We start from the raw sequence: 576,716 nt of genomic DNA, 5'->3' as shown, positions 1-576,716 counted from the left end.
CAGATCCCAATTTAAGATAGACCTGGATGAATGTAGTATCAGACTAAAGTGCTTTAGGTTAGAGCACTTGATTGAATGGTTGTACCAGATCCCCTCACAACTTAAGTTAGGTCACAGTCCCTTGGCATCTCAGGGGCCCCTCCCCAGGCAGCATGCTAGCCTTGGCTGGTGTTCATCTGTTTCAGGCAAGCACCAGCCCAGCCCAGTCCAACCCTGCCTCCAGGCTGTCACAAAGAGGAGACAGAAAAGACTGTCTCCTCCTGTGCAACTGAGTGGGGGAGGGGAAATGGAGCCCTCCTGCCACATGGGCCCCCCAGCTTACTGGATTGGGTCTTGGAAGTGGCTTGTCACTGTACTGGCAACTGGGAGCAGGGAAATGGGGGAACAGAACCCCCCCAAAATGCAGACACAACCTGCCCCCTACCCCCAAGACCCAAGTCAGCATAGATGAGGAGGCCCATGTGGCAGGGAATCTCTGTTACCCCCCTTCCCCCAAGCCATTGTGCTAACAGCCACCAGCTGGCAGGGAGGCTGGGCTGGGGAGAGGGGCTAAACTGGTCAATCAGAGGTGGCCAGCTGTTTGGCTGGGATCAGCTGGGCTTTGCATTCTCCAGTAGCCTCCTGGGAGGCACACGGGAGCACCTCCCAAGATTGGGTGGGAGCACCCCCAGCCTGCTGGCTTCAGCCAGCGCAGGCAGCCAGACTCCAAGCACTCCCCTGCCACCAAAGGGCAAATGTCTGCTCTGTTCACTCCTGGCCTAACCTGGGGCACTTTGAGTAAAGTGTGGTAGCTAGAGCACTCCCACCTAGGGCTTTTTGAACATCTGTATCTAGCCTATATGCGCTATAATGTACATATGTAGATTTTAGAACACCTGTATAAGACCAATCTACAAAAAGAAATGAGAAGGTTGGACTCAGTCCTGATCTTTTCAAATGATATTTTATTTACATATATTTTTCATCTATACTTCTCTTTAATGTAAATGTGAATGGTGAAAGATACTGACTTGATAGCCTGGGACAATTAAATATTCTATTTATGTATCAAACAAGGGTTAATAGCCATGGAAGTATTTTTATACTGGTAGCTCACCAAAGTGCCCCAGCTCTGAACTTGAAGGTTGTGTGCTTTTATCTATTATCATAGTAACCAAGTGCCTATGACTTATAGTAGACTAGTAATAGTGAATTTCATAAAGTCCTTGGTTCTTCTCCCTTTGAGGTTTATAGAAGAGGCTGAGGCTCACAGCAGGGTATCAAATAGTTCCAGCTATGGTGTTAGCTTTTGCAATGTGGATGTCTACTTAGCATGAAATAAACTAACAACTACAACTGATTTTGCATGTCACCACCAGGCTGCAGGCTTCATAATTCCTTATCAATGACTTGGTGTTATTGTTGCTACTTGTCTTGAAGATAAAGCAAATGATTAAGGAGCAGGACTCGTGGGTTCTCTTCCAACTTCTGCCACCTTGAGCAAGTCACTCAGCCTATATGCCTCACTTTCCTCATTAGTAAAATGGATATATTTATGCTTAAACTCTCAAAAGGCTCAAGAGGTTTGTTTAATTAGCATGAAAAGTGATTTAAGTCTTTCCCATGTAAGTCATCAAAAAGTTGAGTTACTATTTTTTCCTTCTTTCATACCATTACAAGCAATATCACACAAAACAAGAATCATTGAATAATCCTCTGTACCCATACAGAGGACCACACAGAATATGGAAATAAATTATGCCCACTCCAAAACTATATGAAGTGGTTAAGTATTCCCATCCACAGATGAAAAAAGTGAGATAGAAAGAGATTAAGTGATCTGACCAGGACCAAACATGTTGGTGACACTTCTGGGAATAGTGGTTGGTAAAATGAATCCAGTATGTTTAAGAACAGATTTTTTTGGAAGTGGCCACCATTGTCCCAACTCTGCTACCACCAAATTCAACCAGAATTTAAGAAGCTCTCATGTAAATCACTAAACTAGATCAAAACAGAAGGCTTGAAAATTCCTGGTACAACCTTAATAACATGAATCAAACACTGCAAATGTAACAGGTGAATTTGTTCTTGTAATGGGTTGCCTCCCTGGGCAGCATTCTAACGACCTCTGAGGAGCACCCTTGAAGTCCTTTGATACTTCACTCCTGTCTCTGGTCCTGCATCCCGCCTTTACTCTCCTGCCATGTCTTCATGGAAAAATGATTAAGAAGTTACTCTGGCAGGGGGCTGCCCCTTTGTACTTCTATGTTGGGGTTCTTGGCCACCATGGGCTTTTTACCCCATTTTTCTCTAGCTAGGCCTACCAGCCTAAACCCACCAGATAGGGCTTGATTCTGAGGTTCTAGCTCCTTAACAGTCTCCAGGCCCATGGCCCTCCTTTTGTATTCACTATGGCACCAGGCCTTCTGGCTCTATACAGTTGCACTTGCTAGTTCACCAGGCTCTTTGGCCCTTTTATGACTGCACCCCACGTCGATAATGAGGCCTCCTCTTCCCCTACAGCCTCAACCACAAACCACCAGATTACCAATCTGTAACTCAAACAGTAAGTTCCTGGGCTATAACCAAAATAAAGTTAAGAAAGACTGTCTTCCAGCTCACGTTTTCTATGGCTCTGTGCTTCTGCTTCCCACCATCTGCTGTGCTTCTTCTTGTGGGGCTGCCACAGTTTCTCTGGGAATCATCAGGAGTCCACACTTTCTGCAGCCAACCCCCCTGGGCCAGCTCAGCTCATGGTTTTTAGAGTTCTGGCCTGCCCCCTTCTGGTCACCTGACCAGCCAGCAGGGCTCATCTCTTAACCCCTACCCTGCCAGCAGCCTGTGCCCAGAAAGTTCTGGTCTTAAAGGGGCCAGCCTGCCTTCTGGCAACAGGGCTAGGGTTCCCTGTTACACATCCCCCTCTCTTCTCTTTTGTCTGGGGTCTTTGCTTCCTCTCTGAACCCTCTTTTTCATATTGTTGTGAGAAGAAGTTGGCACTTACATTTTTGGTCCCTGGGCAATGCTGTACCACGAAACAGTATGGCTAAAGACTAAGGGCCCACCTCATTAGCCTATCATTATCTGTCTTCATACCTTGTAGCCATTGCAGCAGTGTGTGGTCCATGATTAGTGTGAACTTTCATCCTAACAAGTAATATTGGAGTGATTTATGGCCAATTTGATCACCAAACACTCTATCTCTATCATAGCATAATTCCTTCCAAGTAGGTGTAATTTTCTACTTATATACACTAGCAGACATTCTTCTGCTTCCTCTATTTGGACCAACACTGCACCAATAGCCATGTTTGATGCACCTGTCTGTACCAAAAAGGGTTTATTGAAATCTGGCATATACAGCAGTGGATGCACACATAGCGCGCCTTTCACCTCTTAAAATGCTCTTTCTTCTTCTGGCGTCTATCTCACTTTGGTTGGGGCTCCAGCCCTTACCATCTTGATCAAGGGCACCACTAGGTCTGCCAAGTGAGGCACAAATTTTCTATAATAATTCGCCAGTCCCAAGAAATCCCTCACTTGTTTCTTTGCTCGGAGAGCTTGATACCTCCTTAATACCGCCACATTGTCCAGCAACAGTCACACCTTACCACTACCTACCTGAAACCCAAAGTACCACGTTTCCTCCTTTCCAGTTGTGCACTTCCTTGGGTTGGCTGTTACTCCTGCCTTCCCTAAGTCGCTGCAGCCAACCCCCCTGGGCCAGCTCAGCCCAGGGTTTTTATAGTTCTGACCTGTACCCCTCTGGTCACCTGACCAGCCGGTAGGGCTCAGCTCTTAACCCCTACCTTGCCAGCAGGCTGTGCCCAGAAAGTTCTGGTCTTAAAGGGGCCAGCCTGCCTCCTGGTAACAGGGCTAGGGTTCCCTGTTACAGTTCTAAATTGACTGTAAATTTTACGTACAGATATATATCTACATATACACATCTATTAAAGTAAGGGTTAACAGCATGTACTTGAAATAGAGCAAAGCAAATAACAGTTCAATCTAGTACTGATTAAACAAGAATTTCAAACCCAAACTCAGAAGCCAAATAACATCAAAACTTTGAATTTCTTACTACCATCAATTAGGATAATCACCTAGTTATGATTTGCTTTCTTTCCTATTTATCAGGCTTGATCTGTAGCCTGAGAAGCATCACAGTTGTTTAATTAACATAGTGCCAAAGATGACGTGAATGCAGTTAAATATAAATACATAATTTATCTAGTTATGTTTTAATGCCATTGTCAGCCTGCCAAACTTGGCTAATGTCCCTAGGTTCAACACAGTATGAAAAGGCAGGTTGACTCCTCCTTGCTTCATACAGAATTTGCAATAGTTCAGACATGCATCAGTGCACCCAAGAATCTCTAAACAATCTTTATGACAACAAGGTTCTCTTGAACTTGTTTGCAACAGCTGGGCCTTTGTGGAACTTCTATTGCTATTTAATATTCCTATTCATGCAAATACAATGCAGCTTTAATAACAAGCTCCAACTTTTCACATGGCTTTTGATTTTGTAATAAAACCAATCTTAAATATTCATCAGAGGAAGTTTGATGCATGTTTAGTGGGGAAGTAGTTCCTCTCTTTTTCCTAAATGAAGCTGAACTGTTCATCCTTTCCCATGAAGCTCTGCCCATTCTCATCAAGATAAACCCTTTTCAAAAGCAAAGTACTTTGACCAGTGAGGATACCTCTATACTGCTTCCTGAGCAGGACTAGGCATACTCCTGAAGTCCTTCCCACTTTTCTGCAGCCTCATAAATTTGTCAGGTAGACACACTACATGCTCCCAAACTCAGCTGACTCAAGAGACCATGAGCACAGTGTCAGGGGGCCACATTGAACCATCTAATTGGGCAAGGACAGAATGGGCACAGGTGGATGAGACTTATTTTTCCTTGTTCAGGAAGCCATGTAGACATATCCTGAAAGATCAGCAAAGACAGGGAGATGCAACATGCATTGACAGTGGGTGCATCTACGTGTGAAATTAATGTGAATGAATAAACGCCAGTGCAGATCACACATACCTGCCAGCCTGGTGCTGCTTTGACCCAGTTCAATGTGCTGCAGAGGGGCTGGCTGTGGCACAAGGATGCTCCAGTGAGGGGCTAGCCATCAGGACCCTTGTGCACCAGCCAGCCCTGTCTGCATGTACGTTGCTGCACAGTAAAGAGCGCCATCACAGGATAGTAGTTGCATTTATAAGTACTTACCTACAGCGGAGTTGATTAGTTTCCTGCAGCCTAATAGGGCCACACGTGTAAACAATGAAATTTTACTGCAGAGCTAATTAGACAGCTACACAGTAAACATCTCATGTAGATACACCCACTGTTTACCTCTCCATGGGACAAATACTCATTTATAACCAAACAAAATTAAGGTTACTTTATATTCTAACTAGTGACATTTATGGGGGTCTCTGTGAAGCCATTTTTATTGACATTTGCTGCAAATAAGATACATTGACACTAAAGACAATCAATTTTACTTTCTCTTTTGAATTAAAATGCACGTGAAATCCATTTGGGACAAGGTTGAATGCCAACCTTTTGAATTTGAGCTCAGCAGGCTGCAGGGTGGCTGGGTATTTTTCAGTGACAGCTTTTCATTAGAAAACATTGTTTTGCTGACACAAAAAATATTCTTGAGTACATACCAGTCCCAATTACACTTTTATCAGGAAAGGTTTCTCAGCTGAAAGATAGATTTTCTAATCAAAATCAGAACCATTCACCACTGGATAGCAAATACTCTGGTGTTTAAGACACTCAACTGGAATGTGGAAGAACCAGCCTCAAGCCCCTGCTCTGAGGAATATTAATTATTTATACAAAGTAAAACAACACCAACACTGAAGACAGACTCACCCCAAAATAACAAATAGTCCAATTAGGCCACTTACTGATAACACGAGATATGGTTGAATCTGAAACCTGCATGGTCATATTCTACATCCATGGTGGTTATTAGCTATTCTATTATTTCCTTCTATTATTTTCCACAAAAAAGGACCTTGGTTTCATCATCCCACTGTAGAAGGGAATTTTTTTTTAAATCTCAGAAGTTTTTTATTGGACAGGAAAATGGTTTTGCATCTAACCCAAGGGGCAAAGGATTGGTTACAGGTCATCTTGCATGGATCTAGGTTGCTGATTGGTTTATTTCCCATGATATGCAGAGGAGGGTGGGCAGCATAGATTTTTTTTATTCATTTTCTTAATAAAAGTAACTATTTCTTATGTTCCAAGCCAGCCAAAAACAGGGGGTCCTCCAATTTTATACAAGGAAAAAAGTAACTATGAAGGCCATTCTTATAGAAGGCAAGATACAATGTTCAAATATGAACACAGGGTAAGAGCTACAAATGAAAATCCCAGTCCCCTTTTTCAAACTGGAGAAAAGTGACTAGAATGTCAAAACTGATTGTCTCCAAAAAAGTGATGCTATTTGTGATGAATTTGTGTCAGTTGAGATTTCTAAATGAAATGCAGACAACTCAGAGCTGACACCCCACTTCCAGTACACTGTTTTGGTAACTGGAGTTATATGAGAAAAGCCACATTTTAGGTATCTTTGCTAGTTACAAAGCCATTTACCACTGTAGTAAGTAGAATATCGGATGACACCGGAGAAAGCATAAATGGAAGCACTAACAAAACACTATCTGGGCCTCATAAGGAAAGGACTAAAGTGCACTGTAAGCAGAATGGACTGGAATAGTTTAAAAAAGCTTCTCTCATATGCTGTCCTTCAGTCAGTTTGACACTAAACTATTCATTTAATTTGACAATCGCAATTCTATAAATCCAAAATATAGTTAAAATAAAGCAGCAAGTAGCCCAAATTGAACTAATCAGAACCAAAGTTTCTGACAAAGAAGTAAAATCAATAGCCTTTATGGTCAATCATGTTACTAAATCAAATCAAAGTGACACATATAGAGATGAAAAGGAGAGTAGAAAATGAAAAATAGAAAAGCAAGCATAAAGAAGGGCATCAAATTTATGATTGAGCATAAGGCTGTTGAAACAAAGATAGCTAGCAAGAAATCATGGTGCAGTTAGAATAATGGTTGGTTCCTTTTCTATCCTGTTCATATACCAAGTGATTCTCAACTAGAGTGCCAGGGCACCCAAGGGTGCTACAAAATCCATTGACAGGTGCCACAAGGTATGAGGAGGCAAGCAGATAAGCGCAAGTTCAGGCTCAGGCTTAGTCCCTGTATGGCTGCTCCCCTGCCCTTACTGCCCAGCCCCTCTTGAAGGAGGTAGGTACTGTAATAAATAAGCTATTTCTTGAAATGGGATGCTGCTCAATTCATAAAGGTTATGGAGGGGTGCCTTGAATCTAAAAAAAATGTGAGAACCATTGTATGATTCTGAACAACTCATCTCATGAACTTGAAAATGAAGAAAGCTTATAAGTCACTACAGACACTACTTTTAATATGAATGGTGTTCTCTTTCATAAGAACCTAAGTGCCCAGAACAGTGATCCATCTAGCCCAGTATTCTGTCTCTGGTGGCAGAAATGGATGCTATAGAGGGAGAGCACTGAACACGCTATTTCTAGAGTGATCTATCCCCTCTTCAGTATCCTCCCTGGCGTGCACATTTATTGTTTTAGAGATGTCAGAGGAGAGACATCTCCAACCATTCTGTTCAATGGCCATTAATCTATCATCCATGAATTTATCCAATCCCTTTTTGAACCTGACTATGGTATCTGCTTCCACCACTCCCTGTGGCAATTAATTCCATAAGTTAACTACATTGCATAAAAATACTTCCTTTTAGTACTTTTAAACTTGTCACCTACTAGTTATAGTGAGTACCCCCTAGTTCTACTTTCTGGGACTTAGTTCCTTGTTCATTTGGTCCACATCTATCATGATTTTAGAGATCTCTGCCATATCCCCGCTCCCTCCTAAGAGGGTATGAGAATTGCTCCATGCCCCCAATCATTCTGGTTGCCTTTTTTTGTACCATTTCCAATTCTACTACATCCTTTTTGTGATCTGGGGATCACAAGTGCACATAGTATTCAAGATGCAGGCACACATTTCCATTCATGAGGGGTCCATCAAGTGAACTAAAGTCATGATCAGTTTAGTCTTTTCTCTGCCATTATGCCTTATTCCTTGTTGTTAAAAAATTAGGCTTTAACTGAATCACAGAAAATTTGGACTGGAAAGCACCTCAGGAAGCCATCTAATCCAATCCCTTGTCCAAGGCAGTTCTTCCCCCATCTAACATGTCCCTGTCTAACATGTCACATCCATATGTGTCTAACTTGCTCTTAAAAGCTTCCAGAAATTCCCTAACTGACCTGTTCTGACACTCAACCACCCTTTTAGTTTGAGAGTACTTTCTAATCGCCAACCTTTGTTTTCCTTATTGCAATGTAAGACCATTGCTTGTTGATCTGTCCCCTGCAGCCACAGGATTCACTCACCATCCCCTTACTAACTATCCTTCCAGTATTTGAAGACTGTTATCAAATCCTCTCAATCTTTTCTTCAAGTCCCAGGTTCTCCCAACCTTTTTTCATAACTAATATTTCCTATACCACTAGGCAGGCAAGGTTCTTTGGGTAGATGTGATATCTTTTATTAGACCAACTGAGTAGTTGGGGAAATGTTGTTTGCAAGCTTTTGGGCACAATCACCCTTCTTCGGACATAGAACAGCAGAGACTCCCTGAGACTCCAAGGAATGAAAGAAACTAAAAGTGTGACAGGATGTCCGTGAGAATGTAAGTAGATGGAATGAGGAAAACAAAAAGGTAGAGAAGGAAAGGGAAGGGGGAAACAAGGAGGAAAAAAAGACAAACATAAGTAAAGGAGATTCTACTGTAGTAGTTTTGGAAGATAGAAAACCGGCTGTCTGTCCTAGAGACCACTAATCATTTTTGTTCCTCCCCACTGGACTATTTCAAATAGGTCTAAATCTTTCTTGAACTACAGTGCTTAAAACTGGACACAGTACTCCAGGTAAGACCTTACCAATGCTAAATAAAGCAAAATGACTTGCCTTAAGTTGCAGGTAACACTCCAGTTAATAAAAATGTGTGTGCTATAGGCTTGGTTGCAACAAGAGCACATTGTGGTTAGATCACTATAACCCCAAGGTCCTTTTTCTTTTCCTGGCTGCTAAATACAGCCTAGCCATGGGTTCCCCAGTTTGTATTTGTGCATATGACTGGTTCATCCTAAGTTTCAAGGCTGTTTCGAAGCCTTTCATTTCATTTCAGTTTCGCTGTTTCAAGCTCAAAACGAGTCAAAACAGCATTGAAATGAAACAGCCAGCAAAATTTTACACAGCCCTAGCAATTACTTCAGCCAATTCTTTGAGTACCCTCGGAAGCATCTCATCTGGCACTGCTAATTTAAAACATACAGCTTGTCCATGCAGTCTCTCTAATCCAGGGGTGTCCAACCTTTTTGAATGTGGGGCCGGATCATGAACCTTTTATCACCCAGTGGGCTGGCAAGCCATATTCAAAGACCTCACAGGAAGCGGTATCACATCAGGAAGTGATGTTACATGACCTTTGACACCAATAAAGTTGCAAGAAGTGACAATGAAATGGGTCTGGAAATGTTTTTATTTTGGATTTTAAACCATATAAAAGCAACAATGAAATAATACCAAACACTTGACTAAAATAAACACTTAGGTTACAGCAGCAAGCTATTCTGGCATTCCTCCCTTATCGGCCTGGCAACTTTGCAGGGAAAGGGGCCAGGCCTTGGATGCTGCTTGGTGCCCCGGCCACATTTTGCCCAAACCCATCCACCCAGACACTCACTGCTTGGAAAGAAACAGGCTGAAATCAGGGGCTCAGCAGGCCATACCCAACCCCCTTCTTGCTGCCTTGGCCCGAGTTCCTCAGAGTTTTGTATCCTTTTATTATTTTTTAAAGATGGAGGTGGCTGAGACCTCTCGCCCATACCACACAAGGCATCTGAGACAGAAGGGTGCCTGTTCTGCTGCCCTGGTGGCTGTGGACACTGCCTCAGAGGTGGGAGGCGAAAGGTCAGGGATGCCCCTGGCTTCCCTGCATTGTTCTCTAGCCTCCTCCAGCTGAGCCCTCTCTAGTGCAACCTTGTATTAATTTTTATTTTTTACTTTTTGGGCCCCTGTGCCCCCTTGGCTGTGCCTGTACAGGTTGGGAGAGAGATGGCCTCCACCCATGGTGTTTGATGGCTCTGGGCCAGGGGTGCAGCTGCAAGGCAGCCAAGTTGGTGCAGGGCAGCCCACGGCCCTGTGTGGGCAGAGCTGTCTGCTTGGGGGCAGCTGGAGGGGTTTAGTTTTGTCTTCCTGGATACAAGCCTGGCTCAGGTCGCCCTTGACCAGTGGCAGCTGGCAGGCTCCGGGGCTGGGGGCTGTTAGCCGGAGCCCAGCCGCCCAGGCCTTTCAGCGGCACACGGCACTTTTGGCCTCATGGCTGCAAGGAGCAGCCAGGACTGGGAGCAGCCGGCGGGGTAGGGCAGGAGTGTGGGAGTCCTGCCCTGGGCCCCCGGCCCCACCCGCAGGGCCTCCGGCCCCACCGGCAGCAGCCAGCTCCTGCCCTGGGCTGAGGCAAGGCCACTGGAGGAAGCAGTGGCAGGTCCTGTCTGGGCTGTGCAGTACTGGGCTCTTCCCCCCGGCTCTTCTCCAGCAACAGCAGCAGGTGCCGCAGCCGCTGCCCCGCATACCAACGCCAGCACCTGACGGCCCTTCCACAGCCGGGAGCCAGGTAATGCTGCACTGCCCCCTTCATAGAGCGCCTCTGGGCCGGGCTCCTCCTGCCTCCCGCCCAGCCTGGCTCTGGCAACCGCACGCCCCGCAGCCCCGGCCTGGTCCCAAGGCACCCCCAGCTCCACGCGGGGCCTAACCAGTGCCTCCATCCACCACGCATGCGGCCAGGGCACGGACCATGCTGCAGCTCCCCCGGCCACATGCTGGGGGTAAGGGGTGGAGCCAGAGGAGAAGTCACAGGCGCTGTCCCCAGCTCGTCCAGTCAGGCGCAGCTGGGGCAGCCCCGCGCCACGCAGCCCTCAGGGCAGTGGTGGTGGAACCCAGCTCACATGATGAGCCTGGCCCTGCAGGGGTAAGCAGCTCCCCTCCCCTTGCTGCCGGCTGGGGCCCGCAGACCAGACCTGCCTGCCTTGCCTTGCTGCTGCCCCGCTGACGCCTTGGAGCAGGCACCAGGACTCCTCGCCTGTCCCGAGTGAGGGACCTCGGGCCAGAGAAAATGGCTTGGCAGGCCACATGGCGGACAAGCCTGCTCTAATCAGTTCTTTCCCTCATTTATATTGATTATCTCATCCCTTATGCTTCCTACTGTTTCTCATATGATAGCAGACCTTATCCATGAAGACTAAGCCAACCACCTTCCCCCACCCCCACCCAAAAAAAAACAAACCAACCCAGTAACAGTTATGATATAAAAGCAGTATTAAATAGCCTACTCCTGAAGTGTACTGTAACAAAAGAAATGTGAAGTGAATGCATTTAATGGAATGAGTTATGTATTTGATCATATCAGAAGACATCACTATATCTGCAGCAAAGCGCCAGGCCTGCAAGATTCAATAGTTTCCTTAGGCTTGCCTCAGGCAAGGTTCAGACAATATTCACACATTAAATGATGCTATTTCACCACAGAAGCAAATACTAAGAACAATCTGCAGATTATCTTCACACCCCATCATTTGTCTTTATCATCAATTGTGTGCAGTATTGTCTTTAGATTAGATTAGAAGTAAAATAACATTCTTAAAATAAAATGTTTGCAAAAATGTCCAGAATGATTATTTAAAATGAACACAACAAGTGCCTTATCTGATATATAGACAGTACTCCTTTTATATACAAATCTCCTTTTATGAAGCTCTAGTAAAAAACTGTATTATATACCTATAGTGTGCCACACATTTCATGCCTATCTATATTTTTTTTTGGAAGAGGTTTGGAAAGGAAGGAAGGTCTCATTATTACTGTGTCAAATGCATGGAATTATCACAGGATTAAAACCATTAACAATCCATATTACAATAAACAATGCAAGCATATGCTTAGGGCAGGGATGGAGTAAACACATTTTCTGATCATCATGCAATTATTTGCAATAGTAATGGGATCAAGAAGACAGGCTCTATATATATTGCCCCATGTCAGTAAATAACTGATCTAATGCTTCATATTTGGTGTCCCATAAAAAAACTTGCGCAAGACCTAACATTTGGTTCAGGATTATTTTTTCAACCGTGATTTATTTCTGCCAGTTCCTCTTATTTCTGTGATTCACTTTTTAACTAAACACTCAAAACATGGACAAGGTTCACAAAGACAGAGAAAGCAAAGGATCAAATTCATGCAGGGAAAGAAAATGAAGTAGGAGTAAGGACAAAATTCACCTTCTGTAGTGGATTATCCACAAGGTCAGAAACCTGTACCAGGACAAGTCCCATCTGCTGAGGACCACCTTTTCCTTAAACTTCCCCACAGGTAAAACATTTGGCAGGTCACTCACCATGTAACCCTTAGAGCTTATGTTCTTTACAAAATAAGCACAAGAGGTGAAGATAAAAAATGACTGAATAACATAATTTATTGGGGCATTAGTGGCTCAGGAGACTGCTAATGAGCTATAGCACACATAAGCTGGTGGAGGGGAACCAGCTGGTTCGATAAAAAAGGAAAAGGTCTCTGGTCTGCAAGATTTTCCCCTCAGGATTTTAAAGCAGAGTCATTGCAACAAGCAAAATAAAAATATGGTTAAAATTAACAGACCACAAAATGGCAAAACACCAGTCTAGGTTAGATGCAACAAATCTCCCTCGGTCTCAAAGATTTATCTCCTATTAATAATTGCGTCTAATCCTACCCTCAGCCTTACTTCTTTGCTTCATCTTATACATCTATTTGCACTCTAAGGACCTTTTTATGCTTTCCACTGTAAGGTGCACAAATGTTGATCAGCGTAGTGTTAGCTTGCAGCATGAAGCAGTCACACCTTTAGTCTAGAAACCTTCTCTGACTGGCCCCTACCCACACAGCTGTGACTTCCCACTAGAGGGCTAGTAAGCAGAGAGATCCCTTCCAGCCCTACTTTTCTGTGCTTCACCCATCCCTCGCCCACCACTGCAACCATGGTCTAGACTGCAGGGAAGGGAGGGAGACAGTGGAATCCCCTGAGAGAGGCTGAGGGACTCAGCGGGGGGCTGTAAAAGGAGTTTGCTGCTCACCCAGCTCCCACCTCCAATGGTAGAGCTGTGCTGCTGCCAAAAGCCTGCAAGCAGGGAGCCCCAGGATCTGGCTACCCCAGAAGGGAGGGGAGAAGAGCTTTCCTTAGAGAGGAGCACAGGATTGGGTCCCAGCAAAGCAAGTGGAGTGGGGGGCGAGGGATTCCCCAAGCTGGGGGAAGGGCCAGGATCAGAACTGCCTGAATACTTGCTCCATGCCCAGCACCTGACAAATCCGAGTATCTGGCTCCTGTGTGAAAACTGAACCACAGAGAGCAAAAGCGGGGGCGGGGGGAGGTCTGAGATGCTATCTCGCACTGGGGATGGGATGTCCCTCCCTTCCCGGCCTTGTCTCTTCCCCCAATCCCAGTCTGGCCCGAGCCTTGGGGTTATCATGTCTGTAGACACCCCTGCTAATCCTGCTTCCTCCACCTCTACTCAGGACCACTGGGCCTCATCAATGCCTTTATAAGGGGCTCTGCTTTCATTTGGCTATAGCCAAAGACAACACCATCTCTGCAAACATGCGGCATCATGCCAACTGCTGCCCCATCTAAGCTCCCATCCTAATCCATAGTGATCAGCATGCCTGATGGGCCACCCAGTGCTGGCACTCAGCTACCTCTCCATCCTGGAGACAACTGTGATCAGCTTCCAGCCATGGAGTTCAGCTCTTAATATGATTCCTATAGGTGGGGGGTTGATGCCTGTGACCGCTTCCCTGTGCTAAGGATAAATCGCTTGTTTAGAACCAACCTGGACCTATCGTAGCCAAAAGGGAGATATGACATTAACCTACAGGCCAGTCTCCTTGGGGAGAGGGAAAAGAAAGCAGCTGCAGCAGCAGAATGATTCCTTGCTTATTTCTTCCTTTCCCAGCTCCTTCCCTCTCCTGCATGGAGAGTCCTCACCCTTCACTGGAAGAATGACACCTGCTAGCTCCAGCGCAGGGTGAAAAAACCCCATCAAATGGGAAATAATGTTTGCAGAAGCAGCCAGGGGAGTGAAAGCTCCCAGAACAGGAGGGTCTGGGAGGAACAACTGTATCCTGGGATGCTGGAAAACTTCAGCTGGATGGAACAGCTGTGGGGAGCAGCCACACATTAACAGAACAGGAGCAAGGTTATGTGGATTAGAGATAAACCTGCCCTGGAGTGGTGTAACTTTAAAATAAATAATGAGTGCTTTAAGACACTTAATGTGTTAATGTCCAGTCAATCCAGGGGTTAAAGCCCCTTAAAAGCACTTTAAAATTACTGTATAACAAAGTCCCAAGTATAACTTTCTATTTGCAAGAAAGTAGGTTGGTTTTTACATCCTGCTGACAGAAAAACTGATGTCTAACAGGCAGTTATGAAGTTTACCACTTTATTCATGGCTGTTTGATGGCCAGTACAAAATGAACTTAAGCCTAATTCTTAGGTTCTGAGAGGTATTTGTAAAACCTGAGTCTACAACTCAAACTACCTTTCATGGATTCACCCCAAAACCAAGTTGCCTATGGGGTTTGCCATGTGGCATGCATGGTCATTCTCCCAAATTAGGTTTACTCCTACTGTGTTTCATTTCTGCTTGTAGCTGGTGTAACACTGTGCTCATTTCTGCCATTTTCATGCCTATATGTATTACAGTATTTGATATAAATGTACTTTTGTGTTTTCATGATTTGACTAGAAGATAATCAAGTAAAGTAGAGATCCAAGAGACTTCTAGCTGGTTTGCACCTTGGGCCAGGCAGAGTGGCTATGATGAGTGTTCACAAAACAATAGCCATTCCCACTTATAGAAGGTTATATTTGCTCCTTGTATGGATTGAAACAATGGATAACTAAATGGGTACAGAAGCTTTTGCCCAAAAAGGAGAGTGACACACCTTCAGTCACTCCCACATGGTAGAAAGGGAAAGCTCAACCTGTTGGCTGTATGGCACATGTAGAATTAAGTCTCTTCACCATGCATGCGCCACACGCTTTAAAAAGGTATGGTTGCACCCCATCATCGCAATCCTGGATCCACTCATGAAGATAATTGGCTCTCAACTCCCCCCACCGCTTCACTTCCAGCCAAGCAGCAGTGCACTGAAGCCCGGGCCAGGCAGCTGCTGGGAGAGAGACTCTGGACTCCTTCCCCCGCAGCACCTCCCCCAGCTGAGCTGCACACTTTGGAGCCAAGCTGGCTTTGGGGGCAGAAAGCCCCCTTCCGCCACCCCAACCCACCTTCCAAGCTGCACATGGGGCTGCACGAATGACGGTTTGCGGGGAAGCAAGGCCAGTCCAGTGCTTGGGCAGAGCAAATGAGCTCTGCCTGACACTAGAGCACAGCCTTGCACAATACTGTCTGGGATGGCAGTGATCATGCTCTAAGTTAACTCTCAATTCAATTTGGCACCAATGTTTGATGAAGCACACTAACAGAAAGCACTTTAGGTTAGTATACTTTCATCCAGGGTTAATTTAGAGCAGGATGCACCTTTTTAAAGCACTTTATGTTCCATGAAGCCTGTTCTGTTATGGCTGTAAAGGGCTTTCTGTACACTTAAAGTGCATTAAGTGTAACGTCTGTATCTAGCCTAGGTTAATAGCTCACAGATTAGACTAAAACTCAGCCATACCAGCTTCTAGCAAAAGCCTTCTGTACCTTTACCCTAGTGGACTAATATATTAAGTTCTACTGAACTGCAACCCATTGCAGCTTCAAACAGAGTAGGGCTCTCTAGAATTAATGCATTTGAAAGATGTTTCTAGCTGTAAACATAGTCACCACTATACAAGCCAGCACTCTGGAGTGAAAGTTAGCCCAGTGCCAAACTTTCAAATAAGGCCTTTCACCCATATGAAGGCCAAGTACACACCTCCTCCATTGGTATGAATTTTGCCCTTTTTCCTGACTCCATATCAAAGAAACTTAAATATCAAAGACACAAACTTTGCAAATCACCTTAAAGAGGTGTTAGTTTTAAAGCTCATTTCTGGCCATTTTAATGCTGATGTTGTTAGAGAATCAAGCCAAAAAACAAACACCTGAGTTGTGTCATTGAAATATAATTATAAAGGGACATCTGTGTACAGTTTTGATTTTGACCCTGAGGAGTCATGCAAAATGAAATGCTACAAAACCAGAAGCTTCCTGTGACAACTCAATGAAACAGAGGCAAACAAAACTTATATGTGATAGATTTCAAATGCTGCCTCTAATGGAGCATTACAGAACATCACTTCAATTAATGAGCAGTTTAGTTCACTGGCATAAACTAAAATGACTTTCAAGAGTGTATTTACTTAGGATCAAATCCTCTTCTCTGCACACTGCTTGAGTAAATGGTCTGTGTGCTGAGGAGGCCAGTAAGTGATGGGAAGGAGTAGAACACTGACCACTACGTATCAGCCGCTGCTTCCATCTTCCATACACTCCCCTACTGTGAAGGTTTTTAATTCCACAGCTGAAAGGTAACAGCCTCCCAAATAGCACAAGGCACAAAACCTCTACAGAGAAGAAGGAGATGTATGTCAGTACTTAGCACTCTGAATCCTTTACTATCACCACTGTCCACAGAGAGCCTACCATTTCAAGGGCATTCAGCTGCTCTGAAAAGAGTAGATTTGCCCATTTGAATTTAGAGTAGTTGGGTCAGGAAACTGTCTTCTATGGCCTCATGGGGCTGACCGAAAGCCTTCTTGGTCTGCAGAAGCTTTTCCATTGACTTTAAAGGGCTTCAAAACAGGCCCTATACTCTGAGCATAACGTCAGGCTTAACAAATAACAATGCATTTTGCCAAGCTATGATTTTTTTCCCCTAACATAACAAGGAAAGCTATTTCTGCTGAATTTCTTGCCTCTTTTCTGCAGAGAATTGGAGGTCTTTATCTTCCAGGGAGATTTAGGTTTTCCTTTCAAAGAAATAAAGCCTCATAGAGGAGAGGTTGAAATGTTTTCTGGCTGTTTAAATTAAGCGCAATTCTTTCCCATGGTAAAACTACAGTATATTTAAGTGAATGTTTTTGTCATATATAATCTCTCTTTTAAGCATGAAGACATATTCTGAAACACAGCTCTTATATATTAATATTTTTTTCATAAGCTTCAAGACTAAATGTATGTCTCCATGTTAAAGTTTGGCTAAGTGATCACATTTAAGCAAATGTATAAATGCATTTTTCACTTCTAGTTCTTTTAAATATTTCTAAAGTTGAGTAAAGATACTGAATAAGAAAGTTTAAGTACAAGATAAAAGAAAGGATATTTTTTGGAATATCAGTTTTCATAAGCACTGTGTGGAAGTTTTTGCAGCATGTATATAAAAATATATAGTTTTAAGACTGAGGAATCTATATCAACTCCAAGTTTCAACAGGTGATCAGTTCTCCTCCAGGCATAACAGGGCATTATTTATAGTTTAATTTCAGGGACCAACTAATTTATCTAAGCTCATTCCTGATTCAGGAATATATTAAAGATGCACAAGTGAAATATAACCCTGTAGAGTCTTCTCGTTAATTTTTTAAGCACTCTTCTTAAAACAAATGAATTCTTGAAGCTGTAGGGTTAAAAAAAACAACAAAAAACTATTCAAACCTCTTTATATAAAAAGAACCAGAAGCCAAGGTTCCTGAGGTTGCAGCACTAGTTTCAACCTCACTTAGTCCTGAGCTAACAGTGACATCCAGTGGTGCCCATATTCTTTTCTCTATAGTACTGTTGAGAAGGCAGCTTTCCCCAAAATAAAATATATTATTCAACAGTTACACAGTCACAAAGCAGTCCAAGATTTTGTGGCTTTGGACCCTGGTTTTGGTCCCTCACAACCACCATTATATGTTTACAGATGCTAGAGGAAATATCTCCAACCTTTCTCTTCAATAGCTATTAATAGATCTATTACCCATGAATTTAACTAGCCCCTTTTTGATCCTGATTATCAAATAAGGAGATGCAGGTCAGTACTTAGCACTCTGCCTCTACAACTTCCTGTGGCAATGAATTCCACAAAGTAAATACATGTTGCATAAAAAGGTACTTTCTCTTGTTAGTTTTAAATATGTCATCTACTAATTTCAGTGGGTGTGCCCTAGTTCTAATATTCTGGGACTATGTATTGGCTAGGAAGGTACACAGCTATGTACATATGTACTGTGAGCAAGTCCAGAAAAAGCAGAGGAGGAGGGCCCTCCCATGGTTTAACTCGAATGGTTGCGTGGTTATTGCATTTGCCCAAGAAAGAGGAGGCCCATATTCTAGGCCTCCCTCATCCAGAAGGACTTTGAAGTTACAGCTCCCTGACTCCCCAGCATAGTGCTGTAACCACCAGGCCACAGGTCAGGTATTATCCAAGCCCCTCTCCAGTGGTTCTTTTTATAAGGCAAACACTAAGAGAGTACAGCTTTTCATGCTTTGCAGGTCCTGGAGCTTGGACCCAAGCAGAACTTTGTACCCCAGCATAGACAGTGAAGAAGGGAGATGGTTGGATTGGCCACAGCTGGGCCAAAGGAGAAGCAGATCAACCTGCCATTCCTCTTTGTACAACAGTAATACAGAGCTACAAAAATGCTGCCTTATCTTTGAACCTACAACCTCACAGATCTTTTCCTTTTTTGGCCTCCTGATGAACTCTCCAGGTTTTCTGGGTTGGATCTAGGATTAATATATGGATACAAGACACAAGACAGTAAGGATCTGTTTTATAAGACACTCATCCAAAGTCCACTGTAGTCTGTGAAAGACTCTTGTTGAGTTCTGTGGGCTTTTGATGCAGCTCCTAATGTATTTCTCAAGTGAAGATGCTCAAAGTAAAACCCTGGACTATGTTAAGTAAATGTTAAAAATCCCATTGACTTCAGTGGGACCGAGATTTCACCCACAACCTTTGGTTCCATATTTTGCAATGCTCCTGTTCAGTGCTCCTACAAATGTAGATCCAACAAAGGTTAAATAAACCATGCTGTGAGGATTGTATACCTTTAAGGATTAGGCTGTCACTAAAAGCTCCTCTCCAGGATATCACTGTCATAAATAACTAGAGATGGGTGGAGCTTGTTAGAGATCCTAAAAAGGAGTATCATGGCTGTCCCCATGCTGTTGCCATGAATAAATAAAGTCTTTGTTAAAGTGACTCCTGACTCAGTGAATTGAACCCGTAACACAAGACATGTAACACACTATAAAACTGATATTCTTTACAAAATAGCCATCCCCACTTGTGAGCAAGTTCTGCTTTAATTGTATATCCCATTAAAACATTACCTGTAGTTTCTTTTCTAAAGAACAACCCTAACAAAACATGCTAGGATTGGCAAATATATATTTCTTTCAGCTCTCCTTCTTCAGAAAGGATGAACAAAGAGATTAAAATGGAGCCAGGAACCATAGAATAGATAAAACAACTCTTTAGCCACATATGTATTTTTTTAAAGCTTCATAGCAGGTGAAGTGCATTTCTCCTATTTTTACTCTTATCCTGTTAAATAAAAAGGTAGAGAGGATTGGCAGGGTTATGAGGAGCCTTTCATCTGCAGGATGCTGGAATCAATAGTCAATAAAAAAGCTGTACAGCTGTGTCACTGACCTTTAGGTACAACTATATAAGAAAGAAAAGATACTTGGGTGAGTGTAGAGGTTAAATTTATTTTTTCTCTAATATAAAAGATGACATATCCACATGAAAGACAGGATATCAGGCAGGATATTCAATGCAAAATGTTGTGTCTACTTTAAGACATCTTATTTCATTCTTTTAAAAATATTTCAAGAAATATTTTTTATTAAAATCAGTTTGTTTGCCTTTTCTTCTAAGTAAAACTTGAAAATATCCTTTTCCTACCCCACATATGTTGTTTTCCTTTCATTTCCTTTCTTCTGGCCTTTTCAGTATATATTCCCTTCAAAATCTTTGTGTATGCAGGTGCATGTACAACAACTGATCTTCCCACCTTCCCTCTTCCATCACCTTCATCTATCCTTGTGGTGCTCTATGCTTTTATGCCCTAATTCTTCACTTTTACCTCTTCAGCTATCATCCTTTTTTCTTCCTCTGGTTCCCTTTCCCAACTTCTAGATATAGTCTCCACCACTCTCTTCTCATATACTCATATGCCTGGCTTCACAGGCATGAAACAGTGCCATATGTGCTCTTATTTCCTGTCCTCTAAAAATTATACATCCTATCCCAAAAATTAAATTTAGAATCTCATGTCACTACTACTATCTCTCAATGCAAATCTTATATAAATATACACCTACATAAGGGCCGTGCAGTCAGAAGCCAATTAGTATACTTAAAAACAAATATTAAAATGATATATTAGAGATGACTACTTATTTTAGTGCTCTCTTCCTTCCACTATTCATAAACACTAATTTTAAATCTAAAAACACATTAGGACAAATTTAATTTTCATGATATTTTTCAACAAATTTTCTCTTAGTTTCCAAAGCAAAGAAATTCTTTAAGAACAAGATAGTAAATTATTTTGCTGTTAAGCAGTATATTTAATCTACATACAAATGTTGAGATCATTATAGTGATGGGCATTGCCTCGAATCTTAGTTTAAGAAACTGAGACAAAAACCTGGAGTGAGTACACCTTACTTTAAGGAATGTGCTTATTTGGTGCCTAATTTCCCATGCATAAAATGTACTGAAGACCTACTGTACTGAGGATTTTTTTATCTGATAAAATACATATTTTCAAGCAATAACTGTGAATAGACTCATACATTATAATAAAATGTGTGATTTTTGTTCAATGCCGAGAACAAATGTTCATAGGGTATTCGTCTTGCCATGTGGGTTTGTTTTTTTTTGGGGGGGGGGGGGTTGGCGGGGGGGGGGGTTGGCTCCCCTCCTACCCCCTACAAAATTGTTCTTTATTTTCTTTAAATGCAAGTATTTACCATAGTGGTTCAGTATATGAAAAAAATTACTCAGAGATAATATTTGTTCAAAAATGTTTTGTTCGCCATTTGTTAATAAATGTAATGACGGTCCTGATTTTTCCAGACCCCAGACTAATGTGTACAAATATTCATGCCTAATATGTATATCCAATGTACATGATTGTTCAAATGACCAAGTAGGCATCTAATGGGTCAAATGTCAGGGCAAGTATCATTAGTAAGCATGTAAATTTAAGGTAGAATTGCATGTACTTTTAAAAAATATTATCTGGTTCTTCTTGTGTTGAGAATGTTGGGCCCTAAAGTCTTCATTAGCAGATGAATTTGGTTGACCAGCTAGCACCCTTCAGCTAGCTAAGGCAGCTCCATATAATCCTAACAGCAACATTTTGTGAGAAGCAGATTGCCTTTCCCAACTGCAAACTGCATGGAAGGCAGGACACTGCTTTTAAACATGAAAAATTACCCTGGAAATTGTCAGATGAGTGATAAGCGAAAGATTAAAACACTTGGCTCAGATAGTGTATTTAACATCATGTAATAAGATATATTTGAGGAGAGGAGAACTCAAAAGAAGCAGAATACTGAAACTTTTTTTTTTTTTTTTTTTGCAAATGAAAAAGAACAGCACTTCTAATTATTGTACTGGATAAGAGGACCCTAGGTAAGCTAGTAAAACCATTGAAAACGTAAAATTCCCAGAATATAACTCTTTCAATGGGGGATGAATAAAATAAAGCAGCAGGAGTAGTGGAAGTGGTAGCTGGGGATAACGGTCAGTCTTAAAAGACAAGCAAAAGAATCAATCTGGGTGAAAACAGATCAGTACACCTTGACATCCTGGCAGTGATATAATTCAGAGTCAAAGTTGGCTCACTGGAAATATTCAAGTGATCCTTGTTTGCTGGATCTTATGAAAGTAGATTGGAACTATTTTTGTCTCACCCATATATATGCTAACCCTGCCATTCACTCCATGTGGTTAGATACCTGCAGTTTTTTTGGGAAGCTCCTTTTACTTCAGTGGAACGTCTGTTGGGCGTAAAGGCTAGACTTTCAGTATCACATTGCAGAACAGAGTCTAAAGAAACTACAAAATATGGCTGGTGTGATATTGTAGTCATAATGATCCAGGAAATATCAAGGTAATGATTTCTGTCCAATAAATGATATCACCAAAAACTCCTTGCCTAAAGAAAGTGTGAAACTGATCATGATGGAGAATTATTGACCTCAGTATTTATGAGCATCTGTGTAACAGCTACAGTATATTCTCTCTAGGGATTGCAGTGAAGGTTTGCTTTTCTATGTAGTTTGTTAAAAGACTGTAATTGTCTCACCCTCTAATCAATGGCAGTCTAAAGGAGGACAAAAGCACTTCTCACAGGTAAAAATGACTTCTGGTTCTGAAGGTGATTTATTCATGCCCCCAAGTCCACAAGAGGTTTTTTGAAAGGTTTCTATTGTTGTTAGCACTGATGCAAGAACAGGAAAAGTACAACAAAAATTAGTTCTCTAGAATCCCACCCTTCCTAGAAGCTATGCACAAATAAAGTCCAGAGCTTATTGCTCCAGAACTTTTTGCTCCAGGCATGCTGTTTGAACATGAGCCTAGAAGCAAAAAACTGGACCATACTGCTCTGGAATTTATTCATATATAGCACATGGAGCCCAGCCAGAAGTATTTACAAGTACTACCCCACTGGGGAGTCTATTAGTTTCATGCACTCTAATAGAGGTGCACATGTAGACACTAAGACATTTACTGTGCAGTTCATTAGTCAACTGCACAGTAAATGTCTCATGTAGATATGCCCAGTGTGAAATAGATTAAGTCCAAGGTACAGTAAAGAATGGAACATGTATTAAATAGATCAAGTGTACTACGTACTTGACACAACAAATGACTGAGGTTTCTTACAAGCATATCTATGAAATTATCTGCTCACATTTCAACAGTAATAAAAGTAAAACGAATACTGATATTCACCATGGACACACATGCTTGCACGTATATGCATAATAGATTATGAGTCTCATGAGAGACTTATGCTATTGTTAGGCATGATTAGTTTGTGTCCTTGGCTATATGCTCAAATCAGCACCTTAGAAGGTCTGAGGGTACTATCAGACTTAACTACCTGAGCACTGGGCTTCTGGAGTGGTTTAGACTGCATGGTGGACCAAGCTTAACACTGACTCTCTAACTATTCTCCGCAAGAACAGGAGGAAGGAGATTGTTTAAAGTATCTCTCTCTCTCTCAGTTGTTTCTCTCCACATCAGGAATGCAGCCTGAAATACTATGAATAACAGCACACAGAAAGCCATTGTGCCTTTCTTGTCAAAACAGCCTCCCAGGGAATGCAAATCAGACTTATTCTTTCTATCAAGCATTCTGTCAGGATTATAATTAAACACAGAAGAAGCAAGACAAATCAGCCATTGGAACCACAGAAGACTCAACAGCAACCCCTCTTTCTCCTCCTCCTCCCCCAGAAAAGATGTGGACAGTAACCTTCTAACAATAGAACTGACATTAAATGGAGGGGAAAAAAAACTGTTCAATTTGCTGAAAATTACAGCCCTGATGGAATACTGCACATTAAATAACGACGTTGAATAGCTGCTGTAGCAGGCATGAATTTCACAGAAGTGCCCAGTATTGCAGCAATGCCAATCAACATGATTGTCTCTGGAGCACTTTGGAGAAATATCATCACAAGAGTAGTCATTTTGGATTGTTTTTCTATTGCAGAAAAAACAAATGGATTCAAATAGTAATAACCTTGGTCCAGTACACTTGTCTGACAATTAACAAACTAGGTGACTGCACTGTTTGATGATCATCAGTTCTTCAGAAAATGCTAGTGGTTTTCTACTGAGTATCTTGTGATAGCATCCAAAACTGCTATTAGTGCACACAGCTCCATCACATTAGGCACTGCATGAACACACAAGAAAAAACAGGTCTGACTAAACCTGTTTGGGGTGTTCTGCGATTGTGAAAAATACCAATAAAAGCACACCAAAAACGTGATCAAAATGTTTTAAAAATCCAGGTTTAGGTCTGAAATATTTGAGCAAAAACATGGAAAAAATGTATAGACTAGACCCCTTTTGTAGAAATTTCAATTTTAATGAAAAAGCCACTTTTCATCCCCCCCCCCAAAAAAAAGTTTTAGATTTTGTCCAAATTTAGTCCTTGCCCCAAAAAAGCTTACATCCTGGTTTGAATGAGAGTGTAATATAAGGAAGTGGAGTGAACATCAAAGCAGGAGAAAAAGGATAACAATAACAATTTCCTGTGCTTACATGCAGTAGTGTAAGGGTACCAGACCTGGGTACCGAGTTAGAGGTGGCTCAAGAACGGCAGCCACTGCAGCTGTTGGCCCAACCACCACTGCTGACACAGCCAGCTCAGCCTGGCCACTGCCACCCAGGGCCCAGACCCTTGTAGTTACATCTCTGGTTACATAGGCTAGAAATCTATATAACTTGATCAGTCTGAATCATTTGCAAATATATATTTTAAGAAATGTGATATTTGAATGTTCCTTAAGTTTTTTTGAGACTTCTCAGTTTCTGTGTTTGGTTTGTCATAATCAGCTTTGCATTTAACCTGCCCACCTATATTGTTTCAATTTTTTTTTTCTAACTCAGAAACTGGCTGAAGCCATTAGTCCTAGGAGCATCTCACCCAAGTAAGAGCTTGCAGTACTGGGCCAAGTGTTACTAGCAAATATGAGCTTAAACTTCAGGCCTATATGCCAACATTCAGATGAGTTTGTACCTAAGGATTACAGTAAAGGGATCAACTGTCAAATTCAAGGAGAGAGCTGTTTTCAAACTCTCTTCTACTATTTCTCTCCAACCTTTTTAGAAAATAAATAGCCGAAAACTAACACAAGCACAATTTACTCCACCAAAATAAATGGAAAGCTGTAAAATTCTGTGGTTTAAAAAAAGTCCATACTGCCCTTAGAATTGTGTGATTGCAATAGTTTCTGAGGATGAAAAACCATGACAACAGGCAAAATTGCACTGCCTAATTCCACCCTATTATTGTATTAAAAATACTAGGCAGCATAATGCGACAAAAATGCAAAAAAATGGGAGAATATTGATAAAAGCAGAAGAGTCCTTTATGTTCTGGCATTAACAACTTAGCTATTTCATACCATGGGGAATTTACATTATCTCATAAAGGCAAATGGCAAAAGTGGATTCCATTAACCTGTGCATGTGTAGGAATAATTCCCTTATCTTGGAGATGGCTTAAAGAGTTTTTAACTTATTTCAAAATGTGCTATAGGGAAGCTGCAGCATAAAAGCTTGTACCAAAAAGTGAGCTCAAAATTCCCTGCAGGTCCCCTGTAATTTATTTATTCCAGTTTGTAAAGAAAAAAGGATCCATTTGATCTAAGCGCGCATGATACCAAACCATTATCAAAATCTCCTTTGTTGAAAAGACAGCAATTTCCTCTAGCCAGAATTAAAGATTAAAGTCTCCCTTCGTACCTACCATTAAGTGCTCTCCTAATTCTTTCTTCCTTTAGAAACATGCCCTGAAAGCCAACAAATTCAAGCTATTTAGAACCAAGGTAGGTGCAACATTAGAGCAGAGGCCCTGTCACTGGGGATACCTTTTCAGCAGCTCCTTCTTTACTTACACCAAGGGGGCTCCAAGCTGGAGTGCTGCCTTTGCTCATTGCACTGGTGATGGTATGTGGCTGGGAGGATGTCATTGCCTCCACTTGAACTACTAAGTAGTATGCAGCACACAAAAAATAAAGGCAGAGAATATGGAGGAAAATATGCTGTGAAATCAGTAAAACATCAAGTGACAGGAACAGAAATTAAGTTCTGTGCATGAAGTTGGGCCAAGAAGGAGATATGTTTTGCTCTTTAGAAGTAAAACAGGCCTCTGTGGACTTCAAACTTTCAACCTAGCCCTCTAAAAATATTCTTACAAACTACTGCTGCACCTTTCAGCAATCACAATGGTTTCAAAAGTGATGGACAACAGATTGCAAGAACAAACTCTGAACTGGTTTAAAGGGCTCTGTGCACCTAATGGAACTATGTAAAACAAAAAAGGATTAGAAGGGACAAGATTATTAATGTGTCATGCAAGACGTTGGGGAGGATGAGATAAGGAAATGTCTAACTCAAATTAGTTCTGAACTAATAAATCTGGAAAAAATGAAAAAAGAACTTTAATTAGCTGGTCAATGTCTGTTCCCATTCTTATTTCTTGTAATTAACCATGCCTATTTATAGTATTACTTGTAGCTGGGTAATTGCTTCTTGTTCATGTTGCTACAAAATTACACTCTTGAATTCAAGTGTTGACTTCTTTAATTGTCTGTATGCTTTCTGGTTACAAAGGTAACTCTCAAAATGTGAAGGAATGTGATATATTTGTTGAGTTGGCAGGCAGCCTAAAACTATACTTCAGAGATGTTAACTGCCCCATTTATTTCGATGGGATGATAAGCCTGAAGCTCAATGAAAATCAAATGTCAAATTTAACTGTTTCACTCCTGATCATTTTAGCAGAAACAGCAGGTTAAGGATGTCACTAGGTTTTTTTGAGGTGCATTGGCCAGTAATGAAAAAAGGGGTAGGGGGGCACATCTATGTAAGATGTTTACTAAGAGCTGCCTAATTAGCTGACTAAGAGCTGACATTGTGCTGAGAGCTGACTAATTAGTTTTTCAGTAAAATGTCACTATCTACACATGCAGTGGTATTAGGCCAGAGTAAACTAACTCTGCCATAGATAGTACTGCCAGACACAAGTACTATCCTACAGCAGTTATTTACTCCACTGCAATGCATGTGTAGATGCTGACAAGACTGTCTGGGGCATAAGGGTGTGACAGTATGAGGGCTGCCCCATACTGGAGCACCCTCATGCCCCAGCCAGTCCCTCCACAGCATGTTGAGCCAGGTTGGAGCAGCCCCAGGCTGGCAGACTGGCCCCCTTGCCAGTGGAGGCTGCTCCACCCTGACTCAACATGCTGCGGTCTTGGGCACATGTGCAAATGTGGCACCCAAGAGCAATAAACTCCAGTATGAACTGCACCAGAGTTTATTCAGCCATACTAATTTCATGTGTAGATGTGTCCACTGGATACCTAGTTGCTCCATACAGAAGTTGTAGTGAGGAATAGAGAATCCAAGCCTATATAATCCATTGCACACAATGTTGACAGTAGTCATTGGATTTTCAGTAAGGATTTCCTCTCAAAAATGGCCCAGCATATTTTGTTTCATCATCCAGCTATGCCTCACCATACTTCCCCCTTAGGTCGGGGCTGGAAGTGGAGAAGGGAGAGGGAGACCTCAGCAGCTGCTACAGCCAGAGTGATGGGAGGAGCAGCGGCTGGGTGAGAGGACCTGTGGCCACAAATTAACCCCTTGTGGGTTGCAAATGACTCCTGGACCACCAGCTAGACAGCCCCAATCCAGTGTAGTCTGGGTTCATGATAAAACTATATTGTCAAATTATTATGGTGCCAAAAATATGATTTCATTGCAGGGTTATCTAGGAAGAAAGGGCTGACGGAGGGAAATTAACATATACAATGAGAGGAATCACTATGAAAAACAAATAAGACCAATTTACTAAAGTTCTTTAGTTTGTAAGTTCCCTTCAGTGTAAAAGTCCCCCTTTAAGATGCATGAGAAGCAATAATTCTGTTCCATGTAAAACAGACTGACTGATTGCTAATGATCCGATGCCTCTTAAAGCATTAAGATGATATTTAATATCGTTAGAAGGGATTTTAATGACTTATGCAGGATATCAACTATTATTTGGTGCCTGATTATTCAGAGCAATCCTTAGAGATAACTAGAGCATATCTGGCAAAATAAAATACCACCATAATGTGTTGTTCTGGCCTGAAACTTTCCATAGAAACCTTCCTGTTTTGACAAAATATTCATGAGAGAAAAAAGCAAGCATACTCAGACATCATGGCCTGCTGATTAGGGCACTGGATTGGATCCAGATTCAAGTCCAAGTTCTGCCTGAGTGATTGTGGGAGAGTGCCTCCCAATGGCCCAAAGACAACAGGATGGGGGAAGGCTGGAGAAGCAGCCCTAAACCCCAAAAGAAGAGCAATGGGCCTGAGATCTTCTACTTCTCTGGAGAAGGTGCAGCAGCACTAAAGGTGCCTCAAGCAACCCTGACTCTGCCCCATTTTAGAAGCATGTACCGGGTGCATCTAGGTAAGCACTTGGCAGTTTCCAGTGTAACTGGAAATCTTGGCATGGTCCTGGAGAAAAGCTGGCGCTGTGGAGGTGGAGCCTGGCATGCTGGGGAGAACCAGCACTGTGCAGGAGAAAGCTGGCACAGTGCTGGGGAAAGCTGGAATGCCGGGGAAAGCCGGCGTAGCCCCAGAGCGAGCCAGAACATGGGGGAGAGCCAGTCCATCAGGGAGTACAGGCACAATGGAGAGAGGCAGCAAGAGTGGGAAAACTGTCCCACCAGGGAAAGCTGGCTGTGCAGGAAGAGTCAGTTGTAGCATGAGATCTATAGGAGATCGCTAGAAGCCTGGACACTAGGAGGAATGTCTGGCAATGGGGGCCTGAGGGCAAGACCCTCACATAGAAAGGAAGAGGAGAATCTTCAATTCTGAGTGCAAGAACATTTGAGATTCCAAATACTTTGTTTTACATATGGGTTCACTGAACTGTTGAAGTATGGACTGATTCTAATGGGTACCACCCTGACCATTGGGCTGGTTGTAAAAGACTTGCTGCAAGTTTGTTTGTGATCTCTTTATCGTATTTTACTTAGAACACCTGGTTGGCATAAGGACAGGGTAAGGGGGAGGCAGGAGCCCCGCCCGGGAAGATGACCAGTCTCATCAGTGCAATTAGTTTCATCAGGAGCCTTCTGGGTAAATAATTAGAACAAGTTGTGGCGGGCAAGACCAGAAAGGGGATGCACAAACGTGAAGAAAGAAGAAAATTGCAATCAGGAAACCCTAATTGACTGGGAACAAGACCCAGGTGCCTGTAAATAACCATGCACTCAGAGCATTGTGTACAATGATCCAGGATGAAAAATGTTTGTCTGAAAAAGGCAGAGCAGGGGCTTTATCCTGGGTCACCTGATCCTAGGCCACTGCCCTATTGTGAGGATGGACAAGAAACAAGGACTTTCCTGAATTGCAAAAAGAAGAGTTTGCTTTTTAAAAAAGAACTGGTTGACATTTTTATATTCATGAACATTTTCTAATGGTTTTTTGTTTTACTTTGGAAGAAAACCAAAAAGAAACCTTGAAACTACAAAACTTGTCATAAAATGGAGTTTTTCATCCACTGGTCAGCATTGGTAGTCCTAGGGATGTGTATGTAGTTCAAAGAATTTTTTCAAGGATGTATTTTTACGCTTCCTGGAGTGCAAAATGTAAGGCTGTAAGGTGCAGCCACACCCCACTTCAGCTGTGCAGTGCATGTGCAACGAGGTCTTTGAACATACCAATTCATCAGATCAGGTTCCTGCCAGCACCATGGTTTTGGCACAGCTCAGACACCCAGGAGGTAAGCGCGCACACACCCTGACCTCCTTGTTCCTCCCACTGAGTTAGATGACAGAGGAAAAGGGGGGGGGGGAGGGGGGGATGAGCAGTGGCAGCATTTACCTCCTGAGCTTTGAAGCCAAGCAGAAGAAACTGCAGCAGAAGCCCACACTGACAAGCTGGTGAGCTTAGAGAACACACCATGTGGGCCACACAGCCAAAGTGGGGTACGGTTACCCCCAGGATCTGCCCTGATAGCTACCTGGTGGGACAAATAAGGATGTTTGAAGAAATCAGCATCCTGCCCACTTCCTTTAAAAAAAAAAAAATGCTGTCAACGTGCTTGGTTAAAAATTTGCAGTCATTTGGCTTTTCAACTAAACCATTTTTGATAAATGTTTGGTTTCCACAAAAGTTGGTACATTTTACAAATTAAATAATAAGCAGCTAAAAACAGAAATATCTGTATTCAGATCTGCTGCCTTAGTATCACATGCAACTACTAGTTTTATTTCTTCTTGGCCTTACTCATGTCCAGGGATCCTGGTTTCCTCTGATAAACCCCCCAAAACCTGCGATTAAAATGAAAGCCCCCCCCAAACACACAGCCCCTCGAGTACTGCTGATGCCCCTCCCCAACAGCCCTACTGGTGCCTATCACTCCCTTCTTATAGCCCCCTGGCCCTGTTGGTACCCCTCACTGCCCCCCCGCCCCCCGCCCCAGCCCTGCTCCTGCCCTCCACTCCCTCCCACAATCTCCACAGCCCTGCTGGTGCCCCTTACCCCCCGCCCACAGCTCCTGCTCCCCCAGCCCTCCTCTCCAGACTGCCGGGCAGTCATGTATGTACATATTAGGGCTGTATGAAATTTCACTGGCTGTTTCAACTCGTTTCATGCTCAAAACAGTGAAATCGAAATGAAGCGAAGGGCTTCAAAACAGCCTTGAAACAAAATGAGAGCAGTTGAAACATTTCAAAATGTTTCCAATTTCGAAGCTGAAGCTGGGCTTGCCTGCTGGGAAACAGAAAGGAGAGGGAGGAAGGACTGCTCTGTGTAGCTGGCCAGTGACTGTGATCCTTCCCTGAGGTCCTTTCCAATCCCAGTGTTCTGGGAAAGGAATGGAAAAATAGCATTTAAAAAAAAAAAAAAAAAGCAGCACTGTTTGACCTGAGCTGCTTTCTGCCTTGGGAATCAGTTACTGTCAGACAAAGGTTACCATTAATTTCCTACTTGCTAGCCTAGCAAGTGGGATTCATCAATACCTTTTGCTTTCTATACCCTTTTATTTTATTATTATATTCATCGATTCCTTTTAATTTATTCCTCCCCCAAAATCCTCTTTTTGTTAGCACAGATTTGAAAAGATTCAAAGTAGACTCTCTTTCACAGTGTGCAGTCTATTCACTGTGCAGGGAAGCACAGCATAATTATATTGTATATTATAATATGGAATGTATACAGCAACATATACATACATTTATATATATGTTTTTATTACATAAATACATACGTTAAATAAATGCACATATATGTAGATAAAATAATTATATGTATTACATAAATCAGATAACATTACAGAAGACACAGATTGTCCAGCACACCAAGGCAAAGAAAAGACACTACGAAGCATACTGGAAAGGCAGCTGGCAAGGCTTTAGGGGGGGACAGAAGAGGGGGTAGAGGGAAAGCTGCAAGTCCCCCCCTCCCCTGGGGACTGAGACGCAGCCTGTTTGCTACAACAAACAAACATGAGGCTTCCATTATCTCTATAGGCAGCAAGGAGAGGAGAGCAATGCCAGTGCCAGTGCCTGAATCTGTCCCCCCTCCAAGAGCACCAGCCATAACACCCCCCCCTCCCAGCTACCACCATGACAACAAGCAGCAGCACCAGCATGACAGTCTCCTCCACCCCTATGCTGATCCTTCCAGTGCCAGAGGAAGAGATGGAGCTGGATCTGAGTGCCATAGCAAGGGAAATGAGGGGGGGGGGGGAAAAAAAGGCAGCTGAGTTTGTGCTCAACACCCCTCATTTTCCGTAGAGCCAGGTCTCCTTCCCCAGAAGGCACTTTGGAGGAGGCTGAGGTAGAGGTGTGGAGGCAAGTGGCTCAGCTGAGTCCGCTCCTCCTGTTGCTGTGCCTCTGCCTGTTGAAGAGGGGGGAAAAGGCAGCATCCACCCATGCACCCACACCCCAGAAGTGAGCGGGTAGTGTAGTCTGGGATCATTCTAAGCTGACAGATGATCCCACACATGCTATCTGCCTGCACTGCCAAGCCAAAAACCAGCCAGGGCAAAGGAACAAAAACACATGAGCACCACGGGGATGCCAATGCATCTCCGCAGGCACCACTGCCTTGCCCTTGCTCCTCCTCAGCCTGGCACCAGCAGGCACCTGCCCAAGGAGAAGTCCCCCACTCACTCCAAAGCCCCCATCCCCCTGAAGCAGAGGAAGGCCACCCTGGAACAGTGGGGGAAAGGCAGACAGAAAGCAGGGAGCATTTCAAAGGCAAGTGAAATCACCCAGAGCATTGGGGAAATGCTTGCTGTGGATGGCCAGGCCTTCTCCATAGTTGAGCGGCCAGAGTTTAGGCGGCACATGGTGCTCATGGCCCCATCATACCAAGTGCCTACATGCATCACCTTCAGCAGAACAGTGGTGCCCTCCCTGTATGAGGCATGCAGGGATTACTTGAGGGAGGAGCTGCACAACAGTAGGTCCACAGGTGGCCTTACACTTCACCTCAGACATCTGAAGAAGCCTGGGTGGAGATCATGCATACCTCTCCCTCACAGGTCACTGATGCAACCAGTCAGGCCATTGGTGCGCTCTCCTTCAACCCAAGGTGATGGATGAGTCCCACATGGCAATGAAGATCATGGGGCCCACGAACCGCTTGGTGCAGGGGAGGCTCATTGGGCAGGATGAGCTCGCCCACGGGTTCATGGTCACTGACAATGAGGCCAATATGGTCAAGGCAGTCTGTGATGCCAACTTTGTTGGCATCTGCTGTGTGGCACAAATTCCACCTCATTGTCAGGAATGCCTTAGAGGGGGACAGGGCTGCTGGTGACGGTGCCAGCACCACCAGCAGGCTCATTTCAAAATGCAGAAAGATGGCAGGCTACTTCCACCAAAGCATCAAGCGGGGTAAGATCCTATGGGACAAAACAGGCAGAGCTGAACACCCCACAGCACAAAATGATGCAGAATGTGGAGAAACCAGAGGCTGGTATGCAATGCAGGCAAGAAAGTCAGTGAAAATGAAAATGGAGGCATCAGGGGGTGAAGCAAAGTAAAAAAGTGGAGAGGTACCTGGGGAGACAGATGTCCAATAGGTTGTAGTGTGTCAGAATTCCATGTCTATACTGAGTCCATGACTTTCTGTACCTAGGAGGCTGAAGTGCAGTTCATAGGCTTGTCTGTGAAAAGTGGTTTGTAAGTTCTCTTTGAGGATCAGGCCAGAGAAATTGGAGACAGGTGGTATTCTGTTCTTTTCTTTGATAGATTTTTGGTGTGTGCTCATCCTGTTATGTGGTTGTTGCTTGGTGTCTCCATGCATTTTCCGTGAGGGCACTAGGTACCTCTCCACTTTTACCTGCAATGCTACATCCCTCTTCCCTCCCCCCCACCCCCCCTCCCCAGCCTGTCCCTCACACCCTGATGCCTCCATTTCCATTTTTACTGACTGGCTTTCTTTCCTGCATTGCATGTCAGCCTCTGGCTTCTTTACTATTCCTTCCATCCAGGAAGAGCTTACACACACACACACACACACACACACACACACACACACACACACACACACACACACTCACTCTAACTGCAGGCGCTTCCTCAGCCTGACAAAGGGTTTTTCCAACCCAAAACCTTGCTAAGATACAGTTCTCTAACTATTCAGTTGGTCTACTAAAGAGATACCAGATTAGATTGACCCAAGGAACCTTGCCTGCTAGTGCCATGTCTTTAGATCAACACCCCTAGCACCTGTCCCCAGTCAGCTGACCAGAAGGACACAGGGCCCTGGGCACATCTAAGCCCCAGGGCTGGGGCTGGCAGGGAGAGTTCTCTGGCAGCTGCTGGAGAAGAAGGTCCTGCGTGAAAGGAAAGAAAGGCTCCGTCACAGTCTGGCTGCCTGAGATGCTGCTAGTGCTACTTAGCAAGTTATTACCTGTTGTTATGTAAAGTGATGGACCAAACTGAGGCTGTAGGGCTCGTTACCATGTCATATAGAGGTCCCAGCACCAGTGAGGGCACATCTTAACACACACACACAGTCACACATGTAATGAGTTTTGCTTGTCAGCAGCTTGCAGTGCTATTTCCCAGGAACCCCTGAACCTATCTCCTTGAAACTTGGCAGGCTTCATATTCTCAGAAGGGGCTACCATCCCTGCTGTTTTCATCCAAGTCTGCTAAAAATGACAAAATAGGCAGTTTCATGATTCCGCATTATAGCCTATGGGTGAAATGTCAAAACAGTTTTGACAAAACTAAACAGAACAGTGCTCTTTGAAATGAAACGCAAAACAAAACACTGTCCCAGTGAAACAGTGAAATGAAGTTGAAGCAAAATGATGCCGTTTCACACAGCCCTGAGACACATGCACATAGTGCTCCCTGCCTGACCGCCTTCCTCCTGCTTCCTCCCAGCCCCCTGCAGGCTGGAACTCTTTCAGCCTGTGGAAGGCTCATTTCAAAACTGTAAAGTCTGTGGGTTTCTCTGGTGAAATGAGAAATCTGTTTGCCTCCTGTAAGAGGTAAAATCCGTGGCTTACTCCATTTTTCTGTGGGAAATGGAAAACCCAAATCCCTGCTCATGTCTGAGAGTTGAGCTTCATGGCTACTCTGTTTCCCATTACATACTGCAACAGACTCCCTTGCTGCATTAACTTCTCTCAACAAGACCACAGTGCATCATGGAAGAAATAGCCCAAGCTAAAGAGGAGAGGTGAAGCAGAAGATCCTTAAACCAGAACTCCCAGGAGGCACCACAGTGACATTTCTGAATTGAATGCTTTTAATTTCTCAGAAGGAAAACCCCATTTTTCAACTAGCTCTCTGTGCCAGCATAGTTCTAGTTGGTGTCTTCTTGTTTTCTCATCTTTTGAAATCTTCAGTAAAATAGAGTAACTAACTTTTTTTCTATTGGCACAAGGCTGTGCACAATTTGTGACTTCATCCACAGACTTAGCATAAATGTCCTAACCGGGCCACACATTTTTCCTTTAAATGGTTTCTCAAAAAAAAAAAGTTACAGCAATGGAAAATGTTTCTGTGATAGCTTATTTCTGGCAGCAGCTTATCAATACTCTGCTGCATGCTGTAACAGCACATTTTTGTACAAAAGGAAATACTTGAATGTGAACTTTACCATTTGCATGTCTTTCAGCTTCTACTGTTAAACATAATCAATTATGTGATCTCAATTTCAAATAAAATAACTGAGAAACAGCTCAAATATGTGGGTATATAAGCTACCTTTTAATGAAAACCATATCAGTTTAGAAAAAAATCATAACTCATCAAAAACATTGGGAAGGAAACTAAGTAAACAGTAGACATGTCAGTCTCTATGTGGGGCACAGGCTAATGTCATTGGGAGTTACACAATAATAAAGCATTACAGTACTTTGTATTTCTATGACATCCACCATCTGAATTTCAGTCTGCAACATAAATGTCATGCCCTTGTGACAAGATATTTAGCAGAATTTGCAGATGTGTTGGAATCTGACAGGGCTGTGCCATAAGTGCTTCTGATATGGCTTTGAACTTCCAACCTCTCTGCACCCACAGCACTCCAGCCCTCAATTTAAAGCTTACATGCAATAATTATGAAGTAGTTAAACTTTTGTTATTCCCATTTTCCAAATGATGAAATGAAGGCACAAACAACGGAGACTAAAATTGTTAAGTTTGGGTGCGTAAGGTAAGCTAAGCCATACTAAGTACCTATATGTAGCTAAACTTCAATGATACTTGCAGATGCCTAACATCTATCAAATTTAAGCAACTTATCCTGGTGCCCAAATACAGATTTTGGCTACCAGTGTTAGGAAATGTTGGTTTGACTCGCCCCGTTTTTCCACACAAACTTTGTGGCAGACTTAAGTCCATGACTCAAAATATCTTAATAATCTAAAGAACATCTTCGTTTGACGTCTTAAGAAAACAGGACAATCCTACTTCCCTCTTACCATAAAAAGACCATACATATATGATGGCAAGGATGCTTAGATCCAGGTTCTGACCTGTTCAAAATTGCATGCCTTGAATAATGTAACAGATAATTGCAGCTGGTCAGAACGTAGGCTTTTTTTGCAGAATACTTTGAAGAAAAAAAAAAAAAGTGCTTTCATGGTGCTTAACAGGAGTTCTAAGTTTAGGAGTCTCATACTTTCTGTATAGATTGGGTTTCCTAGTCAGACTGCATCTTTCATGATGCACTATGGTCTTCCCTCATTCTTGAGTCCAGCATCATCACAGAAAATAAACTATGACCAGGAAGCCCAGACCAGGCTGGGAATAGGAGGACACTGAAGTGCAACTCAGGAGATATGTCTGTGAGATACTGTCATCTAAATATTGGATCCAAAAAAATATTTTCAAAGACTGATGTATATTTATAATATCACAATCTCGTGGTTTTGACAAACCAAAAAAAGTTTTGAGAACAGATTTGGTTGCAAAGTTTCTTATTAGACCTGAATGAAATTCAAAATCATAATGAAAAAGTTTTTTTGGGTTTTTTTGCAGACTAGAAAAATCTGTAAAACTTCATTTGAAAGTGTGAAAATATTTTGATCCCAGAAATAGAAGTGTTTCCTTTAAGTGCTCCCTTCCTTCCCAGTTTAATAAACTGGCTGAAAAAAACAAAATTGATTCAGTAACAAAATGTGTTTCTTATAGTAGCATACTGCCTCACAGAAGTTAAAGTTAGGAAGACTGATGTCCTCATTCTCCCTTTTGAGCTAGGCTTCCTGTTAATATTATATTTCTCAGAATGTGACCATAGTTGCGATTCCTACCACTCAGAAATCCTGCACCCTGTATCACAATACAGAAATCCATAGTGCATTGTTCGATACATAGTCCTTCAAGGAGCCTGTCTCACTGCAAAAAGTTAAATGGCCCAAACTACAAATCTATTAAGGCAACACATTCATAAGGAAAGGTAACAATATTTTGTTGAATAAATTTTAATTAAAAAAAATTATCAGTTTAAAAACATGAAATATTCAAGTAAAAAAACCGAAATTAAGTAGTTCGACTTTCTTTTTGAAAAACTGAAAATGGGCATATTTACACATGCAATTGTAAACTGAATAAACTCTGGTGCAGTTCATCCAGCCATAGTTAATTGTTCCTGTATATTGTGTTAACACATGCACCCAGGACCACAGGAGGCAGCCTGGGGGGGGGGGGGGGGGTCAGGCTGCCAGCCCAGGGCTGCTCTGACCCAGCTCAATGTGCTGTGGAGAGGCTGGCTAGAGCAAAAGTGTGCTTCAGTGTGGGGTTAGCTGGCAGGCAGCCCCCATACTGAAGCACCCTTGTGCCCCAGCCAGCCAGCCCTATTAACATCTACATGTGTTGCAGCACAGTAAATAACATTACTGCAGGATAGTGCTTGTGTTTACAAGTACTAACCTACAGTGGAGTTAATTCCCAATAGGGCTGCACATCTAGATGCTGATACTTTAATGCAGAGCTAATCAGGCAACTCAATTAGCTAGTTAGGCACTAAACGCCTCATGTAGATGCACTCAATGGGAGTGTCCATACATGCAAGCACGTGCGCTTGCAGCAGCTCAAATAGATGCAGTGCAGATTTGAGCTGGGGCTTTTTGCCTCCGCGCACGTGCTCGGCCATGCATTTTAGTGTGGAGCAAATTGCGACACTCGGGGCAAAATAAACCTGCCTGGCTCGTCCCAGATCTGGGCTCTAGCTCCCCCTGGCTGCAGAGCTAGCACCTATGCTGTCTCCAGCAGTATAAAAAGCTGCCCCGTCTTGGGCAGGGGGAGGGGCCATTGGGGGTCCCCCCATGGTCCCCTCCTCCAGTCCCCCCCCCCATGGTCCCCTCCTCCAGTCCCCCCCCCCAACCCCTTACTCATCATCACTGGAGCTCTGGTGCTGAACACATGGCCTGGCCAGCTGCATGTTTCAGTGCCAGGCCAAAGGGCCAGCCATAGAGATGCTCTGGCAGCCGGAGCATCTCTGTGGAAGACCCAGCCTCTGGTTGCTGCAGGGCATGGTCCAGGGCCGTGCCATGCTCAGCTTTTTTAAACTTCAATTTTTTTAGACCCCTGGATATCCAGGGATCTAGTTTTCTCCACACTGCAAACATTTTTTCGTTCCCACATGTGTCTGTTGCCCTGCCTGAAAGGGGTCTGAGACAGGGCAAGAGGCACATGCTCGCTCATCTGGACGCAGCCAATGTGGTAAAATTAGAAATATCCCATAGAAAAATTCACTTTTGTGGAAACTAGATTTTTCTTTGGAGAAAAAAAATCTAATGGAAAAACTTCCTGCCTAGGTCTATCAATTACCATTACACACACAAGCCTGTGCGCGCACGCACCTTTGAAAGCATCTTTATTTTAATACTAAGATTAATGGTTTCCCTATATGATCAGTAGATATATCATGTCCCTATATCATGACTGGTTCTCAGTGATGGCATGAATTTAATTATAGAGTACATTCATCTTCCTAGGTTTTATTTGCAGGGAAAACTCTCATATATCATTTTTCTATGGAAAATTAAGCAAAAAAAAGCAAAGCCTCATTGACATCAGTGATGTTCTGCCTTTGTGCATCAATTCAAACTGGCTTTATCATCTTTTGCATATTAAGTGAAACAGTATAAATTTCTATGCAGAATTTGTAAAAGTTATTAATTTAACTCATATAGTCCTATATAAGTATGGGGGGGGGGGGAGAAATTGCTTGCATGTTTTTAAATGGTTAATGAAATCAGCTCTTGTAACTCATCCTAACTGCCAATGGACTAGATGGGAGCTTTAGATGTGTAAGGAACTCAGTATTCTTCGGAGTAGCAATTAGTCTTAGGTTGCTTTCTTCTATTTTTCCAGGCTTCCATCATTTGAATATATTTTTTCAGAAATTGTTTGGATGGATTTGTGCAGGTGAATGCCTTCCTTTTAAATAATTACAGTTTGTAAGATGTTTTTCCCTTTTGACTGACTGAGAAGTCCATGATCTAAATTTCTCATGCAACTGGCAGGTTGAAAAAGAAAACTGAAGCTGACAGAATGCAGAAGTCTAAATCACTATTATTAGACTTTTTGCCAAATAAATATAGGAATTTGTGGCTGCAGGAGCTTGGCAAAGGAGTTGGATTTGTCATTCAGGCATATCATAACCTTCTTGTGTATGATGTTGTGTGACACACAACAATGACATGCCTATATGATGAGATGTCATCCCTGCATGGATCCAGTATACACTTTGTCACCTTGGTAAGCTGCAATCCGTTCATATTTCACTGATAAAAGTAAGTAGCAAATTCATAAGGCATAAATGGGTGATATGTCCATGTGTATTATGCAGTTCAAGGCAGAAAAGGGGGAAGTTGACACTTGAAAGTTAAATCAAACTGCTTTTCTTCACTTTCTTCTCAAGTCCCTTTTCTTAATTTTCTTCAACCTACATCTAGTTTTTCATTCCTTACTACCTCCAGTTTCCCTTCTTCCTCTCCATGTCCTTTTGTTCTTCCTCCTTTTTTTGGAAGGAAAAAACATGTAAGCTGCATTTAGAAAACAAAAATCAAAAACAAAACAAAAAAATACAAACACATGACTGCAGCACTGCACTGAAATGTATACAATGGTTTTCCATAGAATGCAATAGTTTTTGCAGTCATTAAAACCCAAAACCAAGTGCCAGCACATCTGTAGCACTACATCTGCTAAGGTAGTTCCATTAGCCTAATACTATTGTATTTGAGTACTTCAGCACTACCTATCATAAAATGTAAATTGAATCTAACAAATGGATAAGACTAACTGGATTAAGTTAAAAAAAAAAAAAAATAATCCTGGATCCAAATATCAAATACACAAGAACTGCCATACTCAGCCGGAGCCAAGGATCATCTTTCCTGTTTTGGAAAAGGACCTAGTCCAGATGCTTCAAAGGAAATAAGCAGGTGTGGGGGTCATCTGCTGAACGCTCAGTTTCTTCCTAATGCCTAATAGTTTGAGGTTTGCTTATGCTCTGGAACATGAGTGTATCATTCTTCCACTATGCTGTCAGCTAACTGTTAAAACTCTCTTGGCCGTTATAGCTATAATATGCTAAGACTAGGGAATAAATGTTTTAAATATTCTAGTTATCCATTATTAATGTTCAACCCCTCTTTAAATAGATTTGTGCCTCCATTACATTAAAAACAGAAGTTTGCTTGCTAGGTCATTGCCATAAAAGAAAAGCAGTAATGCACAAACTTGTATATTAGAGGGGGGAAATAGCTATCAAGGGCACCCCACAAGTTGAAAGGAAGTGTAGCTCCTCCTGAGCAGCAGCTGGAGGTGGGGGCAGGCCAAGCTGAGTACCACTCTCACCCTGCCTAGGGTGGGGCTTGGCTGGCATGAGGCTGGGCAAGGGCAAAGTGCTGCATATGTGCACATAGCACTCTGGGTGGTTACCCCCTGTAAAGACAGTCCTGATATAGCTGCAAGCTTTAGAAGACATTTCCAACAGATTTTTAGTTGAAAGAGTTATTCATCAGTTAAATCTGTCTTAGACATGCCAGGGAATTCTCAATATTATGAGTCTTGATAGTTGTGTGATACTAATTGCTGACTAGGTCCACTGGTCTCTTTTTGCACAACATGACAGAATATTCTAAGCTTTTTCCCCACTTCAATTTTTTTTTTTTGGGGGGGGGGGGGGGGGAATTGTAACTGTTTAACCTGAAGTTGAAAAGCTGGCCATTTTATGTATTCAGAAAAGGTTCTAGTTCTTCTGTATAAATATTTGCAGAGCTATAAACCTAACAACTTACTATACTTAACAAGCAAAGGACTTAAGGCTGAATTCCCATGAAGCTGAATAGCAACATGGAATATTATTAATAGCACTTCCAATTTTATGCTTAAAATATTAAAACTTCATTATAATCCCCTTGGCACCATTGGGTTAGGAAATTAAGATTCACTATGGCATTTATTTCTCTTTTGATTTAAAATAAGAATGCCCCCCTTTAAAAAAAAAAAAAAGGTCTCTATGCTACTTCTTTGCAATATTCCTTCATTATTGCCTTCCAAAGTTTGAATGCTGTACAGCTGCAAATAATCACTGCCTCTGAAAATGGTATTATATCAGGAAAGCAGCAAACTGGTGGTAGAGAATTCCACATGGAGTAAGTGGAAAAATAAATGCTTTATGGCTAGATCAAATAAAGGATTCCTAAAAAATAGGTCTGGGACCCCTAACTTTTGAGTGCCTGGTCCAGATAATAGAATCCAGAATCCTGTGCTAGATGTATAGATTCCATATGCAGGCAGGGAGAGCGCTAGGCTCTTCCAAATAAGATCCAAATGAGCCAGCACATTGAGCAGAGAGATGCCCGAGTCAACAAGTAGCAAGTGCTGATGCCCAGAGCAAGTCAGCAGAGAAAAATCCCACCTCTCAGGGCTTCAGGAAACTCCCTCCAAGAACTCTGAGTCCACAGCCTGGGACCGTATCCTAAGTATAAGTACCTCATACGGTTAAGGACCTGTGCTGGGCTCACTCCTTTCATTTAAACTTAACAGAAAGAAGAGGTAATGATAGTGCCCTTTTTATATAATAACCTTGTGGTTAAATCACTTGCCCAGGAAGTGAGAAACAATGGTTCATTACCATCTTCTGCCTGAGGACATTAAAACACATGTTTCCTACCTCCCAGGAAAGGATCCTAGCAGGAAGCTCTAAATTAGGTTGGGAGAAGAGGCCTACTTTCTACTCTTTTCTTGCAACTGAGAGACAGTCCAAGAAAAAAAATAATAATAATAATTCAAGATTTATTAGGCCAAATAGAGAAAACAAGGTAAGGAATTGAGTACAAGGGTGCCACTACACTCGCTCTGGATCCACATCTGCCCACCCCTTTCAGAACGCACTGTAGGAGCAGCACTGGGGACTTCTTTTTATGTCCCCAAATCAAGTAAGAATCTTCCTTCCCCACTATTGGCACCTCTTCCCTTGCCCTCCATCCTCAGCAGCACTTCCCCCTCCTTCAGTTAACCCCCTCCCCCACCTCCCACTGCTGCTGTCCCTATTTGATGCGAAGAGGAGCAAGTACAAGACAGGTGAACCCACCCACTGCAGTTGGAACAAGGCAGGAATAGCTCTAGAGTGCTCCCTCCATCATCTGAAGACAGCTATAGCAGCAGTGGAGGGAAGGGAAAAGGACAAATGGAAGGGATGAGAAAGGGATAGTGCTGCTGAGGATGAAGGGCGAGGGGAGGGATACTGAGATTTAGGGGTAGGGATGGGGAGCTAGGACACCTTACCTAGTTTGAAGATTTTTTTTAGAAGTCCCTACTGCTGCTCCTGTACCATGGTCTACTCACCTGTGTCACAGGATGGGGTCCTGAACGATGGCTGTGATCTCCCCAAGGCCCCTTTACCATGCCAAGTTGGCCCAATGGGCACCCTTTATTCTCACCCGCCATGTCTTTGATAGAATGATTAATAGGGAGGCTGCCTCTAAGTCCTCTTGGACACGGTCTTGATTGATTCTCTGGACCCCCGTGGGTTTCTGGACTTCTGGTATATTCTGCTTCAAAATAGATGTCACAATAGGTGTTTTGGAGTACCTTAGCCTTATGGGCTATGCGTGGCTCCAACCATCTCTTTACCACACCCCAAGCCTCGCAGATCATACCAACGTTGTCCAGTCTAGGCCTTGTTGTAATTCGGCCCCCTTCCCCTCCCTGGGCTCTCCGCAACCTTGTCTCGCTCTGTGCCTCTCTGGCACCGCGGTCTGTGCACCCCAAATGCCACACCCTCTCTGGCACCGCGGTCCCCATACTGCAGTGGGCCCCCTATGAGGCCTCCTCCTTCCCCGAACAGCCTCACCCAAACCACCGGTGTTATACAACAGCAAACAAAACACCAGTCCCCGGGCTATAACGTAAATGCAAGCTGCCCGGCTATAACATCATTCAAGCCACACCAGGGGTACTCCATCCCTCAATAGCATCAGAAGCTGTACCTGCAGTCAGGCCTCTCCCCTTTGCTTGCTCTGGGAGAGCTCCTTCCTCCTTGGCTACTAGCAGGGAACTTCCTTCCTGGCCTCAGCCCTGGGGTTTATATTTGAGCCAGGCCCTGCCCCTTCCGGTCAGCTGACTGCTGGCGGGTGTGGGCCACTAGCTTGTTCTGGCTGCCCTAGTAACCAGCAGCTGGGGCTTCCAACTCACTGCAAAGGCTCTTCCCCTAGCAGTTTCAGCTTTTTAAAGAAGCAGGGCACCCTAGTGCCCTGTGACAACCCGGGGGTGGGGAGGAGACCAGAGAGTGGGGGTGCAGCCAGCCCTGAAGCAATGGTCATTGCTCCTGTACCCGCTTCACAAAATCCTGAATCCAATTATTTTTGCTAATTGGCCAAGGCACTCACCAGAGAGAGGAGAGACCTAGGGTCTATTCACTGTTTCCCTGTATTACTGACATCTCCCCTTTCCAAGTGAGCACCCTAGTCATCTGTTAAACGTCATTCCCCGCCTTACTCCCTCTCTCTGGGCAACTGAATCTCAGCAGAGTTTACTGGCCTGTGTACTGTACAATACTATGCAAGTTTGTACAATATACTAAATGCCACCACATTCAGTAGTAGCAGCAGAAGGACTATGTAGGAACAGAGACTGAACTGCTCTGTCTTACCCATACAACTCATCTCACAACACACACTCATGCATTATGCTCTGGTTTGTGCTTAGTTTGTCCTGAAACAAACTAGAGGATTTGGGGACTGGTTCACAGGTCATTAAAGTCAGTGGAAAGCCTTTACTGAGTTTCAGCTTAGGCCTTACACTCCAGGAATGTCAGGCCTCCAAGAACCAAGTTCACTGAAAAATCCCCCATAATGGGTGGAGTATCTGTATTAACATGGAGTATCTGAAAGTAACTGCAAAGTAAAACTAATGAGGAAACCGATAATAATATTATTGTTTAATGCCCAGATATTTTAAACCAGCTGTTATTGCAGCAAACAGCGTAAAGAATTGGCATGGCTCCCATAAAATTCATGGAAAATATTTGGCCTTAATAATATTCAAGCTTCTCATACTGCTTGTCACAATAACACTCTTGATAAATATCTGAATCCAACTTAGTCAACTGCCCCCAAGGAACTAGAGACTCATTACTAATATCATTATCTAAAACTAATTAGTAGTTGGTGTTTGTAGCCTGCTGGCACTAGGAGGCTGATTAACGTTCCTCTGAAGCAAGATGTGTTTGGGTTTTACCCCTTTCCTTCAGCTTTGAGTAGAAAGGAGAATTTAAATGATTAACTGTTTACATTTGTGCATAAAGCAGATCAATTCCTTTCATTAATCTATAGAACACAGTAATATTTCACCGTTAGGATGCGCTTCAGGCATTTTCATTGCTTGACATATAGTGAGTCCTATTATTTTCTCACTTGGTTGAGAGATTGCAGTAGGAATCTTATAGTGCAATTAGAATATCTATTACTATTATTTAATTAAATAGCAGCTTGATTGACTTGTCAAAATAGATTTCACAAACATGTTAGAACAGTGTTGTTTTTTTTCCTGGACGCAATTTGTTTCTAGATATTGTGGTGATAGTAAGTATATAGGATAACAACGAATTTTTTAAGAGGTAGATTATTAACCACAGGGGAAATATTCCTTTGAGTGTTTAATGTTATATAATGCCTTTCCACTGGTACTTTTTCCACTCTGTTCATGTTATTTTTGCCCATTGAATGGCATTTCCCATTTCTGAACCAAAATATGAGCATTCTTTAATATTCATAATTTTGATTGGAGATTACTGATCCTTTAATAGTATTTTAATTTAATTTTAATAAAAGAGATGAGAGTAGTCAAAAACATATAAGACCCAGGGTTCATTACTATGAAAGTCCCAGCCAAAATGAGTGATCCATGACAGAAGATGGGTCACTTATTTTGGCTCTTTCATAATAATGGATCTTAGATATTTTCACAACTCTCATTTCTTCTATTTCATAGTATTCTATTAAAAATACTATTTAAGGATCAGGTATTTGCAAAAAAAATGTACAGTTTCCAAAGGTAAAGAAAGCTCTGTAGCTTTCACAATTCTAAGTGTCAGGGAGCTCTCGTTCAATGAGCACAAGACCCTGCTTTACAGATAGCTTTTCAAATGCATTGAGATAGTTATGGAAGTATTTGTTCCCTTCTGCCATTTTCCAGCTGCATTGTAAATATCTGACCTAGCAAACAGTCCATGTAGTATGGACATCATCACCTTCTAGTGAATGGAATTGCTCAGTTACCTTTTCTTGCTGACTGCTGATAGAGACTTTCATTTAGCTGAAGTCAGGACTGACCAACTGGTAGCCTGTGGGCCACATGTGGCCTGCATATGGTTAAACTGTGTCCCACAGGACTTGTTGGTGCAGTTGCCGCAGCCACTGCACTGGTGTAGCTACAGAACCCCATGGCTGAGTGCCACCACTCACCCCCCCCACCCCCACCCCACACACACATTCTTGCCCATCACCGGATTTGGGGGGTTTAGTCACTGTTGATGACTACCATCAACAGCAGAGGAACAAAGGAAGTAGTCAGCAACAATAAGATTTATATTCTAGGTTCTAGAGCTGTACCAACACAGTGGTTCTGGCAGCCATGCCAACAAGCTACTGCCCCACTACTAAAGGGGGTCTGCCCAGTCTGTGAGAAGCCTTGCAGTTTAGATTTGGCCCACAGGGCCAAATAAGATGGACAGCCCTAACTTAAGTCATAGTTATCTAGTTTGGGACAGAAGGAGTCGATATTAATCCCAGCCATTATAGTCCTGAGATGACAGTGTGCAGAAGAATTACAACCATGAAGTTTGAAATGACAATGGATTTGTTGCAGTCGCATTCTTAACAAACAGATGACATGATAAAGGAATACATGTCCACATAACTTTAAGTGCAATTAATCCAGCACAATTCAGAAGTGAGGCTTGGGCAACAAAGAATATATATTTACAAAATTTCACAGAAGAATAATATTTGAAATTTTCTTCAAGGCCTTTTCTTGGCATCAAATTCTTGCAAAATCATAGCTTTCACATTAAGATATGCTGCATTCAAATTGCCTATTGATGCAAAAATTAATCTGAAGTAAAATTTCAAAATCTAGAATGATGCTATGTTTATACAAATGTTTCACTTTGTGTAAAAGTGGATCAGATTCGTTAAAGCAAAGTTTAAGCTTTAAGCCTTTTGCATTTCAATGTAGATATTTCATAAGGCCTTATATACTGTTAAAGGATGTGCTTAGATTTAACTTGTAGTAAAAGCAAAAATGATACAGATGCCTTTCATTCCCTACAGCAGGGATTCTCAACTGGTGTGCTGCAGCACCTTAGGGTGTCATGAGATACTTTTAATGGTGTCATGGGGTGCCATACAATATTAGACAAGTTAGGTATGCAAACACGTACACGACTAGCAAGAGAAACACAGAGATTTCAAATGCAAATCGATACTGTCAGAAACATTCTGATCTGTTGTGGTCTTTCTGAGTTCTTTGCAACAGAAGAATTGCTCTTATTATTTTACTGCAGTAAAAAAAAAAAGAGTGAAATCAATTTTTGAAATGGCTACATTGAGAAAAGTTTTGTAGGGGTGCCTTGAGTCTAAAAAGGTTGAGAACCACTGAGCTAAAATAAGAGTATTCTGTTAGCAGCTAACATCAAGTACATACCCAATAAAAGGTCAGTGTTCCTTGGTATAGAATCTCACACTGCTGTATGTGAGTTGATACTGTCTGCATTGTTAAGGTTAAGAAAGCACATTCATTCTCTGACTTTAATCTGGGTTAGGAGGACATCATGTGGCAGAAGACTGTATGACTAGGAAGCTTGTCTGGGCCTTTCTAAATTTTCTACCCCCTTTAAAAAAAATAAAAGGTAACAAAATTTCTTAAGGAAATAATTGTTTCATGGTAGTTAGCTCTTACAGCCAAAAATATGTAATACTGCTTATTGGCTTATTATGACTGAAGGAGTGGCTTTTCCTTTATTATAGTGAGGAACATTCAAGCCTAGACATATGATACATGTACATTGGTGCAAAAGAGGAATGAACAGACAACATATCACCCTATACTAACTTAACTTCTTAGAATTTTGTGTAGAGTTACTTCTGGCAAAAAATACAGCGGTAAGAATACATGAATGTATTTTGTGTCTACCACTATCAGGACAAACAGACTGCTTTCCCTCCACCTACTGGCAAGATACTATAATAATGCCTATTGCAGCAGCTGCTCTGGACTAACCGGTCATCTGTTCACTCTGGATCCCAGTGGGCGTGAATTCTTTACTGCACAGCAGACTAATTTACTGCACAGTAAAGCATCACCATCTACACATATGCAGCAATTAGGGCACAGTAGATTAATTTACTAAGCTGCTGGACAGTTCTGTCAAATACCTGTGGTATCCGAGAGTGCAGTAAATTAGTGTGCTTAAACGCACGTGTAGATGGTGATATCAGAATTAGTTTACTCTGGCTCAGATTGAGTAAGAGTATATTGAGTCACATTAATTGCTTGTATCAATGCACTCAGTGTAACTTACGTCAGTGTGCAAAAGAATATAGATTATACCGGTGTTAACCGTGTCCTGTTAGGTACAGGCCTTTGGTGTGATCTACAGTTATGTTGCAGAAATGTTTGTTAAATTCAAAATAAGCACATTGAATGAATATAGTCAGATGTCCCTTTCCAAAAAATATTTAAGCTTTTATTACAAAGTCTGTCCTACTACTAGGGTGACTTTCCCCAAACTGTCTTTGTAAGCAATCTAAAAATCAGTTTGATATTCAATAGGCTGTACAAAGAATTAGAACTGTGTATATATTCAGGAGTTCAGCCAGTGGCAACCAGCCATCAAGCCAAATTGCATTAAGGTATACAAAGAAAGGATCTATCAACTCTGGTTTGTTCCAATGCAGCTTACTGATTCTGATTTACTAGTCAGCTGTCATTGGGACAAACCACAGTGTAAATAAGAACATTTGTGGTAAAGAGAAGTCTTCCCTCTCTCCCTGTGGGCAGGTTTCAGGGTTGCACCTACTGCTATTACTGCTTATGGACTCCTTGAGTCTCTCCAACTTCACTCTACACACTATTTGCAGCTGGTCAAACCCCATTTTTGAAGCATAAAGTGGGTTGTACAGTCGCATATAGTAAAATTTAAGGTGTCATTAGTGCCTGGAGGAATTTCTACCAACATAAATGAGTAGCACAAATAGCAGGTATAATGAAAAAAGTGGATTTTTGATACTATGCAACACTAAACTCAAGCCTATTTCACAGATGTTTTTCCTGACAGAAAATTAATTTATAATGGATAATTTCCAGATGGTGTTACATGTTCTACTCTCCTGAAGATGAGAAGAGGGCTAATAGGGAGTTTTTACAGAATAGAAATGAAAGACAAAAATGGTGCTTTTTTTACCTGTATCTACAGAGTTATTATTTAAAATCTGTGCAAGACTTCAATTGAGTAAATGTACCAGAAGGGTACAGTTGTATATTTTCCTGTGGGAACCAAACCAAAATGATGGCTTTCGTGCCTGTTACCTGGGAACTTCAATAAATAGCCATAAAGCTTATTCAGCTGGACACCACCCTATTATTTTCAGCAGTGAAAGCTCTCTGAAACAACCACACGAGCTCTGCAATATGAATATGAAAAATGTAGTCCTTGATATCCATTATCTCCCATCCCCTCTGACCTTCCCTGCCACACATTTGCATTTCCACAGACCTGCATTTTGCATATTGACTTCAGCTTCTACTCCACCCAAGAGAGTACATGAACACCAGCAGACTCTCCCTATGCCTGAAGAAGAGCATTTGTGCCCCAAAATTGTAAAGAACAATTTTTCCAGCTATTTAGTTGGTCTAATAAAAGATATCATATTTACTTAAAGAACCTTGTCTGCCATAGTCCTTGATAAGTATTTTTTAAGTTTTACACTTTAGATTATATCATCTTAACACTGCCATAAAGCAATGTAGATTTGCATCTTGTAGACTAAACTAAATCACAGATGATTCCTAAGTAGTGCCTTGCTTCATGAGATGTTATAGACTGCCTTTTGATTTCAATCTAACACATCTAACTACCTCTTGTGGTAAAGAAATAAAAAAAAAAAAATGAGCAAACACCAACGTGAGAGCAAGTCGTGCTCATAGCATGGGGAGGAGGAGTGTTGGGCACAGTTAGCAGCGTTCCCGCTCGTGCTGATTGGCAGGGGGCGGGCAGACGCTGCCCGGTTAAAAAGGGGAGCGCGCCAAAACAACGGGGGGGAACCGCGTAATATCGGAGAGGACTGATCACCCTCGCCGGAGGTCCTGTGTCCGCAAAAACCTGGACGGCCCCATCACGATTTGGTATACCATCTGAGTATGCTCAAGAGCTCCTGAGGAACCAGCAAACTAGATTCCTGACACAGCTGTACGAGATTGTTGACTGAATAGTAAGTAAAAGCGATTTTCTTATCTCACTGCCTCCCCGGTGTGTTTCTGTCGATGGAGGGAAAGACAAAAGAAGGAGGAAAGGCCCAAACCCTTTTGTCCCCAACCTACTCGAATAGATTGGGCTCAACCACCCATAGTTAGGTTGCACATGGCGATGAGGATGGGATCCTCGGGGAAAAGGGGAAACGAAGGAGATGCCGATGAATTAATTAGGCATTGCCCATGGGGAAACCATCACCGGCCCCCAACCACGAACGCCGACAATTTATGGGCTCATGTGGTGTATCATCAAGCTGGGCAGGACGGGAAGATGGGAGGTTATGTTTCCATCCGCCCGACCGAAGATAGCGAGGAGCCGCCTAAAGAATGGGTCGTGTCAGGCCTCAGTCCCGCGGCCCTAGGATGTCTCCTTTCCAGCCCCGCAGTTCTTTATCATCCACCCAATAAAAAGCCCGAGGCGTTACTTAGCCGTGTCAGGCTCGCAGGTACGGATGACCATACTCCTGCAAAAGAGTATGCCAAGTGTATACAGTACCTAAAGGAAGGGAGCAGCTATGAAACCCCTCCCGATAAATTCAACTGCCCCAATCTCGATCTCGGGGGCACCGAGAATGAAATCCTAACGGCACTCCGTGAGAGTCTTTAGGCCGATGGACGGGATGCCGCGGGGTGGACGGGACCGAGGTGGAACAAGGGGAAAATGATTAATATCCTGTTTCGCTCAGTGACTACCTTGCTGCAGCATGCGACGAACCAAGCCAGCATAATAGATACGCTGACTAGAACGGCTGAGCAGAAGAGCGCTGCACAGCCTGAGCCACTGCTTAAAGATGGCACCGTGGGCGAAGAAGAAGGCGTGGCCAAAGAGCCCCGGGTGGGAAACCCCGATGTTAGAGAGACCCCGTCAGCCCCGCCCAAGGAACCACCTCCATATAACATCCCGCCGGAGTCATGCTCCGCCCTCCCCACCGACACAGGCACATCCGTTCTGCATGCAAACCCTGTAGCCATAGCGAAGACTGTCATCGATAGCGCAGGAAACCGCACCTTCACTACCTTCCGCACGCGCACTAGAGGGGAACTCCAAGAATTAACAAAGGATACCCGACTAAATCTGGGTGAAACACTGGCAATATGGCTAGGACGACTGATACTAGAACATGGGGCAGACCTAGTAGACATGGAGGAGTGTGCTATCCTTATGCGCCAGCCCGCATGGAGTGGAGGAGCGTGTAGTGACACGACTCAAGTACTGCGCAACCAGGCTTGGCCAATCCCTCTGTGTGCCGCCATGGTTCCAGCACTGCTGAGCCGAACTCACGCTTGGCATGCAGGCCCACCTGATGATCCATCACCCGCACAGCTCCTGTATGCGATAGCGGGAGTCAGTTACTTGACTTGAGACGCCGGACAGGACCCACTAACCCTGACTTCACTTCAGGCGAACAATGTTTGGCTGCATCGCTGGTGTAAGGATCCTGGTAAAGTTCCTGTATCAGCGTCAGCAGTGGAGGCCTGCGTTGAGTTTTATGGAGGTACGAATACAACCATGTTCTGCTTGTTATTACACCCACTGGTAGGAGGACTGATAGGGAATGTTCTTAGCAGTCTGGGAAAGCTCACCACAGCGTAAAGCAGAAAACAAGTCTACCTTGCCAGCGACAGTACAGGAGGTACAGGCCATAGGAGCGTGGAAAGCAACGCCCAGAAAACCCTGAACTGATCGTTCACTGCGTGGACGACCACCAGACTGCACACTTAAGGAACGCTCTATGTTCAGTTTCCTGCTGAGCAAGAGCAGTCTGACAAAGAATCAGCTCCGCGGGTTAGGAGATGAGGGGCAAAGGACGCTGGCACTGAACCTAGGCTTCAAGCTTAGGGAGCAGGAGCTAGACAGGGGAAAAAAAATGAGTAGCAGCCATTGAGACGGGTAACGACGGCCGACCTATCGACGATGAACACCCGCATGCAACTTATGATGTGAGCGCGACTGCAGATTCTACTCCTACCCCTATACTCTTTTTGCCAGATACGGGAGCTCAAGTAAATGTGTTGAGATCTGAGACACCCCATGTTAAGACATCCAAGGTCATCTTCGTACAAGGGCTGAATGCCATGACATCTGCACTCGTGGTCAAGTTTTGGATCAACAAAAGGGTATTGCATAGAGTCTTAGGGGGCATAAATATCTTGGGTATCCCTGCGATAAAGACGTTGGCCTTAAAAAACATCATATATCTAGCACTCCCATTGACTGTGACATCAGGGGAAAAACACCAGCCAGCGCTAGCGAGCTCTACACCCTGGTGGTATCAGCCAATCCCGACACGCACTGATCTGCAGCTCCAGATCCGAGATCTTCTGGCTGATTTGTGCAAGTGAGAATGCATCCAGCCCGTGAAGTCCTCCACCTACCTCTCAGATGTATGGGGAATCCCCAAACCGGGAAAGCCGACAGAGGCTCATCTAGTGGTGGACTACCGACAAGCGAATCGTCGCTGCAAGCCACTCCAGATGCCCACCATGCAGACTGTCTCGGACATCCTCGACGGCACGGCCGAGATACAGAGAGGTGGAGAGTGGTTTGCCACCACACTAGATTTGAAGGACATGTTTTACTCGATTCCTATACATGATCCGTATGGGATCCTTAATATGTGTGTGGGCGGACAGATGTTTTCCTGGAAGGTTTGTCCCCAAGGTTACCGCAACGCACCAGCCCTAGCAGTTGCAGCAATGAATGGGACAATCGACAGCTTTGTCCGTACCCGCCAAAAGACTGCAGACGTCCACATCTGGACCTATGTCGACGATGTTGTTATTATGGGGCACGACTGTGGTCCGCATCACTACTGCAAACCTAAAGGACTACTTGAGCGATCAAGGATGGACAGTGAATCCGACAAAGTCCATGAGTGAGCCGTCCTCAGACATCAAGTTTTTAGGGACACGATTCACTGGACCATGGCGATCGGGGACAGCACACAATGCTACCCCGGAGCTGTCCTCGTCTTGGCCAACTACGCAGGCAGACTTTCAAGGCTTGCTAGGCCAGCTAAATTGGTTCCGTAACTTCATGACGCCATCACATCTAAAAATTATCCAGCGTCTGCAACAGCAAATCCATAAGAAGACGCAACATAGAGTCCCATGGAGTGAGCATGACCAAGCTGCACTAAAACAGGTTATGGCAGAGGTCAAAGCGATGCGCCTGATCGCACCCCCCGCCAGTAGCCTCCTGACGACCCATGTAGGCTACACCACGGAGCATATCTGGCTTACAGCCAATGACACCGAAACGGGGGAACTCGCATACACGGGTCATCGCACACTAAAAAGCCACCAACATCGATATGGTTGTCTAGGGAAGGTTATGCTCGCAGCCCAACTGGGGGAACACCTCGCAGCGAGCCCAGGTGTGTTTGTCACACCTGGAAGCACCACACTAGGACTGCTGAATCCTAGTAGGGTCCATCCAGAGTATCAGGGCACGGAGAAGACTTGGAGCGCCCTAGTCCTTTGTCACCAGTATCACTGGTCGGCGTCGCAAGTCGCTGATGGAGAGGTGATCTCAGTCACTGAAGAGAACAATTCCAGTGTCCCACGATTGTATGGGACCACGTCCCTGGCATGGATAGCTTCAGACGGTACATCCCGCGATGGAGGAGGATATGGATATTATTGTGACCCTTGTCATGACTACGAGCTCAAAACGTCCCATCCAGAGGAGTCAGTTCAAGCATCTGAACTACGAGGGTTCCAACTAGCTTTTGAACATACCTACCGTCACCACGACGGGACGCTTCCAGTACCTGTTATAGCTGTAGATTCAGAATATATATACAGGATTGTCACCGGAAAGGCGCAAGCTACGGAACACACGACTCTCTGGGACGATGTCAAGACCGTTTTGTCACACTTCTCTGTTCACCCCTTAATTAAACACACACGGTCTCACCAACCCGATACAGATCCTGTGCATGCCAATATAGATCAGCTGCTGGCACACCAAGGATCCATAGATGAGAAGGAAGTGGCTCAGTTACATGTTGCCGACGTTGTAGACATTGATCCCTTTCTCGTTTGGCTCCACGAGAGCTGGGGACACCTTGGAGCAAAAAGAGCACAAGCACGCTGGCGGCAAGAAGGCAGCGAAGGACCGAGTGTAAAACAATGGAGAAAGATAGTCCAGGCCTGCTCCGCTTGTGCACAAGAAAAACCGGTGCATCATAAGCACCAAAGAGGCGTCTATGACCCAGCACACTTTGCTCCAGGAAAGGTGTGGCAAGTGGACCTGCTCGGGCCACTCCCAGGAGCCAAACCACTGAATAAGGGATTAGTAATTGTGGACCTGGGAACTCATCAAATCCTCGTTCTCCCCACGAGGAAGACCACCACTCCCGTAACTCAGGGATGTCTACAGCTTGCCTTCGCTCATTGGCAAGTACCCCATGTCATACACCTTTTAACTCCAGAAGTTTAGAGCGGTTTGTGACGGAGCACAATATTCAGTGGCATCATCATCTACCTTACCATCCGCAGTCGAATGGTGTCGTGGAACGCCAGATAGGACTGTACAAGGAACAGCTAAGACTGAGGGAAAACGGATGGTTTAAGAACTGGACCAAGTACAATAACGATGTACTAATTGCCATGAACGCCACTAAAGCTTTGTGGGATGAACGTACCCCGGTGCCACGTCCGGCCTGGAAGCCATGTTACTCATCCCAAGAAACAGTGTGACTGACCATTCCCATGGCTACCAGTAAGCGTCCGACTCCAGTTCCCGGTGTTGTACTTGAGCCCGGTGAGTACCCAAACACCTATCTTGTTTCCCTTGAAGCAGTCACACCCACACGCACCGTCTTAACTCATCATAATTGGCTAAGTTGACGCAGTACAGTTTAGTACATGTTATTAATGAACCCCGAGTTTTGTTTTCCAGCCCGAAGCGGCATGAAGTCGTCAATGCATAACACGATGTGAGGTTCGTCGCCGCAAGTGAACCCATTGACGATGACCTCCCGGCAGAAACGTCGTGCTGCATCTAGACAGACTTGATTAGACTTAGTCATTGTTTAGTATTTTATTATATACCTGTATCAGCTGTCTGTATTTGAAGGGAGTTCTTGAGCCCAACCATGCTTGAGATTGGCATTTGGTCAAGGGGGCATGTGGTAAAGAAATAAGAAAAAAAAATGACCAAACACCAACGTGAGAGCAAGCCGTGCTCATAGCATGGGGAGGAGGAGTGATGGGCGCGGTTAGCAGCATTCCCACTCATGCTGATTGGCAGGGGGCAGGCAGACGCTGCCCGGTTAAAAAGGGGAGCGCGCCAAAACAACAGGGGGGAACCGCGTAATATCGGAGAGGACTGATCACCCTCGCCGGAGGTCCTGCGTCCGCAAAAACCTGGACGGCCCCATCACGATTTGGTATACCATCCGAGTATGCTCAAGAGCTCCCGAGGAACCGGCGAACTAGATTCCTGACACAGCTGTACGAGATTGTTGCCTGAATAGTGAGTAAAAGCAATTTTCTTATCTCACTGCCTCCCCGGTGTGTTTCTGTCGACGGAGGGAGAGACAGAAGAAGGAGGAAAAGCCTGAACCCTTTTGTCCCCGACCTACTCGAATAGATTGGGCTCAACCACCCATAGTTAGGTTGCACACCTCTCTCATCTTAATGCTTCTCTTATGCACTCTACTGTGAGTGCATAAATCAATCAATCCATGGAATTCCACTTCAAGTCAATAATTTGTATACACAACTCTGTTTAAAATCCAATTGCAAAAAATTAATCCATTTAAAAATAAACAAGTAAACAATCCATTATAAATAATACATAGTTATAAATTACAGCATAAAGTAAGATTTTTGATAGGACACCAGTCTGAGAAAATAGCTAAGAATTTAAAGGGAGAAAGACATTTGACAAATGAGAAGTCAGGGGTTTGTTTGGTGATTTTTTTTTATTGGGCCTGAGAAAAGACAGTTTGTGCCTGAAACCTTGTCAAAATTCCCTCCTAACTATATACAGATGGTCCAATAAAAGGTACCACAAAAAATCCTTGCCTCTCATACATTTCTTTGACCATCACAGCTACAGCAACACTTCAACACTACCATCCAACACTACTATCCACTTTGATAAAATGATTAGGGCTGGGCATTCCTCCAAACATATAAAGTAATAATAACTGAAGGATGTGGATGCTTATCTGATTCTTTTCCAGAGTTCTGTAGCCTGAAAACTTGTGCTGAAAATAGACATTCACAATATATTTTTCCCTGTTTCCTTTTTCTTGTCAAGTGATACCAGAAATACCATGAACAGAGTATCATGGCTTTTTTGACTTGCTGAAAAACAAACTATGGTCATGAAGAAGCATTATTTTTTGCACCTCTTCTAAAAATAATACCTCTGGTAGCCAACTGGAAATTTGCAGTTTATTTTAAATACCCTGTTGTAGACTTCCTGAAACATCTATATATACAAAGTTTTTTTAATGCCTTCTTCCCCTACCATGGTATAATTTAGCAAATATGGGTATTCCATCACATCACTATTTTTCTTTATGAAGTAGGCATCTGCACAATAGTCTGTGCACTCCCATGTTACATTCTGGTGCACGGGACCTTAGAAATGCCTAGGATAAAGCTTTAATAATAGTTCTCGACAATGTCATGACAGTCTAGGAAAGGTTTATAGTTTATTTCACTAACAAGTCTGCCAGCTGGATAAATGCTTCTTCAACCCACACTAAGAGGCCATAAATGCATTCAGGATGGGTATTAAAATAAGGTACCTAAACCATTGGACCCCCTAAGCAGAGTAGTAGGAGAAAGAAACTAAAATGGCTTTAAAATGAAATTGGCAGGTGGTTTCTTAAGATAGTAGGAACTGACTACAATGACCCAGAAGGTCCCTACTATGTTCTTTCAGGAAGTGAATTTAGATGCCTTAAGTAACAACAGTAGATTAATGTTTTCTGTTTCCTTGCACCCCAATTAACACTTACTTCCCCCTTTTGTGCCAGACTCTCACACCCACTCAAGGACAAAAAGGAAAAATGTAACAAGCTAACTTATCCCTAGCCTCATAGGTTCTCTAATAGACAAACAGAAGAGCAAAACCTCAAGGGCGCTGACAGACATGCAGCTCCTTGGTCTAACTCATGGCATTTTACATAAAGTGCCATGAATTAGACTGACCCTCCCAACTCAACATAAGTTTGTTGTTGGATTGGGAAGGTGGACAATTGAGCTCTACTTTGAAGCCAGTCCAGTGAGGAAGGCTGCATATTTGCAGCCTCTTTCCCAAGCCCCGCCCCGCCTTCCATTTCCTAGATCTGGTGCTGTCTCAGGGTGGGAGGAAAAGAAGGCAGGGGAGGGAAGTCCATTCTGAAGTTTGCCCAGCCTGCACTGGAGTGGGGGTGGGGGGCGTGGATTGGAGCCCACAGCCTTGGGTGGGGGCAGGTTCCAATATACCTGCCCTACCCTGCAGTGTAGGGTGGGCAAATCCAGACAGAAGTCCTTCCTCTCCTTCCCCCTGCCCAGCCTGAAGACAGCACTGGGAGCAGGGGGCGGCCCAGCCCTGTTCCTGGTGCACACTAACAGAAGTTCATGAAGGTGCTTCACTTTGGAGTGCCTTCATTTAAACTCTCATGTAATGACAGTTCATTTGTTATGAGATTGGGCACTTTTTAAAGTGCTCTGGAACCATGCACTTCTGTCGGTGCACAGCTGTAGAATGCTTTCAGTTACCAACCATGAGACAAAAAGTCGCTTCTGTCAGCACCCCAAGGAGATGCAAGAACATAATGGGCAGATGCCAGATGGTCACTATGCTATGTAGTGACCATTGTAAAGAAACCTAAAACTGAATCAAAACAGGTCACTGAAAGTTTATGAAACCTGTGACCTGTGTAGCCTTTTTCCCTTCTGGACATCCATTCCCTACATGGATAAGCATCACAGATCAATAGACAGCAATACATGTTAAGAGAGAGAGAGAGAGAGAGAGAGAGAGAGCTCTCTCTGTCTCTCTGTCTATAAATCTATATAGAGATGTATCTCTATACAGCTATACCTCTATAGAGATATAGCTCTATAGACAGATCTCTATATCTGTCTGTCTATTGACCCATGCTGCTTATCCATCTAGGAAATAGATGTCCAAAAGGGGAAAAGGCTGCACAGGTCATAGTTTTCATAAACTTTCAATTATCTGTTTTGATTCTCTGTGTGTGTGAGTAACTGTAGTAATGACTAAAGATAAGTACAGTAAGGGCAGTCTTCTGCCTTGGGCCACAGAAAACCCTAGGGTCTACCCTTTCCGGAGCACAAAAAGATTACAGAAAATGTATTAACACAGGCTTTTTTAAATGTCAGTGAGTGGAGAAACTTACAAAAGAACAAACAGGCTTTTAGAACCTTGAGGACATGCCTCAGCAGACCTAGCTACAAGAGAGTTCCTGCAATGGACTAAAAGCACAACTCTCTGAATACCAGAGAAAAGGAGCTTGCACAACTAGCTTTCATTCTCACCTAAGAAATCAGTACCTGTTTGGTCCTGCCAGAAGTTAGGCTGAAGTGCAGAAAGAGAAATGCAAAATTTCTTCACCCACAATACCCAGACAGCAGAGAAAAGGCTTCTAGCAGCCAGTATCCAAAATAACTGAAGATCAAGTTTCTTGGAACTTGGTTTTATAGGGCACATATTAGAGAATGAGCCCCTCTGCCATTCTCAAACCTCCTGTATCTGTTCAGGCTACTGATTCACATCTGCCAGCTCATTATATGACTGCTGCCTATAAAACTTATTAAAATTGCCCCAAAGGACTTCTGCTGTTTAGAATATCTAGGTTGCTAGCATCTATAATCTCAGGGGATTGCTCTCCTCTTGAACTCAAGCAGTGTATTGAAGGGGCTTCTGGCTGCATGGGACAGGATTTTATGGTCTTGCTTGGCAGGTGCACTGTATGGTTTTCCCACCTCATTGCAGATCCTTTTTTAAACTTGCCCATTGACCAGATAAAATATTTTAAAGCATCTGAGGTAGTATGTATTCTGGGGGTTTTACACATTGTGAAAAAATATTTACTGAAAGAAGAAGAAAACACTCTTCTGTAGTCTTTAAAGTAAGCAAGGCTTTTCAACATGTCAGGAGTGAGTCAGCCTCCAACCTTGGCTGATGGATTGTCACCATTTCAAAAGAGTCATTACATGCCAGTGAAAAAATGCCAGCATCCTGCTATGTCCTTTGTACAAGCATAAAATAGCATATGCGGTACAGCAAATATATGGTAAATCTGGTCCTGCAATGGAGCCATTTATATAGAAAGTAAATTCAAAATTATATATACCCTAGGGCAGGGAAAAAGAGACAGGAACATATACAAACTTTGAAGCTCTCAGTAAGGCCTGGGCTGCACTTACGTTTTGCCAGCGTAGCTACATTAGACACACAATCATACTCAGCACAGCCATGCTGGCCAAACCCCTGTGTAGATGCAGCTACACAAGTAAAGGAGTTCTTTTGTCAATATAGCTTATTCTCTTTAGGAAACTGGTTTAAGCTAAATGGGCAAAAATGTGTTCAGTACCAGCTTTCTCTCTACAAGGGGGTTTACTGGTCTAACTACAGTGGTATTAGCATAGACACACCCAAAGTGATTAATTTCATGGCAACCAATAACAAGAAACAAATAAAACCCCAAATCTAATTACTGCCAAACATTTACATTTTACAAGCCACAGGAAAAAAGAATGCCAAACTTGGGTCCTGAAAACTCTTTTAAAAATATTATTCAGAGAGAACAAGTTCAGGGAAAAAAACCCACATTTTCAATCTTCAGTGATAGTGTTTATTAATAACATAAATTAGGCCACAAGTCTGCTTAATGTTTTGGGTAAGGAAAAGAAGAGCTAGCACTTCTCCCTATGTAAATAATATATGTGCACTCTGTGTAGTTTTTGTATGTGCCATCCTACACGTGCACAGCCATATACTTTATATACTTAAAATATATACTGCCATCTTCTGGAACAGTGTTTTATGACACTGTTCCTAAATAACCCTTATAAGCCGTTATTGAGTATGCCCTTGGAAATAAGTTTCTAATATAGTGCTTAGATTTAGACAAAATAAAATTCATTTTTGTACAGGATCTTCAGTGTGACAAATGGCTTGTATCATCTTGGAAAACACACACAAATATATTGTCTGTCACCTTCCACGTGAAAAAGGACATTTTTGCTCTTTATATTTTTCCATCAGAATATTTATTTCCAAAATTGGAGGCTTCAGGCATTCTGTAAAAGCATTTTTTAAATTAAATCACAGTTTTCAAACCCAGAGTCCTAAGATTAGGCTCCTAAACCTGTATGGCTCTGAAATAAAAGTGGCTTGCTTACCAGAAATACTGAGAACCTGCAGTTCCCACTGAATTGAAATAGAGTTGTGACTTGTCAGCATTTCTGAAATACATCCCAGCCTGATTTTCAGCTTGGGCATGCTAATATAGGTAATTCTTTTTTTAATTTATAGTCTGAGTAATTTGCTCAAAATCACATGGTTGAGGGAAAGCAAAGCCAGCAACAGAATCTAGCTCTCCTAATTCTCCAACCATAGCAATTAAAAAATTCTCTCTGTTTCACAACAACTTTAATTTACGCACAGTATCTATACGTGTGTATCTCATAGGACTCCATTTTGCCTAGGATACATCCATGCAACCATTGAGGTCATCAGACTTACATATATATCTGAAGGTTAAACAATGCACGTTGTATTACAGGTGGTTCAGGCTGTGACATGCACACACTTACATAATACTACTCATTAAATTATTTAGGCTGAAATTTTCCAGGCCTGCTGCCGCAACTGACTTTTTTTCTTTTTTAACAAGTTTTCCATAAAACAGTTCAGCTCAGGCAACCTTCATTCTGGCATTTTCTAAATTTTGAATGTTTCACTTTTAAATCTAAAAGATTTTTTTCCATTTTTCTTTTTTTTCCCCTTTGGTTGTTTTCTGGGTTTTGAGCTTTTTGGTATAAAATATTTAAATTATCTTTTAAAATGATTTGGCCATATCTATCCCCTGTCACACTATTTTAGTTACTTCTCCTCTTAAAAGTCCATTTCACCTTTTGGCCTGAAAAATTCACTCATTTTTTTGCTCAATAACAAACTGTCAGATTGGTGCTGCTTTCTCATTTGCATGCAACATGAAAATTAAACCACCACTCATTTCACCTGAAAACTACCTACCTACAGGTTTAACCCCACCATCTTTAAAAGCAATGTTCTTCCAGTCTTATTTTTAAGTGGCCTATTGTACTGCAAGAGGCTTCTATAGAAACATTAACTTAACTTTTGTTTCAACCAATAATAATCTACAAAGCTAACATCAGCCAAATAAACTGAATACTTATTTGTTTTAAAAGGCCTTACTTCAGCTGGCAGTAAAATTCCCTATTGTAGAAGGAACCGTCCTGTAATTTGTAGTTATTCTATTTAACTGGAGATTGGTGAAGTATCTTTATATAAAAAAAATTAAGCCATTTTAAATGTAGCCACTTAGCTGCTGAATACATGCAAACATGTGGAAAGATACAGCAAATCAGACTGGGAGTTGATGAAAGTGCAAAGAACTGCAGGGAATTAACTAACTCTTAGACAATAAGCTTACTTTAAAAACAACCTAGTGGAATTACCTAATATCTAGGCAATTGGTTAGAATTTGTCAGGTCTAAAGTGTGATAAATTAGGTGTTTACAGTAAGATGCTAGAGTTCTAATATTGCAGGCTTTACTCAAGCAAAATTCCTATCAACTTCTCCAGGAATGCTGACTAAAAGCCATACAGTATGCACTACTATAAGTAGAAGGCCAGTAAACCTATATTTGTTCAGTATAAGGTGAAATGAGCTTGTGCTAAAACAACACTTCTACCGTTTCTGACTACTTTATACTTGTGTAAAGCCAAGGGGTGCTCCTTTTTTAAAGTGAGACAACCAGGAGAGGTATCCTGCCCATCTCATTACAGATTTCCTCTTCTCTCATTATCCCAAGTTACTTCATTGATCTAATGTTATCAGAAGTTCGACTCAAAAATGAATGGGTCTGTCTTTGCCTTTTCTTTCTTTCTGTGCATCACAGATTATGACACTAGCTAGCATTAATATGCACCAAAGCAGATGATATGTATTGGGCTTGATTTTGTGATCCCAAAACAGGCAGAACCACCACTGAAGCAAATTTCTGTGGGTATTTGGCCAGCAGAGGAACTGCAGATCAATTTCATGATTTGCAAAATGTTCTTTCTTGCTATTGTCTTAACTAAATCATATCCTTTACTTACTTAACAAGTAACCTTTACTTTAAAAAGTCTTAGCTGCCTACTCTTACCATTTGAGTGCTATTAATGTGCTCTGCAGTCATGAATGTTACTTTATTAGACTCTCTCTGACTAGTGCTATACAATTTATTTTACCTTTCCATCACAGATGCTCAGCCTTCTGCTTTAAGACTAACATGGCTAACTACCTCTCTACACACCAGTGAACTTAGGGATATTTCATTTATAGTGAAGAGAGGACATTAAAACCCTATGATCTGGTTACATAGATTTGTTATTTGCATCAGACCCATTAATTCTGGAAGAGTATTTTTGGAGCTAGGTCTAGGGTAGTAGAATGCTTTTCCTTCTTCCACCATATCCTTCCTCCAAATAAAATTGTTAATCTTGCTTTGATGGGAATTATTCAGTAAAATTTTATCCTTTGACCTGGACAGGAGAACTTAGTGTAATTTGTTTTTACACCTGCCAGAAAGCACTGTCCCTCTCCTTCTCTGCTCCCTCCCCACCAGGGATGGAAACAATAACTTTCAGGAGCCATGGCCTGGCATGCGGAACATCTGCATATGCGCAGGCAAATACACAAAGCATCTGGTTTATACACTACTTTTTATTATGCTTGGAGTCTGCTGCTCTTGCTTACTGACTCAGGCATACTTTAAACCAGTGTTTCTCAACCCGTGGATTGCGAGAACATATGAAAGGGTCGTGAACAAATGTTAAAAATGGATGCTCTTTTAAAGGAGAAAAACATGGGAAACTGTGGCTTTTCCCTTGCAGGCTGGCAGAGTTCCAGCCTGTGAGGGGCTGCTTGGAGCCCCCTGTGCCCCACACACCTATCCACTGCCCCAAGAACTGCAGAGCTGGGGCCTGGAGGCAGGGGACAATGGGTCAGGAGTGAGAGGCACTGGGTCGAGACTGGCCATCAATGTTTACAAATGGGTCCTGGTACAAAAAAGGTTGAGAACCACTGCTTTAAACAAGATCAATAATCTCTTTATTGGATTGATTTATAGCAAACAGCTTTCTGTACTTTGTAAAGGCATTGTGAGAGGACTACAAAAATAACATGTTTGATGAGGCAGAGTGAACAGACCAGGAGAAAGAAAGGACTATGCTTCTCTTGACCTGGATGTAAAGTCATGATTGATATGGTGATTGTTGTGGTTTTTTTCACTGTACCATTCAGGCAAAAGCTAAGGAAAAGACTGAATGGTCATTTATTGGATGATCTAATGTGCCTTCTTTAAGATAAGCATCGATGTTTCTTAATGTCAGCTAGGATGAACTTATTCTAATTTTACACTATTCTGGATTCTCTGGCCATACAAATAATAGATACAGGTGTTTTATAATGTATAGGCTCCTACAGTAAGAATGGAGAAAATTGTCTTATGCAAAGAGCAGTAAGTTGAGAAAAATCAGGATAGGCTCACCAAAATGTAGGATTTTGTTTATTACAAACACCAAAAAACTGGAAATATTAATCCTGTTTCTTTCCCTTTTGTTCATTTGATATGCTACTGCTTTTCACTATCCTTTCATCCATAAAATATCTTAGAATCAGTCCACTATTGCAGAAAGCACACACTTATAGAGTTGGTGAGTATGACTAGAATTAATAAGCAAATATATCCCATCTCCTTAACATTTACAAAAGATGTCCAATACAGCTTCAGGGGTCTAGTCTTACAATTTTTAATATAATAAACATTATAATTTCATAGATTTCATAGACATTAGGGCTGGAAGGGACCTCGGAAGATCATCGAGTCCAGCCCCCTGCCCAAAGGGCAGGAAGTCAGCTGGGTTCATAGGATCCCAGCAAGATGAGCATCCAGTTTGCTCTTGAAGTTGTTCAATGTAGGCGCTTGAACCACCTCCGGTGGCAGGCTGTTCCAGACCTTGGGGGCTCGGACAGTAAAGAAATTCTTCCTTATGTCCAGCCTAAAACAATCTTGTAGTAGTTTATGACCATTCGACCTAGTCGTCATCCCTTGGGGCGCTCAGGTGAACAAACATTCCCCCAGATACTGGTGATCACCCCTGATAAACTTATAGGTGGCCATCAGATCACCCCTGAGCCTGCGTTTTTTCAGGCTAAAGAGCCCCAGGGCTCTCAGCCTGTCATCGTAGGGTCTGCTTCCCTGACCTCTGATCATGCGCGTGGCTCTTCTCTGGACTCTCTCAAGCTTCTCCACATCCTTTTTGAATTGTGGAGCCCAAAACTGGATGCAGTACTCCAGCTGCAGCCTCACTAAGGCCGAGTACAAGGGGAGAATGACGTCCCGGGATTTGCTTGAGAAGCATCTATGGATGCAAGCCAGCGTTTTGGTCGCTTTACTAGCCGCAGCATCGCACTGCAGGCTCATGTTCATCTTGTGGTCAATGATGACCCCCAAGTCTCTTTCTTGCATAGTGCTAGCCAACATAGCACTGCCGAGCCTATAAGGATGCTGCGGGTTTTTCTTCCCAAGGTGGAGAACCTTGCATTTATCGGCGTTGAACGCCATCAGATTCTCGTCCGCCCACTTGCTGAGCCTGAGCCTACATTATAAAATGTAATGATTTTATTTTGTGGAAGACTAGGCAGTTTAGGCAATTAGTAATGGAAAGAAAAGCCTTTCCTTCTTACTGCCTGAGTCAAGCTTTGGTTGTTTTTACTGAAAGCCATTCAGGGCTTATGTAAAAGGCACCTATTACTATTAGTCCAGTCTACATTGTGAATGCAGCCCTTTACCACAGTTGACACTAGGGGGCACATGTAGCAGAGTTTGCCCATGCAATGCATTCTGTGGTTGCCCCTGCAGCACTCTGCATGGAGGATGAGCCACACCCAGGGCAGCCTGCACCATGCTCCAGCCCATACCCACCAGCCCAGCCCTGGCCAGCCTCCACAACTTACTGGTGGGTCTGCTCTCAATACAGCTGTAGCACCCAGGCGCTGCTCAGCTCTCCTCACTTCCAGCGGTGGCTCCTCTTCTTGCTCCTGCCCCTGCTGCACCACTCTGGATAGGAAGCGGCCTTCAGCTGGGCAGTTGCTGCCCCAGAGCACAGGGCTCTGGACCTCTAGCTCCCAACTGCCTTCCACCTACTTATCTGCCCCCAGCAGGCAGGCAGAGTGGGTGGAAGTAAGCCGGGAGCTGGAGTTTGAGCCAAAGACCCACACACTGGGGTAGGAGCCAGGCAGCTGAACCTTCCTCCCTGCCCAGAGGGGTGCAGCAGGGCCAAGAACAGGAGCAGGAGCCACCACTGGAGGTGAGGGGAGCTGAGCAGCACCCAGGCAGCTGCAGCCACACTGGGAGCAGCCCTGCCAACTGTACCCACTGGTTGGGACAGGCGCCAGCAGGTGCAGACAAAAGCGTGGTGCTGACTGCCCTGGATAAGGGTTGGCCCCATGTGGAGCACTGCGGAGGCAGCCGCAGGCCAGATCCAATGAATTGGCAAGTGCCTCCTGAAGGCTGGATCCAATCAGTTGGTAGGCCAGATCCAGCCCACAGGCCATATTTTGCCCACCTCTGCACTACATGCTGCACTTTCTTCAAGCCAAAATCTCTATTTCTTACAGACTCCAGTCTCCCTGCATACTGTAAAATCTACAAAAGCTTAACAGTGGTTGGGCAGCTGGCATGCTGTGATCACAGCTAATTATGCTGACACTGTCCACCTTGTGTTATTCCCATCTGCTTGTTGTCTCTACCTGTTACCTCACATCATATACTTTAATTGTTAGCTCTTTGGATAAAGAACGTCCCTTTGTAATCATAGATCAGGGCCTACTTGGCCCTCTACAAGCTTATAACAATCTTGACCTCAAATAATGTCAGACCTATAACATATGCTCTTGATTATACACCAGACCTCCATTAAGCAAATTTCATGTGTTTCATTTAAATAGGTAGGCACAATTAGTTCTTCTAGGAAAATGTATCCTAATTTTACAGGATTTATTCAGACTAGCTTTTATCCAGGTAAAAGTGTACCCATAGTTTTCAAAAATCACTTTTTAAAAGTTGGCCCTTAAGGTTCCTTGCAAAATATCCATCCGAATTTTATATATTCAAGTCATGCGTATAGCTGTAGTAAAGTCAACAGAAGCCATGCACTGGTTTATTTGGTCTTTAGCAGAGAGCTTCAGATTATATATAAAGATATATGTTAAATTCATAACATAATTAGATTAAAATAAATTGGAACAAGTTACCAGAAACGTGGCTAAAGTGTAAAACTGGCAGCCTTTTCCTTTAGGCAGAGCACTGAGAATCTAGTTGCAAAATGACACTGAGGAACAATGAATAAATCATTAGTGGTAGAACGCAATGATGTTGATGGTCTATAATTTATTAGGAGGTCAGCAAGTTACTGGTTCAGAATGATACTGGAAATAAAGTCAAATATTAAAAGAACAAAACTTCATTAAAATTGTACAGCGCTTGCATTTCTAAGCTAAAAGCTAACGTTTCTTTTGCTTTGTTTTTTTAAACTAACATCTGTGTGATGAGTTTGTTTTGGAAAACTTAGAGAATTAAAGTAATCAATAGTTGAGCTGACAAAAGCATTAATCAAAGATCCTGAGATATCCTGATATAAAAGATATAGATTTTGTATACTATATAAATAACTTTCTAATTTAGGGCAGGTATGCAGCCCTAAAGATGAAGTAAAACTGAATTCCAAGGTTATCTTTAATCTAGTTACATTTGAGGTTAAAACCTCTTTAAAGAAACAGAATTATCAAAGCTATTTTCCAAGCTGATGGGCTGTTGACAACTCAGTTTCCAAGACAAATTGAAAATGTTAATAGACAGTACATCTGCATTTCTAGATCATAAAGCTGTTGAATGTAGGATCAGGCATAAGTATACCAAATGAGCGTTGCAAGGGTTTGTTTTTTTTATTTGGTTGCTTAGCGATTAAATGTGATTCCTACCAGCCAGCAGATAAGGGAAAGATGAGCAAATTAGTTAAAAATAATAATAATAATCCACAACCTGTGGTTGTTGTACCAAAATATTGTATATTTGTGACTAGCCCTGAGCAGGGAATGCATGGCCAAAATGGGCCACCCTTGTCCAGTGAAATACTAGTCAGTAAATGTATGATGCGCAAGGCAAATACAATATCCATACCTAGGTCTGTTTAATATAACAAATCATTACATTTTAATTGGGTTTCCCTCTTTTTTTTTTTTTTTTATAATGGATGCTTCTCTCTGGGCTGTTTCTCCCTGAGCATTCTTTCAGTGTTTTTTTTTTAACTTTGTACAGTGGCTAGATACACTGTTTGGGTCCTATATATACAGATAAAGAAGTTTAAACTGACTGAACAGTCTGGAATTTCTATTAATGGAAAACATGGCATCATATAATGGACTTTTCAACTGACGTTCACAGGGAATGAGAGCTCTGCATCGTCAGTGTTTTAATGTATATACATCTCCTTGATGGCTTTTCATATATTTATAAGGTCCATCTTTGTCATTCTTTTGTGCAAAGCACCTGCCTTTGCTATTTAAAGCAGGGTCGGGCAAAGTCATAAGTCAAGGTACTTTGCCTGCCTTCTGCCTGACTTCAAAGTAACATGGCTATCTACCTCAGTCTCCAAAACTTACAAACCCAGGAGATGTTTCTTTCTTGGAGCAAGATCTACACTGACCTTTGGGCCTATTAACCTGCCTAGCTGAGTACACTTAAAAGCCAGGCACAGACATTGCACTTTTACCGGTATAAGTGATCGGAAACCAGTCTATACCCATACCAGAACAGAAGTTTGGCACACGTATACTGGCTTAAAAAGGGCAGAGCCTGGTTTAAGATTTGCTGCCCCCACCAAAGAGTGAATGAGTGTTCTCTTCACTACCAAGCTAAACTATGCTGCTTACTGAAAACTGCATAACTTTAGATCAATTCCTCCTCAGGTTTTTTGAATGTCTGTACCTAGCCAAAAAGTAGGCCCAAATAGGGAAAATACAAGCCACTTTCAAAACAGGCTATCAGCATCAGAGAAACCCAGGATTAGTCTACTCCTGTACTACTTCTTCAAAGGATAAAACATGAAACTCATCTTTCTCCCCTCTTCTAATCCTCCTTTAAAACACTCTTTTCTCACAAAGCCTTTCATCACTATCCACCTTCCAATACTGTTCTCATTTCTGCCAGTACCCACCCCACATTTAAACAGCTACTGATTGTACTGGTGTTTTGTTAAACCTTTTGGAGCAGAAACTTGGAGCAGATTCTTCTCTCACCAAATCAGCTACACTAGTGAAAATTTACTCCACAGACTTCCTGTGTGACTCATAATGTGTCTATGTGGGAAAGTTAATACACAGTAAAACAGGGTGTGAATTTACAGAGAACTAGCTACACCTCACTATATTGTGGACATTAGGATAAGTAAGAGGCAGCCTGTTCTCAAAATGAAGTGTGCTGCCTCGCACAGTGATGCTCCTACAAAGCACTGAAGGTACATCTAGCTGGCAAGATGCTACACCATTCAGATAACTGAGCTAGCTTCAGTGTCAGAAGCCATTATGTCTGCACTAATTTACCCAGCTTCTCAGCAAGGCTAATTAGCCCACAGCACAGTGTATTAATGCAGTTATCCTTCTCATATATGAGCTGGCTTCTTTAGTCCTAATTTCGTATCTCTGCATTGTGCTGTGAAGATGTAGCATTTTCAAACCAGTCTGCATCTGCAAACATCTGTTCTTTACAAGTATAGACCGGATTTGTGTGCTGAACTTCTGTTCTGTTACAGGTATAGACCAGTTTCTGATCACTTATACTGGTAAAAGTGTAATGTTTCTACTTAGCCTGAGTGTCCATGCAGAGAGTTAGTGAGGAGCAGCTAATCTCCTTACATTTCCACTCTAGTTTTCTGTGCACTGAACTTTTCCAGGAACACAATTTCTTAATTTGTCATTCATTTCTCTTAATTTCCCTTTCCCATTTATAGAGGTGCTATGAGGATAAATGCCCTTAGGACTTTATTCCTGTTCAGAGTAGGATCCCTTTTCATTGCCCTGGGTTTATGAAGTTGCATTAAATTGGATGTATTATTTGCTGTGTAGAACACCCTTAGTGTACCTGGAAATTCAGACCTCTAATATTTCTAAGGTGTTCAGATATTACAGCAATAAGTATATGAATGCCTACTATATAAATGCCAGTAAGAGTAGATTAGAGTGGAGTAGTCTTGAAAAGCCTTCGGTATTTGATTCATAGTAAACAACTTAACTTACTTTCATTTACTGAAATACAAATGAGTTCATTTATATTCATTTTATGACATTATTTACTATACAATATTAATTAACTTACTTATATCTAATCATTAGATCAACTCTATCCCCACCATCCACATTCTAAAGAAACAAATGGATTCACTGTTAACAGTATTCCCTGAGGCACACAGACCCTGCAAAGTGTCTGAAACTCTGTAAAGAAGGAATGGGAGGACTGGGGTAGAGTGCCTTGTTCCTATCCCTTACTCTCCCTATAAAGATTGCTCAAATAAAGTAATATAGCCCTAAGCTATATCTGCTTATTGCACCCCCACTTCCAGTAGAGATCCCTGAGGCAGCTGCTGGCTGGGGAAACAAGAGCAGCGTGGCCCCATTGCAACCATCCTGCCAAGAACTGTGGAGGCCCTGGGGACACAGAGCTGGCAACAGAGGCACGGGGCCTTTGCCTCCTGATTGGTATAGATTCTGAACACGTTATGGGTTGTCTGCATGATTTAGGGAACAACTAAAGGAAAACCTCAGCGAGAGAGAGGATAGGAACGGGGACTACCCAGGTAATTAAAAAGAATGTATTATTTTTGAACTCCTAACTCATTGGGTAAGTAGGATACGGCATAACTTAGTTTCATGTCCCTGCATTATTCTTGTCCCTCCAATGTCATTCAAAACTCTGCCACTAGTTACATCACAAACACTGGGGCTAATTTGTGATGTTGGTAAGTATTTATTAATATATTTCCTCAGGATACTTACGGTTTGATAGCAAATCTTTTTGGTTTCATGCCAAGCTGATGCTTCAGGTGAATGATTCAGATTAAAAACTGAACATACTGAAATTCAGATGAAGGAACAATCTTGCTGAGGAACCTGAAAAACCTGAGAAGGATGACAGAATAGTAAAACAGTTTAATAAGTTACTTTCTTATAAAGGGAAACTATTCAAATATTAATGCTCCCAAAAGTGTTAAACTCTAAAAGCTGTTTTCCTTTCAAACAGAAAGACTTCCTTGGTATTATAAATCAGTGCAGCAGCTGCAGACACGCAGAAAGACTTGCCCTACATTGTCACAATGCACAAATTATCCTATACCCGTCATTGGTGAGTATTTAATGCAGCATAGGAAGCAAAATATTTCAGCATAGGAAGCAAAATATTTCACCAACTAGCCAACATTCATTGTGCACTTGGATCAGCACCACAATATTTTATCCTTGAGGAAAATGGAGAAGAAAGATAGTATTTCAGGACTCAGCAGCCAATTTCCTATACCCTCATGCATAAAGTGTGGTTTTTCTTGCACCTTTTTTTTTTATCTAGATGATGCAACAGCAAATATTCAAAAAGACTATTTGACTTGCTAATTTCCTGGAGTAAAATAAAGTAGTCCCCATATTGAACAGAAGTTGCCTGACATCAAGTATTTTCTTATCTGGCCTAAAAATCAAAGAGCATCCAACTGACTAAGTGCCTACCTGCCTCCAATAGACTTCTTATCAGATTTCACTATGATGTTTACTTCATATAGTCTTTCCTTTTTTTCCCTCCACCTCCTGCCTCCAGGCCATCTGTTTTTTATATCACTCTGAAATGGAACAACTGAAATGCATCCATAAATCCTGCATTTGGATGACAAATGGAGCATTCTGGTGCAGATACGTAGTCATGCTATGTACCTGTATCCCCATCTGGCAGCACAAATCTGAGGATCCATATTCACACTCTAGAATAAGATAGCCCTAATTAAGACATGGTTAAGGGAGGGAAGGTAGCAGCTCTCATCTTTCATCCTGAATAAGGCATTTTTATCTCATTCCTGTTTTTGTTGCTTCATTTAACTAGTTTAATCTCAACTGTATCTAGGGTTTGAGGTTAAGAATGTGAACTTCACTTGGAAATCAACACCAGTATGGACAATACAATCTCTTTATCATAAATTCTTACAGTAGCAATTGCAACATCACTCATTGCAATGATTGCACAGTTAATGAGCAGGGTGTAGCCTAATGCAGTACAGAAGGCACCTCTTCAGATTAGATGTATTACATCTGTCAACATCTACAGGGTGCCAACAGAATTCTTAGAAAGCATTTCCTTCAGACCATGTTTGTTGCTGTTAGTAATGAATCCACTTCAAAAGCCACAATGACAACAACTCTGAGAAGACACAGCAGCAGCAGTGAAAGCTACTCCTTTCATAAAAGGCAGAGCAGTTTGAAATCTCAGTACCAAGCTTTTTAAGATGTAGGTGTATCATCCCTAACAGGACCATTATCCAGAGGTATAACAGAGCAGATCTGTGCCCTGAGCAGCTTTGACTAATGTGGTAGCATAGGCTGCTGCACTGCTGGAGGGAGCTATTTTTGCCCCTTCTCCCCCTCTCCCTGCCAAAAGGAAGCACCTGAGACCACTGCCCTCATTGTCTCTCCCCCTCCCCTTCCCCCTCTCCCCTGGCAGTCACACTACTGCCAGTATCAATTTTGGAAATACATGAAGAAAATTAAAGAACAGGATATCTGATTGCTAAGTTTCATATTTAGTGTCCAACAAAAACTCCAAGCCACAGAGGCACTTTTTTGAGCCATGGAATTCACTGAGGCTGTGTGCGCCTAGAGCACAAATATTAACATGTTTCATTTTCCATTCCTCCTCTCTTTGAAAGTTGAATAGACCCCAAAGAAAATAATGTATCGTGCTAATATTTGCAAGGATTATGAGAAAATGACTTAGGTTCTGTCACTGGTTCAACACAAAATATACATTCTTTTGAAACTGTCAGCAGCTGTAATAAATAAAGAATATTCTGGACATGACTTCATATCTCAAAATATACACATTAAAATGATGTTTTGTGTTTTTAAAAGAAGTCTGAAGACATAAGTCTTGCTGCCAAAACATAAATCAATTAAATAACATTCAGAATAATGGTAGATTATTAATTGGTTTTGTAACTGATCAGATCCCTAAATACCTGAAAGTAAGTGATTCTTCATGACATATTCCAGAATGTGTAGTATGATAATATCTGTGTAGTTTGATAATATCTTTTGAAACACGCGTGTAGTTGAAATGACCTGGAATTAGACATGCAATTAGGATAGAGGAAGTTGCTAACAAATTTAATGTCAGAGTTACAAACTAGAGCAGTTAAGGTATCACCCCTTCAAAATTTCTGGGAAACACAATGGCAACAAGGTCAGTGCCTGAAATCTTTTATGCTGAGAAACCACTGTGCCTATGATCCCAGTGCAAGGGAAAGGCACCCTACTTCATTTTCAGGTTTCTTAATTCTCTGCTCAGCTATCACACAGGTGTTCAAGGTGAGGCAGTGAGGCAGGAGTGGGCCAGGAGGCCCAATGAAGCACTTTAGAGGGAACCCAGAAGGTGCTATGCAAACTTGATAGTCAGGAAAGAAGAGTCTTTGGAAGAGGTACAATATCTGTCACTGACGTGCTAGAAGGGAGGGTCAAGCTGAGGTGGGTTAGTTTGCTGTCATATTTCAGCGCCAATGTTTTGTTACAAGTTGGGCACATGGAGCTATGATATGTGCCTCAGATAAAAATCTCTTTCCCAACTTGACCTTTACTAGCTTGCAGTTTCCCCTGCCCACAAGAAATTGTAACATACCAAAGAAAAAAGGATTAAGGGGAATATACTGTATTCATTTCCTCTCAGTGCAGATACAGAGAATAACAGCTCCAGGCATTTATTTTTCCTGAATGTCTGGTGATAAAGCCTTTCTTCTTCCTGTTGTTTGGTTGCCAATGGATCTAACCTGGTAGGATCCCAAATGTAGTTCAGTCGTGTTCTTTCTGAGTTGAGCTTTTGGGCAGAGCATCACCTATACAATACTCTGTACTCTAAATATGAGTGAACAGTAGAAGGTATTGGGTGCTAGATTTGGGGGAGAGGGAGATTAAAAAAAAATGCTAAACTATGATCTCTGATAGCAAGTGGCTGTCTGCTGGCTCTTATTTCTTTTATTTAGTTGAGGTAATATTGCATTTTCTCTCAAATCTGATTATATGCTTCCTGGAAAGTGACATTTGAACAGAATGAATGTATTGTATCTATATACCTCATTACCAGGTAGGAGCAAAAACTGCTGTTACATGAAGCAGCTTCCATACCACTTCAGGAAGATAAAGGAATGGATAAGTGAAAGAAAAGAGGGCAACCGTGCTGTAGACTCTATTAGTTAAATGTAACAAGGCAAGTAAAGTGAAAATAAAAACAGCAGACACAACTCAGCGTTGTTTATGAGTATGCGAGTAATGAAATACTGATGGTTAAACAGAACCAGCATTTTTACCAGGAATGGTAGTGTCATTCAGACTGAATACATGACCACTGTGCTCTTTAACTTTTGATGGACACTAGGAAACAACATTGAAGAAAAATAAATGCATTTTTTTTCCACAGCAGTTCTTTCTTTAAATTAGCCCACCTTGTCTTCATTGTATTAAGGTGCAATAAAATGAACTGGAGAAACTACTACTTGATTTTCCAAACGTGCCAGTTAAAACAATACACTTCCAACATGGTCAGTGGGTGAAGAAAATAATGAGAGGACAAAAAATGAAAAGGACATAAAGGATGGATAGAATTGAAAGGAGAAAAAGGAAGGCTTTGTATTGTCTGCTTCATAAGAGGTTAGCATGAATAATAGGGCTAACTCTTAAAGAGCTGTTTTTATCCACAGATTTCAGAGTGCCTCAAAAGGAGCTATGTGTAATCATTCTCTCCATACATAAGCATGATGAAATACAGAGGTGAAGTACCTTGCTCAGTTCCCCTAACAGAGGGCTGTCCAACTGGCAATCTACAGGCTGCATGTGGATCCCAGGCTCCTGCTTGGAAACCATTCTTCCTATTGCTCTGCTACAGCAGCAACCAGAGGCTCTAGGCTCCCCCTCCCTCCTCTGTGTCCCAACCAGAGGATGAGGCAGTGCAGCACCTGGTGTGGAGAGCAGAGGGTGAGTCTGGCATGCACAGGCATGCGGTGCAGCAGTGAAGGTGCCTGCACAGTGCATGGTTCAGGGGAGGGGACCCTCATGGATGCACAGTGCATTGGTGTGGCTCCAGCAACTGGAGCATCCATGTAGCCTAAGACTTAGGTTCACCCTGCTATGACCTGTGCAGCCCACAGGCTGTGGGTCCCCCCTGACCACCTGGATGTTAAACAAGCCTGACATTAGCAGATCAGTGACATAACCCAGGCTAGCATTCAACTCTCCTGAATCCTAGGCTGTGCCTACATGGGAATGCTCAAAATGATTAATCCAGTTAACTTTTAAATTACTTAAACTGCATTAAATTTCCATTCAGGCACTTATTATTCAGAATTAAAATAGCTTTAATTGGATTTTGTTTCATTGCCATGGAAATGAATTAAAATAAATAAAAGCCATTTTAATCCTGAATGAGTGTGTCTATACAAGGGTTTAACTAATCAACAGTGAATTCACACTTTCTATTCATTTGAGCGTCTGTGAAAAACCAATCCAATAGCCTTCCTCACTGCCACCATCACCTTTTTGAAGGGAACTTGGTAACAACCGAGCTAAAAACAAAGTTCTGCTACAATTCTAAAACAGGTCAAAAGACAGGAAACACAGGGTGTGTAAAAACTGCTAGTTCTCACTGTGGAAAGTAGTTGCTGGTGGAGTGCCTTAGGGCTTGCTACTACAGCTAAATAGCCTAACAGTTTATAAAATGGATAAATACCAAACTGGCTGAGGACATAGAGTTATGATTTAGGGTGGAAGGACTCAAGGAATCCAGAAAGGTCTTGCCGTATTAAGTAACTTGGCATGGCACAGAAAAGGCAATTCATATAGGTAGAAGTAACTTTAACAATTTATTTGTATGCTTAGCTTCTTTAGGTCCTGTAACTACTCAACTGAATAAGAATCAAGTTCTGATTGTGGTCAGTACATATTATAGGGCATCTGCTTAATCTATAATGGTGCTCAACCCAGACTTCTTTTATCAAAATCGTCTGTGTAAGCTTTCCACAAATATGTTTCATAAGCAATAGCACTGCTTATCTTCTAAGGAAGCTAGATGTACAACCCACTTGATTTTTAAATAAATGGCTTTACTTTGTTTTAAACAATTAGGCCCCTCTTCACATAATTCTCAGTTCATTTTCTGCTGGACAGGTTGTACGTAATGATTCAATAACATCAATGAGTAAACAAATCAATGTAAATCAATAACGCATAAAATGCACCATGAGATACATTCATCCCTGTTGTGACTCCAGTGGAGTCAGCAGTTACGTGGGGATGCCCCTGGCCTGTGCATTTAGAGTGCAAGTGGAGAAGGGATATAGTGCAAATACATATGCTGAATAGATAGAAGGGAAAGTAATGCCTAGTGTTAGGGTTTTTTTTAATGAGCTAAGGATGGTTGCTTAGATATGGGTTATGTTTGAACGTGGAATTTGAGTAAGTGGATCAAAAAATTCTTTACAAGAAATAATGGCCACAAGCTAGCAAAGAGCAGATTTAGACTAGACATTAGGAAGAACTTCTTCACAGTTAGAGTGGCCAAGGTCTGGAATGGGCTCCCAAGGGAGGTGGTGCTCTCCCCTACCCTGGGGGTCTTCAAAAGGAGGTTAGATAGGCATCTAGCTGGGGTCATCTAAACCCAGCACTCTTTCCTGCCTATGCAGGGGGTCGGACTCGATGATCTATTGAGGTCCCTTCCGACCCTAACATCTATGAATCTATGAAAAATATGTTTTATAGATTCATATTTGTCCATAGAAAAATGTTATGAAGTGTCCTTTAGATACTTTATCCCAAATGGTGGAAATCTTGCAAGTTTAGCTGTTTTCAAATACTGGAAACTGGGTTCTTTTCAATTTTGAATCCAGCCTACAACCCATTCAAATCCAGGGATCTTGTCATTCAAATTTGAAACACACAGGTGGGATGTTCCTGTTTAGGCATTAATTTAGGTTTAACTTTCAAGCCTTATAAAATCAGATTTTTGCAAAGTTTTCAGCTAAGCTTAGGCATTGTGCCAAATATCTTTGTGATACAGTGCAATAATGTTACTTGGTTAAAAATTAAAAATACCTTCAAACTACAGTGCTCCTTGATTTAAAACTAAATACAATAATAAAACTAAATTAAAAGAGATTTTTTTACTCAAAGTCCCTAGTCAGTTCTTCTGCTTTTTTGGAGGCAGGAAAAAGGGAATAGAAACTGGAACCACAACTCTCCAGCAAGGGTTGATGAAGAGGACTGTACAGCAGATAAATACATATAACTGGTTCTTTCTCTATCCTCTTCCCTTAACTTCCAGCCCCAAGATGGGAGTGTTCTGAGTACAGAAACATGCTGCACGCCTACATTCCATAGCTGGCAGATGGCTTTTGGGGACTATTACTAACTGGCAGGACCTAGTTGGGGGGAGTAGCAGATATGCTGGAAGGTAGGGCTAGGATTCAGAGTGACCTAGACAAATGGGAGGATTGGGCCAAAAGAAATCTCATGAGGGTCAACAAGAACAAGTGTAAAGTCCTGCCCTTAGGACAGAACAATCCCATGCACTGCTACAAGCTGAGGGTTGACTTGCTGGGCAGCACCTCTGCTGAAAAGCACCTGGGAGTTACAGTGGATAATAAGCTGAATATGAGCCAACAGTGTGCACTTGTTGCCAAAAAGACTAACAGTATACTAGGTTGCATTGGTAGGAATGTTACCAGCAGGTCAAGGGAAGTGATTATTCCCTTCTATTCAGCACTGGTGAGGCCACATCTTAAGTACTGTGTTCAGTTTTGGGCCCCCCACTACAGAAAGGATGTGGACAAATTGGAGCAAGTCCAGCAGAGGGCAATGAAAATGGTGAGGGGGATAAGGCACATGAGGTTGAGGGAACTGTGTAGTATGAATTTTTGCACATTGATTTTTTTCTTTTATGAACAATTAAAACTCCATTTTGTACTTGTTCACTGCTTGACATGAGTAAATGAACTTTGGATGCCCTGTGTACTTGACAGTCTGTGTGAGAGGGTGAATGGTGAAAGAATGGGAATTTTTGCATGAAAGCAAAAGAAGATTTAACTGTTTGTGTAAGCAGCAAGGCACCAATGTATGAGTTACTAGACAGTAAACTAATTAATGGATGGCTGAAGCACTTGTCTGTGATCAGGTACAAAAGGAGATAGTGAGAAGAAGGAATTCTTCATATCCTGCCATTTGATCTACACAGTGCCTCAAGGCTGAGATACCAACTCTGAGATACCAACTTTACTGGAATGACCTCAAGTTGAGATAACCAGAAGATGGATAAGAAACAACCTCTGATTAAAAAACTGAGCATGGAAAAAATCCAAATGCAGAACAAAGACTTCAAATCCCTATCAAAGTGAAATGCAGACAAGCCATGATGGGGAATCCACTCTGCAACCTCCTGGACAACAGGCGCATCTGTTCACCCCCGCTCCCATCACCCTCAATGAGCCTGGGCTGGCCACCCAGTGCTAACATTGAGCAAACTCTGCTGGTAACTATAACATCTTACTGGCGTGGTTTTGTCTGTATGTCTGTCTATGTCTGTTTGTCTGTATGCTTGCGTGTGTCTGGTTGTATGAATGGTGTGTCCAAGTTTATGTATCTGCTTAATGTAATCAATAAACGTGGCATTTTGCCGTATCCACCTTTATAAGACCTCACTCTTGATTTGAGCAATTGGCAATTTAAAGTAACAACTGGGCTTATTTAGTCTAGAGAAAATAAGACTAAGAGGGGATTTTATAACAGCCTTTAACTACCTGAAGGGGAGTTCAAAAGAGGATGGAGGTAAACTATTCTCAATGGTGATGGATGACAGAACAAAGAGCAATGGTCTCAAATTTCAGCAAGGGAAGTTTAGGTTAGATATTAGGAAGAATTTTCTCACTAGAAGGGCAGTAAAACACTGGAACATGTTACCCAGAGAGGTGGTGGAATCTCCATACTTGGAGGTTTTTAAGACCCGGGGAGACAAAACCTTGGCTGGGGTGATCTAGTTGTGGATGGTGCTGCTTTGAGCAGGAGGTTAGACTAGATGACCTCCTGAGGTCCCTTCTGACCCTAATTTTCTATGATTCTATGATCTACAAAGTCCTGCGGTGATGGATGAGTGATGACGGGGACAGATGAAGTGATTACCAGGTGTCTCTAATCACAGATCCACAAGCAGATGGCAGTCATGTTATGGTTGCTTTACTCTTTGAATGTGAAAGGAGGGTGATTCAGCAGCTGCGATCGTGACTGAGAAGTCCTTTTTAGGATCCCCTCTACTCACCCCACATGGGCAGCAAGCTAGAAAATGTGCCCCAAACATAGGCTGTCCCATTTTACCTTACCCAACTGGATAGCTGCTTCCAGAGTTATCACTCAAATTGCGGTCAAAACACAAAAATGTCCTTTGCATCCTGCAATATACGAACTCTACTAGATGACTCAAACAGTGAGACCTGAACATGAAACAGCTATTGTTGCCCAAGAACTCTCATGATTGGCCATTGATATCACTGCTGTCAGTGAGCCCAGATGTGCAGACAAAGACCATCTGAGGTAGGAGGGGATTGGCTATATGTTATTTGGGAAAGGGAAACTTGTAAACAACAGGTGAACACACAGTGTTGGTTTCATCATTAAGAATCAGATTGTCAGATGAATGACTGAATTCCCTGTTGGCTTTAATAAATGCCTCATGACTCTCCACCTTCAACTGACCAACAATCCATTTGCTACCAACATAAGCACACACTTTCCAGCACTCAGTGCCAATGAAGAATAGAAAGAACAGTTTTATGCTGACCTTGATGAAATCCTATCATTCCAAAAGAGGACAAGATCATCTTCCTTAGAGACTTCAGTGAGAGAGTTGGCTGGGATTTTAGCTTGTGTAGGGGCACCATTAGGAAGAAAGGAGTGAGCAAGACCAATTCCAAGTGCATCCTTTTACTCAGTAAATGTGCAGAGCATGACCTTGTCATAGAGTCATAGATGCTAGGGTCAGAAGGGACTTCAACAGATCATCGAGTCCAAGCCCCTGCCTAGGCAGGAAAGAGTGCTGGGGTCAGATGACCCCAGACAGATGCCTATTCAGCCTTCTCTTAAAGACCCCCAAGGTAGGGGAGAGCACCACCTCCCTTAGAAGCCCGTTCCAAATTTTGGCCACCCTTACTGTGAAGAAGTGTTTCCTGATATCTAGCCTAAGTCATTACTAACAGTATCTTCAGACAACGTGACAGGTTCAAAACTTGGCAACACTCCCACTCAAAACAATGGCACCTCATCAACTACATCATCATAAGAATGCATGGTCTCAAAGACATCCATATCATGTGTATCATGAGAGAAGCCAATAACTGCTGGACCAATCATTTCTTAGCAAGATCAATCATATCCATCAGGGTTGCACTGAAACTTCAAAAGTAACCCAAATCACTCTGAAGACAGTACAACATCCCATGCCTTCAGACCCCTAGACACCACAGAGCCCACCAAACACATTTCAGCAAGAAACTCGCTAATCCTAGGATTGAAAATGATAACACTTGTGTTGAGGAAGATTGGCAAGCTCTAAAAGAGACCATCCATGAGGCTTCCATAGAATCAACTGGCTTTATCCCCAACACCATCACGACTGGTTTGACAAAAACAACACTGAGATCAAAGCCCTTTTCGATCAAAAAATAATAGCTTTCTGTGACTGGTAAAACCATCCTATGTCCAATCAAAATCAGGGAACCTTTGACAGATTAAAACTGAAGCCCAGAGGAAGATTTGAGAAATCAAAAACAAATGGTGGGAAGAGAAGATGAAAGAAATCCAAAAATTTGTTGACAATCATGACATGTGGAACTTCTTCAGTGCAATCAAGGTTGTATATGGACCAGGCTCTTGTGGACTCACCCTATTTAGATCTGAAGATGACAGTACACTTCTCAAAGACAATGAGTCCATCAAACACCATTGGAAGGAGCACTACCAAAAGCTCTTGAACTGATAATTGATGGTGACTGATAAAACCATCAAATCCATCCTGCAGCATCCATTTAGGGAAGCATTTGCCAGTCTACCAACCTCTGAAGCAATCCACCAAATAATAAGCAGATGAAAAACAACAAAGCATCTGGCCCTGAAGGCATACCAGCTGAGGTCTTCAAAGTTGATGGGGAAACTATGACCAACAAGCTCCACACACCATTTCTTAAAACTTGAAACACTGAGAAAATTCCTTCTGACCTAAAGAATGCGAATATTTTCTCCGTTGTTAAAAAGGGAGATAAGTCTAACTGTAGAAACTATCAAGGTATTACCCTAGTTTCCACTGCTGGGAAGATCCTGACTGAAATTCTGCTGAATTAACTGTTCCCTTTTGCCAGGAAAATCCTTCCTGAGTCTCAGTGTGGCTTCAAACCATCAAGAGGCACCATGGACATGATCTTTGCAGCCCAGCAGATGCAGGCAAAATACCAAAGACAACACCAGGAACTGTATATGGCCTTCATCAATTTCACCAAAGCTTTCGACTCTGTTAACCATGAGGATCTATGAAAGATCTTATCAAAGTTTGGCTGCCCAGGGAAATTTATCACCATCCTAAGACTCCTTCATGACCAGATAACTGCCTCCATCCTATGTAGCTGCTCCACTATGGAGCCCTTTGACATTCGAATTGGTGTCAAGCAGAGCTGTGTGATTGCACCCATTCTGTTTTCTATGTTTCTTGCAGTCACCAAGATGCTCATCTATGGTGGTCTGCCACATGGCATCATCACTGAGTATAGGATGGACAAGAACCTTTTCAATTTCTCCCGCCTTCACGCCAAAATCAAAGTTACATTGGCCTCAATTGTGGAACTTCAGTATGCCAATGATTGTGCTGTTGTTGCACATAATGAGTATGGCCTACAAATGGCCCTTAACTGCTTAAGTCCAAAGCAAACCAGTGTCTGGGACTGACCTTTAACATAGGAAAAACCAAGGTTCTTTCATCAATCTGCTTCAGACCAATCAACTCCCCCAGCAAAGATCCTCATAGACAGGAGCTGGAGAATGTTGAACACTTTGTATACTTCAGCAGCCATTCCTCAAAGAAGGCCAACATCAACAAGAAGATCCTGTATAGGATCTGAAGTGCCAGCTCTGCCTTCAGAAGACTGAATCACTGTGTGTTCAACAATCACAATAGTCCTAACTCGAACAAAGCTCCTACTATATAAGGCTGTGGTAACCCCAACTCTTCTCTTTGGCTGTGAAGCTTCGGTGACCTACAGGGACAGCCTGAAAAGCCTGGAACACTATCACCAGTGCTACCTCCAGAAGATCCTTGCCATAAAGTGAGAGGATCATCGCACAAATGCCAGTGTCTTCACAGATGCTAACACTACCAATATAGAAGCATTGTTTTTTTAATATCAGTTTTGTGGACAGGACATTGTGTATGTATGCCTGATATACATTTACCAAAACAATTGCTATACCCCCAACTCAGCCAAGGACAAAGAACAGAGGAAATGCTTCAAGGACACCATCAAGGCGTTCACTTCAAGGACACCCTCAATGCATTCACATTAAGAAATATGGTATTGGCATCACAAATTGGGGAAAACTAATCTGGGACAGGACTTGTGAGGGAAGGTACATCTTTGAGGAAAACTGTCTCACCCTGGAGGCACAAAAACAACAGAAACAGAAGGAAAGGAAACAAAACCGAGAAATCCACAGTCCAACCCTCCCTTTAACCACCACCTGTGGTGTCTGCCAGAGTCTGCGGCTCTAGGATCAGCCTTCTTAGCCATCAACAGGATCTACAACCCTTTACTTGACCCATGGGAATGATCATCCTCGACTGTTGCAGATCACTGACGACAAAAATGATGATGGTCAAGGCCTAATTGGAATCATCTAGGCACTGGTCTCTTCTGTCCCTGCATACTGGTTCTGTAATACTGCTGCTCGGCAATTGTCTATGGTTTCTTCTCGACTGCCGACCCTCAGTGGTAACCATTTCATATGACCTATGCCCAACAACAGCTTGGACAATGTTTTGTGTGTTTGCTGGATGGTTGGACCCAGACTGTCTCCTTTTTGCAGAGAGGCCTAAGCTTTCTACCCTCTCTATTGTAATATACTGTTTATCTATCTTGCCATTCTATTAGTAGTCTCCATATGTTGTCTTCCCTCCATCGGGTTGCAGCAGGCTGTCCCTCATGCCAAGTAGTGACCTGCTTCTTCAACCCATCAATTTCTGGGCTGGGCTACTATCAGGTCACTGAGAGGGGGTATCGCAATGGTCCCACAAAGCCAAATGAGGATTGTATCCCATCCTTTATATCCTTTATACCTTTTACAAAAGCCTTTTGGTTGTTTTGAAGTTGATTCTGTCTCAGTGGCATACCATGGGTCTCTGGCACCTGGGGGCCAATGCCTGCTTTTGTGCCCACCCCCCGGGGATGATCCAAACAGGGTGCAGAGCCCCCTCTCCTGTCCCACAGCACTTCCGCGGGGAAATTAACACTGCAGCACACCGGACGTGGGGGAGGGACAACAGCTGGAATTTCCAGATGGAACAGGTAAAGAAACCTTCAACCCATTGGATGAGTGAGCCACACACCAAACATGGGAAGGGTCCAGCCGGCACCCCCCCTTCCCCAGGCCAGCACCCAGAGGCCATGATCCCTCCCACCCACCCCACCCCTGTCGGCACACCACTGTTCTGTCTTCTCATTGCTCTGCGGGTACCTTAGGACAAAAGTCTTGTGCTCAGATTCCCACTTTGTGATAAATCTTTTGAATTCTTTTGCTGTATATTGCAGCCCACCGTCTCAAGGTATTGGGTATGTCTTCTAGCCCCAGGTTGAGGATGTTTTGAGTGGGGAAACATGCTGCACTCCTGCATTCCACAGCAGGCAGGTGGCTTTTGGAGATTATTACTAACTGGCATGACCTGGCTTGCTAAGGATAATCAAAGAATCAGGTAACCACAGCCCATCTCTTTGGTAGATTCCCCCTTTCCACTGTGCTAAATGGAAATGACACAGGAAGGAAACTGAGCAAACAAGTTAAAATAATTAAATGCATGGCCAACGTCCTTTAGGCCAGAGGTGCCAAATATATGGCCCATGGAGGTGAATCACCCAGTTGACAGTGCTTCTCTTTGGCCAGACAATAGGGCTGTGCAAAACAGGCCCTATTTGATTTGGATTCAGATTCAGCCCAAATTGGGGACAGTGATTTGATCCGCTGATTTAGATCACTGTCTCTGATTCGATTTGGCCGAATCCAAATCTGAAGATTTGATGCTGATTCAGTGAATCAGCAATTTGGACACAGGCACAGCTTTAAATTTTTTCCTACATACCTTGAGGTATGACTGTTGTGCTGCTGGGCAGATGGAGCACCCCACAGGAGCACAGGGGGCTCTCCAGTGTGCTCGGAAGCAAACCCAGAAGTGGACCAGAAGTACTTCCGGTCCACTTCCGGGTCTGCCAGGAGCGTGCTGGGGGCCCCCCGCAGCTTGGCAATCAGCCACAGGGGGATCCCAGGTGCCCACCCCCCAGACCTATGAGGCACCAGTCACTAAGCCGGGGGCCATGGGGGGGGGGGGGGGGTCTGCACACTCTCTGGTGGACCCGGAAGTGGACTGGAAGTGCTTCTGATCCACTTCTGGGTCTGCTGCCGAGCGCGCTGGGGAGACCCCCATGCTTCTGTGGGACGCTGCATCCACCCCAGCACCAGAGCGTTCAGAGCCCCTGCTACCTAAAGGTATGTAGAAAAAACATCTAAAGCTGTATCTATGTCCGAAACACCAAATCTGTCCGAATCTCTCCGAATCGATTCGGAACCCTCCAATTAAAGGATCCTCTGATTTGATTTGGATTCAGAGATTTGGCCACCAAATCGGGCCAAATCTCCACTGAATCAAATCAGGGACCGAAGCTTCGTACAGACCTACCAGATAACTCACCCCTGGATCTGACCCACAGAACCCAGGGAGTACCTTTACCTCACCAACTGCCAGATTTCCAGTTTTCAATTGCTGTTCATCATACAAATTTGCAACAGGGAAGCATTAACCCCTGCATGTCGGCCAAGCCAACAGAGTAGCTCTGGCCATCATGGTGAAAAGCCATGTAGGTCAGATCCAAAAGTGGACTGCCTGGCCCAAGGAGGCCTCATGGTCCAGATCTGGTATCCTAATGGTTTTCAGTCTCTATCAACAAGGAGTACATTTGAACTGGTAACATTTAAATGAGGAAATACTCCTTTTTGTTACAGTAGCAACTCATGGAATATCCAATGTGTCTCAAAATAAGAAAAAAAATCTAGTTGCCTTGAAAAGCTACATTTACTTAAATTGATTAAGGAATTAAAATCAGACAGTAAATATAATATTCACACTGAACAGTAATTAAAAGGAGTAAGTAAATTGACTGTCACAAAGGGTATGACATACCATAAAAATGTTATTAATATAATAGCTGCTTATTCTAATGCACGGTAAAAAATAGGCCTTTAATAATACATAAATAATTATATTTGTAGTTAGTAATATTTTGTTTAATACTAAAAACAAAATATTTGACCTGTTTCTTTGCCAGTTAACTGATGAACCTCAGAGTGAGTGTTCTAACTTCAGTGAGATTATTTTGGATTTATATCAGTTTGATTACCATGTTTACTCAAAACTAAATGAGACTTTTTCCCCCCATTCAAAAATTCTATTCTACGCAAAGAGCACCTAACATTTTGTACTCAATGTTATTGAGTGATTGCTTGTTAACAAGGTAATGCTGGGGCCTAATTTATTGTTAACCAGGAAAACAATATGAGAATATATTTATTCTCTTATTCAAAATGGGATCATATACACATTCTTTAGCATACCTCTAATGGTTTATCCCTTATAAACAGTGTGGTGTAGTATTGTCTGAATGGCAAATGATAATGGAAAAGTGCAGCATTTTATAATGCCAAGTAATTTTCCATTAATGCTTTAATATTCATCATATTCATCATGTTTCCATCCAGGAAGAGCACACACCAACTGCTGAAACTTCCTTAGCCTGACAAAGGGTTTTTGAACCCGAAAGCTTGCTTAATAACCATTCTCCAACCATTTGGGTTGGTCTAATAAAAGATATCAAATTCACCCAAGGAACCTTGTCTGTCTTAATATTCATCAGAAATATATTTCTACAAAGGTGAAAGAGATACAATTATAAACCACTCCAATATTGCCCAAATTGAAGAAGTGTAATTTATGGTCAGCTTTATTTGGGTAATTGTGATTATGAGAAATATTTCATACAGGGGCTGATTGTCACAGCAATTTGTTTTAGCATGCTGCTTAAACAAGATGCTCAGTGGAATTAAGAGCATTTAAAACTAGCAAAAGAAAATATTTTTACACAATCCATAATTAAATGGTAGAACTCACAGAGGTGGGATGTTATTGGGGCCAAAGGCTGAACAGGTCTCAACATTAAATACCTATATGGAAAATAAGAATATTTATATTTATAGTTGTATTAGGGATGTACACTGTTACACTGTAGGCCATGAGCCAGCTATTAACTGACAGGTTGGTTAAAAGGAGGGGTGAGGGGTTGTCTTTCTATCAGGTACTGTCTAGTTGTAAATGCTAGGGCTTTCACATCTTTTAAGCAGCAGTTGCTAGCTATTGGCAGGAACAGGATATCAGACTATGTTACCCAGTACAGCAATACCGTCAATCCTAAAGCACATGCGTAGGGATGTCACTTTACAAAGAAGGTGTGAACTAAATTTTCTGTGGCTCTTCCATTCCAGTGGATAATATTTAGTAGAACTATGCATCATTTATTTCCAAAAGTACAAGTACACTAAGGCCAAAGGTACATTTCTTATGCACAGATTATAAACATTGTGCACAGATTATGATATTGCTTAAATATTTTGCTGTGGACCTGTATAAATAAGACTCTGTGTGAAGTGTAGCAAGACTGGCCAATTAAGGCAACACTGGTTCAGATTCCATATGGTATGAAGGTAACAAATGTCCATGCTTAACATTTACTAAGCCCAGATAGTTACAGCTGTGACACCAGTGCACCTAAAATTTTGTACTCAAAGTGATTATTTGCCAAAAAGGTAAAGCTGGGGCCTAATTTATTATTAACCAGGGAAACAATATATACATATTTTTATTCTCATTTTCAGCAAACTGAAAAGCATTTTATTCTCATATTTAGCAAACAAAAACCAACTTCTGGGAAAATTACATGTGAAAGGCTCATAACCACGGTGCCAGCCACTAGGAGTGCCCTTTCTCTTGAGCCATGTCGCACCTGAGTCTATTTACCCTCCAAGACTTGCTGTTTGTACTGAGTTTTACCTCAGGAGGTGGTGATCAGTGGTCCCTGTATGGCCCAGGGCAACTTTATTGGCATGTCTTCTGTGGGGCTTCTCCTCCCCTACATGCCACCCCTTTCCACTTGGGTGTTTACGATCAGCTTGTGTGACACTCAGATGCAGTGATGGGGCCTTCTCCTCCTGTGCTGGGGCCCAGTAAGGATGACGGCTGTAGGGGGTCTTGCTGCTGTCCTGCATGCTCTAAAAATTACAACATAAATGAAAATCCAACTTAAATAACTCAGATGGTACAGTGAGTAGGGCAATGATGCCCCTGTACCAAACACTTTCTTTATGCATGTGGGTGCCTCACTGCTCAGCACGGCCTCCACTCACCCACCTTTAGGTTTGCAATGCCTTCCTGGTGGGCAGGCTTTCTGGTTCAGGTTCTGCCCATCCTACCACCCAGTCAGGCATGATAATGCTGCACCTTGCCATGCCTAGCCAAAGGTTACAGTGCCACCAGTCCCCCACCAGCAAACTCAAGGTCCAGGGACACTTTTCCGGGACATGTGGTGCCAGGGGGGCTCTGTGCCAGATTTTCCCCTCAGTGGATGCCTGCTGTGCCCACCAGGCAACCCTCTTCCAGCTCCATCTGACCTCTGTATTCCTGTGTGGGTCCCCATGGGTGCCAGAGAGAGGTGTTGGGTCTAGGCTATGCAACCCGCCAGCTGTGTCAATTGAGCTGGTGCTCAGTTGGGTCCCTGGTGCCCTGCCAATGACCAGAGCTTCCTGGGATTTCTCAGGGAACTTAGCCCTGGGGACAGCAACTGGCTTCCAGCCAGTAACAATGAGTGTGTCCAGGTTCTCCTCAGATGCTTCAGTGGAGGGACACATACATGCTGCTTTTCTGGATATACTAGCCCTGGAGGGAAGTGCTGGGTCCTGTCTGGCTGCAGGGAAAGCCTCCAGCTCTGCTGCTGGTACATCCATGTGCTCTCCCCAGGTTCCTTTAACCCTGGGGCCTCTGGGCCCTGGACCAATGAGCGAAACTCCTTCTGGCTGCATGGTGCTGGCTGGCTCGCCCACAGACCAGCCACATGGATACCAGCACTGCAGTAAGTAGGGCAGCCCATCACATTACATTTATTTCTTGCCTGCAATATTTATACAGAAAAATATCACTAAAAAATACACTTGATACACCTGATAGACTTAAAGAATACAATGAATATTCAGTATCTTTAAAAGTGATTTGGGGTTGGAGAAATAATGCTAGTAGAACCGATAGAAAACAAAGCGTTTGGTGCCAACCTCTGGACTTCCAGGACAGGAACAGATATTTTTATACTTTTACTGGTATAAGTGATTGGAAACCGGTCTAAACCTGTAACAGAATAGATGTTCAGCACACACTGGTTTAAAAATTACCCAGTCTAAGAAAGGCTTCCCCCTGCCTTTCTCCAATCAAAGAGCAAATGTATATTCTATTAGCTACCAATCTAAACTACGCTGCTTACAGAAAACTATATAACCTAGATCAATTCCACATTGAACTTTTGAGTGTCTGTACCTAGCCCCAGAGGCTCAGTAAATGTACATAGAGCTTGGTTTTTAAGGAAGTTGTAAGATAAAAGCAAAACTCTGATGGCTTAGATCCAAAGCCACACCTAAATGGTTAGTGATGTCCCTAAGAAGATCCTTGAAGGGCCCAGTCTTTCCGTGACCCCTTGCTGAAATTCTACCTAATTAGGAGGAATGATTAAGGGGTGATTTCTTTGGGGGGGTTTTCCGGTCTAAAGATTGCTAGATCATCCCTGCCAGAGATGACCTGTATGGAGCTCATAGAACATTTCTGAAGAGAAAATATGTACCACATAATCAATATTTTTTTTAAAGATCTTGTGAGGGTATCCCTACAGTCTACTAAAATGCCTTCACCTTAAGCCCATCAAATTGCACAAGCTAAATAGTGCATTATATTAACTATTTTTCTTCAACATAATATAAACACTTTCCAGCTGTCAATATAAACATGTTTTTCAAATGATGCTATGTTTCCCTCTGGTTAAAGGTGAAAAGAATACTTTTGTTTAAATGGAAAAATAAAGAGTTTCCCCAGTACTTAGCCCTTCTTTCTATTGCACAGATATAACAAATACAGAGTTTGCTACAAGCTAAAAAGGAAGAATTTGTGAAAACAGGCAGCAACTTATGGAACAAGGAAGGAGAAATCAGCAAATGATGCAGTATAGCGTTAAATTATTTTTGTATTTTAACAGGGCAGTGAGCAGAAAACAAGGTAGCTGATTTGGACAGGGGAAAAGGATCAGTGGCATCGGAGGATGAAAAGCCTAAAAGGCTGGCCCCTATTGTTCTAGACCAGTGGTGCTCAACCTTTTTGCTTGGCAGGACTGATGGGCATTGCCCAGTTCATCTATGGGCCAGATCCAGCCAGTGGTCCTGATCTGGTGGCCAGGGCAGGCACAGCGGGTCCCTATCCAGCCATGCAGATCAGACAGAGGCAGCATGGCACCAACCTGGTCCCACAGGGGAGAGGGGCTTGACCATGCCCTGCAGCAGGGAGGTGATACAGCCTGGTCCCATGAAGGGAATGATATGCAACCCAGCTCCAACCAACTGCATGGGGCTTAGGATTTGGGTATTTGGCAGGGGGAAGGGTGGTGTTATTAATTGCCACCGCCCCTCTGCAACCAAATTTCCTGACCCATGGGGAGCCCTGTGGGTCAGATGCAATAGCTCTACTGGCCACATTTGGCCCATGGGCCAGAGGTTGAGCACCCCTGTTCTAGAGGAAGGGTTATATGGTTCCAAACTGGAGATATCTGTGATCATGTTAATGCTTTTCTTTTAAGTTTATAAATGTTATATCAGCTAAGGAAAAGAACCTGCAACTGTCTTGTTGAGTCATTCCAGCAGATTGCACTGTATAAATACACTGTGGGTTGATTTAATGTTTATTCATGTACCTAAAAAAACATACCCCAAATCCTTTAATTGGCACATTCCCCACAGTCCAATTAGACAGCTCCAATTTAAGACAATTTTCATTTGTCAAGCTAGATGGTTAAGTTTGTACAGGTAGTATAGCCATCTCATTCCACCCTGTTTCTTGATGTAAAAAATGTCACTACTACTGTATGTGTTTAAATTGACTTTTTAGATATGTGAAGGCTGACAAAGTTGGTAAAAGCATCAAAGGTGAAGGTTTTGCAAACGATGTAGATTTTTTTCTTGGGTTTGCAAAATTTGTTGAACTTTTGCAAGCAACTTTTCTTGTAATTTTCAAGTAATTCCTTTTTCAAGGGAGATTATGCTTTAAAGAATGCATGGTTCTATAGATGAAGAGAACATCTGCTGCATATGGGTAGAAGACCACCCCTCCAAAGAAAATAGAAGATTCTATTGTATACAACCATTCTGTTTAGTTTTTTGATTATGTACTCTGATCCTTTCATATTACTTCTGCAAATCTTTTTTCTCTCCACTACCTTTCCTCCTATCTTTATATCGATTTTTTTAATTTTCTGTCTCTGCTGCTTTTTTCCATCTAGTCTTACCTAAACAGAATACCAAATGATATAATGTTCCATTTCAAGTCAAATGCCTAACTCCTGCTGTCAGGTGTTGTGAAGCTAGCAAAATAAGTTCATTCACAGTAAAGAGCTCTTGTGCCTTCTTTCATATGCTTAAACTTTCTCTAAAATGGAAAATTTGATATATTTCTTTGTGTGAGACTCTCATACTTGTGTAGCCTTCACAAGATTATTTTCTGTACCTTAACAAAGCCTGAACCTCATCTAGGATTGTTTTAATAGCCATTTTAATGGCATAAATCTAAAATATCTCTCAGGCTCTCAAGTGCAGCAACACGTGCTCAAGGACTGCTTTGAATCATCTGCCCAGCTAATTTGCAGGCCTGAGCACCCATGTGGTGGGTGTGAGTGGGTGCAACTTATTTCTCAGCAGCATGTCCATACTAAGTGCCTTGTATGGTGTTCTTTAGTATGATAACTTGTTCCACCCTGATTTCTCTTCTTATACTAGCCTTTAGCTACAATCATTAGCTGAAATGTGACACTGTGCAGGGATGTAAATTAGGTTTAGATTCTACAGGGCTGGACTGTGTTTTACCTTCACAGTTAGCAGCCCATATAAAAAATGGCTTAGATTGTATCTAAAGGATTTTTCTTCTTTTCTAAGTCCAGTGAATTCTAACTTAAGGAGCTATCATATCATAAACAGCAACAGCATGTCACAGAGATGGCACAACACATGGACAAATATGATAATTTTGAACAGTCTTCAAATACCTGAAGGATGATTAGAGGGAGAATGTAGATAGACTATTGTCTGTAGCTGTAGGTAGGGCCGTCCCAGGGTGGGGGGGGAACATGAATCAGGGTAACTGCCCAGGGCCCTGTGCTTTGTGGGGCCCCGCAGTCAGTTCAGTATAGGCCCCACTGCAGCTGCCACACCACCGCCACTGCCACTGCCAAACACTGTCAGCTCCAGCTGCTTGCCACTCCCAACTACCCTCCCCCCAGGCCCCACACAGGCTGATATGCCCTGAGCCCCGCACACCCCTAGGGATGGCTCTGGCTGTAGGGAACAAGGGCCAACGGCATCAGGCTTCAGCAGAGGAAATTTAGATTGGAGATTAGAAGGAACTTTCTGAGTATGAGCCTGGTCAAACATTGGAACAGGCTACCTGGAGAAACTGTGGACTCTGCATTCTTGGAAGTTTTCAAGAGCAAGTTGGACAGATTTTTGGCTGAGATGGCTTAGTCACGGATGATCCTGCCTCAGGTAAGCAGCTGGACTGCATGATCTTGTGAAGTCCCTTCCAGCCCTACTTTCCTATGATCCTACAGTGGTGGTAGGATGTATCAGAAACTATTTATTAAAGAGACAGTATATTCCATGCCTACAGAGAGGTAACTGATCTGAAGAAGCAGAGCCAAATCAATCGTAGCCTTTAATTTCTCTACAGCAGTGTTTTTCAACCTGTGATCCATAGACCACTGGGGATCCACAGACTATGTCTAAAGGGTCGATGAAAGATGACCATGATCAATCAGAAGTACAGGTTTCCCTTGCTTTATGCTGTACACGTGTTCCTGGAAAACAGCACATAACTTGAATTCGCATAAAAGGAACCCACTTTATAATCTAACAAAGAGAGATACGTTCCAAGACCTTAACTGTAGTGACCCCCAGGACCATTTCTACTACTTTTGCAAGACAATTTTCGTACTCACCAACAGCAGACAGTACACACAAGCACAGGGTGGTGGTGAATGTTACCGTAATGGGGATGGCAACTACAGAAACATGTATCGTAGACAATGAGTGAGGAGCACAGATCCACACAGGAGACTATATTTTGGTGCATGTCACTCCCACAATACACTGCACAAAGCAGCTGACTATGGGCTTCCACAACACTGATTGCATAAGACTGAATTTACCTTGCATATAATGATTTTTTGGTAGAAAAAGGGTTATCACATGAGAGATAATTTGCACATATAGAACCCACATGAAGCGAGGGAAACCTGTATGTGAATAACCACACTTACAATTCAAAGCAGTCTGCACCTCCATTCAACATTTTTTATTTTCCACAAATGAAAAAAGGTTGAAAACCACTGCTCTACAGCAGTGGTACTCAACATTTTGGCTTCACAGCTAGGTGAGTGGCAGGCTGAACTGGGCCCCATGAGCTAGGGCAAGATATCTGGTAAGAATGTTTACAATAAAAAATCACAAGTGACATCTCAAGGACAGTACTGGAACTGAAGATTACAGAAGAACATTTGCTGAATGCCAGAAGTGAAATAGAGTTGTACAGAAACTCCTTCAGGTAAGCTATGTATGGAACACCATATAAGGCAGTAATTTTCAACCAGGATGCCACAGCATCCTGTATTAGATCCTTTCAAGGGTGCTGCAGGGTGCCATAAAATGTTACCGCTGCTGGTGCACAAACATGATTCACAAGATAAACCTAGAAATTTAAAATAGGAATCCATAGTGTCAAAAACATTCTGACCAGTTGTGGTTGTTCTGTATGTATTGCAATAGAAGAATTTGCTCTACTGTTTTTCTGTAGTCAAAAAAGGAGTGAAAACTAAGAACTGGCATTTTCTGAGGGGTGCCTTGAATCTATTAAGGGGTGTCTCAAGTCTAAAAAGGTTGAGAACCACTGACATAAGTGACTAAAATGTGGCCCCAGATATGACAAGTGAAGTGCATTTCCATGCTGGCTGGTGGGATCAATGGTACGGGTTAAATATGTGACTCTGTATTGTTCCATAGCCTTATTTGTTCTGTCTTTTGTAGTAATATTAAAGAGTGATTTAGAAGAAAAGAGAACCAGCTCTCAGCAGATGCTGAACATCCTGCAGGCTCAAGCCATAAGCCCCTGGTTCTCTTCTGACTTATGAATGTGAATAGACTCACTCGAGTCAATGGGACAACCTATATGCAGTTACCTATATGTAGAATTGGCAGGATTTGATTTTTATCAGTAAACATCAATAAGCATCAATTTCACCTGACACTCACAGACCGCCAGAAAAATATTTCCATCGTTAATAATCAAAAAGAGAGAGGAAGAACAGAAGGAGTCACAGACTAAAGTATAGAGGGCCCATCTCTTTAAAGAGAAAAAAAGCTGATGGCCTAATGACTCATTAATTAAGCAATTAGCTGTTCGGTCACAGGTGGAAGGGGGAAAGAGTCTTCGAGCCTGACTGGAAACAGGCGGTGGAGGAAGGCATGTGAAGCAGCTGCAGGAGTTCCTGGTGCCTGAGTGGGACAACGCAGCTGCAGAGAACCAGGGAGAGACTGTAAAAAGAGGCAAAGCAGTCTACTGGTGAGACTGGTACGTGGAGAGAAAGAATCCAATTAGAAAGGATACAAGTTTTGGTGTTTTCTTGGCCTTTTCATTGTTTTTTTTTTCCATCCTGGGAGTGGAAGATCTTTACATTGTTAATTTAAATTGATAAAAACTGAAATAAATGCTTAAACATCAATATTATGTTGAATTTATTAAAAAATAAAAATAGGCGTCCACCCTGCAAATATGCATACAAATAGGCTTGGCAGAATTCTAAGTGAACAATCACAGTTTAAAAGGCAAGGATGGTGAACCATAAAGTGTATTTTCTTAATTTCACCAATTTATTTTATAATGTTTCCTACACTACAGTAGTAAATATTTTATAGTTTCCTTTCCTTTTTAATGTGATGTATAACAGTCTGCTAATATTACAGCCCATCATAATTTACTTACAAAAAATGGTATTTCTACCCACTTCCCAAAGAAGACTTAATAGAGATATCAAATTATAGAGGTTGCCACTGCACTTCCATTTGGGGAGCCTTTGCCCTAGTATACAATGCCTGTATGCTTGTGCTATAAACAATGTATGGGAATGTTTTCTAATTCATAGAAAATACAATCCCTGTTTTCATGTTTTAAAACATTGTAAGTACTCCTATTCAACTTTTACTACAAAAATGCTACATAGGGATTCTTTTCTGCATTTGAGATGTTTTAAAATCTTTTGCTTAACTTATACTGTGAAAGGTGTTTTTATACAACTTTAACTACCATCACTTCTGCGAGAGTAGATCTCTGTGCACACAAGTAAGTTCTAGTAAGACTAGTACTGATTTCTACTGGCTGACTACACAGATCTGCTTTTGTGGATTCCCATGCAGGCTATTGCTGTAGAGCTCCTAGCAAAGGCTGTCTCCTCATAAAACAAATGGGGGAAAAGCTGTTGTCTAACTCAAGAATTATAAAAGAAACTAAAATTTCTAAATAAATAGGCCTACTATCAGGCCCAGGCCTGATCTTCCCCTCCACCCACCGCTGCAGCAGGGAGGAGGGGAGCAGGCCCAGACCCCAAGCAGCGGGAGGGAAGGAGGGAGCAGGCCCAGACAGTGGGGGGGGCGGGGGGCCATGGGGCTCCGTCCCCGTCCACTCCACCCCCATCATCCTTAACAGGCAATTGGCTAGTGTGCATGTGTGTGTGTGTGTGTATATATATATATATATATATATATATATATAGTAAAAGCTCCGGTAAACGGCACCTTACAAGCCAGCATGCTCTGTTAACCAGCATGCCAGCTTGTAAGGTAAAGTGAAACCGGAAGTGCCCACCATGGCACTTCGTTTCTCCAAACCCCCGCAGCCCGGGGCAAAGCAGCCTGTGCTGCCGAGCCCCCATGACCCAGGGGCATAACAGGCTGCGTGGGGCCTGCCAACCTGTCCCATGGGGCCCGCAGGGCCCATGGGAGGGGCAGCAACGCCCCGGACGCAGTGGGAGAAACGGTGGCCCAAACAGGCAAGGATGCCTGTTTGGGCCACTCAATTAACCAGCGTATTTTGTTATCCAGCATCCCCCATTCCCAGAATTTTACTGTGCTTTTACTCTGTGTGTGTGTGTGTATGTGTATACACACACACACACACACACACACACACACACACACACACAATACATAGTAGAAGATAATAGAATTTGACATGAGAATTATTTTTAATATTTCTTTTTAGCAGGAAGAGACCCATCTGGTATAAGTACCTTTCCAGTAAAGAGGGAATGCAAAAAAGACCTAAACTAGAGATGAGCAAAATACAGCCCGTGGGATGCACCTGGCCCACCAGGCCATTCTATCCTGCCCATGGGGCCCCTCAAAAAAACCATTATTACTAGCCCACGGCTGCCCTTCTGAAAGCCGTCAGGAGGTGGGCTTTCAGAGGTCATGCACCATCAACCAGGCGGGTTCTGTGCCTCCACCTCCATGCGGCTCCCAGCACTCCAGCTGGGAGCTCCATGTAGAGGCACTGAGCATGATGGCATGCAACTGGACAGATGGTGAGTGGGAAGGGGTGCTTCTGCCTGCATTGCGGGGGAAGGGTTTGCGGGTAGGTGTGGGGCTTGTGGGTGGGTGGGGTGGGGTGGGGTGGGGTGCTCCCCCCCCCCCCCCCCCCCCATGGTGCACAGCCCCTGCCACCACCACCAGCAGCAGGTAACAGGATTTCTGGGCATTCATGGCCCATGGCAGGCAGAGTCCCTCAGCAGTGTGTGGCTCTGGCTGAATCCTGGGAGCTGCACATGGTGGCATGGAGTAGGCTCAACCTGACCAGGCCTGCTGGCGCGCATCTTCAGACCAGACCAGGCTGGGTCCATACCAGCATGTGGGGCTCCTGGCATGGTAGCAGGGATTGCTGGTGCCAGGTCGGGCCAGGCTGGATCCATGCCTCCACGTGCAGCTCCCCGATGGAGTGCTGGAAGCCCCATGTGGAGGCAGAGAGCCAGCCTGACCCAAATTTTTGCACCAGTGGGCCAGGCCAACCCCATGCTGCCAAGTGCAGCTCCCAGAACTAAGTCAGAGCCGCCCGCCACTGGGGAGGTCTGCCTGCTGTGGGCCATGAGCACCCCGAGGGCCTGCTGCTTGCAGCTGCCGCCGCCAGCAGAGGCTGTGCACCACGGGGGGGGAAGGACATGTAGCAGGGGGAAACCATACCCACCCACAAACCCCACATATACGCACACACCCCCCATAAACCCCACACCCACCCAGCCCAAAAACCTCACACTCCCACACCCCCTACAACCCCCACACCTCCTGCACATAATATACAAGAGTAAGACTTTATTTAGAGCTATTATTCATTGATTCACAGACATTAGGGGCTGGAAGGGACCTCACAGGATCATCGAGTCCAGCCCTCCGCCTTAGACAGGAAGTCTGCCAGAGTCAAATGATCCTAGCAAGATAATCATACAAACGCTTTTTAAGAGAGTCCAGAGTAGGTGCTTGCACTGCCTCTGGGGGGAGTCTGTTCCAGACCCTGGACATTTGAACTGCAAAGAAGTTTTTCCTTATGTCCAGTCTAAACTGGCCTTCCAGAAGATCATAGCCATTAGACCTTGTTAACCCTAGGGGAGCCCTGGTGAACAACTGTTCTCCCAGATCCTGGTGCACCCCCCTTATATACTTATAGGCTGCCACCAAGTCCCCCCTGAGCCTTCTCTTCTCCAGACTGGAGTCCCATGTCCTTTAGCCTCTCCTTGTAAAGCTTGCTCTCTTGGCCTTTGATCATGTGAGTGGCTCTCCTTTGGACTCTCTCAAGCATACCCATGTTCCTCTTGATGTGGGGGCTCAGAACTGGACACAGTACTCCTGCTGGGGCCTCATTGGGCGTGTCCACATGAGCGCGCACATGCCTCTTGCCCCTCCTCAAACCCCTTTGAGGTGGGGCAACAGGCATGTGTGGGAACAAAAAAAATGTTCCCCATGCTGCAAGGTCTAAAAAAAGTGCTTCGCAGAAGAGCGGAGCAAGGCATGGTCCCAGCCCGTGCCTGGAGTCAGCAGGAGTCAGTCCTCTAGAAGAGATACTTTGGTTTCGGCCAGAGTGTCTCTTTGGAGCTCCTGCTGCCCCTAGCCCCCAGCACTGTCCAAGGTAAGTTGGGAATCGGGGTGGGGAGTTTATAGGGGTGGGTGCTGGCCTGGGGCACCCACCCCTATAAACAAGCAGCTTCAGGGCCAGCAGGATCCAGCTGGGCTCCACACAGTCCCCACACACCGGGCCCAGTCCTCCTGCTATAGAATGGCTCGGCTGAGCGACAGGACCCAGCTGGGCCTGGCACGTGGTCTCCACGTGCTGAGCCAGGTCTTGCTACCATGGGCCTAGCCCATCTGGGCAGCAGAAGGGCCCCAAGACCTGGCTGAGCCTGGCACACAGTCCCCACATGCTGTGCCGGGTCCTGTCACCATGGGCCCAACCTGGCCTGGTGGCAGAGCAGCCCCAAGGGTGGCATAACCCGGCTGGGCCTGAGGTCCCCGCGTGCCACGCTGGGTCCTGCCACCATGAGACTGGCCCGGCTGGGCGGCAGGAGCAGCCCCAGGGCCGGCAGGACCCAGCTGGGCTCGGCGCATGGTCCCCTCGCTGCTGTGAAAGGTCAATTATAGGCCCTGGGCGGGGGGGCTGTGGCCCTCCATGGTGCTTGGGACCCTGGGTGTGGGGGCTGGGGCCCTGTGGGGGATAGGGGCTGTGGCCCTCCAAGGGGGAGCTGGGGCCCTGTGTGGGGGGACATTCCATGCGCTGTGGGGGGAGGGGGGGCTGCACCCTGTGGGGGCCAGGGGACCCACCCCTCCTGAACAACCCCACCCCCAGAAGGTTCCCCACACCCACAGTCCCTACAGAAATTGCCCCACACCTACCCACAGACCTACCCACATCCCTCCACACACACCCACCTGCCTTCCCCCACACCCCTTCCCACCCTCTTCCTTCAAACACCGCATCCTCCCATCACACACCCATCATGCGTGAAGAAAACCAAAAGCACACATCAACATATATAGGTATTTAGAATTTATTTTTTCATGATGGTAGAGACACTGGTAGGCTTCCAAATTGCTTTTATATTGTAAATATACCAATAAAGCATTACCCAACTGATCACTGACTCTCTGTCTAGGGGGGGGGGGGGTGTGTGTGTGTGTGTGTGTGTACAGTGATTTTTTTGTTTTAATTGTGGAAGAACATGGATTTGGGGGTATTTTTAAAAATGGATTTGGGATGCTGCTGCAGCAGTCTAGCTGGCACAAGGGGTAGTGTCCCCATGTACCAATTGGCTGGGCCCCAGAAGCTCCTGAGAATGAGTAGCCCTGAGCTGCTTGCCAGGGCAGCTTTTTGTATGGATGGGGGCAGGATAGGGAACCTTTTTATACTGCTGGGGAGAGCACAGGTGCTGGCTCTGGGCTCTAGATCCCCCTGGCTACAGATCTGGAGGGAGCCAGGCAGGGTTATTTTGCCCCAGGTGGCACAATTTGCTCCACAACAAAATGCATGTTCGAGCACATGTGCTGAGGCAAAAAGCCCTGGCTCAAATTTGCACGGCTTCCATTAGAGCTGCTGCAAGCACACGTGCTTGCATGTGTAGGTGTGCCCACTAAGGTTGAGTAAAGTGGGAGGATGACGTTCCTGGTTTTGCTTGAAATGCATCGGTGAATGTATGCCAGGGTTTGGTTTGCTTTGCCAGCTACGGCATCACATTGGTGGCTCATATTCATCTTGTGGTCAATCAGGACCCCCAACTCTCTTTCGGTCATAAGCCTACAAGTATGATGCTGATTTTTCCTCCCAAGGTGGAGCACCCTGCACTTCTCTACATAGAATGCCATCAGATTTTGGTTCGCTGACCTTGCAAGCATGTCCAGGTCGGCCTGTATCCCCAGCCTATCCTCCAGCGTGACTGCCTTTCCCCACAATTTAGTGTTGTCCATGAACTCTGCCAGTCCACATCCGATACCCGAATGCAGATCATGAATGAAGATATTAAAGAGCACTGGTCCAAGTACTGAGCCCTGAGGGACACCACTGGTCATAGCTTCATAGATTCTTGGGTCGGAAGGGACCTCAGTGGGCCCCCTGCCCCTGGCAGGCAAGAAAAGGTTCACCAACCTGGAGTCATGTGATCCCAGCCAGGTGCCTGTCCAGTCTCCTCTTGAAGACCCTCAAAGATGGGGCAAGCACCACCTCCTTTGGAAGCCCATTCCAGATCTTGGCAACCCTGACCATGAAGAACTTTTTTCTAATGTCCAGTCTAAACCTTCTCTCCAGTAGTTTATGGCCATTGTTCCTCGTTGTTCCAGGGGGTGCCCTGGTAAACAAATCGTCACCTACTTCATGTTGCTCTCCCCTTATGAATTTGTACGCTGCCACAGGGTCCTCTCTCAGCCTTCTCTTGGAGAGGCTGAAGAGGTTAAGGACCCTTAGCCTTTCCTCGTAGGGCCTTCCCTGCAGGCCTCTAATCAGATGAGTGGCTCTTCTTTGTACCCTCTCCAGGTTGTCTGCCTCCCACTTGAACTGTGGCATTCAGAACTGGACACAGTACTCCAGCTGTGGCCTGACCAGTGCCGCATAGAGAGGGAGAATCACCTCCCTGGACCTGTTCACCTTACACCATGTTGATTTGCTTCCGTCAACTAATACTCTTTGGGTCTGACCCCAGAGCCAGTTCCCCAACCATCAGACCATGAGATGGTTGAGGTGTCAGTTCTCCAGCTTAACCATGAGGACATCATGGGAGACCAAGTTAAAGGCTTTCTTGAAATCCAGATATATGACATTAACCTTGTCTCCCTTGTCCAGGCAAGGAGTCACCTGGTCGGAGAAGGAGATGAGGTTGGTCAGGCAAGACCTTCCAGCAACAAAGCTATGTTGGCTGACACTCAAAAAGTTGTCTTCCATTAGCCTGTTGCTGATGGAACTTTTGATTTTCTCCAGGATTTTCCCACGGATGGATGCCCGCCTGTAATTCCCTGGATCTTCCTTCCCTCCTTTGAAGATTGGGACCACGTTGGCTCTTTTCTAGGCTTCTGGTACCTCTCCTGAGCACCTCGTGTTCTCATATATCTTTGCCATAGGGCGTGCTATGATGTCCACCAGGTCCTTCAGGACTCTTGGGTCTGGGCTTGTGGACTTACGGATGTCAAGCCTCTCAAGGTGTTCCCTCACTTGATCTACATCAATTGTCGGCCCATCTCCCTCCCCCTGGATGCTTTGTGTCCTGTCCAACAGGGTGACCCCCATGGGCAGGTGGAAGACCGACAGAAAGTAATCATTTAGGAGACTGGCCTTTTCCTGAGCATCAGACATCAGCTGCCCCATTTGATTTAACAGGGGCCCAATGTTGCTTTTGTTCTTTCTCCAGTTGTCCACATATCTGAAGAAGGACTTTTGGTTGCCCCTGATTCCCATGGCTAGCCTAAGTTCGGTTTCTGCTTTGGCTTTTCTGGTCTGCTCTCTACAGATGCAGGCTGGTATTGTATAGTCCTTTTTGGTGATGATTCCCACTTTCCATCTGTTGCAGGCTTCTGAGTGCCTCTTCTTGAGTCCGCCTATTGGTGACTCTGCCCTCCTGTGATGGGCCAACCGCCCGCCTTCTCGCCTGCCACGCCTTGATCTCAATTAATTAATGGACGTTAATTAGTGGGAAGCTGCCTATTGCCCCGGTGCCAGGGGGCGCTATCTACAGCTCCTTTTCCTCCCCTACACTGCAGCCCAAGCCTCGTGGATGATACTGACGTGGTTTGATCTGGGCCTTGATATAATTTGGCCCTCCCCTTGCCCCCTCTCTGGGGCTTCTCACTGCCCCCCTCTGGGGCTGGGGTTCCCACACTGCTGTGGGTCCCCTATGAGGCCTCCTCCATCCCCTATTAGCCTCACCCAAACCGCCGGTCCAACAGTAAACACAAAACACAAACCCCTGGGATATAACAATATCCAAGCCGCCCAGCTAAAACATCATTCAGCTAAAACATCCTTCAATTCCTACCGGGGGATACTCCGCCCCTTAACAGTCTCATGAGCTGGTTGAGCAGTCTGTCCTCTCCCCTTCGCTTGTCCGACAGAGCTCCCTTTTCCCTTAGCTGCCAGCAGGGAACTGCCCTCCTGGCCTCAGGCCTGGGATTTTATGTGGGAGCCAGGCCCTGCCCCTTCCGGTCAGCTGACCAGGTGCGGGTGCAGCCAACTCCTTCCTTAACTGGTTGTCCCGGCAACCAGCACCTGGGTTCCTGCCTCTACTCTGAGAGTAGCAGGCACCTTAGTGTCCTGCTACAGCTTCTCTTTTTAGTTTCAAGAGGTCCAAAAGTTCCCTATTAAGCCAAGGGGGGTTCCTAGCCTGCTGACTGCATTTCCTGCAGGACAGAATGGATTTTCCTTGTGCTTCAAGGATTATGTTCTTTAGGAACAGCCATTCCTTGCGGACTCCCCTTTCTAGGAAGCCATGGTCTCTTAGTGTCTGACTGACCAGTCTCCTGAGTTTGTGGAAGTCAGCCTTCCCAAAGTTAAGGATTTCTTTTTTAGTGAGAGATTTGCCCGCCCTGTGCTGGACAGAGAAAGCAATCAGATCATGGAGAGTGATTATGCAATCAATCATCTCTATACATACTATGCAAAAACCCCCGTAACTCAGGACAGCAATATATTTTTAAATAAAAATAAAACATGTTATAGTAGACGTTTGTTTTTTAGTATATGATTTTTTTTTTCTAGTTCCAAGATGACAACCCCCTCTCCTGCCATTCCCAAACATAGTTCTTCTGAGGGCAACGAGTGGAACTTCTGATGGAAAAGATCAGGGGTTAAGGGTGGGACTTTTGGTCCCAAGATGGCAATTGGGGGTGGGGCATCTGTCAAGGGCAGGGCTAGCTTTGGGGCCCTTGAAAACTCACCAAAAGTCATTAAGTGGCCCTCCAGCCAAAATAATTGCCTATCCCTGACTTAAACCTTGCATAAATCCTATGACACAATAGTTTGTGGTCTTGAGAGCCTCTTATAAAGTATTTGGTACAAGGGTTTTTTTAAAGAAAATTAGAGGCTGTTGTAAAGTCACTTGTTTGGACTTCAGCAGTAGAGTCCAGAAGTGATTGTATCACTTTCTCACAAACTTTTGCATCAAACTCTGAAGTCATATGAACTACTAGAAATATACCATAGGGGAGGCAGTATGTCCAGAACTAGCACAGAGTCTGAAGTACCTCATTAACACAACTATATTGCCTCTCATTTAGGAGGTAGAATGTACAGAGCAGGGGAGAATGTTTGAGGGTCCTCACAGACTTAGAGAAGAATGCAGTACATTTGAAAGCTTGTTTAAGCCAAACATGCAGCTGATCTAGTAAAAGCTATAACTCACAAAACTCCTTGCCTCACATATTTCCTGGGCCATCACAGCTACATCACTCCAATGATGCCATGTCCTAGTGCAGTAATTTTCCAGGACAGACTTGCCATTAGAAATTAGAGCCCATTCTTTAGGTAGAGCTGCTCTTTAGGGAAAAGGCATCTGTATTGGGCCATCATTCCTGGAAGGAGTATTACCCTGTATTTTGCTGAACTATGTCTGTTCAAGGACTAGTTTAGGCAGAGGCTGAGTAAAGGCATAGGTTGCAAAGCCTCAAATGTTTACTGTCATATACTAGATTAATACAGGTGTCCCTCGGTTTATGCAGGTTCTGTATGCGCCAATTTGCTCTTTCTTTTTATACCAAAAATGTATTATATGCAAGGTAAATTCACTCATGCAATCAGTGTGGTGGAAGCCTGCAGTCAGCTGGTTTATGCCGTGCATTGCAGGAGTGACACGCACCAAAATATAGTCTCGTGTGTGGATCTGGGCTCCTCACTTGTTGTCTGCAACACGTTTCTGTAGTTGCATCCCTGGTATGATAGTGCCCCACACTTGTGTATATTGTCTGCCGTTGGCGAGTACCAAAAATTGTCTTGTAAAAGTGGTAGTAATGGGTCTGGGGTACAGACAGGCCTTAGAACATATCCCTATTTGTTAAATTGTGAAGTGGGCTCCCCTTATGTGAATTTGAGTTATGTGCCATTTTCCAGGAACGCCTGCACAGCACAAAGTGAGTAAAACCTGTACTGGTGTCCAAATGGGATGCTAAGGTTGGAGGAAAAGCCAGTGATATTAAGTATGTCTTAGCATGCTTCGCAACTTTTAATGTAGCTGACAAATGTTGGTTGCCTTGATTGGTTTTACACATTTTGTGTATGCTCACCCATTAATCAAGCTGCAAAATTATAACTATTCATGAAAGTCTGACATCCATATTGGACTAATTTTTACAAGTCGAAACCTTCCCAATTGTCCCTGAAATCAAGTTCTCTTGCCAGGCCTCCACATGGGCTCAAGCTTGTCCTTCTGTTATTGCATCCCCCTCTCCAAAAAGTGAAGGGAAAAACAATTAGCTGCAAGAACGGACACGCTCAGAGGCCTCTCCTGAGCATCACCAAATCATAAAACTACATTAGCCAGCAGATCTCTGAGGACATTCCCGGCACAGCCGGGATGCAGTCTGCTGGGCTCTCGAGGGTGGCAGCAAAGCCACCGAGGAGGACATGATGCCTCACTGGACAAGACCGTCCGATCCTCGAAACAAATCAAAAGGATGGGTCATGTAAGGTCCTGTCCTAAAAGTAAATAAAAAGGATGCGTGAGGAAGCATTGGCTGTTTTATTTTTAGCTCGAATGAAATCCTTTATCCTCCAGCAAGGTGGAGGCATAAAAACGTGTACTTCCTCTGTGGCAGAATAGGAGAAAAATGCCCTCCTGGAGCCAGGCATGAAAACACGCTTCCCCCCCTGCTTTTCCAACCCTGTGGAGACCATGCAAACGGCACGCAAGCTCAGGGGCTCTTCAGGCAACAGCCCCCCGCTTGATGGCCGGGACATGGCAGGGCAGGCCTCCCCCCGGGCCACGTGCCCAGCGCACTCCTGGCGGGCCGGGCCGGGCCGGCTCCCCGCTCACCTTTCTGCAAGCATGGCCGGGCGCCAGGCATTGTGTGGCCACTGCAGAGGCGCGGGAGAGGGAGAGGGGGGTGCATTGTAGAGGGATAAGGCTGTAGGTGCAGTATAACCCCCGCCACGCTCCCCAGGCAGAGATGCCCTCCGTGCGGCCCCACGCCCCAGCCGCACCGCTGCAAAGACAAGAGCAAGCAGGGCACAAACAAGCCGCCTCCATTGCCGGGCTGCGCCACTTGCGGAACCGCCTGCTCTGCCCTCCCCGCACAGACAATCCGTTGGCGTAGCCGGCTTCGCGAATACCGCTGCTGCACTGCGGCGGTGCTGCTGCACAACCAAGCTTCCTTCCCCCGCCAACCCCCGCCCCCTCCCTACGGAGGGCGGCATCACCGCCCCCTTCCTCTGCTGTGATTGGCTGAACGGGTGGAGCCGCCGGCTGCGATTGGCGGCAGGCGGGCCGAGGCGGGGTAGGTTGCGCCGAGGGTAATAAAGTTAGTGGAGCTGCCTCAGTGCGCGGTCGGTAGAGGCGGCGGCGAGGCGCAGCGTAGCTCTATGGAGGTGGTGGAGGGAAGCTCTCAGCGGCGGCTGCTCCTTCGCTGTTGATTCGGGAGACGCGCCCTGCCTCGCACGTTCCCCCCCCTCCCTACCCCGGCCCCGCTCCCCGGCTCCCTCTCCCCCCTCCCTCCTCTCGTCTCTCCGCCCTTGCGAGCCGCCGGGACCCGGGGGAGCTGACGAGGCCGTAGGGAAGGTGAGGAGCTGGGGCTGGCGCCGGGCGGTGCCGGGTCAGGCCTGACCAGGCCGGGGGGGAATTCTGCTGCTTAAAATGGCGGTCGCCTAAAATGGCCGCCATCTTCTCGCTCTTTCTGAGCCACAAAATGGCGGCAAGGGCTGAGGCTGGGGGCGAGGTCTCGCCGCGCTGTCCCGGGGGAGCCGCGGCCCTGGGGGGCAAGGCAGGGGGCGACCGGGTGGCAGCCGGGGCGACCCGTGCAGCGGAGCGCGGCTGGGGACAAAAGGGGCTGGAGCCGGGCGCGGGCGACGACTGGGGAGCGCCGGCGGGGGGCGCCGCTGCTCCGGCCGGGCTGCGCCGCCGCAGCCCTTTTGTTCGGCCGCGGCCATGTTGTGCGGCCGGGAGCCGGCCCGGGCCTGGCCAGCAGCGTTCCCCTCGTGGCCTTGCAGCTTTCTTAAAAATGGTTTCTTAGTTTATCTCCTAGCAGGGGAGCTTGTCTGCCCCCACTTATTATTATAGAGGGCTTTAAGCAAATAAAGTAGGTGATGAAAGTAAAACAGATTGGAGGGGGATTGTTTGTTTTATAAAGCGCCCCCCCCCCCACGCGTTTGGGTTCCTCCTCAGAGCTGGTATCGCCTCCACACTCTCTGGTTAGAGTTAAGAGCAGAAAATCCAGTAGATCAGCGGTCACCAAACACTGACAGACTGCCTACCACCAATTTAAAATGATACAACCTTAAGTACCACCAGCACGTTTTTGTCATATAAAGGAATTTATAGTAAACCTGTTAACGCGTACTGCTGGTGGTGCCCATACCATAGACTGGGAAACTGCTGCAGTAGATCATAAAAGAAGGGATCTCAAGAGATGATGTAGCCCAGCGGTTCCCAGGCAGTTTTGTACCAGGACCCATTTGGAAACATCAATGGCCAGTGCCCCTTGGGCCCAGGGTCAGGGAGCAAGCAGCCCCTTGCCAGCCTGCAAGGGAAAAAGCCATGGTTTCCCACATTTCTCAAAAGGAGAATAATCCATTTTTAAAGTTTGTTCCCAACCCTCATATTCTTACGACCCAGTGATCCATGGGTTGAAAAATGCTAATCTTGCCCAATTTGGGGGATCAAACCTAGGACCTTAGTGTTATTAGGGCAGTGGTTTTCCTATAGCTGCAGAAGTACTGTAGGAACCGAGTTTCAGCAGGCATTACATCGGTCTGTTACGTGAAGTAGGCCCTGATCAAACGTTTTGTCATCTGTTGCATCTGGCTTTGTGCTTTAATGCAGTCTGTCCAAACTTGGCCTTTGTGTGGATGTCCCTGGATTTCTACTAGCAAAATAATTGTACCTGCTGTAGTGCATAATAGAATAAATAACATTTAATTTTTAAACTCTTTGGTATGTGGTTTGTTTTGAAGTAATTTGTAGCAGTTGGAAAGAAGGAAATATGAAATCTCCAGGTCTTTTAGGTCAGAAGAAAGGGTCTAGATTCCTTTATTTTCCATTATTAAGAATAGTAAGCTAACTGTTTAGCTGTGAAAAAACCTAACTATGGTTATGAGGGTTGCAAACAATCCACTGTAATACAGATGCTTGCTTTGTTTTTCTAGGTTTTGTTTTTCCCCACCCCGTCAATTTAATATTATTCTTTTGAAGATTCTTCATTGTCAAGCCGCCAAAGTGGAGAGTGCGATTGCAGAAGGGGGTGCTTCTCGTTTCAGGTACTGATATTTTTGCAAGAAGTCACTATAAAAATCTGACGACAGAAACTGATCAGATCACACGGGAAGTCTAATTGTATAGAGTGTAAAGCAGTTGGGCTCTCTAACTTGTTTATGAGATGCATACCTGAATTCTCAAATGTTCACTGAAATTTTAGCTACTTCTGTTTGAGATGTTCTTTTTGAGAAGTCCATGGAGTTGGAATAGTGTGTTGACCTTAAACAATTTTGTTTTTTGGCAATAGTGCTTCTTCAGGCGGAGGAGGTGGTAGGGGTGCACCTCAGCACTATCCCAAGACTGCCGGTAACAGGTATGTATGTTTTGCTGTACTATGTGCATAAATGAGTGCTTAGCAGCAATTTTTAAATTGAAGGGGGGGGGGGGTGTGTGTAAAAATATTTCTTCTACATGAAATGCTTTAAGCTTGTAACAGAATTTGGTCAGTCCAGTCTATCAAACTGTCTTGATTCTTCAGAAGAACCTATTCCTGTGTTGCTTTGCCTGCAGCTTTGTAGCTAAAACATGGGGGGTATCAGTTGTTGTGTGTTTTGTTTGTTTGTTTTCCCTGTATCACTTGGCCACTAGGGAATACCAAATCTGCTTTGTAAGTTACTGTTAGCCTTACAGTGCCTGCCAAAAAAGAATTATGAGTTAATAGTCTGATATTTAGAGTTGTAGTTCCACTAAAGGCAGCATTTGAGTAGCCACTTTTGTATTTTTATACGAGTGTCTCTTTAATATTCACAGCGAGTTCCTGGGGAAAACCCCAGGGCAAAACGCTCAGAAATGGATTCCTTCCCGAAGCACTAGACGAGATGACGACTCCGCAAATGATAAAGAACGACATGACGCAATCTTCAGGAAAGTAAGAGGGTAAGTTGTTCTGTTTTAAGGTTGCTAGTAGTGGGTAAATGGAGTACTTTGACTGATAAGACAAAATGGAAAAGAGGTTACTTTCAAAGTGTAGTAATGGTTTCCATATGAAATAGTTATTGAAATGCTATTCCTGTAAGAGGGTATGAAAAATGTGCATGAGCTTGAAGGAGCTCCCTTAATTGAGTGGGTGAGGAACCCAACTGGCTTATCTGGTGGGACAGTAGTAGTAGAAAACGCAGCACAGAAAAATTGTATTTATACAGCAAAACATGCTTTCCTGGGACCATATTTCTTTTGCATACCCTAACTTCCTGTTTGACGCATCTAAACTGCCTCTAAGATGCAGAAAAAAGGCCTTTAAGAAAATTGAAATCTGGTTTTATGTAAAGGTATCTGGAATTTTTCCCTTTTTCTTTTTTCTTTAGCATACTAAATAAGCTTACTCCTGAAAAGTTTGACAAGCTATGCCTTGAGCTCCTCAATGTGGGTGTAGAGTCTAAGCTCATCCTAAAAGGGGTCATACTGCTGGTAAGTTAGATATGCTGAATTTGGTACTTGCTTTCTTTAGGTGGAATTAATAATCAGTTGTACATGTTCAGAGAGAGCGATTTTAATCTTGGTGAAAGCACCACGATAATGTGTGAAGGAAAATGGGATTAAATATGCAAACTAAAATGAAATTGAGCCACATTGGAAACTTTATGAATGTGGGAAGTAGTCTGAGCAGTTGCATTTAATGTGTTGGGGGAGGGGGGGGTCGAGTACTTGTGTGTTAAACGCTTGTAAATGTGGCCAAATACGCAAGACTGAAGCACTTGCCTGATTTTTTTTTTTTTGATTTTTTTTTTTTTCCTTCTTTTCCTTGGGTATTTGAGATTGTCTGGTTGGCGATTGAATGAATGACTGTACTGTCTGTGCCATGCTTGCCAGGCTCCTAATTTGTAGAGAGTACTTAGTAGTACTCCCACTGTAGTTGACCTAGTCTCATGTGGATAAGCTATTCATAATTTCTTGTCAGTCTCAAAGAATAAAGGCAAATGCTTCTAGTAAGGATAGCACTTTTTTTCTTTAGATCGTAGACAAAGCCCTTGAAGAGCCAAAGTATAGCTCGCTATATGCTCAACTATGTCTGCGACTGGCAGAAGATGCACCCAACTTTGATGGCCCATCAGCAGAGAGTCATCCAGGACAGAAGCAAAGCACAGTAAGTATATTATTCCTCTGGGTCTTATCCTGATAGTGTGGCTAACCGCATTATTCTGGAACTTAATCTTTTTTTTTTTTTTTTAATTATTCCTAGACATTCAGACGCCTCCTAATTTCTAAACTCCAGGATGAATTTGAAAATCGAACCCGAAATGTTGATAGTAAGACTTCACACTTTCTTCATAAAGGGAAAGTGGTAAATAATCAAACCTGCACAGAAGTATTCTAACAAATTCTTCTTTTTCCAGTCTACGATAAGCATGATGCTCCCCTTCTCCCTGAGGAGGAAGAACAGAGAGCCATTGCCAAGATTAAGATGCTGGGGAACATCAAATTCATTGGAGAACTTGGCAAGCTTGATCTTATTCATGAATCTATCCTTCATAAGTGCATCAAAACAGTAAGTGCTGGGAGTTTTCTAAATTTGGCGTATGCTATATTTGCAGAATGGTCTTTTAAAGTGAAATATTCCATATTTCTTTTGCAAGTCTTACATACTGAAGCTTTTTCCTCTTTCCTTTGAGGAGACTTTGAAAAACTTCTCTTAAAAGTCATAGTCTTTAAGTAGCATGACGGATGTAGTTAACAAAGCTGTTAGCGAAAAATCTGATGACGGTTAGGTGCCAGAGGATTTGCAGTAGAACTATAAAAGCTGATTAACTTTTGTTTAGTGCATTGTATATTTAAAATGTACCTTTCTTCACTTTAGCTTTTGGAAAAGAAGAAGAGAGTCCAACTCAAGGATATGGGGGAGGATTTGGAGTGCCTCTGTCAGATAATGAGGACAGTGGGACCTAGATTAGACCATGCAAAAGCCAAGGTATGTCTCAAACTCGGTATGATATGCTGGGTACTTGGTTCACAAACTATGCTGATTTGGTGATCTAGCTTCAGTCTGGTTGCCAATATTGCAGTTCAGAAGAAATGCACTTGAAGGAAGTAAGAGACTTTAAAGAATCTGCAGCATTTTATCACAAGGTATACACTGAAATGGAGAACTGGGTGTTGCCTTGGCTTCCCCCTGCCCCCGCAATGTTGGATTTGTAAGGGATAATTTGATATGGCTACTCTTAAATCTGCCTGTCACATGGAAACAAGTATTTTCTTAGGCTCTCTGAAGCCAAGTTCCACCATTATACTAAGGTAATAGATGTAGAACACTCAAGAACAAATAGGTGTGCTTAGGTTGGTGTAGGGAAGTGATCTACTGCAGTGTACATCTATAGCTATCTCTAGTCTTAAATCGTAGTGAAACAATACAGAGTATTTACAGCTTTTACTATTTCACAGGTGGCTGGGGTTTTATTTTTAAGTACTGGAGGTGAATTGGCTATAGTCCAGTTTACTTTCTCTTCAGAAGTGAAGAGAAGCTTACAGGGCGTATTTTTGGATGTTTCCCACTAAAGAGGTTGGTTGTATTGTATTATATGAGAAACTGAGCAACTAAATGGTTTGTGTGGGCTTTCGTTTATCTCTTTCTCTTCAGTCCTTAATGGATCAGTACTTTGCCCGTATGCGCTCCTTGATGTCAAGTAAGGAATTGCCAGCAAGGATTCGTTTCCTGCTGCAGGTAAGATTACAGATCCCTTGTCAGGACCTCAGGAAACTGCTTGAGTTTCTGTTTTGGGGGACTTAAGTAATTTTTAACTTTGTTTGCTTGTTTTTCCCTTTTTTTAAGGATACTGTGGAGTTGAGAGAACACAACTGGGTTCCTCGCAAAGCTTTTCTTGACAATGGACCAAAGACTATCAATCAAATCCGTCAAGATGCAGTAAAAGTAGGTACCTTCCATGTGTCTACATCAAATCAGTGGCATGCTTCAGGACTCTTCTGTAGAGTTTGCGTCCAGTGGGAGTTGGGAAAACTAAGAATTCAGTGTTTTAGGTAGTTTAATCTAAATTGTGCTGTCCAGGGTATGCAAGACCAGTTTGATTTAATTGTGTGGGTTTTCTGTCTTTTTGAAGGATCTAGGAGTTTTTATTCCTCCTCCTATGTCTCAAGGGATGAGAAGCGACTTCTTTCTGGAGGGACCGTTTATGCCACCAAGGATGAAACTTGACAGGGACCCACTTGGAGGGCTTGCTGATATGTTCGGACAAATGCCAGGTATGAGAGCTTAAAGTTGCCATGTCAGATGCTTTCTTTTTATGATCGCCTATGTAGTACTCAAATTTTACTATTCACTTCTATTTTTTGCCTAGGAAGCGGAATTGGTACTGGTCCTGGAGTTATTCAGGATAGATTTTCACCTACTATGGGACGTCATCGTTCAAATCAACTCTTCAATGGCCATGGGGGACATCTTATGCCTCCTGCTCAATCCCAGTTTGGAGACCTAGGAAAATCTTTTTTGAAAAGTCAGGTAAGGAATGTGTTGCCAAAGAGTAATTTTGTTTTGTTTCCAGATAGGCAGGCTATCTTCCATATGGAAGATAGCCCATTTTGAAGTCTCACAAGACTCAAAAATAAAACTTCTTGAAGGAAAGAAGTGCATATCAGCATGGCCTTAGGCAGGAATTGCAGTGTGGTGTCTTGAGGTTTTGTGTGCGCACTTCTTCTAAAAAAAAAAAAGAAAAGTCCTAATTTTAGGGATAGAAGCTACTTTTTTTTTTCTCCTTTCTCCCTCCTGGCAGACAGGGAGCTCTTCTGGTTCCCTGATGCTACTGCCATATGTTGTGCAGTGCCCCATCATCTACACTTCTCTCTCTGTATCTCCGTTTTCTGAACTAGGGGCAAAGCCAGCTCTACCATAACCAGAATCAGGGACTATTATCCCAGCAACAAGGACAGTCGAAGGATATGCCACCTCGGTTTTCTAAGAAGGGACAGCTTAATGCAGATGAGGTATATGCCTATATTACTTAAAGCTTATTTTAAACATTGCCCAATGATTATAGCAAGACGCGTTATTACGAGGACTAATGCTGGAACTCTACTTACTCTTATTCTTCCCTTTCTTCTTTGTCCTTCTTTGCTTTCACTTTTTATCCCTCACCTATTTTCTTGGGGTGTCCAGCGTCCTATGAACAAGATTATGAGATATGAGGGCAATTCCTTGAGTGTGGTTTTTTGTTTTTTTTTTTTTTCCTCCCCTCCCCCAACCTGCCCCCCTCATGATCCCTAGTCATTCCTCCGGTCTTTGTCATACAGTAGTCTAACAGAATGCTTATTTCCAGGCTCTCTGCTCTGGAGTTAAGCACTATGATAAAATGACATTTACCTGAGTCTGAAAACTGGCTAGTGCATGTATTCAGATGCATAGTACTGAGACATCTTAATCTTCTTTGAAAATGTAAATAGTCACATGCAGGTCTAATAACTGTTGGATTGTGTCAGATAACAGAAGTTGTTAAAATCTCTTGGGTCTGTAGCTGAACGAATTCTACTGCTGCATTGATACTTGCAGTTTAAACTTTGTATCTGACACTAAGCCAACAGTCAAGATTTTCAAGTACGTGGATTTTTTTTAAACAAAATTCAAGAACTATAGATTTATTTTTTTTGTTTTGTTTTTTGTCCTTGGTTCACTCACCAGTGCTTGAGTATATTGGCATATAGCTGGACCAGTCTAAACTCTAGCTTAGCTTGACAGGTGTAAAATAAGGGAATTAATCCCATAGAGCACACTATTGTAAGACTAGAGTAAGTCTAGGCTTATTTAATATCCTGAAGTGAAAAGCCTCAGCACTCAAAGCTCTCTAGTTTTTTATTTTTTTTAATTGTGGGGGGGGGGGTTTTGTCTACAGATCAGCTTGCGACCTGCACAGTCTTTCCTAATGAATAAAAACCAAGTGCCAAAGCTTCAGCCCCAGATAACTATGATTCCTCCCAGTGCACAACCACCACGCACTCAAACACCACCTTTGGGACAGGTAACTAATAAGAACAATAAGTTTCATTGCCAAATATTTAATTTTTCATGCATGTCAAATCCTACTTCTGGTGCTTAAAGACTAGTTAGGGCTTCATTGTGCCTTGGCAGTGTACATAAAACAGCATCCTTTGGCCCTTTTACTTAAACGTTGTAAGTTCTCTTGCTTTTTTACAGTAAAATAGTATGCAAAACCCAGTATTTGCTAGCTCTACATATTTGCTATATATTTCATTAGACCATTTGAAATCTGACTTCTAAAATTACCCTATCTTCCATTTTAAAGCCGCCTCAGCTTGGTCTCAAGACAAATCCACCGCTTATCCAAGAGAAGCCTGCAAAGACTAGCAAAAAGCCGCCACCTTCTAAGGAAGAACTACTTAAACAAACTGTAAGTTTGCTTTCTACTGTTCAGACATCCCAGTTTTTGTCTAGTTTCTCAAACAAATGAGACTGACTGACTTGTTTGCTTGTCTCTTCAGGAAGCTGTTGTGACAGAGTACCTGAACAATGGAAATGCAAATGATGCTGTCAATAGTGTGCGAGAAATGAGAGCTCCAAAACCCTTTATTCCAGAGATGCTGAGCAAAGTAGTCATTCAATCCCTAGACCGAACGGATGAAGACCGAGAGAAAGCAAGTTCTTTGATCAGTTTACTCAAACAGGAAGGAATAGCCACTAGTGACAACTTCATGCAGGTACTTCTTTTAAATGCAGCAATAACTACCAATTATACAAGAATAGGGTATTAATCCAAGCAGTTGATGACAGTGTGACAAATAAGTATAGTGGCTGTTTAGGCATCACTCAGAAGTTCAGTTCCTTAATTTAGTAAGGGTTCTTCATCTCTTGCCTTAATCTAGTATAAGAGTAAAACGTCTTTGATAGACTAAACTGAACATGTATAACTATTACCCTGTAAGTTAGTGTTTACAGTCTTAACACTGTTTTGCTATCTCTAGGCATTCCTGAATGTATTGGACCAGTGCCCGAAACTTGAGGTAGACATCCCTTTGGTGAAATCCTACTTAGCACAATTTGCAGCCCGTGCCATCATTTCAGAACTGGTGAGCATTTCCGAACTGGCTCAACCGCTGGAGAGTGGCACCCATTTCCCCCTCTTCTTGCTTTGCCTTCAACAATTAGCCAAGTTACAAGATCGTGAATGGTTAACAGAACTTTTCCAACAAAGCAAAGTCAATATGCAGAAGATGTTGCCTGGTAAGTGATCAAAATAGCTCTCTACCAGGCTTATTAAAATGATCTAAAACCATTTAGTTTTTGATATAATGACTTGAATTTTTCTATCTTCACTTACACGCAATGAACCACGTTCAAGTAGTACGGAGGAGTCCCCAAAACAGAAAAGTTGTCTGGGTCCCTCAGTAGACTTTGTGGTGGGAAGGAAGTTTTTAATCGGCATTCATTTCTTTTATGTTGTCAGAGATTGACCAGAACAAGGATCGTATGCTGGAGATCTTAGAAGGGAAAGGTCTTAGTTTCTTATTCCCACTTCTAAAACTAGAGAAGGAACTGTTAAAGCAAATAAAGTTGGATCCATCTCCTCAAGTCATCTATAAGTGGATTAAAGATAACATTTCACCCAAACTTCATGTAGATAAAGGATTTGTGAATATATTGATGACCAGGTGAGAAGCATTTTTGTTTTTTTAATTGCTGTGTGAGTTAATATTACTTCAGTGGTTATGAAAATTTCTTATTGAATAATTTCTATCTAGGGAATAAAGCATGCACCTCCCACAGCAACAACTGTGAAAAGGGACTATAATTCTGTGCTCATTAATTTTAGCAAAGGATATCCTGTACTGCCACTCCTTCCTGAAACAGAATGGAGGTGGGTGATGATTTGCCTTAAGCACCATTAAACATTGCCATAGGAAGAGAGGCTGTTTTGAGGAGTGAAGTCAGCATTCACTCTCTTGAAATTCCTTTGCCCCAACAGAAACTAAAGAACCAAAAGATTTGTTGCAGTTTAAATACAATTGGACCTACAGATCCTAACCAGAGACCTAATTTGGCCATAAGGTCAACATGAATTATGTCTGTGTTCCAAATAGTTGCAAATAGAACCTGACTAAACTGAGTCTAGCTAATAATTACCTTTTTAATGTATGGGTCTTCATGTTGCAGTTTACTCAAATAAAACATTTTGGGTTTTTAATGACATTTCTTTTTCTAGTTTCTTACAGTATATTTCTAGTGAAGTAAACCCACCTAATGATGAACCAGATTCTTCATCTGCTCCTTCTAAAGAGCAATTAGAGCAGGAAAAACAGCTGCTGCTTTCCTTCAAGCCAGTAATGCAGAAGTTCCTTCATGACCATGTTGATCTACAAGTGAGTGCTCTATATGCACTTCAGGTGCACTGCTACAACAACAACTTTCCAAAAGGTATAGTAGTAAACTTTTTTTTTTAACATGTTGACTTGTCTAAGCAGCATCATGAATTCATAAGGATGAATTCTGCCTCTTTACACTGAAGGTGACTATACACATGCAGCAAGGCTGCTCTGATGTCCTGTAATTAGTGTGTCGGAGCAGACTCTTAATCTGCTGGAACATGGTAATTTACCACGCTCCAACAGAGACTACTGTCACATGTATTGGCATCCCCACACTGAAAAATGTCAGTGGGGGCACTTTAAAGCTCAAATAATTAGTTTTAGTTAAAGCACCCCTGCAGCTATCTCTTTGAGCAGCAGAGATGTTGATGCATATGATGCTCTGGGTCCTTCAATTAAAAGGCTCTTGGAGCTCCCTGCTCTGTGTGTGTGTGTGTGTGTGTGTGTGTGTGTGTGTGTGTGTGTGTGTAAGTAAACACCCCTGAGTTTCGTTAAAACCTCTTTTTGCTTAGAATACTCTACTGTCAAGTGTTGTCAGTGTCTGAGATGTGGGGGGGTTTTTTGTCTCTTCTCAACCCCATCCCCCTCACCCCCCCCTTTTGGATACCATAGGGACTACATGGTGTACTTAGGAAATTTTAAGCCACACTTTTAACATTCAGTTGAGTCTAACCTAGAGCTTCTTACGGCCAGACAAACTGTTTCTGATGCTAGGGCTACATTAAGTTTTTTGTTCAACTATTTTTTTTTTTTTTTCTTGTCTTACTTTTATAGGCATGTTACTGCGCTTCTTTGTTCATTTCTATGACATGGAAATTATTGAGGAAGAAGCCTTTTTGGCATGGAAAGAAGATATTACTCAAGAGTTTCCAGGGAAAGGCAAAGCTTTATTCCAGGTAAATCTTTTGGCAGAAATTGCTAGAGTCCTTTGTTAAAGCAGTGGTTCTCAACCTTTTTTTTTTTTTTTTTTTTTGTACTAAGGCCCATTTGTAAACATCAGTGTCCAGTTAACCCAGTGCCCCCCCAGTGTGTGGGGCAGGGGGGGTGCACGTAGGACTTAGAGGCCCCTTGCAGGCTGCAACTCTACCAGCCTGCAAGGGAAAAGCCAGTTTCCTGCCTTTTTTTTCCTCCTTTTAAAAGAGAATCCATTTTAATGGCTTTTTTTTTTTTTTTTTATGGCTCTTCTATATATTCTTGTGACCCACTTTTGTGTCATGACCCACAGATTGAGAAATGCTGCTGTAGTGCAGCCTTCTGTAGTAGTGTTCAGAAGAGCTTTACAAATAAGTTACTTTGTTCTTTCAAATTTACCCAAGCATTAAGCTTTTTAATGAGGTGGGTATCTGGGATGGGAGGAGGAGAATAACAGTAAGTATTGAACCCTAGGCTGCTTGTGTAAACAGGTTAAGTTTGCGTATGAAAAATTGTGCTAATCAGCTCTTAAAAAGGTCATCCAAACAAAACTCCCCATGTGTTTTGTGAAGCAGATGGGAGCCAGAGTGCTTGAAACTTGTTGTTTCTTCCTTTTGAAGTCCATATTCATATAATTGCAGGTCAACCAGTGGCTAACCTGGCTGGAAACTGCTGAAGAAGAGGAATCTGAAGAAGAAGCTGACTAAACCAGCCAAAGCCTTAAATTGTGCAAACATACTGTTGCTATGATGTAACTGCATTTGACCTAACCACTGCGAAAATTCATTCCGCTGTAATGTTTTCACAATATTTAAAGCAGAAGTAAATCAATAGGATATTCTTCTGCAAAAGGTTTTTGTAGTATGTCTTAATCATAGTCTACCATAAAATATTTTAGAGTATCTTTAATGTTTAGATAACAGTGTATTAGCAGCATGCAATAATTACATCATAAGTTCTCAAGCAGAAGCAGTCTATTGCAAGGGTTGTCTTTGCCAGTTATCATAGGCTGTTTTTAAGTTTAGAAAACTGAATAGCAACACTGAATACTGTAGAAATGCACTTTGCTCAGTGTAATACTTGAGTCGTTGCAATATTTGATTATCCATTTGGTTGTTACAGAGAATCCTTAACTGTAATCGATGGTTGTTGCCGTAATAGTATATTGCCTGTATTTCTACCTCTAGTAATGGGCTTTATGTGCTAGATTTTTAATATCCTTGAGCCTGGGCAAGTGCATAAGTCTTTAAAAAGGAAAAAAAAAAACAGTTGACTTGCACAAAACCTGATCAGCTTGGAGAGGTGGTTAAATGCCCTTGGAAGTGGTTTGTTATTTTCCTTTTTGTTTTGTGGGTGTGAAACAAAATGGTGAGAAATTGAATTGGTCCTTCCTTATTATAGTATTGAAATTAAGTCTACTTAATTTATCAAGACATGTTCATGCCCTGATTTTATATACTTGTATCTATCAATAAACATTGTGATACTTGACAAGTGTTTTGTTTTGTGTTTTTTCCTGAATGTTTCCTAGTAGAAGAGCTTGGAGTTTTTAGAGCAGGGCTGTCCAAGTGGCATCTTTCTGCCATCCTAATTAGGAGCAGCTAAGCTACCTGACTGCTTTTCTACCCCTTCCCCCTCCCCTAACCCACAGCTCCAGCTATGGTAGGAACCAGGATTTCCAGGCTTCCACTTCTCTCAACCCCAGGGGGCATGATGCAACTTGCAATACTGGAGTACCAGTTGGAATTTGCAGTGAAGGAGCTGAGGGTGGGCAGCCTTTGTGCTGGGTGCCTTTATGGTGTCTGGCTTGTGCCGTGCTTGCTGCTGTAGCTCATAAAGCACATAGTTCTTAGCCACTTAAGTTCTAGACTGCTTATTCCCAAGAGGGGGAGGGAAATCTTAAACCCCTACTGCCTTTTATTTAAGATGGTTATCTCAAGCAGGTGTTAACTTTGACCCAGTGTAGTTGGAATCAATTAGGGTTGGAAGGGACCATAGAAGATCATCTAGTCTAGCCCTCTGCTTGAGGCAGGACCATCCCCAACTAGATAACTAGCCAAGGCTTTACCTAACTGGGTCTTAAAAACATCCAAGGATGGAGTTTCAACTACCTCTCTAGGTAACCCATTCCAGTTTTTACTATCCTAGTAAGAAGCTTTACTAATATCTAACCTAAACTTTAATTGTTGCAACTTGAAACGGTTGCTCCTACTTGACATCTGCCACTACTGTTCGCAGTCTAGCTCTGGGGTGGGCAAAATGCAGCCTGGGAGCTGGATGCAGCCTGCCAGGCTATTCTGTTTGACCCACAGGGCTCCCAAAAAAATTTAGCAAACTAATATTAATCTGCCCTGGGCTGCCTGTCATGCAGCTCTCAATGGCTTGCTGAAACTCAGTAAGCCGCCCTCTGCCTAAAATAATTGCCTGCCCTGGTCTTGCTCCCTCTTTCAAACCCTGCTACAGATAGAGGGGATTTTATATCAGCCTTCAAAAGCTGTCTCCTAGATTAAATGAGCCCAGTTCCTTCAAGTCATGCCACCCCCCCCCCCCCCCCCCCCCCATTTTGGTTGCCCTCTGCAGGGCTTTCCAATTTTTCCACATCCTTTGTGTAGTTGGGTGCACAAAACAACACAGTACTCTACCAGTGCTGAATAGAGGGGAATAATTGCTCCTCCATCTGCTGGCTGAATTGGTAGGTAGTGCCCAGTATGCCCTTGGCCACCTTTGCAACTGCTGGCTTGTATTCAGCCCCACCAAGCAGAGCCCCATGCAACCCCAACCACAGCCTGTCCCACACAGATCTAGGCCCATGGCCCTCCCACCCATACCCTTCTGGGATGCAAGTAGGAGTTGCCTTCCCCCCCCCCTCACCCCCAAGCCATGACTCCACCCTGCCTGGTTAGCACCTACCCCCACACACTGCTTCCCCCCCACTCCCCTTTCACCACACAGCTTACCAGCTGGAGGCAGCTGTATCAGAAATAGGATCCATATTGGCCAATATGCCTCCTTAAATGTCAGCTATCAGTATCGGCCTCAAAAATCTCTATTGGAGCACCCATAATTTTCATTTGTTTTGGATTACAGAAAAATACAAAATTACTTCTGAGAGAATTAGAGAAGTCTCAAACGAGAGAAGTTGGAAAGACCAGAATGGCTTTTAACACCCCCCCCCCCCCCTTGCTGCTTGGCCAAGAGGCAAAAATCACAACATAAATGGCAGAGTTCATGGAAAAATCAAATCACCACATGATTATAAATCTAGTAAATTTAAACCTAAATTGAAATGCATTTATACACAATAATTCTTAAAGAGATCTTCCCAGCCTTTAAACAAGCACCAAACCTCACCAGCCTCATCACCAGAAGCAAACTTCCTATGGCCCAAACCATACCCAGTGGATCCAGACCATGCTGGGACAAGAAACGCAAAACCTGCCAACACAGCTCTACCACAATAACTAGACACCACATCAGAACCATCACCATTCCCAGATCTTACACCTGCAACTCCAGAAATGTTATATATTTCAAATGCCCTGATGGAAAATATGTAGGAGAAACCAAACAAGAACTGTGCGCCAGATTGAATGCATGCCAAAAATCTATCAAAGACAAAAATACCCAACCACCTGTGGGGCGCATTTCTCACAAGACAATCGCTCCCTCTCCAATCTCTCAGTTCTAATCCTTGACGGGAATTTACAAGATATCTTTTGTAGACGAGCCTATGAACTTCACTTTATAAATCTACTGGATACAAAAAATCATGGACTCAATATAGACATTGGATTTATAACACTTTACAACCTTCCTGACATCTGATTCACCAGGTACCTGCCAGACCTGACCTTTTACACTTTTCTTTTCCACCCTTCCCCTCCTTTTCTGCCCTTTGTCTTCCTAATTTCCAGCCATTTCCTTTTTCACAAACAGCTTCTTTTCTACCTTGAATTACCACTTCTGTATAAGTCTCCCTTACTGACCTTTGGCTTTATTTTTCCCCACTCCTCCTCCACCCCCCCTTCCCTGCTTTACATTTTGTTTTCCTAATTTCTACCTATTTACATTCACACTGACATCCTGTCACACTTTTAGCTTTTCTCATTCCTTAGAGTCTCAGAACAGCAGAGATTTCCTATGCCTGAAGAAGGGTGGCTGCACCTGAAAGCTTGCTAAGAACTTTTTTCCAACTACTCAGTTGGTCTATTAAAAGATATCAAAGAACCTTGCCTGCCTGTGTCCTTACACCAACACGGCCACAACCAGCAACTAGCCCATACTGCTTTTCAAGCAAAAGAAACTCAAAATGTATAGGTATATATGTACACAAGAATTACTTCCACTTCTTTGCAATTGAAGGTGCAACAATTTAATAGAACAAGACGCCACCAACAGTAGTTACAGATAAGAAGTAAAGACTATCTTTTCAACTTGAATATGGCAGTGAGGATATTTTGGCTGAACAAAGTTATACAAATTGGAGGTTTAACATGCTTTCTTTTGTGAGAAAGTGCCATTGACTCCATAATGAGTGTCGTTGGTCAGAGCTTATCCAAAAGATTGAATCTCCAACCCACAGGACCCCCCAAACATCATGCTAAGGTAAAGATTTAGTGCATCAGGAGCTGTACTTGGTTACCATCATTATCCAAAGTATCATGGATTCTTCCAAGCAGGGTATCTCATTCATCTATTGGTTAGTCCCAAATGATCATTAATTTGAAATATTTCTATATCATTTTTTAGACAAAATATTCTGATTTTAGTCTCCAGGAGGCAAAACAAGACACATTAATCTGCTTTATAACTCAGCATATACACAGTTTGTCTTAAAAGAGAATCCCAGAATGAGAACTCACACTTCAAACCACTTTTGTTTCAAAATTTTAAAAAAAACCTAAGCTTTATTAGGAGGAAAAGTACTATGCACACTGAGAAGAAAAATATAAAGTGATAGCCTCAGTACAGCATGCAGTCTCATACAAAGAAGAAAAAAAATACTGGATCTTGGTAGCAAAAGACTTCTTATAAATGAATGTTATCATCTACCACTTTCCCACATCAGAGCAGTAAGAGAAGCTGAATGACAGTCATTAGATGGACTACACTGAAATCAGAATAACTAGTTATAATGTAGATTTTGTATGTATGAAACAGGCAAGGTAATTAAAAGAGCTCATGGAAGTAATGCAATAAAACACATGTGCAGTAGTATAGTGTTTCCTAAACTTTTGATATCTGGGCCACACTTTTCTTCTGGGTTAAAACTGGTGGCACACTTCACTCACTGGTCTGCAGGCCAGATCCTGATCCAGTCATGCAGGACTGGCCCTTCCATGGCCCCATCCAGCACATTTTTCACAGCACACTTCTGCCACCCTTGCGGCACTCTAGTGTGCCACAGCACACCTTTTGGGAATTGCTGCAGTAGTGTATTAAGGGGTAGGTGAGCCAGGCACCAGCTCGGCATCCTGTCCCGCCCCATCTTACCCACCCGATGCAGTAAGACTGTCCTCCAGCTGCAGCAGTTGAAGCCCATGCTGATGCAGCAGCTGCAGCTGCAAGAGTAAGCACCCCCCCGCCAGAGTGCAGAGACCCCAAGGTACAGCAGGTAAGACTCCACTCCCTGCTTTACAGCAGCCCACAATATTCCCATTCTCCTGCCCAGTCTCCACCCTGACCCCCCACCTTTCCCAAGGTGCTAAAGGGGTTCACTATGCCTCATAAATCAAAATCTGAGCTCGCATCCTAAAGCAGACATAAGATTAGAGCTGATAACGTCTGTTTTTAATTGCATCTCTTTTTGTTTATGCCTGATCTTTTAGTCTTCAAGTCTGGAAAAAGACACAGTGTTAGGGCAGCTTGTGGAGGGTAAGCTTACACTTATATTACTCAGTTTGGCTGGCCAGTATGCGCAGACCTTCAGTCCTGGGCCATCCATCCCATTCCCTTCTACAAACATTGAACTCACCTTTAAACGGCATCATCTTATCTTTTGTCCTGAGATAAAACCCTAATCCAACAGGTTACACACCCAGTGGGTGGGTAGACCTCTGTGCCTGTGCTGCCCCTCAGGGGGCCTCTGGGTGAGTTCAGGATTAGTTTTGCATGGTACAGGACCATGGCCTTAACATGCTTTTCCCAGTTTAATCCACATTTTGCCAGTTGTAATGCCAATAGCAAATTCCCTGACTAGCAACTTTTAGTCATGTGCTATCACCAGGGATCCGGGTTTTCTGTTTCCCACCGAAAAACAGAGAAAATCATGGATTCCCTGTTTTTATCAGAGAAACCACGGATTTCTCTTTTTAGCAGAGAAATCCGCAGATTCTCCACTTTTGCAAAGAGCTCTTGCAGGGCGGCACAGCTCCAGCCTGCAAGAGCCGACCGCAGAAAAGGAGGGAAACCCGCAGCGCTGGCCGGAGCGGGAGGGAGAGGGGGGAGGGCGGGGCCTGAGCCTCTGAGGCAGCCACAGCCGGGCTCAGGCTCACACTCGCCCTTCACCCCTGGGGCGTGGAGGTAAGTGGGGCCTGGGGCAGGGCTGGGGAAGATGGTTGGGGGCTGAGGGAGTGGGCGATGCTGCCGGCCCCAGGCGGCACATCGCAGGTGGGAGCAGGGCCAGGGGGTGAGCGTTGCGGGGCGCAGTGTGGTGGTGCCCACCATGTGCAGGCTGCACACGTGCCGCCCGGCCGCCTGCCCAGGGAAGGGGGAGAGGGAGGCTGGCATGCGGCCGGAGCACAGCTCCGTGGCCTGCTCTGCAGCCATGGTGAAGGATGGGGCGGGGGCTAGCATAATAAATGCATAATAAAAGCTTAATGTGTATAAATCGATTTGGCATTCTTTGTAACAAAAATAGACCTCAGTTTGTGGGGTATTGCAAATCAGGCATCAGTTCAGGGGGAACCCTTGTGAGTGGCCTAGTTCAGGAGAAGCGAACCTTGTTGGCAGGCATGTCACAAGATAAGCTGTCCACCCTCCCTAAGGACCATCCCAGTTCCCTTCCCCTACCTGATCTGCTGCTCTGCTTTCTGTTTCCTGCCCTATCTTCTGCTGTTTCCTGCTCCCTCCCCAGCCTGCCCCACACTTCATACGGAGGCTGCCCATGTCACAGTTTGGCCACCCCTGGTCTAGTTCATCCTCTGCATTATGCAATAATCAAGAGAGGAATGCATAGTCTAAATAGGGTGGCCATCACAGAGGACAGTCCGGTTGTCCTCTGTCCTCTACTGATATGGAACCAGATGCCTTATGTCCTCTATTTTTCTCTTGAAGAAAAACGGAGGACGTAAAGGCGTCGGGTTTCATATCAATAGAGGACAGAGTAGGAGAAAACCAGAATGTCCTCTATGATGGCCACCCTTCGTCTAAACTTACATATGTCCACTGATTTAGATTCTTCATCCAGATTAATTTTCTGAAGCACAAAAGAACCTGCATTGACTTTAATAAAATCTGAAAAAATGAGATTACTAAAATGTTATTTTTAATCAGATGACTAAGAAACCATGACAACAAAGTTATATTTGGCATAAATATAGGGCTGGGGGAAAGCAACTGACTTTTTGACAGTAATTTTGATCTTTGAACATTTTGAAGTTTATAACTAAACCAAGATGTAGCATTTTGACTACCTATTTTTAGCTCTTGTTTATGTTGGCAGTAAGCTAAACTATTTGAAGTGTGAAATGTACTCAGGGTTTTATCGGCACCTGAACTGATATCCAATGCAGTAAATTGTGAAAAGAAAAGGAAATTTAAATTTCTTAGATTCACTAATTGGATGTTGGTGCTTATACAGAATAGAGTTCCAAATTAAAATAGATATTTTTGACTTGGTTGGGCTAAAGTAGCATCTACAAAATGAGGGCTTTGAACTGCTGTAGAGTTGGAAGAGTGCTGTACTCCATCTTGTGAACCCAATGTATTTTCTCAAATTAGATATAAGAGACAGGATCAGAAATCTACAGAGTTAAAACTGAACATACTTATGGGTTTAATTTGTATTACCACACTGATTACTATATTGCATTTTATAGATGAACTGCAGAATTAAAATAAAAGCAGAGGCTAGTCAGGAAGTAACTTCTGCATGTCCTTATTAATCAGCTCAGCTCAGGTCAGGGGATGAAGAAACATTTGGCACATACTGTTGACAACTTTCTCAGGAATTCTGCTGAGTCTGTGAAGGTCCCCAGTTCTTTTTGGTTTCCAGGAGATGCTCCAGGATGGATCATTTTGGAGGGAAAAGGCTGGAGGCCAAGCAGCCTTTCCAAGAAGTTTTTGAGGTAGATCGCTGCTAAACCTTTTAGGACCACAGAGGCAACATTTCACTGGAAGGATCACCAGCAATCTACTTATTCTTTGATTTCTATCTTCAGGCTTTTATCTGGGGCTCTGAAATGTAGCCATTCATTCCCTTGATTGTACTCCTTTTAAGTCGACCCTTACTTACTCAGCAGCAGCCAGAATAATCTCCCTTTTATTACAGCCCAATTATTCTAGGCCAGATCCCATGGCACAAAGCCAGCTCAGGTGAAGGACTGCCCCCCTCCAATCACAATTTCCAATGTAAGGAAATCCTCAGGTACATGAGCCACTTTACTGGTTTCTATCCCATTTTTCCTCCTGGAAACCAATAGAAGAGACGGCCAGAAAAAAGAGGCATGTTGTTTGGCATTTTATACCCTGGAAATCCCCACCATTGTTCTGGCTCCCAGGAAAGGTTCACAGTCAATGCAGTCTCCAGCACTCTATTCTCATTAGTTCTGGGAAGCAACTAATCCTTTTGCAAAACCACCTCTCCCCACTAGTGCTCAGCTAAGTGTCCTTAGCCACAATTCAGGATCTGGCCCTCACTTTTTCTTTTCCCACGCTGTTGCTACCCTGAACCAATTGGGCTTGTATGATGCCCACGATGCAACATGGTGCCGAGTATGTTCCACAGTCAACAGAAACTGAGCATTCATCAGTCACTCCAGTTCTAGATTTTGTGAATGATGAAAATCCAGCTGGCTTGAGCTGTGAATGAAAAACTGTTAAACTACTGCCTTCTTTCCAATAGTAGCCATCTTTCTTTATCATTAAAAAAGCAACTAGCCATTGGACAAGAGAGCCATAGATCTACCTGAGCTCATGTCTATCTTTTCTCTTTTTTCCGCACCCAGTTGAAAACCTACAGCACAATCATACATTCATCCCTGAGGCACTGCACTGACTTCGTTTTTCATGTGTTTCCAAAGCAGAACAGCACATCCATCTTAACGATCACGTATTACCTGTCAGCATTCTTTGCCTTTCCTTCATCTTCTATAGCAGGAATTAAAAAACAGGCTTGATCTCCTTCCTGAAATGCATATAAAATTAGAAAATCAGACCAGCCCTGCAAGCCTGATCATTTCTCTTGCCCAAACCTAGCTTTCTAATTAGATGTGTGTCATTTTTAAAAATATATATGTATTATGTATTCAATTTTAAATTTTCTAGTTTTCAGGCTCAAAGAAGTGCAATGAGTAACAGCAGATTAAGCTTAGATAAGACTCCTTGGCAATATTTGCCGCTGACACTATTGTTGGAAAATTACTTGATAGCTAAAAATACTGGTAGCTCCTTAAAGGCATGTCTCCCCCCTGCAAATAGAGCTCTTTTCTCCCATTTCATCCCATGACAATATGCTATCTAGAGTAGATCATGGGCACTAGACCCATGGGCATCATGTATGATGTAATTAAAGCCTTCCAGGAGGTTTGAACATGCACTTAATTGAATCCTATAGCATATAATTTGACTAATACATGGAAAAATATGCTGCTGAAGCAAATTACATCTTGTCAGTTTAGTCTAGGAATCTGCATTCTGAAAAGCTAGCTTCACAGATTACCAAGGTGTTAAACTACCATTATGATTCCATTATAAAATGACAACATACACAGATAAGTCTGGCAAATTAGTTCACAGCTGTCTCTTTAGAAAAGAAATTGAACCCCACAGCATAGGAATGACCAGAGAGTTAGCATGCTGCATAAACCATACATACTCAAGCTAGCAGCATGAAAAGAGAAAATTTTCCTTATTTCATTTTTGCTCTCAAAAAATTCCTTCATTTTAACTTGCTTTTTAAATCCTTTTAGCAAATAAACCAGGCAACTCTCATCTAGTCACTCATGGATTTTAAATCTATGCTACCTTTCAGATCACTATGAGTAGGAAAGAATATCAAATACCAACCTCTCACCAACATTAATATAACAGTCGGCAAAACAACAAGAGCTCGGGTGCAGGTGACACTCCATCTCAAAGCAGGTGCAGCAATGATTTGATTAAAAAAGCTCAAGATTGTCTCAGACAAAGAAAGTTAACCTAAAAGAGATCTCTGATGTAAACAAGAAGCTACTTCTGGAGAGTTCAGATTATGACAGGAACAACACTGAGTACCAAGGAAACTGCAGGAGGAGCAACTGCCACACTTTGTTTCCAGCATTTTAAAAGTCAAAATCTTAATGGAGGGGTAGTAAACCTAAGGAGGAAGGATGGTGCAATGACCAGGGCACTAGTTTGGTGACTAGAAGACTAGGGTTTCATTTCCTGCTACACCAAAGACTTCCTGTGTGACCCTCAGCAAGTCATCATGGGTGCAGACATAAGTGCAGCTCCTCACTGTAATTGAGAACACGTTGCAGAAAGCGTTCTGAGTTGCAATGATCCCCCAGACCAAACAGAAGTTCACTATTGGTTCCAGAGGGGAGAGGAATCTAGCTGCTGGCTGGGACCCTGCAGCCAGGTTCCTCTAGCAATGGCCCCTCCTTTCCCCCAACCTGTTCCTGTTTCAGAATGGGAGGGGGGGGAAAGGGAGCAGAGGGAGCTCATTCTAGGGGTTCCCCAGTGAGTGCTGGAAGGTGGGATGGGTGTATTGGAGCCCCCCCCAACATCAGGGAGGCTCCAATAAACCCACCCCACCCTCCAGCACTGACGGAAAAACCCCCAGACTGAACTCCCTCCTCTCCCTTCCCCCCCCCTCCCATTCTTGAGGCTGGCATGCGGCGCAGACACAACTTACAGAAGATGCTCTGTTTTGGGACATCTTCATCTGACCCTGCATCCAGTGAGGGTTCAGATTTTCAACCAATCAGCCATTTTTTAAGCAGTCTGCAGCTGTGCACTTGTGTTTGGTCATAGCTATAAACTGTTTTCTCTGGCCAGATCAGGTGAATACTGTCACTTATGTCTATGCCCCATGGCTCATATTGCCTCAGTCTTCCCATTTGTGAAATGGGTATAACAGCTCTACCTACCTCATATTAGAGACTCTGGTGTTAGGGGCTATAAATAAATCTAGTTTAGATCATTCTATGCTGTCATTTTGTCATAATAATTAAGCACAAAGAATGCATTTAAAATCATTAAAAAGCTGAACACATTGGGCCAGATTCTCAACTGATGCAAATCTGTGCCTTGTCATTGATATCAATGGAGCTCTGCTGATCTACACCAGCTCAGGCTCTAGAAAAAAGCCTATAAAATAATACAGTACTGTTACCAGCCATGCAGGAGTCCAGTATGTTCAATATGCAGAGGATTAAATTTAATGTGTTCATACTGCACACTGCTTATGGTTTATCCTCCTTCTTAGAACATACCCCTCAAGCTTGACTCAAGTTTTGTCTCTCCCTCCCTTATTTCTTATTACCTATCAGATAACAAACTGTCTCATTTACTGCATCTCAGATGTGGCTAGCTATCATCAACTCCTATCACTCTAATAGCATATATGTTTCAGTTCAGGATTTGATCATGTGGTACTGTAAATAAAGAAATATGTTTATTAAAATTATATTTAGGTTAATGATTGAGATCACTAGATTACTAGGTTCCAAATTAATTACTAATGCAACAAACTATCGGAGCAACATTGTGAAAGTTTGTTATACCAGCCTGACTGAGGCTGATTTATACAGTATCTTGGTAACCCATGTTACCATGGGTAACCAAGGCATACCTAACCATAATGCTTAGGTATGCCTAAGCACTATGTTTACAACATAGACGGTGCATCTAAACGAGACGCATTACAGTACAGTTGCCTAGTTTACCGCATAGTAAGCATGCATCTATACACGTGTTTTGCATACTGCACAGTAAAAACCCTTAATTGTGCTTGAATTTGCTACCTGCAGGTAGCAAATTTAAGTGCAATTAGTCACTGTGCAGTAATACACGTGTAGATATGACCCAGGTCTGCCCAGCAACTGGGGGGCCGGCCTGAGGTCAGCCCCAGGGCTTCAGCCTAGGAGTCTCTCCTGCTCCAGGGCTGGGCTGCCTCTATGGCAGCCCCTGCCTGCAGGCTATAAAAGCCTGCAGACATTTTGTAGCCTGGGGCACACAAACCAGGGAGCCTGAGGGCACTACAGGCCCTGTGTGTCCCCCTAGGCAGGCCACAGGATACCTGTGCCTGCTTAACAGCACCTCAGCAGTGCTATTAGCCTCTGCTCTGCTGTGTGGCAGCCAGGGCAGTGCCATTGGGGCCAGCAGCCTCATGAAGGCTGCTGCAGCCTGATGCAGCCTCTGCCTAGGCCTGCCAACACTGCAGGGCTGCCTGCAGGGAGTTTTTGTGCAGCAAGGGCAGTGCTACATTCCTGCTGCACACTCACAGCAGCCTACTCTGCATCTGCACATGATGTGGAGCATAGCCTTTGTCACACAGCTGCCAGTCCCACGTTGCGCCCCCGCCAGCAACACCAGAACAGCTGCACAGGGACCCAGAAAACTGGTGCAGGACCCAGCATGGCCTTGTCCTCCTCATCCAGGCCTGGGGCCACATGAATGCGTTACACCCATGCCTTCCACCTGGGGCCCCAACTGGAACCAGTAGGAAACTGGCAACCTCATAGCGGTCTGGGGTGCTGTGCAGGTGCTGCACCAGTTTGAGCGGGGAGGGTGCTCCAACACCCACATCGATGAGCCTTGTTGGGTGAGATGTGGGAGCAAGGTCATGATCAGCCAGCACAGCAGTGCCACATAAAGGTCAAGGCCTTACAGGCACAGGGGGTCACCATGACTGACCACAATCTTCAATCTGGCTGTGCCTGCAAGACCATTCCCTTTATGCATTAGCTGACCAATATTTTAGCACCCCAGGCCTCAGGCCACAACCAGGTGGTATATGTCAGCATAGGCAGCTTGCCTGAGCTCCTGCCTCAGCCTGGCACATCCAGTGACACATCACCAAAGGAGGAACCCTGGGGCGTGCAGCGCTTTGTCTCACTCAGCTCCCCAGCTGCAGTTGTCACCAGCAGTTTGGGGAGCCCTGGCCAGTCCCTGCCTCATCAGCTGCATAGCCCCAGGGCCAGCCATGAGGAACAGCCAGCCATGACACCACTAGCCACCAGCAACACCAGCTCCTTCCCAGGGCAGGCCCTGGCCAGGTGTCTGCATACCGCACCCTATGGGCTGAGGACACCTGCCACAGCTAGATGCTGTCTCCAGCTAGGAGGACTGTACTGAGCCACCAGCCACACCAGCCCCAGACACGTGGTAAGCCCCACGCTGTGGGGAAGGTCCTATATGCAGAGAAGTGGTAGACAGTGCAAAACTTTATTGAGCAGCCTGTGCCCACGCAGCTGAGCAAGCACAGGCCTCTCAGATACCAAGGAATTGGTAAATGTTGTCCTCAGCTGCAGGGGGCAGGGATGTGTAGTGCTGCCACAGGCAGTACTCTAGGTAGTGGTGGAGGTTGGTAGGCAGCCTGGGTTTGCCCCCCATGCCGTCAAAGCTCAGGATTCCAAACCAGGAGCACAGGTGTACCTGGGGCATTATGAGGATCAGCAGCAGCTGGGTGTAGTGAGTTGGCACCCTTCAGCCCACACAGACAGCTCATCCTGCACTTCCTGGGCCATTCACAACAGGGACATGCTTAGGGTCAACCAGCAGCATGGCAGGGGGCTGGCCCCAAGATACCTCTCCAGATAGGCCCCCTGCTTGGAGGGCAGGGGCACGGCCAGCTCCTCATCCCAGCTGCCCGGGAGCCCCGCACTCCCCCCAGCCTCAGTGCCATGGACTGGGTAGCAGCACAGCAGCGTGGTGGGCCTGTAAGGAAAGAGGGTGGCAGTGGGGTCTAGAGCTGTGGCAGCAGGTGCTGCTGTAGCAGAAAGCCCCCTTTTCCTCTTGCCTGCATTTGCTCTCCCCTCTTTGGATATGTTTCTCTTTTTCTACCTTTTCTTCCTTCCTCTCTCTTTCACTTTAAGATAAGGAATTGTGTTTTAAAATTTGTATGTGTGCATTTTGTATCTCCCCTTGTAGTTTGGTATTTTTACCTATTTGTGTGCCATGGCATTTGTAGCTTATATTTTATACTCCTCACCTTTCAACTTTCAATTGAATGTATTTAGTTTCATAAGTAAGTTATACATTGTAACAATGTTAACAAGGGCAGGAATCAAACTGCCCTTCCCTGTATCAGGCTGGCCCCTGAAAGAGCGAGTGAATCAGTGATTGAATGTGTAACATGGAAGCAGGCAGCAATTATCACCTGGAAGCTGCAGATCAACCAACGGAAGAACTCAATAGAAGACAATGTAACAACCAGGAAATCTCTAAACGTCACTGATCAAGGGCTAGAAGACCTGGCCTGAATTAATCAATGCTGGGGACCAACTTTTGGGCTGAATATCTCCAGATCAACCGCTCCCAGAGCCCTATTCTAAATTCATCAACGGACTCCCAAACCTGCATGTACATGCGGACGACCCCTGGGGCTGACAGATGCCGTCCAGTAGCCACGGGGGGGGGGGGGGGGAAGTCCCACGAGGGTCAATGACCCCTGGATTGGGCAAACCTGAAAACTGGGGAGTCACCAAAGTCTGCCAGGGACAGATAAAAGGCAGTGAAAAGTGACCCTCAGTGGCGCCCTCTTGATCTCCAACTCGACCAGACCTATCCAGCCAGAAGGACCAGCTGGCAACCCCCTTCTGGAAGTTAACACCACGCTGAAAGAAGCCTCAACAACAGACTCCAGCGCTTGTAGGATAGGTATACCTGACTCTGTAGCCTGCTACTGTGTGTGTGTATGTGTGTGTGTGTGGGGACCAGCCCCAAGGTTTATGATTACAGTGTTTCAATCTGCCTAATAAACTAGAATTTTAAGGATCCCGATTTGGACATTTGTAGCCAACACTGCCACCAGGTGGCCCACCAACCCCAGAGGAAAGTGCTGGGATAGGGGGCTTGTCCAGCAGCTGCCTGGGCCCAGGCCTGCCCAACCCAACTTATTACAATCCCTGGGCACCCATACACACCTGACCCCTGATCTGAGGCCGGGCAACACATGGCCCCTGGTGCCAAGCCCCTCGCCCACCACACGCATTGCAGTGTCCATGCCTGTGGGGGAACAGCCAGAGACTGGGGTGCTGGTCACCTACCCCAAGGCTCTTCCCCTAGGCACCCCCACTCTATGGTCCTCCACTCTGGGTCACCAAAAAAATATTTTGCCAATAGTTTGCACAGGGAAGAGGAGTTTTTTATTGTTGGTGAGTGGGGTAGGTGGTGGAGGGGCTCTGTTTGTTGGGGAGGGAGGGGGAAGGGGGTTCTCTTTGTAGGGGAAGGGATCTGGGTGTTGAGGGGGGAGGGATGGGGATATGATGTGGGGGGAATAAAGACTTGTTGTTTGAATACGCAATGAGACTGGTGCTTGGGGTGGTCGGGGTAGGGGGTCTGTGGGTGGTGGAGCAAGGGGACTAGAGTGGGGAGTGCTAGAGGAGGTGGTCAACTAAAGCCTCCCGCACCCCATATCCTGGCCCCACTGGTGGGTGTGCAGCTCTCCTGGTGCTTTGGGGGGGGGAGGGGGAGGGGGAAGGGACTGCTGCTTCCACTGCCACCACAGGTGATGCTTGTTAGGGTGACAATAATTTGAATTATTAGGGAGCACTGGATTTGCAGCTGAATACAAGGCATGACCTGTGGCCTAGCAAAGCTGCTGACTACAAGGCAGAATGACAGCTAAGCCAGCCATTTGCTTATGCAAAGTAACCATCTTATCTGTGTCAACCATTTTCTGAGGAAAAAGCAGCAAGTGAATCTGTGCGAGTCTGTGTGCTGTGAACTGTGCGGGCCGGGAGCAGTCCGAGGTTCTTGGGGGCACGCAGCAGGCTGTGGCCAGCAGCCCTGGCACGCAGGTCGGGGAATGCAGGCCAGCAGGCTAGAATTAGGCACGGACGCTTAGTGGTTGATTAAAGATTATTTTACTTACACCGAAGATGGTCGCGGTGCAGGCAGGAAAACTTGCTTGAGTTACGGTTACAGACAGAAAAGAAGAGAAGCGGACAAGAGTTCCTTCCACGTGAACCTCTAGTCCAATCCAGTTGAAGGCTCTAAACACGTGAGCCAGAGGTTGATCAGACCCCTATAGCCTTCTCAAGGTACACGCTGGGTCCAATAGGCTCCATAGAGCTTAGAGATCTTCACGAGACGTGAAGATCTCCTCCTCCAGATGGTTGTGGAGTCCTCCAACTTGGGCGGAAACAGCTCAAGCCTCTTATACAGCTAGCAAGCTAATCACTAGCCGCCACGTGGGAATAATTTAGAACTGGCCAATAGTGGGACACAAATTTGCATGCAGGTGGCGGGAACTCCTTTGCACCGTGCATTTCTCTTTGCAACTGAGAAATGCACCCTGCAAAGAAAGCTCCAAGTGGCGGGAAATAATTTAGCAGTGCCGAAGCACACACAAACAAAATCACACCCTTGGGTTGTGACATCCCCCCTTGCTGAAGGCACAGCTGAATTATACCACACGCTCGTCACTCAGGTGATCAAGAGCTTTTATCACGGGTCGTCGAACCAAACGGGTAAACACAGAATTCACTAACATAAAAAGTTCGTCCTCAAGGGATTGAATCAAATAATAACCAGCACAAATACATATACACATAATCAGATTCATAACAAAGAACTGCACAATCAGGGCTTCAGTGGGCGTCATGGCGAAGTCGCGCGTCAAGCCCTCACTTCTTTCAATGATGTTATCCTTCTTGGGGCTTCTCTCCGCCACGCACTCTGAATTCTGGATCTGTAAACAAAACTCTCAGAAAATAAGTTAACGTATAACAAAATATTTACAAAGTTTCCATGGAACTACACTATTATTTTTAAAACATATAATACAGGTGTTTGCTACTTTAAACTACCCTCTCTTGCACACTCAACTAGATGAAATCGTCGAGGAGCCGTCGTCTAGTTCTTCTAGATAATGGAAACCTAACTCATAGGCCAGTTGCCATTGGCCTGCGTCCCCTAAAATCCGAAGTTGCCGCTTATTGAGTCCAGAACGCTGTAGGAGAAATCCAAACATGTATCTCTCCTCTGGTGTTCTCTGTGGCAATGATGGAAGATCGGATTCTCGATCTCTTGCGCCTTGAACCTCGGTCGGGTGTCGACGTTCCCGATCGCTAGATAATCTTGGCTCCATCAGGATACGCAGTCGTGACAACTGACGAAGAAGATTACTCACGGGTTGGTTCACCATTGGGTTAAGCAGAATCCGGAGAACAGCGATGTTCTTTCGCCCATAAACCTCAAAACAACTATCTATGCTGTGAACGGTCACTGGAACGGTTTCAGGATCTCGTAGATGACAGTGAGGCCATGGTCTTATTCGCTGGAGTGATGTCAGTCCCAGCACACATGCTCTGGGGTTCCAGGCACAGTACGAGACTCCGATGATCACTAGCATAAGTTGCTCTGCGCCGGTATGTTCTGGCTGTCCGTCATGCCATGCGTGGGCTTTCTGACCGATCAGTCCTGCAACAAGCGCTGGCAGTGGAATAGGCCAGTGAACGTTGAATGCCACCATGTCGATGTCAGTGACATGTCCTCTACTCCACGAAGCTTGTCTGACCAAGAAGCTTGCTTCTTCCTGGTTCAGCAGGTTGGATCCAAGTTCCACGACCAAACGTCCCAGCTATACAGCTAGAGTTTCTTCAGGTTGGATTCTTGATTCTCTGCACAAATCCTGTAGTTCAGTTCTGGTGCGAGCGTAATAGGCAGTAGCAACTTGGCTGGTTGTTGTTACAGGCTGAACTACTGCTGCGGGAGTCAATGCTGCTGTTATTACTTTAGGCAGGAGGGGCGGATGCACTCCTCCGCTCGATTCTCCCTTCCGTCGGCACGAAGGCGTGGTCGCCGGAAGCGACGCTGCGTCGGTGGGCGGAGTTGCTGACCGAACTCTTGCGGGTTCCTCCGAAGCTCCACCCTTCTCTTCCGGTTCTTCCACGCAGTTTCCCTCTTGCTCGACACCATCTTGTTGTGGCGTCTCAGGATTCTCTTTCGCAGCCGCTGCTTTGACCGCTTGAACGGCCATACGCAGCTGGGCTTTTAAACTTAAATTCTTCTGCGTTAAATCAGTTACAGTACGAAAAGTTGCAGTTAGCACTCCCGCCTTGTCGTATTGTGGGGCCACCCTCTCATCCGCGGCATGTTCCTCCGTCTCCAGATCTTCACAGAGCTCGGATAGAAGCTCGCAACCGCTTAATCTAGACGCCAGCATAAAGGGGGCGAACCGGTCGATCGGCACCGGTTCTTCACTCTCCTGAGCACATCTTAGGCTATGGGCACACTCCCGGGTGAGGGTCGGGTTTACTGAGCCTGCCAGGTTGACTCTGGCAAGGGACAGAGTGTCGAGGGGCCTAAACAGGACCCGATCATCACCAATTATACACCCGAATGCCGCGGGGTGAAAATACACTTCCCTCTCTTTTTGGGCTCCGTCTTCGGAAGCTCCCTCTTCTCCCTTCAGTGAAAGGCGTCCGCTGATAAACCTCTCACCCGTTCCGCCCGCCTGGTGGTAAGTGATATGCGCCTCTAGTTCCATAAAGTCTTCCACATGGCGTTTTCCACTGCGCCAAGGGCAGTTCTTAACTAATTCTAGCTCCAGCGTGCCTTCCCCTGATCCCATCCTCGTCGCCATGTGCAGGCCGGGAGAGATCCGAGGTTCTCGGGGGCGCGCGGCGGGCTGTGGCCAGCATCCCTGGCACGCGGGTCGGGGAATGCAGGCCAGCAGGCTAGAATTAGGCATGGATGTGTAGTGGTTGATTAAAGATTATTTTACTTACACCGAAGATGGTCGCGGTGCAGGCAGGAAAACTTGCTTGAGTTGCGGTTACAGACAGAAAAGAAGAGAAACGGACAAGAGTTCCTTCCACACGAACCTCTAGTCCAATCCAGTTGAAGGCTCTAAACACTCGAGCCCGTCGCGTCAACCGAAGAAAACAACTCGGAGAAAAGAGCTCTAGATTCACTCACACGAAGTTTGCTAGGCTCCGTGGAACTTGCGCGCAGGGAAGGGGTTCGTCGAGGGATCGTTTGGCGACGGGGAGAGGCCAGAGGTTGATCAGACCCCTATAGCCTTCTCAAGGTACACGCTGGGTCCAATAGGCTCCGCAGAGCTTAGAGATCTTCAAGAGACGTGAAGATCTCCTCCTCCAGATGGTTGTGGAGTCCTCCAACTTGGGCGGAAACCGCTCAAGCCTCTTATACAGCTAGCAAGCCAATCACTAGCTGCCACGTGGGAATAATTTAGAACTGGCCAATAGTGGATCACAAATTTGCATGCGGGTGGCGGGAACTCCTTTGCACCTTGCATTTCTCTTTGCAACTGAGAAATGCACCCTGCAAAGAAAGCTCCGAGTGGCGGGAAATAATTTAGCAGTGCCGAAGCACACACAAACAAAATCACACCCTTGGGTTGTGACATGAACCAGCCACAGTAAGGAACAAGATAAGATACAGGGGCCCAAAAAAGGTGGAAGATGGTACAACATGAGACAGAAAAACAAACTGGAATGTGAAAAACAACACATAATTGGTAACAGGATCTGAGATGAACATATGCAAAAAGGTGAATGGTGATTGGTGAAGAAGCCTCCAGAAGCTTCCAGATTTTGGTCAAAGTCTGCCCATTGACCAAAAAAGAAAAGTCAAGGTCTTAGACATGCACTCATAGCAAAAAGACATGTAAATGAATGAAATGCATAGGCAATTCCATGCTAATGAAGCAAACAGTAAACAGAAGCGGAGCTTGAGATGGGAGGAGAAATGGGTGGAACAAAAGGCAGGACAAAGAAGAAGTGAATGTTAATGAGTATAAACCAAAGTGTATAAATATGGGAGAAAACTATTGTTCATTGCAGTTCCCCATATTCTATCAGTGAGGGAGCTGGTCCGAAGCTGTCTCCATTCTGAATAAAGTTGTTGCAAGCAATGTGTGCTGGTGTTTGCTCCCTGCTCTGCTCTGGTTAATGAGTAACAGGATCCATGGGTAATTGGACCGTCGTCTCCCTAGTTGTTGGGCGCCGCATGCGAGTCCATCCACGGCCCCGATATACTGGGGGAATCCCAGTGCACGAAACCCTGCCACCACTGCTGGGGTTCATGGCTGCAGAGCACGGTGTGGCCCAGCATGTCCTGGAGAGCCCTGCATGCCTCCAGGATAGCCTCCCCCAGTGGTGGCCTTGCCCATACTGAACAGGTTTATGATGTACTGGAGGCTGGTGGGCATGGCCAGCTGTAGCAGAGCAAGGGCCAGCCAGGTGTCTGTAGGGAGGGTTTGGCATATGCCAGTGTCCTGCCACTCCAGGTGGAGTCAGAACTGCTGGAGCAGGTCCCAGAAGGTGGCCTGGGTCATTCAGAGGCTGTCCAGCCACTGCTTGTCATCTCAGGTGTGCTGGACAACATGAAGCCACCAGTGCTGTCTGGCACAGCGGGCCCAGAGGCAGTGGGGCTGGAGGCCCAGAAAGGTGACAGTTGCTCCAGCAGTGGCATTGTGGAGCCCCTGTCAGCATCCCTGGCAGTGGCAGCTGCACAGCAGTGGCCCCAGGATGGCATACTGCAGGAGGGTAAGCAGTTGCTGGTCATGGGGGAGCCAGGCAGGACGAGCCAGGTGACAGTTAGCATGGCGAGCCAGCAAAGCAATCACAGCAGCCAGTAGGATCACTAGACATTGGTCGTTGCTGACTGGACCATTGTCTGGGGCAGCCATAGTGTAGGGAGGTAGAGTAGCTAAAGAGAAAGCTGCCATGGGCTGCCTCTGCGCTTGGCATGCTGCTCCTGAGCAAGGAAGAGACTGGCCAGGGAGCAGAAAAGAGGGGCTGACTTTTAGGAGGGTTGCCAGCTGCTGCAGCTGCAGCCTGTAGTTCCCCCTGGTAGCTGCAGGGGTGCATTGCAGGGCTGCAGGGAACTTGGAGCAAATCTTCTCCCTAAATCCCTGCATGTGTAGACACTTACCCAATAACCCTTTCTCGGCAGTATTTTACTACACAGTAAATCTAGGCTGGAGTAAATGCATGTGTAGACATGCCCAGAGTGTCGATTAGATTCAAATTTGAAGATTCAGCTGCTGAATTGGGCCAAATCTCCTCTGAATCAAATCAGCTGCTGAAGCTTTGCACAGCCCTAATTTCTTCTGGTATGCAAGCAGGCACCATCTTTAATAGGAAATTAATTCCACTAGCTAAGAAGAACCTCAAGTTTAACATCTGAGTTACTGTCATGCTCAGCCTTGTGGCACTAGAGTAAACATTGTCACAGAGCTCCTTGTACAAAGGACAGATGTGCACAGAGTTGCATGGTCTACCATGGTTATGGGCACCCATATATAAACACTACTTTTTATTGCTAAAATAGGGGGAAAAACATAGCAAAACCTACTATTCCTCAGTATATAAGAGCTATCTAAAACACTGTTCCAATTAGTTATAAGATGGCTACTCCTGTAATCCAGGTGCAAATGGGAGAGTTCAGAGAGACTGGGTACATCTGTATGTACAAATAATCCAGGAGAAGTTTCCTCTCAAGTAAATCACTCGAGAGTAAACTCTCCAGGGCACGTACAGGGATGCAGGAGCAAATTTGCTGCTCCTAGCAGCAGACTGCTCCTGCTCCTGGCTCCTGTCCCTTGAGGTCCCTGCAATGGGCAACTGCAGCAAGGGGAGTCAGTCCTAGGCTCCCCCTGGATGTTAGCCCAGGGACTAGGAGATAGCTGTCTCCTGACAGGGACTGGGACATTGCTCTCTGCCCCCAGGAGCTGCCTGTTGCTGAGGCAGGCGCCATCACTAGAGTCTGGGTGGAGACAATATCCCCTTGCCCCAGCAACAGGGAGCTCCCAGCCCCCACTCCATAACTGTGGGGATATCCTTATCTTGCAGCACTAGTTCTGCAGTCATGGGGCCAGCACTGGAAGATTCTTCTCTCCCAGTGCAGCTCCATAGTCACTGGGCCAGCATGGGAGAAAAATCTCCCAGCACCAGCCCTGCGACCATAGAGCTGATCCTGGGACAGAAGGACTTCCCAGCCCAGATCCCATGACCATGGAACGTGGGCTGCGAGATAAGGATCTCTCAGGATCAGCCCTGTGACCATGGAGCTGGTTCTGGGAGATAAGTATCCTCCAGGCTGGGCTTTACGACTGCAGGACTTGGGCTGGAGGATAACTATCTCCCAGTGTTGGTCCTGTGATCACAGAGTGAGGGCTGGGAGCTCCCTGCTCCCAGGGCAAAGGGACATTGTCCCTGCCCAGACTTTGATGGAGGAGACCATCCCACCCTGGCCGCAGGCAGCTCCCAGAAGCAGGAAGCAATCTCCCACCCCCTGCTGCCTGGCTGACCAGGAGCACATTTGCTCCTGGTCAGGTGTCTACATGTGTGCTACTATGCAGTAAGTAATCTTGAATAGATTTGCTACTTGCATTTGCAGGTAACAAATTTACTCACGATTAGAGCCAGTTACTGTACCACAAGCATCTGCATGTGTAGATGTGGACACTTACTGCAGTAATTTGCTCTACTGCGCAGTAAAGCATCTCATGTAGACGTGCCCACTGTGAACAATATTTTTAATGCTGAGGAACCTACACCTACACTCACTATCAGACTAAATTCATTGAATCAGTCTGTTGAATCATACCACCAAGTCCCAATTACCTTCTCTTTTCCCCTTGCATTTATGCCTATGTCTCTTGCAGGTTATTTCACTGCCACTGAAAACTCACTCTCTCCAAAACCGAGCCTCTTCATATTTTCTCTCCTTTCTCAATATTAATCATTCCACACTCCTTCCCATCACTTTTTCTGTTGTTCACAAACTTCTCTCATTGTTCTCTGCATCTTATCCTGGCTCTCACAATTTCAGTTCTCTCTCGAACCTCTTGACTGCCAAGCATATTCAGTATCTCATTTCAGATATTCATTAATTTTATGGCAGGTTGGAAATTGTATGACCACATCCCTTGGTAAGATATCACAATAGCTGATTACCCTCATTGTTAAACATTTGCATCTTATTTAAAGTTTAAATATTTCTGGCTTCAATTTCCAGTCACTGGATTTTGTTATGTCTTTGCTAGATTGAAAATTAGGAGCCTCAGATGGTGTAAATCAACATTATTCCATTCACCAGCTGGGATCCAGCCCTAAATCCCTCCTTTTGATTTCCACTTCCCACTCTCTGAAGACAGTAGGACAACTTTTGTTAGGACTTACAAATGTGAAAAAGGATTGCTCAATCTTGTTCTCAGATAACTGCCCAAAAAATGTTGTAAACATATCTATTCATACAGTATTGTAGAAAGAAAGTAAAAAAGCAAGCATAGTATGCACATATATGTATAAAATAACATTAGTATATAATATGTATTACATATACATACATATAAAATAGTATAAAATTATATACACACACACATATATAATACCTCCAGTAGTTAATATTTTTAAATATGTGGCTTATAAATGATGAGAACCTGTATGAAAAGATATCTTCTATTCATATCAAGACTATAGAAAATGCATTATAAATCTAAAAACTTGGCTTGAGCTTAATGTCTTTAAAAGGTTTCTAAAACAGCAATGAATAACAGATAGGATATAGACAGACAGACAGACAGACAGACATGCATCCCTTTGTCAATACCCATCTAATCTAATTTATAGCTGTTGCATACCAATTTATTTTTCCCTTTCAATTTCTCCTCCTCTTGGGACCTCAGGTGCTCTGCGAAAGCATTGTATTTTTTCATCCATAACTCACGTTCTTTCCCCTTTCTCTTCCCTGTCATGTTCCAGTAAACATTTCCCCCTTTCAGCTTCATACTGAAGCATGGTTGCTTCCTCCAAGGCTGCTTCAGCCACTGCAGTTCTGTATCTTTGAGATGCAGCTCTGTACAAACAAAGTGAAGTGAACAAGAGTCATCTCCAGACTGGGTTTTAGAGCCATTTAAAAAGTATAGGTTCATAGTTTCATAGATGTAGGGTCGGAAGGGACCTGATCAGATCATCAAGTCTGACCCCTTGCCCTGGGCAGGAATGAATACTGGGCTCATATGACCCCTGGTAAATTTAAGCTCATATGACCCTGTAGCAAGAAACCTTTTTGCCTGCCCCCCCCTCAAATGTGAAGCTCCTCCATATGGCAAAAGCCCCTCTTGCGGTATTTGCCCCCTTTTGGGGATGCTTTCTCTTTTCTACCTTTTCTTCCTTCCTCTCTCATTTTCTTTTATTATATTATTATTTTTATATAATGTGTACTTGTAGTGAAAGTAGAGCTTGTAGATGCTTTTACAAATGTACTTTAAGTTTAAAAGTAAGTTGTACCATGTAACAATGTTAGCAAGGGCAGGAATCTCTATATGGAGTGGGTCCCTGAAAGAATAATAGTGGATTGTGTAACACAGTAGCTAGTCTGGATAACCAAGTTAACGAGCAGCAATTAACACCTACAAAACTACAGACCAAGAAGAGGAAAGAATCAATACAGAGCCAGGAACTCCCTGAAACTTCACTGTTAAAGGTGCAGAAGCCCCCGTTTGAACTAATCAATGCTGGAAACAGACCCTTGGAGCTGAAATACCACCTGATCAACCACTTCCAGAGCTCTATTCATCATGGCAGTGAATCAATCAAAATTCATCAATGGACTCCTGAGACTGCACATACTTGCAGATGTGACCCCTGGGGCTGACAGATGCCATCCAGCAGCTACCAAGAGGGAAATCCCTCGAGGTCAATGACCCCTAGATTGGGTAAGCTCGAGAAATGGGGAGTCGCCAAAGTCTGCCAGAGAGGGATAAAAGGCAGCGAAAAATGACCCTCAATGGCGCCCTCTTTGACCTGACCAGCACCCTGCCTGTCCAGCCAGAAGGACCAGCTGGCATCCCCCTTCTGAAGCAACATTACACTGAAAGAAGCCTTGACTGGCCATCAACAGTGGACTCCAGCGCTTGGGGATAGGTATATCTTGACACCGGTGCTTAGTGTTCATAGCTAGCTACTGTGAGTGTGTGTGGTTGCGTGAATGTGTGTGTGTTTGAGAGAATCAGCACCAAGGTTTATGGTCTGACTTTTGCATCCATCCAATAAACTAGAATTTTATGATGATCCTGTGAGTTGGTCCTTTGTAGCCAACAACCCCAGCTAGGTAATTATCTAGCCTCCTTTTAAAGACCCCTAAGGTAGGAGCCAGCACCACTTCCCTTGGAAGCTGGTTCCAGATCCTGGCCGCCCTGACTGTGAAGTAGTGCCTCCTGATATCAGCCTGAATCTACTCTCAGTCAACTTGTAGCTGTTACTCCTTGTTACTCCAGGATGTGCTCCGGGGAACAGGGTCTCACCCATTCCCCTCTGGTCCCCCCCTGGTAAGTTTATAGATGGCCACTAGATCCCCTCTCAGCCTTCTCTTATGAAGGCTGAACAGGTTCAGGTCCCATAGCCTCTCCTCGTAGAGCCTGCCCTGCTGCCCCCTGATCATGCAAGTGGCCCTCCTCTGGACCCTCTCGATGCTGGCCACATCCCTCCTGAATTGTGGCACCCAGACCTAGACACAGTACTCCAACTGTGGCCTGACCAGTGTCGCATAAAGGGGGAGGATCACCTCCTTGGACCTGCTCATGATGCATCTCTGGATGCATGACAAGGTGCAGTTAACCTTACTGACTGAGTCCTCACATTAGTGGCCCATGTTCATTTTAGAATCGATAATGACTCCAAGATCTCTTTCTGCCACCGTATTTTTGAGAAGGGAGTTCCCCAGCCTGTAGGTATGCTGCTGGTTCTTTCTGCCCAAGTGCAGTACCTTGAATTTGTCAGTATTGAATCCCATCCTATTCACATTTGCCCACCTCTGTAACCTGTCCAGGTCCAGTTGTATCCTTTCCCTCCATTCTAGTGTGCCCACCTTGCCCCAGATCTTGGTGTCATCAGCAAATTTGAACAGGGTGCTTTTCACCCCCTCATCCAAGTCACTAATAAAGAAATTGAACAGTATGGGCCCAAGGACTGAGCCCTGGGGAACTCCACTGCCCACATCCCTCCAGGTCGAATATGACTCATCCGCCACCGCTCTCTGGGTGTGGCCACCTAGCCAATTCGCAACCCATCTGACTGTGTAGGCATCAATGCCACAGTCGCTTAGCTTTTTAATGAGAATGGGGTGGGAGACAGTGTCAAAGGCCTTCCTGAAGTCCAGAAAGACTACATCCACCGCGACACCCGTGTCCAATGATTTTGTGACCTAATCGTAAAAGGCAATCAGGTTGGTCTGACAGGACCTGCCCCTAATGAACCCATGCTGGTTGCCTTTGAGCATCATCCCCCCTGCTGGTCCCTCACAGATGTGCTCCTGGATAATTTTCTCAAGTAAGACTAATGGGCCTATAGTTGCTTGGGTCCTCCCTCCTCTCTTTTTTGAAAATGGGGACCACATTGGCCTTCTTCCAGTCATATGGCACCTGGCCAGAGCACCACAAGTGCTTGTAAAGCTGTGCCAGGGGCCCCGCGATGACCCCTGCCAATTCCCTCAGCACCCTGGGGTGGAGAGCATCTGGACCTGCTGATTTGAACATGTCCAGCCCCTCCAGAAGTTCCCTAACTCAGTCCTCCCTGACCCTAGGCCTGGCAGAGTCTCTCCTGAGTCTGTCCTGAATCCTGGTGGGGGAGATGTCCTGGTCCCTGCTCAGAAAAATGGAGGCAAAGAATCTGTTAAAAAAGTCTGCTTTTTCATCTAATGCAACCACCAGATTGCTAAATGTATCCTGCAGGGGCCCCAGGTTGCCTGGTGCCTTCTTTTTACTCCCTATGTATTTAAAAAAGGACTTTTTGTTGTCCTTGATCCTTGTTGCTAGCCCTAGTTCTGTCTCCACCTTAGCCTTCCTAACAGCCTCCCTATAGACTCGAGCACTGGAGGTATACTCCTCTTTGGCGATAGCTCTTCCCTTCCACTGGATGTATGCCTCCTTTTTGGCTTTCAGGCATTCCTGAATGCCTTTGGCAAGCCAAGGGGGCTTTTGAGCACTCTTGCCCACTTTGAATCACATTGGGACTGTCACCCCTTGGGTTCAGAGGATCATCTCCTTAAGGAACGACCACTCATCTCAGACACCTAGTTCCCCTACTCTCCAGGACTGCAATGCCTCTCCCACCAATCTCCTCAACTTGTTGAAGTTGGCCATCCTGAAGTCAAGAGCTACTGCCTTGCTGCAGGCCCTTGACCCTGCATTGGATGGTGAATTCCACTAGGTGATGATCGCTATTGCCCAGGTGGTCGAGAACCTGGAGTCCCCTTACCAGGTCATTGCCTGTGGCCAGGACCAGGTCCAGCAAGACATTCCCCCTGGTGAGACTGCACCTCCTGGGTTAGGTGGAGATCTTGTATCCCAGCAAGGAACCTACATGAGCAGTCAGATCTGGCTGACTGCTCCTCCCAACAAATGTCCGGGTAGTTTAGATCACCCATGATGACCCACATCCCTTGACTTAACTGCCTCCATGAGCTGACCCAAGAATTCCCGGTCCAGCTCTTCTCCCTGGTTGGGTGGCCTGTGTCTCGGACGGCCAGAGCCGACTCGAGGTGATTTAATAATTACTCGTTCGTTGGGTGGGCTGGTGAATAGAGAGGCAGACAAAGCTTAATGGTTGCAAAACTTTACTTACACCGCTTGTAGCTGCGATGCAGACGGTCTGGTCATTTGAACAACTATGTTAGTTGTTCCAGCTGGCAGAGCTCAAGCTAGCTCGTCCGTCCACAAATCAAGCCGGCGGGGAAAGGGTATGTCGGGGATTGCGCTCGGCGACGGGGAGAAGAATCGATAGGTGATCAGTCTATTGATCAGCTCAGCCGCAAATCAGATCTCTTTTTAGAAGCACTCTGCAGCGTGCTCAAAGTTCTCTGACTTGGGCGGAAGTCGCACGAAAATTTAAACGGCTAGCAAGCCAATTACTAGCTGCCATGTAGGAAAAATTTAGAACTGGCCAATAGCGGGACACAAATTTGCATTCGAATGGCGGGAACTCTCTTGCACCGAGGTTTTTCTGTTGCAACAGAAAACCTTTGCTTTGCAAGATGCTCTCATGTGGCGAGAAAATTCCATCGTGCCGAGGCACCAAAATCACTGGGTTGTGACATGCCCCCTTGCCGACGGCACAACTGGAATTTTAGACACATAAGCACATCATACGGCATCTTTGTTTCGGGATTTACTGACCTGGCAAAGCTTTAACAACCTATATATATATACACACATACATACACACACACACACAAACAATTTGATAGACCGGTCTTCTTAAACTATAAAATATAATAACTTGAACATATAACAACTATTGATCATCGTCTGATTGGAGAACATCTGCTTGGGACTCTCCTCATTTAGTAATCAGTCTGTCTTCTCCTATTAACAGACAATGTCAATAAAATACTTAATAAAAAGGAGAGAAAATAGTGTTATAATATAATATAATAAGTCCTGAGCAAATGGACGTTCGCCGTCTCAGTGTCTCCTTCACAACCGTCGCTCTATTGACTCGAATGAACTGCAGTATGGTACTCGATGAATCTCACAATCAGGCGGTTGTGGATTGCTGCTTTTGCTGGGGTTAAACCTGTGAAGAAAGAGGACAACACCACAAAACAAAAGAGATTCATAATTAAATTCACAGTAAGGATACTGGGCAAACGTCAGAGCAGCGAGTCATCCAGTTGTGATGAACGATAATAGGAGGACGATCAGGCTTTTCTTCTAATTGAACAGAATAAGTATTAGGATATTGTCCTGACAGTTGAACGGTTCCTTTGTGAACTTGTGGATGAGACTGATGGGGGTGTGGTATTGAGATCCACACTAACTTATCTGGCTGGAACTTGGGTTCCCAAGGTGGGGGTTTCTGGACATTAGCTTCGTCCCATAACGGTTTAGCGGTGTTCAGTGAGATGAGAACATCATGATTAAATTTAGTCCAGTTTTTAAATGTCCCTCCTCCTCTGAGGCGAAGTTGTTCTTTGTACAGACCTATGTGTCTTTCCACAACGCCGTTGGACTGCAGGTGGTACGGCAGATGGAGATGCCAGGCTACATTGTGAAGACGAGCAAATTTGTCTAGAGCGTTAGAGTTAAAAGGGGATCCCCCATCAGACTGAATCTCATGAGGGGGTTGCCAGGTAGCAAATACAGCAGTTAAGGCAGAAATAACAGCAGTGGCATTGCTTTTTCGTAAGGGAATAACTTGTAACTGTCTTGTTCCCAAGTCGACAACAACTAATCCTTTATTTGGCGGCTTAGACCCTGGGAGAGGTCCTAGCAGATCTACCTACCAAACTTTTCCTGCCTGAAACTGTGAAGAATCGAAAGCTCCGAGCTGATGTTTGGTTCTATGGCACTTTTCTTTAGCACATCTCTCACAGGCCTGAGCTACCTTTTCCCAATCATGCCTAGCTCCGTATGAGGCCGGCTCTGTAAGGGTTCGGCACCAACGTTGATGGCAGGCCCGTGGTCCTGGGTGACCCCAATTTTCGTGAAGCCACGCGAGGAATGGATTTACTTCAGGATCGGAGGTAGATGTGATAGGCAAGACTATGTCAGTCCGTAGTGGATCTTCTAAGAGCTTATCAATGACCTCATGTACTGGATCAGTATCCAGACGGTGGGACTTAGTGTGCCTAACCAACGGGAGGCATACAAATTTAGTTAACATTTTCCAGATGTCTTGCCAATCATTCAAATTTTCAGAGGGAAAAGCTGTACCGGTAAGAACTTTATAAATGTATTGCGAATCAATTGCGATGATTGGAACGGGGAGCGAGTCGTTATGATGTGTCAGACAATGTTCTAGTACCTTGAGGAATCCTAACAATTCACATTTTTGGGCCGAATTATCATCTGGGTCGGCTTGAAATATTTCCCTATCATTACAAGCTTTGCAATAGTACCCATAGCCTCCGCCATGTCGGGAGGTTCCATCTGAGGCCATCCACGCCGGGGCAGAAGTTCCATACAGTGTAGGGACCTTCTCCTCATCTGGGCTTGGATCAGGTGCCGTGTCTTCCAACCTCCAACAATGCCAGTTGTAATGGTGGGTAAGCACTAGCGTATTCCAGGTCTTAGACTCCCCCTGAAAATGTGAGTCAACTCTTTCCGCATCCAGCAAGGGTAACAATGTGGCACCGGGAGCACGTAACGTCCCATGCCCCCTTGCTAAAGGCTCCACCAGTTGTTCGGCTAGGAGGATTTTTCCTACGGTTCCATTTCGATGTTGTGCCGCTTGAAGCGTCTTATGGGCCGTGTATACTAGCTCATCGCGAGGGCTGTGCACGACAGCCCACATGTGGTTTATGGTGAACCCAAGGGTTACGGTTAGTGACTCACCTAGATCGATGGCATGGAGCTGTGTATCTTTAACCGTGGCTAGCAGGCGAAGCAGGTTCCGCTGATTTCCTTTCGTCCAGGGCGTAGACTTTTGAGATTTATTATGGATCTGTCGCTGCAATTTGGTAAGGAGTGCCAAATCACTGCATCCAACATAATGCTGATACCAATTCAAAAGCTGTTGAAATTGCCTCTTAGTGACTGGGAGGAATGTTTTTAATGGATCGATGTTAGGACCCTCATGCGAGATTCTGTGGCGGATGGAACCAATGTATCGAGTGCCAAGGAACGTAATGTCATCTACAGGATGTAGGCGTGACTTTTCCTCGTTGATCGTCCATCCCTCACTTTGAAGATGAGCGACTAGTTGGTTGACTATACTAGCAACTACGGAACTATCGCGACCCATGATGGCAATATCATCGACATAACTCCAAATTCTCAATTCCTCCTCTGGGGGAAGAGAGTATGAGGCTTGAAAATTCTTTAGGGTGTTATTCATGGCACCAGTGGCTAGTGATGGAGTGTTGCGATATCCTTGTGGACAGACTGTCCACCTGTACATGATGCCATCAATACACATATTTAGTATTCCTTCCAGGTCAGTTATCGGGATGGAAAAGAACATGTTTTTTAGATCCAACGTGACTCCGACCCACTTACTTTGTTGGAATTGTGCCATCTCAAACATACATTGTGGCAGAGTAGAAGGATTAGGTTGTTGAAGTACTTGACATCTTTTGTTAACCTCCCTATAGTCTACAACTAGCCGGGCTTTGTTAGGCTTTCCAGGTTTCGCAACTCCCCATCCTGATGACAGGTAGGTGCTGGCTATTACAGTCTTAATACAGCCTCGTCGCTCGAGTCGCCGCAGGAGGTCAGTAAGGGACTGTTTTAGAGGACCCTTAGTTGGGATTGGTCAATATCGCCAGGTGGAGGTGTTACGAAGCATTGGTCGATGCCAATCCTGTTCTGGGATAATAATGGGTAATGCCTGTAGCACTTGTTCTTTAAGGTCAAGCGCTCTTATCCCCGGGATCCCTAAAATGTTGATGCCCCCTAGGACAGCCTCTAGGGGGTATCGGTGGTCTTGGACCCAAAACTTGACCTTCGTTGTGACGGCGATAGCATTAAACCCTTGTACCTTGATCGTTTTGGTGGTCTTTTGATGAGGTATCATTGAGGTAATCACATTGGTTTGAGCTCCAGTATCGAGAAGGAAGAATACTTGTTGTTGGTCATCCGGATCGGTAGGGTCGTAAACAGTGAGTTCAGCGTATGGACGAGGATCAGTGGGGTCAGGTTTCAGTTGGGGAAGGCCACCAGCGGAGCCGACGGCCATTACTCGTTTTTTGGTGGGTCCTCGAATTTGAATCCTAATGTTTCGGCCAGACGAGACTGGGCCCTTTCTCCCAAAATTCGCAACTGAGTCTTTGTAAGTCCGGAGCGGGCGAGAAGAAAACCAAACATATTCCTTTCCTTTGTTGTTCTTTCCTTCGGGGTTCTTGGAGGTGACCACCATGGCTCTCGCCGGGGGGTATACTCTTGACGTCTAGGTCTCAGTGTTTCGGCTGGGTATGCTGAAGGTCGGTCCCTTATGTCATCAGAAGCTTCTTCGCCTTGCTTCATGAGTGCCTGCAGTCGTGGGAGATGGCCTAAGAGATTTCCCACTGGTTGACCTGCCATTGGGTTCAAAAAGAGTCGGAGTGTAATGGCATTTGCTCCTCCGTATACCTCCACGCAGGCATCTATAGCTTCCAGGGGTGTTGGAATTGCCCCGGGGTCCGATAGGTGGCGATGAGCCCATCTCTCTTTGCGTTGGACTGCTGTTAGTCCCATTGGATTTGTTCTTGGGCTCCATGAGAGATATGACACCCCAACTATAGCCAGGAGGAGTTAGTCTGCAGTAGCCTTCTGCAGGTGGCCTTCGTGCCATGTGTAAAATTTGTGGGTTACCTGTCCCACTACGAGCACCGGGAGCGGGATGGGCCAGTGGGCACTGTCCGTGACCACATTCAAGTCGGTAGCAGGCCCTCCGCTCCATGCCGCTTGTCGGGTCAGGGCACTCGCTTCTTCCTTGTCTAAGGTGTCAGATCCAAATTCCACTATTAATCGTCCTAACCACATGGCCAAGGTTTCTTCTGGTTTTATTTTAGATTCTCTACAAAGTTCATAAATTTCTGGTTGGGTGCGTGTGCGAGAGATAACAGTGGTACGTGTAGTACCTTCTTCATCCGCAACATGCTTCATCACAGCTATCAGGTGAGCTGCGGCAGAGAAAGAGTTAAATTCTTCATCTGGGAGTGTTGGGTACATCCCTCCTCCCATTGCCCCCTCCCTGTGGCAAGGAGGCGGGGCCGTTGGGAACGACGTCACCTCAGGGGGCGGAGTCGCTAGGCAGATCCCAACTGGGTCTTCTGAAACTCCGCCCCTCTTTTCCGGGTTCCCCGGATGGCTCGCACGTCTTTCAGTGCCAATTTCTGCTAGCGGCATCATATGGCCGGTGCTCTTGACAAGTTTCGCTCCGGAGCTCTTTGCTGTCCGCTCCAGCGACTCCTTACCCGCCGTATGCATCTGTGCCTCTAAATTTGCGTATTCCCTTAGTAGACCCGCTACTGTACGGAACAGCACATTCATCATCTTTCCCTTCTTCCATTTAGTTAGACCCCATCTCGGCACATGACGGCCCTTAGTTTCCAGATCCTCCCGGAGCTGAACGAGGAGCTCATGGCCCCGCGACCCAGGCACCAAATCCGGACAGTTGAACCAGTCTGTGGGGGTGGGTTCCCTTCCTTCCCTTAGGTATCGAGTGCATTGAGCGAACTCCTGAGCGGGGGTCAGCTTTTCTGCCTTCCGCGCCTTTACCCCAGCTAAGGATATGGTTGATGTTTCCTCCGGGGGTCGATAATAGACCCGGTCGCTCCCCATTATGCATCCGAACTCCCCAAGGGATAGCTTAGTTCTCCATTCTTTCACAACTGCTTCTTCTCTCTTTACGGAGAAGTAGCCATCAATATTTCTTTCATCCCCTTCTACCGCCTGGTGGTAAGCAATATGCGCCCATAGATCATTTGCATTCTCTCCGTGGCGGGTCCCGGTGCGCCAGGGGCAGCACCCGATTAGGTTAATCTCTATCACCGTGCCCTTAGATCCCATCCTTGTCGCCATGTCTCGGACGGCCAGAGCCAACTTGAGGTGATTTAATAATTACTCGTTCGTTGGGCGGGCTGGTGAATAGAGAGGTGGACAAAGCTTAATGGTTGCAAAACTTTACTTACACCACTTGTAGCTGCGATGCAGACGGTCCGGTCATCTGAACAACTATGTTAGTTGTTCCAGCTGGCAGGGCTCAAGCTAGCTCGTCCGTCCACAAATCTAGCCGGCAGGGAAAGGGTACGTCGGGGATTGCGCTCGGCGACGGGGAGAAGAATCGATAGGTGATCAGTCTATTGATCAGCTCAGCCGCAAGTCAGATCTCTTTTTAGAAGCACTCTGCAGCATGCTCAAAGTTCTCCGACTTCGGCGGAAGTCACACGAAATTTTAAACGGCTAGCAAGCCAATTACTAGCTGCCACGTAGGAATAATTTAGAACTGGCCAACAGCGGGACACAAATTTGCATTCGAATGGCGGGAACTCTCTTGCACCGAGGTTTTTCTGTTGCAACAAAAAACCTTTGCTTTGCAAGAGGCTGTCATGTGGCGAGAAAATTCCATCATGCCGAGGCACCAAAATCACTGGGTTGTGACAGTCTGCAGTAGACCTCCACCGTTAAGTCCCTTTCCCCACAACCCCCTTGTATTCTGACCCAGAGCACTTCAGTCTGCCCCTCCTCTGACCCCATCCTATCAGTTGAGGATGTGTATTTCTTTTTGACATAGAGTGCCACACCCCTGCCTTTCCTCCCTGTTCTGTCCTGCCTGTATAGTCTGTAGCCCCTAATGTTTACTGCCCAATCATGGGTTGAATCCCACTAGGTTTCAGTGAGCCCTACTATGTCTGGGTTTGCACCAGCTATCTGGAGGGTGAGTTCCTCCTGCTTATTCCCTATACTTTGAACATTAGTGTAAAGTCATTTAAGGCCTCCTATTGGTGCATGCACCCCCCGTCAAATTCCTAGAACTATCCAGTCTGGGTTGCTCCTGGCCATGTCATTTGTTCCCACGTGGATTAGGACCAGGGGGTACTGGTCCAAGGGTCAAATGAAGGCTGGGTTCCTCTCTATGACATCCTGAATCCAAGCCCCAGGTAGATAGCAGACCTTCTGTGCCATGGGATCAGGTCGGCAGATGGGACCCTCCATTCCCCTCAGGATGGAGCCTCTGATGATGAGGACTTGATGTTTCTTCCTCCTGGTGCTCCCTCTCTGCACAGTCGGTGTCATGCATGGAGTGGCCCCATCCCCCCCCCCAGAGACATCCTCTTTGTACTTCTCCTCCAAGGCTGCCAGGGCCTCATATCTGTTCCCAAGTTGTACCTGGGGAGCCTCCATCACGCTAGCCCAAGCAGCCCTGGTTCTGGTGGGCACCTTCTGCCACTCCTCTGTTGTGCGTCTCTCCTGGGGGGTCTGTACACAGGAAACTGGTCCTGCAGTGAATGGAAATAGGTGTCAATCTCGTCCTCTGCAGCCCTGATCCCCTGTAGCCTGCTCACTTTAGCCTGGAGCTCCCCCTCCTGCTTCTCCAGGGCCTGAAGTCAGGCACAGGAGGAGCAGGCGAGGGAACCACCAGACCCCTCTCCTACCACTGGCCTCTGGGTCCCCGCCAGGCCGCCCCCACAGACAGGGGGCCTGGGGGCCACCGACCCCACCATGAGCTCTGTCTGGGTGGAGGCCTCAGAGGAGCCCAGGGTAGGTGGTGCCACCAGGGCGGGACCCCTAGCAGCTATTAGTAACAACAATGGAATATTTACATTATAAAATAACCTACATCTTCCCAATACAGCATTCTTTACATTTGATTTTTTTTCAGTTTCCTTTGAATTTTCAAAAACATGGTGTTGCCAGCCCCAAGCATTCAAAAGGATGAGACATACTCAAGAAAGCCTTGTGAGATTTCTTTTAGAAATACTGATGATAAATAATAAGGAATATTTGAGTTCTCTATTTATGCTTTCTGGTTTCTTAGAACCCTAGGATGCTCTTGCTTCACGTATTCAATCTGTGGTTTGCAACTCCAAAGATTAGAAATTGTTTTCTTACCTTAATAGCAAACGCAGAGGTTGTCAGACAATGTCACAAGAGTTAACAACAAGAAAGAAAAGAATTTGGAGCCTTGATTCTTTTCTCATGTGCAACAATATAAATCAAGAGGAACTGGAGGTATGCTGCTCTAAATGGAAGGACAATTAAGTGAGATTTTAAGGCAAAATGCAAGATAGATCCAAGAGAGTTAAGACAGATAAACTCACTTTTCTTTATAATTGGAATTCTCCTCCCTAGTTTCTTTCAGCTGGTGCTTCAGTTCATTTCTTTCATGTTCCAAATACCTGTTTTCCTCCAAGATGGCTTCTTTCTCCATGGTTATTCTGTCTAAATTCATCTTGCTTTCAAAATAATTATTTTCCACTTGCATTAATAACTGTAGCAATTCTGTTAGCTACGATGACAAGAATGCTCCCTTTTCACATCTCATATTCATAAAAATGGGGTTTGATGGGAGGTTACATAGTAACAATTCAGTTGTCAAAGTACAGTTAGCAATTGCTTTTGCAACTTTTTAAAAAAACAAAAGTAAAAAAGCCCTTTGAAAATCATTATCAAGACATTAATATTTTATCACAAATCCTTGTTAGCTACCTACAATGTATAAAAATATGTGCACTGAACTAGAGATGTTAATTAAATTTGTGTCTCCATTGTCCAGGTATAAATCCAGTTGCTTCAAAGGAAGATGCACTTATGGAATAACCTGTATCCAGAGTGTATTTCCTTTAGGCCATAGAGGATGGCTAATGTCATACCTTCCACATTTATAATGATGCAACAAAGATCACTTTCTGACCCACTGATTTTTAATGGGCAGTCATACATTTGCATAGTCTATCATTTAAAAATATAAATACTACTTGTTTTTCTAGCAATTAAACAATGGTACTATAAGATACCCAACAAGTCAGTTCAAGGTTGAAGGGGGAACCCAGACCAAACATAAGCCAGGACCTCCAAATCAAACAATAAACAGTGTGTTAGGATAGGAGCAGGGAAGGTAGAAAGGCAAAAGGAGACTTCAAGATGTCTGACAGACATATAAAGTTAGGGGAACCTGTCCAAACCAGATCCATTGCATATCTCACTTGCTAATTGCCATATATATTATTTATTACTGAAAGTAAGTTTTTCTGGCAAGACTTTTCTAGATAATTTATATGAACGTACTGCTTGTGTCCACCCACATCTAAAAACAAAGTATTGTTAACACAAGATTAATACCCTTCTCTTCAGCTGCAGGGTTTCATCTTTTAAATTGACATTCTCAAGCTGTGCTACAACTTTTTGCTCTCAGTGAAGCTGCTCCTGGGACTGAGCTTCTGCTTGGGAACTCTCTGCCTCCGCCTGGGCCAGAGGAGCTTCTGCAGCAAGCCAGAAGCACAGAGCTGCCTTCTGCTGGGAAGCATGCAGTTTCTGCGTCAGCTGCAAAGGATCCAAAAGATGAGGTGAGGAATTCTACAACTGGGATTCAAACTCAACTGCCAAGTCTGAAGAGAAGCAAGCCCACAAACAAATATTTCAGATGGGTGCAATCAAGCTGAAATATTTGGCTGAAATAAGGACTTTTATTCTATGCCACCCCCACCCCATTCAGCCCCTTGACAACTGGCATTCCCCAAGTATGATCCAAAATATTTGCATCAATTCTCTTTGTAATACATCAGAAGGAAAGGCCAGATATGGCAAATTTATGATCACCTACTTTAAGTGCCAGTAAAGCATATTCTTCCTATTGGGATCATCAAATTAAAGGATGGATATTAAGTTACCTAGGTGCCCTATAGATAAGGCAAGCAAGTAAACCGATTAAATTTGTTTTAGGTCTGCACTATTATATTTTCAGAGCAATATGCAAAGCCTATTCGATTGCTCTTAGCATTTAACAACCTAGTGCAAGTGCCTGAGCAAATCTGCTTCAATAGAAAGCCAGAGATGGTATGAAATGCAAGATATTTTTTTACTTCCACATTTTTTAGACTTGGACTAGCCCTCAGCTGATAGGCAGGACTGGATTTTTGTAGGTTTGCTCTGAGACAAAGTTTTGAACTCCACAGATAACAAGGCAGACACAAGATGCAATCAATTCTCAAAGCTTTAAAATAAATGTACAGGTCTGAATTAGTTTAGGGTAGGGGTATTAAACTCATCTGTGGCCCCAGCTGAATCAGGACCTCAGGGCTCCTTGCAGGCTGGATCCAACCCAAGGCACAAGGATTGTTGCATTGGTCATCATGGTGGTGGCAGCAGCAGTGGTAGCATGGGATCCTGAAGTAGCAGTGGCTGCATGGAGTCCAGTGCTGATGGGGGTGCAGTGTCCAGTGGTGGAGGGGGTGTGGGCAGTGCAGGGTCCAGTGGTAGCAGGAGCACAGGGTCTGGTGGCAGTAGCTGGTGTGGTGCAGGGTCTAGTGCCAGCCAGAGTGCAGGGTCTGGCAGGGATGGGGGCAGTGCAGGGTTCAGCAGAGATGGAGCATAGGGTATTGTAGGGCCATGCCCAATGGGGCCAAAGGGCCCAACTTCTAGTGTCATCCAGTAGCCTAGTGGGCTGGATAGAGAGGCTCTGAGGGCCAAACCCAGCCCACAAACCATATGTTTGATGCCCCTGGTTTAGGAAATTACTGTGCTCATCACACTCCAGACTCCAATTTGAGTGTGTATTGGAGAGTGAGAGAGACTGTCCTTAATCTGTTATAATAATCACCTGTTTTATCTTTGTTAGTCATACACATTAGGCATACACTGGCCTCTCTCAGCATATAGACCAATGTTTCCCAAACTTTTGATACCTGAGGCACACACTTTTTCTGGATTAAAATTGGCAGCACGCTTTACTCTTACACCAGAAAAGAGGAGGGTGGGAAAAGCGATTGAGAAGGCGGGGATGCACTTTGCAGATGTCCAGTCCCAGATCAGCTCCCCAGCAGCTGGAAGCTGCAAGTGAACAGCAGCCAGGGAGCAGAGGGCTAGGAGAAGCAGTAGCAGTGCTGGACCCTCCTCAGGAGAGGCAGTGTCAGGCTGAACTGGGGCACCAGCCTCGCCAACAGGTGAACAGAGCCTCTCTGTTGTAAGCCTCAAGATTTAGGTGGGGGGTTGTAAAAAAACTCCATGATGCCCTGGGAAGCCACAGAGCACAAGTATGGCTGGGCAGGGTTGGGGGTACAGAGACATGTTGGCAAGGGCTCCCCAGAGCTCAGCATAGCAGAGGCAGGGGCAAGGCAAGAGGCTTCCTGGCTGCCTGTGACTGGCTGGACCTGGGGAGGGGAGGGAGGGGTTGCACCTACTGGCCCAGAAGAGGGGCACAGTGAATGTGCAGAGCAGGGGATAGCTGAGTGCACAGGTGCAGCCATGTCCCTGGGGTATAAGCAGGACATGGCAGCAGCAGTTTGTTGATCTCTAGTCCCAATGCTGCCACCACTTCCCCAGCTCCCCATTCCCAGCAGCAGCACACAGGCAGCTTCCAGCCCCTGGGGAGCTGTGCCAGGACCAGACATCTTCAAAGGACCACCACTATACCCTGCCTGTACCTAGTGGACATGGCCACATTGTGATATGCTCTGCTCTGCACTGTATCCCCCCAGTTTAAAATTAAAAAAAAATACCAAAAAACAAAAAAAGAAAAGTATCATTTTTCACGACCAACTTTTGCTGCTCTGTGCCATGGTACACCCTCTGGGAGTCACTGGGATAGACAAATAAATTAGAACAAGTTAAAAGAGGAAGGGTTACTACACATCAGCTGATCCTCAGTAACTGTTCCATGTGCCTGCTCTATCCCATGGTAAGTGGAACCTGAACAGTGTGGGGGAATGTATCCCTGAATAAAACAATTGCTTAAGTACTACAGATTAATTTCCACTTACTGTGGGATACAGAAAACTCACAAAACTGCAGATCAGCTGATAAACCATAAGTCCTACCTTGCTCTTTAATTTGTTTGTCTATTCACATCACCAGGCAAGATTTTAGGCCACCTCTGTTTAGAAATCACCAACTGCCTTTAGAAGCATCCTCAGAGGAAGACACTGTACCTACCATTTTATGGTCAAGGCTCCCCTGTCAAATAGGATAAGTGCTCCAGTATTAAGATGACTGAAAAATTCTTCCAGTTCTTGCAAAGTCTTTCCTTGATAGACAAGCAAGTGCCTGGAACATAGCTCCAAATGTTTTTATTTAAAATATTGACCTGGGTTAGATTCCCTCCCATTCCAAGATGCCTTTCGTGGTAGAGTGGTGAGGAGCCAGCAAGACAGCCAGATACTGCACAGATGCTCCAAGCTCCCTCATAGGCTGCCCATCTCTTCAGTGGCAGACTTGCAGCTATGTCAGTTAGGTATCAGAAGGGAGCTAAAAGTCACATTTTTCTTCCCTCCGCTTTCTCCACCCCTGTAAGAAGAACCTGTGCAATGCCAGTGTCAATATGGCAAAGTGGTAACAAGGCTGTTTGAGCCCTTGGGATTGCACATGAAGCCTCTAAGCACTTGTTGCAATGCTGATTTTATTTCAAAGCTGCTTTCAAGTCAGGAAAAATACATCTTTCAAACTGCAAGGGGAATTAACTAATTCATCAGAGGATCTGATGCTGGAATAAACCCTGAAGAAAACAACTAAATTTAATTTGGTAATTAAACCAAAAAGCCCTCAGCCCATAGGAGAAGAGAGTTGATGGTGACAGGGAAAATGTTTTTATTTTTCCAAAAGGAATGTATGCCTATGAGGACTTTAATTGAAATTAATTATTAATATTTCTTTTATCACTTCTCTTTTTAAACTAATATGTCATTTAATCCTAAACAATAAGAGCTATTGTAAAGATTTGCACAAAGGAAGCTTCTTCTAGTGTACCCAGGCAGAAACTGTATCAGTCCTACAGATTCTTGAGCATGCTGTACTGACACCTGATTGCTTATACTCTGACATACAGACAGACAGTTCTTGTCACACCTGCAACATACAGTGGTAAGCACAGCATTTTACTCCTAAGTTATGTTGCAGGATCTAAGCAGTTATTGCTGACAATTGATTAAGAACTATGCATACAGCTAATCTGTATTAAAACACCCTACTATTTTTATCTCACTTCTCAGGCACTGGGTTGGTACATTTACTTTTCTTATAGACTGTAAGATTTCTGGGACTGAGACTGCTGTATACTAGGCCTGTGCAAGTAAGCAGCTATTCAATCCAGCTTCGGATCTGGCTGCTTCGGATGCCAGGGATCCGATCCAGAGCTCCGGACCGGGTTTCTGCTTTGATCCGGCTGACAGCTCTGAAGCTGCCTCATAGATTTGGCCATTGGGCATAATGGGAAATCAATGAAATATCTTTAACTTTGTTGTTTTTTGTCTAATTTAGATTAAACTTGCAGGGATGGTAGCCTCTGCAGCAAGCATGAAGCCTGCCAAGTTTCAAGAAGATTGGTGCAGGGGCTTGGGGGAAACTGTACCCCAAATTTTTAAAAGCAAAACCCACGTCATGTATATGTGTTACACCACGGGGGGGGGGGGGGGGGGGACTGCAGGGGTGGTGGCCCCTGGTGAGGCCACGAAGCCTGCCAAGTTTCAAGGAGATAAGTGCAGGGGTTTGGGGGAAACTGCACCACAAGCTGCAGACAAGCAAAACTCATGACATAGAGGATCCTGTGTGTGTTAAGGTATAGCAGGGTGAAAGCTGCAGGGATGGTGGCCCCTGCTGCAGCCACAAAGCCTGCCAGCTGTCAAGGAGATCAGTGCAGGGGTTCTGGGACCCTGCACCTTTGGCTGCTGACAGGCAAAACTCGTGACATGGGTGCTTGTGCAACTGCATCTGTCTTAGGGCATGGGTGGGGGTGGGAAACTACTGCAGGCCTGGCTGCTAAGCTACTGTGTTACCAATCAATCATGATTCACTCAGGAACCAGCTCAATACAGAGTACCTAGCCACTAGTAGCTACTAGATAATTAGTTAATTAGCAATGATTAACACCTACAAAACCACAGACTAAGGAGAGGAAATAATCAATACAGAGAATCAACTGCCCCAAGACAGAGACAGTCAGTTGCACAAGCACCCATGTCATGAGTTTTGCCTGTCAGCAGCTAGAGGTGCAGGGCCCCGGAACCCAGAAGCCCTGCATCGGTCTCCTCAACAGCTGGAAGGCTTTGTGGCTGCAGCAGGGGCTAGCAGGCCTGCACCTTTTATGTCATAAGTTTTGCCTGTCAGCAGCTTGAGGTGCAGTTCCCCCCAAGTCCCTGCATCAATCTTCTTGAAACTTGGCAAGTTTTATGCCATCAGCAGAGGCTACCATCCCTGTACGTTTCATCCAAATCAGACAAAAAACAACAAAGTTATAGATATTTCATTGATTCCCCATTATACCCTAAGGCTGGATCTCTGAAGCGGCTCTGAAGCTTTTCCAAATTGGTTCGGAAGCTCCAGTGCTTCAATTCGGACATGCTGCTTTGGACGCCGAAGCATCTGAAGCTTCTCCGGATCCAAAGCACGGTCCAAAGCTTCGCACAGCCCTACTGTATACTGAGTGTTAATAGAGTGCCTAGCATACTGAAGTGTTGATCTGATTAGGTCAATATAAACAATAATAGTAAATGTTAACAGTACCATAATTAATTTAAGGCCTGGCTTTCAATATTTGCTTATGTTGAGTAGCATATACCCCTGAGTATTAGCAAATATCCCTGACTATAGAGAGAGAGTACCTGCTTAAGTACTTCTTTATGGAGTGAGAGTACAGACCTCAGCTCTTCACTTGCACAATATTTCTGTTTCCTTTTTGTTCAGTACTTTTCAGTCTCTCATCCACAGACAGCCACATAATTATACAGTGCATCACATAAAGCTACTTAGATTCAGTAAATATGTACCCTTTCAAATTCATGGCTATTCAGCCATCTAAGCTCAGCATAGCAAACTTTCATTTGCCAACTACTTTCCTTTAAAAAAAAATAACCCTCTTCATTTTTCCCTGCACCATTTCTTCCCAAATTAAAGAGGATAAAGTACTGCCAAAAGGTTGCGTCTGATCTTCTCAGACATCACTATCTATATAATATTCATCACAGAATTTTATAATAGGGACCTCTGTAGTCAGAGAATGTGGGTATAATTTTTTTAAAACAAGAAAGTAGATCCCCATCTACCTGCCTCTGAAAAATAAATGATTCTGAATTTTACAGCAATCAATATTTATTCTACAGTAAAACCTAAAATTGCAAATCAGCTCAATTGCACTATAATTCTTTATAACATATAAAAACCCTGGAGGTTATAATATAACTTGTATCAGCATCTTTCATACAGCCTGTCACATTCATTTCCCCTGCTGAAATCCATTATTTGTTTCTTAACCCTTCTGTCCATAGTAACAAGAAATAAGGAGACAGTTCCAGTTTGCTGCAGACGATTCCAGTTTGGATTACCAATATGGCAAATCAAGGCCATCACATTTGAACCTGACAGGTGTGGAAGGCTACCAGGTCAGATCTCAGCCAAGAAGAAACCTGCTCTCTGTTTCTACAAAGGTCTGAAATCTCCTGAAAAGAGTTGGTTTCTATCGGGTAATTAGTTCTCACATTTGGTGCCAAAACCTCATAAGAACATCTTCCAAAATTTCAGTGCTACCAAACTTTAGTCCGAGTCTCGGTGCCTCTGTTCACAAAACTTGAGTTGCTTAACTAAAACTAATTCAGACCTAAAACAAAACACATCTTTCATTCTCCATGCCACAGATGTGTATGTGGGTTAAACTGTGCAGCTGCTTTAGAAGCAATGCCTAGACTCTTCAGCTGCTAGTGTAGAGAGGAAAGTTCTGCAAGGGTGAAAATGACTGCTGTGCATGACTCAAGTGTCCAAAATAAGGCTTATGTGGAAATTCAACTAGTGCAGGGTTGCTAACTGTTCATAAATTTATGGAGGGTCCATAAAAATTCAGTCTAAAAAACATCTGTCCATGAAGTAAGAAAGATTAAGTTACCTGTAAAAAGCAGAAACACTGAGCTCGTTTCAAGATCCATGTTGGAATGAAACTAGATTCAAGGCAAAAGTAAGAACACTGCTCAGACCCCTGCAGTGAAATGCACCCATAACTCCTCCCTTCCCACCCTAACAAGTGCTGCCATTAAGGGTGCTGACAGATATGCATGCCCCTGCTCTTACTTATGGTGTTTTATGTAAAACGCCATGAGTTAGAACGACCCCCCCCACCAACCCAACAGATATTTGCCTGTTGGGTGAGTGGGGAAGGGGATCGCTTCTGCCTGCAGAAGCCTAAGGAATGTGCCTGTAGCCAAGGAGCCACTCCCCTCCCCCAACCCCGCCACCCCAGCTCTGGAGTTGTCTGCAGGAATGGACGGTGGGGGAGGGAGTAGGTGGCTGGTGTTTGCCTAGTGTGAGCTGGAGGGGCACAAGGTGGGGGTGCTCTGATCCACCAACCTCCCTCCAACTTGGGGTTGGGGCTATAGCTAATCTGTATTAATACACCCTACTAAAATATGATCCTTGCTCTTCCCCCAGACCCTGCCACCTCACATAATTAAAGAAACCACAAAAATATAATAGAGCCCACTTGGAAGGTTACCACTGATGTGCATTAGTGCAGCAGTGGGGAATAGTCCTAGGTTGCAGGCTACCTGAGAAGAAAACCCTACTTTTTATCTTTTCATTATTATTTTGTATTTATGGGGAAGTTGGCTAGTGTACTATGAGGTACAAACACTAGTTCAAGGTTGCCAACCCAAGATTTTTGTGTTTTTAACTGACAATCTGCAAACTTTTTACTGAGACAAACTTTTTTTTTACTAACATATACAGGAAAAGCTCCGCTAACCGGCACCTTACAAGCCATTATGCTCTATTAACCGGCATGCTGGCTTGTAAGGTAAAGTGAAACCGGAAGTGCCCACTGTGGCACTTCTGGTTTCTCCAAGCCCCACAGCCCGGGGCAAAGCAGCCTGCACTGCTGAGCCCTCACGGCCCAGGGAGGCTGCACAGGGCTGCACAGGACCTGCCTCCCTGTCCCACGGGGCCTGCAGGGCCTGCAGGAGAGTCAGCAATGCCACAGGAGGGGTGATAACACCTCGGACTTGGCAGGAGAAGCGGCGGCCCAAACAGACAAGGACACCTGTTCGGGCTGCTCAGTTAACTGGCATATTTTGTTATCTGGCATCTCCCATTTCTGGGGGATGCCGGATAACAGAGCTTTTACTGTATTTTACTGTCAGTAAAAAAAAAATCTCTCTTACAATCGGCAACCCTCTATGACTGCAACAATGTTTTTACCTATTGCTGCCTACACCACGGTGGTCCCCTACTTACCCATACATGCTGGTACCCTCAACTTTACCTTGCACCATGCTCCAGCCCACCCTCCATCCCATCCCATCCCATCCTTCAAAATGACACCCTCCACCCCCAGGGGTGTAGCAAGATAGTTCAGTGCCTGGGGCACAGGTTGGGGAGAGGGGGGTGGAATTATACTGACCACTGGAGAACAGTAGAGGGAGCAGGGGAAGGGGAGTGGAATCTTACTTCCCCTGCTCTTTTGCAAAGCCTTGAGGGGAGGGGGCACTTTCTACTTGCCTTGCTCATATGCATCCCCTATAGATAGACACAGGCCCATGGCCCCATAGTGTATCTGGATTTCTATGGCTGGGTTACACAAAGCTGCCCCACTGTGGAAAGGACTCCTAGGGGGGAGGGGGCCATACTGGTGCCTCTTTTAAGTTAGTGTCTGGGGCTGGTGCTCCCCCTTGACCTCTCCCTCCCACCCCAAGTTATGCTATTGTCCTCACTGCCCCCCCTCTTACCATCACAGCACAGACCTCCACCCAACTGCATCTCCCTGACTCCCAGCCCCATAGCCATGTCCCTGCCCTGCCCAGCTCAGGGATACTCCCAGTACAGATAGAAGTTACAGTTTTTTTTTCCAGAATTGGCCCCCTGCCCCTGAAAGAGTTCTAAAACTGTGCTGTGACACACGTGCATGGCTGCAGAGTGTTTTGAACATGGCTGATTTGTGCAACAAATTGACTCTCGTTAAATTAGGTATCAGATAAAGGTGCTCCACTTTAGAGCACCTTAGGGAACTTGTGTTCCCTAGGGTTAGCTTGGCAAGATGGCTACTGCCCCCGCCCCTTGCTGTTGATTGGCTGCGAGAGCTGCCTGTTATGTGGCCCTGCCCCTCTTCACCAATTGGCAGCAAGGGGCAGGATCAGATAAAGGGCAATCCTCCCAGCCAATCAGCGGCAAGGGGCAGGGCCACTGGGGTCCCTTAGCCAATCAGAGGTGGGAGAGGGGGCACCTCACTCCACCCAGGCCCTGCGTTCTGCCTGCAAAATCAGCGGGCAATTGCCTCAAATTCAGAAGGTCCCTAATCATAATACAGAGATTTCTGACTGAATATCAGTGTTCCAATCCCCATTTAAGGTAGTTTCATTGGGAAAGAGAAATTTAAATTTAACTGCTATAATTCTAGATACTTAAAATGTTAAAAAATTAACATATTTGTAAAAATTCAAGATTAATGACTTTTCCTCAACATTTCTGGTGGTTGCTTTTTAGCCAATATTAAGCATTGATTTCTATTTTTCATGACCAGAGATATATTAAAATTCAGTAAATGGAATATTTTATATCTCTGCACATGAGTGGGCCCATTAAACAGAGTAACAGTAAATAATGAGTTAAATAATATGTTAATTTTGATACATTAAAAGACAGTGTTTCCCTTATGCATACATTTTTTATTGTAGCTTGTCATTTCAGGTTTAAATTCCTGAGGTGTCTCATGCCCAGCTTACTTTCTGATTTCATAACAATTCTCTCCAAATGCAGCTCATTCAACATTCGTTGTATTTTTTCAATTCTTTACACTTCTGACAACAGAAACACAAGAAATTAATTTAATCTCTTCTTTAGACATTTAATTATACTAATAATTCCACTGACCCAGTACTTCTGAGTGTGGATAAGGGTTGCAAGATCAGACCCTCAGTGCCCCCACATGGTCACTTCAGGATCTAGAATGCACAGCATCTTTCAGAGGCACTGTATCTGGATTGAGTATCATACAAAAAGGAAGTACTAAGGGGCATAATTTTAATCCTCTTATGCAAAGGCTGTGAACGCATCTTATTTTAAAGTAAGGTCAGGTATATCTAAGCTCAGACAGTGCTACTAATCTAGCCACAGCAGTGTAGAACTCAAGGCTGCGCATTCAGAACTGAAAGCTGCACAACAGACCCAAGAGCCAAAGGAAAGTTTGATTGGTGGAACATCAAGACCATTTAAAAGGAGAGAGAGTCATTATCAACTGTGGAACGAAGAGTTTAGAAGGGATCAGGTAGATTATAATGAGCCATGAAATCAAGTGACGCCCTCAGCACTGCCAGACAGTTGGTTTTAAACGTTGGGTGGACCAGTATCAAAGGGGGATGCCAGTGCACCTGTGTACTTACCTCCTCTCTGGATCAGGCCCTGGTACCCGAGTAATTCTGCCAAAGTCTCATGACTAAAGGTTTGTAGAATAAGGCCTTTGTTCTCTTAATAGTGATATGCCTTTATTTGCTCTTTGTTTTAAGGTAAGTTCTTTGGAAAGGAAAGTTACTGCAGCCTACAAACTACCAGCCTGCAAACATTTACAGCAGGGAAAGAGGCTAGAAGTATCCGAACCACATGTTTAGGAATGCATTGTTATTTTTAATGATCTATCAAGCAACAAGGCACTTTACAGCAGGTAAAGCAGTCTACACACCAAGGAGCCTGCATTGTAGTTCAATCAAAAAAAGGAGCTAGCATGACTTACAGGAGCTTCTGTACCTAGGGCAGTCAAATTCTGAATGGATTGATTTGCCAGATCCCAAGAGAAAGTGACTGGGTATGAAAAAGAAGCCTTGCATTTAGAAGAATACTAACAGTGAAGACTGGTCCAATCGGTGTTTATATTCTTGCATCTATAGCAGAGGCTGGGCTGTATTTTCAGTAAATCAAATGAAATAAAATGGACTATAAACACTTTATGAAAAATATAATATGCTGCAGTTATGGAACTGCTAAATAAAAATTAAAGCCTATTATTTTCACCAGAGCCAATTTTAGATGGGCAACATGGGTGACTGCCCAGGGTGCCATGGTCAGGGGCGCACCAAGCATCCACACAAACATGTGAGAAACCCATGCTCACAGCAGCGCTCTCCCCCAACCCCACTTTGCCTTGGCTGATCCCTGCCTCAGGCAGGGGGAATAGTGCCCAGCCCATCCTGCCCCCATCTCCAGCTGCTGCTCAGGAGGAGCCGAGCCAGACACATTGGGGCAGGATGGCACCTGCTCCAGTCCACCCACCTTGCTCTTGCACAGCAGCAGCGGTGCCTGACCACCTGCCTGCCTGGCACACCATGCCGCTCTGCCTCCAGACTGTGCCCCATACCCCTGCCTGCAGCATTTGTTGCTGACTTGGGAGGGAGAAGGGGGCAAAATACACATTCCCCCAGGGTGCCATTTTCCCTAAGGCCAGCTCTGATTTTCACATTGTTTTACTATTACTAATTTGCTCTACAGTAGCATCACCCTAGATATTTCAGTTTCCTCCCCAGGAGTTCAAGAAAAGGATTCCTATCTGGAACAGTCTAAATTAGATCAGACAAATGGTTGGACAGGGGATGAAAACAGAGACACAGAGAAGTGAAGTGATATTGTAAGTATTTACAACACAGTAGAAGCACTAGGGACAAAACTCAGCCCTACTGATCTGGGGTCCAATACCCTACCCACTAACCCCTGCTGCCTCACTTAATATTTCTTCAGTACTGCATCAGACATAAAAACTACCACTAATATATTTTTCAGTTATTAACATAAACTAACAAACAGAGGAATAAATAAAGGAATCAAATTCCCAATGAATAAGACAACTTGCCTGAGCAATAAGGATCAGAACAACAAATAATTCCTAAAATTTGTAGCTGTCTCAGGCCAAAAGAATTACAGTTCCTTCTCAGGGCACATCACTTCTCCACAGGCAGTATTTCATGCTACTGAAATTCCTTTTTCTCACAAGCTCACTTGCAGCTGGGAGATGTGAGCCTTGGCTCTATCTCGAGTCACAGCACCCATTGGTCCGACTGGATGAACTGGTCTCGCTCCATGATACAGATTTTTTAAAAATGAACCTTAAAAAAACAACAACCTACATGACCATTTTTCTGCATCTTTTCCCTTCAAGTTGGTGATATCTAGAACTTTAACAATCACACTGATACTTTCTTCCAGGCCTTCCAATTTTCTCCGTGCCTTACCCTCCTCAAAATGTTAATTACTGTTTTACATATTATTTACCTTAAATTGCCGCTTCTCACATTTTTTTTCAGCATGCACCACTTGTTGGGACAGAAATCTTCTCCTGAACCCTTTCTCAGCTACTGCATCCACTTCAGATCACCAGCTTCCATGGTGGTGTTTACATTTTATGCTAATATTAGGAGAGAAATAGGGAGCCCTGAAGGGAGGAAGGTGAATATTTGGTTATATTCCTCCAGTTTGAATCTACAATGTTTATTTTCTCCTCCCTTTGCAGGAGTTAAAGAAATACTGAATTTCTTCTAGCTGAATACAGCTCTGGCAGTCTTTGCAGGACACTTTGGAGTTAAGAAGTTGCCTTCCTTTGTCTTTGCTACCACCACCCACACATCAGACAGTCAGGGTGCTTCCATTCAAGCAAGCATGTACCTGTTGTAGTGTCTCAAAGCAGTTTGAGATGCTGCAAGAGGCATGCTAGGAATGAAAAAATGTCAGTGCGGACTCTAAATTTGATACTAGGAAATCCCGGGATCAAAAACATGCCAGAAAAAAGCAGCACAGTGCATGCTATGGCACCCAGCCAGAGTGTCTGGCTTCCCCATGATATGGCACCCCCTCAGACACAGCAGCTGCATGTGGTGCTGGTCCAGCCCCTGGCATGTGCCCTCAGAAAGGACCAAGCCACTCCTGCTGTGATCCATGGCTCCTGGCACCACACTCAGAAGCCGCATACCCTCGGGCTGGGCCAGCTCCTGTCTCCATGCACCCCTCCCACCAAAAGGGCAGGCTGGCTCCAGAGAGGCAGGAACCGGCTTGGCCCTAGGGTGCACAGCTTCTGCATGCAGCACCAAGAGCAGCTCAATCTTGTCTGTGGGCGCACATCAGTGGCTGGGCCAGCTCCATATGCAGCCACTGCAGTTGGGGGTCTCTGCCACCTGCTGCTGCCAGGGTCCGCACTGTCCTGAAGGTGTGGGGAACCTCATGTTCTACTCCAGCCAGGTTGTGTGGGGGCTGGGCTCAACCCACAAGTGGCAACAGTGGATAGGCAATACCCCCTCCCACCCCATGCCTGGTCCCAGGATGGCAGGGAGCACTCGGGGCGCAGGCAGGGAGGGGGAACCCATCCGTGACAATTGTCACTGTCCCAGGCTGAGCCAGCCTCTATGCAGCCCAGCTGGAGCAGTTTTGGAGCTTTCCTCAGCCCGGGGCCAGCAAGGGCACTGGTACCAATATGTTTGGTTGGGGGGCGAAGGAGAATAGTTACTTTTGGGATTTAAAAGTCTCTGGCTGCTGCTCCCATTGTGGGGTCTGCCCATCCTGGTGGGGTGGGGGGAAAGGAAGGAGAAGGATGGGAGCGGGATTTGCAGTCATCCCTGCAGTGGCAGTGACTACTCCCACACCCCCTTTTGTGAAATCTTAGGTCTACCCCTGTAACCCACGTGCATTATCTGCTTGGTCTGCAGAAGGGGCTCACAGAAATATACTTCCTACCCCTCAGATCCCTCAGTCAGAGGCTGAGACACCAGATCAGACTCAGGAGACAGAAACAAGCTAAAATAGAGTACTGATCAGTTCCTTTAATGTGGGGGATCTAAGTTGATAAAATCCCAAATGTTCACTCTCCACTTGGGAGAGGAAAGAACATAATGCAAATAGCTGGACAAAAGCAAAAGAACCCTCAGAGACAAACGAGTTTCTGAAGGCAAAGAAATAGGTCCAAAATGTTTTCAAATGCCCCTCCAACAGTAACAAGAAAAATGAGCTCTACTGTATTACCTATAAGGTATAAACTATCTTACTATAAAATAAAAATAATAAACATTTACATTAAAAGGCTACCTAGAATTCACAGGACCACAAGAAATACTTCATCATTTTGTTTACCTGCCTCTGCTGACTTTATGTAACAAGTTTCAATAACAACATAAAGTCATAATCTAACCATTTTTACACTGGAAGGAAGGATGGGAGTGTAACTATTTATTCTATTTACAATCCCTGGCACCAAGACTACCCTGTAGTCCACATGACTATATCAAGGGAATGAAAATTCAACTATCTTAATTTAGATTATAATCTAGGCATTATGCAATCCAGCATTTCTTTCTTCAAGGTTCTCAAGGAAGTACTGTAGATTCAATTTCCCAACCTAGCTCTTGTTATAAAGCTGAACAGAATCAGAAAAATCGTTTCTGCTATTGCACCTTCTGAAGGAAACCATAGGAGAAATCCTAACTCATGAAAGCACAACTTGTACGAGAGAAGGTGAATCTTTACAAGTAGAACTCAGTTTGTCTGCCCCTTCCCTCCTCACCCAAATCCCATCCTTCCAATTAATCAAACTTTATGACTCGTCTTCTCTTGCTCTAGTCAGTGAGAAATTTCAAGTAACAGGCAATTTATTCCCAGAAAAATCAACCTTAAAAATAAAACTGTCACAACTTTATCTACAGAGCTGCTAATGTAGTCCTTCTCCTGGTCTGATTCATTCATTGACAGCATACTCCCATGTCTGTCCGCACCTGGCTTCCACATTGATGGATTACAGGCATTTCATGAGTCAGAGGGGCAAAGGTGGACATTTAGAAAGAATCTGTTTACACACAGATACCTTGTTACTCAGCAATGACAGCTGTTCCTTCCCAGTAATAAGCATGCGTGAAACACATTTGTGAAAGGGAAAACTGGAGGGGGGGGGAGGAGTGGGGGGGATGGCCTATTAAAAAAAAAAAAAAACAAACCTGAAATTATCTGTCAATGAGATTACCTCACAAGTGTTCCTTCTGTGAAGGGCCCAAACTCATTCTCGGTCCTAAATAAGGATCAGCTGCTTATTACAAGTACAGTGTACCCAGGTACCAATGTATGACATTTCATTTAAGGTGTCAAAACTTGGTGGAAAGCACAATTCTAGAGAGGCAAAGCATTTCTAATCTCATTATCACACACCTCATTAACAGAGTTGATATAGTATTTATGAGAAAAAATATTTTCTTTTCTATTATAATAATAGACATTTACTATAAAAGACTGAATTATGGCTATTCATTAAATAATTTAAGATATGCAAGCCAACTGCCTATTTCTTGAAAGTGAGGAATACTGCCATAAGGAGAGAAACATTGCTTTGGTGGCTGTGCTTGCAAAAGCAAGCGGTAGAACAAGCACAGAAAGCTGCAACAGAGAACTACATCTCCTCAATACATGGGAAGCAAAACCACAAAGGCTGGTTCTCATTCTCCCTCTGGTCTTTCCAATTATGAAAAGAAAGCAGGAAAGTAAACAAGGGTAAATACACCCCCCCCCCCTTCCTTTGGATTAGTTTTGCATCATATACAGGCAGTCCTCAGACTTACAACAAGACATGGTTTTCAGGAACCAATAGTAAGTCAAAACATTGTAACTGATTTTCCCATAGAAAACAAAGTTATAAATGGGGGATTGGTTCCTGAACCAAGGCCCAATACCCTATTTTCACCAAAAATATCCCCGAATTTTGTACACAATTATAGATGAATAATATAGCTACATTAATGTATTTATATTGTAAATAGCAATCATATTAATTTGGAAGGACTTCCGTACAGAGACTTTGCTGGACATTTTCAAGGGCTCTTGGTTGGACTTTTTGAAGGGTTCTTGGCTGGAGTCTTCTCAGGAGTCTAATGTTTGGTAGATCTCTATCTCAGTCCCACTAGGATTACTTGCAAGCCAAAAATCCTTGGTTTCATTCTGGTGCTGTGATTTCCGTATGTTAAGTCTAGTGTATACAGCGACTGCTTTTCCTATCATTAAATGTCACTACTGGCTAAATACAAATCAATGAGACCTGCTGGTGTTTAGTGTACGCCGCTACTAAAATACAACCACGAGCAAAACACCAACAGGTCCCATTAACTCTTGTAACTAGGAGAGAAGCCTGTCATGGATGGCAAAAATGTCCTGAAAATGTGACAAGCATACCCAAAGTTGTATGTACCCTGATGAAGCTTAGAGAAAACCCAAAAAAGCCTTGAGGAGTTTGAACTGTCCAGTCAATATTATGGTCATTTAAGTATGTCAGCTGTTCCATCTATATAAAGGAGTGATATATTATGAAAATCTACAGTGTGTTGGCCTTTATACCACCACAAGCTTTCAAAAGAATGGGAAATATTACTCTAACGATTAGAGCAGCTGATTTATAGTCTACTTAATGTTTGCATTGGGCTGTCATCTTGCTTGAGGGTCTCAGAGGAAGCATAGCAGGGCAACTTTGTACCTTTTGTGGTAGCAGCCTCAGTGCACAAGGCAGCAGAGCTGCATCAACTGAACCTGCCACTGTTCCTCACCGCCAAAGTTCTGGACTTGTGCAGAGCAAGCATCTCTTTAGACAGGATTTGGCCTACAGGCCAAAGGATGAACACCTCTATAATAGACAGAATTAAACTGAGGCGTTTTTAGAGCGATAACCATGCACTAAAAATGAAAATGAATCAATTATCTTTTTTTCCCCCTCCTTTGAAGTCTAAACTAGATATTCTGGCACAATTTTTTTAATAGGATGATGTAAAATAAATCACTCCAAGCAGATGTTAGTAACAGTTTATTATGACACTGGCAGATCTCTCCACTTTCCAAGTAATATGGAAAGAGTTTTCTACATCTCTGTTTTTCACCTGCCAACTTAAAAATATTTATTTCATCTACACACCTATAATGTCATAATTTTATGACTTTATTTAAACCTCCGTCTTTTTTTGCTTTTTGTTCTCTCTAAATATACCAGAAAAAACAAGCAGCCATAAGAATGTACTTTTGAAAATTTTAGGAGTTGCATCACAGAAAATGTATTCTTTGAAAGTAAAAAAGTTTACCACTACTCTTTATGCAGAAACAAAGATATAAATATCCCAAAGTTCTTTGTACCATTTGAGAAAATATTTTGAAAATGTACCTATTCCTTTTTCTGGAAGTAGTAACATTGCACAGACACACCATTTTAAAAAGATTGGAACTGCCGGAGCTCGACAAAGCATTTACATGCTGTCCATTTCACGTGTGGCCTTACTACATGATACAGTATTTCTGATCTTCATCTATATGCTTCAGTGTAAGAATATACCATATGCCTACAGAGAAACATTCATAGGTGGCTAGTAACATACAACTTGTTGGGAGAAAAAAAAAAGTCAAAGAAAGAAAGTTTCACAACAGCTTTACTAAAACATTAAAGTTTTTAAATCACAGCTTTCAAATATAAAAATTCCCCACCTTGTAACTGAAGTATATTTACAAAACAATTTTAAAAAAGACTGGCTTCAATCGCTATCATCTGATCCACCTTCAGACACCTCATTGTTGGATGCTTCTGGTTCAGATTCATTGCCAGACCCTCTGCCAGAGCCCTCATTGTCAGATCCTCTATCAGAATCTCTATCTGAATCAGCACTGTGAGAAGCTGGACGAGATTCATTCTCCGAACCACCAGAGCGGCTTCTCCCAGATTGCACAGATTCATTGTCAGACTGGTCTGAATCCGACTGTCTCCTCTTCCTGACTGACCTGTCACTGTCAGACTCGTCATCAGATGGGCGGGCACTGGACCTCCGTGGACTACCTACTTCACTACCAGATTTGTTCCTGTTATCAGAATCACTATCAGATACAACGCGCTTATTTTGCTGTTGTTCAGCATCATCTGAATCACTGTTGCTGTTTCTGGCATGTCTATAAAAAAAGAAAGAAGTATTATTAAAGCTGAAAACTTTGACATAATAAAAGTAGGAACACAATTTGAGCATAATGTGGACAATACCAAAACAGGAGGAAGAGGACTGAAATATTCTAAAATGGAAATTGGCCTCATACCAAAATGAAGCAGTTCTCAGTATTATCCTTAGTGTAGTAGTTCAGTTAAGATATGAGAGTGGGTAACTGGCAAACTGGATGGGTCAGCCAGAAGAACATGGCAAAAAAACAAAAAAAAACCAAACCAACAAAACAGAACACCACAACTAACCTATTCAAATTAACAGGATACATCTCTGAATCCATCAGTTTAGGGACACAAGGCATTTACTTTGAGGCTTAAGTCATATTTTTTTTCTAGAGATACCCTTTAAAATACGGACAGTGACGTGCATTCACAGTGTTTAACAAGTTATTTGTTTAAGAAAAAAAAATGTATCAGTACTACACTTTTATCAATTTAATTTTAGTGACTGGGAATCAGAAGGGCAAGAACAGCAAACTACTTGGCCACTGGGAACAAGCTGTTTTGTCTTACAGGACTGTGGGGACAGAAGTCAGAAGTTTGTCAAATTTGGATGCAATGGAATACAGAAAAAAGTGACTACTTCAGATTTAGCAAGGAGAAAAAAAAAATATCAATCCTTCAGTGCCACGTTTGGACAACATTTGCCTAATATACACATTTAGATTTAGTTTAACCATAATCCAGACTAAGTTCCTAGCCTGAAAACCATAACCACCTGCCTTTCCATATTGCTAAATGGAAGATAATCCCAGGCATACGGGAAGAGACACTCTATTGAAAGAAGGAAAAAAAATGAAAAAAAACAAACAAAAAAAACAAAACACACACACAACTACTCTTAGATTGGGTTTAAAATCAGGTGAAAGCTGGCACTTGAATTTCAAGAGAGACTGATAGAGGTTCATACCCATCATCAGCAATTTTGAGTTTATCCTCATCAGAAGAATCATCACTAGAGGAAATTATGGCTTTTGATTTGATCTTTCCTTTCATTGAAGGAGGCAGACGTTCTGGTTTGGGCTGTGTAGAAAGAAATGGAAAAATAATGTTTCTTAGTGTAGTAAACTGAAGATAGAAATAACTTAGACACCTGAGAAGCTGTCCCAACAAGTAGAGACAGAAAACAAAACAAAATGTTAACTATTTGACATAAGCGCCTCTGTTGCTACTATTGCTTCATCAAAAGACAAAAAAGGGAAAGCATGGTACAGATTTTTTTTGCAAGGAGTATTGGCAATGTCTCAGTATCACTATACTGAACTTAGCAACACTAATCTTCCAAATGTATATTAGGACGATAAAGGCATCATATTAAAACTTACAGCCTTTTTCTTCTCTGCTCTCGGTGGACGTCGTTTTTTAGGTCTCGGGCCATTTTCATTTTCTTCATCATCACTGCCTTCATCGGTCTTTGGGGGTCTTAAAAATAAGAATGTCCAAATTTACACAGAACTCCTGTGTAATGTTTCATGCAGTGTCAGATTGATCATTTGACCCTACATTACGTGGAATACATGAAAATGAGCAATTTAAGTCTTTTATTCAGAAAGATAAGTTGAGGTTTTATGTAGGAATCACTTAGCTGATACTGCAGAACTGCAATAAAAGTTACAAGTTCTAAACTATTTACCGTCTCCTCTTTTTCTTCTTCCTCTCTCCCTCCTCCTCCTCACCATCTTGTTCACTACCACTGCCCTTCCTCCTCTTTTTCTTTCTGGACACGGGCAGATCTTCATCGCTGTCGTCATTGACAAACTCATCAAATTCCCCTGCTCCTTTTTTGGAACGCTGCAATAAAAATTAACACTCCACCAATATCCAATTATTTATAAGGTGATATATGTACCTTCTCAGGTAAATGGTCACATTTTTAGTTTTACACCTTAATATCCCCAAAACATTCCTATCCTATCATTAAGAAACTGATCTCAAATTGAACATTAAAATATATATTATACTCTTACTACTTCAGTTAGCTAAAGCATTGTTTTCTGTACTGCCCTCGCGTAGAAAGGTATTAAATGCTACTTTCCATTCTAGAGATGCCTTCAGTTCAGTGATGACCTAAAAGAGGGGTGCTAAAAGTTTGGCCTGCAGGCCAGATCCAGCCCAAGGCACTGTGTCATCCAGCCTGCGGGCCTTCCCACTTCAGGTATGGCACTGCTTCCCTGCTGCCAAATTTCTAGATCCATTGTGTCAAAAGGTTGAGCACCACTGGTCTAAAAGAATTTTGGATGGCCCTCCAATACAGCATCACTGAACAACTGGTATGGACAGCCTGTGTTACTTTCAGTTATCATATCGGAAAAAAAAAAAGAAAGAGAGACTCCATCCTGTACCCTTCCACCACCACGTTTTTTCTCCTTCGATCCTTCTACTTCTCCAGTGAACATCAGGATATTCTTGGTCTTCTCCACATATTGGGCTCTTTGTTCCAAAAGTTTCTTCTGTTCTTCTTTTTCTCTGAGGCGTTTCTCCTCCTGAAACCAAGACAGCACAAACAAGCATTACTCTTTTATAAGCTGTGCGCTCGGACTGTAAATGGCAGATGACATTTAAGTATTAGAGATTGCAATATTCAACCCAAAGCAGAGCGAACACTTGGACCTTCAGGGCAGAAGCTTTACAATAGCTTGGCTTGGAATGGGCCACAGTAGAACCTACACTTAAGAGCACATTGCCAAAATGTCCAAACTAATGCCATAGGGAAGCAGCTGCTAGTACGGCTGTGTGAAGAAGTTTCAGTCACTGATTCGACTCGGAGGAGATTCAGTCCAATTCAGTGCCTGAATCTGAATCGAATCAGGAGACCCATTAATCTCTCCAAATCAATTCCGAGAGATTTAATGATTAAGGTACATAAAAAAACCAACATATAAAGCCGTGTCTATGGCTGAATCGCTGATTCTCTGAATCAGAATCGAATCTTCAGATTCGGATTCGGCAGAATTGAAAACTGGGATAGTGATCTGAATCAGCGAATCAAATCACTGTACCCCGAATTGGGCCAAATGCGAATCATATACTGCCCACTTCACACACCCCTAGCTGGTAGTCTAACTCAGAGGGCTCCTATACATACACAGGGAGGCTGCTCTGACAAGCTGTAATTACAGTACATTGGAGCGGATTCAATTATCATCAAGTCTGCTGTATTATGGTAATTACCACACTCCAGCATCAGTGCCCCCACAATGGAAAAATGGCAGCAGGGTGCTTTAGCCTAAACCTCATTCAATGAGCTTTAGTTCAAAGTGCCCCACTGCCATTTTTCAGTGTAGGAATGCTGACATACATGATGCTCTGGGTGCTTTAATTAGCTCAGAGCTGCGCTAATTAAAGCCCCCCCTCTGGCAACATGACTATAAATGCCCAGATTGATTTACAGTGGCCATGGAGGGTTTGTGCCATGACCTCACAACTTGGGGTTGAATTTGCCCTTTTAAACACCACTTTGTTCCCTGTACCAGTGGTTCTCAACTTTTTTTGTACCAGGACGTATTTGTAAAGATCAGTGGCATCCTGACCCACAGCTCCCCGGCCCTGCCAGTACCCGTCACTCCTGACCCACAGTTCCCTGGCCCTGCTGGTACCCCTCGTTCCCAAGCCACAGCTCCCTGGCCCTGCCAGTGCCTCTCACTCCTGACCCATAGCCCCCTGGCTCCCCCTCAGCCCTGCTGGAGGGGGCCCCCAGCTGTTCCTGTCCCACTTGGGCCAGAGCAGTGGCCTCTGGTTCATGCAGACACCAGCAGAGTGAGTTCAGCCCTGGTATGGGCTGGAGAAAGGAGGAGAGGCAGCCTGGGGCACCCGCTACCCTGGGCTGGGGGTCCTATTCCAAGCCAGGCAGCCTGGCTGCCGGCAGGCATCCAACCCCCTCATACATCTGCTGCTCCCCCATCCACACATTCACACACACACACCCCCCCCAGACAGTCCCCAAGCTCTGGACCTCCACTCCACCACTCACTATACACTTACCTGCATCCAGCTGCCAGGGCTGCTCCTATGACCCTACCTGGCCATATGCAGGCCACATGTTTGTGCATGCAGACACAAGTGCACCCGCTGCCTCCAACTGCCCCAAGCAGCTCCCTGCAGGCTGGAATGCTGCCAGCCTGCAAGGGGAAACCCATGCTTTCCCACATTTTTCTGGGACTTGCTCATGACCCTTTCAAATATTCTTGTGATCCACTTTTGGGTTGTGACCCACAAGTTGAGAAACACTGCCCTATACAATGTCTGTTTATTCAGGTTTTGAACCAGGAAAGTTGAATTTTACTCATTACCCACCCTTACCTTTAATGTAAGCATTTAGGTATATGCAATTTTTCATTTCTAGTATTACCTTCTCAAAAACATTTTCCAGCTATCACCACAGAGCAAAAGGGGCAAATATGCACATTAAAACAAACAAAACAAAAACAGATACAAAGGATCACAATGAACAACAAACCTGTTCTTTAAGTAGTTTTTGGCGGAGTAGTTCCTTTTCTTGTTCTTGTTTAGCACGTAGCTCCCTCTCTTCTTCATCCTGCTTGCGTGCCCGAGCCACATGATACTGAGCTTGACTCAGTAAGTCAGAGCACTGCCTGTAACATCCAAAGTTTTCAGTTAATTAAAAGTTGACGGACATACTTCTTCAGAGAAGACACAGCTTATTGCAATACTAACTGTCCATGCCACTGAACAAAAACTATTTGAAATCTAGAATAATTTTACATTAGACTTTAGAAAATAACTCTTAAGTAGTATGAATCTTAAATTACTGAACAAGCCTTTTAATTTAAAAACAGCTTCAGTACAGTTTACATGCATACTATTACTCAAAGCAGCTGTTTGTTAAAAAAAAAAAAAGTAGAGCAAAAAAATAAATCCTTAAAACCTAAAGGGGAAATATTTTTAACTCACTTGAGTAGCTCTACAAGTACTCTTAACAAAAAAAGTGTCTTATAAGTAACCAGAAGTATCATCAGAAATATTTTCCATCCCCCCCCCACAAAAAAAAAAAGGAGAAGAGAAATTAAGATTGTACAGTTAAATGCTCAAAAGTAAGAATGCTTTGAGCTATCTTGGTTCAACCCCTGTAAGCTAGTGTTCATGGTGTTGTTACACATGAAATCAAATAATGAGTGGTTTTCTCAATACATTTTTTTTCTGCCCAGAATCTTAGATATGCACATTTAACATCTACTGTTGGGTACACGTGCAAGAGCCTGATAAATCTTTAATTTATAAGCTATGTAATGAACAAAGCAGGGTTTTTCATTTAAATGTGTACTTTAAGAAACAGATGTCATACACATAAACTTAGAAAGGCCTATGTGAACAGTTCTGTAATTCCTTCAAGCCTTAGTAAATCAGCTAAGAAACTTGCACAGAGAAATTCAATTGTTTTAACTGATTTTCAGGCTGTAAGAACTCTTCAGCTCACCCCAATTTCACCTGAACTATCAAACCACTTCTCAGTGATTTTGCAGGTTAGCTGTAAAATGTCAGCATTGACACTGAAGTAGCGGGGGAAGGAGAATGGTAGGAGGTCTAAGTCAAAAAATATCTTTTTAAAAGGAAACTGTTGTAATTAAAAAAAAAAAAAAAATAGCTCAACGTTTTTGTTCAATCTTGCAAATGTATACATTTCACCTGAATGTAAAAATGAAGCGAAAAAAAGGTTTTGAAAGTTATGAGCAACTAAAAAGAATTAAATATTGGACAACTGAGTTCAGCTCCAAGAAGAAAAAGAAAGAGTTATAATCAGAATGAAGGAATGATTTTTACCTTGCTTCAGTAGCAGCAAGTGCCAAATCAAATCTCATTTTATCTCCTACTTTACTTAAATAACTGAAGTATCTGGTGGAGGGAAACAAACAACATTAAAACACTGCATATACATGTATACTTTTCTTTTAATAAGAAACCCAAATAGTCACCAAATACACAGTGTGTCACTACAAAATTCTCTTAAGACAAGAAGGAAACAGACTTCTGTATCTGAATACTTTGCTTGGACCTTTTAGTACCAATGAATGCTTGTATATTTAAAGGCCAGTTTCCTTCATTAAAACATCCTAAAGATGTTATTATAATAGTACACTTTTTCACCTTTAATTCACAAGGATTCCAAAATGTTTATAGACTTTGCATCATGACTAAATTATGCATTATAAATAATGTCCTATATGGAATATGGCAATCGTATGATGTTGCTAACCCTGTTAAACAACTGTGCTTGTTTAGTACTAGTTAGGAATAAAACCTTCATTCAATTGAAACTATTGGGTAGGCAGAAATTTGCCCATGATTAACTCACGTTAAACACGCCTAGCTATTGCGAAAAGAGATTGTATCTTTGTAGCATAGTTTTCTTTGTTCCATTCCCACACAAAGGAGACATAGTTCAGTTTGTCTAGTAGTCAAAGCTTAGAATTTCCAGTTAGTTAAAAAGTTTTAAAAGTCATCTTAGAGTCCAAGTCCAACCACTGCCTTTGATTCTGTACTATAGTAGGCAAGTTCTTAGAAGACAGAAATGTCAGAAGGTTCCTATTTACTGGAATCCTTTATATAGAGTAGGGAATAAGAGTTCAGAAGCAGAGCTCTATTGCAAAAAGGACTTCCAAGACTGCCTCCACCTTATAACAAGTCAGTTTTGCCTAAGATAATCGCATATTCTCAGCATCTGTTTCCGCGGGCCTTGCTTAATCCAGTCCTGCTGCCTGCCGTTTGCAGCCTTGGCTGACATCATCAGCATCATCATCATCAATCAACCAAAGAAGCTTTCAACACTGACAGGAAGGAGCTGGTGCATCAGTAAGTATATTGCTGCACTTGTCAGACTATCTGTGTTCCATTTGTCACAACTAAAAGTAAATAACTGAACGTGCAATGAGCAGAGGACAATACAGAGAACAACTTTTCTTTGACAGCAAACTCCTCCATCCCAGTTTACATACTCCTGGCAGAAACACACACCTCAGAAGGTGCAGTAACTGCACAGACAGGTAAACTGGGATGGACCCCAAAATATTCAGATGCTGAAACTTCTGGAAAGCATGAAACAGAGACAATAAGTACCAACCTCCTCACAGAATGAGAAGTAATCCACATGAGAGAAGACAGGTTCTCTTTTGAAGTTAGATAATCAAAACACTTTTGCTATTATAGAAACTTTTTCCTATGCTGGACTGAGCTAATGTTCTACAGCAAATGAGAAAGGACACAGTTTTTCACATACAATTTATATTCCACTCCCAAGTTTATTTAATAAACTTCTGTCAGCAAATTGTGTTGGAAGTTTGAATTCTCTGATTGGAAAGTAAACACACTTTTTTTATTTGAAAATTTTCACCAGGAGAAATTAAAGATTTCTAAACACAGTTTATAAATGGAAAGTCAGTTTGGACTGACTATTTTGTATTAGAACATGCACTAGAATTTTGAAATAATTGTTAATAAAAATAATTTTAGCTAATGAGTAATATAACTGGAAATGTTTGTACCAAAAAAATCAAGCCAGGTGAATTTTTACATTTATTTTGACACTTTGTTTAGGTAAGCGTTTTAACCAGATATATATAGATATAGGTATATTTTAATTAGAAAAAAAATCTTGGTGATGGAACCTTTTTTTCCTCCTTTGGAAATTCTTTGCTGCTAGGAGGAGCTATATTAGATCCTAGAATGTATAAAATGACTTCCCCTGGGGACTCTCTTAGTACTCCATCAGAACATGTGGCTTTAAAGTAAGTAAAAACTGGATCTGGTGCAAGTACTGACAAGGTTCCCCTCCCAGGCCCCTAACTTTTTATAACTCATGTTTTTTCACAAACAACATGGAATGTGTACATTTTTATATAACCCAAGTTCACTGAGCTCGAAGTTAAAATGTGGAATGTAAACTGATTGTTTTCTTTACTCCTCGCTTTTGACTAACTGTACTGTTATCTACAAATCAAACTTTACCTGTGGGCTAGCTCCAGCTCCTTCACAGCATTTAGTACCTCTTTCAGGTTACTTTTTTCATCTTTGAGGACAGAAGTGGCTAGTCTCTGCAGCACTAGGGCCACGTTAAACATGAGGACAGTATCACTAGGTGCTACGTGTCTAGCCTGTGAAAGAAATGCACATTTTGTTTTGCTCTGTTTTAACATAGCCCCAAATTATCAGTGTCACATGTCTTATAAACATAATTATTTCAACCTGTCATATTTAAAAAGATATACAAGATTACTTTATCAATATTATGACATGTAAAAACCATGAAATAAACAATTTTTTTAAAAATTTTTTTACAAAGAACTATATTTAAATGTTTTTACCTTCAGCAAGGTCTGTTTGCATTCTTGTAACTTGCCACATTTGAAGAGTGCTCGGGCCAAGTACAACAATACCTCAGTATTCTGATGCTTATAGAACTTTCTGAGGCAGTTTTCATACTGGAAAGGAGGAAACGAATTATGAAAAATAGTGACTAGTTATTTAAACTAGTGTAAAAACTTCCGTAGCCAATTCTAAATAACTCAGGTACTATTCATAAAGACTCATTTACAAAATATTTAACCCTGTTGAGTCAATCTTTTATGCTTTCTTTCTTCTAATGAATCTGAAACCTTTTCTAGCATATGGAGTTCCCAATTCTTGTGAAAGCTGGTAGGGGTCTTACAAAAGTTCTTAGCTAAATATCAAGGGATCCCATGCATCGTTAGTTACAGAAGACAGATAAACTTCCATTATTTCCAATCATGTGAAAGGTGAGGAAGCAAGCAGCCAACATATTTTATTGTTGAAGTATAAAGTGCAGCTGTCACATTCCAAAATACTAGCTACCGTCACCACTCACTAGGTGTCAACTGTGCTCTGTCCCCCCATTTCTATTGTATTTAATGGTCAAGAATACTGTATTTGGCAACTGGGTCTTTACATATTTCACTGCAAAGACAATATGCTAATACTATTGTATATAATGTTTTGTAGCTATAGTGGTCTAGATTGTTATAATGGAATTATACTTCTCTTTTAACGCAATAATGGTATTTGCTTCATGTTTTGAGTCAGGGTGGAATTAACTATTGTTGAACCCAGGAAGTGACAATAAACCTTTTCACTTTCTTGAATGTAGCTTTTGATTCTCCGTTGTTCTACAAAGACGACACTCAATGCTATGATGGTTAATCTTACTATTTGCTATGATGGTCAATATTAATGTTTTTTCTGCATGTCAGTCAGAAAGAAGCAGCGACATAATTTGTCACTGAAGTTCCAATGTCCATAAAGAACCTGTCTGCAGAACTGTTAGAGTAACATATCAACAGCAGGGTATTGGCTCCACCTAAAAGGAGTGCCAGATGCATTCACACACAACAAGTGATTCATGTTATAGTACCTACTGGTAGAGCTAATCTTTTCAGGGGTTTTTTTAACTGTATTTAAAAGCCCCCACAGATATTCTTATAAGGCTATCCTGAACCCCTCTGAAGCGTTTATTAAGTGAAACTAGTATATATAAATTTAGCATGGGCTCAATTTTCACATACTAAGAGTTTGTTTAGAGCAACAGTTTACAACCTCGCTAGACTCAAGCCACCCCTCAGGAAGTGCCAGCTCTTAGGTTTTGGTTTCTTTTTTTGACTGTGGGAAAAAAAAAAAAATGGAGCTCTTCTTCTGTTCAAAAGAACTCAGAAAGACCAGAACAGGTCAGACTGTTTTTGACACTATGGATTCCTATTTGAAATCTCTGTGTTTGTCTTGTGAATCACGTGCAGGTGTTTACATCCTTAACAGTGTCAATGCTGGATGGCATCAAGCGATACCCTTAAGAGTCTCTTATGGCACCTGGTTGAGAATCACTGGTTTAAAACATCTGTTTAGCTTGTTATACATACTAGTGATAGGAAAAATATTTGGCAATATTTTTCTAGCAGATGGATGTTGCTAAGGAAGCCATCTCATGTATAGAGAACACAGCTTGATCTGGTTACCAGCGTGCAGAAGGCAACTGGTCTCAAAATTATTTAAGTAGGTGTTTTAAGTCATGGATAGGTCCCATGGTACCGATAGGGTCACTTGTGCGTCAAGAGGGCATGAAGTTCCGAAAACACATGCAATACCCAGAACTACCATGAAATTCAGTATCTACTCCCCAAGCAGGAAACTCTGTTATGAAAAAGTTACAGAAAACAACTAATTTACTTCATTGTCTTGAGATAAATAACATTAGTTTTCTATATTGACTAAATAATACATGATAAAAGAAGCTTCAATCAGACCAAATTTCTATAATCCAATTCACACCATAGCTCAGCTGAGGATGCCACAGAAGAGAAAATTTTAAGCTGACAGATGCCCTGGTGTTCATGTCTACAACTGGCATCCAGACTTAATTTGATAGTTAATAAGATTTTACAAGTAAATCTTTTATTTGTTATCAAAAGCTATCCAAATCCCCAGAAACTACCAGTGTTATGTTCTAGATATATTCTTTTGCTACCTAACCCATGGTTCAATTTATAGAGGTTACCATCTGCACAGCACTGATGTATTGTTTCTGTTCTACGTAGATGTGTGCCAAATTTAGCCACACATCACTGATATCTGCTGTTGCCTCTCTCACTTGGGCAAAGACATCACGAGCCTCACGGAAATATCCTTTGTGTGCCAATACAGCTCCTAAAAGAAAAAGTGAAGTGTACATTGTAAGGTTCCAGGCTTTTGTACTATGTACTACCACTAAAATTATAGAATACTAAACAGATAATTAAGAGCTGCAAGTCAGCTGCTGTACACAATATATCATCCCTAAGATTAGTAATGTACAGGCTCTGCATAAAACAAGATTTCATAGATTTCACAGACATTAGGGCTGGAGGGGACCTCACGAGATCATTGGGTCCAGGCCCCTGCCCAAAGGGCAAGAAAAAAAAAGACAAGTTCAGAATTAACACTTGAAGCATTCTGCAGTTTATATACTAGAAATATGAAATCCAAAAAATCATCACTACTAAACTACTAAATAAAATTCAAATCTCATAATCACCTATGCCATTAGCAGCATACAAATTCTTTGGATCATTTCTGAGTACTTGTTTGTAGATTGCTAGTGCACGATCTTGATGCCGCTTTTCCTGTTTAAAAAAAAAAAGAAGAAAACAAAACAATCCTTTATTGAAACCTCAGAAAGAGCGCCTGGTGTTTTACTATGAAGCCGGCCAGATATGCAATATAAGATGCATTCCATAAGGGGCACAGACAGAAGTTACACACGATTAGCCCCCTGAAAGCACTCAACAGCCATACTGTGACACGTGCGCATGGCTGCAGAGCACTTTTGAAGCAGCTGATCGTGAGAAAAATTAACCCTCCTCAAACGAGGTATCAGATGAAGGCACTTCACTTTAGAGCGCCTTAGGGCCCTGGTGTTCTCTAGGGTTAGTTTGTTGCATGATCAGGGCTGTCAGCAAGAAGGGAGGGGGGGATGGGGAAGCTAGCAGGATTCCAGCTGCCCACTAGGGCTTCCCCATCCCTTCCTGCTGACAGGCCCAAAGCTGGGGAGGGGCATAGCTGAGGAGAGGGGCAGCTCCTTCACTGGGGAGAGAATTGGCACCTTGCCTGGGTGCTTGCCTGCCAGCAGGTTCGATTCCCGCCCCAACCCAACAGGCACATGTCTATTGGGGGGGGGCGGAGCCTCTAAGTGATGGCACTTTATGTAAAGTACCGTGAGTTACAGAAGGGGATTGCACTTCTGACACCATGCAAAGAAGCATTTACCTTCTCTCTGTCCCTGGTGGGCTGATGTAGAGTTTGCAGCCAGACATTGCCAAGAGCCAACATGGAATAAGTATCATTCTGTGTAGATGGCTGCTTCAATATCCTCTCAAATTTCTTCTGTCCTGGACCCCATTCTTGTTTAGCCAAGTGAAGATTCCCAATCAGTGACCAAGCATCCGGATGGTCCTGAAATAAACAAAAAAAAATTTCAGTATAAAAAGTAACCTAAGGACTGATTTCACTTACTGTATTATACAGAAAAAAAATACACGTTAATTACTATTACATATGTGTTATCTACAAGTTACTTTTATATAGAAAAGGAGTAAAAGAAGTGAACAAATGCAAGAGATTATTTCAGACACCTTGCATATGTTAAGCTGAAAAACAAGTTTACTGGACTATTAGCTTCAAATTTTAGTTCTACACCAAGATGTTTAAACACTAACCTGATTTATCTGCAGTGCTTCTTTAAACCAATCAGAAGCTTCATAAAAGTTTCCTTTGTCTCTAGCCATAGCTCCCAATCGCAAGTAACCTAAAAACAGGAAATACTTTAAAACAGCAGTTTAAATAATAGGGCTTGTATAAATCCATAGACTTTGCCTTTTTCTTGAAATGTTTAGGATGGTAGGCACCCAAAGATAGTCTAAAATTTATATGGACACATTATATGCATGCAATTTCTTATTTACACCAAATAATTTTTCAATTGGCAAGCTTTGTGCTACATGGAAATTATAGCTTTTACAAAAATTAATTAAATGGTCCAGTTTCTCCCATGAGCTTCAGAGAGAACTAAAATGAAACTCAAAGATCATCTTTGATTTACCATTTATATAAGCCAAGTTATATACATCGACTAAAAAATTTAAAATACTAATCTTAAAACTAAAGAAGATTGTGGAGCCAATTAAGAGCACTTACAGTCAACATAATTAGGATGTTCTCTTAAAATGTTTTTATACAACTTTTCTGCTTCATGGAATTCACACATTGCCTCATATAGTCTAGCAAGGTTATAGGATGTGGTCACTGAAATAGCATTGTAGTAATGTTCATCATGTTCAGCTTCTGCCTTAGCACGATCCAGTGATGCCAAAAAATATTTCTAAAGGTAAGAAAGTAGTAGTAAAACAGAATAATTTTTAAAATAAATTTCTGAATCATCACAAAACAAATTCAGACCTTAATTTGAATGGTAGTAATTTAGTTTGGTACCTTTGCTTCACCTAGGTTTCCAAGTCGAAAGTGGAGAGCACCAACATTATTCAAAATCTCTGGCGGTACATCTGCCTGCACTTTCTCTTGAAGTATGCGAGTTGCTGTGCCGTAGGCTGAAAGAGCCCCCTGTGTAATTGTAAAATACAAAAGGAGGAAAGAAATGAAGGGAATAAAGTAGTAGGATGAATTCCAAGCATGTTTGCAGCACACACAAAAAGAAGGGAGCATTGCATAATGTGTACATTTTACAGAATGCAATACCTGTATATCAGTCTGCTCTAGAATCTGTGCTAATTCAATCCAAGCTTCCACATCATCTGGATACTGTTCTGTAACCTTCTTCAAGTGACCCTGAAAACACCAAACATTTATGCAATTAATATATTAAACTTACAAAGTGTGAAAATAAACACCGTAAGAGTTACCTTTTCAAGTTCTCTCTCTTTTCTCTAAACCATGAAGGTCTAACAGCCCAACACTAGCATACAACTGGACAAAGCTGGCCAGAAAAATAATTTATATGTCCAGCTGCAGTACCCTGAAACACACCATGTAGCTCCATACATGTTCCTGACTAAATCAGCAGTAGTATAGCTGCATCCACAGGATGCATAGAGCAGGCTAGTAGACACTGCCAAAGCCCATCCCAACTAATCCACTGCACGGACACTGCTACACTGATACAGGGGATTGTATACAAAGGCACACAACACTGAGGGCATAACCACTGGATTTGGTAAGCTGGTGGTTTAGATATGGATTTATTTTAGCACTTTATTATCAAATATACCAAAAAAAAAAAAAAAAAAGGTTTTCACAGCGTCCTTTCAGAATGGGTGGACAAGAATATATTTACGACTTCAATAAGGAATGCTTTACTTTCTTCCCCTGCTCCCCCAGAGGACTTCCTTATTTGTGCACGGGGAATGTTTTGTTTGTTTTTACAGACAACAGAAACTAAAATGGCTGCTTCTAGTTAACAAAGCCCCTTGGTCTCAGTTTTATACAGAAGATACTATCTTCTCTGCAGTTTATGGTATCTGTCAATAAAAGAAAAAAATTCACCTTAATATACACTGAGCTCCATGTTTACAGTAAAGTAACCCTGATTTTTTGGGACATTACAACTTAGATTTTAAGGCTCAATTTCTGTTCTTGGATACAAGAACAGACCTGGGGAACCAATGTACATTCAAGATCATCACACCAACAGATAGGACTCAGAACAAAAGTTCATCAACCATGTCTGGCTGTACCTTTGCAATATCTCTTTTTTCCTGGTCTTCAGAAGCTGCATACAGTGACCCAAGGATTTTCATAGTCTCATAATTGTTTGGATAGGCTTTCAAAACCTTTTCAAAGCACTGTGATGCATTCTCCTTGTCTCCCCGATAAATGTACATTTGACCCAAACCAAAAAATGGTAATACAAAAGAAGAGGAGGCAAATTGTGTGGCTTGGTAGTAATATTGGAAAGCCTGGTCATAATCTTCCTAATTAAAAAAGAAAAAAGCAAAGGGATTACTTTATTTTGTATTTAAATTACTTGAATTCATTGAATATCAAAAATTCTAAATGTAACATAGAAGAGGACTTTTTAAAGTTATCATACCTGTACATGAAAAGATCTAGCCAGCTGGTAGCAACTCTCTGCCTGCATAGCTTCAACTTCCGTATTATGGAAAGCATGAAGAGCCAAGTGTTGTACCTTTCCATAATCCTGAATAAGGAAAATAAGACTCAGTTTGAAGGGATAGGGGAGGAAATCAATTCCCGTTTATGTAGACGTTTAAGTTTCCCAGAAACAAAAAGGACAGACAAGTTAAAAAGTAACTTTTACTATGTTAAAAACAACATATATTTCATTTTAGGAGTTTACTATCCTTTTCTCTATGCCAGTTTTAAAAACAGGCAATAGCTAACTGCCTTTAGGAACATGGGTTGTGTTTAATTTAAAGAAGCAACTCATTTTTGTGCCTTTCTTGAGAAAAAACTAATAAGGGACTTGAAAGTTAAAAACTTCATGGTTGCCTGTCTACAACAACAAATTTATTCTTTGCAACTTTGGACGTTTCCAAAGTCAAAGGATATTTAAAATATGATTTTTTTTAACATGTGTACTTTAATACCTTACAAAATGCAGGTAAAGTAAATATTAAGTAATTATACAAGGCAGAAGTGGGAATGTATTCATGACAGCGGAACAGTTGCTGTTTAAAAGGTTATGAAGTATTCTGTAACACTCTTACCTTTTTGAAGAAGAAGTGATTAGCTAAGTGGTTCAACACCATTGGGTTACTGGGATCAATTGTGTAAGCTCTAGAGAGGAGCTGGACACCATTTTTGATGGAATCAGCCTAGATGAAACATTGAGAGATCTCAACACCACATCTGAACAGGTATTTTTCTCATTATAACATCTTTAGAACCATACTTTCAAAAGTCAGCAAAAGGTTATGCAGTTAGAATCTCTTCCTGGGATTTATAATATTTGAAAGCACCTTTTTGAAAGTTCATCAGGCTTTACAAACTTTTTTTTTTTTTTTTTTGAAGTAAGAACACAAAACAGAACCCTATAGAGTGGAATTATTTCAATATATTGGTTATAGTAACAACCTTCTGCTGATACTGAGTGGTACCCTGGCAGCACCCCTGAAAGGATCTCAAGACAGCCCAGGGTGCCACAAAAACCTAGCTGAGAATCACTAATTTAGGGAAACCATATCAAAAACATTAGTATTTGTATTTTTAAAGCTCTGTCATGGGACTACACTTAAATTTAAATGTTAATTAGAACCAAAAGATATCCACTTGCTTGGTAAATGGAGTGTACCATAAAAATAGTGCTTGGACTATGCTCCAGTGTTCTACCAAACTTAGCTATTTCTGCCATGGCATAAGATGCAGTTGTAACAGCCCAGCTTATGTAAACTGGAATAAACTACACCACTATAGATTTAAATCAACTCAAAAGGAATATTTTAAATTGCATTACAAAAACCAAAACTTGACTGACAAGAATCAACCAACATGTATACTGCAGAGTTTGCACTGGTTCATCTTCAGAGAAATATTACCATGTTATTTTTGACATAGAAAACTATGAACCAGGTCACCTTTTTCTATATTGACTAAATAATACATGATAAAAGAAGGTTCATCAGACCAAATTTCTATAATACAATTCACACCATAACTCTGCTGATGGCACAGAAGGGAGAATTTTAAGCTGACAGCTGACCTGGTGTTCATGTCCACAACTGGCATCCAGACTTAAATTTGACAGTTAATAAGATTTTACAAGTAGATCTTTTATTTGTTATAAAAGCTATTCAGATTCCCAGAAACTACCAATGTTATGTCCTAAATATATTCACCTGAGGGACTCTCTCAACATGACACTGTGTACTAACTACTGAAAAGCCAGTACTAGATTCCTTCATTATGCAAATGGTGAAGAGGGCTGTTGGTAGGATGCCTGCTTTGTGGACACCTTAATCACCATGAGGCTGAGGTACCCTGGAATTTGCAGACTTTCAGAGCATTCTACAGGGACTGTTTAATATATCACTTTCACAGAATTCAGCATGGCTCTAGTAATGACTGACATGTTCCAGTGTATTCAGAGTCAATGCCCGCGAAACAAGGCAAACTGACTAAAATTTGTCCTTAGTTCGTTAATTTTCGACAGCTGGCAACGTAGTGAGCACATGTATGCAGCTGCCTGCTGTCATAAGCCAAAAGAAAATATTTAACAAACCACTATACTTTTTCCTATAGTATTTAGTGGACATATTACATCTGGAAGTTGACTAAAACATATTAATCCCCGCTGATTATTTAATAATTTAATTTGTGCTGCTTGTATTCTTATTCAGACTTGCAATTGCATTTCACAGTGATGTTGACTGAAGTAATTCAGCGATTGTGCAAATATACATTTTCAAGCCTTCTCCCAGGTTACACTCACCTCTTTGTTATTGAGTTCCAAAACAGCCAGTCCAACCAAAGCCCCTACACATTTTGAGTTGAGCTCTAGAGCCCTGCTGAATGCCAGACGAGCTTTTTCCAGCTTATTCAATTTCACAAAGCAGTGGCCCATACCTAACCGAACCTCGGCTAGAAAAGAAGAGCAAGTCACTCAAAATATCAAACTCTTTACATACATACTTGTTACTCTGAACTGATGGTGAAGCAGGATCCTTACTTTTTAAAATTTTATGGGGGACACCGATTCAGACTCTATTCAGAGACAGCCTTGTGCATTAATGACCTCAATAGTGTGGTATGGCCTCAATTCCTACTGCACTTTCTGCATTTATACCATTAGTTGTTTCAGATTAACATTTTCATAAAATGTGAAAAATGTTAACTTAAAAAGTAGTTATCAGTATGGCGTGCTGTGTATTTATAATTACTTTTAAATTTATTTCATTTTAGTTTACAGTTATTTTTAGAAAGAAATGCATTATAAAATTGTCAGGAGGAAAAGTTGATAGTCTGATCAGCTACATAGATAACAGCTGGTACTTTTGGCACTTTAGAAAATGTAGATGGTTTAGAACTGTGGGATAAGCCAATTAGGTGTTTCTTTGCAAACAATTATCAGTGAAAGGATTAATAAGTGAGGCTTAAGTTCAATTAATTTTGATTTTCATAAACAATTAAGTTAGTTAATTTGGAAAAGTGCATACCACAGTACTATCTTTTCAAGCTCCCTGTACACTATGAATTAAGAGGTAACTATTTATATTCATTCTGATTCCTTTGTAAGTATAAGTGCTAAATACAAACTAAGCAAAAGTTTGTAAAAAAAAGGAAGAAATTCTTAGGCTAATGCATGGCTGCAGAAACACAAAATCCAAAAGGGACCTGTTAGAGACAGTGGCAGAGCAATCTGCATGCACATATTGAATCATGCAAAATGTTTAAGAACACTTGCTCCTATGCTAAGAGAATGTAACACTTTCAAGTACCTGTTTAATTTCTAACTGCATGAACTACTACTGTTTTTTTCCCTGGTTTATCCAGAATTTTAGTAATTAAAAAAAATCTATGATCCAATGGACACTAGTATTTGTGGGCTTTGAGATCTTTGCTAACTCTGAAGCAAAAGCCTCTTATATTCAGTTTCGGAAGACCTGCGAGTACCTCCCAAACTTCCCATTCAAAAAGTTGGTCAGCTTCTTTGGACAACCTGTTTTTATTTTTGTATCAGCTCTTTAAAAAATCATTAATCAATCAAAAATTCATAGAGCAGAAAGCTGATCTGTTCTATAAAAGTTCCATTTTTGCAGTTCACAACTGTAAAAGAATGCATCTATAAAGCTACCTTTTCTAGTACCTGAAATCATCATATAGACTTATTTAAGGCCTGAACAACTTAATAAGGCTTCTTCTACCTTCAATCGAAAAGATATTCTACTTCTTACCTGGGCAGCCAGGATTTGTTCGCAGTGCTTTCTTATAGTAGGCAAGGGCTCCTCTATAATCTTTCTTGTTGAATGAAATGCATGCTTTACCTGTTACAAAAACAGTTTCAGAAGATAATAAACATTATCTGCTGAAGTTGTGCCACACTGCCCTTTTCAGTAGCTGCTGCTGTAATGAATGGAATTAAGTGAAGTCATATATATAGTCAGGAAAATCCCTGCAATGACAAACCTGAGTCTCAATTTCAAAAAAATAAAATTAACACAGGACAAGTTTACTTTTTCCTAGTTTTATTTTTACTTGAATTTTATCCTTTCTTTCCTGGTTCAAAGGAAAGAGATTTACTGTCTAATGGAATTCAAAACCCTAAAGCCTCTCTCTAGAACAGCAACTGACAAAAGGTATTAACATCTGTCAACCCTTCACCACTGAGGGTATTCTACCCTTTTACACAGATCCATTGATGTCAATAGGAACAGTGACTGGCACAGCAGACAAAGGCACAGGAGTATTTAACAGAGAACTGGTTCACCAGAAAGCCTTATGGTGGCTTTTCCTACCTGTAAGCACTTCCTGAATTGATCTTCCAGAATATTTTGTACACTTTTGCTAAGCAGAGATGGGCTTGGGCCTTCATTACCAAAAGTTCACTTCTGTATTTACAAGAACTAATATAGAACCTGAACATGACTGGAGAGTCTAATGTTTTTACATAGATGATCATAAAATTCTTACCAAGAAGGGCTGGAATATTATTTGGAGATTGGTTGAGCACAAAGTGAAACTGTGCATCAGCTTGGTCCATTTTATCACCCTCTAGCAGACAAAAGCAAGCTCTTCCCAACAAGTGGTTCTAGATGAATGAGAAATCGATGTCAAAAGATTTTTTTTACTACATTTTATACCAACCACTTTAAAGGAAATTATTAAAAAGTACTAACTTTCCATTCAAAACCTTATTTTTATGACGATTTTTCCCCTGGAATTCCAACAATTAAAGACTGCAGGTTTCCACAAATCATTCCTACAAATTACACGTAGCCAAGTCTATTTTTGTAATGTTTTTTAGTACATATTTAGGAGTACCCGGGCCTGATTACATTATTAATCCCAAACCAAGAGCACTCTTTTTGATACTGATACACAAAAGTGTCAATTTTACTTGAATGCTTACAAAGTTAGCAGTGCAATTCACATGAATGGAATTGTAAAGTCTGTTCATGAGCAACTGTCCTCCCTTCAGTGATGCAATAATTATAAATTTGCTTTCTTTAAAGAAAAAAAAATTACCTGTACTTAATGAAATTTATAGCAAGTTACAAAATAAGTTTAATAAAACAATTAACAGATATGATTCTTCATATAAACAAACTTTTTTACCTGATCATACATGATTATTTTGTCAGCCATTGTATATAGCAAGGTTGCTTGTGTAATGAGCTCCTTCTTGTTATCTTTATTCTTTTCTTTCCGAGCTTGCTGTACATAGTATGCTGCAAGGGTATCCAAGCATGTCATCTGATCTTTTTCATGGTCTCTATAATCCAAATTACCATCTATACGTGCAGCTTCCAATAGTTTCACAAAGTCTTCTGTTTTGCCTTGCTTGTAGTATTCCAACTATAAACACAAAAATTTTACAGAGTCATTCCATCAAAATTTATAGTCATTCTATCATATTTTTCCAGTTTAACTGCAGAGATCCACTTACATACCAATACAATACATTAAGTATTTTATAGCTACTTTGTACTAAAAAAGGTACATACAATATCTATCCAATATTGCATAGATAAAAATTTAGTGGCAGCCCAACTGGCAACCTACAGTTGTTCTGTAATTATCTGAACATGATTCATTAATGGAAACAGGCTGTACATTAGGAAAGGAATAGCAATCAAACATCCAACTGAGGATATTTCAGGACAGTTCAGTTCTAACCAAAATGTAACATCTGTTTAGACAAAGTTGTCATACGATATCAAAAGCATAAACATCAAACAAGATTTGAAACATTCAAAATTTAAACCATATAAAATCCTGGGTAGCATAAGCAAATCTGTTTACGGAAAAAAAAGAAAAACAACATGAGCAGCAATAAATTTTCTTAATGAAAAATGATACAGGGACATGGTTGACTACATAAACATAGAACAAGCTATATTTATGAACTGGATTGCCAGACAGGATACATCATCTTAACTAGGTAGAATCCACATACATTTGGAAAACATCTGAAATTTAGGGGAAAACATAAGAACTGCTCTTTACAAAGCAACTGTCAGGACCAGTTAATCTTAAAATTCTATGTTGGTACTGCTTTGCACACCAGCAGACTTTATGGCAACTTCTTTCCTCCACTCATACACTCATTTGTCTCATGAATCTTATGGAAATTACTTAGATCACCCTTAAGCCTGTATAATTTGCTCATATTCATGTAACAAAAAATCTATCTACTATCCTATGTGAATGAAATCCACCCTCACTTGTGTTCATAAACAAGTAGCTGTTTATTTTATATTCACAAAGTAACAATTCTCTTTTTCTCCCTTCTCAAAGTATTTTAATTCATTAATTTGTAATTTTCTTTTTTTCGTCCCAGTTCACCATTCTTTTATTAGAATAATGCCTAGTACTCTACCACTGGATTCTAAGCTTTTTACCAAAGAATTAAAAATCAACCTGATAAAACGCACAATTTTTTAAGACGACAGTAAAAAATGATGCTAAAGAGCATCACCTCATGGAGAAACTAAGTTCTAGATTCTTTAGCTATATTACTAATTGTGATATAACAAGTTAGGAGTATTAAGCCCAGAGTTCAATGTCCTTTAAGATGAAATTTCAAGTCCCACTTCAAAATTGAATCTCCTTCTACTACCAAATGTAACAGTAGAAATTGTTTTTAAACTGACCGCTAAGGCAATCCATATGTGCAGCTGGGTATGTTCTTGTTTCAGGATACTTATAACTTCATCCCCCTCTGGTAACTGATCGAAGTCAAGCTCAATGACCTGAAAACAGCAAAAATAATTAATCTTACTAGGTATTGATAACTTATACAACTGACTTCAAATAAAACTTAAATGGTAAATATTCAATTAAAAAAAAATATTGACATGAGACAAAACAGATAATGTGTTTTAAGAGTACACCAGAAGTTAGATTAGACAACCTAGAAGAATCTGGATGTTTCCTTTACAGCAGGGGTTCTCAACCTTTTTTTTAAACAAGTGTACCCCTTCTGTCTCAGTTTCAGCTCATGTACCCCTTTAATATTAAAATTATTTGGGAGGGGCCAAGCATGTGCCCCCCAGCAGGCAAGTCTGTGGGGCAGGGGAAAGGGCCATGGGGGGGGGCCAGATCAAGGCCCTCATGGTGAGCGAGGGAGTAGGGCACAGATAGGGGCAGGGGTGAATGGGGCCCTGGCAGCTCGTCCAGGAGCGCAGAGGGGCTCTTGCCGCTGCGCACACACTGGTGGAAGACCCAATCTGTACGTGAAGTGGAGGTGGCTGCCACTGCGCTGGACTGTGTGTGATGCTGCAGCTGCCCTGGGAGTGGTGCGACACCACATGCGTCCCACCACCAGGAGGTCAGGGGGCGTGGCGCAGCCCAGTGGTGGTAGGCACATGGCTTCGCACTGCTCCCAGGGCAGCGACGTGCAAAGCCCAGTGGCCGCCACCTCCACCCTGTGCACAGATTGGGGGGGGGGGGGGGGGCATGTGCCCCCCAGGCCTCCACCAGGGTGCATGCAGCCCCTGCCCCTGTCTGTGCCCTCCCTCCTCCATGCCCCCTACAACCTTTTTAAGAATCCCTAGGGTTACGCGTAACCCCAGTTGACAACCACTTCTTTAGAGATTTCTCTCTTCTAGGGCTGTGTAGCAAATATACCATATTTACTCAAATACAAGATGACCCTGAATATAAGACAGCTCCCCAATAATAAGATTCTATATATGGAAAATGTATACATTTTAGGGGTGCACCAATATATTGGTCCATATTGTATCAGCACTGATAAAAGGAAAATTGACATTATCCACAATTGGCTTTTTTTGGCGAATGTGGCCAACAGGTCACCAATAAGTGTCACATGTGCCCTCTGGATTTGTATGCAGGGAGAAGGCAGGCTGCCCACTGCCAGCACAGTCGGGGGCTGCATCAGCTTCTTCCTGGCAGGGTGGGGACTAGGTCAGGGCTGTGCACTAGGCAGGTGGGGGAGGTACTGGGAGCAGGGGCTATGACAAATTTGGGGGGGCTGTATCCCATCCCATAGCCTCCCCCCAGTGCCACCGCCACTCACCCTGAGCACAGCCCCTGCCCAGCCCCCCAGCCAAAAGGAGGCCAGCGCAGCCCCTGACTCCAAGCTCACAGCAGGCAGCCTGCTTTTGCCAAGCACACAAATCCAGGGGGCACAAGTCCTCCATGCCTCCCCAGGGGGTGCGTGCAGAGATGGGAGCTGACCCCCTGGCTCCCTGGACAAGCTGCCCACAGGTCCATCCCACACCCTGCTCCACCTGAGGTAGGCAGTGCCTGTCCCTGCCCCGCTCCTTCCCTCACTGTGGGGGCCTCAATCTGTCCACCCCATGACAATTCCCTCCCCTACACCCCTCACAGACTTACTGGCCTTGATGTTGCTCTCCAAGCAGCTGGGCTCCATACTGGCTATCAGATCTATATCAGCTGATCTGGCTGGTTAATAATCAGCTATTGGTATCAGCCAAAAAAGTCGTTATCGGTGCATCCCTAATACATTTGTTATAATTTTGCAGGTGTAGAATCTAATTAACAGTGTTTTGTCTTGAATTCATCACTTTCCCGCTGCTACAGCACGGAAAATAGTGGCAGGGGACAGGAGGTCAGATGACTCCCTTGCCCTCTGCCCTCTCCCAGGTCCCCCTTACTGTCAGACACTACTCAGGCTGTTCCCTCCCCAAGCACAATGTGGAAGAGGAGGGCAGAAACTGCAGAGGGGAACAGGAGACTGGTGCGGTTCTGACTCTGGTCCCAACCCTGACTGCTGAAAATTTCAGCACAGGTACTTATATATAGTACAAATTGTGCATAGTATTGGTCCAAAGCCAAAAGGCTCATGACTTATTATATAGTTCATTGTGTTGGGCCTCACCAGAGCCAACACCATTTCAAGCCATGACGACCCCATAGCTCAGCACTGTTGAGTATGTGTGCATACTCCAGGTACCATTCCCTACCCCCTCCCTCCACCCAAGGATCCATGTGCTAATTAAAGGGTGGGCAAAATATGGCCTGCGGGCCAGATCCAGCCATTCTATCTGGCCTGTGGGACCCCGAAAAAATTTAGAAAATTAATATTTATCTGCCCCTGGCTACCTGTCAAAGATGACAAGGCACCAGGGGCAGTAGGACCCAGGGGGAGCTAATGGCAAGACCCAGCAGCCACAGCAGCAAGGCTTACCTGGCCCTACCACAACCCCAGCATGGGACCCTTCTGGCATGGGACCCTGGGGCTGTTCCTGCTTCCATCCACCAGAAAGGGAAATTCAGATAAGAAGGGGGGAGGCATCCACACCCACCCACCCACATGCTCCCCTACCCCACATACAAACACACCCCACGCCTATCCACCCCACCACAAACCCCACACACCCACACCACACCCTACGTACCCACACACGCACACCACACCCTACGTACCCACACACCCCACAATCCTATACCCATACCCTCCATAATATACAAGAGTAAGACTTAATTTTAATCTATTATACAATCACCTCTATGTACACTACACAAACACATGTAAGTCGGGACAAAATATTTAAAAACAAAAAATCAAATTAATGAATGTTGTAGTAGATGTTTGATTTTTAGAATTTGGTATTTTTTTTTAATTCCGAGATGGCAAACCCCCTTGCTGAAAGGAGTATTTCTGGGGGCAAGGGGAGAGATTTCGGGTGGCAAAGGGCAGAGATTTCTGGTGGCAAAGATCAGAGATTAGGGGGTAGGACTTCTGGTCCCAAGATGGCAACTGGGGGCAGGGCACATGACAGGGGGCGGGGCTACCCTTGTGGCCCTTGACAGCTTGCCAAAACTCAGTTAGCGGCCCTCTACCCAAAATAACTGCCCGCTCCTGTGCTATTTAGTCCTTCACTTGTGATTGGAATTAAGTGTTCTTGTCATGAGTCCTAGGACCCTCCAAAAATGTATATGCAGATAAGGTGTAAGACAGCCTGGTCCATCTCCACACCATAGAGGGCAGGACCAGAGGCAACAGGCTGAGAGAAGGGGTGACCATGCCTCTCAACTACATAAAAATGAAGAAATGGAAATCATTGGAGATGGGGGGGGAGAAAAAGGCACAGCTCAGTTGTGAGAGTGAAGAAGTCAAAATGTATTTGATGTAGTAGTTCAGCATGACTTTTAAAAAGTTAGCACTGAGGGGGACAGAACACAATGAGCAATATATCTTATTCAGATGGGCTGCACTAACCTAGCCTTGTAAAAGGAAACCCTCATTCAAGTGAAGTGTTTTTATGGGCAAATTCAGCATGAATTCCCATGAATTCAGCATGGGCTACATTTAACAAATGAACAGAAGTCTGATTATGATCCCACTTGAAAAGGATCAAAACTTGTAATAATCTAATGTGGAAAAACCCTCAGTGAAGTAAGCGTGAAGCGTAATCATTGGACTGGATGTGAAAATGATGTAAAGAAAACATATTTACCCAAAAACGATTAATAAACAGAGATACAATCCTGCTGCCTTCAAAATTACTCAGGTACTTTAGTCAGAAGCAAACCAAGATTTTAAGGCTATAAGCATTTTGGTCATCTAATTGGACCCTTGCTTACTAACACTGTACAGTGCCACCAGAAGTTTCTTCATCAAGCCCAGAATTTCTACTTAAGATACAGAATCCTTTTATGAAAGCACCCAGTCTTGATTTAAAAACTTCAAGTGATGAAAAATTCGTTGGATCCATAGGTTATTCCAATAATTCAGGACCTTGGGCCAAATCCACCCTTTGGAGTTGTATGATCTAACCACAGGTCTCTAGACCACATGGGACACGTGCCAGCCATGGCCCTGTACACTACATGCAATGTTGGGGGCCACAGTGTGGTCTGCATGTGGCATCCGACTAGACTAGCCGTGTCCACTTGCTTTAGCATGCATAGGCAGCCTGGGACCTCATCTAGACCAGCCCTAGAGCCAGTGTGCAGGGCCAGTCTGGCAGGGCACCACATGCAGCCCCAGGCCTCCTGTGCCAAGTACAGTGCTGGATCTGGCCCACATACCATGTGCAGAGTGAGCCCTACAGCATCAAACTCAATCCAGCCCAAGAACCCTGATCTGGCTCTCAGAGCCAGATGAGTTTGACACTCCTGCAATAGTTAATTACCCTCACAGCTGAAAATGTGCGTCTTGCCTCCTGTCTGAATTTGTCTAGCTCTAGGTGCCAACCACTGTATTTTGCTATGCCTTTTTTTGATAGATGAAAGAATACTTAGTTCAAGAAACTTTAGCTGAAGAAATTTAAGGAAGTCTTATTTCTCTGATGATAAAGCCAATGCATACAAAGAGGCAAGCAGGTTAAGTGCAGGTAGAGAGATCAGAAAATGTGTGTCACTCATACACTTTTACAGCACTTTTTACTAATTGGTCTACTGAGCAAGCCTTCCAGATGGGGAAAGGCAAGGGTGAAGTTACACATTATACTTAGAGCATACTAAGGGTGCTTAAAATGTGAATATCTGAACATCAAAGCTTAACTTGTTCCAAGTACCCTCTGAGCATCTGACAGTTATGCCACTCCAGGCAAGGGTTAAGGCTGGGCCATGTAACTTGTGTAAGAATAACTTCAGTCTACTTCACAGAGATAAAACAAGCAATTTTCAATGCTCCAGCTTCCCAGGATGTATCGTTCCTGGCTCCACTCATTAGCAGGGCTGGAGCACAACCATCTGGATTCCTGGCCAGCACCCCCAGCCTTCTAGCAGCAAGAAACACTATTAACCCTTAACGTTCAACTGCTCACAGCAAGGTCTAACTTTAAAACTGCTTAACATGCCACAGATTTCAGACAGACTACATCTAACTCCAAACTGTTGCGATACATGTCAAAAACATGAGTAACCACAATTCCAAAGCAGTCTTAAGATCTGTTATCACAAGTGAGGCAAAAGCCATTTTAAAGCAAGTGTTCATACTCTGAACTGTTCATACACATGACAATGCAGGCAGCAGGGTAGACTTACACCTCACAGACCAACTAAATCAGAGAGGCTACAAGCTTCTGTAAACAGAAGCTCACTCCATCAGCTACAGAAAGCAAACTGGTGCTCGTTTCCAAAGCTGTAGTGGCCACTGGCATGGAAGACAGTACTTTAAAATAGGCGGGAATTTTCCCTACAGCCAAACTGGTACAGATTTGGGGGGGGGGGAGGGGGGGGGAAGGTTTGCTTTCCTCTATAGTGGGGGGACCATGGCCCTATACCCAGGATCTCCTGAGCCTATACTGACAACATTTCATAGAAGCAGGATGCTGGCTGCTGCAGTTCCCCTGCTTTATCTGGGCCAGGTTAAGGTGTTAGGTCTGTGTTGTGTCAGGGTTGACAGTCATCTTACTTAGTGCTCAGATTATAGATCAGCAATGATTTTGGGCAGAGCACAAAAAATGCACACAACCTCAACTTGCAAGATGCTGGTGTACCACGGGAGGACAGTGAGGGGCCTGATCCTTTTTGTGGCAGTCCAGGCCCAGCCCCTCCCCCTCTGTCCTCGAGGCACGTGGGCCACGCCTTGGCATGCCAGGGGTTGCCCACCCCTGTCATACATTGTATGGGATAGTTTGGCACAGAGACAATCCTGCCTCAGGAAGAGGATGGAGGAGGGGTCCTGGGCAGGTGCCTTCCAGCCCCAGGCTTGGTCCGGTAAGAAGCACCCTGCAGCCTTAGACCAAAAAGCTTCAGCAGCTTAACAACTGGTGGAGCCCCTGGGAGCCGGAGCTGCCCCAGACAGCTGCACACCCCTGGCGTGCTCTTAGCCCTGTGGTAGCCAGGCCCCAACCGGGGCACCGGCCCTGACGGGGGGCTGTCCGCTGGCCCGACCCCCGCTCTGCCCGGCCCTTCCCCAGGCTTTTCCTGCCGCCAGGCATAGCCGGGAGCAGGCACTGCCCAAGGGGCAAGCCCGCCCCTCCCCCCGCCCTTTGAAGCCGCTGTTCTCTCAGGCGCCCCGGGGTGAAGGCGGGGAGTGGAGAGGGGCGCTACTGACCTCGTCCGTGTCCCGGAGGGGGATCTCGATAGAGCCCCGCGACATGATGCCGGAGCTCGCGGGCAGCGCCCGGTCCCACGACGCGCGGCCGCCTCAGCTCCTCTCCGCGGCCCCCGCGCGCACTTCCCGTCACAAACTCCCTCCCTCTCCCGGAAGTGCGTGTCCGCCCCGCCCCCTCCGGGCCTCGCAAAGCCCCTCCTTCAAGCAGCCCGCGCGGGCGCGCTGCAACGGCGGAGCCGCGCGCTGGGCCGAACCCTATGTCATTCGGAACCAAGGGGTGGGGGCTGTGTGCCCCATTTAGTGCGAGGCCCCTCCCCTTGTGGGCTGGGGTGGGTGGGGCCGCGTGGAACTAGAGGCTGGCTCTGATTGGTGGCCCAGCCCCGGGATGGGCAGGCAGGGCTGTGTGAGGGGGTGGTCCCAGTCCCAGGGCCGCGGGGCTGCCAGGGCTACGACAACGCGCGTATTTGTATGAGCGTTTCAAACTTGGCACAATGTATGCCCACTAATAGTAAAAGGGCTCCACGTGCATAGTCATTGCTGCAGCCTATGTAAGTAAAACGTAAGTGAGGGGAGTCTTACCCGACTTTGAGGTTTGCAGCTAGCACCTTTTTTTTTTATGAGGGCTTGCCTCAAGATAAAGGCTTCAACTTCGATGGCTTAATTCTCACTCCTCCCTGGCGAGTTATAGTGAACAATAGAAAGTAAATAAGGCTTATTTGCGTAGCTATTGGCATATTTTTTTGTGTACAGTAGGTTTTTTTCCAGCAAATACCATCATTTGGGGCTTCCAGTACACTAAGTTTCATATTTAAGACCTGGCAAAGCTGGCAGGGACCACTAGCTGACATCTAGTAAAACCGCCTGCCTGAGGCAGCATCAGCCCTGTCCAAACCATCCCGTACAGCCAGAATCTAAACATTACATAAGACTACCTGCAGCCCTGACATTCAGCCTCGGACAGGCTGCCACTGGCCTTTTTTATTTTCCTTGCCAAGGAACTGGATAAAGAGGTTCCAGGTGATCGTTTCTGCCATTGTAGGCCTTAATGCCCTTTCAGAGGTGCAGCTTGAAGGTCCAGGACTTGTTCCTGGATCCCTACCTGCTGCTGCAGTGGGTGGCCTCATTGTCAGGGCAGCAGCTGCCCTGGGTGTGTGCAGGGTTGGGCCAGGGCATCTGTATTTTTTAAACTTTATTAATTAGTCCAACCTATAAAATAGCACCTTTAAACACTCAAAAGCATCCCACCCCCCCAAATACACACAAAACCTGATTTATATGAGCACTGCTGCCAACACCACCCAAATCCATGTCCATAGAAGTCTTCTGCTTCCTTCCTCTCCTCACCCACAGTCTCCGCTGTGTTTCTGTCCATGCCAAGCCCCTGTGTTTATTCCTCTCCATCTTCATTCATTCCTCCTTTTCCCTATAATAACTCTGCCTAACACAGATCTCCTTTGATTCTCCTCATCTCTGCTTATAATCTTTAAATGTATTATAAATGTGTAAGTTCCCTCCTGGAACTTGCAAGTCCATATTCAAAAAGGCTCAGATTTTCTGGCTGGGAGGCAGGAGAAAGCTCTTCTAATTTGTAGTAACACTTTTCAAAGGGCTAGACAAAACAAGGCAAAAAGACATAATATTAATTTTAATTGCAAACCATGGGCAGCCCCTAATGCATATATTCAGGGAAAACATGTTTTTATTGAGGCCCAGAGCCTGCAACTTGTTCTGCACTGGTGGAGTCTTCTGGATTTCCCTGCAGGTGTACAAGGCCACCTGTAAAGGACAAATGACAGGATTAGGTTCTTAAATTGGTTTTCTGTCTCCATTAGGACCGAAGGATCAACCCAAATGTGCACAATGAAGGGATTGTCAGTAGGAAGTGTGCAGAGGGTGGTAATTTGCTACATAAGAGCAGCCAGAGTCAGCTGTATTGAAGGAGCTAAAAAAATAAAAGTGATCACAGCAATCTCTCCTCTGTAAAATACAGAAAACCTAGAAAGATTTTCCAAGGTATAAGTGATAGGTTTATAATGGCTGTTTACCAAAACCTGAATGTAACTACTATGTGATACTCTCAGTTAACTTGTTTGTTTGAAATGTTATATGAACCACATTGCATGAAGCTGGTAATAGCTTTTGTCTAAGTTGTTTTTTAGTTGATCATTTTCTTATTAGTTAGTAGAATAGATCAGCAATACTAATGCCAGTTGTCTGGGTTGATAAAATGCAGCTGGTAACATTTGGTAGTACAGAGTCTTTATATCTGACTAGAAACTAGCATAAAATGGGGTGTGGAAAATGTGTGTTTGGGGGAGAATGGAATGGAGATGATAAATAATTTGTTCTCCTAAATAAACTTTAATTCAAGTATCTCAGAATTCTGGGCTAAATAGAGGGAGAGACTGTTTGCTGACTGGCTCATGTAGGTCCTTATTCAAATTCATGAATTTATTTTTCTCAGATGAATACATTGCTAGACAATCATTGCAACAAGTGCTGATGATGCAATTTGAGTTTTAAAAGATTTACTACTATTTGCAAGTTTATAATTTTCCTTTATTTTTTAAATTATTCTACTCTTTGGGTTCTGTAGAAGCTTATTTTTTCTTGTGAAGCTAATGAGTCCTTATACAAGGCAGAAAGTGAAATCCTGCACACCTGTAATTATAAAAGTAGTTCTTGGACATTGGGAGAATGTTTTCATGATTAGGCCAAAAAGAACATTTTGAGGGCATCTGATCTAAGAAATAATAAAAATGAAATAAACAAGTAAACACAATCATGCCTGCCTTTAGAATATAAATCTACAAAGTTACTACTTATAACTACTAGTAATTTTTGTTGTGTTGGGTTTTTTTTAAGGTGCACATAATGTAGCATCTTTTGAGTGATGACTTTTTTTCTGTTTGTTTGGTTTTTTTTAAGCCAGGAAACATCTTTGTGTGTTTATTTCATGTCTTCCCCTTATCAAATGCATAGTCATGTTGTATAAAACTTACTGAATTATACTAAATAATGTGTCTGTATAAAACATTGAAAATAGCTGAGTATGAAATGTTTGGAATCAATGATGTTTCAAAAACTGAAAACTGTCTCTTATTTCTGTCCACCTCTTGTTTTGAGTCTTGGCTTGCTTTTCTAGAAGACTTTTTGCACTGAAGCCAATTTTGGGGAAAATGCCTTAATCGTTCTTAGGCAGACAAGGTTCCTTGGGTGAATCTGATATCTTTTATTAGACCAACCCAAATAGTTGGAGAATAGTTATTCCATCCAGGAAGAGCACACACCAACTGCTGAAACTTCCTTAGCCTGACGAAGGGTTTCTGAACCCGAAAGCTTGCTTAATAACCATTCTCCAACTATTTGGGTTGGTCTAATAAAAGATATCAGATTCACCCAAGGAACCTTGTCTGCCTATGTCCTTGGACCAACATGGCTACAACCTACACCCCTTAATCATTCTTAGGCAGACAAGGTTCTTTGGATGAATCTGACATCTTTTATTCAGCCTACACCCCTTAATTATTCTTGTCCTTCCTTGACTTGTCTAACAAAAACTACCTTTGTGGCTTTTGTAAATGTAAAATAAATTAATAAATGTAAAAGTAATTTCTCTGTAAGGTGGATTGCACAAGGATATTAAAGATGTAAGTACATAGTGCTGAAAGGTTAAATAGATTGGTAGAATAACACTGGAAATCTGTTACTTTCCCACTGATTTCCATAGGGCATCTTCTATCTAGTTCCTTCTGAGTTTCAACCCAGTTTTATAAACCAAAAAGTTCAGAGCAGCAGATGAACTTTGAGGGTTGAACATAACTTTAAAAACCATTGTGATTTTAATGCCAAGACTAACAAAAGTTTCACCTTGTTCCATTAGGCTATAATAAGTCCCGGCTTGTATGAAGACATTAATATATTGATACTTTATACTCTTGCCTTCTTCTTGTTCAATGAGCCTTCGCTAATTAGCATTACTCTACTTCTCTAGTTCATTTACTGGGGGAAATCTGATTTTTTTTTTTTTTTTTTTTTTTTTTTTCCCCCTTGTCTTCAGCATAAAATTTTCTCAAATATATTTCTTTCAGGCCAACATGTATTTCATATCCTTACATACATCTTGAGTTTGTGTTGAAATATAATTGTTATGATTTTGTTTAAAATAACTTAACTTTGTGCTGTTTGTATTTGCTTAATTATCTTACTACAGAAAAGATGGAAAACAGACACCAAAATACAAAGGAAGAGCCTGACCATTCTGATTTGAAATTTGACCAATGTGTTGTAGTAAATATAGATTCCAGGTCAGATGCTTTTTCACAAGATGCCTATCTATCATCAGAAGACAACTCTTCCTTATCAAAAGGCTCTTCTGAAACTTCAGAATCTGCACATTCTTCTCTATTAAGTCACTCTCCATTTTTTACTGATGAAAGTAAGTGGTTAAAGTATAAAACCAACCTTTATTTTCAGGTGGAGATGAGCAATTCTATTTGCCAATGAGATGGGTCTCTGTTTGGGGTGAACAGAGGCAGAATTGTCTTAGTGCTTCCCCAGGGCAGAGAACTTTCATCTTTAATGTTGCACATAAGTGGCACAAAATAGTCCTTACTACTATCAACAGCAGTGGTTCTCAAACTTTTTAGACTCAAAGTCCCCCTCAGAGAATGCCAGCTCTTAATTTTTACTGGTTTTCTGACTACAGAAAAATAATAGGGAAAATCTTCTGAGATTGCAAAGAACTCAAAGACTACAACAAATCAGAATGTTTTTAAAGTTATAGATTCCTATTTGAAATCTCTGAGTTTATTTTGTGAATCATGTTCACATACCTAGCAGTGGTAACACTGTATGAACATGTCCAGACGAGTGCACACATGCCTCTTGCACCCCTTTGAGACTCTGCAAGAGGCATATGCGAGAACAAAAAAACATTCCGCACACTGCAAATTTGGATATGCAGGTCAAAAAATACCCCCAGGGAAAAAAATGGGGCAGGGCACAGTCCCAGACCATGCCTTGAGGCAACCGGAGGCTCGGTCCTCCACAGAGCAAGCTGCAGGGACCTGGACCCGGCTTCATGCCAGGTAAGTAGGGGGTTGAGAGTCTGGAGGAGGAGGGAGGGAACCATGGCGGGGGGGGGGGGCCCACCTGTCCCCAGCCCCCATTCATTCCCCCAACTCCTTGTTCATTTCCCCCACCCCCCGCTCTCTCTCCCACCCGGCCCCAGCCCCTCACACTCACCAGCAGTAGCAGCAGCTGTCAGAGCTGCTTGGGGCTTCATGGCACAGCCCCCCTGCGTGGGGAGAAGTGGAGCTTGACCCCCACCACCTGGCACCCCTGCTGCTGCATTGTGCAGGTGAGGTCCGGCTCTGTCTCAGAGCTCTGGCTGCTTGCGCTGAGTGGTGCCGAGCCCTAGGTGAAAGCCACAACACCCCAGAAATGCCAGACAGTGTGCGGTGCCCTGCCAAGCCAGGCTGCGCCGAGTCAATGCAGCAGCTGCAGCGTGGGTGCCAGGCAGCTGGGGCTGAGCCCCCCTGCCCTGTGCCACGTGGAGGGGCTGTGGCATGAGGCCCCAAGAGGCCCTGACTGTTGCTGCTGCTGCTGATAAGCTGCAGGTAGTGCAGAAGGCTGGAGCTGGGTGGGGGAGCAATGAGGGGCAGGAGACAAGAGGGGGAATGATCAGAAGTCTGGAACTGACCGGGGGAATCCCTGAATTGTCTCCAGCCTCCTGATTGCTCCCCCGCACATCTCCAGCCTCAGGAGGCTGGAGATGAGCAGGGGGCTGGAGACCAGTGGGGGGAAGGGATTCGTGGGGGGGGGGGGGAGCGGGCTGGGAACCTGCAGGCAGGGCAGTCCATGTGTTTCGGGGGGGGGGGGGGGGGGGTTCTGCCCTGTGGTGGGCAGGGGACCCACCTCTCCTAAGCAGCCCCCACACCCAGAGTCCCCACACACTGACCCACATCCCCCCACCACACACCCACCATGTGATAAGGAAACCAAAAGCAAACATTAAAACATATAGATGTTTAGGATTCATTTTATTATGATGCTAGAGACACTGATAGGCTTCCAAATTGCTTTAAGATTGTAAATACAGCAATACAACATTGCCCATCTGATCAATCCCTCTCTCTCTCTCTCTCTCTCTCTCTTTTGTTCTAATTGTGGAAGAATGTGGATTTTGTGGTATTTTAAAAAGTGAATTTGAGATGCTGCTTCAGCAGTCCATTTGGCACAAGGGGTAGTGTCTCCCAGATACAATTGCCCAAGCCCCAGAAGCTCCTGAGGGCAAGCATCCCTGAGCTGCTGGCCAGGGCAGGTTTTTATGTGCTGGCCCCAGGCTCCAGCTCCCCCTGGTTGCAGATCTGGGAGGAGCCAGGCAGGGTTATTTTGCCCCAAGTGGCACAATTTGCTCCACAGCAAAATGCATGTCCGGGCACTTGTGCTGAGGCAAAAAGCCCTGGCTCAAATTTGCGCCGCTTCCATTTGAGCTGCTGCAAGCACTTGTGCTTGCATATGTGGACGTGCCCCATGACACCATTGAAAGGATGTCAGTGTACCCCAAGTGACCCCCCCCCCATGACATCCTGGTTGAGAATCACTGATTTACAGCATCATTTCTTTTTAAATTTAACAGATTTCTTATTACATTTATTATATGCAGCCCTCTATTTGCCAGTTCTCCTGACCTGCTCTTTTTTGGGTGCAGTTTATGCCTATTAGCTTTGTTCTATTAAAATTATGTGACTTGGGATCTGGCTGCCTGGGTAATGGTCTTTTTCCCAGTGAGCTGTCACTTATAGTTGAGGTCAGCAAAGGTACTCAAGCAAGCAAGTCCTGATTTAAAACATCTGGGTGCTGGTGGCAGAGTCCTCAGTGAAGACTTAAAATTTGGTTCCTTTTACTGGTCTGACAGAGCATGTAACTATTGGTCTCTAGGGCATAATGCAAATCAGATTTCCTCTCAGGCCCTTGGTTGGAGGGGGGAGGAGGCTGCTGGTGGTATGAGAAAAATTGGTTGTGGAACTTTCCCCTTTTAAGTGAGCCTCATGGGGAAAGAAAATTGTATGGTTGTTATTTCACTTATTTCATTTTAGGAAAGACTAGTACTGCAGCTGATGAATACATAACTAATAATATACTGAACTTTGTTCATTGTTCCGAAGATGATTTGATCAGCTTTACCTTTGAAGTTTGCAAAACTAAGGAGACAGGTACCCTTATTCCTCTAGTATTGCAAGTGTTCTAACAACCAAACAGGACATTTTAAAAATAGACTGAACAATTCAATATATCTCTTGCTTTTTTACAGGACTAGTTCCTGCTTCTGTTTTAATAAAATATTTAGAAGATGTCACAGGACAGAACCATGAAAACTGCAGATTGTTATTGCTGTACAATATGTTAGACCCTGAAAGACAGAATATCTTTATCGATAGAGAAACATTTCATGCTACTATGAAAAGTTGGATTGCCATGTGCTCCCAGGATTGGTAACTCAGTTTATTTTATTCACTTATTTTGGCTAAGTCATCTTTTATTTTCAAACAGCATGCATCTATTACCACAGTCCTCACTGAGGCCAGTATCTATTTAAATCACCAGGTATTTTGTCTCTGTAAGAATGTAAAGGTATGCCCCCCTCAAACTGCTTTCTAAAAAAAACAATACCAAAAAGTAAGATGACATATTTGGAGATGTATGTTTTTTATGTTTAAAACCAAGAGATCAATAGAGACACCTGTGCTTTAAGCTGAGTTCTTTGACTTCTAGTGCAACATTATACAAGTCATTTAAGTCTAAATCCCTACCTTAGCACTTAGGATGAGATTACACTTTACAATTGGATCATGTTAAGAGCACTTAAAATATAAATGATCACACATTAAGGCTCATTAACTAGTGCTAAGTGCACCTTAGGGGCACAGATAGACATGCAGGCCCCAGCTCTAACTCATGGCACTTTATGTAAAAGCCCCCCTACCTTTCCTCTGTTAGAGTCCAACCCCTCACCAATTCAACAGACATTTGCATGTTGGGTCACGGTGGGGAGGGGGGGACTGAGACTGCCTGCAGCAGAGGAGCTGCCCTTCTCCCCCTGCTGCTGCCTCCTCCCCCTCCCCCCCCATTTTAGTACTGTCTGCAGAAAGGGGGAGGGGAGAGGGAGCAGGCTGGGGTTTGCCCAGCCTGAGCTGGAGGGGGGAGAGTTGGCAGGGGGACTGAGACAGGGGAGCTCCAATCCACTTGCTGCTCCCCCCCCCCCAGATCAAGTGGGGCAAACCCCAGTGCACAGCTTGCTTCCCCCTCCCCTCCTTCAGACAGCTCTGGGGGTGGAGCTGGGTTGCATCAATCCAACCCCAATTGCATGACAGATTAACTCTAGGGGACCCAAGGTCCCTAAGGCACTCCAAAGTGGAGTGCCTTTATCTGATCCCTCATTTGATGAAGATTAACTTGTTCAGCAATTGGCCACCTTAAAAACACTCTCCAGCCATGCATGTGTATCACAACATGGCTATAGAGCACTTTCAGGGGGCTGATCGTGTAACAAATGTAACTTCTGGCTGCACCCTAGGTGTCTTAAAGTAGTGCCACTTTGCGCCAGGATTATCTTTTGAGTTTGGCTACCTAGTTTAAGTTAAATTAAGTTCTTGGTGTACATCTGAGAGAGAACCAACAATTTGCAGTCCCCCAGTATCCCAGGAGGCACTGCTTCCAGATGGACTATCATCCAGGATTTTACAGCCTTGGACTGACAGTTGGGACCAGCCAGGTAACAGGTGGGTGAGGATGCTGCATCCTTTACCCCCAGATCCCTCCCCTGCCACCCCAATTTCCCCCTCTGCTGGAGAGGAGGGATGGAGGCGGGGAGGTGGAGGGACAAGGAGCTACTTGCAGCCTCTAGCAATGCCCCTGCTCAACAGCCCTCTGGTGGCAGGTCTGAGCAGTGCACATTGGAGAAGGTGTGTAAACCCTGAACATATGACTGATGATTACTAGCACTAGTTAACTGTAATGCAGACTAATATTTCTTAGAATTAGCACTTGCTAACTCTAATGTGTAATCTCATCTTCAGCCTACATACTTGTGCTATATGCTGGAGAGAGCTGCAAGGGAAGAATAGTTCTCCAAAAACTGCATTGTAGTGATAGACCTGTTAATCCATCCTACCATCCATGACCAAATACACAGATCCTTTCAGTCAAACACAGAGAACCCTTTTTATAGCTTCACTTTTTCCATCTTCACTCTCCCCTTTCTGTGTGGTGAAACTACCAGCGCTGTTGCTTGAAACTGTATTAATCCATTAAATGAAGAGTGGATCTGTACTCTAATGCTCATAGCCACAATAAATTTATGTAACTGATGCATAGAGAAATGATGATGTTGCCCACAGGATGCCATTTTTACTATTGTGTCCCAGAAGTCAGTGAGGTTTGGGGACCATTTTCTGTGGGTCCTTTTCTTCATTTATGAAATGATAATACTACTACTTTGCCTGCCCCTCCAAAGGAATACAGTGAACCTAAACTACTTTTGTGATCCTTACCTGCAGTGCTACAGTCTTCTTCCTAGCAGTGTTTTGGCTCTCTCATCCTCCCAGTAGAGATCCTGGGCTGACTCTGATCCACCTGTGTTTTATTTTCAAAGAGTATTAACCATAAACCATCAAAAGTGATAATGGTAATTATGTGGCCACCTGATATTTTTCCCCAACAACACTCTGAAAACCATCTTTTAAAGTTAAAATTACAATTATTCTATGCCAGTGACAATGTATTTTCTTCTTCATGTGGACTCAACTCAGAGGCTCTGTTTGTCTGTGAATCTAAATGGCATATGTTTTCTTTTTCACAAGGAGGTTTACTTATTCCTCTTCTCAGGTGTCATGGAGTCCTTGGGGGTAGTGCTTGCTCTGGACCACTACTGCCATCTCAGTTTCTGAGAGCATCCCCTAAAGTTGGCCAAGGAGTGGCTTGTAGGGTGGGGCAGGTATGGGGAGACTTGGGTTCCTTGCCGTCCATGGTCCTGACTCAGACCTAGTTCAGAGCTAGTTCTGTTCCTGAGAGAAGGACTTTTGCCTTTTTTTGAGAAAACAAACACAATCTAAGAGCATCTATACATGTGCTTTGGAGTGTGGTGGGGGGTGCTTTAATAAGAGCGGTTCTGAGAGCCACTTTAATTAAAGCGCCCACAGCATCACCTGTATTCAGTATCCTGCTCTTCAAAATGACAGTGGAGGTGCTTTAACTAAAGCTTGTTTGATGACATTTAGTTAAAGCACCCCTGCCACCATTTTCAAATGTGCATAGAGATTGCTGGAGCATGCTAATTAGCATAGTCCAGCAAACTTGCAGAAGGCTCTATTAATCTAATTGGCATGTGTCAGAGCAGAGGTCCATCACATGTATAAGTGCCTCAATATGGCAAGCAGGAAATGGGCAGCTCCCCTTCAGTAGTGGCATTTATTGGGGAAAAGGCCCAAGGGCAAAGTTCTCTGCCCTCCTACAAAGGGGTTAATCAGTTCCTTTTTCACCAATCCAGCCCACACAGCCGAAGCACTCTGTCATGGGGAAAAGCAGAAAGGTGGAACCCAGAATACAAAAGGGGAACCCCGGGGCCAGGAACCCACAGAGGGGTAAGAAGGAGAAAGCAAGTGTAAAGGGAAACACTTACCTGCAGCAGGACCCGTGGTGAAACCAGAACTTGAGGAGAGACCCGTGCTGATCGTCAGCTGCTCGTTTATATAGCTGCGGCTGGCTGGTGACATCATCAGCAATCGCTGGCTGGCAGAAATAAAACAGGCCTCTGGCAAAGAAGAGGAAAGCAGATTGGTGCTTGCATGAGCACCAGCAGGAGGTGTCACTCCAAAACTCCCGAGGGAGCAAGAAGAGCCGGAGGCTGCTTCCCTCATTGGGGAAGTACCCTCCAGTATGAGCTGCAAGCCAGAGACTGCTGGCTGCAGGAAGAGGAGCCAAGAGCCAGAGGCGGCTCCCCAAGGCCAGGAACCCAGGCATAGGAGCCAAAAGTCACAGAAAGACCCCGATGCCAGGAGCTGCAACAAAGGGGCTGGAAAGCCCGACACAACTCCCTGTGCCAGACTAGGTGGGACCGTCGAGGGCACCAGGAAAGATGGAGAGACGCACCAGGCTGGGTGACGAGGGAGAAGAGACGTGGTGGAGTCCTCAGGCTATCCCGGCCATGTACAGGGCCTAACTTAGACCCATAGTGCCGAAGGGCAGGTGGTCAGCAACTAGGCAGAGGGGGACAGCTGGGTCCCTCAAAGTGGAGAGTGGTTTTTCTTTGTGTTTTATGTTTCCCCCTTTTGGAGGGGCTGAGGGTCAGAGCTCTTTTGGAGCCTTGGTGTTACTTGAACCTTGGGGTTGGTTTGCTAGCCTTAGGGAAAAGGTTGTGGCCTTGCAACCCAGGCAGGATACCTTAGGCTGCTTGGCTTTAGCTGAGGCGACCACCCCCTTACGAAAGTAATCAGGGGCTCAACAGTCGGGAACCTGGCCAGGAGGACAACCATGACCCATCAAGGTTTGGTGTAAGGGCGAGGTACAGAGGAGGTGGAGCCTTGCAGAAGACTGCTGGATAAACGTCCCACCGTCGAGGGACCCCAAGTGGTCGGGCCCTCCACTGAAATAATATTCAAAGTCGTGGCAGGAAAGATTGGGGAAGACCGCACTGGAAGCAAACACCTTCTTGACGGACCACTGGGGACGGTAAGGCAAACACCACCAAACATCCGGGCCAGAGTCGCACGTGACCGGATGTTCAAGGCCAGGTAGGCACACACCCCCAAAGATTTTCAGCTATTCCATTTCTTATCTGCCCAGCTGCTGAGCCCCTAAAGCTACTCTGCCAGTCTCTCTCTCCAGTCTATCTCCTAGAAGCTAACACCCTCCTTGTTCACGCTTACCTCGCTATTGTTATTCAGCTTTCCTCCAACCTCCTCAGTGTAAGCCATCTCACTCTTGTTGTGACAACAAAGCTATTCAAATTTCTGTTGATGCTAGAGGTCTATCTTGTCTCACCTCATACATAAACAGATTTTTGCTTCACTGTCTGTTAACCCACTCCTTCTTCTGTGCTAGCTTTATGAATAAGCTGAGGAATGCACCCTTATAACAACATGAACACATTTTAAAACAGAAATATTACAATAAAACCCATAGTTCATCTCAGCAGAGTAAGAGACAATCTTGCTGTATAATTAATGTTACTATAGTATGTCAGGCCCTGAGGGTGGCCATAGAGCCCCCTAGTGGTTGCCTGGAGCCTGCCTCACTTGCCCACTCTGACCTCACAGGGGCCCACCTTGCTGTCTCACCTGCTACACCTTGATGTTAAACTAAAATGGGGAGGCTGCCCTCAGAGGTCGGTGAGCTCAGGTTGTACTTCCAGCCCTAACACTCCTCTGTTTCAACTTTGCCTCTTTGGTTCAGAGTCCTGACTCCACTGTACAATTTCTCCATCTCCTGGATATTGATGTGGAGGGGCTCCCCTGGCCTCCACTGCAGCACTTGGTCCTTCAGATCTTAAACCTTTGCCTGGGCTTTGGCCTTCTGGCCTTGGCCCTCTGACTTTGTCTGTGCCCCTCAGCCCAGGTCCATTTCAGGGCCCTGTGACCCCACATCTTGCCCCCCTTGGGCTTTGGGCTTGCTCCCACAGTCCTTAAGGCCTTGGGTCCCCTCTTATCATTTGTCCTGATGGGTTCTGTCTGTGGCCACAGTCTGTTTCATTGCAGGCTCTGACTCTCAGTTCACAATCTATTTCTCCAGCAACATGGCAGTGCCTCTCTGGATGCTCACTGTGATTTCCAAGCCTCCCCTTACAGTCACTTTTGGTCTCCCGGTTTTAAACATACAGGCATAAGCAAACTGCTTCAAACTAAAATCTTTCCCTAGCCTTGGTCTGTGTCACACCACATTATTTGTTATTATAACAAATAATTTCACATTGGTGTCTGGTGCTGTGGGGCTTCCTTTCAGTCCCTTGTGGTCTGGAGCTCCTTTACCCTGGCAGGTCAGAGCCAGTCTGTGGCCTCGGCCATGGTCCTGGCCTTAAGAAGCCTGTAACCACCCCGTCCCCTGCCACCCTGTCATCTATCCATGCTTTCCGCATCAGTCCTGGCAATTTTAGTCCTGATTGTGCTTCCCACACCTGAGGCAAGCAGGCATTTGCTCACTGCTCCTACAGCCAACTGATTTGAGGTAGGGGACCCATTACAGTTACCTACAGTGATTATGTAGCGTTCAGCATTACAGTAAAGCAAACTTCCTCGTAAAGGAAAAATGGGATGGATAAATGTGCTGGGGTTATTTTAATCTTTAAATAGGCGAACTTGTATTAATTTTTCTAAAATTTAGTATTTCAGATAAGTCCATTGAAAATAAGTCTACAAATAAAAGAAACCTAGATAAAAATAGTAAGTATCTTTGATCCTATTTTTCTTTTAAATATGTAGCATGTTTGTGCACTACTGTATTACATTATAAGCTTAAATATTATATGCAATATATTTGACACATTCTTTGTAACTATTATGTACATTCACAAATAGCATTAACATTGTAATATTTTTCTGTCTGTTTTCCAGGAGGAAATATATTATTTTTAACTGAGGAAGATGCTGAGACTTTTCAAGGAGCAGCTGAAGACTCAGATATGTATGTTGCATTGGTGATGCCCAACCTTTTCATCCCATGGCCTGGATGAATGGTGCCATGCTGGTCTGCATGCTGAATATGGACCGTGGCCTGATCTGGCATGCAGCGTGGCGCAGCCAGGCCTGATTCAGCCATGAGGAAATGGCCCAACTGGGGCCTTATGCCTGCCCTGCATGCCTGGATATCTAGGATCCAAGGCAGCTGCATCTCTTGGCTTTAAAACCATTTTTACACTTAAATGTAAACTTTTATTTTTTTAGATATTGGGACATCTTATTTATTAATTACATCCACCAAAGGGTTGGATGATAATGCCCAACTTTTTTAAGTCTCCATGTCAGATTTGGTCCAGATCAACATAGTGACAGTTGCAAGAAAATTGTATTCCACTTAAGATATGATTAAAATTTAAATGTTATTTGAACCAAATATCTGAATTAATGGTATGGTTTTTTTCTTTCCATTTTGTTGAAGGCAATTTGATGCTCTAACTAGTAGTGTTGCAGACTTAAAATACATGTATCAGAAATTAACTGGCCAGGTACTGGGTACACAGAAAGCAATGGAAGTATCAGATGAAATCTGCCTGCAATTGATGGATGAAGTTGCAGAACTGAAAGGCAAGCTAACAAGGTATGGCTCATCCCTAGAATAGATTATTTTCTGGTCAGCTTCCTTGTATCTGAAAAAAAATGTTTCATTTAAATTCCACCTTCACTAATATGTCATATTCCTTCAATTCTAAACCAACTGTGCAAATGAAACAAATTGCCTAGAGGGTAGGGCTAGGATCTGGAATGACTTGGATAGATTGGAGAAATGTTCCATGATCCATCAAATGAAATGCAACAAGGACAAGTGTAAAGTTTTTCACTTGAGGTGGAATAATTGCATGCACAAATACAGACAGGGGAATGACTAGCTAGGCTGCAGTACTGCGGAGGTTGTAGTGGATCATAAGCTGAATATGAGACAACAGCATGCTCTTGTTGTAAAAAAAGCCATGGTATACTGTATTAATAGGAATGTGTCTTCCAAATCAAGGAAAATGATTCTTCTGCTTTATTTGGCATTAGTGGGACACCACTTGCAATACTATATCCAGTTTCAGGCCCCATACTTCAAGAAAGATATGGACAGATTAGAAGAGAGCAGAAAGCAAGAGAAATAATTACAGACCTGGGAAGCATGACTTATGAGGAAAGGCTGAAAAAAACTAGGATTATTTAGTCTCGGGAAGAAAGAGACTAAGGCATGATTGATAACAGTCTTCAAATACCCCTGAAGAGTTATTAGAGAGAGGATGGAGATGGACTTTTCTCTGTAACTAAAGGGAACTGGACTAGGAGCAATGGCCTCAAATTGCAGCAGGTGAAGTTTAGGTCAGAGATTAGAAAGAAGTTTCTCACTCTGAAGGTGGTTAAGCACTGGGACAGGCTTAACCTAGATAGGCTACGGACTCTCTGTCCTTGTAAGTTTTCAAGAGCAAGTTAGACAGACACTTGGCTGGGATGGTTTGGTCAGGGATGATGCTACCCTAAACAAGGGGCTGAACTAGATTGATTTAACTAAGTGTTTTGGAACTCTCCAGGAGACCTGATTTTTTTCAAATGAAGGTGGGGAGAAATTGTGGAAATACAGTAAGAAATGTCTCTCTTTCTTGTTAATGTCTCACTAAAGTTTTCTATGATCTCATGTAGTTTCATTAGGTAGTAATTAATTTTTCCCCCTTTTTTGCATGTGTGTAATTTTCCATCATTTTCCAGTCTTCTTGCTTTTTTTTATTTTATTCTTTTCTACTATACTTCTCTCTTTCTTTTCAAATCCGCATCCATTCTCAATTTTCAAGACATTTTGACTGTATCAAAGCACCAATATTTTTTTGCCGGTAGGATAATGCATCTTGCTGCCAAAGAACTAAAAGCCAGTTTGGTATCTTGTGATCTTCTTCAGAATTTCAAAAAATGTTGAGCTGTACCTGATAAAGACCTGTAAATAATCTAAATGTAGAAGTTCTTGGATGCTAGTGGGAGCTCCAAGCATCAGGTGCTTTAAAAATTGGTTTATAATCCTTAAATCATGTCCCTTTTTAAAAATAAACATAGTGCTAGAAGGGACCTCGGGAGATCATCAAGTTTAACCCTCTACTCAAAGTGGAATCATACCTGTCTAAGCCATCCTAGACAAATGTTTGTCTAACCTGTTCTTAAAAGCTTCAGGAGCAACACTCACATGCATGGCTGATACACATTTATTTTTCAGACTGGAGCAGTATCCTGTACATTTAAAATGTATATCGAATGAGCTTGAAGATTTCAAGAGCAATTTAGTGAGCTTTTGTGAGGAGAATCACATGATTCATGGATATTGCAGAAGTCTGGTACGTGTGTTTTTTGTTTTGTTTTTTATATTGCACCAAGAAAAGATGTCTATTCTTATTTTTAAAGCAGGGGTTGTCAACTGAGGGTACTTGGAAAGGGGCTAGGGGGTACACACAGGTGGGCAGGCAAGGATGTAGCACCAACCTGCGCTGCCACCAACCAGGAGCAGGGCCAGGGGCAGATGGGGAGGAGTGAGGGCAGTATCTCCTTTGTACAGGCCAGACAGGCACCACCAAGCCAGCCAGACGTGGGAGGTAAGGGAAGGTAGGCCCTCACACATGGCAACCATGGTCACCACCCACCACCCCACACCACCACATGCGAGCCCTCCCCACCATCTCTGCATCTGACCGCTGCCACCTCATCTCCGCCCTGCCAGAAATGTACTCAGAAGAGGTACACTCCTTAAAGGTTGAAAACTCCTGTTTTAAAGGAATGGTCATACGAACTGTCAGTAGTGTTTCACTTCACTATTCTAATATAATAAAGCCTTAGTCTTAGGGCTGTACAAAACAGTACTTTTCCATTTTGCCTTGAGTTTTGACAGTCCAACGGAACAGTGTTTTGTATCGAATTTCACTTCCAGTCAAAACAGCTGTTCTGCTCTGTTCCATCGAAACAGAAAGGCTGTTCCGATGCTGTTTAGACGTTTCAATGAGGATGGAGAGTCAGCCCAGCTGGACTGACTTCCCATCCCCAACGCTAGATCGCTGGGGGCAGGAGGTAGCCCAGCTGGGCTGCTTTCCTGTCCCACACGCAAAATCATGCCAGAGCTGGGCTGCCTCTTGCCCCCACAGCAATCTACCTCAGGGGACCGAGAAGCAGCCCAGGTGTGCTGCCTTGCTGTCCCCTACCGGATCTTGCGCTGGGGATGGGAAGTCAGCCCAGCTGAACTGACTTCCCATCCCCAGCCTATGGTCGAAATGTTTCGACTTTCAAAACATTTCAACCAGCTTCATTTTGTGTCAAGGCTATTTCGACGGCCTTTATTTTGTTCTGATTTTGCTGTTTCAACCTCAGAATTGGTCAAAACAGTGTTGAAATGAAACAGCCGGCAAAATTTTGCACAGCCCTACTTTGTCTGTAATGCTCTGGGCCAACTGTGCATGCACTGCCCACAGGGCAGGCAGCGATTTGGCTGGCCTGGAACATTACAGACAAGAGGAGGCTGGGGGGAAGGGAGTGGGCCAGGTGGCTGGGGGCAGAGCATGGCATGGCATGCTGCCTGATGCAGGGTGTGGCCACCTGGCGTGCTGCCATGGGGCACTGCTGCACAGCGCAGCACACCATGTCATGCCTGCTCCCTTCCCCACTGCCTTCTGCTCCCTGCCTCAGCCAGCAGGGAGTGGGAGGTGGCAGGGAGGGAGAGAAGAAGGGAGTGGGCATTGCGTGCAGCACAGCCCTGCAGCTGTGCACCCTTCCCTGGTGCACCGTGCAGCCCTGCAGCAGTGTGCCCTGCCCCACCCCAATGTGTCCCTGACCACCCGCCCCGCTCCCTGGACCCTGACTGCCTCCACCCAGGGAGGGGAAGCAAGGAGGCGAGGTGGGGGTGGTTGTACACTGCTAGACACTGAGCATGGGGCACGGGGTGGTGGCTACAGCTGCCACATGCAAGCTTCCCCCCCCCCCTTCCTGGGTGGCGGTGAGGGCACATGGGGCCAGACACGGGAGGAGCCGGGGGAGGGGGACACATGCCCCCTCTTTGGCTCCCCTGTGCTGCACTCCTGGACAAGCTCTGATTGGCCCATGATCTGGTCCAGCCAGGACCCTGTTCATGGTGATGGGGCCCCAGCCGGGCTGGGTCATGGGCAGTCTGAGTCTGGTGGCTCCTCCAGAGGCACAGTGCCAGAGAGCCAAGGGAGAGAGGGGGCCATGGCCCCCTGGTCTATGCATGGGGCAAGGGTGGGCTGCAGCTGTGGGCTGTACTCAGCCTCTGCTCTGTCCCTCACTGCTGCTACTTTGACAGTGGTGCAGCACGACACCATGTGAGTTCTGCTGCTGGGCAAGCCAGACAGCAAGGTACATGGCACAGCATGGTGCTGCTGCCAATGCAGTGGCAGCAAGGCATGGAGCAGAGGCTGAGTGCAGCCTGCAGCTGCAGCTGACCCTTGCTCCTTGCGCAGACTGGGGGCCACGGGCCACACCCCTGGATCAGCCATGGGGCTCTGATTGCCTCATGACCTGGCCTGGCTGGGGCCCCATTCATGGTGACTGGGGCCCTTCCTGGGTTGGGTCATGGGACAATTGGAGCCCAGCAGCTCCTTCAGAGGTAAGGTGCAAGGGAGTGGGGGAATGGACCTGGACCCAGGGGAAAGTTGGGGGGAGCGGGCCTGGACCTGAATTGGGGGGGGGGTGGGGAGGCACATGGGCCTGTATCCTGGCCTACCTGTCATTCTTGATGGCCAATTTGCTAGTTTCAAAATATTTTTGGGTCCTACTTGATAAGGACTTGCAAATAATCTAAATGTAAAAATTTTGGGAGCATTTGTGGGAACTCCAAGTATCAGATGCTTTAATAATTGGGTCATAACCCTCAAAGTTGTAGTAATCGAATGCTGGGCTTCTTCTAATTCAGGGTTTTTTCAACCATTTTTAAGGAATGTACCCCTTCTGGGTACACTTCTGGTGGAGCAGGGGGGTGGCAGTGGCCAGACTTGGAGTGGAGCAGGGGGGTGGCAGTGGCCAGACACGGACACAGAGAAGGGTGGTAGTGGCAGTGGCTAGACCCAGAGCCTGGAGTGGGGGCTTGCACATGGTGGCAGTGCAGGATAGTGGATGGCGGTGGTAGCTGCCACATGCGAGTTTCCAACCCTCCCCAGTGTCCAGCTGCCCTAGTGGTGCCTGTGCAGTCTACAGAGGTGAGCTGCTCCTGGGAGTTGGTGGCATGGGGTGGTGGGTGGCAGCCCTCTCTCCCTGCCCACCCATGTGTACCCCCTAGCCCCTTTCCAAGTACCCCCAGGGTTATGCATACCACCAGTTGACCCCTGTTCTAATTGTTAGGGAAATGTTTGATTTATAGAATATTTCTTCATAACCTTTTAATGATGTTACAATGAAGGATCATCCTTCTGTCTGCTGACTACAAGTAGGGAGTGTTAAGAAATATTTCATGACCAAGTGGCTCACAATATGGAGAATTCAGTTTGTTCCATTACAGGGAATAGATCGCTATCTGAAATATTTCCACCTCCTGCTGATTTAGGGGCTGTGGAACATGAAGGAAATGGGTGTCTTTTCCATGGGGTCATCTCTAAGAGCCATTTTTCAGTAAGAATTTGTATCAAGATGGAGGGATAAATCAATGAGGGAAAATAACCATTATTAGTCCTTTCATAAACCTGGTAGTTTAATTCAGTCTATTCATGTGCTGAAAACTGGATTTGATAGGTGAATATATCAAATTTAGTTTTCAGGACATGTTTCTTTTAATAAAAACACTGAATGAAGATTAATATGCAGATGCCATAACATTAGTCCTCGTCTTTGTTACGAACAGTACTGGTCCTTTATTTAGTTGGAGTTTCTTTCCCCCCAGCATATTTTAATTAACTTTATTTTTCCTTTTACAATGTAGAAAAAACAAGTCAACTCTCTTTCTACAAAATTAACTTCATTAGAGGAGGTGGGTAATGATTGTTTTGAAATATCAAATGGTTTTTGTGTTTTAAGCCAATAATACAATATCATGATTGGTGCACTAACAACAATAGGATTTTGTTTCTTGTTTTGTTTTAAAAAAGATTTCATGATGTCTTGCAACAAAATGAAAACAGGACAGAGGAATCTTCTCAAGCCTAAAACTGTGATCCTATTGGAAGCAATAGCTTATTGAATATTATTTGTTTCCTGTAACAAGCCTAATATTTTTACTTTTCCCCTGGAGATTTAAATTTATTTTTTGAAAGTTTACAAGTGTGTTAGCAAAAATGTTTTACTTTAACCTACATTCTTTACACCACTTGTTTGGTCATCTGAAAAAAAAAATATGTTTTTCTTACCTGTAATGCAATCAGTAAATCCTAAAGTTCTTGGTGATTATTTTTAAAATAGCAGCATAATAACAAAAGATATGGGTAGCAGTAAATGATGTCCCCTTGCAAGAAACATCTGTAAAATATGATTTCTGCTTAACCTTTCATATGTTTAGTTCCACATTTTTCTCTTAAGTCTAGGAGACTTTTGTTCTGTTACTGGTAAGTAATGTAGAAGATGCCATACTTAAAAGAAGGCTATATTTTCTAACTTCAGTTCAACAAGATATTTAAGTCCATAACTAAGCTTATGCATGTGAATCGCACCTTTTACTTCAGTATGACCTGATCTATGCTTAAGTACCTTCTTGAACCTGATCTAGTTTGGAAAAAAATTGGTAATTGGTATTGGCTATATTTCAGTGTTGTTTCAAGGTGTTGTTGGTATAGAACCATGTGGCTAGGGACAGACATTCAAAAAGCCCAAGCCTGAATTGATTCAATCTTTCATAGATTCATAGATGTTAGGGTCGGAAGGGACCTCAATAGATCATCGAGTCCGACCCCCTGCATAAGCAGGAAAGAGTGCTGGGTCTAGATCACCCCAGCTAGATGCTCATCTAGCCTCCTCTTGAAGACCCCCAGGGTAGGGGAGAGCACCACCTTCCTTGGGAGCCCGTTCCAGACCCTGGCCACTCTAACTGTGAAGAAGTTCTTCCGATCTAGAATGTCCAATCTAAATCTGCTCTCTGCTAGCTTGTGGCCATTGTTTCTTGTAACCCCCGGGGGCGCCTTGGTGAATAAATACTCACCAATTCCCTTCTGTGCCCCCATGATGAACTTATAGGCAGCCACAAGGTTGCCTCTCAACCTTCTCTTGCGGAGGCTGAAAAGATCCAGTTTCTCTAGTCTTTCCTCGTAGGGCTTGGTCTGCAGGCCCTTGACCATACGAGTGGCCCTTCTCTGGACCCTCTCCAGGTTATCCGCATCCCTCTTGCTTTGCGGCACCCAGAATTGCATGCAGTACTCCAACTGTGGTCTGACCAGCGCCCGATAAAGGGGAAGTATCACCTCCTTGGACCTATTCGTCATGCATCTGCTGATGCACGATAAAGTGCCATTGGCTTTTTTGATGGCTTCATCATACTGCCGACTCATGTTCATCTTGGAGTCCACTAGGACTCCAAGATCCCTTTCCACTTCCATGCCACCCAGCAGGTCATTCCCTAGGCTGTAGGTGTGCTGGACATTCTTCCTCCCTAGGTGCAGCACTTTGCATTTCTCCTTGTTGAACTGCATTCTGTTGTTTTCTGCCCACTTGTCCAACCTGTCCAGATCTGCTTGCAGCTGTTCCCTGCCCTCTGGCGTGACCACTTCTCCCCATAGTTTTGTGTCATCTGCAAACTTGGACAGAGTACATTTGACTCCCTCGTCCAAGTCGCTGATGAAGACATTAAAGAGTATTGGTCCAAGGACCGAACCCTGCGGGACCCCACTGCCCACACCCTTCCAGGTCGAAACCGATCCATCCACCACGACTCTCTGGGTGCGACCCTCCAGCCAATTCGCCACCCACCGGACTGTGTAGTCATCCAAGTCACAGCCTCTTAACTTGTTCACCAGTATGGGGTGGGATACCGTATCGAAGGCCTTCCTGAAGTCTAAGTAGACGACATCCACCCCTCCTCCTGTGTCCAGGCGTTTCGTAACCTGGTCATAAAAAGAAACTAGATTGGTCAGGCACGATCTGCCTGCCACGAACCCGTGCTGATTTCCCCTCAGCATAATTTGTCCTGCCGGGCTCTCACAAATGTGAGCCTTGATAATTTTTTCAAAGACTTTGCCAAGGATGGAGGTGAGACTGACAGGTCTATAGTTGCCGGGTCCTCCTTCCTCCCCTTTTTGAAAATGGGGACCACGTTGGCCCTTTTCCAGTCCTCTGGGACTTGGCCCGTGCGCCACGAGCTTTCAAATATTCCCGTCAGTGGCTTTGCAATGATGTCGGCCAGTGCCTTCAGCACCCTCGGATGGAGCTCATCCGGGCCTGCCGACTTAAAGGCATCCAGTTCTTCCAAATGACTCTGCACCATTTCAGGGTCTACGCATGGAAATCTGGCACCTTGCTGCTGCCTCTCTACAACCCCAGTGAGAGACTTGTCGTGCCCCTCACTTAGGAACACTGAGGCAAAGAACTCATTGAGGAGTTCAGCCTTGTCCCCCCTGTCTGTCACCAATTGTTTCTGCCCATTTAGCAGGGGTCCTATTCCTTCCTTTTACTCCCTATATATCTAAAAAACAATTTCTTGTTGTCTTTTACTTGGGTTGCCATCCTCGGCTCCATGGTAGCTTTGGCCCATCTAACTGCCTCCCTACAAGCATGAGCAGAGGAGGTGTATTCATCTTTGGTGATCTCTCCCTGTTTCCACTTTTTATGTGCTCCCCTTTTGTCCCTTAGGCTGCTCTGGATTTCTCTGGTCAGCCAGGGAAGCCTCCTGGCCCCTTTCCCTTTTTTGCCTCACTCGGGGATCGTCTTGCTTTGTGCCCGAAGGATCGTTTCCTTAAGGCACAGCCACCCTTCTTGGGCTTCCATCTCTTCAAAACTCCTACTCTGCAGTGCGTCCTTGACTAATCGCCTGAGTTCATTGAGATCAGCTTTCCTAAAGTCTAGCACTTTCACCCTACTAGTTACCTTACCCACTCGCCGTCTTATGGTGAATTCTATTATTAGATGATCACTGTCCCCCAGATGGCTACCGATCTGGAGGTCCGCTACCATGTCATCTCCCATTGCCAATACCAGATCCAGTATGGCATTCCCCCTAGTGGGACTGTGTACCTCCTGAGTCAGGTGGAGGTCCTGTACACAGGTTAGAAACCTGCGTGAGCAGTGGGACTTTGCTGTCTGTGACTCCCAGCAGATGTCCGGGTAGTTTAGGTCCCCCATGACTACCGCCTCTTTAGCTTTTATGGTCTCCGAGATTTGCCTCAGGAGCCCCGCATCTCTTTCTTCCCCTTGATGTGGGGGTCTGTAGCAGACCCCTACCACCAAATCCCTTTCTCCTTGCCCCCCATGTAGCCTAACCCACAGTCCTTCTACTTCCTCATCCTTGGATTCCATCTTGATGAGGGTTGATGTATATTGCTCACTGACATAGAGCGCAACCCCTCCCCCTTTCTTCCCCACCCTGTCCTTTCTGTACAATCTATAGCCCTCAATATGTACCACCCAGTCATGGGATGAATCCCACCAGGTTTCCGTTAGCCCTACTAAGTCGTAGGTGTTTTGTGCAAGCAGGAGCGCTAGTTCATCCTGCTTGTTTCCCATGCTCCTAGCATTAGTATATAGGCACTTGAGCCCTGCGACTGGTGCCTTTGCTGCCCCCCCGCTCCGAGTCCCAAGGGGCCCTTTGATTCTTACCTTCTCGTTTCTTACCTGTGCCGTAGTACCGGCCTCCCCATGGCTTTCAGGTTCCCAATGCTCTCTTTCTTCAGGCTGGGCTGTCCTTGTGGGTGCCACATGGTTTGGTGGTCCACAGCTTTCCCCGCCCTCATCTTCCCCTCCCCCCGACGAGCCTAGTTTAAAGCCCGCCGGAGGAGATCTGCCAACCTAGAAGAAAACACACGCTTACCTTTGGGGGACAGGTGAAGCCCATCCCAGCTGAGCATGTCCCTCGTCGTGATGTGCGGGTCGTTGTCCAGGAAGCCGAAGCCTGCCTCGAGACACCACTGCCGAAGCCGCCAGTTGGTCTCTCGGATGCAGTTCTCATGCCGTCTTCCGCGTCCGTTCACTGGTAGGATGGAAGAGAATACCACCTGTGCACCGAACTCCTTCAGCATGCCACCCAGAGCACTGTAGTCTGCCATCAGGTGATCGGGGGTTCTCCTGGCCGCATCGTTAGTACCCACATGGACTAGGACCATGGGGTAGTAATCGGTGGGCTTGATCCTGGCCTGGATTACCTCCGTCACATCCCGAATCTTTGCTCCAGGGAGGCAGCATACCTCTCATGCTGAGGGGTCCTGGCGACAGATGGGCCCTTCCATACCCCTCAGGATGGAGTCGCCTATGACGAGCACTCGTCGCCTCCTCCTCTGGGTCCTCTTGGATCTCTTGATCTGTTTGGAGTGTGAAGAATGTGGTGTTTCTTCCTGCCCAAGGGTTTCCTCCTCCCCTTCCATCTCCTGCAGGATCACCAGGGCCTCGTACCTGTTCTCCAGTCGAACTGGAGAAGCTGGTACCGATTCTCTGCAAGCTGCTCCGGACCTGGCTGTGACCGTCTGCCACTCTGCTGTGGAGGGCATTCCCCGGGCTGCTTCTTCCTTCAGTGCCTGGGCCTGCAGGGAAAGGAAATATCTGTCAATTTTATCTTCCGCCTCCCTGATCCCCCTCAGCCTGCTAACCTCCTCCCGGAGCTCCCTCACCTGCGCCTCCAGAGCCCCAAGACGGGCACCTGCCGGACAGGTGTGGGGGCCCCCAATCTCTGCCCCCCCCAGCCCTGCTGGGGATCCCCCACAGGCCAGGAGGTAGGGGGACATCAGCTCCCCCATGGGCTCAGTCTGGGTGGAGGCCTCAGACCAGCCCCGGTTAGCCTTGTCCCCCTGGGCAGAGGCCCTAGCAGCACTCCTCGTAGACACCATTCTGAGCTGCTGTTTGTAGACCTGTGTGGTGTCTACTCCCCACCCCTACAGGAGTCCCACTCCTGGCCCTCCCGGCCTGCCCGCCGGCGTGAACACCTGCGCAAACGCCGGCACACTCTCACAGAGCGTTAGTCTAACTTGGAGAGAGTGAACCAGTTTGCAAGTGAATAGACATTTGGCATATGCCTGCAGTGGCTCAGGCCAGAAGCCCAGGGGCGCTAGAGCAGCCCTTCTCTTCCAACATGGGAGCTGAGCAGAGGGGGGCATGGCCAGGCACCGATGGGAATGAGTTAGGGGGAGGGGTTTAAACACCCACCTCAGCCTGCAGGGTTCAGAGGGTGGGGGAAGAGGGAGTGTCTGCTTGGTAAGGGGGGAGGAGGGGAGAGCTCTGCCCACCCCAGCAGCTTCCTGACAGCTGGGAGCTATCCCCCCACACACAGGGCTGCCTGGCCCCAGAGGGGAACTCTTCCCCCTCCTCCCTCTCCCCCACTGGTGCAGGGCACGGAGGGGGACTCTGTTTGGTGCTGGGGGGGGGACTCTTTCCCGCTCCTCCTTCTCCCTCCCCACCCATGTGTAGTAGGGAAGGAGGCACTACAAGGCTGCTTGGCCTTAGAAGGGGACTCTTCCCCTTGCTTCTCCCCCACCACCAAGGGGTGGGGAGGGGGGCTCCATGTGATGCTGTCTGGTCCCAGATGGGGACTCTTCCCTATCCCCCCTGCAGGGTGACAAGGGGGACTGTGTTCCATACTGGGGAAGGTAATCTTCCCCCTCCTTTTCCTCCCCTGCTTCCACCCCCAAGGTGGGGCTCTCTGCAGGCTGCCTGGCCCCAGCCCCGGAGGGGGACATTTTCCCCCTTTGCAGGGTGGTGAGGGAGCTCTGTTCAGTGCTGGGAGGGGAAATCTTTCCCTTCCTCCATCCCCCACCCCCTGCTGCCACAGGGCAGGGAGGGGCAGCTCTTGCAGTGCTCCCTGGCCTGGCCCAGCCAGGGTGCAGGGAGTGGCTGTAACAGCTGGAACTGCTGGGGCTGGCCCCGGCCCCATGGCCCAGTTAGGCCTGGCCTTGCTCAGTCCTGGCTAAGGCTGCCGCTTGGTGGGGCCAGGCCAGGCCGGGCTGCGGGGGTGGGGCCACCCTTGGCTGGTGCAGCTCAGTGATAGGGAGGTGAGAGCAGCCAGACAGCTGCTTCCCCTGTCAGTGAGCACAACCTGGCATCCATGGCCAGCAGCTGGTTGGGCAGTGGCTTATCCAGGCCCGCTCAGAAGCACTGCAGACCCAGAGCCTGGCAGCCACCCACCACAAGGCTCGCTGAGGCCTCATGAGTACCCGCAGTGCCTCTGAACAGGCCTGGATAAGCTGTTGCCATCCAGCCACTGGCCGCGCACACTGGGCTGTGGTCACTGACAGGGGAAGCAGCTGCCCGGCTGTGCTTGCCGCCCCATCACTGAGCTGCACCCGCCAGGTACGGCCCCGCCCCTGCAGTCTGGCCCGCACCCAACCAAGTGGCTGCCTTAGCTGGGGCTGAGCAAGGCCAGGCTCTGCTGGGCTGCAGGACCAGGGTCACCTCTGGCAGCTGTGACTCCATTAAAGCCACTCCCTATGCCCCAGCTGGGCCAGGCCAGGAAGCACCACAAGAGCCTCCACTCCTGCCCCGTGGTGGAGGGGGGGTTGCAAAAGGAAGGGGAAGAATTTCTCCCCTGCAGCACTGAAGAAAGCCCCTGCTGCCCCACAGGGCAAAGTGTCCCCCTCCGGGGCCAGGGCTGGGGCTGGCCAGCCTGCACAGAGTCCCCCCCTCCCCACCCCTCAGTGGTGGGGGCAAGGGAGGAGGAGGGGGAAGAGTACCCTCCAGCATAGAACAGAGCCCCCCTCCCCACCCTACAGTAGGAGGAGGAGGAAAAGTCCCCATCTGGGGCTGAGCAGCATTGCATGGAGCCAGCACTGGGGTTGCTGGGGGGACCCCTCCCCCATCAGTGATTGGCCACTGGTGCCCCCCCCCCCCCCCCCGAGCTGGGAAGCACCAGTCACCCATGCCCAAATCAGTTAAGTGACTGACTTTTATTAGTACGTGTTTAGGATTGTGAATCCAAAAAGCTGACAAATCCGGTAGGGAAATACAAATCGCCCGAGTGAGGGACTGACATTAAAGGGATGGGGGTGAGGAGGTGAACACAACTAGGTTACAGAAAATACAATGTTAGCCAACTAAGCCCAGGGGAGGGAGGGGGTTCGCAATGCTGAGAGAGAAAGAAGATAGATGCACACAAACCTGTTACAGTGGTCTGCAATGGTGGAGCAAGTAGTTCAAAGAAACTGTCTCACTCCATATAGAGTCTCATCACAGGGGTCCTCTTCACGTGGAGCGGGGTCGTCCATTGCTGACAAATCCTCTTTAAGTGAAGTCCATCTGGTGCAGAGGGGGGTTCAGGCAGTCCCCTCTGGGTCCAGTACAGCAGCGGTTCATCTGGTGGGGTCGGAGTACTGGCGGTGTCCCGTGATGTGTTCCACATAGATGTCCCGGGACCAGCAGATGGTGTTGGACACCATGAGGCAGCACACCAGCTTGGTGTAGTGGCGGGAGACGCGGCAGGCACACAGGACGCTCTTGTTGCTGGGGTACCAGGCTCTGAGCATTCCCATGATGAGCGCATCAACCATCATGTTGTTGCCACAGCCCCTCAGGATGTCATTTGACCAGGTTTATCTCAAACCATTTTCAGCCATTTTCAAACTGGCTTATGTGCTCTGAATGTCTGTTCTATTACAGGCTTAAACCAGTTTCTGATCACTTAAACTGATTTATGTGTTATGTCTGTCCCTATCCTGTATGGTAGTAGGAGACTACTGATGGAATAAGCTCTAAATTTATGTGCTTAATAAACTTAGTCTCTAAAGCTGTACACTAAACCTCATGGATCTGGTGTGTAAGTAGTAATACATCTCTTTATCTCTGTATCTGATTCTGGATACTGAATCAGGAGAAATATTTTAGTTTAGAAAATTGTGCTTGTGTAATAATATAGTACATGGTATTCCTCTTTCTGTTTTATCATTGCTTTCTTTTGTTTAAAAATTTTAATTGGCACTTTTTAGGACTGTAGGGCTGTAGTGTACAGACAGATAGCCCAATTAATTCATTGGATTCTTCTGGTAGAACCCAGGCAGCAGTGGAAAATAACCACAGATGGAGTATAGCACACATGCTACTTGCATCTTGCACTCCGTCAACTGCTTGGATTTGTGTGCTATCTACAAAGGGGATATGTTTCATTGGTGAGATGGGATCAGACACAGAGCACCCCAGAGATACTGGGAATCCTCTGCCAAAACAATTCCCGTAGAGCAGTGGTTCTCAACCTTTTTGGACTTGAGGCACCCCTCCTTACCTTGTGAACTGAATGGCACCAATGGCACCAAATTTTTAAAAACTAACTTTATATATTACAGTGCATATCTCCTTGCAGAAGGGCTGGGGAGTGGGAGTGGGGAATCAACCAGGCAAGGACAAACCTGAGCTTGTGTTTATCTGCTTACCTCCTCTCATCTTGCGACATTCTTCAAGGGCTCTGATAGCACCCCAGGGTCCTATGGCATCCTGGCTGAAAACCACAGAGATTTGGCTGGAGTCAAGACCTGTCCTCCCTTGGGACGGGACCAATATGTCACTACTCTGTGACCTCTTCTTCTACTGGTGGTAGTGTCTTTCCTCATGCATCGAAATATGTTTATAAGTAAAAATGTATATTTATATCTACAAACATGGCCTGGGATGTAAAGTCAAGATATGTTCTTTCTGGCTTGCATATCCTCAACATCAATAAAGCTTCCGCAGCTGGAACTGGGTCAAAAATTCTGTTGATGATATAGGAGCCAGAAAAGAATCTCCCAGAGCTGAACTGCCTCTACAGGGATAAGCTGAATAAAAGCTTATTTTTCTTAGTCAAGTGACCTTGAATATACAGACTTCCTTTTTCTGTTTTGAATAAAATTGTGTCATATCACATACTTGCTTGATATGTGATTATAACTTCACTTTGTGCTAGATTCATAGATTTCATAGATGTTAGGGCTAGAAGGGACCTCGTGAGATCATAGAGTTCAGCCCCCTGCCCAAGGGCAGGAAGTCAGCTGGGGTGAGATGACCCAGCAAGGTAAGCATCCAGGTGTTTCTTGAATGTATCCAGAGTAGGTGCTTGCACTACTCCTGGGGGAGTCTACACTAGACTTTGGAGACTTGGAAAGTAAGTTTTTCCTAATGTCCAATCTAAAATGGTCATCCAGTAGTTTGTGACTGTTAGACCTTGCCTTCCCTTCTTTGTTTGATGGGGTGTTGGTTATAGCCTTGTTGGGCTGAGGACATAGGCAGACAAGGTTCTTTGGATAAATGTTGTATCTTTTATTAGACCAACTAAATAGTTGGAAAAAATGTTGTGTGCAAGTTTTTGGGCACAAACACACTTGTTCTGGCATTGGAGAGAGTCTGCTGGTGTTTTGTGTGCTCTCCTGGGTGGAATAGGGTCAATATGCAAAATGCAGGTCTGTGAAAATGCAAACACGTGGCGGTGAGGATCCAAGACAATGGGACACAATAAGTGAGAGACAGGTAGGTTGGGAGAGGAGGGAAGGGAATGTAGCTGGTAAAATGCAGACAGGTTACCTGGGGTTATCAGATGGCAGGCAGGTTATAATGTGCCATAAATCCAATGTCTATATTTAGTCCATGATTTTTTGTATCTGCACAACCCAGTGATTTTGGTGCCTCAGCATGATGGAATTTTCCCACCACATGAGAGCCTCTTGCACAGCAAAGGTTTTCTGTTGCAACAGAAAAACCCCGGTGCAAGAGAGTTCCCTCCATTCGAATGCAAATTTGTGTCCCGCTATTGGCCAGTTCTAAATTATTCCTACGTGGTGGCTAGTAATTGGCTTGCTAGCCGTTTAAATTTTCGTGCGACTTCCGCCCAAGTCGGAGAACTTTGAGCACGCTGCAGAGTGCTTCTAAAAGAGATCCAACTTGCGGCTGAGCTGATCAATAGACTGATCACCTATCGATTCTTCTCCCCGTCGCCGAGCGCAATCCCTGACGTACCCTTTCCCCGCCGGCTTGATTTGTGGACGGACGAGCTGGCCTGAGCCCTGCCAGCTTGAACAACTAACATAGTTGTTCAAACGACCGGACCGTCTGCGTTGCAGCTACAAGCGGCGTAAGTAAAGTTCTGCAACTATTAAGCTTTGTCCACCTCTCTATTCACCAGCCCGCCCAACAAACGAATAATTACTAAATCACCTCGAGTCGGCTCTGGCCATCCGAGACAGTATCCAGTAGATTAATGGAGTGAAGTTTGTAAACTCATCTATGAAAGGTGTTTTGTAAATTCCCTTCGAGGATTAGAACTGAGAAATTCAAGAGAGAGTAGTTGTCTTGTGAGAAGTATGTCTTTGATAGATTTTTGGTGTGCGTTCATTCTGGTATGCAGTTGTTTGGTTTCTCCTACATATTTTCTATCAGGACATTTAGTGCATTGGATGAGAAATTACATTTCTTTGTATGATGCCATATACGTCAATGGGGTACTGCACATGAAGAATGAACAAGACTGTCTTGGAATAAGCTTCAGCTTAATGTGAAACATACTGCCGAATCACACGTGAAATTATTTTTTTGCAGTTCTATGTACTATATTACTTTTCTTCCCATTTGATGTTTGGTCTTTTAAAGTGCTGGTCAAGTCCTATTCTGTTTTGCACACAGAATGTCTTGTTTTGATTAGTCTGCTTTCCATTAATTTTTAAATTTTATTAAAGTGCAGAGGCCCATGAGGAGAAAATGCAGCTATTTTTAAGGTGTTGTAAGTTTCAATTGCATGGGAATATTTTTCGGGGCATTATACAGGAAATAAAATCTTACAAGAATAGTATGTTTCAGGCCTTGATGGAATAATCTATGTAGCTCATCTAAAGTATCAGTTTTGAAAGCCAGTAAAATTTAACTTATTTGTGTGTGTTGTGGGGGAGGGTATTATTTCATTTTAGGTGGACACTGGATCAGATAATCAAAATATTTGACCTATTAGCCAAAACAAGGTGTATTTATCTTATTTGGAACAGCCAGGAGCAGGCCAAACTAGTTTGGTTCAGCTCTCATTAAATCAACCTTTTCTTCTCCAACAACAAGCACGAGATCCTCTAATCTGTACTTAATGGAGTTTTGCTTGAATAAGAGACTTTACAGGGATTAGGCTTTGACCTGGCAATGCAGTTGTGAAGCTTAATTTCATCATTCTAATATGATAAAAGCCTTAGTCTGTCTATCTGTAATGCTTTATTCACACTCTGATTGGTTGTCTCGGCCGCCAGTCAGAGTGCTGTACACAGACAGACACACAGCAGAGTGCTGCCATGACAGTGGGGACAGAGGGGCTGGAGTGGGGGGTGAGGCCGCAGCACTGGCCTCTCCTCCTTCCCCCCTCCCCCCCCAGGCTCTGCTCCTTGGAGGCAGACGGGGACAGCAGGGACAGGAGCACTGCTATGATGGAGGGGATGGAGCAGATGGTGAGGCCAGTGGTGCTGGCCTTGCCCCCACCCCCCAGCCCTGCTCCTTTCAGGTAAGGTGCAGGGTGCTGGCCTTGTCCCTCCAAACAGCGGAGTGCTGCCATGAGAGCGGGGACTGAAGGTCTGGAGCAGCGGGGCGAGGTCAGCACTGCCCTGGAGCCAGGGGCCGGGTGGTGTGTGTCCCCGCCCCCCCCCCCCTGAATAGCCAGCAGGGAGGGGGAGGCGGCAACAAAGAGGGGAGGGAGGGAGTGGAGCAGTAAGGGGAAGGGGGTTTACTCGTGGCAGTGTGTGGCCAGCCGGCCACTGCCGCATGCAATCTCCCTTCCCCTCAGTTCTGAAAGGCAGGTGAGGCACACAGTCCTAGACCTGAAACAACGGTGGGGAGGGCGGGGACGAGCCCGGGCCTGAATCAGCAGGCAGGGGATGGAGGGAGCAGACCCAGACCTGAGTGGTGGGGCGTAGAAGGTGTGGAAACCGGACCCCAACCCAGGGCAGCGGGGGAAGGGGCAACGCAGGCCTCTGACCTCCCCCTTCCCCCCGCCCCACCCCCATCACTCTTGACAGGCAATTTGCTACTATCATACTTTTCATGTAATCAGACTCTGACCCATAAAGAAAGTGTTATAACTATCACAGGTTCAAAAAAGGAGCTCCACAGTGCAAAGAAGGTAGCTTTTTATTTGCGCACAGATGGGCAAATAAAACAATTACAGATCACAGGACAAATCACATTTTGTAGAGATAGTTTATAGTAGCATGGAAGTCCTCCTTTTAGTTGCACAGTGGGCTAAATCTTACCCCCTTCCTCCTGGGGAAGCTGGGCAAAGGTATGGTTACAGCTACAGTTCTGTACAAGCAAGAAGATGGTAAGTCTGGCTCGTGAAATGCAGAGCTTAGTTCTCTGAAAGCTCCCTATTTGTTCTTGCACAGCAGGATTTAAGGGTGGCTTAAAGAAGAAGCAGAGTGAGTAACTTTGGGGCTGTGCAGAGTACTATGCATCAGCCCCTGACCTCTCTCTGCCTCTGTAAAGTAAGAGTATCTAAGCACTAGCAGTTACTATAAGGTCAGAGCTAGTGATTGTGTATTGTGGTCTGAGTTGGAGGATCTTTCCTTCCCTATCCTCACAAAGGTTTCTTTGTTGGTACAATTGGATAGATATACCAAACCAGGCAATAATGTCACTCCTGCCTATAAGAGGAAAGACCTGGTTTCTGGATTTCTTTCTTTTTCTTAATATTAAGCATGTGGCATTAAACCTGCAAGTTTCTTGTATGAGAGTTGTGATGGTCATGGTGTTTTAACTGTTTCCTTTAAGAAAAAGTAGGACTGTGAGAGCACATGTTGTGATATCTGCTGGGAGAGCAATGCAGCAGTGCACAGGCAATCTAGGAACTTTTTTGGAAAGTATTGGGGACAACTTCCTGGTGCAAGTGCTGGATTAGCCAATTAGGGGCCATGCTTTTCTTGACCTGCTGCTCACAAACAGGGAAAAATTGGTGGGGAATGTAGTAATGGATGGCAACTTGGATGGCATTGACCACAAAATGATTGAGTTCAGGTTCCTGAGGAAAGGATGGAAGGATAGAAGCAGAGTATGGACCCTGGACTTCAGAAAAGCAGACTCTGACTCATTCAGGGAATTCCTGGGCAGGATATCCTGGGAGGCCAGTCAGAAGGGGCCAAGAGTCCAGGAGAGTTGGCTGTACTTTTAAATAGCCCTTACTGAGGGTGCAGGAACAAACCCATTCTGAGGTGCAGGAAGACTAGCGTGCATGGCAGAAAACCAGCTTGGCTTAGCAGAGAACTCTTCAGTAAGCTAATACACAAAAAAGAAGCCTACAAGAAGTGGAAACTTGGACAAACTACTAGGAAGAAGTATAAGAGTATTGCTCAGGCAAGTACAGATGAAATCGGAAAGGCTAAAGCACAATTAGAGTTGCAGCTGGCAAAGGATGTGAAGGGTAACAAGAAGGCTTTCTACCACAATGTTAGGAACAAGAGAAGGATCAGGGGAAGAGTGGGTCTTTTACTAAATGGGGGAGGCAACCTAGTAACAGAAGATGCAGAAAACTGGGAAGTGCTCAATGCCTTTTTTTGCCCCAGTCTTCACAGGCAAGGTCAGCTCCCTGATTACTGCACCAGGCAGCACCGTTTGGGGAGGAGGCGAGCTTCCCTCAGTGCTGAAAAAACAGGTTAGGGACTACTTAGAAAAGCTGGACGTATACAAGTCCATGGGGCCAGGTGTGATGCACCAAAGGGTGCTGAGGGAGCCGACCGATGTGATTGCAGAGTTGCTGGCCATCATCTCTGAAAACTCATGGCGATTAGGAAAGATTGCACACAATTGGGAAAAGGAAAATATGGTGCCCATCTTTAAGAAGGAGGATCCAGGGTACTGCAGGGTCAGCCTCGCCTCAGTCCTTGGAAAAATCATGGAGCAAGTCTTCAAGGAATCCATTTCTAAGCACTTGGAGGAGAAGTGATTTAAGAACAGTCCTCCTGGATTCACCAGGAGCAAGCCATCCATGCCTGACCAAATTGATTGCCTTCTATGATAAAATGACTGGCTCTGAGGACATGGGAAGTCCAATGGATGTGAGATACCTTGACTTCAGGATGGCTTTTGATATGGTCTCCTACAACATTCTCACAAGCAACCTAAGGAAGTACAGGTTGGATGAATGGACTGTAAGGTGGATAGAAAACTGGCTAGATCATTGGGCTCAGAGGGTAGTAGTCAATGGCTCAATTGTCTAGTTGGCAGACTGTATCAAGTGGAGTGCTTCCGGGGCCAGTATGTTCAATATCTTCATCAGTGACCTGGAAGGTAGGATAGAGTGCAGCCTCAGCAAGTTTGAAGATGACACCAAGCTGGGGAAAATAGTAGATATGTTGGAGGCTACAGCTAAGATTCAGAGTGACTTTGACAAATTGAAGGATTGAACCAAAAGAAATTTCATGAGGTTCAATAAGGACAAGTGAAAAGTCTTGCACTTACATTGGAACAATCCCATACACTGGTACAGGCTGAGGACCTACTGGCTAAGCAGTAGTTCTGCAGAAAAGGACCTGGGGGCACAATGCACAGTAAACTGGATATGAGCCAACAGTATGCCGTTGTTGCCAAGAATGCTGATGGCATACTGGGCTGCATTAGTAGGAGCGTTGCTAGCAGATTGTGGGAAATGATTCTTCCCCTCTATTCAGCACTGGTGAGGCCACATCTGGAGTACTGTGTCCAGTTTTGGGACCCCCACTATAGAAAGGATGTGGACAAGTTGGAGAGAGTACAGTGGAGAGCAAGGAAAATACTTAGGGGACTGAGGCACAGACTTCTGAGGAGAGGCTTAGGGAACGGAGCTTATTTAGTCTGCAGAAGAGAAGACTGAGATGGGATTTAATAGCAGCCTTCAACTACTTGAAGGGGGGTTCCAAAGAGGATGAAGCTAGACGGTTCTAAGTGGTGGCAGATGACAGAACAAGGGAACAATGATCTTAAGCTGCAGCAAGGGAAGTTTAGGTTAAATATTAGGAAAAGCTTTCTCACTAGGAGGGTAGTAAAACACTGGAACGGTCTACACAGAGAGGTGTGGATTTTTCATTGTTGGAGGTTTTTAAGATCAAGCTAGACAAAGCCTTGCCTGGGATGATCTAGTTGGGGATCATTCTGCTTTGAGCAATAGGATGGACTAAATGGGACATCCTGAGGTCCCTTGCAACCTTAATTTTCTATGATTCTATGACTCATAGGCATTTATACACATACATTTTCATGCTTAGATGCACTGGAGATCCGGCGCATTGAAACAGACTCAATTAATTGAGTCCGCTGCACACACGAGCTGACATGCACTGCATTGCATAACATGTAGTTGTATAAGCAGCAAAATACACGTTAGCATGCAGAAAATGGTGATGGTGCACTTTTGAACTAAAGCACCTTCAACATGTTTTAGTTCAAAAGCACACCACTGCCATTTTCTCAGCACTGCTGTGCATTTCGCCGCTTATACAACTGTATGCGCTGCAGTACTGAGTGCTTTTAAAAGCACCCGGTGCTGCAGCACAAACATATGTAAACATGCCCCATGTTGCTTATTTAATACTGATATGGGCCATTTAGGCACAGCCTGATTTTTGGAGTTGGAGTAAATCTTATGTACTTACCCTAGAAGAACTGTGCTCATAGACGCATCCTTTCAGGGGAAGCTGTCTGTTCTTCCATATGCACTAAGCCTGTTCTGAGGACTGGTATTGAGGGGTTCTATACTCCTTGAGTGGCATCTCTCAGCAGAGGTACACAGAAGGACAGCAGTCCCTGTTTTCCCCAGTAAACAGAGTTTGCATTGTGAAAGACAGTTGGGTATGGGAGATGCATGGAAGAGTTTCCCTGTGTGCTCTTAACTCACGCTGACAAAAGGACACAGTTGTCAGCATAGACACAAATGGGTCCTCCGTTTGAAAGCAACAATAAAAGGACAGAGTAACAATTTTAAAAAGTAACCTTCTGGTCAATAATATATAAAACTGCATGCCTGTAAAGCATGTAGTTTCATTATTGGCAATAATATACATCTTATATTAGATAATGAATACTTGGTTTTGTTTAAACAAAATTTAAAAAATCAAGGAGAAGGAAAGGAAAAATCTTGTTAACGGAGACTGAAAAAGCAGGGGAAGACATTATTTTCCTTTTAAAACTCAGTAGTTGCAATAGACCTTAATTCTTTTCTGTTAAAAATAGCTTGGGCCAGTCATGCTGACAGGTGCAGAACAAGCTTCTCCAAACATTTCTTCTAACACTTCTTGAGCTCAACTTGCAAGAACCTAAGCTGTTCCCTTGCCAAGCAGAATCTGTCAAAAGTTATGACAAATCACATGTAGTCTGATGTGACAAATATCTGATGACGGCAAATATCTAGTACAGACCACAATAAGTTTACTGTGTCTATGACTTATATAAAACTGGAATCCAAATACTGAGATATGGAAGGCTGCTGAATTCCTTTGCTGCCTAGTAGTGCTCTCTGGTTTTTAATCATGGAGGAAGCCCACTTTTCATTTTAATATTCTCCTTTTAAATAACAGGTAGTGTGGTGAGTTCATTTTGGAAGGAAAGGTGAATTTAACTCTTTGAATCTTTTAGACTATTTGTAAGGAGTTGTTTTTTAAGGTGACTGGGACTGAGAGCAGTTCTCCTGCAGACCTTTTCAACCCCTGCCAGCCAAGGCAGTAGAGACCAAATTTGGTTTTGCAGTCAGAACTGATAAAGGTTACACAAACCCTGCTCATTTTAATAAACTCTGCTTTAAGTAGGTAAATATGCAATACATAACCAAAGGTTCAGTATAATACACTTAGATAAACGTATCACAAAATATTCTGCATTGTAATATTATTATTTTTGTAATCTCTGTGTGTGTGTGTGTGTGTGTGTGTGTGTGTGTGTGTGTGTGTGTATAGATAGGCATATATATAAAGACATACATGCACACACACACAGAACACAAAACTAATAATGTACAATATTATTAGCAAAAATCTTAATAATAGTGTCTCTGTGTATGTGTAAATGTATACATACATATTAAGATTTTTGCTTAATATACAGGAAGATATCAAATAAATTACTAGTAAGATTGAAATATTACTATAGCTATGATGGTCCAGGAAATACAAACGGGGTGGGGGGGGAGGGTTTTGTGAGGAGGGCTTGTGATATCCTTTACTAACTGGATACTTGGGAGTGATGTCTCTTCAGTTATTTTTTGTAAAACTATGAAGTAGAGCAGGCCTGCCAGCAGAGGGCAGTATTAAGTTATAAATGCAGACAGTTAAACAGTTTCAAAAGAAAACCTGGCATATGTTTTCAGTTTTCCCATATGAACACACAATCTCTCTAGGGTTTATCATATTATATAACAGCGCTTGGGATTTGTAATTCTGCTATACTTGGTGCTGGGTATGTTTCTTCTATAAACCCCAATTATATCAGGATTAACAGCTGGAAAGCCAGTGTGGCCTCTACTGACTTTCAATTTCAGGAACATTTTGAATACATTTAAAAACCTGTTTTGCCATTTCTGTTTATATGAGCAGAAAATAGAGGAATAAATATTTTTTCAAGGCACTGTCTTGTATTCTCCTAACTTATTAAACCACCTTTTTCAGACCTTAGCCTATAGATTCTTTCCTTTTTTTCTTTGAGAAAAAATATTAGGGTCATAGAAGTTATAGGTTGTTTTTCATATTCTAAGATACAAAGCTCTTAATTTCAGTCAGGCTCTTCTTACATCTGTCTAAATGGCCCGCTTCTCTGAGGCCAGCTCTATTGAAGTCAGTGGGATAAGGGGGTAATGACTGAACAGAGTTTGGAGATGGTGGGTAGATTCCATGCCAGTCTAATGACTTTTAAACTAAGCAATTTTTTTTTTTTTAAATACTGGATTGTATTTCCCTTCTATTTCTAGAACATTTAAGCACCATGTCTTCAAGCTTATCTTTGCAATGATAAAGGTTAGAACATTTTATTATTTTCAGGTGTCATTCCAGCAGTTGGAGCTTTACAGAAAACAGCAAATATTGTATCAGCTGGGGTCAGTGATAGTAGGGGTCCGATTTCCCCTTCTTGCATCCAGAGGCAACCCCTCCTTGGGAGGGGAGGTGCCTGAACTGGAAGAGAGGGGTCAGGGGCAGATCCAGGATTTGGCAAAGGGCATGTGGAAGCAGCTACCTGCACTGCATGAGTGGCTGCACCCCCACTCCCAGGCTCCTCCACCTCAACACACTGGTGCTGGTAAATTGTGCTGCGGGAGAGGTAAGTATCCCTGCCTTCCTCTCTGTGCTCAGAAGCACAGTCCATCTCTTTCCCTTTCATCCCCTCTTCATCCAGTTGCTGCTGCTTTCTCTGCTGCCCTGGGTGCAGGGGATGTTTCAGAGCTGCTCCTGCCCCCTGTAGCTGGACTGCCAAGGGGCTGGGTTTAACTGGGAGAGTGACAGCAGCAATGGGGAGGCTGGTGGGTTCCCACAGAAGCAGGCACGGGAAGGCGCTGCCATTGTCTCTGTCCTAGGTGAGCCCAGCCCAGTTCTTGGTGAACACAGTGCAACTGGAGTGGACCGAAGCAGAAGTGAAGATTCCCCTGCTCCTAGGACAGTGGGGAAAGCAGCCAGGGCAGGTGGAGGATGGTGGGAGGGAAGGGGGAAGAAGGGGAGGGAATGGGATTTGACATGCTTTGAGCATGAAGGGGGAGGGGAGATTCCCTTCCTCGTGGAGGACTTCTTTTAAAGTCCCCAGAGGCTCCAGCAGTGTGATCCAGTCCAAAAGTGGGGTGCAGCCATGCTACTGCACTACTTCTGGGTCTGCCCTTGGAGGGGTGCCAAAAGCAGTGGAGAGAAGTCTTACCTGCTTCCCCTGGCAGCTGCTGCCACAGTGTGGTCTGCTCACAGGGTGAGGGTGGAGCTGTGATCTCCCCTACAGCACAAGTGGCATCTCCCACACCCTGCTTTTTCAAATTCTTCGATCTGCCCATGTTCCTACCCAATATGGTTATTCCAACAAAAGCCCTAATTCAGGTACTTTGTATAGGCACCTGACATGGTTACTGTGGAGAAAATTGACCTTACTCCGTAGTAAAAGTGGAATACATGCATACCAATGCAAGTCACTCCACTCTTGAGTAAAGTCACCCCTTGAAGTGAGGAGTAACTATAGTGAGTTAATCTGTGTGCCTGCCTTTTTCCAGCTACGGGATGGAATGATACACCCTGGGTTAAAGGAGTGTGGGCACTAGAGCCTGGCCATCACCACTGCTTGTCTCTGGGGAGAGTGTCAAAGCCCCCTGCTGCCAAATGCCACCAAACCCTACTTCTGCTGGATCCAGTGGTTCCACAGGCTAGATCTGGCCCATGGGCTGTAGGTTGCCAACCCCTGCCTTAGTCAGCTTAATCCCAGGGTTGCCTTTTGCTCTGTAAACAGGGGTGGGCAAAATATGGCCTGCAGGCTGGATCCGGCCTGCCAGGCAATTCCTTCTGGCCCACAGGGTCCCTCCATAAGCTGTCTGGAAGCCTTGGCCTTCACTGCCCCTCTGCAAGCCGGCCCTTCCATGTAGGAGGTGCAGCTCTGGTTCCTAAGCAACCACCCCCCACCCCAACCTGGCCTTACCCACCCCAGCCCCGAGCCAGAAGGCACTGGGGACAAACCTCTGTCTGCCAGAGCTTGTGCCGGGTCACCCCAAGACTGTTTCCAGCCTGCAAGCCTAGGAATGCAAGTAAAGGCCCCACCAGGCTGGGGCTAGGGACTCCCACTGCGGGAAAGGGGTAGAAGTGCAAGGAGCCATGCACTATGGGGCTGGGCTGGCCCCGCACCCTGCCAGAGTACAGGAGTGCTATGGGGCTGGATCAGGCTGGGCCCACACACATGCGCAGCTAGGGACTTGGGTGCAAGTGTGGGGAGTTGCATGTTATGGGGCCATATTGGGGTGGCCCCACATGCTACTGCCACCTGTAGCTGGGGATTGGGGTGGGAGTATGGGAGCTGCACACTGTGGGGCTGGGTAGGGCTAGCCCCACACCCTGCCACCGTATATGGCCAGGGACCTGGACAGGAGTGCTGTTCAGCCAGATGGGGCTGGACTCGCTCACCGCCACCACATCCAGCTCCGGGGACTTGCACGTTCCAGGAACTCTGAGGACTGCCCCCCACCACACATACCCACACCCTCCCGCAGACATTCCCACACCCCTCCACCCTTACTATACCTATATGCACCCATACTCTCCCACACCTCCCCCACCCCAACAACATACCCCACATCCACCCTCCTCCATACACCCCACCCACTATACTCACACCCTCCCCACACATGCACCCACTTTCCAACCACACACCTCCTACATACACCCCTTATCCCCCCACATACAATATACAAAAGTAAGCCTGTATTTTGAGGTATTATGCAATTGCCTCTAGATATACTACAAACATACATAAGTTAGGACAAAATTATTTTTTTAACAAAATTAAGTTATTGTAGATGTTTGACTCTTAGTTTATGATTTGGGGTTTTTTTTCCAGTTTCAAAATGGCAACCTCCCCTCCCAAAAGGAGTACTTTGCAGGCAAGGGGAGGGACTTACGGTGGCAAAGGTCAGGGGGTAAGGGTGGGACTTCAGGTCTCAAGATGGCAGCCAGGGGGCTGGGTATTTGTCAAGGGTTGGGGCTGGTAGCCCTTGACAGCTCACCAAAACTTGTTAAGTGGCCCTCCAGCCAAAATAATATCCCACCACTTGTGTAAACAAACTCCCTGCCACCTTTTAGCCAGGTGCTGTGAGCAACCAGCTTGGGAGTACTCCTAATGACAGAGGAAAACCCAGAGTAAATGACTTTTCAGTAATCATGTTGTGTTTCCATATCCTCAGTTATACTGGAAAAAAATCTCTTACCAGTACAGACTACTCTATATAGGGAACAGGTTTAAGCTATACTGGTCAAAGAATTCTGCCAGTTTAGCTATGCTGATAAATGTTTTTAAGTATAGACAAGTCTCTAGAATGCCTATGTTATCTCAGGACACTGACAGCACTGCAAGTCACAGAAATTAGAGGTCTCTTGCTGTCAGTCTGACCCATCATCCTCATGCCTATTTAAGTTCTAGAGCTATACCAAAGAGTTCTGCATATAAGTGCATGTGTGCATACCCAGTCAACCAATTCTATTCTGTATAATTAAAATGTACTTATAAAAAACAGTTACTAAAAATATATGGCTCTACTAAGTCTTTTCTCACTTAGTGCTTGTCTAGTAGGGCTGTGTGAAGCTTTACCAGCTGTTTCGTTTCGACACGGTTTTGACTCGTTTTGAGCTCGAAACAGTGAAATCAAAATGAAGGGCTTTGAAACAGCATTGAAATGAAACAAGGGCGGTCAAAACATTTCAAATTTTGAAGCAGCTAGGTGGTGGGAAGCGGAGGAGAGCCAGGGCTGTGCTCCAACTGGCTCCACAGCCCCACATGGCTCAGCGTGGCAGGGAGCGTGCCCCTGGCTCTCCCCGCCTCCTGCCATTGGAAGCTGAGTCCAGCGGAGGCTGGCAGAGCCGATCAGAGCACAGCTCCGGCTCTGCCTGCATCCTGCTGCCAGGCTGCACTCCAGTCAACTTCACCAGCCCCATGGAGCTCAGCTTGGTGGCAGGAGGTGGGCAGAGCCGGCACTGCGTGCTGCCTCCTACCACCAGGCTGAGTTTCATGGGGCTGCAAGCCACTGGCAGCTGAGCTCAGTGAAGGGAGGCAGAGTGTAGCCCCGGCACTGCACTCTGATTCCCCCCACCGAGCTCAGTTCTACGAGGCTGCAAGCAGCTGGGAGCTGAACCCAGTGGAGGGAGGCTGTGCTCTGCTTCCCCCCCACTGGGCTCAGTTCAATGGGGCTGTGAGCCACTGGGAGCTGAGCCCGCTGGAGGGAGGCAGAACCAATCAGAATGTGGCTCCAGCTCTGCCCACCTCCTGCTGCTGGGCTGCGCTTCACTCAGCTCTGCCAGCCCCATGGAGCTCAGCCCAGTGGCAGGAGGCAGGCAGAGTTGGCACTGCGCTTTACTTCCCTCCACCAGGCTCAGCTCCCAGTGGCTCACAGCCCTGTAGAACTGAGCCCGGTGTGGGGAATCAGAGTGCAATGCTGGAGCTGTGCCCCACCTCCCTCTACTGGGTTTAGCTCCCATGCCCTGCCACCCTCCACCGGGCTCAGCTCCCAGCAGCTCCAGCCCTGTAGAACTGAGCCCAGTGGGGAGAATCAGAGCGCAGCACCGGGGCTGCGCTCCTCCCTCAACCAGGCTCAGCTCCATGGAGCCACACTGGGTGTGAGCTGCACCCAGTGTGGGTCCCAGGTGGCAGTGGCAGCCTCCCACCCACACCCCCAGGAGGGCTGCAGAGCTCTGCCAGACTCTTCCTGGGGGTGCGGGCCCTTGATCTGCTTGCTGGATCACAGGACACTGCTCCTGCTGCCTGGGGTTGGCACTGGGTGCGCTGCTGGTCCTGGGCGGCAGAAGCAGCCTTCTGTCATCTGGCAAGCAGATCAGGGGCCCGTCTGCACATCCAGGAGGAGTCTGGCAGAGCCCCCGCAGCCCTCCAGGCCCCTCATCTGCCTGCTGGATCATGAGAGGTTGCTCCTGGTCCCTGGCTCCTAGTTGTCTACAACTTGAGTTACAGTTTCCCAGAAACCTCTGCACCGATCTCTTTGAAACTTGGCAGGCTTCATGTCCTCAGAAGGGCCCTACCATCCCTGCAAGTTTAATCCAAATCAGGTAAGAAATGTCAAAGTTTTATAGGCAGTTTCGTGCTTCCCCGTTATAGCCTATGGGCAAAATGTCAAAACAGCAAAACAGTTTTGACAAAACGAAATGGAACAGTGCTTTTGAAATGAAACGCTGTTCTGTCAAAATGGAAGTTGAAGCAGAATGGTGCTGTTTCACAGAGCCCTATTTTCTATACAGGGATATCTGCCAGCGAAATTATAAAACTATGGCTATAACAGTATAACTTCTCATGTAAATAAATGTTACTTTTTCCAATTAGCTTATTGTATTCCTATTCATTATTCATAGTGTTCTATTTCTGTTTCCATATACAAGTGACAGTTGCACCCCCATTACAAATTTTCAAATGTATAATTATTTTTGTAAGCATGTGTCCTACTCAGGAGCAATCGGGAAAATGACCTTCATGTATAACAGTGATCAAAACTTGCCACTTCTATTTGCATTCATTTATTTAGGTTTTTTTCTTTCTTATTTAGTCTAGTCTTAGGTTAACCCATTTACTAGGTTTAGTGGGACACAGCATATTCCTTGAATTTGTCATGTGGATCTGCTACATTTTTTCAAGAGATGATATTTGATGTGAAGTAACAAATTCCAAGGTAGGAAGTAATTGCCTATTATAATACTGAGCACAATGTTATGCTAAGGAGTCTGCTGACACTTGTGTCACACTAAAACACTTTTGACATTTCATTAAACAATTTACATGAGCTGATAATTTATATCATTATCTTTAATAAGACTACTTTGCTAATGTCTTCAATGCAAGTAGCAGTTTTGTTACATTGTACTTCATATGAGTGTTTAGTATACAAAATAAATAATTTATAATGCTTGTTTGAATTAAATATTTACAATTTTATATCTCTTTTTCTAGAATTTCTAACAAACAGTTGCTTTCTGTTTTAAAAATCTTTATTTTTTTCCTGTTTTAGGAGCTGAAAGAGAAGTTGGACCAATCTCTGTTAAGCATGTTTGTTTGCTTACACCCATTCATGGAAAGCTGGAATAAAGTCATAAAGACATTGGAAGCAATCTTTCCGAAAAGGGCAGAACTTTCAGCAAAATCAACCAGGTTTGTAAGTTGTTTAGATTAAGAGTTCCAGGGGAAAAAGTGTGTTTCAAACAGTCTAGAACATTAGATGACCGCTCCGAGGATTGTTGCCATTGATGGAGTCATTTCTGTAGATTTTCCAGAATTGGGAAGAAAACTTTTAATTCCCTGCTAGTGTCTCTGCTTCTGTCAATAGACTTTCCAGTATGTACATAGCTGTGTGCAGTCTGCAGTTAAACTGTGACCTATAAAAAATGATATATTAGCAACTGTGTTAAGGATAAGTTCAGTTTACCTCAAGAGTGCCCAGGTTTTTTAAACACTTTATTTTTAACTTTTTTTTTTTTTTTTTTTTTTACACACTACTCCTATCTCTGTCTATTTTAAAATATGATTTATAGCAGGTGGGTATCATCATACTTTTTGATGGAATGCTAGAATTTAGGGTCCATAAAGTGGGTGAGGAGAAAGCACTAGCACCCAGTCCCTTCTCTGTTAACTTCAAGTGTTGTATTATGAAATTCTCAAGAAACAATGTCATTAGCCACTCTGTTAGTGTAGCTGCCATGACTGTATTTTCCAATCCATGTTAGGGGGCAAGCATAAAGTTGTAAACCTCCCAACCTGTAGGCATTGCTTGTAACACAACTAGCACAGGTTTGTGCATGGACTCAGAGGACCTTGTTCTCTTGTTTATCTACTGCAATACTATTTATTTCACTTGAGTTACTTTTATTTGTACTATTTGAAAGTATAAAAAAATTAGACCAGATGTGCTACAGCTGTGAGTTTCAAAGTCCACTGAGCAGCATTTGTTTGCCATACATACGAATATAGGCAAAGTTACAAAGAAGGAGCATCATTTAAATGTAATATTTTATCCTTAGAAAAAAGAGTGAACAAAAGCAACATTGTGAATATTAGTAGCTCATGCATACAAATAATTCATATGGTGTCAGTTTAAATGAAGAAATATTTCAGAAATTTTCATTAGTACAAGTAAAATCTTCCAGTAATTTCCACTAAAATTTGAGCAAAATACCCTGGATTTTTAAATCTCTGTGAGCAAATTACGTATATCTTATTCCTTGAACTTAAGTTTTACAGCAAGGGTTCTCAAACCGTGGGTCGCGATCCTGCCTCCCCCCACCCCGCCGGAGGTTGCAAGCAACTTAAAACGGGGTTGCAAACCTGCGCACCACTGGTGTTTCCGCTTTCATCATCATGTGGGCACATGGGGGACACCCCCTCTCGTTGATTGGCTGCTGGGGGGTCACAGTATCGCAAAGTTTGAGAACCACTCAAATTATGATAATTAAAAATACCAATTATGATATTTAAAAATATATAATCTAATTTAATATCTTTTTCTTACAAAATGCCAGAGTCCATATTTGGATTTTGTTTTTGAATGCGGTAGGTTAAATTAGAACAATCATTGAGACCAGCATCCATTTGTAAAGTTGCTCTTAAATACACATCTGGCTCATATTATAGATGTTACCATTTTGAACAATGTAACCTCTGTAGAAACAATGGAAAAGAAACCTCTTCACGTTTGAAAAAAGTGGTTTGCTAACTACTCTTTAATACCTATATAAAACCTTTTTCAGACTCAAGTTACTCCTCCATATCTTTCCTGAATCTGGCACCCAGTTGGGAATCAATGTTCCACTGGCATAACTAGTTATTTCTGTGACCTAGGCACAGCAGCAGTGGGGAGGAGGTTGTGCTGACAGCAGAGTGGAGTGAGGGGGGTCTGGTAGAATTTTATAGCCACAGCCTGTGAGCCTGTAGTCCTTGGGGAAGCCTAGTGGAGAGCCAGGGTGGTGTCCTCTTATTGGCCTCATTTGCCCCCCTTTCCATTAACCCTTTCACAGGTACTGGGATCTACATGTAGATCCTGGTTGTAAAAGCCTCAATTTGACCATGGTTGCAAAAGGGTAAATAAAGCAGCTGTTGCTGCACAGCCCTTGCCAGGTTGCAAGGGGATTTCTGACCTGTAAGACTTAGCCTATCTGCTTGGCCACAGCAAACAACTTCTGAGTGAGACTGTCCTGAGCAGAGACTCCTGCTGTCACTCTACTCTCTTCCCAACAAGAGGTGTACCAAGTTTTGTCAACACTAAGAGGCCAGGAATGATGCTGACAACTGGGGGGGCGTGGCGAGGGAGAGGAGTCTTACCTGCCCTGGGTCTTTTCACTTGAGTGGCAGCAGCTGAGTGCTGCTGCTGAGGAACAGGCAGTAATGTGTGCTCCCCAGGGGTTGCGCCTGCTGCCCTGCTCCCCACCTATAGTTAAGGTTGCCTAACAGTTTCCATTGGGGCAATGTTTTCACTACACTTCCTAGGTATGATTACAGTTTGTATGCACATGAACTAAATGTAAATAGTTTTGGTACCAGGAATAGTGGGCTGCAGCAATACAAGGTTCAATGTGGGCTGCGATTCAAGCTGGGATACTGGATAAACAGCTAACTTATCCTGAGCTCTGTGCTACTATGGCTACACTGTTGTTGGTACCAAGTATGTCTATATGGATTGCTGCAGAAAGAGTATTTTAGATTGTGTTTTCACTAGTTTATAATTTTGTACGCCGTTTGAGCTAATTTTTTCCATATCAGGTTTCTTCTCATTTTAAAAGTCAAAACAAAATGGTTCAGCATTTCTTGGAACAAAGTTTGGAAAAATTGCATTGTTTTGCCTCCACTTTAAAGAAAAAAATGATGACCATATAGTTGAAAAGTTCTTGGGCCTTGAAGATTTGTAGCAGAAGGGGCATTTTGCCATCTTTGTGAAAGTTCATACCAATTTGAGTAGTTCCGTACTTCTGAAAATCTCAGTTCATATATGTTCAATTGAGTCTTGTTAGAGTTTGGCAGGTCAATTATTTAATACTTCTGTTTGAGTCAGACTACAGTCCATCATCTCATAACTCTTGTGTTTGCCAGCCTGCATATGTACTGCTTCAGCTGGGGGCATAGCAGAAGAGTTAGAGCTTCCCCTATGATTGCTTCTCATGGCTAGTGGGGATCACTATTGAGCCAAACATTGGAACTCAGACCTGAATCAAAGCAAACAAAAACCCTTTGAAAAATTCCTGTGAAGTATACATTTCATGGTTCAGCTAGCCCTGATAACAAATTATCTCCTTTGTATTTCAGTGAAAAAGTGTAGGTGAGACTCACAAAAACAGCTTAGGCACCTAAAATGGGATTCAGGCAACATTTTAGACCCATAAGTCCTAGACAGCAGGTGCTGAGATTCTCTAGGCCTCTAGAACCCTCCAAAAAACCTTATTTAAGTATCTCCAGTTCAGCTACTGTGAATGCCTAGCAGTGCTACCATCTTGGCTTATTTCAAACCTAAAGCTCATTATGATTCACAGACTTAAGTGTCCATGGTCCTAAGTCCCCATTGATAGGTGTACTTGAGGCATGCCTAACATCACCTGACAGAACCGAGTTTAGCACCCATGGCTCTTTTTATTCAAAAACTTGGTCAGAGGAGGAGAAGCAGGAAGTAGTGCTGGTGACTTTTTATATAAACTAGTGGTTAGAGTAGTTGACCAAAGAGTAGGAGACCTGTGTTCCAGACCCTCTTCAAACTGAGAAGGTTCAGACTTGCATTTCCCATCCACTAGAAGAGTACTCAGGCTGCAGGTTAGACTGGGCTGGAAACATTGTCAACCCTTAGTGCTAACACTGAGCTGTGTATAGACAAGCATGCATGACTCTTCGGTCAGAGAAAGACTGAGCAAAAGAAAGCATAACCTGATAAGGGCACTCCCTTGAAAGAGGGGAGAGTCCTGGCTTTAACTTCCTTCTTCCTAGACTGTTTATATATTTTACCCTGCAACACTCTTTAATGTACAATTTATAAAAAGTCTTTGGAGCAGAGGCCAGAATCAAGGTAAGTGCATCTTAAGTCCAGGAGAGATGCAGCATTTTCTATTGGCTGGCTTGGGTATTGTCCCACTCAGTAAGCTGATGATGTGAGAAGCAGTCCTACATGATGATGTCAACTCTATTTACCAAGCCAGGTGTTTTTGTATTGGCCTCAAACTACCTAATGCAAATAGGAGAAACAAGTTGTTTCAAACAGTACCAAGTAGCAGCTTCCCCTAGTAAGTTTTTAACAATAAATAGAATATTGTGTCTATTGAGTCACATGATGCACTCCTACTGTTGATGTCTTGAACTAATGTAAGAATAATATACAAGTGAAACAGAGAATAAAATTCACAAAAAAACCTTGAATTCTAAAACTTACTGAAATGAAAATCTTCATTTCATTTTGAGATAAAAGGGCTACTGGTTTTTATCTGGGAAGTATGGCAGAAGACCAGCTTAGCTTAGTAGGGAACTCTTCATTATACTAAATCACAAAAAAGGAAGCTTATAAGAAGTGGAAACTTGGACAAATAACTAGGGAAGAATATAAGAGCATTGCTCGGACATGCAAGGATAAAGTCAGGAAGGCCAAAGCACAATAGGAGTTGCAGCTAGCAAGGGTTGTGAAGGGTAACAAGAAGGGTTACTATAGGTATGTTGGTAGCAAGAGGAGGATCGGGGAAAGTGTGGCTCTCTTAACAAAAGGGGGAGGCAAGCTTGTAACAGAGAATGCAGAAAAGGCTGAAATGCTCAATGCCTTTTTTGCCTGCCTTCACAGGCAAGATCAGCTCCCAGACTACTGCACCAGGCAGCACCATTTGGGGAGGAAGTGAGTATCCCCCAGTGCTGAAAAAACAGATTAGGGACTACTTAGAAAAGCTGGATGTGTACAAGTCCATGGGGCCGGATGGGATGCACCCAAGGGTGCTAAGGAAGTTGGCTGATGTGATTGCAGAGCCATTGGCCATCATATTTGAAAACTCATCATGATCAGGAGGGGTCCTGGATGATTGGAAAAGGGCAAACATAGTGCCCATATTAAGAAAGGGAAGAAAGAACATTCAGGGAACTACAGACTGGTAGTTAATTTTCTATGATGATTGATTCAAATCTACATATTTTTAAACAAAACTGTTTAGTCAAATGAAAAATTTCTGACCAGCCGTAGTTCTGAAAATCGTAAGTCTGTGAACCATTTAGAAGCTACAGTGATGACTATTAGAAAAGGCCAAAAGGAAATTAATAACTATGTTTTCAAAATGGGTTTTTTAAGGTGTGTAATAAGTAGGGTCTGGGGCTACCCTATAGGACAGTGAAGAGAACATTAAATATTGAGTAGTTACTATATTTTCCATGAGATCCCTGCCTTAGTGCACAGAATAAGTATATGTTCATGAAATGTTATAATGGATTATATCTGACACTTCTGAACTTTTAAATGTTTATCTTTGGAACACTGTCACTTTTAACTTTGGGGAACAGGAATGTATGCAATAGAAATCAGATAGCAATTGTTAGAGGAAAGTGAAGTAAGATGTAATTGCATAAAGAGCCTTTCATACCTGGTTCCAAAACTGAGTCCCTAGGGCTAAGTAAAGACTGTCAAAAAGCCTGAGGCTGAATTGATTCAGTCGTTGCAGGTTAGTCTAAACTGCAAAGATTGAACCAATAAGCAAATGAACAGAAGTTCACGTTTGATTCAGTAAATGCAGCCACATGCCTGCAGTGGCTCAAGCCAGAAGCCAGGGGGTGCTAGAGCATAGCTGTCTGGCATGTAGCCAGCATGGGCTGTGTGTTCACTTCCTGCTGCCCCTGAGGTCTCTGGGATTTGCAGTCCAGACTTACAGCAGCAGGACTCTGCAGAGTTGTTTATCACTTCCTCGTCCTGCTTCCAGGTACCTCTGGGACTTGTAGTCAACAGTCACAGGCAGCACTAAGTAAGCAGGGCAGTGCAGCTGTGTACTTGGGGGAAGGGAAGTTTAATCTTAGCCCTAGGCTCCATCAGGGGTTTGCCTAAGGGGGTCAGTGAGCCAGCTGGTGAGGCCAGTGAACCACCCCTCACTGCTCCAGCTAGGGAGCAGAGGGGTGGAGCCAGCCCTGTTCTCTGAAGCAGACAGCACAGCCCAGCCCAGGGCTGCAAAGCATGCTGGGGGACTCTGATTTAAGTTGAACTAGGAAGGGGTCTGGGACAGAAGGTTCATAAACCAGTTTGACCTAAATCAGTCTGATATTACATTCAACGAGGTACACCTTAAACCAGTTTCAGCCATTTTTAAACTGGTTTATTTGCACTGAACTTCTATTCTGTTACAAGTTTAAACCAGTTTCTGATCACTTAAACTGGCTTATATGTAACTTCTGTCCCTAGCCTATGTGCCTAATTAGTATAAATATTAACTTTTCAATATTGCAGATAGGAAGGGAGAATTGGCACTGAACAGATGGTAGTGCAGTAAGGAGTACACATAGTTATTTAAGCAGTCTATTTTTAAAGTTTGTACATACTGCATATTTTCTCTCGGCTGTGGCAGCATTCTGTACTGTATGTCCATAAACTGTACTTCAAAATATCCAAACAGGACAGTGCTTAGTGGTTTATTTATTCTGTGCTAATAGTCCTGGTTCCCATCTTCCTCAAAGGCCACTGTGCGCTGTTGTGACAGCCAAGGTCAGTTGGAGTGCTTTTTCTGACAGCTTTTCATGGCTATGTTCACAGGCTGGAAGATTATTCTCATTGGAATTCATTTGGATCAAAATTCTCTCCCATCTTGTTTTAAAAGGACCCAAATCAGTTAGCTTTCAGAGCACAGAGCTATAAGCCCTAGTTTATTCAGGCTTATGCAGGAAAGGATGTGTGAGGAGGAAGAGAGGCAGCTCTGAACTGAGATGGGAGTTCTTAAATTTAACAATTAAATCACAATCCACATGCAGCTAGGACCATTTGTAAATGAATAACATAACATTGATAGTTTTAGGTGATAGCATCCATTTTCTGATTATTCTAAATAGTACAAGAAGTTGATTTCTAGAGGAAAAGAGGAACCAAAGTTTTGAAGTTTTGTTCAAGAACTGTAAGAGAGGGACATAAAGAACAGCAATGTGGGGTTGGGAGTGGTAGATAGTTTAAAGTCTGAGTAAAAGAGAGACTTGTACAGGAACAGTGTGTAGGATGAATGCTTTGGAGAGTTATTAAGACAAAATCTAAAGGATTAAATGTAGTAAATGTCTACATATGCTAAACTGGAAAGCATTTCAGCTTCTGTATTCCTACGGGCTAGAAAAACCTGTAGGTAGTAAGATAGTAAGGCATATTGTTGAAAATCCTGTATAAATTTAGTTTTGTATTAATGTTCATTATTAATAACATAATTAATAGCTTGTACTAATCTGCAGCTGTGGATAGTCCAAGAGAATTTGTATAAAAAAACATAGAACTACATCTGAGCAGAGAGAATAGAACGTCATCAATTTCCACAAGATCTTTTACCTGTTTTGTATGTGTAAACAGCTGGGAATCTTTCGATTTGTGTTTTAAGAAACACAAGTTTTTTTTAAAAAAAGAGTGCCTTGCATTTAGCAAGTGCTTTGCTAAACCACTTTTTAAAATTTAAAACTTTTATGCTAAAAGGTGGCTTTAAGCCAGTGCCCATCTTGGAGAGTGGGAAGTGACTGGCAGCAGTTATTGCAGGCATAATGCCCAAACCAGGCACTGAGGAGTGTATAAAATAGTGGCATCTGCTGCATTGTTTATCTGAAGCACATGCTCTCCCTCATACTGGCCCAGTTCTCTAGCTTGTGCAGAAATGTGGCAAGCTGCAATTCTAGGAATGTTATGTTTTTGAAGCAGTATCTATCTTCCAAGACACAGGAATTCTGGGAAGGGGACCCAACAGAGGCTGCTGGAATTGCAGGAGTGACTAAAGACAATTTATTTCAAGTGCCCTGGGTCCAGAGGTATTGCCAAATACAACCTGATGCTAAAGTTTTTTTTACCAATACCAACTGATATTAAAGTTACTGTTACTGAGTCTGTGTTCTGTGTGACAGCCTGGCTGTGGTGCTTATCTGCATACCCCAGTTAGTATGCAGGATCAGATTCTTGGGAACCGTGTCCATTATCTGCAAATCTCCATTGGCATACACGGTCAAAGGGAGTAGAAATACTTTTGGCTTGTTTTGACTGTGTTAACATGCTTTTAACTGCTTTTTAACTGTTTGAATATGATGGTTTAAGTGAGTCAGTTCTCTGTGCACTAGCCCTGCCTTCTAAAATTGCAAAATTTTTAAGGGTACTGATGCTATAAGAGAGTATTGGGTAGAGGTTTCTGTGGGGTCAGCACTCACCATGACTTTTGTGGAAGTCTAAGGTGAAGAAATCTTCAGCTCAGACATGCCAGAGGAGGCTTGGGGAAAGCTGCAGGTAGGAGGTTTCCCAAGATGATAGCATTGCATTTCACCATCCAGCCTTGCAGGGAGAAGTACTAGTGATGTTCAAATCACTCTAGCAGTTTCAGGTTGGGACCTGTTATCCATGTGTTTCTAACTAACCGAAATCCTTGGAGCACTAGTGTGTCAAGTTGAATTCACTACCTACTAGATGCTAAAGAGTTGAAATCCCTTGAGTTTGCTCAAGGTCTAAAAGATCTGGGTTGCCTCTGCAACCAAGAGTGGACTACAAAGCAGTGCCTCCTGACCCCTCTACCATGTGGTGGTGAGGAGCAGAAGTGGAGCAGCATGTGCTGCCCCACCCCCACCAGTGGCTGTGAGCATCAGTGTCCATCTCCCCTGCCCCCCAAAAGTGAGTAGCAGCAGCAGTGGTGAGGCAGGGGAAAGCTTGGCTTTACTGGCTATCAAGTTCAGCTTGTATGGGACTAAGAGAGAACTCTGAACAAATTGACTGTGATAAACTGTTAATAGTTGGTTGAGGTGGGCTATTGATTATTAAGGGTTTCCCAAGTCTGTCTGTCTGTCCCATTTTTCCTTGCCCTTCAGTAAACCATGTTATAGTTTAATATTGCTTGCAAGTGGGGAAGTTTGTTTACACTTGTTCACAGCCAGAATTTATTGTCCCAGGTTTCCAGGTGGGGCCAAGATAATATATTTGTGCAAAAATGCTAAATTGAACTTGGCCCTTGTTACTGCCATCCTGTGCCTGGCAAAAGGGTTACAAAGAAAATAATTAGAGTGGAAAAATGGAGCAGCAAAAAGAAACTGAAACAGTCTTGAAAGATGGGAGGTACTGCAGTATTAGGCGATGTGTCGGGAGGGCACAGGGGGCATGTGCCCCCCGAGAATTCTGTGCTGATGGAGAGGCACAGGGCTGCAGCCCAGCCAGAATCAGGGCCTGGTATCAGCGGGGACAACAGCAGTGCGATTTTCTGCACCGACAGTGGGATGTGGAGCTGTGGCCCAGCTGGAGCCAGTGCCCAGGAGCAGGGGGAATGGTGGTGGCAGAGGGGTTGGCCCTCCCCTCCGCTGTCAGCACTTATGCATCGTCTATGACTGCAGTACATTTTAAACACCTCTTCATTCTGTGGGAATGACTTCACATCAAATTATCTATATGCTCTGATGAATGCCCTATGGAGCTAAAGTAGGCAAATGATACTTCCAGTCACTTATTCTCTGATCTGCACCAAATCCTGAAGACTTACATTCATACTGTTTCCTAGTCCCTGATCTATGCAGCCAGACCTCTAGAAAATCATTTTTCTTTGTTCTGCCTCTCAAAAACAAGGTATTATATTTGGGTTGGTATTTTATGTGAGAAAATATGATGGCACCATTTTGGACAGGGACTTTATAAGTAGGGACCCACCTAAATCGCAATTGTATGGATTTTGCGGACATTGCAAAATTGGGTGATCTTCACAAAATCTGCAGGGGAAAAAAAACTTAGTGCTGGCTCCCCAGTGGGAGCCTCAGTCCTCCTGGCCATGCAGTCCACATGAAAAGGGCTGCCAGCATGGAAGCAAGCAGGCAAGACGGCTGCTGCCCCTGCCACTCACCAATGATTGTCTGAGAGGGCTGGCTGTTGTGTGGCCCCTCTTCTCTCCACCAATCTGTGGCAAGGGGTGGGGCTGCCTGACAGCCCTCTCAGCCAATCACTGGAGAGGGATGGAGCCATATGATAGCTCTTGCCACCAATCAGCAGTGGGAGGTGGGATCACTGGGGCCCCTCAGTCCATCAGAGGTGTGGGGGTGGGCCCAAACACAAGCTCTTGAAAATGGTAGCTAGCCCCACAGTCTGCCTGCAAAATCAGCCAGCTGCCTCCTTGAGTTGGGTAGACCCCTATCTATAAGACCTCGATCCCTCCCAGGAGTTTGTCCCAGTTTTTCTGCTCCCAATCCTCACAGATGCACAGAGGACCCATCTGGAGACCCATTTTTTTTATCTCTGCAATCCTGCCCTCTGTAGCGCACTTTTTCTTTTGCCCTTTGCAGCAGCATCCACGTGCTTAGGCTCCTGAGCAGAATGTCTGGTCACTCAGACCTTAAAGTGCCATACAAATAGCAAAAATTCCATATAGTATTATTTTGTGAGAAGTGTAAGAAATCAATTCCTTTCTTTATTTCTTGACAAGGCCACGGTTTGCAAGTTTGCAGCATATTCTTTTTGGTATGCTATCTTTTCCTGTCATGTGAGCCTGGCAACATTTAGGAAGCAGCTAAAACCCAAAAAGATAATAACTGAGCATAGTACAGTACAGCTTAAAAAAAAATCATATTTAGGTTTTTTTTAAATTAATATGGGGGGGTTAATGAATATTCAGTAACATGTCCATTTTATACAGTGTTTTGGAGGGGAATGTTTCATAACAAAAGGCTCTTATCAGCCTTCTTCCTAAATCACTTTTAGGCTGAGCAACCTGTTGAATACAAACAATTTGGACATCACAGAGTAGAAAATAGAGGTGGTTTTCCAAGTCAGTCAGGGCATTCCCTTAATTTATGCAACGGTTAAGAGCCAGTAAAATATATCAGTAAATGAAGGCCATTGTAAGTCTCTGAGGTAGACCAGCAGAGTTTACCCTGCCAGCTCACTTTTTTGGATAATTAGAATTCCTACTGCACAGTAAATTAGCTAGCATCCCCCCTGCTCCCCCCACACACACCCCCCCCCTCCACTGGGGAAAGATGTGGAAACATACTAATATGCACTTAGTGCTTTTTTGCATTCCCACGCTGAGCCCTGCGCATGCCCAAAATAGGCAGCGCATTACTTCAGCCCAGCTCACCCAATGTGGCTCATGGGTGCTGAGCACCTGCTAATTTTTTTCAGTGGGTGCTAGAGCCCTAGAGCACCCATGAAGTTGGCGCCTATGCTAAGTGCTGTTTGACAGCTGTGGACAGATTTTTCCTTCCCCTGTCCAAATACCACCACAGAAAGAGGTGGGGACTTTGCCATCCAGGGATTTAGTAATGTATCTCTATGGAAATGCTCAAAAGGTCCTTTGTCAAAACACAACAGGCTGACCCTCCCCCAAGGTAACTTCCATGGAAAAAAAATTTTTAAAGGACAAAACTGATGTTTGATGATTTTTAAAGCTGAAAAATGCTGCCCACTGAATGAACTATATAGTTCACTGTTATGACTCCATTTTTATATGGGTTTCAGCATTCCACGAACAACATTCTTACAAATTGAGACAATGTATTGGGGGGGGAGAAAAAGTTATAAGTCCTGGGGGGCATATGACCATACATTTACAGTTAGAGTTCATACAGCAATACCATGCAACATCTGGCCTTTGACTTGGGTACTATGGATTGCTGCTTGAAATCTCTGGGTTTATGTACGTTTACATTTGCCAGCATGAATATTGCCGTGGTACCCTGGTTGAGAATCACTGCTCTAGATGGTGTTTAATAATGAATGTTCCTTTTACTGGTACTTGGAGTATTCACAGATATCCATCTGAATATATGTATGCTGCTCTGATTGTCTGGCTGCATGTCAGAAATGCATCCTCAGCTTTGCAAAGCAGTTGTTAGTTGGCAGTTTGGAGCTGATTGGTGTTGTCCTAGTAGTCCATGCAGCAAAGTGTGATTGCTACCCAACAGGACAATATGAAAAACCATCAGCTTCTGTAGAGTAAAGTGTGGAAGGGGAAGTGCATAGAAAGGCTAGAAGATTCAGAAACATAAAACTGTTGAAATGCCAATGGAGGACTGCAGTTATGCTACTGTCACACTTCAAGCAGGCTCTATGGAGATATGAACAAAGAGATATGTACCCATAACCTGAGCAGAGCTTGTGAGCTGCATTCACTTTTGGACATGAGTACAAGGAATTTCATTGTGGATGACAGGGTGGTACTGGTAGCATTGGCAGAAGTAGATGCATCTGATGTCTGCAAACAATGAGTGGTACTGAAAAGGAAGGACATATCCTTATTTCCAATAGTAGTGCAGCCCAGGTGGTATGCAGCTGGTACCCCCTCTTCAACTGAAGGGATGTTAGCAGGTTTGACGTGTGCTGTGGGAACATGACTGCCTAGCTTCAGGCCAGCTCACTTCCCTCCCCAACAGAGCAGAGCAGAGACCAGGGACACTCAACAACGTTTAACTATTTACAGGTTTAATTTTACAGTATAGTGTCAATAAATGTATAAAAACATGTACCTATGTTTAAGTATACATTACAGGTATTCTGCAATTAACTGGCTATAATACTATTTACAGATGTAAGTTTACAAAGACAGTAACTCTTATTAAACATAAATTCAGACAATGTCAGGTGGGAATGGCAGACAAAAGGCACTATATCAGCATAAGCCTTGACCCTCTTTGGTCTTCCAGTTTGGGTACAGCTCCTACCCTCAGTGGGGCCCTCCAGGCAGCCGGCAAGAGAACACTCGATAATAAAACACAGGTTAGACAATAGGTTGACAGATACAACCTGGCAGGGATGAAGCAGGGGTCTAAATATACATAAGTGAAAGTACATTATTACAATTCAATACATTAAGATAACTAATACAATAAAAGCAAGTATTGAGTAGGGGATGCGCTAGCAGACCCACTAGCAGGGTAGATAAAGCAGCTCATAATCCTCTCGTAATACAACATTAAATATACAGGTTTACAGCAAGGGTCCCAACAATATTAGGAACAAGAACAACACCAATAGTAGAGCAATTAATCCCAACAAAAAGAATGATACCAGGGGAAAAGAACAAGTTACCATAAGAACTGCTATCTCCCTTCTCTAGGACACATGGCTAGCATGACTAGCAACTGCGAAGCATGACTAGCAACTGCCCCACTCACAAATGGGGCCCCTTAACTCCCTCTGCCCCAAAGGGGGTCATTCCTCCCACACATACATTGTGGGGCTTCCCTTTGATCATCAGAAGGGGACGGCCCTTACTTCCCTGTGGAAATCCTCGCCTCCTCCCCTCCTCAGGACTTCAATCCCCTTTTTGGGTAACTCACGACTCCCCAGCAGTTCTGGTGGACTTGGCTCATCTCTCTCTGTGGGTTAGCTACGGGCCTTCTTCCCCTTTGCTGGGATGGTTGCTCCGTCCTGCTGTCAACTTCTGCAGGAAGGTCCAAGCTGCCTTATGCAGCTATTTGTTGTTCAGCCCTCTCAGGTCCCATGCACTGCTCTGTACACCAAAAGGGGCTCCTGCCTTATGCAGGGATGGGCACCTGCACTGCCTCGTGCAGCTACAGGGTCCTTTCAGCTCTCTAGACACTCTGCACCTACCTGTGTACTGACACCGTGGCTTTCTTCACAGCAGGGCTGGGAGCAGCTGCTTGCTATCTCCCACTCAGTGACGGCATCTTCAGGTGCTTTTGGGGCCACTGCTCTGCCCTTCTGGTCAGCTCCACCAACTCTTCTCAAGCCCGCCTTCATCATCCTTCATCAAAGCCACCCATGTGCTGGGCATACAGGCTTTTATTCTTTCTGGAGGTTCTGCCCCCAGATTGAAAATGGACCAACAGGAAAGCCTGAGGGGTTAGTTCCCCCTCAGGTCCTCTTCTTCACCTTGCTCCTGGATTAGGGATGGCAAGCTTTATTCCTGCCTTTTCCTGATTTATGGGGAAGGGAAATACCTCCACCAATTGGCCTGAGCCATCCAGCTCAAGCCATCATGCTGGGCTGCTACCGGCCAGGCTGCTACAGTAGGTTCTAAGGCAGGGACAGGCAATTATTTTGGGCAGAGGGCTGCTTACTGAGTTTTGGCAAGCCATTGAGGGCTGCATGACAGACAGCCCAGGGCACATAAATATTAATTTTCTAAATTTTTAGGGGCCCCGCGAGCCAGATAGAATGGCCTGGTGGGCTGCATCCTGCCCCCGGGCTGCATTTTGCCCACCCCTGTTCTAATGCATGTAATGTCATAGCCTTCTTTGCTCAAATGTTAGATACATGACAGAAATATGAGGTGTACAAATGTAAACTATGAGATGCATCTTTAACCTGAGGCACAAAAGGAAGGTGAAACATAAGAGGTTGGCTTTTCAGTCTCATATTCTTCACAGTCTTACAATTCTAGGAGTCTGAGGGAGTTCCTGGTAAGAGGTCAGATTATAATTGTAACCTGAACCAAAAAAACCCTGAGTGTTTTGGGGACATTAATAATTAACCCATGACAAGCAACAGACATAGGCCAATCCATAAATTAGGTAGTATATTCTGCAATTAATTGGCTAATTGTACAGTTACCTTGAGACTCATGCCAAGTAGCTATCACATGATAAAAAGCTCCAACCAGCTATAAAGTTCAACCTTGAAAATGTGTCCAAAATTATAGCTCGTTGCTATAGAGCTTTAATTTGCACATGTAGCATGGTCTCCCTTGTGGCTAGGAGCCATCACCTGACAGGGCTTCCAGCCACAGGGGTGCAGCCCCTGAGCCATGAACCATGGCAGTCATGGTCTCCAAAGCTCAGTTGTGTATTAAACCCTTGGACCCACACAGAGCACTTGGTCCCATTTGCACCTTACCCACAGCCAGGACCTAGAGTCCAGCAGCTGACAGGGCTCTGGGTCCCAGCTCCACGTGAAGCGCAGCCAGGTCTGAGAGACCCTGCAGCTAGCAGGGCTCTGGGTCCTGGCTCTGTGTGGTCCCCACAGCTGGGAGCCCCTTCAGCAAAGGGGGCTCCCAGCTGTGGGTGCCTGCTTTTTGCAGATGCAAGAGAAGCCCAGGATCAGGCTCCCCCTACACCAGCAATAAGGCACAATTGGATTTAATGTGCAGTCCCACGATTGTGCCTCCTATCATATATGTATGCATGGCAGGAAGTGCGAATGTGGGATTGTGCGTTAGATTCAATCATGCCTTTACCTGCATGTGTAAAAGGGAGACTTGGTTTTTCTGTAGATACATTACTTTTACAGTAACTGAGCCAAAAAAAAATCAGCTCTGGTCTATTTGAGCAATATTCCATTCACCATCTCTGGGTCTCTCTCATATAACTGTGGGCAGAAATTGAACATCAATATTCAGCAATCTCTGAATTTATATTCTAAGAACCCAGTTCTCCAAGCCCCCCCAGCCCCCATTAGCAGCTCTACTGAAGTCAATGGGATTACTTCATGGATAAAATTACTTACATAAATAAAGCTAGCCATATTGCATCCTCAGTTATGTAAGTTCAAGTCCATTAACTTTATTTAATTGTAAATTAAAGTAAATTAATCCTAAAAAATTCTGTGCATTCAACAGTTGGAAATGAAAGGCAAAAATAATAGCAAATGTTTTAGAAAGTATATGCTTTTAAAGAGCAGGTTTTTAGGACTTTATAGGCATAAAATAATGTAAGAGAACTATTTTTGCTTTTATACTTTTATACACCTAAATATCTTCAGTTTGTAGTCCTAAGCGAAGAATGCTTCTTCATTTCATGCAATACCAGTGCATTACAAAAGTGTTTGGTAGAAGGAGCCAGAAGGAGTGGAGGGGTGATGATGAAAATGTTAATGTAGCAGATCCAATTTATCTGTAGCTGAATATCTGCCTGGTGGGCTAGCCTGTTTTGTTTACTTTTATTCTATCTGTCTCATCGCACACATGCTCAAACACATACACACACGCACACACTAATTTGACATATGTGTTTCAATTTTTCTAAATGAAGTAAGTGGCTTGATGAAAAATAATCATCCAGAGTGGGTAATGATGAAACTGTTTAATACACTGTTTAACTACACTTATTTTTTTCTGAGAGAGGAGAAAATGAGTCATCATAACTAAGGCAGTGGAAGGATAAGTTAAATAAAAGCTGGCCTTGATATTTTAATATTAATTACAAAACATACCACTCTGGTCTTATGATCTGGCAATTCAGTGTAATACACTTAACAACAACATTTCTGGGTACAAAACTTGTTAAAAAAAAAAAAGGGATTGTCCAAATATTTAGTAGGGAATGTAGGCATTCTTGCTCACAATTGTCTTGTCAGGTCCCATTTTCAGTGAACCATGTACACGCCTGAATCTAGGTACATTTTATTTTAGTTAGTCACTCAGGGCTTGATCCAGATCCTGTTGAAATTAATGGCAAAATTCCCATTAACTACTTTGGAGCAGGAGCAGGGTCAGAGTAGACATTTGGAGTGTTACAATGCATATGTCTGTTTCCTTATAACATGGAGGCAGTAATACTTGCTTTCCTGCCACAGAAGGGTCCTGAGATGAATGATTAATATTCCTGATGTCAAGCATGATATCAGTTCTGTGCCTGGCTGTTCTTTATCGTTTATTTTTCTCTAGCATGCAGCAACCACATTAGACTAAGATACTGTGTTTATATCAGTTAAGGTAGGGGTGGGCAAAATATGGCCCACGGGCTGGATCTGGCCCGTGCAGGGGCTTTGTCCAGCCCCATGGTGGACCGCTCTGTCCCACCTGATCCAGGCACTGTCCTGCCCTGGCGCATTCTGCCGTCCCCCTGAGCATGCAGCAGTGCTAGGGCAGCTGCGTGGCTGGACTGCCTTCCTAGGCAGTGGCAGTTTCTTCCATCTGCTGTCACCACTAGCCCCAGCCCTGTGGTACCGGTGAGAACCCACGCTATACACCTCTATATACACAACACAAATGCATGCAAATCAGGACAAAAATATATTTTTAAATAAAATTAAAATATATTATTTGGGTTGTTTTTGGTTTTTTTTTTCCAGTTCCAAGATGGGAAACCTCCTCCCAAATGGAGTGCTTCCAGAGTGAGGGATGGGACTTCTGGTGGCAAAGTTCAGGAGCTAGGGGATGGGACTTCCAGTCCCCAAATGGCAGCAAGGGGCCAGGGCAGGGCATCTGTCAAGGGGCGGGGTTATGCTTGTGGCCCTCAACAGCTCATCAAAACTCGTTAAGTGGCCCTCCACCCAAAAGAATTGCCCACTCCTGAGTTAAGGCCTTGGATACACATGAACCTGCACTGGTTTCCTTCAGTAGTAGGATTCATATACATACAGATCCTTTCGATCATAATTACCTGCACACATGTATACCCCACTTCTGCTGATGCAAAAAAAATAAGATGATATGTCCTAAAAATTAAATGGATTCTAAAGCATATACCAGTAAAAGTCTACATATAATGCCTCACTTATTTTCAAAGAGCAACATCAAAACAGATAATTATAGTAAGATATAATTGCCCTTGTCTAGTCTGACCAGGTACATTTTCTTCACTAAAATTATCATTTTAACTGAAGACATACCTGTTAGAATGGGTGTATTGATTGTAAATTTTTAAGTTAAATTTAGCCGAAATGGCTTTCAGCTCTCACCTGTTTTTCTGTTTGTCAAAGAAAATGAAACTGTAAGATTGTTCTTCAATATTTTTCAGGAAAAAGGCATATATTTACCATGTTTTGTTTTGATTTGTTAACATTCAACTTCAATAAATAATGAAGGGGAAAGGAAAATAACAGGCAAAGGACTAAATTCACTTCTAAATTCACGTAACCCTGTTTTCTTCAATAAGATTTTATTATTCATTTTTTATTTGAATTGTGATAGTGCTTAAAGTACCCGGCCTTGTTGTGTTAGGCATTACAAATAACAGAGTGGTCTTTGCCCTCAAGAGTTTACAATCTAAGTATAGGAACATGGATACAACAAAAAGGGGCTGGGGAGCATTATATGAGTCAATGAAATGTGTCAACTTGAGTGGGTGTGTACATTCTTTAAGGAGATCCCATCAATATCTACTTACTCCTATCTTTCACAATTTGTCTCTGGTTCAAACAGGAAGTCCCAAATGTACCCAGGGCTTAGACAATAAGGGCTTTAAAATAGAACCACTAGATATAAACCAATTTAGCCATATGTAACACAGAACACAAAGTAAGCCATTAGTCAAGCAATGTAATCTCAATAGACAAAGTAAATATCAGCCCTCACTAAGAACATAATGTATTTTAAGTATCAAAGATTTACAGGATTATTAAGAAAACTATCTTTGTTTTTTTACAGCATACAAGATCTTGAACTACAGAAGATATTCTTGGAAAAATCAAATGAAACCGATGATCAGTCAGGGCGAAGTACAGCAGAAGCTGAAAATCAAACCATCACTCTGAATGTGATAAACAAGAATAATTTATTTTCACCATCTTTACAAACCGCTTATTGCAAAGGCCAAGACACAGTTTGTTTAAACAATATAACCTTGGAAAATGAAGAGAACTTCTCTGTATGCCAAAACTTAGCTCAAACAGAAGACAAAGGACCAAATCAAATGGCAATGTTATTTCAGACCAGGCAAACATTTTTAGAAGGAAAAGCTAAAACAATAGATGAAAATATGGAGGCTGTGTTGGAAGACACAAAGTCTTTGACAAAAGACAAAAGAAACACTGTGGCTTTGGTTGAGCAAGTTGAACCTGAGAGGAATAAACCTATAGGTATTCCTGAAAGTAGGACTCAGTCAGAAGAAAATATAAGACTACATTCACCTGAGTCTGTTTGGATCATTAATAAACTGAAAGAATCTGCTCTTGAGGTTCTGAGGGTGCTCAGTGACAATGTCCTGGACATTGAAGTGATACTTCTACATGTTGTACAGATGAATCGAGCAGTTCAACTTTGGTTTTATGAGGCTCAAAGAAGTACAGTTCCTCTGCATTCTCCAAAGGAAGCAACAGACTTCTTCAAAATGGGAAAAGGAAGACCAACTGTAAAACAGGTACAGCGCATAACCTGGAAGTCTGTAACCAAACTTCCTTGAACCATTTTAAACTTACTTTCATTTAAAATATTAAATGAACCTAGTCATAATGTTGGAAAGTCTTAATAAGTAAGTGTACTGTAATCTATGTCTACCTGGGCACATCTACACATGCAATTATTGTGCAGCAATAAACTGGTGCACATCATGCCAGAGTTTATTGCTCCTGGGTGCCATGTTTGAATGTGCACCCAGGACTGCATCACACTGAGCCAGGTCAGAACAGTCCCAACTAGCAAGGGACTTGGGCGATCAAACTACTAGCCCACGTCAGCTTCAACCCAGCTCAATGTGCTTTGGAGGTGCTAGCTGGGGCAAGAGGGTGCTTTGGTGCAGGGCTAGCTTGCAGGCACCCATACTGAAACATATTCGTGCCCCAGCCAGCCCTATGAGCATCTACATGTGCAGTGCTGCAGAATAAAAAAACTCTGCAGTAGGATAGTAATTGTATTTAAAAGTATTAACCTACTGTGGAGTTAATTAGTTTACTCCGTCCTAATTGCATTGCAGTGTAGATGCTGAAATGTTTAATCTGGAGATAATTAGGCAACTCTGCAGTAAATTTTTCATGTAGATGCTCCCTCTGATGACCTTTTCTTTACAATAGTTTGGTTGTTTCAAAATTGAACTTGGGTTTCTCAAGCTCGAGAATAAGACCCTGCATATCCCCATAACTGTTATTTCATGCACCTTTAGGATGTATTTTGCCCTTAGCTGTTCAGTGACAGGGCTACTACTTAAGGCACTTGGAGTTCAGTATATGTATATCTGTACTTGGTATACAACATTGCATTTTTTTTTTTCAACATATGATTGTGTTTTCCTTAGAGTCCATTGTAAAACTCTCTCATTGACTTAAGTGGGACTAGGATTGGTCCTTGAGAGTAGCAAACTCCCAGTGTCTTATTTTGCCTTTTTTATTGAATATAGAATAGAATAAATACTATATGACTTGGATGACTAATCACACAGCTCAAACATCAAATTACAAGTACATCATGTTCACAGTAATATCTGCAAGAAATTATTCAGGAGCAAGAAATAGCAAGAAATGTTTTCAAACAGAATGATCATCAAAGATATGTAAATAAGGAAATCTTTGGACATTTAGATGGCATTATGTACAGTTTTCAAATAGAAGAAAAACATTTATTCACTGTGATTACTTCTTCCAGCCCCAATGAAAATATAACATGATACTTCTAATTATACAGCCTAAGTTTCATATAAAACATTTAAAAATAAAGTTCCATAGCTATACAAGCCACTAAATATACAGGGATTCCCCTTGGAAGAAATCCAACAGGTCTGTAAGCATGGGAAATTGTTCTTATAATTAATAATGATTATATTTTAAAAAGTTAGAAAAACGTAAAGGTTGCAAAGTCAAGCACTCAAAGGTTAGGAAATTTTATTTAAAAAATCTTGTGTTCATTTAAAAGGGTTTGCCAGTGTAGCTGTATCAGCCATGGCCTCATCTGCAAGATAGATGTAGTTAATACCAGCAAGAGAGAGCTTGTTTTAATGCCAACAGGCTCAACTACATGTACATTTAGTACACAGGAATAAACTTCAGCACTGTCCATGCCGGAGTCAGCTGCTCTCAGGTGCAGCATCTGTACGTGTAGACACTGCCCCCGGGATGGCAGCAGCTTGAACCAGAGGGGAGTCAACCCTAGGCTTCTGGTGCTGACATCTGGTGGCAGAGGGGCTGCATGGGGCATGAGAGTGCTAAAGTGTGGGGCTGCTCAGCAAGTAGCCCCCACACTTTTCTACCCTTGTGCCCTAGCCAGCCCTGGTCACCACCTACACATGTCCTTCAGCACAGTAAGTAACTGCATCCTAAAATAGTACTGTTCCTGACAGTACTATCTTACAGCTCAGTTAATTAATCTACTGTGCCCTTCACAAACCAGGAAGGATTGTTGAGGAATGTAGTAGTGTATAGCAACTTGGGCACCAGTGACTACAAGATGATTGAGTTCAGGATCCTGAGAAAAGAAAGGAAGGAGAGCAGCAGAGTAAGGACCCTGGACATCAGAAAAGCAGACTTTGACTCGCTTGGGGAACTCATGAGCAGGATCCCCTGGGATTTCAGTCTGAGGGAGAGAGGAGTCCAGGACAGCTGGGTATACTTTCAAGAGGCCTTACTGAGAGTATAGGAACAAACCATCCTGATGCACAGGAAGACTAGCAAGTACAGCAGAAGACCAGCTTGGCTTAGCAAGGAAATCTTCAGTAAACTAAATCACAGAAAGGAATTTTATAAAAAGTGGCAATTTGGATGAATAAACAGGGCAAAGTATAAGCGCATTGCTTGGGCATACAATGATTAAGTCAGGAAGGCCAAAGCACAATTGGAGATGTAACTAGCGAGGGAAGTGAAGGGTAACAAGAAGGGTTTCTACAAGTAACAAGGGTAACAAGAAGGGTTTTGGTAGCAAGAGGAGGATCAGGGAAAGTGTGGGTCCTTACTGAATGGGAGAGGCAACCTTGTGACAGAGGATGCAGAAAAAGGCTGAAGTGCTCAATGCCTTCTGTGCCTCAGTCTTCACAGGCAAGGTCACAGTAGTCCCAGCCTTCTACACCAGGCAGCAGAGTTTGGGGAGGAGGTGAACAGCCAACAGTGGCAAAAGAACCAGTTAGGAACTATTTAGAAAAACTGGACGTATACAAGTCCATGGGGCTGGATGGGATTCACCTGAGGGTGCTGAGGAAGTTGGCTGATGTGATTGCAGAGCCACTGGCCGTCATCTGAAAACTCATGGTGATCAGAAGAGGTCCTGGATGACTGGAAAAGGGCAAATATAGTGCCCATATTAAAGCAAAGGAAAAAGGAAGATGTAAGGCACTACAGACCAGTCAGTCTCACCTCAGTCCCTAGAAAAATCATGGAGCAGATCCTCAATGAATCCATTTCTAAGCACCTGGAGAAGGTGATTAGGAATGGTCAACATTGATTCACCAGAGGCAAGTCATAACTAACCAACCTAATTGACTGCTATGTCAAGGTGAATGGCTCTGTGGATGTGGGTAGGCTGGTGTATGTGGTATACCTTGATTTTAGCAAGGCTTTTGATACGGTCTCCCATAACATTCTCACAGGCAAACTAAGGAAGTATGGGCTGGATGAATGGATTGTAAGATGGATAGAAGACTGGCTGGAGCATCAGGCTCATAGAGTAGTAGGCAATGGCTCAATGCCTAGTTGGCAGCCAGTATCAAGTAGAGTGCCCTATGAGGTCGGTTCTGGGGCTGGTTTTGTTCAATATCTTCATCAACAACCTAGAAGATGACATAGAGTGCACCCTCAGCAAGTTTGTAGATGACACCAAGCTGGGGAGAGTAGTAGATACACTGGAGGGTAGGCCTAGGATTCAGAGTGGCTTAGACAAATTGGAGGATTGGGCCTAAAGAAATCTCATGAGGTTCAACAAGGACAAGTGCAAAGTCCTGCACTTAGGACAGAACAATCCCATGCACCAGTACAGGCTGGGGACTGACTGGCTGGGCAACAGCTCTGCAGAAAAGGACCTGGAGGCTACACTGGACAATAAGCTGAATATGAGCCAGCAGTGTGTCCTTGTTGCAAAGAAGGCTAATGGCATACTGAGCTGCATTGGTAGGAGTATTGATGGCAGGCCAAGTGAAGTGCTTATTCCTCTCTATTCCACACTGAGACCACATCTGGAGTGCTGAATAGAGAGGCCACATCTGGAGTGCTGTGTTCAGTTTTGGGCCTCCCATTACAGAAAGGATGTGGACAAATGGAAAGAGTCCAGCAGAGAGCAACCAAAATGGTGAGGGGGCTGGGGGATATGATTTATGAGGAAAGACTTCAGGAACTGGGCTCATTTAGTCTAGAGAAGAGAAGTCTGAGGGGGGGTTTAATAGCAGCTTTCAACTGCCTGAAGTGGGGTTTGAAAGAGGATGGAGCTAGACTGTTCTCAGTGGTGGCAGATGACAGAACAAAGAGCAACTGTCTCAAGTTGCAACAAGGGAAGTTTAGGTTAGATATTAAGCAGAATTTTCTCTAGTAAAACACTGGAACAGGTTACCCAGAGAGGTTGTGGAATCTCCATCCTTGGAGGTTTTTAAGACCTGCCTAGGCAAAGCTTTAGCTGGGATGATCTTGTTGGCGATTCTCCTGCCTTGAGCAGGGGTAGGACTAGATGACCTCCTGAGGTCCCTTCCAACTCTAATTTTCTAGGATTCTATGATAACACCAGTGCTTGTTTGGATTGTGGTGCTTTACTGCGGAACTAGTTAGTCAACTCCACAATAAAATGCATTGTGTAGACTCACCCAGCATTGCTTAAACCACTAGTCTAAGTGGAATAAACTATACAAAACAAAGGACACTTTTTCTCCCATTTCTTGCTGCTGACATATTACCAAATCTACACATGGGTTTCTGTTGGTATAATTAGGCCAGAAAAGACTTGTTTAAGTGTAGATCAGCCTCTAAGGTTATCAATCAAACTTTATTTCTCATCCTCTGTATATTATAGTGCAGTCTTTAGTTACACAGGTTTTTGATTTAAACTTTATTTCACAACACAAGAAAGTGCCTTAATGAGGCCATTGGCTAGGCAGGGTAAGAGCACACTCTGCCTCTGTAGCTGAAGTAGACTCACTTGGCCGCAAAGAAGAAAAAACATGAGAACCCAGAAGGACAGGCCAGAAGAAGCCTTGCTCTGTGGCTTAATGAGATGTGCACTGTCCCAAAATGTGGAACCCAGCAAAAATAGAATAAGAATAGGCCTTGAATATATTAAAGCTTCTGCCTCTAAAAAAGCCTTTGATCTAGTGTCCCATGATCTCCTCATGGAAGAATTGGCCAGTTGTGGCCTCGGCTACATCATAGTCCAATGACTGGAGAATTGACTCTGAAGTCGGACCCAGAGAGTGGTAGTCAATGGAAGTGAATCATCATGGTGCTCCTTGAGCAGTAGTGCTCCTCAAGGCTCTGTCCTTGGACCTCTTCTCTTTAACATCTTTATTAACAATTTGGACACTGGTGTCAGAAGTGGACTGGCTAAGTTCGCTGATAACACCAAACTTTGGGGTAGACCGTCCACACCCGAGGATAGGCTGGTGATCCAGGCTGACCTTGATAGGCTTAGAAAGTGGGCGGATAAAAACCTGATGACATTCAGTACAGATAAATGCAAAGTACTCCACCTTGGGGGGAGCCCACATCATGCTTATAGGGTCAGCAGTGCTACACTCACTAACACCACGACCAAAAGGGACTTGGAGGTCATGACTGACCACAAGATGAACATGAGCCACCAATGCGATGTTGCAGCTGGTAAAGCAAACAAAACTCTGGGTTGCATCTATAGATGCTTCTCAGGCAAATCTCAGGATGTCATCCTCCCACTGTACTTGGCCTTGGTGAGGCCACAGCTGGAGTACTGCATCCAATTCTGGGCTCCACAATTTAGGAAGGATGTGGAGAAGCTTGAAAGAGTCCAGAGGAGAGTCAGGCACATGATCAGAGGGCAAGAGAACAGGCCTTATGAAGAGAGGCTGAGAGCCATGGGACCATGCCCGTGCCCTACCCCCTGACACCAGTCATCGACTAGGGGGATGGTATCCCCCGGCGGCCGATCCCACTGACCCCAGGGAGAGTCCCCCAAGCTGATCTCGCTCACTATAAAAGTAGCCACACTAAATAGGGAGCACGGCCTGACAGGGGGTGCACCAGTGCTCTCAGGGGGTGCATGTGCACCCCTGTGCACCCCCTATGCATCACCCCTGCATGGGACTCTTCAACCTGGAAAAGCGCAGGCTCAGGGGTTACCTGTTGGCAGCCTATAAATATATAAGGGGTGTGCATCAGGATCTGGGGGAATGCCTGTTCACCAGAACACCACAAGGGATGACAAAGTCCAATGGTCACAAACTCCTCCAAGACCATTTTAGGCTGGACATAAGGAAAAACTTTTTTACTGTCCAAGTCCCCAAGGCCTGGAATAGACTCTCTCCAGAGGTGATGCAGGCACCTGTTCTGGACTCTTGTAAGAAACATTTGGACATTTATCTTGCTGGGATCCTTTGACCCTAGCTGACTTCCTGCCCCTGGGGCGTGGGACTGGACTTGATGATCTCCTGAGGTCCTTTCCAGCCCTAATGTCTATAAGATCTTCTCTCTCTAGTGGGACAGAAGTGATGCTCTCTGGCCATTTTATGCATTGAATTTAAATTCAAAGTATAGAAACATTGAGGGCAGGAGAAAGGGCAGAGGCCAGAACCTAGGTCTCCCTTTCTTCCAGAGGTGCTTCAACAGGAGTTGTGGAGGATGCTTTTGGCCCTGCCTAAAACCATGACCTGGTCAACTTACTGAAAAATGGGAAATGTGGGTTCAAAAGACCTGTTGGTGAGAGGGATCTAAAAGTTGGGTCACCCAATTCCTGAGCAATTGGGCAATTGAGTTGTCTTTCTGTGACTTGCACAAAGTTATGTACCTCCCCAGGTAAAATCCAAGTAGCCCAAAATGCATTTACACAAGTAAAGTTAGCCAGATAAATGGTGCTTACCCATCTAAAAGTATAGATAGGTTTGGGCCCTAGCAGGGAACACTTGATCCCATATTATTAAAAACTGGCAAAGTTATAAGCAATTGAATACAGAGTCTCATTATGGGAAGTATCATGTTACCTTAAATACATCTGCCATCACTAGCTGTCTATAATACTTGGAACATTTGTTTAATGTTCAAAACACTTTACAAATGTTTTGCAAACTAATCCACAGAAGAGCTCCATCAGGTAGGATTAATTGTAAGTGTTTATCTCTGTATTACAAATGGAAAAAACCAAGATGAGGATATGTCTATCCAGTAGGGTCATTAGGGGCAGGTGAGCAAGGCACAAGCCCCAAGTGCTGAGTTAGAGGGGGTCTGGGAATGCAGCCACTGCTAGCCCAGTCACCAGCACTGCTGCAGCAGCTGCCACTACAGTCCAAAGCACAAAACTTCCTAGTTACATTTCTGTATCTACCCTGACAGCAGTGTGTCCCAGATGGGATGGCCTTAAGTAAGGTATCCCTTACTCCAAACCTAGAAATACTGTGGGAAGACTGCTCTGGAGCATCCTTCTGAAGATGTTCTGAAGACCTCAGACTCTAGCACATGTGATAACAGCTACAGAAGGATGTCTCAAAGCAGCCTCACTAGGACATTTTTTTCGTAGGAACAGATAGGTAAGGCAAGCTCATTTAGCATCCTGGCCACAACTTGCAGGGGCCATGGTATAGATGTAATCAGAGGGAGCCTATACGCAAGCGTGGAGGCCTCTTTAATGCACTGTAATTCCAGTGTGTCAGAGCAGACTCTATTAATCGAGTCTGCTGGAGTGTGGTAATTACCATGCTGTAGGAGCCTCCTGTGTCTCATGTATCAGTGTCCCCATGCTTAAAAATGGCGGCAGAGGCTCTTGAACTAAAGCTCATTGAACAAGCTTTAGTTCAAGCACCCCGTCATCATTTTTAAGTACAGGACCCTGATATATGAGATGCAGTGGTGCTTTAATTGCAGCAGCTCTCAGAGCCCCTCGAATTAAAGTACTGGCCTCACACCCCATTCCCAGGGCATGTGTAAAAAGTGCCCAGAGAGTCTAATAACTTGTCTAATAAATAGTGCTCTAAGTCACAAGGGAAGTTGTGATTGATATGAACACCAGCAAGGGTAATAGTGAGGCTGCTTAACGAGTTCAGCTTTCTTTATAGGCTTGTTTTCTAAAAGGCTTCCACTACATTTTGGCCTGTCCTACTGCTATAACTAATGCATGTTTGAAAAGTAGAGAAAAGAATGGTGATTAGTTTTAAAAATAAATGCTAATTTTAGGGGATGTCTTCTGTTTTGTGACCATGCTTTGATTATGTGAGCAACAGGCCACTGCTGAGTAGTAACACTGAGGGAAGATTTTTCAAAGAGAAATAAAGGAGAAATTAAGCAGTCAGCTGTCACTGATGTGGAATAGGATTTTGATATCTAACTCTGCTTGGGTCTTTAAAACTGTCTCATCCCCATCTATGGGCCAGTACCCAGACTGTACACTAATCCTTTCCAGCTCCCACTATGCTCTTGGACACTTCACTAAGCAATTGCATTTTTAAAGATGCATAAGAAGCGAATAGCTATAAAATCCCATTATTAAATAGTTGGCTCTTTCTGGTGCATTATGAGAAAAAGAAAAGTACAATATTTTTGATCGTGTTGTGGTCTTAAGAAGGGGTTCTAAGCTGAAATGTTTTACATCTCAGCTTTCAGTTGAAGAGTATTTAAACAGCTGACATATAAAGCCTTTAAAAGAAAATCTTAACTGTGGAATCTGGCACTAAAAATACATTCTGAGAACTACTCAGATCATTTTAGATTAATTTATATTGTCCTTGTAAATAGGGAATGCATCCAGAAAGTACTGTCCATACTTAATACTTAACAAAACATGTGTTATATAAGTGAAGAAAAGATTATATGGCTTTAACCACGTGACTGCACACCTATTTAAATAGTTAAGTTACTCCCTCTTCTATCAAATAGAGGGAGTACTTGGGTTTCAGATTATTTGAGTTCCTGTCCTAACAGATGCTATAGATGTATGAAGGCACATTATGGTACAATCCAGTAGCATGAATTGATGATCATTGTGAAATTGCTTTTTGGGAAATTGAAAGCCTACCTTTAATTGTACGTGTTATAAGCTCTCACTTTGCTTATAGCAAAGTTTTGGTTGCAGGATGTGCAATTCTTCATATCTAGAGAGATCATGAATGTAAATATCAGTGGCATAACTAGTGAGGAGCAATAGGGGCAATTCTCCTGGGTGCTGACTTTGTGGTGTGAGCTGGGGGAAAAAAGTGGCTGCTGTCAGTAGCCAAGTGTTTGTGATTATGAACTGGAAGTCACTGCTTGCCCTTTGCACCAGGTGCCTGGCTGCACCCCTACACTGCTGGTGAATGTTTTAAAGATTAATAAAGAGATTGTGTTCCAATTGTATTTAAGATTTGTCAGGGTATGGTTCTGAAAATATATGAAATTGTTCACTGCTCTAGTTTGTAGAGACAGTATTCTAGAGAGGTGGGGGAAGAAAAATGCAGTAACTGGGAGGTGATCATGATGAGTTATTTGAACAGAACATTTTTGAGGTGAGAAGCAGTTTTAAAACCATTAAATGCCAAGATTTCTAACAGGGGGCTGTTTGTGATGTGTGACATAGCAGTTGAGGATATTAGTGTGAACCTCAGAGGTTCAAAAATCGCGAGTCAGCCTTCCAAATCTAGGTTTGAAAAATGGGTCTTTCGATATCTACTGACTTCTGAACCTTCAACATACATAAGAGTCATGCTTTCTGTTTTCTTCCACAATTGCAAAGGCTAAAAGGTGAGAGACAGCATGTTTTTCCTTTGTGAAAGCTAAGACTCACAGTCATCTGCATCCAGGAACTGAGAATTAGAAGAAAGTGTCTAGTAGCATGAGACTTGTAATAAACATCAAATTCTGCAATGATATATGTTTATTTGCATAATATCCTCACAGAATAGATCACTAAAGTTGACTTTGTAGAGGCAATTGCTAAAGGTTGTGGAGAAAGCTGAGTCAGAAAACAGGGAGCCACTCTGAAACTGTGATGTGATCTGTCTGAAGGCTGAATGCTTACACTGCCCCTGTGCTTCTGCACCCAGAGAACTGCCACTGAGCCTACCCTGCCCAGTTGCTTTTAGTTCCAGTGTGCCAACTTAGAGTGGCACTGAACACACGTTGGTGAGCAAAACATAAACTTGGTTTGGCTGGTGCTGAGGATGTAAACAGATGTTGCCTTTGTGCTGCCATCACAATTTTTATGGCCGCACAAAGGGAAAACAAAAAGATATCTTTACCATTTATCACGCCACAGATGCCAAAATTCATGGCCTGACACAAAGCAGTAATCGTTTCTGCCATTTTCTTGTGGCAGACATTGGTTTGCTTTATGGCAGGAGAGTGCAGGCAACTAAGAGCTCCATGGGCAGCTCCATGGAATTGCCGTGCAGGATTGGGCCCCTCAAGCCCCAGGAATGCCTGCTTTGCTTTCCCTGCTTACACAGACATACCCCAGAGAATCTCCAGGGTCATGCATCTGTAAGCAAGGAAAGATGGGTTTTTGTGCTTGCAGAGACATGCCTTGAGGAATCCCAGCTTTCCCCAATTACACATACATGCCCCAAGGAATCTCCAGGAATGCCTCTACAAGCAGCAGACATGTAGTCCATTGTGCCTCAGGGTAAATGGGTAGGCAAATGGGTGACATGTATTTTCCTCAGTGAAGCAGATCAGCTGGGCCGGGAGTCTTCCTGGCACAGTTGATCCACTTCATTTGGTGACATCTGTTTATGTCCTGAGTGACTAACTGCCTTATTTTTAGAGGTTGCTATCTGTGGAGGGGGCAGTGAGTGGGTGGGATGTGCTTCATAGATTCATAGATTCATAGATGTTAGGGTCGGAAGGGACCTCAATAGATCATCGAGTCCGACCCCCTGCATTAGCAGGAAAGAGTGCTGGGTCTAGATCACCCCAGCTAGATGCTCATCTAACCTCCTCTTGAAGACCCCCAGGGTAGGGGAGAGCACCACCTCCCTTGGGAGCCCGTTGCAGACCTTGGCCACTCTAACTGTGAAGAAGTTCTTCCTAATGTCCAATCTGAATCTGCTCTCTGCTAGCTTGTGGCCATTGTTTCTTGTAACCCCCGGGGGCGCCTTGGTGAATAAATACTCACCAATTCCCTTCTGTGCCCCAGTGATGAACTTATAGGCAGCCACAAGGTCGCCTCTCAACCTTCTCTTGCGGAGGCTGAAAAGATCCAGTTTCTCTAGTCTCTCCTCATAGGGCTTGGTCTGTAGGCCCTTAATCATACAAGTGGCCCTTCTCTGGACCCTCTCCAGGTTATCCACATCCCTCTTGAATTGCAGCGCCCAGAATTGCACTCAGTACTCCAACTGCGGTCTGACCAGCGCCCGATAGAGGGGAAGTATCACCTCCTTGGACCTATTCGTCATGCATCTGCTGATGCACGATAAAGTGCCATTGGCTTTTCTGATGGCTTCGTCACACTGCCGACTCATGTTCATCTTGGAGTCCACTAGGACTCCAAGATCCCTTTCCACTTCCGTGCCACCCAGCAGGTCATTCCCTAGGCTGTAGGTGTGCTGGACATTCTTCCTCCCTAGGTGCAGCACTTTGCATTTCTCCTTGTTGAACTGCATTCTGTTGTTTTCTGCCCACTTGTCCAGTCAATGGAAGCTAGGGACAGACCCCAGAGAGGACAGTATAACTATAACACTTGTAGGGATCAGATTAGAAAAGCTAAGGCAGCAACTGAAGTAAAATTAGCAATGGGAATCAAGGACAACAAAAAGTCCTTCTTTAGGTACGGAGGGAACGGGAGGAAAATGAATGGGAGTGTGGTGCCATTTCTGTTGTTTTCTGCCCACTTGTCCAACCTGTCCAGATCTGCTTGCAGCTGTTCCCTGCCCTCCAGTGTGTCCACTTCTCCCCATAGCTTTGTGTCATCTGCAAACTTGGACAGAGTACATTTCACTCCCTCGTCCAAGTCACTGATGAAGACATTAAAGAGTATCGGTCCAAGGACCAAACCCTGCGGGACCCCACTGCCCACACCCTTCCAGGTCAAAACTGACCTATCCACCACGACTCTCTGGGTGTGACCCTCCAGCCAATTCACCACCCACCGGACTGTGTAGTCATCCAAGTCACAGCCTCTTAACTTGTTCACCAGTATGGGGTGGGATACCATATCGAAGGCCTTCCTGAAGTCTAAGTATACGACATCCACCCCTCCTCCTGTGTCCAGGTGTTTCGTAACCTGGTCATAAAAAGAAACTAGATTGGTCAGGCACGATCTGCCTGCCACGAACCCGTGCTGATTTCCCCTCAGCATAATTTGTCCTGCCGGGCTCTCACAAATGTGATCCTTGATAATTTTTTCAAAGACTTTGCCTAAGATGGAGGTGAGACTGACTGGCCTATAGTTGCCCGGGTCCTCCTTCCTCCCCTTTTTGAAAATGGGGACCATGTTGGCCCTTTTCCAGTCCTCCGGGACTTGGCCCGTGTGCCACGAGCTTTCAAATATTCCCGCCAGTGGCTCTGCAATGATGTCGGCCAGTGCCTTCAGTACCCTCGGATGGAGCTCATCCAGGCCTGCCGACTTAAAGGCATCCAGTTCTTCCAAATGACTGTGCACCATTTCAGGGTCTACACATGGAAGTCTGGCACCTTGCTGCTGCCTCTCTCCAACCCCAGTGAGAGACTTGTCGTGCCCCTCACTTAGGAACACTGAGGCAAAGAACTCGTTGAGGAGTTCAGCCTTGTCCCCCCTGTCTGTCACCAATTGTTTCTGCCCATTTAGCAGGGGTCCTATTCCTCCCTGGGCCTTCCTTTTACTCCCTATATATCTAAAAAACAATTTCTTGTTGTCAGGCTCAGGCTCCTGGATACAGCACAGGAATGGCATAGATCAACATCTCAGCATCTAGGTTATTTATTGCCTAGCAAGCTGAGAAATGCAAGTGGACTAGGAGGAGATGTGGGGATGCTATTTGTAGTTGCATGCAAGATGTATTGACCTGTGGATCAAATTTTCATTGTGGCAGTCATTACAAAACATTATAAAGAAACAGAGATTTGTATATTTTGAACTAATTTGCATATACAGAAGTTGTAGACCTTGAATTTGTAACTAGGTAGCAACCATAAAAACAAGAGTTTAGTCTAAAGGAAATGGGAGGTTTGTATGTTGGATACAAAATCAGAGCCAATTTCTCTGGTGTTTCTCTTTTGGCCATAGGGCCACATGTGTGAAAGTGGCTAGATGACTAGCATTATTTTATTACTATTATTTTTCTCTCAGTACGTTTTGGTGTGATAGCATGCTACTAAGAGAAGAGTTCATTTACAGCATCTTCTACCTTGTTTCATAGCTGCTGTTTAAAGTAATGAATCATGTTAATCTGATACTGCTAGCTGGAAAAGCTGGTATTAGCCTATTTAAAAATTATGGCTTGCTTTTTTTTCTTCTAAGTGGGTATGTAAACTAATGTATTTTTCCCCCTTTTTTAATGGAGCAAAACTAGTGCTTCACAAATGCTTCAAAATATTGAAATACTTTTTTTTTGGACTCCTTCCTTGATTTTGCCTGATACTTCCATGCTGGTGCATGTCTAGTTTTCATTTTATAATTCCTAGACATTTGGCTTCAGCTGACCTGTTATTCAGTAGTAATATTTATATTATGAGAGCACTCAAAGTTCCTGTAACAGAGGGGGCAGATGCATGAGCTGGAGCCATCACTTGAATACATCCCATTCTCCACATTAGGGTGTGTGTAGATGAAATGGGGGCCCTAAATTCAAGTGGTGGGTTTTTAAAAACACCACTTCAGTTTAGGGCCAATTAAACCCCTATATTGTGCACACACCTGACTTACCTGCCTCTCCAGTGGTGGGGAGGAGAGGGTGAGCTGCCAGCAGGTGGAGCAGTCCCTTGGCTGCATTGGGGGCTGGTGCTTTCCTTCACAGCTATGGCGCCTCCCACCCCGGCAGCACCCACCCATAGGCACCCGGCTCAGGTGGCCCCGGGGGCACCACAGCCATGGAGGGAAACGCCGGACCCCCGCACAGCTCAGGCAGGCAGGCAGGTTCAGTGGGGGGGAGATCAGGCTCGCCGCTTTATTTTTTTTCGCCCTCTTGGGTGAAGCCTGCCTTCCCAGGCTGCTGCTTTTCTGCCTGTAGGGCTTCCTGCAGAGCCCCTGAGCTGCATGGAGTCTGGTGCTTCACTCCATGGCTGGTACGGCAGCAAACTAAAACTCCTTGGAGAAGTTTTAGTTTGCTGCTCCCCAAATCATTTGAGATGTGTTATGCCACCGAATTTGCTACAGCGGCTGTAATTAATGCACAATACGCCACCGAGGCACGCAAACACTGACACCATTAAAGCAGTGCAAAAGCATTTGGCCCACTTTAAAGTCTCATGCACACATGTCCCTCAGCAAAAAGATACAAAAGCTTGAAAATACCATAACACTTAACAGGGACCATTCCTATTTTCCACAGCCTCTCTGTCTTGCGATGGCTGCTATAGAGAGCCCTTCTCTTGACCTTTTCAACCTACGAGGTAGGACCTAATATATGATTTCCTATAGGCTACATATCCTAGTTTAAAGGACTCAAGGCTTGTGACAAGAGCAAATGGGGTGAGGTGGTCAGTGTGCATACACCCAGAGTCTAACGTGACCTGTTACAGGCCTCAGTAGGCCTAATGATCATACGAAGACTGAAAAAGTGACAATCCTTGCTAAGGTACTGAATATGATATTGTATTATGTCTTATCCTGTGCATGTTGCAGGCTGATGTAGGATCTTAGGTAGAATTGTGATTCAGTTCAAAATAGTTGCATGCCATTTCTGTCCAAGAAAATAGGGGTTTATTTTTTACTTTATTTGTTTTCCATTGCTCTTAATTGTTAAGTATGAGTCTTTTCACTACCCTAAGAAGTATAGGGTATGGAGTGTATATGGTGATATTTTAGAAGTGCTAGAAACAATTACTTTGGTAGTCTATAAACATGATGGATAATAATGGCTCCAGTCATTGTTTTGTGAGCGTGACTTTAGTTTTGTGCAAAGAACTACTCTGTTTGTTTTGCAGTGGTTCAGTGGTTGTAATTACACCACAATGTTTGTAATGAAATGGAGGGTAAAACCAAACAAAATTTCTATTGAAAAGGGAAAAACTTCAGACGCTTTAAAATTTAGAGCTGTTGCTGTGTGGTGTATTGAAGTAGACACAAGACATTTCTGTTCTCTATCCCATTTTTCTCCATCGTTAGATTGAACACATTTTTCAAAATAGGAAAACCTGGGTTTCGAGTTGGGGAGAGCATTCCCTTTAAAAATAAAAAGCTGAAATAAACCACAGAGGGACAAGAGGAGAGAAAAGGATTTATTCCTGTGAGAGCACTTTACTTTTTCCTTTATGCAGCAGCCTCTCCTTCTGTTTCCTTGCCACCTTTCTACTGTGCTGCTTCTGTCATTTGTCCCCACCCCACTTATACCCATGCTTACTCATGTCGACTTGCATATACTCATACTATCACTCATCCAGATAACCCATACTTCTAATCTCACTGCCGTCTCCAGTTCTCAGCTCCCTTTACCCTTCCTGGCTATCTGTGCAGTAAACATCTCAACTGGTAAGCTCCAGTCCCACCCTGCTGCAGAGTGTTTCTGAGCATGAAAAACGTGTAGATGTTGAGCCGGCTGGCTGGGGCACAAGGGTACTTCAATGTGGGAGCTGCCTTCTGGCTAGCCCCATGCTGAAGCATGCTCTTGCCCCAGCCAGCCCCTCCTCAGCACACTGCGCCTGGTCAGAGCAGCCCTGGGCTGGCAGGCTAACCCTCCAGACCCCTGCCAGCCAGTGCTGTTGTGACACACCTCGATGTGCTGCAGTCCACGCGCACATGTAAACCGTGTGCCCAGGAGCTTCCCAGGAGCAGTAAATTGTGGAGCAATAAGCTCTACAGTTTTGCTGCATGTTAGTGGCTTGTGTAGATATGCCCAAGGAGTCATATATCCTTTGTAAACCCTTAATTTATGACTTAAACCTACTCTATTACATGGGGCTCATGGGGTAGATGGACTTGTATAGTTTCTCCAGCTGCACCAGGAACTTATCAGTTGAGTCTGGGTGTACTATAGGCACTGGGACTTTTAGGCTTGTAGCAGCTTCAGCTACAGTTATTCTAACTGCAACATTTACAATAATTTCAGCATCTTATAAATGTATACTAGACATTTTGGTGAATATTCTTTTACAACCAACACCCTTTTTACATTAATGATTTGTTCCAATATCAACTATGCTCTTAAATTAGATTTTATTTCCAAGTAACAAACATGTCCTTAATCACCTAAGAGATGGAGACCTATGAATCCATTAAAAAAAACAAACTGTTTTTTGGTTTGGGGGGGGGGGGCGGGGGTTGCACTTTGGGCAAGTCCAAAGCTGCTATTTCATTTTTAGAAACTCAGTATTCATTACAGCAACTGCATATACATGGCTTTTCTCATGGGCATTGTTCAGAGGATTGTCGTAGAAGATCCTCTAGTGGACTTCTTGCCACAGCTCCCTGTGAACTGAATTGGTTCTGCTGTGTTCAGAGTCCTCTTTACAGTTGAAAAAGGGCAAGGTTTGTTCCAAACATGTGGCACTTCAATTTCAAAAAACGTTTTTGGCACTTGTATTTAATTTGTACATCTTTGTAGAGTGCTTCTCATGTGTATTGTTCATCATTAAATTTTGTTAGTACAGTCCATGGATATGGATGGAGGAGTTGGGGGGGGGCGTTGTTTGTTTGTTTGTTTGTTTGTTTGTTTTACTGAAGGCTGGGTAGATATGTATCTTATAGGCTAACTAAACAAGATATATATAAGAAAGCACAAACTATTGTGAACTTGAGTTCATGTCATCAGATGCTGTGAACAGGGCTGGCCCACAATTTTTTTGGGGCCCCCTGCAAGATATAGTTTTGGTGCCCCCAATCCATCAAAAAATCAAAATTGCAGTTAATATTGGTATAAACTCACTGAAATAAAATAGTCAGGGCCAGGCTGCGTGCATGTGGGCTGCACTGCGGGGGGTGCAGGGTGGGGGCAGCACATGCTGGGGACACCTGGGTTTCCTCCCCGGAGCCAGGAACTCTTCCCCTGCTCGGCCGGGAAGGGACTCCCTGCCTGCATCAAACCATTTAAACATGGTGCAGGTGAAAGGTGGTGAGCGGGGCACTACCCCTTGGCTGTGGGGCCCCCTGTGGCTACAGGTTCCACAGGATAGGACCAGTTGGCCCTGGCTGTGAAAGGGCAAGCATAGAGTAGTGTATAAAGTGGAGTGAGTGATTTGAATATAAAAGACGGGAAGGGAAGAGGGAGATGAAGTTGGGGGTACAGCCCTCTCCCCCCTCCCCCCACCCCGACACACACATTTGCCTATTTCAAAAGTCTAAACATGTTCAGTGGAGTCTTCCTGATATTAACACTTATGCCATCTACTGTACCTTATACAGCCACCAGAGGAAAGTAGTGTTAAAGAGTGTCTACAGACATTTAGGGGCCCCAGTCTAACTCATGGTGCTTTACACAAAGTGCCATGAGTTAGGACTCCCCCCCCTCCCCCCCCCCCACACACACACCTCCTCCCAACCCATCTGACATTTGCCTATTGGGTCAGGGGTGGGGTGAAATGGAGCCTCCTTGCCTGGCACCCCCCCCCACCCTGGCTGGGGTATTGGGGGGAACCGTATCAGGCCCACAAGGCAAGGGAGGGCTCCCTTCCCCTACTCAGGCCTCTTGACAGCAGCAGCAGCAATTGCTGGCTGTTTTGCCCAGCAAGAGCTGGGGGGAAGGGGTGAAAAGGAACCCCATTGCTTTGTGGGTCTGACCTGGCTCCCCCTAGTATCCCAGCTGGGGTACCTGTGGTGGGGAGGCATGAAGTGAGGGGGCTTCATTCTACCCCGCTCCCCCTCCTCCAGCTCTAGCCAGGCAAAGCAGCTGGCAGCACCATGCTGCTCCCTCTTCCTTCCCCCTTTCCTACTGACAGTCCCACAAAGCATGAAAAATTAACCCTGGAGGGAAGACAAGTTTCCTAAGGTGCTCTGCTTTAAAGCCCCTTCATTTAATACCTGATTTGATATGGGTTCATTTTTTGTGCGATCGGCCATTTTAAAAGCATTCTGCAGCCATGCATATGTCTTGCATCACAGCTGTAGAGCATTTTCAGGGGCCCAATCACATGAAAAATTTAACTTGTCTAAGTACCCAAATGGCTCTATAATACAGAATTAATGTTCCATAGCCCATTTTAGGAGATGTTTATACCACCTAATTAGGATTGGTCTGCATGGGTGCATAGATGCAGATGCCAAATCTTGATTAATGGTATCAGGAATTTAGTATAGTATTTTTGAGTAAGTGGAAATGATAAAGTAGGCTAATGCATCAAGGGATTTACTTCTGCAGTGATTTAATCCTTTCAGCCTTTATACATGAAGAATACATAACATAACAAGATGACTGATTTCATATTAATGAAAACTACCAAGCTGCATTTAATGTTTCATATTTTAGTAGTGCTATGCATACCAAACAATAGGGGCAGCTTTGAAACTGTCTTTATAACAAGTACCATGAAGAGACAATAGCAAAAAAATGCAACTGAAAGTTAGACAACTGACTATCAAGGCAGAAACATATTACTGAAACATTACTGAAACATTACTGAAACATATTACTTAATTGTATGCAGCAATTCCTTGAACATCAGTTCTCTGATTACATTTGGCCCATTAAGTGGAAAGATAAAAAGAAACTGTTGCTATGTCTAATCATTTTAATTGCCTGGATTTGTTCCATTGAAATGCGGTTGCCAGGATATTGTTGCCAGAGCTATATAAAGACAAATGCAGATGCTGTATCCTTGCTTGTGTAATATAGAAGGATGACACAGTTCCCACAAAGCTTTTCTCATTCCAATATTCTTCATGTAGTTCTGGATCAAATGCATTGTTTAATCAACATAATTTCTACTATTTTTAAAGTGCAGTTTTATCTCTGGGAACAGCAAAAATTGCTTTGTGGATGAAAAATTCATTGTAGATGAAGAAGAGAATCCAGCAAGATAAGAGGTTGAAAGCACTTGCTTACCTTTAATTGTTGGGTTTGTACTTATAAATCAGCATGCTCAGGTAATAAACTGAATACTACACCATTAAAATTCTAGATTTTCAGAATATTCAGAATAAGCATTAATCTGAGGAGCCAACATAAGAAGACTTCACGCTGAAACTTCATCTTCTAGCCCATTCGTTGTGCAAGAACTAAACAGGAATTACACTGCAGACATTATTGTAGTATAGCAATTCCTTTGCTAGCTTTAAGTGAACTACCTCAGTTACTGAAACAATAATACCTACAGCAGCACAGATCTCAGCTCAGGCTAATTTATCTGGGTAGAGTTTCATGTTGCTGTGATTAGACTGTCTAGATTTGACTTGGTCTTTTGGTTTGCAGTATCCCTCCCTATCTCAAATATAGTTATTATAAATTTGTTTTTGAAAGGACATGCATTCTCCTTTTCTCCCCTGAGTGTTTCAATATGTGATTGTAAAATACACAACAAACAATCAGGAAGTCAATCTTGAACTTCTTATTCAGTCCAACCTCTTATGACTATGCTTTTCTTTAATTTTTATCAGTTTAAGAATCAAGTTTCTGTTTTTGTTGGTGTTGTTTTATGTTTTTGTTTTTAAAACCCTCTGATAAGTCATTATTCTGGAACAGCTTTCATTTAACATTCTTCTTTTATAATAGCATGTTTTTTTTTCCCCTCTGGAGAGTAAGGAACAGAAGAATGGTCCCAAAGCTTCTGTGAATTGGCTAAGAATATCATCTGTCACTACCAGGAGGTTCTGTGTAAAATTAGAATTTCTCAGGCCAGACTCAGAACAAGATTTGTTTTTACAGTGCGCATTAAATATGTGATTGCATTCCAGAGCTCATTTTATAGTTAGGGTATATTCAGCATAATATTGTGTGGGGTAAACTTAATTAAGTGCACAGAACATGAATATAATTCTTTGTGCTGCATCTGGGGAAAGGGAGGCATTCTGTCAAGAAAGGCCTCAGTTCACTATAAGATTCTTGGGATTTTGATCTGTATCACTTATGCATAGTGGCATGATTTATCAGTCTTCTCATTACAACTACAAGAACTGGTCCAAATCTTAAGAAATGCAGAGCCCACTTATAACACAGATAGCATTTAATATATTAGAAAGACAACTAGTAGGTTTAGCCCCTAGTAAACGCACCAAACGCAGGTACAGTCATCCCCAGTCTTCTAATTAATATGCCCCCAAAATGGTCCAAGTTTCATATCAAGTTTCATGTGATTTTGTTTCATGTGGTACCATTCTCACTACAAACAGTAAAGCATTTCTATTTGAATGGAGTGTTCTGATTAGAAGTTGGTTCTTTTTGTTTTTCTGTCATGCAATTCTAGCTTTACCTTATTTATTTTCATGCTCTTTTCATTCTTGAGAGGAACTGAATAACATCTTAAATTACTCAGAAATCCTTGTGTATTCCATCAGATAGTAGTTAGCTTGGGTGAGGTGTTTCTTGATGTATTACTTCAAGGATATTGACGCTACATCCAGCCTTCAAATGCCATCACAGATCTGGTAGTTTCCCCTACTTAGATGTTTGCTATGTTGGGCCTCAAATTAACTTGACCTGTGTGCTCTAAGCTTCTTTGGATGTCAAAGATGTAGACTGTGGCACTATTTTATCACTTGTTCTTATACAGGTTCTTCTGTTACCCCTTCATGGAAACAGAACCCTACAGCCCTACTACTTTTAATGCTCAGGATAAGATGGCCATGTGTTCTGGTCTGGCTGGGACACTCCAGGATTCCAAAGCCCTGTCCCAGTTGGTTGGCCAAAAGTCCTGGGCCAGAGTCTAGCAGGAAGGCAGAGTGGCATGGTGTGCCAGGCAGGCAGCTGCCAGGCACCACTGCTTCTAGGTGGCAGCAAGGTGGGTAGACTGGAGCAGGCACCACCCCACCAACACATGACACATCCTTGCTTCTGCACAGGAGTAGTGCCTGCCCAACTGCCTGCCTGGTGCACCATGCCACTCTGCCTCCCTGCTGGATTCCAGCCCAGGACTTTAACCAAATAGCTGGGAGCAGTCTATGGAATCCTGGAGTGTCCTGGCCAAATCAGGATGCATGGTCACTCTAGCTCAAGTCAAGTGCACACAAAATACTGCAGTAACTTAAATATACACCCTAATAAATCTCCAGGTCTAGGATTATAGAACTCTTCAAATACACGTGATAAATTTAGTTTGTATATGGCTCCAAACACCACAGAGCACCAGAACACCATATGCACATTTCTGGTGCTTTATCTAGACCAATGTAAAAAAGCCTCCATGAATTTCCCTATGTCCCCTGGAGCAATCTTTGGCCTGGGGTTATCTTCCTGTAACTCATGTTTCACTTCTGAACCCTAAGGTCCTTCCAGCTCAGCTTACCTTCTCTGAGTTTTGTTGGCTTACCTCTTGTTGTGACAGTCTGATCTTTTCTTTTTTTCTCAACGTTTCCTATGATAGCTTATGACAGGTGTTTTCAAACTTTGTGCTACAATAACCCTGAGTGCTGGATGGTGGTGGTGGGGGACAGAGAGCTCGCACACAGCAGCCACCACCATCCGTCACTACATGCCACCACTGCACGCTGCTTCCCCTCACCACCATGGTACCCCCTGAGAAGTTTGTGGCACCCTTTTAAGTTGCTCGCAACCCCCTGAGGATTGCAGCCCACAGTTTGAGAACTGCTGGCTTATGAGATTTTTTGTTGAGTCCATTTTAGGACCTCTCCTTTCTCCCATCTGTTTCAGCAATTTCCAGTCCCCAAGCCATCTCAGAGGCAGATAAGCATAATAGTTTTCTCCGCTCCAGTGAGCTGCATTAACTTCCCAATGAGTCAATTTTTTGGTAAAGTGTAGCCATTGAAGTTAAGTACTCTGCATTGTTCCAAGTCTGTCGTGTGTGTACTAGAGGTTTCATTAGCAAAAGTGGCCATGAAGAGGCATTCCACTGTACAACAAATTTTATTGTATCAGCCAGAATATCTACGTTGCCTTTATATACATTTCCCAAATCATCACAGATGGCTACATAGTTCATATTGACTCACACTTCATACATACAATGTATGCATGTATAAGGATAGAATTTGGCTTATGAGAGACAAGTATAAGCATTGAAAATATTTGTTTATAAAATTAAATTATACTACTGATCACCTGTGGATCATGTCACATTTTTCCTCCAGCCCAGAATGTAAGCACATCTGTCATTTAAATCAGTTAAGTTCTTGCTTGCAAAAAGTCCCATTGTATACAATTTTCTTAATGTTTCATTTTACTTTTGTGTAGTATGTATCAAATGACTTGAGGAAATGTGTTCTTTGTGGCAAGCTTCATAACGGATTTATAGCCAAGTCCCTTTGTAATTCAGTTTTTCCCTCATACCTAAACTTGACAATGAGCATGTTTTGCCCGTTAAGTCCTGAGACAATTCACTGTACCACAATTTTAAAAAAATGTGAATAACGATTTCCTTGTTCAGTGTTATCTTGAATTGTAACTGGAATGAGATGTTTAATCATGATCTTTTTTTGCCACAGACACAAGGCTTACATTGATTACTAGGTTTGTATTTGGGTAGGAACCTGCCCCAGAACATATTGGCAGGAAAATATTTTCAATGGTTGTATAGGTTTTATTTGGTTTTGTTTTGAGGGAAAGCGTGCTTTTCTTTGTTAACATGTAATCAGGTTGATGCAGAAATGCTTTTCCTCAAGTTGCACAGTCAGTGCCATAGCAAGGGGGATGGCAAGTGGGGTGACCATCCCAAGTGCTGAAGTGAAGGGGTGCCAATCAGCACTGCCCAGTCAGGGCAGGGCACAGGATGGAGCCACAAGCAGCTTGTTTGGGGGGGCATGGGAATGGGGAATGCCCTTGCTCCCACTGCTGTGTGCATTCCCCAGCACGCATGAGGGGGCATGTGCCACCCCCAGAGCTGTGCACGGGGCAAGGGTGGGCTTTGCCCCAGGCACCAAACCTCATTGCTATAGCACTGTGTACAGTACAGGCAATGATGGACCCCAACCCTTCCACCTCTTTATTTATTTAATGATAGAGCTGTAGCTAAATGCTTTGATTACTAGTTCTACTGGAAAAAAAAAAAGTTCTTTTTAATTATAGGGGTAGGGGGGTTGTCATACTACATAAATGAGTGCTCGAATGAGGCCTTGTACAGGCATTGTGTTTATCCTGGGAGAGTTGCTGCTCTCCCAGAAGAAACCTTGAGCACACAGATGTTCAGGCTTTCTATTCGAGAACAAAAACACCCACTCCAGGAGAAAGGTAATCAGGGTTAAATCACTTCCAAGAGAGTTTCTTGTGGGAGAGTGAATCTCTGTACATGCTGACAATACAAGCTGTCCATGGAGATCTGAATTAGCCAATCAGGGCTGTCCTACACACTGCTATCATCTGTTGCCAAGCAGACTATGGAAGCCTGTAGAGCATACTGAGATGTATGCACAGTCCCTTTCTGACCCGCCCCCCCCATGTTGCCCCCACCCTGGCTGCACAGTTTGAGCACTGTAAATGCTCCACTCTTGAGGGCCTCAGTATTTGAATGTCTGTACATCTGGCTCTAGGTAAGTTTTTCTACCATGATAAGAAACCTGGGAGAATTGTCCCAAGTTATTTGAATGTGTTTATGCAGCCCCTATGGAACTGAATAGGTTTGAAACTGTACACAAGTCTGTACAGTTTAATCTATTAAACTGTGCAAATTATGTTTAATCTGTTCACATGGAAGCAATGGGATTTGCTGCTAGTCCTTCTCTGAGGAAGTTGAATAAGTTTATCAGCATATTAATTGACTGTGCTGGTGTTCTGGGTTCCAAAATATTTAACATTCATATTGGTATTCATAGATTCATAGATGTTAGGGTCGGAAGGGACCTCAATAGATCATCAAGTCTGACCCCCTGCATAAGCAGGAAAGAGTGCTGGGTCTAGATGACCCCAGCTAGATACTCGTCTAACCTTCTCTTGAAGACCCCCAGGGTAGGGGAGAGCACCACCTCCCTTGGGAGCCCATTCCAGACCTTGGCCACTCGAACTGTGAAGAAGTTCTTCCTAATGTCCAGTCTAAATCTGCTCTCTGCTAGCTTGTGGCCATTGTTTCTTGTAACCCCCGGGGGCGCCTTGGTGAATAAATCCTCACCAATTCCCTTCTGTGCCCCCGTGATGAACTTATAGGCAGCCACAAGGTCGCCTCTCAACCTTCTCTTGAGGAGGCTGAAAAGGTCCAGTTTCTCTAGTCTCTCCTTGTAGGGCTTGGTCTGCAGGCCCTTGACCATACGAGTTGCCCTTCGCTGTACCCTCTCCAGGTTATCCGCATCCTTCTTGAAGTGTGGCGCCCAGAATTGCACGCAGTACTCCAACTGCGGTCTGACCAACGCCCTATAGAGGGGAAGTATCACCTCCCTGGACCTATTTGTCATGCATCTGCTGATGCACGATAAAGTGCCATTGGCTTTTCTGATGGCTTCGTCACACTGCCGGCTCATGTTCAACTTGGAGTCCACTAGGACTCCAAGATCCCTTTCCACCTCTGTGCCACCCAGCAGGTCATTCCCTAGGCTGTAGGTGTGCTGGACATTTTTCCTCCCTAGGTGCAGCACTTTGCATTTCTCCTTGTTGAACTGCATCCTGTTGTTTTCTGCCCACTTGTCCAGCCTATCCAGGTCTGCCTGCAGCTGTTCCCTGCCCTCCGGCGTGTCCACTTCTCCCCATAGCTTTGTGTCATCTGCAAACTTGGACAGAGTACATTTCACTCCCACGTCCAAGTCGCTGATGAAGACATTAAAGAGTATCGGTCGAAGGACCGAACCCTGCGGGACCCCACTGCCCACACCCTTCCAGGTCGAGACCGACCCATCTACCACGACTCTTTGGGTGCGACCCTCTAGCCAATTCGCCACCCACCGGACTGTGCAGTCATCCACATCACAGCCTCTTAATTTGTTCACCAGTATGGGGTGGGATACCGTATCGAAGGCCTTCCTGAAGTCCAGGTATACGACATCCACCCCTCCTCCTGTGTCCAGGCGTTTCGTAACCTGGTCATAGAAAGAGACTAGGTTGGTCAGGCACGATCTGCCTGCCACAAACCCATGCTGGTTTCCCCTCAGCATAATTTGCCCTGCTGGGCTCTCACAAATGTGAGCCTTGATAATTTTTTCAAAGACTTTACCAAGGATGGAGGTGAGACTGACCGGCCTATAGTTGCCCGGGTCCTCCTTCCTCCCCTTTTTGAAAATGGGGACCACGTTAGCCCTTTTCCAGTCCTCCGGGACTTGGCCTGTGCGCCACAAGCATTCGAATATTCCCGCCAGTGGCTCTGCAATGACATCGGCCAGTGCCTTCAGCACCCTCGGATGGAGCCCATCCGGGCCTGCCGACTTAAAGGCATCCAGTTCTTCCAAGTGACTCTGCACCACCTCAGGATCTACGCATGGAAGTCTGGCGCCTTGCTGCTGCCTCTCTACAACCCCAGTGAGAGACTTGTCATGCCCCTCGCTTAGGAACACTGAGGCAAAGAACTCGTTGAGGAGTTCAGCCTTGTCCCCCCTATCTGTCACCAATTGCTTCTGCCCATTTAGCAGGGGTCCTATTCCTCCCTGGGCCTTCCTTTTACTCCCTATGTATCTAAAAAACAATTTCTTGTTGTCCTTTACTTGGGTTGCCATCCTCAGCTCCATGGTAGCTTTGGCCCGCCTAACTGCCTCCCTACAAGCACGAGCAGAGGAGGTATATTCATCTTTAGTGATCTCACCCTGTTTCCACTTTTTATGTGCTCCCCTTTTGGCCCTTAGGCTGCCCTGGATTTCTCTGGTCAGCCATGGAAGCCTCCTGGCCCCTTTCCCTCTTTTGCCTCGCTCGGGGATCGTCTTGCTTTGTGCCCAAAGGATCGTTTCCTTTAGGAAACGTATGGAATGCACCCATATTTTTAAAGAAGGTTGAGATACATTTTTGAGTTTCTGATCATGTTGATATTTGCCTTGTCACTGCATTACTTTGCCTGAAATTAAATACTTGTACAAACTCTCTCCTCTAACAGATTTAGCATGTCAGTACCTCTTCCCCTTTCTATGGCCTCATTCACTTCAATTTGTAAAATTCTTTTTTAAATTGTTAATTTTCACTCATCTTATATTTGTCTATGTGTAGCAGGAGCTTGGTGCTCCTGCTATTTCAAGGGAAGGCAGGCTTCAGAAAAAGCAGGTGAGTCAGAGGCCAATCAAGGGAACCCCATACCCCAAAGAGAGCTGGGCTTGTAGCATATAAGCCCAGAGCCTGAGTTGGCTAGGCAGTCTGATCTGGAATCCATGGAAAGAGGAGCTCTTGAACAAAAGGGCTATAGCAAGACTCCTGACTAACACCTGAGCTGGGATTAGGCAAGACCAGTGGTTTAGGGATTGAGATTGTAGGGGCAGTGTAGGTCTCAACTGCCCTGGGAGTGGGGTGAGGGCCCAAGGGATTAGGGCCAAGAAGCAGGGCCACAGCCACAGAGTGAGGACAGCAGGTAGGGTCAGAGACCCATATACCATGAGGGGTGAGAACCAGGGTCAGAGACCTGTAGCCTGCGAGGGGCAAGAACAAGTAGGGTCAGGGAGCTCATAGCCCACAACAGGTAGAGTCTGTTGAAAGAGACAGAGGCCTGAGCCCAGGTGGGGCAGAGTATGCAGGCCTAAGCCCAAAAAGGGTTGGAGAATGTTTGAGATACAGAGGCCTGATCCCAGGAGGGGCTGGGATGGTTAAAGGCATCAGGGCTGGAGGCCGCAACAGCGGTGGAGACCACTCCAGGTTTACAGGCCCATGTTGATTGGAGTTGACACTTTAAGCTGAAGGCCCATAGATGAGGGATTGACTGGATGGGATGATGGTGTTTAACATTCAGTGATTGGTAACAGCTGCAAGATTTGGGTATAGCTAACAGTAGCAATATCAGAGCACATGCTATTTTAAAAGGGAAAGAGACATGCACATTTTAGTAATGTTTCAGTTTACCAAATTTTTGGAAGATACCAATGCTGATTTAAATCAGTTGGAAAAGGAGGAGAGACAGACTTTGTTGTTCTTTATTTTTCTTCAGCAAAATATAAATTTCCTCGATTCAAAAGCACAGATGTTGTGGTGCTTGTGTAAACAAACATGCATCTCCAAATTAAGTGAATTTATTAGAAACTGGAGAAAAAGAATGCTAGCACTAGTAACTATTTAGAGCCATAAAAACTAAATCTGAGGAAATTTATAAGTAAGGCATCTTAAGTCTTTGGGTAAAGTTGATTGAACATACTGAGAAAAATCATCTTAAACATAAAAGCTTAAATATAGGGTAGGGTAAAATTAAACATTTTAGTATTAAGACTAAGTGAACAGGCTTCTCAACTTTAACAGAATGAGAGTGTATTTTCTAGTACAGTATTCTTAAATTATAAAAAACTAGAAAAATCAGAGCCAATCCTGGCCCAAAATTTGACAGTGCAGATGGGATACAGTAAAAGTCTAAACAAAGTCTAAAAATGTTGCTGGGAATTCTTTTGATGTAGGGGAAAATCCTTGGATAACATAAAGCAGATAAAGAGTTTGAAAGGATTTTTTTTCATTGGAAAAAGAAATATAATCAGAAAACAGCAAAGTTTGTATAGGAATGTCTCAGTTCCAACAAACTTTCCTGCAGAAAGGTTTGTTGGCTCCAAGCTAGATTTTTCTAGTTGAGAAGAAAGAGGGATCAGATGGCTGGTAACCTAGTGGGTAGGGCATTCTGCCGGGACTTGAGAGGTCCAGGTGCATTTCTTTGGAATGAATTTTAGGTATCAGTCTCCAATATCCCATGTGAGTACGCATGACCGCAGGGCTATTCTGCTTGGTCTCCATCTTTAATTTCAAGCAGCAGTTCCATCCTGGTTCTGCCAAACCTTTCAAAATTAATTTTTTGTAAACTCCAGTTTTTCCCTTGTTTCACTAATTGGGGGACATAAACACTAAGTTGGCAAACCTCAGCTTGAAGATTTTTTTAACACCCTTGTCATCATTTGCTTTGCTATGAGTGTAACTAGGGCAGGGCAACAGGGGCAGCTGCCCCAAGTACTGACTTGGGGGAGGTGGGAAAAAAATAGCTGCTGCCACACAATTATACTGGCAGCATGGCAGGAATTGGAAATTGCCACTATGCCTGCGTGGGAACTTTGCCTCAGGCACACAGCCGCATTGTTACTTCTCTGTGCTTTGCTGTTGCTTTTTGAATAACACTCCACACTGGGTTTGTAGAAGTTTTTACTCCAAACCTTGGTCCTTAGGAGTAGTGCGCACCCTGAAATATGGTGTTTGACATTTTTTTTCCCCACCCAACCTCCATTTTCAAGGGAAAAACCCTTGTGTCTAATAGTGATTTTTAAATCATCTTTATTCCTCTGAGATGATAATTGCTTCCTGTCAAAACTGTAACTGCATGGTTTCCAAAGATGACTGAGGTTTCAAAAGAAGACTGAATCATTTAACTCTTTTAAAAAGGCATTAGCTCTTTGTAACAAAACCCAGCAGGTTATATTTAACTTGTACATTAGTAATGTTCTCTGCAAGAAGAAATTAGTATTCATATTTGTGAATCATACAAGCAAAAGGGTGTATTTTATATTTCCTTATCTCACAAACTTGACTGAAATGATTAGATGAAAGTGCCAATACAAAGTTTTGTTTACCAGACTAGCATGGTTAATCCTTTAAAGTGACATTAAAAAAAAACAACCCAAGCTTTCAACTAATTATTTCTTGTCTATAATATTTGTATGCTCGTAACTGAGTGCCCAACTGGGCAGTTGTGCACATAGATTGGATAGTTAAACACTTCATTACATATAGATATACTTTTTTCCAATTAACACATATAGATTCAAGTCTGTATTAATACTCATGGTTGTTAATAGTCTGGATGTAACTAAACAGTCAGTCTGCATATTTGCCCCCAAATTCTTTTTATTAGTCCTCACTGCAGTGGCATTATCACAATATGTATGTGGCCTTATTAACCTTGAGAGCAATAGTTATGTTCCCTCACTTCTTTCACAGTGTTACTGAAAGCTGCTGTGTCTCTCCTATTGGTCATGTGTTCCCTTCTTCCAAAGAGCTGACACCATATAATGTGCTCCTGTCTCCAGAGTTCTCTGCTGACTCCCATTTCATAGATTGTAAGGCTGGAAGGGACCTCAGAAGATCATCAGATCCAGCCCCCTGCACCAAGCAGGAAAGACAACTGCTGTCAGGTGACCCCAGCAAGGTGCCAGTCCACTCTCCTCTTGAAGATTTCCAGGGTAGGCGATTGTACCACCACTGGAGGGAGCTTATTCCACAGTCTGGACACCCTGGCTGTGAAGTTTTTTCCTAATGTTGAGCCTGAAACAGTCTTCCAGGAGCTTGTAATGATTACTCCTAGTTTTCCCCAAGGGTGCCCTGGTGAACAGTTGTTCACCAAGTCCTTGACATATGCCTCTCATGTAGCAGTAAGCTGCTACCAAGTCCCCTTTCAGCCTTCTCTTTTTCAGGCTGAAGAGTCCCAGATCACTCGGCCTTTCCTCATATGGCTTGCCATGCAAGTCTCTGATCATACAGGTGACCCTTCTCTGGATTCTCTCAAGCTTTACCCATCCTTGTTAAAGCGCAGTGCCCAGAACTGGACGCAGTACTCCAGCTGCGATCTCACCAATGCTAAGTAGAGTGGGAGAATCACTTCTTTGGTTTTGCTGGAGATGCATCGATTGATGCATGCCAGGGTATTGTTGACCCTGCTGGCTGCAGCATCGCACTGCCAGCTCATGTTCATACTGTGGTCAATTATTACCCCCAGGACCTTTTCATTCATAGTGCAGGTCAGGTTGGCGTTGCCAAGCCTGTAAGTTTGTAAGGGATTGTTTGTCCCTGGGTGGAGCACTTTACAGTTCTCGTTGTTGAACTTCATCTGATTCCAGTCTGCCCAACTTACAAGCCTGTCTAGGTCCACCTGTATCTGCAACTTATCTTCAAGTGTGACCACGTTTCCCCATAACTTGGTGCCGTCCAAGAACTTGGCCAGTGAGCTCTTCACCCCCACATCCAAATCATTCATGAAGATGTTGAATAGCACTGGGCCAAGCACCAAATCTGCAGGACACCACTGGCCACTTCCTGCCAAGATGACAGATCTGTTCATTAGAACTTTCTGGGTCCAGCCCCTCAGCCAGTTTCCTACCCATCTGAGTGCCTCACAGTTAAGCCCACAGTCTTCCAATTTTCTCGTGAGAACATTGTGGGATATCAAATCGAAAGCTTTTTGGAAGCCAAGGTATGTCATGTCAACCTCCTCTCTCTTATCCAGGTGGCGAGTCACCCGATCATAAAAGGCAATAAAGTTGGTAAGACAAGACCTGCCCACGATGAAGCCAAGCCAGCTGTCGTTCAGAATCCTACCTTCTGCAAACCTATTGCACATAAACTCCTTAATGAATTTTTCCAGGATTTTATCTGGGATAGAACTTAGGCTAATTGACCCATAGTTACCCAAGTCCTCCCTCCTTCCCTTCTTGAAGATAGGCACAGCATTGGCCCTCTTCTGGTTGTTAGGGAATTCCCTGGAGCGCCACGAGTTTTGGAAGAGCTTTGCCAGGTGTTCTGCAATGACTTCGGACAGCTCTTCCAGCACTCTCAGATGAAGTTCATCTGGACCTGTTAACTTGTATACAACCAATTTCTTTAACTGATCACACACCAGTTCTACGGCAATAGTAGGAAGGTGGTCATTTGAGCCCTGCTCATTCTGTGCCCTAGCTGGCATGATTTTACCCTTGGCCCGGTGGAAGACCGAATCAAAGTAGTCATCCAGGAGTTCAGTTTTCTCCTGAATGCCAGTGATTAGCTGTCCTGAGTTGTTAAACAATGGCACCACACTCCCATTCATTTTCCTCCCGTTCCCTCCGTACCTAAAGAAGGACTTTTTGTTGTCCTTGATTCCCATTGCTAATTTTACTTCAGTTGCTGCCTTAGCTTTTCTAATCTGATCCCTACAAGTGTTATAGTTATACTGTCCTCTCTGGGGTCTGTCCCTAGCTTCCATTGACTGGACAAGTGGGCAGAAAACAACAGAATGCAGTTCAACAAGGAGAAATGCAAAGTGCTGCACCTAGGGAGGAAGAATGTCCAGCACACCTACAGCCTAGGGAATGACCTGCTGGGTGGCACAGAAGTGGAAAGGGATCTTGGAGTCCTAGTGGACTCCAAGATGAACATGAGTCGGCAGTGTGACGAAGCCATCAGAAAAGCCAATGGCACTTTATCGTGCATCAGCAGATGCATGACGAATAGGTCCAAGGAGGTGATACTTCCCCTCTATCGGGCGCTGGTCAGACCGCAGTTGGAGTACTGCGTGCAATTCTGGGCGCCGCAATTCAAGAGGGATGCGGATAACCTGGAGAGGGTCCAGAGAAGGGCCACTTGTATGATTAAGGGCCTACAGACCAAGCCCTACGAGGAGAGACTAGAGAAACTGGATCTTTTCAGCCTCCGCAAGAGAAGGTTGAGAGGCGACCTTGTGGCTGCCTATAAGTTCATCACGGGGGCACAGAAGGGAATTGGTGAGTATTTATTCACCAAGGCACCCCCGGGGGTTACAAGAAACAATGGCCACAAGCTAGCAGAGAGCAGATTCAGATTGGACATTAGGAAGAACTTCTTCACAGTTAGAGTGGCCAAGGTCTGCAATGGGCTCCCAAGGGAGGTGGTGCTCTCCCCTACCCTGGGGGTCTTCAAGAGGAGGTTAGATGAGTATCTAGCTGGGGTCATCTAGACCCAGCACTCTTTCCTGCTTATGCAGGGGGTCGGACTCGATGATCTATTAAGGTCCCTTCCCACCCTAACATCTATGAATCTATGTATGCCTCTTTCTTCCTTAAGAGGACCATGATTTCCCTGTTTAGCCAAGAGGGCTTCCCAGCCCTTTTGCTACATTTCCTCTACATGGGAATGGACTTTCCTTTGTGCTTCAAGAATCATGTCCTTTAGGAACAACCTCTCTTCATACACTCCTTTTACCTTTGGTCCCTGGCCCCTCGGCACATTCCCTACTAGTGACCTGAGCTTGTCAAAGTTTGCACTTTTGAAGTCCCAAACTTTAAACCTGCTATCCGATTTGTCTGCCTTGTGACAGACTGTGAACTTAATGGTTTCATGGTCACTATTGCCCAGGCTGCCCTCTATGTTTAAATCAGTCACCAGGTTATCTCATTTGGCCAGGACCAATCCTACTTGGTCAACTGAACAATATAAATGAACTAATTTAAATGTAAATAAGTAAATAAATAAGGCATCTTAAGTCTAAGAACTAATTTAAATGTAAAGGTGTTCTTCTTGATTTATGATCTTTTTCAAAATTTACGTAATTACTATAGACAAAGAACAAAACATGGGAGACTAGTTATTTTATCCTGCAAATGCTTAAGTAATTATTTTAATTAACAATCCAATTAATTGTATTTGATTACTATTCCATCATAAATTGGTCTACCTCAAGGTCTGATACCATCCAGTTCAGTTTCCAAAATCTGCCTGACTTGACTTCTCTCATCAGTTCTTACAATATGCTCTCATTCTCTGTGTGCTTGTCTTGTTCAAGACATCAGGTTTTTTTTGTAAAGGTCCACAAGTTTTTTACCATGTCTTCTCTTCTATTCTCTGTTTTCTTGTACTGCACCAAATATTTTCCTTAGGACTTTGATGTCAAACATTAGCGTCCTTTTCCCCTTTGTCTTTATCAGAGTCCAGGATTCACATTCCATATAAAAGGACAGGTTGAACAACTACATTATAAAGCTGGATTTTAAGGTTTCTTGAGATTTTCCTTGGTGCTACTATTTTATCCAGGTTCAATAGGCATATATTAACACTAAATTCTTGCCTTGATTTCTTCAGTTATTTGATTGTCCTCAGTTATTATTGTTCCTAAATACTTAAATTTCCCTACCTTTTCCCACATTGTCATTCCCTATTCTTATCTTCCTGTGATCTTCAAATTAATTTCTGGATATGACCGTGTATTTATTCTTGCTGACATCGATTGCAAGACCATGAGGGATTAAAATACTTCTATTAATTGTCTTAGTTTGATAAAATCTTTGTTATTTCAAAACAAAATTACTTTGGTGGTAAGAGTGAAAAGGTTCAGGGGCAGATCCAGCAGGAATGCAATGGTGAATTCCCCCCCCCCCCCCCATTTTCCCTCCTTTGGTTCCTGCTCCACCAAAACTTTAAAACCAACTGCCTGGCCGTGGCATGTCTATTCAGGTAGTGCTAAGAGAGTCGATCGACTTCATGAGTCCTTGGCCAAGAGAGACCGTCAGAAAGCCCAAGGCTGAATCAGTTCAATCTTTGTAGGTTAGTCTAGGTTGCATCGATTGAACAGATAAGTAAGTAAACAGACATTCACTTCTGATTCTGGAAATGCAGCCACATGCCTACAGTGGCCCAGGCCAGAAGCTGCGTGGTACTAGAGCATGCCTCCCTGCTTCACTGGACCAGACAGCTTGGGCCAAAGCTAGCCCACCCACCCTGTGAGGGGGAGTGTGCAGGGGAGGTACAAAGCATCCTAGGATGCAAGGGGACTGTGAGTTAATTTGAATCTGGAGGGGATCTGGGACAGAAGTTCAATAAACAAATTTAATCTAAACCAGTTAAGTCTGATATTACATCTATCTAGGTTACATCCACGATCCACTGGCTGGAAAATTGGCTCCGTGGTCGGACCCAGAGGGTAGTAATTGATGGAAGTCACTCATCATGGTGTCCTGTGACCAGTGGGGTCCCCCAAGGCTCTGTCCTTGGACCAATACTGTTCAACATCTTCATTAATGATGTGGACACTGGAGTCAGAAGCGGACTGGCCAGGTTTGCCAATGACACCAAACTTTGGGGCAAAGCATCCACACCAGAAGACAGGCGGGTGATCCAGGCTGACCTGGACAGGCTCAGCAAGTGGGCGGACGAGAATCTGATGGTGCCCAACGCCGATAAATGCAAGATTCTCCACCTTGGGAAGAAAAACCCGCAGCATCCTTATAGGCTTGGCAGTGCTACGCTGGCTAGCACTATGGAAGAAAGAGACTTGGGGGTCATCATTGACCACAAGATGAACATGAGCCTGCAATGCAATGCTGCAGCTAGTAAAGCGACCAAAACGCTGGCTTGCATCCATAGATGTTTCTCAAGCAAATCCCGGGACGTCATTCTCCCCTTGTACTCAGTCTTTCTGAGGCCGCAGCTGGAGTACTGCGTCCAGTTTTGGGCTCCACAATTCAAAAAGGATGTGGAGAAGCTTGAGAGAGTCCAGAGAAGAGCCACGCGCATGATCAGAGGACAGGGAAGCAGACCCTACGATGACAGGCTGAGAGCCCTGGGGCTCTTTAGCCTGGAAAAGCGCAGGCTCAGGGGTGATCTGATGGCCACCTATAAGTTTATCAGGGGTGATCACCAGTATCTGGGGGAACGTTTGTTCACCAGAGCGCCCCAAGGGATGACGACTAGGTCTAATGGTCATAAACTACTACAAGACCGTTTCAGGCTGGACATAAGGAAGAATTTCTTTACTGTCCGAGCCCCCAAGGTCTGGAACAGCCTGCCACCGGAGGTGGTTCAAGCGCCTACATTGAACACCTTCAAGAGCAAACTGGATGCTTATCTTGCTGGAATCCTATGACCCCAGCTGACTTCCTGCCCTTTGGGCAGGGGGCTGGACTCGATGATCTTCCAAGGTCCCTTCTAGCCCTAATGTCTATGAAATCTATGAAAATCTATGAAATCTTAAACCAATTCTGGCCATTTTGAAAGCAGTTTATGTGCAATTAAATCCTGGGCTAGGGACAGACATTCAAAAAGCATGAGTCTGAATTGATTCAATCTTTGCAGGTTAGTCTAACCTGCAAAGCTTGAACCAATTTGGAGGTGGATGGAAATAACTTTTTCATTCCAGAAATGCAGAAACATGCCTGCAGTGGCTCAGACTAGAAGCTAGGGGATGCTAGAGCGGCCCTCCCTTCCTTTCTACAGTGCTGAGCTGAGGGGGTGTGTGGCCATGCTCGGCAGGATGATCTGATTAGGGAGGGGTTTTAACCTCCAGCCTGGCCTGCAGTCCCAGGCTTTTCCCCGCTGGCTGCTCAAGGGACGGAAAAGTTGCCAGACCCTGCATCTGTTGGTACTAAGGTTTACAATCTCTGTCTCCCTGATTCTTCAGACTGTCTGTCTGCAAACCAGGTAATTTCTAACACCTTTCTCTGTCCCCTCTGAAAGACTGACAAGTTGCACCCAGCAGGTTATTTGTCAAAACAAAATTTATCAGCCCATCAAGTCCTACAAGAGAAAATATCTCTCTCATTAATTTCAAGCTTTTCTTACCTGCAGGGTGCATTTGCAAGCCACTAGCTGTCTGCCCTTTGTTCCAGTGAAATTGGAGACCCACACAGATACCTCTCAACATTAGCTAGCATGGGGGGGAAGAGGGGGTATGGCCAGAGGCTGGGTCCCTGCCGTGGGAGAGGGGAGAGAGGGGAGGATCCCTGCTTATGCAGGCAGCAGGGAGAGGGGTGGGGAAGAGGGGGAAGCCTGGAAGCTGCTGCAGTCCCTCAGCCAGCCAGAGCAGTGATAGTGCTCTGGCTAGGAAGGAGAAGGGTAGGGCCAACCCTGCTCAGCTCCAGCAGACAGCCTGCTCAGAGCTGCAAAGCATCTGGGATGCTGGGGGAGTCTGGTTTAACTTAAACCAGGAAGGGGTCTGGGACAGACATTGCATAAACCAGTTTGAGCCAAATCAGTTAAGTCTGATATTACATTCAACCAGTTTTATCTCAAACTGGTTTCAGCCATTTTAAACTGGCTTATGTTTACTGAGCATCTGTTCTGTTACAGGTTTAAACCAGTTTCAGATCACTTAAACTGGTTTATGTGTAACGTCTGTCCCTAACCCTGTTGTGTTACAGATTTGAACTGATTTCTGATCACTTATACCCATTTATGTGTAATTTCTGTCCCTGACCTTTATCAGCTCCCTGATTCCTGTTAATTTCTCTCCACCCCAGAGGTGTTAACACTCTTTCCTTTTTAATGGTCTTGATGTTTCACTATTCAAACTATCCTTTCTTCTGCAATTTGGCTGTGCATCAGGCATTCTTAGTGATGTCTCCTGTTTTACAGCCCCACAGACTGTTTTTACCTCTACATAAAAACCTTAACTTCAGGTATGGTAATATTAACTCAGGTGTAGAAATGACTGACTGTGAAGTATTGGAGGCACTGTCAAGATGCTTAAGAAGATCTGATTTTATTTTATGAATCTGAAAAAGAGATGTACATTTAAGTATAATGACTATAGGACAAGGGTGGACAATTATTTCAGGTGGAGGGCCACTTACTGAGTTTTGGCAAGCTGTCAAGGGCTGCATGGGTAGCCCTGCCCCTTGACAGGTGTCTCATGCCCTGGTTGCCATCTTGTGACTGGAAGTCCTGCCTCCTAACCCCCAACCTTTGCCACCAGAAGTCCCTCCCCTTGGCCCCCGGAAGTACTCCTTTCAGCAAGGGGCTTTGCCATCTCAGAACCAGAAACATACCAAATTATATACTAAAAATCAAGCATCTAAAACATTCATTAATTTGATTTCAAAAATATTTTTGTCCTGATTTACATGTTTGGGTAGTGTACATAGGGTTAGTTGCACAATAGCTTAAAATGAAGTCTTACTCTTGTATATTGTGGAGGGGTGTAGGCATGGATGGGTAATAGGTATGTGGGTATGTAGGGTGTCGGGGGCGTTGTTGGGGTGGATAGGTGTGGGGACTCAGTGTGGGGTGAGGGAGCATGTAGGTGTGTGTGTGTGCATATGTGGGGAGCTGTGGATGTGTCTGTGGGGGACATGTGGGGGGTGGATAGGTATGGGGGAGGGTGAGGGAGCATGTGGGGGTGTATGTGGATATGTGGGATGTGCGTGAGTTTGCGAGGGAGTGTGGCTCAGGTGTGAGGGGGTGTGGAGGTCTGCATGTATGACAGTGTGAGAGGGGTGTGGGTGCATATGTATGGTGGGGTATGCATGCGGGACTTGCCCTATGAACACATGCACACAGTCTTGCCCTATGAACATACGTATGCGCACACACACACACACACACACACACAAAAAAAATCTGTTCTTCTCTTACTGCTCTCTCTCCCCCTCCCTCCCTCCCTCATTGCATGGATGCATGAGCCCCCCCACTCCTGCTCCTGGCCCCAGGGTACCAGTGCAGGCCCCATGCTCCTGTAGTCTGGCCATGCAGCCAGTGGGTGGGCATGGAAGCATTGAAAGTGGTTGCAGGTGGGGGGGATTAGGAGTAAGCAGACATGCAGGAGTGCTGCAATGGGTGGGTGGGAGCACAGGGCCCACACCAGTGTCCAAGGGCCAGCGGCAGTGGGGCCCAGAGTGGGGCAGCAGGAGTGCAGGGTCCCGGCTGGCAAGGGCTCTAGGAAGCTGGGCTCACTCCCCACTCTCTTTGCTGGCGCAGCCCAGCCCAGCTCCACAGAACCCTGCCAGCCCATTCCCTGTGCTCCTACTGCCCCACTCTGGGCCCTGCCAGCACTGGCCCTGGGACACCGGTGTAGCCCCATGCTCCCACCCAGCTGTTACTGGGCTTCACATTCCCACTCACTCCCACTCACCTCCACCACTGCTTTTCCCACTTTCCCACTGGCCAACATGGTGCTCCAGCACCACGTGGTTCCCAGCTGCATAGCCCCGACCGCAGGACTCGGCAGGAGCTGGCCCAGCCCCAAGGACTGGGTTGATTGTCCATGGTCCTCCCCTGCTCTCCACACACACCATGCCCCTGCATTCTTATCTGAGTATCCTTCTCCAGTGCAGGGAGGTGGGAACAGCCCCACAGTCCCAGGCCAGAAGCCTCTGCTAGGCAGGGGCTCCTGGCTTGGGGGCGGGGGGCCTTGCTGCTGGGTCCTGCTGTGGCTTTCCCTGGGTCCTACTGCCCCAGGCTCCTGTCATCTTTGACAGGTAGCCAGGAGCAGATAAATATTAATTTTATAAATGTTTTAGGGGCCTAGTGGACCAGATAAAATGGCCTGGTAGGCCAGATCTGGCCCGTGGGCTGTATTTTGTCCACCTCTGCTATAGGTCTAAAGATACACTATCCCTTGACTATTTTTGCCTGGTTTGTTGTATTTTTTTTTAAACTTTATATACACTCTAGCAAATTAGCACACATTCCAGTAGTTACATTTCTTTTTTGCTTTAATCTTAAGACGAATAATGTAGTGCTGTCTCCTCTCATATTAGTAAAGTTCTAGTTTCTCTTTAACTGGAGAAATGTGTGTTGTGCTATATGTAATCATGTGCCACACCACCTTCACCTCTTCAATATTCTAAAGCTGCCCATGAAAAAAAAATTGTGTTAAGTAGATTGACAGCTATTAGAAGCTTTTTTTATAGGCACATATAAACATTTTTCAACCAGTAGCCTAAAGTTAGCCATTTATGTCTATAGTTGGACACCTTCGGTTAGAATTTTCAAAAACAACTAAGAGCAACATATTAACATAAATTGTGCTCCTGCATCCAACATTGCTGCATGTGTATGATCTACTGAAAATATTTAAGTCTTCTTGACTTGAGAACATTCCAGCATATCACATTGTGGTATTAGTTGCAAATATACCATTGGATATATTTGCTTATCAACTTGTGTTGGTGGGATTTGTACAATTAGAATGCTAATAAGGTCTTAAACTTTGCCTTTTTAATAATCAAAAATCATTTCTAGTGTGAAGTTTTTAAGCAAAAAAAGCAGTTTAAAATCTGAAATTCTACAAATAATTAGGAAGCTAAATCAAGTATAAAACATTTACCTTAGCAATAAAATGGACAAAAATAAAGAACTACCAAAATGTAAATACATAACTGATTTGATTTAGATATAATTTAAAATGTCAAAAAATCGTATATTTTAAATAGTTTTTAAAATAGTTATTATCATTCACCCTGTACACACCCTGTGAAGAGCTAGCAGGAGTAAGGACAGGGAAATAGGCATCTGCCAGGAAGGAGAAAATCCCCTTTTTCCCTCTTAAACATAATTGATAAAGAGAACTAGAGAAATGAGGAGATGATCAAAAGTCAGAGTGGGGATGGAGGAAGACTGTGTGTGCGAGCTGGAATGAGGGAAGGAGGGAAACCTGGCAGGAAAAGTCATACATGGTACGGAGGATAGGAAGAAGCGGAAGAACAATCTTGTTTTGGCACTATCTTTCTGGAGATGGTCACTAAGGCTAGGTACAGACATTGAAAAAGCCTGAGGTGGCATTGATTTAAGTTACACTGTAAGCAACATAGTTTAGATTGATGGCAGTCACACCACACAATCACCCTTTGGAGGGGAGGGGGTTTGGAAAAAAACTTCATCCCAGCCCCCTGTTTGGGTTGGTTGTTTTCCTCTTTTGTTATTTCTCTGTCTCTGGCCAGATGTCTAGCAACCTGGTTCTTAGCTGATCCCCTAGGAGGGGGGAATTCCCTCTTCCTGTGTCTAGGTCCTTTGTGTGACCTTCCCACCATTTACCTGGGGGACCGGGGGTGGGTCCCAAGGCAGCGGTCACTTCTCGAGGTGAGGGCTGACATTTTTCAAATTGACCAGTCAGCATCAGTGGTGCTCAGAAAATACCTGATTTTGGTTGGGTCCAGGTGATGAGGTCAGAAAGGTTATTTAAAGGGTCCCTCCATCTTAAGAGGGAGAGACATCTTCTGGTCACTGACTCAAGTTATGGGCCTCCAGAATTCTAGCTAGGAATTTAGATTTAAGTGTTATAGTCATGTATCAAAAGGCTAACCAGCCTATACTGTTTTGCTCAAGGTGGTTTGCTTTCTATATTCTGTTGTTTCTGTTTCCTCACCCTAACCCTCTTTGATCAATAAATCTATCAGTTTTAGCATGCTGCACTGTGTATGCTTAAGAGGGAAGGGACCAGCCTTGTTAGCTCGCTTCGCTAGGCTAGCTAAAGTGGGCTTGGCTTTTTACTTTCCTCCTGTACTGGAGGCTGCTTGTGAATGCTTCAGGCTAATAGAAACACCTTGGTATCCCACGGTGGGTTAATCATCCTCAAGGTCTACAGGGTTTGTGTACCCGGGGCGGCACAGAGTCCTAACAAAGACCAGAACCTGGGTGGTGGCAGCAGTTACCCCAGGCTTGCGAATGGGCTCCAGGAAGGAGGTTGCCAGACATAGGCACCCCAGGGGAGACACTTGAAGCATGGTTTTTGGTTGGGCGCAGGAGCCCCCCTTACTGGCCCGCCACAGGGGGTTGCAAATCTTAGAGCAGGTTCCACCATTTTTAAATCAGTCTGTGTGTGCTGAACTTCTGTTCCATTACAGGTACAGACTAGTTTCTGAACACTTATACCAATAAAAATGTATTGTCTGAACCTGGCCCAAGTGTTGTTGGGCAGCTTCTGTATATTTTGGGATAACTCTTGGGATGGCAAAATCTAGGATCAAACTTCCACAATTCATTCTGCTCTCAATCATAATCTAAAGTTTTCATGTGACATTTTTACATTTGTCACCATGAACACGGAAGAATCCCAGTAGAACATAGTATGCTTACTCATAAGCAGGGATCCTGTTTTTTTTCTGATTTTAAAAAATCCCCAATTTTCAGTTAAAAAAAAGTAACCCCAAATCCACATTTTTCCGTGATTTAAATGAAACACCACTAATATATAATATGTAATTTTATATATATATATTAATGGTGTTTCATTTAAATCACAGACAAATGTGGATTTGGGGTTACTTTTTTTAAACTAAAAATTGGGGATTTTTTTTTAAATAAGAAAAAAAACAGGATCTCTGCTCATAAAGCTAGAGTTAGATTCTCTTGTATTTGTGAAAGATGTGGATGCTGCTTATAATAATATATGAATACTATATGTTCCTCCTGTTTATGAGGCTTTTTGGGTTGGGTTTTTGTAGTCTGCTTACTTAATAAATACAAGGAGTTAATTGTTCACAGTATGTAGCCAAGAAGACAGACAGTAACCAGGTAAGAGCTGATCTAGCAACACCTAAGATAAAATAGGAATGGACTTCACTGAGGTATACTGATAAATTACTTTGTTCATCATCATATGTACTTCTCCTTAGCTGCAGTATGGGTTGTCATGTTTGTCCCAAGTGTCAAAATTGTCTGCCACACTGATCCATGATAATTTGAAACCTATTCTACAGGGACTAGATAACATGGAAGATCAAATCCAGAAGGGGGATGTTGCAACTGGTGATCAGGAGTTTGTTTTTTCTCATTGATGGCCATTCTTCTTACTGGTATCATTTTGTGCTGCTCTGCCTCTGACAAGAAAACTGCTGATTAGTTGAAGAGATCCACCAAAATAAGTGGTACACAGGGATTGGTATACATCTTACCAATAGTCTTTTATAAAGCCTATTTTTAGTTTTAAAACTATTTTAAGTTTTTAAATCTGCTGATGACTCAGGTGGGTATCTATACTTTGCCACATGGTTAGAATTACTGTTTTTTCAATTCACTTTTTAAAAAATGGAAATTACACACACAAGCTATTTAAAAGAAAATGATTAATTTTGAGTCAGTGCACTCAAAAGGTAGCAAGTGCCAGAATTAAGGTTAAGCTTATGAGCTTAAAGTGGCCCACTGTGCATGTATGTTATGATGGAGCCTTAAGTTACATGATTCCTTATTTTTTTCCCCTCAAGATATCTGCCCCATTCAGTGCATAGGATGGATGGTTGCTGATTTACTAAGCTGCTATCGTGAATTTTATTTTCTTATTATTTAATGTGTGGTCTCAGGGTTTACTGAACAATTTGAATAATTTTCTCAGAGGTTTTCCCATAAAACTTATCCCTGAAGTAGTTGAATGCTTCACATCATCAATCTTTACAAAATAATTGTAAGTTGAGGGGTAGCAGTAACATCTATTTTATAGATGGAGAGTTGAGGCACAGAGAATTAAGTATGAAAATGTCCACTAATTTTGCATGCTCAGTTTGAAGTATTCAAGACGTGATTCCCTCCAAAGGCCTCTGTATCATAAGGTATTTCACATGTTGGAAGAGCAGTTCTCATTAACTTCAGTTGTAGCTATGAGTGATCATCAGTACTTCTACCAAGCACAATCCAGTGTATGAAATTGAGCATGAAGAAAAATAGGAATACAGTGACCACCTCTAGTTGAACAACTTATTAAGAACCATGTAAGGACCCTGTGGCTGTGTTCCAAATATGATCTAATTCTCCAGAGTAATAATTCACAGCCTTGACTATTAGGCCTGTGCAAAGCAGCTAGTATTCACTTTGGATTCGGATTTGGCTGATTCGGGGGACAGTGATTCAATTTGGTGATTTGAAATCACTATCCCAAATCAATTTGGCCAAATCTGATTCAGGGATTTGGCTGCCGCCAAATCTGCCCAGTCTACCAGCCCCATCAATGACTACCCCACCTGGCTCTTTAAAAAAAAAAAAAGAAAAGCCCCAAACTCACTGGCCCCTGCCAGGCAGGGAGGCAATCCCCACTGCCCCACACTGCATGGGGACGCTCTGCCACAAGCCCCCGGAAGCCCCAACAGTTGTTGCAGCAGCCGGTCAGTGCGGGGATTCTTTTTTAAAGTGCCGGGATGCTGGGGCCAGGTGGGGCAGCCATTGACGGGGCTGAAATAACGGGTGGGGGTCAGGGGGCACTCAGGGGGGCTGGGGAAGCAGGCAGGGGATGGGGCCTGGCAGGTGTCCCCCCATGATCCCCTCCCCACTACTCCAGATGCCTCCCCCATCCTTACTTACTGGCACAGAGCACAGGTCTAGCTCCCTGTGGCAGCGAGCAGGGACTGCCTGAATTGCCAAATCTCCTCCAAATCTTTTCTGAATCAATTCAAAGGCTTCAAATCAATTCAGACCTTTTTATTGGTCTCCTGATTTGATTTGGATTCAGAGATTTGGCTGCCAAATTGGGCCAAATCTCCTCCAAGTTCAATTAGCACCCAATTGTCTCTCTCTCTGCCTGCAGTTCTCTGCCTTCTTCACTAACATATCTTTCAGTTTCTGGAACAAATGAGATAGGAGTTCTCAGCCAACAGCTTTCTTCACTGCACAGCCCTGATTTGTCCTCAGATCAAATCTATGCTATACACTGGGTGAGGCAGAAAGCCTTTGAAAAAATTGTAGATGGTCATAAGTTATGCTTAAAAGGGCTAACTTAAGGCTGCACTTTGGAGAACTAAACTGCCAAAAACCGTAACAAATTTCTGCAAACTACGCAGTATGAAAATTTTCAAATATTGATAACTTGGCCAAATAGAATGGTTTTCCAGCGACAACTAAAAAATCACAACCATGAACTCTTCTGAAATAACTTTTAAGTCGCTGCTAGAAAGCATGTAGATGAAGGAGCATCTCCCCAGTTTCTTACAACCAGTTCCTTAAAATGGACAAAATCTATGTTCTCTTATCTCACTCTGAAACAGCTGAATCATTTTTTGCTAAAACTTAAACAGCTTGAGGCAGACCACCAGCATGGAAAAATTCAGGCCAGATGGATAAAATCTGGCAAAGTTAAGTAACTGAAACCACAGGGTTTATAGTGGGAAGTGTTGAGCAGTCTTAACTATAGACAATACTACCTGTACCATCTATAACTTTTAAGACAGTGAGCGCTGATAGATCTTTCCTTGTATATCTGAGGGAGACTGCATAATTATCCTGACAATGGTTAGAAGTAGATGGAAAAGCTGAGAAATTAATTGTCAAGATTGCTGTTAATCCATGACCTTGCAGTATTTCTGTAGTGGCGGCTATCCAATTAGCAAAGAAGTGTAAGCTAACAAACAAACCCTAAACCCAGAATTGTGCAGATTGTACAGATGAGTGTTGATGAAAAGAGGACAAATGTTATATTCTTATTCAAATTTCTCTCATCTTTAGGATCTGGTTACAGATCATGTAAGGAAAGGTACAAAATAAGCGCATCATTTTTAATATTTAACCTCAGTAGGAATTAAAGAGCAGTTTCCAGCTAACTGTTACTGATTTTTGCTTGCTGCTCTAGATATGGAGGTCAGACAAAATATTCCTGAACAGAGCTTCCCACATAACTTCCTGCTAAGTTTGTTTATGCCACGTGATAGATGTACTATTCACCCTATGAAATATTTTTAAAAAAAAACCCCAAAACCAAACAAACCTTGGGCCATTAATTAATAATTATAGGAGCATGTTAGATCAGTCTGAATAGTGTATATTTGACATCACATTCCACTTATGATTAATGGAATATGCCCTTTTATTAGACTAAATCTAGCAAAGGAATGTCCTCTGAAAAATCTCAAATTTGTCTGTTTAGTTGCTTTTCTCCTTCTCTCAACCACAGAAAGAATATAAAGACTTATCAAAAGGTGCTTTAAGAAAGGATACCATTTGTGTTTCCTTTTACTAGGACTAAAATATGCTATTCTCAGAATACAGTGTCAAAATTAAATATGAATAACATGTTCCAGAAGTATAACTTGGATTAGTCTAGACTGCCATATAATACCTTATCTAATTACCTGCGTATCTTAAGCAGGGAAGCTAATTTTTCTTCTCTAAAATAGAAGTAGAGCAGCATCAAAGTAATCAGATTCTGTGACTTATAGCTACCAAGGTAGCTGCCGCTTCTGTGTGTCCCTGCAAGCCAAAGGAGCATAGTCTAGTAATCACCCTCTTGCAGCCTGGGCATTTTGAATGAGCTGCTGCATGAAGTCTGTAGCATCTTGGTGAGGGTTGTGGTATGGAAACATTATTATTTACAGGAACTAATATAAAGAGCTATTTACAGTAAATAAATAATAGCCTTACTACTGCCCTGACAAAGGTCTGGGGCCTAGTCTTGTTACTGCCCTGCCACACTAGGAAGTTTGTGTTAGTCTGAAGTCAAGCCATCTCACCCAGACTGTCTTCTGGGATGCCACACTTCCTGGATGATCTATGTTTCCAGGAGGACTTCCTCTGTGTCACACAGTTGGACATGACAGGAAGGAGGTGAGAGGGGTAATACAGTAGAAAATATGGTATTAGCTTGTTAGATCTGCTCAGAAAGACCCACAGGTGAAGTGTGCTTACTCTGTCTCTCTCCAGCTGAAAAGAAAAGCTAGCCATTTCTGTAGTACTATATATCCTGCCATATCTTGTTGTCCAGCAAATCCCACACAAGCAAGTGAAACTCAAATCAACTTTTGTTTAAAAAAATAAAAATAAAAAGTCCTTGGGTCATTTAAGGCGCATTATGCCACTGAATTTCCTACAGCAGCTAGAATTAATGTGCAATACACTGCCAAGGCATGCAAACACCGACAGCATTAAAGAGGTGCAAAAGCATTTAGCCCACTTTAAAGTGTCATGCACACATCCCCCTCATTTAGTCTACACACGGCTTTAGATCCAAAAGGAGAAGACCTCTGAGCAAATGGGCCTATACAATCTCTGCAGCTGACAGACAAACCTTTCTTCCCCAACAGATGATATGGCAGGGAATCCACTGGAAGTACTCTGTGGAGCCAGCTTTCATATGTTTTGATTTGGATCACGTTCTAAAAGCTAGCATAGATAACTAGACATCTTAAATGCTTGGTAATGGATTTAGCAGATTTTTACCTGTTGGTCATTGGTTCAAGTCCAGCTTTAGTCGATATGTACTGAAGGACTGATTTGTGAAGATTGTTTATCAGTTTATTTGAAATGAATTAAGACAACCAATACAAGTCTTAGCACGCAAGTGTTCATAATAAACGAATCGGATATGATGCCCTTGTTTCTCCTTGTGACAGGACCCAGTGCCAGTGATGCTGTGGTGCCCCTGGTGGACAGACAGATCCTCCTCCCTCCAACCCCTCAGGGTGCCCTTCCCTGTTGCTTTCCTGCCACACCTTGATGTTATTCAAAAAAGGGTTGGGAGGCTGCCCTGATGGGCCATAGTGGATCAAGTCCACTGCAAATTTGCCTTCAGCCAATCCATTAGTGCTCTAGGATACCAGGTGCCTTAAGGGCAGTGTTCATGGCCTCAATCCATCCTAATAACCATGCCCATGCTTTGCAGATGGTATAGGATATCTTTTCAGAGGGGCCACCCAGCCCCACCACAATCCTTGGCCCTCTTTGGCCTCAAAACCTTTGTTGGGGCTTCAGCCTTCCCAACTTTGGCCCTTTTTCTCTGGCTGTGCCCCTCTCAGCCTAGGTCTACTGCACTGGGCCTCAGATTCTTGACTCCAGCCCATTTTGCCTCTCTTGGGCTCTGACCCCCCCCCCGCCCTTGTCTCTCCCCTCTCGGGCTTTGGGCCCCATGGCCCTCTCAGCCTCCAACCTCCTCTCTTTCCCCTTTCTGGTTCAGGCTTTGGTCCTCAGCCTCAGCTACCTGCATCTTGTGCCCCTGCCCCTGGCAGAGCTCAAAACCTAGCATGCCCCTCAGGCACCCCTGTAGCCACCTCTTCACCCCTTACAGCCACACCCAGTCAATCAGCATAAATTGCTTTAAAACAAAAAACTACCCCACTCTGAGTAAAACAAATGCTTATCTATCCCTCCCCCACTTGGGCTCTCACCTCTCCACCTGCAGGGTGTTTTGGTGCCTACCAGAGTATCCCCTGCAGCCCCTCTCACCTGGGAGTTCTGTTCCCTGCAGTGTGCTGGGCCTGACTAACCAACTTCCTCCAGGCACTGGGTGTACATGCCCAAAAGTTCTGCCTTCTGTATCAGGTGACTCCCTGGGTCAGGTTAGTCCCACACACATGTTCCTCCTTATGCCTAATGGATCACTACTTGCAGCCTTTGTCCTATGGCTGCCTGAGAATCTTCCCTATTGCTCCAGCTTATCTACACTGCCTCCATATAAAACCTGGGACTGTAGCCAGGAAGCATGGCCTCTTCCCACACTCTCTCTTACTCAGCACATGCCAAAGCCCAGTAATTGGGCAGTACAGCTGGCTTAAAGCAACCATGAGCCATGTGCCCCAACACTGCTCTCAACTTCTGTTTTAGGCATGCTTCTTAGCATGTGCCCAGAGCCATTCAAACCAGCTAATCTGAATAATTTCCAAGCTTTTGTGCATGTTGAGCAGACTTATGTGGACAAGATGCACTTCTCAGAAGGAGAAAGAAACATGCCCATAGCACCTTGCATAATAACTTACAAAAATAATAATGTTTCTACCCCCACCTCCTAAAGACTTAGATGATACAAATTCAAATGTGAAGGTAAAGTAGCCTTTTTGCATTATACAATTCATCCCAGTAAAAATTTTTAGGTAAATAAATTCTGGTGTACCATTTTAATTTGGTTTATCATTAGTCATCTGATCACTGATTCCATTATATAAATTAGTATTCTTTTTTTCCCAAATAGATCATCTAATTAGATTATATTGATCAACTAGTTTGAGAGTCCCAAAACATACTTTGTCATTATGGCTTTTAAAAAAAGAGGGGGTCACTTTCGTTCACACTAGACTGAACTAAAATATTACATTGGAACTTTTTCCCTTTTGTTTTTGTTCAACCCTACTCAATCTGTTTCATAAAAAAAATTATAATAAGGCCTATGCTTTCAATCATTTAAGCACTTGCTTAACTGTATGCACATCAGTACTTCCTTTGAAGGTATAAAAAGTTCTTTATTCACAAGAGTGATATCCATAGATAGAACATGGTAGGACCCAATTCTTGTTTAAATGCCTTTCACATAGCATGGAGTAACTTACAGGATCATCCATTTTAACACAGAAACAAATTGTACTTGTTTGAGTCTCTTTTCAGGTATAGCCTAATTTCAAAATGCGGAAGATTTGTTCTCTGTCCATCTGATCATTTTTTATAGCTTCAAGTTTGATAGGGCTTGTTTGTTTGTTTTTTAAATTTTGAGCTATCTTGGTGGAATGGGGTATTTTCCCCCATTTTTTTTATGTATTACAGATTTATGAGATATGTAAAACAAATGGTGAGAGTCAGAGCCTGGTAAGGCCATAAAAATGGTGACAATATACAAACCAACGAAAGTCCCATAATTTGACATATAAATCTGAGGTGAGTGCAACAAAGCTAATTTAAAATATACTAGCAAACAGTATTTTTCCTTGTAATGGAGTTAATTTGCACTGAAAGTCTTTGGGAGACCTTGTCTGTGACACTCAAATATGCCAGCAGGCTTTTCTAAGTAGAACTGCACTCTAAATACCATTGTGTTTAATTTTCATGGTTGCACAAGGTTTTGTTGTTTTGTTTGGGTTTTTTAAATTTTTAACAACTTTGTTTTGTATGTGAAATGTTTTCTGATCAAAATTCCACATACTAAGTTTCAGGGCTAGACTGTCAATCTGAGTTAAACATACATATTGTCATTGAGGAAAAATTATTCATAAACTCATTATGCAGTTTGTCTGTTTAGAATGGAAACTTTTGCATTGTATGAAACTTAAAAAAATACAGATCTAAAGATGAAATTTCTGCAGCTCTAGAGACTAATTAAATATAGTTTTGATACCATGATATTGTTTGATACCATGATTCCCTCAGACTCTCCTAGGCTGCTCTTCCTAGTGCTGCACACCTTTGTTTTTAGAGAGTGGGGTGAGGGAGAAAGCTGGCATGCCTATGCACTCTGGATCATAATTGTACCTGAGCATCTTCCATGCTGTTCTAGCCTTTGGCCTCTTTTTGAAATGCTGACTTTTCTACTTGAAGGCAGGGTAGCTATTGTATGTTTTAGACTAACTAAGTTATATAGAGAGCACAAGCTTTCATTAACTCAAGTCCCCTGCCTTCTGTTTCAAGTTCATAAAAGCTATATCTTATTTAGTGTAAAAGGTATGCAGCTATCCTGACTTTCTGCCTGACTTCAGACTAACATGGTTAACTAACTACCTCTTTCTGCTTGAATCCATTCTATACTGTTAATTTATTCCAGTTACTGTTATACTGTTTATGATCTTTTGGACTATATTTGGTTTACAGGCAACCCTCGCTTAGCTCTCTTAATTGGTTCCTGAAAAACTGACCGTTAAGTGAAATGAGTGTTAACCGAAACAAAGTATTTGATGACCCAAGATGGTGACTGTAATTGTTTTTAATGACCCAAGATGGCAATCACGAATGTTATAACAAAACTTGCTGAGCACTAAGTGAAGCCAGGTATCAATTTCAAATGGGCGTTAGAGCGAAATAGCACTAAGTGAAACAGCGTTAAACGGGGGTTGCTTGTATTGTTTTTCCTAAACTTGATGCAGTTATAATTTCTGGATGCCATTGGTAGACATTTGTCTATCCCTGACTCTTCTCCATGCTATTATTGGCCTTCCCTATTCTTTTCTGACTCTGTATTGTGCTTTGCTGCAGATTCTTCCTGTATAGCATATTTGAGTGCTCCAGTATGCTCAAGAAGTGAGTGATGTTATCTCTGATTCTGTTAAGAGCTCTCTGTGATTTCCAGGTGCCTACAGTTCCTGTGGCTCTTCTGTGTGGCTTTGAGTGCAGACAACACTGCACTTCTTGGTAAAATTTCAATTGTTTTTTTTCCCCACTTTGTCATGTGTATCATGTGGAATGATTAGCCCTGAGTTATCCTGGTAATTTACTAACCCAAGTAAGTTAAGATGGAAAATGGTGAACTGTCCTGAAATGAAATAAGAGACTTAAAAAAGAAAAGTTTCTGAAGCAGTTCCAGCAGCCAAACCGCCTAATATTTATTGATATTGTGATGAGACCTGTAATAATGGGACCAGAGGTTGTAAATCTATAGAAAGGCATTTAGTGCAGACATTACATACATTGTGCAATGAATATGTTTATCATGGCCTCAACTGCAATGTGCCACATGCTCAGCCAATTTGTGGTTTGATAAAATGACAAATTGGCCAAAAAGACATTCCACTAAAATGTGGAAACTGTGTGGAACATTTTTGTGGCTGGCTTGTATTGTACCTTAAATTAAACGTGTGGCATCTGTCCAGACCAGTGACTGCCCTGGGCATGATGCCAATGATCAGCAACCAACTGAGCCCAGGACAGACCTAAGTCTTCAGCCAGACCTGGGATCTGGGAAATAGCCCTCTGCCTAATCCTTAGGATTGACCTGGGAACAGTCCCGGGACCTGGTCTTACCCTGGCAGTTGCACAATTGGGATATGAAGAATTCTGAGCCATCCCAGAAATTGCACGTTTGACCATATCATCACATCTGACATGGAGAACAGGACATTTTGGAGGTGGGGCATAAAATTCCTTACATCCCAGATGTGCTGTTATATTAATGTCTGCCAGAGACATTGAAGTATATTTAAAGACAGTCATGTAGCCATGGCATGGCAACCATCTTAGAGTTATAGAACTGGTCTGAGGGGAAGAGCTCCAATGTTTAAAGTGCAAATGTTACCAATACTGCAAAAGCTGAACTGACTTGCAGTATAAAAAATAATGTTTGTTGGTCAAGTGCTTGCAAAACATAAGATCAAATCATTTATCAGACTGTTTCTCTAGTTTGGCTTTTTTACCACAGGCATTACACAGAAAAAAAATTACAATATGTACATAGAGACTGTAATAAGTAACATATATAGTACCTCATATATTACTCAGAGTCCTTAAACCTCTTGGAAATAGTATAGAAATTCTTTTTGTAATTGCTCCTAGAAACTGTTCCTGGAAACTTGTATCATAACACGGAAATCAATCAGAAGTTCAAAATAACGTACATATTTTTTCTATTCTTCCTGTCTCCCAGCAGGTTTAGTTACGAAATGTATGTATTAATTTAGTTATGCACTTGGTGGGATAACTCACGTGACTGGAGTTCTGTCATGGATGAGTACAAACTGTTCAGGAAGGACAGGCAGGGGAGAAGAGGAGGAGGAGGATTTGCACTGTATGTAAGAGGTGTATGATTGCTCAGAGCTCCAGTGTGAAACTGGAGATAGGCCTGTTGAAAATCTCTAGGTTAAGGTTTGAGGGGAGAACAACAAGGGTGATGTCATGGTGGGGGTCTGCTATAGACCACCAGACCAGAAGGATGATGTAGATGAGGTTTACTTCAGTAGGGTTACCATATTTCCAGGTCCAAAAAAAAGGACACCTGTTGGAGAGGGGGGAGGCAGGAGGAATATGATGGGGGGGGCGCAGTGACATGCCAGTGCCCTACCCCTGCCCATTCTGTTGCCCCTCACTGACAAGCCACACACCCCCAGCCCTGCTGCTGCCCCTCACTCTGGACCCACTCACCCCAGCCCTGCCAGTGCCCCTCACTCCCAAACAGCAGTACCATGCCCCCCACCCCTTGCTGGTGCCTCCCACTCCCAACCTGCAGCTCCCTGGTGCTGCCAGTTCTCTACACACTCAACCCACAGTCACCTGTCCCATCCCCTGTGCCCCTCACTCCTGATTCACAGTCCACAGCCCCCTGCCAGCCCTCCTGCCCAAGCAGTTCCTGTATTACACACGCGAATGCACGCATGCGCGCACACACATGCATGCACATACATGCACACTGTCTCTCTCTCACTTGCTCGCTCTCTGTTTACCTGACTTGCTGGAGCCTGCACAGGGAGCACATGACCCCCAACAGTCAATCATCTTGCTCACTGCTTCCAGCCCCAAGCAGCCCACCTGGGAGAGCAGAAAACCCAGACATTTGCATGTCCAGGAAAACCCAGACATATGATAACCCTAACTTCAGACAAGTAGCAGAACCTTCCAGATCACAGGCCCTGGTTCTCATGGGGGACTTCAATCATCCTGACATATGATGGGAGTGCAATAGAGCAGTATACAGGCAATCTAGGAAGTTTTTGGAGAGCATTGCAGGCAACTTCCTGGTGCAAGTGTTGGAGAGACAAACTATGGGTCGTGCCCTTCTTGACCTGTTGCTCACAAACAAGGAAGATTTGGTGAGGAGTGTAGAAGTGAATGGTAGCTTGGTCAGCAGTGACCATGAAATGATCAAGTTCAGGAACCTGACAAAAGGAAGAAAGGAGAGCAACAGAGTATGGACCATGGACTTCAGAAAAGCAGACTTTGACTCCCCAGGGAATTCATGGGCAGGATCCTCTGGGAAGCCAGGCTGAGGGGGAAAGGAGTCTAGGAGAACTGGCTGTATTTTAAAGAAACCTTACTGAGGGTGCAGGAACAAACCATCCCCATGGGGAGGAAGAATAGCAAATATGGCAGGTGACCATCTTGGCTTAGCAGAGAACTCTTTGGTGAGTTTAAACAAAAAAAAGGAAACTTACAAGAACTGGTAGCTTGGACAGATGACCAGGGAGGAATATAAGAGTATTGCTCAGGCATATAGGGATGATGTCAGGAAGGCCAAAGTGCAAGTAGAATTGCAGCTAACAAGGGACATGAAGGGTAACAAGAAGGGTTTTTACATACAAGTATGTTAGCAACAAGAGAAAAGTCAGGGAAAGTGTGGGTCCCTTACTGAATGGGGCTGGCAACCTAGTGACAGAGGATACAGAAGAGACTGAAATACTCAGTGCCTTTTTTTTACCATGGTCTTCACAGGCAAGATCAGCTCCCAGACTACTGCACCAGGCAGCAGAGTTTAGGGACAAGGTGAGTAACCCTCAGTGGTGAAACAAACAGGTTAGGGAATATTTAGAAGACTTGAACATGTACAAGTCCATGGGGCTCAATGCAACACATGCAAGGGTGCTGAGGGAGTTGGCTGTTGTGATTGCAGAGCCACTGGACATTATCTTTGAAAATTCGTGGCAATCAGAGGAGGTCTTGAACAATTGGAAAACAGCAAATATAATGCCCATCTATAAGAAAAGGAAGAAGCAGGATCCAGGGAACTACAGACCAGTCAGCCTCGTTTCAGTCCCCAGAAAAATCGTGGAGCAGGCCCTCAAGGAATCCATTTCTAAGCACTTGGAGGATAAGAAAGCAATCGGAAGCAATCAGTATGGATTCACCAGGGGCAAGTCATGCCTAACCAAACTGATTGCCTTCTATAACGAGATGACTGGCTCTGTGGATATGGGGAGAGCAATGGAAGCGATGTACCTTGACTTTAGCAAAACTTTTGATACAATTTCCCACACTATTCTTACAAGCAAGTGAAGGAAGTATGGGTTGGTTGGATGAATAGACTGTAAGGTGGATAGAAAACTGGCTGGATGGTTGGACTCAACAGGCAGTGTCCAATGGCTTGATGTCTAGTTGGCAGCTGGTATCAAGTGGAGTGCCCCAACAGTCAGTCCTGGGGCCAGTTTTGTTAAAAATCTTAATTAACAATCTGGAAGATGGGATGGAGTGTACCCTCAGCAGGTTCGCGGATGACATCAAGATCTTGGGTAGTAGACACATTGGAGGGTAGGGCTAGGATTCAGAGTGACCTAGACAAATTGGAGGAGTCAGCCAAGAGAAATCTCATGAGGTTCAACAAGGATAAGTGCAAAGGCCTACAATTAGGCCAGAAGAATCCTATGGACTGCTACAGGCTTGGGACCAACTGGCTAAGCAGCAGCTCTGCAGAAATGGACCTGCGTGTTACAGTGGACAATAAGCTGGATATAAGTCAACAGTGTGCCCTTGTTGCCAAGAAGACTGACAGCATACTGGGCTGCATTAAGTAGAAGCATTGCCAGCAGATCAAGGAAAGTAATTATTCCCCTTTTTTTGCTACTATTTAGTTGGCCCAATAAAAAATATCACCTCTAACCCAAAAGTTTTGTGTGTCCCCTCTATTTGGCACTGGTGGAAGTACAGACAGTCCTTGGACTTACGACACAATTGGTTCCTGAAAACCGCGTCTTAAGTCGAAATGTTGTAACTCAAAACCAATTTTCTTCTAAGAAACAATGTTATAAATGGGGGGGTTCCTGAACCAAGGCCCAATACCCTATTTTCACTAAAAATACCCCAGCATTTTGTACTCAATCAATTATAGATTAGTAATATGGCTGCATTAATGTATTTATATTGTAAATAGCAATCATATTGATTTGGAAGGACTCCTTTGAGGTGACTTTGCTGGACTTTTTGAAAGGTTCTAGGCTGGACTTTTTGAAGGGTCCTTGGCTGGAGTCTTCTCAGGAGTCTTGACTGCAGGTTTTTGTGGAGTCTTGTCTGCTTTCTTAAAGAAAGTGTCCAAGGAAGTTTGGACAGATGTTCTCCAGGGAGATGAGCAATGCAGCAAACTTGTTCGCTGGTGTGGCATTGCATCAGATCAAGTGTTGTAAAATTGAAACTGACACCATAAAGTTGAAACGGTGTCAATTTATAAACTTTGTAAGTGCGAAACGTTGTAACTGGAAACATTGCAAGTTGAGGACTTCCTGTACTGTGCCAGTTTTGGGGCCCCCACTATAGAAAGGATGTGGATAAGTTGGAGAGAGTCCAGCAGAGGGCAATGAAAATAATTAGAGGGCAGGGGCACATGGCTTGTGAGGAGAGGCTTAGGGAACTGGGCTTATTTAGTCTACAGAAGAGAAGACTAAGAGGGGATTTGATAGCAGCCTTTAACTACCTGAAGGGTGGTTCCAAAAAATATGGAGCTAGGCTGTTCTCAGTGGTGGTAGATGACAGAACAAGGAGCAATGGTCTCAAGTTGCAGCAAGGGAGATTTACATTGGATATTAGTAAAAGCCTTCTCATTAGGAGAGTTGTGAAGCACTGGAACAGGTTACCTAGAGAGGTGGTGGAATCTCCATTCTTGGAGGTTTTTAAGGCCCAGCTCAACAGAACCCTGGCTGGACTGATGTAGTTGGGGATGGTTCTGCTTTGAGCAGGCTTTTGGACTAGATATGATCTCTTGAGGTTCCTTCCAACCCTAATTTTCTATGATTCTATTAAATGTAGCTGTAAGGTACAAAAGATTACTTAGGATACAGCCAGATGTAACAACTGTATCGATATCAAAGGATTACAATACAAGCAGTTATGAAGCAACTATTAAGGATGCATGATTTTGTTGCAATACATGTATAGTAAAGCTGATCCAACTTTAACCCTCTTACATTTCTGGTTAAAATTAGGGTGATTTAGCTCAAGGGTTGGCAACCTTTTCAGGTTGCAGGCCAAATTGACCCGGTTTGATGGAGCAGCACAGGGACACTAATGGGTGGGTGCTAGGACCCAGCTGCTGCCACAAGTTTCCCCAGCAGTGGCATAGGGAAAGCACACACAGGCGCTGTTTTCCCTTCCAGTGGCACAGGGAGAGTGTCTGCAGCTGGCATTCTTCCCCACAAGCTTCCTACTACTGTGGGGAAACGCGGGTGCAGTGGTTGGGTCCTAATGCCCACCTTCTGCACATCTGCCTATCTCTCATCTGAATGGGGTCAGTTTAACTACTGAAGCTCCATTTATGCAGGCCAGATCAAATGGCCTTGCAGGCTGGATCCAGCCCATGGACCATGGGTTGCCAGCAGGGCTGTGCAAAGCTTCAGTCCCTGATTTGATTCGACGGAGATTCAACCCAATTCAATGGCCAAATCTCCTAATCCAAATTGAATCAAGAGACCCTTTAATCTCTCCAAATCGAATCGGAACCCTCCCAAATCAATTCAGAGAGATTCGGAAAGATTTGATGATTCGGACATAGATACAGCTTTAAATGTTTTTTCTACATACCTCAAGGTAACAGGTGGCTCGTGAATGCTGAGATGCTGGGCCAGATGGAGCATCCCACAGGAGCACAGGGGGGTCCCCAGTGCACTGGGCAGCAGACCTGGAAGTGGACCAGAAGCACTTCTGGTCCACTTCTGAGTCTGTCAGGGAGCACGTGGGGGGCCCCCCCACACCTCTCCAGCTCGGCAACTGGTGCCCCCTATGTCAGGTAGGGGGGCATCCAGAGTCCTCCACAGCTGATCGCTGAGTCGGGATGGGGTGGGGCCCTGAGCGCTCAAGGGCGGACCCAGAATTGAACTGGAAGTACTTCTAGTCCACTTCTGGGTTCACCACCGAGCATGCAGGGGGCCAACCCCATGCTCCAGTGTGGTGCTCCATCCACCCCAGCATTGCAGCATTTCACGAGTCATGCCTGGTACCTCGAGGTATGTAGAAAAAACATTTAAACCTATGTCTATGGCCGAATCATTGATTCTCTGAAACAGCATCAAATCTTCAGATTTGGATTCAGCTGAATCAAATTGGGGACAGTGATCCAAATCAACGAATCAAATTGCCGTCCCCAATTCAGCCGAATCCAAATCCCAATCAAATACAGCCCATTTCGCACACCCCTAGTTGCCAGCCCCTGATCTAGCTTGTATTGCTACAGTATTATACAGATGTAACCTTTAGAATGTAATGGCTCCTGCACATTCCTGAGAAGCAGCCCTTGTAAAGCAGCTAAAATGTACATTTGTTCATACCCAGAGTACCTAATTAGAAAACAGTCTGTGTCTAAAATTGACATGAAGAAATAATGATCTTTAGACAGAATTCTGACAATACTGAATTTCAGTGGCAAGACTGTCAGTCACTGTGATATGCTCAGGATGTCCCTGATTGTGAAATCAGTCAGTCAGTGCTAATCTTTTCTTCTCTTCTTCCACCTTACCTTTTGGAAAGATTTCCACATGCCTGGAATGGAAAAGGAGTTGTCAGTGCTCGTACTCCATCTAACACAAGGTACACGTCCACAAAGACTTAAACTAAGGAAGCTGTTTGTAATGTTCTTCCCTTTCTCACACTGTAAGGTATCTGTACTGGTCCTGTCATGGTGTTGTATAAATTGAGATTGTGACCCAGCTGGAATGAGCATGCTGTGACCCACCTTCTGGTTAATGCTCAGTATCTAAAGAAGAACTGACCTAGCTAGTGAAGGATTTCTGAATAAGAATAATGAAGCATTTGGTGGACTTCCTAGAAAACACCTTATGGCTGGTGATCATGTATCTCTGCTAGTATATTCCAAAAGAGGTGGTGTTACTGTATCATTAAAAGAATCTGTCTAGAAAATGATGTTGTTTGTGAGGAACCTCTGTTACACCACACACTCCACTGTGCTGCTGGTATTTTAAGCCACAGCAACAGACAGCAATTGAGGACAATTCCTCAAAATATGGGGAGGAAGAATGCCTTAATGCAAAATAATTGTCCAATGCAATGCTAATCTACATTCAGAAATTCTCCTAAAAATGAACTGCATAAATAAGAAGAGCTATTGGCAGTGATTTATGCAGCTAGATTTTTTTTTAGTGTATGCTTGGTGGAGAAGAGTCTGTACAGACACATCACAAAACACTTTAGCCTGTTTTAAACAAACCACTGGACGAAGCATCTGCTAAAGTACAGAGAGTGCTCTTACAAGACTACTAAAAATAGGTAAGAAAATAGTTATAGACAACACACAGTCCAGAACAATCCCTCCTGTGGAAGAAATGCAGGCTAACTTTGGAGAACATGGTTTATGCCACAGAGACAAATGAGACTTGACTCTTACAGCCTAGAAACCAAAAAATAAATAAATAAAACTAAAAAAAGATGATGAAATGCAAATGCTGATAACTGACCAATTCAAATGACTAGGCTACAACTACAGGGGGCCACAAGAGAATATTTCAGAACTCAGTGTGAACTCACTCAGTTTGTGATTAATAAAATAATTATCCAGGAAAAGCTGGAAAATAGGCATGAAATGCTGCCTATGAGCCATCACAGGGACTAAAGGACCAAAGACTATTAAAGACAGTGGAAATCCACCCATTTACTTCAGTAGACTTTAAATTAGTCTTAAAGACTAATGCTAAAACATTATGTAATGGCCATACAGCTTGTATGTCTCTTTCAGAGCACAATTAAACATACTTGAAATGTCACCCCAAATGAACATACCATAGTAATGACCAGAAAGTGTTTCTGATACACAGAATAGTAAAATGTACACCAAAAAATACCTGATCTGTTCTGGAGTTTGAACTTGTGTTTAAATTTAAACACAAGCATTTTTTAGTTAAAGAAAATATTTTTGAGCATCTTAAAAAAGGAATATTTGAAGAGTGGGCTCCACTTCTGTGCTGCTTCTCCTGCTTCCCTGCCATACTCTTGTGCTCCTGCGCATATGCACTCTTTCTCTTTTTCTCATGCATGTGTACACAACACACGTGCGCGCGCACACACACACACACACACACACACACACATTCTCCTTACACAACAACCAACAAAGTCCCTCTGTCTATATAATTCAAATTCCTGAATGGTATTGTGTATGTCTTGTTTCTGAGTAGAACCCATAAGCTTAAGCTTAAGTTTTAGTTTGGACACAGCTCTTACTGTAAAGCAGGTTAACTATTTCTAACACTGAATGAAGGGTGGTGTTTACGTTTTCTGGTTTGTGATATTTCACCTAACCCACAACAGTATTGTAACATGTTGGCATCTTGGGAGGGCACTGATTCAACATGCATCAGAGAGTTTCAACCTCCCTTTCCCACCTGTAGGCAATGGGAAGTAGATCGTGGCTAGATAAAAAAGGAATCCTGCAGTAGGGGCTTCCCAGTATAGAAAAAATGTGAAAGACCTGTACTTTAAGATATAAATATATCTAGCAAGGAATAGACTAAATAATCTAACAGATCTCTGAAAGGTCTACAGAGGTTTGGGCTATATACATAGGTGGATCCAGGATTTTTAAAAGTGGGGTGCAGAGAGTTAATGTTAACCTATATTAATAATTTTAGCTAGGGTCAAAAATATGCTGGCAATACTTAAATAGGTGCTACATTAGCAGGAGTGCCTAACAGACATCAGAAGAAAGGCTATCTTGATTAATGGAACTTCAAGATCATTAAAAAGAGAGAAAGTTAACCCTTGTGGAATGAGGCACTTAGAGTCAGGTACATTATGGAATTAGGTAGATTATGAAATGCAGGGATAAAATCAGGGACTGCATGCAGATGAGTGTGGATGTGTGGTATATGGTGCCACAGACAGGTCTGTGGCACCACACACCACAGGTGCCTGCATGCCCCACACTGCTACCTTACAGTGTGTGTGTGGGGACGGGGGGGAGGGGGGCAAGTTGACCATGGGAGATTCTGGGGTCATAAAAATCCACAGCAAAAAAAAAGCAGGGCAGTGCATGTGGCAGCAGTGTATGCCACCAAAACCAGAGCCTGGCCAGCCAGAGCCATGCTCCAGCTGCAGGCCAGGCTCCCAGCTGCAGAAGCAGCATGGCTGCAGCTCCCTAAGACCACCAGGACCTCAGGTAAGGCTGCTGGGGCATCAGGTGTGCCACTGTTACTTGTCCTCAGGGAAGCACATGGCTGCACTTGTCTGGTCACTGCCAGGAAGGCCAAAGCCTGGAATTGCAGCTAGCAAGGGACATGAAAGGTAACAAAAAGGGATTCTGTAAGTATGTCAGCAACAAGAGGAGGATCAGGGAAAGCATGGGTCCTTTACTAAATGGGGGAGGCAACGTAGTGACAGAGGATACAGAAAACAGTAAAGTATTCAATGTCTTTTTTACTTCAGGTGTCACAGGCAAGATCAGCTCCCTGTCTACTGCACCAGGGAGCACAGTTTAGGAAGTAAGCAGACAAAAATGGGAAAAGAACAGGTTAAGGGCTATGTAGAAAAGCTGGATGTGTACAGGTCCTTGGGGTCACACCACATGCACCCAAGGGTGCTGAGGGAGTTGGCTGATATAATTGCAGAGTCTCTGTCCATCATCTTTGAAAACTCATGGCAACTGTAAGAGGTCCCAAATGATTGGGAAAGTACAAATATAGTACCCATCTTTAAGAAAAGGAAGAAGGATCCAAGGAACTACAGACCAGTCAGCCTCGTCTCAGTCCCCAGAAAAATCACGGAGCAGGCCCTCAACGAATCCATTTCTAAGCACTTGGAGGAGAAGAAAGTGATCAGGAACAGTCGGTATGGATTCACCCGGGGCAAGTCATGCCTGACCAACCTGATTGCCTTCTATGATGAAATGACTGGCTCTGCGGATGCAGAGAGTCCAGTGGATGTGATATAGCTTGACTTTAGCCAGTCTTTTGATACAGACTCCCACAATTTTATTGCAAGCAAACTAAGGAAGTGTGGGTTGGATGAGTGAACTGTGAGGTGGATAGAAAACTGGCTCGATCTTTGCGCTCAGAGAGTGGTAGTCAATGGCTCAATGTCTAGTTGGGAACCAGGATCAAGTGGAGTGCCCCAGGTATTGGTCCTGGGGTCAGTTTTGTTCTATGTCTTCATTGATGACCTATGGGATAGAGTGCAAGTCTGAAGATGGCACCCAGCTGGGGCAGGAAATACACAGGAGGGTACGTCTAGGATTCTAAGAGACCTCAGCAAATTGGAGGATTGGATCACAAGAAATCTGATGAGGTTCAATAAGTAGAAGTGCAAAGTCCTACACTTAGGATGGAACAATCCCATGCTGGGGACCACCTGGCTAAGCAGCAGATCTGTAGAAAAGGACCTGGAGGTTACAGTGGTAAGTTAGCTGAATATAAGCCAGCAGTGTGCCCTTGTTGCGAAAAAGGCTAACGGCATACTGAGCAGCATTAGTAGGAGCATTGTCAGCAGATTGAAGGAAGTGATTCTTCCCCTCTGCAGCACTGGTGGGGCTACATCTGGAGTACTGTGTTCAGTTTTGGGCCCTCACTACAGAAAGGATTTGGACAAATTGGAGGGCAATGAAAATGGTTACTGAGCTAGGACACACGACTTCTGAGGAAAGACTGAGGGAACTGGGCTTATTTAGTTTAGAGAAGAGAAGACTGAGAGGGGACTGAATAGCAGCCTTCAACTACTTGAAGGGTTGTTCCAGAGGATGGAGCTGGACTGTTCTCAGTGGTGGCAGATGACAGAATAAGGATAAATGGCCTCGAGCTGCAGCAAGGGAATTTTAGATTAAATATTAGAAAAAAAAACTTTCTCATTAGGAGGGTAGTAAAGCACCAGAACAATTACCCAGAGAGGTTGTGAAATCTCCATCCTTGGAGATTTGTAAGACCTGAGTAGATGAAGCCCTGGCTGGGATGATCTAGTTGGGGATGGTGCTGCTTTGAGCAGACAGTTGGACTAGATGACCTCCTGAGGTCCCTTCCAACCCCAATTTTCTATGATTTTATGATTCTATGATTATAGTGAGTCATGAAGTCAATTGAGTCTCCTCTCCCTGCTGCCTGAATACAAATGCTGCTGCTACCAGGCAGTTGGTTTTAAATTTTGGATGGACCAAGAATCAAAAAGAGGTTCAACTGCACCCTCCCTGGATCTGCCCCTAGATATGTGCAGAGTTAGAGAACCTAAACAAAAGCATGGGGAAAAGCAAGGAAAAGGACAAACTTGGTATTTAAGATGTCAGTTTAGTCTTCTGTTATAAATTGGTGACTTTGTTGGCAATGCTTTTTTAAAGCATATCTGGTTTCCTTAAGAATAATTCAATTCAGTTGTCTATTATCTCTGATAAAAGGTCCTTCATAATTTACCTTATGCCTAATTATCCAGTATCTTTTCTCACTATGTCATAACCTGTTCCATTTCCTTTACTAGTTGTGCTGCATCACAGTGTTCCCACTATCATTCTCTTGTCCCACAGGCATCTGGATACTTTCATCTACATTGCTCCATTTGCGAGGAGTATCTGTTCCCAAATTAATTAATAAAAACCCTCCTATTCCTTCTAATGATGCATTTCTGCCATGGCGGGCTCATGGGCAGTTGCCTTATGGTGGTATATAGGAAGGTGCTCTGATACAGATTCACTGTTGTCTTTAAATGTTACACCCAGCTATTTTATCTTGTGGCTTTTTTTGTTGGCTTTGCCATACTTCTTATGTTCCCCCATCTGCCACTTCCATTGTGGTTTGTGTCCACTTACTTTATGATGTCCTTTTCTAAAGTATAAACTAAAACCTTGTTTGTACATCTCCTTGCCCAAGGGACATGATTCTGATTGGGTATTACTAGAATTTGACACCCCCCTCCAACCCCCCCGCTAAAAAAACTGTTGCTTAGGGGTAGGTGAAAGAGAGAGGCTATCCTAGAGTTAGGAGGTAGAATAGTTTAAACTTGATTCTTTCTACATGTATGTATATGTATTCCTGACTATTATGCTGTAGTCAAAGGCCTTCCCCGCCCCCTTCCCCCCCCCCCCCACAGGAAGCAAATAACTTCTGTTGACTATAAGGAGACTTACTCATACTCCATGAGGAGGCTCTAGGACCCAAGAATGGAAAGAAGCCAAAGTTGGGGGGGGGGTTTGGTTTTTTTTACAAGTTCACATGCCTTCCAGTGGCTAATCTAATTTAGATAGCTTCTGACCAAACAAAGGAAAAACTTCTCAAATAATTCATGCTTTCTGTAAAAATTCATAGTAAGGGTTAAAAAATATTATGATGAAAATTTGTATTTCATCTGCTCTTCCTACTTGCCTGTTTTAATCAGTTATTCAGAAATGAGTAACTAGATCCTCATGTGCAGTGAACTCAGAGAATGCTAATGGGGTATCTGCATTTTGTAATTGCCCAGAACACTTATGCCAGAATAGGGAAAGCCTTTATTCCGTAACTCTCGGACACAAGAGGCTCTCTGAAGAGTTACTTTAAATTGCAACTCTCGTTATAATGTTAGATGGTCTGCTGGATCTCTGAGTTAGAGACTGCTTTAGCTTAGTTACTAGAGCCAGATGTAACATTGACCTTAAATGGTAAAAGCTCCCAAGAGTGAGAGAGAGGCTGGCCCGAGGGAAAAAGAGGAATAACTCAGTTTTAGGTAAGTAATCTCTATAACCAAGAATAAGCTTTCGTCTTCAGCTGTGAACCACAACGGAACCATTTTTCCTTCTTAAAGGTACAGTACTTCATTGTTGTGCTTACTGAAATAGGGTTTCATTAATCTATTTTTGTTGTTACATTAAAAATGGGTGCAGGACACTGTACTTAATTAAATCCTGTTCTTCTTGCATACTGTTTGGGAACATGCAAGTATGATGAGGAAAAGACTGTGCTAATTACACTGAAGTTTAAGAAAGGTACGTAATTACTAATGAAGTGCAACCCTGATTCAGAACTATGAGTGACTGTTGTGCTAGCAACCTTTGTTAGCAACCTTAAAATGTTTATAGAAAGACTTGTTTAAAATTAGCGAATTTTGTTTAGCATACACATATATGGGCTTTTGCCCTGCATACACTCTTCTTTTAATATTCTGTACGTTATACTTGCTTATTTGGATGCATTACGTACTTGTCTCTGGAACCTGTCTTTTAAAAAGGCATATCTGGAGCCATTTCTTAATATACAGTGCATGTATAGTTTTAATGCCAATAACGATAATGAATGCTGTCATAAGTTTTGAGTAATTAAAGTATTGTAACTTTTCATTATCCATTGAAAACAGACTTTAAAAAGCAAAATTAAAGAATATCAAAATTGTAAGCAAATATTTAAAATAATGTATAATATTTGAAGTTTCATATTTCAAGTTTTTAATTTATGCTGAAACTCTTAAGAATTACATTTTATTTACTTGGCAAATTAAAACCCTCTGCACTTAACAAAATTGTGCACATTAAGCATCTTTAGACAGAGATCTCTAAACATTTTAATGTAATAAATAATTGCATGTAAGTGACATTTCAGTAACAAGGTCATGTTTGGAACTGAAAGTTCATGTGAGCAGTAAAATGTTCATTTAGTGAGTTAGATTTCAGATTGTTTTAAAATGCTCTTTTAAAAATTCTTGTTTAACTGAACTCTCACTGAAAGAATAGACACCATGGTTAGTTTATGCAGCACAGTATTTGGAAGAAGCATTTTTGAGTTTGAATATAGACAGAGTTCCTGCAAATGCAAACAGTTACTGCATTTGTGTTTGACATTAGTAGGTGTTGTGTATACTGTAAATGAAAGCTCACTACATCCAGTTTATGGTATGGTATAGTAAACGTTTCTTAATTGCTATGAAGTTCAGATTCAATTGCAAGCATCATGATTAACTTCTCTTTATTTTTCTTTTGAAATCTGACTCTTTTTTAATAGTTATTTTTAGGGAACATACCAGCTAGTCTTCAAATATGTAAAAATCCCAGTATCTAAAAATCTTACTTTGACTAGATTCTAGGTTTACATGTATCTTCACTTGTGACATTATTTCTGCCCTTTCAGTGTTCATGGCTGTAGACAATATGTAGAAGGGATTTAGATTATTGTATATAGTATGTCTAACATCATACATGGGCTATCGTTTCATTTAAACTAGGCCTTATTCCAGCTCTCCAAGTCTGTACTAGACATATTTTTATTTATATCATATTCCATAACAACTTGGCAAATGTTGTGTTATCACTCTATACATTCTGTCGTTCTTGATTTAGAATATATTTTGTGATGTTCAGAGCCAAACCGTGTATGTAGTTGTCATAATACCTTGATTAAAAACAAATACATTTAATATTAAAAATATAGGTAATGTGTGTGTACTGATTCTTAGGGCTATATACCTGTGTGCAAAATAACTGTTTTTTAAGTGTGTCCTAAGATATAGGCTTACTACTCTCTTTCATTTCTTTTTCAAGCGAATTTATTGAATTTCCTTCTGAATGAGTTCTTAAAACTCTGGTTTGTATATACAAGTGTATGCCTTCCTATCTCCTTTGTTTTTTTTATTTTTAGACAGGTCAATGATAGCATAAATTCTAATCTATGATTCCCTGGATCTGGAGACCAAGAGCCATTTAGCATCTAGTCCATAGCTGTAAAAGTTGAGGAAGAAATGCCAAAAGACATTTTCCAAGGACTATTGAATTATCTACCTTTTGCCATCATTCTGCTGAACAAGATGGCATTTAGTAGCATTGGGATATTAGTGAGGAAGGGAGATTCCAAGCATGGGTTTATCTGCCTTTTCAGATGACACCACTTAAACATCTAGATCATACGTGGTCCCCACTTACCTACCAAATCTCTAGAGAAGAGGTCTCTGACCATTCTGCTTCTGATATCAGAATGCAGGGGCTAAATGTGTAAGAAAATATAAGTGTTTATCATCCTGTGGTGACACATAATTTATGCAGCATCCATCTAGATATTTTTGTGGAAGCCAAATACCTAGGAAGATCAAGAACTTGATCAGTTGGTTCAGATACAGAGCTGCCAACCCAGGAAAAGTTTTTACTGGCAACCAAACTTTTTTTACTGACGCATGTTTTTACTGATGCATTTACATTATGAAAACCATATAACTCTTTTGTCAGGCTCTGTCCTGCTACCAGGCCCCAGTTAGAAGGGCTGGGTTCAAATTTAGGGGTAACAACAACCACAGAAAAAAAAATGTGAAAAAAAGTTTACATTAAAAAAGATTTCTTGGATTGGCAACTCTGTTTGACTGCAGCAGTGGTTTTATACCCCTCCTCCTCTCCCCCCTGGAATTCTCTACCCACCCAGACACTGTGATACCTCCAATCACAGCTTGTGCCATGCTGCTGCCCATATGCTAACTCTGTGACCCCCATCCTAGCATAGCTCCTCAAAAAAGTGTTATAGGCAGCTGGACAGGACTTAGCAGCAGCAACACATGGCTGGGAGGGGGATCTACAAAGCCTTGATAAGATCTCTCTCCAGAGTGCTGTGTTCCTACTTGGACACAAGCTGGCACTGCTGTCCTTTATCTGTGCTTCAGCACTGCACCCAGCTGCTTTCCCACCATGGAGCTTCAATTGGTTCTGACTGCTTAGAGTTTTTATGGATGTCTCAAATTTTTATGGCTGTTACAGACAGGCATTTTTTTAACTGACCATAAATTTATGGACAATTGAAACCCTGTTCAGATAGCCACAAAACTATAGCCACTCTTTTTTTTTTACTGTTGGTTTGTTTTCTTTGCTTCTGCATCCTTGGAAAAGAGGGTTGGGATACCTGCTTCAAAAATAGAGAAGGGGCCCAACAGCTAGCAATAGAGGTGTGCAGGATGAAAGAGTTCCAGGAACCAATAAAAAGGGACAGTGTGAAAAAAATATAAAAACTTATACATTAATTTATTTGGTAAATTAACAGGAGCTATGCTGCTAGGATTCTGAGATACTCCCTGAGTTGCTTTCATCTGAAAGCCCTGAAGAGGAAGGGAAGAGGAAAAGATGATTGGCAGGAGAAAAGGGTCAGCTGTTCAGGTTGCTATATGCCTTGGTCATAGAAAGGGAGGGATCTGAAATATCCCTAAAGTTTTGTTTAATCCAGAACCAAAGATAAACATCTGCTTCTGCAGTAGAGGTATGTAGCAAGGCTCTTTCTTTGTTTTTCTTCTATGTACTCTCTTCATTGTAGACTGATATATTTTAAGGGCCTCAACAGAATTTGAATTAGTCACAGCTCACCAGTAATCTACAACTAAGCACATCCTGTTGGCATCTCAGTTTTAGAAAGGTACTACAACAGGGTGTTCTGTCCCTTTGAGAGAGCCCAGCTGTGGGACATTTGGTTAGGCAGGGAGTGTCCCACTGGAGGCTTTAAAAGGTTCCAGAAGTATAAGGAGAGAAGAGAAAGAAGGGAGCTGTAACAGCATGTCACAAGGAGGAGGCCAGGCTGCTGTGCTGGGGCCAGAGCAAAGCGGGGTACCTTCCTCATGCCTACAACAGGGCAGAAGGATTTGGGCCTGCAGTTCTTCTTTGATTAATGGGAGTTTTGAATAGTTACATGTCGTGTGATTGGAAATGGAGTTTCTTGTAGGAGTTGCACCATTTTTTGCATGCGTTGTATGCTTTGGGTTGAGTTTGCCCTTAGTCTAAAATCGTTTATGCTTACATAATACCACAAAGTTTGTTTCTGCAATGCTGAAATTATACATAAGGACTTTGGCTTCAGTCTTGCACTGTTGAATTCAGCAGCAAAGTTCCAACTGACTGACTTCAGTGGTGCAGGATCAGGTCTTTAGTAAGGATTACAAAGGTGAAGGGTATGGCAGTTCACAGGAAGTTAGAGGAAGTTAAAGTCTGAAATCTGTGGGAATTTGGCTAGAAGCAAACATCTATTTTCATCTGTCTTATTTGTGCCCAGAGAATGTACCAACAGATAGCAGGATTTATAAAATGACATCTGTTTCTGAAATTGTGCACACATGTGCACGCACACCCCTACCTACCACCTCTGCCTTGACCGAAAAAAAAAATGGTTCACTTTGAAGAGCATTCTTCTAGTTTCTTTTAAACGTACTAAGGCCATTTGGGATAGTAAAGTATATGCAACAGGGCAGCACAAAAGAGGACACATAAATTATTCACGTTTCCTGTTTGGAACACTTAATAGCATGTTCACTTAGGCTGAACTGTGCCCTAACTGCTAAACACAGAAATTAAAAATAAAACATCCAATCATAATTCAAAGCTGAATTTGTGGAGGGGGGAGGAAAGTATTTTAATAAAGTATAAAAATACACACATGGGTTTCACTACTTTGACAGAGCAGAAGACATTTTTAGCCACTGCATTTTCCATATTTTTATTTTTAAAGGATGAATGACTGCAGTTAACCCCAGGGCTCATGAAAATGACATGATGCAAGTGGCTACATTAGTAGCTATAAATGTAGAGGATAAAATCTGTATCCATTTAGAGAATTTTCCTAAGTCTAGGTAATGGTGATATCTTATGTTGCAGTCTTAAGTGCAATCCTGGGCCTTGCACAGATCTCTGCTATAGCATGAATATTATCCTTAGTGTAGGTCCTCCCCATGGAACTAATCTAGTGTCTATCATTTTGCCTTTTCTGAAAAGGTTTGTTAAATTGTAACAAACACACTGAAGTTCTTATTTTCTTAAATAAACATCACATTTCTTTGGATGCCACAGGCACATTTTCCCTGAAAATTACTCCTCCAAAATTGGGGTATAGATCTTAAGCAAAGAAACTGATTTTCACATTGGAATGGCAGCTTGGAGTTGAATGTGGCACCAACTCAGCCAGTGCAGAGCCGACTGGCTACATGAAGCAAGGGCAGAATCCCCTCTTCAGCATCACTCCTCTCTCCCTGCTAAGGGCTACAGGTTAAAACCTCTCCAAGCTACTGCCAAATTGGCAGCAGCTTTTAGCTGAGCATCGGGGGGCGGGGAGTAATGCTGATGATGGGACTCCACCCTTGCTCCAAGCAGCTAAAGCTGTGGGTGTGCTGGTGCCAGAGCTAGAAAGTCTTTTTTTTTTTTTCTTTCTTTTTTACTTCATTCTGCTTCATTTTGCTTTCCAAAAACAAGGTGAGTGTCTTATTCAGGGGCATGTGGTATGTGAATAAATATGCCAGTTATAAGTGCTTTAGATGAAGGGAGCGTTAGATCTTATAAATAAGCTGTCAGTAAGGCCGAGTGAGGAACGGTCAAACAGTTGCATTTTCATGGTAATCAAATAATAATCCCAAATTATGTATGTTCAGCATGGAGTACTGGAACTTTTGGAAACTGTGTGGTGTATCATTCACTGATACTGTAACTGCTAAGTAAGAATGCCAGTGAAAGAGGAGTTTGTGTGTATTTGAAGACTTAATATGGCCTTCATGAATATGTTCTGTGAGTTGTACATATCCCATTCTAGTGCTGAACATCTAAGGACAGTTTGGAATTTCTTGCATTAAGTGTAGTGCACTAAATGTTTCTTCTAACAGTAAAGGAATGGATTTACATGAATATTAAAAACCATGCACACTCATGAGAAGCCTTTGGCATTTCCCATTGAATTTGATTTTTTTAAGTCTTTGACATTTCCTGTTTAATGGATCGAGCATGGTGTTTGTCAGTGAAATGGTAACATCAAGTATCCCAGTCTATACAGGGCTGACGTAATAATAACAGGCAGGTGAATAATTTCAAAAGATTTCTTGGGAAATCTACCATTGTGCTTCTTGATATTCCCAGGTCTTGGAATGGGTTCCACAGTTGCATTATATGATACTGAAACTAAGGAAGCAAGAGGAAAATACCATGCAGAAGAAAAGTACTTTTTTATTGAAAGGAAAAATAATAAGCTGTAGTTTGAATTTTTCCTTCCTAAACCACAAAGGGACACATCCTTTGTTGCTAAATATCATCATTGCTCTATTTGAATTGTGGAGCCATGTCAACATACACTAACTAAGGGTATGCCATAGTGAATTGATTACTGATGAGAAGGAAAAACAAAGACAATTCTCAGTAGCGTAACTTGTGGGGGCGGGGGTCAACTAGAACAGTAACCCTAAGTACTGCCTTTGGATGGGGGTAACTACTGAAATAGCTGCTGGCTGCCACAGCTAGCAGCTGGCCCCACCACTGCCACTGCCAGCACAGCAGCCAGTGTTGCCTTGTGCACCCAAGCAGTCCATGGCAGAACTTCCCTGTTACACCTCCCCTTTTGTCAACTCTGACATTTACTTGATAAGCAGTAAGACAAGATGTCCTTCATCCTTCTAAAACAGATTGTAGCTGAACCATTGCGTTAAATTAACTTTGCATTTAGAGACCGCATGTTTTGTAACTAATGTTTTGCATTTTGTTGTTTATGGAGACTTTTCTAATGATCAACAAAATATGTATGGAAATTTACAATGTGTCCAACATTTACCTGCCAGCTTACGACTCAAAGGTTGAAAAAATATTTTGTACAATTGAAAGTTTTTCACATGTAGGCTGGATGCTGTACTGTCATCTTTGTATACTTATCTTGTGAGCATCTGCTTAGGAAATAAAAGAACATGCTACTTTGACAACCCAGAAAGTGCTATAAAAAGCCTGTTGCTATGTTTAAATGCCTACACTCAGTTACTATGGCAACAAAATTCTCAATGTGATGTAAGAATTGACACAGCTCATTGCCAACCCTTTCTGGGACAGGAAACTTCTTGGGCTGAGAAAATGAAGTATTAGGAAAATGCTCCCTTGTAGTTTCAGATGCCCCTGTTCCATTTTAGTGTAAGCAAAAGATCATTTAAACACGTGGATCCTGAAGAAAAAACATACAGGGGAGGGAAAGAAATGCAGTATTCTTCCTTTTCCTGATTTTGTCAAATTCCCTTTTCAGGATTGGAGGTCTCAACCATTCTGTCATTTTCTCAAACCCATGGGGCAAAGCTGCATAAGTCATTGTATACAGTCTACTATAAGTTACCTGTCTACCTCATGAAACACAGTAGAAGCCAAATGCAGGCAGCTACTGGAATCATTCTAAAGCCTAGCTCTGTGCCCACCAACTGCACAACCCGGCATGTATCACCTTCTGTTGACTTTCTGTTACTGGCTGATGAAGCTCCGTCAGCAAAGAGTATTTCAAAATATAGTCCTAAATGAAAGGCCATATTAACCCTTTAGTGGGCCCTGCGCAAACAAACTTTTGGGCCCTGAGCTGGTCAAGACTCCTCCTCCCCATCCTGTCACTGCTGCCCACAGGGAGCGGGGCTCAGAGCCACTGCTAGGAAGCAGCTGCTGTGGTGGCAAGGCTGGCAGAGGGGAAGGGAAAGAAAGGGAGGTGGATGGGGCCATTTGCCCCACTGCCAAGGAGGGAAGGACCAGGGCCCCCTTCAGCTCAGGGCTCTAGGTATGTGCCTAGTTTGCGTATGCGTTAATCCAGTCCTGCCTAGATGATATTGCAATGTGTGCAGTTTAGTTTGAATATGGTATCTATAGTCTGTAGCACCCAGTAGCAATAGAAGATGTAGAGAAATACAATTAATATTTTTTAATGAAGTATGATTGAGAGGTATGGTAATAAGAATGTAATGGTTGCCAATCTGTGTTCTTAAATTGTCAAATACTGAACAATAATATTTTTGTTTCAGGTTTGTTTTCTTGTTCTAATTTGGTTCCAAATGTCCTTGAGGGTCATATAGTTTATGGACAAACATACATCTCTTAGTATCTAGGTGTATCAGTAACATTTCTATATATGTGCATTTGGAGAACTTTTAACAAAATATGAACACAGAATACTGTGTATGGGCTTCCTCCAAATGGGAGTTGCTATACTACATAGATAAACAACAAATACACACATGCATCATCTATTACTTATTTCTGTAAGTTAAAGATATTTGTTATTTAAAGCATCGAGTCCCTTGTACTGTTAACTTTCAGCCTCTTTAGGATACGGTAGGTGTTATTTTATGGTCATTAAGAAAATAACTTCAAATTACATTTCCAGTAATATGACCCAAGTTACAGGGATGTGAGAAGATGATTTATTTTCTTTACCCTTTACATAGATTTCTTGTTTACTTTTCTTCCAAACTTGCATTTCTTTTATTCTTTTGGAAAGTCTGGTAACATTATTTACTTTGATTGATTGATTGATTGATTGATTGATTGATATTCTGCCCTTGCCAACAGTAAGAGCACAAAATAACCTATAAAGCAGAAGTATAAATGGGAAAACAAAACAGCTTAATAAAGCATTTCTTCTTCCCCATTTTTTCCTCTGGAGTAGAGAGACATTAATTGTATTCATTTCCCCACTCTCTATTTGTATATTAGGCTTTAACTTGCTCTCTGGAAACGTGAGGGAAACACATGAATCATGGAAGTTTCCCACTAATAACTTTCCAGTGAGTTCTCACTAAATTCTAATACTTGTTGATACTATATTATGCTGGTTTTCTAAAGAGCAGGGCAGAACAGTACTGATGGTATCCTAAACACTTATCTGTTTCATAGATTTTTCCATTAAAGCTAGAAAGCCATTTTTAAGCCAGCCAGCCATTTTTAGCTTGCTATAGTAGTTGTTACTGGGAATGGGTTGCAGACTTTGCCCACTCTTGTCAAGATGCATGTCAGTCAGGCTCATGGGAATGTCACTGGGGGCAGGTTCTTCCCAAGCTGACTAAATGTCAGCCAGCAGGGGTGGAATTTTAAAGGGGCAGAAGGCCTAACTTAGATGACCGTTATTTTGAGGCTCATCTAGAAAGAATAAAATAAATTAAAGTGATGCTCCCAGCCATTAACAAACAGTATTTGGGGATGAGGAAGCCCATAACTAAAAATATGGCTGTTTTCCAGGTTATATGCATGAATTTCTCCCTACCTGGTCTCCTTTACTATTTGTGCCGAAGAAAAGAGGAGCCCGGCTGCTATAGAAATTCCCCTGGGCTCCACATGAAGGTTGAAGAGAGAGCTCAGTACAAAGAATTAGGAGCTGCAGAGCTGACAGGAAGAGCAGACTGCTCATTTGTATTTTATCGCCTAGACTTTCCTACAGTTCCCTGTGGTACTATTTTGTTGTTCCTTACAGATCTACAGAATACGTGTTCGTTTTTCGAAGCAAGATCATTCAGTTATCACAGAGCCAGTAAAGGGGCTTGTGGAGTTCACAGCACATAAATATTATTTTTCTATTATTATTTATCCCTGTGGTAGAGGACCCCTGGCCTTTTACAACTACTTAATTCCTATGTAGCTGACTTTAGTGGCACTTGTGGATTTCTGTGCACCTGTAGGATGAGGTGCACAGAAATAGTTAAAAATGGTATGGTAAGATGTTTTTCCTTTTAAAATAAGTAAAATATTGTATTTTAATGAGATTGTGATAGCTATTTTTTTCTTCTTGTTCTGAGTTCTGTCAAATTCAGCTAACCAAAAAAAGTTCAGGTTTACTACGTAACACATTAAACTGGTGTCTTTTCTTTTCAACAGGAGGGTCGTGTTTGCAGTGCTCCATCAAGAAGCTCATCACCAATTCATTTTCCCTTTCTCACCAGCTGTTCTGGATGCTACCTTGATCATGACCATGCCAGGCTTCACTCTCCATTGATAGGTAATGGAAATATTTGTATCATTTTTAATGATATTTTCAATCTTTTTCTTAACTGGCAAGATTGGGCTAAAGCAATTCTTGGAGTTTCTTCTGACAGCCCTTAAGCAGATGTGTAATACTCCCAGCCATGTTAGTTGGAGTTATGTGGACATAAGGAATACTTTGCACTGACAAAGATCCCCTTTTTTTCAAGTTTTCTTAAGTATGGGGGCCATTCATTAGCAGTTATGAAATCACTTCTTTAGAATTTTTTTACCTTATTTTTAGTAAACTATTTATAAGAAAGGCAAATGTATTATTAAGGTTACAAATTAGATATTGTTATGGAATGTTATTAATAAAAACAAATTTAGATCCAATTACTTATCTCACATGCAATCTTACATCTTCTGTGGCAACTACTGATAGTAGCATATGTGTGTTCAAGTACAAAATTTGGCTTGGATATTGTCAGAAGTTAATTAATTTTAAAAATCTTTTTGATCTAAGGCCAAGTATTGCCCTTACCTCTCCAAGGACAATTTCCATTGTTTCCATTGAAGTCCATAGTTGTTTGTGCATTTCTGAAGATATAATTTCTGTTTCAAAATCAGGGGGTGTTTATACATGTGCTCCGGGAGTTGTGGGGAGGTCTTTAATTCAACGAGCTTCAGTTAAAGCCATTTTTCAATGCGGGGGTGCTGATGCACATGATGTTTGAGTTTGCTGGAGTGCAGTAATTACCACGCTCCACCGAACTCAGTCGATTAATCGTGTCTGCTCCAATGTACTCTAATTACAGCATGTCAGAGCAGCCTTGCTGCACCTGTATCGGTGTCCAAGTGTATGATTCTGCATTCCATGTGCACTGTAAAATCCTATTGATTTGTGGTTGGACTCCCATTGAGTTTGGGTGCATAACAAATGTGACATTGGACTGAGAATTTGCTGAAGGGTAGGCAATTGCTGTCATTCTAGTATCACAAAACAGTAATTGTATGTTTGGTAATCATAGCCTCTCCTGAGGCCAGGCCTCACTAAATAAGTGGCTGAAAATGGCTTGGCTTGCAAGATGGTAGCTTTGACCTTACTTGCTTTTAGTAATGACTTAAAACAAGTAAATATTTTGCATTGATAAGAGAGAATTAAAAAATATTAGTAAATGTTTATTTTCTTAAAAAAAAAAAAGATTACATCTTGTTACTAAAGTTTTTGCCTAGTCTCAGAATCTTTAATGGGTCAGTTATTTTAAACCCTCCCAAAGCCATTGTAGAATGTAGCGCAGTGGAAAAGAAGCCAAACTTCTTGAACATGTCAGAGTTGTATTGTTTACTCCTAGCCTTTCTGAAACACACAACTCCAGTGCTTTCTGCTGAATTCGTGCTGAGAAACAGTAGCATAAATACCGCAATCTTGATATTATTGCACAGACCTTAACCAAGACAATTCAACAATTTGTGACACTCAAGTATAGCATCCTCCCCAAATAGCCTAAAGTATGTTGAACCCTTGTGGGCCAATTGCGCCCTCAGGTGTAGTCATGTAGTCCCACTAAAGTTGGTGGGTGTGTGTGTCCGTGTCCCACTGCACTGACTAGAAACTGTATTGAAGCCTGGGTTGAATCTGGCTTGGTGAGGTTACAAGAATCTAAATGTGGAGTGAAATTGGCCCTTTGATGTCATTCTGAAAAGACTTATTCAACTATAAGGTGCCTCCCTGCTGCAAAAATAAGGAAGGAAATGTAGTTCTTTACATCCCAGCCAGTTAAGCAAAGGTGTGTTCTATTATTAAATATTCATGGGGCTGTACAGCACAGTTTTGGTTGTCAGTTGTAATACTTAACTTCTACTTGCTTTTTGGCTTCTGTTAACAAACGTGTTGCCATGCACACCTAGAAGAGAGAACACTATTCCATTATCACTTATAATAGAAGGTTATGGCACTATGATTTAGAAATGCAAAACTGACTTGATATGAAAAGAATTTTAGTGTCCCAATTTATTGCCTACCAATCCCAAATACTGTTGTTGTCTCTGAATCAAAATGAAACTATTTGTCTTTGAATTAATTGACTATAAGGAGTTCAGAGGAAATTTAATCACCAGAATTAACTTTTAAATTTAAAATATTTCCTTTAATAAAAAGAAGATAATAGTACATTCAGTAAATAACTCTGTTCTTTTCAAATAGTAAAATATTCTCCTCCATTTAGGAGAAAAACAACAGAAAACACAGTGCTGGTTTTAAAAAAACAAGTAGAAATGAATTTGTATGTTACCATTAAATGCCATGGAAATTAAAATAAACATTGTTCTAACTAAGAAACATGTTTTTTTATAAAGTTTGTGTTGGAAAAAACATGTGGCTTAGATACAAGTTCTACATAATTTATGATGTCTTTATTGCACAGAGATCAAACTACTTACAATCTGTGTAATTTGATAGGATAAACTTACATAAATATACACTATATAATTTATTATTTAAGCCAGTATTCTTACTTTCATTACTTCTCATGCCCCTTTTTGTTAAATGGCTGTTTTCCTCTATGATTTCATATTTTGGATAATAAGAAAAGTAAACCTTTGTCAGTGCACACTATAAACTCTCCAGCAGTCTAAGATACATTATAGAGTTCATCATTTTTCCTTTTATTTTTTTTTACTCCATTTGTATTCTCCCCCTTTCCTTCTGCTTCCAAATTCCTTCTTGTTGCATACCATCTGGATGTTCGCCCTGTACCCCCAAGGGTATGTATTGTGTATCATCTTTGAGATGCACTGATTTAAACATTGCTTGGTCAATATTGTTTAGTCAGAATCAGTCAAGGGTTTGTTACTTATTATAGAACACCTCAAATGCAGTGGTGTAACTAGGGCAGGTCAACTATTCCAGCCTCTGATTTCTGGAGGAGGAGCATAAAAAAATTGGCTGCCATTGGCAGCCATGCAGTGTTGCTGACAGTGCAACAGCAACCAGAGGTCACCACTGTCCCCATGCCCTGGGCACCCAACCACATCACTACATCAGTGCTCAAAGGTTTTCCCAGCAAATTATTACAACACTTTATTGGCTGAGCATTAACTAGTCACTTCAATCATTCTTGATGGAGAAAGAGAAATGTCTCAAAAAGAAAAGAGCTTATTAAGACTAAAGCTGTCTAGTGGCTAGGTAGAGGAGTAGGGTATGGACACGGACAGATCTATGACTTTGAAAAAGGGGGTACAGATGGTGTGGTGCATCATCCCATATAATGCAACACACATTTTTCTCAGATTAAAAAAAAATGACATGCTTTATTAATATGCTAGGAGCAAGAGACAAATGTAACTTTATTGGAATGTGTGTTAACTTGCTATTATGTACCAAATCACAACAAACTAGGCAAAATAATCAAGAGATGTTATTTTATTAATCCTGTAGTCATTACAGTTAAATGTCCATCCCTTTTTCAGGTTCATAAAACAATAGAGCCTTCATGAGCTTCTCAGCAGTGTGTCCAGTGCTTCACTGAAAGTTATTTCCACATCTGAGTTGCTCTTCACCTGAGTTAATGTTTTTAGCTAGACTTAAAAACAGTCTGCAACAGTTTTAAATAAGACTTACATTGCTAACAGCAGAATTACAGGAGAAAGGTTGGATTGATTAATAGAATATCAAGATCATTAAAAAGGAGAGGGTTGTTAACAGCCGTGGAATGAAATATTTAGAAAGAATCAGGTAGATTATATTGAACCATAAAGTCAATTGGGTTGCTCATTACTGCCTGACTAGAAATACTGTTGCTGCTACCAGGCAGCTGGTTTTAAACTTTGGGTGGACCAAGAATCACAGAAGGGTGCAGCTGCACCACTACACCCTCCCTCCCCCCTCCCCTGCCGATCTGCCCCTGGGTATGAGATCTGCTTTCTGTTTCCATTTCCCCCTCCTTGGTACTAATGTCATTGAACAACTAAAAGCAAGTCATTTTATGCCTACTTTTGTATTCAAATGCTTCTGCTAATTTGGGGTGACTCATTTTTGGTCATTCAACTCAATTCACTAAGAGGTTTCATTTTTTAAAAGTTCTAAGAGAGCACTCAATTTCCAGTTACTTTATTTACACACTGTCTCAAAATCAGGGTTTAGGTGCCTTACATTTCTAAAATTAGTAAACTGCTTGAAAATGTAGGCCTTCATCTTTGTGCCCCATTTTCCCATCTGAAAAGAGGGATAAAATGTAATATAGGTGTTTTAAGTTGTATTTAATTAATACTTGTGAGTGTGTTAAGCTCTATTGTTGACATATGCAATAGAAATTCTAACATTAATAATGTTTTGAAGCCCACCTCAGTTTTAATTCAGTTCACATTTGCACAGTTATTTAGTGCAAATTTTTACTGATCTTGGTGAAAGTTTTACACTGAGTAAGGTTTTATAATCTTGCCCGTTATTATTATTAGCTAAAAGCTGCTAAGTAGATAAGAAATTAATAGTATATGATAAATATCCTAATTTTGTTCCAAGTGACTTGCAAAGGAAAAAATGTAGGTTTTTTTCCCTTGACTTTCTTTTACTGAGAAAACACTGGGAATGTCAAGCATGATGTTTCTTGGTTTTGCTAAAGGTGAGAATTTCTTAGAGTGATATCTTTTATTGGACCAACAGTATCATTGGCATAGAGTTAGACAAGCCTCAAATGTAAGACATCCTTCAGGTTTGAGGAATAAAAGCCAGCATAGCACAGTAAATACATAGTTGGAAGAGAGAGAAGAGAGTTTCACAGGGGTAGTAGATAAACAATTAGCAGAGGTACTGATTAAGATGAAGGCCTGTCAGAAGGGAGGAGGTTCATTTGTTTGTAACATTTGAGAAGAGGTATCATGAGAATTAGAAGCTTAATCCAACCTTAAAGAAAAGGTTGAGAGAGGCTGCATCTTTTAACAGAACAGCTTTTCTACCACTAGATTTTGTTTTCAGGTGCTTGAGATAAGTAGGCAATAACAAATACAAACCAAAACTAAGAATTTAACTGATTCTAGATAAAAGGCATTTCCTTTGTCAGTTAAGCAGCTTTCACATGGCAGGAGTCCCCTGTGGACAGTATCTCAAGTGTCATAATAATATCAGTTCTTCTCTTAACTACGATGCATCTTATCTACACACAGTTTTAGCACCTATTTAACCAAACTGGTAGAATAGATTAGGAACTGCTGACATAGACTGTCAGTGGTACACGTTAACAAATTTATTATAGTTACCTTATACGACAAAAATTTGCTGGTGGTACTTAAGGTTGTATCATTTTAAATCGGTGTTGCACAATCTGTCAGAGTCTGGGAACCACTGGTCTATGTAAATCAGTGCTTACCCCCTAATGTGGATGTAGTTATACCAATAAACATGTGTTCTGGTAAGTTTAGTTTTCAGGGGAACAGGGTAGGCAAGAATCTTTTTCACTTTGGGAATTTAAGATTACTATATCAAACTTTATTTTGCTTCAACTTTACAAGAAATGTCTATGAATACCCTTTTACTGTTGTGTTAATCTTGATTTTACAAATTTTGGAGAATGACATAAAATATAATCTTTATTTTCAAAGGTTTTTTTATGTTAAAACACTCTGTTTGAATCACAGAAGCTTTGAATTTAGAATACACTTGGACTCAAGAAAGATGCCGACAGACAGTTCATAACATATTCTTCCGGGGTCAGAGACAAGGATCAGAAGACAATGTTTTAAATAAGAAAAGGCATGCCTATGAAACAGAAAATGGAAATAATCATACAAGGTAGAGTGAACGTATTTTTATTATCATTTATGATAGTCCTATTAATGATTTATAAAGTCAAAATTTGAACTTAGTAAAGTTTAATTAGGTGAGACTGTTCACAAAACCATTTGATGTTAAAACGTAAAAAGAAAAAAATTCATCCTTAGAGTATTATTGAATTAAACAAATAATTCAATGACAGGGCCAAATTCTGTTCTTAGGTGGTCACTTGTAACTCCAGCATACAAGTAAAGCTTATGGGCCAAGTCCTGAGCAGCCTTGTGCAAGGGGTCTGCAACCTCTGGCCTATGGGCCAGATCCAGTCTGCAGAACTATTGGATCCAGCCTACAGAGTGGGGGTTTGGGAGCATTTGGTGATAGGGAGCTTTGCCTAGGCAGCACTGCAGTTGGGTGTTTCACTCCATGCTGTACTGGCTGGGCAGCAGAAAGAAGCAGCAGCAGGGAGAAGTTGGGTAGCTGTGGTGGCAGAAGCAACTGGGTCATTCTGGCCCTCTGGTCTTGTTCAGTGCTTAACATCTCAGTAGAAATGCTACATGACAGACAGCAGGGGCAGAATGTGGTTTTAAGCAGTACATTTTCACATCACTAATTCCACATTGGCAGCTTGTGTCCATTATGCCATTTCTCACTGTGGTAAATGTCGTATTCCCTCAGATTTTGGATATGAGGCTGCTTTGCCTCTGCCCTCCTGTACTTCCATTACTCTTTACCAGAGCATGGCACTACTACTTGAGTTCGTTCCATTTTTCCAGGAACAGCTCCCTAAGAGTAAAGCAATTTGACATCTGTGGGAGAGATTGTGTGGAAATGTAAGGTGGTATTATAATATAAATGCCAAGTAGTTGTTAAATACTTGGGTAATGATTTGCATTCTTAGAAAAATCTAATTTTTCACTTAAATTGTTATGCAGAGAAGAACACATGGTGGTGGTTTGTCAGTGAACTATCACACTTTGTTTCCTAAAATCACTGCAGCCTAATAGCCTACACCAATTTCAGGTTTTTAAAACTGAAGCAGCCAAATGTTGAACTCAGTACTCGAGTTCTTATTGATAGTCAGTGTCATAGTTCTTATTGATGTCAGTGATGGAGGACATGTGAAAAGGCAGGCAAAAGCCACTAGTTATTTTAAGGCTTGTAATATTTGGTTGATGAACTTGTCATGCCTCAAACAACCCCAACAGTTCAGAGGTTAGATATTTAACATTATTTGTGCAATGATCTGAGAAAGCACTGCTTCATGCTGTCTTCTAGAAGGAGACACTCCTGGATTAGGTGTACAATTACAATTATTTATATAATTACATATAAATACCTAAATAGCAGAATTATCCTCTCCATAGGGTAAAGCAGTTTCCGCTCTGATCTCCAGTATTCACAAGATTTGGTATCTAGGGACTTTTACCTGTTTCATCCTTTGTAGTGGGAAGGTGGAATATGACCAGTAAATTACCTTGGTCAGAGAACATAGAATATTCAGTATATCTTTGCAAAACCTTTCCATGTTCTATAATGAAATCTTCTGAATTCTACATTATGAAATGAAAAAGAAGACTAGGGAATCTCAAAATGTCAGTCTATAATCCTGCATAAAATACAGTATCCATGCTGAAAGTGTTCTTCTCCTGTTCAATTAGCTGTGATACTGAATCTATCGATTACAGATGAATTTTTATGGTGACAAATATTATCAGCTCTGTCTTCAGGTAATTGAGCAATCTCACTGTCACATTGGTATAATTTTTCTTCCACACTCTCTTCAATGGCTACATGGGGCAAACTCTAACATGGTTTGGGGAGTTAGACTAATTTCATACTCTCATCTACTTGACTCTAAATGATCTTTGATTTTAGAACTTGATTAGGCTTAGGAAGCAAAGAACATTCAGGTTGGAGACCAGTAACTTCACTGTTTGATCATTTTCTGGGTTCTGGACTAAGATCCATGTCTGATGGGCTAATGAATAACATATATTAGTGGGCTGAAGTATATATGAGATCTAGAATAGTAGCTTTTACCAACTAACCCAGGAATGCTGATTTTTGTTTATAATATAATGACAATGTGAATTCTAGGGGAGAAGAGTCAATGAGAAGTGTAAGTTGATATTAGAGTATCTTAACCAGCCTAATTGTACCATTGATATTAGAAAGCAGTGCCTGAAGTGGGAGTGGTTTAAGTGATTCATCATCATGTAGGCTGTAGAGATTTTTGTGTGGGCAAGGTTGTGCAGCTGTGTGTATGATGTAAGAAGTCAGGGATGCAAAAATTGGAGGACCAAATAAAATGAAGAAAGGAAAAAGAGAAAGAAAATAGACTGAGGCACGTGCAAGCACATACACTTGCAGCAGCTCAAATAGAAGTGGTGCAAATTTGAGCCGGGGCTTTTTGCCTCAGCGCAGGGGCCTGGACATGCACTCTGATGTGGGGCAAATTGTGCCACTTAGGGCAAAATATCCCTGCCCCGCTCCTCCCAGATCTGCAGCCAGGGGGAGCTAGAGCCTGGGGCCAGAACCTGTGCTGTCCCCAGCAGTATAAAAAGCTGCCCTGTCCTGGCCCCATCAGTACAAAAAGCTGCCCTGTCAAGTAGCTCAAGGCTACTCACTCTCAGGAGCTTCTGCGGTCCAGCCAATTGGCACCTGGGGACACTACACCTTGTGCCAGCTGGACTGCTGCAGCAGCCCTAACTGAGAGTTCCCTGCACCCTCTACCCACTGCAACAGTCTGGTAGTGGAGGCTGCTGCCTGGCTGTGACCTGCTGTGCACCTGCCAGACCTGGATGGGGACTGCAGAGCCAGTAGAGGCATCTGCCCCTCTGAGCCAGCTGCCAGTGGGCTGTGGCTGCAGATTTGGCCTTTGTGTGGCACTACTGCCATGTGTGCCCCTTGCCTGGCCATCTGGGCAGCTATTACCCAGAAGATGTTTCCAGTGTGGTGGCCTGCTTTGAACTGTCAAGGCATGTCCCCCTGGCTGCAGTTGGCCAGGAGGTCAGCCACCTCCAGCTGGGTCCAAGGTGCCAGCTCTGAAAAGGCTCCTCTGCCTGGGTCCTGCCACTTGCCTCCCTAGCAGGAATTCTGGTGTTTCCTAATTGAAAACTGAAAAATCCCTGATAAAAGAATCCCTAAATCACTCTGTAAAATACCCCAAGTCCATGTTCCTCCACAATTAAAAAAAAAGACCACTATATATAGAGAGAGAAAAAGAGAGAGTGACAGAGCAACAGCAATCAGTTGGGCAATGTTTTATTGATATATCTACGGTGTTAAAGCAGTTTGGAAGCCTACCAGTGCCTCTATCATCATAAAAACGTGAATTCTAAATAGCTATATTTTTTGCTATTTGCCTTTGGTTTTCTTACCATAGAGCAGTTAGAGCTTCCTATGACCCCTTCATTAACCAGGATGTGGGGACAGGTGCCCCTGCAGCCACAGGTCCTGCTAGCAGGTCTCATTCTGTCTGGCAGCTGGGCATGCAAGGTATGTCCTGGGGGGATATGGGGTTTGCAGAAGGGCAGTTGGAAGCGGGGTGGGAGGATGTGTGTGCCTGTGGGGTGTGTGGGTAGGTGTGGGGTGACTGTGGGGGGGCTGTTCAGAAGGGATGGGTCCCCTGCCCCCTGCAGGGTGCAGCCCCCCTGCACAGCTCATGGACTGCCCCCCCACAGGGCTACAGCCCCCCCAATAGGGGCCACATGGCCCCCCAGCAGCTACCCCCCCTGCTGTGCCAACATGCCCATCCCCTGCTTGCTCCCCCAGCTCCCCAGATTGCTGCCCCACCCAGCCCCATTCCCTGGTGGATCCTGAAGCTCCCTCAGACCCTCCAGTGGCTGGCCTGCCCAGCCCCCGCCTCCTGGCACTTTAGGAAGAAAAAAAAAAAAGCTTTGCACTGACCAGCAGTAGCAGGGGCTGTGGGTGCTCTGGGGCCATGTGGCAGAGCCCCCCTGCACATCACAGGGCAGCAGCGCTCCCCGATTACCCCATCCACCCCCATCCACCCAACCTGTCTCCTGATGCCCCTCTCTCCACCCCACCCCCTGGACTTTGCAGCCCAGGACTCAAAAAAAACAAAACAAAACAAAGAAAAAACCCCCACTCACTAGCAGTAGCAGTTGCTGTGTGGGTCACCGGGGCCTCGTGGCAGAGCCCTCCCATGCCGCACGGGGCAGTGGGGGCACCTGCACTGCCACTGCCCAATCACATGGGTGCAGTCAGAGTCAGCAGGGTGCTACATGGCTCCACGCGCTGTCGGGCAGCTGGGGCCACTGAGGCTGATACCCGGGCCTGTGCTGCACAGGGGGGTTCTGCCACAAGGCCTCAGTGACCCCCAATGACAGCTGCTACTTCTGATGAGTGCAGGGCTTCTTTTTTTTTTTATTTGCTGGGATGCAGGGACAATTGGAGGGCCTGGGGGGCAGGTGGGGGATGGGGCCATGTAGGGCAGCGATCGGGGGGCTCGGGGGCAGGTGGGGCAGCAATCAGGGAGGCTCAGGGCCCAGGCAGGGAATGGGGCTGGACAGGGTAGCGATCAGGGGGCTGGGCGGAGTGGGTAGGGCTGGTGGGGGTCCCAGCATGGTCCCCTTCCCTCCTCCTCCACCCTCTGCTTATCAGCAGGAGCCCAAGTCCAGCTCCCCACAGCTGGCACTCTGCTTGCCCTGCACAGCATGTTTCAGCACCAGGGTGAGGGCCAGCCATAGAGACACTCTGGATGGCTACCAGACTGTCTCTGTGGAGGACCAAGCCTCCGGTTGCCTCAGGGCACGGTTCAGGACTGTGCCCTGCCCCGCTTTTTTCCCCCACAGTTTTTTTTTAACCCCTGGATATCCAGGGGTCTAATTTTGCCCCGCTCTGCAAATTTGCAGCGCAGGGAATGTTTTTTTGTTCCCACATGTGCCTCCTGCAGCGTCTCAAAGGACTTTGAGAAGCTGCAAGATGCACATGCGCGCTCGTGTGGATGCGCTCAATGAGTTGGCAGCCATCCACACACAGGCCAGATCAAGTCTTTTGGCAGGCCAGATATGACCCATGGGCTGTACTTTGCCCACTCTGGTCTATGTGTCATTTACAATTGTGTGGGATAAAAAGGAGCTTATTTAATCACATATTGAGTAGGGGACTGAGAAGGAAAAGAATAACTAGGCTTGCCTTTACCCTTAGAGATGGGCAACATGTTTCAGGATTTTACTGGAGCTCTGAGGCAAGAATTAGAAATCTAAACAGTTGTACCAGGTAGGGAATATAAATTATTGCTGCCCTAAACATTGTTTTGCCCTATTTACACAGAAGAAAAGGCCAGCAGGAAAGGAAGAGATAAAGAGCCAAGAGCTGTGCTGCTAGTGATGTGTTGAATGTGCACAGTGGATGGATCAAAATGAATGGAAACTGGTTCTCTGGTTTTGGTACATCCTGGTTGTTTGTGAAAACTTTTTCAGCTGTGTCTTATTACACAGCTTTGATGTGGCCCATCCTTATTACAAGATGAACTTTTCTCTCCTTGCATGCCAATTGACACTCAGTGGAGAAGATTTGACCCTATGAAATTGGCAATGACATTTCTCATCTGTAATATTCCTAATTGAATCAATGCCAGAATAAGCAATACAGTATCATGAGATAATGTAGAAATATTGTGATTCTGTTATGTGAAACTATCATTTAAAAATTGGGAGAAAGCTTTATATAAATGTGTAATGAAAAAGAAATTCATATGAAAGGGGTTTCTTTTAAAAAGCAAAATAGCAGAGAAAGATCGAAGGCCAATATCAAGAGTTCTGAGTAAGGTAGATAGAAGGAATAATGTCCTGGCTTTTTCATTCTTTCTTTGTTTCTATTACGTGCTTTTTTTCTAAGAATGTTTTTGGAAGGGGAGGAGGTGGCAAGGTTCTTTGCTGCCCCAGAGTCTAACATTTTTCCATGTGTAGATGTTTGGGTTTTTTATGATTGTGTTATCCTGGATGCCATTCAGAGAGATTAACATACAGTACTGTTTAACAGTAACACCACTGTGGAATTTGTGCTTATCTGTTTATTTTACATAGTTAGATATTGTGTATTTGAGTGGCTGTGTATTGTTGTTTAACATTTGTGTATGAGTCAAGCAGAAAAACTTTAGTTCAAATCAGTGATTTTCACCCACAGTGCCATGGCACCCTGGGTTGCTGTTAAGATTCTTCTAATGGTGCCATGGGTGTCATGTATATTTATATTGTTAGGTATGCAAACACCTACACATGATTCACAAAATAAACCTAGAGATTTCAAATAGAAAAGCACCAAGGGGTGCTTTACATCTAACGGGATAACTTGAGTCTAAAAAGTTTGAGAACCACTAGTCTAAAAATATAGGATTTTAATGAGTGTTAAGAGAAGACACAAGCTGTAATACTCCCTTTTGTTTCACTCCATAGCTTCACTTGGTAGCTAAGCTACTGAATTTCTTGCATGTGATTTTCTACAAGTTTTATTATGTTAAAAATAATATAATCCTCTCTGTCCCACACAAAATATGGATATTCAGTTACTTATATATAACCTTAACAAAGATAAACACTAACATACCAAACACAAGAAAACCTGTTAAGACAAGCAGATGGACAAGCAAATCCAAACCTGAACATAATTACAAATACATTTTAATCATTGGTTCCTATATAAATTATGGCACCCCTCATTTGAGAGATTTAAAAGTAGAATGACTAAAATGCAAGCAGAGAGTACATTGGGTTAACTAAAAGTTCTCTTCCTTTGGTAAGCCTGCAGTTCATCATTAATTGTATGTTAAAATGAGTGGCCCCCTCCAGACATTAATTTACTATATTTGCTTGATTATGAGCCCCCCCCCCCCCCCCAACACACACACTCCCCATTCAACATGAGGAAAATCAAGCCTCATTTTATGATCGCATACAACTTACCTAAAACCGGAAAATGCAGAAGGAGTGGCAAGGTTAGCGAGGAGGCAGCACAGCCAGGCACCTAGCATGTGGCCAGCCAGCAGAGGGCACCCAGGCTTCCCTCAGTGTGCAGGTTTCCTGGCTGGCCAGCGCATGGTGATGCCAAGCTGCTGCCTACTAGCATGTGCCAACTTGCTTTGGCACCCTCTGGCTAGAAACCACATCTGTAGCTCAAAATGACCCAGCATTGTCCCCACAGACTGGGATTGAGGAGAAGACCCCCAATCCTGGGCTCCCAGTTTAACCCAGAACTGGGGATCCACTCATTCAACCTGGGCTACATGTGCTCTTTTAAACTAACTGGCACACAGGGAGCCCTGTATGAAAAAACAGCTCCCTGGTGTTGGGCTGCTTGAACACCAAGAAATTTAACTGGACTTGTGAGCAGCCTGGCACTAGGGAGCCAGTTTCCCATGTGGGGTTCCCAGGTGTGTTGGCAAGTTTAAATGGTACAGGGCCAGCCCAGCACCAAGGAGCAACTCCCTGTTTGCCCTTTAAACTGACATGCCACAGATTCAAATTCAAGTAATACAAACCAGCCACAAAGATGTTCCACATGTTATGAGTAACATTTTTGTGGATGGTTTGCATTTTCATTGCATGATAAATTGCTTGAATATGTGGCATGTTCCAGTTTAGAACATGATTATCATGTTAATCATACAGTGAATATAATATTGTGAAGAGGCTGGTGTCTCCTGATTATCTTACTGGCCTTGGTTAGAGAGGGGAGATTATTTCATACATTTCATAGACATTAGGGCTGGAAGGGACCTCATCAGATCACTGGGTCCAGCCCCCTGCCCAAGGGGCAGGAAGTCAGCTAGGGTCAAAGGATCCCAGCAAGACAAACATCCAAATGTTTCTTGAAAGTGTCCAGAGTAGGTGCTTGCACTACCTCTGGGGGGAGTTTATTCCAGGCTTTGGGGGCTCAGACAGTAAAGAAGTTTTTCCTTATGTCCAGCCTAAAACTGTCTTGAAGAAGTTTGTGACCATTGGACCTTCGGGTGCTCTGGTGAACAGGCATTCCCCCAGATCGTGATGTACACCCCTTATGTACTTATAGACTGCCACCATGTCACCCTTGAGCAGGGGCGGGCAATTATTTCAGGCAGAGGGCTGCTTACTGAGTTTCAGCAAGCTATCAAGGGCTGCATGACAGGCAGCCCAGAGCAGATAAATGTTAGTTTTCTAAATTTTTTAGGGGCCCCGCAGGCCAGATGGAATGGCCTGGAGGGCCGCATCTGGCCCCTGGGCCACATTTTGCCCACCCCTACCCTTGAGCCTGTGCTTCTCCAGGATGAAAAGTCCCATAGCTCGCAGCCTCTCTTCATAAGGCCTGTTCTTTTGCCCTCTGATCATGTGCGTGGCTCTCCTCTGGACTCTTTCAAGCTTCTCCACGTCCTTCCTAAATTGTGGAGCCCAAAATTGAATGCAGTACTCCAGCTGCAGCTTCTCCAAGGCCAAGTACAGCAGGAAGATGACATCCTGGGTCTTAAATTAGATTATGTAACATTTAATGTAATGGTACTAGTGGCTGACTGGTGGGACTCAGGGGCAAACCAATCCCTGGATTTGGAGTCAAGAAGAACTATTTTCTGCTGGTTAGACATGTAATATAAAATCAGCCTGGTACTTGCTGAACTTACAACCCTGCCAGTGCAGATGGTCAAGGCATTAGTGACACTGTTGTCTCCTCTTCCGTTTTTCTATGGCACATGCTAGGGTTTGGTGGTGGTGGTATTTTCCACTAAAGATCTTAAGTTTCATAAACTTTGTAACTGTGCTGCCAGGTTTCCCAGAATGAGTGTTCTGGTGGACATTTTTGGACAAACTTTTATTACAAATTCATCTGAGGTCATGGGGGAGGAAAATCGATGACTTGCATGTTCCTTTGTTCTTCTTAAAAACTTTTGTACTTGTTCATAGTAACTAGATGGCAATCCTTCCTTCTTCAGTTTATAAGGATGGCTATTTTCATTTTTATTTTGTTTTTAAGAGGAGTGCATCTCTGTTAAAGCTCTTCTTTACACAAAGAGAGACTTCATATACCTATCAGTGACAAAAATTGTTGTTAAAATGTGATATGAATTCCCTAAATAACTTTATCATTAACAAATAGGGTGGTTTTTTGTCTTATGTCAGTGTGGTGAGATTTTATATAAATCTTGTACATTGTTTTTGGATACACTCCTGGATTATCAGAAGCATGAGTCAGTCTGGTTTAGTAGTTCTACTGGGGGGAAATTTTGACAAATCAAACACAGGGCACACTTTTCTACACTAGAATTAAAATATTATGAAGAAGCCAAGCTACTAATTGTCTTATTACTGTTCTCCTAATGTTCTGTTCTTAAATATTCAGGCCTGCTATCCTATTTAAAATGTACATTTTTCATACAGCATGTAAGATTAGCCAATCCCTTCAATTTTATTTTCCCATCTTATTCTGCTAGGATTAGTATTTTCTTCCAAACATTCCTGGTTCTATTTTTGGAGGCAATCTTTTGGACCTCCCAAGGAGTAGGTTAACAAACCATCTGTTCATAAAGACTTGTTCTTTCACTAGTTGTTATCTGTTCCATGAAAAAGAGTAAGATTCCCTGCTTACACACACTTACCACTTTCCTGCCTTATATAGGATTTTACATCTTCAAGAACAGAATTTTGATGTACAAAATTTAGGCTCCAGAATCCATAGATTGAATATTTACCTAAAAATGGCCTCATTTGAATAAATGCTAAACATGCAAAAATCCAATTGGGGCGGGGGGGGCGGATGTTAAAAACTGGCACACTTCTGTTTAGGCAGGTACTGACCTAAATGTGTTCTCTGTTTATATTATGTCAATAGTTCTCAGACTAAGATGTCAGAACATGGAGTTCCTAGAGCACTCTACTCTGAACACTGTCAGCACTACACAGCTGAAGGACTGGGCTGCTGGGTGGGAAGTTTAGGCCATGTGAAGTTCTCTTTCTTCCAAAGGAGTCTGTAAAAAAAAAAAAACACTTTGAACTGTTCACTATATTAGATAACAGTCATTGTGAGATATTAGTATACCATCCTGGTACTGGGATATCCTGGGTCGGAAATTAGGATGAATGTATCAGATTTCAAGAAGAAAAGTTCTAAAATTCTGGAATTTTTATTTTTGTGTTTTAAAGGAGAGGGGGAAAGAAATTCTGATTGTCTTCACTGTAAAGGCCCTGTTGGAGCCCTGAGAAAAGGGAAAACTCGGAGCTTGCTTTTCCCTTTCTGGCTAACAGTTATATTTTTCTTTTTCTTTTTTTTTTAACTGTATTTATGTGCTAAATTGGATTCATTAATGACAAATTTAACATACAAAGATACAGCCAATCCCCTAAAATATACATAAAGACAGGTATTTACCTTTCATTAAAAGTGCTTCTTTAACTGAAGTCAATGTCCACAGGAATTTTTTTCTTTTCTTTTCTTCTCTTTCTTTTAGTCTCTGGCAGTTCCTTTGTTTCAGGTGATGTTAAGTGTTTGTGTATATTCATCTCACTATAATAATTCAAATCCTCTTTTTCCTTAGAATGCTGCATAATATAAAGCTCTCTATCTTCCCTTCATCTATGTTTTTAAATTTTAAATGTATTCCAAATTTGTTCAGTTTCCTTCAGTGGTCAAAAAACTTTCTCAAGCATTCTGGTTTGGAGGCAGGAAAAGATTCGGTTTTTTTTAGCAAATTCCAAAAATGTCCACCAAATTACCAAATAAATATCTTTTTTCCTTCAGCCCTTGATAGGACAACTTTTCCATTACTAAAACTTCCCAAACTTTTTTAAACCAGTCAGTGTTTTTAGGGGTGGTACTTCTCTTCTAGGCTTTTTCAATTGTAATTCTTCCAACTACTGGAAGATGACTGTCAATTTCTTATGATTCTTATATGTTGCAGAGTTTTCAGGAAGGTTGAGTAGGAACACTAAAGGGGTTATCTGACAGCTGGTATTCTGTTATTTCCCTCAACATGTCTCCAGCCTTTTTCTAGAACAGTTTGATTGTGGACATGTCCACCATATGTGGTAGAATGCTCCCAACTGACTGCACTCATTTTCCTGTTCCTGAACCATTAATTTGTTAATTTTAGGTGGGGTGAGATACCACTTATGTAGGATTTTTAAATAATTTTATTTTATTATTGAGAGAGTTGGATGTTTGAGAAACACTGCTCCAGATGGTCTCCCATTCTTCAACACTAATTTTTGATCCAATGTCATTAGCCCACTTTGAGCAGAGAGCGATAGTTCATCATGTTAGTCAGAAGGCAGTATAGGTATGCACCTTTATAGACTAACTAAATAATATACCTTATTTAACTGAATCCAAGACTACTTGAATTTAAGGTGACACCCATAATTAGATTATAGACATGGAAATTATAACCTAATTACTGGAGGAGAGTTGTTTTAAATTTGTCTTCCCCTCCCCCCCCCCCAAATGCTGTAGCAGGAAAGCAGTGTCAAGGCGGAGGTGGGGAGAACAGGAGCAGGAGGGCAGGTGGCAGGCAAGTGATGGGGGCAGCAGGCAGCCCATTTCCCACCTGCTGCCTGTCCCCCTCCCTCATCTTCCCTTCTGGCTGGGAGAGGGTTGAAGGAGGAATCTGTGTGGTGCCATAGCTGCTCCTTGTAGCTCAGGTCAGGAGGGCTCTGTGTTCCCCCTGCCCCTACTCCCCAGCTCATCCTAACCTGCCTCAGCTGGGAATCAGACCACTACAGCTGGGATCTGTGGATAGTGGCTCTTCAGAGAGCTTGGCTGGGCTGGGGACTGTAGCAGCTGCTTGCAGATTGCCTCTCTGCCAGCAAGGGAGATGAGGGAAGGGGAGCTGAACAGGTAGAAGACCCTGGAAGTAAGAATCTGCACTCTGCAGATGCTGTTCCTAGCCCATTGGGTTCCCTACACAGCCACTCCCATAGCTCCCAACTGGAGCACACTTGGTTCAGAGATGAGGCTCTGTTTTCCCTATGATGAATGGGGGGGGAAAAACCTCATCTTGGAATCAAGTAAATATACTCTCTCTCTCTCTCTCTCTCTCTCTCTCTCTCTCTCTCTCTCTCTATATATATATATATATATATATATATATATATATATATATATATAGGAAGGACAGTGTAGAGCAGAGTATAAAGTGGTATGATTGGAATACAATAGGTAGGAAATCAGGAGGGAGGGGAAGAAGGGAGGGGGAAGTGGTGCTGGGAGAGGCAAGCAATCAAAGAGCCCTTAGGAACAAAGGGATCACAAAAATCCAGGAATGGGATAAGAAGCCATAGTCCTTCTTAAACCATACTTAACACAATGAAATCTGTGGATGATTTCTTGTTCCACAATTTCCTGTTCAAACTGTTTTGAAATTTTTTTGCCTCAGAACAGCAATCCTAGGGTCAGTGATGAAGTGTCCAGAGAGGTTAGAGTGTTCTGCCAGAGGCCTTTGCATCTTTGCACAACTTCCTGAGAAATCAGGGCAATCGACTAGTTACCTCAGGTGCCTGTACACAAGTGCACAGAGCCTGGGAAACAAGCAGGAAGAACTGGAAGTCCTTGCAGTCACCAAACTATGACGTGATTGCAGTAACAGAGACATGGTGGACAGATCACATGACTGGAACATTGTCACGGATGGGTACAAACTGTTCAGGAAGGACAGGCAGGGGAAAAGAGGTGGAAGAGTTTATGTAAAAGAGCCATATGATTGCTCAGAGCTCCAGTAGGAAACTGGAGATAGGCCTGTTGAGAGACTCTGGGTTAGGGTCATAGAGGAGAGCAACAAGGGTGATGTTATGGTGGGGGTCTGCTATAAACTACCAAACCAGGAGGAAGTGGTGGATGAAGCTGTCTTCAAACAACCCAATGACAGGCTCTGGTTCTCATGGGGGACTTGAATCACAATGACATCTGCTGGGAGGGCAATACAGCAGTGCACAGGCAATCCAGGAAGTTTTTGGAGAGTGGTGGGGACAACTTCCTGGTGCAAGTGCTGAAGCAGTCAACTAGGGGCCATGCTCTTCTTGACCTGCTGCTCACAAACAGGAGTGACTTGGTGGGAAATGTAGTAGTGGATGGCAACTTGAGCACCAATGACCACAAGGTGATTTAAGTTCAGGATCCTGAGGAAAGAAAGGATGGAGAACAGCAGAGTAAGGACCATGAACTTCAAAAAAGCAGACTTCAGTTCACTCAGGGAACTCATGGGCAGGATCCCCTAGGAAGCCAGTCTGAGGGGGAGAGGAGTCCAGGAGAGCTGGCTGTATTTCAAAGAATCCTTGTTGAGAGTGCATGAACAAACCATCCCGATGCTCAGGAAGACTAGCAAGTATGGCAGAAGACCAGCTTGGCTTAACAGGAAACTCTTCAGTAAACTAAATCACAGAAAGGAAGCTTATAAAAGTAGAAACTTGGCCAACAACTAGGGGGGGAGTATTGCTCAGGTATGAAGGGATGAAGTCAGGAAGGCCAAAACACAATTGGAGTTGCAGCTGCCGAGAGATATGAAGGGTAACAAGAAGGGTTTCTACATGTATGTCAGTAGCAAGAGAAGGATCAGGGAAAGTGTGGGTCCCTCAGTGAATGGGGGAGGCAAACTTATGACAGAGGATGCAGAAAAGGCTGAAGTGTTCAATGCCTGTTTTGCCTCAGTCTTACCAGGCAAGGTTAGCTCCCAGACTACTGCACCAGGCAGCGCAGTTTGGGGAGAATGTAAGCAGCCCTCAGCAGTGAAACAAAAGGTTAGGAACTATTTAGAAAAGTTGGACCTGTACAAGTCCATGGGGCTGGATGGGGTGCACTCAAGGGTGCTGAGGAAGTTGGCTGATGTGATTGCAGAGCCACTGGCCATCATCTTTGAAAACTCATGGCCATCAGGAGAGGTCCCAGATGACTGGAAAAGGACAAATATTGTGCCCATATTTAAGAAAGGGAAAAGGGAGGATCCAGGGAACTATAGACTCACCTCAGTCCCTGGAAAAGTCGTGGTGAAGATCTTCAAGGCATCCATTTCTAAGCATTTGAAGGAGAAAAAATGATTAGGAACAGTCAGCATGGATTCACCAAAGGCAAGTCATGCCTGACCAACCTGATTGCCTTCTATGATAGGGTGACTGGCTCTGTGATTGCAGGGAGACCAGTGGATGTGTTGTACCTTGATTTTAGCAAGGCTTTTGATACAGTCTTCCACAACATTCTTGTAGGCATGCTAAGGAAGTACAGGCTGGATGAATGGACTGTAAGGTGGATAGAAAACTGACTGGAGCATCGGGCTCAGAGGGTAGTAATCAATGGCTCGATGTCTAGTTGGCAGCCAGTCTCAAGTGGAGTGCCCCAGGGTCAGTTCTGGGGCTAGTTTTGTTCAGTGTTTTTATCAACAACTTGGAAGATGGCTTAAAGTGTACCCTCAGTACGTTTACAAATAACACCAAGCAGAAGGGTGAGTAATAGATATGCTGGAGGGTAGGGCTAGGATTCAGAGTGGCAAATTGGAGGATTGGGCCAAATGGAATCTCATGAGGTTCAACAAGGACAAGTGCAAAGTCCTGCACTTAGGACAGAATAATCCCATGCACCAGTACAGGCTGAGGGCTGACTGGCTGGGCAGCAGCTCTGCAGAAAAGGACCTGGGAGTTACAGTGGACAATAAGCTGAATATGAGCCAGCAGTGTGTCCCTGTTGCCAAGCAGGCTAACAGCATACTGGGTTGCATTGGTAGATGTGTTGCCAGCAGGTCAAGGGAAGTGATCATTCCCTTCTATTCAACACCGGTGAGGCCACATATGGAGTACTGTGTTCAGTTTTGGGCCTCCCACTACAAAAAGGATGTGGACAAATTGGAGGGAGTCCAGCAGAGGGCAACACAAATGGTTCAGGGGCTGGAGCATATGACTTATGAGGAGAGTCTGAGGGAACTGGGCTTGTTAGTCTAGAGAAGAGAAGATTGACAGGGGATTTAATAGCAGCCTTCAACTACCTGAAGTGGGGGTTCAAAAGAGGATGAAGCTAGACTGTTCTTAGTGGTGGCAGATGATAGAACAAGGAGCAATGCTATCATGTTGCAGCAAGGGAAGTTTAGGTTAGATATTGGGAAGATTTTTTTCAGTAGGAGGGCAGTAAAACAATGGAATGGGTTACCCAGAGAGGTGGTGAAATGTCCATCCTTGGAGGGTTTTAAGACATGGCTAAACAAAACTTTGGCTGGGATAATCTAGTTGGGGATGGTCCTGATTTGAGCAGGCAGTTGGACTAGATGACCTCTTGAGGTCCCTTCCAACCCTAATTTTCTATGTTTCTATGATTCTATGATCACTGTTTCATTCCTACATGTAGAGATCACCTGTCTGTCCAGTATAGCAGGAGCTAAGCACTGGAGGTGATGGCACAGATGCTGGTAGAGTTTCAGGTTTTATAGGGCACCTATACATGTGCAGAGAGGCTGTTCCAAAATGCTGTAAAACCAACACATCAGAGCAGACTTGATTAATCGAGTCTGCGGGAGCGTGGTAATTACCACACTCCAGCAGGATCCAGTGTCACCTGAATCAATGTCCCCACACTGAAAAATGGGAGCGGGGGCTCTTTAACTAAAGCCCAGCACGGGAATGCTGATGCATATGATGCTCCAGGTGCTTTAATTGGAGCCAGAGTCAGCAGAAGGTGAGGGGTAAGGTGGCTTAACCCTCACAAACACAGAGCAGTGGTGGTACCGCAGAGGGCCACAGGGCAGCCTGGGTGCAGGCTCTGGGTGGCTGCAGCAGCAGGGGAAGAGGCACACACAGACACGCAGCTGTAGCCTGCAGCAACTCGGCAGCAAATATAGCACTGCCCACCACAGCAGGTAAGTCTGTCATGGGAATGGCAGCAGGGGGGCAGACTGAGGCCCCTGCAGTGAGGGAGGGAGTGAAGCAGGGGCTGGTGTGAATGGGGCCCCTGGGCCAGGGTGGATCCGGGATGGTTGGAGCCTGGCAGCTCGTCCAGGAGCACAGCGGAGCTCCTGCCACTGCACACACCCCAGCAGAGGCATGAGGGGCACGTGCCCCCATTTTTGGTGCGGAGCAGAGAAGGGCTGCCACTTCAGGCTGGGCTCTGCGCTCTGCTGCCACAGCCCCAGGAGTGGCGTGACACCATGTGTCTGCTGTGGGCTGACTGTGCCATGTCCTCTGCCAACCCAGCAGCAGCAGGTACATGGCGTTGTGCTGCTTCTGAGACAGTGGCAGTCGGGCACAGATCTCAGCCCACAGTAGGAGCCTGCCTCCACCCTATGCACAAATCCAGGGGTGATGTGACCCTTGTGCTTCCACCAGGGTGTGCACAGCGGCAGGAGCTCCCCCCCGAGGCACATGGGCAGCACAGCACTGGACAAGAAACCCAGGCTCTGAACGTCCCAGGTCCCCATTCACCCCTGCCTCTGCCCCACTCACTCCTTTGCTGTGGGGGCATTGATCTCTTCACCACACCCCTTCCCCATGACAGACTTACCTGCTGAGGGGGAGGGGTGTGCATGCTCAGCCCCCCCCTCCCCCAATAATATTTTCTCCCTCTACCCCCAATAATATTTTCTCCCTCCACCTAGGATTAGAGCAGTTCTTGGAGCCACTCTAATTAAAGTACCCCTCCCCCCCACTCCCAGACCACATGCATAAATGCCCATATACCATAAACCCCTAAATAAGCATGCAACTTGTTTTGGGAAAGCAGAATAAAGAAAAAAAAAGATTTTTCCAGCCTTACCTGCCATGGCACCAGATCACCCATGCTTGGACCCTCTAGGCACATGGAGCAAGTGTGGAGCCTGTCATCAGCATTGCCCCTCTCCCCTCTGCTGCTCAGCTGACCTATTGGAAGGGGCCCTGGTTGCCCAAGGTGAAGGCAACAGAGTCAGTGGAGGGACAATGTTCAGGAACTGCAGGTTTCTTAAATGAACACCAACTTTCCCCTGAAGGTTAGTTCTCCAAAACTGTCTTTAGCAAGGAAGCTGATTTTTCACATTGGAATGGAGGCAGGGGGACACTGGAATGGCACCTTGGGGTTGTGCTTAGCACCAACTGAGCCAGGGCTGAATCATCCAGCTACATGGAGTAGGAGCAGAGTCCTGTCATCAGGCTCACTCCTCTGCCCCTGCTGTAGGGTAACAGTTACCGGTTAAACCCTGGAAGATTTCTTTACGCATGGTAATATATTAAGTTTGCCTCTTAGTGTTAGCTCTATCTTTACCCAGTGCTTACTGTGAATTGGTGTTATCCAGTACACCAAGTTTCTAAGTTGGGTGGCTTGATATTTTAACTGCTGTGATTCTACCTAACCATGAACTTTCCTAGCCATATTTGGACTAATTTTCTAAATCTATTTTGATTCTTTCCATCAAAGGAGTATAATTGAAACTGTACAAGTCCTGCCATTTTTTTTATTTTTTTTTAGCAATATTCACCCCTATGTATTCTAACGAAGTAGTTAACCATTTAGGGTATGTACAGATGTTACAATGAGAAGTTCAGGAGGTTAGATCAGACAAAAAATGGCTGCCCAATCTAACTTGGTTGACCCACATACAGACCTTACACTTCGATCCCTAGTTAGGTCAGGCTCTCTGACCCCCAGGTGGACAACCCCCTTTGGACGTATTAGTTCCCCAATCCTGCAACCCACACATGGACCTGCTAGCCCTATGGACCCCACCAACCCCTCCACAGACCTGCTAGCCTCTTAAGTCCTGCCAAACCCCTGCCTACTAACTTCTCTGATCCCACCAGCCCCCTGCAGACCCACTAACTCCCCCCCCCCAGACCTGCTAGCTTCTTTGATCCCGCCAACCTGCCCCCCCCATCCCACCCCTTCTTCCCATCCCACCTTACTTTAGATTGGGCTCCCAGCACCCACAAAGTTCTGTAAAACTGGCATCCACAAGCTTAAAGTAAACCATGTGATTGTACATCAGATCCCAGGAACATATGTACTGCTCTGCAATTAATTTCCAGAAAGGATGATTGAAGTGAAGAATCATTGAGTTAGATTGGGTGGCCATTTTTTTACCTGATCTAACCTCCCAGACTTCTAAGTGTAATGTCTGTATATACCCTGATATTTATAGCTATCTTTAATCTTTTTTTTATACATCTGGTCCTACACCAATATCTAGGAATTCTGACTTTTTAAAGATACTTTATTTTCTATCTGCTGTCACCTTTCTACAGACCAGCAAAGCTCTTCTGTTCCTCTTTTTTTTTTCAACTGATAAAGTGGTATGCTGAATCATTTCCCTCTTTCTACCTGTACTCATTCTAAAGATGCTTAGAATGTTTTTCCTGAATCTGCATTGCCTACCTGTCAATTTAGGTACCATGTAGCAAAGGGAGTTAACTTACCTTATATTTTGGTATGCTGTAACCTTTTCCTTATCTTCATCTTAAATTTTTCATTCCTTCCCCTTCTGGAGGTTCTTCCCCTAGTGACCCCCTTCTTTCAGTTTGTGGTATTTCCTGTATTAGGAATTTGTTCAGATTTCAGCCAAAGATGTAGTTGCATCAATGCATATTCAAAAGTAGGCAAGGAAAGCCACAACCTGCACTGGTAGAGGTTCCTCCCATTTCAAACAAGGGTAACCTCTACCAGCACAAATCACTGTTCTTCTTTTCTATATGTGAGACTGACACAAATCTGTTACTGCTTTGTGGACCACCCTCCCAAACTGTTCAAATGTGTACTACTCAGTCTAGCAGAAATTAAAGTAGGGTGGTCACAGTAAGAGACTAACTAGTTCAGAGGCATAACCTATTGTAGCAACAGCCTGCTTCATCAGATGCCATTTGAAGTCTTTGGGTTTAAAGCAGCTATGTCATGGCTCTTTCATGGAAGAATTCTTCAGCTGACATAACAGCTATGACTGATGTGTAGAGTGGGGATGATTTATTTTATCCTGATATTTACTGACTTTTTCTAGTGGGGCAGTGGAATGTTGTTGGCCCACATAGGACCATGTCTATATTTCACATCAAATACCTTTTATTGTTTTATGTTGAAATGTTGTCTCATTACCACAGTTTTTAGCCAAGTCTCTTTGAAACAGAAATCCAGCTCTAAATAATCCAGCACAATATCAGAAAATTATGTATAAGCCCTTGAGAGTTAGCCAAACCATTGCTATCTTGATAGTGAGATTTGTACTGAATTTCTTGGCCAGACACAAAAGAAATATGATGGTCTTTCTGTCCATAGATGAGAGAGGGCTTTTGTTTTAAAATCCCATTTAAAAAATAATTTACAGTTTATTACAAATGGATAAATTACAAAGTGCCTGATAACTTTCTTTCGGGGCCTCCATCCACCCTCTTTTACCAAGGCCACAAGCAAGTTTTTTAATCACATTTCATATATTTCCTATGAGCAAAATGGTATTGTGGGGCTTGTTTGCAATTTTTTTGCTTTGGAAATAACGTGGGATAAGCATGTAAATAAAAGATAAAATAGTCCAGTTAATGCAGTAGGTGAGCTGCCTCCTCACAATGCAACCTTTTAGAAAAATAGTTTTGATAAGGAAATAACTAAGGGGCTGTTTGTTATCTGAACTGCTTCTTTCCTTTATGGGAGTAAAACTAGGTAAGAGTGAAACAAAAGGTATTTCAAAATATCTATTGAATAATGTCTGAGATTCTGGCTGTCAATAGGTAAGATTTACCTTACCCAGAAGAAATGATGGACAGCTATGCAAAGCAGGAGAAAGCATATTTGCAAAACTTTTGTTTTATCACATTAGTTTATTAATTTATGGAGTTTTTCCATTGTCTTGTGTTGGGAGCAAAAGCGGTCGTACAGGGCACATCTACACATACATTATGCATTTTTCCTAAGGCGCATTAAATTTAGTACCTCCAATGTGAGGTACTAAATAAATGTGCGTTAGGTTGCCCTAATGTGCAGTACCAAAAGCACACATTTTTAAAGTGATGCTTAATGCGCAGTAGCCTATCTTACTGAGTATTAGTGTAATTGCATGGTTTTTTACGAGACACTTTTAATGCACAGTAAAATAAGCTACTGTGCATTAAAGTGCACATGCAGATGCTCCCACACTGGATCAGTGCATGAGTTAAAAGACTATCTGATGCGGCCCATTTTGAATAACAATGAACTTAGTGAATATCCTTGGTTCATTCTGCCTTTGTAGTAAACAAAAACAGGTGGGAGTTTGCTTCTGAAGGTAGAACTCTATATGCCGAAGGAGTATAGACATTACTTCGGGAAAAGAGACCTAAAGTGCAACTGGGCTGAATTCTACCATTATATTCAATCTAAGACCCCCCAAATCAGAGTATTACAAATACTCATATAATGTCAGGTTTTTTGTGATGGTGGTTCATTTTTGGTTTTCTACAAAGAGTTTTTGCTTAGGCCTACAAATTCCACCTGGACTCTAGAAGGAAAGTTAGGTTCTTTCTGGATCAAGCAGCATTATTGATGTTCTAACTCAGAGCTGTCCAACTGGTGGCCCCAGGCCACATACAGCCTTTGAGAGTTTGACACCTAGTTTCTGGGCTCCTTCTTGGCTGCTGCTTTCCCCCACCACTGCTGCTGTTACTGCTACTGGGTTCTCCAGCTTCTTCCTCTGCCCCCAGGGATGGGGCAACATGGCCTGTGTGAGCCCAGGGAGCTTGCTTCCCATGTGTTGGGGGGTTGTGTTTCCTATGTGATGGAGGTATACTGTTGGGGGTGCTGATGTATGTGGCCTGGGGACCTGCAGCCCATGTAGGGTGCATCCCCTAACCAATCAGAAATTGAACATCTCTGTTCTAACTGGGAATTAAAACAGCAGGACTAACTTTTGCCAACAATAGTAAGAGTATAAAGTCATTGTAGCCAGTCAGATAAACAGGATATACTTTCAATACACACAGGATGCAGAACACTTGGATAAACAAATGCCATTCTTAGTCAATTTCCATTGTAGAGCAGCACTGTAAGATATCATCTGAATTTATTTCATAATTATTTTGCTTCATAAGCAGAAACCAGCTCACACTCCTGTACCTATATTGTTTATGCTCTGCTAATAAAATAAATAGATAAAAATATTTTTGTCACTACAGTAAGCAGACATGATTATAGTATGCATAGTGTTCAGATCTGATGAGTAAGGGTATTATATTTATGCATTCATCTTTCAGAATAAAATATTCCTTTAAGCTGCCAATTAGGTCATACAGTGGTTGATGATGTTTGATCTGATAGGCTTTCTAGGCTTTAGAAAGCCTGTCTGAGCCATGGAAGGTAACCTCCTTGCACCTTACTAAGATGTTTTTCTACTTCTACTTCTAACACCGAGAATACAATCATTAGCAACATTTTACTACTCACTTAGATGACCTAGAGTTGAATATAATTTGTGTCTGTTTGAAAGACGGCAGATACCTTTTGGAATTGCAGAGTAACCTACTTGTTACAGGGTTAACAGGATGGCTCTCAGTGAGCACCATTTTTAAAAAGGATAGAAATACATTTGCTTCATTTATTTCTCCATTTGGAAGACTTTTTGCTTGAATAAGAATAAGCCGTGTTTAGCCTCCTGGGTCACTAAGCAATTGTGTTCTGCCCTAGTTACCTTCAACTTATTTTAAGTCTCCAAGTTAGGACATTGCTAATATTTTTTTCCAAATTATATCATTTGTTTTCCAGCTCTGGTGGTGGTTACATGATTTTTTTTAATAATGCGTTTGAAATTATATCTCTTCTTGTTGCACAGCTTTAGCTGATTCCCAAAAAGGAACGAAGTGAGATCAGAGGACTTGGGATTTTTTCACTGAAGGAAATGTCAGTTTCTTCCTTTACCTAAGCTCAGAAGATAATCAGTTTGCCATTCCAAAGTATTACATATTCTCAGCTGCCCAGTACAACCTGCATGATAGACCAGAATAAATAACTGTCATTGGCACTTGATTTGAAATACAAATTACATTCTTCAGAGTCTCCATTCTACTATATTTCCCTTATGCAACTCAGGAGCCACGGTTTGGCCACCCCTTGCCTACAAGCTCCCCAGTGAAAGAATTATCCTTTTCATGTCACTATACAGTGTCTGGCAGAATGGGGCTTAGAGCAAAAGGGTGTCAGCACAAAGGCAGGTTTGTTCATGTATAACAGAGCTAACTGGCTGCCTGCAGGCTGCACACAGCCCACAAGGGTTTAATCTGCAGGCCCCAGAATCTCCTTGGCTACCACTCCCTTCATCATTTTGGCTGCTGCAGCAGCCAGGGCCTCCAGGCTACCCCTCCTTGCTCTGGTTTTCACTTCCTGTCCCTGCCCCAGGGAACAGGGCAAGGTAGGGCAGCATGACTCAGTACAGCGTGCAGTGCAGAGAGCCTGCAGCATGGTGGAGTGGGGGAGTCCACAGCCAAGAAGGTATAGGGGCTGCCCGCCTGCACAGTTTGCAGGCAGGCAGCCCCCCTTACTGCTAGGCAGGGTACAGAAGTAAGGGAGGGGGGGAATCACTTGCCCATGCACACAGTACAGTGCTGTGGGGGAACTTCTTGCTTGCATGGTGCCAGCAGAATTTGCAGCCAGGGAGGTGAGGGGGGACCATGGTCCTGGCAGCATGTGACCTTCTGCTGGTGCAGCCCCTACAGCAGAGCTTTCCAAACTTTTCATGTTGGTGACACACTTTTTAGACATGCATCATTTCGCGACACAGTAATTCAGTTCCGGGGGAGGGGCCAAGGGAAGCTGACGTGAGTAAGGGAGCTCCGTGGTGCCCTTCCGCAAAATTTTCTGCATTTCGCGCGACACACCTACACACTGCCGCCGACACACTAATGTGTCGCGGCACACAGTTTGGAAAGCTCTGCCCTACAGTGTGCAAGCCCCCAAATGTTAAGAAGTTAGACAGCCCTCATGTAGAAATTCAGTGACCTTTGAAAATGACATCTCTTATTGCATCCTACTGGAGAGAAAAGGAGTAGCCTTGGCCACTGGAGTGATGGTGAAAATCGTTTTCTTAACCTATAGACAAGTATATGGTTTTTCAAAAGGAATCATCTATCCCTTTGTTTCATCCATCATAATATAGAAAGCAGACTGAATAATATGATTTTTAATTGCCTGATTGCTGTATTCTTCTCATACAGTCATGCAATACAATACCTCTCTTTTCAGGTAAAGGTGACTTATAGGAGACAGTTGTATGTGGAAGAAATTAGCCCAGTATCTCATTTCTTTTGAGTATTAATAGTGTTTGTTTTTCATGTAGTTGTTCTGGATCACTGCAGTGGGGGGCAAAGACTGGTGTTAGTCCTTTTTCTAGGCAACATATATTTTGTATAGAAAGAGAAGCAATCAATATTTCTTTAGCAAACTTCTCCTTCACAAGCTTCTTGAGGCTTTCTATGTTTTATATGTGCACACAACCATTGTCTATTCACTGCATCCAATAGTTTTTATCAGGTAGGTTTTCTCCTGCTCTCATCTCAATCTAGATTCCTCCCAAGCCACCCTCTCAAGTGGCATTGATGTACCCTTCTCCCACTCTTCTCTTCACACTTTCTTCTCTAGTGCTCTTTATGTTTGGAAATCCCTACTCTATATGCCAAATATCCACCCACTCCTCATTCAAATTCTACTTAAAATGCACTTTGTCAAGGCCTATCAAAATAAATCTTCAGGCAGAGAAACAAGCATCAGTCCTGCTTTGAGAATTGACTGCCTTCTGGTCATCAGGTAAGCTGTGGGTACTAAGCTGTCTAACTTTTATATAGTATGCTCTTTGGCTCACAGACTCTCCCTTCCTAAATACTGTGCATACCAATTATGTTCAGCAAATATATTGATATATTTCAAAATATCCTGAAGTTCCAACAGATTGGTTTGATAAATGCTGTTGTTCTAAGGTTTATTTATTAAATTAGAATGACTAAAATAGGAATAAGCAAAGTAATTTAAGGTTTGAAAGAGAAAAAAAATACCAGGCAAAATAAGCAAAAATGAATTAATTGTCACAAAAAAAGGATAAAAGAGCTTGGCAGTAGATTAACCCTCTGCAGGGATTAGGAAGGCATTGCACAAAGCAGGGAGAACAATTGTTGAAAATTATACCAGGAGATCTGATTAGGAATAATAGACTGGAATTTAAAGGAAGAAAATTAGGAGATATGTCTGAACAATCTATGGAATAGCTCCTAATCGGGCAGTGGGGGAGTGCTAGTCTTCAAATTGCTTATGAGGTAGTTCAGGTATGGTAACCCAAATCCTAAATCTATATTAAGATTTTACATAGTCCATTCTTAGACAAACTTTGAATGTAGACAGTATTTTGTTTGAATAAATTCTAAGTAAAAAATGGAGGGCTTTGTAATACATCTGAGGATTTCCATTTTCTGCATGGAAAGGGTGATTACTTGGCTCGACAGCAACATTCCCCTTTTCGCCTTTCAGCAGAACATTTACAGTTTCTAAGCACCCTTCAGCCTAGGAATCGCATCATAAGTGCAGTCTTCGGAACAGCTATCTGTTGGGAAATGATGCAAGTGTTAACCATGCTGAAGCCAAGTATTGGGGAGTAAAGGGCCATCAGGACCCAGGGTCATTATGGAAACACCAGAATACACCACCAGTCCCCTTCAATCCACTGGACTGGTTGTCGGTGCCCTCAGTAATGGTGAAGGCACAAATGCTGAGTCTTTCTTAATGGAACATAATTAGGGATAAACCTCAACCAGAAGAACCTTACAAAAGCTTCCTTTCCTATAATTATCCCCTAGTTGATTTTCTCACGAAATGGTATGATCAGGCCCTGAATAATGACTCTACGATTGGACCTAGGGTTTTGATGCACTTTTTTTTTTTTTAACCAGATAAAATTATATTATTGGTCTTTGTTATGAATTGTCAGAATGAATAAGAATGTCATTGTAGCAGATTGCTATTACAGAAGTTTTATGTAGAATGTACACAAAATTTCTATGGCCATTTCTTTGTGAAGGGTTATATCAGTGATGTGGGTAGTAGCCTAACCTTATTCAATTCTTCAGATTGCTAGTAAATAGGACAAAAAACTGAAAACAGAAAACTTTGCTTCTAAGATTTCTGAGTCATTCAGAAAAAGATAAAGTTTGGCATTATTAATTCCTTACCGCCTAAAAGAAAAAGGTGCCCTGAATTCTTCCAGGGGCATTACTAAAAGAAAATCCCATCCATTTTCCTAGGCACAATATTCTAAAATTTTAACGAACAAAGAACATTCCCCACCAATTCCAATATATCTTTAAATTGTGTTTGCCAGTTGAATTTTTTAATGCGGATGTAATCTGTTATCCTCATACAGATTATTATAGGACAAATTCTAAGATGCTTTAATATTACATGAATAAACCTAAACTTAAACAGAAGTAACAATATTCATACGGACACATATATAACAGATATGTGTTAAAAAAAAGGGCATTTGGCAAGGGAAAAAGATTAAAGGGTATGCTTAAGCAAGTTAGGCATGTATCTCTCATTGACTTTGAATGATTAAACATTATTTCAGAAGAAGTTTGTGATACTGAAATGTAATAGGTAGGGTACCTTACTATGTTAGCCATCTCTGAAATTCCAGTGGCCAAGTGCCAGTGTTGGACTTGATCTAGCTGATAGTGGACACATTACTGAATATCGCTGCATTTTTTCTTGTTGTTTCTTGGTTAGTAATATCAGCAGAGGTGATAACCAGTGAGGAATATAACTAGAGAAGTCTCTCCAGATCAAAATGGAGGTATATTAGAGAATATTGCAAGAGGTTTTAACTTCCGCCATCCTTAGCTGTATTCATTCTGTAGATAAACAAAGGGCTATATTTTTCCAGCACTGGTAATCCAGAATTTTTCACAAGTGCTAAATTTTCTTTAATTGTTTGTGCTTATATTATTACCCTCCCACAAAGTCCTAGATCTACAAATGTTTCCGATCAGTAGAGGTTGTCATGACTTCATCTGAGCAAATGGTATTTTAGATGCTTGGATAATAAAAAAATATTGCTACTTATTGTGTTTTTAGTGTATGAAAAAAGATAGCATATTCTAATTTCTGCTGAGGTAGAAAAACATGAACATGACTATCTTCAGGACTATCTCCTGGAATTGAACCTATTAATTTTATAAGATGATTCAATACCATATTTATTCAAATCCAAGATGACTCTGAATTTAAGATGATCCCCCAGTAATTAGATTCTAGACATGGACAGTTTATAAATTTATTATAATTTTTCATGTATAGAATCTAATTATTGGAGGGCTGTCTTAAATTCATCTCCCCCCCATCTGCAGAAGGGCAGGCAAAGGAGGGGGCAGTGGAGCCACACAGTGGGAGAGCTGATGATGGGGGAGATGATGGAGGTCAAGTAGCTTGCCCCCTGCCCCATGCCCTCTACTGCCTACTCCCCCAACTGCCTGCTCCAATGATACTGCTTTCCCCAGTGCAGCGGGGGGGGGGATTTAAAATGACCCTCCAATAATTGGAGCTTGACCCCTTCCCTTTTCCATGCCAACTTTACCCCCTGCCACTTGTCCACCTCATCACTTGCTCCCTGAGCTTGCCTCCCCCGCAGTGCTTGCCTTCCCTCCACTGTCTCTGCCCCTGCCATCTGCCTCCCCACCGGAAGCCTCGGGCCTCCCACTCACCCTTCCCCCATCTCACTACCCCATAGCCTCCACCTATCCATGAGGCAACAAATGGGTGGGGGACCCTAGACTGCAAGAGGGTAAAGGGGGTGGAGCAGAGGTGGTAAGGGGCAGGCAGTAGCTGCAGCCCTGATTCTGCACCTGAGTCAGGGTTGGGGTCAGGGTCATGACCAGAGTTGCCGTTGAAACATCTGCTTGCGCCACACCGCCTTGTACTCGATTTCAAGGTGAAGGGTTACCCCCATGTTAAGTGAGGAAAAACGCTTATCTTGGAATGGAGTAAATAAAGTAGTATTGAGTCGTCGTTGTTCTTGGGCTGCGTGGAAAATTTAAATTACAAAAGCAAGTATTTCCTTCTAGTGTGTTTATGTAAAGTTAATCATGTGAGTGACAAGCAACTGATGTTGAAAAAGACCTGTTATCCACTCAGTTTTATAGTGATTCTAGAAGACTTTTGGGTCTTCTAGAAGCTGTTGGATCTCCATTTTTGCTCTATTCTGGTTGTTTCTTCAGTAGCCATCTTGTTTGGGTTCCAGTATACATTTTAGAGTTGTACTTCCCTGTCTTTGTTGGGGACAAGGAGGTACAAGAATACAAAGAGAATGGTAGAAATGTTCTGTATTAAACATTAATGTGGCACAATTCTTTTGCATTTCATTTAGGGTCCTAAGGATTCTGAACGTCCTAAATGATTATTAATTCATAGGGATCTGAAAACCCTCAGGCCTTACAAGATCAAATTCAATGTGACTAGAATATATCTTACCTCAGCTTTCTACCTTTATGCAGTCTGCACAGCCTGGAATAGTATTGTTCAGTATTTTGTGAATGAGAAAAATACATAATGTGCAACCAAAACTTACTGATTCCACCTACTGTAGTTGATTGGACATTAGTGAGGGAAGATTTTTCTTACTGAACTTTATTTCTGATTAAGGTTGTGTAGGTTGTGTTACATAGCCTGTGGGGCTGGAAACTGTGTATAGATGAATAGTATTTAAAACAGTTTTTGAATAGCTTAAACATGTAATCACTAATTTAATTGAAAAACTAAGTTCTTAATTTTTAAAAGAAATTGTATGCAGTAAATAGCAGTCCCGTTTATTTTATTCTTGTGACAAACCAGTAAAGACATCTTTTTCCTTATGTATATAATTTAATTTGTTATGGAGGAATGGAAATGAGCCATCTTTTCTAGAGCTATTTTCATTTCATATTTCTGTTCTAGCTGCCTTGAAAATCTATAGTGAGAGAGAAACTTTTTAACCGCTTTCTTTCAGATGTCTGTGTCCCATCTGTATTTTTATATTCTTTATTTTTAAGATTTAAATTGCTAGTCTTAATGGGTTAAGTGTTATAATTAGTAAATTGTGATTTATGATTGACAAGCAAAAAAAATTAGCAGGAAAGTTATGTTTCTGTCTTTAATTATGATTGAATAAAATAAAGTGCCACGTTCTTTGTGACTTTTGTGGACCTGCCCGAAGGGAATAAAGGAGGCTCCCTTTCTGATTGTTTTCATTTTATACCTATTTTGCAGGCATGTAGTGTTGTAAATGCGGAGCAACAAGGGAATCAAACCACAAGCAACAACTTAAAATTATTTAGTTCAGAGGCCACTATGCTGTTTTTAGTGAGTGTGGAACTGCCGTTACTGGCAATGAGAGCTGCTTGCCTTGACTGGAGGCAGCATATGAGCCAGGGAATCTTAAAATAATGTCTAAATGGTTTGTTTGTTTCTGCTCTTTTCTTATGTATTTGCTGTGATTTGACAGAGCATTTGAGGTCACCTGTCAAACTAGCAGCGGAGATGGAGTAAAGCACCTTTCTTCTAAGCCCTTGCTAACACAGTATTCAGCTCTGACTCAGACAGAGAGGGTAAGTTCACTGATTATACTCCTCTTTCTGTACTATGGCAAAATGAGTTGCAGAGAGAACAGTTCGAAAGCCAAGCATTTCTAAATACTTTTTCCTTTTATGGAAAGGAGCTCCTAGATCACCATTTCCTGGAGATTGTATTCTAAGCTACCCAGCACTAGAAGAAAGATTTCTATATCCACTGATCTATATCTGACAACAAAATTGAACCCTGAGGGGATCAGTTTTTACCTGACTATTTTAAGCATGAATTGACAACAACAGACTAGAACTAAACCAAACTTATTTATCCTCTGAATGTGGGAATAAGTAGAATTTGGTGAATAGGGTGGTTTTCTTGTTTTGTTTGTTAAATCTTTTTTGTACTCTGTGAAGGGCTCATCCAAATGACAAACAAGATTCTTTGGGTAAATCTGATATCTTTTATTAGACCAACTCAAATAAATGGAAAAAATTCTTCTTTGCCCAAGGGTATAGGTTGTAGCCATGCTATTTGAGTTGGTCTAATAAAAGATATCAGATTTACCCAAAGAACCTTGTCTTGCCTATGTTCTTAGACCACCATGGCTACAACCTATACCACTCATCTAAATGAGTATTTTAGCCTTTTACACTACATCTATGGTACCTAAGTTAAAAACCTCTAAATAGATGTATACTAGCTGCAAATGATGATTTTTTTAAAAGCTTTTGCTATTGCTAATAGATTCATTTCAAAATTGTATTTTGGATCATTGGTTTTGATAAAAAGACCGCATTAAATAAAAATTTTAAAAGACCACATTAAATAAAAAGACCACATTAAATTTTGACAAAATACTAAAAGTAGGTCATACAGGGCTTGATCCATGCCAACTGAGGTAGATAGACCTCCACTGACTTCAGTGATCAGACCCATAGTGCATCTCCATCCCCATGCAGCATGGCAAACTAACTTTGTTATTCCCTAACCATAGATGGTTATCTTGTCTCTCCTTGGCTGTCTCCAGTGATGATTCAGTTGGCACCTTATTCTCTTGCATGTTGATATTTCTACTATTTAAACTAACTTTCCCTCCTCCTCTAAAGCGAGTACTCCCTCATTCTTGCAACGCTTGGGGAGGAGTAGGGGAAGAGGGAGCTAAAACTGGCAATACTGAGCTATTGGCAGCATGAATCCAAAAGTTGTCTTGCCAGCAAGAGAAGCCTAGGTCACGTCAATGATCATTGTGTTCTCTGCACTATAACTCAGCATTCTATGGGGCTTTTAATATTACATATATGTGGAGGCTTTGAGCTCTAGTGGGTTTCAAAGGCTGTACCCGGCTTCTCCCTCCATTCCAGAATGACAAGCAAAAAGAAACTTGCCCATGAGGAGAGAATAGAGGTAAAACTTAAAGACTTGCTAGAGGTGTTTTATACTCCCTTCCTTCATGCAGGTCATCCGTGAGAGGACAAATCAGATCCCTTCATGTTTGCTGTACCACACTGTTAATGACCTTCTCTTCCTTTGCATTGGTCTTGAGTTTCTCCTCCCTCCAGTCTATGCTTGGGAAACTGCAGGTCTGGTTGCATCTGTCTGGCTGACAGTAGGACTGTCGTAATTTTATATTATGTGAGGTTGCTGTAGTTTATCTGGTGTGATGGAGATCTGCTTCATCCTCATCCTTTCCCCTTGTCCTTCCCCAACATCTCAACATGCCCTGTTACATCATAAGAGGGTTACTGGTCCAGAAGGTGGCAAAGCACCCCCGTTTCCCCTGTTTCCACAATAGGAATTTTCCACAGGTTATATGCAGCTAGTCTAAAGACATTATGTATTGTTTATGTAGCACACAGAAAATGGTCTTAGCAGACCAGAAAATTCAGGCCAAATCCAGACTCATAAACCTACTAGATCTGGTCAAGAGAAAATACCCCTCTCATGGAAGCAACTATGTACAGGCCCGTGCTGCACCTTCATCACCTTACAGTCCCTTATATACATAGTCCCTGGTATATATAACTATATACAGATGGGTTGGATACCAGAGGTGATAAACCTGAGTCAGAAGAGGGAATGTCTGTAGTGCTCAGCACCACGGAGATTCTGAGCTGCTCCTGATTGCCTTAGGAAACCAAAGTAAAGCTGTAGTTTGTCAGCGGCTGAATATTTCCCCAGTCAGCACAAAATGGAGTGCTGTGCAAATGACCTTTATCCTGTCAACATGTCTGTTTTATTTTCTGCACCTCCTATGAGCCACAACTTGGAATTTCTTCCTCCATGTCTTATACAAGCCTTGTTTTTTAAATCTAAAAAAAAGGACTGAACTTGACCTACTCAATGGTTCTTACTTGTTACAATGTGTCTCTATCATTTTAGCTTTTAATTTTTTGTAAAGTATGTGTTCACCTGTGTAAGGGACTGACAATTAGGCATAATGGCTTTTACAAAGCTGTGAGTGGAATCTTTCATATTAACCTCTGGTAATGTGAAAGATTTCACTCACAGCTTTGCAAAAATAGCCTTCTCCTGACCTACAGCATTCCTAATAATTTGGTCCAGGATACTCTTGAGTAGACACAGTTAAGCACGCCAAATTTATATGATGTTTCTATGACTACTGGGGATTAGATAAAACAAATTAATATTCACTTGTGACAGAAGTAAGAACTGAGCACTTCTCTTGGCTAATTGTAAGCTCAAACTACAGAGCTGTTTTGGATCCAAAATATTCACAAAATTGAGGGCTTGCTCAGATCACATGCCTCCATTAAGTCCTGTGAGCACAAAGCTAAAAAGTCGGCATGTCTACACATGCATTTATGCCAGCTTAAATTTACTGCACAGTAAATTACTGAGCAGTAAGTGAGAATAGGTCAATGTCTACACGCTATGTATGGACTGACTTGGGACTAAAGTTAGTTTCAAGTCAGTCCACACACACAGTGTTACTGCACAGTAAGGCATCTATACATGCATTACTCTGCAGTAACTAATTAGGTGTAAATTTGATACCTGCATCATGCAGGTATCAAATTTATGCTCAAGTCAGCATAAGTTGTTATATTTACTGCACACATGTAGAAGTGTGCCTGTACTGCACTGTAATTTCAGTTGCTGCACAGTAAATGTGCACATGTAGATGCGCCCAGTGAGTCAATATAGTCCATGGAGCTAGCTAGGTTCTATGTTTTATCCTCTTATTTTTTTATATTATGGTAAATATTCTGTGATATTTAAAAATCACTTAATAGTTGAAACATATTCAGCTGACTTAAACTGATGCCTGCATAAACTGTGTGTGTTAATAATATCTATAATATTTCTGCAAGTCTGTGCAAGTATATAATGTGTTATGTCAAAGATATATTTGAAAGACTTTGCCCTAATAAGCATTAGACACCTCCATTCCTTCTGTTGTGGGAAAAAAACCATTTGCAGCCATAATTTTTGGCCTAAATGTAAGTTTTCTGTCAACTTCAGTAGAGCCAGAATTTTACCCTTGAAGTGTACTAAATATCTTCAGAAAGAGTTGAGGCATAAATATTTGATCATTTTGGCTGATTTTATTAATTAAGACACCCATTTGTGAAGAAAGTTAATTTTACGTAGGAATGTAAAATGTCATGATTTTTTTGTTTTCACAGTTGAATTACTACTTTCACAGAATTCCACGTAATTCCTGCACCCTGTTAAAGTGATACTCCTAATGAAAGAGTTAGTGTGTTCAAGTAATCATTTGTTTCTAATTTTTATTAGAACTAAAAAGCTGTTGGTAGCAGAAGAGAAAAAGGAAACACAAGAGAAAATGAGAAATGCACAAACCTTCCTAGTACATGCACAACTTTGTCCAATTTCTGGTTGAAATTTTAAACTGGGAAATGAAGGCTCTTGAATTAGTCTACCAACAAGTTGTTGCTTTTTGGTAGACAGATTCTTGGTGAAAGGATCAATAAAAATGTAGTCGGTATGAGCGCTAAATCTGTCCTACTTGAATGAAAAGAAAAACACCAAGCAATTGTTAGGCCTATACTCATTTAATAGGAACGTAAACAGTGCTTTTAAAAGTAACAAATGTAGCTCACTTGGTGAGTTGTGCAAATTTAGCTGTAGAAAAGTATATTCCCTGTACTGATGTCAGATTGGAATTCATACCTCTTCTGAGTACAATAGCATTCATTTGCATTTGTGGTAAGGTGATGTAGTACTGCATTTAATCCAGGGGAGTCCCTTTGAAAAAGGACCCATATCTGAGGCCCTGCAATTTCAAATTACCAAAAATCCTAGATATCGAGTAAATCAGCTTTTTAAATTCTGTTCCCAAACTGTCCAGCAGGGGTCACAGTAAGTCTTTTAATACATTGTGAGTATGCTATACCATGAATAGCACCACATATAGGGTTGTTCCTCAAACTGCTTTTCAAACTAATTCTCAAACTGCTTTTCAAACTAACTCATTATTTCTCGTAGTGTCATTGTCAAGTAGGTATTAACCTCCCCTATTTCCTGGAACATGGATGATGGATAAATGGAAATGGATACATACAGGTGAAGGTCAACTGTTTTTAAAGTATTATATAATCTGATACACCTCAATTTAGGGGACCCAATTTTAGACATCAAGGCTAGGGACAGACATTACACACAAACTGGTTTAAGTGAGCAGAAGCTGGCTTAAACCTGTAACAGAACAGATGTTCTTTGCACATAAACCAGTTTGAAAATGGCTGAAAATGGTTTGAGATAAACCTGGTTGAATATAGTATCAGACTTAACTGATTTGGGTCAAAATGGTTTATGCAATGTCTGTCCCAGACCTCTTGCTGGTTTAATTTAAACCAGACTTCCCCAGCATTCTGGCATGCTCTCTGGGCTGGGCAGGGCTCTCTTCTTCACAGAAGAACAGGCCCCTCCCCTCTGCTCCCTGGCTACAGCTTTGGCAGAGAACTCAGGCATCTGCCTGGCTTCCACCTGCTCCCTGCCTCCCCTCACTCCCTGCTAAGCAGGGATTTCCCCCTCCCCTTTGCCATACACAGACACCTCTCCGCATTAGCTAGCAGACCATGTGCTGGCTACAGTCTGTGCTGTGGGAGACAGAACTGTGTACGCTTATGGGTTTTTGGAGCTAATCAACAGGTCAGCTCATAATGTCCCTCTGTTCCTTCCTTTGGAAAAAGCTGTTTAAGATGAGCTTGAACTAATGAGAGAGGCTTTGTTTTCTGATGGGGCGCTAAATTCTGAAAACAGAGCTGATAAATGCTCTGTTATCAAAGGGAGTGCGAGCATCCTGCTGAGGCCTGGCCACACCCCCACACCCTCCAGCTCATCACTTTGGAAGGGAAGGGAGGGATGTTCTAACACCCCAGGCTTCTAGCCTGAGGCACTGCAGGCATGTGCCTGCATTTCTAAGCATGTGTGTAGATGAAACCGGGGCCCTAAATTGAAGCGGTAGGTTTTTAAAAAATACTGCTTCAATTTAGGGCTGATTAAACCCCTGTGTTGTGCACACACCCCACTGACTTACCTGCCTCTCCAGTGGGGAGGGGAGAGCAAGCTGCTGGTGGGTGGAGCAGTCCCTGGGCTGCGGGGGGGATGGGGCTGATGCTTCTCATAGCAGCAGCCCCCCCACCAGGCGGCACCCACCCCCAGGCAACCAACTAGGGCGGTCCCTGTGGGCACTGCAGTTGCAGAGGGAAGCACCGTGCCCCTGCGCAGTTCAGGCAGGCACACAGGCAGGCAGGCTCCGGGCAGTGAGGGAGGAAAGATTAGACTCTCTGCTTCTCTTGGGCAGAGCCTGCTTTCCCAGGCTGCTTCCAGGCTGCCTGCAGGGCTTCCTACAGAGCCGCAGAGCTGCACAGAGCCCGGTGCTTTGCTCCGCAGCTGTAGGGGCAGAAAACTAAAACTCCTTTAAGGAGTTTTAGTTTGTTGTGCCCCAAATCATTTAAGGCACATTACGCTGCTGAATTTCCTACAGAGGCTGGAATTAATGCGCAATACACTGCCGAGGCATGCAAACACTGACACCATTAAAGTGGTGCAAAAGGCATTTAGCCCACTTTAAAGCGTCGTGTACACACACCTCTCATTTTGTCTATACATGGCTTGAGATGTCTTTGTGGTTACAAACTGGTTTAGCCTAGCCAGGTTAGACAAACCTGCAAAGATTGAATCAATTCAGGCTCAGGCTTTTGGAATGTCTATGCCTAACCAAAAAATTAATCTTGCTGAGAAACAGAGAATATAAGAGTGGGCACAGAGCAGTACTAATGCAGCTATACTGCTGCCAGTACTTGAACTAGATCTGAAAAGGGTAGTGCTGGTATCTCTGCAGAGACCTTCTTTTTGCCATGTACAATCACAGAAGGTCTGGTTTTTAAGAAGTGATGAATATCAAGAGTACTTTTTTATTTCAATTTAAGTTATGAGGCCCAGTACCTCTCAAAAAAATTTCTGATTTAACCTAATTGTTTTAACCTCTGATTTAGGTAACCAGAAGTAGTGAAGATTTTGAAAATTTTAGGTTAAGGGATTTGATTTAGTCTATAGAATTGATGTCAGTGACTGAATTAGTATTCTCAAGTTAGTGACTCCCAGTTTTATGCTTGCATGATTGGACTGGGCTTTTGATCTCTACCATAAGAACACCTTTAGTTGTAGGTCTTATGCAAATAGGGCTATACATGTCCTGTCATCTTGACTAGGTATAACTGGGAGCTTTATTTTACATCACTCTCACAGGGAAAAATGATGTCCCAGGCTGTCCTTTTTCACAGGAAGAGATTTAATAGTACAGGAAGTTACTGATTTACTATTAAATCTTGAAACATTACAAACTTGTTAAAAATATGACACACTTTTTTGATGCTCTTATCAGCAAGAAAAAAATTCACTTGGAAAGTATAGGTATAATTATTATATTATGTTACCAAGCCGTTCCAGTCACGTCTTGGAAAAAAATCATCTTGAATTATTGTATAGCCTGTATTATCCAAATGGATCTAAAGCGCTATACAGGTGATATACACAGGAATTAGAGTATCTACCTTGGAAATATAGTTACTTCTGGGTTAAAAGTGGAAAGTGCTTAATAGGGCTGTGTGAAAGGCACTGTCTGTTTTGCCCTGAGTTTCGATGGTTCGAGGGAACAGTGTTTCGTTTTGAATTTCAGTTTGAGTCAAAACAGCTGTTCTGTTCCATTCCATTCAAACAGAAAGGCTGTTTTGATGCCGTTTCTAGTTTTGCTAGGGATGAGGAGTAAGACCAGCGGGGCTGACTTCCCAACCCCAGCGCCTCCTGCCCCCAGCACGATCAAGTGGATGGGGATGCCGGATCTTGCACTGGGGATGGAAAGTCAGTCCAGCTGGACTAACTTCTCATCCCCAGCCTATGGTCGAAACATTTCAATTTTCGAAATGTTTCGACCAGCCTCATTTTGTTTTGAGGCTATTTCAACCGGCTTTGTTTTGTTCCGATTTTGCTGTTTCGACCTTGATATTGGTTAAAACAGTGTCGGAACTAAATGGCTGATGAAATTTCACACAGCCCTAGTGCTTAACTGCATGCTTAGAAAGTGTCCTGATATTTGATAGGTTATGAAGACTACTTCCTTCAATTGGAACAATATGTTGAATTTAGAAAAACAGTTATAATTCCTAGATTTGAAATTTTGTCAAGACAATGGAGTTCATTGCGAAAACCATTGCTGGATTACTGTGGACTGTATCTGGTCAAGCATTATATTTTATACCTTATGTGAAAGGTGTCACCTCAGACAGAACAAAGTCCTTTCATAGTAGTTTTAATTATTGATTCTTTACATAGAGCACTGTCAAATATTTTCATTAAACCTCAAACCTATGTATATTTAGCAGTGAGTTCAAGGTTCAGTGTAATTCATCAACCTTATTCTGTTGTCATGAACATTGAACATGAACTTTTGAGTATCTGGGTGGTTTAGAAGTCAGTGAACCTCTTCCCCAGTAAGTAACCTCTTTCCTTCTCACAAACAAGCCTCAGCCTTCCATTGACGTATTTAAAACAAGAAAGCGAGGTGCTGATGTTTGCTAGGGGGTTAGAAGACCAGTTGATGTTTGCTGTTGGGAAGTTCCAGTTTGGTAAACCCAGACAACTAAGGATCTGTCTATACTGGCTCCACATTGCTCTCAGGCCTCCTGCTTAAAGCTCAACCTCACTTAATCAATCTGCATGCTCCAAACCAAGATAGAGATCTCCAGAGTAACTCTGTGGGTGTCCCTGGGGTGTCCTCATCACTTCAGGAAAATGTGATATAAAAGTTAATGGGCAGGGCTTAGTTTTCAGCAGCAGCCTCAAAAGAAGTATGGGAGCCAGTATGGATATACCCTGACAGGATATATACCCTGACAGAACCTGGTCATTGGAGCTATGTCTTCTGCCCCCAGGTGCTGGCCCCACACAGGTCAAGTCCAGGCCCCTGCCCCCCCCCCCGGATCAGATCCAGTGCCTACTGTGGCTGGTCCAGGATTGCCCTGCACATGGTGCCCATTCCAGTCTGTCTGGAACCTGCACTTCATGCAGCATTCACCCTGGATCAGCTAAAGCAGGCACTGCATGTGGCTCATCCCCAGTCTGGCCAGAGTGGGCACTATGGGCACTGGATCCAGCATGCAGGGGGGCAGTGGATCCAGCCCACAGGGTGAGCCCCACATTGTTCATCTGGCCCATGGATTGGTCCCACCACATGCATCTGGGCCAGATTAACGTTACACCCTTGCCCTAAAAGAACCTTGCAAGAGTTGGGTTCATGTCTAACATCAAGAATGGAACTCCCTGGAGTCTTCTGTGTATATCTCATGTGCAAGGTTCACAAAGACCTTTACAGTACTTGCTCAAAGGAAGAGCACTGCCTTCTATTCTGCCAATGTTGCTTCATCGAGATTTTCATGTCTTAATTTGCTTAATTTACAAGAACTGAGATCACACTCTGAAAAAATAGATCTGAATTGCATATTGAAGGATATATTCTGAGTATCCACTGTAGTCTGTTAAGAGGTTTTTTTGAAAAGATAGTTTACAATCACAACTGAATCAGTTGCAAAAAGTCTAAATTACCTCAATGAAACTGACCCCAAAAAATCAAGCAACATAAGGATGATTGTTCTTTTAACTGCCTTAGACTATGTTATACTTGACCTTAAAAGAGCTAGTTAATATAACACAAGAAGGCGCATCATTTTTAATTTTAAACCTTATTGCTGTTTGTTATTATAAAGTGATCCCAGTGTTAGAACATAGATTTTTAAATGGATTTGATTTGTATTTTTGGCATCTACCCTAGTCTGTGGATCACAAGGCCTCTCAGTGCTTATCCCTTGAGGTTAACTTGAAACAGACATTCCCAGCAGTACATGGTCTTTTTAGTCCACATTGCAGTCCAACGTGTCTCACACCACGCACCATGCCAACCCTACCTGAAGAAGAGGGACAACCAGCAGAGGCACAACACACCAGTTCTCCTCCAGTCCAAGTAAGCAATCTTAAAAATATATTCTATTATACTGTGCTGCACAGATCTGAGGCTGAGACCTGTTGCTTTTCATACTTTCAAAAGTTTATAAGCTGGTATCTGATTACTGCTATGAATTAGTGGTTTTGATTAACTGATGAAACTGCTTAGTCTTTCAATGGATGTACGTATTGTTTCTTTATTGCATCAAATGTTTTATTTGCATAAGGAATGAGAGCTCTAGTTTATTTAGTTATGGTACTTTCAGGATGTCTTCAGTTAATTTTGGAAACATATTAGCATTGTTTTACAATTCTGTGTTGTTTATTCCAAAACTGTCCACAATATACTTTGTCATGTTCTTCCAAAGACCATGAGTATAAAAGACTTACTAAAAGATAAATGTACTATACATGTTCTTGTAGCAAGGAATTGCAATATATATATATATATATATATATATATATATATATATATTGCATTTTCAGAGTAAAATTGTTATACACTATACAACATTTAACCGAAAAGGAAAGATTTTTTGTAGCTGCATTAGTCTGTTTCTTTCAGAGATATGGAACTTGATTCTGAAGATGTTATTTGGTTGATCCATGTAAGAAAAGATGAAAATCTGTTTTGATATATAGTGTTTATCTGAACTTTTCTCATCATGTTGGTATCTCAGCTTATAACAAAACTACACATAGTCAAGATATGACTGCACTTAAGTCTGCAGCTCTGCAGTCTTACATGCAGACTTAACCATTCAATGTTATAACTGTAGCTGCATATACTAATGTTAACCAATAAATGTCAATCCTGCCTTTGAATATTTTATATGTTCCATTAAATATTTTTAATTAATCAGTACATGATTTAAGTAAAAATCTTATTCTTTCCTGAAGGAAATGTGATTATCCACCTGAATAAAACGCCCTCTTCGTGTGGGTGTGGGTGTGTAATATAAAATAACATCGTTCTGTACCACGTGTGTGTGTGTGCGTGTGTTTAATATGCCACGTGCTCACACATGTGTGTGTGTGTGTGTATAATAAATCCTGCCCTATACAATCCTGTCCTCTATCTATATCTATATATATTATATATATCTATATCTCTATATATTAAATAATTACAGAATCAGAGCCAGGACAAATTATTCTGTTTTATGTAACTTAGTGAAAATGTGGAGAGGATTTACGATCTGGCATGTTCTCAGTTAAAAATTTATCATTGTCACTGGAGTCTAGAACAATGTATTCTACACTTTGGATAAAAACATCCGCTACTTTTCCTTTTAACATCATAGGAAAATATTGTCAGCAGTGAACTCTGCATTGATTTGTCATGCATTCTGTCTAAATACCACATTGTACTAAGGGTTAGTTTCCTGGTTTAAGATAAACAGCTCAGTTGGATGTGAGTTTAGCAAACAGTTAGTTGGGAGCATACAGTAGGTCGAGCAGATTATTTTTACTCACTTATGTGAAAACTGTATTTGAGTACTTGGTATCATCTTGCTAGGCATGGCATACCAAAGAGAGGATCTGTTGGGGAGGAATGTCTACACCTGGAAACATTAGTTACACTGGGTTGGTGAAACACTTCAACCTTCTGTACCAAAAATCAGTTTAAAATATTATCCAATCCTTTTACAAATAAATTTGTAATGAAGACTATGATAACTGATAGTTTTTAAATCTCTGTTGGCAAAAACCTCGCTTTTCAGAGGACTGTCATCTTGAGGCATAAAAGAACAGGGTTAGATTTTAAGCAACTTTTGAAAGCAACATTTGAAAAAAGAATTACACCTGGCAGATGTTCCAGAATAGGAGTTTGAATGTGCCGTCACCATGGGTGGGTCTTAGTACAGGGTGAATCCTACAAAATAATCTGTAGTTTAAATTAGTAATAAAATAGTTCAGCATTTTTCTAGTAGGCAAAGTTCTCATAATATCAATAGAAGGAGGGCCTTAAGTAAGCCACCCTTCCTTTCTGGGAGGCAAAATGAGGGGAATTTGAAGAGGAAGCATCACCGAGAGTTAGTAACCAATTGACTTTATTTTTGCAGTTGTCATCTTTTCTGCCACTAAACAGTAATACTATAAGTACCCACTAGACCAGGGGTGGCTAACCTGCATGATATGTGTCACAAGTGGCACAGGCACTAACAGATTTCTGTTTTAGGGAGAGGGTGATAAGTAGTATAGCAGTAGATAGGGCAGAGAGCAAAGCGGCAAATTGGACACAGAGCAAAGCGCAGAGAGCAAAAAGCAGAACAACAGACTGGGCAGAGGAAGGAGACTGGAGAGGCACACAGGAGGGTACAGGACTAATGTGTGGCATGCCTGCTAAAAATGTTGACCCCCACTGCACTAGACAATGGAGTCCCATCTTGGAGTCTTCTATTCACCTCTCTGTCCTAAAGTAACACCTGCTATCTGTTCCCTTGAGGAGCTATACCTCTCTCTGCCCTAAGCTCTGATAAATGATGGAGAAATATTACCCAACACAGACTTTTTAACGAGACTCTTTCTCAGAATGTTTAAATAATTTTTTTTTAATGCAAGAAGTTGCATTGGGTTTTTCACCTTATCTTGAGGAAGGAAACCTGGGTTTCCATTTGAATTTATTTTTATGTGTATGTATACTCTGTCTTGGCCAAATCTAAGCAACAATATCAAGAAGGATTTCCCAAAGCATTGAGCTGTGATATTCCTTCTCTGTCTGGGGAAGTTAAATGCAACATTCCTGTGGGTTTGACTGGGTAAGGAGATAAACTAACTCTCAAGGATGTTGAAGATCTGACATGAGCAATTTTAGGACTAGTATTGAGTAGAAACTTGTGAATTCTTTCTCCCAAGCCCTATGCACTGTCCTCATGCGCTTGCACCCTAGTGGTTTGGCTAAGTGTCTACTTGTCAGCAGACTAATGTTATTTGTTTATTTATTTATTAGATTTATATCCTTCCCTATCCAAAAAGCTCAGAGTGACTTACAATTACTAAACAAGCCACAAACAGGATTCCAAGACCTCCAATTCCCCCCACCCTATACCATTTCTTCTTTCTTTTGGTGCATCCCAACTCATTAGGATGATGAGCCACCGTATCACTGAAACCTGTTATAACTCACCAACAGCAGTCAGTGCTTCAACTTACTACAGAGCATTTTAACTCTCAAATAGGAATGTGACATAAGTAGAAAGTGCAAAATCAGTGTCTGAGTACATGTGATGTCTCCTAAAACATTTTTTAAACATTTGATAAATCAGTGTTCAGAACTGGAATACTGTATATGGAATGATTTCTCTTGACACAACCAATTTTATGCTTTTTCTGACTTTGAAGATATGTCCCTTTTAAACTATTTCCATTATAAAGTTCTTTTACTTTCATAGAATTAGTTGACCTCCTGAAACAACAAAAATCATCATAGCTTTTTTAGTATGAAAAATGAATGGAATCAATGTCTATATCTTCAATAAGTGACTGGAGACTAAGAATTGGATTATAATTTATAACCAAGGATATATGAGAGCAGACTCTTGGGGACATGCAATTCACATCAGGTTTTTTTATTCATTTGTTTTGGGGGTTTTTTTACTGTAAGCTAGAACAAATTGATATAATTTCAACAAGTCTGTAATAATGTATTATAAACAGAGCTGACAGCACCAACTACTGGTCATGTTACTTTGACATGATACATCCCATTATGAGACTATGGGCGCATCTACACATTGCTGTATGGTGAGGTTACTACAGCGCCATACTTTAGTACTTCCATTTGGAAGTACTAAAGCATGGCACAGTACAGGCAGTTACTGCGCTGTGCATTTGGCACATGGTTAAATTTCGCTGCTATGTCACCGTAGCGGTGTGCTATAAACGGAGAGCATGCCACTACAGCAATGTAGCAGGTGATCATATGTAGATACACATGATAGCTATGTCACCATAACACACCGTATGGTGACATAACGCATCGCTACATCGTCATAGGGCAGCATGTAGGCACTCCTTATTTTCAGTTCCTTATAACTTTCCCAAACTTTAAGTTAGGCTGAAATCTTCTAGACTGAGTATCTGCCTCAGACCAATTTTTTTGGAAAAAATTTAGCCAAGGAGCTTTAGGCACTTCCAAGAGCAAAGCTTGTTTTTTCTATGTGGAAAAAAAAAATGATGTGATCTTTTGTTTGGAAAGCTCTTGCATATTTTGGAGTAGGGCTTTGAAATTTGGCAGGGATATAACCATTTTAGCAAATATTTGCCTTTTGCTGTCCAAGAGAAAATCCAAGTTTATAAGCCTTTAAAAAATTCAAGTTCATATATGTTCAGTAAAGGCTTGTTGGAGCTTAACAGCTAAAATCTCTAAAGGGTCTGTCCTCACTGACCATGCCTCTCACATCTCCTAGTTAGTACTGACTGGACTGTATGCCTGTCCCGCAGAGCAATGGAGTATGTTCCATCCCATCCCACCTCCCTGCCTGGGACTGGAATGTGACTGCGTCATCACCACAGAACAAGCAAGCGTGTGGCAAAACCAATTTTCCTTATAATAGCTGTTGAAAGCTGGGGTGGAACAAGGTACCAGAAATAAATACAGGGAGCCTGTTTCTCATGTTTTTAGTGTCTCCCTGCTGGCCCTCGGGCTGCCTGGAATACAAAGCAATCTAGCTTAAATGCAGTGGGGGACAAGAACTGAATTTAGGGCATTAGAAGGGAGGGATGAGTGAATACACCTTCCAGTTTATGCAATAGATATGAAGTCCTATATGCTAGAGCCTCATTCAGGGCACAACTGGTGTAGTTCCTCAGAGCAGGGTGAAAAAATTGTATGCAATCAAGTGATTACAGAATGTATCATAATGCATATACACAGGGGGTACGAAATGAAGGTTGCACAGGCAAGCTTAGGTCTAGCATTTCTTAACTTTTTTAGTGCTTCACTTTGCAACCTTAAAAATGTTCTTTTAACATAGTTTTTTGGATGAAATATCATACCTGGTGCAGTATATTTTATCATCATTATAAATGATCATATGTTTCCTTTCTGACATGTAAATATGCTTACATTTCTATGGTTTTCAGAGTACATTTTAAATCAATTCTCCTTTTTTCCTTGATTCTGGTTACATATGCATAAGCGGTGGAAAAGTACCAAAACAATGAAATGTTCTTTGACCTTCATAGTACATGTTTACGTATAGCTTGAGACAAAACCTCTAAATGCACAAAGGATGAAGTTAATTTTCCTTCTGAAATATTCTGTTAGCACCATTGTTTCTGTCACAACTTCCTGAGAAAGAGGATAGGTGGGGTGCATCATAAAGAGGGTGGTGAACTAGGGAACAAGGAAATTGTGTAGCTAGCATACTATACGTTTTCTTAGGTTGTGGCTGGCTGGAAAGATTATTTCAATACATTTGAAATGTTTTGTTTACTTTTACAAGCGGGTGAGTTTTCTAGCTTGAAGGAAGAAGAAGAGAATTCATACAATGTATTTCAAAGTAGCAACACCACATAAATCCTCACTGAAGAAGTTTGTGAGCAGTTACGTTTAAGAGGCTGTTTATGTTAGAAAGGTAGGATATAGAGATTATTATGAAATGACCTCATTGTGGCCAGTCCTTTCACAGATACACAACTGAGAGAGAGTGCAGAGCTTCTAGCTTTAACCATCATTTCAGAATCCAGTGACAGTTGAAGTTTATAGTGTTCACTTGAATACAAGGATTACCTTTAATGATATTTGGGACCACAAAGGGCTCCATGAGATATTACACTAGACAACATACTTGGACAGCCAAACAAGGCATGGATTTTGCCCTGGCATTAAGGGGTGAATTGCTGCAGCAGCAGTCGCATCACACTCTCCACTAGGAGTGAGGAACTGCTGAAAGCATTGTGTAATTCAGTGCAGACCTTTTTGTACATTTGCGTAAGTGTTGTTCTGGCTGAATTATGGATGCAAAGAATGTTAAAGTAGCCTAGCTTTCACTTCAGCAACATTTGAAAAAGCAAGCTATTTATTTTCATTTCTAAATCTGGAATTTAAAGGCTAAATTTAGACACACTTTTTTAAAAAAAATTCTGGGCTGCTGTCCTTACACAGTTCAACAGTTTTTATCCTTTGGTAATCCTATGATTGCCAATTCAGGAAGTGTGAGCCCCCTCATATCAAAGTCAACTGCAGTTTTGCCATCAACTGCAATGCAAGTAGACTTAGACTTGGCAATTAATTTTTTTTTCTTTTTTTGGACTCAGCTGCTTCATGATATTAATAAAAAATCTTCTGTGATATCACAGTTACAAAAAAAAAAATCAGTATTGTATTTGCAGTCTTACATTATGTTAGATAGGGTTTTGAAACTTTAAGAAACTTGGAATATTTTTCCAAATATTCAAGGAATATTTTTGACATATTTTAAAGATTTTTTTTGTTTTTTGAACTTCTTGCACCCCAAAAACGTGAAGTTGTCTAGGAAAAATAGATGTATGGGTTGTTTTTAATTTCTTATTTACCAGCAAGTCAAATACTTGGAGTACATTGCAGTAAATAATTATGAACTTAAAATGGAATTATCTACTAAAATTGAATTTGTTTGCTTTTGTCTTCTTGATTTGAATTATACACAGTTTGGGATGGAGATGACTATGTAGGTTCAGTTGCAATAATGACATATCAGTTAGTCTTATAGCATTTAAAACAATTGCATATTCATCTCAATTTATTAAAGGAATTTATGTATTCAGTTGAAATAAATAAATGTGACAAGTGGTGAAAAAATAATTCAATTGATAAGTGGTAGGTCAAAATTAATTGTTAACAACTTGAGAATTTCTGAGATCATTATATTGTATATTTTATTCCCTTCTGGTTGTACTCTTACAAACCTGAATAATATGCTGGCAGTTAGTTGATTAGTTACTTCATGGCATGATTTACATACTTGTTTAACTTTTCTATTTGAGGTTAAGTGATTTCATTAAAACTATTTTCTCCTGGTTCAAATGAAGTTTTTACCTTTTTAACCTACATATCAAAATCTTTTATTTTATTTTGAATAGAGCATGGGCATTTTTTACTCAGTGCAACTACATGCTACTTTTTCTGAAAATGTAAACCAGGAGTGCTTTCATTTACTATGCCTTTTGAGTAGACACTTGTGAATTTGTAAAATTTAAATCAAGCTGAGGATAGTCACAGACATTTTGTAATAACTTCATAAGATTGTGCAAAATTGGGAAACAATGCAATTTCAAGTAAGAGCCAATCTGAGTACAAGAGCTTTTATGGATCTCTGCCACCACATACGTTACTTTAAAAGCCTCTAAAGGCACTAAGGGCCAAACACTGCCTAATCCAGTGCCAGCTGAAGTTATGGTTAAGTCTCCCATGGATTAGGACATCAGTTACTGGAATGTAACTCAGGGAAAATTTGGACTTAAATATAATTATACATAAATGTAACATACAAGAGCTAGTGTTATAACCACCTTTAAATTAAGAATTGGAGGTGAGATCATGATAAGTGTCTTTATTTACCCAGTGCTTGTCTATCTCCATGATAGAAATCCCCTCAGATTACTTACCAATAGAAATAGTTAGAAAATCAGAGAGCAAACAAATTATTCTACACCTTAAGAGCTTTTTCCCTTCAGGATAGATATGGGGCAGCACCAAGTCACTTCTGAGCAGCTTTGACTCTACCTATAAATATGAGTACTATAAGAGAACACAATTCTCCACTTAAATCACTTCTCTCAAAAATAAAAATAAATCTGTTTGCCAGTTCTAAAATGAGCCTGCACTTTTACAGTATCATTTTATGTTAACTGTTTTCAAACTTTAGGATAACCAGAAAAATTAATTTGCTTATGACATATTTAAAACATATCGTGAGTTCTTCCATTCTTCCCTTTTATATTTGACTAGAATATAACAATAATTAGCACTTATATAATAGCTTTTTAATTTCAAAGCATATCACAAACATTAACCAACAAAGCTTTGCAACTTTCCGGTAATGGAGGAAGGTGTTGCTTCAATTTCACAAATGGAGAAACAAAATCAAATGTTAAGATGCTTGTCCAGAGAACTATTAACAGGACTAACATATTTTTTCAGTAGCTACCGGTGTTATCTGAATACAAAGAAATACTTAATCTAAGTTGTATTTATCTATGCTTATATATTTACTATCTTGTCTATTGCATGTTTCCTTTAGGAAAACTATTTTCACTGTGGAAGTGATTTATTTTATATTTCAAAAAATGTCATGTGATACAATTTTTGCTAATTTGACATTACATCTCATCTTTATTTTTGAATGATTCACTATTCTGACTGTCCAGTTAAGCAAAAGTAAAAATAATCTTTCAATAGTATATGAATGGTGCTTTGTGTGAATTTATGGTGTAGTTGACAATGCATTATAAATATGGGGAAAAAATAACTTTTTCACTATATGAGGCACCCATAGATCCTAATTCTAACTTGATACTTCACACACCATCATTAATGCTTATTTGCAGGAAGCTGCCTCTGTGGACAAGCACGCATTTTGAAGCCTTGCAACTCCTGTGGCAATGTGCAAGGGAGCTGGAGAGCACAAATCCAGAGGTTTTATCCTCTGAAGGTTCCTCAGTACAGCTATGTACATGGGAGGGGGCACTCATTAGGAGAAGGGTGAGCACTGTGGGATGCTGGAGGATCTCCTGAGGGTACAGATATTTCAGAAAGCACTTCAAAATGAAGCACTTTAAACAGAGCTGTAGCAAGACAGCTCCACACGTGGGGCAGATGTGACACATGGGGCAACACCAACTAGTGCAGTGGTAGCAGTGTAGTCAGCTGCTACTGGAGAGGCAGCTATTTTTGCAGTCCCACCACCCCCACCGAAGATTGCATCTGGGGCTGCTGCCCTGGTCATTCTCCCTCAGTTACGTTACTGGCTTCAAATGTGTCCCTCTTTTTTATGAGGGTCATTTCTGAAGTGTTCTTTCAACAGTGTATGTTCGCACCCTCACTGCTTGGAAGATTTCAAAGGCACTTGGAGGGCTCCAAACAGCACATCCATTCATGGCCTCTGTACCTTCAGTCTCCATTTCTCAACTGTTTGCCACTCTCCAGTGTTGCTACTCTCCAAAGAGCTCTCCAGTGTAGAGCATGGGTAAAGACTATACGAATGTACAGGTGCTAAAAATAGTGGAATAAGGTTACTTTAATATGTTCTCATATTTTCTAGATTAGGATTGTCAAGATTATATTAGTGAGAGGATTTAATTATGCTTTTAAGTATGGTTCTTAGGCCAAAGTTATAAGATTGTAGTTATGTGTTCCCCTCAGTTTACAGCAGATTTCAAGCAGATAAGTGGGGGTTTTACACAAAGGTGGATTGTAAATACACCCTTTAAGTATCAGCTGGGGTGATGGTGATGCACTTATTCATGTAATATTTTACCCTACAGCTGCCCCTTTTAAAATCATTTGATATACTTGGGTTAGGGACAGAAATTACACACAAACTGGTATAAGTGATAGGAAACCAATTCAAACGTGTAACACAACAGAAGCTGATTCACATAAACCACTTTCAAAATGGCCAAAACCAGTTTGAGATAAACCTGAATGGTTATATTGAATTTAACTGATTTAGGTTAAATTGGTTTATTAAACTTCTGTCCTAGATCCCTCAAGATTCAAGCTAACTCAGAGCCCCCACAGCATCTCAGGATGTCTTGCACCTCCCCCACAACCCCCACTCCCCACACCTTGCAGGGTGGGCAGGCTAGACTTGGCCCAAGTTGCCTGCTCCAGCTGAGCAGGGAAATGTTCCCCCTCCCCCCGGCGTCTGGCCTGGGTCACTGCAGGCATGTGGTTGCATTTCTGGAATCAAAGGTGAATGTGTGTTCACTTCCTTATCAGTTCAATCTATGCAGTTTAGACTAACCTGCAAAAATTGAATCACTTCAGCCTCAGGGTTTTTGACCCTCTGTACTTAGTAAAGTATTAAAATTAATATAAATACTTGTGAAGGTATAACTCAATGTAAGTGAAGATGTCATATGTAACCCTTATACCAGTGGTCGATTGTAGAGCCTCTTGAAGTTGATCTGAGGCTGGGGGTGCTGAGTGTTTGTATGCATGCACACACGTGCCCCCCGCCCCAGCCCAGTGAGTTAGTCTTTGGGGGAGAGAAGGGGCAGGGGGCAGATCAAGGCCCCCGCAGTGAGGGACAGAGCACAGCATAGGAAGGAGCAGAGGTATGGTGAGTGGAGCCCTGGCCAGATAGGTGGTGAGAGGATTGAGCCCATGTGGCTCATCCAGAGGTGTGGGGGGCTCCCGCCACTGTGCACACCCCAGCAGAGGCCCCATGGAGCAGGTGCCCCATCCATATGTGCATGGCAGAGGCAGCTGTCATTGTGGGCTGGGCGTTGGCCCCGAGCCCCGCAGCGGCTGGCCCGGGAGCAGCCCAACACCATAAGCATCCCACCACCAGGTGGGGAGGGGATGGGGCTCAGCCCAGCAGTGGGACGCGCATGGCATTGAGCTGCTCCCAAGCCAGCTGCAGTGGGGCTCGGGGTGCAAAGCCCAGCCCGCAAAGGCAGTTGCCTTTGCCAAGCACAGATGGGAGGGGCATGTCCCGCCCCAGCGCAGGGCAGCTGCAACAGTGGTGAGGGGGGGGGGGGAGTGGGGCAGGGGCAGGCCCTGCACAGACTGGGTGGCCTGCATGACAGAGCTGCAAGTGGCTCGTCTGAGGGGCATAGGAAGGGAGGGCACACAGCATGGGATGACATGGGGACATGTGCCACCAGAACTGCATGCAGGGCGGGGCAGGGTGAGCTGGGGCTGAGGTGGCACCGGGCTCTTCCTGGCAGGGGCTTGGCCACTCTGCGCTCAGGCCAGGTGGCTACAGCACTGGGAGCGGGGCTATGGGGGGGCTGCAGGCACCCAAAAATTCACTGTAGTGCCACCACCACCCACCCCAAATGCAGCACAGCCCAGCCCCTGCCAGGAAGAGCCCAGCACAGCCTTCCCCTCCCCTCACCCTTTCACCCTGAGGGCACAGGGGCTGTGTGCCTAGGATCTGCGCAGTGGGGAGGGCAGGCTGCTGCTGCAGGCTGGGGTTGGGAAGTGGCACCAGGCTCTTCCTGGTGGGGCCTGGGCTGCGCTGCACTCAAGGCAGATGGCAGCAGTACTGGGAGGGGGTCAGAGGACTATGGTGAATTTTCAGGTGCCTGCAGCACCCCGCCATAGGCCTGCTCCCAGTGCTGCCCCCACTGCTGCCCACCCCAAGCATAGCAAAGCACAGCACGGCCCAGCCCCTGCCAGTAAAAGCCCGGCGCTGCCCCAGCCCGCCTCGGCCCATGTGCAGATCTGGGGGCACATGCCCTCATGCTCTCCCTGGCTGCATGCCCCCCTCCCCACACCTGGGTGAGCCGCTCACAGCTCCGTCATGCACCCTCCCCCTGTGCAGGGCCTGCCCCTGCCCCATTCCCTCATTCACCGCTGCGGGGGGGGGCAGATTGGGCCCCAGCAGTGAGGGAGGGAGCAGGGCACTGGCAGGAGCAGGGGATGGGGGGGGGACAAGCAGAGACCTGTGGGGCATGTGCCCCCCAGCCTTCCACTTGTCCCACTACCCTGCCTGGCCAGGGCCCCACTCCCTCCCTCACTGCTGGGGCCTCAATCTGCACCCCCCCAGCCAATCCCCCCTTCCCCCACAGATTTACCTGCTGTGGGGGGGTGCATGCTCCCAAATAATTTTTTCTCCCTCTGCCTCAATCTGCCCCCCCTGTTCCCTCCCCACAGATTGACCTGCAGGGAGTGGGGAGGCGGGGATGGTGGTGCACAGTAGATCTTGGGTTGCTTTTTAATTTAAAAAGTGATCTACTCAAAAAGGTTGGAGACTACTGCATTATACAGTAAAGTGAATGTGTATTCAGCATCACACAGTTGGAAAGATGATGAAGGACACTTTTAAGATTAGTGCTGTTTCTGCCATTGCTCTCTAGGGTTGTTTACAAGTTGAGTTATCCTATTTACATTTTTTTTTTTTAAGTAAAAACTTTCTTCCTACAGGATTTGAACCTGCTATAGGGCTAGATTCATGTACCAAGTGAGCTGGGATTTTTGACACCCCTAGTCCCAGTATCTGAGGTATCTTTTCTAAAGCAATGTATCTTACCAGTCCTTCTCACAAGTGCAGTGCCATTATCTGTAATATGCAAAGAAGTGTCTTCAAATTAAAGACAAACAGAAACTATCTAGCATTATAAATCATGAATTTTCACTTTCTATATTAATAGGCTCTCAAGCTTCAATCTAATTTATTGTTAATTGTTAATACACAGACCAAAAATATGGTATACAATTGGGGGGGGGGGTGTATATATATAATGTCTACCAAAGAGATATTATACATTTCCATTTATTTTGATACATATTCCATATCCAGAAATATCCTTAGTCTTCCTCCTTTAATAGATTTGGACAGCCTTAATTCTAAAGATTTTTCTTGAAAATTGTCAATAGGCTTCTGATTATTGGCAATTGATCATACAGATTTTTTTATGACATGGTCCTCTCGGATGTAATTCTCTGCAAGTCTGACAAAGATTCTTTTTCCCTAATGCAGAATTTTTGTATAGCTAAAAGCCAACATCAGATTGTTGTCATCAGGAAAATGAGCATTTTCTGTGATTTTTTTGGGGGGGGATTTTTTTTTTTTTGTGCACTCACTTCTGAAGGGGCAATTCATGTTGTATTCAGAAACTACATTTCATTTGCATGCACAAATGCTAGTTTGCACACTTAAATACCAAATGTTGTTATTAAAATCCATACCCAGTGAGCTCACATCTCTCTTATGCATTGTATAAGACTTTAAAAATTATTTGACCTTCAGTGCTTATCCCGTATAAATATATATAATTTTAATTGCATTGTATTTTAGAATACTGGGTTTTTATAAAACCTAAATACTACATTAAAAGGCATCTCTAAAAATAGAAGCAAACACTGTAATTAATGTAATAGTTGTTATATTCTAACATACTTACTTAATATTGTGCATCAGAAGTTGGACACACACTCTTGTTAGTTGGAGTGTCATAGATAATATTAGTGTTATTTTAAATTATCTGTTCCCCCTCCCCCACCTCGTTACATATATGTAGCTTTTATTAACTTTGTAGAAGTTCTTCATAGAAAAATCTTGTTACTAGAAATGTCAGACTCATTTCTGTGGGTCTGATCATAGTCTCTACAGAAGCTAGATTATAATTGAATTTAACCTGTGCAAATGCTACCAACATCAAGCCTCTTATTTAAAAACAAGGATGTCACTGTGTAATTATTTCTCTTAAATACCTAAAGTTAGGGATCAGATTTATAGCTTGTTGTATCACAGAAGAATTAGCCCCCATAGTTGGAATATATCTACTGCCTGTTCATAACTTAATACAGAAGTACTTTTAATATTCCACATATGGTATCAGTTTTTAGTGTTTTGAATTTTTGTTTAACTACATTTTTATATTTGTCATAAACCATTTAGGATGTTACTGTCAAAGGCACAACATGCAGTAGACCTTCTATTGTCCTTCCAGAGAATGCTGTTACTTCAGAGGTAGAAATTGATAACAATCTGGTTAACAGGTACTATATAATATGTGTTACCAATCTTTGTAGTATATTATTTTAAAGTATTATTTTAAAGTAATTGGCCTTTTGTTTTTTTAATCTGTAACCAGTGTTATTTGTGGATTTGTGTGCCTTTTTCATGTGAGGAGTGGGTAGTGTGGAGAGAGAGTAATTAGTATCAAAAGGGTTTTTTTTTTAATGTGTAGGCCCAGTTGACAAAATAATCTCATGAAATTTGGTTAAAATTTGACCTGAATGAAGGCAACAAGATTGAGTGCATTTGAGTTATTCTTTAAGAATAACATAATTTCAATTTGAACACAAAATTATATTTTAAGAGATATTAAAACTGGATGTTTTGCATAATTTGGATTCAATTCTGCTGCTTCTCTTGAGAGCAATCTTACCTTATGCGAAAAATCACAGTGTGGCCTCATGAACAAAGGTTGCTTTGGCCAGTAGGTTTAGGATGGAGTGTGTTGGAAACTAATATCCTTGCTCAATATGGGCGCATCTACACATTGCCCTATGGCAATGTTGTTACTGTGCTGTACTTTAGTACTTCCTTTTGGAAGTACTAAAGCATGGTGCAGTAACCACTCATACTGCACCATACTCATGGCTCATGGTTATTTTTAGCAGCTACTTCACCATAGCAGCGCACTATAATGGGAGGAGTGCGCCACTGTGACAAAGTAGCTTCTGGTCACGCGTAGACACCCATGGATGCTACATTGCTGTATCCCAGCCAAGCATCTGCCTGTTCCAAAACTTGACTACCTTCAAAGTCAGACACAAACTTTTAATAATTTGCTCAGTACGAAAGATAATATGAACAAAATTGGAAGTTAGATTAAATCTGGAAAATATAAGAAAATATATATGCCAAAGAAATCATGAAGAATTTTCAATTGTGCACTCATACATTAAATTGAAGGCATATGAATTAAATTAAAAGATCTGAAAAGTTACTAAAACTTAAAAAGCATTTTTAATATAACAGATCTTTGGAAATTCCATCACAAATAAACCTTGCATCTCTCTTACAAATGGTTTGCTTAAACTGGTCCTTTCCATTTTAAATTCTTTGGTGTGCAGACTGTCCAGACTTCGTTGCATTACCTCAAGGGTGTATTTTGGATTTTCTAGTGTGGGGACCTTTTTTGTTTAGTTCAGAACACTATAGCCTAACACCACATCTGTTTTCAAGCAAAGAGAGTGATTTTTTTTCTTGTGAGCTCCAATAAATTAAATGTGATTCAGGGCGGTGTTCTAAAAGGAACGTGCCAAGCAGGACAGGTGGTGTTATGTTTTTCAGCAATGGATGTGGAAGCAATCAAGTACAAATTTTAGTTGCAAGCACACAAAAAAGCAACAAACTCTCCCTTTTGCTGAAGAAGGTTGTCTGTACCTGAAAGCTTGCAAAGAATAATTTTTCCAACTATTTAGTTGGTCTAATAAAAAATATCACATTTACCCAAAGAACCTTGTCTGCCAGTTACGTATTGAAGCCTTTGATCTGTGTGTTAGAACAAAATAGAGGAAAAATAATCAGAAAAGCATTATTAAAATACAGTGCAAGCTGTTTTATAGAGTTTAGCTGAGACAGGCTTCCAACATTTAGTTCTGGATTTGCACTTCTCCAGTGTGCAAGACCTGTTTCAGTTCAGCATCATGATGAATTGCCCTATTTAGATTAGACTTGGATCCAAGCTTCCTAAAGATGGAGAGGGTTCAGAGATGGTTTTCTGAGTAGGAATGTCTTTAAATTTGATCCTCAAGGCTCCCCCGGTTGCCAGTGATATCATTTTCTGGCAGGTTGACAATGATGTGGGGATGTTCAGAAATGCTACTTTTAATCATAAAACTTAGTTTAGAAAAGACTTACGATTATATAAACATAGACAGATATTTTCTGCAATGTGTCACATTTGCATCAGTTTTGGATCATGCTACTGAACTAAAAGGGGACAAGTTTTTTGTAGAAAAATCAAAAGATCATAGTAGGTTTCTGTGTCAGTTTATTTATGAAAGTTAAAAGTTCCATTGGTTAGAATGATTTTTACTATACGCTGTTTCTGTTATTTTTTTTCTCTTGTGTGCAGCAGCAAAATAAACATAATTTGTAGAGTAAATGCAGCAAAATAAACACATTTATGTTAGGCTCCAGCCCATCTCCCATTGAACTTAAAGGGAGTTTTTTTATTGATTTCAATTGGATTGGCCCTTAGTGAAAGGAGACTGCTACTTAAAATGTTTTTAAATAAAGTTGACTTGAAATTTTCAAATGGTAGAGAAAGAGCTTTTACCTGTTTCACCCCAGATATTAGAAAACATTAAAAACTTATATAAATTCTCTTTTCCATAATTTTACATCCAGTCTTATGGGAAAATCAATACAGACCTCATCAGTCTATCAGCTTGAGCCTATCTTCATTTTGTTATTTGAGGCAACAGTTAATTAAATATCAAACTGATATTTTCAGGGAGTTATTTATTTCCATATTGTTCTTTCCAGAGGGCATGCCAGTGGATTAAAAAAAATACAATGTTAAAAAAACCTATACAGAGATTGTGTTAATATTAATAGATGTATATGATCATTACATTTTAATTTTAACTTGTTGCTTACTGCCATGTTTTGTTTTGATGTTTTCACCCAGACCTCATAGTCCTCATCTGAGACATTCTAATCGACACACTAAGAATTCAGTTAGCTCACTGACGTCTGTTGGTAAGAAATACTTCAGTATATGTATTTTAAATATAGGTGTTTACATGAAACAAAAAGTGACTTGTGCAAGTAAATTGTAAAGAGAGAGAGAGAGTTCCTCCACTGGTTTGACAAAGTCCTTTGACTTCAGCTGATTTGTACTGATTTGGCACCAGCTGAGGATCTGGCCTGGGGAAATTAGAATGACTCTATACCCTGCACCTCCTTACCCAGTCCACCGTACACAATGACTGTCTTGTATACCTAGGAAATACTGAGGATGTGGTAGAGTGAATTATGTTCTTAAGAATGCATATAGGAACAGACCAAGTTAAATGCACCTATATCCTCTCCCCTCAAATCTATAATAATAAAAGCTGAAAAAAGCTAATGTTTACAAGGCTAGAGAGGGCCTGCTTGAAAATGGTTGCATGCATAATACTGTCTAGTTGTCAGACCTACAAAATGTAAAATAGAATAAGAAATCTCATCAGCAGATGTCATTCAAAACATTCAGTTGAAATATGATAGTATTTGGTTAGACATTTAAACAAAAACTGCCTCTGCTCACAATGCATACTACCTTACTCTATAAATGGAGCCATGAAATTCCATATACTTACTGCAGAATAATGTTTTACTCGATGAAAGTAATAGTGATGAAATCTGGTCCTTATGCTATGTTTATGCCAAAGTTTGGGGGTGAAAGCATCTGAAGCTAGTGGCAAAATTCCCACTGTCTTAATGTGCAAGATTTCAGCATGGGATGGTTTGTGTCTAAATTTTTGCTTTAGACTTGTCTCTATTTACAACATTTTTGTTTGCAAGTGCAAAGTACAGAGAGATTACCAGCCTGAATACAGTAAAGTAAAAAAGATAATAAATTAAGACTTGCAGTACTACACAAACTACAGTTAAAATACGTTCAGAAATCTTTTCCCAAATACTTAGCAGAGGAAACAATTCACATAAAATTAAGTTACATATTGAAGTACTGTGAGGTGTTTATTTCCAATTGTATTTTTATTGGCAAAACTTTAGTTTGATTAGTTCAGTTAATTTTATAGGTTAGCTTAAAATAATGAATACATTAACCTTGTTAGATTAAAAAAAAAAGTTCACCAACTTTTTAAATAATTTGTTTTTAAAATATGGAATTGTTTTAAAAATATAGCATCTAATATATGGTAAAGAGGGAAGTCAGAAGTAGTCAAATTTCTGAAAACAAGTGAAGAATGGCACTACTGGACTTTAACTGTAAAATACCAAAAGATCTTCATGGACTAGAAAATGGTTGTAACTAGGGCTGTGAATTAATCACCGTTAACATGCACAATTAACACATTAATTGGTTCTTGCATTAAATGTTTTAATGCATTAATCGCATACATGTTTTTGGAGCTGGCGCCCAAGCTCTGCTCCACTGTCACCACTGCTACCTCTGGGTCTCCCAGTGGGGCAGTGGTGGCAATGCAAAAGACTGCAAGGCAGCTTGGGCATGGGCACTGGGCTGCTGCAGCAAGAAGGCAGGAGTGGGGGGGCATACGCACACATACATGCAGACAGACAAAGACACGAGCAGCCACAGCATACACACAGCCAGGAATGCCAGGAATGCAGCCCAGTGGCTTGTAGAGCAGAACCTAGCAGGTAAGTCTGTGGAGAGGAAGGGGTGGGAGGGGAGGGATGGGGAAACAGATCAAGGCCCCCGTGGTGAGGGAGGGAGTGGGGCAGGAGGGCAGGTGCTGGCTGGGGTGAATGGGGTCCTGGGGCTTGGGCAGGTCATGGGGCAGAGCTGTGGGAAGCTCATCCAGGGGCACAGGGAGGGCATGGCTCCCCACCACTGCGCACACCCCTGTGGGAGGCATGGAGGGCACATGCCTCCTGGATTTATGCACAGGGCAGAGGTGGGCTGCCCACTGTGAGCTGGGGCTCTGCACCTTGCTGCCTTTGCCCCGGGAGCTACATGATGGCTACACCATGCATCCCTTGCCTGCCCAGCAGTGGGAGGCACAACATGGCATCGTGCAGCTCCTGGGGCAAAGACAGCCCCAGCCCACAGTGGGCAGCCCTCCTCTGCCTGTGCACAGATCTAGGGGCCACATGCCTCCCAAGGCATGCACCAGCAGGGATCCACCGCCCCCCACCGCCACGCTTCTGGATGAGCCTTCCACAGCTCCATTCCCTGACCCTGCCCCACTCCCTCCCTCACCATAGGGGCCTCAATCTGCCCCCCCACCCCTTCCCCTCCACAGATTTACCAGCTGAGCACTGCTCTACACATAGCCGGGCTGCATTCCTGTAGGGTTACCATATTTCCAGTTTCAAAAAAGAGGACACCTGTGAGGGAATAATATGATTGGGGAGACAGTGATATGCCTGTTCCCTGCCCCTGCTCCTCACTCCAAGCTACAGCCTCCCCCCCAGCCCTGCTGCTGTCCCTTACTCCTGACCCACAGTACCCCACATCCTGTTGGGCATGTGAGGAGCCCCCCTTCCTGGGCTCCAAACCCCACACACGCATCCACAGCCCCCCACACCTTCACAAATCCCCCCCCCACACACACCCCATACCCACCCTCCAACCATACAAAGTACCTGCATAATTTTGAGTATTTCTGTGCATAGGTTTGAGTTTTTAGTTGTGCAATTAAAATCACAATTAATTGCGACTATTTTTTTTAAATCACACAACTAATTGCGATCACATTTTAATTGCTTAACAGCCCTAGTTGTACCCTATATAGTTTAACATATAATAGCAGCAATGATACCCAGCCCAGGCATTCTCACCATTTGTTGGAGAGAAGTAAGTACTGTTTGGTAAAAAATCAGCTTTTTTTAGGCTGTATGTGTGTTTGGCTGGTTGGGGGCAGGGATAACATTTCTAACCCCCCCCCCCCCCAAAAATAACAATTAATTAAAAATACAAAAAAACTAAATGACTTGCAACTTGGATGTGTCCCCAGATGCTGTGTGCTTCGCTGCATCTTGATTAGTAAATTATTCTTCATTAACAAGGCATCCACATTTGATATAGGCTGGGTAGTCTTAGGGAGTCAGATGCATTAATGCACATTTAGTTTTCACATGTGTGTTTAAATGATGTAACAGGATGGTGCCCAAGGGCTGCTGTGATGCCCCCTAATGGCTGATTTGATCTTGACTGGCTACTGCTCCAGCCCCTGAGAATCTCACTCTGCTTCCTCGCTTGCTATGCTTTGATGTTAAGTCAGTAACGCTAGCATGATAACATACATTGGGCTGCTCTAAATGGGCTGCCTGCTAAACTGGAACAGTGTAGCCATCTCCACTGCTTAGCTTGGGGGTGCACTAACTGTCACTGTCACTCAGCAGGCTTACTAACAGGCCTGGCAGATTTCAACAAATCTGCAAATTCTGTTAATATTTTGTCACAAGGACATGAAAAAGAAAGAAGCAGGCTTACTTATCCTGTCTCAAGCACCATGCAGAGGTAGCTATACTGCTTCCAGTGTAGGAGGCAGCTCACCCACAGGAGTGCAGTGTGTTTGGGGGGCTTCATTACCAAGATGGCGAGCTTTATGTACAGTCCTAGCATTAGCACCCATCTCACTTGAGACTTGGATTTCTAAGTGGCTTAGGTGCTTCTGAAACTTCTTATCTTTAGCATGAAACCACATGAAAAGCCATTTTTTAAGTGGAAGGAAAGACATTGTAGTTACCATTAGTCAAATGTTCTAAACCATCTTCTAAGGGCACCGACAGACATGCAGGTCCCTGCTTTAACTCATGGTGCATTGCATAAAGCGCCATGAGCTAGAGCGATCTCCGCCCCACAATCCAAAAGATGTTAACCAAGGTTAGGGGGTGGGGGAGGATCAAGCCTAACTGTCTGTCCTGTGATTGGGGCTGGGCTGATGCAGACCTGTCCCCCCTCGCACCTCTGGTGCTGTCTGCAGGAAGGGAGAGGAGAGGGAAGAGGGAGCTGCAGGCTGGGGTTTGCCTGGCCTGAACTGAAGACAGGAAGAAAAGAAGGGAATGTGAGGTGGGGAGCTCCAATCCATCCTCCACCCACCCCCAGCTCAGACCAGGCAAACCTGTCATATCTCCCCCTCCCCCCTGCAGATAGCACTGGGGGTAGGGCTGGGCTGCATCAGCCCAGCCTCGATCATGCTAACAGATTGACCCTAGGGAACACAAGTTCCCTAATGTGCTCTACTTTGGAGTGCCTTCATCTGATCCCTCATTAGATAAGGTTTAATTTATCATGCAGTTGTCCACTTTTAAAGCACTGTGCACCTGTGCATGTGTCATGGCACAGCTGTAGAGAGCTTTCAGGGGGTCAATTGCATGACAAATATAACTTCTGTCTGTGCCCTAAAATTACAATTGCATTTGTTTTAGACCCAATACTGCAAATGCAAAATTCTGAGCCCAGCTCAGAAGACCATTCAATGGAACTAATCATGTTTTAAGTATGTACTTATACCTGCATCAAGAGCACTCTGGCCTTGAAAAAAATTGCATGCAGAAATCTTCAAGAAAACAATAGTTTTATAACAGATATGTTGACAGTCTCACTGAGATTGGCATAGTACCACTCTCATTCTCATAAACTAAGAAAACAAGCACTAGAAATCAATCCTCAGAAGAGGTATATAGAAAATCTGGGTTTATAAAAATGCTGCTGTTTAGAGGCTGAGCCCTGCATTGTGATGAGCATGTTCAGCTCAACATATTTTGTTTCATAGAGTGTCATTAGTATCTTTCAAGACTGGACTCTTAATTTGGGGGGAAAGGTGAGGGACAATATCAGTACAAAGTGAGAGTAAATGTGAATATTAAGTAAATATAAGTCACTCCTCACTTGTAGATGTATTTAAGCTATGCAGTAAGAATGCTTGAGGAATGTCTGTTTTTTTTTAAATGCCATGAATTATCTAGAGACATGATAATACACTAGAATTCTACTTCACATGTTTTGCTACCCAGACAACACAGGCCACGTGATTGATCTGGTAAATGATCAACTGCCAGATGTCAAAATCTCTGATGAAGATAAAAAGAAGAATCTTGAGTTATTAGAAGAAGCAAAAAAAGTGAGCGAGAGGTTCCTAATGCGCAGAGGCAGAAAATCAAGAAGCAGTTTTCCTGAGTCTCCCACAGGTAGGTGCCAACTATGAAAATAATTTAGTATATTTCACAGGTTTACTGATATAAAAAATGTATTTTCAACCAGGGCATTCACAGTTAATGGTTCTGTGCATATACTGGTAATCTGCCTCAGGATGTTATCAGAGTCTCTTTCTGACTCCCTTCAAAGACTAGTGTAAGTCCTTTCCATTTAGCTCCTCTAGAACTAGAAAAAGTGTTTTGTTCAGAAAAATTTTCCACCAAGAATTTTATTATATTTACTTGTTTATTTATTTTTGCACACTGAAAGGTGTTGTGGAAAGCTTTCAGTTTTTATTAATATTGTGATTTTTCTCTGGGGGTTTATTTACATAAAAAGTTAATAATTTTAAACTAATTAATTTGTCTGGGGGCAGGGCTGGGCTGGGCAGTTAATAGTTCTGATATTTAAGGAGAAAAATGTAGACATGTTCTATACTAAAATATTTTTCCTTTTTAAAACATATATCAAATTTTTTTTAAAAGCCATTTTAACTTGAAACAAAGTTAAGATGATCACTTATAATAATGCCAATATAATTAATATAATGCCAATTAGTAACAAAAGTTTCTATTTTAGAATTGTTCTCAAGCTTTTTGAGGAAAAAGTCTTCTAAATCTTTCTTTACAAAATTGTTTTCTGATAACTTCTAACTCATTGCAACCATGTTTTCACCAGTTTCCTTTGTTTCCTTTTCCTTTTTTCTATTTCTTATATTCCTTATCCTCATTCCATAATTACTCTTTAGACCTTTTTTCTTTTAACACTGAATCCTTTATTATAGCTGCTGTTTTGACAGTTTATTTCCATGAACATGATTCTACTTATGTCTTGGTGTTTGGAAAAAGCTTTGTTCTAAAAAACTGCTGTATCACAATGGGGCTAATGAAATATATTCTAACACAAAACATTCTTCTAGGCCTTCAAACACAAATAGTGGCTAAACTACAAGCAATTGCAAGGCATTCCTAAGGATGGCAAAAGTTGCTTGATGCTCCCTTCCACTAAGATAGGCACTCTAACTCATGGCGCTTTACATAAAGCATCATGAGTTAGAGACGCACTGAACCCAATTGACATTCGCCTGTTGAGTTGGGGGGCACTCCAGCAGCCACCCAGGAGGCTGCCAAACAAAACCACACTGCCAATTTGCCCCAGCTGGCATACTGGGGGGAGCTGAGCCAGGCCCTTTCCCCCACCCCCTACCCAAGCCTCTTGACAGCAGCAGCACGCAGCTGCTGGCTCTGGTTTGCCATGGCCAAAACTGGGGTGGGGGGCCTGGAGTGGGGGAAGGGAGCCCCCCTCACCCTAATCCCCTACCCATCCCCTTCCCTCCCCTGCTGCACAGGGTGGAGACTCTCTCCTCTCTGTGACAGCTCTGGGGGCAGGGCTAAGCAGCAAAGGCACATGGGATATAGGCAGAATCATCCATGCTTAACCCTCACAGGGAACCTGAACAGAAGTTCCCTAAGGGGTTCTGCTCTAGAGTGCCATCAGCTATTAGTTGGTTTAAAGAGAGTTACATTTTTGCATGATTAGCCTTTTTTAAAGTGCTAGGCAGCCATGAACATGTTATATCATGGCTGTAGAGCACTTTCAGGGGCCTTATCTCTCAAAAAAAATGTAACTGATGTAAGCAACCTAGGAGGTTTATCTATTTTCAATATACTGATAAACTTTAGTCCTTTCTTCATGTATATCCACTTTTCTTTCTCTGAGTTGCAGTGGAACCCTTCTGAAGACAAAGTAAGGATTTTGTACCAGAGAGGCCCGCTAGAAAATTAGGATTTGGGAGTGATATATAGCCCTCTTAAGAATTTATTTGGCAATTGCTTTGGTTTTTTTAAGAATGCTATCTTTTGTTCCCCTAATACATGGGTGCTCAACTTTCAGCCCAAGGGCCAGATCCAGCACAGGGCACCATGTCTTCTGGCCTGTGGGGTCACCCATAGTTCTAGAAATTTGGAGGCTGCCAAATCTCCAGACCCACGATGAGCCCCAAGCCCTGTGCATGGGATCCAGCACCCAATTACATTGTGCAAGACTGAACAGGGGCTGTGCCAGGCCTTAGGCCCCAATCCTGGTGTGGAGGGCTGGGGGGTGCAGCTGGGTCCTGGTATGTGAAAGGTGGAAAGTGGCAGCACTGGGCTTCTGAGACCAAATTCTTTCAGGCAAAGGTTGGGAGGGAGGAGTACTGAGTCCCTGGGACCCAATCCCAGTTTGTGGGGGCAGGAAGGGGCAGTGCTGGGCTCCTGGGACCCAGACCCAGCACCCAGGGCAGGGTGTGGCTGGTACCAGGCCTCAGGACCTAATCTGCCCTGCAGACCAACCCCACACTACTCACCTGGCCCATGGAACCAAAATGTTGAGCACCACTGCTCTAATACATTGTAGTAAACCAAAATAATTTGTTAAGACTTGAAAATGCTCTGGCCAAGAATGTTGCCATCTAATGATTATAGCACTATAGCATTGTTTGGTTTCTTTTATCTGAATAAAAGACTAAGAAATAATGAGCTAATTGCAAGAATTATTAAATAAGTTTTTGTTTTTTCAATTTAATGAAGCAGTTTCCCCGACACGTAGTCCAAGAGTTTCACCTGTATCATCTCAGAGCAACTCACTCACTCTTCCAGTCCCGGCAGGTAAAATCCTATGTATATTTTCTTACAAAGCCAAAATACATTTCCTTCCATTGAGAAATAGGTAGTATTAATAAATTAAAGACAGTCTTCTTGATAATGCCAAAGCTCAAAAATGGCCACATTTTATTACGAAAAGTTTATTCTATTTTATAGTCTTTCATTTTATGTCTGTAACGTATTGTCTTTACCAATTGTGGAGCTTTAGTGTAATATTTAATGCCCTTTCTCTGACTGTGTTTGAAGCTGAATGGACAAATGGATTTTGCATTTTTTCCCTAAACTACAATTATATGGATTTTAATGCTTAAATGGCAGATTTTCAGTGTTGTGCTTTTGGTATTGTCACCCAAATTGTCATGTAAAATACAACAGTTAGCCATTACAATAATACAGTTTTCAAACAAAGCGTTAACAATCAGACGTCATCATATATTTTGATTTTTCTAGGCCCTGATATATGTACAGCTGCTGGTGTCGGATCAGTATCTCCACTGCAGGTATGAGTGAACTGTACATGCTAAAATGCAATGCTTTCATTTTTCTGGGAAAGTTATAACCTTTATGAATCTAATGAATTGTGACTAAAGGCTAGATTATACATGGCATAATGACAAGTTTTGAAACATGAAGTAATAGAGAGGTACTGGAAGAACCAGTCAAAATCAAAAGGGCAGAGAAGTAATCCTGGCAGTTTTCAATACATGAGTCTAATTAATCTCTACCTCAATTGATATGAAATTAAAATAATAAATAATAAGTAATAAGGCTGATGACGGGGGGGGGGGGGGGGAGGGACACTGCACTTTACTTTCAGCTCAGCAGGCCCCTGCACCCAGTGCAGCACATGCCCAGAAGAGGAACTGCATCAATTTGATCTGGTTTGCCCAACATCTGTATAGATTGCATGCTTCAGTGGGGCTTTTTCACTTTTATCTAATAGCTGATTGAGTCAGGTCAGCTGGAAGCTGGGTCAAACTGACACAGTTCCTCTTCCAGTAAAGCGCTGGGTTTGTTTGTTTTTTCCACATCTGTCAGCAGCCTTTGAGATTACGTTAAGATTACTCAATTTAAACATTGCAATAAAAATGAGAGATTAAAATATCATCTCAGAATATCTACAGGATAGCAGAGCTAAATGCGGTATTCATTGTGTGTATGTATAGATGTGTGTGTGTGTGTGTGTGTGTGTGTGTGTGTGTGTGTGTGTGTGTGTGTGTGTGTGTATATATAAAGCAAATGTGATTTTTTTTTCTTTTTTCTTTTTGTTAGAATAACAAAATTATAAAAGAGGATGAAGGGCAATCTGCAGAAGTAAGCACTTAATACAGTATCTCATGAAATCTTCCTCTTGAATTTAAACTAAGATAAAAATGTTATTGTGTGGCTTTGAAATCAGGTAAACCATTTTAAACAAAATGAAATGATAAATAGTACTGAACTGAAGATACCACAAAGGACCATCTGAAGTACTGGAGGGAAAATGGTTGCATCCCACCTAAGGGTCCAGTCCTGCAAAAATTTGTAGTCCAGTTCATCTTTCCTCACATAAGTAGTCTCATTGATTTTAGCATTTAGCACCAAATTGTAATGTGATGCAGTTACACATATAGGAGTTAAGGGGAAGTAAGACTTCTGAACACATCTCTGCCTGTGCACAGTCTCACTGGTATTCCCTACATCTTCACTGGACCACAGTGGTGACAGAAAGGGACATATGCTTTGAGCTCTCTTTCCCCTCTGTTCTCCCTCTTACCCCAAGCATGAAGGTAGGGAGGAGGCAGAACTTTGACTTGAACCCACCTCCCCAACACATGAGCCAGCAAAGCTGGTGGTTGCCCAAGGGGTAGGGAAGTAAAAGGGTTGGAGGAAATCTATTTCCTTTAGGAGCAGGAGAAGAATAAGGGAGATATTGTAGTTTAACTGAGGCATCAGAGCATGGAAAAAGGTCAAGTATAAGCCTTGATAATCAGAAAGATGAAATAAACATTGGCAATGGATTTTGCAAAGGAAATTTACTGATGAGAAGTTGCAAATAGAGTAGAGAGAAATTACAGGGACCTGGGAAAATGAGAACTATCAAGGGGTGGAGCTATCATGTATGCTTAATTTGGGGGGGGGGGGGGGAGGAAATGTAGGTTTATACATTGGAAATTGGGGTAATAATAAAAACCATACACTTGACAAAAGGAAGACTCATGGAAAGTAATGATTTCCATGAAAGGTATTGAAGTAAGTGTGGAAAACCTTAGATTGAACTCAGTGAAGATTTTTGCCTAAGTTTCATTCCTGCTTCAGGTACAGATGAGGTGTTCAGTTCTCATTGACATCAGTGAGCCTCAAGGCTAGGGACAGACATTATACATAAACCAGTTTAAGTGATCAGAAACTGATTTAAACCTGTAATACAGCATAAATTCAGTGCATGTAAACCAGTTTCAAAATGGCTCAAACTGCTTTAAGATAAACCTGGTTGAATGTAGTATCAGACTTAACTGATTTGGTCAAACTGGTTTATGCAATGTCTGACCCAGACCCCTTCCTAGTTTAAGTTAAACCAGAGTGCCCCAGTATCCCAGATGCTTTGCAGCCCTGGGCTGGGCTGTCTGTGGAGTAGAGCAAGGTTGGCCCCGCCCCTTTTCTTCCTAGCCAGAGCACTATCACTGCTCTGGCTGGCTGAGGGACTGCAGTGGCTTCCACCTGCCCCTGCCCCCCACCCTGCCCGGCTGCTTAAGCAGGGATTCCCCCCTCCCGCCCCCTCCCATGGTAGAGACCCCAGTGCAGGGACCCAGCATTTGGCCATGTCCCCTCACCTCCTCCATGCTAGCTACTTCTGAGAGGTGTCTGTGTCGGTCTCCAAGTTCACTGGAACAAAAGGTAGACAGCTAGTGACTTGCAAATGCACCCTGCAGATAAAAAGAGCTTGAAACTAATGAGAGAGATGTTTGCTTTTGTAGGGCTTGATGAGCTAATAAACTTTGTTCTTATGTTATCATTCACAGTAGTCTAACCTGCAAAAATTGAATCAATTCAGGCTCAGGCTTTTTGAATGCCTGTCCGTAGCCGAAATGCACATCTCTCTCTTGTGCCTTTGGAAATCTTCCTCTGTGCTTGCAGGTCATTTAGAAACAAATAATAGTGATAGGAGAAATGGTCCTTTACTTTGAGAGTCCAGCTTTATTTAACTTAGTGCATTTGTTTCCCTATGCTTTTATATGTATTCTTTTCTTTCAGAATTCTGCAAAAGGATTAACTGATCAAAAACAGAATGATCAAAGAAAGGTTTCTCAGGGAAGGTTGGTTTCTCGTTCCACTGGTTTTGAAAACTCCAAAGAGAAACTCTCTGAACAAAAAGAAAATTTTGATCCACTTAAGCGTATGGATAATTTACCCAAACCCTCCCCTTCAAGTAGTGATGCTGGCAAAACACTTAACACTTGTGCAGGTGCTTGTGAAAATGTACGTGGAAAACCATTCCTTAAGAAATCAAAAGAAAATGACTTTCCTTTAAGAACCCATGTCCAAGGACCAGGAATAGTTGCTATGGATCCAAAGTCAAAAAGTTCTGTGCCAGAACTGGTGGACCCTAAAGTTACTTGTAAACCAGAACTTAAAATGTGCGTAATGTCCCCTCCTCTGCTACGAGCTGTATCATGGGATAGTACAGAACCAGGACATAAAGAAAAAGCACTTTTTAAATTACCATCTGAAGAAGATAAAACTTATGCCGTTGGTAATAAATCCAGCAATCAGTTAACTAAAGCAACAGCATTCAAAGACCTCCAAATACAGGTTCAGCCCATTCGAATGCAGAAACTGACGAAGCTCAGAGAGGTGAGTTTTAGGATATAACTCCAGTCTAGGATATTGTAATGTTCTAGCATTGTACATAATGTGAATTGCTGTTCATGTGCATCAGAAAATAACATTATGAGTACTTAATTCTAGTCTACTACATCATAGCAGACTACATTGTAGTAACTCTAGTCTTGTAGCAGACTAAGGAAAAAAAAATTTTGTTCCTCTCAAAGATGGAATTGAGAATATTGGATAGAAAAGCATATGAAAACAATCTTATGTGTTCATCTGAAAACAATCTTGTTTGTTATTCTCATATGCATTGAACCATATGAAAACAATCTTATTTGTTCATTTTTTAATATTTGTCATACCAGAATATCAGACGCTACTAGATTTGATATTGGCTTGAGGGCTAGTGTTGTTCATCTAGTTGTTCATTTGCTAGAATTGGTTTAGTAAATGTTGGACTCCCGACACTGAGATGCAAGCACTTGATTTGAGCAAAAGACACTGCATGTGACATTTACATTGTTATTAATAGAACACGCCTGCTTAACATTTCAGCCATTTTAAAAACAGAGACCTGAACCAAAGACCTCTGATGTTAGTATAAAATGTATTTACTTCTGTGTTGTTGAATTAACCTATTTGTTAGATTAGACTATTATTAAGCTGATTAGCAATATTTCTAAATAGTTCTACTGGAAAAGTAACATTATGATATGGTATGTAAATATTATTTGTGCCAGGAAATGAATCTACTAAAAGCAACAGTTTATTGTTTTTAGGTTTAGTGTATTTACAGTCAACTTTTCTTATTTTATCCTTCACATTTTTATAATTACAGGAAAGCTTGTTCTAAAATGATAGGAAAAAACAGCAAATTTAACATAGCGTTTTGTTTTTATTTTGCTTTTGTGTTTTTAATGAACACCATGTGCATTGATTAGAGATTGAGATTTCCATAGAAAAAGTCCATAGTTTTTAGTTCCAAACAAACCATGATCTCTCCACAAGACATATATTGCTGTTTATATACTCATTTTTTGTCTCTAAGAAACAGTGTAATGGGAAAATATATATAATGTCAATGCAGAAGAAATATTAATTGTTTTCTTCTACTAGAAAGGTGAATATAAAACATAGTGGCATTTCAGTTTCAGATATTATACATGACATGTAAACAGGAAGAAGCTGATTAACTGTCTTGTCATTTCTGAGCAATACTTGGGAGTAAAATGATCTGTTTTAAACTCTAAGCAGATTTTTTAGATCCAAAAAGCTTTCCTTCCTGAGGATGTATCAACTAACATTATCTTAAAAAACTGCTTTAAAGTGTTACTTATACTCGTGTTTCCTTTTCTTCCCTGTCCTGTGCTTTCCTGCTTTTCCAGAACTTCTCTTACAACATGGCACATGTTGATCACTGGCATACATAGAAGTTGTTAAGTGTAGACTGAGAACTATGTATGGCCCTGGAGCAGATCCAGGCAGGGGTGCAATGGTGAAGTCATACCCCTTTTCTACTGTTTAGCACATGTGCCAGGGGCTCCAATTCCCTTGCAGGTCTGGATGCCTGAGTCCTTGCAGGAAGTGAGTACAGATCATAGGGGGTGCGGTTTGGGGGGGATGCTCAGCTGGAGCCCCTGGGCTGGCAGGGAACACCTGGAGGGACCAGGCAGGGAGCAGGAAGGGAGGATCTACCTGCTGTCATCACTACTGACCATGCTTGACCTAGTGGCAGAGGGAACCCCAGGGCTGCTTCTGCCTCACTCCAGCCAGGAGCTGCAGGGAGTGGCTGCAAAGTATGCTAGACTCAGCTGGGACCAGTGGAAGCAGAAGGCAGGTTTTCCCTTCATGTGCCTGCTTCACAGTCAGCAGGGGACAGCGTGGCTGAAGACAACAGCAATAGCAGGCCCCCCCCCTTTCTGCGCTCAGAGGCATAAATTGCAGTATTGGCATCCTGGGCATTGGGAGTGGGTAGGTGTGCAGCCAACACCTAAGGGGCCAGTTGCATCTGCTGCATACCCATTTTCAAAATCCTAGATCTGCCCATGTATGGACCCAGAAACAGGTCTAGGATTTCACAAAGGGGTGCGCACTTGCAGGGACTGGTGTTGTAGGGGTGGCTTCAGCCCCAATCCCAGCCTCCTTCCCCTGCTCCCCATAGTGGGAAAGTAACTCCATTTTCTCACCTGAATTTTCAAATGCCTTGGTATGTTAGAGCAAGAGTCTCCTAGGCAAAAGGCATTCAAAGGATAATGCCAGACTTACAGGGCCAAGTTCTCCCATGATGCAATGTTGCTGACTTCACTAGAATTAAACGAAGGATGAATTTGGCCTCTTAAGTCTAAAAGTAAATCTGTTTGTTACCTCAGTATTTCTCTATAATTTAGGTCTTGACTTTCTGATTTCATTTGTTCTTTTTCAAAATAATAGAATCATAGAAAATTAGTGTTGGAAGGAAACTCAGAAGGTCATCTAGTCCAACCCCCTGCACAAAGTAGGGCCATCACAAACTAGATCATCCCAGGCAAAGCTTTGTCTAGCTGGGTTTTGAAAACCTCCAAGGATGGAGCTTTCACCACCTCTCTGGGTAACCTGTTCCAGTGTTTCACTACCCTTCCAGTGAGAAGTTCTTCCTAATATCTAACATAAACTTCCCTTGCTACAACTTGAGACTGTTGCTCCTTGTTCTGTCATCTGCCACCACTGAGAGCAGTCTAGCTCCATCCTCTTTCAAACCCCACTTCAGAGAGTTGAAGGCTGCTATCAAACACCCATTCAGTCTTCTCTTCTCTAGAATAAATAAGCCCAGTTCCCTCAGTCTTTCCTCATAAGTCATGTGTCCCAGCCCCTTCACCATTTTCATTGCCCTCTGCTGGACTATCCAATTTATCCACATCTTTTTGTACTGGGGTGCCTAAAACTGAACACAGTGCTCCAGATGCGGTCTCAACAATGCTGAATAGAGGGGAATAATCACTTCCCTTGATCTGCGGGCAACATACCTACCAATACAGTCCAGTATGCCATTAGCCTTCTTGGCAACCAGGACACACTGCTGGCTCATATTCAGCTTATTGTCCACTGTAACCCCCAGGTCCTTTTCTGCAGAGCTGCTGCCCAGCCAGTCAGCCCCCGGCTTGTACTGGTGCATGGGATTGTTCCATCCTAAATGCAGGACTTTGCGCTTGTCCTTGTTGGATCTTGTGAAATTCCTTTTGGCCCAATCCTTCAATTTGTTTAGGTCACTCTGAATCCTTGCACTACCCTCCAGCATATCTGCTACTCCTCCCAGCTTGGTGTCATTTGAATAGTTGCTGAGGGTGCACTTTTACCCATCTTCAAGATCATTGATGAAGACACTGAACAAAACTGGTCCCAGGATTGACCCCTGGGGCACTCCACTTGATACTGGCTGCCTATTAGACATCAAGCCATTGATTACTACTCTCTGAACTTAGTGCTCCAGCCAGTTTCTATCCATCTTATGGTCCATTCATCCAAACTATACTTCCTTAGCTTGCCTGCAAGAGTGTTGTGGGAGACTGTATCAAAAGCCTCGCTAAAATCAAGGTACAACACATCCACTTGTCTCCTCGTATCCAGTCAATCACCTCGTCATAGAAGGCAACTGAGGGCTGCTCATTTCTTCCCCAAACTGTGCTGCCCAGTGCAGTAGTCTGGGAGCTGACCTTGCCTGTTAAGACTGAGGCAAAAAAGACATTGAGCACTTCAGCCTTTTCTACATCCTCTGTCACAAGTCTGCCTCCCCAATTCAGTAAGAGACCCACACTTTCTCTGATCTTCCTCTTGCTATTCACATACTCATAGAAACCCTTTTTGTTACCCTTCACATCCCTTCCCAGCTGCAACTCCAATTGCTTTGGCCTTCCTGACTTCATCCCTGCATGCCTGAGCAATACTCTTATACTTCTCCCTAGTTGTTTGTCCATGCTTCTACTTTTTATAAGCTTTGTTTTTGTGATATAGTTTACTGAAGAGTTCCCTACTAAGCCAAGCTGGTCTTCTGCCATACTTGCTAGTCTTCCTGTGCATCAGGATGGCTTGTTCCTGCACTCAGTAAAGCTTCTTGAAAGTACAGCCAGCTCTCCTGGACTCCTCTCCCCTTCAGACTGGCTTCCCAGAGGATCCTGCCCACCAGTTCCCTGAGGGAGTCTAAGTCTGCTTTTCTGAAGTCCAGGGTCCTTACTCTGCTGCTCTCCACTCTTTCTTTCCTTGGGCTTCTGAACACTATCATCTCATGGTCAGGTGGAAATGACTGCTCAGGTGGAATGAAATGTAAAAGTTAGGCACACACAAATTGGTATACATAAATTGTACCAAAGGCCCTAACACTAAAGAGGAGATGAATGAAACACATGACTTTTAATAGCAATAACCTAGTCAGAAGATCTTGTTACAGATCTTCAGCAGTTAATATGCAAGATGAACACAGTGTTTATATAAAAGAGACTCTCAAATTTTAAAGAAAAATATTTCACTCCATAGTATTATTTAGAACTGACAAGATAGTTACTCAATTTTTTCCTGTTTACATACTTTAAGATATAAAAGTATGTGCTGGAAATCCAGTTTCCTTAAAAAGGCACTTGAATCCTCTGATGGTGAATGCCATACTGATGACAAATCTTAAATAACATTAAATTTAAAAGAAATAGATATAGTAGCTGGAACTATAAATCAACACATGAAATATTATTCAGGTTACAGGAGATTAATTTTAGTTTTAACAGAGATCTCTCTCTCTCTCTCTCATGCAAAAAAAAGTGTTTATGAATTTTAAATGCACTTAGTAAAAGAATGTTATCAACTCTTTTTTATATACAAAGTTTAATCCTTTTTTTTTTGTTTTACAAGTTTCCAACTTGGGAGGTAAAGTGGCACCAATGTGTGCAATAACAGTGAGAAGCATTAGCTTACAACAGTAGCATTGTTTCTGGAGTAACTGACTGGAAACTGTGATAGAAACTTAGTTGAATATGCTTTTCTGAGTTTTCTGTCCTTTCCTACTGAGGCACTACATTCTGCTTGCTTTTACAAAATCTAGATTTTTTTCTTTGTTTTCTCCACTTGCAGAGAGAATTGAACCTCACTGATTGTTATTAATAAACACATTTTGCAAATCTTAAATTGCATTGAGCTGCCACAGTGGGTGACCATGAATTTACGTTGAAGACTACTTAGTCTGGGTATTTGATAATTAAAATGAATTTGATATTTGAGTGATGTTGTAGCTGTGACTGTCCAGAAATTGTGCAAGAAGCAAGGATTTTTTGGGTGATATCTCTTATTGAACCAACTGCACGGTTGGGATAAAGTTAGATGAGCTTTCAAATGCACGACTGCCTTGCATTCAAAAGCTTGCCTAACTTTATCCCAACCAAGCAGTTGGTTCAGTAAAAGATACCATCCCAAAATATCTTTCCTTTTGATACCATTTTATACTTGAATTTCAAAGTAATTTAATTTAATGTGGCTACAAATAATAGTAGCATGTACAGATGTGTATTCCATAAATATAGTTTTCAAAGTTAGTTTCCACTGTTCTGTGATATTTAACTTGAGCCTTTTTATTATGTTATATAGAAACACTTACATTTTTCTCAACAGGAACATATTCTGTTGCGAAATCAAAACTTAGTTGGACTTAAACTGCCTGACCTTAGTGAAGCAGCTGAACAGGAAAGAGGTGCAGTATCATGAATGCTTTTTAAAATTCTGCTAATATGAAAGAAACTGTCCTGTATTTACTCTTCTATAAGAACAGTTATGTTTCTCTGAAGCATCAATATGTTCCTCTAAATGAGGGTTCACTACTGAGCAGATTCATTTCATAGTGGGGTCCTGCAGGGATCAGTTCTCAACTGTCTGCAATTTAACATTTTTCTCCATGGTCTGGAAGAAAATATAATATCACAAAGATTTTGAGGAGTTACAAATAATAAAGAGGACACCTCACTGATAAGACGCAATCTGAAGTCTTTCTAAATTGGACCAGAAAAGTACTATGGGTTTCAGTGAGGCCAAATATAAAGTCCACACATCTATAAACAGGGCATTTAAGCTGTACAAATAGGGGAAGCATGTTGGATAATTATGAATGTGAGCTTGCAGTGTGAGGCTGGGCTAATTTGGCTCTTGGATGTATAAACAGGATATGAAACTGAAGCAGGGAGTTTGTTACCTACATATTTGGTACTTGGTACTATGGCAACTATGACTGGAATACTGTCCCCAATACTAGTGTCTACAATTCAAAAAGGATGTTAACAAGAATTCACAAAAGAGCCAGGAGAAATACAGGTTTGCAAAATCAGCTGGATAGTGAAAGATTCACAAGCTTAGTCTATTTATAACAATATCAAATGCCTAGAAATGAAGTTAGATGAATTAAGACTATGGACAGCAAGACCTGTTGATGCTGAGGGTAATTTACCTTTGAAACAGTTTACCAAGGGTTGTGGCAAACTCTGCATCAATAGAAATTCTTAAATATAGATTGAATGCTTTTCTAAAAGATACTCAGTAGTTCAAATAGGAATTCTGGGAAGTCTGCTTAGGCTGGAGATTGAACCAAATGGCCACAAGGTTATTACCTGGCCTTATAATTTGTATGAAAGTAAAAATGAGAGAAGCTTAATTCATGCTCGCTTGGAGTTCGATACAAAACTTCTGAAATAATTCTATTGACTTCATCATTTCATACATCTTAAGGCTTGAACAGATCAGCTAGTATGTTCTCTTATGTAACACGGACCACAGAATTTCACCCAATAATTCTCCATCAAGTACATAATTTTGCGTTAGAGCTTATCTGTTAAAAATTATAGAGTTCAAATGACAGTAAATCTACCTCATCTCTAAATAAGTTGTTCCAGAAATGAATTATCCAAATCCTTAAACTAGATGTAGCTTCCTATGCATCTCAATTGGAAGCAGATTTTCCAGACTGACTCATTCTCTGAGCACGTTCCAATTTTTCAACATCTCTTTTGAAGGGAAAGCCCATAGGATGATATCTTATCCTCATAGAAGTCATTACCAAAGTTCCTATTAACATTAGTAGAGCTAGAATTTCATCTTAAGAGGCCTTGAAGGCTTGAGACATAGGTGAACCAGTATACTCATGTTACCTTTCTGTATCATGAGGTTTGAGGTGATTGTATGGACCGCATGGTGAGAAGGTTTTTAAATGAACAGGTAATTTTCTCTTGCCTCAAGAAGGGTGATAAAGCATATGAACTCCATGGGGCTTCTTGATATATACAAGTATGAAAAAAACAAATATTAGTAATAGGAGAGTAGAGGATAAGACTGGTGGTTGCAATGCCGGATTTTTAAGGTTGGTCACTAAATCCATATTTAAATTCTTGCAGGGCAGGAACAGAGCAAGAAGACTCAGTAAAGCAGGGGCAAACTGTCCTCTGTTCCTTTACCCTTAGTTCAGTTACACAGAAAAATAGTTAAGATATTCTTTTAAGAAGTGATATGAACTACAGAATCATGGAAAGTTGCATCATAGTACCTGCAACATGAATAAAACTGCAGTCAAAGGCACAACTTTTCCTCCCATCCTACTCAATTATTGTAAGGGGATCTTGCATGTAGTTGTATTAGTGGGCCTAGTCTTTTAGCCTTACTTAGTATATTATATATTCCTTATTTTCAGCAAACCCATATTTGTAGGCCTGATTATGACTATTGTCTTTAAAATCTTGCATGTGGCTTTGGGAGGAACATATTTTTAAATTCTAAGAATTATTTTACATAAAGCCAATGGTAAATGTTCAGCAAACATATAAAGAGTCAGTCACATTTACAGACCGACTCCTTGACCTCACTGGGAAAAGCAGCAAGGACTAGAATTCTTTGTTTGTTAAGGAGCCTCTCACTTCCTTGCATTGTAATGAATCCATCTAATGTCTTTTAATGGGGGTAATATTTTACCTAAGCCACATCGCAATAACCAAGCTGCTGACAGTTTCCCATGCTATGAATCATGCAAGCTGGGTCTAACCATGTTATATTATCAGTGCCAAGTTGTCTCTATCATCTTGGGTTATATAGTAAACACTGCTTTGCAACTACATATATGTTAAATAAATAAGTGGACCCAGTAAATTGAAGACATTGTGTTGCTGGGCTGGCTCATAGTCTGAGGGGATGTACACAATAGTGCTAAGTTATGCCCTGGACTTTTTAAATGTTAAAGAGATGCAGAAAACAAGAAGTAAATATTTAATCTGCTACATAATAGAAAGACAATCTACTCCCATTAAGCTTCTCTTACTCAAAGGATTACTATTAACATATTTTTTTAAAAAGAAACAGAGCTTTTTCTAACATATTTTCCAAGCCCAAGGTGTCCGTTAAAGAAGAAGATTCTACCCAGCAAAAGTGAACATGAGTCCTCAGGTTTTTACTGCTGCATTTTCCAGAATATCGGTATATTGTAGAAACAAGGCTAACCTTGCAGTTATTACCATCAAGGTAGTCAGAAATCAGTGTTAGAATCATGATGTTTGCTTTTCGTAGACCTTGGTGAGGGAGACAGTAGAGGGTTCCTGGTATTAGGAAATCATGTGACCACTATTTCAGCACAATAATATATTGAAATGCACTTAAAGTCATGTCTTGGTCCTAGTGAAGAAATTGAAAATATATGGCCACAATTCAGTGTCACTCTTCCAAGTTGCACTGAATGAACTTGGAGGTCAAAAGAGGTGGCTATAATATATCCATCAGGCTTTTGGGGGAAAGGAAGAGTGAAGCTATAGGTTATGGTGACTTTGTTTATGTCAGCAGCCTTGAACAAAACATTTGATAAATGACAGTAAAGTTGACCCCCATTGGAACAAAATACAAAACATAACTGAAAAAATTCCAAACTGATATTACTGTTAAAACTAGAAGGTAAAAGATCGGGTTCAGTGTACAGTAGTCTACCTATTCTTGTTCAATTTGTGCATTTCTAGAGTACTTATTGGAAAAGAATCCCTGTTCCATGTGCATTCAGAGGTTCTGTGACCTACCAAAATATTCATTATTTCATTCCTTTCACTAGACAGATTAATGTTTGGAATCATTATTTTTGCATATATGAGTATAATAAATATTATAATTATGAAATTGATGATAAATAAGTATATGGGACAAAGGCAGTGCCCATTTCAAGCTGCAGAGACTAAAAGCAGGATTTTCAAAAGTGCTCAGTATAAGCCCAACTGCTATCAGTGGAAGCAGTGGTAAAACTTCCATTGTCTTAAATAAGAGCAGAGTTAGGTCAATATTGAACAGTTCTGAAAATTACATTCCATTTGCCCAGGGTCACTGGTTTCCTAATTATCATATGACTTTTGAAAGCAACTTAATGGTAAAAAGATTATTTTTTTTGTGGAATTCCCCTTAGGCTCTTCACCTGTACCTTCCCCAACTGAGGAAGATGCAAAGAATAGCTCTGATGTCATGCCTAGCATTCCTGATACCCTGCTGCGAAAACTCCGTGTGCATAAATCTCTTCCAGGAAGGTAAATCTATTATAGTCATTCTCAATCTTTGTATTCTTGAGGCACCCCTCATTAGACTCATGGTACCCCTTGAAAAATGCCAGCTCTTAGCTCTCACTCATTTTTACTATGAAAAAATAATAGACCAGTTCTTTTATTAGAAGGAATTTAGAAAGACCACAACATTTCAGAAAGGTTTTTGACACTATAGATTCCTATTTGAAATCCCTGGTGCAGCCAGACAAGCATGTATGTGCTTTTGAAGCACTTTAAAATGCTCATGATGCATGTCAAAAGGTTCTCCACACTGCATATTTGCAGTACAGAGCATACCAGGACTGCATGATCTGTACATGTATCTGGTACCAGGATACCAGATACACCAGTATCTTAAAAAAATGATTTAAAAAAAAAAAAGCGGGGTGGTGCATGTGGTTGCAGAATGCACCACCCAAAACCACAGCCTCACTGGTAAGAGCCATGCTCCGGTTGCTGGCCAGGCTCCATTGTGCCCAAGTCACCACCATTGCAGTTCCAGGATGCCTCCAGTAACGCTGTTGGAGCCAACCCAGGTGCTTGCCCCGGCCTTCCCTACCTCACACAGGGCAATTTTCCATGCGCCAGAGCACACATGCAGAGGCGTTCCCTGGGGACAAGTGGCTGCTATTTGTCCCCAGGGAAACACATGTATGCACTCATCTGAATGCGCTCTTTGAATTGATCTTATGGATCATGTGTAGGTGTTTGCACAACTAAGAGTGCTAAAATTATGTGGCATCTTTAAAAGCAACTCATGGCACCGCAGTGTGCCGTGGTACCCTGGCTGAGAAGCACTGCCTTAATAGGTGAATGAGGACAGCATCTGCTAAAAATATGCTAATTGCTTCCATCAAAGTACCGTTGAGCAATTCTGCACATGTATGAGATCTGTACCTAGAGTTTTCTGTATTACTATTGTTGGAAAGAGGATCTGCAGCTGTATCTTATTTATACTGCAGTATTTTTAAAAAGTATAGCGCTCCAACTTTCAGAAATACAAACACAGAGAACACCTTTTTAAAGAATAATTTCAAATGTATAAATCTGTGAATGTCTTATAAACATGATTTGAAACCTACAGATATGTTCCTTATGCAGATTGTACACAGATCTGTTAACTCTCATGGTTCCCTCCCCCCCCCCCCCCCCACACACACACACACTTGAAGCAACAGACATAAACAAGTACTGGAAATGTTAATTTTTTGATAGAAGTAATATTGTCAGATCAGATTGCTCTTGCCCTGGTAAAATCTGGGCAAGGAAAATTCTGCAGAGATCCCCTATGCAACTTTTCCCTTTCCTCTTAATAATTGCTCCAGGCACTGGAGTTTGCCAGTGTGCAGATTGCCTGCAAGGCCTGTCCACAAAATCCACAAATCTCAAGGAGTATGCGAGTGTCCAGAGCTCTTGACACAGAGATCCTGTACCTCTGCCACACAGGTCTGGAGTCTCTCCCTTGTCTTCCCACTTCAGGCCATGGCTGCCCTGCTCTTCCCTCTAAAGCAGAAGGAGCGTGTCTACCACATACAGTGCTCTAGGAAAAAACTAACTATAGAAACTTAGGGCTGAAAGAGGCCTCAGAAAACCATGTGGTCCATCCGCCTGTTCTAAGGCAGAACCAAGGGGACTGAGACCACCCTTGGGAGAGATTTGTCTATAGTTTTTCTTAAAATGAGTTTTTGTTCATTTCTTGTGCTCTTTGCCACCCAATCTTGACGTGCTTTTTTTATATGCTGTGATTTTAACAGAGGGGTTTTTGTTTAGTTTAAAAAAAAATCTATAATCTGAAACTATCTCACTAAAATTATGTGTCCTAAACAGTATGTACACCCAGTGAAGCAAAGGGTCTTGTGAAATGTTCATTCACTACATGGTCACTACATGGCTTGTTCAATAGGCAACAGCTGTACAGGAATACATGTTTTGTACTACTGTACTCTTTAGACACTGAACAAATAATGATATCTAGTGGATTAACCAACCGAATCTCAAAGTTATTTATATACATTTTATACAAATTGAGTAAGAATCATCTCTCTTATACAGAGAGGTAGGCAGAGGCATAGTGCAGGGCAGTGGCAGAAAGGCCAAAGAACACCACAACTCGCTGGGCGGGCAGGTGGGCCACACACAAAATGCAGGAGGCCCCCTGGCTTTTCCAGCCACTGTGTCTCTCTCCCCCCCCCCCCCCCCCCAACGTCATTACGCCACTGGTGCAGGGCAGACTTGTCCAAAATCACACAGTGAGCCAGCAGCATCAAGCCAGTTGTCCTAACTGTTCTAAAATAATTACAAACACTCTCCATCCCAGTTAGACTACTCAAAGAACCAGTTTCATCCTGGTTCATGTGGGGGTGCACCAAGGATGAATTTGACCTAACAGAAGTTTTTGCATAAGCTACAGTGATTTTTAGCAACAGTACATCTGTACCATAAGACATCTTTGTACCATACATGTAATTGCTGTGTAATTATGTGTAACAATCCATGTTATATGTGTATATATGTATTTATGTACAGTTTGTGTGTGCATGTGGTACTGATCACGAAACATGCACTGTGTTCAAGCTTCATATAAGTGAATCTTTTATTTAGCAAGTGATGCAGTTGCAGCTGCAAGAGACTCTTATTTATTTATATTCAGTTAGGTAATAAAGACAAAAGCAATTTAGTACCTTAGAACAAAATAACTGACTTTGCATACCTGGTAAATACCTAGCAAGGGGAACTTCAGCTTTCATAAAAACAGTCTTCTACCAGAAAGTACATCCAGGCCATTGAATGAATGCAGAAATGACCTTTGCACCCTTATTGTACATGTGTTAGAGTCTCCCAGCCCAAATGAAGGAAGTGCTATTTCCTGGTCATTTTATCATTATTCATTTTGTTTTGTTGTACTGTCCTATAACACTGGCAGATGCTTACATAGTACTCACCTTATTTTGGAAAAAAAAAGAGAAGTCAGCTCTACACCAATACAGGAAATGAAAAGGCCTTTACTTTGCATACAAAAGTCGAGTGACAGAACAATAAATGAACATTATTAAAATATAACCTGGAGCATATCAAACACTGAACTTGCCAAGCAGCAGACATCTGCTTAGAATAACAATTAGTAATCAATTAGTAATAAGACTACTCTAGCAAGAACTATTTCTTTCCCATATGATAAGACATATTGGTCTCTTCCGCTCTACATACGAATGCTACCCCACCCTTTCCAAAAATATCAGACATTCTAAACTGTCCTGTTTGGGATTAACATTTCACCCAAAATGAGAATAATAATCCAACCTGCTGGGCAGTGTGTTTTACCCATAAAATGCACAACAGGCATGCTAATCACTTCTTTCATCATTAGCCATGATGTAAGTAAAACTAGTACTGGTACTCCTTTCAGACATTGTCTATTTTGTTCTCTTACATAAGGGATGTGGGTCCTGTTTACCAATGACATCTTCCTGAACATACATTTTAGGGGATGGATCAAAACCAGAACCTCCAAACTAAAATCCAAAGGAATGAGGGTAGGAAGAGGACTTCAAATTTTGAAATTCTTCAGATCAGAAAACGCTACTAGGCTTTTGGTTCCAGGTTAGGTCTAAAACCAGCATGGGTTCATTTTCTTGTTCAGCTGCAAGTGAAATTCATAAGAATAGTCAATGATCGCAGTACAATTTCTTTGCTACTGCCAACTACCAGTGCAGTAACAATAAGACCTGGAATACTTTATGTGCATCAGTCTCTATATTAATTTGATTTGCCTATCTATATAGACTTTCATGCTTTCCTCATCGTGTCATCTGAGTCCTATATAGGCACTGAAGACTGGTACTGATCCCAACACATTCAGCTGTTACCAATCTCAAAAGCTTCTCCCTTGTTTTTTCCTTACATATTCATGGTTCCTCAATATGCCACCACTACACATTTTTGAGTCATATGTAACACTGTACTGAATTTTAAAGCAATCTTAGTTTAATTTTAACAAAAATATCATTTTGATAAATGTACTAAATGCTATGTTTTTGTTACAGCCCCCCTGCACTTACTGAAAAAGAAGTTGAGGTAAGTCTGTTGCTAAACTCACAGATTTTTAAAGCCACAAAAGGTACCTTTATAATTATCTGTTCTGGCCTCTTGCATAACATGATGTAACTTTTGGCTGAACAAGAAATTATAGAAAACAGTCTGTCCTGATTTTAAAATTTCAAGCGACAAAGAATTAATCACATCCTTTGGTAAATTGCTCCAATGATTGATTGACATTACAGTTAAAAGCCTATGTCTTCTTTCAAATTTGAATTTGTCATGAAAACTTCATAGCTATCTATAATTCCGGTTGTGTTCTTAATTCTACATTCCATTTTATATATATAAAATTAATTTTTTATCATGGTAGTACTATGTTTTCTATGCTATGTTGCATTGCATCCTTTTTAACATATAGTTGCTTTATTGAACTGGGAGGATCTCTGGTCTGTTACAGAATAATTTACCAGTTGTATATGTACTAAGTTGGAACATGGTGCTGACCTCATCACCTCCTTATGGTGCTGAGGTTAAAGAAACAGTGGAGCCCTGCCTCCACTGCTCCCATGGGCCTCAGTGGCCTGAAAACTGGGCACATGTATCTTTACATGTATGTACGGCTGCAAACATGAATACCCCCAAACATAAGATGGATACATTGGGATAACACAAGCCTAAATTTTAGACTGCTTATTATAATGGGGGAAATATTTTGCCTGAAACCTTTTTTGAAGAAGAAGAAAAAGATAGTTTTAGATCAACTATAGCATTCAATTAATTTGTATTAATCTTAGCAATTGTTCTGGTTAAAAAAAACCTTAAAAATGCTCTGAAAAAAATGTTTGGTATTGGTATTTGTAAATTAAGTTATTTCAATATGAGTTTTTTAATACGTTTAATTTTAAATTTATTTTTGTTTTTATTTAAAATTAGTAAAACACTCAAACTCAATCATGATTGATTGATTGATTTGGGGTTAATTGTTTTGTTTCCAGTCCAAATTTTTTTTTCATTAGCCTTTCCACCCCAAAAACTGAAAAATTTCATTTCATGTCAACCAGAAATAATTTTCTGGAACTGCTGATAAAGTGAAAATAACTTATTTACACAGCTCTACTACTAGTGGCTTATAACTAATCAAGTGGAAATGGAGTTGCTACTTAATACTTCTGAGTATCAGCCCTAGCGTACCTAAAATTTAGGGATCAGAAATTGAGAGTAATTTTTTAAAATGTGAATTAAATAATTTAAACTTGTAACAAGTATTAATATATTGAATGGAAAATAATATTCAAACACTGGTTCAACAGAATAAAGTGTACCAGTAAATCATTTTTAGTGGCTGCTGTTGATGGCATTTGTCTTGGGTAAAGTATTTCCAGTAAATGATGAGTTCATTTCTGGATTTCCTTTGCACACTGTCTGTTAAAAGACCTTGGGGACACTTGGGGAAAGTCCAGCGATATAGTATAGACCTATTGTGACTCTGATACTTTCGGCTGGCTTTCTTCATTGTGTATGTCATGCTATGTCATGAAATTTCAAAAAATTCTCAGGAAATGAGAAAAACCATCACATTTATTATAACTAATCTAAAAGAATAAGTGAAAAGATAACCTTTGCAGGTAATACTCTCATTTTATGGTATTTTCAGCCTGATACTACAGTCCTTACTCGGGTACGAGTACCTACTAAGATCAGGCAAACAACTTTTGGTAATATTTTTGCAAGAATTAAAGCTTATATAATACAGGCACATCTACAAATGCTGTTTCTTTTACACCCAACAGAATGTATTTGTACAACTTTCCTTGGCTTTTAGAAATGATAGCTACACCTTGGAATCCAGAATTAATCAGGCAGAGAGAGAGAGGAATCTTACTGAGGAGGACACTGAGAAGGAACTGGAAAACTTTAAAGCAGCTATTACGGTAAGAAGATAAAATAAATTCCCCTCTTTCTCTTTCTCAAGGAATAGAAGCACAACATATTTATAATGTAATCAGCCTTAATGTTGGTGTAAAGAATGAGCAGAGGTAAGATGTACATTGCTAGACCTGTGTAATTTGCTTGCATTCAATGTAAAAATGCCCTAGGAGAAACTGTGGTAAGCTGTACTGCTTTACATGTTGTGTGTCTACAGTGTGTCCAAAAGTAGCAATTTGAACAGTTAGCTTCCTACTTAATGACAGGGTGCTATAATCAGAGATGACATCGAGCAGGGTGCGAGGCCCAGGGCAAATCAGCCTGTGCGGGGCCCACCCCCAGATACGAGGAAGCCAGCAGCAGATTTGGTGGCGGAGAGAGAGGGTGCCAAGTGGCCGGATGTGAAGCTGGCAGCAGCATGGAGTTGCCATGCTGCTCCGCCCGGCTCCGCAGGGCCCCACAAAGCGCGGGGCCTGAGGTAGTCGCCCTGATTTACCCCTACCTAGGGACAGCCCTGGCTATAATAGCAGGCTATTCCATGTAGCTATCCTAGGACAGCAGCTTATCTGTCTCACTATATCAGTGTACAAAAACAATGTAAGTGACACAAATGTGAACATGTCATGTATGGGCCCTCAGTGACACTGATAAGACCTCACCAACATCAGTGCAATTACACTCACTAACACTAGGTGTGAATTTTATTCAGAAACATTGGTTTTGCTCCCTTTCACCATAATTTCACCATAACAATATTACCGGTCAAAATCAGAGAAGGATGCCTGGGCTTTATTACCTGGAGCAAGGTTATGTTCAATTGAAATGCAATCATCTGAAGCTCATCACTGGGGAGTTGGCAAGGGGGAGGGGGAAGACAGCTATTGTGCCAGTCTGTCAGAAGGTGCAATATATGCACATATGCTTTTCTATACAAGTGAGTCAGTCTAACAGGAAGAGTTTGCCTCCTCTCCTCCAAGGGTGCTGGGACAAGTTTGCAGAAGGGATAGGGAGATGTTAAAGGGAGCTGAGTTGTGTTTGTGATCTGTAGGTTGTGGTGTAGATCAGAGGATGTCTAGTTTTCCCTTGTTTCTGGGCTCGTAGGTCACCACATGGGGACAGGAAAGAATATTTTCCTCTCCTGTTGCTACAGGTGTCAAGGTTTTCTTTTGTCTTCCTTGGAAGCATTGGGCATTGGCTGCAGCCAAGGCTAGGAAGTTTGACAGGGGTGTGCCAGTGCCCCTTCTTAAAAAGCCCACAGGTTTCTGGCTACAGGGTCTTGCTCTTTCAATCAATCAATCAATCAATCAAAAGAAAATAACCCACAATCAGATTGGCATGAACTGTGAGAGTTTTTGCCTTCTTCTGCAGCAGAGAGGCATAGTCCTTTTCTTTGGATCTCTGGAGTATGTTCAACAGCTGTGCCTTGTTGAATCAACTGTGCCTGTTTGAGAGAGTTTTTCATAAGTTTTTCATAAGTTTTTAAGAATAGCTTATCTATGATGGGTTAGATAGGGATGATTCTGCCTTGAACAGGGAGTGTACTAGATCACCTCCTTGAGGTCCCTTCCAACTTACTCTTCACCACCACTCTTCAGAACAGTAAATTTGTTGAGAAAGGGTTGGACTTTCTTGTCACTCAGTAACGAACCTAATTAGACAATTTATATAAGATGTTGAAAAAAGTTCAAGATCTTGTCGCAGGGCACAAAGGTGCCCTGCTCCTGGAGGGATGGAGGCTGCCTGGGAAGAGGCCCAGAGAGAGAGAGACAGAAGCCCAGGTACAGGTTGCCAGGGCAACAAGCCAGAGGGTAAATTAGTCTGCACCTGTACATGGTCAGCTGACCGGAAGGGGCAAGGCTCTGGGCCCATATAAACCCCAGGACCGACCAGGCCCAGAGAGGGCAGTTCTCTGTCAGCAGCCAAGGGGGAAGGAGCTCTCCCAGAGCAAGCAAACGGGAGAGACCTGTCTGCAGGAGCAGCTTCCAATACTGTTAAGAGATGGAGCATTCCCCGGTAGGGTTTGTCTGAGGTTATAGCCGAGTGGCTTGAATTTATGTTACAGCCCAGGGGCTTGCGTTTTGTTTATTGTTGTATAAAACTGGGGTGAGGCTATCAGGGGATGGAGGAGGCCTCATAGGGGACCCACGGCAGCGTGGGGACCCCAGCACCAGAGAGGGTGCAACATTTGGGGTGCACCAACCCCAGTGCCAGAGAGGGCACAGCACTTTGCAGGGCACAGAGCGAGACATGGCGGCAGACAGCCCAAGCGCCAGTGAGGTGCCAAGCGAGACAGGGCGGTGGAGAGCCCAGAGAGAACAAGGGGGCCAAATTATAACAAGGCCCAGACCAAATAACATCAGTTCCATCTGCGAGGCTTGGGGCATGGTAAAAGGGTGGGTGGAGCCACACATAGCCCGTAAGGCTAGGGTGCCCCGAAACACACATTGCAAAACAGGACCCACAAGGGGTCCAGGAGCCCATGGGGTCAGAGAGTACAGCAAACTGTGTCCAAGAGGACGTAAAGGCAGCCTCCGTACTATATATATTTTCCATCAAAGACGTGGCGGGCAAGAATCGAGGGTGCCCATTGGGCCAACTTGGCACGGTAAGGGGCCTTGGGAGATCACAGCAGGACCCCATCCCCTGTAGGACCCCATCCTGTGACACTTCCCCCCTTCAAGAGGGATGTGGACAACATTGAGAGGGTCCAGAGGAGGGCCACACCATGATCCGGGGACAGCAGGGCACACCCTACAATGAGAGGCTACGGGACCTGAACCTGTTCATCCTTCACAAGAGAAGGCTGAGGGGGGACCTGGTGACCATCTATAAACTCACTAGGGGGGACCAGAAGGGTTTGGGGGAGACCTTGTTTCCCCTAGCGCCCCCCGGGATAACAAGGAATAATGGCCACAAGTTGTTGGAGAGTAGGTTTAGATTAGACATCCGTAGGAACTACTTCACAGTTAGGGCGGCTAGGATCTGGAACCAACTTCCAAGGAAAGTGGTGCTGGCTCCTACCCTGGGGGTCTTTAAGAAAAGTCTTGATGTCTACCTGGCTGGGGTCATTTGAGCCCATTTTTCTTCCTGCTCAGGCAGGGGATTGGACTTGAAGATCTACAAGGTCCCTTCCGACCCTACTTCTATGATTCTATGAGTCTTGAAGCTTATGGCTTAAAGTAAAAGCCCTATTTGGTGGTATTAGAAAGAGTCAAGGAAAGAAAAATGTTAAGCTTTCAAAGGAGAGGTACAAGTGGTCACTTGGTAAAAATATAAGATCAGCCAGGGAAACTTCCTTGTTTCTCACATAACTTTCATGATGGCTGTTCTCTCTGCCTTTGATTGAAACCTTTGTCAGCAATCAACAGCCACCTTTCTTGTGTAGCTCTTACAACTCTCTTGGGATTATGTAATAGAAATACTAAATAGTTTTGAAATGTTTTAGTTTACAATATACTGCCCTTTTTGTGCAACAAGAGATCCAAGAACTATAATGCTGGTTATAATACCACCTATATTACATCAATGGCTATGTTAGAATAAGGTGCTGATATGGCCTTGATAAATTATTAAAAGGTCATAGGACAAGATTCATTCATTTTGCTTTTCAAGCATGGCAAACTTACAAAATGGAAGGATACAGTTAAGCAAGGACTGTGTTTACATTTTTTTCACTGGAATATCAAAACTGAATTTAAAGATTATATGTACTTAAAACATTGGGGACATCTTGCTGTTCCTTCCCTATTCTTGGGTGTTTAGAGAGCTGTAAGTAAGGAAAGATGACCTCTTAAATTTCATTTCTTTATTTATAATAATCTTTTGTATACATTCACATTTTTAGCTGGTATTAGGGCATGTTAAAATGCAATCTATTAGTCAGCTGTATTAACACACATTTTGGTTTAAAATCACTTATTAGAGAAAGACACTAAGAATAGTGTTACCATAGAAGAAAGGCAGCTAACTTTTCCATCCTCACCCCACATCATTGGGCACAATTTGGCTCATAAACCAAGAAAATAATATTCAACCTGAGATAGTGCACAAGTTGTAATTTTAAGATATTAGCATTTTACCATAAGCACATCACACAAGGAAGCCAATTAATAAGTGACTAACCTATCTGAGAGTTCCTGCATTGCACACGAGGGCCTACCCTGCGGCTGTTGAACTGGTAGGAAGTTACCAATTCATTTCTGTACGAACAGATCCATAGTGTCTGCCTTCATCATAATATGGCTAACCCTGATGATGTCCATGTGCCTTGTGATAGCTGAAACCCCAGCTGCCAGAGACAACTGAATGTATAAGAATCTCAGTTTTCATTTTAGAAAATTGCAAACTTTTATGTCTAGATCAGGGGGCCCACAGGGCTCCCTAGAGGTCTGGAAATGTGACCATGCAAAAGTGGTGATACTAAATCTCCAGACTGTGGAAAGCCCCAGGCCTTGATTGAGCACTGGATCAGGTGCCCAATCCCAGCGTGCAGGGTCAGGTGAGGGTATTGCCAAGCCCCAGGGCCCAATCCCAGTGTATAGGGCACAGGCAGGGGTGGTGACTGGCCCCTGGGACCCAACCCCAGTGCACAGAGATGGGAGGCGGTGGTGCTGGGACCCAGGACCCAATGCTGGCAGAAGGGGTGGTGTTGGGCACCCAAAGCCCAATCACAGCACATGGGGCGGGGGGTGGGAGGCAGCGGTGCTGGGCCTCATGGACCCAATCCCAGGGCATAGGAGGTGGGAGGGGGTAGCACTGGGCCCCAGGACCCAATTTCAAAGCAAACAGGATGGGGAGGGAGTGGTGCCAGGGCCCAATTCAGCCAGCACATAGGCCTTGCGAAACTCATCTGGCTTGTAGGGCCAAAAACTTGAGCACCACTGGTCTAGATCATTCCAGAGAGAATTTTGAAAAATTGACTTAAATGTAACCTAGTATCTTAAAGGCCAGACTATGACTTAAAAAGTCAGGAGTTATTTTTTTATTTTTTTTTTTTAATCTCATTCTTCAGTCTCAAGATTCTTGTGGGCCTGACCCATCATAGTTGAATGGTTGGGTTGGGCAATACAGGCAGTCCTCTAGTTACAATTTTTCGAGTTACAATGTTCCGCACTTACAAAGTTTATAAATTGACACCCTGTTTCAACTTTATGACGTCAGTTTCGACTTTACAACGCTTGATCCGATGTGACACCATGCCAGCGAACAAGTTCGCTGCGTTGCTCATCTCCCTAGAGAACCTCTGTCCAAACTTCCTCGGACACTTTCTTTAAGAAAGCAGACAAGACTCCAGAAAAACCTGCAGCCAAGACTCCTGAGAAGACTCCAGCCAAGGACCCTTCAAAAAGTCCAAGAGCCTTTCAAAAAGTCCAGCAAAGTCACCTCAAAGAAGTCCTTCCAAATCAATATGATTGCTATTTACAATATAAATACATTAATGTAGCTATATTACTCATCTATAATTGATCGAATACAAAATTCTGGGGTATTTTTGGTGAAAACAAGGTATTGGGCCTTGGTTCAGGAGCCAATCCCCCATTCATAACATTGTTTCATATAAGAAAATTGGTTCAAAGTTACGACGTTTTGACTTAAGATGCGGTTTTCAGGAACCAATTGTGTCGTAAGTCCGAGGACTGCCTGTACGGTAAATGGTTCGCTAGAAGGAATAGTTTAGGTGTTTTTTTCCAACTTTAAATAAATAAACAAATGATAAACTATAAATAAAATCTGAATCGCAGGGGCTTGTTTATTTCTCATTCAGAGTGTCTTCCATTGGCCTGCAGTCTTGTACTGTTTGAACATGCTAGCAACATAGTACATAGGAATTGTTGTTGTTGTTGTTGTTGTTTCTGTTTAGATTTATATCCTGCTCTATCCAAAGAGGTTGGTATCTAACATCACAAAGTCTGGGTCAAGATTTTAGCAGCTCTGCAGCATGAGGGTATAGGGTCATTCTCATGTAAACAATGTTTACAAAGAATTAAAGGTTATCATAAATAACTGTACTAATACAGAAAACAGCCTTTCACAAAGGCCCCAGTTCCAAAAAACACATAAAGAGTACTTGACTTAAAGTGTGTGAATAACCACGTAGAAGTCATGTGCATTACCTGATTTTCTCATTTGGAGTCAGGCTTAGCAAAGTGAGTTCAGTTCAGTCATAATTAACGAATAAATACTAGTATTTCTGATCCAACTCCAAACCTATCTGTGGAATAGTAATTTTTTTTTAGGCCATACTAATGTCATACTAGTTATTATTGCTCTTTTCCTTCTGAGTTAAAGCGAAGTTAACAGTGATAGGGGTGTTTTTTTTAAGTAAATTAAATTAGAAGTGAAAAGTTTATTGATGCCTACCTACTAGACTAGCAAGATCAAGTGATCTGTATATTTTGGAAAGAGTTGGTGAATACTAATTGCGATATGGGGTATATTTTCTTTAAAGTTGTTGATAGGCCTCAGTTGGAACAGTATTGCAAATGTGTATGTTCTGTGTATTTGCCCCTAAAAATTTCAAGTCACAGGTTGATGTACATTCTCTCATTTCAGTCTTCAGCTGCCTTATGGCATCACTATGAGCACAGGGAAGCTTACCAGAAGCTGTTAGAGGATATTGCTGTACTGCATCGTTTAGCTGCTCGACTGTCTAGCCGTGCCGAAATGGTTGGAGCTGTTCGTCAGGTAAAAATATTTTAAAATGTCTCCTGGATACTCTGGCTTCTATTATTTAGCAATGACATTTGTTAGATATTCAGAAAAGTCAGAAGGTTCCTGGCACGGGTTTGTGTGTCACCATACTATGTACCTCATCATGCCTTGGATTTACTTCCACTTGCTGCAGTTTATATTACTCCTGTGAATTCTGTGAATTGACAGATTTAAAGCAGTTAACATCAAATAACATGCAGTTGCCTTCACAATGGCACATTCAAGTAATAAAATTCATGCAGATTTGAAAGCTATATTTGAAAGCTACAAACATTTGTATAATATGAAATTTATACCTATTCATATATAGCTAGATAATTTAATATAATTATTGTTTCACAGTATTTGAATGGAAAACCAGATTAACCGCAGAACCAGTCAAATGTTTAAAATGCACATGCACAATACATGCTCCAAACAGGAACTGCAGTAACAGTTTCTGTAAGCATAAATATGATAGGATAAGACAAAGCATTGCATAGGATAAGACATATGCATGGCCGTTGTTAGAAAACATGTACATGCATATGTCACGTATAAAATTGCCAGTCATGAAAGGTACCAAGATTCCTTTTTTGGACATCTATTCCAGACTTGGCCCTGGTAAAGCTTGGCAGATAGAAATGAACAATTATTTAATTACCATAGAAGTCGCTTGTTTGGTTTTTGTCTCTCCCACTTTAGGAGAAACGCATGTCAAAGGCCACAGAAGTCATGATGCAGTATGTGGAGAATTTGAAGAGAACATATGAAAAAGATCACGCTGAATTAATGGAGTATAAAAAACTTGCCAATCAGAATTCTAGTAGAAGTTACAGCTCATCAGGTAATAAGAGCACTTTAAAGTCCAAGGGTTAATCTTGCCATTAATCAGAGGTGTGGTAGTCTTGGTCATCTTGCAAATCAGGTACCTGAAATCAGCTCAGGTACATAAGCAGATTTTACAAGTTATATATGAACAAAGACTTGCATACATTTATTTGTTGGAAGTTTCAGGCCTGATTAATTACTCTATTTTAAGAGCATCTCTTTTTTTTATTTTTCATATATAGTGAACAAGACCTATTTTATCTGCCTGCAGTTGTTCTCAAAATGATTGTTCACATGTAATCCATTTCTGGTACATGTGCACACAGGGATTATTACTGCTTTTGACTTGAGCAGTAAGCCAAAATTTTGGGTGCTGAAGATTATTCCAGTTAGGAGGAGAAATTGGTAATGTGACCAGCATCCTGGCATGCTATTCTGCATATTCATGTAAATAAAATCCTGACATATGGAGCACAAGTGGAATCAAAGGAAAACTGTCCTGCTCACAGCTGCTCTCTTTAGGCTTCTCTCAGGGCATAGGTGCTGAGTACATGGGGGCCCAAGGGCCCTGGCCCCCCTTGGGAAGCCTGTCCCTAATTGAGTGGGACTGTCCCAAAATGGGAACATCAAGTCCCGGTCTCAGGCTGCATGACTCTGAGACAGCATTTGTCCCAGATTGGCAGTATCCTGCAGGGATCCAGGTTTTCCATTCACCATGGAAAAACACAGGAAACAGCGGGTTTCCCCTTGCAGGCTGGCAGAGTTCCAGCCTGTAATGAACAGCACAGAGCAGAATGCAGGGGGCGCCACGCACGTGTATGCATCTGCACACATGCACATCACCGGGAATACAGCCCCAGGAAACAGTGGAGAGCAGCTCCCCTAGCTGCCTGCAGATAAGTCTGGGGGAGGGGGAACAGATTGAGGCCCCCACAGTGAGGGAGGGAGTGGGACTGGGGCTGGGCCTGGGGATGCTGCCCAACCAGTGCAATGCATGGGAGCTGGGGTAGGGAGCAAAAAAGAGCCATGGGCAGCTTGTCCAGGAGCGGGGGAGGGGGGGGCAGAAAGAGCTCTGTGCTGGCCACACCACCATGGCAAGGTGCCCCCTTCTCGCTCAGTGGCAGGGGGAGTGGCAGCATGGAGTTGTGTCCCCCACTGACCTGCTAGCAGCCCAGCCAGGCAGCCCCAAGAGGCACTGCCACCGTGGAGGGAAGGACCAGGACTCCCCCACAGCTCAGGGGCCACACAGCCTGCTGGCAGCTCTCCCCCCAGCCATAGGAGTGGCAGGCAGGCTCCATCAAAAAAAAAACAACAAAAAAAACAAAGAATTGGGCTCCTCACCAGTTCTGCCTTTGGCAGGCACCTGAGGGGTGAGCTGACAGCTGTAACGTATCACTGCAAATTAAACTACTTCCAGATGTGGTTTAGTTTACAACAATGCAATGTCATTTAGAAGCCCCAAAACTCTTGAATGTGTACAGTGTGACACTATTAAGCCACATAAAGTGACATTTTAATTGCATGTATATGTTAATGGCATCACGTGTACAAGCACCCTAGGTGGCAACCACTTTTCAGTTCCTTCTTACACTTGTGAGTGCAAGAAAGAATACTTGTAGCACTGCAGTTTCTGTTAACTGGATTTCTGTGTACTGTGACTGACTTATTCTTCTAACTTAGTTTAGGGTTTTCTTTATTTAACCTGTTGACCAAAAATTTTGCAATATAGGAGAGGTTTCTGAGTCTGGAAGATGCTCCAGCACTGGGCCCCTTTGGACATGCTTCAAAACCTCTCCCTCCTGCAAGGCAGCTTTTCCTATCATTGACAGATGCTAAATTCCGCTTCTGCCTTGATAAAGTGCATCTTCCATCCCAAACTCTGTTAGCTGCTGCTTGGAGCAAAAAGGACCAAAAAAAAAAATAGATTCCTTCCTAGCACTTTTTCTCTTACAAAAGCCCCTCAGCTTTTAAATAGCATGAAGCAACATTGCTTTTACAGGGAAAACACTATCAACATAGACTGTGCTCCTAACCCCTGCAGGAAGCCAACCATCTACCTTGAGCCTAATTGGCATCAGAAAGTTCTGCTTTTTACTGCAGTGTCAATCAGATGCTCTTTATGCTCCTATGCTCAATCTACAAAAGAGAAAATATGGAGGAGCAGCACTTTATAGGGGTTTATGAAGTTTATAGCCCAAACAGTGATGACAACTTCCCTTTTAGGTTTTTTCATTCTCAGAGATTTGTAAAGCACCAACCTGGGGTTTGTTTTAACAAAGCTATCCCTTAAAAGAGAACTCTAGCTCCAACAGTGACTTCAGCAGAGCAATCCTGCAGTCAACGTTTCTGTAGGCTCCTATCACAGACATCCAAGTTATAAGTTAATGCTTCTGAGTCACCAAAAGCAAAGATCATGTGGATGATTGCTCAGAGAGAAAACATTTACCCTACAGGCTGTAATCCTTTTAAATGTATTGTCCGCCTATCTTCCATGGCCTGCCCTTCTTGCCCACCTCCAGAAAGTCCTTCTCAATACAGTTTCTCTTTTGACAAAAGAAGTAGGTACAGTTAGGCCCACTTCATCCATATTGTCCTTGACTGTGGAGTACAGAAGAACATTTAGGGCTTCAGTGAAGCTCCATGGACACTGCTATCAAAAAAATTGTGCACACTATCCTTAGAGATGTGATGACAAAGAATATATTCCTGGGTATAGAATTTTATAGTAATAAAAATGTTGGTACCATTTGGTTTTTATGTTATTTGTTTATGTATCTTGTTGGATGTTTATATTTTTAATATTCTCTAGGAAAAACTGGCATGTAAGACAAGACAGGAAGCTCAGTTCTGATTTCAACGGTAACTGAAATCAAATTGGAAAAAAAGTTCTCGTGGAACTGAGACTGGAGTCCAAATCAGCATTTTATAGTATAGAACTTCTACAAATAGAACAGTCTTTGTTCTTATTTCAGTGTTGTTTATATGCATAGTTTAACTTTTTCTCTATCTGCTATTCTTCATTGCAGAAGATGGAGTACCTCGTTCATCTAGATCAATGTCTCTTACTGTTGGAAAGGTATTTTTTACAGTACTAATGAAAATTTGTGAAATATAAGGAAGTTTCACATACCTAAAGTTCAGTGTCTAAGCCAGTGATTCTCAATAATGGTGCTGCAACACTCTGGAGTGCTTTCAAATCTTTACCAGGGTGCTGTGTGTAAACATAATTCACATGATAAATCCAAAGATCTCAAATAGGAATCCATGGTATCAAAAACATTCTGACCTACTGTGGTCTTTCTGAATTGGTTGCACCAGAACAATTGCGCTATTATTTTTTCAGCTGTCAAAAAATGAGCATAAAATAAGAGCTGGCATTTTTAGGGGTGCCTTGAGGTGAACAAAGGGTGCTTTGAGTCTAAAAAGGCTGAGAACCACTGATCTAAGCACATGTAGTTCTATTGCCAATATTATTCATATTACAGTCCTGATCTGCAGCAGTTTGTGATGCCCAATCTAAACATCAGGGAATTTTGAATACCATAGTTACTCGACTCTGAGATGAGCTGCCTCCATCCCCATCTTAGATCCATATTTGGGGGAGAAGGGGGGAGCAGGCAGCAGCTGCAGCTATGACTCTGGCTTTGAGTCTGGGTTGGGGCCAGAGTCAGACCTACAGCAGCCTCCTGTCTCCACCTGCACTAGCCTTCTGCAAGCCTCTGTCCCAACCCTGCCCTCTTCCCCACCCCCTTTACTATCAGGCACAGCTCAGCTCCAGCTTGGGTTGGATTCCCTCCCAGGCATGGAGCACATGGAAATTCTGTTCCAAGCCTGAGCAATCAGCAGCACAGGCACTGCTGTATTGCCTGCCTCACCAATCAGCAGTGCCAGCACTGCTGCATGGCTGGCAGGGGCTACTCTTCCACATGCTATGTTCTGGGGAGGGAATAGAACCCAATCAGTGTCTAACAGTAAGCGGGGGTGGGGAGGGGGAGACGGATACTGGGGGATGGGGAAGAAGAGAGTGTGGGGACCTGGGGGTGGAGGGTGCAGATGGCAAGGCGAGCAGGAAGGCTGCAGTGGAAGAAGTAAGGGAGAAGAGGGCACAGGGACTGCCTGATGCTGCCCAGTCATCCAGCCCACCCAATCACTATTTTCCCTGCTATAGCAGTGGGTGTGAAGAGGTGAGAAAAGCCCCTTTTAGACCCCCAGCTGCTGAGGGAACTGACTCACAAGCCCCACCAGAGACAGTGACCGCAAGAGACCAGAAGCCAAGGCGGGAGCCCTGTTTTATTAGCAACTGTTTGATCTGGATTGGACCAACTCAGTCTCCAGAAGCAAGAGATTTTGCGAAATAGAAACAAGCTTAGCAGTGCATTCATTTGTTAGTCTATTCCTATTTTTTGTCTTGATTGAGCTGAAAGCCTTCCTTCCAGTTCCGTTCATTGTTACTAATGAATTTTATGAAACAATGAATTTTTAGAAATGAAAAATTTCCCATGGAAAAATTATGCACTGGATTTTTCCGCCCCACATCTCTGGCGGCTGCAGGGAGGCTGGCAGTGCTGGAATCAGGGTTTTTTCTTTTCCTTACTTTTGCTTTCATTTTCAGTGGGGCAGCCTATCAGGCTGAGTTCCCATCACCAGGAGAAGGAAAATGGAGAAGTCGGTGTCAGGCTGGGGCCAGGGAGACACTGGACCAACACTGGGCTCCCTTGCTCCAGAAGCAGATAGTTAAGGAAGGGCCAGAAAAAGGCCCATTCTCCAGTGGGAATAGGACTCTGTCATGCTGAGTGAACTGGCACCGAAACATCAGGGATCAAGACAATGCTCGGATGTGTAAGGGATCAGGATTTCTCCTATGTTCTTTTATAGTTTTCCTTTGGCTGATAGGGCTGGGGTTTAAAGAACGGTCCTCAGCCCTCAGGAGTATTGGGCACCGTAATGGTGTCACCACCAGTAGTCATAATGGCCCCAGGGCCAAGAGACTTACCTGAGGTCTAGGTCTTTGCTTTGTGTTGTTCTTCCTTTTTTTCTTCCATTTGCCAAGCCTCGACAGGACAGCTCTCATGCTAATATAACCGTCATTTCCTGGAGAGAGGCCCAAAACAACTGCAGGCCTACAGAATCAGAGAACAGAAAGAGAACATCCTCTGAGAGCCAGGGGTGGAGCTGACACATCAACGACTGGGTGGTGCTTGGCTGGAGTGTAGGGGAGGTAGGAGCCCTAATGAAGTGTCAAGCTCAGTACTTCTGGGTCAGCATGCAGCAGAGCAAGCTACCTCCTCAGCATCAAGATGTGGCAGGCAAGAATTGGGTGACTGCTAAGCATCTGGGTCAGCTGAGTCCGTTCCCCCACGGCCCAGTCCAACCTAGTACAGGGCTGCCAGGGCCCACATTCCTACCCTGTACTGCACCAACAGTAGGGATGGGGATGAATTCAAGACAGTTCTCCAATAATTAGATTCTATACCTGGAAAAGTTATACATTTTCCATATATAGAATCTAATAATGAGGGGGATCTTAAATTCAGGGTCAATTTAGAATCGAGTATTTATGGTAATTGATTAAAAATTACTATCTAAACTAATAGGTAATAGTAGCACTTACAATTTAATTGAAAATTAAAGGAACATCATTAATCTCCTTTAGACTGATATTATATTTTAGTATAAGCCTGAATAGCAGTCACTGGGCCTAATCCTCGGCTTTACCTCAGCAGAGCTATGAGGTTTTACCAAGCTGAGTATCAGGTCAAAGATGGCTATTTTATAGTCAGGAATAGATGAATATTCTAAAATTGTCATTCTTGGTAACTATGCTGTTTTCACAGCAACACACAAATAGTCAGTAGGTTTCAAGATTGTGGTTCATTGTTTTAATTGGCACTGAAATATCTTTCCCTAATATTTTGGTAACATATTCAGTTTCAGATACTTGGCTGATTAATAGCTTTAACAAGGCTAGCTTTATTTCTCTGCAAAAATTCTGGGTTTGAGTCCCAGTTTATAAACCAGGTCTGTAAAATCCCTAGTAAATTAATACAGTTGGATAGGTATTCAGCTAATATGAAATGTGATCATTATATGGACTGTTCAACTTCAGATTTTATTCCACATTCATATTCCTTTAGTTGTAGTTCTTATTCCCATCCTTGGGCGTTTGCTTAGGAAATTGTGCACAATGATTCTCCTGTCCATATACCAACCATACTCTAATCCTGCACTATCTGAGCAGAAGCTTCTAGTATTAGCATACCCGGGTGCTAGACTCACCTTTAAAAAGCAGGGGGATATTCTCTTTTCAATACCAGTCAGTAGAATTGAGTGGGCCGTGTGTCTGGATAAAGATGCTCACAGCATAAGTCAGGAGGAGGAAAGATTCAGATTTTTTTTTCCGTGCCTTTTTTTCTTTTAATAAAAACCCCACCTAAGAGACCATATTAACAGAATATTAAGTTTAAGCAGTTACGTGTTCAAAAGTCAAGAATTGCAAAGTTAAAGTTGCACATACTATTTTAACTCCTTTCCTCGCCTCTATGCATTTTGGTAGGTATTAATTACAATATTATTTAATAAGCCTTTTATGTTAGGCATTAAAGAGAAATAACAAATGCCAAGATTTATCAGAATTGAGCAAGTCCTTCTCCCTAAAGTTACTCAGAAAAGAGCAGTATTTGGCCATGTATTGAAAAATGTCTTCATTCTTTTTTCAGCCAGTAGGAAATAGACTACAGTACTTTAGATACATGTTGTGGGATGAGACACTTAACTACTGAAGTGATTTATCTGCAGACTTTGCAGATTTATACATACCAATAAAAGTTCACTATTACTTTGTTGTAATATTTGATCAGTAATGTATTATGCAAGCTTACTTTTTGTACAGATGATTTTTAAAGCCTCTGTCTGACAGACACAAAGGCCACATACAGGCATTACATTACCAGGAGAATCACCACTCTGCTGATTGAAACAACAAACATATAAGCATTCATTCAGTTTCTCCCAGGAAAAACCTGTCCCCTCCAGGAAAAAGATCTTTCAGGTGTCAACTCTCTGAAAGAAGTGGGGCAGCCATTTTTTCCCATGGCTTCCAAACACCAGGATCACCCCAGTGTAGGGAAGGTGTGAAAAGGATGGAGAAGGAGCAGCTTCAGATTGAAGGGCTGTACTGCTCCCTCTCCCAGAATGATTTCTAGCAGTGGAAATTTCTCAGAAACTTTGACCATTAAAAATAAATGTCTGTTCTAGGCCAAAGCACTATGGGATGCTAGATACATAAGAAAAAAGAATGTTATTGTTACTGAATTATTTGAGAAATAATGTGTGACCATTTAGTTAAAGAATGCATCATAAAGGATACACTAAAAGGACCAGAGTTAAGGTGCACGTGCAACTTCAAAATTTTGCAACCTTTCCAATATTAACATTCACTCAACATCATTTTATGTTTGGCATATCTAAATATGCTAATATAAGTTAGACCATTTCTGTTGTGTGGTTTATATTCTTTATAATACCTACCAGCCAGTTGGCACCATCCTTCAGTGTCATTCAATATTTTACAAGCTGGTTGTATAATAAAGTTTGTTTATTACAGAACATGCCTCGGAGAAGAGTCAGCGTTGCAGTTGTTCCTAAATTTAACTTATTAAATATTCCTGGTCAGTCACCTAGTACATCACCTATCCCTTCAATGCCAGCTCTGGTAAGTGAAAATAAGTGTATAATTTAAATAAATTGATGTGGTTCTTTAATCAGTTTCACATAGCCATGAGATGTCAGTCCTGAAAAAGTCTGAGCCCATTAGGCAATGCAAATTTTTAGCGATACAGACTTAATTTGAGCATATAATTTAGGTTGGGAATATTTATGCCAGACTCTCCACACCCTTTCTTAGCCCAGAAATATGTAAAACCCAGGTTTAAGGAAAGACTTTTAAGAAGCCTGAAGTCCCCATGTCTTATGTATTTGCTTTAGCCTTCATTGAGACATATAGGAAGTTTTCCAATATACTGACACTGAGTAGAATTTGTGACTCCATCCTAATGAAGTGGCATGGGTGGCCATACGGTATACAGTGTTAAAAGGAGCATACCCTCAGAGTCTACCTTGATGACCAGGCCACCAGTGGAGCTGTTGGACACCGGTGGAGCTGTTGTTCATCTGGGTAGGACCTCATAGCAGCTCTAAACATAATCTGATTTCTGAATTCTAATTTCTGTTTATTCTGTGATATGAACACTGTGGCAGCTTCTAATCTGTCATAGGCATCTGCCAAAAGAGGAAAAACTACAACTAATACCCAATAGAAACTCAACTTGTACAAACTCATAAGACAGAAATGCAAAACTCCTACAATAGCCTAGGGTAAGTAGACTGTTTAGCCTCTGATTTGTCTTTTTTTTTACACAGGGATAAATTGGTATGGTATGATATACTGTCAGCACATTAAAGCAGAACCCAATAACACATGAACTTAACAAATCTACTTATCCATATTACTCTCAGGCACAATGTGCCAAATACATAAGACTTTCAAAGTTGGACCAAGATGACGCATCACTTTTAAATTTATGTAATCAGACTTCTCTACTAGAAACCCAGAGGTTTGTTTAATGAGTATTATTGCTAACAACCACGTGGAGAACAGAACATAATACAGCGATGACTTAAAGGAAAATACTGTTAAACTTAAGTTCATTTTAATATAAAAAAAAGCACAAGTACATTACATCCCCTTAGGTCATTATGTACCCAGAAGAATTATTTAACAACCTGAATGAGTTCACTCATATTTGTTTAGCATTTTTCACAGGCACAATTTACTAAAAAAAGTAGAAACAGAAAAACATGATTGTACTGATTACAGTATAGTAGTTAGCATCAAACAAAGGGGTTAGTGTCAAACTAAACATACACAGAGAAAAGAAATAAGGTAGAGAACCACAAGAGTCCATTGCTTACAGGAGCAGGAGAAGGAAATAGTTTGGAAGCTCCATTTTTAAGAGATTTTGTGTGGTTCATTTGGGATGAAGTTCAGATAAGAAGTATATTGACTTTATTTTTATTCTCTTCTGATGTGTTGTTTGTTTTTTTCAATTCACAGTCTGAAGCGCCTAATGGAAAAAGCAATCTGGCATCTACCCCTGTCCTACCAGCACTCTTAGAGAAGTGAGTTTTCTCTGGTTATTTATCATATTAGGATTTATTAGGCAATAAAATACAGTTAATGTAAAAATGTCACTATACGTATGAGGAAGCTAAAATTACAGGACTGTGGTCATTGAAGTCAATGGAGTGATGCTGACTTATACCAGTTAAATATCTGTCTCTATTCATTACTTAGCAAATATATGATGCTCTTTTTATAGTTAAAGAACTTTGCAAATCTAATTAATCCACACAATAAATAACTCTCTGAACACTGTAGGGAACTGTTGAGCTCATTGTACACACTGTTACAAAAGCAGACAAATTAAGTAACTTCCCAAGTCGGCCTTGATAGAGTACTCAGCGCTAGAGCACAAAATGTGGGGATTCCCAATCCACTTTGCCTTCATGTATGTGGGACTTGCTCCCTACAGATGAAATTACAGTGTTTCACTAAATTACAATCTGCATACATGAGAAAGGAGAACAGGCTATCACCTGTGCCTCTAGGGAGTCTTCTTCTCTTAGTAATACCTAGCAACATGCTTTTTAAATTGAAATGGATTTCAGTCGCTGCTCTCCATATAATCATGTGGATAGCTACCAATGCAATTTTTGTTTCTAACCAGTGACAGACTAATGTCAAATGTATAAACATTCCCTGAGAGCAGGTACTGAGCCCAGGCTCCTGCCTTTCCCAGAAGAGTGCCCTCATTACTGGCTTACAAACACTTGATTTGACTCTTTGGCAGACATGGGTTTGACTCTTTGCCAGACATGGGTCTTGGGGAAAATGTGATATGTTTTATTAAACCAACTAAATAGTTGGGAAAATTGTTCTTTGCAAGTTTTTTGGGGAAAAACACCCTTCTTCAGACATAGGGAGAGTCTGTTGGTGTTTTGTGTGCTCTCCTGGATGGAATAGAAGCCAAATATGCAAAATGCAGGTCTGTGAAAATATGTGGCAGTAAAGATCAGAGGTGATGGAAAACGATAGGTATGAGACAGGTAGGTGTAGGGGAAGGACGAGAATGTTGAACTGGTGATGGAATGTAGCTGGTAAAATGCAGACAGGTTACCTGGGTATCAGGTGGCAGGCAGGTTATAATGTGCCATAAATCCAATGTCTGTATTTAATTTGTGCTTTTTTGTATCCAGTAGATTTATAAAGTGAAGTTCATAGGCCCGTCTATGAAAGGTGTTTTGTTCCCTTTGAGGGTTAGAAATGAGAGATTGGAGAGAGTGGTTGTCTTGTGAGAAGTGTGCATCCACAGGTAATTGGGTATTTTTGTCTTGGATAGATTTTTGGTGTGCATTCATCCTGGTATGCAGTTGTTGTTTGGTTTCTCCTACATATTTTCCGTCAGGGCATTTAGTGCACTGGATGAGTTATATTAAACTTCTGGAAGTGCAGGTGTAAGATCCAGGAATGGTGATGGTTCTCTTGTGAGGTGTAGTTATTGTGGGAGTAGTGGAGATGTGTTGACAGATTTTACATTTCTTGTCCTGGCATGGTCTGGATCCATCTGGTGTGCTTTTGGGCCATAGGACGTTTGCTTCTGGTGATGAGGTTGGCGAGGTTCGGTGCTTGTTTAAAGGCTAGAATGGGTGGTTCTGGGAAGATCTCTTTAAGAATTGGGTCTTCTTCTAGTATGGGTTGCAATTGTTTCAGGATTTTCTGTATAGATTCCAGGGAAGGACAGTATGTCATAACTAATAGTGTGAAATTCATGGGGATTTTCTTTTTGTACTGCAACAATTCTTCACATGATATCCAGGTGGCTCTTTCAAAAGTGTGATTTATCTCTCTGGGGAGTGTCCTTGTTTGGTGAAAGCCTTTTTGAGATATGTATGGTTTCAACTGCAGGTGTTCTCCTCAGTGCAAATTTGGTATCGGAAGGCTTGGCTGTATATTACAGCCACACATTCTTGGTGTGTTTAGTGTGATTGCTGGTTCTGTGCCGATATGTATGTTGGTCTGTGGGTTTCTTGTATATGGAAGTTTGTATTTTACCATTCTGGGTAGTGATTGTAGTGTCTAAAAAGGAAATGTTGGTGCTGGCATATTCAAGAGAGTCTGACGGAGGGGTGATGATGATGGAATTTGTGATGGAAATCAACCAGAGATTGTAGGGTTTGGGTCCAAATGATGAAAATGCCATCAATGTGTCTTAGGGATACCATGGGTTTGATGGGGCAGTTCTTGAGGAATTCTTCTTTCAGGTGACCCATAAAAAGGTTGGCATATTGTGGGGCCATTTTGGTGTCCACAGCTGTGCCCATGGTCTGAAAGAGGTGTTAGTTACTGAAAGTGAAGTTGCGTGTGAGGATGAAGTGTATAAGTTTGGTAATACCTTTAGGTCTCTACTCTGAGTTGTTGTAACCTTGCCCTTGTAGATATTGGTATATAAGCTGGTAACATCCAAGGGAGGTGGTGCTTTCTCCTACCTTGGGGGTCTTTAAGAGAAGGCTAGATAGGCATCTGGCTGGGGTCATCTGACTCCAGCACTCTTTCCTGCCCAGGCAGGGGGTTGGACTCCATGATCTGTTGAGGTCCCTCCCAAACCCTAGCATCTATGAATCCATGTTGGCTAAGAAGGTATTGCTGGAAAGGTGGTCTGTGTCTTTAAGTTTCCATAGAAAGTTTGTTCTGTCTTGGACAAAATTCACTCTTTGGGTAACAAGAGGTTTTAGGATGGATTTGATGAGACCTGATATTTCCTCAGTTAGGGTTCCGTGATTGGATGTTATAGGTCTACCTGGGTTCCCATGTGGATTTTAGGAAGCATATAAAAAGTCCTGAGGTTGGGTAGTGGGGGATCAAGTTCTGTAGGTTTTCTTGTAGTTCATATGGAAATGATTTGATGGTGGTTTTGAGATGAAAAGGGGAGTTGGATCTTCCTCTAGTTGTTCATAGTAGGTTTGACTCCTTACAGCTTGAGGAGACCTAGAACTGAAGTCTCCTAGTTCTTGGATGAGTGCTCTACCCACACTATTGGACTAAAGGGTAACCACCCCATCACCATTCCCATTGTTTTTGAATGAGAGGCTATCCGACTGCTCTGCTTTGTAATGGTCTCGGGGCTGCTGTTGATATCTTTGTCACCTTATCCCTGGGCACTCTGAATCCAGAGATGACAGAGGTATCTGATACACAGTCCTAAATCAAGCACAAAGGAGGGGCAGGGAGTCCAGGTTCCCTTGTGCCTAGAATTTCCTGTTGGCTTACTCTAGTCACCTTGCTGCTCAGCGTCAGGGTGTTCTGGCCTGCCCTTTGAAAGCACCTCTCACCACTGACTGTATAAGGAGACTTTATTCCTAACTTTGTAGAGTTGAATCACCGCCCAGGGGCAAAGTACCTGATTTTTAGATGCTGCAATGGTATGAGAACTTAACCTGAGCAAAGACAGAAGAATCAGGCCTCTGGAGAACTACTCTGTTGAAAAAGCATGCATCTAAAGATATTCCTAAAGCAAGTTTGAAGATACTTTAAATAGTTCAAATTGTGGACATTTGGTGTGGACATTGTGATGAAATGTAACTAATTCTTTGAATTTAGGAACACAGGGCATTCTGCAGCATTCTAAAAAGTATAGTAAACATTTGCACTACTTCCCTATTTACTAGAATCAGAAAAGTAGGGCTAGAAGGGACCTCAGGAGGACATCTAGTCCAAACCCCTCTTCAGGCAGGATCAACCCTGTCTAAACCTATGCTAGACAAATATAAAGTCTACAAAAACATAGTGACAAATTTTCTAAGTCATGGAAACAGACTCAAAAGTAAACGCATCAGATTCTGACATGAGAAAAGAAGACGCACCCAAATTACTTAAGCAGATCTTGACAAAAGAGTTCCGTTATGGATACAGGATATGCTGCACTTGGAAATTGTGTGTGTGTGTGCTTAACCTAGAAAGTACATAGTATATCGATCAGCTTCTTCCAAGGAAAAGCACTTCATTCTTACAGGAAATACTAAACATTCTAAGGAAGTTGCTTGCTGACATTTCAGAATTAACACTTTTTGAAACGTGTAAGGCAAGGACTGCAAGAAGACATTTCTACTGGTGGAAATTTCTGAAAAGTCTCAGCCTGCAGCTGCCCTATCTCCCCTGTTCTCTCTACCTTTCCCAGACCAGGGAGATCCTGATCTGGGGAAGGCATGGGGAGCAGTGCCTTCTCCACCTCTCCCAGTCCCTGGGATGAGTGGAGTGGGAAAAGACTCTATGTGGCTTCCTGAGACTGGGGTCTGGGAAACTGGCAAGGAGCAACCTTCTCCACTCTGCTCCTTGTCCCCAGGAGTGGAGCAAAGAGACCACTGAGGCAAAACCCCCAGCTCCTTCCCCAAGCTGGGCAATGCCCAGTTTGAGGCAGAGAAAGGGAAAAGCAGTGGCTGCTCCCACTCCTCCTGGACAGATCCAAGAAAGAAAGGGGAAAGTGGGGCAAAGCTCCCACCCATTCTCCAGACCAAAGCCCCCATGTCTACCTGGTGGGGAGCAGTAAGCAGCAGCTCCTCTACTCTGCTCCCAGTCTCAGAGATTGGAGTGGAGGGAGCAGCAGGGCAACTCCTCCCAAACCTACTTCTCACTCTGGGACTCCCAGGCCCAGGGATCAGGCTTGGGGATGCTCTCCCTGAGCCGCTTCTCAGCCCAACCAGCTTCTGAATTGCACCCCACCCAGCTGGGCAAGGCAAGGTGGGTGGCAAAGGGAAGCTGCCAAGGCTGACAAAGCCCTCAGTCTCTCCCCAAAACTGGGGACTGCCTGGCTTGAGGAAAAGGCAGGGGGTGATGGCTGCTTCTCCCTTCACTTCCCAGAAGAATCCTGAAAGGGAGTAGCTGGGCAAAGCCCACAGCCCACTTCTCACTCTGGGGACTCTGGTGTGAAAACCAGGCAGGGGCTGGCAGCAGTGCTGCCTCCTCAGTTCCCCGTGCCTGGGAGCTGAGCCGAGGGAGAAGCAGGGCAAAGCCTCTGGCCTGCTTCTCACACTGGGGCCTCCCAGTCACGGTGTAGGTGAGGCAGCTGGTCCCACACTTCCTGAACACTCTTCGTTCCCAGGAGAACTTACCCAACACCAGGCAGTTGATCATGACTCTGTACAAATCTTTTACTTTTATGTTCTGCCTTCCAAACACAATGTGCTTGTTTTATTTGGAGGTGTGTTGCATGTGGGACTTTAGAAAGTATGTGACTACGTAAATATTGTTTTTATAATTATTTTTTCAAAGAAAAAGCATTTTATTCAAAAATCTTAAATCATCTTTTTAGCTTCTGTCATTCGCAGGCATGTATTACTACTAAGCAATGTGTGGTGGCTTATCTTTAAGCTAAGCTTTCTGTTACTTAAGGAATGGTGCAGTAAAAGTGGGTTTATCTGTGCATCCTAGACACACATATAAAGAGAGATGCACACATAAGAAAATAGGATAACAAAAAAGAAAAATAAGAAAAATATTGCTATTACACAAATAACTATTATTCTATTTTTTTAGAGTTGTTTTAGAAAGTCTGGGGCAAGCTGTGTTAAAAAAAAATCAGTCTGAAATGAATGCCATGTATGAGCAGAGAACAAAAATATTCTAAACATCCAATATCTAAATCCTTAAAAGGGACAACATTTAAGCGCTGTTTAAAGCCCTCTTTAAACAGTAACTTCTTAAATTATCTTTGCTTAGAACTGCTGATGTTTTCTCCTTTTCCAAGGCATTACCCTAAAGTAGATTACTCAAACTTCCCACCAAAGATACATTTGAGTTTCTCATAACTAGAAGCAAATATGTGCAAAATAAATTATATCGCTTCTCAACAGCAGATTTCAGGTGCAGTACGTTCTAATGCTACTTTTTATTTCTTGTTTTCCTTTGCCAGTGGAAAGTCAAATGGAGAGCATGACTGTGAATCGCCTGCTTCCGTGTTAACACAGAGCATCTCAGTGGAGATTCATCCTGACACAAAAGCAAGGATAGAGGAGGAAGCATATAACAAAGGGTAAGAATGTTTGTGTAATCTGAGTTTGTTGAGATGTGTTTACCAAGGGAATATGCATGCTTTCATAACACAGTTGTAAAGGTATGTGCACCACAAACCTTTTCACAAATATTATAGCCAAACACTGCAAAGTGCGTGGGCAGTAGAAATTAAATCTACTGAATTTCTTAAAAATATTAACTCGTAGTAGAGATGATATAATCTCTACTATGAGATCCAATTGCCTTTTCCTCTAGACCAATACGGCTACAACCTGGATACCTTTAAAATATTGAGCGCCTAATATCAACAGTATGTTAATATAATCTCTCAAATAATATCTGAATCACTGTTCCAACTAAAAGAATTCTAACAAAATGTGCCTTGGGCTTTTTGTGGGCTGATGTGCACAGGTTTGAGCAGAGGATTTACATGAGACTCTTACACCACACTTTTGTAAATGCCCCTGTATTCACAAGGGCTCAAAGTAATAGCATTGGATACATCTTTCTCTAAGTGGTGAACAAAGAAAGATGACCATCTTGTGAGGAGTGAGGGAGGATCCTGATTTCAGTCTATAGAAGCTAATGACAGAGTGTACCTTTAGCACTTATTCTCAATCCAGTATGTGATAAGATCTAGCATGTAACCTAAGAGAATAAAAAATGACCTCTCATGTGATACCACAACAACTGCAGTCAGTTGAGAACTATAACCTTCTTTTGCAAAGAGCTGAATACAGTGATAGTTTTTCTGACTAATATGATTCTCTGGTATGAGACGAGAGAGTGGAAATAGATGGTATATTAGTGGCCTGTGCTGCCATTTTTCTCTTGTGTGGGCACTACAAGACAAATGGCTATTTGTACTTTATTTAATTGTTAAAGAAGAGCTAGTTCTTCATGGAACAAGAAATGTATTCACACAGTATTCCAGCTAAGAAAAATACTTTGTGGTTAAAGTTATCAGGAAGGCTTAAAGAAAACCAAAGAACTTCAAGAGCTGAAAGAGGAAGATGAAGAGAAAACAAAAGAAAGTCCTGATGAGCATGAAGAGGAAGAAAACGATGATGACATAAAAAAGATGACAAACAGGTGAGACTCCAGTGTGGTGTGTTGGGGCAAAAGCAGATTTATTTGGAATATACAGTCAAATATTTTACAGTGTTATTGAAACATGACCGATTTGTCTTGAGTTGGAACAGCCTAATCTCCTGTACACATGTGGCTCATCTGTGGTGAGACGGGTGGCTTCCGTATTGCCAAGTCAGAAAATACTCTTCTCTGCCCTCCACCCCATCACAAAGAACCAACTCAAAAATTATTTAACTCAATGAAACAAAATATGAAGTAATCAGGATTTGAAATATTGTCAGACTATAGCAATAGGACTACCATTTTACAGAGGAGGAAAGAGGACTTGAACTCCAGACTTCACACACGACAATTGATTGACTGTGGGACCCTGGAAAAGTCCAATAATATCTATTTGTATTTGTTTACCCATTTTTAAAAAAAGGACACAACATTATGTCTCTTGTTTTATATAGAAAGGTGTCCACTTGGAGTAAAAAGTAGTATTTCATATTACTACAAAGTTATTAAGATTCCTTCTATTAAAATAAGTGATGCCTATACTATTATTATATGTCACTGATCATCTTTTTTTTCCAATTTACAGCAAACTTGAAGTTGTAATTAATTATTTACAAATACTGTACCCCAAACTGTGCAAACACTGGAATGTGGTCTGGATTGTAGCAGCAGCGATAATCATTTTTGCTGTGATGTTGGGGATCTACCATTCATTCACCTCCTGTGTTGAATTATCAGATGGACCAGAGGGGAAAGCCACCTGTTCTGCTGTCCAGCAATACTCCTGGTGGAATTCAGGACTTCAGCACGAGCAGCGCACAGAACAATAAATGAAAGATAAAATATTTATGGTACATAATTAAGCACACAGTTTAAAACACAGATCTTAAAGCAAAGTAGTGCTTTGTTGTTTTCTGGTATCAAATGTGATCAGTAAGCCACATGAGTTATTCTGCACCATCAGGCTTGGGAACCACTTGTGATTCAGCCAGGCAAGCTGACCCTCCAAGAAGTGCTTCTGTCTTTTTGTCCTGCTCATTGTATCTGACTGATATCAGTAGGAATAAGATCACATTTAAATCCACATTGAGATTTTGATAATTATCAGCAATTACCAGGACATTTAAGGTAAAGACTGACACACAAGGCTTTGAGACAAAGCCATAAAAACTCCTGTCTATGGAGTATCTGCTTTAACTTGGCATCTCCTGGCTTTTTTTGATTCTTGTTGAAACACTAATGCCTTTTAAGTGTAGGGGTTTTTAAACTATATTTAATTTCCTTGTTTAGGGCTGTTGCATGGGAGGGCCTTCCATGGAAGACTAAAAACATGATACTGGGTCATATTTATCCGTGGTGTTAGGTACATGGGAAGAGTTGTACAGGGATGAAGATCACCATGACTTTGTGTAACAATCCAAACAGAACACTGTCTAAGTACATATATACAAGCATCCTATCAGAATGGCCTAGATAGCAGGGCAGATGCTCTCCACTGTGTCCTCTATGCTGGGTACCTTCTTAGTGTATGAAAGCGCCATACTGTATAGTGCACTTCTCTGTTTCTCAGAAAAAGCGTGCAGTCCAGTCATTGCTGATTTTTGCTTGGCAGATTAGATATGCCCCCTAAACCTCAAACCACAGCAGTCTTGGACTTGAGATGAAGGCCAGCACTTGAGCACTCCAGATGGATTCTGCTGTGCTGCTTACATTAAGAAAAGGGACTCCCAGTGGTCCTCCTCTTCATTTCCTTGCACACCAACACAGCACTGTTTGCAGTAGAGTCCTTTGGGTGTTTAAAGTGCTTATGAATTTAATGTCCTATACAGAGATCACTGCACGTGTCCAGTAGCTCAGTTTTAGAATCTAATGCAGAATGTGTTGACTATTCTAATATATTTTCAAACTAAGTTATTAGGTCATTATAGATTGATCATTTGTCCAACTTTTTACTGATTCCACCTGTTTTGGAATTCAAGGAATTCACAAAGGGATGTGAAAATACTGACATAATATTGAGGGGTTTGTGTATATATGAGTTCAACCTGGCTTAGGGGGCTGACAACTGAATGCAGGAATGTTCTGTCTCTTCCTGCGGAACATTCATCTTCCCAAATTGCTAGGCATTTGAACACAGCTGAAGTGTCACACCAAATGTGGCCCTAGGGTGAGTTGCTGGGCTTCAGCAGCTCGCTTCAGTTGTGCTTTTGTAGGATTATCAATCTTGTTTTCTGAGTGATGACAGGGCAGCTTCCGCTAGGGAAGGATGGGGAAGTCCTGCGCAGGACGTAATTTCAGCTCGCATGCATGAAGTAGCAGCCTGTTTATTATCAGTGTAGTCCCCAAACTCTTAGCAAAAGAGCTACCTGCAGGAATAACATTGGCTTTTTGTTGGTTTTCTTGGGGAGAGGTGGGGAGGCCTGATTCAAAAGTTATTTTGACTTGGACTTCTACCAGTGGCATCTACTACTACTAAAACTTGCTTATGGGATGCATCTCTTTAATGTTAAGCAGTATGGGTTTTGTGTCCCATGTTTCTCAGATAGATATTGCTTTGGAGAAAGAAAGGAGATCAGGCAGCCAGTATTGTTTCTCAGCAAAGTTATTTTCCATGGAATGATTTAGTAATGATTTTGAAAAAAAAAATTAAATAAAAAGCTCTGGAGGAATAAAAAAGTTACAGAGTGATTAAGGAAGTACAGTAAGGATAAAGGGAAGGTGTCATTGGCTGTCAAACTGTAAAAAATAACAAATAAGAAAAAATGGTGTTTTGCAAATTATCTGTCTGATTATCCATTGCATAGTTAGAAGATCTGAAAAATAGGGAACTATTATAGTGGTGTTTAATTTTTATTAAAAATAGACATTAGACAAAGACTTTTATTGTTTGAATGGAAGTTAATTTGAAAAACATCATATGGTATGGGGAGCCAGCTTCTCTGAATTCAGAAGTCTAGGATTAACTTGTCATTGATGTGATGAAGAAATGAGAAATTAAGGTTGCAGGTCTTGGAAAGAATCAGAATCCTCCATTCCAAAAGATGGATTTTACTCAAATTATGAAGTTAATGTATCTATTGATCTGAGCTAGGAAGAGCAGACCTTCAAAAATCCAATGCATGGGTATTTGTTAACCCCTTTTAAGCTGCAGTCCAATCCTGTTGCCTTTATTTATGTAAGAAATTACCGATCCAGTAAAGTACATATGCATGTGTACAACTTAAAGGACATGAGGGGTTCTTTTTGCCCGCAACTCAAGTTAGGCATACCGCCCCCATGCAGAGGGCATGTATAAGGCATACGCATCCCATTTGGAACTTGTATGGGCTGGCTGCACAAGTGTCAGATTTATCCATGATCAGTACACTGATTTGAACTAAACTATTTGAATGAACAGGAGAACAGAATTAAGCCCCTGAATCATCAACTAACATGGGGGAAAGGAGGAAAAAATATCATGTTTTCTGAATGAGAATTAAATGAGGAAAATAAAAAGAGTGGAAAAATTGTTTGCATTTTTTATGATCTATTGCAAGTAGACTGCAAATTTAAATAATAAACCATGGTGGCTAACAGCACATTCAGTACTCAGATTTACATTCTTTTACTAATTGGGGAAAATACCTTCATTTTTCTGAATAGAAAATGGGCTGAGCTCAAAAAGCATTCTAAAATCAAATGGTGTCAGTCTGAATTCAGTTTGCTTCTTCTGAAAAGAAAACTCTTGCTTTTTTTGTTTTCAAAGGGGACATGGGACTACAAAGAATAGGTCCAATATTTATGCTATTAAGATGGAAATTAGTTTTCTTGAAGTGCAATATTTATTTTTCTGCTTTAACAAGACACGTTTATTGTTTCTCATGCACAGCACGGATGTTTTTAGTAGAAAGAATTGAAAAGGGGCACTATTTTTTGTATCATATTATTTAAATTTGTAACATTGTAAGATCCTGCACAAGTGTGCTAGTATTGTACTGTATAGTATCACATACTTGAGATTTGAAATAAAGGTCCAGTTTCAAAGTCCTTTCCATTGCTAGCCCAAGACTTATTTTTAACGTGCACACACATCTGCAGTTATATTTAAGAGGCTGAATTCTGTTCAGGTATTGGTCCTTGGTAGGAACCACAACAATAATTCAAACATGAGCCAATAATTAAGGTTTCCATAGGCACTTAGGGTTTATTTACACGCAGGAAAACCCTTCAGGAATATGTAGTACAGAATAGTTATTGCTGAATAGTAATAGTGAACTAACTATTCGAATGGCTACTTTCATCATGCAGTAAAATTGCCTTTGGGCAGATTGAGTTAATCCACCTGGGAAGATCCATATCTGAAAGCTGTAGTTCAGGGCTATCTTTAGTTGGAAACAATATATATTGTTTATATACATTTTGGAAACAAATATCACATCCTTGTTTTCCACTCTGCATTAACTTTATAGCATCCTGCAAAAACGCCATACAAAATTATGACATGGTGTTAATTATGAAATATATGATTATTTATGGTACAAATAAGGCATACTCCTTTTACAATTTGGAGAAACAGAATATATACTGTATACAATGGGCATGTCTACAAGTGCAAGTAATGCAAAGCAATAATGCAGGCTCATTGCTCCAGAGTTTATTGTTCCCAGGTGCCCCTTTTGAATGCATGCCCAAGACTGCAGCATGGACCGACTGGCAGGGAGTCCTGGGGGTCAGCCTGCCAGCCCAGGGCTGTTCCCCCTGGCTCCAACATGCTGAGGAGGGGCTGGTTGGGGCACAAGGGTGCTCCAGTGCAGGGATAGCCAGCAGGCAACCCCCTCACTGAAGTACCCTCATGCCCCAGGTAGCCAGGGCAGCATCTACATGCACGCTGCTGCCCATGAAAAAGCTCTGCTTCAGGATACTATTTATATTTACAAGTACTATCTTGCTGCAGAGTTTATTAATTTACTCCAGCCCAAGTTCCTGCAGCCGGGAGCCCCCTCAGCTGACAGAACTCCCAGCAGTGGGAGTGCATGGTGCTTCCACAGCTAGGATCCCCACCATTTGTGGACTCCCAGCCTCGGGGCACATGGTACACCCCAGCAGCGGGGAACCCCAGCAGCTGAAGGAATTCTGAGATTCAAGTGTGTACTTGGCCACACATTCAATTAATGGCATGATAGAGCCAGCCACAAAGTTTTTACGCTTTTTTTTGTAAAATAACTTTGTGGTTTATTCTTTGTTTTATGACACCATCGATTGCTTTAACATGTGCTTGGGTTACAAGTTAAAAAGTGATTAACTGGGCCAGAGTCTATCAAATTAATATAAAACAAATTATCCTAATATAAATGCTGTGGGAGAACTGCTCCTCCTAAAATTAATGAGAGTTTTGTTGTTGACTTCATTAAGGCTAGGATTTTCCCTTACGTATCTATAATCCAGGACGTCTCTAAAATAAATTGGCCTGTGCCATTCAAGGGTTGACACAGGGGATATAGCTGCAACTCCTTTGATTCCTGGTCCACCCAAATTTTAGAGCCAATTGCCTGGCAGTGGTAGCAGCATTTCTATTCAGGAAGCAGTGAGGGAGTTGATTGACTTCATGACTCATTATAATCTACCTGATTCCTTCTAAAATCTTAATGACCCACTCTCCTTTTTAATGGTCTTGATGTTCCACTAATCAAGCTATTCTTTTCTCTGTATTGGAAATTGGTTTGATGTGGCCAATAATTTGGCCGAGAAATGGTCTGTGCCTGTGCGCAGCCGCAGAACAGCACGTAGGCAGCGAGGAGCACAGCCTGGCAGTTTGGAGAGCTGCATGCAGCTGGTAAGTCTGGTGTAGTGGAAGGGGAGGGGGGAGAGGGAAGGGAAGGGAAGAGGGAGGGAAAGGGGCATGGTGGGGGGGGAAATCAAGGACCCTGCAGTGAGGGAGGAGCAGGGCTGGGGCAAGCACTGCCCAGCTGGGACAGGGTGGGCATGGGACAGAGCCACAGTTCATCCAGGGGCGGCACATGAAGGGGGGGAGGGGGGGCGCTTCCATTGCTGCGTGCAGCTGGTCCAGGAGCCACTGGTCTGGCAGCTCACCCAGTGCTTGCCTACTTGTCCAGTGGCTCCTGCTGTTGCTCCTGTAGCCCATCCAGGAGGGCATGGGGCGGGGGGGGCATGTGCTCCTGGATATGCACGGAGTGGGCTGGAGCCAGGGCTGTGCCATGCTCTTCCTGGCAGGGTGGGGCAGTGTATGGGGTGGGTGGCAGCAGCAGCATTGGGAGGGAGATTGGGGGAACAACAGCAAATTTGGGGGTGGCTGCAGGCCCCCCCAATATAGCCTTTCCCAGTACACCGCTGCCTGCCCCATGCGCAGCCCTGCCCCACGGGGAAGAGCTTGGCGCAGCCCCAGCCCCACCCTGCCCCACACAGATCCAGGACCACATGCCCCCTCCCCATGCCCTCCTGGACAAGCAGCAGCAGGAGGAGCCACCAGATGGGAGCAGCAGCAGGAGCCGCCAGATGAGCGGGTGAGGGCTAGATGAGCTGCTGGACCAGTGGCTCCCAGATGAGTGGCGCACAGCAGCGGGAGCTGCCCCCCTCTTCTCGTGCCCCCCGGATGAGCCACATCTCCATCCCATGCCTGCCCCGCCCCAGCTGGGCAGGGTTTGCCCCAGGCCCAGCCATAGCCCCACTCCTCTCTCACGGCTGAGACCTTGATCTGCCCCCACCATGCCGCTCCCCTTCTGCCTCTCCCCTCCCCTTCTACCACACCAGACTTACCAGCTGCATGCAGTTCTCCAGGCTGCAGGGCTGTACTCCTTGCTGCCTATGTGCTGCACTGTGGCTGCACACATGCACAGGCCATTTATCGGCCAAATTATCAGCCACATGAGACCAATTTCTGATATAGACAATTTTCTTTATATAGGTGTTGATCTGATATCAGACTGATGTATCAGTGCATCTCTAGTTATAAGTGATGATGCACCACAGTCGCTGCCTCACCCCTTTCAAAGTCTTAGATCCGCCCATGGTGCTATATGACTCCAAACATTATTTAGTCCAATTCTCACTCTACACCATGAGTAAAATGTCTCAATACAGGAAAAATATACAAGACAATCCCCAAGTCAAGGCCACTGATGCTTGGACTATTGCTCCAGTGCCAATTCAATACGGCTTCCTTTAGCCTTCAGCTGTACATTAGATAACTACCAATATACAACAGAATTTACCACACCATTAGTAATAAATAGCTGGGACAGGGAGCCAGAAATCCCTGTCATTTTAAGTAAAAGTGTAGTAAGCCAAGCCTGCTATATGGGGTGGCAGCAGAGGAGCACAGGTTGGCCATTAGGCAAAGGGAAAACTTCTGTGTGTAGCTGAGGAGCCACATGACCAAAAGGAGTGGGGCATAGAAGCATATAAGCCCCAGGCCTGAGACAAGGCAGGCAGTCTGGCCTTGCATGCTACAGGGAGCAAAGCTCCATGGAGAGAGGGGTGAAAGAGCAAGCCTGACAAACACCCAAGCCACCCAAGAGAGCTGGGAGTGAGGGAAGTAGAGCTTGCAGAGTGGCATAAGCCCAGAGTGAGGGAGAGTTTTTGTTGAAAGCAGTCTTTTGTATTTGCAATAAGTTTAAGTTCATACCAGAGGACTGGATTGCAGCTATGGAGGTGGCAAGGAGGCATCATGGCCACCTTTGGGGCCAGGACCCTGCTACAAGACCCCCCTGTTATACTTACTATCACACCCTGGATGACAATTCATATAGAGCAATTTTCTCAGTGTCTTACATATTCTGTTGCTGATGGATTTGAAGATGCATCTTACTCTGATAACCTCATAAAGGAACTTTAAAATAACACTTGCCCACACTAACAATATTTTTAACAAAGTGAAGAACTGTCCCTTGTGGTACCATTCCTATCCATATAACTGCACTCTACTTTTTCCTTCCCCTCCCCCACTTTTCTCTTCCCCTCCCCACTCTGTCAGTCTACTATTTCTGTTTTAGGAAGTGATCCTAAAACAACCACTTGGGTCATCACATCAACTGATATGAAAGACCACTTCCTCTCAGCTACTGATGACCTATTTTTTTATGATCTTTTTTGTCCTCGTTTCAGCTTTGCAGATCTTCAGCAGACTGGGATTCCAGGTGTATAAGAAGCATGCAGGAGTGTTCTTCAGGCTTGGCTGTGTCCATGTCAAGCTCACGTTTCATTGGGAAAAGAGTTTTTAAGCTTGTTTGTGACACAACTTAAATGCTTTCCAGCTTTCCTGCAAAACTGGTTATGTTGAATCCTTTAAGGTCAGGCACAGATCTGGCATTGCCCTTTTCAGACTAGGGCAAGTGGCCTTCTAGGAGGTTTAGTTCCCAAGATCAATGGCAGTTCTATGCTTTGTATTAACACATTCATGGAAAGCAGGTGTGGCATTCTCTTTTCCCTTGAAGACAGACTAGGGAAAACACAGCCCTCCTGTGGGACTCTTGAAAGAACTAGGAATAAGTCAGAATCTTCTGGGGCCTGATAAAGAATATGGCAGATGTACATCCTGGAAAGGTGGTGTTTGTGGCAGAGTAAGAAAAGAAGCTTTGCAAGGAAGAGACAAGACGAGATGTGGTATGACCTTGATTTCTGCTTCATTGCCAAAGCTGATGCTTGTTGACTTGGAAGAGCATAGCTCCCCTTTTACTCCGAGGAGCAACAGGTGGATTGCTGTTATATTCATAGACAAGGAGACTGCTCTCTCCTTAAGAGAGAGTTAAATTTGTGACTAACAGAGAGAGACTGGGTGAGAGCCAAAAGCGAGAGATGTGCCCCAGAGAGATAGAGTGAAAGGTTTGTATTGTTTACTTATTTGTACTTCTTGTTATCAAAGAAGGCCTGAAAGTTTTGACTGAAATGAAGGGCTGGATCTGGATAGAAAAAGGCTGCCTTTCCGCAGGGAACAGGTAAACCAGTACATTATCTTTGGCAGTGTTGAGAAGGAGCACTTGGAACCCCATGCTCCCCTTCAGGTGGTGTCGACGCTAGGATGCAAGAGTGTTGGTTGTGTTGAGAATCTCTTTTGTGAGAATCCATTATGAATACCTCAGAATCTGTTTGCAAATCATGGGAGGTCAGTTTGGAGTCATACGGAACAGTCCAGTGAATCGCAAAAGTTCTGCAATTAGCAACCCTTGTTAGCATTTTTTTTAAAAACCTTTATGAACCATCAGCATGTCTAACAGTTTTATAATAGTTTTCAGGCCAGACACTAAGGGCACATCCCCATGAGCGGGAACATATGTTTGCCTTGGGACAACTATCAGTGGCGCATATTTGTGCCACTGCTAGTTGTCCCCAGGAATGCCCCTGCACACACGCTCTGGGGCATGGCAAGTTGTCCCAGGTGGGGTAGAAAAGACTGGAACCAGCACCAGGGCTGGCCCCAGCAGCCTTACCTGGGGTCCTGGGGGCCTCCTGGGGCTGCAGTGATGGCGATCCAGACATGCAGAGCCTGGCTGGCAGCTAGCGTGTGGCTGTAGCCGGCCAGGCTGATTTCTGGTGGCACACTGTGCTGCCACTTGCACTGCCCCACTTTTTTCTGGCTTGCTTTTTTTGCATAAACACGGACAGGTTTGCAGTGCTGTGAACCACATATGCACAGTCATCTGGAGGGGCCCTGAGAGTCTCCTTAACTGTATAAAGCATAGGATTAATCGCCAAATAATAAACAATACCCTAGCATCACTATAACTTGAACACAAGGCAAATTAACTTGAATAAGCTCTAATGAGCTCTAATTAACAAAGGCTTGAGTCCTCTGTAATGTCAGAGTTAAAATGTGTGTTCTTTTACATGGCTTTGGAAGAGCCAAAATGTAAATTAGGAGAGGAAGAAACTGCTCTTAGAATGGGAGAACAAAATCATGTCAATTTTGTTTCCCCATTTTAAGGTAGTTTCAGCCTTTCCAAATTTACATTTTGCTGTTCCAAGGCTGTATGAAAGATCACATATTTTAATTTTCTGTAATGTTACAAAAGGTCTTTTGATTTCACTGTTCAGTCAGACAAAACTTTCACTGAAATCAACAAGCCAGCACAGAATTTAGCTCAAACGACCTTTGCCTAAGTGAGGGCTGCCGGGTTTGGCACACGGTATTAAAGGTGGGTGTGGCATTCAACATTCAGCTTGAAAACAGAAAGCTAACTGTGAAGAACTTTTCTAGCTCACATGATAGTGAGAATTATATAACAGCAGGTTCATCCAATCTATTACTTTATTTATTCACAAATGAAGTCTCTAGTTTGTCCAAGTGGGGACTGGAACCTCACAGAACATCCTCTGCACCATATAAAATTAGAGTCTTAATTTGCAGAACCAGCTCTAACCGTCTTATATTGCATCATGAAAGCCAATAAGTATGTTTGTGGCTTGTGACAATGAGAGGAAGACTGAACTTCTTTATTGCTGTGACTCTGAAGTAGTATGCAATATAAGCAAATGCAACTGCAAAAGTCTGGAAAGAGAGTTGAGCAATGAATGCCTCCTAAATACATCTTTGCACTTGCATAAGGGTTTCTTTAGAAGGATCTCAAAGTACTTTACCAACATTCAGATCCAGGGCAGACCCAAATGCACCATAGTTTTCAGTTCTTCACATGACAAACGATGAACCACTTTAGCAGCACCATTCCCCATTTCCACAGCCCAGTAGAGGCCTTTTCATATTATAAAACAGGCCAATAAATAGGATGGGTTCAGGCTAAGTTTACTCAGCATGCACCCCAACAGCCTTGCAGAAAAATATACAAATATGGTACTGCAGTGTTACCTTCTATGAAGGACATTTCCACAGTGGGACACCCATTGTCAAGGGGAAGTGGCTGCAACAGACCAAGAATAATAGTTAAGGCAGGGACCTGGAGTCACAGCATACAGATAAAGGACATTTATGGAATAAGACTCATGCTGTTTTGGCTGCCCCATGATATTCTAAGTGTGCGGGCCGGGAGCGGTCTGCGGCCTTCGGGGGCACGTGGCGGGCTGTGGCTAGCAGCCCTGGCATGTGGGTCGGGGAATGCAGGCCGGCGGACTAGAAGTAGGCACGGACGTGTAGCAGTTGATTAAAGATTATTTTACTTACACCATAGATGGTCGCAGTGCAGGCAAGAGAAAACTTCGCTTAAGTTGCAGTTACAAAACTCGTACGAACAAGACCCGTAGAAAAACTCGAGCCTCTTGAAATAACTCGGGCAGAGCTCTGGATACACACACACATGAAGTTTGCTAGGCTCCGTGGAACGAGCGCGCAGGGAAGGTTACGTCGAGGGATTAGGCGGCGACGGGGAGAGGCTAGAGGTTGATCAGGCCCCTGTATCCTCCTCTAAGGCACACGCGGGGTTTGCTAGGCTCCGCAGCGCTCAGAGTTCTCCACAAGATGGTTATGGAGTCTTCCCTTGCGGGGTTCTCCTCGGAGTTCTCCAACTTGGGCGGAAACCGCTCAAGCCTCTTATACGGCTAGCAAGCCAATCGCTAGCCGCCACGTGGGAATAATTTAGAACTGGCCAATAGTGGGGAACAAATTTGCATGCGGGTGGCGGGAACTCCTTTGCACCAGGGTTTTCTCTATGCAACTGAGAATTGCACCGTGCAAAGAAAGCTCCTCGTGGCAGGAAATAATTCTGCAGTGCCAAAGCACATACAAAATCATACCCTTGGGTTATGACATCCCCCCTTGCTGAAGGCACAGCTGAATTATGCCATACACTCGTCACTCGGGTCATCGAGAGCTCTTACCACGGGTCGTTGAACTAAACGGGTAAACATAAAATTAGCTAACATAAGAAGTTCGTCCTCCAGGGATCGAATCAAATAATAACCAGCACAAATACATATACGCATAATTAGATTCATAACAAAGAACTGCATGATCAGGGCTTCAGTGGGCGTCATGCTGAAGTCGCGCGTCAAGCCCTCACTTCTTCCGATGATGTTATCCTTCTTGGGGCTTCTCTCTGCCACGCACTCTGAATTTCGGATCTGTGAACAAAACTCTCAAAAGATAAGTTAACGTATATCAAAATATTTACAAAATTTCCATGGAACCACACTATCATTTCTAAAACATATAATACAGGTGTTTGCTACTTCGAACTACCCTCTCTTGCACACTCAACTGGATGAAATCATCGAGGAGCTGTCATCTAATTCTTCTAGATAATGGAAACCTAACTCATACGCCAGTTGCCATTGGCCTGCGTCCCCTAAAATCCGAAGTTGCAGCTTATTGAGTCCAGAACGCTGTAGGAGAAATCCAAACTTGTATCGCTCCTCTGGTGTTCTCTGTGGCAATGATGGAAGATCAGATTCACGATGTCTTGTGCCTTGAGCCTCGGTCGGGTGTCGACGTTCCCGATCACTAGATAATCTTGGCTCCATCAGGATACGCAGTCGTGACAACTGACGAAGAAGGTTACTCAAACTCCATGGACATGAGTTCCAGCCATGAGACTATAGCCTCGTCAGATTCCATTTCAGATTCTTTGTACAGCTGCTGTAACTCCGTCCAAGCATGAATGCGACTGGTGGCGGCACAAACTTCATCTTGTGCATCAGTTACTGGGTTGATCGTTGCCATAGGACAAGCTGTTACTTCGGGAGTCAATGCTGCTGTTATTGCTTCAGGCAGGAGGGGCGGATGCACTCCTCCGCTTGATTCTTCCTTCCGTTGACAAGAAGGCGTGGTCGCCGGAAGCGACGCTGCGTCGGTGGGCGGGGTTGCCAGCCGAACTCTCGCAGGTTTCTCCGAAGCTCCACCCTTCTCTTCCGGTTCTTCCACGCTGTTTCCCTCTTGCTCGGTGCCATCTTGGCGTGGCGTCTCAAGATTTTCTTTCGCAGCCGCTTCTTTGACCACTTGAACAGCCATACGCAGCTGGGCTTTCAAACTTAAATTCTTTTGCATTAGATCGGTTATAGTGAGAAAAGTTGCAGTTAGCACCCTCCCCTTGTCGTATTTTGGGGCCACCCTCTCATCTGCGGCGCGTTCCTCCGTCTCCAGATCTTCACGGAGCTCGGATGGAAGCTCGTGACCCCTTAATCTAGACGCCAGCATAAAGGGGGCGAACCGGTCGATCGGCACCGGTTCTTCACTCTCCTGAGCACATCTTAGGCAACGGGCACACTCCTGGGTGAGGGTCGGGTTTACTGCGCCTGCCAGGTTGACTCTGGCGAGGGACACAGTGTCGAGGGGCCTGAAAAGGACCCGCTCATCACTCATCACACACCCGAATGCCGCGGGGTGAAGATACATTTCCCTCTCTCTTGGGGCTCTGTCTTCGGAAGCTCCCTCTTCTCCCTTCAGCGAAAGTCGTCCGCTGATAAACCTCTCACCCGTTCCACCCGCCTGGTGGTAAGCGATATGCGCCTCCAGTTCCATAAAGTTTTCTACTTGGCGTTTTCCACTGCGCCAAGGGCAGTTCTTAACTAATTCTAGCTCCAGCATGCCTTACCCTGATCCCATCCTCGTCGCCATGTGCAGGCCGGGAGAGATCCGAGGCCTTCGGGGGCGCGTGGCAGGCTGTGGCTAGCAGCCCCGGCACATGGGTCGGGGAATGCAGGCTGGCGGGCTAGAATTAGGCACGGACGCGTAGCGGTTGATTAAAGATTATTTTACTTACACCGTAGATGGTCGCAGTGCAGGCAGGAGAAAACTTTGCTTAAGTTGTAGTTACAAAACTCATATGAACAAGACCCATAGAAAAACTCGAGCCTCTTGAAATAACTTGGGCAGAGCTCTGGATACACACACACACGAAGTTTGCTAGGCTCCGTGGAACGAGCGCGCAGGGAAGGGTACGTCGAGGGATTAGGCGGCGACGGGGAGAGGCTAGAGGTTGATCAGGCCCCTGTATCCTCCTCTAAGGCACACGCGGGGTTTGCTAGGCTCCGCAGCGCTCAGAGTTCTCCACAAGATGGTTATGGAGTCTTCCCTTGCGGGGTTCTCCTCGGAGTTCTCCAACTTGGGCGGAAACCGCTCAAGCCTCTTATACGGCTAGCAAGCCAATCGCTAGCCGCCACGTGGGAATAATTTAGAACTGGCCAATAGTGGGGAACAAATTTGCATGCGGGTGGTGGGAACTCCTTTGCACCAGGGTTTTCTCTATGCAACTGAGAATTGCACCGTGCAAAGAAAGCTCCTCATGGCAGGAAATAATTCTGCAGTGCCGAAGCACATACAAAATCATACCCTTGGGTTATGACACTAAGGTTTGGCATTTATACTATACAAACCAGTTGATTTACTAGTACTTGTTGCCAGGGAGCCAAGGATTTCATTCAAAATGAGGTGCAAATCCCACAGCCATTCCTGATAGTACAATAGGGAAACTATTTCCAGAGGAAATTCCTCTTTTCTCATTCATGGTAGGGTATCCTCAAAGCTGCCAAGTCTTTTGCTACCTCTGCATAAGTGTATCCATATTATGTGTTGGGAATCTGAAGCATAGATAACTTAAGGCTAAAAACAGATATTGAATTTATTCCAGGATGAACCATTTAATCCCAGGACAAAGTGCAACAACAGTTCACACATCCTTATCTGTTGTCCCAGAATGAATCCTAAAAAGGTTCTTGGGATAAGAAGTGCTAACAGTTTAACCTGGGATTATTGCAAAGTACCTCTGAATGGTTATCCTGGGATTGCAACAGTGAATCAATGGCAGAAAAATAGCAGTGCATTCAGCCACTCACTAAACTCTGCTTAGAAGAGCAATGTGTGTACACATCAATCCCAGGACATTTCTGTTCTGAGACATAGGCACAATTTGTCCAGGGATAAAAGACTTAAATGACTAGGCCCCTGACAGACATTACACTTAAGACATGATTAATTAGCCACATGTTCAACCAAGTAACAGTGTGATAAGATGAAGAATAAACCCCTAAAGTTATTACACAAAATATGTGTAATAACTTTGTGGCTGGTTCCTATCATGCCTTTAATTCAGGGGCGGGCGATTTTTTTTGGCTGGAGGGTCACAACTTTTGGTAAGTTGTCAAGGGCCACAAGGGCAGCCCTGTCCCATGGTCACCATCTTGGGACCAGAAGTCCTGCCCCTAACCCCTGACTTTTGCCACCAAAAGTCCCTCTCCTTGCCCCCAGAAGTACTGGGGGATTGCCATCTGAACCAGAAAAAAAAACAAATCATAATAAGAGTCTACTATATTGTAATGCATTTTAATTTTATTACAAAAAATATGTTGGTCATGATTTGCATTTGTGTACTGTATATAGAAGTGACTGCATAATAGATCAAAAATAAAGTCTTACTCTTGTATCTTGTGTGGGAGGAGTGGTGGGGTGTGGGTGTGGTTTGCTGGGGGGTGGCTGTGTGTGGGGGGTATAGGGTATCATTGCAGGGTGTGAGTATGTTGTGGGGGTTGTGCAGGATATGGGTGTGTGGCATTTGTGGGATATGAGGAAGGTTTCGGGGCTGTGGGGACTCCTCACACACTCCCCTACATGGTGCACAACCCCTGCCGGTAGCAGTGGCAGCAGCAGCAGCAGGCAGGGCCCCTCGGAGCACTCGTGGCCTGCACAGGCACTGCCTCTCAGTGGCGCATGGCTTCAACCAGAGCTGCACATGGTGGTAAGGAGCCCACCTCTATCACACAGAGCTCCCTGAGGTGCATGTGCAGCTCCCGGCACTTGTGCACCACCAAGGGAAGCCTCACGTGATGGAGCCAACTGCCTCTGCCGCTCCCTGCTGCCACAGAAGCACAGGGCAGGGTGCCTGCCACTACCAGTGGGTCCCAGCAGTTTCACTTGGTGGGGAAGGCAACCAGCTCCATTGTGTGGGGTTTCTCCTAGTGGCGTGGGAGTGCCAGGAGCTGCACATGCACCACAGGGAACCCCACATGATAAAGGCAGGCTGGCCTGGCTGAGCCAGGCCAGACAGCAGCACCACAAGCACCCCGAGGGTCACTGCATGCTGCTGCCACTGGCAGCAGGGGCTATGCAGTATGGGAAGAGGTGTATGGGAGTGTCCCTACACCCCCTCTCACACCCACACCCTGCCCACACAAGCCCCAGACTCCCACCATTCCCTTGGATTCAGGATCCACATTCCCACCAACCTTAGTCCCAGCTCCAGCCCCATGATCCCTGCTCCCTGCCTCTGCCCAGGTGCAACTCCACCCTGTGCCACCACCTCAGCTCCCCCTACCATTGCCACTTCCCTACCTACTGCCTGGACTGAGCAGGATGCTGGGGAAGCCGAGCAGGTCCCCCTGCAGCTACAGCAGTGGCAGCAGCAGCAGCCCTGCCCAGAACCTGGGCATGCTGGCTGGACCAGGCTCTTCCATGCACCAGGATGGGAGCCAAGCACACGGGCTGGGTGGGGTACAATTGGTTGGTGGGCACCTGCAGGCCAGATGGGATTGCCTGACAGGCTGGATCTGGCCTGCGCGTCATATGTTGCCAGCCCCTGCTTTAATTGAATGAGTAGCCAGCGTTTCCAGGTTCTGGAGCCCACGGGAGCCCTTAAAGACTCCTGTATGTTCCAGAGGTTGGGAGAGCATCTGTCATCGGGGCTCTCAGCCAGGAGAGTGCACCGTGCACTTCTGCAACTGGGAGCCCTGATCAGCTGACTGGGGTTCCCAACCAGAGGAGTACATCAGAGCCAAAGATTCCTCTGTACTCCCCTGGCTCAGAGTCCTGATTAGCTGATAAAGTCTCTCAGTTTGGGGAGATAAGCTTTCTACTTGTCAATGCAAGGGGAGTGATGGGAACTGATAGCTGATCCCCAAAATTGTGGTTCCTACCATGCACATGTGGCATGGCAGGAAGTGTAATTATGTGGATCGTGCATCAGATCTCATTGCACATTTAATGTAACATCTATCGGGGCCTATGTGCCTTACATCTAGTAGCATATCTGGGAAGGAAAACCAAGAATCTTGATTTCTAATTCTCTACAATAATTATTTGGCATGCTGGTATGTGATGTACTCACTCCTTTTTGGTTAACAAATGAAAAGACAACATGAATAATGAGCTATCAATCAGTTCAACAGGAGCAGTTGCACAATGAACAGCAAGGGAAAAACATTTTCCAAAGTGTTTGAGGATAACAGCCTAACTCTCTGTTATCTCCTTTCCTCAGCTGCTCAGTCTCTGAGTCAGCATTAGTTGAATTTTCCAAATAGCAGTGCATTAAATAAAGTTTAAAAGGGCTTAGGATGTCACGTGTTTTCAGCCGATGACCTTGCCCAGTGAATGGCTTTAGACCCGAGCAACAAATTTGCTCTGACATGCTTTCTGTGAATCAGTGCAGTTATAGCTAAGTAGCTTTGAGAATAGTCATCACAAAGCTCACAACAAGTGGACTGGCATACATGCTTTACTCTTAACTGTCATTTGGATAGAAAATAACCCAGCCTGAGGTTTTTAACCTGTTTGTGTTAGTGACCATGGCAAATAATTTTGGAGTTACCCTGGTTTTGTTCTCAATCTGGATTATAAAATTCACAGCTCCAGGCTCCTTTGATGTTAATGGTATGTATTGCTACAGTTTTTTCCAGGAAGTTCTAATGCAATAGAAAAGTAGTTGAAAGAAGCAGCTGGATTTCCTGTTAGTTAACATGACTAGCAATTAAAATACTTGGAAAAACTTTTTCCCAATTTCCAAAAATATCTTTGATAACAGAACATAGCTTTTCTTTATTTTTCCCAAATAGAAGGAAAAATAATTATCAAATCAATATGCTGCCAAATAAGATATGTGGGTATATTGCTATTTCTGTTTGTGTGGGTGTGCCTCTTTTTGTGTAAATACTTAAAGGTAACCTATTTCTTGGGAAATAGTGCAATAATGTATACTTTCTTGGCTACTGAATATGTTTCACTGAATATTTATATCTGATTTAATTATTTCTTACTCGGCTTTAAGTGATGTTGTCTAAATGTGTTACGAGACTGTTGTTTAATTTTGAGTGATATTTTAGGAGTAAGTTCAGATCTGCCCAAAAGTATTCTTTTTCAATGTCACAAGCAAAGCTTTTAAAAAGTTATGTGATAACTCAAAGTTATGAAACCAGCCATGTGTGCCTAAAATAAGATGTGCTTAATGAAAAAAGTCTGATCTGATGCTGGAATATCTATTGGCATGATTCTCCACAAACTTCTGAAAGACACAGGGAATAGATCTCAAAGTGTTTCTTCCAGGCAGTTATGCCTCTGTTTGGTTACTAGAAAAATAAACTTTGAAGGTCTCTACTTTTGCAATATGCTTTGAGCCAAATCCTATATTACCTATTAGATGTGTAGGTGGAATTGGGCACTTAAGTGTGAACTAATCCATCCTGCTCAAGTCACTGAAAACAAATTAATGCCAAAAAGGTAGACAGGTCCTTCTCCCACTCACTACTTTTTTTCATCTTAGCTTTCAGGCTAAGAGGACAGCATATTAGAAAATAGGCATGTTAACATTTATCAGGCACTTGACCAGGGTGGAATACAATCAGATGTGGGTACTATAAGTCCACTTTGGTGCCTACTAGGTGGAAGAGGATCTCACCCTCTGTTTTTGAGGAATTAATACAGGAACTATGTGCCTGGAATAGCTCTTAGATCACAATTTGTTTCATTTTAACAAATTATATACAATTAACTTAGAAATATTTTTGATTAAACAACAAGGGCTTCTTCTAAAAGGCAATTGGGACTGGGGTTGAAAGTCCTTATGGAAATTCTCCTTTTGTTAAAAAGATTAAGCTTCAGTCATTCAGTTACAAGTATCCAGCCAAATTTCCAAGTGTCAGGAAGTTCCATTCAATCAGCAGCTCAGCTTTACTTGAAAAGCAGTACTGTATTTCTCACATAATGTGTATTGAGGACTGGAAAATTAAGAACATCATCAAAGAACTGGTCAATAAAAAGTTCCATCATTAACATTACACTTTAGAAGGTATGTCTGGCCAAGTCCTAAGATGTACTGAGCAAAACCAATGACTACAATAAGGACGGGGGTGAGGATGGGACAGTTCGGTTTGAAATGTTAAAGCAGGAAGGAAAACAACAGTGTAAACGATATGAGACGAAGAAGGGTAGGAAGCACAATATGAGAGATTCAGCATAAGGGAACAGGGTCTGACCAAGAAGAGAAAGGGGATGTGACCAGGATGAGTTAGGGCTGCAGAAGGAGGAGTTTGGCTACATGTAGGATATGCTAGATGCCAAGAAACCACTAGAAGATAAGTCTGAGCCCTCCACACAGTCTGACCACTCTCACTGGGTGTGTCTACATGGCACACTTTACTACACAGTAGATTAGTCTACTGTGCAGTTAGCTACTACCTGTAAATACAAGTAGTAAAATAACTGCACAGTAGATACTGAGCAGTAACACGTGTATAAATGCTGGCCAGGAGCAAATTTGCACTCAGTCAGCCTAGCCAGCAGGGGGCCACAGGGGACAGGCAGCTCTCTGTCTCTGGTCCTGGTGCTGCTCAGATCCCCAGCTCCCCACCAGGATCTAGGAACTGAGCAGCGCCAGGATTGGGGAGCATTCCACCCCCTGTTCCAGCTCCCTGCACAGAGCTGGCTACTCTGGGGAGTGAGTTGGAGCTGGGAATCCAGCCCCAGCTTGTCCCCTGCAGCAGCCAGCTCCATGCTATGTGGAGTTGGCTGCTCTGGAGGACAGGCAAGGGGATTCCCACCACCCTCCCTCCCAGGAGCAGCCAGCTCCATGCCAAGCAAGACAGCTGCTGGTGAGCCCCATGCCCCCGCTCCTGGCAAGAGGCTCATGCACAGCTGCCCCATACCCTGGACAGCTCCCAGCTATGCCCTGCTGGGCAGGGAAACCTGCCCTGGCAGAGGGCTTGCTGGCAGCTGTGTTTATAGATGAGCATGGGGCCAGGAGAGTTCTGCCCACTGCAGGGGCAGCTCTCTCCTGGCCCTGTGCACATCAGGTCCCCTCCCAATGTGCATGAGGCCAGGAGGCAGCTGCCACTGCAGCCGCCACAACTCTCCTGGCCCCATACCCACTGAGACCACTCCGTGCCTTTTGCCAGTCCCTGAGCCAGCACCCGGGGGGTGGGGGGTGGAGCTCCCCCTGACTGATGCAGGGGGGTAGAGTGGGGTGGGAGCAAAACTTCTCCCAAGAGGGGAAACGTGTAGACGTGCTCCCTGCTCAGTAATACTACTTCAAATTAATAGCACATGTAGATGCACCCACCGTCTGCGTGGAACATAGCTTCTTATCAAACCACTCTGCACTCCTGCTATATGCAGTGTCAGTGGCTGGCACCAAGTCCTAATGACTGCAACACTTCTTGATTCCTCTGCAAAGCACTCTTGATAGCAAAGCTTGAGAGAAAATACATGGACACAGCCACATCATTTGCCACCAGAACTGTATTGACAGGCGTGTTTATTTCATGTTCTTATACAAAATAAACACTGACTGAATAGAATACCTGGGGAGCAAGTAACTGCTGTGGCCATTCCATAAGCCACAATCTATGCAGCCCTTCAGCCATAGAAATTACCTCTACTTTATGCTAGGATCTATTTACATTTGAAATTATGTATTGAATCTCTGCTAATAGTGCCCACTGATTCTGTTCCTGTTTGCACTATGTCCTTGTTTTTGTATACAGTGTATTTTTCCTGTAACATACTTTCTTGGTACATGTAAAATGAGTTTCTGTTTTACCTGTTGTTGGTGGAATGTTACATAATGTTAAAGGCCCAGATCCCTTCCCAACCTCCAGGCCCAGAAGTCTGCTCAGTTCCCTAAAGGTGACATAGAGCTCCCAAACGGTACAGGGCTGATGTAACCAATTCTAGCTCATCTATCTCGTTCTGATGTAGATATGCTCTGGCAACTGCTGGCTGTCCAGCAGGGAATGTTGCAGCCTGAAGCAATACAAAACAGCTGGCTGGTTGGTACCAGCACTGCAGAGAACAAAAAGAGGTAGGGGGAAATCACTTTTGTTCATACCTTTCAGCTCTCCCAGGTACTCCTTCAGCACAGTTGGAGTCTTGGCTCAAAGTGGCCCAAGTTGGTAAGTTAGTTCGACCCATGTTTGAACCTTTCTATATTTTAAAATTGACATGATAGATCAGTATGAGAAGAGTGGAAATGGCATCTTTTATTATCATAAAAATCCTCAAGGTATATCTTTGTGTAGGTAATTTAGCCTGTCTGCTACCATCTACACTGCTAATGGCAGCTCTTTCAACCAGTATTTCTCACCAAATAAAGATCAGCAGGGATCCGGGTTATCTGTTTCCCATGGAAAAACACAGATTTTCTCCTTTTAAAGGACAAAATCATGGATTGCCCCCTTTAAAGGAGAAAAATGTGGGAAACCAGTGTTCCTCTTGCAAGCAGGCAGCCTTCCAGTCTGTAAGGAGCTGCTTGGGACTGGAGAGAGCAATGGGGGGGTGTGATTGGAGGTAGGGGGTGTTATGCATGTGTGCGCATGCACTCACATGTGGCCAGCATTCAACAAGGCAGGGACAGCCCTGGAAGCTGGAACAGGTACCTCTATGTGTGGGGAGGGGGGTTGGAGGGCCAGGGCTTGGGGACTGTCTGAGAGGCTGTGGCAAGGGGGCATATATGTGTGTGTGTATGTGGCAGAGATGTGTGGAAGGGCTGTGGTGGGGCAGGTTTTTATGGGGCACTGAGGAAAAGTGTCCAGGCACCAGGGCTACAGCAGGGCAGGGGCATCTGAGACAGTGCTCAGTGCTGCTGGCAAGCCCAGCTCCATGTTGCTGCCAGCAGGACCTGCCTGGAGATGCCTGCCTGGGAAGATAGGTGGCAGGGAGCTGTGTAGCTGGGCTGGCACTGCCAGGAGCCAGTGCCTGTGCTCTCAGGGGCAGGGACAAGATGGCCGGGAGGCACTGCCCGGGAGGGGGGGCTTGCCAGCTGCCTGGTGCAGCATGGGACCCCCAGCCCAGGGCAGGGGATGCCACAGGCATCCCCTTCTCCTTCCTCCAGCTCACACCAAGGCAGGACTCATTCTGCTGACACTCACATGAGCCAGAGCTGCTGCAGCCACCACGCTCCACCTGGGTGGGACAGACATCATCTGGAGCCCCTCATCGTCCTGCTACCTGTAGTATGGCCTAGAGAGCTGAGGTTGGCTTCATGGTGCTGCTGTGGAGTGCAGCTCTGGTCTTCCCTGCTGCACTGCACCATGCTGCAGCCCCAGCCCAAGCTGGGGAGCTGTGGATTGGAAGTGAGGGGCACCAGCAGGGCCAGGGAGCTGCAGGTCAGGAGTAAGGGGCACCGGCAGGAATGGTGGGGGGATGTGGGTTAGGAGTGAGGGGCAACAGCATGGGCAGGGGGGAGGGCACTGGCATATCTGGGCTGCTAAGCATTACAAAGAAATTGGTGGGACAGCCACAGCTGGATCCACATCCTGGTGAGCAAAGCAGGCAGGGGTAAAAAAAAAAAAAAGGATAAAGTCAAAATCAAACAGAAAAAGATATAGGTATTTAGAATTTATTTTATTATAATTATTGAGGCACTGGTAGGCTTCCAAACTGCTTTAAAATTGTAAATATAACAATAAAACATTGTGTTCAACTGATACCTATATATAGTGGTGTTTCATTTTAATCACAGAAAAACATGGATTTGGGGGGTTTTAATCACAGAATTTTGGATTTTTTAGCAGAGAAAACCAAGATCCCTTAAGATCAGCATGTTGAGAACATCAGTCCTGAGTTTGCAATTTTAAGAAATTACTAAACAGGAAGAAAACAGTCATCCATCCCTCCTTTTGGGCTGTCATATAGTAGGGTCATAAATTACATCCTCTTTAGCAAGATGGCTATCCAATCAAAGATTAAATGATGCCAACTATAATTAGTAGTTTTAAAATACACCTTTTCCTCTAAGATGTTTCATTGCTGGGTCTGAGCAAAAAGACTGTTTCCTCTTAAAGGGCCAAAATAACTCTCTCACTTGTAACTGACACTTCTAATGCCCTTAACTCTGCACAGTATTAAAAAGTGAACAGAAAATGCACTGTACCACAAACATGCACTCTTACTTTCAATGAAAGAATAATTTTAAGGTAATAACCTTGAAGGTTTATGTTTAATTTACAGATCTCAAGACTGATGCCTGCAGGATCACAGGTGTAACCTTAATTAGTTATGTCTCAAAAATGAATTTCACAGAAGCAGAAACTGCATGCAAACAGCTGGGCTTAAGTCTAGCATACACAACAGAGGTTGAGAAGGCTTTAAGACATGGATTTGAAACATGCAGGTACCTGACATCCATAAGCATTTCACTAATTTTTGCCAGCTCCATATCTTAATACTCAGCACTAGACTTGTGAACAGATCCCCTATTTAATAGATTAATGCTTTTCATTGTAGGTATGGATGGGTGGCAGATAAGGTGCTTGTCATTCCTCGGATAAAAGCAAATCCAAAATGTGGTCAGAGCAAAACTGGTGTAGTGCAATGGAAAACTGACCTTGGAAAGAAGCAGGATGGTTACTGCTTCAATTCTTCAGGTAAGCAAGTAAAACATCTAGATTCTTAACATTTAGTGTCTTTGCTCTTTTTCTTTCTGTTTTGTTTTGTTTTGGTTTTTTTTGTTTGTTTTGAAGGCTGCATAAAAATACTGTAGTTAGTTTTTTCCACCATCTTGCACTATATTCTTTCCCCATTAGGAAAAAAGAGATCTGGTGATAAATGCAAATATCAGAGACAGAAGGTTCATTTTATTCAGCCAAAGTAATAACATGATGCCATAATTAAAGTCCTTGAATAATACTTGCTCCTTCACATTCCATCAAGTAGATTCAGCAATTTAAAGACTGTAGAAATGCTCATTTATGATTTGAGTGACAATATTTTAAATGTGAACAAACCAATAATTGGCTGCTACATAGTACACATGCTATTAATGTGGAGCAATACACTCTGGTGCAATCGTGACAGAATTTATTGCTCTGGGGAGGCCACATTTACACATGCACCCAGGACTGTAGCACATTGAGCCGGGTCAGAGCCAGCTCAACTTGCTGCAGAGGGGCTGCCTGGAGCACAAAGGTGCTCCAGTGCTGGGGCTAGGTGTCAGGCAGCCCCTGCACTGAAGGCCCTTCATGCACCAGCCAACCCCATCCCCATCTACATGTACATTGTGGTGTACTTTACTCTGCTGCAAGATAGTACTTATATAGTACTATATACAAGTACTATCCTGGGGTAGAGTAAATTAGTTTAACCCAACCTAATACCATCACACGTGTAGATGCTGAGACTTTGCTGTGGAGCTAATTAGCCAGCGCTGCAGTAAATACCTTGTGTAGATGTGCCCACTGAGTAGTAGGGTTTATGAAATAGTCTGAATGCCCAATAACTCATTAATAGTAAACATGTCAATTAAATGAGTTCTGATGAACATCTATAAAGACAAACTCCAAAGCCACCGTTGTCACTTACTTCCAAACTTGGTATTGACATAGTTTTATACATAGTTTCATACCAGAACATACCAGAATTTCTGGGACATTCCTAACTTTCCATTTTGGCTTTGACAATTAAATGTTTTTATTAAAATTTGCTAAAATTTATTAACAAAAATTTAGAATTTTAATTGTTTTAAACTAGAAAATAAGATTTTTTCCCCAAATTTTGAGCCAATTATTTTATCATAATTTACCTTTTCCTATTAAAAGATTCAATTTCAACAGAGCAGTACTTCAACAGAGCAGGTGCATACACCCCCACCAGGCATGCACACACATACTACCAACTCAGGCCCATGCATATCCAGAATTACCAGCCTAGGCACATGCACACATATCACCAGTTCAAGCACCTACACACTATACACACCAAAAGTTAGACAAAAATTAACTGTCAATACACACACACTCAGTACGGATCACTGATTCGTATATCACACACACGATGACATATCACACACAAACCACCCATCTACACATACACATAGGTGAGTTCCTAACTTGGATGGTACGGTATGTATGTGCGTGTTTGGGGTACGTGGGGGAAGGTTAAGGTGAGAGAGAAAGAATAAGGAGTGAAAGTTGCCGGAACTAGGGTTAGAACCGGTAGACTAGAGAGAAGCTGGCTGAGGAACTGAGGCTTGGGGTTACTTAAGGTCAAGTGGCCCTGGGGTTACTCAGGGTCACCTGGTGCCAGCATGGAAGCAAGGGAAAAAGCCCAGTGGCAAGGAGGAAACAACCAGGAGACAGAGGCAGAAAGCTGGGAGATCAGGGGAAAATACAATAACAGTGGCAGAGATCAGGGGAAAAGGCAGTGGGGATGAGACAATGGCAAAGAAACAGGGGTTTGCAGGTGGAGAGGAGCTCAGGACAGCTGGAGCCACAGGAGCATGGGACAGGTGTTGGAGGTGGCAGTGAGCCAGAAGCAGGAGAACGAGAAATAAGACAGAAGTTAAAGGGGTGAGGAGCAGAGATTGGAGCAGGGCCAGAACCGTAGTAAAGCAAAACCCAACTCAGGGTTCCAAGTAATAGTTTTATTAAATGAACACTGAACTGTACAGCTTGGTTCCTACACACACTCACACAATGGTAGCAGGAGAAAGAGACTCAGTGGAAGGGTTGGAGTCCAGGTAGGGAAGAGAAACAGAGTCCACATACTTGGTTGAAGAGAGGGTGGAGGTGATAGCTACCTATCCAGGCTGGAAGGGGGTCCTTGACGGTCAGTCAGGGTCTTTCTCCAGCAGGTGTTGTCCAGAGGGGGGTCGCTGACAGGGCCTCTGGGTTGATATGCAGCATGACATGGAGCAGGTCTGTTCCAGGTGAAGATGGCATCCCCAAGGAATCCGTCTTCACTACCCCTTTTATGGGGCAGACTACCTATGATTTCCTATGGGAAGAGCATGTCCAGGCAAGGTTGGCCCTGGTCCAGAGGTTTCCAGATGTTCATACTGAACGTGTGCAGCTTTGGCACAATGGTGGGTTGCCTCATCTTCTGTTTCTTGAATGCGGAGGGTGGTTCCAATGGCTGGGTCATTGGTCCAGGTATTGGTTTTGATGGTGGGGTGATTTAGTAGGGGATCCTGCTATCATTGTGTTTCCCTCATCCATTCACTCCTTTGTTTCAGGCATTCAAGGAAAACCAATTTACATGGGAGAGGTTACAGAATTGCAACATACTTACACAACAGCACATGGGGACAAGATGAGAACAAGATGGGAATGTATACTTGACATCACTTTACAAACACAGGCCTAAACCATACAATATTAATATGAAACAATAAAAATCAATGAAAAAATGATAAGAATATAATACAATATAAAACAGTAAAAATCAATACAAACATAACAGAACACTATTTACAATATATAAAAAGGGGCTTATTACAATAATAGAATACAAGAATTTAGCTTAGCTTACCTAGTACTACTTCTAATGAATTATAAGGGATAGAGAGGGCAAAGAGAAAATCAGAAATAGTTGGGGAAGGGGAGGGAATGTATTTTTAAATTTAAAAAAAGAAAAACTGAGAGTTTTGCTACAGGTTCTTAGTCCACATTGACTTCATCATCCTCTTCTTCCCCATCATCCTCATTGCTTTCCCCTTCTTCAACACTCTTCGTCTTCTTTCTCCTCCTCATCATGGTTGTCATCATTGTCTTCTGTGGGGGTCCTGCCCCTGAACAGTCTATGCCACACTCATCTTTTCCATATGATGTCCTAGTGGGAAAGTTTTCCTAAACTCCCCTTACTGTAACTTGAAAGCATTGCTCCTTGTTTTGTTATGTGCCACCACGAAGAACAGTCTAGCTCCATCCTCTTTGGAACCACCCTTTAAGTAGTTAAAGGCTGCAACTAAATCCCCCTCAGTCTTCTCTTCTCCAGACTAAATAAACCCAGTTCCCTCAGCCTGTCTTCAGAAGTCATGTGCCCCAGCCCCCTAAACCATTTTCACGGCACTCCACTGGACTCTCTCCAATTTATACAAATCCTTTCTGTAGTGGGGGACCCAAAACTAGACACGGTACTCCAGATGTGGCCTCACCAGTGCTGAACAGAGGGGAATAATCACTTCCTTTGATCTGCTAGCAACACTCCTATTAATGCAGTATGTCATTAGGCTTCTTCACAACAAGGGCACATTGTTGGCTCATATCCAGCTTATGGTCCACTGTAACTTGCAGTTCCTTTTCTGCAGAGCTGCTGCCCAGCCAGTCAGCCCCCAGCCTGTACTGGTACATGGGATTGTTCTGTCTTAAGTCCAGGACTTTGCACTTGTCCTTATTGAAACTCATGAGATTTCTTTTGGGCCAATCCTCCAATTTGTCTAGGTCACCTTCCAGCATATTTATTATTCCCCCCAGCTTAGTGTCATCTGCAAATTCACTGTGGAGGCACTCCATCTTATCTTCCAAATGGTTGATGAAGATGCTGAACAAAACTGGCTCCAGACGCAACCCCTAGTGCACTCCACTTGATAGTAGCAGCCAATTAGACATTGAACCATTGATTACTAACCTCTGAGCTGACAATCCAACCAATTTTCTATCCATCTTCCTATCCATTCATCCAACCCATACTTCAGTAACTTGGTTACAAGAATGTTGTGAAAGACCACACCAAAAGCCTTGCTAAAGTCAAGGTATATCGTGTCCACTGCTCTCCATGCATCCACAGAGCCAGTCATCTCATCATAAAAGGCAACCAGGTTGGTCAGGCATGACATGCCCTTGGTAAATCCATGCTGACTCTTCCTAATCACCTTCTTCTCCTCTAACTGCTTAGAAATGGATTCCTTGAGGATCTGCTCCATGATTTTTCCAGGGAGTAAGGTGAGGCTGCCTGGTCTGTAGTTCCCCAGATCCTGCTTCTTCCCTTCCTTAAGACAGCACTAGATTTGCACTTTTCCAATTATCTGGGACCTTCCTGATCACCATGAGTTTTCAAAGATAATGGCCAACAGCTCTGCAATCATATTGGCCAACTCCCTCAGCACCCTCAGGTGCATCACATTTGGCCCCATGGACTTGTATTCATCCAGCTTTTCTAAACAGTCCCTAACCTGTTATTTTGCCACTACTGGCTGCTTACCTCTTCCTTAAACTGTGCTGTCAGGTGCAATAATTTGGGATTTGACCTTGCCTGTGAAGACTGAGGTGGCAAAGGAATTGATACTTCAGTCTTTTCCACATCACCTGTCACTAGGTTGCTTCCCTCATTCAGTAAGGGACCCACATTTTCCCTAAACTTCCTCCTGTTGCTGACATACTTGTAGAAATCCTCCTTGTTATTCTTCAAAACCCTTGCTAGCCGCAACTCCAGTTGCACTTTGGCCTTCCTGGTTTAATTCCTGCATGCCCAAGCAATACTCTTGTACTCCTCCTTAGTCATTTGTCCAAGTTCTCAGTTCTTGTAAGCTTCCTTTTTGTGTTTTAGCTCACTGAAGAATTCTCTGCTAAGTCAAGCTGGTCTTCTGCCATACTTGCTATTCTTCCTGTGTATTGGGATGGTTCATTCCTGCACCCTCAGTAAGGTTTCCTTAGAATACAATCAGCTATCCTAGACTAGATAAGGAGGCTAGATAATCACCTAGCCAGGGTCGTTTGACCCCAGCACCTTTTCCTGCCCATGGCAGGGGGTCAGACTTGATGATCTGCTCAGGTCCCTTCCAACCCTACCATCTATGAAACTATGAGACTCATTTCCCCCTCACACAGTCTTCCAGGGGATCCTACCCATCAGTTCCCTAAGTGAACCACCATGGCTTGAAATGCTGTTGACTCTGGGAATGCCCAGCCCAATTAATTATATGGTAAATCATGAGCCTTTTGGCTTTGGACTAATATCATGCACATTGGACGTGTCTACACCAGTGTTACTGTGCAGTCCTGTCACCATATGGTTATTTTTAGCTGCTAATGCACAGTAGCAACAAGCTACTAAGCTGTAGGTCATTGCTACTTTACAGTAGAGTCACTGTCATGGTTCATGCCCAGTGATGCTACATCACTGTAGCAACAAGCTACGGCACATTAGCTCATTGTTATGGTGATGTAGCGTCTTGTGTAGACGTGCCCAGTTTGTACTATATCTAAGTAGGTACCAGCGTGCTATTGAAAAGTATGTTTATGGGGCACTGGTGTTAAAACTTGTAGCAGTTTCAAAAAGGTAAAGTGCATCAATTCTGGATGAACTAAGTCTATAGGTACCCATGGTAGTTTGCTACAAGCATGTTTATTTCAAAGTCAGTGTATTCAAATTTGTCCCTTACTTTCATGTGCTCAGAGAGAGCAGGGTCTAATAGTAGCAGGAAGGCGGAGGGGAGGCTGCAGGAGAAAAAGTTAGGGGGGCAAGAGAGCCTCTACACCCCCCCCCCAGATTTATTTGCCCTGCTGTAGCAGTGGGAGGGAGACAAATTAAGGCAAACCTCCAAGAATTAGATTGTAACAAATTTATACATTTTCAATAGATAGAATCTAATTATTGGGGGTGTCATCTTATATTCAAATAAATATGGTAAATCTAATACAAAAAAATGAATCTCTCTTGACATGTTTCAGCCTCTGAGTTGCCTGTAGATTTTTGAGTAATGCTTCTAACATTTAGTATGCAGAATTTGCTTCTTCTATTGTATACACATGGTCATATAAATCAAAGTATTATACAGGCAGGCAGGATTTTAAGAAGTGCTGATAATATTGATTTTCATGGGACCAGAGTCAAACATATGTTCTATTTTCATATAGATCCTTACCAGTTATGTTCATTTTTAGTTCTTTTTAAATTATTCTTAAATTATTTTAAATTTCTAATGCTTTATGTGGGCATAGTAGTTCCTGTCCAGGAACAGAAATAAATATTATTGGTAAAAGGCACTTTTATCCCAATATAACTTAATCTGTGCTAGTGGTGCAGTAGTACAGGCAACCCCCCACTTAGTGCTCTTAATTGGTTCCAGAAAAACCAAGAGTTAAGCGGAACCACGCTAAGCAAAACCCATTTCCCCATTAGGAATGAATGTAAATAGACATAATTAGTTCTTGCCACTTCTCACCGCCACCGCCTCTCCCCACCCTCTCGCCCACCCACCCACTGGCCACTCCAGCCCCACATGCCAGCCCAGGCCCTGCGCTCCTGAGGCACCCCACCCCAGACCCCCACTGGCCCTGACCCCAAGCACCAGCATGGGCCCCGCAGTTACGCCCACCTACCCACCCATCCACTTGCTGCTTCTTGCCACTGCCACTTCTCCCCAGCCTCTCACCCACCAGCCGCTCTGGCACTACATGCCAGCCTGGGCCCTGTTCTCCTGCCACCCCACCCTGGGCCTATGGCACCAGCGCAGGCCCCACACTTACTGCCACTCACTGCTTCTCACTGCTGCTGCTGCTGCTTTTCCCCATCCCCCCACTGACCACTATAATGAAACTGGCCAAGCGCTCAGTGGAATCAGGTATTAATTTTAAATAAGCACTATAGTAAAATAGTGCTCAAAGAAACTGTGTTAAGCATGGGTTGCCTCTATAATTATTTTGGTGTTTAAAAAGTAATCCCATCCCTAAATAAAGTCATAATACCAATAAAAAATCTGTACACAGATCAGGCGTCATAGTGGTACCACAGCACTAATATGTTTTAAAGTATTTCTTGCTGAAGGAACAGTTGCTTGATAATTTGAAGATTGAAGGTTGAAAGTAATTTTGAAGGTTGTCTCAGATGTAAGGGACAGTGGAAAAAGTATGACCTTAGAAGAATGAAGGAGACAAAGGGAGCACTTAGGAGCAAATGGGGTAAGGCAAGTTTTGAAATGTATCAAATATCAAGACCTGAAATGCTGTGAATTATGGAAAGAGCAGCAAAAAAGGTAGAAGCATCTTGAATGGCTTGGAATGGAGAGATGAAAAAATGGAGAATAAGCAAGTGTCCCAAGTGAAGTAGTAAGTGACTAGGCAAAGAGTATTATTTAGATTAGTGGTGATCAACATTTTTGTCTGGTGGGCTGTGTGGGCAGTGCCCAGTCCACCCATGGGCTGGATGCAGCCACTGATCCTGATCCAGCACCCAGAAGGGGGCACAGCTGGGCCCTATTTGGTCACGTGGAGTGGGGCAGCCAAGCCCCAACCCAGCCGAGGAGTGGAAGGAGACTTGGTCTGACCCCCTGGAAGGGGCCATGGCTCAGCCCCAGTATGGCTGCATGGGGGAGAGGGGTGTGGCCCAGCCCCATGAGGAGAATGCAGCATGGCCCAGCCCAGCCCTAAACCAGCTATGTGGTGGGAACAGGTTGTAGCCTGGCTTCAACCCAGACATGCGGACAAAGAGGCATGACCTGGCTCTGACCCTGCCATGAAGCTTAGGAATTTGGCAGCAGGGAAGGGATGTACTGTATTAATTGGCACTGCTCCCTTGTCACCAAATTTCCTGACCTGTGGGGAGCCCTGCAGGCTGGACATCATGACTTCACAGGCTGGATTTGGCCTATGGGACAGGGGTTAAGCACCCCTGATCTAATCATATAACGACTATTTAGTATGGATGAACTCTGGAACTATTTGAGAATGAGAGGCATCTGGATGTAGCAGGAACATGAGTGTTAAAAAAGACAGAGTAGAGATAAAGATGACTTCAGGATTGTGAAGTGTTTTAATAGAAAGAAGGGTAGTATTGTCAATGGTTCAGCAAGAGAGTAAAATGTGAGAAAAAATATTTTTTTCTGACAAGTTGAGCATGAGGTCATGATGACAGCACATCCCAAAAGAGCTGTCAACTAAACACAAATGGTGGGACTGAAGGACAGCATTCAGTAGAGATAAATGTGAGTGTTATTAGCAAAGCATGGCAACTGAAGTTACAGGAGAATATGAATATCAGAGTTGCAGAGTTACCTCCTGTAACGGGGAGCCAGAGGGCTCCTGTTACTGTAAGGGAATGCAGCAGGCTAAGCTGGCCGCATGGGGCTACAGCAGCAGGAGCACAGGTTGGTCCTTAATTAAAAGGAAACACCTCTGTGTATGGCGGGGAGCCACATGATGGAAACAGGCTGGGGCTTCAAGGCCTATAACCCAGGGCCTGAGCCAGAACAGACAGCAAAACCCTGCATGTTGCGGGGAGAGGAGCTTCCCAGGGAACCTGACGGCAGGAAGTAGGCCTGTGGACACCCAAGCTACCCATAAGAGTGAGATAGTGGAAGTGTAGCTTGTGGTAGGGTATTGACCGAGATTGGGAAAGAATTTTGTGAAAGCGGTTTGCTTATACAGGTTTCCCTCACTTTATGTGGGTTCTGTATTTGCGAATTAGTTCTTATGTGATGACCCTTTTCATACCAAAAATTCGTTATATGCGAGGTAAATTCACTCTTACGTGATCGGTGTGGTGGAAGCCCACAGTCGTCTGCTTTGTGCGGTGCATGGTGGGAGTGATATGCACCAAAATATAGTCTCCTGTGTGGCTCTGTGCTCCTCTCTCATTGTCTGTGACATATGCTTCTGTAGTTGCCATCTCCGTTATGACAGTGCTCTGTGCTTGTGTGCACTGTTTGCTGTTCATAAGTACCACATTTTCTTGTAAAAGTGGTAGAAATTGGTCTGGGGGTCAATACAGTCAAAGTCTTGGAACATATCCCTATTTGTTACATTGCAAAGTGGGTTCCCTTTATGAGATTCTGAGTTATGTGCCATTTTCCAGGAACACGTGTACAGCATAAAGTGAGGGAAACCTGTATTTCTGTTATGCTGATGTTCGTGTTTGTTTTAGAACAGAAGACTGGACAGAGGTTGGAGGGGAAGGCAGGAGGCCACACAGGGGTCTCTGGGAGTCACTCCAGATTTTTAGCCCTATCAGGGACAGGTTTCAGCCAAGAAGACCAGAACCGAAGCCCCAACAGGGAGATAGGGGCACTCTCCAGCCAAGAGAGCCAAGGACCAAAACAGAGCAGGAAGGCTGAGGGCCCAAGGAGAGCCAGACGGGATAGGGGCCAAGAGCCTGAGCAGAGTGAGATGGACCAAAAGCCAGACCAGACTGAAACTCAGAAGTTGGACCAGAGGAAGTGGGCCTAATCTGTCAGTCAAAAGCAAGAGTAACCAGCGGGCTAAAACCAGGAGATCTGAAGCCCATATAAGCTGGTCCATGGATCTAGAGTAAGATTTGTGAGGCGAGGCACGGGAATGGCTGTAGGGGTGGAAGGAGACCACAAATAGTTGAAGAACAGGACAAGGGGGTCAGCCTGTTATGTGAGGGATCCACTGGTCAAGGCAGACCAGGGCTCACTCAGGGACTCTCCCTTCTACAACAGAAAATAATTCCATCGAGGTATGGCAGGAAAGAAGAAAAAGGAGGGAACCCCAACAAACTGGAGTGAGACAGGAGCCATGTGGCCACCAGGGTTTAGAAAACTTATAAAGTCCCAACTTATTCAGACCTGTGTATAGGCCTGTTCTTCAGGAGCAAGCCCTAACAACAGTCCCTGCTCCATTCCAACAGCAATTCCTAACTGTTTCAGATCTTTTTTTGATTTGTCACTTCCCAGCCTGGTTAAAAATGTTGTAACTTTAAATCAGAGCCACACTGTACCATCTTTGCAGCATAAGAGCTGTTCTTTTTGGACTTGTTTCTTAATGGATCCATCATAGTTACCAAAATATTATTTATCTAGAGACCTTAGGGTTAACCTACATCACATCAGCAGCAAGTTGGGGGAAACTGGACCAAGAATACCTTGCCTACCCATGTCAGTTGATGAACTCCAGAACCATAATTTTGTCCATGAGGTTACTTTGGACTCATATACAGTGTCCCAGTCTCAAACCACTTGGTTTTCAGCAAGACTGAGAGCAAACACAAGGGACAAATTCAGAGCAGTCTCATAAGTCAACTTCCAGTTCTGGAGGGCATCAACAGACTGACAGGAGCAGAACGTGCTCAGTCCTGTCTTCCATGAGATCCACTACTGACAAAGCAGAGATATGTTCATAGTTTTGCTTTCCTACAAGTATCCTAATAGCCCTGTTATTGAAATGAATATTAAATATTCTAATAACTCAATGCAACTAAATATACATTTAGTAACTATCCCGATTTATACTCCACAACATGTCCCTCCCAAGGAGTACAGAATGAAAGGGGCAAAGGCCCAGTATGTAACTCTGAAGGATTTAGATGAAGAAGAAGAAGAGGTGAAATGCTGGAGGTGGCCAGGGAAAAGCTAGGGAAGCAGCAAACCCTGGAAGCTTGTGAAGAACAGTAAGTTATGGAGACCTAAGGAGAGACTTATACAAAGGAAAGAGACTCCTGTCAGAGGTGGCAGAAAACCTGAGGATGAAGCCGGTAAAGATACAACTGTTAGGCTCGGATTGAAGGAATTATCTTAACTGACTAGTTTTGGTGTAGTAGAGTAGTGAGAGAAGAAAAAAACAGATTGTTGATACCTACTGGATATAATGAGAGAAACAGCAAGGCCAGCAGTAGCCACTTACTAGACAAAATAAAAAAAGACAATGGAGGTTAATTTGATCCTTCTCTACAATTCAGAACTGTTATACGAAGGTTACAAACTTGTACAGGAAATAAGCCTAGTCTATCTTATTTACTCAAATAGGCTTTTTTCTAATGTAGCTGATTTTCTTTAGGCTTGAACTATTCTTTTACAATGCTACTTTTTTGTGTATGAAATAGCTTGAATTGTAGTTCACCTGTTGCAAAAGTTGGTTAAAGAAAAAGATTCTCTATTTTTGTAAATGCAGAAAAAGTATGCCAATTTTACACTGTTTTCACATTCAGCAGGGCAAATTAGTTATAAAGTAATTTATAGAACATAAGTTTTACGTAACAAAGGGAATAAAGAATCAGCATGCATCATGGATACATTTCCACCTGCTTTAGCACTGACTTGAAAAGTATTAAGCGAGAGGTCACTTTGTGGTAATTTGTCCTTGTGGCTGTATTGTGTGAAGTCATTTAAATACTTCAGTGAAAAAGATAAAACAATTCCCTGTCATCTGGATACTCACTTTATGAATGAAACTGCGTCATCAGACTTTCCACCAACGACTCATATTCAGAACAGTACATAAGTCATTTCCCCCCATTATTTTTTGTAATGTATTTAGCTGGTTACTGTAATGATAACTTTAAAGCAGTGGTTCTCAACATTTTTTGGACTCAAGCCAACCCTCGTTAGACTTGAGGCATCTCCTCCCCAACTTTTGTGAACTGAGTGGCACCCAATCTCAAAATCTAATTTATATATTACAGTGCTTATCTCCTTACACAGGGGCTAGGCAGTAGGAGTGGGGAACTGTGCAGACAGGGACAAGCCTGGGCCTGGCTTATCTATGTATCTCCTTACACCTTATGTACCCTTCAAAGGATCTGGCAGGACCCCAGGGTGCCCTGGAAGCCTGGTTGAGAATCACTGCTTTATAGTTTTCAGAATGTGTAAGACTCCACCAAAAATATGGGTTACCAATTATTTGTTAGGACCATGCATTCTATCCATTCTTAACCGGAATTCCAGTTTTCTACATACAATATTACTGATGTACCTTTGGACTCACAATTACTTACAGACAACACTCATACCTTCTGGCTGTCTAATTCCTGGATATGCTTACAGATAAAGCACTTATAAAAACTGATATAACCACGATGGGAGTTTTATGGCTACTTCTGCTTTGGCTAATGGATGTACTGTTTAGTCCTCAAGCAATAAGTACTTATGGTATATAATACACACATATTAAAAAGAACATTAATGTTGTAAAGTCAAAAGATACGAACTGCCAAAATTAAAGTTATCTGTGTAACATTAATCACCTATTTTTTCTATCTGGTGCCTGTCTCTTTCAGTGTTCAGTACAAATTTAATGAGCAAGTGATTCAATATTAATTATTTCATCAGCTTTCAATGGATAACCACACCCCTGATTTACTGTTCACCACTCAAACCATGCTCCAATGACATAATTATTATTAGTTAAAATTGGCAAAGTTACAAGCAACTGAAAACTGTGTTTTAAAGTAGGAAGTGTCCACAATATTAATGTCTGCTGGTGCTATAAGTCCTACTTATAATGAAGTAAAATTTGTAAATGAACCTCTAGCAGGTAACTGCCTGATAACTTTTGCAATCTATCTTGTTTTGTTCCCCTAGCATGTACGGAAACATTTTAGGCTCTCTGTAGCATGGACTTTGTTTTTTGTTGCCATTATAGAATGAATGTTACATTGATTCAGTAAGGTATTAAGCATGTGCCTTATTTTAAATACCTGGATGGTTTGAAACTACTCAGATGTTACATGTATACTGAATCTAGCACCATATTTGTATATAAACAAATTACAATAAATGGAAATCTTCAGAAAAACATCTGAAAATGCTCAGTACAGGTTTAAATGTTTTACATCTCATACATAAAACATTTTGCAATGCTGTCCAGCAAAATGTTTAACTCTTTCTTTTCTTTTTGTAGATACTTGGATTGATTCATGCAAACCAGAAACAAGTACAAGCACCATAACTGTAACAGCTACAGAAATAAACTCATCTTCAACAGCCTCAACTGACGACATTTCAGAGATGCCTAATACTACTATTGAATTGCCAACAAAGAGAAAACCTCCAAAGTCCATTCGCAGAATGTGTATTACAGAAACTATATTACAAACAGAGCAGACTAGTGTGGAAACTCAAACGGACATGACACCGCCTGATGGAAAGCGAGGAGCCTTTAGGAACGATAGGGTTATATTTGGAGGTAAAGGCTATATGTGTTGTTTACTTTGCTAGTAAATTGGTTATATGGACCTGAGTGATAAAATTGTTTCTGAAAAAGCATGTCCAACCTCAACAGAATCAAAAGTGGGCTACACACTAGGGCTGCGTGAAGCTTTGGACGCTGATTCGATTCGGAGGAGATCTGGCCCGATTTGGTGGCCAAATCACCAAATCCAAATCAAATCAGGAGTCCAATAAAAAGGTCCGAATCAATTCATAAAAGATTCAGAGAGCTGCAGAGATTCGGGCAGTCCCCACTCACCACTGCAGGGAGTTGGACCCAAACTCCATGCCAGTAAGTAGGGGGTGGGGAGGTGCTGGAGGAGGGGAGAGGGGACTATGGGGGGGATCCCCACCAGGCCCCATCCCATGCCTGCTCCCCCAGCCCCCCTGAGCACGCCCTGACCCTTGCCCACTCTCCCAACCCCACCCCTTCCCCTATGGATGCCCCGCCTGGTCCCAGCTCCCGGTTCTTTAAAAAAATGTTTTAAATCTCTGTACTCATTGGCTGCTGCAGCAGCCACCAGGGTTTCTGGGGGCTCATAGCAGAGACTCCATGCAGTGCAGGGCAGTGGGGTGCAGTGGGGATCCTCCCCCCTACCTGGCATCAGCCAGTGAGTGCAGGGGTTTGTTTTTTGGGTTTTTTTAAGAGCTGATGCTGGGGCCGAGCGGGGCAGTGATGGGGGGCTGGGAGAATGGGCAGGGGATGGGGCCTGTCTGATTCAGAGACTCGGCTGATTTGGCGGCAGCCGAATCTCTGAATCAGATTCAGCTGAATTGATCTGGGACAATGATTCAAATCACTGAATCGAATCACTGTCCCCTGAACGGGCCAAATCCAAAGCGAAAACTAGCCACTTCACACAGGCCTATTACACACTGTTGTCTACGAGCAGAATAAGAATATAAGGCTTGTAAAGCCAAAAAAAAGCTTTCAAAAGAAGTCTTTCCTTTGAACATAAATCTGTAAAGGTGTGCATTCATATGTGGAGAACGTACAGGTGAAACATCACTTAGCACTTTAATAGGAGTTTGCAGAACTTGCTAGAGCTTTACAGATAAATTCCCCAAAGACTCTGTTTATGCTGGACATACCTTCTTCTGCAAAGGACTTAGTATGACTTTTCCTCAGGAAAACAGTAGGAATTATGGCAACATATACCACATGATCCAAGCAACTAAAGAACTTAATTGTTTCTAAAACCTAAAAGAACAGAGAAGTGATACAGAACTCCCTAATGTTAAACAATGAGAGTAAAATGTGTCATTTTCTTACACGTCAATAATCCCTAAATTAGCTATCTTTGCTGTTCTTCTTAGAAAATATAATGTGGATTCATTTTTGCCTGTAAAGACTGTGTAGATATGAAAGCCCAAATCTAGTTCTATTTTTGGTTGGTTAATTGGCATTCTAGGCCAGGGGTTGGCAACCTACTACAGTCCATGGAGCCTTTGTATCCTGCCAGCTGTGTTCAGTGGTAGGGGGTTTTGCCCACAACATGATACAGCCAGGCAGCTGGGGCTTCAGCAAAGGGTAGAGGCTTTGCCCACACTGGGCAGCAGGCAGAAGCAGCTATGACTGGGTCCTAGTGCCAGCCTGGTTTAGACCTGAAATGGGTAACTCCATCCTGCTACTAGAAAATATTGCCAGCCCCCATCCTAAACTACTTTATAGATTTTATATCCTAGCTCCCTCACAAAGGTAGGTAACTCTGTGGTGTGGGAGTCACTGAAAATAGAGGAGGAGCAAGATGACAGCCCTCCTACAATTTAGCCCAATAGACTAGTGGTTAAGAGACCTCTTCCTGCCCTAATGGTGTTTCTGCATTTTGCATTTACTAGTTACTAAAATGGAGAAACAGAAGTTGGATAGGTTTAGTCCTACTGGGGACAGAGGTAGAGACGAGAACCAAGGGACTCCTCCCTTCCAGGGCAGCCCCCATCTCTGTACTCCCTCCCTCCTGGCTGTCAAGCAGGCCAGCTTCAACAGGAGAGATGGAAGATGTTTTGGCCCTTCAAAGCACGGTGGAGAATGTTTTATCTCATAGCCAGGTGATTAAGGTGCTTGGCTGAGAAGTGGGAGATGTAGGTTTAAGCCCTTGCTGGCTGAAAGGGGCCTAGAACCACTGTTGAACACGTGCCCTAATCGCTAGGTTGTTTGGTCCTTATCTCCTCCATTGCTAGTTGTGTTTTTTCTGTGGCTGAGATTTTAGGGATTTATACAGTTATGTGCCTTCCCAGGTGGAATAGGATCACAGCAGAGCTTCACTGGCCATTCTGAGCATATTCAGAAGGACAAGGAGAGCCAAAGAGGGGCAGGATCTAAAGTCCTCATTAGTGCCCAGAACTCCAGCCTTACTAGACTATTAGGGCCAATCTAGATATAGATTTTTTTTTCAAAATCCTTAGCCTTTCAGTTGTCTAGAGTGCTACGTACTTATGTTTTCACTGGTAGCATCTCTGAAATTTATACCCAGAGTTCATTATCTATTTGGAGAACACTTTGGATTATGTCTAGTTTTCTTTGACCCCAAATATTTTGAATGCATTTGTAACATATATAGGTTGATGATTTCCTAAGGAACCAGATGAAGCAGTAGAGACCTGAACTATGTCAATGTAGTGCCATCTTCTATTAAATCACCCTATCACAACACGCAGCAACCACTTAGGCCACTGCTGAATTCAATCTGAAATATAGCCATGGTCAGTGCATGGACAGTAACTGATTGCAACTTGTAAAAACATATTTGAGGAGAGGCTATTAATGGTCCATTGCCAAACTAGGTAGACATACCAAGTGGGGCCAGCAGAAATTTGTGCTGAATCCCAGTCTCTTCAATATGCTCATTAATGGCTGGAATGATGGAATAGATGACACCAAGCTAGAAGAAGTGTCAAACACTTTAGAGGCCTGGTTTATAATTCAAAGTGACCTTAATAAATTCAAGAAATTATTTGAAATCATTAAGGTTAAATTCAATATAGACAAGTGCAAAGAACTGCAGTGAAGAAGAAGAAGGACTGGGTATATAAATAGAACATGGAGAATAACAGACTAGGCAGCAATGCTGTAGAAAGGTATCAGGGAGGTTATAGTGGACCACTAATTCAATATGCATCAAAAAAACATAATGCTCTTGCCAAAAGGCAAATAACATTCTGGGAAGTATAACAGAAGTGTCATGAAAGACAGAGGCAATTTTCTATAATCAGCACTGGAAAGCCTCAGATATAATACTGTAGCTAGTTTCGGGCACCACACTTAAAGAAAAACATGTAAAAACTGGAGGGAGTATAAAGGAAAGCAACAAAAAGGAAAGGGTGAAAGAATTGGGTCTGTTTAGTCTAGGTAAGAGATGACTGAAGTGGTACATAGCAAAAGGTTGTTATTAAGGCAACAGTGATCTATTGTTCTCTACGCCTAAGAGTAGGACAAGGAGTAATTGGCTTAGTCTAGCAGTAAAGGAGATTTAGGTTAGAAATTAGGAAATAATATTTAAACTATACAAACAGCTAAGCACTAGAACAGGTAATCTACGGACATTGTAGTATCCCTCTCATGGGAGATTTTTAAGAACAGATTGTACAATGTCTAGCAGGCATGATGTAGGTATATCCACTCAACATCAGAGCAAGAGATCAGACAAGGTGACTTCCTGAGGTGCCTTCAAGACCTGTTTCTATTTATATGTATTTATTTAATCAAGGGTGCTTGTAAAATAATCTGGATTTACAAATGCAAATCTTCTGACAGGTAAATTTAAGAACTAAGAATACATATAATCTCAACATAAACACATCTCATTATCAATTTCCTTTTATTTCTAGGTGTACCCACTGCACTCCTTGTCCTGGCACTCTTCTTCTTTCTAGCTTCAGTTGTTCTAGCAGTCTGTTATATCAAAAAGTAAGTAATTCTTCCACAAGGAACTTTTTAATGTTAACTGTTGCCCCTGCACATAAAATAATATACATTAAACTCTGTTTAAGCCACCTATGGATAATTCAAGACAGGACCAATTCCTGGCCAGTGCTCCCCCAAATTTCCACTGCCAGAAATAATTCCAGGAGAGGGAGAAGTGCAGATGTTCAGTCTGCAGCCAACCCCTCTCCCCTGCTCTTCACACCTTCCCAAGACTGAGTGATCCCAATCTGGGGAAACCATGGGCTACTCAAGTCCTCCCATTTCCAAGGGATTGAAGCAATCCCCTAACCTCTTCTCACACCAGGGATTCCAGAGTGAAAAGCAGGCAGGGGATTTTCTGCTGCACCACTTCTCCACTTCTCACTCCAGGGACCCCAGCGTGAGAAGTGAGCGTGAGAAACAGCTGTTCCCCATACCTCTCCAGACGAGGGTGACCTTGGTCTCAGGAAGGAACAGGAGGGCTTCTGTGAGGCTCCAGTCTTCCTGGTCCCTAGGAGGAGTTAAACCATGGGAAAGTGTATAGAAGCTCAATGTCCTAGGACCAACTTCTGGTTGGTTTTCACAGAACCACCGTTTTTGGTTGGGGACAAACAGCATGAACATTTATGCACTTGTAGTTTCTATCAGGAGAACAGGGATTCTCCCAGTAGAAACTGAACATCTGAACATGGCCTATAGTTTCTTGTACCTTTGAGCCACAAAACTCCATATAGAAGAGTATTTCTGAATAATGCTTGTCAAAGGTAAAAAATTATATAATTTACAGGAATGATGCAAACAGATTTTCAAGGCAACAGATTGTAAATTCAGTTCTAAAAGCTACCTATTTCTGAAATCAGAGACTGACTAGTTATATAACTGTTCTGTTAATGATGATTTATATTTAAAATACTTAAGACTTGCATCTAAAAAGTATGTCTTTTGAATGGTGATCCAAAATCCCTTTCATCTTCAGTGAAATTTTTGTTGCATTTGGCCTGCAGATTCAGGCAATAATTCTAGATACTGTATTTTCTCGAGAACAATACAATGCAGAATGAAATACACACCTTTTTTTGGAAACACACAATGAATTTTAAAAGATCTTTCCTTACAGTACCATATTTACTCAAATCCATGACAAGGTTTTCCCCCACATTCAACGTGGATGCGGGGGAGGGAGAGACCCTTGTCTTAGATTTGGGTACAAGGCAGGAGGGCAGGCTCTGACTTTGGCTCTGGCTCCAGCCCTGCCCAAGCTCAAGGTCAGAATTGGAGCCACAGCCACTATCTCTTCTGTACCACCTGCCCCCCACAGCCTCTGTTTCCCTACCTCTTCTTTCCCCTCTCACCCCACACTGCCTCTGATCCAAGCCTGGAGTCTCCCTCCTGTCCCCTGCTGCCTCTGGCCCTATCCCTGCTGCCTCTCCTCATCCTTCCACCACCTCTGCCCCCCTTGGCTGCTGCTCCAGATCTGACTCTGCTCCAGCCTAGGGCATGGAACACATGGTGGCTCCAGCCCCAACCCAGCCACACAGCAGCAACAGTGGCAAGTGGCAGCTGGTCTAGCCCTGGCTCCTGCTCCAACCTAGTCCCAGGCTCAAGGCCAAGGCAAGGGCTGGAGCTGCAGCCACTAAAACTCCTCCTATGTGGTTGGGCAGGGGCCCAAGCCACTGTATGCTCTGTGGCCCGGGCCAGAGCTGAAGCCATGACTGAGGGCAAGTGGCACTGGGGACAGGCACAGCAAGGTGGAGGGGAACAGCAAGTGGCCAGGGAGCAGGTGCTGGGGGGCCCAAGAACTGCAGGTGAGAGGCAAGTGCCAGGGTGGCCCAGGTACTGGGAGAGGGCAAGTGGCAGGGGGTACAGGCGTGGGAGGAACAGGTAGCAGGAGGGCCAAGTGATGGGGAGGGAAAGCAACAGAGAGCAATGAATAAAGGGACAAGGGATAAATCAGCCCACTTGACTCCCCTACTGCCTGCCACCCTGCTGCAGCTTGCCTCCCTGTTGCAATAGCAAGGTGGGATAAATTTAAGACAACCCTCCTTTAATTAGATTCTATACATGGAAAATTATCATAAATGTATACATTTTCCATATATAGGATCTAATTATTGAGTGGTTGTCTTAAATTCAAAGTTGTCTTGGATTTGGGTAAATAAAGTAACAAAGTAGCAGCAGTCAGGGAGACTTTATTTTCACTTTTGCCAGTATCCAGGAGAAACTGTTCTTACCATATTTCTCACATATTATGTGCACTGAAATTTTCAGCACTTTTTAAGGAAAAAGTGTGTATTATACGCAAGAAAATATGCCATTCTGTATTTCATTCATTCACTGATTATTCAGAGCTTTTCTTTGCTATATGCCAATGTTTTTGTTTTAAATATTTATATTTAAAGGTACAAGAAAACCTTCCCATTTTCAAAGAAGACACAGAAAAAAGAAATGATTGAAACTAATGTAATCAAAGACGCTAAACCAAGTGACAGAGAACCTGAAAAGGAACCAAAGAATAATGGAAAAAAAGCAGAAGAGCCTCAAACCAAATCTGAGACCACTGTAAAATGTGTGGAAGCAGAAGTTTGAGAGTGAATGCTATAGCAAGTTTGACAGTTTTAAAATTAAAAAAGGAGACACTATTAAATCCTTTATAAGTGGAAGACTATCAATGCTGGGAAAGTTGAGCGCATATTTCTTGTACATACATTTGAATGGTCAGAATTTTATACCTAATTACCTTTGTTCTTTGCTAGAAAATGTTCTTTTGCAGGATCACAGAGCCTTACTGGCATGAACACGAAAAAATAAAACCACCATATTGCAACACAGCATTTGCCATCTTAACATGAAATAACTAGGTCTAAGAATGCTCTATTGAATGTGATACAGTGTATAATTGTTTCCCTAGAACTCAGAGGAACACATCTACAATAGACAATTCTTTTTATCCTTTTGGCTGTTGTCTGCTAATGCAGTAAGATCCGAAATTAAGATCTAATACTGCAGCCTTTATTCATGAGGCAATTCTTATTCCTATTAAGTAGTCTCATTGTTTTCAAAGGGACAAGCTCATATTAATAGGGATTAGTCAAACAAGTAAAGGTTGCGGGATTATCTCCTTTAAAGTTCCCATATAAGGGTGCTTTTACTCATCTTTGTAGTAAATCAATACATTTATACTGAGTATAACATAATCCACAATGAAGTGTTTGTCCTGGAAATATTCTCTATCGGTATTTTACAACTGTATTTATTTTTTTTTTAAATTACATCTTTCTTCTTTAAGCAAGTGACAGGAAAAAAAGCCTTCAAAACTGTATCACAATCATTGTCGTAAAGGTCTCTGATGTATATTTAAATTTGCTTTGACAAGAAAAGTATCCCAAGTGGGAGGGAAGTTTACAGCATTACATAAGAAAATAAAGTATGGTAGATATATATTTATTGGTTATGACTATTTCATTTTTATTCACTTGAAAACTACCTTGTAAGACCAAACATATAGTTGATATAACTTCAATATTAAACTTGTAAAGATTGATTTATATAACAGTAGTATTAATAACAGTAATAATATCAACGTGTTACATATATATATTAGCAAACACTATAGATAACAATTATCTACACTAGGCCTCTTTTGAGAGACTTCAAAATACCTTAACTTATAGAAGTCATTTTGAATAGAATTCCTGTAACTATTACCCAAATAAGAGATCCATTCCCTGAAAGGAAACATTAGTCCTCTGGCTATTACCAGAATGAAAAAAAGGTTACAAAATTAATTAGTTCACATTGTGATATCAGTGTACACTTATAAAAAGGCAAGAAAGGAAAGTACTGATACCCCAGGAGAGCTGATGTGTTGCTTCCTACCACTTCTTTCCCCATTTTAGGGTCAGAAGGTTGTGCCCCAGGCTTAAGAGGGTAGGAAAAATGTACTGCTTTTGTGGTCAAAACAGCATAAAAAAAGAAAGCTGTGGCTAAGTCCTCAGGAGGCAGAGAAAAAAATGTTGAACACATAGCTGCAGCAAAAAAAAAAGTGCCCTGTAAGATTTGTGATATGCCAGAGTCTACAACACAGAGTCCATGATACAGCTTAACCATCAGGCCTACAAGTCAGGAACGCATACCAATTAACAAGGAACAACATAAAAATAATTTTGCAGCCAAAAGTGAAATGAACCTATTCTCAACCTTTTTATACTCAAAGCGCTTGAGAACTTTTCTGAATTTAGCAGTGCTCCATTCAAAAAATAACTATGGAAAATAATAGAGCAGTGGCCACCAACCAGTTGATCACGATCAACTGGTCTATCGGGGAGCCTCTGACAGTCGATCTCCCCCAGACTGAAATCAATTATCAGATGCTTCACAACTGGGAATGGCAGGACGCACATGGGGAGCAGCGGAAAACAAGTGGCTGGGCTGAGCCGTGCCCCTTGCCACTGGGAACGAGCCGGGGGAGTGAGATGATCCCCTTCGATGCCCCCTGCCAGTGGATGAGTGGGGCCTCACCTGGGCCAGGCCGGGCCAGGGGAAGATCAGTTCCCAGGCAGCTTGTCCAGGCACCCAAGGGGGCTCCTGCCACTGCACCCAACCCAGGCCAGGAGTGCTGCACTATGCCGCGCCTTTGCAGGTGGCAGCGCTGGGAGGGCTTTGGGAGCTATAGCCCCAAAAATTCATCTTAGCCCCCATGCAGACACCCCTCCCAGTGCTGCTGCCCACCTGCAGAGACACGGCACTCCCAGCCTGGCCTTCTGTATCTGCATGGCTGCACGGTACAGCCGGACAGCAGCTCCCTGCAGGTAAGTGTAATAGGGGCCAGGCAGGGAGCGAGACTGAACCATGGGCAGCTAGCAGTGGGGGACAGGGGGCCAGAGGGCTGCCTCCGTGTGATCGACAGTTGGGGAGGGTGGAGGTCCTGTGAGGGTAAAGTGTCTGTGTGTGTGTGTGTGTGTGTGTGTGTGTGTGTGTCTCTGTGTGTGTGTGTGTGTGTGTGTCTGTCTGTCTGTCTGTGATCCTGGATTGCCCTTTCCTTCCAAAAGTGATTTTCACCTTAAAAAGATTGGAGCCCACTCTAATAGAGGATCTTCACTTCAAAAAAATAAAAGAGCAATTCTTTTTTTGCAAAGAACCCAGAAAGACTACAGCAGGTCAGAACTATGGATTCCTATGGGTTGACACTATGGATTCCTATTTGAAATCTCTGGGTTTCTCTTGTGAATCATATGTAGGGGTTTTTACACCTAAGAGTGTTAATATTGTGAAGCATGCCACAGCACCCTTAATAGGATGACACAGCACCTCAGCTGCCCTGTTCTGCTCTCCCCAGCTGCACCTCCCTGGCTCCCTTCCTACCACGCTGCCCTGCCTCCAGGAGCGGGGCAGGAAACAGAAGCTGGAAGACACATGGGGAGGCCAGAGCCCCTGGCTGCCATAGCAGCTGGAGCAATGGGAGGAGTGGTGGCCATGTGGGAGCCCATGCAACCTGTGGTTGCCAGTTGGACACCCCTGTCCTAGACCACAAAAAACCAGTTCTGTTTTACATTATGTGAAATATACTTAGAAATGATTCTTGGCTGTAGACAAAACACACTGAGCACAAGTGGGCCCTCTGCATTTTCTTTATCTTGGTTCTGCTGTGTGCATGGCACTTCTGGGCTTATTAGAATAGCTAAAGAGTTGCTTCCACTTACCTGGGGCTGCAATGACTGCAAATATTTTTGGAGAAAGATTACTGCAGCACTGCAGAACAAAGACTGCAATGTATCAAAGGATGTAGCTCACTCCTCTCTGGACAGTGACAGACTTACTCTGTTAAGACAAGAGGTAGAAACACTATGTGACATCTCCAAGTTGCATGAATATGATATAAAAATATAATAAAATACGCAAAATGTCATTGTTGAAATTAAGTCAAGTTATGTCCCACTACAAAGCAAACAGGAAAAGGACTCATGAGATCAGGATGTAAAGACAGTCTCAGAAGCCAAACCTTCAACTGATGGTTTCAGTGATAAAAATACCATAAACTGTTGTTAGGCCTCTGCCTTTTAGATCTCTTTTATAAAGACTTTATCATCAACAAACAATTTCAGTTCTTCAGTAGGTACTAGTGAAACAAGTATGAAAAAGGCTTCTTACAGGGTGGTAACTTCTTATAGTAAACAGCAATTACCACTTGCTATTACCTTAAGCTGAAATCTGATCTAAACATGCCTACTAGGTGCTGGAAGTCTAATTTTATTTTTTAAAGATTTATAAATATTTATATATATATTTTAATTGTTCCTTAGTCATGCTATTTTGTGGGCTGTCTAATATGAAATTCATCTAAGACGGGGCTGTCCAACTGGTGACCTACAACAACGGGGGTCTCTAATCTCCCCCTCCCTTCCTCAGGTTTCATTTCCTGCTCCCACCCTGTGGAAACCCACAACAGGGTACAGTGGTGGCGGGGTACCACCCACCCAGTCAGTGCAGTGGCCACTTGCATATGTGATGCAGCAGTGGGCGGACGGGGAGCTACATGTGCAATGCAGGTAGGAAGGTACAGTTCACGGCCCATGGCTTGCCTTTGTGCAGTCCCTGAAGTACATGCCCCAAATGGTTCAGCCCCCAGCCACTTAGAAGATGGACATCCCTGATTTAAGGAAATGATACAAGATGCAGCATCCAAACAGCTTCAGTTAAATACAAAAAGGCCATAACCTACTATTTTTTGAAGGCACATATATGATCCTTGAAACTTTTCTAATGTGAAAAATTCTTATGTATGAAAATAAACTTCTGTAAGAAATACTGAGGTGAGTAAACATTTGAAGGATCTGGTCTTCAGAAAATTAAAAAAAAAAAAGTCAATTGTGTTATGATTGCCTGTGTTACCACTAATGTCACAATTCCACCACTCAACCATGAGCTGGAGCAGTCTTGAAATCAAGATGCAGTAAAATCTTAACTTAGAAGTTCCTCTTGTACCAGATTTCTAGCAAACAGTAGCTTTCAAGATTGCACTGGACGATAGGTGCCTTATCCTTAATATGCTCAAAATGCTGTTACATGTTAACCATTGTATAAAGCCCAAACACAGGGGGGCTGGATCTGATGATCTCGAGAGGTCCCTTCCAGCTCCTAACATCTATGAATAGTGTTGAAGCTTTAGGAAGAACTGCAAGGGAACTTTGGGCTAAACCTAGGGTTACCATACACTGGAGTTTTCCAGGACATGTCCTTTTTTTGGATCCTACAATCTCCATCACAGAGGTTTTTTGAAATCTGAACCAATGTCTGAGATTTTGCTCTGCTCCGTGGTGGGAGCATGAGGAGGAATATGGAGGCAGGGGGCATCATGTGCTCTGCATGCATACGTGCATGTGGCTGGCATGCAGCCAGACAGGGTCATAGGAGCAGCCCCGGCAGTTGAATGCATGCAGTAAGTCTATTGCAGGGCCCAGGCTTGGGGACTGTCCGGGGTGCTGCAGGGGTGTGTGTGGCAGGGTGGGGTGGAGCATGGAGGGGATGGGTGTGTGAGAGGGGCTGGTGCCTGCTGGCACTGGAGGAAGGTGTCCTGGTGTGGGGGCTGCAGCAGGGTGGGGGAAAGGAGGTGGGAGGGTCCTTTGAAAGAAGCGGGAAGCTCCATGGCTAAGCCAGCAGCCCTGTAGCCAGTGTCTTTGCTCATAGTGCCAGGCCAACTGGGAGACACTGCCTGGGGGGGCGTGGCCAGGCTGCCTGGCGCAGTACCGGAGCCCAACCCAGTGCAAGGGGTGCCACAGGCCTCCCCTCTTCCCTCCTGCCCATGTCGGGCCAGACTCACTCCACCACTGCCCACACGAATCAAAGTCATTGCGCTCTGGCCCAGTCAGGATGGAGGCAGTTGGGGGCCCCCTCCAGCAGGGCTATGAGGAGTACAGGGCTATGGGTCAGGAGTGCAGGGCACCAGCAGGGCCAGGGGTCAGCAGGTCATGAGTGAGGGTCAGCAGTAGGGATTGGGAGGCTGCAGGTTGGGACTCAGGGGCACCAACATAGCTGGGGGGTAATGGGCACCAGCAGGGCCAGGGGGCTGTGGGTTGGGAATGAGGTGTCCCCCCCAATAGGTGTCCTCTTTTTTGGAACTGGAAATATGGTAACCCTAGCTAAACCATAGATTCATAACACAGTACCAGATTCTCCCCAGCCCTTTTAAAAGATGTGCTGTGGGAGGATGACCACAAAGACTCCCATTCTGCATGCTATATAAAGCCAAGAGGAACTGCAGGCCACTGACAGCAGTAACTTGTTCCCTCCCTGCTCCTATTGGGTTCCTGCCTGAACAGGATAAAAAAGAGGGTGTGGGGAGAATAAAGATGTGCCCTGCTTCCTAATAGGAAAACATCCCCCCCTTAGAACATTCGTTATAAACCTGTGACACACCCCTCACCCCCATTTTCTCTTTAGCTGCACCAGTAATCAGTCGCTGCGCCTCTAGTGGTCTCCCTGATCAAGGGAGGCTTATACCCTTGGTGAGCCTAGACCCGTGTTTCCCTTGGCAAAACATGTAGGCCTGAAAGAAAAAAATGATTTAAAGTCTATTTGGGCTGCCGTAGGGATTTCTTTTCATTCTTACCCTAGGGAACTGCTTGTTGGTCCCAACTAATGGCTCAAAACCTTATTCTCTACAGAAGATAGTAGCACTCAGTCTCTACATGCCCTGCCTCCAAGAAACCTCAGAAATGAGTCATAGTTAGCAGTCAGAAGCTAAGGAGAAGGCAGGGTACATTTGCACCTTGTAGACTACCCGAAGCAGACAGCTATACTGAGCCTGTCCTTTCACAGCATCTGATGGCCTGTGCTATGCTGGTTAGCCCGTAAGGTGCAAATGTACCCGGCCCTCTTCTCACCTCAGAGATGCTGGCACACTTGAGCTTCTTCCGACCAGGTTCATTCCGGCTAATGGAAAGTCGCAGCCTGTGCCACGCTCTCAAAAGCAACGCGGCTGGGATTCCCACGCAGAGGCTGCAGATGTTGGCTGACCTTACAGAGGGGGGGAGCTCAGCCTACGCAGCTCCTGCAGGAAACCCGTCAGGCTTCGCAACTCAGAGCCAAGCCTCAGCAGCTGAGGATGCAGGGTCCTCTTCACCGTCACCGGTGTGGAAAATGCTGGAGCTTGGGTGGGGGGTGGGGTGGAATCTCTTCTCCTCTTTTAACAAAGAACAGAACTGAAAGATGCCAGAACAGATCGCTCGCCCTGCCACGCTGCAGCCCTCGCAGGGGCGACAAACTTGTGTGGTGCTGAGGGCCACGAGTGGTGTGGGATCAGTCTCGGGGTACCGATAAATGGTGTGGGGCCAGCTCGAGAGCCAGACGAGTGTGGGATCACTCCGTATCCTGATGAATGGTGTGGGGCCAAGTCTGGGGGCCAGATGAGCCGTGCAGGACCAGCTCCAGGGCCAGATGAGCAGGGTGGGACCACTCGGGGCCTGATGAACGAAGCAGGGCCAGCTCCAAGGACCACATGAGCAGCGCGGGGCTGGTCCAGGACAGATAAGTGACGTGGGGCCACCCCTACAGGGCACATCCTTGCCCTCGGTCCCTGCACTCCCCCATGCCGGATGCTAGCCAGGGCCAGGAGGGAGCAGGAGGGCGCTGGGTGCTGGGCTGCCCTGTGGAGCGGTTGCCCCCTCAAGGCCGCGGGCTGTCCCCTGTGGGGGCAGTGGGGGAGGGGCAAGGCAAGCAGGTGGCACAGGGAAGCCCCAGCCCAGCCTGACGTAGGCGGGGGGCGGGGTTCCCCATAGCCCCGCCCCCTCCCCCCACCTCAACGGCCTGGCACGTGCCGGCTGTGCCGGGGGGGAAGCGGATACGACCTCTTTGGAAAGGGGGGCAGGGCGGCGGCACCCCCGATCTCCTAGCAACGGCCGGTCCGCGCACGCGCACGCACACACGTCAGCGGAGCGCGACGGGAGCCGCCGAGTGCCATTTGTGCTGGGGTGCTCGGCGGGCGGCTTCGCGCTGCTTGGGTGCAGCGGGGGTCGAAGGACGTCTCCTGCCCGCCAGCGCCGCGACTCGCCAGGAGCAGGATGCGGCGGTGCGGGGGTGAGGCGGCTGGGGCCGGCGGGGCGAAGTGGGGCAGCGCCGGGGGGCGAATGGGCGTGCGGCTCCAGGGAAGCGGAGTGACGTAGCTGCGCGCGGGGTTCTAGTGGGCGCTGCTTCCAAGCCGGGGGGGGCCGCACGGGCGGACCCATCGTGCAGGGACGGGGGTGGTTGGAGGCCCGTGCGACCTGCCTTCGAGACCCCCCCAGGGGTCATCATCTCCTGCCTTCTCCCAGCATAAGCCCCTGGGTCCGTCCTGCCCCGTCTCCTGCACCCCAGGGCAGAGAGAGCGGCCTGGGTCTTAGCAGGGCTTTCTCCCAGTGGCCGTGCCCCTGACTCCAACACCCACTTCCCCCAGGGCTGGGCCCCTGCCCTTTTATGGAGTCTGGCTTCACTGTCGGCTGCTGCAGCGCCTGCCCCGGACGTAGGGCATGAGAAAGAGCTTCCTTCACTTAGTTTTTGGGGTGGCTGCAGCACTCCTGCCTCCTGAGGCACCTCAAGAGCCCCCGGCGGGGGGCTTGCTAACATTGCACCCATGAGCGTCGGGCGGTGTTTCTGCCAGGAACCCCAGTGACACTGGGGAAGCTCAGGGTGTCAAGCTGTAGGCACGAGTCAGCAAGGAAGTACTGGGATGAGGACATGGAAGGGGTGCGGGTTCTGGTAGGAAAAGGCTGTGGGATGATTCCCGTTGCCATTGGTGTCACTGTATAAATACCAGTAATAATGCTTATATCAGTATTGTTGTTTGTATTACTATTGCCATTGTTATCACGGCCATTGATACCCACATATTTACAAAATTAAAAAGTAATAACAATGATGACGGCGATCATTTGAACAACATTTGCCAGCCAGAGTGGAAAGTCCAGGCTTGGGTGCCTCAGTTGGAAGGAGGAAAGGCACTTCATTGGGAGCTCCTCTGTATGTGAGAATAGAAATTGCCCCAGTTCTGACAAGTTTAAATTAAAGAAGGCGTTCTTGATGTATGCAACATGAGGCTTGGTTGTTTGTTAAAGCATTGGGGTGTAAGTGTGCTTTTCCTGCATTCGGTCTGCATTTTGTCTGTCAGAATTCTTATAGAACTGAAGATATCTAGGTCTACATCTAGGTGTTGTGCTCAAAGATGTTGATGCATGTTCAAATACTTGCAGGATCAAGGCCTTATCCTGTGTTGTAGCTTATAATGTGCCTACTCCCAAACTGCATGCAGTCCATCTTGCAATTGGATCTGTTACCATGGACTTCTTTGTCTGTAGAGCCTCTTTAAAGCCACAGAAATTTGCATTACTGACTCTGATCGTAGGAACATAGCCCCAAACCCTGTAGATTTGATTTGTCTCCCTTTTACTATTTTTTGTTTTGGAGGAGGTGAGGGGAAATGGGAACTTCTACATAACTTGAAATCAAATAAAATAAAACCCCGTACAGAGAAAAGTTTGTTTTTATTAGGATCAAAAGCTGGAAATCGGGACCTTGCACTACTGAGGGTGATGGGGGAATGTAGAGAGAACCTGTGATGGACAGACTGAAACAAAGGAAGTCACGAGGACGACTGAGTGGTTCTCAACACTTGGCTTGGTTTAAGGCTGCTTACCAATTTGTTGACACACAGTGGGATGGTTGTATAGAATAGTAAATATTTGTTAACTTACCAGCAAGAGAAGACACTTTAAAAGTTGTTAGTTTGAAACTGACCCTCCCATAAGTGCTATGCTTTGTCTCTGTATTATGCTATTGCAGATTTTAACTATTACCTGAAGACACACCTATAATAATTAATAAGTGCTCTTCTAAACTACCAAGAAATTAGGTAGTCTGCTCTGCTTGAAGAAACCTGGGAGAAATCAAAGTGGAGACTTGCTATCTGATATTGTCTCTTCTTTTTCTTTTAATGTATTTAGGAGAAACTGCACAAATGAATATGATCCCCTTTCTTCCTGGACACTGAGCTGAGGAATTTCATCATGGGTCAGCACTTTTCAAATCAGACACAAACTGTTATTAACAAGATACCAGAAAAGGTAGCAAAACATGCAGCTCTGGTTCGCGAAAGTGGTTTCCTGACATATGAAGAGTTTCTGGGAAGAGTAGCTGAACTTAATGATGTGTAAGACTTTGTCTCCTGTCCTTTTAAAAATTGTACAAACACTATAATGTCTTGGGCTGGCCAATCTATACCATCTGGCTTTCAGATGTGTTCTTCTATTTTTCAAGCCTGTGTAGTGCAGTGATTCTCAACCTTCTTATGCTTAAGGCTCTCCTCAGAAAATTCTAGCTCTTAGTTTTCACTTGTTTTTTGATTACAGAAAAATACTAGAGCAATTCTGTTGCAAAGAACTCGGACCACAGCAGGTCAGAATGTTTTTAACACTGTAGTTTCCCTATGTGAAATCCTTGGGTTGATTTTTGTGAATAATGTTTGCACACCTATCACAGCTCCTTGGAGTATTCTTCCATTTAACCTTGCCTGCCATACTACTACTAATACTTTGGGCCACTGTCCCAGAGTCCCAAGGTGAGCCTCAGACCCTCTCATGTGGTCTCCAGCCTCCCTATAGCCATGCCTTGCAGGTGGTATTTGATCATTTTGGAGGGGACCATAGCCCTGCCACAACACTTGGCCCCCTCAGGTCTCAAACCTTTGTTGGGGCTTCATCCCCTTATCTCTGCCTGTGCCTCCTCAGCCTAGGTCCATTTCCATGAACCTTGGTTTCTGGGCCCCTGGACCTGGTTTCGACCTTTTCTGGCTCTTCAGCCCCCTGGGGGGCTTGTATATCACTCAGCCTCCTGCGTCCCTGCAGGGCTGCATGCGGGGTGTCTCTCTGGTGTTGTTGTGGCCTTCATGCTGTAACCACAACCTTGTCCTCCAGTACCTAATTTAACTGCAACATAAACATAAGCACCTGCTTCCAAACTAAAAGTCGCCCTCACTCAGGGTCATTGCCATCTTACAAGCCATACTTCCCTTCAAGCTCTCACCTCTTAGCTTTCCTGAGTGACTTTGGTGCCCACCAAGGCTATCTCCTGCAACCCTTCTCTTCCAAGACATCCACCACTCCCTTCAGGTGCTGGGCTCAGTGCCCTGGAGCACTGCCCCTTCTGTCCAGAGATGACTCCCTAACCAAGCACAAGGGTTTCCCCTTGTGCCTAATGGTCAGTCTGCCCCTCCCTGCTTCAGCCTGACCCAGCTGCATGCTGCCTTTACTCTCAGGCTGCCTAGGAATCTGCCCCACACAGTAAGCTTGTTACAGCTGGCTTTTGTTCAGCTGCCTGCATATAAAGTAGAGCAGCCTGCTGCACTTTCTCAAAGTAACAGGAGCCACTGGAAGTAAAAATCCCTATCTTTTTGCAAGTATAGTTTAAAATTGGAAGGCATTCTATTGCTATTTTGTTTTTATTTATGCAAAATATTGTCCTGATTATAAGTCTACCTTTTTTCCTTCCAAAACAGCCATAAATATCATACTTGCCTTATATACTGGCATGACCTATGGGCAGTCCTCCAACAGTCGCAACTTTAGTACTTGAAGTATTTTTGTCTTCAGTACTTGAAGTATTATTGTTTTGTAATAAAAATAGTTACAACTTTTTTGGTATAGTATTTGTTTTTCTTTACATTAATGTCATAAGTTGCCCTCAAACACAGAAATGAGACATCAGGTACCTTACCCTGCACTGCTCAGTTTTTTATTTTAAGTACCTTTCATGTATTTAAATCTGTGGGCCCTTTCCTTGGTTATTTAATTCTCCAGTAAGATTTTTTTTTTTTGGTAAGGGCAATAACAATTCAAGGTCTTTTTCTGTAGTTATCAAGGTGTCTTCAGGGAGAAAAAAACTTTAAATTGAACCTAAAGATGTTGTGTTGATTGATATGGGAGATCAACTTATAATCAAAATTGTACCATAAAAGTTTGTATATAATACGTAGAAGTTACATATTCCAGAACTGGGACCACAGTGAAGGAAACATGTTGGACCCTTAAATAAGCCTACCTATTTTATATGAAGCTGCTCACATGCATAATTTTTTGCTGAATTGGGATTAATGGAGTTTCTCTTGCAAGATGTTCATTCAGCAGAACACCTAAACTTAATTTGAAACACATTAATAGTACTTTTTGAGACCTTGGTTCCTGCAGGGTTAGAACTTCGGGGTTCAAAGCTACTGGATCTCACTTGGTTACCTAGACCAGCTAAATAAAAAACAAAATGTAGAACTCCAGACTTACATAAATTATGTACATGTCTTTTTGGAGGGATTTTCTGTGAGCTATCTTTTATTAAGAAACTTCAAATTAAAAGAAGCAAACAAAGGGTGGCCATGCCTATTCTATTTAAGTTTCTCTTAGTCTATTGAAGGTAGAGTAGAAAAATTCCTTTAAGAATTGCACAGCTTCTAAAGGGACAGTCCAATTTGTGGATCTATACTACTACTATTTCCTTTTTTATAGAAATAATTTTATAGTCTAATTTGTGTGTATTTGTCCTGTGTAGTGGTATGTTTTTATAGGTGACTGCTACACATGGACTTAGGATACTGATAACTGCTGCTTTTAAGATATACGTTGAATTTCAGACTTCCCTTCCATTTTACTTTAGACCTCAAACATACTTTCAGTTATTTGGCATTGGAACGTGGCTGAAGTTCAAGCTTTTAACTGTAGAAGAAACTCAAGAAAAGTAGTTGGCTGATCTGGTTTTAAAAGGTAGTGGAGGAATTGACTGTTTATACAACAGAGACAAGATTCAAACAATCTTTTCCTTTGACTCTGCGTACTGTTTCAACATTAACACAGTTAAATTTTAAAAATCTCACCCAGTAATATCTTGATCCTTTCAAGCTGTTTCATAAATGGTGAGGAAATAATTTATTGGGCAGAACTAAAACATTTAGCCCTGTAATAAACAATGGAATATATTCAAAAATAAAGTACTAACTTTCCTAAATATTTGTACTGGGGTTGATCAAGGGGCAGAGAGTAGGTGTGATTATGAAGGACTTGCATGCGATTCCTGCAAAATGAACGAATGACCGGAATAGAAATTACCTGTATATTTAAGCTGAAGACATGTAAAGCCACTAATCTAAAACTCATTTAATCTTTCCATTAAGGTGAAACTGTCCTTCGTGAAAATGGTTAAAATTAAATGGGTAAATGAAAAATTAAATAGGTAAATGAATTGCAATGGGAAAAGTGACTCTGCTGCAGTGTATATCTATTGCATAAAGTCAGATCAATGCTCCTCTGTTTCAGAACGGCAAAGTTGGCTTCTGGACAAGACAAACATCTATTATTTGAGGTGCAGCCAGGTTCTGATTCCTCTGCTTTGTGGAAGGTGGCAGTTCGGATAGTCTGTACTAAAGTAAGATTATCAACCCTTTTAGCTTAGCGTTTAACACGAAGCTAACTGAACTAAGAATGTTTTTGGTCAGTCACCATTCAGTTTTCATTTTAATATAAAGGGTTTAAAGTATATTGTTAAATTGGGCCTAAATTTTGGTCTTTTCTAAAAACTGAGGCATCAACAGAAATATTTTAATGGCCAGCCCTAAAGGAATAATGCCTTCCCTTGCAGTGTTCACTAGCCAGTTCTTGGCAGTCTTGAGACCAAGTAAGAACCCAAATTTGAAACTGACTAGCTCGACAGAGGTGGCAGTCCAATAAAGGGTCTGGTCAGGGATTTGATTTGACATTCAGTATCTAAGTGATAAGATAATTTATCCGTATTTAATAACAAAACTAAGAGAAGCCTCACTTTAAAGTTGTGGCCTTTTAGCATTACTAATTTAGTAAGCTGTAAGCTGAAGAACCATGCAGGAAAATTACTCTTAATGGTTCTCCAAGTGGTTACATCAGTTCACCCATTTAGATCAGCCTCAATAATGGGGGCCTTACTGTGAAGCTTCAGCTAAATTATGAGGGCACAATAAATATTTGGTTGGCATTGTTCGGGGGTACAATTGATACATAAACTAACAAATGTGTAGGACGTTAGCTTAATATACTTATTATAGGACCACTTTATCCTGTAACTTATAATGAACATGCTTGTTTAAATAATGGTTCTTCCCAGAAAAGCACATAGAGTATAACTTCAGCATGTTGGTTTGTGTTACAATAGCAGTCAGCTGACAAAACCAGAATGTGACAGTGAACAACTGAAAATAAAGCACAGCATATAAAATCAGTGTAGCAGATCAAATAGGTTAACTGTTCTCACTGTTAATGAGGAACAATCACTGAATGGGGATGGTTCTAGTGAGTTCCTGCAGAGATCTGTTCTTGGCCCCAATATCAACAATAAGAGAAAAATAACTGCTCTTAAAGCTACATGATGATGGCAGAGTTGGTAAAGTGACTGATAGTGGTAATAGTGACTGATCAGTTACGCAGAGCAATCTTGATCACTTGGTAAGGTGTGCACAAGCAAATGTACTTTTTATGTGGAAAAATGCAAGGTTTTAGGTCTAGGAGCAAAGAATGAAAATTAAACTTCAAGATGGAGGGAATGGGGAGAGAGTAGTTATTCAAACGTGTTTGAAGGTCACAGTAGATAATCAGCTGAACTTGAACTTCAAATGTGGTGGAGTTGAGAGCACTAAGGTGATCCAGAAGTACAAACATGGGAAAATCAAATAGTACATGGGGAAATAGCGTTGTTTCTCTATGTAGCATTAATGAGACTTTTCTGCAGTACTATCCAATTTCTGTGACAATTTCAAAAGGAGTTTTTGGGGAGTGGAGGGGAGGAGTCAAAGAGAACAGGATTTAGAAAAGAGGTAGAATAATGATGTAGGTCTCTCTGTAAATTTTTTTTCTATAATGTAAAGATCCATCTATTTAGTTTATGAAAGAAAATTTGATATTTGATCACAGTTTTCCCATGAGACTCCTGACATCAGAGGGCTCTTTAATCTGGCAAACAAATTACTAGCTGCTGAAGCTAGACAAATTCAAACAGGAAATACCCATACAGAAAAAATCCCTCGGATCAGAACAAGTGCTATAGTTCATCCAGAAGCTATTGTTAGGGACCTACTTAAATCGCAACAGAAGTCTGTGGTGCAGCGGCACCTTTAACCTCACTCTTTTTGCTGCATCTCCTCCCCCTTTTGAGAGGCAAGAGGCCATTAATGCCGCAGTTTTTACCTCTCTGCCACTCTGCAGAAGGGGGGTGAGGGGGAGGGGAGAGGAGAGCACATGGCAAAAAGAGTGAGATTAAAAGTGCCACTGCATCGTGAACTTCTGTCATGATTTAAGTCTGTAGCTACTGTGCACAATCTCAGTATTACTGGTTAAAGTTGTATGGTTTATGATCAGGAACTTGCTACATGTATAATTATTAAACACATGGTTCTATTCCTTTCTTAACTTGTCCATGCCCATCAGCCAGAATTTTTCTAAAGCTCTTAAATATTTTAGAGTTCAAACCAAGCGTAGATCACTAACCTATTATACTTGGAGCCAATGATTCTTAATATAGCTATTTTTTCTTACTCTTACTTTATTGATAATGTAATATTTCTACTTCAAAGAAAATCTGTGACTTTCATGAAGGCAGCCGTCATCACAGTCTAATTTATGCTCTTAAAATGGTGAAGCTTGGAACCTGAAACAGCATAATCAAGTTTCTATATATACATCCTACTTATTCATAGTTTAATGGTGTCATATACCATGATAATGGTCTTGTACGTCTTATTACAGTTAAGCTTGTATTTTCCATTTTAAGTGATTATGATCTTTACCTGGAACTCTGTTTAGGGATATTACAACTTAACTATATATTGACTTAGTTCTCTAGCATTATCATGGGCACTAAGGAAAGTAGCAAACTTCCTCCCATAGGATAATGTTTAAAATGAAGAGTTGAGAATTCACAGTCGGTAACTGTTGTTTGAATTGTATAAACTTTTTCTGTATATATTTTTGTATCTCAGATAAACAAAACAAGTGGCATCGTAGAAGCTTCAAGAATCATGAACCTGTATCAGTTCATTCAGCTTTATAAAGACATCACCAGTCAAGCAGCAGGAGTTCTTGCGCAGAGCAGTGCCTCTGGAGGAACTGCTGAGACTTTCACATCTGTGTCATCTTGTCAGGCCAGTTTATGGATGGGAAGGTATCGATATACTACCTAATTTTGGAGGATATATATATTTGTGTTTAAATCTTAACAGCTGACTTCCAATAAATATACTTAAAATGAACTTTCTGTCTTTGGCAGACAAACTTCAAGTGGAGTATAGAGCAGATGGTTTGTCAGTACTTGTAACCCTGCAGTCAACTTAGTTATGTTACTGTCGGTGTCATTGCACTAGCTGTGGAACAGTCTTGTTAGTGATCTCTTCTAACGTGCACCTTATTTGTTTATCTTCTGAATGAGGAAAATGGGAGGAAATGAAATCACTTGTAGCTACAATGCTTGTTTCGGTAGTGTTTGTTTAAACAGATTTAATGTTATTTTTCCGCTTAAACTTTCTTTTCCTCTTCTCTTACACTTTGGCATGCGACAGTTCCAGCTGTTGTCACTAGAGAGCCACCAGCTGTAACCTTAATTTTACCCTGTAGGGGTGGGGGGAAAATAGAAAATTGCTCATCCATGGTGAATCCTGTTTTTAATCATAGGAGAAGCAAAGAACTGTGGTCAAAACCCACAGAACCTGCTAGCTCAAGATGGATAAAATGGCAAATTTTAGTTGAATATAGTAGTATATGCAATGCCCACCCTAGAATCTGCACTACACAGAGTACCCGCTCCAGCTGGTCTGGGACCCACATTGCACTTGGCACTCACAGGTGCTACCTGCAGTGTGGTCCCAGACTGGCTGGAGCAGGCACTGCACACAGCACAGTCCTGGAGCTGCTGGGGTGGGTGCTGTGTGCGGTACAGTCCAGCCAGGGTGGCCATCATAAGTCAGAAAACCAGCTAAGTTGGCATGCTGGCTCTGACAAAGATGTATGTTCATATTATGGTGTGGTGTCAATAAGCTGCCTTACAAAGGGTGTTTTTGCAAATGTGACTCAGTTTAGAACTTGGAGCTACAGTAAAAACTGTGTTATATGGCACTTTATCATCCAGAACCGGCATGCCGATAGATGCAGCAAAAGTGAAACCAGAAATCCCACCATGGCACTTCCGGTTTTGCCAAGTCCCACTTCATTAACTTTTGCCCCGGGCTGTGGTCCAGGCAGCCCATGCAGGGGTCCCCTCCCTGTCCCCCGGCATATGCCAGGGAGTGAAAGCCTTGGTGTACCGGACATGGCGGGAGGGGCGGAGGCCCAAACAGGTAAAGATGCCTCTCAGGTAACTGGCATATTTGATTAACTGGCCCTCCCCATTCCCTGTGGATGCCAGATAACACAGCTTTTACTGTATATGTAAACTCTGCTCTGATTATTCCCAAAATCTCCAGTATTTTCAAGCTTCTGTTTAACAGTGAGATAAGATATTAAAGCTTTGTCTGCTTTGGGAATGTCTTACTGGTACCTCTACACTGATAAAAACCTAACATGGATGGGAAGCAGTTCTGCTTGTACTAGTGAAGCTGAACCTTATTTCGGGAAAGACTGAGTTTCACCAGTACATAGTGTCTTTTTGCCTATTGATTCTGGGGTTTGCACCTATGTAGGCACACCAGGGACCTGGTTAACTCAGGTCTGTTGATGTATTAGTAGGATGATATTTTGGCTTTGTGTCTCTGTTTGAACTGTCAAAGTAATATGGCTCCCTTAGTGCAGTTTGCACACTTTACATTTGGAGGTACTTCTTCACATTCTGTGGGACTCTTGTAACCTGATATCTTCTGCCCATTGATTCTTTCTGGCTACCCAAATACAAAGCTTCTGGAATATTATCTTGTTAGTCTAGTGTTCTCTTCAGTCTCTTGGATAGTGTGTTTTGTGGGGGAGAGTCTCCAGTGGCTTCTAACATGGATATACAAAATATTAGTGGTGAAAATAATTATTCATTTATTTTGTAATGTAAAACCATGCCTAGAAGGCTTCATTATATATGGCAGCATGTTTTAAAAGAGTAATGTTTAGCAACAGAAGATTGCAGATTGGCCCATGCCACTTATGTCAGGAGTTGCATAGGTGTAACTGCAGGTAATATTTGGCTGTATTTTAAAAAATGTGAAAAGAAATGTTTCTAATTCCAGCTCATTTACAATGGTTGTACTTAGTCAATAATCTCAAAATGGAAGAAGCTATTTCAGAATCTTAAATAGAAGAAAAGGCTCATATTGATGGAATATTTTTGAAACTGGTAATAGTAATTGTTGGATAGTATATATTTGTCCTGCTGTCTTTTTATGAATTGGGGAGGGGGTGTAATTAAAGCATTTTGCATATAGTACATCATTTTCATAGGTTTTATTAAGCATTTTTAATTGGACTCTTAGTATGCTGACAAATGAAGATGGTTAGCTGGATTTTTCAAGAGCCTGTCAAAAACAGGAGCCACAAGTTCCATGAAAAGTCTGTCCTTTCTCCTAAGTCACTTAAATACTTTTTAAATCCTGCTACTGAGGTTTTTACTGTGATATACTAGAGCAGAAAAAGAAGATTAAAATTTGAAAATGGAGGGATTAGAACTTGTGTGTGAGACCTTTTAAAACCCTTTTGCAAAGAAACTCTCCACAGCCCCTTTTTCACAAGGAAGGGCAAATTAAACTGGGCTGGATACAGTTTCCTTGCAAAGCATGCTGTGATTTTAATTTCATCTGTATCTTCCGTTGAAACCATCAGTCCTTAACTTCCGTCTGAAATGACTGACTGAAATGCTAATAACACTGTTCAAAAAAATATTAGGCATGTTTGAGAGAGGTGGCTTTTCCCTACTTTCTGTTCATACTTTTAAGGCAAAGAGACATATGTAAGTGCATTTATAGTATAAGATGCTTTTTGGAATGTTACTATACTGCTTAATTATTACACTAAGCAATTAAGGTATGGCATTTTATAATTTATCTTATCTTCCAATTTTAGCCTTGAGAGGATGGGAAAGGCCAACATCCCTTCTATTTAAGTGCCTTGCTTTATTTAATTCGGAGGTGTGCAATTCTGGGCTTCACATTTTAGGACGTATGTGGAGATGTTGAATAGAATCCAGAGGCAAGCAACAAAAATAATAAAGAGGTTGAAAGGAAAGCCATGGGAGGATAGCATGAGAGAGCTAGGTGAAAAGGAGATTCAAGTGGTGGTGGGGGACATGAAAACAGTCTTCACAAACTACTTGAAATGCTGCCATAAATGAGGAGGAAAACAAGTGTTCTTTTGCAGGATGTGAAGCAGTGGCTTACAATTGCAGCAAAGCAGACTTTGCTTATATCTCAGGAAACTTCCCTGCTGTTATAACAATAAAGTAATGGAATAGACTGCCCAGGGAAATTGTAGCTTCTCTTCCACCAGAGATTTTCAAGAGGAGGCTGGATAAGCCTTTGACAAGGATAGTTTAGAAATATCATTCCTGGATTCATATGGTGGGGTGGACCATATGACATTTGAGGTTGCTTCCAACCTTGTGATTCTATAAAGGGACTTCCTGTAGGAATATAACTGTCAACTGAAGTAGAGATGTTGGAATGCTATTTCTAATACGCCTGAGTCCACTGAGCTGGCATAGTCCAGTGCATCTTCTAATTTTTTTCATGTCCTTTAATGACACTGGAAAACAAGCAAAGAAGCACTTTCAAGTGTTCTTATGCAAAGGAAATCTGACCTTTTTTTTGTGTGAAGTCTCCACACTTACCTAAACTGCTTCCCTTCAAATGACTTACTGCACAAAAGTAGTAAATGTTATCTATTCACTTCCTTTTTTCCTCTAACCTTGAACCTCTACCAGTCAACCAGTATTGTGCTTCTCTAGAACATCTACTTTCCTATTCACAGCATCCACAAATTTATTTCAAATATTAGAGAAATGTAAGTACTTCCTTAGTTTGTCACCGACACATTTAATTCTATTTGTATCTTTACTTGTACGTTTCCAGACTGCTTTCTGTATGTAATCGTTATTCTGCTTCCTCACTAGCTAAGAAGTGCTTGCATATATTTTTTAAGCATTTGGTCTTATGATGCTTTAAATCTGTTTCTTGAAACCTGCAGAAAATTGCACTGTACACAGATGTACTAATTGGTATGCAACTAGCATATCTTTCATACTCTGAAATGGGATCACAGGAAAGTAATTAGATACTATTCCTTATTAGCAATGCAGTCCTGTAATCAACCGAGCAGTGTATTCTAATTGTCACAACCCAAGGGTGTGATTTTTTTGTTTGTGTGCGCTTCGGCACTGCTAAATTATTTTCCCGCCGTTTGTAGCTTTCTTTGCAGGGTGCATTTCTTAGCTGCAGAAAGGAAATGCATATTGCAAGGAGTTCCCGCCATTTGTATTCAAATTCGTGCCCCACTATTGGTCAGTTCTAAATTATTCCTACGTGGCGGCTAGCAATTGGCTTGGTAGCCGTATAAGAGGCTTGAGTGGTTTCCGCCCAAGTTGGAGGACTCCACGAACATCAGGAGGAGGAGACTTCACGTTTCGTGAAGATCTCTAAGCGCTGCGGAGCCTATTGGACCCAGCGTGAATATCAAGAAGGCAACAGGGGTCTGATCAGCCTCTAGCCTCTCCCCGTTGCTGAGCGCAATCCTCGACGTACCCTTTCCCTGCGCGCAAAGTTCCACGGAGCCTAGCAAACTTCGTGTGAGTGAATTGTGAGTGAATCCAGAGCTCTGTCCGAATCCTTAAACTGGGACTTAAGCGAAGTATTCCTGGAAGTTTTCCAGCCTGCACCGCGACCATCTACGGTGTAAGTAAACAATCTTAAACAACCATTAAGCGTCCGTGCCTAATTCTAGCGTGCCGCCTGCCTTCCCCGACCCGGCGTGTCTGGGCTGCTGGCCACAGCCCGCCGTGCGAAAAAAGGGCCTTGGACTGCTCCCGGCCCACACACTAATCACCATCTACACTTGTAAAAAATACTTATCTATGAAACTCTCATGTTCTAGCATGCTCTCTTTAGTCTCTCATCAGCATCTTAAAATAAGACATCAGAAACGAGGAGGGGAAACCCCACATGTGCCTGGCTCCAAAGAAGTAAAGACCAGAACAAAAACACTTAAACTATTAAACTTTACATTAGTGGGGAGCTATTCTAATTCAGAATTAATACCAGGACAGCTAACAGAAAAGTTGTTGAGTTCCATGGTCCTTCATTTTTGCTAGATAGTCACAACTTGCAGACAGTCCTTCTAGAAAAATCAGTTAATTTCTTGGTCCAAAGATACAATATATAACTGTTCAGAATAAGAACTTTTACATATTTTGCTGGTATGAAAAATAAACTAACGCACAATTCTGTGCACTGATTTTTGTATCGTATAATTTTACTGAAGTCCTAGTTCCTTTGTGCTGTTGCTGCTGTTGCTGCACACATTGACCTTAGGCCATAACTACTGATTAAGAGGTGCCACAGTAGCTGAAACTGATTTTACCACTTTACACTAAACTAAAGATACTTACTGTAGATGGTGATATGAACAGAGGTTATGAACTTAATAGATGTGAGAATAAAATGTAGGTAAGAGATATTTATTGACATGTGCACAAAATGTATTATTTAAATAATAGTCAAAACATGAATTTCCAACTGTATTCTGATAAAACTGTTTTCTGTAATACAGGGTTAAACAGCTGACTGATGAAGAAGAATGTTGCATCTGTATGGATGGACGTGCTGACCTTATCCTACCATGTGCTCACAGCTTCTGTCAGAAATGCATTGATAAATGGTAAAATGCTTTCACAAAAGATCTCGTTAGTTTAAATTGTGAATCAAGCATTCAACATGTTCGCTTTGGTAATGAAGGACTCTTCATTGTTAATGTGCTTTAGTGTTTAAAGATGTCTTAGCAATATACATGCAATAGATATGAAGCTTAAGGAAAGACTAGGATTGCAGCAGAATAATGAAGAATCACTTCAGAACTCCTATGAACTTGATCTGGAAGAATATCAATTAGAAAAATCACTTAATGGTGGAAGCGACAGGAAAAAAACACAATTAGATATAAATTTAGAATTAGCTTATTTTATAGGAAAACAGTGATTTAACTCTGAATTGGATAGAAATATTCCAGTGTACTTTACAAAAATAATGGATATGTCCTGTCTACCCTGGTCTTACTTAAAATATTGTCCTTATGTAAAATATTGTAAAAATATTTATGATGATGAAGAAATGCTGAGTCTGACCTCTTGAGCTGCTTTTAACATCAGAAGTGTCACAACATTCTGATTAAAAGGTACTTAGTCCTCTGAATGTTACAAACCCAAGGCAAATTAGAATGACCATTTATCTTGATAAACATACTACAAAAGGGGTCTTTTTTTTTTTAGTTGCATGTAAAGACTTTTCATGGACATCTCTTATACTGTAATTTTTTTTCCTTAACTTTGATAAAATGTATGGCCTGTAACTTTTCTAGAGAAAGATATTTAAGTTTTTAATTGAGATAAAATATTATGCATAAAATTCAGGTTATTTAACTTAGCACAGCATCAAGTTAGACAGCAAACTCCTGCATCTCAGGATTATGCATGGGCTTTTGTTTTTGACCAGAATATTATAAATTAAAATATTCTCTCTGTCTTCCTAAACAGGAGCGATCGTCACAGGAACTGTCCTATCTGCCGTCTTCAGGTGACTGGGGCAAACGATTCTTGGGTTGTGTCGGATGCGCCTACAGAAGATGATGTTGCTAGCTACATACTTAATATGGTAGATGAAGCAGGGCAGCCTCACAGACCCTGATACCAGTGACTAATAGTAGAAGCACTTGGAGGTTTTCTTTCTGTGACTTCCCACTTCCCCCTTACTTTGACACTGTTCTGCACTTTGTTTAAAATAGGAGTCTTCTTGGCTGCTATGGATTTACACTGTTCTTTTAAAACACAGGATACATGACCCAATACATCTGTGAGCATTCTTAACGTTTTATGTAGTTTCTTATTAAATGCTCTAAACTATTTTGATCAGTGACAGTAGCAAAGATTGTCTGCCCGTTTAATTTTTTTTACATGATTTAAAAAACACTGGTATAGAATCATTTGTCAGTTGAACCATAACAGCACAGCTATGTTTTGTGGTAACCAAGTACCTGATTATATAATGTTCCCAGAAGGGCCTGACCCTGTAGCCCTTATCTTGATAAGTAATTCTGCTGATTTAAAATGGGCTGACTAACATGAATAGAGATTGTTAGTTAGGATTAAACAGTTATTCTTAAACCAAGGCTTTGCTGCTGAAATTTGAGGGCTATCCATTGCCACCTATGGTCAGTTATTGCTGCTTTTTTTTAGCATTTCCATGTATTGACTTTAAACTAGCTGAAATGTAAGTATAAACTTTTAATTCTATTTTCGTATAGTACAAAAACAGCTATGACAAGCTATTTGTGCACTTCCCTTCTTTCCTAGTAAACGAATGGAAGTGAAGTAAAAAGTAAAACTTAACAAGTTATTTTATTCACTACTCATTAGAACAGCCTCATTAGTTGCAGAACTTTAAACAGCTTCACGTGCAGTCCCAAAAGGATAAATTAATGTTTCAGCAGCTTTTTAAATCGGCAACAGCCAATTTTTCCTTTTTCCTTAAAAACATCTGAAAAAGACCCCTGGAAAGTAGTTACTCAGGTTTGGTTTACTTTTGATATTTTAGTTTTCTCCACTTTTTTCTGAGTTTTCAAAGTCACATCATTATCCATGTAAAGTGTGATTATAAGCTAACAAATGGTGCTGTACTTTCTGCAAGTGCAATATACCTTTCTGTAGTGGAGATAAACTACTGCTTTGATAATGGCTTCATTTTTCTTTCTAATGGAATGTGCAGTTATGAAAACTCAGGAAAAGAACAGTAATGATTAGGAAAACAAGACTATACTTCTGTAGCAAAATCATCAACCATTATCGGTGTTGTCTAATTTGTCAGTAAACTAGTAATACATTTTGAAGTCTGTTTTACATAAATAACACCTTGGAAAACTACTGGCTTTGTAAAGAATGAGTTAATGAATATAATTGGCGGCTTTTTGTAATTAATATGTAGTCTGATTTGAGTCCGAGTCGGACACATTTACACACAGCTGATCCATTCAGTGAAATTCTTGTACATTGTAAAAATTAAACCATACTGGCTGTACCTGCTAAAACTCAATGATGTCTTAAAGCTAAAAAAAAAATTCTGCATTGATAATGGGTTCTGTGCTTCAGAGATGCATGTACACATGCACAGCATTCTGTAAAATTGATTACAGAAGAGTAACTAGTAAAAATAGTAGGGAACAAATCTTAAGAGAGGCTTGTCATCTTGTTAATTACAGGACTTGTATGAAATATGACACACATTTAAATTGGACTTATGGCACAGGTGTCAAATTCAAAACAAACAACAGTGACATCTTGTACAAACCACCCCTACAGTCAGTAGGGCTTATTGTGTAATTTTGAAACATTTCTTGAAATGAATGCATATCAATAAAACTGTACCTTCTTCACTTTAATTCCTATCAGTGAAACCTTCTGGATTTTTCAGAAAAATTGTGGACTACTTGCTGCATTAAGCATAGTATAACATCTCTTATATTGAAAATCATAAATATTTAAGGTTTTACTACTAATATTTAGCAATACATTTCAAACCATAAAGCCTTTTACTCCTCTTCCTTTCCACCTTAGTATTCATCCACATTCAGGACTTTAAGATAACATTTGTTTTTGGTTTTTTTAAGTATTTTTATATTATTGAAGCACAAACAAGCATCTACCATCATTACAGCTTCAAACTGCTATTTTTTTGTTTTCAAACGGTAAAAGAAAAAATATTACTGAACGGACACACATGGTGAGTTTCTGCTGAGAACTTTAATGATGCAGCCTGAGTATTAACTGCAAAGTAGTGATCCATATAATCACACCTCGAACTTAGCAAAAACTGTAAATTTGTTTTAAATGGAAAAATATAAGCTTTATATTCTGTACAGCTTTTTAATTAAGCTACTTTAATGCACACTGCTGTGATGTAGGTTCTTTAATGTAATGTGTGCCTTGTAAAATGTATGTACTGTATGTTACAAAGGATATAGTTTGTGTTACCACTAAAAATGTCTAGTTTGGTAGCGGTGATATTTCACTGTCTGAGATACTACATTTAGCTGACTGGAATCTAGAAAAGAATACAAATCAAGATGACTTGAACTGAGTAGTGGGTTCTGAAAATCTGATCATGAATGTGAATTAATGTAAATAGCTCTTGGGTGGCATAAAATTGCAATTTTGTTCTGTAGTATTGCAGCAAAGATTTCTTAAAGGTTTGATATGAAGATGAAATTGAAATGCTATAGATTGTATAATAACTTGTGCAATAAAGACACTTTGGAAGAAAAGTTTAACGAATTCTAAGTTCATCTTCTGCTTTTCATATATAATATATTAGTTCAATCAAGTTTTAACTTGAATTCCATTCTATCATGCATGCAATACAGTGCATTTGCATGTCATTTCCATAAATGACATATGACACTCATTTAAATTTCAGTGTGACGTTATAACAGGGAGCCAGAGGCTCCTGTTTCTATGAGGGGAAGGCAGCATTAAAGGGCTGCACTCAGGTAGCCAGCTAAGGTAGAAACAGCTGTAGAAAAGTAAGCAGTCAAGGTGGGCCCCAGAATCCTGGTTTCTGAGCTAGAGAGCTTAGTTTAGTCCTGATCTCTCTGCTGAGGATAGAGCTTCTGCCAGCCTGGGCTGCCAGCAAGGGGAATCCAGGCAACACAGCTACCTGGATAACCTGCCAAGCACTAGCAGATGAAGGGTAGGAATCTGCTGCAAACCAGAGGGACTGGGTTTGAGTATTGGCTGCTGTAAGTAGCTGGAGGACTGGGTCATGGCTATGGGGGTGGACTGAAATCACGAGTGTGGGGAAGGGCCTGGAGGGGTACTGAGTAATAACAGCCTAGCCTAGGGTCAGGGGCCCTGAGGTCTTGAGCAGAGGTAAGCTAAGGCTGACAGGGCCAAAGCCTGAGCAGTGGAGGTTAGGGTCAAGATTGGCAAGCATCTCCTGGCACTAGCTAGGGCCCGGCAAGCTGGTTGAGTCGAGAGAGAGAGAGAGTGGGTCAGAGAGCCCAATGAATGAAGACAGTAAGAGCTGTGAGGCATAGGCATGGCTGTGGGGGCATCTGGAAGCCATGATTAATGCCCTTAAAGCAAGCTAGTGCCTGAGGACACAGATAGGGCAACTGGGGCCCCATCAGCTAGTGAGATGCAGGTGCCAGCAGGGCACTGTGGAGGAGAGTAGCAGATTTTGGGCCCATTGCCATGATTAGGACTGGGGGCTTTGTAAACAGGTGAAGCTAGGTCAAGTGGATTCAGTGGGCACACTCGGGGACTCTGGCAAACAGCCTCCCAATGTAAAATACAATTTCCATCAAGACATGACAGGGGGGACAGTGAGGAAGTTACCCAAGGAACTGAGTAAAACTAGTGGTTTGTCCTCTGGGGGGCGCTGCAGCCACCTTTGGCAGCCAGTCCTGTCACAGATGTCAATAGCAAACTAAATTTAGTTCTGGGGAAGGATTTGTTTACTCCACCCCCTGTTTATTCTATCCCCCAGCAAAGCAACTTGGGAACCTCTTACCTCACAGAGACACTGTCAATTTTTCTAAGAAGCACAATTCAGGGTATCTATTACTGTTATAAACAGTACCTGCAAGATAATAATATCTTCATTTTTAATCTATTTACCCTGTTTCTAAACAATATATGCATGTGTATTCGGTCACTTTCTCTGATTTTTCTGCTTGCATGGATTCTTCATAGGAAAGGGATGGGTGAGACCCACTTTTAAAGGTGAGAAAAGTATGAGTGCAAAGCCACAAATGTAGGCAGAGGTACTAAAAGGAAGGAGTGTCTCTTGAAAGTGTACCTGATGCTTTTAAGTACTGGATTTCAAAATTAGTGTCTAAGTAAATGGTGCCAGCCACCAAATTCTGTAAATACTGTTGCTTATTGTGGGTGATTGTATCACTCTCAGATAGATAAAACATGCACCCCCCCCAAAAAAAAAAATCAGACCCCCAAAATTGGGTGTGTGTATTTAAGCAGGGTATGTGTATTAAGCAAGGAAGCTGATTTTCTGCCCAGGATAGAAGCACCCTGCTTTGATTCCTGCTCTACCACTGAACAGTAGCTATTGCATTACTGTTCAGGCACCTGAGGGGAATTAGTTGACTTAATGGCTTATTCTTCACTCCACAGGTGTTATCTCCTTTTTTAATGGTCTTGATGATCTGCTAATCAAACTAAACTTTCTTAGGGCAAGCTTGCTGTCTGCTAGCTGCTCTGGGTCTGTCTCCTCTTATTTCACATCCTTAGAGACTTTAGATCTTCTAAAAATTACAGATTCACAGATGGAGACGAGTCTTCAACAGCAGCTAGGGCTTCAGCTTCCACTAAGCAGGAAAGGGAGGGTGATTCAACTGAAGATTAGGCTCTGTACCTACTCTATGCAGCCGTTACTCCATTAAGAAGAAAAGACTTTTTCAGAGTCGTTGTCGTCTTTCTGCCTTTCAAAAACAAGGTATGTATGATATTCCAGGGCATGTTGTATGCAAGGAACTGGCAATTTGTGTAACTTCTGATCCAGATTCCTCCCTTCCTCCCCTGCTCCAAAACAGCCAGTGACATCCCTTAGTAACATTAAAACGGGAATAAAAAAGTTGTACTCATCTCTAGGGGTAAGGGCTGTTCTTAATGGAATAGACACCTAGCTGTGGGCCTTTGCTCTAGTTACCCCTACTTGTGACTGGGGGAAACAATCCATAGGAAACCTCGGCTACATAACACAATGAGAATCATAGATTAATCTGTATGATTTTAACTCCTGTTCATTGCACATGCAGCTGGAAGCAAACTGACACATTCTGGCCTTTGAATATGTATCCATCTCAAATTTTATATTTTCCTTCCATTTTCATGTAAAATCTCAAGGTTTTATCCTAAGTGCTGGTTCATGGGCAGCTCATAAGTGTGACTTCTGATTTTTTTTTCAAACATGTCTAATTAAAGATTATTTGTGACATTCCTTCTAGACAGATGAAGAAGGAAGTCTAGAATCTATCGAGTCATATTTTACAGACCAAGCATTCTTTCCTTCCTAAATACTGAAGATTAACAGATTGAGCTATGGCCCTGGATATGCAGGTCAGGACTCTGCATGGTATTTTACCCATCATATCTATGCTAGGTAGTGCTAGTAGGATAAAAAAAAAATCTTAGGAGTCTTCTCCATCTGACTGCCTCAAAATACTATAAATGTAAGGACTTGGTGTTAAGCGAAAGGTTCATATCATCTCTTTGGGTCAATAATTTTCCTTCATAGACTTCACTTGCACATAACCAACTCTTGAACACAGTCTCCTTTTAAGAGATGTAAAAAAATGTATGTTTAAATCACCAAGATCCTTTTTCTAAATCCAGTTACATTATGAGAAAGTGGTTGGTCATTTATTTCAATGTAATATTTATTGCCTCTCGTTTTAAATGACAGGCAAAAAACAAAGTTTGACCCACATGCTTTTCAGTCAGAACGCAAAGAGCAAATGATGCATTATTTTTCAAAGTGGATTTTATAACAAAAACATACTAGGAGTGAATTGAAGAAAAAGTTGTCTCTAAAGAAAAAATAAAGAAAAGAAATGCAAGAGAGAAAATACTCTTAAGTAAGGTACACCTCTGAGACAAGAAAGTATTGTCGCTGTTGTGAAAGAGTACATTTACTCAAATACAAGATAAGGTTTTTCCCCCAATTAGCATAGAGGAGAAAAGCCCTTCATCTTATAATTGCACACAAGGAAATTGTACTAAATACATTGTCTATCATTAAACTACTGCCAAAAGCAGCATACCTTTTTTGGGCCCTTAAAAATGTGCAGTTGCTCCCCTGAGACGGTACAAGTACCACGGAGGTATTGCAATACCAGACTCTGAGAGACCTGACCAGGCATCAATACCCTCCTCAGGTGCCAAAAATACTGATTTTTTTTTTTCCACGTCTCGTTTCTAGCCAAATCAATATTGAATTCCATTGACTGAGCAGAGCTCAGTTGTTCAGGTCTGTGTGGTACTATCATCAGCAAGTATCCTACCTTTCAGACTCCACAGTATTGGGTTTCAGATATTCCCAACCTATCACAAGAATAGGTTAGTGCAGCCTATTTGAATAAGACATATGGTAGTGACCATTAAGCACAGTCCCCTCCCCCCCCCCGCCAATTCAAGTCATGGTGAGCCACTACACTATACATTTTTACTTCTTCACTTCCACAGCTGAACTGCACCTTCCTTTCCATTTCCAATGAGTATTGTTTCTTCACCATTCAAACATCACAAAACAGGGCCCCAAATAATTCACCCAATATCCATCTGTCACCCGCTCTCAGCCTGGTGCATACAATTACTGTGGTCCCACCCTCCATGAGGTAAAGTCAGATCAGGTTCCCCTGTGCCCCATCTGCATATAAATTTTTGGAGTATCACAGGACTTGTGACATGAACATGGATTTCCAGTCATGAGCGGATGCTAATTAGTACGTGGATCCTTTGTGGAGGGAGGTGGGGGTATCTGGAGTACACACATACTGAGCACTATTGAGCCATGGTCACCATGGATTGAAATGCTGTCGATTCTGATAGGGCCCAGCCCAGTGAACTGTAGTAAATCACAAGCCTTTGGCTTTGGGTTAGTATCACATATAGTTTGTACTCCATAAAAACAAAACACCTATGACTTAGTAGGGCTAACGGAAACCTGGTGGGATTCGTCCCACAACTGGGAGGTACATATTGAGGGTTATAGATTGTACAGAAAAGACAGGGTGGGGAAAAAAGGGAGAGGGGTGCGCTCTATGTCAATGAGCAATATACATCAACCCTCATCAAGATGGAATCTAAGAATGAGGAAGTAGAAGGATTGTGGGTTAGGCTACATGGGGGGGCAAGGAGAAAGGGATTTGGTGGTAGGGGTCTGCTACAGACCCCCACATCAAGGGGAAGAAAGAGATTCGGGGCTCCTGAGGCAACTCTCGGAGACCATAAAAGCTAAAGAGGCGGTAGTCATGGGGGACCTTAACTACCCAGACATCTGCTGGGAGACGCAGACAGCAAAGTCCCACCGCTCACGCAGGTTTCTAACCTGTGTACAGGACCTCCACCTGACACAGGAGGTACACGGTCCCACTAGGGGGAATGCCTTACTGGATCTGGTATTGGCAACAGGGGATGACATGGTAGGGGACCCTACAGATTGGTAGCCATCTGGGGGACAGTGATCACCTAATAATAGAATTCTTCATAAAACATCGAGTGGGTAAGGTAACTAGTAGGGTGAAAGTGCTAGACTTTAGGAAAGCTGATTTCAATGAACTCAGGTGATTAGTCAAGGACACACTGCAGAGTAGGAGTTTTGAAGTGATGGGAGCCCAAGAAGGGTGGCTGTGCCTTAAGGAAATGATCCTTCGGGCACAAAGCGAGACAATCCCCGTGCAGGGTAAAAGAGGGAAAGGGGCCAGGAGGCTTCCCTGGCTGACCACAGAAATCCAGGGCAGCCTAAGGGCCAAAAGGGGAGCACATAAAAAGTGGAAACAGGGAGAGATCACCAAAGACGAATATACCTCCTCTGCTCGCACTTGTAGGGAGGCAGTTAGACGGGCCAAAGCTACCATGGAGCTGAGGATGGCATCCCAAGTAAAGGACAACAAGAAATTGTTTTTTAGATATATAGGGAGTAAAAGGAAGGCCCAGGGAGGAATAGGACCCCTGCTAAATGGGCAGAAACAATTGGTGACGGACAGGGGGGACAAGGCTGAACTCCTCAACAAGTTCTTTGCCTCAGTGTTCCTAAGCGAGGGGCACGACAAGTCTCTCACTGGGGTTGTAGAGAGGCAGCAGCAAGGTGCCAGACTTCTATGCGTAGACCCTGAGGTGGTGCAGAGTCACTTGGAAGAACTGGATGCCTTTAAGTCGGCAGGCCCGGATGAGCTCCATCTGAGGGTGCTGAAGGTACTGGCCGACATCATTGCACAGCCACTGGCGGGAACATTTGAACGCTCGTGGCACACGGGCCAAGTCCCGGAGGACTGGAAAAGGGCCAATGTGGTCCCCATTTTCAAAAAGGGGAGGAAGGAGGACCCGGGCAACTATAGACCTGTCAGTCTCACCTCCATCCTTGGCAAAGTCTTTGAAAAAATTATCAAGGCTCACATATGCGAGAGCCCGGCAGGACAAATTATGCTGAGGGGAAACCAGCACGAGTTCGTGGCAGGCAGATCGTGCCTGACCAATCTAGTCTCTTTTTATGACCAGGTTACAAAACGCCTAGACACAGGAGGAGGGGTGGATGTCATCTACTTAGACTTCAGGAAGGCCTTCGATACGGTATCCCACCCCATACTGGTGAACAAGTTAAGAGGCTGTGACTTGGATGACTACACAGTCCGGTGGGTGGCGAATTGGCTGGAGGGTCGCACCCAGAGAGTCGTGGTGGATGGGTCGGTTTCGACCTGGAAGGGTGTGGGCAGTGGGGTCCCGCAGGGTTCGGTCCTTGGACCGATACTCTTTAACGTCTTCATCAGCGACTCGGACGAGGGAGTGAAATGTACTCTGTCCAAGTTTGCAGATGACACAAAGCTATGGGGAGAAGTGGACACGCCAGAGGGCAGGGAACAGCTGCAAGGAGACCTGGACAGGTTGGACAAGTGGGCAGAAAACAACAGAATGCAGTTCAACAAGGAGAAATGCAAAGTGCTGCACCTAGGGAGGAAAAATGTCCAGCACACCTACAGCCTAGGGAATGACCTGCTGGGTGGCACGGAAGTGGAAAGGGATCTTGGAGTCCTAGTGGACTCCAAGATGAACATGAGTCGGCAGTATGACAAAGCCATCAGAAAAGCCAATGGCACTTTATCGTGCATCAGCAGATGCATGACGAATAGGTCCAAGGAGGTGATACTTCCCCTCTGTTGGGCGCTGGTCAGACCGCAGTTGGAGTACTGCGTGCAATTCTGGGCACCACACTTCAAGAGGGATGCGGATAACCTGGAGAGGGTCCAGAGAAGGGCCACTCGTATGGTTAAGGGCCTGCAGACCAAGCCCTACGAGGAGAGACTAGAGAACCTGGACCTTTTCAGCCTCCGCAAGAGAAGGTTGAGAGGTGACCTTGTGGCTGCCTATAAGTTCATCACGGGGGCACAGAAGGGAATTGGTGAGTATTTATTCACCAAGGCGTCCCCGGGGGTTACAAGAAATAATGGCCACAAGCTAGCAGAGAGCAGATTTAGATTGGACATTAGGAAGAACTTCACAGTTCGAGTGGCCAAGGTCTGGAACGGGCTCCCAAGGGAGGTGGTGCTCTCCCCTACCCTGGGGGTCTTCAAGAGGAGGTTAGATAAGTATCTAGCTGGGGTCATCTAGACCCAGCACTCTTTCCTGCCTATGCAGGGGGTCCAACTCGATGATCTATTGAGGTCCCTTCCGACCCTAACATCTATGAATCTATGAATCTGTAAGTGCTGCAGTGCTGTTCAAAAGCATGTTTATGTAGTGCCTGTGTTAAAACTTGCAGCAGTTTTAAAAAGAGATAGCATACATCCATTCTGGATTAACTGAAGTCTATGAGTGTAACTGCCTAGGGCTCTCTGTTCCTTTAAGGCAAAAGCATCCCAGTGAGGGAGCGCTGCAAGGCAGGTAGGGTGCTGGTTGCCAGGGCAACAGAATAGCTGCAGGTTGCTAGGGGAGTTGGGCCAATTAGCAGGCACCTGCAGGCAGCCTAAGCAGTCTGCTGATCTAAAGGAGGCAGGGCCCTGGGAGGATATAAGCCTGAGACTTGAGGCTAGCAGGCTAGTCTTTCCATGACAGCCATAGGGTGAAGAGCTCTTAGAAGCAGAGCTCCTGAAGGGACTGTGGTGCTGCACATGGATCCCTGGTGAGGTTAAGAGTTCACTAGGAAATAGTTTGGTACTAGAAGGCTGTCCCAGTTGAGGGGTGAGGGAAAATTTTCCCTCTTAAAGGGGCAGAAGGCTGCTTCCCCTTTATGTTATGTTATAGCTTGGGGGCTTATGGTTTGCATTATAGTTTTAAACTGGTGGTTTGGGTTGGGACTGTAGGGGTGGTATGGGGAGGTATCATTAGTACCCAAGGGGCACGTGATTGCCTTTAAGCCCTGCCAGGGGCAGGCTCAAGGCTGGTCTATTGAGCCCAGAGTGAGCATAGAGTGAGGCCACAGAGCCAGACAGGGGCCCAGTGCATGAGAAGGGCACAACCAGACAGACAGGGGCCCAAAAGGGCCAAACCAGAGCTAGTGCCTCAAAGCCAGGTCTGATACCGTGGGTCCAGGCTAGAAGGCCTAGCCAGAGTGAAGGGACAGAGGCCAAGGAGGCTGAAGCCCCAACAGGAGAGAACAACATTACAATTAACACCTGCAAGGCTTGGGGTGTGGTGTATGGGAGGACTGGGGCCATGGAATTAACCCCTAAGGCTTAGGTGCCCTGCAGTGGCAGTCATAGAGAGGCCCAGCAAAGGGCCTGGGACTAGTGAGGCCTGTGGGCAGCCTCCTTATTACTGTTATAATATCTAGGTGTGGTAGGCAAGAAAGGAAGGTGCCCTAGAGGCGGAGCAGGTCACAGTTGCAGAGCCATCTGGGGGGTGGGGGGATCACGGCCACACCTGGGACCCTGATGTGCTACAATGTGTACTATATACAAATTACTACAGGTGTGTTTATTTCAAGGTCTGTGTTTTCAAACTTGCTCTTTAAGGAGAGCAGGGTCTGACAGGAGGTGGGGGAAAAGGCAGCAGAAGGGAGAAGTTGGGGGGGGGGAGGCAGAGGGCAAGGGGGACTACCTGACCCTCCAGACTTATCTTCTCTGCTGTGGCAGTGGGAGGGGAACAAATTCAAAGCAAACGTCCAATAATTAGATTCTGTACCTGGAAAACTATGACTAATGTGTACATTTTTCATATATAGAATCTAATTATTGGTTGGTCATTTTATAGTCTGAATTATCTTCTATTTGAGTAAATATGGTAAATTAGTGCTTTATAATCAAAATACTAAGTTTTCAGAAAACAGGTAAATTTTACTAGGGCCAGTTCAAAAGATATTTGGGTTCTGTGATGCACAATATAAGAATGTCTAAAATGTGAGAGAGAGCTAAGATATTTATGGCAATCAAATTCTGAGATTAATCAATTGGTAAAATTTAAATTTATAAAGAAAATCTGTGAGTTAATCAACTCTACTGAATTAGCAAAGGTGGGAAAACTTACAATCATAATTAAGGTGCAGACTCATGGGAAATGGACCAGATTAAAATACTGAACTGAAACTGAAGAAATTCTGAAATTTATTTTCTACTCCCTCACTAGAATTAACCTGCAGATGATGCTTGTGTGCCTTGCTACCAGTAACAATTGCTCAGCTAACGTCCAAGTAAAGGGGGGGGGGGGCAGAAAACTAACCCAGAAGTCTCTCACAAAGTCATAGCAGGAGTGTGGGATTTTCTGATATCACATGCACATATAAAAGGGTTCTAAAGCAGAACAAAGCATTCTTTTTGTGTATGTGTATGTCACTTATAATAAACACAGATCTCTGTTGTTTTTAAAAAAATATAAAGGAATTATTTCAAACCTGAGCCTGCAAAGCCCTCACTTCAAGACAACAAAATAGGAGACAAAAAATAGAGGAAGGCTTTGAGGAATAGATATTTTTCTATTAATTTGTCAGTAGTTTACAGCAGCATCTTGGAAGGCACCAGCAGCAAAACTCAATCTGAAATAAGTGATTTCTCTTGCAATGACAAACAACTGATGTATTCAGCATATTGGTGTCCAATGAGAGACAAGCCACAATGAATCTTTGCTAACACTTCTTACAAAAGATGGTGTTGGTGTTGATAGAGAAAGATACAAGGCACAAGGAGCTGAGAAGGTATTAAGCCATACAACAGGTTCAACTAGCTAAACAAAAGTTAGACTCAGATTGAACAACATAGAAAAGAGCAATCTTTGGGGAGAGAACCCAAGAAAAACAATGCATTCCCTTCTCACTGGAGATGAAGAAGACATGTCATGAAAGGTTAAATGCTCCAAAATAATCAGAGTGGTGATTCAAAGTCAGATGAACAACATTTCTTAATGATCCATTATTAATAAAAACAAGGGACATTTTTACACGTATTTGGTGGGGGGAGTTGTAACTAGAGCAGCTCCGAGACCTGCTCTAATTAAAGCACCTGCAGCTTCTCATGTATCAGCATCCCCATGCTTCAAACTGGCAGCAGGGGTGTTTTAACTAAAGCTAATGAGTGGGGATGCTGATGCACAAGATGCAGAGGCTGACTGGAGCGTACTAGGTATGCTCCAGCAGACTCAACTGAGCCTTCTCTGACGCTGTACAATTCCAGCATGTTGGAGCAGCCTTCCAACACATCTACAGCACTCAAGGCTTCTTCACTTCAAGTGGTTCACATGACCACTTGAACACACGCTTCTAACTATCACCTCTGCCAAAGTGTAAGAAAATGGAACTCAAGAAAAGGCTTGATCATGTGTTATGAGGGGAATTCCCCCCCCCCCCCCCCAACCAAGTTCATGAGTTTACTGGAAATGCTAGACCTCTGTGTAATTTTCTCAGCATACATTCAAACAGTATTAGGTGTGTGTTGTTTGTGTAATACCACTGCCTTCACTGGGAGTCTTAGGAATCTGACCCCAAATGGGGACTGAAGATGTTGGGCTGGACCCAATAATGGGCACTGGCAGAACTGTGATGCCTTAGTTGTTCCCCCTCCCCCGCAAAAAAAAAAGATGTGCAGCTGCCACATAACCCTCAAGCCAGCTGAATTTGCTAGGTGCTACTGTTACCATATATTAATTACATAAAACATGCATCTTTTCCCCCGAAATTCAGCTTCTAGTAATTGGGGTGTAAATGATAAGTGATGAAATACAGAAATAGAAGTTTCTGTCTTTGCCAGGGAAAGAAAAGTGAGGTGGAAGTGCTGCATGTTTTGAGTTCCCTAGCTGCTTATTATGGATACTTTTGTTCCCTCTCCCATATACCAGCACAGGCTCCTCTGCAGAAGCCACTACTTGGTTACTTACTAATGTTTCCAAGAAGTGATCTCTTCTCTTCATTCTGCCTTTCAAAAACAAGATGCACATCTTATTCAGGTGGCTGTTACATGTTATATGCAAGAAAATATGGTAGTCTGATTTTTTTTAATTTTTTTTTTCTGGTTATTCTAGACACTGTAAGTAGGGTTTTTGCATTTGTCTGGAAGTCGCCCTGAGCAGCTCAGTGCCTAAGCCCCTAGAATGTCCTAAGCTGCTCAGTGCTCACAGAGCAAGCCTGACACATCCTGGCAATAAGAGATCACATGCAATTATGGTCAATTTATTTTACAAGCGTCAAAAAACAAAGTGGTACAAATAGTGCCCACCCTATAAAACTTCCTTTAGATATAGGCACGTCCAGCTCTGCTTACACAGCAGAACTACCCATGAGACTATAAGCTAGGCTGGGGTGGGTGGGCATTACCTACCCATCCTGCCAAAGCACAGAAAAGGATGTAGAATCACTGGGCCACAGACAGTACAAGAGAGAACACAATCCTGTGACATAGTGGTTATGTCACTCTTAGATGAGATGACGTGGGTTTAAACCAGGGTGGGCAAAGTCCAACCCATGGGCTGGATTCGGCCCATAACGGACTCCATTTCCCAGCAGCCCCTGCCCATGTCATGGTGGCTGACTTCCATGGAGACCCCAGCAGCAACTGGGAGGAGCCAGGGTTTCCATGGAGATTGACCCTAGCAGTGCTGGCAGGGTATGTGGCTGGGCAGGGAGTTGCTCCAGGGCCAGGATTTTGCAACAGTAACCGTGTGATCTGGAGCCAGGGCAGAGCCGTGATCTGCTGCCCACACTGCCTGAGCATGCTTAAATTGAAGAGGATTCGCTCTCATTTATCTGAGAACAGATGTAGACATTTACCCTTAAGAGAGGATTCCAGGCTGGGGGTGCCGATTTGATGTAGTCATCTGACTTGGAGCTGCCGGTGCCGAAACTCTAGAGCAGGGATTAGCAACATTTTTGGGCAGAGTGCCAAAAACACCCGCAACCTTGACTTGTAAGATTTCTGGCATGCCAGGGGCAGATGGCAAGGGAGCAATGAGGGGCCTGATCCTTGTTGTGGTAGCATAGCCCTGGTCCCTTCCCTGCCGTCTGCTCCCAAGGCATATGTGCCAAGCAAAATGCCTTCAAGTGCCATGCTCTGGCACTTGTGCCAGGGGTTGCCTACCCCTACTTTAGAGAGAATCACAATTTAAGTAGCATTTTCTTTTGACCAGCTGTAGGCAGCTCCCTGCTCAGCATGTGGAATTTCTTGGATGGACTTTGAGGCCTACTTGTGCCAGTGCACTGCACAGGAAGCCTAAATACCAAGCTCTAGATTCCACTCCAGAGCCCAAGCATCTTTCAGTTAGACATTGCAGCACTAAAGTTCTTTAATGAATCAAGCCCTTTATCTTTTTTGGTATGAACGGCATATAGTATTACAACGTGGATAAGGTGCTAGCAGCATACTATATTTTAATCATTTCATTTGAATGGTAATGCTGTGTCTTAAGGAAGACAATCAAGCAGAAGAATGTGAAATCACAGGATAAATATTATAGTAGCTACATCTTCCTAAGTCAACCCCTTCCCTAAATAAAAAGTTTCACATAAGTAATTTTAGACTATTTTATCTCAAAATAGGATAACTTCTGTATAAATAAAAACACAATTTGACTTACCACCCATCTCATCCATTAATAAAAATATAAGCTAAAATACAATAAAACACACGTAAGAGGTCAGAAGTCGTACCTGAATCTAAGTCTTTAACTTCTACCACTAATAGCCAGAGTTTATTCTTGTTCAAGTCAATAGGTTCTCCTTTGTATGCATCCACAACAAGTCACTTGCATTTCCAAGTACTGTATTCACTTGCATACCACATGTACCTTCCCTCAAAATTGGGGGTGTAGTTTAACAAGAAAATTGATTTTCACACCAGAATGGAGGCATGGGGATGCTAGAATGGCTGCTGGCATGATACCGGGCTCCCAGCCATATGCAGCAGGGAAAGAGTCTGCTTTTGAGAGTCACTCCCTCTCCTGGCAGATTTGATATACAAGTAAAGCTTGGACCTTGTCATGGCCACTGTCAAATTAGCAACAGTTTTTGGCTGAGCAGTCAATTCAGCAAGTGCCTGTGACAAGCTCTAGTTGTAGAGCTGAGGGGAGAGTGAGTGATACTGAAGAGTAGTTTCCATCCCTGCTCCATGTGGCCAATATTCAGCCATGACTGGAAAAATCTTTTTCTCTTCATTCTGCCTTCCTAAATCATGGGGTCATGTGGTACGTGAGAAAATATGATAACGAAGACAGGACACACCTACTCTCTTTGGTAACAAAGCAAGCAAAAAAAAAAAAAAAATTGTTCTCCACTTTCAAGGCATGCTTTCATAATGAAGCTACACCTTCAAAAGTCACTTTGTAGTACTATGATATACAATATTTTTACACTGATTTTTCTGTTTTCATTAGGAAACAGCATTTATCTTCTGTGTTTCTTCCCATCTCTACCCCAAGTGCTAGGTAATAATAATACGATAAATGATTTGTAATCCTAAAAAGATGTGCAATAATTGTCTGGTAATAATCTCTCTTCCCCTTCAGATCACTGTTTAATATTTTATGTAAAGACTGGTGAGTGCCACATAATATTTTACAAAATGAATAGAAGTGCTCGTCTAAATTTTGTGCATCCTAAAATCTTCTAACAAACCAGGGGCTGAAATTTAAGTGTTGTTAGCTGTGACTGTCACTGACACCCAGCATGACAAAATCAGTTGCATGTGTACTACCAGCATCTGTTGTCTTCATGCATCTTGCGTTTACAGTAGAATATCACAGATGCAAGCAATATCAACAATATGTTAGGGTTTTTAAACTACAATGCAGAGTACAATTTAAAGGCAGTATGTAGCACAAATGATTACAGAGTTCTGAGCTTGCATCTGATATCTAAAGCATAGTGGTTGTAGAAACCAACACTACATAACTGTAAAAGTGTAGAAGATTCCTTCGAATGCTGTTCAGCTCCCTCTCCCATGGATATTTTACTTCTTGGTGTTGTTCAAACAGTTCCATCTTAGCGTCTCTCAGACACAGACGATTCAATATTAAGAAAGCAGTTGGTAATAAATCCGGTCAGGAGCAAAACTGGCTTTTTTCTTGGTGCTGTGACTGTTGCGATAAAGCCGTAATTGCTTCTGATTTCATAGCATCATACAGGAAACTAAGCTCATTGCACAGTGTCTCATACCTGAAAGCCATTCGAATCTGTGCAACATTTGTCTTTCGAATGTCATTTCCTTCAGGCCCTTCTTTACAATAATCTATTCCCAAGAATTTTTGTTTCTCCTGTGAACAAAGTAAAGAGCCATGATTGAGGCTACAAGTAAAAGCATCTGTTCAGTGTATTGCACTGGGATAAATGAAAAGAGCAGTCATGCCAGCTAATCATGTGGTTAATAATGCTTAGCAGGTCAACCTCCTTCTAGGTATCTAACTTGCTATATCCATATTCTTAGTTGGTTCAACAAGAAAAGCTTTTTCTTTCTACCCAAGTTTAACATTACTCCTGAAGTGCCTTTTACTTAAGTTAGAATCAGCTAAAAAATTAATGTTGCTAGTTTTAACCAAAATCATCATGCTTATACATATGCTGCAAGAAACAAATAGTGCATCTACTCTCACAGCCTGATCCAAAACCCACTGAAGTCAATGGGAAAATTACCACTGACTTCAAGCTCAGGACCTTACTTTCTTCAGGATTATGAAGCCTATGATTATATATTTTATTCCCAATGTTGTATGCCATCTCAGTGGCTGATAATCTTGGTGCTAGAGTGCAAAAAGTTTCAAATGAGAAGTTAGAGAGGCTTAGGTTCCTTGTATGAGTTGGCATTGAACTTCATGTCTGTAAGAAAATAGGTGATTGTTTCCTCTTGTGCCCTGAAGTGGTAGCTATCTGGATAGTTTTACTGCTGTTCTAGGACATGGCTGGGATGCTATCTCAAAAGGAATGGTCCAAAACAACTGAGGGTAGAGTTGCACATTTACATTTAGACCATCCTAAGGACACTTAAAATGTGAGCATCATCATGGTACAGATCATTAAGCCGTAAGTGTCCTTTGAGCATCTCAAAGTTTTATGCTAGTTCAGGTGAGGGTTAACTCTGGGCTGTGATACCCAGCTTGTGTCAAAGTAACTTCAGTCTGCTCCACAGAGATAAGATGAGCAATCTGCAGTCCTCCAGCATTCTAGGATGCACTGTTTTCTCCGCCCCCCCCCCCAACCCAAAGCAGCATACAGCCCTTGTGTCCTGACTCCTAGCCACACCACTGCTTGCCAGCACTCATGTTAAAACAGAACTACAGGCCAAAAATTATATTAATCCTCAACATGAGACTGCTTGCAGCATGTTCTAACTTTTTAACACCACTTTATATTCCATAGTTTTAGTATGATCTAAGTCTAACATTTAATGTCATCCTGAGATGGCTACTTAGAAAAGATGAAGAAGCTTCTCTAACATGGCTTGAAGCCGTGAGATCTTACGGGCAGTCTATTTGGACTGGGACACTATCACCATAGAAGTGGATGCCTTTCTGCTTTAATCCACCTGAGTTATTGGGTGAAATTCTAAGTCCAGTGTTACCCAGAGGTCAGACTTGGAAGATCTAATGTCCCCTTCTGAGCTTAGTATTTTGTAGAGTAATCTTATCTTAGATCAGCTATATATTGTTTTCTTAGTAGGTGTCATATTTGTAGTGTAGGCCACCAGACAAATACAGAGCTCTAATGAACACGGCACAGGTAGGCAGTTGACAAAAGTCAAGCCACAGGCAGCAGACTTGTCTGTCAATCAGAAAACTCCCTGATATGTAAAGCTGGTAGTTAATCCATCTTGCTCACTAATAGCTGTGCTAATACAAACCCTGAAACTTAGTTACGGTCAGTTTCAAGGCTACTATTAGAAGTAAAGTTCTCACTAACCAAGTAAAGAGGCTTAATAAAGTGCGAACAACTCAGAGCTGGCTGTTCCTGCACAAATTGGCAAGCACCCTGAGTTTAAGTGATGTCTTTAATATTGAAGTCGTTACTTACATGATTTAAATGGCTGCCTGATTTATGTTGGTGGATTACATAATGATGTAATATTGCATTACATCAAAGGGGTTGAATTACACTACAAATCCCCAAAGGTAAAAACCTCAAAAGTGTAACGTTTGCCTCCCAGAAGCCTAATAAGAATGAGAAACTTTATCTCCTGAGATTAATCAGGAAAACAAAACTATTTGTACATAGACTGTACGCTGAGCAAATAACCCCAAAAGATACAACATCAAGCATACCTTATCAGACAATCCACTTTGTAGTACACTGTTTCTTGCTATTTCACACAGGTCACAAGTGCTCAGTTTCCACACTTGAGCTGCTATGGCATATTCCTCCATAAGGGCTTCCTAGACAACCACATTTGTGCATTAACTTATGCAGTACTCAATAAAAGTACGTTTGATCTGTAATCACTTATGGTCAAGCAACTTGTTTTACACTCACTGAAAAAAAATTGTTCTATGAACTATTAGCAAGTTTTTCAACTTAGAACTACGGATGACTGAAACATATTGACCAGCGACTGGAGTTCTTTAAGATGTATTTGTACATACGTTCTCATTTCTGGGTACATCTCATTCCCCTGACCTCTGACCAGAGACTTTTTACCTTAGCAGTGCCTTGTGCCTCCATGCCCAGGGGACAAAGGGTGATGCACACTTTCTCTTCCTCTCAGCCACAGAGTCCTATAGTATACTGACTCTAAGGAAGAGAGGAAGGAGGGCATGAGTAAAATGTTCATGCAGATAAGACATCTCAGACTTCAGTTACTGATAGGTACCTTCATTTTCTCCTTTTAGTAGTTGACCTCGTACGTAATTCTCACATGTGGGCAACTCCAAAGCAGTACCCACATACCCGCAGGTGGGTCTCCAAATCCTCCTGGGTGAACAGTAATTGTATGACTCTCTGCCAAGCTTGATATGTGTAATACCTAAAGGCTTCTGCAATGATATAATGTTTTGTAAAGTTGTGGATAGAGCTCCAGAGGGCTGTCCTGCAGGTGTTGCTTACAGAGCGATACTATAGAAGTAACTTGGACTCTGTTTGAATGTGTTCTTACCGCTGGCAGCAGACCCACCTTAGTGGTCTCATAGCATAATTTTATACAGCCAAATACCCAGTTATGGATATTTTTTGAACCATTTGCTTTTATGAAGCTAGTAGGTGAAACCTTTTAACATCTATCAATTAAATGATCTGGATGATAGGACTCACTACAGGCCGTATCTGTGACACCCCTAACCTCATAATCCTTGTGGGGAAAACACTAACTCTGGTATTGGGACTGGCATGTCCAGCAAGTGTCTGGGGAGTGAACTATGTGCAGTTAGATCTGAAGTACCCTGTGGAACATCAAAGGTACACAAGGCTACAGGTCTGAGGAGCAATGAAAACATCCTTAAAGTTTTCATCTTGTTTTACTTGACTGATAGGGTAAGCTCCTTAAAGGCTTAAAAGCAGTCTTGCAGGAGATATGACTTCACTGATATTGATAATTTGCAAGCTCCGTTAAGTTTATGGCCTGTGCAGGGACCACATTTGATTTTTTTCCAGTGGTTGATAAAAGAGCCCTAGAGACTAAAATAGGCTCAGTGCTCTCTGGAGGCAAAACTCCAGGGAATGGGTTAATTAAATGATGGCCATATGGGGCATGTCCCCATGAGCATGCATGTGCAGTCTGCAGTGTCTCAAAGCCATTTGAGGTGCCACAAACTGTACACAGCATGTGCACCCATAGGCCTTGCTAATTTGCAGTACAGCAGGTTTTCTTGATACCCAGAGATCCCAGTGTCAAAAAAAAAACAAACAACAACCCATCACTGAAAAAAAAAAAAAAAAAAAGCAGTGTGGAGCACATGGCAGCAGCGTATGCTGACAGAAACCTGAGAGCACTCCTTAAAATGCACATCTTGCCCTGGAGCGCATGTATAGGCACCCATAGTTTTTTAAATCTAAATAAGAAGTCGGTTTCCCCAACAGGCCAACCCTTGTTATCTTATCATTTTTAATCATTTGCTTGATATGCCTTACCTATACTGTTAGTCCTATATATATTGCAAGTAATTCATTATTAAACTTGCAATTTAATTTTATTTAAATTTGTTTTCTTAGGTACTTAATTTTGGTGGGATGGGCTACTCAAACCTTCCTTCATTCCCAGAATCGTTCTGAGGGTCAACAAGAGCAAGAAGTGCTTTACCCCCTCAGTGCAGGGATATCAGGAGGGGCAGAGCTGGGGTGCACTCTAATTCCTGCTAAAGCAGAATGTTTCCAGTCAAAGCTCAGGGGATGAGAATTCGTATGTGGACAATTACTTGAAGGAGACAGATTATGACTTCCTTGAGACTACTTTGAAAAATTCAGACTATGGCTCACAGGCCCTCGTATGGTATTTAAGTATCTAATTTGTATGGGAGTAGGAACCTACATACTTTGCAGGATTTGGTCCTAAATATTTAATGAATACCCCTGGCAGGACAATTTCCCACTTCTAATCTGGCTCTTTTGTGTGATATAAAGAGGTGAAATATTAAGCTAGCACCAGGTTACTCTAAGATGCCACAAATTGTGTGGAGCAAATTCCTACACAAGCTGCCTTGCCCCCTTGTTAAGGATGCAGAGATGAGTGGGGCAGTGAAGCAGACCATGGCTTTTCAAAGTGCTGACCTACAGAATACAAAAACTATATATCCACTTGTCTAGTATAGACTGACACATAGTTCAGTGCAGTCCAGCCTTCAAAATCTTCCAGTGACATGTTCTTCTTCCTAAATATGTGGCTGCAAGGTAGGACCCAGAGAGTTCTAATGAACGGGTCCGTGTCATCTTGGCTGGAAGTGGCCAGTGGTGTCCCGCAGGGGTCAGTGCTTGGTCCAGTGCTATTCAACATCTTTATCAATGATTTGGATGTGGGGGTGAAGAGCTCACTGACCAAGTTCGCGGACAACACCAAGTTATGCGGAAGCATAGTCACACGTGAAGATAGGTTGCAGCTACAGGCAGACCTAGACAGGCTTGCAAGTTAGGCGAACTGGAACTAGATGAAGTTCAACGTCGAGAAATGTAAAGTGCTCCACCTGAGGACAAACAATCCCGTGCACACCTACAGGCTTGGCAATGCCAACCTGACCATCGCTATGAATGAAAGGGACCTGGGGGTAATAATAGACCACTGTATGAATATGAACCGGCAGTGCGATGCTGTAGCCAGCAGGGCTAACAATGCATCTCCAATCAATCAATCAATGCATCTCCAGCAAAACCAAGGAAGTGATTCTCCCTCTCTAGTCGGCATTGGTGAGACTGCAGCTGGAATACTGTGTCCAGTTCTTGGTGCCACACTTTAACAAGGATGTGGTAAAGCTTGAGAGAGTCCAGAGAAGGGCCACCTGTATGATCAGAGACTTGCACAACAAGCCATATGAGGAAAGGCTGAGGGATCTGGGACTCTTCAGCCTGAAAAAGAGAAGGCTGAGAGAGGACTTGGTAGCAGCTTACCACTACATCAGAGGCATACATAAAGGGCTCAGTGAACAACTGTTCACCAGGGCACCCTTGGGGAAAACTCGGAGTCACAAACTCCTGGAAGGCCATTTTAGGCTCAACATTAGGAAAAACTTCTTCACTGTGGAATAAGCTCCCTCCAGAAGTGGTGCAATCGCCTACCCTGGAAATCTTCAAGAGGAGACTGGATGGTCACCTTGCTGGGGTCACCTGACAGAAGTTGTCTTTCCTACTTGGTGCAGAGGGCTGGACTTGATGGCCTTCAGAGGTCCCTTCCAGCCTTACAATCTATGAATCTATGTGCTTCATCCAGATTCATTGTTTATCAAGGCTTTAGCATAGGAATTTCCCAGCTACCTCCTCCTTGTCTTCTGTACTCTAGCAGCTAATAGTTGGAGGAGCAAGAGTTAAACAAAAGCAATTGGACAATTAGACTTTCCTACCAATGAAATCCAATGGAGATCATAAAATCTAGAAGTAAGATTAATATAAAGACATGAGGCATCAGATACTATACCAGTAATTCTCAACCAGGGTGCCAGGGCTCTGGTTTGCTCTCTGCCTAGACAATCTTCTCCTAGTCCCACTGCCTGGCCTCTCTGCAAGGAGGTAAGCGCTGTACTGTATATACATTTATAAATTAGTTTTTGAAGTTGGGTGTCACTCAATTCACAAAAGTTATAGAGTGGTGCCTCAATTCTAACAAGGAGGCCTTGAGTCCAAAGAAGTTGAGAACCACTGTACTATACAATGAGATAAAGAGGGTTTCAGGTCACCTTAGGCCCATGTGGCATTATTTACTAAGCTAAATTCATAACAAGAGTTTTCTGCATTACTTACCTTTGTATAATGGAATTGCATAGGATCATCTGTAGAGAGAGAAACATGAAGTCCCTTATGCAGAAACTCCCGGAGTGGACTTTTTGAATATTCTAGAAATAGGCTGTTGTTGCTAAGTGGAGACATGGCAATAGGGATTTGTGCAAGATAATAAAGATACTGGAGAACTGGACTCTGTACAAAAACAATATGGATATTCATTATTTAACGGCACTGTGACAGATAAATAAGAAAGGAGTTTTTCAATCAGAGAAAAAGGACAGAGCCTCATTGAAAATTAGTTCAGAAGGATTATGACCAGAAAAACTGAACTGCCTTTTGTGGAGTTGTTTTTTTGGGGGGTTTTTTGTATCAAGGTTTCTTCTACACTTCCTAAATTATACCTTAGAATTTCATCAACTTAAAAAAAAAGAAATAAATACATATTTTTGAAGCAGAAGGACAATATTCTCATTAACTCGTAATTATTATTTGGCCTTAACATATCCTAGAAAGGAGACAGCACTAGACCAGTGGCTTTCAAACTGTGTTCTGTGGAACCCTGGGGTTCTGCAATAGGTCATTAAGGGTTCTGCAAAGAGACGGGGGGGGCAGGTAGCGGCGGGGCAGGTTAGGAGGCAGTATGCTATTATTGCCAGGCCGAGGTGCCTAGCTCTACATCAGCCTTTAGGATTAGGGTAGTGGTTCCACAGCAGAAGTGGCATGAAAGGGTTCCATGCCTTCAAAAGTTTGAAAAACACTGAGCTAGAGACAGCTTTGTTCCGCACTTTGCCTCTGCCCCAAAAAACTTAAACTCGGGTACCTAACAGCTACAATGGAACATGCTGAGCAATGAAAGGCTGTCACTAAGTGGGTCAGATTTCAGAAGCAAAAGAGAGAGGTCATAAATGTGGGCAAGCATGTAATGTATGCAGGCTCTAGGGGCTGACTTCATAATCATTTTTGGCTAGTAAGCCCACGAACATAGACATAAGCCTGTACTACCTCTATTAGCTTTCTAGTTTATTCCATTCTTGGTCTCACAAAAATACTGCTTATAGATTGAAGAGGGAAATAACACGGTGTTGTGGATATGTACAACCCTAGTACAATGTCTGGGTTTAATTTTAGGACAGTTACTACCCACAGTTTCCAGTTATTTCTTTGGCCTTCCTAAATAAATCACTGTTTCTAAGGAAAACTATTTGTACCAGAATTATTAGTGATTGATACAAATCTGCCACCCTGTGGCCAATTATTTTAACTTCAAATTTTCCAAACAATGTGTGAACCCCTAGTCCCACTGAAGTTGAGGAGAGTTTTCCCATTAACTTTTATGAAGCTAGGATTCCACCTTCTACATTTATCATGCATTAAGGGAATGAAAAAATGTTCATATTAATTGTGGTGTTCTTATTAATTGATATGCCTGCTTTGATTAGCTTCAATACCTTCTTCAAGAGTAGTCCATGAGAAATGTTGTCAGCTGTCAGAAAGGCTGATACCAAATGAGTGATTGACCCAGCTTCTCCACAATGAGGCCTAAACAAGAAGGTAGACATGCCTCTCTCCCTGTAGAAATTAAAAATAAGGAAAATCATAATTTCACTTATTTCATATAAATGATCCATTGCCATAACAATGCACATCAATGGGAGAATAGACCCCCAAAGTTATTATTTTATGAAACTAGTCACACAGGTGTGTGCTTATATTATAGTTACTAGTGCCTTAATTTGACACCACTGCTAAGATTCCAAAACCATAACAGGCCTGAGTTATCCTGTATAAACTGAAACAGCCTGTCAGTTCCTGAAGAAGCTCAATTAATAAATGTACTGACAGAAATATTTGAAGGCACCTTCCACCTTCACTGACTTGCATGTTAGTCAAAAACATGAAATGGCTCTGCAACAAGCTGCCAGAATATTGATTCCAACATTTAGCAGGTGTTTCTGCTGAATAAGGCTTAGAAGAGTTCAGCTGAGTTCATGGATCATACCTGTTCTATATCTAGGGGTGTTTTTACATATATTCTGGGGGGTGGGGGAGGAGGTTCTTTTAGAGTGGCTCCGAGAGATGCTGTAATTAAAGTGCCTGGAGCATTTCGTGTATCAGCATCCCCACACTTCAAAAAGGCGGGGGGGGTGCTATATCTAAAGCTCATCGAACAAGCTTTAATTAAGCACCCCCACCATCATTTTTAAGTGTGGGGGCACTGACACACAAGATGTGGAGGCTGACTGGAGCACACCATTTAGCATGTTCCAGCAGACATGGCTTATCGAGTCTGTTCCAACACACTAATTACAGAGCATTAAAACAGCCTCCCGGCACATGTACAAGCACCCTAGGTGAGGTAATGAGTGGCCTCTGGAGTATAAGACTGTGGATTGGGGGCAGTCTTGAGCTTGGAATTTGAGGCAGTCATGCTTAAGAAGAGCTTATTGTTAATAATTGAGTTAATAGAAACCAGAAAGGGGGTTATTGTATATGGATTTTGTTTCACAGAGGATTAGGAAATTTTACCTGGATTCTGTTTCAGATTAGGTTAGGAAAGGTACCTAGTCTCAATCTTTTCAAGTGTAAAGGTCATAGATTGTACAGACAGTTCTCCACTACTAAAAAATATAAATATATGTCAAGATTACTGGCAAAGAACTCTCTCAAAATTGGGAGAAACTCTGCCTTCTCAAGAGAGAACTTCAAGGACAGAAAAAAGGGAGAGGAATCTGGGAGAAATAAATTAATCATTTCTAATGTTCCACTGGAAAGGGAACACTGAACAGAAGCAGAAAAATGGCTTGATACAAGTACAAGGAGTTTAAAAATATGCTGCTATTACATTTCATTATTATATGACATGGTGGAGGAAAGAAACATTTAGAATAGGGGAAAGAGAACATTGTTTTGAATGATAATTAGGAAATACCAATGACAAATTAAATTATGGGCCATGCTTTGCCAACCTATAGCACTGTCCTGTATAAGAATCCCAAAACACATAATAATAGGTAATGAAAACAATCCTCACATGCTCCTGTTAATTAAGGAAATATTACTGTAGCATTAATGCAAGAGTGACCTTGCAACAGGTCACACAATAGGTCAACAGCAGAGTCAGGAATGGAATCTACGGGTGAATTCCTAAAGTCACTGAAGTTGGGGTAAAAAGTCAAAAGGGTCAAATTTTACTGCAAACTGCTGGACTCTCCCTGTATTCCTTGCCTAGGCAGGCTTTACTAATTTTATAAGAAACTGAACTGGTCAGCAATCACACCAAGATAAATTAGCTGAAGGGTGCAGTGTCATTTCATGGACAGTACTCGGTGTACCCTTCTGTTGCATGAAGGAGGCACTGAATCTTCTACCTCTCATGAGACCCAACCACATTACAAAGCCAAATTCTGGTCTTTTTTCTTACTTGCATAACTCAGCAGTTAAGTATTTTAAAGGCTCACAATAGCCTCTCATAAAAGAAGCCAAATAAAGTTTAATTAAATTTAATAATAACAAATAATAAAAGCCCCTCACTTCCTTTCAATATTCTCCTTGCACAAAATAAAAAAGAACTAGGGGGAGGGAGATCCAAAGGCATAAACTGTAAGCCTTCTGAGCTACATATGCTCTAGGTTGTTATGGAAAATCTTTAAAAGCAGCAGTGTCAAATTCATCCTGCCCATGGGCCAGATGAGGGTCTCTGGGCCAGTCTACAAGCCAGATTGGGCCACACTGGATCCAGCGCACATGGCTGGTCCAGCATGGCACTGTAAGCAGCACACTCCCTGCCCCCTGTACTGTGGATAGCACATCTGCCCTGTTCTGGGGCTTGTGCTAAAAGTGACGTGCAAGCTGGGCTCAGTGCCAGACTACTGGGCTAGCACAGAGCACATGAAGCATGCTGCACTCTGCCAGTCTGGGGCACTGCATGCTGCGCCTGTGTGCCACGAACAGTGCTCCAATGCACAGTCCAGAATTGGCCCAAGACCCATAGGCTGGTTCTTATGGCTCCACGAGCCAGATCAGCCCATGGACCATATATTTTACCCCTGTCTTAAAGGAAGATGATTTAACCAAAGAAAGATAATTTTGACAAAAAGTTTTTAAATTAACCCTATACTGTTCTAAAATTCAAAAGATAACTCACTAGGGCTTGACTTTACATAGCACTGAGCACACAGATGCAATGGAAATCATAGATGCTCAGCCCCTCAGCAGTGCATTAATGCATATAACTATACATTTCTGAACGTGTACATGTCTAGATCACTCTACCATTTTTTAGCTGGGTGAGAAAAAGAAATCTAGATGCTAGGACTTGAGAGAATTATTGAAACTTATTACACTCCCTGTTTTACTTGTGAAACAGAACTAGTTTACACCTATAATAATAAGGCAGGTAATATTTCTCACATAACTATATCAAAAAGCTGTGATTCGGACAACTATGTGCTGGACATAGCAGATAACAAACCATGAGATCAGCCATGCCTCTTGGTGAAGTAACAAATATATCAGGAATGAATGCTTCAGCGATAATATGCTTTCTCTTGTTGGATGTGCCTTCTCAAAACCTATGTTATGCTGTATTCAAAAACCCAGCATGTGATAAAATGCATTCCAATTCAAGCTGTTCCCACGCTACTAAATTCTACTGGAAAATTAGACAATTTGTACTTTAATAAGCATAGTCTAGTCTTATAATTAGAACCTCCTGTATCTTTGATTATGAGCTGCTTTTACTGAGTCAACATTTCAATGTTTTCATTCTGACACAATGCATCAGGTAACTAACTGGAAGCTGCAAGTTACAATGGTGGATAAGCGTATGACATATATTTAGTTTAGAGCATCTTAAACTAAGGAAAACATCCTTCACAGAGGCAAGGGGAGCCACAGTTTCTAATATGCATAGCTGCAGGTTAATGGATTTTGTTAAACAAATATTTGCTTCCATCAACAAAGTGAGTAAATGTGAGTGTCGGGCAAAATAGCTGTATGTACCATATTTACCCAGATCCAATATGACTTTGAATTTATGATGGCCCCCCTCAATAATTAGATTTTAACATGGAAAAATATAAATTTGTACGGCATCTAATTATTGGAGGATTGTTTTAAATTCCTCCCCACAAAGCAGCAGGGGGGGACAAGGGGCCAGACTCCTTGCCCCCTCACCTTCTGTGCCTGCCTTCTTCATGCCTATGTCTATTCCCCTATCCCTTACCCCCTCACCCTGGTATCTGCCTCACCCCAGCACTGGTGACAGGAGGGGAAAACACTCATTTTGGATTCAAGTAAATATGGTATCTGCTGCTTGAGGGATCCCACACACAAACTTCAATATTGAATTTAACTTCTTTATGCAATTTATGTATTTTCAGAATATAAGGGGACACTCTAAACATTTTGAAATTAGCTTTTTAAATATTCTTGATGTTAACATAAAACCTTAATATACTTTATATAAAATCTGGGCTTTAATATAAAATCTGGACATAATTTTAGACTGCGGCCAAGATTGTTGGGTTTTATTCTCAGTCAAGCACAGAATTGTGCAGAAGGAAATTAGTATTGTACTTACTTTCTAAGGTTGTTAAGCAACATGATGTTGGCATACATGTAATACAAATAATAACTATATGGAGGATTTCTTTCACTGGTCCAGGCATCTGGGCTAGGACTCTTGTCAGAGAACATGTGGCCACTATGTTTGGACTCATCATCAACACTGTCAAAGCCGGTTACCTGGCAGAAGAGATTTGCAGGAACAATTATTCTGAATAAGGAAATGTTAAAATTGATCAACCCTTGTTTTAGGTGCTACTAATATTAAAAGTCCACTTTCTCCATAAGTAGTTGCCCTCCTCTGACAGCATTCTAGCCATTCCATTCTTCAAGAGTGTCAGTCTCTGACCATATTACAAAGACATCTGTGCTTTCATGGCCAATGTCATAATGCTACTGAATCAACAACAATAATTCTGTAAAATGTTGCTCCTGGGTATTTTTCCAGCCAAAAGGGAAGCTTCCAGGAAGCACATCAAAGAACATAATATGACAACTACACTACACATAAAAAGGGATGAGCCATAAAATAAGCAGTCCACCAATAGATAATCTTAGATTCTGCCATGTGCCAATTTTTCCATAAAAGCATTAGCTACATTTACAGTCCAGGGAAATGGTTCAAAATATAAGAGGATGGCTTTTCATTTGGTTAGATAACTAAGTCCACATCAGACAAAGATTCAAGGACCTAAATTCAAAAATGCAATCCTCTGAATCTCCAATTCAGCTTCTGCCTAACCCTAAAGGCAAAAGACACCTATGGTTTTGATGTTAAAGATGTTTAGGTGCCTAAAGATCTACATCAGTAGATTAGCTCAGGGTTGACAGGGCTGAGCAGCTTGGTACCTATGTCACAGCTAGACCCTGTCAGGATCCTCCGAGAAGGTTTACCTCCACTTGCCTAATGTAGCAACCATGCTCGGAGCACACTTCTTGGATCAGCTCTGGACAAAATGCAGTGGCACCAACTGCTCTGCTTCCAAACACAACCAGGATGAGCTGCCACCTTCCCACCCTTCTTTACCAATAGCTTAGTGCTTAGAGCACTTGGACCCACTCTACACACTAAGTTTATGCCACCCTAGCCCAACGTGCCACTTCAGGGGGAGCCCAAGCAAGTTGTAATGGCACAACTGGGATCTGATCCCCAATCCCAAAATTGTTCCTCCTGTTCTGCATGTGTGGAACCTAAAGCAGGGTTTGAAAGAGGAAAAAACTAGACTGTTCTAAGTGGCAGCAGATGACAGAACAAGGAGCAAGAGTCTCAAGTTGCAGCAAGGGAAGTTTAGGTTTGATATAAGGAAGAATTTTCTTACTAGGAGGGTAGTAAAACACTGGAACAGGTTACCCAGAGAGGTGGTAGAATTTCCATCCTTGGAGGTTTTTTTAAGACCCAGCTAGACAAAGCCTTGCCTGGGATGATCTAGTTTGGGACGGTCCTGCCTTGAGCATGGGATTGGACTAGATGACCTCCAGAGGTCCCTTCCAACCCTAATTTTCTATGATTCTATGAAACGCCAAAAAAGCCTAACAGGTAATAAATACTACAGAACAAGGATGTGTTGGTTTTTATGCAAACTGAATTAACTTCAAGACAGGCCTGAGGTGGCATATCCAGGTCTGTTGCTAAAAGGAACCTGGTAAGAACAAATAAAGATACTTGAACTTCTCGGATGTTTAAAAAAAAGATAATTGAGCCTCTGAGTATGAATTAGATCAAAAGGTTTTGACCAAATCCTACAGGCATTCTGTAGACCTTAACGTCAACTGAACTTAACCACATGTTATCTCTATATTGTGGGAGAACAGTGAAAATGATATGGGGGAAAAAGCAATTTAGGCATCATTATATCCATTGTAGTAGGTAAAAATGCTCCCAGCAATCCCCCAAACCATTAAAAGCATAATCTACTTGGGGTGCACCAATAGAGATTTTTGGGGCCGATACCGATAGCCAATATTTAAGGAGGCGTATGGGCTGATACGGATCTGATTTCCAATGCAGCTGCCTCTAGCTGGTAAATCCGGCGTGGGGGAAGGGGAAGGGGAGGGGGGAGGGGGCAGATCAACACCCCACCCCCCGCAGGGAGGGAGGGGCGGGGCAGGAGCCTTTTTGGCATTTATCAGCCAAATTATCATCCCCATCGGGCCAATATCCAATACAGACAGTTTTCTTTATATCAGTACTGATCCAATATTGGACCAATGTATCGATGCACCTCTATAATCCACAAACTGTACAGTATCATCCTTAGCAGACATTTGAAATGGACATCGTTGTATTAGTCTCTCTTGACAGACCAGAAAAACGGGTTTTGTATGTTAATTGAAATTATTTGATCTACTATGCCTCTAGATGGTGCTCATTTAACATGACAGTGTAGCTCTGTAATAGCTAGTGCACTGGATCCAATACCCAAGCTATCATCCAGAACAGCAGTGTCAAACTCACCTGGCATTGTGGGCCAGATGAAGGACCTGTCCACAGGCCAGAAGAATGACATGGGGCTAGCCCTGTGGGCCAGGTCAGGCTCAGAGCCCCTCCCCCCTCCCCCACCTGCCAGATCCAGCACCCACTCTGGCCAGTCTGGGACTGTGCCACATATGGCATTTGCTTCACATCAGCTGAAGTGGGTGTCGCATATAACTCGCATCCCAGACTGGCCAAACCAGTCACTGTATGCAGTGTTTGTCCCAAACTGGCCAAAGGAGCTGTTACAGGCACTGGATATGGCATGTGGCAGGGTCCCAGACTGGCCCCACATGGGTGTTTATATGCAATGTGGGTCCTAGAGTGGGTGCAAGGCCAATCCAGTGAGTGCCGTGTAGGTCAACTCAAGACCCAGGGCCAGCACTGGGGACCAGATGATGGGGCTCCGGTGGGCCAGATGTGGCCCACAGGCCATATCTTTGACACTCCTAATCTAAAATGTACGTTTATATTTCTGTAGGACTCCTCAAGATAATATAATTCCAAAACAAATTTCTGAAGGCTACATGAACAATTACAGAAGATTAATGTATGTTCCTAGATCCTACAATGATAGAGGGGCTGACTAGAAGAGGGTTGTGTCCTCGTATGGTTTTGTAACTCTGAATCATGTATTCATCACATATTGAAGCACATCAAGATGTACTACTCCAGATCCTCAAAAGTATATAAATGCCTAAATTCCTTTGAAATGAATAGGTGTTAGGGATCTATGAGGCTCCGAGCAGAAACTGTAGAACTTTGTAAATTTTTCAAGCTGGCATTAGAGGAAACTTACAAATATAACTGGGATGCATAATACAAACACAGAATATTAACCTGATTGGTACAACTGTTATAATATAAACTACCTTAAAAATAAATAATCCCATAATAAAAATTATTCACATTTTTGCTCACCCAATATAGCTGTGTAAATTTACATATTTGTTAGAGCTGAACTACTGATAAGAGTGCTTCTTTCCCAAAATGACAAAAACTAATTAAGAACCCACTGTGAGGTGGGGGAAAACACTGTTAAAAGTCTTCTAATGTTTATGAAGATTTTAAAGAAAACTTTTCTCCCTTTCTTTATTTGGCAGTGGATCAGTACAAGATGCTTTTCTGGTCCAAACCAGCATAACTACTTGCCCTCTACACAGAGTCGCTACTCATTTCAATAGGAAAGATAGGTGCACATCTCTTTACTAAGGTATATAATGTGTTAAAAGCATCCCAACAGCCATTTCTATGGGCGGGTGTTTAACTAAGTCTACAGCCTTTACCTCCTTGCTCATATAAACCAAAATCCTAATGGTGGAGAACGGGCATATCTGAGGTAAAGAGGAACAATCCTATAATACAGACTTACATATTTGAGGAAGAGGTGCAGCTCTTTGTGGTCTTTGGGATTGATGGTTGCCTCAAACAGGGGTAAGAAAATGTTTTCTAGCATCTTCCCAAAAGTAGGCAGCAGATTCTTTGACCTAAATATATCACTGAAAGAAACAAATACATCACTATAACTACTTTTCATTTAGCTGGCCAATTTATTTATTCCTGACATCATTAGGTTTGAGTTTTGTTTGTTTGAAAATCTGAAAGCTCTATTACATGGTTTACACTCTAAAATTAAGCTTAAAGGCTGGGACTCTCTTTTTGTTCTATATTTGCAATACTAATTGTCATGTATAAGTCCTGAGAATAGTGATCAATTTCCTTAAAGCAATCAAGACATTCAAACTAGCAAGCAATTGGGAATGATTCACTTCTCCAAGATTACAGGTAAGCCAAATGAAAGCTTTATTTTTTAGTTCATACAACTGCAGGTCCTTTTTTGAAAGACCCAGTTGTACAACTGAATGAAATAATTGTGCCCCATTTGAAAATGCTAGATGGGAACTAAGAGAGAAGCTTCCCCTAATGAGCAATGTGTCTCAATATTCTGTACTGTCATAGGAATTCTTCTCAAACTCATTTTCCAGTTTCAAAATTCAAAACATGCAAGTTCAGCCACTATTTCTTCTGACAAATATCTGTGGCTAGATAGTATTAGATACAGTACACAGTGTTTAATATCACAACCTAGGTCCCTAAGGACAGTTGGCGATTGAGTGAAAACTTGTATTGATTTAATTTTGCAATTTACAGTTGTTTTGGTTGAAATTGTCATTCACTAATCAGGCAGAAAACTCTGACAGTAGAAGTTTGGAAAGTGTTCTCTCCTCCTTATGCAGCATTTCTATAATGAGAAACTAACATTATTTCATCACTCAAAGGAATGAAGAGTGGCATTTTTACCTGGTTTTGATGAATGGCATTTCAAACATTTTATCGATGGTTTGTCATTTGTGTTAGCTGCCCATAATTCTGGAAGAAGTCATTAATTTTGAATGGTTTAATGAACACATTTTATTCCCAAAATGTTACTAAGGAAGCCTGAAGTAATAATGCAGCCACAGAATTAGCCATAAAAAATTTCCCAGAGCCTGTTTTATATAAAAAAAATACATAAAGTAGCTAAAGGGACAGCGAAAAGGAAAATGGGTCGCTTAGCAAGATTTCATTTTGTTACTAATTTCTTACCAATAGACCCAGTTACTTACTAGATTCTGGGAATCTGAATTATCCAGCGCATGTGAGGTGAATAAACCTTGTGTTTAATGAACCACTTCGCTAAGTTCTGCCATTCAACTGGAGACCGTCCATAAATGGATAACCGAGGTTCCGTGTACTGATATTTACTGTCTTCTAGTTCATGGGCTACTTCCTATTGAAAAATAAATCATTAAACACATTTACTTTGGCAAGGACACAACAAATTGTACAATTAGTGATATTTCTTTCCATCTTTTTTTCCCCTCTCAGACTTTATAACGTGGCACAGCCAAACTGTGCATGCCTACTAGTAAACTAAAGGGACTTGCTAGTCATTGTTAGTTGATAAACCATCATACTTAGCATGCTAGAAAGAACACTCTTTAATGGCTTTCATAGCATGGATTTATACCACTTGGATTTACAGGGTTTGATTCTTCTTTGTCCTGAACCTTGTGTAATTGTTTATGCCAATATAAAGTGCATGCAACTGCTACTAAATCAAAATAGGTAATTTTAGTTTCTCTGTATACTGTTAAAAATAACTACACAATATACAGAACAATGAAGAATCAGGACCAGAATCATTAGAAACAATTTCCTCTAACAAAAAAAACTATGTTATTAGTTGCTTGTACCCTTACCTTTACCAGAGGGGGTCCCAGAACCTACCAGCCTTGCAGGTTCACTGCCCAAGCTGGCATAGAGTGGGTCCTTGTCTGCCCCCCACCCCCTCTGAAGCAAGAGCAGGGGCTGCTGCTATTTCTCCAAGCTCCAACAAAGCACAGCCCAAGCCATCATTGCTGGCTGTGCTGGAGAGCAGGGGAGGAGTCCAGCAGACGTCATGGGGGAAACCCTGTGCAGGACACTGGGGAAGCCCAAGAGTTCTGGTACCACTATGGGTTTTCCTCAGTTTGAAGGTCTGTATTCACCTGTAGGAGACTGGGAGATGGCCACACCAGAAGTACCTGGCCCTGACCAACTGGAGCACTGTGGAGGCAGCTATAAGAATGCGACAAGACGGAGGGTGAGGGCCCCTGGATGAGAAGCTGAAGACCAAGTACCAGAAATTGGTAAGAGGCAGCAATTCTGCCCCAATTTTTGTTTGTTTATTTAAAATGGACTCTTAGGGATCCCAAGTGGAAAGACCAGGATTTATTCCTCAGGAAAGCACTCTGATCTGATCCAAGGGACTGGGTGCATTTTGAAGCACTCTCAGCCTAAACCAGGGCCCAGTGACTGATTTAAAGACTTAGAGGTTTGTGGAGGGAGTGTAGGGGTGGAGGAGCCCCCAATAGACCCCATTGTCCTCACTCAGGATAGCGTCCATCTGCCAAGGAGACTGGGTCATCTCTTTGTTTATCGCACAAAGGGGAGAGGGTAGGCAAATGATGGACTTGTCATAAAGGTGGCGATGTCGTGCTGGTACGGCAGGTGTGGCCACATGTGTTAGAGTGGACAAAGTTAGCCAGCACTACCAGCCCGGCAGGATGGGAGGGCTCCAGTGAAAGAATTCTACCTTTTTAACATCAAGTCGTGGTGGGCAAGTCTGGAGGTGGGGCCAAAAGTTCTTATCAGAGGTCGCCAACAAGCAAAATCGGCTGGGCAGCTGTGGCCTGTTACACATTGGTACAGGTTTATACATACAGGTAGGACCCCACTACTCCATACTACTTCGTAGTAAGAGGAAACTGTAACTACATATTATATATATATAAAATTCTTTAGTGACTAACGCTGGAGAGTCATCCAACCCTACCTACATGTTGCACCTGCCTACTGAACTCTGACATACTACCACTGGCTTCACTCCATGAATCTGAAACAGTCCAAGCCACATAAAAGCATGCACAGGGAAAAGCTGTAACAGGAAACAGCAGACGGAGCCTTGCTCAGAAGAACTCTCTACCTGCTAAACTGGTAAAGCGGCCTGAAATGTTTGAGAAATCACTGAATCACTTCATATACTGCAAATATATATTTACATGTTTTAACAGAACACTGTGCATCAACAGGTGGGGAAGGACAAATATTATTTACCTTGACCATACGAGCAAAGTATTCACCACCAATGTAGTTCTCAGTTTTCAAATACAAGTCCCTTAGCTCACTGGCACCAACTGGATTGTATTTGGAATTAAATTTATCAAAACGATGAAATGTTTGGCGACCCTGCAGAAAGAGACCCTCTTCAACATGATAATCACAAAGTAGTGCTAAGAATTACCCAGTAAACTTATAAATCAAATTACTTTCTAATTACAGTTTATTCCTAGGAAAGAATAAAGCCTTTAGAACAAGCAAATATTTTAGAAAATATTAATAAACATTATTTAAGAGCTCATTTAAAGGACAGTTCATTCAACAAAGACCATACAAAAATTTCCCCTTCTTCACCCCAAATGATTACAATTAAGAGAATGCTACTTTTTCTCCATTTTACTTACTGCATGGACATCTAACGAATCTACTGTGAGGTCATAAGGGTCCATGTGAAGGCTTTCAAACACCTGCTTTAATGTCAGTTTCTTGCCTTTTTTCTCTGCAACAATCCTGTTTGATTCTGTTTGGTAAGTATGCTTAATAAACCTCAGCAAATGTTTCTGATTCATGCAGGCAGCAGCATGGATATGAGTATCCACCTGAAATCAAAACCAGATCATTATTGCTTAGTATGTTCTTTTTTAACATAGGACCTCTACTATGGAGAAAATTACAGAAGCTTTACAAAAATACTATTTTTCAGGAGTCAGGGGGCTTGGTGTTAAAGTCTTCCCAAAGGTCTCTGACTCTTCAAGTACTTGGGGATTTCTTTGGCAGGGGGAAAGTGTTACATTAAATTAAAACTAAATGGATGTCATTCTGAGAGAACAGTTAAATTTTAAAGAGAGTATTTTTCTACAGGTTAGACTGCTGTAAGTGCCACTTATAGGAAACTAAAGAGAAGTAATAAGAAGGAACACTTGAGATATCATCCTGCCCTTAAAATGGAGAGCCTGAATTACAGTAGCTGTGTATCTGTAGAAATAGCCAGGGCAGGGCAGCATAGGATCCTTCTCCTCAGGCTGCACAGCTGTTTTACAGCCCCTCCTTGCAGCCGCAGGTTTACAGCCATCATCACTACAGCAGTGCACAATAGCTGCTGGATCACTGTAGTTGAATTTACCCTCCTTTGTCCTCTCCCTTTCTTTCTTGCATCATAGAATCAAAGAAAATTACTGTTGGAAGGCACCACAGGAGGTCATCTAATCTAACCTCCTTGGCTGGGTCTTAAAAACCTCCGAGGATAGAGATTCTACAACCTCGCTGGGTAACCTGTTCCAGTGCTTTACTACCCTCCTAGTGAGAAAATTCTTCCTAATACCTAACCTAAACTTCCCTTGCTGCAACTTGAGACTGTTGCTCCTTGTTCTGTCATCTGCCACCACTGAGAACAGTCCACCTCCATCCTCTTTTGAATCCCCCTTCAGGTAGTTGAAGGCTGCTATCAAATCCTCTGTCAGTCTTCTCTTCATTAGACTAAATAAGTCTAGTTCCCTCAGCCGCTTCTCATAAAATCATGTGCCCCAGCCCCCAAACCATTTTTGTTGCCCTCTGCTGAACTCTCTCCAATTTGTCCATATGCTTTCTGTAGCAGGGGGCTCAAAACTGAATACAGTACTCCAGATGTGGCCTCACCAGTGCTGTTTAGAGGGAAAAAAACACTTCCCTTGACCTGTTGTCAACATACCTACCAATACAGCCCAGTATGCCATTAGCCTTCTTTGCAACAAGGACTAACAGGCAACAAGCCAGGCAGTACGCTGGCTCATATTCAGCTTATTGTCCACTGTAGCCTCCTGGTCCTTCTCTCCAGAGCTGCTGCCCTGCTAGTCAGCACTCAGCCTGTACTGGTGCATGGGATTGTCCCGTCCTAAGCACAGGACTTTGCACTTGTCCTTGTTGAACCTCATGAGATTCCTTTTGGCCCAATCCTCCAATTTGTCTAGGTCACTCTGAATCCTAGCCCTACCCTCCAGTATATCTACTACTCCCCACAGCTTGGTATCATCTGCTAACTTGCTGAGGGTGCACTCTATGCCATCTTCCAGGTCATTGATGAAAACATTGAACAAAACCAATTCCCAGGACTGACCGTTGGGGCATGCCGCTTGATACTGGCTGCCAACTAGACATCAAGCCATTGATTACTATCCTCTGAGCCCAATGCTCCAGCCAGTTTTCTATCCACCTTACAGTCCATTCATCCAGCCTGTACTTCCTTAGCATGCCTGTGAGAATTCTGTGGGAGACCATATATAAAACCTTGCTAAAATAAAGGTATACCACATCCACTCGTCTCCCCATGTCCACAAAGCCAGTCATGTCATCATAGAAGGCAATCAGGTTGGTCAGACATGACTTGCCCTTGGTGAATCCATGCTGACCTCCTAATCATCTTCTCCTCCTCCAAGTGCTTAGAAATGGATTCCTTGAGGATCTGCTCTGCAAAATTTTCTCAGGGACTGAGATGAGGCTGACTGATCTGTAGTTCCCTGGATCTGCCTTTTTCCCTTTCTTAAATAACATCATCCCAAACTCTCCTACATGCTGCACTTAAAAGGGATTTTCTTCCAACCCCTACTATGTAGAACTACATAGGTCCACTGTTGCCAAGGCCCTTCTGTGCAATGGAGGATTTGAAACTTAATTGATATTGTTCAGAAAAAAATTAATTTAATAATGACCATTTTGTAGTTTATCTACACAAATGTATATTATCCCACTCATGAAATCACCAATGCCTTTGGCTACAGATTGTGGTGAACAGCATAGTTCAGGATTATCTTTACCTTTCAAAGGACTTGGATTCCTCTGCTGTTTGGTATCACGTGTCCATAGTTTTGATGGGAGATACAAAACAGCTGAGGTTATAAGAACCAGAACACGTGAACTTCAGCTCTTATTCAGAACTATTTGCTATTTTCCAAGTTTCATCCTAATAAAGTGATCTAGGTAAAGCAAAAAAGCTCAGAGCTTCTTTAATATCTCCTCATGCACTAAAACTGAGACACAGAACCCACTGAGAGGGAAGGAGCTTGCTTCAATGACTGCCCCATCCTGGCTGATGCCATCACTCCAATTTTGTGTCAGTCAGAATGTCTTTGTTTCTATAAGTAAAAACTGCTGCACTCAAGGGGCATGTCCCCATGAACACACGTGAAGGGGCACGCGTTTCCCATGGAACAAATAGAAGCAGCACATATTTGTGCTGCTCTTTGTGCCCATATGACCCTCCACGCACGTTTCAGCACGTGGCAAAGGGACCCAGGTGGGGTAAGGGAGGCTGGGGTCAGCAGCCTTACCTGGGGGCCTTCCGGGGCAGCAGCAGCACCAAGCCAGCCACACGGAGCCTGGCCAGCAGCCACAGCATGTCTCTGGCTGGCCAGGCTCCAGTTCTGCTGCTGCCATGTGCGCCATGCTGTTTTTAGCAGCTTTTTTTTTTTTTTTTACATCAAGATAACTGCCGCATTGCAAATTACCAGCATGGTGCACAGGTGCATGTGCGTCACATGCAGTTTGTGGTGCCTCAAACAGCTTTGAGGTTCTGCAAACCACACGTGCATGCTCATGGGGATGTACCAAAGGGGCACATCCAGATGAGTGAGAACATATGTTTTGCGGTGCCTCAAAGGCTTTTGAGGCATTGTAAAATGCACGCAGCGTATCTAATCTGGTATTGAAAAAAATGGGGTGATGCGCATGGTGGCAGTGTGCGCCACCCAAAACTGGAGTCTGGCCAGCCAGAGCCACACTCCAGCTGCCAGCCAGGCTCCACACACCTGGATTGCCATCGCCACAGCCCAGGGAGGCCCCTAGGCTCCCAGGTAAGGCTAATGGGGCCAGCTCAGGTGCCAGGTGCCCAGCCTCCCCCTACCCCACCTGGGGTAATTTGCTGGGTGCCAGGACATGAGTGCAGGGGTGTTCCCTGGGGACAAGTAGCAGCAGCACAACTATGTGCCACTGCTATTTGTCCCTGGGGTAACGCACATGTGCACTCATTTGGACGTAACCAAGAAGGCTGCTTTTCAGGGATGCTTGGTACTCACTGCTCTAACAGGAGTGAAATGGAAATGAGGGTACTCCTCACCTCTTCCCAGGCCTTGAGTGCTACAATTGTGGCCATAAGCAACCTGTAAAAATAATCTATCGGTGCTGATGGTGTGCAGAAAGAAAATAACCCAGTATTTAGATCAGTGTACAAGTAAAACTAGTGGAAGGCCATCTACTTTATTTTCCATCATAAACTCCACATAAAATGACAGCACATTCAAAAACAGGAGAAATGAGTATGCATGAACAATATGAATCACTGTGATAAATGGGTGTGACTCCCACTCTATGTTGATGCAATTTATGATTTTTTTTGTTCCATGCTAACAAATAAATCAGGTGGAAATGGAACACACCCAGATGCAAAAGGGCATTCTGAATTCCTGAGCTTTCTGGCAGTCCAACTCTGAAGAACCCAAGCACCACCATGAGTCTATGTGGGTCAGATTTTCTTCTGTCCAGAAGATCACACTTCTGCTGTACCTTCTATAAGAGTTTTTTATGAAACCTGTAATAGGACCCAGGTCAAAGAAACAATGAAGGACTGCATTTTCAGTTCATTCCTTAACCTGCTCCCCCTACACTTAGGGGGATTGTCCTAATCTAGGTGAGCACCAGAGAAAAGAGTATCAGGAGTGTTCCCCAACTCCCCTCTTACCTTTGCATTTCTGTGTAGCTAATGTGTACAGTCTCCTTTGACAGAATATGCAATATTAGTGACTCCATGAGATCTAAATACCTATGTTTAGAGGGGGATTTCTTTTCCTACTGAATGGGTCAGTGGAGTGGTACTAGATGATCAAACTAGCAGAGTTGCTGCTCTAGAGTGTTCTTACTTTGAACCTGTGCAAAAAATACTGGCTGAATCAACTGGAACTAATGGACTGTTATTAGTTATCCTAACTTCAGTCCCAGAAAAAATAATGGAATGATTAATTTGGGACTCCTCCAATAAAGAATCGGAAGCAAAAATACAGCTGATTCCAGACAATGTGGTTCCTTAGAAGGTGTTGTCAAACAAGCATTTAGGATAATTAACAGGGTACACACCAGACCAGGGAACAACCTATAGCCTGCAGAAAGGATGCAGCCTCCAGAGCGTTTGGATCCACCCTGCATAGTCATGGCCCCAGTGGCATTCAGCAACAGGGTTTGCCTACACTACACCATACTGCAGCAGGGTACCCAGGGCTTCAGCTAAGAGAGAGGTTTCCCTATGCTGTGCCACAGTCAGGAGGCAAAAGGAAAGGATGGAATGTGTCAAGTCCTAGTGTTTGCCCACCTCAGACCCAAGCTGGGTCATTCTAGTCCCCTGCCAGAAAACATCATCAACCCCTGCAGATTAAGAACTGTCTCACTGACAAATCTCAAAATACAGTTGTAATGGGGAGAGATCTGTAAACAGAACTGTTGGTAGCTGGGTTCCTCAAGGATCAGTTCCAGGTCCAACATTATTCAGCATTTTCACAAATGATCTAGAAGATATTCTGGAATTTTAAAGCAAGATTAGTTCTCCTTCTAAAATATAAGATTTAATCCAGTTGCTGGGAAAAATTCTATCAACCTACATATGTTGGAGGTCAGACTGGATTGTCTAAGGGTCCCTTCTGGCCAGAGTCTATGAATCTGTGAACCTAAGTTTCCTCTAGGGCTCCTTTTGCAATACAACCCTGCTATACAGGCCACAGTCTGACCTACACTTGGGCAATCAGAATGCAGATGTTGTAATTGTACATGCAGCCTGTGATCTGTGTATGTACCTGAGAGTACTTTCACATGCAAATAGATATGTCAGGAAATATTAATAGAGCAACTAAAGAACATGTTTACAAATTGACCCTAAGTGTCCAGGACTAATCACTAGACAGATGCTTAACTGATTACTTCAAATGGCTAATTGAATTGATGGGATCTTACAGCAGAATTAAAAGCAAGAAAAGTGTTCCTATGTCAAGGTAGGGAACACACAGAAAGATCTGTAACATAAGATTAACAACACAGTAAACACCAGTGTGTTTAAAGCAGTAAAAATAGCCTGGATGCTCACATCAAACTCTTCAGAGTATTTTCATGGGCATTCAAGTGCTCTAGTGTATCTTACATATGCTCAGAGTGCTAAGAGCTTTCTGTCCTGGAAACAGGCATCATGTTCACTGTCAACAGTGCCTTGACCAATGAGATACTAGAAAGTACCTGAGGTGACCAATTTACTGAAAGCCTCAGAGACAATTAATAGGCACAGCCTGTAACCTAACTTCCTGGAAAAGATGACTGTGGACATAAAATCCAGGCTTCAGAAGATCTCAGTAGAAGCATGGCTCAGCAGTTTCCAAAATGCTGTAGAACCAGATGAGAGTAAATCTTGCTAATTCACAAGCCTTGCAAACAACCACTCCCTCCTTGTCAAGCCAAAACAAACACACCTTTCTGAAACAACTTTGAATGTGTTTACTTTCTGGCAAAGATTAAGTGATAGATTGGTAATTGCATCTCTTTCAATGCACTCTTCTGTCTATATGAAACTATTCCTTCCAGAGCAGGCCTGAGGGAAAATGGTGCCCTCAGCTAACTTGTATTTTGGCATCCCCTTCCCACCCCCAAGTCAGTGGCACTGCTACAGGCACTGCTGCTGTATAAAGGCAAGGTGGGTAGACTGGAACAGGCGCCCACCCTACAGGTGCCTGGCCCGGCTCCTCCTGAATAGTGGTTGGAAGCAGGGGGCAGGCTGGGCAGGACTGGGCTGTGCTGGGCACCACTCCTGCCTGGGACAGAAAATTGGCCAACACAGGCCAGGCAGGGCAGGGCAGGGGAAGAGGACCAATATGTAGTTGTATGCACCTTATTTTTTTTTCATTATGAAAGGCATTATGTACTCAAAAACTCCTGATCACTCAAATAATGGTCTAGTTGTATTTACAACAACTTGCAGAACTGGGCAACTTTTTGTAATGTTTTAGTTGCTCTTGATACAAAGTTCAAAATGTGCAACAGGTTCTCCCGGTAGCTATAACAAGTGCCTGGCGCAAAAGTATTATACAGTCTCCATTAATCAAATATGGCAAGAGTGAGGAATTAAACACCAGGCTTGCTTTTACTTCCTGTAATTTTTTTTTTAAACACTCCCTTATATTTTGACCCTTTATTGGTCTATTTCTTGTAAATTCCTGTACAAGTTTCCAGACTTTCTCTCATGTTCCTTTTTTATCTTTATCAGGGGTTAGCAATGTTTTTGGACAGGGTGCCAAAAACACCCTCGATCTCAACTTGTAAAATGTTGGTGTGCCAGGGACAGATGGCAGAAAAGCCGCAAGAGGCCTGATCCTTGTTGTGGTAGTGCATCCCTGGCCCCTTCCCCACCATCCGCCTCAAGGCACACATGCCAAGCAAAAGGCCTTCACGTGCCATGCTCTGGTACCCATGTTGGGAGTTGCTTACTCCTGATCTATACCTTTTGCCTCTTCAGTAGGGCTGGCAAAGAAAAAGCTCAGCCCTGCATCCTTAGGCTGAGATTCCTGACTGAGTTTTCCACAAGAAAGAACATTTTGCCCTTAGTCTTTTTAGCCGTCTCAAGTAAACGAAAACCTCAAATGCGGTATGGAAGCTTTTCTTGCAACACACCTCACATGAACTTAATTTTGTATCCACTGACAACACACATGTTTCCATTAACCCCTAAAGTTTCTGGATGGTGGGCAACTTTTCTGATTAAGGACTGCAGCACTCCTACTACTCTGCTGTTCTTACAGTCACAGGGCTAATATTCTTGAACTTGTAGTGCATGACATTAGGAAAGATATTCTACCCAAGTGCCATGCTACCATATCTTCTCATACTTCTGAACACTTTGGTCACTTGCTGCCAGCTGACATACTGAATTAAGTGCTAGTTCCTCCCATCAGCCAGGACAGAGGCAGTTGTATAAATCTCTACACCCCTACTAACCAGATCCTCCTATTCTTCTAGCACCTATCTTCCCCTATCTACAGCCTCCACTCCACCTGCCACTGCTCTCTTTCCATCATACACTCAATCAGGGTTCAGCAAAGCATCTTCTTCAGCTCCACTCTTCACACTCTACCTCTGCCTCATTAGCTTTCCATCTCGCACTGATTTCCACTCTACCATCCCACTCCTGAATTATTAAAATGTTTACAATGAAGGAGACAACTTTTCATGATAATTTTTTCCTTCATACAGTTCAACTTGGATCTGTTCTTTCAACATCTTCTGGTCAATAAGAAAAAGAGGATTTATCAGGTGGCATTTCATACAGTCTTAACTGCACGTATCATGTATAATACACTGTCACTGAATTATGTACTTGCTCTACATTTAGAAGAGTTAACGATAAATATAGTAACACAAATGTTTTGGGCAGCCTACTCAGTGACAATCTATGTGTTTCTGTACTTAAGTCAGTGATATCCTCAGCTGTGAACTACTTGATTTTCTGGGTACATACATGCTACCTTGTAAACACTTCTACCCTTACTAGTTAAGGTACTCATACTGCTTCCATTGAAGCCAATGAAACATTTCCCACTGATTTCAATAAAAGCAGCAGTAGGGTTCTGAAAGGTGCTTAGCATCCACCATTCCCATTGACTTGCATGAGAATGGAGGATGGCTTTCTAGCTCTGCATCCTGATTCACCAATTGTGGGACTGGTTTTTAATTTCCTGGAGCCAGAAACAGGAATAAAGTTCTGGGGAGATGCCTAAAACAGTTTTGTTTGTTTTACAGAAGAAGCCTGAGCCAAATTAAGCTCCACCCTTTTTGCTGCCAGTAGCAACTAGCAGAAGGGGTTTATTATTGTTTGTAATATTTAAACGGTTTATTAAACATTTTGGGCAGATTTTTATCTTCTTTTGAGTTTCACAGGGCTGCAACTGGGAGCAGAATGAGCACCCTGGAACTGGTTTAATTCTCTTACCCTGATCTGCCCAGTGTTAGACTAAGGCCATGGATGGAAGTTACATTTACAGCATTACAAACTCCTTTGTAGTGCTACAAAAGTCAGTCAGACAGATGTGCACACCCTTTGGATTGCTACAGAACTAGCAAAGAACCCACAAATGCTGTGTGTGCATGTGTGTGTGGCTTTAAACATAATATGATATTAAGGAAAAATATTTATGTACACTTATCCCATGACATTTATTTATGTCAGGATTATACATCCTCAAAAAAGAGGATGATGGAAGCCCATTGTTTAAACCACAGCAGCATTGTTAACCAAATACCTTAGCTAATAATAAATACTTGTCAATGGCCAGGGTCAGTGCTTCTCTTGTGCTACTAAATGTATCGCCATAGTAAGCACAATGAACAATCCAAAATACAAGTCTTTAAAAGAAAATGTTTGCCAAATATGCTCCTTGTATACCACAATTACAATAACAGATTGACAGTTTGCATACAAATACCTTCATAAATAAATCTGTTAGTACCATGGACAGGTGATATTCTGAAGATATCTAGTGGATAATGCACTGGACTGAGACTCAAAGGACCAGAGTTCAATTCCTGTTTTTTTCACAGACCTTCTACATGACATTAGAAAAGATACTTAATTTCCCTTGTTCTTAGGTAGTATTTTCTTACCTATCAAGGGGTTTGTAAAGATAAAATGACTTAATCATTGTAATGTGCTCAGATACCTCAGTAAATGGAGGCTTTTGCACTTAACAGGCCTCTGGTTTCTAACTAATACTAGATTGCTTGAAAAAAAAATACTTGATACTGAAAACTGGTACTTGATTGCATAGTACAATCCATAACATTTCTCAATACTTTGCAGTAAATAAGCCAATCTGCAAGAATATGCTGTCTAAAAATACAAAATAAACATGACATCCCAACCAGCAACCCTTGTATTCAAGGGATGGCTAAGGGGCTTTCCTTCTGTGATAGAGTTCATTCCAGTCTCTGGTCACATCATACTGCTAAACCATGTTTACTGACTGGCCCTTGCTCAAACATACTCACAAAGCAGCTTATTTATATCTGAAGTGCTCCCAACTGCACCAAATGGTAGGTACAGTTACAAACACACTTTCCTGCCTCATGAAGTATCAGCCCCAAATTAATGTGCTTTCTTTGTCTGTAAGTTTTGCTAACCCCTAGTAACATTTGGACCTAAGAGTGCCACTTTACTAGCAGCAACATGAACAATTTATTAATATATCTATAAAAAAGGAGAAATGTTATTAGGGCCTTATCAGGGTTGTTCAGTTTCTTCTCCCTCTGTCAGTCCTATAAAGTGACATAGGGGGGTGTTATCTGCAGGAGATGAGAACTAGAATTGGACTTCCAGAGAAAACTGTTGATGAAATGGCCTGTTCCCACCAAATAGTAACATCAGTTTATTCTAAGACAGTGGTCAACAACTCAGAGCCATGGGTGGGATGTGGCTCTCAGAGCTGCTGGGACTGGCCCACAAAGCCAGAAGGAAGGCTTTGTTTCTGCCCTCACTTCTGCTGAAGCTGGGCATCAAAGAGCTGCACTGGGTCTGAGCAGCTGGAAGCAGCAATCACATCACTGCCACTTCTCCCCACCCCCTGCACCCCGGCTGCACCACAGGCTCAGCTTCCAGCTGGTGAGGAACTGAACTGGGGCTGGGTAGCTTCCAGCTACACACACATTGCAGCTGTGGGTGGAGGGAAGAGAGGAAAAAGCAGCAGTGCAGATGCAGTATCTAGCTCTCCAGCTCCGATGCAGCTCCCCACCAGCTGGAAGCTGTGCTCAGGCAGAAACTCGGGAACGGGAGGCTACGAGAAGTGGTGCCAATGCAACTCCCAGCTGCCTAGCCCTGGCATGGGCACAAGCAAACCCCCCTTGCTGCTGACATGCTGTGGAAGCCACCCCACCCACACGGGGCAGAAACCAGGTCGTTCCAACCCACAGCATGAAAAAGCTTCCAGCCCCTCTTCTAAGCTATAGTTTGTCCCCAGACTATTGGATACTTTTTCTGAAAACCTGTATATAAGGGAACTGTTGCTGAAATGGGCCCTGTTACATGGCAGAGTAACAGAAGTCAAGAGACCCTGTTACTTTAAGACTCCTTTCTAAGAAGGAAAGAACAGCAGGCTGAGGCTGAAATTTGCTGTGTACAGCTGAGCTAGGGCCAGGTACGTGAGAGTAGCAGCCAAGGGAAGGCCAAGATAGTGGCTACAGGGCTTCAAGTGCATCACAGTAGGCAAAAAGGCAAAGCACAAGGCAGGGAGGAGAACAATGACTGTGGCTCAGCTGAGCAAATTGGAGGGAAATGTGCATTGAGCTGAGGGGACACACCTGTGGCTGGTCAGAAAAGCACATGACCAAAACAGATGGAGCCCAGGGAAATATAAGCTGAGCTCCAGAACAGTCACTCTAGTCTGGATTCTGAAAAGGAAGGAGGTCTTATTAGCATTACCTACTGCAGCATGGAAGCTGCAGACCTAAAGAAATACCTGGAAGGGAGCCAGCTGATTAGGATAAGGTTCCTGGGGTGGTATAGAGCAGTTGCTCTCAACCTCTGTAGAGTTAAGTCAATGCTTGTTAGGACTTGAGGCACTGTTTAGACAATGCTAACTCTTAATTTTCACCTTTTACTATGATAAAAGAATAGAATAATTCTTCTGTTCCAAAGATCAAAACAGGTCAGAATGTTTTTAACTCTATAACTTATGTGAAATCTGTTTATCTTCTGAACTGTGTTTGAACACTTAACAATGCTAACTAATATTCTATGGCACCCTTGAAAGGATCTCCAGGCACTGCAGGGTGCTGAAGCACCCTGGTTGAAACATTATTGATATAGTATATGGTTAGAGACTACTTTGGTTTGGAACTTCTTTTGGTTTAACTGGTGGCTTGGAAATGACTATAAAAGGTGGATTGCAGGCCACACTACAGGGTACCTGTGGCACTCTACATTTTGAGCTCTGCCCCATGCAGAAGCACAAAGTAGGCTGAGGCCAGAATCGGGAGGTTAAGGCTGTGACAGCTACAGTCAGAAACAAGGTTGAGTGGGGGGGCTGAAACCAAGATGAGACCAAAGGCTGGAGGGCTAACAAAGGCAGCTATCCTGCTGGGGACAGGGGCCTGGTGGGCTGAATGAGTGTATGTGAAGATGAGGCCAAAAGGGCCTTCTACATAAAGGTAGAGTAAAACCTGTAAGGTATAGGTGTGGCTATGGGGGAAGCTGCAGTCTATGATTAGGGGTGAAGACCCAGATAGCTACATAAAGGGATGGGTACCCTGAGAGGCAGCTCATCTAAGCACAAGGTAGTGCTACTGAGGCACCAGGTGGTTTAGCCAGGGGCTTGAAAAACATATTGGGGGAAAAACAAGTGACTGAGGCCAAACACAAAGAAAGCACCCCAAGGCTTTCTTTGAGTCTCCAAAGGCAAGCTCCCAAATCTATCGGTCATCAAAAATGTGGCAGCTGAAAAGGAGGCAGTAGGCTTGGGAGGTCAAAGTCTGCAGGGAAGGACAAATTCAGCTGCCAGGGGGAGCCATGGTTGTCTTCAAGGGCCAGGAAAGGGGGTGTAAGCAAGTCAGTGAGCCTATTGTCTTCCAGGCTGGCCTTGCTGGGGGAGGCTCCTCAGCTAGTTACTTTTAAGATGGGTTGGTAAGCCTGCTGACTTTCAGTCTGACTTTGCCTTGGGGGCAAAGTCTGCTAGAGCTACATTCAAGGATCTGGCTGAGTAAGCAAGTCTTACTCAAACCAACTGAAACTTGTAGCCCTTCTCTGGGCCTTGAGAGGCCCTTTTGCTCTGGCCCCTTCCTAGTATCAAGCTTATCTATGTTCCAGTCAGCCTTCTGCCCACAGACCACTTCTTCCCCCTAGCTCAACTCTCCCTGTTCTCCCCTCTGGGGTTTTAACTGCCAGTGAAGTACTCAAAGTAGTTAATTTCCTGCAGTTGGACTGTTACAACATGGCTTTTTGCTCCCTCTTAAAGGGCCAGCCCACCTTGTTACAAGGGCAATGGAAAGAAATTCTAAAATCAAACTGTTATTAACCTAGTGACTTAACTGACTTAACCCAAACTTGAGCAATGTATAGATATCACTACATACAGAAAGTCAGAGGACCAGCAACTGGCATGACAATCAAAGTCTGCTTATTGTCTTTCAGTTTAAGTATATATCCACTGGCTACACTTCAAGTGGTCTTTTGATATTTTAAGGCCAAATTCTGCACCTAGGTGTTTCCCACAATTCTATTTAATCCATTAGATGAAACCCTCTAGCTCTTACGTTGAACTCTGGCTGAAATTATTAAGATGTGTGACTACACATCTGGGACATAAGGCCCAGTCCTCTGCCCTATTCTAGTTCTGGCATTGCTGAGTCTGAGCAAAGCAGTTTTTCCATTTAGGGCAGATTTCTAGCTAAGATTTTTTCCCAGGAAATTCTCTCCAGAGATGGTACAAGTCTAGGCCTGTGCGAAGCGCCTAGTATTCGCTTCGGATTCGGCAGATTCAGGAGACAGTGATTCAATTCGGTGATTCAAATCACTGTCCCAAATTGATTCAGCCAAATCCAATTCAGAGATTTGGCTGCAGCCTAATCTCTGAATTGGCCCCATCACCTGCCCACTCTCAATGGCTGCCCCACCCGTTCTTCCAGCTCTCTTAAAAAAAGCCTGTATTCACTGGCTGCTGCCGGGGGGCGATACCTGCTGCCCCACTGCATAGGTGGCTATGAGCCTCCTAGCTTCCCCCATGGCTGCCCTGCCAACCCCACCTCCTGGCCCTTTAAAATAAAAATAAAAAAGCCTTGATTCGCTACCTGCTTCCCCCTACTGCCCCGCACTGCATGGGGGGTTCTGCTACAAGCCCCCAGAAGCCCTAAGGCCGCTGCAACAGCCAGTGAGTCCAGGAGGGTTTTGGTTTTTGTTTTTTAAAGGGCTGGGAGCTGGGATAGGGGAGGGGGGCTGGGAGAGCGCGCAGGGGTCAGGGGGCTCGTGGCAGAGCTCCCCACGTGGCATGGGGCAGTGGGAGGCAGTGGGGATCGCCCCTCTGCCTGGCAGCAGCCAGTGAATGCGGGCTTTTTCTTAAAGAGCTGGGAGCTGGAGCCAGGCAGAGCAGCCATGATGGGGCTGTGAGACTGGGTGGGGGGCAGGGGATGGGGCTTGCCAGCTGTCCCCCCATGGTCCCCTCTCCCCTACTTACCAGCATGGATTCCAGGTCCAGCTGCCTGTTGCAGCCAGCAGGGACGGCCCGAATCGCTAAAGCTCTGCGAGTGTTTTCTGAATCGATTTGAAGAGCTTTGAATCGATTCAGACCTTTTACTTGGTCTCCTGATTTGATTTGGATTTGGATATTCGGCCGCTGCATCAGGCTGAATCTCCTCTGAATCCAATCAGCACTCGAAGCTTCGCACAGCCCTACAAGTCACTACAGTTGGCTCTACTCCCTAGCCTATTTGCATATATGAAGTTCAGAGAGGAATGGGGAAGTGTGCCACCAGCAGAGTGTAGAGGAGTTTACCAGATTCTCCACTGGCACAGTAGCTGGCTCCAGCCAAATTAAATTTCAGGAGCTGTGTCTGCTCCTGCCTAGCCAAGGATTATGGGTCTCTGAAGGTAGTAAAGAGTTCATCTGCACTAGCAGCAAAGTTCATGCAGCTGATCTGATGGCCAGACTCTGGACTCAATTATTTGAATGGCCTGATTCCCTAGAGCAGGAAAAAATATTTCTGAACTGGGGCAATACTTGACCATGTCATACCTCAGTGAAGACAAGGTTGAAATTTAAGAAGTCTTTGGCCATAGTTTAAAATATTTTTTTAATGAAGTATAGGTCATGGTTTTGAATGTTTTACTTGTTTTGTTAAACACAAGAAACATTTTCAGTATTTTTCTGAATTTGTAGTCTTTCCTGTAAGTAGGAAAGAACAGTTCCTCTTTTAACAACTGCAGATAAAGATCTGACCTAACATTTGCAACATTTAAGAACTATTTCTAGCCTTTGCCATCAGTGTGCTTCCTTCCAACCAGAGCTGAGGTTTTTTTTTAAGATTAAATAATAACTACGAAAGGCATAACATTGCTTCTCTGGAATTTTGCTCTTCTAAATTCTCAAGCTAAAAGCAAAGGTTGGATTTGACTTCTTTTTTAGCAATCATTTCAGCAATCTAGACAGGATGCAGCTAACTGCAGTACATTTTTAGGCATATCTGCGCTAGCTTTAAAATAGCCATTTTCAGCACTGATAGTGGCCTCCCTACCTATACCAGCTTGGAGCTCAAAGAATCCTGACTGCTCAAATGTTTATACAGCATCTGAGACAAGTTTTAGTCAATGCCAAGTTCTGGGCTGCCATGGTTAGATTGCAACTTGTGTCAAATATAGCTAATTTAAAGCTGGCCTGACAGAGTCTATATTACGTTTTTACTTTCAATCGGGGAGGTTAGGATAGACTCTTTCCACCCCCTTTCTAAACACTATTGATCTAACAATCAAATTGTGAATGAAATCAGTCCATGATTCAGAACCATCAGGGACTGCATTTTAAAGACCTAATCTGATGGCAGTTTTTTCTTTTAATTCTACTGAGCTTGGACCTGTAATGTTGAGAACTGTATTTCTGATAACTTTTTTATTCAGGTCTGCATTCCCTGCATATTCATTCATACCTATTGACTTCAGCAACAAAAATATGTTTACTAAGTAAAGTACTTATTTCTGATGCTATGGATCCCAGCTCTGGGAGACTCAGCTGGATTCCATGCTACTGTGGGCAGAACTAGTTTGCTGAATCTCTGTTAAATTGTGAGGACATGCAAGCCAGAAAGGAATCTACTTTTTTTATTTCAAAGTGTGCTCAAATTTACAGGACTGAAAACTAGAAAACTGGTTGTGATTTCTTGCCACCTTGCTTTAAATAACAAATTTTCCTGCCATAAAATGCTACTGAACAAAACATAATTTCAACTGTGATTCAACATCTAAACAGAAAGCAATAATGTGGAGGGAAGATCTACAGCTTAAAGTTTTATTCAAAGGATAGTGCATGCAATAGTGCATCGTCCCCTACTACTTCTACTATACTTCACTGAAGCCCTTGCTATAAAGGGGCCTTTGCTGTTACTATTACTTAGTAGCACCTGGTATGTTCACAGAACAAGACACATTCATTATCTCTGTGAAACAGAATGGCAGGAAATGCATGTTATCTTTCCCATATTACAAACCAGAAGCCTGAGACAAAGGCATATATCTAGGGCACCTAATTTCACAAAGTTGCAATACATAGCACAAATGGATTTTTGTCCTTCAATTTACTTATTAAAGAAGTAGGGACATTATACTTTGTCTTATTAATGTTCCCACAGTATTTTTAATGAGAACGTTATAGGACCTGATTTCTTCACTGCTTTCTCTCAGAAGGCACAGTCACAACAAAAGGAAACAGATGGCTTCAGAACCATTATGCCTTCTGGATTTTAGCGAGTTTTATGTTGGCTCCCAGCAGAAATTAGAGCAGATATAAAGGTTTCTGCTCCAACCCAGTGACTGGTTTAATTCACAGTAGCCCTACTGAGGCTGTATTATCCTCACAATTCTGAGGTGTAGGACAGACTGTTTTGCCTTGCCACGACCCAAACACATGCCTACACCTCCAGCTGCAAGGGAAGACGAAGCCCTATCCCACTCATGCACTGGAGATGCATCCAAGCAGTCGCTGCCCTATTTCTATACAAAGAGCAATATAGAGGCCATAGAGGAGGGCCTAGAGGGAAATTATTCAATACATATAGCTTTTCAATACCAGCTTAAATTTATAACCAAAAGTGAGCTCTGCTGAAATGTGGTCTTCCACAAAAGTGAATCTGAATTAACTGTTAAAGTGATGTAATTAGGCTGTGTCAAACTTGCTGTGTGGAGTCTAACAGAATTTTAAAAAGCCGTTATTTGATTTAGTTACTTCACTTCCAAAATAACCAAAACTATCAGATTAAAGCTACGTCCTCTCTGAATAAGACCATCTACATGGGAGTTTAATTCAGTTTCAAAATCATGCCTTTCGTTAATTTAGATTAACTTTCATGAATGGCCATTTGTAGACACACCCCAAGAATCCATATTTGCCTGCAATCCATATCTGGAATGTGTCATATCTATAATTCAGAGGATTTGTTAATGCTATGAACTGGAGTGGAAAACTCTATCCCAAAAATAGACTGTCCCAATAAACGCTTTCATACTTACCTTTCTCACATTATAAAAGTCCCGATGGGGATTACTCTTCAGTTCTTTGAATTCAGACATGTCATTTAACATCTCGTGTAAACTGAATTTAGATTCTAAAAAATTCAGCCTTCGATGGCAATATGTTTTTCTGCAGGGAAAAAAAGATTATTCTGTAATTAAATTAAATTAAAAAGAATTAAAACATACAGAATAAGTTGTTTGCCTAGTAAAAACAGAAATGAGATTACCCATATCTTTTCCTATTTTTTTTTTTTTTTTTTTTTTTTTTTTTTTTTTTATAAATATTAAATGTTAAGAAACTTCAACATGGTCTAAACCTATCACTTTCAAAGCTTGCCAGATCTTTGGGAAAGCTTATATTCAGATTAAACAGAACAAATCTGATGAAATATACAACCCTTCAGGAGCTAGGGACACTCAAAAGAGTATAGGCAATATTTCAACAGGCTACATTGATTAAGCATTAAAAAACAATGCTCAATGAGCTGTGGTTTAGCAAAAGTAGTAAATGGCAGGAAGGCAGTGGCTGGGAACAGGGAAACAGTGAGATGTAGACAATTCATTAGACAAGGTTAACGAAAAGAGTTTACTTTAGTTGGTCTCTGTTGACAAAGGGTAGGAATCAGACTGGAAGAGCCTAACTATAAGCAGGCATACCATTTTTCCACTGAGTAAATAGGAATTTATATGCACCTCAACAAGTAGTATGGGATGTTTGTCTCTCCCATGGCTGTCCAACTGGTGGCTTATGAGCTGTATGGTCCCCAGGCTTCCCCTGACTGCTGTTCCCCTCAATGCTCTGGCTGCTGCTGCTGCAGCTGGAGTCTCCAGGCTCCCCCATCCTCTGGCTTTTGTTTCTTGCCTCTGCCCAAGTGACAAGGCAGAACAGGACACCATGGCTCAGTGCAGCTGCAGTGCTTGGGGAGCTCACAATGCAGTGTAATGGGGGAGCCAACAACCAAGGAGGTGAGAGGAGGCCACCCATCCACCTGAGCAGTGCAGCAGTAGTCGGGCCACCTGCCCACATGGTGCCAGGAGAGCTTTCAGCTGGGAAGATGAAGGTAGGAATCAATGGCCCTTACTGGTGCCCCTGCAGTGTGGAGCTCCTGCTGGTTTGGCCACATGGTGCATTGTTCCCAGACACTATGGAGTTAAACAGACTGGGTATAACAGTCCATTTAAAAAAAGGTTGCTCTGTGACTATGCAAAGGAGGCATACAGGGTGTCGGACTTGATGATCTGTCAAGGTCCCTTCCAACCCTACAACTATGAAACTACGAGGCACAAACAATAGGCAGATTTAACTTCACAGCTGAACAAGACAGAAGCAAAATTCAACATCCTGCCTGCAATCAGACAAATTAACAAGCCTGCTTCTGCCTATTGTTTGTGCCTCCTTTGCATACTCACAGAGCAACCTTATTTTAAATGGACTGTTATACCCAGGGGATCTCTACCATCTTTTAACTCCCCTGTGCAAGATGAAGTCTCATTTCTATCTGGGAGAACTTTTACAATCTTTGAATTCTCCTTTGCCTGAGGAAGGGTGTTTGGGCCCAAAAGCTTGCAAAGAGAGAACATTTTTTGATACTATTTAGTTGGTCTAATAAAAGATATGACCTCTACCACAAGAGTTTTGTTTGCCTGTGATTTGCATCTTAATTTCTGAGTGATGTAACCTTCCTTCTAGGACCAGGTTGTCCAACTCAAGTCTCATAGGCCACAAGGGGCTAATATGCAGCCCCTATACTCCAGGCCATTCACCACTCCCTCCAACCACTCCAGCTGCTGTTACCCCTGCCCCCCACCACTCCCAGATCTCTGGGCTCCCCTTCCTCCAGCTGCCACTTGCTGGCCCCACCTGGGTACAGGCCAGAGCATCACACATGACTCAAGGAGCCCATAGCTTAGCAGGCCAGGAGACCCTGCTCAGCATGGGAAGCATCCATGGCTCAGCAGGGTGCCACTGGTGTCAGTGTAGCATGGGGCCTGTGCAATGTCTAGCCCATGCAGGTGCAGCCCCCAGCAACTCCAAAGCTGAACAGCCCTGATCTAGGGAATGTGATGGCTGTAAGAGAGGCAAAGCATTTGAGAGGATAACCCAAATGGTTCCTTTGTTCCAGAGTCCCTGACTAGGACTTAGAGTTGCACTGGATGGAGATCTCCTCTTTATTTGGGGCTGAGACATTATGAGTCTAACATCTTATAATGCTACCCTGCTTCCTGACTAAAGACTGGTAAGTGTAATAGTTAATTTAAAAAAAAAAAAAAGCACACAATCTTGGTTCATTAATTGAAAGAAAAAGCTAATGCTAGTTGGACAGTCATGATGATACTCAAGTTTTAATTCCCACACCTCAAAAGGTTTGGGTCAGATTAGGCTCAAATCTTGTTGGGGGAGGAGAGAGGAAAAGCATATTGGGAAACGTACGTTGGACCATCTGCAATGAGAGCAAGAACATGGCTGAGGTCAAGTGTGTAGGTCTCCAGGTCAGGATACGGCAAGCTCTGAGGCTCGTTCAGTCCCATCATTTCTTTGTTGTCATAAACAAATGGAATGCCTCCTTTCATCTTGACAACATAATCCAAGTTGTCTGGAGCATCATCAAGGTTATAAGGATCTTCTAGTTCTTTTGGGGGAGGATGGAAATCTGTGAAGCAAGGTTGATGGCACAACAGGTATCTTAAGAAAAAGGTAACCTATTCAAAAAATAATTACATCAGGGACATTAAATTCTAACAGCTAATATATCTATTAAAGCCACACAATCATAGAAAAGTAGGGCTGAAAAGGACCTTAGGAGGTCATCTAGTCCAACAGCCTGCTCAAGGCAGTATCATCCCTATCCAAACTATCCTAGATATGTGTTTGTCTAATCCAGGGGTGGCCAAGATACAGCCAGTGGACCAGCCCTGTATACCACTTTGGGCCCACAGGGCTGGACGAATTGGGCACCACCAATCTAACCTGTTCTTAAAACTACATTAACCACATTGTTGAATGAGGCACCTTGATCCCAAACACTAAGAACACCCTAACCTGCTACAGGGGAAGTATGAAGAAGAGGGCACTATCAATGTCTTATCATTACAAGGACAGAAGTAGTTTGTTAATACACTCAAGAGACTCACAGCAAAAGAACATTCCCCCTCATCCAGCTAAAGAGGAAGGCAAAACCTCCCATAGTCCCTGCCATTCTGACTGTTGGGTAAAATCCCTTTCTGATCCCAAATGTGGCCATTGGTCTGACCTTGAGCAGAGGAGCAAAACCCTCTAACCAGGAACCTCTGGGTTTTTTTAGGTTCCAGCAGGAACATCAGCAGATCCCAGTCAAAGTCCCCATCCTTGGCTGCAGCTAATACCCAATGCTTCTGAGGAAGATTAAAATAAATACTCCTGATATCTATAGCAACAGGAAGGGGAAAAAAATCTTTCTGGGCTTCATACGGCAACCAGAAAAGCCTAGAAGCATGGGAAAAACCAAATACCTCCACTCTTTTCTGCAACCTGGGCACAGCAAACACAAGTCCACACATCACATGCCCTAACCAGAGAGCCAAAACTCCCCATTCACTACCCATGCTGGTGCTGGCTACAAAAGATCTTAGTCATGGTCCAGGTGGCATTTTTTAAGTTACTACAGTTTCTATCATTTACTCTAGTATCATAGTTTAAGGGTTCACTGATCCACTATGTAACTATTCCATGTATCACTATGATCATAGTGCAGTTTCTGCAACCAGTTCAGACAAGACCTTGCCTAAAAGTACTACTGAGATCTCTGCCTAATAAGATACTTGCTCCATCTCCCTGGCCATTATTCCCCTTTCACTTTCTGACTTGCTGTGGTGGTTTTATAAATGATATTTCAAAACCAGTAAAATCAGCACTTTATATACTAAAATATTTGTAAAAAAAGAACCAAGTATATTATCATTCCTTGAAGTTACATAGGATAAGTAGTAATCCCTGATCTGTTGCCTGCCCTATTTTCTTCAGAATTAAAAAATTAGCAAGTATTAGGGATGTAGTGGAAGGGACTTTTCTAGTGACGCTTCTAGCCCCATTTTACAGCTCCTTAAGTTTAAATAATTTGGATGAGGACCAGAGCTCAATCCACTTTCTAGAGCTCAAAACATGACCATTTGTTAATTAGATGGGCAATAACATCTCCTGCATCTTGTTGTTGTAACTGGCAAAAAACAGATTGCAATCTTGCTTATTTTTGACTTCTGCTTGCTGAACCACATCCTTGAACTTGATAGTAAGCAAACTAATACAAGAGCATACATTCAGTCATATAATACAACTGGTAGGAAACAGAAGTACTGTAAACAGATATTCATATTCACAGTGCCCTGAATGACTTATTCAAACTCACACATTATTTTAAAAGACATTTCAAAATCTTTTGAATACGGGCCGTCCTCGACTTACGGCGATCCGCATTTTACACCCCTGTTATTACTTAGGGCGCTGATCCTCGCACTTATGGCAGGCAACGGCGGAGGCATCAGGGCTGGCGTGGGACACTTACCAGAGGTAAGCTCAGGCAGTGGCTCCTCCCTGAGGCTATGCGCTCCCGGAGGCAAGATGGGGATGGGGGCTGGGGCTGGAAGCTGGCACCGGGGAACTGCTCCGCTTCTCAGCCCTGACGCCATGTGCCTCCTCGCTCCCAGAGGCATAGCAAGGCGGGGACTGGGGCTGGTGCAGGCTCCGCCGGCTCTGGGGAACTGCTCTAGGGGCTCCGCATCACCTCAGGGAGCAAGGAGGCACATGGCATCAGGGCTGGGGAGCAGAGCAGTTCCCCAGAGCTGCCGGAGCCTGCAGAGCAGCTCCCCAGAGCTGGCGGAGCCCGCGCCAGCCCCTATCCCTGCCTTTGCCTCACCTCACCTCAGGGAGGAGCCGCTGCCTGCCTTGCTTTAGGACTGAAGATCTTACCTTCGGTAAGTGTCCCATGCCGGCCCCAGTGCCTCCCTTAGTTACTGCATTGCACTTCAGAAAGCTTTGTACAGTGTATATCATTTATAGCTGATTAAATAGTTGATTTAAAAGCTTTCTAAAGTGCAATGCAGTAAGTCGAATCTGATTTTCCCATAGAAACAATGTTATAATAGGGGGTTACGTTCCTTGACTTCTATAAAAAACACCCCTATTATAACATTTTTTCTATGGGAAAATCAGATTCGACTTACATCGTTTCGACTTATAGCACCTTTTCGACTTATAGCACCTTTTCCAGGAATGTAACCCGCTGTAAGTGCGAGGACTGCCTGTATTACTTGTATTCTTCAAGTAATATGACTGTTTCTCTGAAAGGTTAATGCTCCCAATCACTACAGCAATAAAATAATGTTTATTTTCATCCAGGATTATGGTTGAGAATGTTATTTGGTTCAGAGAGCCTGTGTAGTTTGTGGTTCTTTTATTTCCAGGGTTATAATAAAATATGATCCATGCCTCTCTTTCCCTCATTAGTAATATCTTCTTTACTTTTTACAAATATTAATGTTAAGAAACTTCAGCATAGTCTAAACCTATCACATTCAGAACTTGCCCGATCTTCAGGGAAGTTTATATTCAGATGTGAACTTCATAATTTAAGTTCCTATCTTGTGTGCATATGAGAGGAAAATATATCTTTAGATCCAAAAAAAGCTACATTCAGGATAGGAAACATCAAAGAAACCAAATAATGGTATCTATATCCTGTTAAGGTTTCTATTAAAAAAAAATAAAGTCATACTTGCTTACCTGGACATACTTCATCTTCGATCTTCCAGTTTTCATCTTGCATAGTACACAAATACTGTGATGTCGTCCTTGGAAAGCGATGGTAGGCAAGACGTGAATACTTCTCTCGAATGAGCAGAGCTTTCACCAGGCTCTTGGCAGCCTGTTCATAATCATCAACTGTAACCTTAAAGGGAAGAAAAAAGAAGAATTAAAAATGGAACAGCTACAAGCATCAGTTTTTGTCACTAACTTTAACTCATTTCAGTAATAACAAGATAGTATTTCCAAAAGTGTAAGTATGCCCAAGGTCATAAAGGAACTCAGAGACAACGTCCTGAGTCAAAGTCCAATGCCTTAAACACGAGAGCATTCTTCCCCACCATAGGGCATACACTTGCAGAGGCACAAATTTGTGCCGCTGCTTTGTGTCCCATCGCACGCTCCTGCACATGCATTTTGGCATACAGCAAATTGCAGCAGGGGCGCAGATCCGACATCGCTGAGCCTTGCCAGAAGCCAAAGTGTTGCTCTGGACAGCCAGCCCTCCGTTTATTCTGGCACATGCTGCAGATGCATGCTCTCCGCTGCTTTTTTCCCCCCCAGAGTTTTTTTTTTTTTTCTTTTATATACCAGGCAAGGCACATTTTAATGTTCCAGGAGTACAGTTTGTGGTGCCGCAAAGAGGTTTGTGACACCATAAACCGCACATGCCTGCATGTCTCAATGTGCCTATACATTTTTACATCTTCTATCTTCATATGCTAACACATCTTTAATGCCTTGTTACATTTTGTTTCTTTATTTACCAATTAATATATACACACATAAATGATTGAAAACACATTCTGCCTCATCACACCTGTATATCTCCAATAACTTCAGCAGGCACTGTACAATTGTATAATAATATGGGGTCATAATATACAATCATTCCACGGTTCATGGTCATGAGGGGGTTTTTTTCCGGAATAAAAACAGAAAAGATTTCTTACCCCTGCACAGTAATCCCCACTAATTGCAACTCTCTGAAATTCTGGTACATTGTATGGCACTGGGACTTGCTGAAAAGCACCTGGAACAACTGGAGTTGCAGGAGACAGAAATGAAGTGTTTGATGGTGCCTTTCCCTCTTGGTTTGGAATTTGTAATGACAAGGACTGGGACCGAATCATCTTGAAACTCTTCTTCCTAGGAATCCATGACATAAAAAACTAAGTATGTCAAAAACCAGATGATAACAAGGAAGTCTTTCAGTCTAGGAAGCTTTCTATAGTGTGACAAATAGTTCTCATTATTTGAAAACGTTCATTATAAAAATTAACAAGCTTTGAAATGTTTAGTCTGTTGATAATTCTGACATATGCAGCATGATACACACCATTGCAAGTACCATGCACTCAGCCACACACAATATGCTATTGCTATTTGGAAAACTTATCATTTAAAGCTGGTGTAAAGATTTCTTTTTTGCATGTCTCACTGAAATTAGGTCTGATAGTCACTGCAATGAGTAAAAAGGTGTCCGTTCTTGTTAGCAGGAATTGAAAGAGTTCTTCCTTAAAGACTTTCTTAAAGTATTTTATAGGAACTTAATAGTGACAAACAGAAAAGTAAATAGGTATATACTAGGAACAGCAAATGATTATGTACTATCAAGTAATCACATAGGCTTTTTGATTCAAAGTAAAACCTGCAGGACTTAGAAATTGTCTAGTTGACAGAGACAAGACCTGTATTTCACTTAAAAAAATATAAGTGTATTTCTTATGTGGTATATTGAAAGAAATAGGGGCTAACTCTATATAGGAAAATATAGCTTTAGCTAGCATAATTCATCAGGGCCTAGTTCTACTCAAGTCAAGAGTTTAGCCATTTGCTTCACTGTGGGGCCTTATACACTAAACAAAAATCTTGATTTTTAATCACTAGTATATCTGTGTGAGGTTTACAGTATAAAATTAGTGAGAGACTCTCTCATAAAGGCGAATCTTATATTGTACATATAGCTAAATTAATCTGCTGTGTGACATTTTTGCAATGTATTATACTGCTGTACATTTGTAAAGTACTTAAAATAAAAAATTACTTGTTACTTATGCCATACTGACTACTATCTGTGCTTAAAACTAATTTCACTTCATAATTTTATAAGTAACATGCCGAAATTGTTTAATAACCTTAGAGAGAGATTTTGGCAGTCTTACAAATATAGGTACCTATCACCACTGCCTAATAAAATGATCCTTGATAAAACTTGCCACTTGTTTCAAGAAACATAAGAGCTTCCTTCTTCCATTCAATGTCAATAAGAGCCCTTAGAGAGAAACTGGATTCTCAGGTCTTTCTATTAATTCCAAGATGGTTTTCTCCAGTTATGCTTAACATTTGCAATGTAAATGCAGTACTGGCCAATTCAACAAACCTGGCTTATATCAATAATGAAACTCATCTCTGGGTATGGCTCCACAGAAACTGGTATCAACAGAAATTACACTTGTATAACTGAAGGTAGAACTGGGCCCTACATATTTTACAGTCACTGAAGATAAGAATCATTAGTAGTCCTATCCCCCATAAGCTATAGCATCCAACTTCCTACCATTAGACATGTACCAAAGCAGTGTGAGTGAAAATATTTTTATAAAACATTCTCCTACATTAAGAAATTAAAATTTGGTGTTTTTCTTCCCTATGAGAACAAATGTGTAAAAAATGGTTGTCTAAAAGTTAACTTTTTCTTTCTAAGCTCTTATTACTTATATGTTTATGCTAACTGGAGAACCCATTAATTTAAAGCTCTGTGAATCAACATCAAAATATCTCAACCAGTATCTAATCATTCTCTTCCTTTTCTCCCTTCATATGGCAAAATCAGCTTTCACACAAAAGAAAAACTCCCACCGAGTATTTTTAAACTATCATGTTATATGTTTTATAGATGATGATGACATTTAATAACCTGCTTTAAGTCAATTACATTTTTTCACTTCTCTGTCAGTGATAAATGTCAAGCCTTTGCTGGCATTTTTTTGTTTGTTTGTTTGTTTGTTTTGTTTTGTTTTTTTTACAGAGGATATACAACCATTTGAGACTGCTATCTATTTTTATATATGTTAAAACACTCACCACTGTCTTCTGAAAACATTATTTTCATTCTCACAAAAGCAACTTCCTTAGCTATGATGCTGATTATTTATACTAAGAGAATATCAGACTGCATTTATATCTCAGTTCCTATGCTGTTTGGTAGAACTGCCTACTGGGCATACCAGTTGGATTGCTAGAAGCACAATTCAGGGTTTGCGCCTCAATCCAGGCTCTTTCTATAACTCCTTAGGTCATACCCAGATAATCTGCAACAGGGACTGTAAAGGCATTACAAAGCCTGGCCAATAGCCAACACATGTCCTACATCTCAATGCACCTACACTCACTGATCCTGAAATAGACTCATTGTGCAGTACTGGCACATAATGTTTCCATCCCAAGTGGGCCAAACATGGTGGGACGGATGGGCACCTGCAACAGTCTTTGATTTTTACAAAGTGGTACAAATGGTGATCACCTCTCAGAAGGTCTTAAAGTTTTATTGTGCCCTACTCAGAACATGACCAAGCCAATCCAGAACTGCTTTGCACTGTTATGCATATCCTTTCTGGGTATGGTGCGTGTTGCAGTTTGCCCTTTGGTCTCCATTCATGCTCCTTTGGTAGTTATTTGTGTTCTGTAATATGTATTTATAGGATAAGGAATCTTTTGAAAGGTCACTTGCTAGCAATACCACAATTATAAGGTGTTGCTTTAACAACCCAACAGTACAAGGGCCTGTAAAGAGCTTGAAAGCAATAAAGAGCTGAAGATGGGAATAAAATAGAGGCAATACATATTTAATTCATACCTCGAGATACAAATGTGCAGTAAAACATTATGTTGTTCTGAAGCACACAATACAGGCTGCTGACAAGTATCTCTTTTGTTTCACTTCTGCACTGAAATAACATGGATGGTAACCAGGATATGTGTGATGTGTGTCTGTGTGCCATTCATGAAAACAGTGACTACTGAACCAACCTTTTGGCTGTCTCCAGAGACTGTTGTTCTGCCAACTCCTTCTGCAGTTCTCTTTCCTTAGCTTCTGTCTGCCCAATAGGACAGTCTTCAGGCACACTGAACAGTGACAAGGCATCTTTGCTGTCTTCTTCTCGGAGAACTTTAGCAAACACCTTCTCCGCCAGAAGCCGCACCTGTTCATCAACTTCAGAAATGTTCAGCTTTGGAAACTGTCGAGGCATCTCGGCTAAAAAATTAGTCAAAGAATTATAACTAAAAGTTGCAAAAAACTAACTTTTCACACCACTTGTATTGAAATTAAGGTCAATGTAAAGAGTGACCAGGGTTTGTACACAAGAAAAAAAGGGAAGTCATTGGACAGCTTTATCTGGCAGTTCAGAACTAACTTGTGAATTATAAATGTGGTGAATTCCCTCTATTTGCATGACTTTATTACTTTCCAAGGGAAGTATGTTTTCCAAGGTTTAAGTTCAGCTAGAAACAAATATCATAGCCCTATGTGAAACTGAATGAAAGATCATTTTCTTGTGCCTTACACATGGCAGAACTTAAGATTTCTACTGTTAAGTCATTCTCTGTCCTGAAAACTCGCCAAGTGTAAAATATCATCATCTATTTAATCTTCTGGATTATTCCTAGAAGAATACAGAGAAGGCAAGTATCATTATGAATAAAGATGTTTATTTATATTTTCCCATGTGATTCAGGTACACTACGTGGCATATTACTGAGCATTCTCAAATTTATGTAGTAAACTTATTGAAACTCAGAACTAGAAATGAGACAGGTTTTTTTAGCAGTGTCATGCATACTCAGCAGAGTAAGTTATATGTATTCGTTCTGAACAGGAAGTTAACAGATTACAGAGTTATACTAGTGCAGACTTGCTTTTTATTTACCTCCTTGTCTGTAAACAAATTCTAAAGCATAGACAAGTTGAAAAATGGTTTAAATGCCTCTCTTGTTCATCCCTTGTTTACTATACATAAAGTAGTAATAGAAATGCTGTTCAGTGGAAGCAGCTATGTGGTAGGAGTTAAAATGCTATTCATCTCAGTGAAGGTTTTTAATTTTTTTAACGGCTCATATCCTGCAATTATGCTACACATCAGGAGGAGGCAGGGTATGGACTGTAGGGTTTTTTTAATTATTGCTTTTAATGTTATGCTTACAACTCAACATCCCTATTTAAGTTGTCTTCAATTATTATAACATTTTGATTTTATTAAGGCTGTACTACAATAGATAGTATCTTTATTCTGCAACTCTATAAATTCACTGGCTTATGTATTACGCATTCAAATATATTATACTAATCTGGAACTCGACAGTAATTCAAAGGGAAAAAACCAACTGTATGCAAACTATTACCCAACAGCACTTAACATATTTCCCTAAAAAGTATTTTTAAATTCCTTGATAGGTGCTGTGACAAACCAGATTCCATTCTGATTACATATGTTAAAAATAGAGCTGAGCAGGAACTAAAAAAATTGATTCAAGTACTGCCAAACTTTAGGAAAGTTCAGATATGAACCCTGCATTTTAGAATTCTTTCTGATTTAAAAAATATTATCATCTAAATCTATATTTGGTTACTGTTTGTTATATACTTAAATCTAGCATGGATCATGACAACTATCTACCCACAATCCATGATTTCTCAGCCCTCACATTACAATATTTCTGAAAGCATGATGCAGGCATTCAGATATTTATATGTAATCCATTTGATATGTGATCTTGTTGTTCTCAGTCTAAAAGGTTCTTCCAATAAAACATCCACCTGTTTTCAGAGTTGTTTTGAAAATAATTTTTGCTTTTAGTCTTATTCTTAAAAAATGACGTACTAAGAATATATTACAATAATAAGATATAACTTGTAAATGATTTACAGGATATCGTTATTCTTCTTTTGAGTTAAAGTCACTAGAAAGACTGCTACAATCCAGTGAACTGTGGATCTGATCCTTTGTCAATGCTCTTTTCCTTATGTCTAGCAGCACTGTATGGTTACCAAATATTAAACCTTCACAAAATCAGGTATAATCAGTAACAACTTTTATAACAGGTAGCCTAGTATTTAAATGACAGTACAACATACTGTCTTAGAAGCATCTGAACTCAGTTCAGCTTCTTGTTTTCAAACCTCAGTGAAGCCATGGGAGTCTTTCAACTGACCTCAGTAGACATAGTTGTCAGCAACAGTTACTGACACATGTATGTGCCAGCAATAAGGTCTTCCTAAGCAGCCCAAGCTGGTGTTGAAAACAGGTTTTACAGCTAGTAAATCAGATCCATTCAGGGTATGAGCAATCCTTGCCGAAAATGATTTTGTCTCGTATAAAGTCACTAGCTGAAGAAGACAAGGGAGGACCTAGAGCTGAATAATAATTAATGTCCAATCACTCTCCCAGTGAATCATGGTCTTTGTTGCAGCCTCAGCTGGTGTTGAAAACAGGTTTTACAGCTAGTAAATCAGCTCCATTCACGGTGTGAGCAATCCTAGCCGAAAATGATTTTATCTCATAGAACATCACTAGCTGAAGAAGACAAGGGAGGACCTAGAGCTAAATAATAATTAATGTCCGATCACTCTCCCAGTGAATCATGGTCTTTGTTGCAAAACTGTGTTAAAGTGAAATTCAGTAGGAAACGTTTTCCAGAATAAACTATTTTATAGTACTTTGTTACTCAGCATGCATCAGGTATACAAGTGTGAGAGGGAAGGACTTACTAAGGGTGATACCTTTTACTGGACCAGTTATGTGGTTGGGATAAAATTAGACAAGCTTTCAAACGCAAGCCATTCTTCCTTGGGTCAGGTGAGGAAGACTGACCTGAGGAAGCATGTCATACATTCAGAAGCATTGTCCAACTTTATCCCAACTACACAGATGGTCTAAGAACAGATCTGGCCCTACAAAATAATTTCTGGACCACCATGGCTGCTCCGTCACTCTTACGCTTTGGGTATCTGAAGTGATTTCAAGTCACTAAATCATAGCAACAATGATGTAATGAAATGTCAGAAGTTACAGATATGGCCAACCAATATTTTGTGCTGATGCTAACGGGCATCTCTCAGGACCTGCTCCTGCATTCCCCACTCAGGCGAATGGGAGATTCACCTGGGGGACGTTGCCAAGGCAGGGTCATCTTCTTCGCAGTAAAAGTTCAGTTTACATCACTGAGGGAGATGGAGTCAACATAAAGATATATATCCAAGGCACACTTCATACAGTATTCATGCAAATACAGGTAGTAGTCTCCTCAGGCGGGGCGGGTGACGTGTTCAGGTCTCCGCATTCACGGGAGATTTATAAAACCGGTTGCAAGAGGAGCTGTTTCCCAAACCTCTAGCCACTGGGGTAGCACTTATCAGCCTTTTTTTTGTTTGTTTGTTTTAGATGTCAGGTGCCCGCGAGAGACCCGAGGGGGTGGGGGAAAGGCCAGCTCTTGGTTTATGCTCATTTCTTGAGTGCGGGCGCAATTCTTCGGTGGCAAAGGACTCGGGCAGGGCGGGAGGCTGTTTGCCAGCCCCTCGCGGCCCTACGCTGCGCAGCACCCCAGAAAGGCTCTCGAGAGCCCAGCTGGCTGGGAATCACGGGGCGGGGGCAGCCACGTCCCCAGGGAGGAAACGGGGCTGGGAAAGGGGTTCTCAGTCGGCAGTTCGAGGAGCGGGGGCACTGGGCAAGAGAGGCTTGAGGGGCCGCCTGCGCGCTGGGACTTACCGAGAGCCATGCCGGGCAGGCAGGGCAGGAGGATGAGGAGCGGCAGGGGGGGCGGCTGCCGCATGCAAGCAGCCCGCGCTGCCGCAGTGCCGCCCTTTATGGCTGGCAGCATGATCCAGACCCCTCCTGCCCGCCCGGCGGCCCCGCGGGCAGCCCGCCAGCCCCTGCACGGGGGGCCGCCCTTGCCCCTGCCCTTGCCTTTGCCCTTGACCCCCCTGTGCTGAGAGAGGGCAGCTACCGCGCCTACCTGGGCAGCTCCGCTGGCCGGGACTCAGTGCCAATGACTTGAATAGAGCCGGGCCCGGCCGCTCCTCCCCGGGTGCCGGCAGCCCCCGCCCCGCTGCGAGCTGCCTGCGAGCCAAGAAGAGCCCTAGCGGCGCCTGCTGGCCGCTGCGCCGCGCCCGGCCCCCGCCGCCACCAAGGCGGCGCGGCCCGGCCCAGCCCGGCGGGGGGAGGCCGCTGGAAGGGCGGCAGCCCGTGCCCCGCTCGCTGAACCACCCACCGGCCGGCGTCTCGGTCCAGGCCACTCGTCGCGGCGGCCCGGCCGCCGTGACTCAGCGCCGGCGCGCTCCTTATCTTCTGAAATTATTTGGCCTTATCTGCGTGCTTACCGCGCACCAGAGATGACAGGTTGTTTGGGGGGGGTTTAAAACAAAAACAAGTTTGCCCAAGGGTCAGTCAGGGCCGGTCCAACCCGGGCGGTCCAAATGGGGGGGGGGGGGGGGCAAAATGATGTGCAGAACAAAATAATAGGAACAAGAGCCCTGGCCAACTATGGCTCCACTGTGGTCTAAGACCTTTGGTTTCGGTCA

General features: G+C 43.2%; 7 protein-coding genes, 3 long non-coding RNA genes and 1 other non-coding gene across 14 annotated transcripts; 6 read left to right on the top strand and 5 right to left on the bottom strand.

Moving 5' to 3' along the window:
* Positions 1-85,251: 85,251 nt before the first annotated feature.
* Positions 85,252-104,051, bottom strand: LOC132248699 (uncharacterized). The gene is made up of 2 exons (XR_009460038.1): positions 103,720-104,051; positions 85,252-86,599 (listed from the first exon to the last, which is right to left on the bottom strand). It is a non-coding gene; the product is annotated as an uncharacterized LOC132248699 (long non-coding RNA).
* A 157-nt stretch (positions 104,052-104,208) lies between these two features.
* On the top strand, positions 104,209-116,877 carry EIF4G2 (eukaryotic translation initiation factor 4 gamma 2; the record flags this gene model as incomplete). Its single annotated transcript, XM_014602130.2, has 22 exons — positions 104,209-104,460; positions 106,090-106,154; positions 106,400-106,465; positions 106,903-107,028; positions 107,457-107,559; positions 108,104-108,235; positions 108,332-108,398; positions 108,486-108,637; positions 108,947-109,057; positions 109,724-109,807; positions 109,916-110,014; positions 110,202-110,343; positions 110,439-110,599; positions 110,968-111,081; positions 111,984-112,109; positions 112,395-112,499; positions 112,591-112,806; positions 113,071-113,329; positions 113,553-113,757; positions 114,309-114,520; positions 115,246-115,367; positions 116,025-116,877. Coding segments are annotated over 22 exons (2,985 nt in total), but the record flags the coding sequence as incomplete, so codon positions are not given.
* LOC132248950 (small nucleolar RNA SNORD97) lies at positions 111,118-111,288 on the top strand. Its single transcript, XR_009460421.1, has one exon. It is a non-coding gene; the product is annotated as a small nucleolar RNA SNORD97 (small nucleolar RNA).
* A 26,446-nt stretch (positions 116,878-143,323) lies between the features above and the next one.
* On the bottom strand, positions 143,324-150,620 carry LOC132248698 (uncharacterized). Its single transcript, XR_009460037.1, has 2 exons — positions 150,536-150,620; positions 143,324-144,299 (listed from the first exon to the last, which is right to left on the bottom strand). It is a non-coding gene; the product is annotated as an uncharacterized LOC132248698 (long non-coding RNA).
* An 18,500-nt stretch (positions 150,621-169,120) lies between these two features.
* On the bottom strand, positions 169,121-198,119 carry CTR9 (CTR9 homolog, Paf1/RNA polymerase II complex component). Its single transcript, XM_006258845.4, has 25 exons — positions 197,983-198,119; positions 191,639-191,737; positions 190,101-190,340; positions 189,456-189,573; positions 188,720-188,809; positions 187,258-187,406; positions 185,537-185,644; positions 184,900-185,007; positions 184,544-184,780; positions 183,549-183,638; positions 183,285-183,413; positions 182,991-183,174; positions 182,513-182,601; positions 182,064-182,249; positions 181,333-181,420; positions 180,817-180,965; positions 178,619-178,735; positions 178,263-178,408; positions 176,082-176,153; positions 174,760-174,895; positions 172,646-172,786; positions 171,937-172,094; positions 171,629-171,725; positions 171,214-171,326; positions 169,121-170,257 (listed from the first exon to the last, which is right to left on the bottom strand). Exons 1-25 carry the CDS (start codon positions 198,025-198,027, stop codon positions 169,849-169,851), a joined length of 3,498 nt encoding a protein of 1,165 aa, XP_006258907.1. The 5' UTR covers positions 198,028-198,119; the 3' UTR covers positions 169,121-169,848.
* A 1,534-nt stretch (positions 198,120-199,653) lies between these two features.
* On the top strand, positions 199,654-260,772 carry LOC132248697 (inositol 1,4,5-triphosphate receptor associated 2-like). The gene is made up of 11 exons (XM_059722675.1): positions 199,654-199,995; positions 202,196-202,420; positions 205,086-205,202; positions 205,301-205,481; positions 211,363-211,421; positions 211,593-211,662; positions 212,137-212,295; positions 213,925-214,042; positions 217,618-217,665; positions 241,432-241,571; positions 259,871-260,772. Exons 2-11 carry the CDS (start codon positions 202,201-202,203, stop codon positions 260,622-260,624), a joined length of 1,866 nt encoding a protein of 621 aa, XP_059578658.1. The 5' UTR covers positions 199,654-199,995; positions 202,196-202,200; the 3' UTR covers positions 260,625-260,772.
* Positions 260,773-333,019: 72,247 nt separating this feature from the next.
* IRAG1 (inositol 1,4,5-triphosphate receptor associated 1) lies at positions 333,020-448,072 on the top strand. Of its 3 annotated transcripts, XM_019476745.2 has the most exons (23): positions 333,020-333,139; positions 338,737-338,890; positions 367,269-367,371; positions 376,650-376,838; positions 390,379-390,479; positions 393,128-393,198; positions 398,152-398,325; positions 400,900-400,977; positions 401,425-401,474; positions 402,247-402,288; positions 404,209-404,808; positions 410,413-410,491; positions 414,212-414,329; positions 418,388-418,418; positions 420,173-420,313; positions 426,861-426,992; positions 427,704-427,845; positions 430,856-430,905; positions 435,433-435,540; positions 436,942-437,006; positions 442,853-442,972; positions 443,914-444,045; positions 444,632-448,072. In XM_019476745.2, exons 4-23 carry the CDS (start codon positions 376,770-376,772, stop codon positions 444,873-444,875), a joined length of 2,547 nt encoding a protein of 848 aa, XP_019332290.2. In that variant the 5' UTR covers positions 333,020-333,139; positions 338,737-338,890; positions 367,269-367,371; positions 376,650-376,769; the 3' UTR covers positions 444,876-448,072. The 3 variants fall into 3 exon arrangements, 1 of the variants encoding a protein (XP_019332290.2); XR_009460036.1 differs by lacking the exons at positions 333,020-333,139; positions 338,737-338,890; positions 443,914-444,045; positions 444,632-448,072 and adding an exon at positions 436,086-436,202 and having other exon boundaries at positions 367,287-367,371; positions 442,853-442,876; XR_009460035.1 differs by lacking the exons at positions 333,020-333,139; positions 338,737-338,890; positions 443,914-444,045; positions 444,632-448,072 and having other exon boundaries at positions 367,287-367,371; positions 436,086-437,006; positions 442,853-442,887.
* On the bottom strand, positions 424,099-494,511 carry LOC109280492 (uncharacterized). The gene is made up of 6 exons (XR_002086830.2): positions 493,563-494,511; positions 490,383-490,500; positions 434,106-434,259; positions 432,823-432,949; positions 430,960-431,040; positions 424,099-427,173 (listed from the first exon to the last, which is right to left on the bottom strand). It is a non-coding gene; the product is annotated as an uncharacterized LOC109280492 (long non-coding RNA).
* On the top strand, positions 461,310-488,123 carry LYVE1 (lymphatic vessel endothelial hyaluronan receptor 1). Its single transcript, XM_006271062.4, has 6 exons — positions 461,310-461,563; positions 467,132-467,294; positions 467,408-467,547; positions 480,472-480,756; positions 484,608-484,686; positions 487,083-488,123. Exons 1-6 carry the CDS (start codon positions 461,479-461,481, stop codon positions 487,267-487,269), a joined length of 939 nt encoding a protein of 312 aa, XP_006271124.1. The 5' UTR covers positions 461,310-461,478; the 3' UTR covers positions 487,270-488,123.
* A 136-nt stretch (positions 494,512-494,647) lies between the features above and the next one.
* Positions 494,648-512,211, top strand: RNF141 (ring finger protein 141). Its single transcript, XM_006271063.4, has 6 exons — positions 494,648-494,754; positions 496,653-496,858; positions 500,007-500,115; positions 502,694-502,875; positions 508,443-508,550; positions 509,422-512,211. Exons 2-6 carry the CDS (start codon positions 496,716-496,718, stop codon positions 509,570-509,572), a joined length of 693 nt encoding a protein of 230 aa, XP_006271125.1. The 5' UTR covers positions 494,648-494,754; positions 496,653-496,715; the 3' UTR covers positions 509,573-512,211.
* An 11,037-nt stretch (positions 512,212-523,248) lies between these two features.
* On the bottom strand, positions 523,249-576,259 carry AMPD3 (adenosine monophosphate deaminase 3). 2 transcript variants are annotated; one of them, XM_006271064.4, is made up of 15 exons: positions 576,152-576,259; positions 572,171-572,396; positions 569,092-569,287; positions 568,118-568,283; positions 564,794-565,013; positions 562,360-562,489; positions 545,513-545,707; positions 545,106-545,237; positions 543,074-543,237; positions 541,840-541,966; positions 538,011-538,174; positions 533,878-533,998; positions 532,448-532,621; positions 528,337-528,447; positions 523,249-526,338 (listed from the first exon to the last, which is right to left on the bottom strand). In XM_006271064.4, the coding sequence occupies exons 2-15, from the start codon at positions 572,389-572,391 to the stop codon at positions 526,126-526,128; spliced, it is 2,334 nt and encodes a 777-aa protein (XP_006271126.1). In that variant the 5' UTR covers positions 572,392-572,396; positions 576,152-576,259; the 3' UTR covers positions 523,249-526,125. The 2 variants fall into 2 exon arrangements, with proteins under 2 accessions (XP_006271126.1, XP_019332689.2); XM_019477144.2 differs by lacking the exon at positions 576,152-576,259 and adding an exon at positions 575,905-575,971.
* Between the last annotated feature and the right edge of the window lie 457 nt (positions 576,260-576,716).

This window comes from Alligator mississippiensis, chromosome 2, assembly GCF_030867095.1.
Source record: "Alligator mississippiensis isolate rAllMis1 chromosome 2, rAllMis1, whole genome shotgun sequence".
Classification (NCBI taxonomy): domain Eukaryota; kingdom Metazoa; phylum Chordata; order Crocodylia; family Alligatoridae; genus Alligator; species Alligator mississippiensis.
The sequence above is the reverse complement of the archived record's forward strand: the minus strand, read 5'-3'. Positions and strand labels throughout refer to the sequence as shown.

What these genes read in the sequence shown, in the direction of transcription:
- RNF141 (XM_006271063.4), top strand. Translation starts at nt 496,716, where the DNA reads ATGGGTCAGCACTTTTCAAATCAGACACAAACTGTTATTAACAAGATA. An exon ending in GTAGCTGAACTTAATGATGT is followed by an intron (nt 496,859 to 500,006) that starts GTAAGACTTTGT and finishes CCTCTGTTTCAG; the next exon opens with AACGGCAAAGTTGGCTTCTG. An exon ending in GCCAGTTTATGGATGGGAAG is followed by an intron (nt 502,876 to 508,442) that starts GTATCGATATAC and finishes TCTGTAATACAG; the next exon opens with GGTTAAACAGCTGACTGATG.
- LYVE1 (XM_006271062.4), top strand. Translation starts at nt 461,479, where the DNA reads ATGGCAAATAATTTTGGAGTTACCCTGGTTTTGTTCTCAATCTGGATT. An exon ending in TTACTGCTTCAATTCTTCAG is followed by an intron (nt 467,548 to 480,471) that starts GTAAGCAAGTAA and finishes TTCTTTTTGTAG; the next exon opens with ATACTTGGATTGATTCATGC. An exon ending in CGATAGGGTTATATTTGGAG is followed by an intron (nt 480,757 to 484,607) that starts GTAAAGGCTATA and finishes TTTTATTTCTAG; the next exon opens with GTGTACCCACTGCACTCCTT.
- LOC132248697 (XM_059722675.1), top strand. Translation starts at nt 202,201, where the DNA reads ATGGAAAACAGACACCAAAATACAAAGGAAGAGCCTGACCATTCTGAT. An exon ending in AAGAAACCTAGATAAAAATA is followed by an intron (nt 211,422 to 211,592) that starts GTAAGTATCTTT and finishes TCTGTTTTCCAG; the next exon opens with GAGGAAATATATTATTTTTA. An exon ending in ATGGATATTGCAGAAGTCTG is followed by an intron (nt 214,043 to 217,617) that starts GTACGTGTGTTT and finishes TTTACAATGTAG; the next exon opens with AAAAAACAAGTCAACTCTCT.
- IRAG1 (XM_019476745.2), top strand. Translation starts at nt 376,770, where the DNA reads ATGCCAACCCTACCTGAAGAAGAGGGACAACCAGCAGAGGCACAACAC. An exon ending in GATCAGTATCTCCACTGCAG is followed by an intron (nt 401,475 to 402,246) that starts GTATGAGTGAAC and finishes TCTTTTTGTTAG; the next exon opens with AATAACAAAATTATAAAAGA. An exon ending in GAGGAAGCATATAACAAAGG is followed by an intron (nt 442,973 to 443,913) that starts GTAAGAATGTTT and finishes TTGTGGTTAAAG; the next exon opens with TTATCAGGAAGGCTTAAAGA.
- CTR9 (XM_006258845.4), bottom strand. Translation starts at nt 198,027, where the DNA reads ATGTCGCGGGGCTCTATCGAGATCCCCCTCCGGGACACGGACGAG. An exon ending in CCCTCCGGGACACGGACGAG is followed by an intron (nt 191,738 to 197,982) that starts GTCAGTAGCGCC and finishes TGCTGTTTTCAG; the next exon opens with GTCATTGAGCTTGACTTCGA. An exon ending in ACATCCTAATTATGTTGACT is followed by an intron (nt 182,602 to 182,990) that starts GTAAGTGCTCTT and finishes TCCTGTTTTTAG; the next exon opens with GTTACTTGCGATTGGGAGCT.
- AMPD3 (XM_019477144.2), bottom strand. Translation starts at nt 575,968, where the DNA reads ATGCGGCAGCCGCCCCCCCTGCCGCTCCTCATCCTCCTGCCCTGCCTG. An exon ending in GTGGGGATTACTGTGCAGGG is followed by an intron (nt 568,284 to 569,091) that starts GTAAGAAATCTT and finishes CTTCCCTTTAAG; the next exon opens with GTTACAGTTGATGATTATGA. An exon ending in ATGGACTACTCTTGAAGAAG is followed by an intron (nt 532,622 to 533,877) that starts GTATTGAAGCTA and finishes GTTTTTGTACAG; the next exon opens with AGTCCAGTTCTCCAGTATCT.